At 35.6% G+C, this 484594-nt stretch overlaps 93 protein-coding genes, 6 long non-coding RNA genes and 23 pseudogenes across 173 annotated transcripts in view; 65 read left to right on the top strand and 57 right to left on the bottom strand.

Annotated features, from left to right (window-relative positions):
- Positions 1–20908, top strand: part of LOC104776520 (uncharacterized protein At1g24010-like) — a 35919-nt gene extending 15011 nt beyond the window's left edge. The window contains exons 2-3 of the mRNA XM_087508791.1: positions 20072–20250; positions 20359–20908. Coding sequence (XP_087364917.1) covers positions 20148–20250; positions 20359–20705 — 450 coding nt within the window. The 5' untranslated portion in view covers positions 20072–20147 and the 3' untranslated portion in view covers positions 20706–20908. The remainder of the gene's footprint in view (positions 1–20071; positions 20251–20358) is intronic.
- On the top strand, positions 4077–4840 carry LOC104776523 (uncharacterized protein At1g24010-like). Its single transcript, XM_010500612.3, has 2 exons — positions 4077–4237; positions 4332–4840. Exons 1-2 carry the CDS (start codon positions 4135–4137, stop codon positions 4652–4654), a joined length of 426 nt encoding a protein of 141 aa, XP_010498914.1. The 5' UTR covers positions 4077–4134; the 3' UTR covers positions 4655–4840.
- LOC104776521 (uncharacterized protein At1g24000-like) lies at positions 6488–7669 on the top strand. The gene is made up of 3 exons (XM_010500611.2): positions 6488–6763; positions 6855–7148; positions 7233–7669. Exons 1-3 carry the CDS (start codon positions 6673–6675, stop codon positions 7484–7486), a joined length of 639 nt encoding a protein of 212 aa, XP_010498913.1. The 5' UTR covers positions 6488–6672; the 3' UTR covers positions 7487–7669.
- A 1644-nt stretch (positions 20909–22552) lies between the features above and the next one.
- On the top strand, positions 22553–24126 carry LOC104776519 (uncharacterized protein At1g24010-like). Its single transcript, XM_010500609.2, has 2 exons — positions 22553–23502; positions 23593–24126. Exons 1-2 carry the CDS (start codon positions 23397–23399, stop codon positions 23907–23909), a joined length of 423 nt encoding a protein of 140 aa, XP_010498911.1. The 5' UTR covers positions 22553–23396; the 3' UTR covers positions 23910–24126.
- Positions 24127–27746: 3620 nt separating this feature from the next.
- On the top strand, positions 27747–28654 carry LOC104776518 (uncharacterized protein At1g24000-like). The gene is made up of 2 exons (XM_010500608.3): positions 27747–28136; positions 28223–28654. Exons 1-2 carry the CDS (start codon positions 28031–28033, stop codon positions 28474–28476), a joined length of 360 nt encoding a protein of 119 aa, XP_010498910.1. The 5' UTR covers positions 27747–28030; the 3' UTR covers positions 28477–28654.
- A 5541-nt stretch (positions 28655–34195) lies between these two features.
- LOC104778841 (UPF0725 protein At1g23970-like) lies at positions 34196–36531 on the bottom strand (annotated as a pseudogene). Its single transcript, XR_015594657.1, has 7 exons — positions 36493–36531; positions 36035–36187; positions 35868–35927; positions 35048–35195; positions 34828–34952; positions 34621–34707; positions 34196–34532 (listed from the first exon to the last, which is right to left on the bottom strand). The product of XR_015594657.1 is annotated as a UPF0725 protein At1g23970-like (transcript).
- Positions 36532–47416: 10885 nt separating this feature from the next.
- Positions 47417–47887, top strand: LOC147946723 (uncharacterized; the record flags this gene model as incomplete). Its single annotated transcript, XM_087507224.1, has 1 exon — positions 47417–47887. A coding segment is annotated over one exon (306 nt), but the record flags the coding sequence as incomplete, so codon positions are not given.
- Positions 47888–48518: 631 nt separating this feature from the next.
- Positions 48519–50135, top strand: LOC104776517 (RING-H2 finger protein ATL47 pseudogene; annotated as a pseudogene). The gene has a single exon (XR_015591033.1). The product of XR_015591033.1 is annotated as an RING-H2 finger protein ATL47 pseudogene (transcript).
- A 6147-nt stretch (positions 50136–56282) lies between these two features.
- On the top strand, positions 56283–58112 carry LOC104776516 (UPF0725 protein At1g23960). The gene is given in 8 exon segments (XM_010500606.2): positions 56283–56441; positions 56602–56729; positions 56731–56758; positions 56895–57090; positions 57193–57317; positions 57440–57526; positions 57610–57727; positions 57730–58112. Coding segments are annotated over 8 exon segments (900 nt in total). The 5' UTR covers positions 56283–56360; the 3' UTR covers positions 57867–58112.
- A 6164-nt stretch (positions 58113–64276) lies between these two features.
- Positions 64277–66022, top strand: LOC104776514 (UPF0725 protein At1g23970). 2 transcript variants are annotated; one of them, XR_015591014.1, is made up of 6 exons: positions 64277–64411; positions 64611–64763; positions 64871–65063; positions 65153–65277; positions 65393–65478; positions 65567–66022. XR_015591014.1 is itself a non-coding variant. In XM_010500601.3 (6 exons), the coding sequence occupies exons 1-6, from the start codon at positions 64349–64351 to the stop codon at positions 65861–65863; spliced, it is 912 nt and encodes a 303-aa protein (XP_010498903.2). In that variant the 5' UTR covers positions 64277–64348; the 3' UTR covers positions 65864–66022. The 2 variants fall into 2 exon arrangements, 1 of the variants encoding a protein (XP_010498903.2); XM_010500601.3 differs by having other exon boundaries at positions 65398–65478.
- Positions 66023–66096: 74 nt separating this feature from the next.
- On the bottom strand, positions 66097–67936 carry LOC104776515 (uncharacterized). Of its 5 annotated transcripts, none has more exons than XR_015591017.1 (7): positions 67588–67936; positions 67297–67432; positions 67059–67223; positions 66844–66966; positions 66664–66751; positions 66485–66573; positions 66097–66354 (listed from the first exon to the last, which is right to left on the bottom strand). XR_015591017.1 is itself a non-coding variant. In XM_087501873.1 (6 exons), exons 2-5 carry the CDS (start codon positions 67423–67425, stop codon positions 66689–66691), a joined length of 480 nt encoding a protein of 159 aa, XP_087357999.1. In that variant the 5' UTR covers positions 67426–67432; positions 67588–67907; the 3' UTR covers positions 66483–66573; positions 66664–66688. The 5 variants fall into 5 exon arrangements, 1 of the variants encoding a protein (XP_087357999.1); XR_015591025.1 differs by having other exon boundaries at positions 66485–66584; positions 67588–67863; XR_015591026.1 differs by lacking the exon at positions 67588–67936 and having other exon boundaries at positions 66485–66584; positions 67297–67552.
- A 406-nt stretch (positions 67937–68342) lies between these two features.
- LOC104776513 (uncharacterized) lies at positions 68343–69948 on the bottom strand. Of its 2 annotated transcripts, none has more exons than XM_010500600.3 (5): positions 69794–69948; positions 69516–69692; positions 69294–69407; positions 69055–69198; positions 68343–68939 (listed from the first exon to the last, which is right to left on the bottom strand). In XM_010500600.3, the coding sequence occupies exons 1-5, from the start codon at positions 69851–69853 to the stop codon at positions 68619–68621; spliced, it is 816 nt and encodes a 271-aa protein (XP_010498902.2). In that variant the 5' UTR covers positions 69854–69948; the 3' UTR covers positions 68343–68618. The 2 variants fall into 2 exon arrangements, with proteins under 2 accessions (XP_010498902.2, XP_087357943.1); XM_087501817.1 differs by having other exon boundaries at positions 68343–68978; positions 69088–69198.
- An 807-nt stretch (positions 69949–70755) lies between these two features.
- Positions 70756–72227, bottom strand: LOC104776512 (uncharacterized; annotated as a pseudogene). The gene is made up of 5 exons (XR_015590998.1): positions 71952–72227; positions 71701–71877; positions 71481–71600; positions 71254–71397; positions 70756–71147 (listed from the first exon to the last, which is right to left on the bottom strand). The product of XR_015590998.1 is annotated as an uncharacterized LOC104776512 (transcript).
- A 662-nt stretch (positions 72228–72889) lies between these two features.
- LOC104776511 (AP-1 complex subunit gamma-1-like) lies at positions 72890–73914 on the bottom strand. Its single transcript, XM_010500598.3, has 4 exons — positions 73790–73914; positions 73509–73672; positions 73324–73378; positions 72890–73153 (listed from the first exon to the last, which is right to left on the bottom strand). Exons 1-4 carry the CDS (start codon positions 73844–73846, stop codon positions 73118–73120), a joined length of 312 nt encoding a protein of 103 aa, XP_010498900.2. The 5' UTR covers positions 73847–73914; the 3' UTR covers positions 72890–73117.
- A 507-nt stretch (positions 73915–74421) lies between these two features.
- On the bottom strand, positions 74422–80739 carry LOC104776510 (AP-1 complex subunit gamma-1). Its single transcript, XM_010500597.3, has 18 exons — positions 80437–80739; positions 79796–80098; positions 79472–79613; positions 79197–79370; positions 78731–78910; positions 78018–78172; positions 77698–77788; positions 77418–77581; positions 77235–77289; positions 76938–77060; positions 76757–76852; positions 76516–76643; positions 76168–76272; positions 75799–76061; positions 75403–75645; positions 75137–75312; positions 74902–75006; positions 74422–74747 (listed from the first exon to the last, which is right to left on the bottom strand). Exons 1-18 carry the CDS (start codon positions 80466–80468, stop codon positions 74652–74654), a joined length of 2631 nt encoding a protein of 876 aa, XP_010498899.2. The 5' UTR covers positions 80469–80739; the 3' UTR covers positions 74422–74651.
- Positions 80740–80871: 132 nt separating this feature from the next.
- Positions 80872–82911, top strand: LOC104776509 (uncharacterized). 2 transcript variants are annotated; one of them, XM_010500594.3, is made up of 6 exons: positions 80872–81029; positions 81117–81287; positions 81535–81699; positions 81825–82025; positions 82117–82214; positions 82292–82911. In XM_010500594.3, exons 1-6 carry the CDS (start codon positions 80969–80971, stop codon positions 82817–82819), a joined length of 1224 nt encoding a protein of 407 aa, XP_010498896.1. In that variant the 5' UTR covers positions 80872–80968; the 3' UTR covers positions 82820–82911. The 2 variants fall into 2 exon arrangements, with proteins under 2 accessions (XP_010498896.1, XP_010498897.1); XM_010500595.3 differs by having other exon boundaries at positions 82288–82911.
- Positions 82882–85790, bottom strand: LOC104776508 (uncharacterized; annotated as a pseudogene). Its single transcript, XR_015591012.1, has 7 exons — positions 85458–85790; positions 85263–85343; positions 84991–85170; positions 84346–84526; positions 84031–84242; positions 83829–83917; positions 82882–83739 (listed from the first exon to the last, which is right to left on the bottom strand). The product of XR_015591012.1 is annotated as an uncharacterized LOC104776508 (transcript).
- A 276-nt stretch (positions 85791–86066) lies between these two features.
- On the bottom strand, positions 86067–90923 carry LOC104776507 (putative alpha,alpha-trehalose-phosphate synthase [UDP-forming] 9). The gene is made up of 4 exons (XM_010500593.2): positions 89585–90923; positions 87189–89248; positions 86823–87096; positions 86067–86667 (listed from the first exon to the last, which is right to left on the bottom strand). The coding sequence occupies exons 2-4, from the start codon at positions 89186–89188 to the stop codon at positions 86326–86328; spliced, it is 2616 nt and encodes an 871-aa protein (XP_010498895.1). The 5' UTR covers positions 89189–89248; positions 89585–90923; the 3' UTR covers positions 86067–86325.
- Positions 90924–92972: 2049 nt separating this feature from the next.
- Positions 92973–94855, top strand: LOC104776506 (serine/arginine-rich splicing factor RSZ21). Of its 2 annotated transcripts, none has more exons than XM_010500592.3 (6): positions 92973–93154; positions 93324–93441; positions 93518–93606; positions 93703–93916; positions 94210–94374; positions 94511–94855. In XM_010500592.3, exons 2-6 carry the CDS (start codon positions 93353–93355, stop codon positions 94515–94517), a joined length of 564 nt encoding a protein of 187 aa, XP_010498894.3. In that variant the 5' UTR covers positions 92973–93154; positions 93324–93352; the 3' UTR covers positions 94518–94855. The 2 variants fall into 2 exon arrangements, with proteins under 2 accessions (XP_010498894.3, XP_087357934.1); XM_087501808.1 differs by having other exon boundaries at positions 93021–93154; positions 93334–93441.
- Positions 94856–95754: 899 nt separating this feature from the next.
- On the top strand, positions 95755–96932 carry LOC104776505 (uncharacterized). The gene has a single exon (XM_010500588.3). The coding sequence runs from the start codon at positions 95842–95844 to the stop codon at positions 96880–96882; it is 1041 nt and encodes a 346-aa protein (XP_010498890.1). The 5' UTR covers positions 95755–95841; the 3' UTR covers positions 96883–96932.
- A 7-nt stretch (positions 96933–96939) lies between these two features.
- On the top strand, positions 96940–98705 carry LOC104776503 (uncharacterized). Its single transcript, XM_010500586.3, has 2 exons — positions 96940–97545; positions 97746–98705. The coding sequence occupies exons 1-2, from the start codon at positions 97200–97202 to the stop codon at positions 98456–98458; spliced, it is 1059 nt and encodes a 352-aa protein (XP_010498888.1). The 5' UTR covers positions 96940–97199; the 3' UTR covers positions 98459–98705.
- LOC104776504 (spermidine synthase 1) lies at positions 98536–101411 on the bottom strand. The gene is made up of 9 exons (XM_010500587.3): positions 100945–101411; positions 100772–100848; positions 100551–100673; positions 99788–99892; positions 99603–99675; positions 99412–99483; positions 99111–99306; positions 98893–99016; positions 98536–98806 (listed from the first exon to the last, which is right to left on the bottom strand). The coding sequence occupies exons 1-9, from the start codon at positions 101309–101311 to the stop codon at positions 98741–98743; spliced, it is 1203 nt and encodes a 400-aa protein (XP_010498889.1). The 5' UTR covers positions 101312–101411; the 3' UTR covers positions 98536–98740.
- A 2271-nt stretch (positions 101412–103682) lies between these two features.
- LOC104776500 (aldehyde dehydrogenase family 2 member B7, mitochondrial) lies at positions 103683–106908 on the top strand. Of its 2 annotated transcripts, none has more exons than XM_010500583.2 (11): positions 103683–103963; positions 104293–104418; positions 104507–104649; positions 104772–104925; positions 105030–105259; positions 105397–105486; positions 105563–105736; positions 105850–105987; positions 106091–106228; positions 106328–106389; positions 106464–106908. In XM_010500583.2, exons 1-11 carry the CDS (start codon positions 103888–103890, stop codon positions 106735–106737), a joined length of 1605 nt encoding a protein of 534 aa, XP_010498885.1. In that variant the 5' UTR covers positions 103683–103887; the 3' UTR covers positions 106738–106908. The 2 variants fall into 2 exon arrangements, with proteins under 2 accessions (XP_010498885.1, XP_087357966.1); XM_087501840.1 differs by having other exon boundaries at positions 103792–103880.
- LOC104776501 (protein CORTICAL MICROTUBULE DISORDERING 4-like) lies at positions 106880–109070 on the bottom strand (annotated as a pseudogene). The gene is made up of 4 exons (XR_015591005.1): positions 108183–109070; positions 107911–108090; positions 107730–107821; positions 106880–107641 (listed from the first exon to the last, which is right to left on the bottom strand). The product of XR_015591005.1 is annotated as a protein CORTICAL MICROTUBULE DISORDERING 4-like (transcript).
- A 2175-nt stretch (positions 109071–111245) lies between these two features.
- LOC104776499 (F-box protein SKIP22) lies at positions 111246–112988 on the top strand. Its single transcript, XM_010500582.3, has one exon. The coding sequence runs from the start codon at positions 111327–111329 to the stop codon at positions 112728–112730; it is 1404 nt and encodes a 467-aa protein (XP_010498884.3). The 5' UTR covers positions 111246–111326; the 3' UTR covers positions 112731–112988.
- A 496-nt stretch (positions 112989–113484) lies between these two features.
- Positions 113485–114916, top strand: LOC104778839 (F-box protein SKIP22 pseudogene; annotated as a pseudogene).
- Positions 114917–116172: 1256 nt separating this feature from the next.
- On the bottom strand, positions 116173–118607 carry LOC104776498 (polygalacturonase 1 beta-like protein 1). Its single transcript, XM_010500581.2, has 2 exons — positions 118243–118607; positions 116173–118116 (listed from the first exon to the last, which is right to left on the bottom strand). Exons 1-2 carry the CDS (start codon positions 118324–118326, stop codon positions 116299–116301), a joined length of 1902 nt encoding a protein of 633 aa, XP_010498883.1. The 5' UTR covers positions 118327–118607; the 3' UTR covers positions 116173–116298.
- A 970-nt stretch (positions 118608–119577) lies between these two features.
- LOC104776497 (uncharacterized protein At4g28440-like) lies at positions 119578–121119 on the bottom strand. Of its 2 annotated transcripts, none has more exons than XM_087501787.1 (3): positions 120946–121119; positions 120156–120409; positions 119578–120046 (listed from the first exon to the last, which is right to left on the bottom strand). In XM_087501787.1, the coding sequence occupies exons 2-3, from the start codon at positions 120382–120384 to the stop codon at positions 119859–119861; spliced, it is 417 nt and encodes a 138-aa protein (XP_087357913.1). In that variant the 5' UTR covers positions 120385–120409; positions 120946–121119; the 3' UTR covers positions 119578–119858. The 2 variants fall into 2 exon arrangements, with proteins under 2 accessions (XP_087357913.1, XP_010498882.1); XM_010500580.3 differs by having other exon boundaries at positions 120156–120407; positions 120883–121017.
- Positions 121120–121229: 110 nt separating this feature from the next.
- Positions 121230–122968, top strand: LOC104776495 (NADPH-dependent alkenal/one oxidoreductase, chloroplastic). The gene is made up of 4 exons (XM_010500577.3): positions 121230–121838; positions 121920–122243; positions 122328–122487; positions 122583–122968. The coding sequence occupies exons 1-4, from the start codon at positions 121422–121424 to the stop codon at positions 122846–122848; spliced, it is 1167 nt and encodes a 388-aa protein (XP_010498879.1). The 5' UTR covers positions 121230–121421; the 3' UTR covers positions 122849–122968.
- Positions 122933–123616, bottom strand: LOC109124990 (beta carbonic anhydrase 3-like). The gene is made up of 3 exons (XM_087501790.1): positions 123519–123616; positions 123327–123432; positions 122933–123231 (listed from the first exon to the last, which is right to left on the bottom strand). Exons 1-3 carry the CDS (start codon positions 123551–123553, stop codon positions 123064–123066), a joined length of 309 nt encoding a protein of 102 aa, XP_087357916.1. The 5' UTR covers positions 123554–123616; the 3' UTR covers positions 122933–123063.
- A 294-nt stretch (positions 123617–123910) lies between these two features.
- On the bottom strand, positions 123911–124685 carry LOC104776496 (beta carbonic anhydrase 3 pseudogene; annotated as a pseudogene). The gene is made up of 3 exons (XR_015594656.1): positions 124622–124685; positions 124281–124421; positions 123911–124028 (listed from the first exon to the last, which is right to left on the bottom strand). The product of XR_015594656.1 is annotated as a beta carbonic anhydrase 3 pseudogene (transcript).
- An 817-nt stretch (positions 124686–125502) lies between these two features.
- Positions 125503–126714, top strand: LOC104776494 (uncharacterized). Its single transcript, XR_766128.3, has 3 exons — positions 125503–125746; positions 125847–125938; positions 126044–126714. It is a non-coding gene; the product is annotated as an uncharacterized LOC104776494 (long non-coding RNA).
- A 1071-nt stretch (positions 126715–127785) lies between these two features.
- On the bottom strand, positions 127786–131120 carry LOC104776492 (uncharacterized). Of its 3 annotated transcripts, none has more exons than XM_087501765.1 (2): positions 128773–131083; positions 127786–128472 (listed from the first exon to the last, which is right to left on the bottom strand). In XM_087501765.1, exons 1-2 carry the CDS (start codon positions 131053–131055, stop codon positions 127981–127983), a joined length of 2775 nt encoding a protein of 924 aa, XP_087357891.1. In that variant the 5' UTR covers positions 131056–131083; the 3' UTR covers positions 127786–127980. The 3 variants fall into 3 exon arrangements, with proteins under 3 accessions (XP_087357891.1, XP_087357897.1, XP_087357887.1); XM_087501771.1 differs by having other exon boundaries at positions 127786–129033; positions 129994–131083; XM_087501761.1 differs by having other exon boundaries at positions 127786–131120.
- Positions 131121–133061: 1941 nt separating this feature from the next.
- Positions 133062–134407, bottom strand: LOC104776491 (uncharacterized). The gene has a single exon (XM_010500571.3). It carries the CDS (start codon positions 134247–134249, stop codon positions 133356–133358), a length of 894 nt encoding a protein of 297 aa, XP_010498873.2. The 5' UTR covers positions 134250–134407; the 3' UTR covers positions 133062–133355.
- Positions 134408–138767: 4360 nt separating this feature from the next.
- Positions 138768–140317, top strand: LOC104776490 (uncharacterized; annotated as a pseudogene). Its single transcript, XR_015590971.1, has 6 exons — positions 138768–138924; positions 139036–139197; positions 139323–139463; position 139531; positions 139572–139715; positions 139821–140317. The product of XR_015590971.1 is annotated as an uncharacterized LOC104776490 (transcript).
- A 347-nt stretch (positions 140318–140664) lies between these two features.
- Positions 140665–141991, top strand: LOC104776489 (uncharacterized; annotated as a pseudogene). The gene is made up of 5 exons (XR_015586812.1): positions 140665–140813; positions 140901–141053; positions 141171–141306; positions 141393–141536; positions 141633–141991. The product of XR_015586812.1 is annotated as an uncharacterized LOC104776489 (transcript).
- Positions 141992–143331: 1340 nt separating this feature from the next.
- On the top strand, positions 143332–150391 carry LOC109125132 (uncharacterized). Of its 2 annotated transcripts, none has more exons than XM_087501748.1 (6): positions 143332–143508; positions 143625–143771; positions 145053–145187; positions 145275–145421; positions 145526–145870; positions 146014–150391. In XM_087501748.1, the coding sequence occupies exons 1-5, from the start codon at positions 143452–143454 to the stop codon at positions 145850–145852; spliced, it is 813 nt and encodes a 270-aa protein (XP_087357874.1). In that variant the 5' UTR covers positions 143332–143451; the 3' UTR covers positions 145853–145870; positions 146014–150391. The 2 variants fall into 2 exon arrangements, with proteins under 2 accessions (XP_087357874.1, XP_087357873.1); XM_087501747.1 differs by having other exon boundaries at positions 143347–143508; positions 145526–145577; positions 150151–150391.
- Positions 150392–151288: 897 nt separating this feature from the next.
- LOC104776488 (uncharacterized) lies at positions 151289–152536 on the top strand (annotated as a pseudogene). The gene is made up of 5 exons (XR_015590968.1): positions 151289–151348; positions 151420–151552; positions 151677–151814; positions 151924–152067; positions 152147–152536. The product of XR_015590968.1 is annotated as an uncharacterized LOC104776488 (transcript).
- Positions 152537–157051: 4515 nt separating this feature from the next.
- LOC104776487 (uncharacterized) lies at positions 157052–158392 on the top strand (annotated as a pseudogene).
- A 1192-nt stretch (positions 158393–159584) lies between these two features.
- On the top strand, positions 159585–160754 carry LOC147946722 (uncharacterized). 2 transcript variants are annotated; one of them, XM_087508789.1, is made up of 4 exons: positions 159585–159719; positions 159857–159995; positions 160080–160223; positions 160307–160754. In XM_087508789.1, exons 2-4 carry the CDS (start codon positions 159885–159887, stop codon positions 160619–160621), a joined length of 570 nt encoding a protein of 189 aa, XP_087364915.1. In that variant the 5' UTR covers positions 159585–159719; positions 159857–159884; the 3' UTR covers positions 160622–160754. The 2 variants fall into 2 exon arrangements, with proteins under 2 accessions (XP_087364915.1, XP_087364916.1); XM_087508790.1 differs by lacking the exon at positions 159585–159719 and having other exon boundaries at positions 159849–159995; positions 160307–160663.
- Positions 160755–160794: 40 nt separating this feature from the next.
- On the top strand, positions 160795–163404 carry LOC147946721 (uncharacterized; annotated as a pseudogene).
- A 6809-nt stretch (positions 163405–170213) lies between these two features.
- LOC104776485 (uncharacterized) lies at positions 170214–171958 on the top strand (annotated as a pseudogene). The gene is made up of 6 exons (XR_015595440.1): positions 170214–170408; positions 170523–170612; positions 170703–170858; positions 170989–171126; positions 171227–171370; positions 171446–171958. The product of XR_015595440.1 is annotated as an uncharacterized LOC104776485 (transcript).
- A 487-nt stretch (positions 171959–172445) lies between these two features.
- Positions 172446–175123, top strand: LOC104776486 (uncharacterized; annotated as a pseudogene). Its single transcript, XR_015595441.1, has 5 exons — positions 172446–172614; positions 172931–174126; positions 174228–174365; positions 174458–174601; positions 174694–175123. The product of XR_015595441.1 is annotated as an uncharacterized LOC104776486 (transcript).
- Positions 175124–175755: 632 nt separating this feature from the next.
- Positions 175756–177120, top strand: LOC104776484 (uncharacterized). 3 transcript variants are annotated; one of them, XM_087508788.1, is made up of 4 exons: positions 175772–175927; positions 176119–176187; positions 176291–176645; positions 176733–177120. In XM_087508788.1, exons 3-4 carry the CDS (start codon positions 176496–176498, stop codon positions 177093–177095), a joined length of 513 nt encoding a protein of 170 aa, XP_087364914.1. In that variant the 5' UTR covers positions 175772–175927; positions 176119–176187; positions 176291–176495; the 3' UTR covers positions 177096–177120. The 3 variants fall into 3 exon arrangements, with proteins under 3 accessions (XP_019099166.1, XP_087364914.1, XP_087364913.1); XM_087508787.1 differs by having other exon boundaries at positions 176002–176187; XM_019243621.2 differs by lacking the exon at positions 176119–176187 and having other exon boundaries at positions 175756–175927; positions 176502–176645.
- An 833-nt stretch (positions 177121–177953) lies between these two features.
- LOC104776482 (uncharacterized) lies at positions 177954–179531 on the top strand. 2 transcript variants are annotated; one of them, XM_010500568.3, is made up of 5 exons: positions 177954–178179; positions 178283–178459; positions 178547–178669; positions 178768–178911; positions 179027–179531. In XM_010500568.3, exons 1-5 carry the CDS (start codon positions 178120–178122, stop codon positions 179408–179410), a joined length of 888 nt encoding a protein of 295 aa, XP_010498870.2. In that variant the 5' UTR covers positions 177954–178119; the 3' UTR covers positions 179411–179531. The 2 variants fall into 2 exon arrangements, with proteins under 2 accessions (XP_010498870.2, XP_010498869.2); XM_010500567.3 differs by having other exon boundaries at positions 177957–178179; positions 178768–178878; positions 178988–179531.
- A 2274-nt stretch (positions 179532–181805) lies between these two features.
- On the top strand, positions 181806–183655 carry LOC104776481 (uncharacterized). 2 transcript variants are annotated; one of them, XM_087508785.1, is made up of 6 exons: positions 181806–182017; positions 182201–182336; positions 182423–182587; positions 182665–182787; positions 182878–183021; positions 183128–183655. In XM_087508785.1, exons 2-6 carry the CDS (start codon positions 182208–182210, stop codon positions 183572–183574), a joined length of 1008 nt encoding a protein of 335 aa, XP_087364911.1. In that variant the 5' UTR covers positions 181806–182017; positions 182201–182207; the 3' UTR covers positions 183575–183655. The 2 variants fall into 2 exon arrangements, with proteins under 2 accessions (XP_087364911.1, XP_019099165.2); XM_019243620.2 differs by lacking the exon at positions 181806–182017 and having other exon boundaries at positions 182075–182336.
- Positions 183572–185603, bottom strand: LOC104776480 (putative inactive poly [ADP-ribose] polymerase SRO2). Of its 3 annotated transcripts, none has more exons than XR_015595438.1 (5): positions 185044–185603; positions 184691–184929; positions 184412–184549; positions 184184–184336; positions 183572–183841 (listed from the first exon to the last, which is right to left on the bottom strand). XR_015595438.1 is itself a non-coding variant. In XM_010500565.3 (5 exons), the coding sequence occupies exons 1-4, from the start codon at positions 185535–185537 to the stop codon at positions 184223–184225; spliced, it is 888 nt and encodes a 295-aa protein (XP_010498867.1). In that variant the 5' UTR covers positions 185538–185594; the 3' UTR covers positions 183572–183841; positions 184184–184222. The 3 variants fall into 3 exon arrangements, 1 of the variants encoding a protein (XP_010498867.1); XM_010500565.3 differs by having other exon boundaries at positions 184509–184549; positions 185044–185594; XR_015595439.1 differs by lacking the exon at positions 184412–184549 and having other exon boundaries at positions 185044–185594.
- A 561-nt stretch (positions 185604–186164) lies between these two features.
- LOC104776478 (proline-rich receptor-like protein kinase PERK12) lies at positions 186165–189978 on the top strand. The gene is made up of 8 exons (XM_010500562.2): positions 186165–187641; positions 187745–188233; positions 188311–188397; positions 188550–188620; positions 188728–188804; positions 188942–189089; positions 189170–189331; positions 189441–189978. The coding sequence occupies exons 1-8, from the start codon at positions 186792–186794 to the stop codon at positions 189684–189686; spliced, it is 2130 nt and encodes a 709-aa protein (XP_010498864.1). The 5' UTR covers positions 186165–186791; the 3' UTR covers positions 189687–189978.
- Positions 189937–191071, bottom strand: LOC104776479 (uncharacterized). Its single transcript, XM_010500563.3, has one exon. The coding sequence runs from the start codon at positions 190811–190813 to the stop codon at positions 190232–190234; it is 582 nt and encodes a 193-aa protein (XP_010498865.1). The 5' UTR covers positions 190814–191071; the 3' UTR covers positions 189937–190231.
- Positions 191072–193138: 2067 nt separating this feature from the next.
- LOC104776477 (uncharacterized) lies at positions 193139–194886 on the top strand. Its single transcript, XM_019243618.2, has 5 exons — positions 193139–193530; positions 193647–193796; positions 193925–194062; positions 194144–194287; positions 194372–194886. The coding sequence occupies exons 1-5, from the start codon at positions 193480–193482 to the stop codon at positions 194666–194668; spliced, it is 780 nt and encodes a 259-aa protein (XP_019099163.1). The 5' UTR covers positions 193139–193479; the 3' UTR covers positions 194669–194886.
- A 395-nt stretch (positions 194887–195281) lies between these two features.
- On the top strand, positions 195282–196700 carry LOC104776474 (uncharacterized). The gene is given in 7 exon segments (XM_019243617.2): positions 195282–195517; positions 195520–195554; positions 195645–195800; positions 195933–196079; positions 196158–196304; positions 196394–196438; positions 196440–196700. Coding segments are annotated over 7 exon segments (675 nt in total). The 5' UTR covers positions 195282–195495; the 3' UTR covers positions 196563–196700.
- A 242-nt stretch (positions 196701–196942) lies between these two features.
- LOC104776475 (ADP-ribosylation factor 2-B) lies at positions 196943–198996 on the bottom strand. The gene is made up of 7 exons (XM_010500557.3): positions 198836–198996; positions 198236–198392; positions 198019–198089; positions 197751–197870; positions 197506–197624; positions 197292–197373; positions 196943–197195 (listed from the first exon to the last, which is right to left on the bottom strand). Exons 2-7 carry the CDS (start codon positions 198381–198383, stop codon positions 197190–197192), a joined length of 546 nt encoding a protein of 181 aa, XP_010498859.1. The 5' UTR covers positions 198384–198392; positions 198836–198996; the 3' UTR covers positions 196943–197189.
- Positions 198997–199769: 773 nt separating this feature from the next.
- LOC104776473 (putative glucomannan 4-beta-mannosyltransferase 3) lies at positions 199770–203280 on the bottom strand. Of its 6 annotated transcripts, none has more exons than XM_087508781.1 (9): positions 203074–203280; positions 202137–202304; positions 201709–202038; positions 201528–201626; positions 201170–201422; positions 200815–201062; positions 200421–200734; positions 200130–200324; positions 199770–200048 (listed from the first exon to the last, which is right to left on the bottom strand). In XM_087508781.1, exons 2-9 carry the CDS (start codon positions 202200–202202, stop codon positions 199886–199888), a joined length of 1668 nt encoding a protein of 555 aa, XP_087364907.1. In that variant the 5' UTR covers positions 202203–202304; positions 203074–203280; the 3' UTR covers positions 199770–199885. The 6 variants fall into 6 exon arrangements, with proteins under 6 accessions (XP_087364907.1, XP_087364910.1, XP_087364908.1 ...); XM_087508784.1 differs by having other exon boundaries at positions 201170–201426; positions 201533–201626; positions 203074–203222; XM_087508782.1 differs by having other exon boundaries at positions 201533–201626; positions 203074–203199.
- Positions 203281–203774: 494 nt separating this feature from the next.
- LOC104776471 (putative polygalacturonase At1g80170) lies at positions 203775–206228 on the bottom strand. The gene is made up of 8 exons (XM_019243614.2): positions 205886–206228; positions 205556–205684; positions 205264–205434; positions 205150–205170; positions 204761–205050; positions 204580–204688; positions 204373–204489; positions 203775–204270 (listed from the first exon to the last, which is right to left on the bottom strand). The coding sequence occupies exons 1-8, from the start codon at positions 206135–206137 to the stop codon at positions 203986–203988; spliced, it is 1374 nt and encodes a 457-aa protein (XP_019099159.1). The 5' UTR covers positions 206138–206228; the 3' UTR covers positions 203775–203985.
- A 567-nt stretch (positions 206229–206795) lies between these two features.
- Positions 206796–208799, bottom strand: LOC109130421 (pentatricopeptide repeat-containing protein At1g74600, chloroplastic-like). Its single transcript, XM_019239906.2, has one exon. It carries the CDS (start codon positions 208797–208799, stop codon positions 206796–206798), a length of 2004 nt encoding a protein of 667 aa, XP_019095451.2.
- Positions 208800–209220: 421 nt separating this feature from the next.
- Positions 209221–211335, bottom strand: LOC104776470 (uncharacterized). 2 transcript variants are annotated; one of them, XM_010500551.3, is made up of 5 exons: positions 210898–211335; positions 210460–210730; positions 209896–210000; positions 209754–209801; positions 209221–209667 (listed from the first exon to the last, which is right to left on the bottom strand). In XM_010500551.3, exons 2-5 carry the CDS (start codon positions 210721–210723, stop codon positions 209428–209430), a joined length of 657 nt encoding a protein of 218 aa, XP_010498853.1. In that variant the 5' UTR covers positions 210724–210730; positions 210898–211335; the 3' UTR covers positions 209221–209427. The 2 variants fall into 2 exon arrangements, with proteins under 2 accessions (XP_010498853.1, XP_010498854.1); XM_010500552.3 differs by having other exon boundaries at positions 210831–211058.
- Positions 211336–212270: 935 nt separating this feature from the next.
- LOC104776469 (axial regulator YABBY 4-like) lies at positions 212271–214249 on the bottom strand. 2 transcript variants are annotated; one of them, XM_010500548.2, is made up of 7 exons: positions 214077–214249; positions 213856–213993; positions 213598–213751; positions 213445–213493; positions 213259–213334; positions 213037–213135; positions 212271–212641 (listed from the first exon to the last, which is right to left on the bottom strand). In XM_010500548.2, exons 1-7 carry the CDS (start codon positions 214176–214178, stop codon positions 212558–212560), a joined length of 702 nt encoding a protein of 233 aa, XP_010498850.1. In that variant the 5' UTR covers positions 214179–214249; the 3' UTR covers positions 212271–212557. The 2 variants fall into 2 exon arrangements, with proteins under 2 accessions (XP_010498850.1, XP_010498851.1); XM_010500549.3 differs by having other exon boundaries at positions 212271–212638; positions 214077–214248.
- Positions 214250–216160: 1911 nt separating this feature from the next.
- On the bottom strand, positions 216161–216900 carry LOC104776468 (ubiquitin-ribosomal protein eS31z fusion protein). Its single transcript, XM_010500547.3, has one exon. It carries the CDS (start codon positions 216807–216809, stop codon positions 216339–216341), a length of 471 nt encoding a protein of 156 aa, XP_010498849.1. The 5' UTR covers positions 216810–216900; the 3' UTR covers positions 216161–216338.
- LOC104776467 (CRS2-associated factor 2, chloroplastic) lies at positions 216808–219747 on the top strand. 2 transcript variants are annotated; one of them, XM_010500546.3, is made up of 6 exons: positions 216808–217708; positions 217804–217931; positions 218203–218428; positions 218570–218697; positions 218947–219091; positions 219239–219747. In XM_010500546.3, exons 1-6 carry the CDS (start codon positions 217036–217038, stop codon positions 219625–219627), a joined length of 1689 nt encoding a protein of 562 aa, XP_010498848.2. In that variant the 5' UTR covers positions 216808–217035; the 3' UTR covers positions 219628–219747. The 2 variants fall into 2 exon arrangements, 1 of the variants encoding a protein (XP_010498848.2); XR_015595437.1 differs by having other exon boundaries at positions 217009–217708; positions 218570–218714.
- A 308-nt stretch (positions 219748–220055) lies between these two features.
- Positions 220056–221893, top strand: LOC104776466 (F-box/kelch-repeat protein At1g23390). The gene has a single exon (XM_010500545.3). The coding sequence runs from the start codon at positions 220560–220562 to the stop codon at positions 221727–221729; it is 1170 nt and encodes a 389-aa protein (XP_010498847.1). The 5' UTR covers positions 220056–220559; the 3' UTR covers positions 221730–221893.
- A 9225-nt stretch (positions 221894–231118) lies between these two features.
- On the top strand, positions 231119–238727 carry LOC104711499 (homeobox protein knotted-1-like 6). Of its 3 annotated transcripts, none has more exons than XR_015595436.1 (5): positions 231119–231874; positions 231985–232107; positions 232201–235201; positions 235446–235850; positions 235956–236239. XR_015595436.1 is itself a non-coding variant. In XM_087508780.1 (5 exons), exons 1-5 carry the CDS (start codon positions 231554–231556, stop codon positions 238479–238481), a joined length of 987 nt encoding a protein of 328 aa, XP_087364906.1. In that variant the 5' UTR covers positions 231119–231553; the 3' UTR covers positions 238482–238727. The 3 variants fall into 3 exon arrangements, 1 of the variants encoding a protein (XP_087364906.1); XM_087508780.1 differs by lacking the exons at positions 235446–235850; positions 235956–236239 and adding exons at positions 237995–238236; positions 238323–238727 and having other exon boundaries at positions 232201–232342; XR_015595435.1 differs by having other exon boundaries at positions 232201–235850.
- Positions 238728–238953: 226 nt separating this feature from the next.
- Positions 238954–240716, top strand: LOC104776464 (2-phytyl-1,4-beta-naphthoquinone methyltransferase, chloroplastic). Its single transcript, XM_010500543.3, has 8 exons — positions 238954–239148; positions 239242–239306; positions 239393–239483; positions 239568–239656; positions 239752–239885; positions 239975–240036; positions 240127–240226; positions 240406–240716. Exons 1-8 carry the CDS (start codon positions 239002–239004, stop codon positions 240504–240506), a joined length of 789 nt encoding a protein of 262 aa, XP_010498845.1. The 5' UTR covers positions 238954–239001; the 3' UTR covers positions 240507–240716.
- A 738-nt stretch (positions 240717–241454) lies between these two features.
- Positions 241455–242125, top strand: LOC104776463 (pectinesterase inhibitor 1-like). The gene has a single exon (XM_010500541.2). The coding sequence runs from the start codon at positions 241567–241569 to the stop codon at positions 242062–242064; it is 498 nt and encodes a 165-aa protein (XP_010498843.1). The 5' UTR covers positions 241455–241566; the 3' UTR covers positions 242065–242125.
- A 3523-nt stretch (positions 242126–245648) lies between these two features.
- On the bottom strand, positions 245649–247232 carry LOC104761451 (uncharacterized). 8 transcript variants are annotated; one of them, XR_015595433.1, is made up of 4 exons: positions 246888–247223; positions 246520–246650; positions 246016–246095; positions 245649–245864 (listed from the first exon to the last, which is right to left on the bottom strand). It is a non-coding gene; the product is annotated as an uncharacterized LOC104761451 (long non-coding RNA). The 8 variants fall into 8 exon arrangements; XR_015595432.1 differs by having other exon boundaries at positions 245649–245889; positions 246888–247182; XR_015595431.1 differs by having other exon boundaries at positions 245649–245883; positions 246888–247171.
- Positions 247233–248116: 884 nt separating this feature from the next.
- Positions 248117–250018, bottom strand: LOC104778837 (E3 ubiquitin-protein ligase NLA-like; annotated as a pseudogene).
- A 279-nt stretch (positions 250019–250297) lies between these two features.
- LOC104705385 (vacuolar-sorting protein BRO1-like) lies at positions 250298–251831 on the bottom strand. Its single transcript, XM_010421374.3, has 2 exons — positions 251134–251831; positions 250298–250785 (listed from the first exon to the last, which is right to left on the bottom strand). Exons 1-2 carry the CDS (start codon positions 251233–251235, stop codon positions 250471–250473), a joined length of 417 nt encoding a protein of 138 aa, XP_010419676.2. The 5' UTR covers positions 251236–251831; the 3' UTR covers positions 250298–250470.
- A 1527-nt stretch (positions 251832–253358) lies between these two features.
- On the top strand, positions 253359–256662 carry LOC104776462 (protein neprosin-like). The gene is made up of 7 exons (XM_010500540.3): positions 253359–254328; positions 254417–254503; positions 254588–254797; positions 255054–255218; positions 255371–255424; positions 255526–255672; positions 256103–256662. Exons 1-7 carry the CDS (start codon positions 254143–254145, stop codon positions 256478–256480), a joined length of 1227 nt encoding a protein of 408 aa, XP_010498842.1. The 5' UTR covers positions 253359–254142; the 3' UTR covers positions 256481–256662.
- An 801-nt stretch (positions 256663–257463) lies between these two features.
- Positions 257464–258725, top strand: LOC147946720 (F-box protein At2g34280 pseudogene; annotated as a pseudogene).
- A 1241-nt stretch (positions 258726–259966) lies between these two features.
- Positions 259967–260539, bottom strand: LOC147946719 (uncharacterized). The gene is made up of 2 exons (XR_015595426.1): positions 260439–260539; positions 259967–260216 (listed from the first exon to the last, which is right to left on the bottom strand). It is a non-coding gene; the product is annotated as an uncharacterized LOC147946719 (long non-coding RNA).
- A 2733-nt stretch (positions 260540–263272) lies between these two features.
- Positions 263273–266047, top strand: LOC104776461 (uncharacterized). Its single transcript, XM_010500539.3, has 8 exons — positions 263273–264033; positions 264111–264205; positions 264299–264402; positions 264495–264595; positions 264687–264790; positions 264873–265316; positions 265400–265531; positions 265638–266047. Exons 1-8 carry the CDS (start codon positions 263782–263784, stop codon positions 265819–265821), a joined length of 1416 nt encoding a protein of 471 aa, XP_010498841.2. The 5' UTR covers positions 263273–263781; the 3' UTR covers positions 265822–266047.
- A 1731-nt stretch (positions 266048–267778) lies between these two features.
- On the top strand, positions 267779–270017 carry LOC104778836 (tryptophan aminotransferase-related protein 1-like). Its single transcript, XM_087508779.1, has 5 exons — positions 267779–267912; positions 268339–268642; positions 268860–269143; positions 269444–269733; positions 269818–270017. Exons 1-5 carry the CDS (start codon positions 267815–267817, stop codon positions 270015–270017), a joined length of 1176 nt encoding a protein of 391 aa, XP_087364905.1. The 5' UTR covers positions 267779–267814.
- A 3235-nt stretch (positions 270018–273252) lies between these two features.
- Positions 273253–276817, top strand: LOC104776459 (glutamate--glyoxylate aminotransferase 1). Of its 3 annotated transcripts, none has more exons than XM_010500537.3 (14): positions 273253–273673; positions 273937–274114; positions 274310–274375; positions 274458–274575; positions 274661–274742; positions 274839–274926; positions 275012–275170; positions 275278–275451; positions 275544–275675; positions 275772–275837; positions 275922–275986; positions 276080–276171; positions 276256–276412; positions 276504–276817. In XM_010500537.3, the coding sequence occupies exons 2-14, from the start codon at positions 273998–274000 to the stop codon at positions 276631–276633; spliced, it is 1446 nt and encodes a 481-aa protein (XP_010498839.1). In that variant the 5' UTR covers positions 273253–273673; positions 273937–273997; the 3' UTR covers positions 276634–276817. The 3 variants fall into 3 exon arrangements, with proteins under 3 accessions (XP_010498839.1, XP_010498838.1, XP_010498840.1); XM_010500536.3 differs by having other exon boundaries at positions 273259–273673; positions 273923–274114; XM_010500538.3 differs by having other exon boundaries at positions 273379–273673; positions 273903–274114.
- A 1883-nt stretch (positions 276818–278700) lies between these two features.
- LOC104776458 (large ribosomal subunit protein uL15y) lies at positions 278701–279334 on the bottom strand. Its single transcript, XM_010500535.3, has one exon. It carries the CDS (start codon positions 279265–279267, stop codon positions 278827–278829), a length of 441 nt encoding a protein of 146 aa, XP_010498837.1. The 5' UTR covers positions 279268–279334; the 3' UTR covers positions 278701–278826.
- An 83-nt stretch (positions 279335–279417) lies between these two features.
- On the top strand, positions 279418–281574 carry LOC104776457 (uncharacterized). The gene is made up of 9 exons (XM_010500534.3): positions 279418–279664; positions 279749–279858; positions 279982–280100; positions 280209–280306; positions 280424–280511; positions 280603–280740; positions 280837–280939; positions 281150–281271; positions 281362–281574. Exons 1-9 carry the CDS (start codon positions 279603–279605, stop codon positions 281413–281415), a joined length of 894 nt encoding a protein of 297 aa, XP_010498836.1. The 5' UTR covers positions 279418–279602; the 3' UTR covers positions 281416–281574.
- Positions 281551–282724, top strand: LOC104778834 (uncharacterized; annotated as a pseudogene).
- Positions 282725–283466: 742 nt separating this feature from the next.
- Positions 283467–284486, top strand: LOC104778833 (uncharacterized). Its single transcript, XM_087507223.1, has 3 exons — positions 283467–283911; positions 284052–284174; positions 284275–284486. Exons 1-3 carry the CDS (start codon positions 283467–283469, stop codon positions 284484–284486), a joined length of 780 nt encoding a protein of 259 aa, XP_087363349.1.
- A 1297-nt stretch (positions 284487–285783) lies between these two features.
- Positions 285784–287994, top strand: LOC104776456 (ubiquitin-conjugating enzyme E2 variant 1A). Its single transcript, XM_010500533.3, has 5 exons — positions 285784–286018; positions 286287–286426; positions 287215–287340; positions 287437–287563; positions 287744–287994. The coding sequence occupies exons 1-5, from the start codon at positions 285988–285990 to the stop codon at positions 287797–287799; spliced, it is 480 nt and encodes a 159-aa protein (XP_010498835.1). The 5' UTR covers positions 285784–285987; the 3' UTR covers positions 287800–287994.
- A 350-nt stretch (positions 287995–288344) lies between these two features.
- Positions 288345–290289, top strand: LOC104776455 (putative peroxygenase 7; annotated as a pseudogene). The gene is made up of 6 exons (XR_015595425.1): positions 288345–288527; positions 288842–288943; positions 289119–289204; positions 289473–289567; positions 289710–289834; positions 289962–290289. The product of XR_015595425.1 is annotated as a putative peroxygenase 7 (transcript).
- A 3977-nt stretch (positions 290290–294266) lies between these two features.
- LOC104776454 (mediator of RNA polymerase II transcription subunit 23) lies at positions 294267–301988 on the bottom strand. 2 transcript variants are annotated; one of them, XM_087508778.1, is made up of 19 exons: positions 301667–301956; positions 301477–301576; positions 300361–301374; positions 300008–300245; positions 299504–299721; positions 299192–299393; positions 298822–299093; positions 298547–298630; positions 298343–298425; positions 298024–298186; positions 297511–297927; positions 297312–297425; positions 297109–297234; positions 296881–297029; positions 296404–296644; positions 295519–296305; positions 295254–295435; positions 294906–295009; positions 294267–294805 (listed from the first exon to the last, which is right to left on the bottom strand). In XM_087508778.1, the coding sequence occupies exons 1-19, from the start codon at positions 301822–301824 to the stop codon at positions 294601–294603; spliced, it is 4857 nt and encodes a 1618-aa protein (XP_087364904.1). In that variant the 5' UTR covers positions 301825–301956; the 3' UTR covers positions 294267–294600. The 2 variants fall into 2 exon arrangements, with proteins under 2 accessions (XP_087364904.1, XP_087364903.1); XM_087508777.1 differs by having other exon boundaries at positions 294283–294805; positions 298343–298437; positions 301667–301988.
- Positions 301989–302106: 118 nt separating this feature from the next.
- On the bottom strand, positions 302107–304202 carry LOC104776453 (dynein light chain 1, cytoplasmic). The gene is made up of 2 exons (XM_010500528.3): positions 303604–304202; positions 302107–302484 (listed from the first exon to the last, which is right to left on the bottom strand). The coding sequence occupies exons 1-2, from the start codon at positions 303841–303843 to the stop codon at positions 302326–302328; spliced, it is 399 nt and encodes a 132-aa protein (XP_010498830.1). The 5' UTR covers positions 303844–304202; the 3' UTR covers positions 302107–302325.
- A 302-nt stretch (positions 304203–304504) lies between these two features.
- On the bottom strand, positions 304505–306864 carry LOC104776452 (endoglucanase 4). The gene is made up of 5 exons (XM_010500527.3): positions 306210–306864; positions 305792–305884; positions 305443–305716; positions 305186–305349; positions 304505–305086 (listed from the first exon to the last, which is right to left on the bottom strand). Exons 1-5 carry the CDS (start codon positions 306822–306824, stop codon positions 304763–304765), a joined length of 1470 nt encoding a protein of 489 aa, XP_010498829.2. The 5' UTR covers positions 306825–306864; the 3' UTR covers positions 304505–304762.
- Positions 306865–307854: 990 nt separating this feature from the next.
- On the top strand, positions 307855–309023 carry LOC104776449 (21 kDa protein-like). The gene has a single exon (XM_010500526.3). It carries the CDS (start codon positions 307963–307965, stop codon positions 308773–308775), a length of 813 nt encoding a protein of 270 aa, XP_010498828.1. The 5' UTR covers positions 307855–307962; the 3' UTR covers positions 308776–309023.
- A 2289-nt stretch (positions 309024–311312) lies between these two features.
- On the bottom strand, positions 311313–312106 carry LOC104776448 (uncharacterized). The gene has a single exon (XM_010500525.3). It carries the CDS (start codon positions 312035–312037, stop codon positions 311462–311464), a length of 576 nt encoding a protein of 191 aa, XP_010498827.1. The 5' UTR covers positions 312038–312106; the 3' UTR covers positions 311313–311461.
- A 7131-nt stretch (positions 312107–319237) lies between these two features.
- On the bottom strand, positions 319238–320546 carry LOC104778832 (putative pectinesterase/pectinesterase inhibitor 6 pseudogene; annotated as a pseudogene). Its single transcript, XR_015594655.1, has 2 exons — positions 320518–320546; positions 319238–320051 (listed from the first exon to the last, which is right to left on the bottom strand). The product of XR_015594655.1 is annotated as a putative pectinesterase/pectinesterase inhibitor 6 pseudogene (transcript).
- Positions 320547–320548: 2 nt separating this feature from the next.
- LOC147946718 (uncharacterized) lies at positions 320549–321858 on the top strand (annotated as a pseudogene).
- Positions 321859–325892: 4034 nt separating this feature from the next.
- LOC109132250 (uncharacterized) lies at positions 325893–326618 on the bottom strand. The gene is made up of 2 exons (XR_015590959.1): positions 326456–326618; positions 325893–326365 (listed from the first exon to the last, which is right to left on the bottom strand). It is a non-coding gene; the product is annotated as an uncharacterized LOC109132250 (long non-coding RNA).
- Positions 326619–328198: 1580 nt separating this feature from the next.
- Positions 328199–330748, bottom strand: LOC104776447 (putative pectinesterase/pectinesterase inhibitor 6). The gene is made up of 2 exons (XM_010500524.3): positions 329525–330748; positions 328199–329057 (listed from the first exon to the last, which is right to left on the bottom strand). The coding sequence occupies exons 1-2, from the start codon at positions 330501–330503 to the stop codon at positions 328393–328395; spliced, it is 1644 nt and encodes a 547-aa protein (XP_010498826.2). The 5' UTR covers positions 330504–330748; the 3' UTR covers positions 328199–328392.
- A 1704-nt stretch (positions 330749–332452) lies between these two features.
- LOC104776446 (uncharacterized) lies at positions 332453–334218 on the bottom strand. Its single transcript, XR_766127.3, has 4 exons — positions 334031–334218; positions 333790–333855; positions 332994–333124; positions 332453–332907 (listed from the first exon to the last, which is right to left on the bottom strand). It is a non-coding gene; the product is annotated as an uncharacterized LOC104776446 (long non-coding RNA).
- Positions 334219–338127: 3909 nt separating this feature from the next.
- LOC104776445 (putative phosphoglucomutase, cytoplasmic 1) lies at positions 338128–342874 on the bottom strand. The gene is made up of 18 exons (XM_010500522.3): positions 342490–342874; positions 341825–341906; positions 341649–341704; positions 341168–341281; positions 340989–341051; positions 340742–340861; positions 340551–340651; positions 340395–340454; positions 340193–340292; positions 339942–340099; positions 339757–339852; positions 339590–339653; positions 339419–339500; positions 339159–339337; positions 338990–339066; positions 338749–338881; positions 338525–338641; positions 338128–338402 (listed from the first exon to the last, which is right to left on the bottom strand). Exons 1-18 carry the CDS (start codon positions 342565–342567, stop codon positions 338331–338333), a joined length of 1752 nt encoding a protein of 583 aa, XP_010498824.1. The 5' UTR covers positions 342568–342874; the 3' UTR covers positions 338128–338330.
- A 72-nt stretch (positions 342875–342946) lies between these two features.
- Positions 342947–346832, bottom strand: LOC104776444 (uncharacterized). Its single transcript, XM_010500521.3, has 10 exons — positions 346330–346832; positions 345849–346208; positions 345543–345758; positions 344637–345295; positions 344453–344549; positions 344297–344350; positions 344172–344212; positions 343892–344082; positions 343503–343777; positions 342947–343414 (listed from the first exon to the last, which is right to left on the bottom strand). The coding sequence occupies exons 1-10, from the start codon at positions 346606–346608 to the stop codon at positions 343058–343060; spliced, it is 2529 nt and encodes an 842-aa protein (XP_010498823.1). The 5' UTR covers positions 346609–346832; the 3' UTR covers positions 342947–343057.
- A 120-nt stretch (positions 346833–346952) lies between these two features.
- Positions 346953–350307, bottom strand: LOC104776443 (uncharacterized). Its single transcript, XM_010500520.3, has 10 exons — positions 349542–350307; positions 349326–349463; positions 348944–349132; positions 348682–348819; positions 348448–348566; positions 348231–348363; positions 348025–348154; positions 347860–347939; positions 347638–347778; positions 346953–347542 (listed from the first exon to the last, which is right to left on the bottom strand). The coding sequence occupies exons 1-10, from the start codon at positions 350034–350036 to the stop codon at positions 347270–347272; spliced, it is 1836 nt and encodes a 611-aa protein (XP_010498822.1). The 5' UTR covers positions 350037–350307; the 3' UTR covers positions 346953–347269.
- A 2108-nt stretch (positions 350308–352415) lies between these two features.
- On the bottom strand, positions 352416–359245 carry LOC109130420 (4-substituted benzoates-glutamate ligase GH3.12-like; annotated as a pseudogene).
- Positions 359246–360292: 1047 nt separating this feature from the next.
- On the bottom strand, positions 360293–361864 carry LOC104776441 (uncharacterized protein At4g22758-like). The gene is made up of 3 exons (XM_010500519.3): positions 361126–361864; positions 360815–361041; positions 360293–360492 (listed from the first exon to the last, which is right to left on the bottom strand). The coding sequence occupies exons 1-2, from the start codon at positions 361352–361354 to the stop codon at positions 360830–360832; spliced, it is 441 nt and encodes a 146-aa protein (XP_010498821.1). The 5' UTR covers positions 361355–361864; the 3' UTR covers positions 360293–360492; positions 360815–360829.
- A 458-nt stretch (positions 361865–362322) lies between these two features.
- RALFL3 (RALF-like 3) lies at positions 362323–362821 on the bottom strand. Its single transcript, XM_010503257.2, has one exon. It carries the CDS (start codon positions 362770–362772, stop codon positions 362515–362517), a length of 258 nt encoding a protein of 85 aa, XP_010501559.1. The 5' UTR covers positions 362773–362821; the 3' UTR covers positions 362323–362514.
- An 802-nt stretch (positions 362822–363623) lies between these two features.
- Positions 363624–364873, top strand: LOC104776440 (protein C2-DOMAIN ABA-RELATED 8). The gene is made up of 3 exons (XM_010500517.3): positions 363624–363951; positions 364170–364265; positions 364415–364873. The coding sequence occupies exons 1-3, from the start codon at positions 363841–363843 to the stop codon at positions 364703–364705; spliced, it is 498 nt and encodes a 165-aa protein (XP_010498819.2). The 5' UTR covers positions 363624–363840; the 3' UTR covers positions 364706–364873.
- Positions 364874–365016: 143 nt separating this feature from the next.
- LOC104776439 (MLP-like protein 31) lies at positions 365017–368671 on the bottom strand. Its single transcript, XM_087507222.1, has 5 exons — positions 368187–368671; positions 368044–368093; positions 367756–367862; positions 367361–367520; positions 365017–365308 (listed from the first exon to the last, which is right to left on the bottom strand). Exons 1-5 carry the CDS (start codon positions 368437–368439, stop codon positions 365156–365158), a joined length of 723 nt encoding a protein of 240 aa, XP_087363348.1. The 5' UTR covers positions 368440–368671; the 3' UTR covers positions 365017–365155.
- A 6388-nt stretch (positions 368672–375059) lies between these two features.
- On the bottom strand, positions 375060–376065 carry LOC104776438 (MLP-like protein 31). Its single transcript, XM_010500515.2, has 2 exons — positions 375633–376065; positions 375060–375547 (listed from the first exon to the last, which is right to left on the bottom strand). The coding sequence occupies exons 1-2, from the start codon at positions 375838–375840 to the stop codon at positions 375276–375278; spliced, it is 480 nt and encodes a 159-aa protein (XP_010498817.1). The 5' UTR covers positions 375841–376065; the 3' UTR covers positions 375060–375275.
- A 1507-nt stretch (positions 376066–377572) lies between these two features.
- On the bottom strand, positions 377573–378518 carry LOC104776437 (MLP-like protein 328). Its single transcript, XM_010500514.3, has 2 exons — positions 378133–378518; positions 377573–378036 (listed from the first exon to the last, which is right to left on the bottom strand). Exons 1-2 carry the CDS (start codon positions 378311–378313, stop codon positions 377765–377767), a joined length of 453 nt encoding a protein of 150 aa, XP_010498816.2. The 5' UTR covers positions 378314–378518; the 3' UTR covers positions 377573–377764.
- On the top strand, positions 378482–380674 carry LOC104776436 (uncharacterized). Of its 2 annotated transcripts, none has more exons than XM_010500512.3 (6): positions 378482–378813; positions 379256–379524; positions 379600–379655; positions 379744–379822; positions 379904–380042; positions 380125–380674. In XM_010500512.3, the coding sequence occupies exons 2-6, from the start codon at positions 379358–379360 to the stop codon at positions 380428–380430; spliced, it is 747 nt and encodes a 248-aa protein (XP_010498814.1). In that variant the 5' UTR covers positions 378482–378813; positions 379256–379357; the 3' UTR covers positions 380431–380674. The 2 variants fall into 2 exon arrangements, with proteins under 2 accessions (XP_010498814.1, XP_010498815.1); XM_010500513.3 differs by having other exon boundaries at positions 378688–378813; positions 379261–379524.
- Positions 380604–381336, bottom strand: LOC104776435 (10 kDa chaperonin, mitochondrial). The gene is made up of 3 exons (XM_010500510.3): positions 381132–381336; positions 380890–381029; positions 380604–380782 (listed from the first exon to the last, which is right to left on the bottom strand). The coding sequence occupies exons 1-3, from the start codon at positions 381234–381236 to the stop codon at positions 380734–380736; spliced, it is 294 nt and encodes a 97-aa protein (XP_010498812.1). The 5' UTR covers positions 381237–381336; the 3' UTR covers positions 380604–380733.
- A 7698-nt stretch (positions 381337–389034) lies between these two features.
- LOC104776434 (putative sulfate transporter 3.3) lies at positions 389035–393722 on the top strand. Its single transcript, XM_010500509.3, has 11 exons — positions 389035–390074; positions 390198–390246; positions 390333–390540; positions 391082–391253; positions 391330–391395; positions 391757–391870; positions 391963–392079; positions 392251–392855; positions 392976–393061; positions 393204–393280; positions 393380–393722. Exons 1-11 carry the CDS (start codon positions 389826–389828, stop codon positions 393530–393532), a joined length of 1896 nt encoding a protein of 631 aa, XP_010498811.1. The 5' UTR covers positions 389035–389825; the 3' UTR covers positions 393533–393722.
- A 3180-nt stretch (positions 393723–396902) lies between these two features.
- Positions 396903–400346, top strand: LOC104776432 (auxin efflux carrier component 7). 2 transcript variants are annotated; one of them, XM_010500507.2, is made up of 6 exons: positions 396903–398429; positions 398510–398780; positions 398863–398948; positions 399401–399558; positions 399654–399730; positions 399818–400346. In XM_010500507.2, the coding sequence occupies exons 1-6, from the start codon at positions 397250–397252 to the stop codon at positions 399882–399884; spliced, it is 1839 nt and encodes a 612-aa protein (XP_010498809.2). In that variant the 5' UTR covers positions 396903–397249; the 3' UTR covers positions 399885–400346. The 2 variants fall into 2 exon arrangements, 1 of the variants encoding a protein (XP_010498809.2); XR_015590944.1 differs by having other exon boundaries at positions 396965–398429; positions 399149–399558.
- Positions 400347–404877: 4531 nt separating this feature from the next.
- LOC104776431 (protein LAZ1 homolog 2-like) lies at positions 404878–407039 on the top strand. The gene is made up of 7 exons (XM_087508776.1): positions 404878–405290; positions 405379–405435; positions 405514–405622; positions 405713–405885; positions 405967–406055; positions 406137–406386; positions 406496–407039. The coding sequence occupies exons 1-7, from the start codon at positions 405153–405155 to the stop codon at positions 406883–406885; spliced, it is 1206 nt and encodes a 401-aa protein (XP_087364902.1). The 5' UTR covers positions 404878–405152; the 3' UTR covers positions 406886–407039.
- A 966-nt stretch (positions 407040–408005) lies between these two features.
- On the top strand, positions 408006–409972 carry LOC104776430 (protein WVD2-like 7). Its single transcript, XM_010500506.3, has 4 exons — positions 408006–408464; positions 408618–409144; positions 409236–409404; positions 409494–409972. Exons 1-4 carry the CDS (start codon positions 408423–408425, stop codon positions 409782–409784), a joined length of 1029 nt encoding a protein of 342 aa, XP_010498808.1. The 5' UTR covers positions 408006–408422; the 3' UTR covers positions 409785–409972.
- Positions 409973–410433: 461 nt separating this feature from the next.
- On the bottom strand, positions 410434–411173 carry LOC104776429 (uncharacterized). The gene has a single exon (XM_010500505.3). It carries the CDS (start codon positions 411038–411040, stop codon positions 410555–410557), a length of 486 nt encoding a protein of 161 aa, XP_010498807.1. The 5' UTR covers positions 411041–411173; the 3' UTR covers positions 410434–410554.
- A 2248-nt stretch (positions 411174–413421) lies between these two features.
- On the bottom strand, positions 413422–414345 carry LOC104776428 (uncharacterized). Its single transcript, XM_010500504.3, has one exon. It carries the CDS (start codon positions 414140–414142, stop codon positions 413714–413716), a length of 429 nt encoding a protein of 142 aa, XP_010498806.1. The 5' UTR covers positions 414143–414345; the 3' UTR covers positions 413422–413713.
- A 1188-nt stretch (positions 414346–415533) lies between these two features.
- On the bottom strand, positions 415534–416803 carry LOC104778829 (putative F-box protein At3g52320 pseudogene; annotated as a pseudogene). Its single transcript, XR_015586800.1, has one exon. The product of XR_015586800.1 is annotated as a putative F-box protein At3g52320 pseudogene (transcript).
- A 2399-nt stretch (positions 416804–419202) lies between these two features.
- On the top strand, positions 419203–421802 carry LOC104776427 (putative 1-phosphatidylinositol-3-phosphate 5-kinase FAB1C). Of its 2 annotated transcripts, XM_087508775.1 has the most exons (7): positions 419246–419499; positions 419610–419886; positions 420162–420515; positions 420595–420748; positions 420841–420915; positions 421034–421282; positions 421385–421802. In XM_087508775.1, exons 2-6 carry the CDS (start codon positions 419630–419632, stop codon positions 421070–421072), a joined length of 879 nt encoding a protein of 292 aa, XP_087364901.1. In that variant the 5' UTR covers positions 419246–419499; positions 419610–419629; the 3' UTR covers positions 421073–421282; positions 421385–421802. The 2 variants fall into 2 exon arrangements, with proteins under 2 accessions (XP_087364900.1, XP_087364901.1); XM_087508774.1 differs by having other exon boundaries at positions 419203–419886.
- Positions 421803–423117: 1315 nt separating this feature from the next.
- LOC104776426 (uncharacterized) lies at positions 423118–425273 on the top strand. 4 transcript variants are annotated; one of them, XR_015595422.1, is made up of 4 exons: positions 423118–423492; positions 423571–423671; positions 423968–424056; positions 424395–424778. It is a non-coding gene; the product is annotated as an uncharacterized LOC104776426 (long non-coding RNA). The 4 variants fall into 4 exon arrangements; XR_015595419.1 differs by adding an exon at positions 425040–425273 and having other exon boundaries at positions 423296–423671; positions 424395–424498; XR_015595420.1 differs by adding an exon at positions 424935–425073 and having other exon boundaries at positions 423296–423671; positions 424395–424498.
- A 728-nt stretch (positions 425274–426001) lies between these two features.
- LOC104776425 (U-box domain-containing protein 11) lies at positions 426002–429293 on the bottom strand. Its single transcript, XM_010500494.3, has 3 exons — positions 428082–429293; positions 427396–427917; positions 426002–427304 (listed from the first exon to the last, which is right to left on the bottom strand). Exons 1-3 carry the CDS (start codon positions 428361–428363, stop codon positions 426258–426260), a joined length of 1851 nt encoding a protein of 616 aa, XP_010498796.2. The 5' UTR covers positions 428364–429293; the 3' UTR covers positions 426002–426257.
- A 1863-nt stretch (positions 429294–431156) lies between these two features.
- Positions 431157–435075, top strand: LOC104776424 (ferric reduction oxidase 3, mitochondrial). Its single transcript, XM_010500492.3, has 9 exons — positions 431157–431713; positions 431817–431984; positions 432120–432222; positions 432311–432511; positions 432889–433123; positions 433247–433574; positions 433660–433903; positions 433989–434638; positions 434741–435075. The coding sequence occupies exons 1-9, from the start codon at positions 431617–431619 to the stop codon at positions 434878–434880; spliced, it is 2166 nt and encodes a 721-aa protein (XP_010498794.2). The 5' UTR covers positions 431157–431616; the 3' UTR covers positions 434881–435075.
- Positions 435076–435114: 39 nt separating this feature from the next.
- LOC104776423 (multicopper oxidase LPR1-like) lies at positions 435115–437992 on the bottom strand. Of its 2 annotated transcripts, XM_087508772.1 has the most exons (5): positions 437734–437992; positions 437317–437552; positions 435881–437005; positions 435468–435803; positions 435115–435376 (listed from the first exon to the last, which is right to left on the bottom strand). In XM_087508772.1, exons 2-5 carry the CDS (start codon positions 437548–437550, stop codon positions 435323–435325), a joined length of 1749 nt encoding a protein of 582 aa, XP_087364898.1. In that variant the 5' UTR covers positions 437551–437552; positions 437734–437992; the 3' UTR covers positions 435115–435322. The 2 variants fall into 2 exon arrangements, with proteins under 2 accessions (XP_087364898.1, XP_010498793.2); XM_010500491.3 differs by lacking the exon at positions 437734–437992 and having other exon boundaries at positions 437317–437715.
- A 1889-nt stretch (positions 437993–439881) lies between these two features.
- On the bottom strand, positions 439882–441785 carry LOC104776422 (heavy metal-associated isoprenylated plant protein 37-like). Its single transcript, XM_010500490.3, has 3 exons — positions 441422–441785; positions 441233–441308; positions 439882–441108 (listed from the first exon to the last, which is right to left on the bottom strand). The coding sequence occupies exons 1-3, from the start codon at positions 441764–441766 to the stop codon at positions 440141–440143; spliced, it is 1389 nt and encodes a 462-aa protein (XP_010498792.2). The 5' UTR covers positions 441767–441785; the 3' UTR covers positions 439882–440140.
- Positions 441786–444594: 2809 nt separating this feature from the next.
- On the bottom strand, positions 444595–445771 carry LOC104776421 (heavy metal-associated isoprenylated plant protein 22). The gene is made up of 3 exons (XM_010500489.3): positions 445482–445771; positions 445311–445386; positions 444595–445020 (listed from the first exon to the last, which is right to left on the bottom strand). The coding sequence occupies exons 1-3, from the start codon at positions 445566–445568 to the stop codon at positions 444725–444727; spliced, it is 459 nt and encodes a 152-aa protein (XP_010498791.1). The 5' UTR covers positions 445569–445771; the 3' UTR covers positions 444595–444724.
- A 4273-nt stretch (positions 445772–450044) lies between these two features.
- Positions 450045–451065, top strand: LOC104776420 (ethylene-responsive transcription factor ERF069 pseudogene; annotated as a pseudogene). Its single transcript, XR_015595418.1, has one exon. The product of XR_015595418.1 is annotated as an ethylene-responsive transcription factor ERF069 pseudogene (transcript).
- A 383-nt stretch (positions 451066–451448) lies between these two features.
- Positions 451449–453696, top strand: LOC104776419 (uncharacterized). Of its 4 annotated transcripts, none has more exons than XM_087508771.1 (6): positions 451449–451679; positions 451922–452060; positions 452154–452247; positions 452350–452559; positions 452661–453325; positions 453427–453696. In XM_087508771.1, the coding sequence occupies exons 2-6, from the start codon at positions 451947–451949 to the stop codon at positions 453493–453495; spliced, it is 1152 nt and encodes a 383-aa protein (XP_087364897.1). In that variant the 5' UTR covers positions 451449–451679; positions 451922–451946; the 3' UTR covers positions 453496–453696. The 4 variants fall into 4 exon arrangements, with proteins under 4 accessions (XP_087364897.1, XP_087364896.1, XP_019099156.2 ...); XM_087508770.1 differs by having other exon boundaries at positions 451564–451679; positions 452649–453325; XM_019243611.2 differs by lacking the exon at positions 451449–451679 and having other exon boundaries at positions 451814–452060; positions 452649–453325.
- Positions 453697–453863: 167 nt separating this feature from the next.
- On the top strand, positions 453864–455518 carry LOC104776418 (uncharacterized). The gene is made up of 4 exons (XM_010500486.3): positions 453864–454074; positions 454150–454243; positions 454346–454555; positions 454703–455518. The coding sequence occupies exons 1-4, from the start codon at positions 454000–454002 to the stop codon at positions 455386–455388; spliced, it is 1065 nt and encodes a 354-aa protein (XP_010498788.1). The 5' UTR covers positions 453864–453999; the 3' UTR covers positions 455389–455518.
- Positions 455519–455547: 29 nt separating this feature from the next.
- LOC104776417 (pentatricopeptide repeat-containing protein At1g22960, mitochondrial) lies at positions 455548–458719 on the top strand. Of its 2 annotated transcripts, none has more exons than XM_087508760.1 (2): positions 455548–458322; positions 458408–458719. In XM_087508760.1, the coding sequence occupies exon 1, from the start codon at positions 455929–455931 to the stop codon at positions 458188–458190; it is 2262 nt and encodes a 753-aa protein (XP_087364886.1). In that variant the 5' UTR covers positions 455548–455928; the 3' UTR covers positions 458191–458322; positions 458408–458719. The 2 variants fall into 2 exon arrangements, with proteins under 2 accessions (XP_087364886.1, XP_087364887.1); XM_087508761.1 differs by having other exon boundaries at positions 458394–458719.
- Positions 458720–458973: 254 nt separating this feature from the next.
- LOC104776416 (2-oxoglutarate and iron-dependent oxygenase domain-containing protein ICU11) lies at positions 458974–461436 on the top strand. The gene is made up of 9 exons (XM_010500483.3): positions 458974–459508; positions 459601–459648; positions 459741–459917; positions 460018–460168; positions 460272–460358; positions 460451–460575; positions 460739–460857; positions 460981–461092; positions 461169–461436. The coding sequence occupies exons 1-9, from the start codon at positions 459200–459202 to the stop codon at positions 461232–461234; spliced, it is 1194 nt and encodes a 397-aa protein (XP_010498785.2). The 5' UTR covers positions 458974–459199; the 3' UTR covers positions 461235–461436.
- Positions 461437–461576: 140 nt separating this feature from the next.
- On the bottom strand, positions 461577–464384 carry LOC104741005 (thiamine biosynthetic bifunctional enzyme TH1, chloroplastic). Of its 8 annotated transcripts, XM_087508764.1 has the most exons (9): positions 463979–464338; positions 463813–463888; positions 463639–463714; positions 463418–463552; positions 463188–463204; positions 463058–463096; positions 462930–462970; positions 462408–462661; positions 461577–462324 (listed from the first exon to the last, which is right to left on the bottom strand). In XM_087508764.1, the coding sequence occupies exons 1-9, from the start codon at positions 464282–464284 to the stop codon at positions 461796–461798; spliced, it is 1473 nt and encodes a 490-aa protein (XP_087364890.1). In that variant the 5' UTR covers positions 464285–464338; the 3' UTR covers positions 461577–461795. The 8 variants fall into 8 exon arrangements, with proteins under 8 accessions (XP_087364890.1, XP_087364888.1, XP_087364891.1 ...); XM_087508762.1 differs by lacking the exon at positions 463058–463096 and having other exon boundaries at positions 462930–463057; positions 463140–463204; positions 463979–464384; XM_087508765.1 differs by lacking the exon at positions 463058–463096 and having other exon boundaries at positions 462930–463057; positions 463140–463204; positions 463639–463718; positions 463979–464378.
- Positions 464385–464508: 124 nt separating this feature from the next.
- Positions 464509–469615, bottom strand: LOC104776415 (uncharacterized). Of its 2 annotated transcripts, none has more exons than XM_010500481.3 (11): positions 468979–469615; positions 468735–468853; positions 468206–468650; positions 467974–468089; positions 467127–467883; positions 466601–467029; positions 466307–466495; positions 465994–466221; positions 465585–465897; positions 465314–465497; positions 464509–465224 (listed from the first exon to the last, which is right to left on the bottom strand). In XM_010500481.3, the coding sequence occupies exons 1-11, from the start codon at positions 469186–469188 to the stop codon at positions 464801–464803; spliced, it is 3414 nt and encodes a 1137-aa protein (XP_010498783.1). In that variant the 5' UTR covers positions 469189–469615; the 3' UTR covers positions 464509–464800. The 2 variants fall into 2 exon arrangements, with proteins under 2 accessions (XP_010498783.1, XP_010498784.1); XM_010500482.3 differs by having other exon boundaries at positions 465314–465494; positions 468979–469437.
- Positions 469616–480310: 10695 nt separating this feature from the next.
- LOC104776414 (COP9 signalosome complex subunit 5a) lies at positions 480311–482782 on the top strand. Its single transcript, XM_010500480.3, has 6 exons — positions 480311–480848; positions 481064–481345; positions 481443–481590; positions 481691–481779; positions 482352–482429; positions 482528–482782. Exons 1-6 carry the CDS (start codon positions 480453–480455, stop codon positions 482615–482617), a joined length of 1083 nt encoding a protein of 360 aa, XP_010498782.1. The 5' UTR covers positions 480311–480452; the 3' UTR covers positions 482618–482782.
- Positions 482783–484594: the final 1812 nt, after the last annotated feature.

The raw sequence follows: 484594 nt of genomic DNA, 5'->3' as shown, positions 1-484594 counted from the left end.
ACTACAAAACATTTGAAGGAACCACATCACAGTTATTCCTAAGGACGGTGGAAGCCTTCTGAAATGGTCTGGTGAGTTTGAGAAGACCAGCCATGAGATCAAGGACTTTGCTGTCAAGAACTTCAAAGAGATAGACGAATATGTCCTTAAGCAAAGCACTTAAAAGTTGAATCTTTAAGATATATAAGTGTGGGTCTCTATAAAACTTATCTAAGTAAAAAGTTAAATACTATGGATCCTCATGAGTCTCTATTAAACTTATCTAAGTAATGACTTATTAATGTGGTTTGAGTTTGACGGTCGAGCACGAGCAAAGACATTCGGATCAATGGAGACGAGACGACTTGCCATCATCTCATGCAATGAGCAACTATATTTATTGCTTTGCTACTTGGACTCGGATGAAGAATCAATTTAGTGGCTCAAGATCCAGTTTATCAAACAAATCAAACTTCTTTTATTTTCGAGTCGTCGTCTCTGGTTAGAGACCCAATTTATTCCGGTTTAACTGAACCCGGTTCAATATCTTTGATATGGGCCGCAATAAAGTCATTAAGGCCCATCCCTTCGTGCTTTTTAGTAGAAGTCGCTTATCCCACATCGGAAGTTTCACGATGATAGATATCTCTTTTGTAGTATAAAAGAAGCGAAGGTCGATCATTAAAAATTACTTACTTGGACACATGATAGATATCTCTTTTGTAGTATAAAACAAGCGAAGGTCAACACATGATCATTAAGGTGTGTGACTTCCATTGCACTTTAAGTAAGTTAGCTTAAGGTCTTCCCAAGAGGAAGATCCTACGTCATGATTTGTTGTTGAGGCCTGCGTTCGCGCGGCCTCTCCCATTCCAACAGTTCAAACGTAATTAAAGCCAAGATAGTCCTGCTTGAGCCAAGTTATCCTTTCTTATGGCTAACTTCTCTAATGAGAATTTTGCTAATGGTCTACAAAAAAAATAGTCTTATTAGTGCTAACTGGTATGTCTGGAAACACATTTAGTCCCTAATAAAAACATACATAGCTTGATACATAAGTAATGATTTTATTTTTAAAATATTTAGTGATTTTATCCTACAACTAATGATGATCAAGAAGAAGAAGTAGACGTTGTGTTTAAATATAAATCAATTATCGTTTGTTGTCTTCTTCACCAATAGTCATTACAAGAACATTTGCCATCTTCAAACCGATGAAACCGATTGTTATCTCTAACAATGATCACTCGTCCCGTACATATGGACATGAACTTGATTGCGTTATGGCAATCACCGCAAACACGCAGATTCTTCATCACCCGGATTGGTCTATCAGCCGGAAACGTGATCAGTCCAAAAGCAATAGCTAATCTCTCACTATGATACCTTATGGTCTGATTCTTCTCGTCTCTGTCCACTTCTCTTAGAACAAAGCTCGTGTCCGCAACATAACCTGCTTTCTCCATCTCTTCCCCTAACTCAGCCAGCTTCTCATATATCTCCTTGCTTCTCTCATGGTGTCTTTCTCCAGCTGCAAATGTATGAACTTTGTTCCTTTAAATCATGATTGATTTGTTTTTTCTTTTAAAATCTAATATAAGATTTAGTCCCATGTAGTAGTAGGTACATTCTAACAAATTCATTTTGTAGAAAAACAGAAGTTTTTGGCGAGAGAGACAATAAGTGGGGACAGATATTTCATAAACGAGTCACGATCATGTATTGTCATTTTGAGTTAAGACACCGAAAAAAATTCTCGCTTGCAACGGAACCAAAATATTTTGTTGATTCATTTTCTTTGCAAATTTGTTAATAGTATATGACAACAGTTACATAGATAAATCACATTTCTGTTGTTATTAAGTCTTTATGAATTAAAAAATATCTCAAATACAACTTAAACAAATTTTGCAAAAAAAAAAAAAAAAAATCATTAATTCAGAAAAACAATCCACAATACCATGTTCTAATGAATAAATTACATTTTTTCCAGTCTCTAGTCAATTAGAAATATTAAATTAAACTAAGGGGGAGGTATTGGATGAGAGAATCTTCTCAAATCCTTAGAAATGATCCGAAATAGTCAAACAAAGTATATATCGATCATACAGTTTATAATAAGTTATGATACTAGTTATCGTTTAATTATGGTTGGCATATAGGAAGTATTTATTTGCTCTTGAAGCTTTCAAGATGCATAATTATCATATTGATCTGCATATTATTGTTGCATCGACGATAAAATTCTAATAAAAGGGATCATTTATTAATCCATGTTTTATTATTGGGTAAGTGACATATGTGAATTATGCAATTCATTGTCTAAGTAAGAAATTAACCCAATTGTCGAGTTTTAAGAATAAATTGAAATTAAAAAATGTAAAGAGTTAATTTGAATCTCCATGACATAAGAAAAAAACAATGCACAATTCTAGACGGTTGATGCGGTGCGAAAGCTAAGAATGGATAGGGATGAGAGTCCTCCTCTCAGGTCCTACTCAAGGTAAGATCTTTATGGGTATGAGAATCATCCTCTCTAGGCTTATACAAAGCTCTCTTCAAATTAACTCTTTATTCAATTCAAAGTTATCTATACATGTGAGGGTTCCATCCCTTTTATAAGAGATAATCAAATATAAAACTAAGGAAAGAAGATAAACACCAAATATTCTAATCCTAATCATAAAAGTAAAAAAGTATATCTTCTTCCAAAATAAAAATAGAAAATTAACATAAATCCTAATTGAGAGCTACGTAAACACCTACGTCCAATCCGTAACTTGTTGGGCAAGAAACACAACACCTAGGCCTAACAATAATGAATAATACGCTGCATCAACAGTGCAATACACATATACAGTACATGCAAAGACATTCGTAACCAAAATGTTATTATTAGCAAACCACAAGTAAGAGACTTGTCCAATATGAAAACTAGGTTACTCGTGATATTACTAATTAAAGTCTTGAATATATGTTTAAATAATCAAGCACATTAGAACTTATACATAATCAATAATCAAATTTTTTTTTTGGTTTACTTTTTTTTCCAAAATGTAATGTTTAGTAATGAAATTAAAGTTGGTTATTTGAAATTGTTGACGTGACTTGAGCATTTAGTGACATTTATTTGACGACATTTGTAACTTGTAAGTCAAAAATTAGTCACTTTTTTTTTGCTTGTTGAATGGTTTTAGTTACTTGCTAAAAAATTAAGCAGATGCAATAAAGTAGCACCACAGATAAAAATATTCTTCCGCGTAGATATCCATTCTACTTTAACAGACTCGTTAGTCATTATGAGGAAATACCCATTAGTGAGTAATAAAGTAATATACTTCAACAGAATCGTTAGTCTATTCAATGAATATACTCGTTAACAGACTCTTTAGTCAGATTCAAGCATTGTACATAATGAATATACTTTATTACATTATGAACAAATACCAATTAGTGAGTAATAAAGTATAAAATGACTAACGAGTCTGTTACTCACCGCACACTCAAGCATTGTCTTTTCTGACTTAAAAACAGCTTGATGAACACAAATTAAGTCTCATATCCAACGAAGCAATCACATTTGTTTAGACTCACACCGTAATTATTTTGGTTACTCTTCGTAAACTTTTGAGGAACCTTTATAAATTTCTATTTAATTTTTAATTTGTGTTTATAATTATTTTTTGTTATTTATTTTAATTTTATTTCATTAGTTTTTTTTCTCATTTCATTAGTCTTTTAAAATTTTGCATGTAAAACTATTTTTAATTTTAAAAAAAAACTAAAGGAAAAATTAAAAAAGTTGATATTTTTCAAAAATCTCCATTTTTCTTTTCCATCCACTTTTTAAAAGTTCGTTTACAAGGCATCAACTAGGTAGATGAAAGCTCCCATATACAATATTAACTAAATAATTGGGTAAATCAATTAAGCTGATTGTATATATGTTTATAGCTGTCACATGTCTGTTAAGCTTATGGTTAAATTTTGTAAAAAATCGATATGGTAAAAATGTTATATGGTGGGTTTAGGTAAAAATAATTAGTGTAATTTTCAGAATTTTTTTTCTATATAAACACCTTCATTGAGAAGATTCTTATCAAACCCACACAACATATACCCCATAAGAAAACAAAGAAGAGCGAGACAGGGATAATGACACTAAATGGATATTTGTCTACTGATTTTTACATAAAGTCTCCGGCGAACGAATTCTTTCAAACATGCATCAACATACTAGATCTCCCTAAAGGCAATGGTAACGATCTTCTCCATTACTTATATGTACACATCTCATTGATTCATATCATGTATTTCTTGATTAAAACTCTAGTTTCTATGTTTCACGATAGTCACGGAGGAGATTGAGGCTTTACCTTCCGAGAAGAAAAAAACTACGTTTAGAATCGAGGGCTTTCAAGTCTCGGAGTGGTACGAGTCGCTCGAAGGAAATGTCAGCCATAGCGTGTCCACGTGGCAAAACCTGGATGGGTACAAGAAGCTCGAAGGAACCATGACCATCATTCATGTGGAAGACAATAACCGTAGCCGTGGGATATTCACTGTAAAGTACGAGAAGATCAGCTCTAACATCGAAGATCCAAAATCCATCGTGAACACGTTTGTTGATTTCTTTACAGAGATGGATGCGTATCTTCTTGAAACTATTAATTAGAATTATCTTAATTAAGTGTTAACAGGGTAGAACCCCGTTTATATAGCTATCTATATCTCTACGTACGCTTATTGCGGTATATGGACTAGTCATGGTTAATAATGGTTGGGCATTTCGCATGTATTTACTCATAATAAAGCTTTAAAATACATAATATATAATATATCGAGTATCGATTTGCATGCATATTATTGTTATGGCGACGATTTTTAATATTATGGTTAATTAAGTTTATCCATGTTTGATTATATTGCTACGGATTATGTAACAATTCATTGTTTTAGTACGAAAATCCGATTCGCCACCACTACTTTAAAAGCACAAGGACAGAGAACGCATATAGAATTAACTATCCAATTTGGTTGTGTTAGTTTGTTTAAAGAAAAGAATTATCAAAAAAAGAATTGAAATATAAAATATACTCACGATTAAGAATCTCCATGAAGAAAAACAGTAGACAACCTTAGACAGTCATAACCATTTACAAATTCTTTTGGACCAAGATAGATAGTCACATATAGATTTACCTACAATGTTTTGCGGACCAAAAGGTTTCTAGCCAATCAGACATACTCTTTCAGTAGCTACTTTAATTCAAAGAGACTATCAAAACTTTATTATTATTAATAGACATTCATATATAATCGATAACTTTTTTACTCTTGTTATGAAAATTAAGTTTATCATTTTAATATCAAAAGCAATGTATTTTGGGTTTTTTCTTCGTGTGTTGAAAATTTATTATTTTAATAAAATATCTAGATAAATTAAAAATTAAATTGTAAATCCATTATAACTTCATCACATTCACATTTTTTTATATTCACATGACTCACATTTTCTTTAAAATAAGTTATTTAGGTATATCTGAATCCAACCCAAACTTCGGGATGGCACTGGGTGGTGCTGTAACTAGAGATATGACGTTGAGTCTCCGGTGGACAATTTCTATAAAAAATTCCTCGGGATCTCGAATCACCCTGTTGAAGATAACGGTAACTCTTAACCATTGCATAAAATCTCAATAATTTTTTTTTTTTGAAAACAAAACCCTAATTAATTGACTTCTCATCAAAGCCATGCATAAATAAATAAATAATATTATTTTCGTTATATTGACGATTCTAATAAAAGGGTTCAGTTAATCCACGTTTTATCAAATGGCTAACTGAGATATGTGCGATATGCAATTCTCCATTACATACAATAAAAATCAAATGGGTAAAACAACTCTTGACTTGGCCATTCTGGTTAGTTTTGTTAATAAATGAAAAAATACCAAACATAAGAAATAAAAGAATCTCTGTGACATAAGAAAAATGGCAAATCAAAATCAAGGGAAAAGTTTAAAAAGTTGACCATACAGTCAAATGCATATTAAAGGTTTTTTCACCTCACCAAAGATATTACTTTTTTTATATATGTAGAAAGTATTTTGTTTTTTCTTCTTAGCAGAAGAAATGTAAATTAATTGCTTATGGTTTAAGTTAATAGCTAAACTAAGCCGATAAAATAATTTGGTTATTCACAAATATTCTAAGTTCATAAAGTTCACATGGGTTGATAATCGTATACTATAAAAAGACAAAATAATATAACGCGTTTTGTGTAACATGAAGCTCATAGAGCAAGAGTCATTTAAGAAGAATTTTACTAGTGATCATATATTTCTAAAAATGTATCTCAAAACAAAATAATTTAAGTAAAGCACTTGCTAGATTGAGTTAATCGATACACAAATTAGGCTGTTGAAATCAATGTGGTCTGCAAATTTTATTTACTCCCATGTACCACATTAGTCTGCAAATCAATGTGGTCTGCAATTCAAATACTGAAGCTGTAGGTTTTAAAAGATTCTACAGAGTGAAAAAGTTAGATGGGTGGCGTTAGGTGATTTTATTTAATGTAACTGTCATAAACCTCTGTCTTTCTATATAACCACATTCATTATACTGAGAAGGTTATTATCAAACCCACACATAACATAGACTTCAAAAAAATAAAAATAAAAATAGAGAATGGCACTAAACGAACCTACTCATGAGTTTGACGTGAAGTCTCAGGCGGACGACCTGTTTAAAGATTTCATGAAAGCAATAAAAGACAATGGTAAGTCTTCAACAGTATTACATACATCTTATTGATTAATCTGCTAACTATTTTTTCGACTAAACCTTTAATTTCTATGTTTCAACATAAGATGAGGTGGAGATCGAGGCTGAGGATTGGGAGAAAAGAGAACTTACGATAAATGTGATCAGCTCTGAAATTTTGAGGAAGTACAAGACGTTCAAATTAACCGCCACCATTACTCCTAGGGATGACGGCGAAGGCAGCCGTGTGAAATGGACCGGCAAGATCGAGAAGATTTCCGATGACTTCCACGTCGACCCACACATCTCCAACAACACAATTTCAAGAACTGTTGAGTTTAATCGTAAGTCTCCGGCAGAAGAATTGTTTAAAGCTTTCATGGAAGCAGTAAAAGATGATGGTAACTTTTTTATATTACATATATCTCACTGATTCATCATTTCTCTCGATTAGATCCCTAATCACTATGTTTTCACTATAAAAGATGAGGTGGAGATCGAGGCTGAGGATTGGACGAATAGGAAAACTACGGTAAACCTCATCTCCAGTGTTATCTTGAGGAACTACAAGACGTTCAAAATAACCATCGTCGTTACGCCTTCGGAAGATGGTGATGGTAGCCACGTTAAATTGACCGTAGTGTTCGGAAAGATTTCTGGTGACATCGACGACGATTATCTACCCTTCAACACAGCTGCTTATCTCTTCAAGATGCTCGATGCCAAAATCCTTAAATAAATACGTCCTAACTTGCAAGGTTCGTCTACGTACATTGCAAAACGTCGTCTAAATAAAAGGCATACATATCTATACATTTATTGCAGTATATTCTGCACGATCTCTTATAAACGTTTGGTATTTTGGGGATGTATGGACTCGATCGTATAGCTATATTATAATAAAACATCTATTGGCATATTATTGATGGACCGAATGATTATAATTTTCACAACTGAGTGAGCAAATTGGCGGCTTATGCAACTTGTTTGCTTAATAAAGATATATTCTCATGTTCTCCTTTACCTTAAAAATTATGGAGAAGGCAACTTGAGTAGATATTTGTTTCAAAACTACAGAACCACTTTCAATCTACACTATAGTTTACGTTGTTATGTATTTACAATGTATCGTCATAATGATGACTAGATTTGTGTTTACGGTAGTAAAAATGTTTTTATAGGAAAAATTGATTTAAGTTGGTCGGTTGAAAAGACCTTTACTATTAACCACTATGTATGGATGGATACGTTTATAATGGTTACTTGCATTACCCAGTTGATCCACTTGGCCCCATACCCCATGTGTTGCATTGTGTCTTATATGAAAACTGCCACTCCATACGATCATATGCTTTTGAGATATCAGTTTTCACTGTCATATACAAATTAGCCCATCGTTTTTTTTTACGTTTATGATGGTTACTTACTTAGCGGTTAGCACATTGCCACAGTATATTTTTTTTTTAATCTTTCCACCGCCACTGATTCAGAATCAGAGAAGTAGAATATGCCCATTGTAATTATAATACCAATACGGAGTATATCAGAGAGATTTATAATTAAACGGTATTTTATAATAAAAAAAATATACCACTTCCTAAAAAATAAAAGAAACCGTATTACTTACTAAGGGGTTATTTGAAACTCCCCAGCCATCCACATCAGATTTTTAAAACTCATTTTTAGATTACCACGTGGCAAAGGCAAAAATTCTATTCTAAAAAATCTATAATCCCATTATTGTCGCCTAAATGTCTTATTCTTCTTCCTCTTATTTTTCTTAATCATCGAACTATAATGCTTCATTATCATTCATCGTCCCTTGAGTTAACAATCCACTTAAAAAAAATCACTTAATCTCCCCATCAGTTAATCTAACTCTCCTTTTCAATGCTACCTCCCCAATCCGACTGTCCATCCGATCAACGGCGGCTAGATTTTGTCTCCACCAAAAACGAACCGTCGCCACCAGAGGCCCATCAATGGTTTTCCAAATTCCGTCGCCACCAGAGCCGTCAATGGTTTTCCAATTGTTGTGTAAAAACTAGAGAAACTGATCGAAGAAAGGGGCATACACATGCAAAACTAAAATAATAAATCGATAGGCAAGCTAGCGGAACGAAGAAGGTGACAGAGATCACATAAGTCCATGTTCAATTCCTCCATGTAAGTAACGTAATATCCGACAATTATTATCTAAAATCTGGATTCTCTTGGTAGGACATCTCTCCTTAATTCTGCTTTCTAGGGTTTCTTTGTTTTCGTTATCTGTGCTTCGTTTTCTGTAATAGATGTGTGTCTTATTGGATTTGGATCTTAGAACCTGAATCTTAATGAGAAAATCCAAAGAAAAAAAGTCATGACTTCTTCTTCGTCTTCTATGTTTGCAATTGATATATAGCTCTCTTAAATGGCCACAAGAACAAGATCATGAAGCTTTGGTAATTACAATACATATATGCACTTCAGCACTAGCTTGCTCTCCTCTTCTCAACGATTGCCACTGAACTAATGGATGGTGAGTGTGTCTCTCATGGTCGTTTTCTGCTTCATATATATATATACTGGTTTTATTTTTCCAGGAGATTGATTGGTGAGTATGTCTACGGTTTGAGTTAGCCGGAGCTGTAGTCCCTTGAAGTTCAGTTAAAGCAGAACTTCCTGAACGTGGAACACCAAATAGATAAGGTAATTATTTAAAAAAAAAAACATTTTATGTGACACTGAGTCACTGACACCCATGCATTATATTGATTAGGTTTGTAATGTTTTTGGCTATTTCAGGCGGAAGATGAGTTGCTAGCCAAGCAGGTAAGAGATTTACATCATTAATTCTGAACTCAGTTTTTCTTTTGTTTTCTTTCTTTTATGGATTACATCTATATACATTATAAATCTTGACTCTTTCATCTCCTTTTCACTAATTTAAGGAAGCAGACGGAGAAGATACATGGATAGAATGGTCCGAAGATTATTTGAGTGAGAAACTTAACAGTAAAATTGTCTAGAAGAAAAGACTTGAGGAAGCAGGCCAGAGAGCTACGGAGCAGGTACAAACGCTTTTGCATAGAGTCTATTTTGTTGGCTAATTCGTTACCAAAGATGGAACATCATATATCATCCAAAGAATCTGGGTTCTGAATCTCTTAAGTTGTCTTCGCACAACTCTAGCTATGGAGAAAAACAAGATGAGCATGATCCTGATACGGTTCATCAGGCTTATTATAGGAGGAAGCCGTTGGAGAATTCAAACATTGAGGAGGAGAGTTCTGAGTTGCCACGTCAGCAGGTTGCAAGTGGAAATGAAGACTCGGTTTGAGGGAGAAGGTTTGCCGTTGTGAAGAAAGAAGAATAAATAGGATCGTTGAGTCTTTCTTCTCTTTTATGTTAAATCTGAGTTTGTAAGTTTCAAGAGATGTTCTTGAGCTCCTGGGTGATGTGCTCAGGTATCGATCAATGTTGATCGTTGCTTATTCAGATTAAACAATCAAACAGTTCCATATTCTCTCTTGTGATTCTCGATTACAATCTCTGTAACTCTTGGATCTAATTCTAATTGAATATAGTCTTTGTTTACATTTGCGATTGTTCTTCAATCTATCAGATCCTAAAGCACTGGTTAGTGCATCTATAATTCACTTCCTGCCATGTTCTTTTTGTTGTTTTGTTTTCACAGTGCTTCTGTTTTTGCAGCTGCAAATCATTGACCATGTGACTCATTAACACTTGCCTTTTTTTCTTTGAAATAATCATTATGCAAGTTTAAATTATATATAACATGCATTTTAAAAATAGACCTTAAGAATGTTTTTGATACAAGAACACTACCTCAAATAGTAGATAGTAATATTGGATCATGAATTCTGAACTTGCAGTGGTAATTTACAGCTTAACTCCCTTCTCTCTTTTGTAGAAACTTTGAATAAATATATTTCAATAACAATTCTTTCTAGCAGATGCATTTGCGGTTGATCCACTTTATCATTAGACTTTGTCACACTTTGTGTAGGTGAGTCAAAAAAGTATGGTACTTAAAGTTTGTTCCTTACAAGAATACTATGCATTTTCTTTGAAGAAGACGAAGTAGGCAAGGGGAGAGCGCCATGAAGACTATGTATAGTATTTTCTGTGCATATTTAAGCGCCATGAAAACTAAGTCAAAGATGAAAAGATTGGCATTTGATTTAGAAGAGGATATTTCAGTTTGCTACTGATCCATCCAACTCGATCGGGTCAATCTTTCTTAATTCTCCCATCCACATATTATTCTGATTTTTTTCTAGGTAATCTCATATTACGGTGTACAACTTGCCATTTTCTATTATTTGCAGTTGTATTTATACTAACGAAATTGATGTATGCGTGTATACGAACAAGGTCATCAAGTGAAGAAAGAAAGCGCTGCTAGCCTGCTACCCTCCAAACCTGAAATTCGGAAGAGAATATCCAAAAAGCATGGAAAATCAAAACATGCATACAACTCCTACTAATTATTGCCTCGAAGGTATATTCAAATCTTCTTTGAATTGGTCAAGTCAAGCAGGGTTTAACCAAGGTGATTAAGATTATAGATTTGACCCTCGCTTTCCTAACACTTCTAATTAACTTCTTTTAGTTTTTCGGACCATGGTTAATGCAAAGAGAAAAAGTATCCACTCACTCGAAACCTTGAAATGATTTTTCTGGGTACAAGTTTCAAGCCATACTTATTAAACATCACAAACATGGGCCACATTACAAAGTTTAGAGTGCTAGATGGCTATAGATCAACGTGTTGTACGTAATATTTTCTAAGCGTGTTCTTTAGCTAGAAAATTATGTCCAGCAAATGTGATGTGGTTTTATAAGGGATATGAGTGTTTAAATAAACTTTTGTTTGTCGTTTTAATGCCATGACTATTTACCTACTCACTTGAAGTATCTTTCTTTTTGAAATCAAACACAATATATACGAAAAGTTAAAAAATACTAAAGTTATGGGATCATGAGTACATAATTTTAGTCTCCATCCTCGGCCACATATCACAAAAAATTAGGGAGTAGGGAACAAAATATAACTCATCACATGATTTCAACTTATATTTTTGGTAATACTCTTAAACTTTTTCTTACCATTCGGTGACTTGTGAAACTAAAAACTGAAACTGAAAACGTTTAAGCATAAACTTGGATTATGTGGTGTGTTTCTTCCGTCTCGTATAAAATCTTTTTTAATGGCCAGCCTCGTGGACATATTATACCACAGCGGGGTTTGCGCCAGGGGACCCTCTATCCCTGTATTTGTTTATACTTTGCACTATTGATCGCTAATATTAAAAAGGCTGAACAGAAAAAAGATTACGGGTATCACTCTAGCTCGGGATTGTCCCACCATTTCGCACTTACTGTTTGTGGATGACAGTTTGTTCTTCTATAAAGCCGAGGCGACGGAATGTAAGACAATTATGGAGATAATAGGAAATTATGGAAAAGCTTCGGGCCAAGAGGTTAATCTGGCGAAGTCTTCCATCATGTTTGGTAAGAGTGTTCCGCCTGAGATAAGATCACAGATAAAATCTGTTATTAGCATTGCTACGGAAGGTGGTATGGGTTCTTATTTGGGTATTCCCGAGAATCTTCAAGGATCGCGAACTAAGGTTTTGGCTATGTTAACGAGCGTATGGATGAACGTGTGAATGGTTGGTCCGCAAAATATTTATCAAAAGGTGGTAAGGAGGTCATGATTAAGTCGGTTGCGTTGACCCTCCCAACACATGTTATGTCATGTTATAAGCTGCCGCAGGAACTGACTTCAAAATTAACAAGTGCTATTGCACGATTTTGGTGGAAATCTAATGATAAGGCATGTGGCTTACACTGGGTAGCTTGGGATAGAATGTGTGAGGAAAAATGTGAAGGAGATTTGGGCTTTCGTGCTCTAGAGCAGTTTAATGATGTGATGCTAGCCAAGCAGTATTGGAGGTTAATTAACTACCCATCTTCCTTAATGGCTAGGGTAATGCGCGGTCGATATTTTAGGAATAAACATCCTCTAGCGGCCACAAAACCATGCTCTCCCTCGTTTGCTTGGCGGAGTATTTATTCGACAAAAAGGTTGGTGGAACATGGGGCAAGGGTGGTGATAGGTTTTGGGTGTAATACTTCTGTATGGAGAGACCCTTGGATGTCGGATAATCCACCAAGGCCACCTAATTGTCGTGGGAAAGTGTTACACCCTAATTTAATGGTTAATCATTTAATTAATCCAATTAATAAGTGTGACAACCCGTCCCGCGGACCCCACTAGCCCACCGCTAGCTGCCCCAACGGACTCCAAGCTGGCCCTGCAGGGCATCGATCATAACCCATCACTGTGGATATCCCAATCTACCAGTAGGTTATTGGTGCGCCAGGCGTTCCTCGAACTCTGGCAGATCAATTGGTGGCAACTTGTCCTGTGGGAAGGTTGTTAAAGGGTGGGGACCATGGTTCGAGGAACGCCTGGCGCACCAATAACCTATTGGTGGATTGGGATATCCACAGTGATGGATTAGGATCGATGCCCTGCAGGGCCAGCTTGGAGTCCGTTTGGGCGGCTAGCAATGAGGCTAGTGGGGTCGCAGGACGGGTTGTCACATAAAAATCGATTTTTATATGATAACCCATCCTGTGGACCCCACTAGCCTCATTGCTAGCCGCCCAACAGACCGTCTGCGGACCCCACTAGCCCACTGTTAGCCGCCCCAACGGACCCCAAGCTGGCCCTGCAAGGCATCGATCCTAACCCCTCACCGTGGCAAATTTAACTACTCATCCAAATCCACAGTAGGTTATTGGTACGCCAGGCGTTCCTCGAACCCTGGTCTCCACCCTTTAACAACCTTCCCACAGGACAAGTTGCCACCAATTGATCTGCAGCTCAATTGGTGGCAACTTGTCATGTGGGAAGGTTGTTAAAGGGTGAGGACCTGGGTTCGAGGAACGCCTGGCGCACCAATAACCTACTGGTGGATTAGGATATCCACGGTGAGGGGTTAGGATCGATGTCCTACAGGGCCAGCTTGGGGTCTGTTGGGGCAGCTAGCGATGGGCTAGTGGGGTCCATGGACGGTCCGTTGGGGTAGCTAGCGGTGGGCTAGTGGGGTCCGCGGGATGGGTTGTCATAATAAGGATTGGCATTTACCTATTCTCGAGGAGTTTATGGATCCGGAGGAAATTCCAATTATCCTTAGTATGCCTATAAGTAAATCCTTTAAACCGGATAGATTAATTTGGCATTCCACAAAAACAGGGAAATATTTGGTTAAATCGGGCTACCGACTTGCACGAGATTTGATTAGGGAAGTTGAGTATGGACCGACGTGTAACGCCCTTAGGGCACAAGCATGGAAACTTGAAGTTCCCCCGAAGATTCAACATTTCTTCTGGCAGATAGCTTCTGGTTTTCTTCCAGTGTTGGAACGACTTGCTTATCGGGGTGTGCGGTGTGATACCCTTTGTAAGCGATGTGATTCTGTGGTTGAAACTATTAATCATGATCTTTTTGAGTGTCTTCTTTCCCGTAGGATCTGGGAGTTGTCCCAGGTTAGACTACTTCCTGATGGTTTCCCTTATGATTTAGTGTATACAAATTTGGACTTTATTTACTGGCGGGCATCCTCTCAATCAGGAGTTTCGGATATTGGTTTTCGTCTTCCTTGGATTTTATGGTCAATTTGGAAGGATAGGAATAAAAAAAATTTTGAGGGAACACAGGCAGAGCCAATTGACGTGATTAATCAGGCTACTAATGATAGGTTGTTGTGGGAGGAGGCCAAGTCCTTTTCCGCGGGAATCCAGGTTCCTCTGGTTTTATCGGAAGGCCTCAGATTGATTTACGGGGTAGGGTTGGTGGTATTGCAATGGTGTGGACAAGATGTTACTCTTGGGAGCTCGGTGTGTTAGACGAAGCCCTTCCCCCCTTCACTCGGAACTACAAGCGTTGATTTGGGCTATGGAGTCTCTCCTCAATACGGGTGTTATTTGTCTTGCTTATGAGACGGATTGTGCAGAGTTAGTGGTGATGGTGCAGTCTCCAGAGGAATGACCCGCTTTCTCCAATTTGCTAGATGATTTCATCCACTTCAGATCATCTCTTCCCGGCTTCACTTTTACCAGGATTCAGCGAGCGTTAAATGTAAGGGCATACTGTCTTGCTCGCTTTTCGAGATCTTTAGTTTCAGAATTATCTTTTGTAAATTCTTACCCTCCAGTTTGGGCAACCAATCTCGGAGTCATTTTCTAATTTAATGTATGGTTGAAAAAAAAAACGTTTAAGCATACATCGGCCGACCTTAGAGGTCTTTTCGTAAGAAGAGCATTAACGTCTGATGACACACAAAACATTTTTTTCAGAAACCCAACAAGAAGGGATGATGACAACAACAAAGATAACATCACTAATATAGCCATACAAGTGAATAAAATGCTAATTCAAAGGGTGAGCTTGATGATCGTTCGAGTGGTTGGCACATAAATAATTTCTTGGTGACAAGTTAGTTCGGCGTCGTATATGTTTTCCTCAAAGTACAACAAGACAATGTAACAAAGCTCGGTCAGATGACATATATAAGAATCAGAAGCTAATATAGTCATATGTTTTAAACATATTGTCAAGTTTTTTCCTTTTTTTATTTGACATATTCAACTAAATCAGAAAATATATAGTGATGAACTGATGGGACTGATGGTTAAGTTACATGTCTCTTTCATGAATTCTGTTCTCGATGAGGGCAATGATCATGTAATGGGAATGCACATCAATCGACTTCTGTAATCAAGGACTAAATTTGGGTAAGAGATATTTTTTCATGTCTTTTATGATTGTAGTTTACATGGATGATTTACATTTTTCACTCTAACAACTGATTTTCCGTTCCTTCTATAATCTACCTTCGAACCCATCAAATGTTGTACAAGCAAAAGAAATTCATTTACAAGTCGGTCATGGTAGAGATCCAAAAGTTATACCGTACCATGAAAAAAATTCTCATAGTTCGCAGAGGTTGCGATAGTTGGGCGTATTTTTATGTCCAGGTAGGTGATACTTTGACATATAATTGGGTTGATATATACCGTATCATAATTTTTTTGATATACATATAGAGGGTTGAAGGATGTAGAATATGATTCTGAAATAAATACAGTTAGTGAAAAGGGTGCTGGCATGAACAACTTCAAGGTGTCTTCTGATGTACCTTTAGTTCAGTGTTTTATGATGACCAAAAGATCTAGAAAGCATAAGGCATTGCTAATGTTTTTTAAGACTTTTATGGCCAAAACTTTCCTTTTTTTTGTCATGAGCAAAATAAAATATCAGATGCTATAATTTTAACATCATACATAAATTATCAGATGCTATATTGTGACTACAAAATAACCATAAACTATCTACCTCAGCAAAATGGAAAAAAAAAAAAAAAAAAAATCTTCTAAGCATTCGAAGTTTAGGAATCTTCTATGTTTTTTTTGGGTGAAATATAGATCTAACACGTCGGTAGATTTTTTACCGGGCGTAGCCCGGATTATCCCCTAGGATATCTAGATAAACCATATTTAAAGAAGGACATGTAAACATCTTCTTGTTTCTAGAGAGTCGTTAAAGAGTCGTTACACGAGTAGAGCCAATCAGCCAGACGAACCATATGGAGACTTGCCATGCAATGCAATATCATTATTTATTGCTTTGTTACTTGGACTCAGATGGAAAATCAATTTGGCGAAGGAAGCTCAAGATCCGGCCAGTATCAATTCTATTTGACATGAAATTTGCGAAACAGTGACGGATCCGGCTAAGAGTAAATTATTTATTTCAGTATCATTATTTATCTAGAACCCTATGCATGCATATATATCGATCATTCATACAGTTTATGATAATTTATGATGATAGTCATTGTTCAAGTAAGAAATTCATCTCCACCGTTTACAAATTATTAAATAAAAGTAAATATGGACCTATCCAATTTGGTTGTTTTATTATCTAAATAAATGAATTGGATTATCAAGATAAAGTACATTTAAAAGGATAATAATTAATTGAAATTGGATTATCCAATTTGGTTGTTTTATTATCTAAATTAAAGGTACATTGTTTCACTCTATCTTAGTTTGTAACCATTCATTACTCATGATTCGAATAATTTCCTAAATGGCAAAATTGAATGGACAGAGAACCATAAATGTGGTCGCACTCAATCAGATTAAGTTATTTATTCGAGAAGACATTTATTTTTCAAAAAACATGTGTGGTTCTAGATCGGAAGAAATGTATATACTATTAAAGACTTTAATAATAAAACCATCCATGTCATGTCCCTTAATGTCCCTCAGCGTAGTTAAACCCTAGATGATCTATGTTTCACTCTCTTACCATAAAATTATACAAAATATGTTAGCCATGTTAATTTCTACTTTTACCAGTATATTTAGGATCTCCACTGGTGAAGATATCGGATGAGAGGATCGAAGCAGTGGATTTGGAGAACAAAAGCATGTTGCACAGCATCATCGGTGGCGAAATGATGGAGTACTACAAAACATTCGAAGGAACCACATCACAGTTATTCATAAGGACGGTGGAAGCCTTCTGAAATGGTCTGGTGAGTTTGAGAAGACCAGCCATGAGATCGTTAACCCACACGTCATCAAGGACTTTGCTGTCAAGAACTTCAAAATTGAATGGACAGAGAACCATAAATGTGGTCGCACTCAATCAGATTAAGTACTTCATTCGAGAAGACATTTATTTTTCAATAAACCAAGTGTGGAAGAAATGTATATATCAAAGACTTTAATAAGATAACCATCCATGTCATGTCCCTCAATGGGCTATAACTCAGCGTAGTTAAACCCTAGATGATCTATGTTTCACTCTCTCACCATAAAATTATTCAAAATATGTTAAACATGTTAATTTCTACTTTTACATGTATATATAGGATCTCCACTGGTGAAGATATCGGATGAGAGGATCGAAGCAGTGGATTTGGAGAACAAAAGCATGTTGTACAGCATCATTGGTGGCGAAATGATGGAGTACTACAAAACATTCGAAGGAACCACATCACAGTTATTCATAAGGACGGTGGAAGCCTTCTGAAATGGTCTGGTGAGTTTGAGAAGACCAGCCATGAGATCGCTAACCCACACGTCATCAAGGACTTTGCTGTCAAGAACTTCAAAGAGATAGACGAATATCTCCTTAAGCAAAGCACTTAAAAGTTGAATCTCTAAGATATATAAGGGTGGGTCTCTATAAAACTTATCTAAGTACAAAGTTTAATAAAATGGATCCTCATGAGTTATCCTTATTTATGATTGTTGAGTTTGGTTTTCGGAGTATATTATATAGAGACAGGTCACGTATTTACGATATATGCCCATGAATATTATTATATCAGTACGTAGTATTTGAACGATACTAGAGAGGTTTATAAATAATAAACCGTATTTTATAAGAAAAGTAAGTAAACCGCTTCCTCAACAAAGAAAAAATAAAAAATAAACCGTATCTTAATGTATATATTAAAGACTTTAATAAGAAAACCATCCATGTCATGTCCCTTAATGGGCTATAACTCAGCGTAGTTAAACCCTAGATGATCTATGTTTCACTCTCTCACCATAAAATTATTCAAAATATGTTAACCATGTTAATTTCTACTTTTACCCGTATATATAGGATCTCCACTGGTGAAGATATCGGATGAGAGGATCGAAGCAGTGGATTTGGAGAACAAAAGTATGTTGTACAGCATCATTGGTGGCGAAATGATGGAGTACTACAAAACATTCGAAGGAACCACATCACAGTTATTCATAAGGACGGTGGAAGCCTTCTGAAATGGTCTGGTGAGTTTGAGAAGACCAGCCATGAGATCGCTAACCCACACGTCATCAAGGACTTTGCTGTCAAGAACTTCAAAGAGATAGACGAATATTTCCTTAAGCAAAGCGCTTAAAAGTTGAATCTTTAAAATATATAAGTGTGGGTCTCTGTAAAACTTATCTAAGTAAAAAAGTTAAATAAAATGGATCCTCATCATGAGTCTCTATAAAACTTACCTAAGTAATGACTTATTAATGTGGTTTGAGTTTGACGGTCGAGCACGAGCAAAGACATTCGGATCGATGGAGACGAGACGACTTGCCATCATCTCATGCAATGAGCAACAACATTATTTATTGCTTTGCTACTTGGACTCGGATGAAGAATCAATTTAGTGGCTCAAGATCCAGTTTATCAATTCAGTATTATTGATTTTTTCAAATCATGTTTGATTTGTTTTTTTCTTTTAAAATCTAATATAATATTTAGTCCCATGTAGTAGTAGTAGGTACATTCTAACAAATTCATTTTGTAGAAAAAGAGAAGTTTTTGGCGAGAGAGATAATAAGTGGGGACAGATATTTCATAAACGAGTCATGATCATGTATTGTCATTTTGAGTTAAGAGACCGAAAAAAATTCTCGCTTGCAACGGAACAAAAATATTTTGTTGATTCATTTTCTTTGCTAATTTGTTAATAGTATATGACAATAGTTACATAGATAAATCACTTTTTTGTTGTTATTAAGTTTTTATGAATTAAAAAATATCTCAAAGACAACTTAAACAAATTTTGCAAACAAAACAAAATCAGTAATTCAGAAAACAATCCACAATACCATGTTCTAATGAATAAATTACATTTTCCAGTCTCTAGTCAATTAGAAATATTAATTTAAACTAATATATATCATATGCTTTCCAAATATATATTTGGTATTAATCCATATATTTTCGAAAATGGAGAATTCCCTAAAAGGAAGGATTCTTTAATTCAGTATTTTTATTTTAAACCCATTTTTAATTATTTAAATAAACTCTGTATTTCATTTTTAGTTTGTTAATGGTCATTTAGTCTTATAAATTGACCATTTGGTTTTCTATTGGAAAGTTGAAAAAACAAAAGTTATGATATTTTTTTGGGAAACATAAAACTTTAAAGGGGTTATTTTTCTGAATTCCCCATTGAAAATGTTCGATTACAAGCCATCAATGTGGTAGAAAAAAAAAAATTGGTCTGCACAATTTATATAATCTCCCATGCACATACGACATAAATTATTTAATTAATTGTTCATTAGCAGAATGCAATGGTTTTAACCAAAAAAAAATAAAGCAGAATGCAACTCGTTATTAGCGCTGCTTTTAAGCTTTTGCTTAAATTTATAAAGAATCCAGAAGATGGTGACGTTAGGTAAAATCGTAAAAAAGTAATAACTATTGTAACCTTTTCTTCAAACTCTTTCTATATATAAGACACCTTCATTGAGAAGATTATTATCAAACCCACATAACAAATATACTTAGAGAAAAAAGAAAAAAAAAATAGAGAATGACACTAGGAGGATATATCTCTGTTGAGTTTGATATCAAGTCTCCGGCGTATAGATTCTGTCAAGGTTACATGGCGCTAGCGAAAACCACAAGAGACCAATGTAACTATATATTTCCCACTACACATACAAAAACATATGTTGATTCATAACTCAATTAATATTTCTTGATTACAACTCTAATTGCTATATTATATGTTTTCACCAAAGTTTCGACTGAGGAGTTAAAGGTTGATCTACCTTCGGAGAAGAAAAAGGTTCGGCTAAGAATGGAGGGCTTTGAGATCTCGGAGTGGTTCAACACGCTGATAATACCTGATCTCATAGACAGTGATGATGATGATGAAGACGAGGCCAACTCGCGAGACCCAGATTACTTCACGAAGCTCGAAGGAACCATGACCGTCATTCAGACGGAAGGCTGTGACGGTGGCCGAGCAATCTGGACCATACAGTATGAGAAGGTTAGCGAAGACATCAAGGACCCACGTTTCATCGCCGACACTACTACAAGATACTTTCAGGCGATGGATAAGAGAGTCTTCTCAAATCCTTAGAATGATCCGAAATAGTCAAAACAAAGTATATATATATCGATCATACAGTTTATAATAATTTATGTTACTAGTTATCGTTTAATTATGGTTGGCATATAGGAAGTATTTGCTCTTGAAGCTTTCAAGATGCATAATTATCATATCGATCTGCATATTATTGTTGTATCGACGATAAATTTCTAATAAAAGGAATCATTTCTTAATCCATATTTTATTATTGGGTAAGTGACATATGTGAATTATGCAACTCATTGTCTAAGTAAGAAATCCATCTCCACCATTTACAAAATATTACATAAAGGTAAATATGGACAAGGGCAGCTCCTAACCTATCCAATTTGATTGCTTTATTATTTCTGAAGAAATGAATTGGAGTCTCAAGAATAAATTGAAAGTAAAAAATGTAAAGAGTTAGTTGAATCTCCATGACATAAGAAAAAACAATGCACAATTCTAGACAGTACCTGCAAAGACATTCGTAACCAAAATGTTATTATTAGCAAATCACAAGTACGAGACTTGTCGAATATATCTTCTTGTTAATTAAAGTTTAATATCCTATCATTTTTATGAAAACTAAGTTACTCATGATATTACTAATTAAAGTCTTGAATATATGTTTAAATAATCAAGCACATTATAACTTATACATATGATACTCAATTTTTTGGTTTACTTTTTCTCCAAAATGTAATGTCTAGTAATGAAATTAAAGTTGGTTATTTGAAATTGTTGAGATGACTTGAGCATTTAGTGACATTTATTTGAGGACATTTGTAACTTGTAAGTCAAAATTTAGTCACTTTCTTTTGCTTGTTGAATGGTTTTAGTTACTTGCTAAAAAATTAAGCAGATGCAATAAATTAGCACCACAGATAAAAATATTCTTCCGCGTAGATATCCATTCTACTTTAACAGACTCGTAGTCATTTATGAGCAAATACCAATTAGTGAGTAATAAAGTAATATACTTTAACAGACTTATTAGTCTATTCAATGAATATACTGGTTAACAGACTCATTAGACTCGTTAGTCAGACTCAAGCATTGTACATAATGAATATACTTTATTACATTATGAACAAATACCAATTAGTGAGTAATAAAGTATAAAAAGACTAACGAGTCTGTTACTCACCGCACACTCAAGCATTGTCTTTTCTGACTCAAGAACAGCTTGATGAACACAAATTAAGTCTCATATCCATCGAAGCAATCACATTTGTTTAGACTCATACCGTAATTATTTTAGTTACTCTTCAAAAATTTTTGAGAAACCTTTATATATATATATTTTTAATTTTGTTTTTAGAAATATTGTTTTGTTATTTATGTTAATTGTTTTCATTAGTCTTTTAAAGTTTCGCATGTGAAACTATTGGAAATTTAAAAAACTAAAGAAAAACACTACAAACCTGATATTTTAAAAAAAAACCTCCATTTTTCTTTTCCAAAAAATATCCCCTTAAAAATGGTTTCACATGCGATATTAACTTTGTCAAAAAAAAAATACAATATTAACTAAATAATTGGGTGAATTAATTAAGCTGATTGTATATATATATAGCTGTCACATGTCTGTTAAGCTTGTGGTTAAATTTTATAAAAAATCGATTTGGTGAAAATGTTATATGGTGGGGTTAGGTAAAAATAATTAGTGTAATTTTCAGAAATTTTTTTCTATATAGAAACACCTTCATTGAGAAGATTCTTATCAAATCCACACAACGTATACCCCATAAGAAAACAAAAACAAAGAAGAGCGAGACAGAGAGAATGACACTAAATGGATATTTATTTGTGTACTGATTTTTACATAAAGTCTCCCAAAAGCCAATGGTAACGATCTTCTCCATTACTTATACGTACACATCTCATCGTTAGACAGTCATAACCATTTACAAATTCTTTTGGACCAAGATAGTCACATATAGATTTACCCTATACTGTGTTTTGCGGACCAAAAGGTTTCTAGCAAATCAGACATACTCGTTCAGTAGCTACTTTAATTTAAAGATATATTCATTGTATTATATAAATGAAATATCTAGATATATTAAAAATTAAATTGTCCAAACCATTATAACTTCATCGCATTCACATTCTTTTATACTCATATGACTCACATTTTCTTTACAATGTATTTTGTAAAAAATCAGTAACATATGATACTAAATACTTGCTTGATTGGAAATAATTGGTATTGCTACATTAGGTAGATGATTTTTTTTCCACAATGTGCTACATTGGTAATTAATTAAGTGGGTGAATCCAAATATTTAGAAAAAAAACCCATGAGATATTAAAGTTGGGTGGTGGGTTTTAGGTAAATATAAAATCTGTAATATTTCACTATATAAACACCTTCATGCATGAGAAGATTATTACTTCCTCTGTCCTAAGATATATAATATTTTAGGCTTTTTTGTTTATTTCAATTATTAGTATTTTCTCATGTTTCTATGCATAATTTTCTTTTAATTTAATAGTTTATGAATTTTTAAATTCTGTAATATATTTTTCTATTAGTTGAACTTTTATAAATGATAAAAATTTATTACAGTATTTGTTAACTTTTGTGCTTTTAGCCAAAAAATGTAAAAAAAATAAAGATGGGACAGAGGAGGAAGTATAAAAAAAAAAAAATCAAACCCACACAAAAAGAAAAAGTAAAATCACTAATTAGAGAAGATGACACCGAAAGGAACTTCTTCCGTTAATTTTGACGTCAAGTCTCCAGCATCGGTCTTCTTTCAAGATTTCATGGTGAAGACGAATTTTCCTAAGGAAGGCCATGGTAATCAACTCTTCTACACTACATACATACATCTCAATGAATTTACATTTTTCTTGATTAAGACCCTTAAATCGCCATGTTTCACCATAGCCGAGCTAGAGATCGACAATGTGGCCGGTACGGGGAAGAGAAGGAAAAGGTACAAAATGAGCCGCTTTCAGATCACGAAGGAGTGGTACAAGACTATCAGAGAATCCGTCCCCAGTGACAAGGTGTGGCAAAACCCGGATTGTTTCAAAACGCTCGAAGGAACCATGACCGTCATTGTTAAGGAAGACGGTAACGGAGCCCACGGGGTGTGGACTGTTGACTACGAGAAGACTCGCGGTGACTTGGACGACCCACGCTTCATCACCAATACTTGTGTCAAATTCTTTAAGGTGATGGATGAGAATCTAACAAGTTAAATAACGTGGAATCCCATATACTGTATCTAAGCTTATTGCAGTGTTGCAATAGCTAGTTATTATTTACAATAATTTTCATTTAAGATGTTTTTTTACTCATAAAGCTTTCAAGATGGATGATAGTATATCGATTTACATGTTATACTGTTATTGTATTGACGTTTTTTCGGATAGAGGGGGTTAAATAATCCACGTTTTATGAAAGGAAATTGGGTAACTGAGATATGTGCATAATATTATGCAATTTTCCGACTCTCCACCGTTACATACAAAAATCAAAATAAACGAAATAAATTACCAAATAAACTGGAAATACAAAATCTCAAAATTTTAAATCTGCGTGACTTAAGAAAAACAAGGGACAACTCTATACAGCACGTTTACCATATGAAAAAAAAAATTCTATACAGTAAAATAAAATAGATAATTATCTACCAAGGTTTTCAGACCAAAAAGGTTAATAGTAATGGACCAAACAGTATGAGAAGGTTAGCGATGACATCAAGGACTCACGGTTCATCATCGACACTACTACAAGATACTTTCAGGCGATGGATGAGAGAATCTTCTCAAATCCTTAGAATGATCTGAAATAGTCAAACAAAGTAGATCTAGAACCCTATGCATGTATATATATATATATATATATATATGTGTCGATAATTTATGATGTTGCTAGTTACAATGTTGAATAATGGTTGACTTTTAGGAAGTATTTTGTCTTGAAGCTTTCAAGATGCATGATTAATTTATCGATCGGCATATTATTGTATCGACGATTCCCATTAATAAAGGGGGTAAATTATGCATCTCATTGTTCAAGTAAGAAACTCATCTCCACCGTTTACTAAATATTAAATAAAAGTAAATATGGACCAATGCCAATTCCTAGCCTATCCAATTTGGTTGTTTATTATCTAAATAAACGAATTGGATTATCAACAATAACAACACGTTATTGTTTTGGAAAGAAAAAAAATACTCAAAAAGATATCTATAGAATTATGGCAGCTTTCTCTCTCTTCTCTCTCTAAAAAGAGAAAAAGCATGTAGTTGTATTCGCCGGCCAGAGTTAATCTGGCTTTTCTCTTCCATACTCCGCCGTCCGGATTTTTCCGGTAAAGCCGTCCAGTTTGTTTAATTGGCTTCAGCCCGACATCCTCCGACTTCTACAGCGGTGGTTGGTCGGTTTTTGTCTGGCAGATTCGGTTCTCACATGCGATTTTGGCCGGTTTTTATCGTTTCTTTTGCAGTAAATCGGTTTTTGGCCGATTTCTTTAGTTTTATTTAATTTCTCTTTCAATAATATCTCTGGACCTATGTATGGTGGGGCGTTTCGGCGATCTCCAACTAGCTCCTCGAGTTTGGTTTTTATGGTCTCCGGTGGTTTCCGCTGAGATCCTACAGTATCTAATTCGACCAGATCGGGTGGTTTACTGTTTCTCTCTCAGGTGTTCTCACGCCGGTTTTGTTTCTTGAGATCTGTGGTTTACAACAAATCATCATATATGATTATGAGAAAAAATTAATGAAAAGAAGACGTATTTCTAGCATATTTGGATTGCCTGTAGCCGTATTCTACATGTATATGGAGCTTCGATCGAGCAAGCTTTTGTGGATCAATCAAATTTATTTCCTTTTTCTGATTTTGCCAGATCTCATTGTTAGATGGGTTGAAATCCCTGTATTTGGATCCATTCTCTCTGTTTATGCAGTCTCCGGTGAGAAACAACCAAAAATTGATGCTTCACTCATTTTCCGGCGTCAATAGTGTTCACATGTATCGGAGTTTTCAACGACAAAGGATGACGGAAAGTTTTATCGTTTCTCTTACAACATGGTTACACCACGTGTTTTTGTTATTGACACGTTAGAATCGCAAGAGTTATCCTTCAAAAAAACTTTTGATGTAATCTTTGGGCCTGGTTTTGGGCTTATAAACTTGTTTGGATCAATAAAAATAACATTTGCAAAAAAAAAAAAAAAAAAAATTATCAACAATAAATTAAAATGAAAAGTATAATAATTAATTGAATTTTCATGACATATGAGAGATTGTGGACTATTCTATTCTTACCAAAATGTTATTATTAGTAAATTTACACGTACTCTTTCAGTAATTACTTTTTTCCCAAAGAGACTATCAAATTTTTCTTCTTATTTGTAAAAAGAAATTTGTATCCGTTCATTCTGATCATATGTTATGAAAATTAAGTTAGTCATGATATTAATAATTAAAGTCTTCAATATATGTTTAAATAATCAAGCAAATTATCCATGGTAGTAAAAAAAAAATTGTTTTTTTTTTCTCTCTATAGTAATTGAAAATTAAAGGTGGTTCTTTGAACTATATTTAATTATTTATGTGCCATATTTTTTTTGTAGTGATAGTTGTGTGAAAGCATTTACTGACATTTATCCGACGACTCGTTAGTAAGAATTAGTCACTTTATTTTGCTTCTTGAATGGTTTTAGTTACGTGCTAAATTAAGCAAATGGAAGGAAAAAATTGTAGTAGACAAATGTCTGTATTCTTCTGCGTAGATATCCATTCTACTTAAATAAACTCATTATGAACATATATCAATTAGTGAGTCATAAAGTAATGTAATGTTGTCATGGACGATTCACATTCACCACACGCTCAAGCTTCGTCTTTTCTGAGGTTAAGAAAAGTCTCATATCCAACAAAGCAATCACATTTGTTTAGAATCATATCTTAGTCATTTTGGTTACTCATCATAAACTTTTGAGAAGCCTTTATAAATTTCTATATTTTTTGAATTTTTTTTTTATGGATATATTTGTTGTTATTTATTTAAATTTAAGTTTATTAGTCTTTCAAAATGTCGCCTGTATAACTATTGGAATTTAAGAAAAAAAACTATAAAGGTGTTATTTTTAGAGTATTTGAATTAATTGCTGAACATAATGTATATGTTTATAGCTGTCACATGTCTGTTAAGCTTTTAGTTAATTTTATGAATACTCGCTATGGTGAAAATGTTAGATGGTGGGGTTAGGTAGAAATTTCTGTATATTCACGCATTAATTGAGAATATATTCTTATCAAATCCACACAACATATACAGAAAAAGAAAGAAAAAAAAGAGCGCCAGAGAGCGAGAATGACACAATTATTAACTCGGATGATAATAAAATTTATACTATTTAACTTTAATTGTATAATAAACGAAATAACCAAAATAAAAAATCTGTATCCTCGAACTAAAGCAAAGTATGTTATTGAATCTTCAATCTCCATCAGAACCTGTTTTCTTTTTTGTTTTTTTTCTTAAGTTAAGTACGAGGAAGCCTTAGCCGATGAGTGAGTAAGAGTGAGTTGTACAATCAAGCCTTAGCCGATGTGTAAGTTGAGTGACGTCACGTCACTGATGTAGAGAAGAGATATATAATAGAGGCTAAATGTGTAATTAGTAGTGTACAAAACCCTACTGTATATGAATACTGTAACATTATGATCAATACAATCAAGCCTCTCTTTACATATTGGTATTTATTCCATAACATTCACTATTGAAGTCCATTTTGAGTTTCATAACGTTCATGTGGGTTTATGATCATATCATAGACAAACTTTTAAAACGCGTTTTGTGTTACATGAACGTCATAGAGTTAGTCATTTTAGATGAATTTGACTAGTTATCATCCTATTATTTTCACATTATATAATATCTAAAAATGTATCTCCAAACAAATCAATTTACGTAAAGACTTGATTGATTGAGTTAATAGATAAACTAACTAGGCTGATGAATTTATTTAATCCCATGTCTCATATATATAGATCGTTCACATTTACAATCACAGCACATTATTCTAATAATGTGTTAAAAACTAAATAATTGCGTAAACCACTCTTCATTGGAGTTCATTGATATACACTACTAGGGCAGATGTGTTATCATTTAATTTGGTCCGTTCGTTTTATTTATTTTCCCATGTGCCACATTAGTTAACTGAGTGGGTGAAGTGTGGTTAGGTAAAAATAGTTAATGCAATTCTCATAAACTCTCTATAAATAGACGCACTGGTAGATAAGATTACAATCATCAAACCCACAAAACATCCTACAAAGCAAACAGAGAAAGATTCAGAAAATGGCACTACATGGAACTTGGTCTGGGAAGCTTGACATTAAGTCTCCGGCAGCCAGATTCTTTAAATCTTTCACCGACGACATCATCTACCCTACTGAGGGAATAGGTAAATAATCAACTCGTCCACATTTCATTTATACTTCTTGATCATCGATCAAAAACCTTAACCAATATTTATATGTTTCATCGTAGCCGAGGAGGTGTTTGAGTCGATAGAATCGGAGAAGAGAACAGTGACGATCAAAATGAGTGACCGTCTGATCTCAGAAAAATACAAGTCGGTCAAAGCAACAATCACCGTTACGCCTAGAGAAGACGGAGACGGTAGCCAGGTGGTGTGGACCATCGAATGCAGTAAGATTAGCTCTGACATCGACGATCCACAATTCATCATCGACACTCTTGTTAATTTCTTAAAGGAGACTGATGAGAATCTTCTTCCATAATCTCTTATAGCTCACAAGGTTCGTCTTTATATAGAATATTCTAACAATTTAAAATAAACTGGAACAGATCTATCTGTGTGTCTAAGTTTTATTTAAGTATCTTTATTTACATTTCGCGTTTTGAGATGTATAAACTGGTGTGGCTATCAAGATGAACAATAAAATGATTTGCATATTATTGTTGGATTGATGATTATGAAATTTTCGTAAAAGTGTTAATCTAATCTGCATTCGATTAAATGAATTAACGAGACACGTGGATGATAATGCAACTCATTACTTGAATAGCGAATCTCCACTACATAAGAAGAAACTATGGACAAATCTTGACCGCTACATGCAAGACTTTTAGGACCAAATGGCTTATATTAGCAAACCGCACGTACATACGTTTTTTTTACTAATATAAGGGACCATCAATGTTTTATTTTACTCTTCTATGAAATTAATCACAGTATAATTTCATAGATTTGAAAAGTACCAAAAATTTGAAAATGTTTTAATAATCAAATAGCATTTGATATACTTGGTTCGAGTTAACAGAAATTTGCAATTTATTTCGAGCAATTCGAACTTTTACACGTTTTTCCTTTTTTTTTAACATCTATAAACATAAATTGTCAACAGAGGGGCTAAGCATTAAGCAAATGTTTAATTAAGACATACATAATTAACTAGAATGCCAGTCGATCAAAGACATGTACACTTCTCTTGCAGCTAAACGGCGCACATCCTAGTTTAAGCTCTCTCGGTTTCACAACTATGCGTTTCGTTTCTTCTTCGCTTTTTGGTAGATTGACCACCACAAAGTATCTTCTATGCTCATCCATGACTCTTCTAACTATAGCTTTGCGTTCAACATCCACACCAATCTCAAAAACCCGCTCAGGGGCTTGAGGCTCTACGGCTCTACCATGCCCTTAAACATTCTGTAGACATTTGCACTTGTGACTTTGAGCCTCTCGTTTGGCGGCTCCACATCTTCAGTAGCTGTTTATATTGCAACGTTCACAATCTCTTACTAAAGACACAACTCCGCAATTCTGAAGCAACAACAATTTGGAGTAAATTATTAACTATAACCAGAAGTAACACTCATATGGTGGTATGTCATTGGTTGATAAGTAAAACTTACACGAGAGGTGGACCTATGAGCTTCACAAACTACAAATTGCAAATACACAGAAATCCCAGTCAGTGGCTTGCCACTCTGATTCCTTCACCTGCAAAGGCAACAATAGCATGTCACTGCTGATTGATCATGAGCAAAACAAAACTCAACTAATGTTGTGTCGTCTTAATATAGGATCTTACCAAGTAAAATCTTGTGTTTGCCTTTCAAAGTATCATTTGAGGGCCAATCAGGCAAATCACCTTTGAAGATACCATCTGCGCCTCTGCCACCATAAAAGTGAGGTATGAAGGGCTTCTTAGGGCCTGACTGGTTCAACCGCAGCGTTTGCGGTTGCGGTTGCGGGAGATTGCGGAAGCGGATGATTGCGGTTTCAAGCGTTATTAAGCGTTTTGAATGATTCGTTTAGTGTTTTAAAATGGGTGCGTTTGCGGGAGTTTACGACGGGTTGACCAGCATGTGCAATAACGGTTAAAACATAATAAATGTAATATATAATTATATAAATGTTTAAAAATACCAAAAAAAATTATTAAACTTGATTTATAATTAAAATTCATTAAAAAATACTAAAATAATTATTTAAAAAACAAGTAAATTTCATATTGAAATACTTATTACTTTATGCATTTGGCTTTTTACCAAAACTTAAGTAATTTGATAAATGACAAAACATATGTTTTAGAACGTAGATCTTCTTTCGTAAATCTCACACACTTAATAAGTTCCGTGGGGCTCGGTGGTAATGATCAAACGAGAGTTAAGAAGAGTCACTCGTGATTTTTTTTATATTTTTCACAAATAATCTTATTTTCTTAATTTTTTTGACGAAATGTTATATTTATTTAGAATTTATTGAACTCGTGCGATATGCCATTAAATTTACATCAAGTTTTCTGGATTATTGTTAATTGAAATCTTATTTTCTTCCAATTGTTTATTTTTTAATATTTTTAATCGCATTCGTACTTTATTTTCTTTCATCCTTAATGAATAAAATAGCTAGGTAAAAGATATATAAAATATATATTTCATTAACATTGATTTGTTTCAAGTTTAAAAAAAAAAAAAAAATCAAAACGCAATTGCCCGCAAACGCAAACGGTTGCGGAAAACAGCTTTTAGAATTCCGTGGTTTGAAGCGGTTGGGAGCGATTCAGAGCGATTGAGAGCGGTTTGTGTGATTGGTACTAATCGCTAGCAACCGTTAGCTCCCGCAATCGCAGGGAGAACCAATCAACACCTTAGTGGTCATTGTGCAACATTACTATTCAGCAAGCTATGTGAATGTATACTATACTCATGCGATCATGCTAGACTTTTCTTTAAAAAATAATAATAATAAAGTACCACAAGTCTGCACCTTCTTCGCTTTATGTCTAGCAACGGAGCACACTATATCCAAAGTGCCATATTTTTGTTCATCAACTCGAACCTGATGGTTTTACCCGATGAGCAACCAGAGTCATGTAGTAAGAGGACTCACAGAGTCATGTACCTGTTGAATATTATTAGGGTAGCGAGAAAATCCAATCAATCCATCAATTTGGTATATATATATATAACGGAGCATATGTTTAATCATAACGTACGTACCACGCTACCAGCTAGAGGAGAGGAGAGAAAGAGTTTAAAAATTGACCTCCAACATATTGTAACGAACTAACGATGAAGCCCAACCTTGGCATAAAGCTTCATCAAGATACTTCCGGTACGCATAAATAGATTTTTGACAGTCGAAGAAATCAGTCCACCAGTGAGTGATCCATCCATAGATGATGGCAGTGAAATATCCTATAAGACACATCAGCAAATTAAACTAATCTATCTATCAGTCCATTTAACAACCCTAGAAAGTAGAAACGAACTATGATGGTTTAGGTTAATTTTGTGAAACGAAAGAACTAATCACAACTAATCATAGATCAATTCTCTCTAAACAACGATTAATTAATAAGCTGAAAGAATTACTTCGGCTTCGGCCGCGCGCTTGATGGCAAAATTCCCTATGCGCATTGAAATTACTATACCCAAATCTCATTTTTGATTTATGAAACGAAACCACTACATTTTTTTGGGTTAGAAGGAGAAACCATCAGCATACATATCACCATACCACATTTATTTATTTATTTTAATTTTTTATTAAAATACTAAATTCTTCATTAACTCTTTGTTGCTTATATGAAAATATAATATATCCAATAATTAATTAAATATATAAATCTAATATTGTAAAAATATGAGTTCAATAAAGTTTAATTAGTTATTTTAGATTTCATTAAAGGGTAAAATAGAAACATCAAAAATTTTGATTTTATTTCATCTTTTCATATATAATATATATATATATGTGTGTGTATTTATAGAATTATTTACAATGAATATTAGTTGTATTTATCATTTATTTTAAGGTAAATATGAGATACCTAATCAACAATACTTTTCTCTCTGTTCTTAATTGTTTTTTTAACGATAACAATTTTTTGTGTGTGTTAGTAATTGAACATTAAACTATAAATGAGACTACAAATAAGTAAAAAAAAAAAATTATGATGAATTTTATTTTGAAGTTTGACAACAAAATAAAATAAAAGAATTTTAGTTTGAAAACAAAAAAAAATATACTCAAATTGATTTAGGCAAAATGAACCAGTGGCTAAAAAAATACTGAAGCTAATTTAATCAACAAAAATAACTATAAACGACTTATACTTAACTCTATTTTTGAGTATTAAGATTCATCATAATCTTTTGTTTATTTATTTTTCATTTAATTTTGTTTTGGATAAATGGCAATGCATGAGGTGTGATGAATCGTTCATGAAAACATCTGTCCTCACTTTTTGACTCACTAAGTTTTGATTTTTTGAAAACGAAATTCTAATATTGTCACGTACCTACGTACGTTGAAGTGTATATATATATTTTTTTTGAAGTGTATATCTTATTATATAGACTTGTGTACATATATAATTTAATTCATTTACTATAAATATTTTTAAAATTTACATTCTGTACATAATATATATATAATTTATTTCATCTACCGTATGAATCTATACTATTCGTAGGAAACACTTACCAGTTACCGGCTAGCATTAATGGAGAGTTTTACGGAGTTGGGGAATTGCACCAGGAAAATGATCAAAATCAATCCCAACTATTTGTCAAACGCTTTTTTATACCTAAACTTCAACACCCTGCAAATAACAATCTGAACTGTATTTAAATTCAAATTTGCTATCTAAACCATATAAAATGTTGTCATTTTCAACTTCTGTTCGAACAGTGTTAAATCAGAGTTTAACAATGTTAAGTCAAACGATTTGTGGCATCCATATGGCACCGGGAATGACCAAAACTAAATTGTTTTGGTCATTTTTAGGTCGGTTGTGGAAAGAAACAAAGCGTTTGACAAAAAATGGAGTATTGCAGTCTGTTTCGGGTGTGTCGTGAGACTTCATTTTTTGTCATTTCTTGTCATTTCTTACTATAAAATACCCAAAAATGACCAAAACGACGTAGTTTTGGTAAGTTTCAGTGCTACGTTGAAGTCACAGACCGTCTGACTCAACATCATTAAACTCTGATTTAACACGGTTCAAACAGAGGTTGAATTTGACAATATTTTATATAGTTTAGGTAGCAAATTTGAATTTTAATACAGTTCAGCTTGTTATTTGCAAGATGTTAAAGTTTAGATATAAAAAAGCGTTTGGCAAATAGTTGGGGTTGATTTTAACTGTTTTCCCGAAATCACTTACCAATTACCGAGTAGCATTAATGGAGAGTTTTACGGAGTTGGGGAATCGCACCATCCCAACCGTTACCACTACGCACTTGTAGTCATTGCCATGGAATTGGTAGGAAATGTTTTCAAGGGTCCTGACCGTTAACCGTTGGTGGTCCAAACAATCTCATTTCTCCTCGGAAAGGCATATGATATGTATAAAACAGAGTTGTGAATTTTGGAAGACATATGATATGTCGTTAGATATTCTGTTCATTTACTATATATTTATATATATATATATATATATATATACTAGATAAGGTCCACGTAATAACACGAATAAAATTTTTATAAAATTATTGAAAATAATTAAGTAGTAATAGACATGTTTTTAGATTTTATCTTATAACATTTTAATATTGAATATGAACTTCTCATATTTCATTTTAATAATCTCTCTATTATATAAGAGTTTAAAGGCTTTTTGCATTATTTTATAAATTATCTTTACAGCTGTTAATTACTCAATTAGATAGAGTATCCTTCAACACAAAACCTTTAACTTTTACTCATTTTTTAAAGTATCCTTGACTTGAAGTCTTGAACTAACCAAAGCGTGTTAATTTAAAGAATTTGTTACCCTTTTTGAGAAACAATTAAAGTAATTACTATGAGAGAACAGATGAAAACGTAGTGATGAAAGTAAAAACCAAATCTCAAATGGTGTTTACTTAAGAATATACTATATTTAGGTTACTAAAGGGAGTCTAGGCTACATATAATTTAAAATTATATCTATATATTCAAAAAACAAAATTCTTTGGTTTGAGGTCAATAATACACACTCAGGCTAAACGGCACCACCTAGCCTAAGCTCGCTCGCTTTTCACAACTATGGGCTTCTACTCCGCTTTTTGGTAGATTGACCGCCGCAAAGCTTACCAACGAGACTCAAGTATCCTGTATGCTCATCTATGACTCTTCTAATATAGCTTTGCGCTCAATATCCACACCAATCTCAAAAACCCGGCGAAAGGCTCGGGGCTCTGCCAAGCCTTTAAACATTATGTAGACATTTGCACTTTTGGCTTTGAGTCTCTCATTCGGCGGCTCCACATCTCCAGTAGCAGTTTCTATCGCGACTTTCACAATCTCCAACTGGGACAGAACTTCTGTCATCTGATGCATCTACAATTTTGGATTGGATTTCATTATTATGATAATTAGCAGCAGTGACACTCGTGGTGATATATCATTATTGACATGTAAAACTTACTTTAGAGATGAGCCTATCATTTACATAAACTACAAGTTCCAAATACACAGAAATCCAATCATTGGCTTGCCACTCTGATTCCTTCACCTGCATGCGCAAGGGCAACAATAACACATATCACTGCTGCGCTAGCTAGCTTAACGGATCATGCATGAGCAAAAAAAATTAATGTAGTGTCCTGCGTGATTAATATATAGATGATCTTACCAAGTAAAATCTTTTTTGGTCTTTCAAAGCATCATCGGAGGGCCAATCAGGCAATTCGCCTTTGAAGATACCAGCAGCGGATGCTCCACCATGAAAGTGAGGTATGAAGGGCTTCTTGGTGGTCTCTGTGCAATATTTATTAATGATAAGTCAGATTTTATTTATAAATCAGGCTAGACATTTCTTAAAAAAAAACACATATAAATGCACGACAAGTCACCTTCCCCTTTAGGTCTAGCAACGGAGCACGCTATATCCAGAGTGCCAAATTTTCCTTCATCAACGCGAACCTGAAAGGTTTTACCCGATGGGCAAGCAACTGAATCGTGTGCCAGCAGAGTCATGTAGTAAGGGCATCGATGGGAGAACTTTTTTTTGTGTTCTTAGATTAAATATATAGTGAAAATAATGTTAGATCAGTTATTAAGATCATAGATAAAAAAAATGGGAGAACTAATTATGGTGTTCTTAGAATAAAGATATAGTGAAATAATATTCATAAACATTTTACAAATTATAAAAACTTATAAAATAACATTTAAATTGCTTACTTATATAAAAGCAATTGTATACTTATAAATTAATATAATATTCTTAAACATATTACAATTATAAAAACTTATAAATTAACATTTAAATTGCTTACTTATATAAAAGCAATTGTATACTTATAAATTAATATAATATTCTTAAACATATTACAATTATAAAAACTTATAAATTAACATTTAAATTGCTTACTTATATAAAAGCAATTGTATACTTATAAATTAATATAATATTCTTAAACATATTACAATTATAAAAACTTATATTTTCTTTTTTAATATAATATTTTTAAACATATTACAATTACAAATATTTTCTTTTTTTCCAAAAAATCTCGTCCAATCACATGAAGCCACGTCAAATAAGAACTGGGCTTAAATCAGTTTTACATAAAGAACTAAAAAAAGTGTTCTAAGCCACTATTCATTATTTTTATAATTTTTTTGGGCTTAGAACACCCTTGGTGTTCTCCCATTAATAATGGCCTAAGAGGACACACAGTTCTGTAACATGTTGAATTTTACTAGGGAATCGAACTGGAAGTTAGTTCCCTGACAGATATGAAGAAAGAAAATTAATGGAATCAATTTGAATATTTAGTGTATATAAAATAATGTACCAACCAGCTGAGGAGGAGTTTAAATATATAAATATATACCTCCAACAGATTGTAACGATGAAGCCCCAACTTAGCATAAAGCTTCGTCAAAATACGAGGATAACATCCTTTACAGTCGAAGGCAAGCAGTCCAGCAGTGATCATAATTCCATCCATAGATGATCGTAGTGAAATATTCTCAATATCGAATCCCTATAGAGAAATACCAATCAGCAAAGTTAAAATAGTACATCAATACTATATCAGTCCATTAATTACAACCCTAGAAACGAACTAGGATGAGGTTTAGGGCTAAAATTTTGTAAAACAAAGGAACAAATTATAAAAGAGATAGTATAGAAAGGTTATATATGTAATTCATTTGGTTAGTAAACCCTAAGCCAAAGGCTATATATATTGTAATTCTTTCAATGTATCGAATCATCTTGTCTTGCTTAATATGGTATGAGAGCTGTAAGATCTAAAAGACCTAATTTTTTTTTTTTTTTTTTGGTCGCCGATTCCTCTGTTCTTATCTTCTCCTTCTCTTCTTTCATCTCTGTTTCATTTCTCTTCTCTTTTCCCGGTCATGTCTTCCTCCTCCAAAGTCATTGGTACCGCAGATGCGTCCTCTCTCCTTAACATTAATATGTCGAACGTCACCAAGCTCACAGCCACCAACTATTTGATGTGGAAGCATCAAGTTCACGCCTTGTGCAAGGGTTATGATCTCGCCGGTTACCTCGACAGCTCTGTTGCTGCTCCTGACGCTACGGTAACCACTACTGATGGCTCCACTGCAAATCCGGCTTACAAACACTGGATGCGACAAGATCAGCTCATCCTCTCCAGCCTTCTTGGTGCAATTTCGCTCTCTGTCCAGCCTCTTCTCTCTACCGCTGCAACATCGGCCAAGATCTGGCGCACTCTCGCTGATACCTATGCTAAGCCTAGTCGTACTCATGTCAAACAGATTCGTGAACAACTGAAGCATTGGAAGAAAGCCTCCAGATCGATTGAGGAATATTTTCAAGGCTTTACCACACGTTTTGACCAGTTGGCCCTGCTTGACAATCCTATCGCCCAAGAAGATCAGATTGACTACATCCTTGGTGGTCTTCCTGACGAGTACAAACAAGTGGTCGACCAGATTGAAGGTCGCGATACTACACCATCGTTGACTGTTGTTCTAGAGAAATTGATCAATCAAGAATTGAAACTTCAAACGTTGCTCACTGTTTCCTCTCCGGTTCCAGTCTCTGCCAATGTTGCTTCTCACCGAAGTAACAACAACCGTAACTCACATCAGTCTCGTGGAGGTTCGTCATGGCAATCACGTCAACAGTCTCAGGGGCGTGACCGTGGCTCCAATGGTCGTGGCTATCAGGGGCGTTGTCAACTCTGTGGCACTCATGGTCACAGTGCTCGTTGGTGTACGCAACTTCACTCCTCCGGTCGTGGGTTTGCGTCGTCTAGTGGAAACTATCAAGCGTCACCCATGTCTCCATGGCAGCCTCGGGCGAATATGGTAATGGCACCGTCATCCTCCTCGGCAAACTGGGTTATAGATTCAGGTGCAACCCATCACTTGACCTCTGATTTAGCAAATCTGTCTATGCACCAGCCGTATAATGGTGGAGAAGACGTCACCATAGCTGATGGTTCGAGTCTCAAGATTGCAAATACTGGTTCTGGTTTACTTCCTACACCATCACGCTCACTTAAACTTCAAGATATATTATATGTGCCAAATGTTTGCAAGAATCTTATTTCGGTTTATAGACTCTGCAATGATAATCAAGTTTCTGTGGAATTTTCTCCTGCACACTTTCAGGTGAAGGATCTCAGCACGGGGGTCCGGTTACTCCAAGGCAGGACTAAGAATGAGCTATATGAGTGGCCGGTCACTAATAACACCATCTCGATATTCTCCGCCTCCCCTTCACCGAAAACCGATTTTTCATCATGGCATGATCGCCTTGGGCATCCCTCTTTTTCTACTTTAAAAGTTGTTATTTCTCAGTTTTCTTTACCTCTTTCTCCTTCCCAGCAAAAACAATTGTCTTGTTCTGATTGTTTACTCAATAAAAGTCACAAATTGCCTTTCTTTGCAAACACAATCACTTCCTCCCAACCACTTGAATATATATACACTGATGTGTGGACCTCTCCCATATTATCCATCGATCACTACAAATATTATGTTATCTTTGTTGATCACTTCACAAGATATACATGGTTTTATCCATTGCAACAAAAATCTCAAGTCAAAGAGGTCTTCATTGCGTTTAAGGCTTTGGTGGAAAATTGGTTTCAGATTAAAATCAGAACTTTATACTCTGATAATGGTGGTGAATTTGTTGCATTGCGTTCGTTCCTGATCTCGCATGGCGTCTCACACATGACATCGCCTCCTCACACTCCGGAACACAACGGTCTCTCTGAACGAAAGCATCGACACATCGTTGAGACGGGTCTTGCTCTCCTTAGTCATGCCTCGATGCCGAAAACCTACTGGCCTTATGCTTTTGCAACATCGGTGTACTTAATTAATCGCATGCCAACAGATGTTCTCCATGGTACTTCTCCATATGCCAAGCTTTTTCAACAGTCACCAAACTATTTAAAGCTTCGCGTGTTTGGATGCCTTTGTTATCCTTGGCTGCGACCATATCGTTCCAACAAGCTGGAAGATCGATCTGCTCCCTGTGTATTTGTTGGTTATTCGCTTACCCAGAGTGCTTATTTATGCTTGGAGGTGGTGAGCGGTCGTTTGTATGTCTCAAGACATGTCCAATTTGTGGAAACGCGTTTTCCATTCAATGTCCAACCATCGCCGTCGCATACTTTTGTGGAACCAGCCACCTTTCCGGTTCACTTTGGTCCTCCGGTCGAAGTTGTGTCCTCATCAATAGCTCGTTCTGGTCCTCCCCCGTGCTTGCCTCCTCACTCGTCGACACCATCTCTGTCTTCCGCGTCACCGGTTCTTCCAGCGCCAGCTCCGTCACATCAGACACAGTCTCCGCCGCTTCAGTCGCAATCTCCACCACAGCATTCTCCGGTTGTTCCATTAACACCGTCTGAGCCACAATCGTCATCCTCACCATTAACACCTATGGACCGCTCTCCGTCCCAAAGCCCTATCCCTATAAGCCCACCTTCTTCTACACAACTAGGCCCGTTACCAACAAATCCTAGCCCAAATCCTTTACCAACAAATCCAAGCCCAATTCCATTATATATCTCACCTTCCTCTTCTTCCTCACCCGTGAACACAACTTCCACCCCGTCCTCTTCTTCCTCTCCGTTGCCCCCGTCGCTAACTCCACCATCTGTAACCTCTTCTTCCATCATACCCACACCTTCCCCTCCACCAATCAATCCCCACCCAATGCAAACTCGAGCTAAAAATCACATTACTAAACCGAACAAGAAATTCAATCTCATGGCCAACACTCAACCGATGATTCCAACGACGGTGGCTCAGGCGCTGAAGGATCCCAACTGGCGGAATGCAATGTGTGTAGATATTGATGCTCAAATGCGTTATCGAACTTGGGATTTAGAACTACCAAAGCCGACACAACATGTCATCAATTGTAAGTGGATTTTTACGCTTAAGTATCGTCCTGACGGTTCTATTGACAGATATAAGGCACGGCTGGTTGCTCGAGGTTTCACTCAACAATATGGGTTGGATTATGCGGAGACGTTCAGTCCAGTCATCAAATCAACAACGGTTCGTTTGGTACTCGAGGTTGCGGTTAAGAGGAATTGGCAGATTCACCAAGTCGATATCAATAATGCGTTCTTACAAGGCACACTGACAGAGGAGGTGTATGTTACTCAGCCACCGGGGTTTGTAGATCGAGATAGACCGACTCATGTGTGTCGGTTGCGCAAAGCTCTCTATGGGTTAAATCAGGCGCCGAGGGCTTGGTATCAGGAATTACGCAATTTTCTCACACAGGCTGGGTTCACAAATTCGCTCTCTGACACATCCTTGTTCACTTATAAGCACAACAATGACTACCTCTACGTCTTAGTGTATGTTGATGATATCATCATCGCGGGTCCTTCACATCTTGTTCAACCGTTCAACGCATCTTTTGCCTCTTGTTTCTCGCTTAAGGATCTTGGTCCGCTCAGTTATTTTCTTGGAATTGAGGCCACACATTCCCGCCAAGGCTTACATCTCATGCAACGTAAGTATATTTGTGATTTGTTGGCTCGCACCAATATGCTTGATGCTAAGCCGGTTCCATCCCCAATGTGTCACACTAAGAAACTTACTCTCACCACTGGCACGGCTCTTGCGGATGTAACACAATATCGGATGGTCATCGGCAGTCTGCAATATTTGGCTTTTACAAGACCTGATATTGCCTTTGTTGTGAATCACTTATCTCAGTTTATGCATCGACCAACGACGGCTCACTGGCAAGCTGCGAAGAGGGTGTTGCGCTATTTGGTAGGAACCAAGTCTCATGGCATATTCCTCCGCTCCGACTGTCCTCTCACTGTTCATGCTTTCTCGGATGCCGATTGGGAAGGTGATAGAGGTGACTGCATTTCGACAAACGCATATATTGTTTATCTTGGGGGGAGTCCGGTCTCTTGGTCCTCGAAAAAGCAGCGAAGTGAGGCTCGTTCTTCCACGGAGGCAGAGTATAGGGCTGTCGCAAATGCAGCTTCTGAATTGGCCTGGATTTTCTCTTTACTTACTGAATTGGGACTCTCTTTGCCGACCGCACCAGTGGTTTATTGTGACAATATGGGAGCCACCTATCTTTGCGCCAATCCTGTGTTTCATTCTCGGATGAAACATATTGCCATTGATTACCACTTTGTGCGTGGTCACATACAGTCTGGTGCTCTTCGTGTTGCCCATATTTCCACCGAAGACCAGCTCGCCGATGTATTGACGAAGCCTCTTCATCCCCTCCGTTTTCACACACTGTGCAACAAGATTGGACTCAAACACTTGCCTCCATCTTGAGGAGGTGTATAAAGGAGATAGTATAAAAAGGTTATATATGTAATTCATTTGGTTAGTAAACCCTAAGCCAAAGGCTATATATATTATAATTCTCTCAATGTATCGAATCATCTTGCCTTGCTTAATACAAATCACAATTAATCATAGATAACTTCTCTCTTAATTATTAATAAGATGAAAGAATTATTACCTCGGATTCCTCCGCTTGACGCCAATATTCCACATGCGCAGTGTAGCTGTTCTCCGTCGTCATATCCTCCTCGTCGTCGTGGTCGTGAATGCTTTTTTCTTTTCTTTTTTTGGGCGATTTATTATCATTATATACCCCATCCGCTGGATATATTTATGGGCTTCAGTTGGGCCTTCTCATACAAATCTCATATCTTATTTATGAAACGTAGCCAATACATTCATTAATGAAATATTCTTTTGTATATGAATATGAATATTGTTGAGTAATGTATAAGTGAGACTGAGACACACAGGTGGTCACTAGACACAGCTTGTCGAAGTCCAAGACATGCATCTATCTAATAGTTTCCCATCCGAGTTTATAATTTTTGATCATACCGTGGACATTTCCCTTGAGTCTTGACATCGAATTTTTTTTTTTTTTTCTTTGATGGGACATTGAATTATTAAACTTATATGGATGATGGATCCAATTTAATTTTGCGTCTAGATTTAGGCAATCTCGTAGGCCTAAGTGCCTAACGGAAACTAAAGTGGCAACTACGTTTTTCAAACGACGTGATGTCGAAACGAAAGATAAAAACGAGATCTGTTGATTTTGTCCGAAAAAAAAAGAACGAAGAAAGAAAACACACAGCAGGCAACCAAGGCTCATGACTCTTTGAAGACTGAAGAGGCACGGTGGGTGAGTTGGCAAACACATGCAAGTTATGGGTTGCACTTGCATGCGTTTCTAATAAATAATTTGGGATGATGTGTGACTAATCAAATAAACAACTGTTTGCAACAAATCCATGTCTTTTAATGTGCTATCTTATCATATATATATTTATATATTATAGTCGCGTTTCTTAACCCATACATATAATTATTGTTTCACTTATTACTAAAAGAAACCTTTTATTGTTGTTCTACCATGTGAGTGTGCCATGTATACGTTACGAATATATAAGCAGCACGTTCGTTTTATGATAAAATGGGAAATGAAGTGGGGGAAATGATCACGAGAGTTTGATAAGAATATATGCAAATTAATTTGGAAGTGTATAAACAAGTTGAGTTTTAAGCAACTATAGTCCGACTCACACATAAACTGACAGATTCGATCATGTAAGCATCAATAAAGTATTTTCGATTCTAATTAATGATTGGAATCCATACCAAAATGTTGTGAAAGTAATACTTTATTTTATGCTTCGACCAGAACGATGATCTTATGTCAGTTGACTATTATATATTCTCATTATATACTTTGAGAAACAAATGTCTGATAAAATGTTTCGAGATTTATAGAATGACACAAATCATGTGATTCTCGATCGATACTTCTGGACTAGTGCTAAGTGCTAACGAAGTAATTTACTTATTAGAGAAAAAAAGAGGGCCACGAAGATTCAAGAGTAATGAATGTATTTTAGGCAATGATCGGACAAATCGGAAAAGGTTCGTAGACACAACGAGGCCTAAGGCTAGATGGAACCCACATGGGACAAAAAGATTTAATTACATCAGCCACGTGGATTAGGCCAAACCCCAATCGTTATTGGTCACTGCCCCTCTGTTACACTTCCGTCTCTGTTGTACTCAGCCAACGCAAACGCACTTTCTTGTCAATTATCAACATATTCGAGTGGATTCTAATGTAAGTAGCTTATTCTAGATTTCTTTAGATACATTTATTAGTAGATATGCTTTATAAAATTGAATGACCTCCATACAAAAAAGTCACTCTTGTGTTTAGTTTTGTGTTGAAACAAACAAGTGAATTTCAAGTGAATTTGTTGATGTATTCTTAACTGAGTTTTATAACAAGATGAAAAGAAAAAGAAAAAGACATTTATGAAAGACATAGACGAAGATGAAGATGTTGATGCAGTCGTTGCACTAGTTCAGAGTAATACAAGAAGTAGTTAAACGAAGCAGATAACATGGAGCTGAAATAAGGTAAGCAGCTAAGGTGATTAATATTCAAACCATGAAGGTTATGAAGACTAGAATCTTGGAGAAGAGTCTAGAAGCATGAAGATATTCTTTTTTAGTAGAAAAAGAAACATGAAGAAGACTTTCCTATTCCATAAAAGAAAAGGAAATTTGCAAAGAGATTTGGCAATTCCTATTAGGATTAGAATATGAATTTAAGCTTGTATGGCCACGATCTATTTTGTATAAATAGGGAGCTAAGCCTTTGAAGAGGTTAGCACAAAAGAGCAATAAAATTCTTAGACATTAAGGTTATGTGGTTTCTTGTAGGAAAGCATAACGCTTAAGGAGATTAAGGGGTTTGTCTTGAGAGGTTCTTGGATTGTGTATAGATCTATGAACATGAGAGATTAGATAATTGATTGAGTGAAACTTGTAAGTTTACTAAACAGTTTGTCTAATAAAGAAATTTTATTTTGAAGAACCCATGTCGTAGTTTGTGACTCAGTTTTGTGTCTCAGTTTCCATACATATCTATAGCTCTTGCGTTTTCAATTGGTATCAGAGCGGCACTTGTGAGATTATATACAGGTGAGATCCTGTGGAGAAGATGGAGAGCTATCATGGACTTGAGTTCGGTTCAAGAGTAATATTAGGTGATGGAAACTACGGTTTTTGGAAATCAAAGATGAAGGCGGTCATAGGAGGCATTGATGTATATGCTTGGAAAGCCATATTGGAAAAGTGGGAAGAACAAAAAAATCAAGGATGAATCAGGAGTGGAAGTTGCTAAGCCAGAGAAGGAATGGACTAACGACGAATTGAAGAAATCAAAATATAACGCCAGAGCACTCTCCGCTATTCACAATAATGTTGGAAGAAACCAGTTTGAACTGATTCAGGGATGTGAAACAGCAAAAGAAGCATGGGATATCTTGCAAACTCACTTTGAAGGAACCACTAAGGTGAAAAGTTTAAGGAAAGACATGTTAGCTTCAAGATTTGAAAATCTAAAGATGGAAAGCTATGAGTCAATATCTGATTTTAGTTCCAAGTTAAGTTCTTTAGCTCAGGAAGCATTGACTCTTGGGAAAAAATATAAAGACAAGAAATTGGTGAAAAAAATTCTAAGATGTCTGCCTACAAGGTTCATGGCGTACAAGACTGCTTTGAGTGTGTCTCATAACACGGAAAATCTTAATTTTGGAGAAGTTGTTGGTATGCTTCAAGCTCATGAGATGGAACTGGAAGGTGCGAATAAACAAGACATTTTTGCTCTTGAAAGAGAGAATCACGAAGTAGAAGAAGAAGATTCGATTGGTTTGCTGGCCCAAAAATTTAGTCGAGTGCTGAAAGAAGAAGAACAAAAACTAGGTCAGAGGAGATTCAGCTCGATCAAAAATAATCCAGAGAAAGGTGAAGCTGTCAAGAAGACATACATGCAATGTCATGAGTGCAGAGGATATATACACTAGAATAATTGTCCTACAATCAAAAGGAGAGAAATTAAATGTTTTATGTGCAAAGGTATTGGACAGACTCAGCTAGAATGTGGTAATGATCGGAAACTTAGAAAAGAAAAATCTAAACTGAGAGTTGAAGATGATTTTAAGGAAGATAATGATAATGGAATAGAACTAAATAAGCTTGGTGCATTATTGGGAGTCACTACATTTCCTGAAGGAGAGGAGGTTTTAGAATCTGAATCTAAAGGAGAACAAGTAGATGAATTTACATAATGTTACAAGGAGGTGCGTGAAACACTGATTAAGTTTGGAAAGGAAAATCAGACCTTATTAAAAGAGAAGCGTTGTCTTGATGAACTTATTAAGTCACTGCAGATTGAATTGAGGGAGATAAAGAAAATCAGTCAAGAAAGTGTAACATTAATGAAGGACAAGCAGACAGTCTCTAATAGAACAGGAAAATCTAACAGAGGTTTTGGATATACTGGAAAAGAAGGATTTCAAACAAGGCATATCAAGTTTGTAGCTGAAGGTGTTTCTCTACCAAATGAATGCAAATCTGGTAGTAATACAACCAAACATATTGGTTGTTATTTTTGTGGGAAGAACGGGCACATAAAAGTATATTGCTACAGATTCAAAGAAAGAGTAAGTAGACTCAAACATCAAGGAAAATTTATGTGGAATGGATTTCATAATCAAATATGGGTAAAGAAGTCTGATCTGTATGAGATGGCATCAAGTATGTGTAAGAGAAAGGAACATCAGATTATTGATGATGAGAGTTCACGTCATATGACAGAAACCTGGAGCAATCTACAAAGTTTTAAGAAAAGAGAAGGAATCATTGGAATCATTCTCAAGCAAAAGAAGAAACCTGAAACTGACTCTGAAACTGCAACAGAACGTGAATGTGTAGAAAATCCTAATTCTGCATCAGAGAATGCAATTGCAACAGAGACTGCAACTGTAATTGCTACAAAGAATGCAACTGCAGCGGAAACTGCAGCTAAGACTGAAACTGTTATTGAACCTGCAACTACAACAGAACCTGCAACAGAAGATTGCAGCAAGGTAGAGAATGTCAACTACACAATTTTGTATAAGAAATGGCTTAAACTAGCTGAGGAGAATTCAGTGCTGACAAGGAAGGAATTCAAGTTAGAGGCTAAGGTTGCAGAAATACAAAAATATGTTGTTGAGAAAGAAGAAGAAACATTACAAGTCAGAATACAACTTGAAGAAACTCAAAAGAATTTGAGAATGCTCAATAATGGCACAAAACAGTTGGATCATATTCTGAACATTGGCAAAACTGATCGATATGGTCTTGGATTTAAAGGAAATCTTTCAAAATCAGATCCATTGTTTTTCTCTGCTGGTTATTAGAGAGAGTTACATCCATGGGGGAGAAGATATAAGAAGAGAAAATATTGTCTGCATTATCAAAGTCAAAGCCCAGAAAATAAAAAAAAAGTAAGAATTGTTAAAAAAGTTCTTTAATACTGGAAAGGAAACAGTAAGTGTATCAACCTATGAAGATGTTTTTAACTTGTGTGTGCTCACAAGCAGGGAGAGAAGAAGATGGTTTTTATGTTCAGTTCTTTGCTGGAATTATATTGTGCTTGAGAGACACACAAAGTTAAAAAGGGAGAGTCTATGACATAATACAACAAAGTGATGCGGATGTAAAACAAAGAATGACATTTTCATCTGAGCATTAAGTATGTGTTTTGGTTCTAAAACTCAATGGTGTTATGAAGATTGAGTTTTAGATGCTGCAGAGATATTTACTTAGAGATTAAGGGAGAATTTGGAGATCATCAAAGTAGTAGTTGAAGCTTATGTTGTGTGAAGCTTGGATTGTAAAATTCAATAAGAAAGGGAGAGATTGTTGATGTATTCTTAACTGAGTTTTACAACAAGATGAAAAGAAAAAGAAAAAGACATTTATGAAAGGCATAGATGAAGATGAAGATGTTGATGCAGTCGTTGCACTAGTTCAGAGTAATACAAGAAGTAGTTAAACGAAGCATATAACGTGGAGCTGAAATAAGGTAAGCAGCTAAGGTGATTAATATTCAAACCATGAAGATTATGAAGACTAGAAGCTTGGAGAAGAGTCTAGAAGCATGAAGATATTCCTTTTTAGTAGAAAAGGAAACATGAAGAAGACTTTCCTATTCCATAAAAGAAAAGGAAATTTGCAAAGAGATTTGACAATTCCTATTAGGATTAGAATAGGAATTTAAGCTTGTATGGCCACAACCTATTGTGTATAAATAGGGGGCTAAGCCTTTGTAGAGGTTAGCACAAAAGAGCAATAGAATTCTTAGACATTAAGGTTATGTAGTTTCTTGTAGGAAAGCATAACGCTTAAGGGGATTAAGGAGTTTGTCTTGAGAGGTTCTTAGATTGTGTATAGATCTATGAACATGAGATATTAAATAATTGATTGAGTGAAACTTGTAAGTTTACTAAACTGTTTGTCTAATAAAAAAGTTTTATTTTGAAGAACCCCTATTATAGTTTGTGACTCAGTTTTGTATCTCAGTTTCCATACATATCTATATCTCTTCCGTTTTCAGAATTAACTATAATTATAACCTATAGTGATTGGTATTCGAGTTCCAATAAGTACATTATATCAAATTTAGCGACAGAGTTTATTACTCTCATATTTGGAACTATTTTTTTGTTTCTCACAAGTCATGCACAACAAGCTACAAAAAGACAAAGAGATCGAGCGTGTGGACATAAACGATCATCGACGACAACAACAACAAAATAATATATATAAAAAACCCTTATTTACTTATAAAAATAAAATAAGAAGACCTTGGGAGTATATAAATCTGGACCACCCTTTCACGTCCATTGCATAATCACAACCTCAGTTTCATAAGCAAAAGAAAGAAAAAGGCAATGGAAGAGTCACGATCGTACAGAAGGCAGAGGAAGAAGCAGACGAAGAAGTTAACAGGTCGTGGTTCAGGATCTCGATCTTGGTCGGTCCAGATGAAGATGAGGAAGCTCCGAGTGCTTATACCTGGCGGACGAAGATTGAACCAACCAGATCAGCTTCTATCAAAGACTGCTGATTATATCGTACATTTGAAGTTGAGGATTAAGTTACTTAAAGCCCTTTCTGATATCTACTCACTCTCTTAAACATTTTGATTAGGTCTTTCTAGTTTCGTCGTCGTCTTTCATTTTTGTTTATTCTAAAACCAAATTTTTATCAAAAACTGTACGTAGAAATTTTTAATTACTTTGTTTGTATGTTGGTTTTAGACTTTTACTGGGCCTATGTTGGCAAAAGATTATCATATCTGGACCTTTTACAGCCCATGAATTGTCACCTAGATTCTTCTCTCAAAAGTGGTGATGATGACAGGCTTTTTCTTTATTTCACCGATTCCAAGTTCCAATGTTAATTTTTTTAAAATGGACTATTACTAGTTGACATTATACCATGTGATTGATTAATTGGTTACCTCTAAATTCAAAAATATTCATTTTTTTTTGGTTGCTTCTGTTTGTTTAAAACGAGTCCCTAGATACTAGTAGTATTGTGAACTGACACTACTAGTTGTACTATTTAACTCTACTTTACTTGGAGTTATTCTTTTTTTTCAGAAATTAGTGGCAACGAATGATGAACGATTATTATGGACTGATCCCTTTTTTCGTTATTATTTAACGACCTTGTAAACGACCATTGGATAATTAAGTGTGTTAGTATTAGCTACTGAATAAACTCATAAATATTAGCATATTCAGAAGAAATATAAACTCTATTATGTACTTTTCGAAACTGCTAATGCTAAGCACCAGATCCCTGAATCAAGCACTCGGCTCCATACCCCAAAAAAAAAAAAAATGTAACTAGAGACTACTTTGGTTAAAAATAACTTCATAATCAATTTAAGTGATTAATCATTTAATTAAAAGTAATTAATGTAATGACGGTAATACGATGTATAGCTCTCTCTCTCTCTCTCTATGTGACTCTGGTTTTGCCAAAACCTGTTTAGCAATCATTTCAGATTCCATGCTATACCTCTTTGACTCGATTAAGGAATAAAAAAAAAATTGAGGGTTTATGATTAAACAAATCAGAGAGTGTGCTTAAACTTAAATGGTGTGTCTCTCTGTTCTCTTCTTCTTCATTCAAAAACCAAAAAAATGTCTGAGGAGATGATTCATCGTTTCCACGAGAATTTCAATCAAATCTCGCCGTCTTCTTCTCCTGCTCCTTCTCCAATTACCTTGAATCAATCAATCGACTCATCTTCTTCTTCTTCCTCCGGTGGTAATCGAATAAGCCCCATCGTTCTGTTCATCATCGTTCTCTTATCCGTCGTCTTCTTCATCTGCAGCGTTCTACATTTGGTTGTGAGGTATTACTTAAAGAAGAAAAGATCGAGCCTTTCTTCATCGCCGAACGAATCTGATCGAAACCCAGAATTCCCCGACTCCGATACTTACCAAAGACAGCTTCAGCAGCTCTTCCATCTCCACGATTCAGGTCTAGATCAAGCTTTGATCGATGCTCTTCCCGTGTTTCTTTACAAGGAGATCAAAGGTACGAAAGAGCCATTCGATTGTGCTGTGTGTCTCTGTGAATTCTCAGAGGATGATAAGCTTAGATTACTTCCCAATTGTAGCCACGCTTTTCACATAGATTGTATCGATACGTGGCTTCTCTCGAACTCGACTTGTCCGCTTTGTAGAGGCACCCTTTTCTCTTTAGGTCATCAGTTTGAATACCCTGATTTCAATTTCGGGTTTTTCGCCGGAGATGATGGTGGTACTAGGGTTTCTCCGGCTCAGAAACAGGCTGAGAATGAGATTGGGAAGAGAGTGTTTTCAGTTAGGCTTGGCAAGTTTAGGAGCAGTAATGGTGAAGTAGTTGTAGGAGGAGAGACGAGTGGTGGGTGTGTGAGTAGTACTAGTAGCAATGTGAACAGTAATCTTGATAACAGAAGATGTTTCTCAATGGGGTCTTATCAGTACATAGTGGCTGAATCAGATCTGGTTGTGGCTTTGTGTCCTAATAATGAAGGTTTGAAGAATGTGAAAGAAGGAGAGAGTAATAATAGTAATGTGGAAGGGAAGAAGATTAATATGAGAAGTAAAGGTGAGAGCTTCTCTGTGTCAAAGATTTGGCAATGGTCTAATAAGAGATCAAAGTTTGCAAACCCATCAGAAACCAATCTTGTGGGTACTTCTTCTTCTGCTTATGCTTGTTCTGGATCTGGTAGTACAGTTTCTACTGGATTAGCATTGAATGGAAGGAGATTTCAGGGTCCTTGATGAGAAGGGTTTTTAGGTACAGAATCAAAAGGGTAGCGTATTTTCTGCTATTGGATCTAATTGAATCATTGGTTTTGAGTTTTGATTTGAATTCATTTTGGTTAACACGATACTGTAGTGTTTCTTTTGTGTCTTTTATTGCTGAATCTCTCTCTCTCTCTGTTTGTGTGTTGAGAGGAATAAGCTTTTTGTTCTTTGATGATGTTATAGTGGTACTGTTATATGGGATGTTTCTAGTTCTACTCAAATTAAACTATGTTCATAATTCAGAGTCGCAAATTGTGAGAAACCTAATCTGAGTTTGTAAGTTTGTACTTGGAAGTAGATGTGAGATTCTGAGATGATTAACTCTAATTTGCACAACTTTTGATGAGTTTGAAGATTAAATTAGTTCAATACTTTTCAGATAAAAGACGATTATACATGTGGGACAGATATTTAGAAAATTAGAAACTGAAAAAGCGAAGTCAAATTATATTATTTCTCTAGTGGGGTTTTAGAACTTTTTAAGAGTATCCAAAAATGGGATGGAATCATTATTGGTAGGGAAAAATAATGATTACCCCATATTTGTATTATTCTCTAAAAAGAGCAAAGAGAGCATTCGAGTGAGTTAGGTGAGGAACCCTCACAATGATCTCCATAGTTGTTTTGATAATAATTACGTCAAGATGATTAAAGTCACAAGTTGTTTCAAATTCATATACAACAAATCAAATAAACATCTATCTATCCATTTAATATTTGTATAATGATCTTCATAGTTATTTTCATAATAATTAAGTCAGATGATATTTTCATAGTTATTATTTTTGCAATTGCAACTATTTTGATTGCCTCAATTAATAAAAATTCACTATGCAATAAACAGCTATATACCCATTTAATATTTGTATAATGATTTTCATAGTTATCTTCGTAATAATAACGTGAAGATGATATCTTAAGTCGCAAGTTGTCTTCAAAATTCAAATCCAATAAAACAAAAGAACATCCACTATTTGGTAAAATCATATACAACACATGTTCTAATGTTTCTATGTTAGTGTTGGGTAGTTTATATCAGATTATAAGCATTGACTTCAAATAAAACATATGCGATGATCATCAAGCAAGACTTGTAAGATGACTTCTCAAGTCGCAAGTTGTCTTCAAAATTCAAATCCAACAAAACAAAGGAACATCCACTATTTGGTAAAATCATATACAACACATGTTCTAATGTTTCTACACTATTTGGTAAAATCATATACAACACATGTTCTAATGTTTCTATGTAGGTATTGGGTAGTTTCTATCAGATTATTAGCATTGGCTTCAAATAAAAGATATGCGCTAATCATCAAGCAATACTTGTAATATATGCAAATTACCAATATCTGAAATCCAAAACTTTTGTCCTTTGCAAGACCAAGATGTAACTGTAGTAGAGTTACATCATGGGTTATGAATCACCTTTCTTAGACACAAGAGAGTCAAATAGCTTTTTTATCACTTTCCGACACCAAACATCGAAACTTTTGTACAAAAAAAGAACCCCAAAAACCTCAAATCCCAAAGAAATGCTATAAGGTAACTATTTTGAATGCCTAAAATAATAAAAGTTTACTATACAAATAAACAACTATATACTCATTTAATATTTGTATAATAATCTCCATAGTTATCTTCATAATAATTACGTCAAGATAATATATTCATAGTTATTATTTTTGCAGTCGCAACTATTTTGAATGCCTAAAATAATAAAAATTTACTATGCAAATAAACAGCTATATACCCATTTAGTATTTATATAATGATCTCCATAGTTATCTTCATAATATGTGTGTCAAGATGATATTTCAAGTCGCAAGTTGTCTTCAAAATTCATATCCAACAAATCAAAGGAACATAAAATAATATACAACACATGTTCTAATGTTTCTATGTCGGTATTGGATAGTTTCTATCAGATTATTAGAATTTGCTTCAAATCAAAGATATGTGTTGATCTTCAAGCAAGACTTGTAATAAATGCAAACTATCGATATCCAAAATCCAAAACTTTTTTCCTTTGCAAGACCAAGTTGTAACTGTAGTATAGTTACATCATGAGTTATGAATCACTTTTCTCATACACAAGAAAGTCAAACTTAGCTTTCTTGCCACTTTCCGACACCAAACATCAAAACTTTTGTATAAAAAAAGGACCCAAGAACCTCAAATCCCAAACAAAGACTATAAAGTAATTATTTTGAATGCCTAAAATATTAAAAATTTACAATGCAAATCTATATATCCATTTAATATTTGTATAATGATCTCCATAGTTATCTTGAGAATAATTACGTCAAGATGATATCTCCATATTTATTATTTTTGCAATTGAAACTATTTTTGAATGCCTAAAATAATAAATATTCACTATGCAAATAAACAGCTATATACCCATTTAATATTTGTATAATGATTTCCATGTTGGATTTTCTAAACCCAAATCAAGTTCCATTAGTATGATATTGTCCGCTTTGGGCCGATATGGCAAAGCCCGCACGGATTTGTTATTGAGCTCCTTTCCAAAAGATCTCATACTAAGTAGTTTTGGACTTGACTTATTTATTAGAAACTTATTTTCTAGTCTTCCGATGTGGGACGTTAGTTTGTACCCAACAATACTCCCCGTCAAACCAAGGACAACGAACCTTAGGTTTCCTCTTCAGCGAAATCTTGTCACCATTAACTCGGTGCTTTCTTATTCACAAGGTACCCTTCTTATTGTGTCACATTGAGGGGCTTCTCTCACACTAATCATTAAGCCCATACCCACTTTTTAGGTCCATTTATTTCAACCTAGGCTCTGATACCAGTTGTTGGGTTTTCTAAACCTAAGTCAAGTCCCATTAGTATGATATTGTCCGTTTTGGGATGAGATGGCAAAGCCCGCACGGATTTGCGATTGGGCTTCTTCCCAAAAGGTCTCATAATAAGTAGGTTTTAACTTGACTTATATATTAGAAACTTCTTTTCTAATCTTCCGATGTGGGATGTTGGTTTGTATCCAACAATACTCCATAGTTATATAATTATGTCAAGATGATATTTCAAGTCGCAAGTTGTTTTCAAAATTCATATCCAACAAATCAAAGGAACATCTACTCATATATAAGGCCCTAAAGTTTCTGGTAGACAGCCAAAATTCATTATTCATATACTCAGAGCGCATATGCATTTTGCACAAATTCGTTATTTAAGTTACGATGCTGACGAGTTGAGATAAAAACAGATAGCACAAATTCGTTATTTAAGTTACGATGGAATGAATAAGTTGGAGAGTTGTTAAGGAAGAGTGCCTATATATATGGGTTGTTGAGAGTTGTTAGAAGTCTAAGGATTAGCGGTTTACCTTTGCTTGTAAAATTAGGCTATTACGTAGAGGTAAACTAGAGCTTTTGAGTGAGAGACTGTGGTAATGAGCAAGAAAAAAAAACCTTGTTATAAGTTTGTATGTGTGGTCAATGTAGTTGTACATGAAAGTATGAAATTAAAAAAATTATTCTGAGTAAAACCGTTTGTTAAAGAAAGAGTGCAAGTAAACTTACCAACACCAAAAGTTCAACAAATACTCATTGCACATTTTTTAAACCACCAAGAAATCCCAAGAAGCAAAAGCATCTGCATATTAATCATGGAGCAAATGATGAGTTAAGATTGCCGCTGATGCTCACCGTTATTGGATCTTCATTTATTACAAAACATCCCCACATTGTTAACCAACATATCACCATATTCCCCAATGCACCATACCGCCACTCGAATAAGAGTCTCATGGTTATATTCTCAACGAGACCATATTAATTAGGAAGGGTTTATTACGACTGATTGAGGTCTAAACACGATCTAACATTAGAACGTAGCTACCTGTTCCGAATATGTCAAGACTGCTTCGTATAATGCCCTAACAGTATATCCATGAATGATGAAGCTCTGATGAATCATGCATTGCTTATGACAAACTTTCCAGCCTATTAACATGGAATTGGAATAAGGACATTACTTTACGACCGCTACAAAATAAAAAGTGCAGATTACGATTCAGTAGAATATTGATTCAAGTCTGTCTATTGATTCATGGAATAGAATATATTCTTATCTACGTAGTTTATCAGACTTTTGAACAAAATAACAATTTTTGAGTCATAAAGTAGAAATAGATAAGTGTTTTATAAATGAGTCCTAAACAATTCACGACATGCTAATGAATTAAAATTCATTGCCATTTTTGAGTTAAGAAATGTGATGTACATACACAAAGTCTCATTTCCAAACTCAACAATCACTTTCACTATATCATTGACCTCAAATTATATAATTTTTTATTATTATTATATCAAGACTCCCTTTAGTAACTTAAAAAAAAAAGGCATATCTAACAAATTCTCATATATATTCATAAGTAATTAACGCCATTTGATATTTTGTTTTATTTTCAGTGAGTTGTGCAGAGCTATAATTTGTTTCCCTAAAAAAATATTATATATGTGTGGATCAAAATGGATATTTGATGGAATGCAAGTGGTTTTGACTAAAATGAATATCATTGATATCTGAAAATGCGATATATATATATATATATATATATATATATATATTTTAATAAACACCATCAGTAAAGAATTCATTCGAAAATAAAATCATAAAATGAAATTGAGTAACAAAGTTTATTCTATTAGGTAACGTAATTTTCATATCGTATATGACAGATTGTCCGTTTGAGCGAGTCGTACCACTCCGATATATCAAACGTACAGCTAGCCTCGGTCTCCACGGTGACTATTGGTGAAACATAGCAAGTAGAGTTCTAATCAAGAAATATATAAATTTTACAAACTAATGAACTAAAATTAAAATAAATATAATAATAACAGAATTCAAAACTCAAAAATTCAAAATTTATAAAGGGCACTCAAAAAGTTTATGAAGAGTAACCAAACTCACTTAGGTGTACAAATGTGATTGCTCCGTCGGATATGAGAGTTTGTGTTTAGCAATTTCTTAACTCGAAAATGGCAATCCATGAGCGTGTGGTGAATTTTCGAAGACAACATCTATATATATTTTAGTTTCTACTTTATGCCACTGATTTAATAGAATCAATTATTATTCTGAGTTTCGAATTCATTCCGGTTAACACTATACTTTAGTGTTTCTTTGTATATATATTGACGTTGTTAAAAAATAGTAAAATGAATATTTAACATATATTGAAGTATTGAGTTAATGATATTTTTTTTTAGCAATATTGATTCAAACTTTTCTTGTTTGTATGGTCATGCAATATGACAGATGTGTTATTTTAATCTTTTAATATTATTTAAATTTTCATAATTTAAAACTTGTTGTTGAGTTTACATACATCAATAGAAATATTTTAAACAATTCAATACTTTACTATGAAAGGTAAAATTAAACAGTTCAACTAAAAAACCAAATTAAACCATATACAAAATTTTAAAGAGAATTTTTTAGAAATACCCCTTTTGGTGTACCCCTTTTCAAAAATATCTCTTTCATCTATTCATTTTCAAAAATACCTTTTTTTAAATATAAAAAATTATAAAGTTTTATATGGTTCACAAGATACTTCTACGTAATACTACCTTGAGATTCGATCCAAATATTTATAAAGTTATAAAACATTTTAAAAAGTTTTTTACAAGGTTTAAAAAAAAAATTAAACAGTTTTTAAAAAGTATTTATATTGTATTTATAAAATAGAAAAAAAAATACACACATATAAAGGTAATTTGTGTATATATTAATAAGCTTACACACAAATTTAGAAAATTTTCAAAATTTTAGTAGCTTTTTTGGTAAAGTTTGAAAGAGGGGTGTTTTTGAAAAATGGTATTGCAAAAGGGGTGTTTTTGAAATCCCCCAATTTTAAACCATATTCATAATAATAATTAAGTAATAATAGATTTTCAAATCTGAATCATGTGGAAAAATAATAGATTTTTAATAGCTTTATATATGTGATGAGTCTAAACAATTAAAAGATAAAAATCAAACAAAGATGAAAGGAGAATCATAATTTTGAATATGACAAAATATTTCAAATATTTGTATTATTAATTTTGGAACATTATGTAGATATTTTATATAGATAATGTTAGAATTTTGATTATATGGATAATAAATATAATTAATTAATCGTGAATTTTTTTAATATGAATATAAAAATATTGTAATTTTCTTAAAAACGAACATTTATTTTAAATTTGTAATTTCATTCGAAAATACTAATATAGAAATAGATTACATATGAGGGAAAAAAGAAAAAAAGAAGATAATAGAGATTACATATTTTTTATGTATGGAGTTGGTTTCGTAAATCAGATATAAGATTTAGGTTGAGAAGGCCCAACTGAAGTCCGTCTAATGTTCGCCCTATATAAAAGTAAAATAGAAACTAATATCGCCTGGATCCCAAACACGAGGAGGAGATTTTATGGAGACGGCGGAGGAGACGGCGGAGGAGGAGTATTTCCGTTTGCAGAGAGCTTACTGGCTTCAAGTGGCGGAATCCGAAGTAATTCATTCATCTTCTTAATCGTTTGTTTAGAGAATTTATCTATATAATTGTGATTTGTTCACCATCTGTTTCACAAAATTAACCCTAAACCTCTCATTCTAGTTCGTTTCTAGGGTTTTTTTTTTTGGTATGATAGATTGATTTTGCTTATATATAGGGTTTTGATTTAGAGCATGTTGTTGTACCGCCATCTATGATTGGAAGGATAAATGGACTGATAGCCTACGACTGTGAACGTTATTTTGACCATTATCCTCACCGTGTGTTGGTCAAGCATTATGCTAGTGGGGCTTCATCGTTACAATATGTTGAAGGTAACGAAATCTAAGTCTCTTCTGGTTTCCATACTTTGTTTGTGTCCTCTTACTACATGTTACAACATGTTGCTCTGTTATTGTTATACCCACACATTTCTCATTTTTTTTTTTTGTTCTTTCTTCATTCTGTCAGAGAACTAACTTCCATCTCGGGTCCCTAAAGAAATTCAACATGTTACAGAACTTTGTGTCCTCTTACTACATGACTCTGCTTGCACACGATCCACGTTCTTGCCCATCGGGTAAAGATTTTCAAGTTCGAGTCGATGAACGCACCTACGGGAGTTTGGATTTGACAGTCTCCGTTGCTAGACCTAAAGACGAATTAGGTGACTTGTGGTCACTGCATTATTCTTATTTTTTATTATAGTAGTCTAGCATGAGTAATACAAATTCACTTAGCTTGCTGACTAATAAAAATTGTCGCACAGTGACCACCAAGATGCCCTTTATACCTCACTTTCACGGTGGCGCATCCGCTGCTGGTATCTTCATAGGTGATTTGCCTGATTGGCCCTCGGATGATGATTTAAAAGACCAAAACCGATTTTACTTGGTAAGATCCTCTATGTATTAATCACTCACGACACTACATTAATTATGATTTATTGTGCTCATGATCCGTTATGCTAGCAGCAGTGATACTGATATGTTATTAATTGTTGCCTTTGCATGTAGGTGAAGGAAGCAGATTTGCAATATAATAATTGGATTTTGATGTATTTGGAACTTGTAATTTGTGCAGCTGATAGGTCCATCAATCGTGTAAGTTTTGAATCTCAGTTAATGACACACCATGATTGGTCACTGTTTGGTAATTAACACCACACTGTTGTTTTATGCTGCAGTATAGCCATCTGTCCGGGTTGTATATTGTGGAAGTAGTGATAGAAACTACAAATGTGCTGCAGCCGAAGAAGAGGCTCAAGGCCAAATGTGCAATTGTCTACATATCATTTAAGGGCATTCTCAGCTCCGAGCCCCTCAACAAGTTTTTCCAAGTGGTGTGAATCTTAAACGACAAGCTATCGTCAGAAGGGTCATGGACGATACAGGATATTTTACTCTTGTTGGTAAGCTTTGTGGTGGTGAGAAAAAAGAATGAGAAGCCGAATGTTAATCTCTTTGGTGGGGGGTTTAAACCTTTGTTTTTTTAAGAGTATTCAAAAATGGGATGGACCATATAAGTTGCTACTAATACTATGTTCTGTTTGTTGCATTGTCAGACGTTGAGTAATACTCATTATGAGAGTCTAATTACTATAATGATTCGGTGTAGTTTTCAAGATAAGTATTTGCCTAATACTGTATACTTTAATTTAATTTTATTACTTTTAAGTTTTGACTTAAATGAGTACAATATCTATGTAAATTAATGCTTCTTTATACATACCTACTTAAATACATTGTCCAAAAATCGATGATTATTAAATATTACTCTTATTCTGTTTAGCAAAAAAAAAAATATTACTCTTATTTGTAATTTTAAATGATCATTAGTTCATTACTACAAGTCCTAGAGTATCTCACTATCTCTTATATCTTCTCTGAATTACTAGACCGTTTACAAGCCTATTTTACTATTTTATGCACTGTTAGAAAATACAGTATAATTTATTGATGCCTACGTACGCGATCGAATCTGTCAGTTGAAGTAGCTCTTAGGGCATGTTTATGGGGAGATCAGTTTAGAGTGTTCTTAGAGTATAAATATTGTGAAAATAATGTAAGATCAGTAGTTAAGAACTTTTGTTAAAAAGTTAGTTATTGGGAGAACATGTTTAAGATCTTAATATTTAATAATATAATATTCTTATAGAAATTTAAGAATGTTTAATAAATACATAGATTAATGTTTAATAAAAATTTTAAGAATGTTTAATACTATTTAATAATATAATGTTTATTAATATTCTTAAACATATTACAATTATAAAAATTTATAAAATAACATTTTAATTGCAAACTTATAAAACTTTTACTAAAATTCAAAATACAATGCCATATTTTTATGAAACAAAAAAAAACATTGTAAATAAAATTTAAAAAAAAAACAAACAAACATATTACTTAATTAATTAAACAAGACAAACATTTTATTTAATTAATACATAGATTAATGTCCAAATTTATTCCATATATTTTCAACCAATCCGAAAGAGACACGTCACACAAGATCAGGCCCAAGAACAGTTCTAGAATAAGATCAGTGAGCCTGATCTTAAGTCCACTATTCAATTATTTTCATTTTTAAAATGCCTAAGAACACCCCATGTGTTCTCCCTATAAACATGGCCTTATATATTCTCTGAAGTAAAACCAGTCGGACTAATTTTGCGTAAACCTCAACTTGTTTATATACGTACTTCCAAATTCAATTTCATATATTCATTCTTGTCAAAATCCCGTCGATCATTTCTCCCATTTCATTTCACATTTTATCAGTCTTTTTTTTTCCAAAAATTTAACGTCGACATTTGGAGTCGGTGAAACAAAGAAAAAACCTGTCATCATCTCCCAATTTTGAAAGAATGTACTTGACAAATTCATGGGGTTATTAAAGGGGTTATTCGATCCTTGATTTTAATGGATTTAAAAATCCAAGTTAAATCATGTGTTATTCAATCATTGATTTTAAAATTTTTATTAAATTTATGTGTTATTGTTTCTATGAATTCTAAATCCTAGTTAAAATCACCATTTATTCATTATTCAAGATTTGAGTATGGATTTGATTTCATATTGAATTTGGATGGATTTGAAAATATGTTTTACTTATAATATAGAGATTGGAAATCCTTGGTCTTCACCTAGTTATTTGGGTGGATTTGGAAAAAAAAACACCCCCTACGTATAATAGCAAACCATACAGAATTACTATAATAGCAAACATATTTTTTCTTTCTGCATTATCGTAATATTATAAACGTAATATTAAACCAACGATAATGAAACGTAATAGCATACAGATCATGAAACGTAATATTAAACGTAATATTAAACGTAATATTTCTGCATTATCGTAATAGCAAACCAACGACAAAAAGATCATGAAACACCTAGTAAAAATAATTCAACCTATAAGACCAGACATAACAATACCGAAAGAAAAGAAATTCTTTTTTGCTAATGAAAGCCCACTTAACCCACCAAACACCGTACAAAAAGTAATTAAATTTTCTACGTATAGGTTGTGATAAGATTTAGTTTAGAATATATAGTAACCAGATTGAAAGAAGATTGAAGAAACTAAAAAGACTAATCAAAATGTTTGAGAGAGTGAGTAGATTTCAGAAAAGGCTTTTAGAAACTTAATTCTCAATTCCAAATGAACGATATAATCAGCAGTCTTTTATAAGAAGCTGATCCGGTTGGTTCAATCTTCGTCCGCCAGGTATAAGCACTCGGAGCTTCCTCACCTTCATCTGGACCGACCCGGATCCGGCTACTGACCCACGACCCGTTAACTTTTTCGTTTGCTTCTCCCTCTCCTTTATGTACGATCGCGACGTTTCCATATCCTTTATTTATTTATTTGCTTATGAAACTGAGTTGTGATTACTGATTATGCAATGAACGTGAAAGGTGGTCCATATTTAAATACTCCCAAGGCTTCTTATTCTATTCTGAAATTTAAATAAGGTTTTTATATGCACCAACTCACTAGCTTATAGTTTTAGTCAAGTACTAAATCTTATTGTTTGAGCACCAAACTAAAAACACAAGAGAGAAAAAAAAACACACACACACACTCATGAGTGAATGACCTTTTGTGTATGGAGATCAATTCAATTTTATAAAACATATATTAATAAATGTATCCAAGGAAATCTAGAACAAGCTAGTGACATTAGACTCCACTCGAATATTAATGGTTGATGTTGATGATTGACACGAAAGTGCGTTTGCTTTTGCTGTGTTTATCAGAGACAGAAGTGTTAATTACAAAGGGACTATAAGTTTATAACATTGGGTTTTGGCCTAATCCACGTGGCTGATGTGATCAAATCTTTTTGCGCCCATGTGGGTTCCATCTAGCCTTAGGCCTCGTTGTATCTACAAACCTTTGTCCGATCATTGCCTAAATACAAAAAAACTTTACTCTACGTTCCTTTGCAATGAATCTGCATGTCCCCCTCTCTTTTTCTAAAATAAATAATTTATGATTTTGTTTCATTCTATAAAATCTCGAAACTGTTTACTGTAAAGACATTTTTTATTAATTTGTTTCTCAGAGTATAATGTGAAGAATATATTCAAGTGATAGATATATCAGGTCATAGTTTTGGTCTAAGCACAAAATGTATAGTATGAGTTTCACAACATTTCGGTATGGATTCCAATCATTAGAAAATAAATAATCTGTTGATGCTTACACGGTCGAATATGTCTGCTTATGTGCGAGTCGGACTCTATTTGCTTTAAACTACTTCAAGTACTTGTTTATACACTTCCAAATTAATTTGCATGTATTCTTATCAAACTCCCGTGATCATTTAATTTCCCCAACTTCATTTCCCATTATCATAGAATGAACGTGCTGCTAGCCTGCTCTATATATAAACCTAACGTTTACATTGCACACTCATATGGTAAAACAACAATATATATCAAGGGTTTCTTTTAGTACTAAGTGTGAAACGATAACTAGATACTAAGATACGTATGGGTTAAGAAAGGCCACGTAGGATGATATATAAAGAGATTTCTAACAAATCTATCATATTACAAAACATTTTTTTATAGTTTCTACCACATTACATAACTCCTTTCCTAGAATACCACATACATTATATGAACTGACTAAACTATCTATCTCTCATTATCTCATTTATTTTTACAAAACTAAAGAAAATATATATATATATATATATATATGTGTGTCTTGTACCATTCTCTCTGAAGCCCAATATCGAGAAACCCTATCTCATGTTCTCTGGGCCGTTGAAGCTTTGGGATCTCGTTCTCCATGTTGACTTTTTTTGCAATCTCTTTTCTGTTTTAATTCTTTTTCAGCTGTCTCAATTTTTTCAAAATTTTCAAACCTCTCTAACCTCTTTTTAAGCCGACAAGCTTCAAAATCCTTTCAATCAACAACGGCAGAAGGCGGAGTAGTAGTCACCGACACTCTTACAGACCCAAGTTTTACATCTCATATGTTGAAGCTTTTACCCCTAGATCCACCTCAAGTCTTCAAATCTGTATCAATTCAAATCTCTGCGGAAGCTCTCCTGAAATCTCTTTGCAGCATGTCAACTCTGATCATCCGCTCATCGCTGCGTAGCCACCACACCATGCCATGAGATTGTTGCAAAAGGAGATTAGGTTTTCTGAAAATAGGCCATGATGTTTTTTTTGTCCATCATGTTAATTGTTTCACATTATATTTTTTTTTGTCTACGACATTAGTTGTCCATTGTAATATTTTTATCTACTATCTAAATCTTGTCTACGAGAAATATTTGTCTACTGTAATATTTTTTAGTAGACAATTTATAAGTAATGTCTATCGTTTATTAGTCTACAACACACTAATTTAGTGGTGGTAGACAAACTTATGTCAAATATAATTATTGTTTGCAGGATAAATATTGTCCAAAACTTATATTTTTTCTATTATATATATTGTTAATAATTTGTAAACTAATATTGCGGGTAGCCAAACAGGTTCTGGAACACGTGATACTATATGCCCATTAGTTGCGGGTCAATTTCGTCTTTTTGGTTATCTCTTATGGTAGATTAGAAAATGTGTTTTCAAATGTGGCAAAACTAGAAAGTTTCTAAACAAATGTGGTAGATCTAGCAAAATTCCCATATATAAATGTATGTATGATAAGATCATAGCACATTAAAAGGCATGTATTTGTTGCAAACACTTGTTTATTTGATTACTCACATCATTATCCCAAATTATTTGGAAACGCATGCAAGTGTAACCCATAACTTGCAGATGTTTTGCCAACTCATCCACCATCGTGCCTCTTCAGTCTTCAAAGAGACATGAGCCTTGGATGCTGATGTGTGTGTGTGTTTTTTTGGTTGGGTGTAATTAACATATATCGTTTCGACATCACGTGGTTTGGAAACATAGCTGCCACTTTAGTTTTAGGGTCTGGTTCAAACGCTGCGGTTGCAGTTGTGGTTGTGGGAGATTGCGGAAGCGGGCGATTGCGGTTTCAAGCGTTATTAAGCGTTTTGAACGACTGGTTTAGTGGTTTAAAATTGGTGCGTTTGCGGGAGATTTACGATTGGTTGACCAGCGGGTGTAATAGCGGTTGGAACATAATAAATGTGATATATAATATATAAATATTTAAAAACACCAAAAAATTTATTAAACTTGATTTATAATTAAAATTTATTAAAAAATACTAAAATAATTATTCAAAAACAAATTAATTTCAGATTAAAATACTTATTCCTTTATGGATTTGGCTTTTCACCAAAAATTTAATCAAGTAATTTGATAAATGACAAAACATATGCTTTAGATCGTAGATCTTTTCTCTTTTCTCTTAGATCGTGGGTCAGTAGTTGCATCGGTAGGAATGGTCAAGTGAGAGTTGAGAAGAGTCACTCGTGATTTGTTTTAATATTTTTCACAAATAATCTTATTTTATTAAATTTCTGATAAAATATTATATTTATTTAGATTTTTTTGAACTTATGTGTGATGTGCCATTAAATTTACATCAAGTTTTCTGGGTTATTGTTAATTGGAATATTATTTTTTTATAATTGTTTAAAAATTATTTTATAATCTCTGCAATCGTATCCGTACTTCATTTTCTCTCATCTTTAATGAGTAAAATGGTTAGATAGAAGATATAACAAAAAAAAATTCATTATCATTGATTTTTTTAAGTTTTTTTACAAAAAAACAAAAGAAAAAAAATTCCAACCGCAATCGTCCGTATCTGGAAACGCTTGCGGAAAGCAGCTTTTGGAATTCAGTGGTTTGGAGTGGTTGAGAGCGATTAGGAGCGATTGGGAGCGGTTTGTGTGATTGGTTCCAATTGATAGCAATCGCTACCACCCGCAAACGCAACGTTTGCAGGAGAACCAGTCAACACCTCAATTAGGCCTACGAGCCTAAATCTAGACAGATATATGGACCAACCAAAATTAAATTGGATCCAGGTCCGTCTAGTTATCAAAACTCTACACCCGGATGTCTACGGTATGTCAAAACTCTACACTCGGATGGGAAACGGCCAAACTGCAAAAGAAAAGAGTGCATGGTTTGGTCCGAAAGGCAAAGGCCGCCGTATTAGATACATGCATGTCCTCGACTTTGAGAGATGTGTCTAGTAACCCACCTATGTTGCTCACTTTAAACATTATTCAATAATATTCATATACAAAAATAATACATACAATTTCATTCATGAATCTATGTGTATATAGGCTTTGTTTCATAAATGAGAGATGAGATTTGGACTGAGAAGGCCCAACTGAAGCCCATAGAAATAATATATATCCATCGGATGCGCCGATGGGGTATATAATGATAATAAATCGCCCAAAAAAAAGAAAAAGAAAAAAGGCATTCACGACCACGACGGCGAGGAGGAAGAGAAGGATATGACGACGGAGAACAGCTACACTGCGCATGTGGAATATTGGCGTCAAGCGGAGGAATCCGAAGTAATAATTCTTTCATCTTATTAATAATTAAGAGAGAAGTTATCTATGATTAATTGTGATATGTTCCCTTTGTTTTACAAAAATTAAACCTATCTATCATGATTCATGATCCTAGTTCGTTTATAGGGTTGTAATTAATGGACTGATATAGTATATATAGATGTACTATTTTAACTTTGCTGATTGGTATTTCATATAGGGATTCGATATAGAGAATATTTCACTACCATCATCTATGGATGGAATTATGATCACTGCTGGACTGCTTGCCTGCGACTGTAAAGGATGGTATCCTCGTCTTTTGACGAAGCTTTATGCTAAGTTGGGGCTTCATCGTTACAATCTGTTGGAGGTATATATTTATATATTTAAACTCCTCCTTAGCTGGTTGGTACATTATTTTATATACACTAAATATTCAAATTGATTCCATTAATTTTCTTTCTTCATATCTGTCAGGGAACTAACTTCCAGTTCGATTCCCTAGTAAAATTCAACATGTTACAGAACTGTCTGTCCTCTTACTACATGACTCTGCTTGCACACGATTCAGTTGCTTGCCCATTGGGTAAAACCTTTCAGGTTCGCGTTGATGAAGGAAAATTTGGCAGTTTGGATTTAGCGTGCTCCGTTGCTAGACCTAAAGGCGAAGGTGACTTGTCGTGCATTTATATGTGTTTTTTTTTAGAAAAGCCTGATTTTTAAATAGAATCTGACTTATCATTAATAAATGTTGCACAGAGACCACCAAGATGCCCTTCATACCTCACTTTCATGGTGGCGCATCCGCTGCTGGTATCTTCAAAGGAGAATTGCCTGATTGGCCCTCCGATGATGCTTTGAAAGACCAAAAACGATTTTACTTTGTAAGATCCTCTATATATTAATCACGCACGACACTACATTAGTTTGTTTTGCTCATGCATGATCCGTTAAGCTAGCTAGCGCAGCAGTGATATGTGTTATTGTTGCCTATGCAAGTGAAGGAATCAGAGTGGCAAGCCAATGATTGGATTTCTGTGTATTTGGAACTTGTCATTTATGTAAATGATAGGCTCATCTCTGATGTAAGTTTTACATGTCAATAATGATATATCACCACGAGTGTCACTGCTGCTAATTATCATAATAATGAATTCCAATCCAAAATTGTAGATGCATCGGATGACAGAAGTTCTGTCCCAGTTGGAGATTGTGAAAGTCGCGATAGAAACTGCTACTGGAGATGTGGAGCCGCCGAATGAGAGACTCAAAGCCAAAAGTGCAAATGTCTACATAGTGTTTAAAGGCTTGGCAGAGCCCCGAGCCTTTCGCCGGGTTTTTGAGATTGGTGTGGATATTGAACGCAAAGCTATAGTTAGAAGAGTCATAGATGAGCATACAGGATACCTGAGTCTCGTTGGTAAGCTTTGTGGTGGTCAATCTACCAAAAAGCGGAGTAGAAGCCCATAGTTGTGAAAAGCGAGGGAGCTTTAGTTAGGCTAGGCTGTGCGCAGTTTAGCTGGGTTTTTTTTTTAAGTGTGTACTGTCTTTTGTTTTTGTTTTTAAATACAATAAGGTGATCTAATAGCACACGTATTAATTAGGAGGATCAGTTGGCTTTCCTTTTCATTTCTCATTCTAATCCTAAACTAATCTCTATATCTCATTAGAATATCTAGGAAGAGGTAATGACAACCACAAAGTGAAAACCCAAAGAGATTCCATCGAGATTTAATTTGTTTGCCAACAAAAAGCTTGTACGGGCGGAAAGAAAATATTAGATGAACTATTTCAAGATAGAAACAGATTGCACACTGAGACCGAAAACACTTGAACATACTCACTCTGAGATAGAAGGAACGCGGGATGACAGCTTCACTTGAGTAGCCAATGCCATCGCTTTTGTCCTCATATCTGAGTTATGGCAAGTAATAGCATCCTCGATAACGTCATTATTTTACCTGCTCAAGGCAGTTAACTAGTCATTGCACGCTATTTCTTAAGTCAAAAGAGAAATCCCAAAATCCAAGAGCATTTGCATAGTTAAAAATGGAGCAAATACATTGTTAGGATTGGTATTATAATTCTCACCGTTATTGGATCACCATATTCAGTACCATTGTTAACCAACATATCACCATATTCCCCAATGCACCATATCACCCTGGCTCAAGGGTCTCCTGGTGGAAACCTCAAAAAAAACGAATATTACCAAGGATTCTACTAATTGAGGACTGAAATCAATTGAACATAAGAAAAGCAAGAGCTACCTGTTCAGAATGTGTTGATGATAAATTAATAGGTGGTGTGCTGTTTTGTGCCGGAGGTGGGTCGAGAAAAAATGATCGATATGTTTTCCTGTTTATGATCATTAAGATCTCTGTCTCAAGTATTTGTTGAAATATTCAACTCAATTCAAACAAAAGAAGAACGTGGGCATGCAAAAGCACCTTGATGTTTTTGAAGTATTTTTTGTTGTCTGGATGAGTGAAAATGTTGTACACTGATTCAGGAGGCAATCCTACGTCTACTTCAATGTTCAAATGGCAAAACAAACCATTTTGTGATTTCACCTACAAACATAAAAAATTTAAGAATCAATCTTTTTGACTAAATTCTACCAAGTCTCTTAAGTTTTGAGATTTTTTTCTATATCTAATCTTACCACCACTTTAGGAGGTTGATCGATCCATGAAGGGTTATCTCTCCAAGCTTGTAGTTGCTTCTCTAACTTCTCCTCATCTCTATGCTTCTCATAAGTAGTCTCTATCTCTGACACTGACTTAATCAAGCTTAGCTCTTTAACATTCCTTAATCTCTTGAACTCAGCCTACAATAACAACAACATCAAGAATCATAATCTAACTAAATTTCTATATTATGGAAATGAAAGTTTTTTTTACCTTGAGAGGCTCTTGAATGGTTTGATTCATCCAGACCAAAAATCCTGAAAATACGACATTATTTTCGAACAGTTTAACCAAACCTAGACCGCTCTTCTCCTCTGATCTTGAAACTTCAGATCCACCCATTTTGTTTCTGTAGAATTAGGTCACAAAAACAGAGCAAGTCAACGATGTGGTTTGAGGGAAACACACATAGAGAAAGATTTGATTAATCAAATTAATCTAAGATTATAAATGAAATTGGAAATTAATGATATCAAGAATCAGTTAGGTGGAGATTGAGTGTACCTTACGCTCTGAGAACTAAAGATCTGGGACAAGTTCTATTCTCGTGAGTTCTCTCTTTGGTCGGTAAAGCATGTGCGTAAAATCGGCCGGACATAGCTTTCGAATCGTGTTTTTCACTTGTCGCAATTGAACTCGTGATACTCTAACCTGTTCTCCTCTACCCTACGATAAAAAAAGTCGACTCTGGTTTGTGTAATTCAAACTCAATAATGAATTTTTGTTTTTTTGTTCTTTGTCTTTTCAAGCCTCTCTAATCTATATTATCCTAAGCGAAGTAAAAAATCTGTAATTATGTTTGTTGAATAAAGAAGTAAGATGACGACAGAAAAAGGAAAAAAGAAATACCCCATTAACATTTTTTCCCCCTTTTAAACAGAGGCGGGCTTAGAGCTACGTGACATCCAAGTATCATGGACTTAGATATGTAATTAATGGGCCAATTAGCCGATTATGAATAGTGCTTATTATAATGAATGTCAAAAGTTCAGTGTAGTTGAATGTTAGGTGGATCTGCATACAATGCATCATGTCACTATATGGCATGGTATGGAACGTGATAGAATGAATAAAGAGTTAGTATGGGCTTAAGGTTACTGGGCATGTCCAACCGAGAACTGGCTGGAGATTCTCAAAAAAATAATAAATAATAATACTTTAATCATACAATAAGTAATGTTGCTTCAATGAAAATTGAACCAATGAAAATTGTCTATGGCTTATAAACAGTAGAGAAACGTTACTTCAATAAGCAATTGGAGAAACATTTCTTTTTATAGTGGACCAGCTTTTGAATTTTTTAATTAAAATTTGGCCCTACAAAAACACGAGTAACTCAATTAGTACTCCCACTCGACTTGGTGACATCCTTAAGTCGACTAGAGTTTTCTTTGTTAAAATGAAACGAGTAGAGTTATTTCTATATAGAAGACTATAATAAATGGGGTTTTACACTTACAACATAGCATTCATTTAATTGGTCTAAGTTCTTTCAACGTTTGTTTGTTTTTCCTTTTTTTTTGGTGATGATCTTATCACGTTTCCATTGAAGTCACTATACCAGGACTTCGAAAGTTTATACCCCAACTTTGAAGTGTTTTAAGCGCAGTTACAGTGTTCTTGATGGTAACATCACGAATGTACTTAGATAACGGCGGCAGATTAAAAGGAGGATATGGCTGAAAGTATTGGTTCACTATCACCTTTGAGGCAATCCTGCCTTGTCCGCGGCTACATCTTTTGTATTCTTCCGGACTCTTTGGCTCCATGTGTTTGCATAAGCGTTCTGAATCTACGTATAGGGGTTCCACTTTATAGCTACCTTTGAACACTTTCATCAACATCACTCTCTTTTTCTTATATTTTGCCAGTTCACAATCATCACCACGAGAAACCTAGAGTTAAGTTTCACCAATACAAAACAACAAAAGATTGACTAGTGTGAGAGGGGGTAATAGAAACACTTCTTACTGTTAGGTCTTTTCTGTTTTCATCGACAATTACACTTATGGGGATAGCGAAAGACGACCCAAGGAATTTCCATTCCACGGTTTTCACCACCTTCGCGATTTGCCTCGGTCCATCCTCCCTCAAAACTTTTTTTGATTTGCCTGTCTACATTTAAAAAAAAAAAAGAAGAATACACTCTCAAGTATTGCTAAAAATTAATACCACATTTGAAACATAGAATGAGTGAAAAGGAAAAAAACCAGAGGTGGGTCGAGAAAAAATGATCCGGCAGTGATAATTCCGAAGACTTTATCAGGAGGAAATCCCAATGTGAATTCTATGTTCATACGGCAAAGACCTTTTTTTGTTATCACCTACAAATATAAGAAAATTTTAAGATCTTTATTCATATTCCTTTTAAAAAGGCAACAAAATCTACGTATAGAGATTTTTTTTTAATTTTGTTGATTTGTTATTATTACCTTCACCTTTGGAGGGGCATCATGCCATGTATGCTTCTTTTCTGCATCTATCCAAAGTTGAGCTTGTCTCTCCACCTCATCTTCTTCATAGTATTTCTTCATCTTATCTTGGTCATTGTCATCATCCGTTTCTGACTCGGACTTAGATTCAACATTTTCAGATCTGTTTGGCTCGGCCTACAACAGAAAAAACATATATATTGTCAGAATAATCTCTATAATGGGTTTATTTTGAGTTGACTTCCTCAGGAGTTTTGATTGATGGAAATGAAACTGACCTTACGAGGCTCTTCATTGTTCTGGTTGATCCAGCTACCAAATCCAGCAAATATACCCATTTCTTTTTGAGAGTTTAGTCTGCAAACTAAACTTACAAAATGCTGATCACAAAAGAAAATATATGATATGGCTTTTGAGGTATCTTGGCTAAAATCTTGAGAGAGAATTAATGGTGTACGTTAAGTTTTACGTACGGCTAAACCATGCACATTTCAATTCTCGTGAGTGATTAACGTACAGACGAGACTTACCTGAGGAAAGAGGAGATCAAAGGTTGAATAATTGGAGAATTAAGCTTCCTCTCATTTTTTTCTATGTGGACCCTTTTGGTGTAACACGATAAACCAATCTTATGCGCAAATTTTTTTTTTATAATAAAAAATTTAACATAACAACCTTATATATTTTGTTTATATAGCATCAAACAAACTAAATACAAACTTTTCTTATGATTCATTGAACGGTCTACGGCATAGATCACAGTGCGCCTTCGAAAGTGAATAACAACACTACGTCCGGAACAACCTAGCTTTTCCGCGTAGACCATGCATGATTGGATTATGGAAGATGGTTAAAAACCTATTCCCCATAGAACACTGACCAAACTATAATAGTATGCGTTTTTCTATGAATTATATATTTGCTGGCCGGCCGGCCGATGTTGCTCTAATTTGACTGCTCAAGAATACAAAATTCTTACATCAATATCTTGCATCATATTTATTAAAAAAATTATTGCAAATAATAATATGGAAAAAGACCATTAGTGTTTGCCAATTGTATTTTAGGTAAATATCTATCCCATTTGTATAAGAAATTAAGAATACTTTCATCAACATATTCCAGAATAGTCAAGTTGTTAATTAGTGGCATTGATCGTAAATAAATATTTAAACGAAATATGTTTTTGACAAAGTAGTGATCGTAAATAATCGATTTCAATGAGATTGATTCTGAGCACTCGAAGAACAAAAAAAAAAAAACTCCCAATTAACGTTTAGGAGAAATTTCTGTGTTTCCATGTTTGTCAGTTGAAAGGATTACACCTGGATTTCGAATACTGAAACCCCAACGTTGAAGTGTTTTTAGCACATTTTTGGTGTTCTTAATGGTGATATCACGTATGAACCAAGAAAATGGCGGCAGATTAAAAGGAGGATATGGCTGAAAGTATTGGTCCATTATCACTTTTGATGCAATTTTTCCTTGTCCGCCGCTACATTTTTTGTATTCTTCTACACTCTTCGGCTCCATGTGCTTGCATAAGCGTTCTGAATCTACGTATAGTGGCTCCACTTTATAGCTACCCTTGAACACTTTCATCAACATCATTTTCCATTTCTTATATTTCGCCTGTCCACAATACGTAAGAGAAATCCAAGCTAAATTTCACCAAGACACCAAATACAAAACATATTGATTATTGTGATCAGGGGGTATATATAGAGAAGCTTCTTACTGTAAAATATTTTCTGTTTTCATCAACAGTTAGACTTATGGGGACGGAAAAAGACCTCCCATTGAAGTTCCAGGCCACAGCTTTCTCCACCTTTGCGATCTGCCTCGGTCCATCCTCCTTCAAAACCTTTCTTGATTTGCTTTTCTTCATAGCAAAAAGAGTACGTACACTCTCAAGTATATATTTCAACATGCAATAATATATCATACAGTGATAAGAAAGAATACCAAAAGTGGTTCGGTGGTTGGTCCGTTATATGGATTAGTGAAAAGTTCAAAGACTCCATCAGGATGCAACCCCAATGTCAATTATATGTGCATATGACAAAGACCTTTTTTTGTTGTCACCTTCAAACATCATTAATATATAAGAAAGTTTTGTCAATCTTAATTCTTAATCTACCAATTCCCTTAAAAAGATTTTTTTTAGCTCGTTTTGTTATATTACCTTCACCTTAGGAGGTGCATCATACCATGGATGCTTCTTCTCTGCAGCTGTCCAAAGTTTATTTTGCCTCTGCCACTCTTTTTCGTCATAAAATTTCTCCATCTTAGCAGGACCATTATTACTATTATTATTATCCATCTCTGACTTAGATTCAACATTCTCAGATTCCTTAGGGGCCTAGAACAAGAAAACATAATCATAATCTAAATTATGTGATGGGCCATTGATAGTAGTGTCTATATCGATATTACCTCTTGCGAGTTCTGATTGATCCATGCACCAAATGCAGAAAACACACCCATTTCTCTCTTAAATTTTAGTCCACAAATGAAAAAGAAAATGACGTTCCAGAGCTTGCATATAATATGGTTTGAGGAAATTCTAGATGAAATTTCTGCGTTTGTCCCCCAAAAAATAAAGATGACAGCATCTTGGAGGATGATGTACGTTAAGTTTAACTTACGGCTAAACAATGCAGCGGGCAACTCAATGCTCGTGAGTTATTGACGTACAGGCGAGACCTACCTGAGGAAAAATAAAATAGAAGCATGAACCAATATTATATTACGTCTAGAATAGAAAGAAAACATAATAACCATAATTATGGAGTTAAAAATTTGCACCAACGTTGTAGAGTTGTGATTTGGTGCCAGAAAATGGCGTAATATATATGGATTGGGCCCCAAAATGGATCATAATGTTCCAAAATATCCAAAAATGTTTCTCAATCATAAATCAGTGATTGTGTTCGTTGAAATCCCATAACTATGACATGTACAAAATTACGGAATCAAGATTAGACTCAAGATGTTAATTCGCTCAATCATGACTTTTGTGTAGAGTTTGGAGGAATCAAGATTAGATAATAAATACAACATGGTTATTATCTAAACAAATTGACAACCATAACAAGCTTATAGATATGCACACAGATTGTCAGAACTACACTGATTTCCAAGTAGCATGCAATTGGGTCGAGTAACAATTACCTTAAGAAAACTAACTTATAAAGTCAACTTATAAAATCAAACTCATAAAAAAAAGCAAATAACAAATAACAATATATATGATATATATGGAATATTAAAAGACACATAATTAGTGAGAAATTAGGTAATCTTTATTCGACACGCATGTCACCATGGATGGACAATGAAAGAAAATGGAATGTGCTAGAATATGTAAAGAGCATTGAGTTCTTCCTAAGAATACGGCATCTCTCGCAGTATGGTAGCCCTCTCTTGAAGCATTTTGAGCAGAGTTTCGGTGGTCTTGATGGTGATCTCACGAATGTACGAAGAAAGCGGCGGAATATTGTAAGGAAAATATGGCTGAAAATATTGGTCCATTGTCACTTTCGATGCAATTTTTCCTTGTCCACCACTACATTTTTTGTATTCTTCTCGATTTTTCGGTTTCATTTGCTTACACAAACTTTCACAAACTTTCCAGCCTACTAACATGGAATAGATGACATTAGGTTACGACAAATACAAAAAAATGCATATAAAATTTGAAAAAATAGCTTAACAGATATAAAATCTCAAAGAACGATTTCAAAGAGTGTCATAAAGTGGTAACAAGTTATAACAGAGCATAAATGTCTCGCATTTAAATCCATACCTCACACAGAACCTTGAGCATCTGATCAATGTACCATAGTTTTTCTGGAGAAAACCTACATTTTCAAAATTGTTAACAAGTCAACAAGACATTCACAGTAAACTTCCAATTCTCCTCATCCCCAAACCCCCCTATGAAAAGAGTCAGAGTAAGTAGTTCTTCACTTTCTTAAATAGAATACTTACTTTTCAACGATAAAACAAATTTTTGCACTAAGATCTTCCTTAAAATCTTCGTCACTGATTTCCAAATAATCAATTAGCTCCTTCGTCAGTTGTGTGACATTATTCTCATTCACCAAAAGAGTGACAAGCTCAAGTGCTCTTTTCCGAATAGAAGCATCTGGGTCCTAAATCGTTGATGGAAGCGGAAACCCAGTGAGCATTTTTAAGTTAGAATAAGACATCTATTACTTAGCAGTTAAACATTGTTTAATATATTGTCCTGGTAATACTAAACACAATACCTTAACACATTCCAAAACTGTAACTCTGTGTGCTGTGTCTTTGCACTGCTTGATCATCGAAAGTGATTGCTTTCATCAGCATGTTTAATGCAACATATCTAAGAGAAGGAAAGCATGAATTTGACAAGGTAATGCATCATGTTTAAGAGAAACAAAACTACGATTAAAAAGGAAACGCTGGCTGGTAACCAAAGCATAGTGTGCTTCATAGAGTTACGCAAATCCAAAGAAAAATGATTGATGGAAGGAAAAACAAGCAAGCTATATCATAAACATATAATACCATATGCAGATACCAGATGAACGAGTTGAGATATCAAATGATTTGTTTTCTTTAACCTGTGTTTTAGAAGAAGAAATCTAGAGAGTTGTGATAAGCTAGCTTGCGTAGGTTATGTTAGGTGGGTGCCGTTTCTATTTAATACAAGAAGTTAATCTATTAGCACGTCAACATCTATGATCATTTGGTTTTCCTATTCATTTCTCATTCTAGATTTAAACTAATCCCTTTAAAAGAACCAGGAATCTACTACCACAACCATTTAAAGGATGTGATGAGATCGATGAAAAAAGTTGATTATTACCTACTCTGTCAGTAGGGGAAATTATGTCATTGATTTAATGATTTAAGCTTTTCAAAATTTCATTTCACATTATCTCTATTTTTTTTTCCTTTTTCGGACAAAATATTTGTTTAGAATGAATTTTTGTAAAGGAGACTCAAATCCCAAACAAAAGGCCAAAGTATTTGTTGGAGGAAACGGATGGACAAAAAAAATTGGAGGGCAAAAGCTGCTTTTGCTGCATGAAAATTAACACACTCAAGTCCTTATGCTGAAAATACAATGGCCGATCGAGTAGTTCACAACCCGCAAGGGAAGTTGCTGACTTGTCCTTCCTCTAATACATCTTTTCCGTTCAGTTTGTAACCAATCCTCATGCGCATCACAAGGGATTTCTGCCATAAACATTAAACCGTTTTGAGTGCTAAGTCTCTGAAGACCACATGCTCAGACTATCTTTATTTGAGCATAGATTAATCATGAATTGCTATACTTCAAAGCCGAGCATGGAATGTAGAAGACAGGAACACGAAGAAAGAATGATTATACCTTCCCATGCTGGCTGTTAGTGACGCTTAGATTCTGTGTGATGGCACCATTGCCGCTTACCGGGAGTGTGTTACTGCTAGCTGGATCCAAGTGAAGCTGGAGGAACTGGAAGTTGCCCAAAATAAAAAGAAGGTTAAAAGAAAATTTTCAAAACCGGACAGTTGTCAAGACAGATACTCCATTATCAATTGAGGAAAAGAGGAATAAGAAGGGAGAAAAACGCAAAAAGAATGACCTTTGGAACAGCAGCCTGGAAGATAAAGTCTGTGAAAGTATTGGGAGATAAATTAATAAAAGTAGCCTGGACATTTGTCGTTTGCGGATTCCCTGGTGGCTTTGAGAAAGTGAACTCAATCTTCAAGGAGCTGCTCTCGTATGCAACAATAGATGGATATGCTGGACCATTAGTTGCTGCAATAATGAGGAAAGCTTGTTATTGATCTCTATAAAAGAGTTTCAGTGATCATATTGATTGTTTTTAAGGCCAAGACTTTTTCTTACCTTCCTTTGATGGGCTTGGAGAAAGACCATCTAATAAATCAAACATACCGGTGGACGCAGTCGTTGCTGTGTGAGGTGGAACTGGTGAAGAAAGCGTGTCTAGCGCATTTGAGGGATTACTGTTAACGTCAGCTGTTGATAATAAATCAATAGATGATATGCTGTTTTGTGCAGGAGAAGGTGTTCCAATTGATAGAATATCCAGTAACAGATCTGTGCCGGCTTTTGGAGCCTGGGTTGCACCTAAAACATTGCATAAAATACGGGAAGACCAAACATGAGTTATCGTGTTGCAAGGAAAATAACTTCAAAAAAAGATTGCTCATTCAGAGACCAATAACAAGTGAGCACGCTATAAAAAGAATGTAATAGTTGTAGAAACGCCAAAGAACTAACCAAATTGTGATGAAGATGATCCTAAGTCAACACCCAGAAGATCCTGAAGGTAATCTGCACCAGATGAACTAGGTGCAGCAAGGATATCGTCAGAATCCAGGTCTAGCAAGTCCAGAAGAGGAGCAACAGCAGGTTTCTCAAAACCATTTGGAAGACTAACTGAAGGCTTGGCCACTGTTGAAGCTGATGCAGGAAAAGAGCCGGCCCTCCTCACATTAAAAGTAGCCTCATCCAGTACCGGCATTCTCTCAACCAGAGAAGATCTATATGCACACATAATTCGGTCATGAGCCTTAAAGGAGAGTGAACATGAAAATTTACTCTAGTAAATACACGAGGAAGAGAGGAATTAGGGTTTTCATTAACCACCTGATATTTTTATGCCTGTCAACTATAGAATTGTACTCAATAGCTCTCTGCTGCATTTCAAGGAGAAGGCTTCCTTTCTGCTTCACAATTATGTCTTTAATTCTCCTGCCATTGATTATTAAAGAACTGTTTAATTACAAAGTGAGAGTTGAGATGGAAGTACAGGTATAATATATTTCTAATCATTTTTCAGAAGATAACGCGCTAAAGTTTCTGGTAGACAGCCAAATTTCATTATTAAGATACTCAGTGTGCATATGCATTTTGCGTAGAGTTGAAAACGGATAAGTGCAGACGAGTTGAGATAAAAACAGATAACACAACGAAGCTGAACAAATTTGAGCATACTCTGAAATAGAAGGAAAGCGGGATGACAGCTTCAGTAGAGCAACCAATGCCATCGCTTTTGTAGTGGAATCTGAGTTATGGCGAGTAATGGCATCCTCGATAACGTCCACTGCATCAGATTCCGTTACCTGCTCATGGCAGTTAAATACTCATTGCACATTTTTAAACCAACAAGAAATCCCAAGAAGCAAAAGCATCTAAATATTAATCAACGAGGAAATAATGAATAAGGATTGCTCACCGTGATTGGATCTTCACTACCAATCATCCCCACATTGTTAACCAACAGATCACCATATTCCCCGATGCACCATACCGCCACTCGAACAAGAGTCTCCTGGTTATAAGCTCAATGAGACCATATTAGGAAGGGTTACGACTGATTGAGGACTAAACACAATCTAACATTAGAAAGGAGCTACCTGTTCCGAATATGTCAAGACTGCTCTGTATAATGCCCTAACTGTGTACCCATGAAGCTCTGATGCATTGCTTATGACAACAATAAGTGCATGCCACACATCATCTTTCACAAACTTTCCAGCCTACTAACATGGAATAGATGACATTAGGTTACGACAAATACAAAAAAATGCATTTTAGAATTTGATATTAGCTTAACAGATATAAAATCTCAAAGAACGATTTCAAAGAGTGTCATAAAGTGGTAACAAGTTAAAACAGAGCATAAAATAAATGTCTCGCATTTGAATCCATACCTCCCACAGAACCTTGAGCATCTGATCAATGTACCATAGTTTTTCTGGAGAAAACCTACATTTTCAAAATTGTTAACAAGTCAACAAAAATTACAGTCAACTAGACATTCACGGTAAACTTCCAATTCTCCTCATCCCCAAACCTCCCTATGAAGTTCTTCACTTTTTAAATAGAATACTTACTTTTCAACGATAAAACAAATTTTTGCACTAAGATCTTCCTTAAAATCTTCGTCACTGATTTCCAAATAATCAATTAGCTCCTTCGTCAGTTGTGTGACATTATTCTCATTCACCAAAAGAGTGACAAGCTCAAGAGCTCTTTTCCGAATAGAAGCATCTGGGTCCTAAATTGTTGATGGAAGCAGAAACCCAGTGAGCATTTTTAAGTTCTCTAAGACATCTATTACTTAGCAGTTGAACATTGTTTAATATATTGTCCTGGTAATACTAAACACAATACCTTAACACATTCCAAAACTGTAACTCTGTGTCTTTGCACTGCTTGATCATCGAAAGTGATTGCTTTCATCAGCATGTTTAATGCAACATATCTGAGAGAAGGAAAGCATGAATTTGATAAGGTAATGCATCATGTTAAAGAGAAACAAAACTACGATTAAAAAGGAAACGCTGGCTGGTAACCAAAGCATATTGTGCTTCATAGAGTTACGCAAATCCAAAGAAAAATGATAGATGGAAGGAAAAACAAGCAAGCTATATCATAAACATATAATACCATATGATGATATCAAATAAATATTGAGGTGAAGGAGGTTGAACCTGATGTTATTGTCGCGGTTTGATAAGAATCTTCCCAATATATTGATAGCCAGCACACGCAAACTACTGGTGTCTTCAATGGCCATGATTGTTTCAACACACTCATAGAGTACAGCATTCCCTGCGTTTTTGTTTGATTCAGTTTTTGTTGCCACCTACAATAGCATGAAACCAACTAGAATTAAGATATCTTTCAGCATAACAGCAAGGATCAAAGAACCAGGATAATAAAGTAACCCACAGTAGATCCCCGACTCTGAACTCAAAAGATTTCCACAACAATGCATGTAACAGAAGCGGGATGCATTCATCATGATGAGATAAAAAAAGGATTGGCACAACCGACATACTTATATGGCCACATAAAAACACTCGCTATGAAAACCAAGACTGGCAAGTCTGGCATCCAAAGATGGAGAATTCTACCCGGGGGAAAGTACGGGAAAACTCAGTACCTAATAAGTCTTGTATCTACCAAAGAGAATGATAGCCCATCATCGCTATCAACTAAACAAAATGATTTCTCCCCCATGCTATAATTTAACAAAATCACATTACATGAGTATAGTTTTATCACGACATTTTTTCAAAAAAGTATATGTAAGGCAACTTAAACAAAAAACAAAGAAAACTTGATGTTTAACAAAGAAATTAAATCGCAGATGTGAAGATAGTTAACCATATCCAGAATCACGTGCTAAACTATGACTAACCTGGGCAAGTATATCAGTCATCAAATCACTAGCATCAGCGTCACCCTGGCCTATAACACGCAGGAGTCTGAGTAACCGTATGTGAAGAAAAGGGTCTGTGATCCCTGCAACATCATACTCAGGCTGATATGCACTATTAGTAATATCCCTCAAAGTTTTTATCACTCCCTCCGTGCATTTCTGCAGAGACAAAACAAAGAAAAGGGGTTTGTCAAAACTGACTGTCTGATAAAACAAAAAAACAAGTAACAATCTGACTATCAGCCTCATTTTAGCATAGTGATCTATTTATAAGTGATTACCACAGATATCGAACTTTAATGCAAAAGTAATATAATAGACAAAAGCATAATACATGTAACATAGCAAGCTCATGTACGCAAGTTCAATGAAGCAAATTCAATTACATTACGCCGATGCTCCTGTATGCATAAGTAGAGTGGTTTGTGTAGTATTATTGACCTACCTTTCTGAAGTACTCTAAGGCTTCATCATTAATCAAGCATAATTCATAACAAAGTTGAACTCCTGTTATAAGAACCCCATGATGCTTTTCTTTAAGCAAGGAAGCAGCAGCATTAACAAAGTTTTCTGCAAGATCTGGAACTTTCCTTACTATTCTAGTAGAGCAAAGCGCTGCCTGCATATATACAACATAAATGGTAAAAGCGATGAAAGGAACAAAAACAACAGCGAATAAACTCCAGCAGACCCTGTATATGAACTAAAAAAACACTTCACCTTCTTTCGGATATTAGGGTCACGAAACTGGATTAATCTCTCTACTTCTGGCGCAAGATCACGAGCCATTTCCGCTGAACAAATGTTCCCTAAAGCACAAAGAGCCAGTCCTACAACGTACTGATTCGAATGATTAAGATCTCTGCACGTGACTTAAGGTTAAACTCAAACAAACCTATTACAATATCTTCCCCTCCTGAACTCCCATCACAGCAATACAACCTAAAAACAATTGTTCTATCTTTTTCCGCTAAACAATAAAAAACAATCCATACAAAGGACTAAGAGTATTAAGATTAATCCTAAAGAGTTTAGTAAGGATACTGTTTTAACGAATTTGTGACAAGCATCAAAACTTCTTGTCTCTCATCAAGAAGCAACATTAGGCCAAGATATCCAATCCTCTTCTCAGGAAACCCAGGAGATGCAATTAGTTTCAAGCACTCCATCTGACCAAAGTGTGTTGGGTAACCAAGCATGTGTATAAACATGAGTTTCGCAAGGTTCCTGTGCCTATCATGTGGATCATCTTCATTAATCAATGCTCGGATATCAGCACACTCTTTTCTCACAACAGCTCGCTCCTCTGCAGCTGTTTTGCAAGCTCTTATGGCACGGATCATGTCCCTGAATCACATTCACATGTCCCACCATAACTTCAGAATCATAATTCAAACTTCCACTATAAATTCCCAATAGCAACATAATAAGCAAAAGGATTACCAAAACAAATCCTTGGTGTGATCATGTTCATAAGACTAAAATCAAAATTCTAATGGAATCAGAAACACCTAAACCAAAATCATTTTCGAGACAGACCAATCGGAAAAAAAAAAATACTTAAATCAGAATTCAATCCTCAAATGAACGAAGCTCAATCCTCAAATTTCATCTGTGAGCTGATCAAAACACTAAGAAACCAGAGAACCGAGAAAAAGGATAAAGAAGAAGAGAATCTAATTTACCTTAGACGAGTACCAGAAGAAAAGGGATTCATGATTTGGGATGTTCAAAGGAGTTGGACCTTTGTCCACCGGTGGTAACTTTAAGAGAAATTCACCGCCTGGATTGTACAAATCCGTTACCGGAGTTCGGAGTAGCTGCTGATCAATACGAAGAGAGATGAACAAAAGAAACTGAGGATTTGGATCTCGATGGCCGATGATGCTTATTTTTTTTTATTTCTTCTCAGTCTTCGTAAGCCAAAATTACCAAATTAAATGCGTTTGTATAATAATAACATGACTTCCATTTGCATCTGAAACGGTAACGTTTTCGTCAGCAATACTAAAACATTTACTGGGCCGAGTTTGGGCCATACTCTTAACTTTCATTTATACTGAAACGGCATCGTATAGGTAGGCCCTAGTATCTTTATCTCCTTTACTTTAGAGAAGTCTACTTTAAAACTTTAGAAGATGCTAAGCAACAAAATTAAGTAACACCACAAACAACAAAAGCAACACCAGTCGCTTTCGTTTCCTACTCGATTCCGACATGGCTTTGGGGTTTTCGTCGGCTGTGTCTCTCTTCTTCGTGTTAGTCGTTTTCAATCTCGGTAAGTTTTCGAATCTGTTAATTCAGTTGAAAAATTCTGAACCCGAAATTCGGATTTTTAATTTTTTTCTCATGATTTTGTTTACAGTGAGTGGTAAGATAGTTTTAGAAGATGGGTACGAAGTCACGACAGTGGTCGACGGCCACAAGTCTGGTCTGAATCCATACACGATTCATGCTTTACCAGGATCTTCTAATCTGATCGTCCTTGATTCTTCCGGCAGTACATTCTACACTACTTCCTTTCCTCTGTCCGTTGGTAAACACACACACACACCAAAGCCACTCTTTTGTATATAATCTTATGGATCGGATCATTATAATTGCTTTTGTATATGAGTTAGTAAAAAAAATCATGGATGCATAAAGTGAATTATTTAGGGCTTGTGGCTTTTTTATTGCAATTGTAATCCAAAGCCAAGTGAAAAATTTCGTAATTATTTTGTTATCTTTCTTTCAGTTTGAAGTTTGAGCTCATTTGTAATATTTGTGTTTTGTGTGTGCAGATAATGTAATAAACCGGTTTGCTGGGGATAGGACTCCGGGTTATCTAGATGGTAAAGCTGGTTACAGCAAGTTCAACAAACCCCGTGGTTTTGCTATCGATGCTAAAGGAAATGTGTATGTTGCTGATAAGGGCAATAACGTTATACGCAAGATCAGCTCTTCAGGTGTTTGTTTACATTCAACTCTTGTATCCCTTTAGCTTTTAATGCATGTTTTTACTGTCTAGTCTTTGTTTGGTGGAAGAACCTCTCAGTTATCTTTATTATGCATGTTTTATTTGACTTTGCAGGGTATGTAACCACCATTGCTGGTGGGATCTCAAAGGATATTGGACACAGAGATGGACCTGCACAGAATGCAACTTTCTCTAACGATTTCGAGATCACTTTTGTTCCTCAGAGATGTTGTTTGCTTGTTTCTGATCATGGAAACGAAATGGTTCGTCAGATAAATCTAAAGGAGGAGGATTGTCTCGAAAGCTCTCATTCTAGTATGTCTTCTTTATAAAGTAATCATTTTTTTAGTCTCTAATGATACACTGTGCTTTAGAAACTTCAACGATTCTTCTTTTGCTGTTTCAGATTTAGGGACGTACTCTCTTTGCTCAATAGGGATTGCCATTTCATGCTTTCTCGGGGTAGCCATTGGATTTGCTGTTCGCCCTTACATCATTCGTCATGTAAGTTTTGTTCATACATCTCCACATTTAGTGTATAATCAACATAAAAGATCCCTTAACCAAATCTTTATAGACAGGAAGAAGTCAACCACCTCTCGTTCATCATGACATGGAAGCTTCTCCTAACCAAATTGGGGGAACAAGTTCTGACCTTCTTCTCTTACGTTAGTCACCGAGTTACTGAATCAACCGTTTATTCGGTACTAAGTAGAGTAGTTATGATGATCATATCTCACCTCTCCCTCATGTATTCTGCATTAAGTAGATTAGTTAGTTCGATGGTATCTAGTCTTTTCTTCATGTGTCAACCCAATAATGTAGCTATTGTAGACAAGACAGGCTCTGTGTCTGATCCCGAAAGTCCAGGTTGCTGCAACCCAAAGCCTCCGCTTTTACTTAAACCGTCTGATGATCTTATGGACCTAATAAGCTTTGATGATGAACGAGAAGCTAACAATGACAAAGACTGCAGTAATGAAGAGACAGACATTGCGTTATCTCTTCCTCGTGCAACCATAGATGACATTATAAAGGTTCAGGTTGAAAGATTTTCAAAGATGGCTGAAGAAGATGCTGCAGCTCGTGGTTCTTCATCAGCTGAGTAGGTTTCAGTAATGGCTAAAGTATGTATCTTTTGTAAATGTAATGTTTGACATTCAAAGTTTGGTTGAGTTCCAAAATCTTTTTTTTTTCTTTATACCGCGGAAGAAGAATTAAACTTTGGTACTTGTCTTACAATAGAGATCAAAAATGCCCAAATCCCTAATGTACCTTCTCAACAAATCCCAAAACAGCTATACCTGAATCCCTAATTGCTACTACTATCATATCAAGAAACTTATCATGTCTATGAATAGTATCCATATGGGTAACTCACAAATTGGTGAGCTCTGTAGTGAATATTCTGATGAGTCTGCTCTCCAAACTCTGTCGACTTAGCAGTAGCTGCTGCTGCCACACGGCTGTGGTCTTGCTCCTGACCTGGCCCAAACACAATCTCATTAGTCTTCTCGCTGCTTTGCTCATAAAGCGTGTGTGGGATCGTCGAGTGATGCCTGTGGTGGTGCTGCTGATGTTTCTGTTGCTGCTGCTCCTCGAGGAATTCGGCATCCAAGCTTCTGTACAAGGCACGGCTTTGGCGCAGCTGTTGCATTTTCTCTGTTGCATCTTTGGACATGAAAGGATAAATTTTTTTGGGAGTGGGGTTCCTGGACTCGATGGGAGGCGGTTCATCTTTGTTGTGTATTACAAAGCTCTCTTGAACTGGCCATGAAGTTGTGCTAAAAGCAGAATGCTTTGTTTCTTGATGGTTGAAGTCAAAGCTGACTGTCTGCTTCTTTCTGAGACCGGGAAACAATCCACTGAACAGCTCCACAGAAAACACCCAAGCATTCGAAATGAATATCCGCAACGTTCCAAGGAAGCTCTCTTCTTGTTTTTCTTGCTCGTCTCCTGTTGGAATCAGAGTTGGTCTGACCGGTTTGATAGGCCCTTGGTCAGAAGCTGCTTCAGATAGTTCTTGATCCTAATATATTACACAGCAGGCAGAAATGTTGGTTGTAGCGATCATAGGTAGCAAAAGAGAAAGATGTTAAGATGCGATTGTACACTCACAGTATGATATGAAACGATAGAACTGAGCCTACGTTGCAACAAAGCCAGCATATAGCCAAAGAAACCTGCCGCTACAAGAACTGCAATCCCTGCAACAATAAAGAATTGAATCAGAGATATACATTAAAGAGTAACGGGGATAGAGATGATTGAAGAATGAAAGAGGCAACAACCCAAAGATTTTGATATGTAAAAAAATTACCAAGAGGAAAGCCACTTCCATACTGATCAGCACAGTCATCAAAATGGAGCTGAATCTCTCTGATGGCTTGGTTTCCTCGGTCAATGACTAGCAAGGAACAACTGCTTCCGAGATAAACAACATCAAAATCATTTGAAAACTGTGCATCTTCACTCGGACCATCCACATGACCTCCCCCACGAGCCATTTTCCCACCAGCAATTGTTGTGACTCTTGCCATTGACATTGTCTTTCTTTCTTAATACTAACTCTTACCTCAATACATAAACAAACAACATTTATCCAAAATGGCAGCAAAACCATAAAACAACAGACAAAAATTAACCTGCTTCAGTGATCTTCCTGATAGCATTATTCACAGTATCTGCAACATAGATATTCCCTCTATCATCCACCGTGATTCCCTTTGGATTGTTCAACCTCGCGTCTCTTAATCTACCGTCAACATGACCCGGATATCCTTCAGGGGAGCCAGTAACCAGCCTTGGTCTGCTATCTGCCATTGTTCCAAAGAGTTACAATTTGTTTGTTCAAGACATTCATCTATACTACTTGATCTTCTACGAATACACAAAATCCACAATCAATTTCCCACATGTTGCATTCAAGTGTTAGACATTGAATCCAAATTGTCAAACAAAGAAAAACATGTCCTGATTTTTCAAAAACCCTTTTTTTATACCTAAAATCTCTGTATTACCATATACAGCAAACTGTACAAGACCACACATAGTCCATGTGCACACTACTACGATTAGGTAAGCACAAAATAGTTTCTTTATCACGTGAATGAAAGCAAACAAAAAACCCTGATTTCATCATCCGTGTTCAAAATCCTTAAAAGGATCAGCAAATATTGGAATCCCACGAATGTCTGACGCGAAATCAATAGTACTACAATGGACACAAACCCAAAAAAGTCTGATTTTTTCTTTTTTTGTAGTGATGGTGGGCACTTACATAGGGAAAGAGATGAAGAGGCAATCTTGTAAACGTTACTATTCTGAGAATCCAAGATAAGCAATTCGCCATTAGGTAAGACCTGGAGAGAATAGGGTTCGATACCGAGTTTGCTTCCGTCTAACACCGTCTCCACTGAATACCCATTTTCAAATTTCACCATCGATTTCGTCGGAACACCTGATTCAAAAACCCCAGAAATAAAAAAACCCAGGAATCATCAAAACTGTTACAACCTTAATCAGCGAAGAGAGGGGAACAAAAAAAAAAACCTGTTTTGGTGGTGGTTTTGAAGGACCATAACCATTTCAATAAGGAAGTTACATGATTCGAGATGAAGCTATTAACAATCTCTGCAAGAAGAATAAAATGTAAGCTCGTTAAATTTACCAAAGGATAAAAAAAAAAAAAACAGATTTTTTGTTTTTAAAGAAGCGTCATCGCAAAAACAGAGTGAAGAAACTAACTCGCAGGTGAGGTTGATGAAGGAGCTGAAGCTACAAACCCAGAGAAGAGGAGAATGAGAATACCCAGAAACAATACACGCCTACACATTACTTAAGATTATTCAGGAGAGACGAATAGCCAAGTGATGAATGGGGAAAAGAAAAAAGAAAAAAACCCTAGTTCATATCTAAAGAGAAGCAGAGAAATGGCGTAGAATGTGAAGCTAAAAAAATGGTGGAGGTTCTGGTTGCAGGAAACAGAGGTGTGTAGTGACACAATCTGTGGAAAAATAAGGAAGGAGAAAGGTTGAAGAAGAGAGAGGCGTAGAAAAGTGACACCTTTGTCATGCCATTAACGTCGGCGCAACAATAATTAATAAAAATAGTACTTACATTAAGGTTTTGGTGATTAATTTATAATTTTAATCATGGTTTATAGTTATGTATTAACTCTTAGATAATATTTACACAAATACTAATTATTACATTCGAGAAATATAATTGTTACTAGAATAGTAATAAGAAAAGTTCATATTTGAAAATGTCATTTTTTTTGTCACAAGCTTTAAGGAGTGCTCCACTAGATTAGTCTGTTTTTAACATTAATCATATCACCTGTGCTTAGAAGAATTACAAAGCCAACTTGTCCATTTTGTTACTCCCGTGTAAATTGCAATTCTATACAAAGAGATGAAAACTGCAAATTCTACAACCAAGAAAACAACAGTGAGAGAGATAGAAGAAAACACCCTCTCAAGCTTTTGAAAATAAATAAATCACACAGCAGACCAGTTCCATCATGTTAAGCCTTTCATATACAAACCCTTTCCCATGTTGGTTATGGTTACTCACACAGACACACTTGAAGATATCGTTTTATTTTTTCCTATCAGATGATGCTCTCAAACGCCACTTGCGTGTGCTTGGAGGAGGATTCTTGTTGATACTCTGGCTTCGAGCTGCTCGATGCAGCAGCTAATCCCCCTAGGAGCTTTAGTACATCGGAGACATCGTCTAAGAAGTACTTGGCTTTGCTTGGTTTTCTTCCCACCGTGCAGGCAAAGATCTCTGGTGGCATTGGGAGGTCCGGGTTTGTCATTGTGCTCAATATGCTCTCAAACATGTCCTCGTCTGATCTGTCATCTCCTATACACATCACCATGTCCGGTGGATTTCCATCCTCTACCATTCGGTGTATTACCTTTTCCACGGCTAGGCCTTTGCTTACTCCCTGCATCAATACAAAGAACAGATTCAATCACATATCAAGGTATATACGAGGCTTTTGCCATTGATTGGTTCACTAACGAGTTCTTTATAGATTCTTGGGTGCACGTAGTTTTATGGAAGTAAAAGAAAAGAATTGAATAAGATCACTGATGTTACCTGTGGTTTGACCTCTACGATGTGTTGGCCTCTCTTGACGACAACAGGCTCGTTTGCGAGTACGCTCTCTAGATGATCCAGAAGCTCCTTTGCTTGGCAGGATCCAAAGTCTGGATCCGCGTCTTGATGATGCCAGACCAAAGCACTCTCTTTGTACTCTATAGTAGAACCATCAGTTGCGTCCATGTATGATCTCATTACCGGTTCTACCATCGTCTTCCACTCCGCGTCAGCTGACGAGTAACAAGTCTCCCACTCTTTCTTGCTACTCCACCTGAATCCAAATATAGAATGGGTCTTTAGTTTGTTCAAATTTCTTGTTAAAAACTGTAACTGATAGAAACAGTAATTATTAGCATTTTGTACCTTATGAAGTATCCGTGTTCAGCTGCAATACCAAGATTTTCACATGGAGATAGCCAGTCGCTCAGAGACTCCCAGCCTCTTCCACTAACAACAAACACGGTGTTTTTAGGATCTCTACACAGAGATTTCAGAACAGAGAGGACTTCAGCATTAGGGGTTTTGATAATGGAGCTCTCAGGAACGAGAGTGCCGTCATAGTCCAAAAATATTGCCCTTCTCTCTGTAGTTCTGTATGTGGAGACAATATGATCGAAAGATAACTTCCTAAAACTAGGAGACAGGGACAAAACTCTGAAACTTAAGCCAAAACCAATACCCCAACAACGTTTATTATAATGTTCTCGGCATGCCCTCTCCAAATCCTGCATAAAGCTCTTTGCCCAATAACCCACATCATGAGTACTAACATAGTGATAGTGCTTCTCGTGCCTTAATCGCTTCTCAGTCTCACCCATGGTGAGGGCTAAATTTACCGCTTCTGCAACAGCATCTACATCCCATGGGTTCACCCTGATAGCACCACTCAATGAAGGCGAGCAGCCGATAAACTCAGAGACGACAAGCATGCTAGTCCGGGGTGATTCATGGCTAATCCCCATGGCCTTATCCATTCCTGGTGTCCCTTGCCTGCAAATGATATATTTATATGGAACTAAGTTCATGCCATCTCTTACTGCATTCACCAGACAGCAGTCTGCCATAGCATAATAAGCAGTCTTCTCATAACGCGGAACAAGACGATCAATCAAGATCACTGGCTGATAACCAGCAGAACCATAACGCTCATTGATCCTTTTAGCAGTTGAATAGGTCTCCCTCTTTGCTTCTTCCACATCTTTACCTGAGGCCCGTGCAGGGTTCACTATCTGAATCAGGACAAGTTTTCCTCGCATATGCCAATACGTCTCAAAGAGATGTTCCATGGCTATAAGTTTGAGGCTTATGCCTTTAAAGATGTCCATGTCATCGATACCAAGAATCAACTTTTTCCCCTTAAACTGTTCTTGTATCTCTTTCATTTTCGCTGCAGTCGAAGGAAGATTCAAAACCGACTCCAGCCTTCCCATATGGATGCCAACAGGAAGAATCTTAATAAACACCGTTCGACCAAAGTAATCAAGACCGATGTGCCCACGCTTAGATTCATAATCAAGGCCAAGCATTCTACTGCAGCATGACAAGAAATGGCGTGCATAGTCAAATGTGTGGAAACCAATGAGATCACAGTTCAACAACCCTCTCAGAAGATCATCCCGGACTGGCAAAGTGCGGTAGATTTCTGACGATGGAAATGGACTGTGAAGGAAAAACCCAAGCTTGATCCTGTTAAACCTCTTCCTCAAGAATGTGGGAAGAACCATCAGATGATAATCCTGAATCCAAACATAATCATCCTCAGGGTTAATGACTTCCATCACCCTGTCTGAAAATATTTTGTTTGCAGAAACATACGCTTGCCAGAGACGCCGGTCAAACCGATCACCATGGTCAGGGAACATAGGAAGCATATAGTGAAAGAGCGGCCACAAGTGGTGTTTACAGAAACCACTATAGAATTTTTCTTGCATCTCCTTTGGTAAAAAAGTAGGAACACAATTGAAATCCAACAAAAGCTTTTGAGAAACTTCTTCTTGTTCACTCGCACCAATATCAGCATTAAGTGATCCTATATAAACAAACTCCGTATCCGAAGAAAATCCATCTCTGAGTTGCAAGAGGAGAGAATCTTCATCCCAGCTAAAACACCACTGTCCTGTTTCTGTATCTCTCTTAGCTTGTAGTGGTAACATGTTAGACACTATAATCTTCCGCTCATGGGAGCTGTTGGAAGAAGTGACATCAGAGGATCCATCACCATCAACATCACCGTAGCCTCCATCCAACTCAGAGACGATACCAGGAACAGTCATGACACGAGGAAGAGCTCTCTGCGTTCGAGGAAAGTCCAATAAATCCCAAGATGCTAAATCTAGAAAATTTGCACAAGATCTTGACACCATAGAGAGAATCAAATCAAGTGCAAAAAGAATGGATTTTGAACACTTGCAAGCGTCAAATATCTGAAAAAAAAGGAACAAACCCATTTCAGTGAAATCAACTTTGAACATAACCAAAAAACTGATGAAACAAAAACTAACAATGCCAGAAGAAGAAGATTCAGAAACATAAAAAGACCAAACAAATCTGAAAGTGCCTCAGGTAATCATCTGAGACCAAATCAAACCCAAAATTAAGATTTTTTCCACATATCGATCCCAGAAACAAAACAGGTCAAGACACACGTTTTCACAACAATTTAATCAGTACCCATGAATGAAACAGTTAAAAACTCAACGAAAATCAAAAACTTTTTCACAAAAGAAAATTAAAAAGTCACACTTTTGCTACTCGCTCACCTTCTTCTTCAAAAAAAACCACTAAATCGCCGGCGAGGAAACTTAAACCGGAAACCTTAAAAATTGTCTTCTTCTTTCGTGGAAAATGAATGAACAACACAACACAAAACAAAACAAAAAGTTCACGATAAGGACTCGAGACTCTTTAGGGACATTCGCTATAGAGAGTTTGGATAGAGAGAGAGAGCATCATCCCAAAAAAAAAAAAATAATAAATTTAAATGCGAAAAATAAATACCAAATGAACAACATATACACGTTTTCTAACGATCTATTTTTCTAATTTTGGCAATAAAAATAATATTAAGGGGGTTGGGTAAAATGACAATAGTACCCTTAATCCTCTTATCATCCAATAAAGATTTGGTAGATGAGATGATGATGACTAGATAGATTAGATAATGTGGTGGACCATTTTCCTTTTTTCCCCTCGGCTGATACAAAATGAAGAAATAATAATCAAATCCTTTATCCAATCCTAATGTACAAATGCGTTTATTTAATTAATACCATTATGAGATCTTATCAAACCTACTGTCTAGGTCGTATATTTGGTACGGGTCTACTTTTTGTATTAAAAAAAAATTGATATTTTTTGGTTTAGTTTTTTAAATTGAGCTATCGTTTACGAGTTTATCCAAAACTAGTCACAAGAGCAAATCCAAAATGACCAAGTCGATAAACTTGCCTTAAACATGACTCTAACCAAAACGTACCAAATCATTTATTTTTGACTTTCCCACAATACTGTATAATACGCAAATAGTATAAATGAATGCAATGCACTATATACATTTTTATAACTATGCATGCAACATGCTCAAAGTTATATATACTTTCCCATGTAACATGTATATATTGTACAAGCAAAAAACATTCCATTCATTGACTTGTGTTATGGTTTCGGTATTTTCTTTTTAAAGTCTAGTTTATATGTATTTTTCTAATAACAATTGAAATATACATTAATTGTAGTATTTGGTAAGATATGAAATGAAAAAAAAAACTATATAGAGTAGTCACAGCTCTACAAAGTGCATGTAACGTTTTGAGATAATCATAATCCGTTGGCAAATTAAAAGAAATAAAACAATTGTATTGCCATTAGTCAAAAACCCAAAAAACTTCTACACACGATCTCTAAGACTATATCCATATAGATTATATGAATGACTCAATCTTCTTATCTTACTATAACAAAATATCATAATTAAGAGTTATCTTTTGTCTTACTAAAAAGTCTTAGACAAAGACATAAAATGGAACATACATCATCGGGGAATGCAACATGCATGTAATTAAAAACTTTTATTATAGTTAAAAAAACAAGTAATTGCACACATTATCGTAGTGTATTGTCTGATTTATAAAAAGGGCACCATGCGGGTCGGGGGTGGCCTCTCAAACTCCCAAGGGACAAAGCAGCATTAGGATTAGGATTATTGCCACTAAAGTACTACTAACCATGTGTTAATTGACGATAATATCCCCATTAATTTTGGTTCTTAATGGTTGGAATGTAATTAACGTTGACATCTAAGCCGTGTTTTGTTTTCACGTTGTTTAGGAAGCCAACGAGGATTGGGTGGTTGATTGGATCCGATTCAGATAGACACTTTCTTTTTCTTCGTCTTCGTTGCTACTTTTCTCTTTTTATGTAAAATAAAACAATTTTGTGATCACACCTACTTTTTTTTCTCCTAATAAAAAAAAAAACTATTTCATATTTTACTTCGGAATATACTTTCAAACAATATCACTTAGATCAGAATTAGTATGGTTGATAATTCCGCGGCTCCCAAAATCACCTCGAACAAAGAAATCAATCCTCTGATCCCACACTAATTATTTAAGTGTTTAAAATTTGCTCTAACTTATAGTTTAAACTTTTTTAAAAAGGTACAATGGCCTAAAAAGTTAAAATTTTAGAAATTTGGAAATTAAACCCGAAATACAATTACTTGAATTTCAAGACTTTGGACAAGGCGGCCATTTTATAGAGTCATACGATCTAGGCATCCAAAAATATCACGTAAATGCCTTAGGGACATAGACAAACGAGGGGTATGACGACACGTGTGAAACGACAATATAATTTGAGAAAAAAACATTTGTAGCTTTTTTTGTAAAAGTAGGCGAATGAAAAACATCATCAGGCACAGTCTTAGAGGCCCTGATGTACGTGGGACCTAGAGTGACTTATCAAGTTATCATGGTTCAGAATGTTTCCCCAATGGATAAGTGTCTTTCGGGGGTGGATGGATTGAATTGGATGATGCTTTTTTTTATCGTAACTAGTACTACTCCATTTACGTCGATACAAAACTGACCAACGAGATAATGACACATTGTATAAGACTTTTACAATTGAATAGTAATCTTAGATAGTGCTATAAAAAAATGAAGAAGAAGAGAGTCCAAGTCTCAAAACGAAGAATGAAATTATAATTAAGGGAACCAAAAAAACCAACTCATATGGGCCAATTGGGTATATTGATCTATATAGTTTAAGATCTACACCAAAAGCAGTTGATACTTGATAGACCCATAGATCTTTCCGGACCTAAGATCACATCAAGTTAATTTAATCCCATTCCCCGCACTGTTTTATTCGAACTTGTCTACTACTAATATCGAGTAATTTTTTTTTTTGGTAAAAAATAATCCATTAACCAACTAAGACAAATTAGTTTAACAAAAAAAAAAATGTGAAAACAGCATGATATCGAGTAATTTTTAATCGATAGTCATGTTGTTTTCACATTTTATAGTATTTTATGTTCAAACTCTATTATCAAACCCATAATCACAGTTTGGTTATGTACATTATGTTCAAACCATATATGATCAAACTCCAAAAAAACATGTCTGCATTTGTTTTATTTCAAATATCAAATTGTTGACTACGCGAGACTGATGTTTTCCAACCAAAATCTCTAAAATTATGGGATCGATAATAAACCTTTATAAATTTTTTTTTTTTTAGTTTCTTTCTGCTTTGCCAAAAAAATTTTAGTATAGTTTTATTTTATTAAAATAGGTCTTTATTCCAAAAATACCACGATTTAGTTTTTTTTCCAAAAATATCACATAATTGAACTAAAGTCCTAATATTAAAAACTAATTTCTAAATACTAAACCCTATCCTTAAAAATTATACCCTATGTGTCAATCCAAACCTAAAAAAAATTATACATCCTTAAAAAGTCAATTTTCTGTGATTGTGTTAATTTTGGAAAAAAACACTTTTACAGTATTTTTGGAAAAAAAAACTAAAATTTGGTATTTTTGAAAAAAAAAAATTTAGTGGTATTTAAAGGAATTTCTTGTTTTTTTAAATGCGAGGAAAAATAGTGAATAAATGATCAAAAAATATGATAAGTAATAAGTAAAAACAAAACAGTAATAAGTAAAAAGTAAATATTTTTATTTTTTTCCCTCGTCCAGTTAATTAATAATTTACTAAACATCTTTTAACCCTCAACATCTCCGTGCTCTCTCATTCCTCGCCGTAGTAGTCTGAACTGAACCCTAAAGCCATCTCCGCTTCTTCTTTCCGCAAGATCTCAGGTTTCGTGTTCACTACTCACTGTTACTGTTGTATTTTCACAAAATTCGATTCATAATTTCGATGATTCCATCTTCAAGTCACGAGATTTCGTTATTCTTGATACTAAAGCGTCGCAGCAAGTTGCTGAAAGAAACTGTCAACTTTTTTTTTTTTTTTGTTTCCTCTTAGGTTCGTTCAGATTTGGCTGATTTCGCGACATGACGAGGGTTTATGTCGGGAATTTGGACCCACGGATCACCGAAAGGGAACTCGAAGATGAATTCAGGGTCTTTGGTGTTCTTCGCAAGTAATTGTTATCTCTAAGTCTAATTTTGTTTCTTTGCCATTCGAAAGTTTGACTCTTTATTCTTTAAAAATCGCAGTGTTTGGGTAGCTCGTAGGCCTCCAGGCTACGCTTTCCTCGAGTTCGACGACGAAAGGGATGCTTCTGATGCGATCAGGGCATTGGACAGTTAGTGTTCTTTCTGATGTGATCAATTGTTACCCTTGTTTCATCTTGCTGCCTTGAATTGTCATGTAAACGTGTGTCTGCACATTGATACTTCAGGAAAGAATGGTTGGCGTGTGGAGCTTTCTCACAAAGATAAAGGAGGTCGTGGAGCTGGTGGTGGTCGTCGTGGTGGGATTGAGGACTCCAAGTGCTATGAGTGTGGTGAACTTGGACATTTTGCTAGGGAGTGTCGCCGTGGTCGAGGCTCTGGTAGGCGTAGAAGCCCTAGTCCTCGTCGTCGTAGGAGTCCTGATTATGGGTATGCACGTAGGTGAGTCCATCTGAAACGTTCTTATGTAGCTGCTTTAAGTCATATAGCTATGGAATTTGGATGAGATATTATTATGTCATTTGGTTCACTGTGGTAGGAGTTTGATTTTCATGTATAAACAAAGATTTGGCTTGTAGAGTTTGTATCCTGTATTTGAAAATAGCTGCGTGAAGTGTTAACATGTCCATTGAAATCCCATTTATTGGATTTTGTTATTAGATATAGGGCCTGATGGGGGCTGAGTTGTCAATGTTAATGGTACCTTTCTTGATGATATGATCACTTGTGAACAGGAGTTTAAGCCCGCGTGGAAGAAGATCTCCTCCAAGGCGTCGCAGTGTTACTCCACCTCGCCGTGGGAGGAGCTACAGCAGATCCCCTCCTTATCGTGGTACACGTCGTGATTCCCCTCGCCGCCGAGACTCACCCTATGGTCGACGTTCACCATATGCCAATGGGTAAACGTTCTTTTCTCTTCTTGATAGTAGGTTTACAGTTTCTTCAATCTACATGATTCAACTTCCAAATTCTCTATTTAAATAACATTTGAAGTAGTTTAATATAAGGTATATATATTCTTTGCGATTCTTGCAGGGTGTGAAACTGGACCCTGAAGAGAAAGAAGCTGTTCTCCTAATGCTATATCTGCTATATGTGGCGCCCTTTAGGATAGATCTATATATCTGCTATGCTATTAGACTATAAGTTTTTCTAGGATTGGTTGTTCAGCATGGACATGTCATGGTGTGTTCATGTTTTATTAGACGATTGGATTTGGTGAATTCTCCTTCAAGCTGTTTTCCAACAGCGGTCTCTTTAACACGCACTAGCGTTGAAAGCCTTGCTGTCTTCACTCAGCGTGCTTGAACCCCTACACTTGAGGTCGTTTTCATATCCATGAATGTTTTCTTTTTCTTGTTGAATGCACTTTCCTTATTATATAATGTGTGACATAACAGAAGGCTCAACTGTTTTCACTCTTTTCTTTGTGAGGTATGATCTTATCGGGTAAGATACTGGGATGTGGGATCTAATGGCAGCTGCGCTGCATCTTACTCTCCCCCACAACTCAGCTTTGTCATGAATATGCATCATCAACTCGACCATCATCAAATAGATTTGCTTGTTACATTGGGTGATATTTGATTGCTCTATTCTTTACTCACCACTCTTACCCAAATCTGCAACCAAACTTCGAATGAGAAAGACGAAGCTGTTTCTTCACCCCCGCCCCTTCCCCTTCCTCGCTCTCAGCTGCTCTATCCCCTACATGGCTTCTCTGTTCAATTTTTTTTGATCGTATCAGTTTTCTGCCATCTTTGTCACACATCTGTTGGTAGATCGCATACTTACAGTCAACCGATTTGTTGATGCTCTTTGTATTGCTTGTGAAAAGGTGTTAGCTTAGTCTTTTGTGATCATGATTTGGTTTTCCCACTTACGCTTGTCTTCTCCTCAGTCATACATACTAATGATATTGCCTTCTCTTTTAAAGTGCTCTGCTTTGGCTGCAACATCCTTTCATGTGAATGACATCATGCCTTTCTCTTTTAATCTGCTCCTATTTGACCGCAACATCCTTTTTTGTGAATGCTTTTCTAAAATTTGGTTTTGACTTCTGAGGCAATTTGGTTCAAAGGCTTACTTGCATCTAACTTTACATGAAAGGGAAATGTAGCCGGGTCTGAAATCGAATTTGTGGGTGTACAAGTCTTAAGTCAATGTCAACGATGAACATCTACATATCCACAAATAACAACGGTAGATCTTTGATCTGGCCCATCTGATAAGAGAAGCTAATCTACCCAAACCACTCAACTAGTCAAACATTACATACGGTGACTTGTAGACGAAGTCAAGAAGTCAAGAAGTCAACGTCAATGAAGGACGACCATTAAATTACTAGAGTACTATTAGCAAATTACATGTTCTACTACACATACAGAATCTGTGATCGACAAATGGAGAGAAAGAGTAAAGAGAAGCTAAGTGTCATCGAACTACTAAAACGAGCTGTGAAGCTACTCTTTGGTAACATCAATCTCGCTCTCTTCCTCTTCCTCTGCTCTCTCCCGTTGTTTTGTTTCTTGATCTTCTTCGAGCTCTCCCTCCAAACCACTGTCTCACTCGCTTCTCGATACCTCTATAAGCTAGTCAATTCTGAGGAGGACTTGTCGGAGAATGATCTTATTCCATGGTTGATTCACACATCTCTGCTATACTTCATTCCCTACACCTTTCTTGACCTCTTTACCACCACCACAATCGTTGCAGCATCTTCGATTATTTACACGTCTCAGGAAGAATCATTGGGACTGCTTCATTTGGTACGGAGATCTGTCAAAATATGTCAGAACAGAATAGGAGATTGTCTCATCACATCTCTCTATGTCCTTGTCTTGTCAACCTCTGTTTTGTTCGGTTTTTTATCTGGTTCGACCGTCTACTTATTGATTGTGTCAATCAAGAACCAAATATTCCTTAAAGTAGCAGTGGGGACTGTGGAGTTGGCAGTCTTGTTCGATGTGGTGGTGGTTCTGATTCACGGAACTGTCTTCATAGTTCTGGCCACAAAGTTTTGCAAATGGAGCGCGGGATGGAACATTAGTATGGTTGTTTCGGTCTTAGAGGAGGATGAAGATGGTAAAGGCATCTACGGAAGTAATGCTCTGTCACTTTCTGCTTGGTACGTAAGAGGACAAGAGAAGCGTGACCTATGGATGATGCTATTGTTCTTCGTCGGCGCTTTCCTGACGAGGATGCCATGTATATACTTCAAATGCAGTGAGAGTCTTAATGGGAACGGAGTGTTGTACACTGGTCTCTATGTGGGTTTGATTTGTATCGGGAATGTGGTTAAATGGGTGTCTTGTGTTGTTTGTTATCATGATTGTAACACAAGGGTTTTGAGGAAAAAGGGTGATGTGGAGATTGGATCAAAAGCTAAGGCTTTTGTTGCTACATAGAGAACTTGTTTTGTGACCAAAATCTTAATATCAATCATGTTTTTTGCTCACTTTCATCTAATCTAATAACAAAATGAAGTCTAATAGTGCTGCAAACAAATTTCTTGGAATAAAATCAGAAAATTCCATCTGATAAGACACTTTAAGCTTTATATATAGTAAGTAAAACCCTACCACTACTAGTCAAACATTACATACGCTGACTTAAAGAAGAAGTTAACAAGTCAACGTCAATAAAGGACGCCGACCATTAATTTAATTCGAAGATACATATATGTGGTTAAGCCTTCTTCCAATTGTGATAAAGAGATAAACAAATGGAGACGAATAGCGAGGAGAAGCTAAGTGTCATCGAACTACTAAAACAAGCTGCGAAGCTACTCTTGTGTAACATCAATCTCTTCCTCTTCCTCTGCCTCTGCTCTCTCCCGCTGTTTTGTTTCTTGATCTTCTTTGAGCTCTCCCTCCAAACCACCGTCTCTTTCGCTCCCCAGTTCCTCTTCAAACTACTCACTCTAGGGGAAGGCTTGCCGGAGAATGATCTAATTATCATATCAGAAAAAAACAGTGATCTGATTCCTTGGCTGATCCAGACTTCTCTGCTCTACTTCTTTCCCTACACCATTCTTGACCTTCTTACAACCACGACGATGGTTGCAGCATCTTCCATGCAGGCCTGACCCTGGACACATTCCTATGATACATAGGTATTAGACCTCAATTTTCTGAAGCTCATTATGTAAGAATTTTTTGTTTCTTTTCTTAATTATAAGGCCTCATTTTTTTAAAAGAAAATATTATCAGACCTTATTTTAAAAGTACAATTTTTTTTCGTATTGGGCCTCCAATGTTGCTGGACCGGGCTTCGATGGTTTACACGTCCGAGGAAGAACCGTTGGGGATGCTTCATTTGGTACGGAGATCTTTCAGAATATGTCAGAACAGAGTAGGAGGTTGTTTGTTCACATCTCTCTATGTCCTCCTTTGGTCAACCTCTGTTTTCCTATTCTTTTTCTTGTTCTTCTTTCTTCAGTTTCTCTCTGGTTCAATCAACTACTTATACGTTACTTATCTCTCACGGGAATACGAAAGATTCCACTACCAACGTTTCCACTACCAACGTACGGGACTGTTCGATGTGGTGGTGGTTCTGACTCTTCTGTTTCAATGTACTTTCTTTATAATTCTGACTGCAAAGTTCAGCAAGTGGAGCGCCGGGTGGAATATGGGTTTGGTTGTTTCGGTTTTAGAAGACGACGAAGATGGTCACGGTATCTACGGAAGTGATGCTCTGTCTCTTTCAGCTTGGTATAGAAGAGGTCATGAGAAGCGTGACCTCTGGTTGATGTTGATGTTCTTGGTCTTCACTCTTGCGGTGAGGATGCCATGTTTATACTCCAAATGCAGTGAGAGTTCGAGTGGAAATGGAGTGTTGTACACTGGTCTCTATGTGGGTTTTATTTGTGTCGGGAATGTGCTTAAATGGGTGACTTGTCTTGCCTGTTACCATGATTGTAAAACTAGGGCTTTGAGGAAGAAGCGTGATATCGAACAAGCTAAACGTCCTGCTACTTGAGAGTTTCGCTGAGTTCAAATCAACTTTGCATCTTTAAATAAACGGTAAAAAGGCTGATAAATTCTTAAGCATCATGATGGCAAAAGCAAGAAAACATGTTGTAAATTGGATTTGCTACTTTGTAATGTGTAATGCTACTATGCTAAAAGAAGACATAGTCGCTTTTGCTGCTCTTGCAGTGTGTTACAGAAACATGCGTAAAACACAGAACATTCTAGAAACAGTAAAAAGCTTTTATTTTGAAAAATTCAGCGATCCTCCAGATTAGTTTCCTTTCCCTTTTCAATTGGCTTTTGACTCAATTACCTTCTTGGCGAAAGAAGGCAAGCAGAATGCAGCTGAATGAATCTGAAACCCAAACAATTGAGAGCTTAAGCTAAGGTTTAAGTGTCTAGACGGCATGAACATGTACACCGAGAGATTGTTTTTCTTACCTCGGCATTGTAAAACTTCAAGGGTCCATTTGACTTGCTGGAGCTCTCGTCAATTGGGTTCAGTGGGTGTTTGAAGTCAACTTCAGGTCCTTCCGTTGAACAAAGCATAAATCCAATAACCCCACTGCAGAAATATGCATGAAATGATACACATTCAGGTTGAGTTATAACCACGAAAAATGTAAAGAGATTGAATGTTAAAGGGTCATTAAACATGCCTGGGGTATGTTGGAACGCTGGTCCAAGCATAGTTCACAGAACCCTTGAAGATCTCACGGCAGTTGGAAACAATGTCTTCAATGATGTCCATGTGAAGCCACAAGCTTTCAGCCTGAGTGCACACAACTCCACCAGGACGAAGAGCTCTAGCCACGGATTGGAAGAAGGGTTTCTCAAACAGCTCCTTTGCAGGGCCTGACATACACATCAGCAAGCGTAATCATAGTTAAAGCCTGCTTCTTTAGCTTTTGTTCAAAATAACAGAAAGGGTTAATATGACTGCTGATGACATGCAGTTACCGATTGGGTCAGATGAGTCAACAATAACAGCATCATATGATCCTTCAGCAGCATTCTTCAAGAAAGCAACACCTACAATGTTTAACCAATCAACCAGTTTGAATAATGATTTTGATTTACAAATGGCAAAATGTGTTCAACATAAATATGTAATGTTTCAGAAAGAGAGATAAAACGCAGCAGTATAGTACCATCGCCAATGACGAGGTTCACGCGAGGATCCTCATATCCAATTGCTACATCAGGGAAAAATTGCTTAGACACCTGAAAATTACCAGTAGATGGAAACAAATTAAACAATAGAACACATCTGAAAGTTCATTTTTTCAGATCAAAGGCATTTATCGAAATAGAGATGCAGTAAGTGACCACTCACGTCGACCACCATTTTATCAATTTCACACATGTCAATGTGCTCAACAGAAGGATGACGTGCAACTTCCCGCAGGACACCACCATCCCCTCCTCCAATGACCAACACCTATGGAAAAACTAGAAAGACATTGATCAGATACACTCTGGCTTATAGCTTTACTGGCTAAAAGCAACAAAAAAATAACATATTTAGATTACACAAATCTAATATTTGGGAGCTAAGCAATTTTGGATGTAAAAACTAAGAAGCTTTGATTATCTATCTTTTATTCTCAAACAAACCCCCAATAACAAAGCTAGACTATAATCAATTGAGCCAATTATAAAATATTCTATCATATTATGATTACATAATAAAGTTACTCGAGTTCTCAAACTTTGCCAGATGAGAACGTGGGACAATGTAACCTTTTTTTTATAAGGAGGCCATCAAAGTTTGTAGCATCTAAAAAGCAAAAAAAATATTGATCATCTAATCTACCTTTTTTCTAGTGGACATTCCTATCACCACCCTGTAGTGTATAATCATTTAGGCCAGCTCAATTAGTTTCTATATTCACATCTGATAAAAGGAACTCTGGTTGCTCTATTTTCTCCATAAGTAATGATTCCATCATCCTACTTTACCGGAGAAGAAACATGTCGACTTAAAATAAAAGACCTTTCATTACATTCCAAAGCAATAGACTTTTGATTACCCAAACTACACACACACACACACCACCCAAACCGCAATAAAGGTTACTAAAAGGATAGAAGTATACCTTCTTAGGGTTAGGGATAGAGCACAAAGGAAGATGAGTGATCATTTCTTGATAGGCACATTCATCTCTTTCAGTAAGTTGGATTACTCCATCCAAAACCAAAACTTTTCCATATGTTGCAGACTAAGAAAATTCAAAAAGCTCACAATCAAAATGAATGTTCCTATAAGGGATAAATCAGAGATATAATAAAAACAGAGAAATTGATTGTTTTGGCTAACCTGGAAAACAATCACATCCTGGTAATCAGATTTGCCCTGAAACAAAACTTTCTCAACCTTCAAGGAGTGTGCCTCACCTGCAATTGTAAAAAATAAAAACAGAGTTTTAAAAAACAGAACAAAAAGCTCAAGACTTTATGGAAAAAACCAAGAATTTTGTGTTTCCATTTTACCTGGCCACATGGGACTCATTTCAGAGAACCACCCAGGAATCACAGTAGAGAAACAAGCAGGCTCCTTTGTCTGATCTCCGTTCTCCGTCTCCATGGAAGCGACGGCGGCGGAGCCATTATCGGCCGCCTCCTCTTCTCTGGGTCTCTTCAAATCAGTGGCGGAGGATTCTTTAGCATCCATGGCTGGTGTAGCTCTGTTGAGACTCCCAAAGAAACGCCGAGAGAGAGAGAAACGAGAGAGAGGGATTAGGGTTTTTGTGAGGTGGTGGTGATTATGATGTGAAGTGAAGCTGAAGATATTATAAGCAAGAGGAGGAGGAGGAGGAGGAGGAGAAAGGTGTAGAAGTGTAAATATCATTTTTTTCATTTCTTTTTATTAATTATTTTTTTATTTTTCAACGATAGCAAAATTGGGAAATTATTGTGTGATGATAATAGTACAAACTTTTTTATTTTGCCTCGAATATAACGTTTCTTTTTAGCTTTTTTGGCTTTTTATGTCCTGTTTTATTCCTTTATTCGTGTCTCTCTCTCTCTCTCTCTGATGCTCGCTCTCTGAGGAACGTCTACTCTACGCGCTACCGACCTCACGTGCAAAATTCTCATATATGGAAAACATACGATCTCTGTAAACCATATATGGTACTTAGCAAAAGCCTGGCCTTCTCTGTATTCGAAGATGTGTAACGCGTGATTGATATATATATGGGGCCTATGTATCTTCTGTCTTAGCTCTTATTGTAACACTTGTTGTTTGACTTTATAAAAATGGGTTTTCACGGGAAAAAAAATATAAATAGGGGTTCAAAACTCAATTTGATAGAAAGAGGACTAGCAAATGAGTATGTATTTTGATGTATCCATATACAGTTGAAGTCGTGAAAGAGTAATTTGTTTATTTGGGAACAAGTTGGGGTATAAAGACAGTGAGTGCATCACTTTTATCTATACCACCGCGTATACTGCCATAAGAGAATTGGATCACGAGGTTTAGCCCAATATTTATTAGGCCCAATACTAAGAAACATACTATATAACCTTTTTTTTGCTGCATCTAAACAAATACATTTTCTCTGGCCAAAAAAAAAAAAAATACATCACTTTTGCGGAAAAATGTATTAGAATGAAGGATTAGAGACAGACTAAACAATTTTATTTTAATGTTAAACTCTATATTTTCGATCAATATTGTGGTGTGTATGAGTTAATCAGCACTAGCTGCCTAGAATTAGAAAATTATCTACCACATGAAATATGGTAGAACTCCAATTTTGAACCCAAATATGGTAGAAACCCATTTCCGTGATAACTTTGTGACAATTGTCACGGCAAAATTCCGATGATCAGTGTTTAAAGACGTTAAGTGTATCGGCGATTTTATTGTTTAAATAACAATTCTAACACACATAGGCTTATGTGAACTTAGTATTACTATTAGCCAACTTTAAGATAGAAACGTCGAACAAAATATCTATAATTTCAACAAATGTAAAACTTAAAAATGCGAATTACCAAGTGTTCATACCTAAAAATATTGAGCAAGTATCATTTCTACTTCTTTTTTTTTTGTTTGTCGGCTCATTTCTACTTAACAACAGGGTTCCCTATTAATTACCAAGTGTTATTATTATACCTACATATTGACGAAGTATGTAGTAAAAGAAAAAGCTAAAATTGTTCGAAGCTATGTAATACCGGGTCCAACGCTCCCCCCCCCCCCCCCCCCCCCCCCCCGCCTATATTAATTACATGCATGTGGTATTCTTAAACTATTCGTTAAATTGGACTATGTGAGTCGTATAAGAATGATTATGAATGACTCAAACAGATAAAACAATATACTAGCGAGATTAGAAACATAATCTCATAATTACCAAAGTTATCCTCTTTAATCTTTAGTTTGTCAACACACATTGTGGAATGTGGACCACCCTAATGATATTAACGATATATATAACTAAAAAATAAATAATCACTCTTTTTTTTTTAAAGTGTGGTAGGTGAACCACTCAAATCCATCCATCATCCCTTCAAAAATATTGGGAGAAGTAGTAACACACTTCTTTTACATAGTTTGAAAAATATCTATGCCAAAAATATATATTATGATATCTATATACTTTTTTAGTGTAGAAATATAAATATTATAGTAAGTATATGATTTGACAATGGCGTCGACATGTCCCCATACACACACGTGGAAAAATGCAGTGCTATCTATCTTAAATTGGTTTATTTCTATGTTTGTTAAATGCTATGTTGCATGGAAACTCTTTTTGAGGTATGTTTTCTGTTTTCGAAACGTTTCAGAAACGAAAACTTGGAAACAAGTCACAGAAACACGATTCCTAAAAATCTATGTTTGGAAACACGATGGAAACTCCGTTTCCGTTTTGGAAACACGACGGAAACTCTATTTTATAATTTCAAAATTTAATAAATAAATAAATTAAAAATATAAAAATTCATGATACATATAATGATAACAAAATATAAGATAATTAGTAGCTTAAAAGTTAAAATCCCTAAATATATGGTGATGTTGGTAAAAAAAAAATGATTTTGAATGTTTATTTTTTTTACAGTTTTACTTTTATTAAACTATTTTAATATTTATGTTTTGAATTTGTGTTGTTTCAGATTTTTTTAATATGATTTTTATATTTGGGGATTTATTATCTCTTTATATATCTATATATCTATATATATATATGTATATACGTTTTCTACACGTTTTCATTACTTAATTTTTGAAAAAATCCGTTTCCCGTTTCCAAAACGTTTCGTTTCCGCGTATCCGTTTCCGTTTCCATGCAACATAGGTTAAATGTGAAATCATTACTCCGTGTGTAGCCTACAAAAAGAGCTCACCAAAATTACAAGAGAGAGCATCATCGTCTGGAAGAACATTACACCGTAGAGAAGAAGAAACAAAAGTAAGCCATGGCGTCAAGAAAAGTTTCTTCGTTGCTCGCTCGCTCCTTCATATCCTCCTCGCCTTCTCTGTTATCTCTTAGAGGTAATATATCTGATATGGCTGATATGATCCATTTTTGTAAAATGATCTCTTCTTAGCTCCGATCGGACTCTGTGGCTCTGTTCATAATGTGATGCTCAATACAACGATCGAGATCGTAATCTTACTTTATTGATTTTTTACATTTTTCTCTCTTCGATCTGATGATGATCTCCAAGTTTTTTTTGGATTCTGTATCAACTTTGTTATTTAGCAGATCGCTCATTGTATGTTGATATTTGGTTACTTCTTGATGGATTTGATGATCGTGGTCTCTATCGGATCGAAATCGATTAATTCTTTGTTTTGTTTTGTTTTGGTTTCTTCATCAGGTATGAACAGAGGAGTACAGAGATACAGTAACTTCGCTGCTGCTCTTGAAAACACTATTACTCCACCTGTGAAAGTTGAACACACACAGCTCTTAATCAATGGAAGATTTGTTGATGCAGCCTCTGGTAAGAAATGTTTTTTTTAGCACTTTGTCAATATCTTAAAGCTTGTAACAAATACTGAGACTTTTTATTACTTGTTTAAATTTGACAGGAAAAACTTTCCCTACTCTGGATCCAAGGAATGGTGAAGTGATTGCTCAGGTGGCTGAAGGTGACGCAGAAGACGTGAACCGTGCTGTTGCAGCTGCACGCAAGGCTTTTGATGAAGGACCATGGCCTAGAATGACAGCTTATGTAAAAAAAAACAAAACAACTTCTTTGTGTTTGTTGTATTTGTGTGTTTGGAAATGTTCTTTCAGTTGGTGACCAAAAAAAAAAGAAATGTTCTCTCAGCTTTGGTTAATTGATTTCTTCAGGAGAGATCAAGGATACTGTTTCGTTTCGCTGATTTGATCGAGAAACATAATGATGAGATTGCTGCTCTTGAGACTTGGGATTGTGGGAAACCTTTTGAACAATCTGCTAAAATTGAAGTGCCAATGCTTGCTAGGGTGTTCCGGTACTATGCTGGTGAGTGAAACCACTGATGCATTTTATTGTGTACCCATAAGATTTTTGACTCATTATATCCATCTTCGTAAAATTTGTGCTTTCTCTTTCGATGAGTTTCTCAGGTTGGGCAGACAAGATCCATGGAATGACAGTTCCAGCTGATGGTCCACACCATGTGCAGACCTTGCATGAGCCCATAGGAGTTGCTGGACAGATCATCCCATGGAACTTCCCTCTTCTCATGCTTTCTTGGAAACTTGGACCAGCTTTAGCTTGTGGAAACACCCTTGTTCTCAAGACTGCTGAGCAAACTCCTCTATCTGCTCTTCTTGTTGGACGACTACTTCATGAGGTAACAATGTGCTCTTGTGTTTGCTATCATCTGCCTCGACACTTGACAACTTATAGGCTTTGTATCTTATAGGCTTTAGGCTTTCATTGAAGCTATTACATATGTTATGTTTGCTTAAGTAACTGAATTTATGCCAGGCTGGACTTCCTGAAGGAGTTGTAAACATAGTTTCTGGATTTGGTACTACAGCAGGTGCAGCCATAGCTAGTCACATGGACATTGATAAGGTTTAGAAGACAAACCTTTAAAACTTCTTCTTATTTCACCTCGTTCTGCAGTTGTTTTATCTTAAGCACTCTACAGGTTGCGTTCACCGGGTCTACTGACGTTGGTAAGATTATTCTTGAGTTGGCTTCAAAAAGCAACCTTAAGGCAGTGACTCTTGAGCTAGGAGGCAAGTCACCATTCATTGTATGTGAAGATGCTGATGTGGATCAGGCCGTTGAGCTTGCACATTTCGCTTTGTTCTTTAACCAGGTAACATCACTTGAAACACCTCAATGTATGATTTATATGTTTTCCATGTATTTAGAGTCTTAAGAATTCATCCCTTTTTTTATAAAGTACAAGCTGTTCTGCTTAAATTGTAGGGACAATGCTGCTGTGCTGGCTCGCGTACATTTGTACATGAACGCGTGTACGATGAGTTTGTAGAGAAAGCTAAAGCTCGTGCAGCCAATCGCGCTGTTGGAGATCCCTTCAAGTCAGGCATTGAGCAAGGTCCTCAGGTACTCAGAACAACATTTAGAAACCGTAACAACGTTCTTAAAGGAAAAACAGAACAGCATTTCAAAATTCCTAAACTTGTTTTGGAAAAAAACAAAATAACAGGTTGACTCAGAACAATTCAAGAAAATCCTGAAGTACATCAAACATGGAGTTGAGGCTGGAGCCACATTACAAACTGGAGGTGACCGGCTTGGTTCCAAGGGTTACTACATCCAACCAACAGTCTTCTCAGACGTTAAAGTAAGTAAACAGAATATTACCCTGAAACAAAACTCAATTGCCGCCCCATCATAGTTTCTTGCGATAATAGAGTTATATGGACCATATTAAACTTGGCAGGACGACATGCTCATAGCTACAGACGAGATATTCGGGCCAGTTCAAACCATACTGAAGTTCAAGTAAGAATCTAATGCTAAATCAAACGTTTTCTGATTTAGACTTTACTTTACTGATGGCTTTTAATGTCTCTTAGGGATCTTGATGAGGTGATTGCAAGGGCAAACAACTCAAGGTATGGTTTAGCTTCAGGAGTGTTCACACAGAATCTGGACACAGCAAACCGACTGATGCGAGCGCTCAGGGTTGGAACCGTTTGGATTAACTGTTTTGATGTACTTGATGCCACAATTCCATTTGGAGGGTACAAGATGAGTGGCATTGGAAGAGAGAAGGGTCTTTACAGTCTTAGCAACTACTTGCAAGTCAAGGCTGTTGTCACTGCCCTTAAGAATCCGGCCTGGCTCTAAACCCAACCAAGTATCTCGTCCTTAATTGATTTGCACTTTTGCTTTGGGAAACCTGGAATTGTACTGCCTCTAGGTTTTCAACATTTTGAGAGTAATTTATCTTCTACACGTTATGCAAATAAAACTACATGAAAATGTGTGATTGAGAAAAACATACACTTATTAGTTTCATTGATGTGTATATGAACCTGACTAATAACAATAGAATCCATGAATCTCTCTATAAGTAAGCAATAGAAACTAAAAGCCTTTTCACAGTAGGAGTAGAGAAGTGGGAACAACATAAAAAAAACTTGATATCGCGCATATGGTTCAAGGATTCTTCAGTTTGATTCTGAGCTTTCTAGTGATATGTGATGCTTTTGGATGAACTGGTCGTCTCGTGTTATCAGCAGACTGTTCTGCTTCCACCCAGTTTACAACTCTGAGAATCAAAGACTGTGGAACTTTCTTGACATCTGCATCACCTGAGCCTCTACACTTCTTCATCCCTTTCTCCAAAGCCTTTTCTATAAACTCCATGAACCAGTTTGCAGCTTCTTTCTCTATCTCTTTAACCAACCTCGCCGTGTTTCCTAATCCGGAAGAAGAAGAAGGAGCTGCAGGGTTCTTGTTCTCATCGTTTGATCTCAGTTGCTTGTTACTTTGCTGCTGCTGCTTCAAGACAATTCTTCTCTTTGCTGTGGTTTTCTCATGATCATTAGAGTTATGCTGGATTTCGTGTAGGATCACTGACGATCCATTCTCAGATTTGTTCTCAGTAGTAGTAGCAGATGAAGCAGCTGCTTCAATTGACGCGATTTCGTTCATGGTTTCAGCTATCTGGCTGTGAAACTCCAAGAACTTGTCGAAGCATACAGCTGGACAATCAGCTTTTGCTGATTTGCTTAGATTTGCAAATGTCCTGTTTAGTCCCAAAAAAAGATTCACAGTTCAGACTCAAAACACACATAAACCATACTATGAAAAAGACGTAACATTCAGATGTATACTTGAGATGACGAACGACTGTTTCTATGGTTGTAGCTTCTCTCAATGCTTGAAGAGCTATCTTCTGAGCCGTCTCTCGCTGCTGCATAGCTTCCTGTTCACAGATACAAAGACATCTCTTAGTATTATCATTTATCACCAAAACATTCCTAAAAGACTGTATCATTCAAATTTGATGCAAACCTTGCTCAGTGTGCTAAGTCTTCCTGGTAGACTCAAACCCTTCTCTGGTTTTTCCAACTTATACTTTGGAGAAACCATCTTCAAGGTAGATTTTGGAGCATCTCTTACATCTTCTACCATAGCAGCTGCTGTTGCTCTCCTAGTACGCATACTCGGAGGAGGTGAATCGCTTTTCTTTGCCTGCAAAATCAAGATTTAAAAACCCTCTCAACAAAAACCCTTAACGCTTAAAGCCAATAGAGACACAGTCAAACAGAGCAAAATGTACCTACAGAGGAATAAAAAGAAGTAACAAGAACAGAAGAAACAGAGTTCTTGGCCAACATCTCTCTATCGCAAACACTTCTGCTTCTCGGAAACTTCGAAGTCGGAGGAACAACACAGCTCTTCCTAACTCCACCATCGCAGCAGGACTCTCTCCTTTCAAATCCGACATTTTCGACAAAAGCCCTCCACCATAAGAGCACCTAACTCCACCAGGTGATCTCCCTCTCGTCATAACAACCGGAGACGCCGCCGTGAATCTCCCATTACCAAGCCTATGTTTCGCCGGGGTACACTGATCAAAATCCAAAGGAGCAGGCTTTAACACAAACGGAGACGAAACGTCACCGTTCTGTCCCCAAGAACCTCTCCTCGGTCTCGTACCAGACTCTTTCTCACCTTTTCCTCTCGTACTCATCAACGGCTCAGGTGTACCAAGCAGAGGATGCCGTCCAGGAATCGGCCTAGCACCTTTCATAACCGGAACAGGTGTCCCTGGATCGAGCCGATCAACGTATATAAACTGACCCAACTGCATCTTGTTGCTTAGAACCACATCGTCTTGATCAGAAGGAAGGCTAACGTAGATCGAATGAGAAGAATCAGAGACTTTAATGAAGAAGCCTTGTTTGGGTAATAGATTCTTCTCGTCAAGATCGATTGGGACGATATCTGTGACCTGTAATAACGAGCTTCTGTGTTCTCCGGTCGGTTTAACTCCGGTTTTCATACCGTCGATTAGCTTTTGAAGGATCCCTGGTGCTAAAGCCGCCATTTTTTTTTCCCCCGAGGATTCAAGATCGAGACTTTGTGATTCAGATGAGAAATTCAAGAAATGGGTTTAGATCGCAAAGATGGAAAAAAATAAAAATTGCAACTTTGTTTGAATAAAGAAGAAGAAGAAGAAGAAGAAATTGGGGATTTTTTATTGGAACGTTGTGAGCAACGGTCGAATTTGGTGGTGGGTCTTTTTGTATTGAGTGTATTTTAGTATTCGTAAATTGTATAATTACAATATTTAATCTGGAGGGATCTTCTTGTTGTGTTATATATATAAACGCCGCTGCGCACGCTAATCATGATTAGGCTACTCTCTTAATTACCAATGGGTTTGACAAATATATAGATAGATTCTGGCTTATCTTTTTGGCTTTTGCATCTGAGTTGACTGGTGTTTGAGAGGGTGCACTAAAATTCTCAGTACCAAATTAACCATTTGTTTTCGGCTAATCTACCATATCTAATTTTTTTGTATTAGTCAACTATATTTAAAATATTTAATTTTGTGATTAGTATTTAGTAAAAAATCTGCAAATATATTGTTTGAATGTGTTAAATTGTGTTTGTCTAGTCTATGTGGGTGGATTCGCCACCTCATTTTTAAAGAATGGTAGATACATCATATAGTTTATGATCCATTTTTTCAAAATACAGTTACTATTTGTAATGAAAAAAAAAATCCCAGCTATTATTTCTCATATTTATTACCATTCTTCAAAAATTTTAGGAATTATTTATCATTTATTTATTTATTATCCTTAAAGATATGAAATTTTGTATTTTTTTCAAGGATAGTTACTTACCATTTGTTCTTTGGTCATCAGATCTTGTCGTGATTGATGAATGGGCCGCCTAAGAAACAGAGTACTTATTTGGACTCAAAGTTTAGTTATTCTATGTACTTTGATTATTTCATTGGTTAATTTAGCCAAACGAAGAACTAAAATAATTCATGGAAAGCGTATATGTACTTGTAAAACACAACGACATACTAATGAAAGACATCCAAAAACATAACTTATAGTTGGAATTTGGAAGTTGGAACCAATCAACTAGACCAAAGTTGATGTACTTTTTCTATATATCGCAAATGTAAAATTTTGTTTATATGGGACAAATGGCTGCCAGAATCAAATCGACACATTAGACAAATACATGCTTTCTCATATATCCTCAGTTGATTTCTCACATGTCCTAATTTCTAACTCAATGCTTTCACATATATCATCACCAAATGTTGATAAATCAAAGGAAAACCAAGACCACAAGTCCAGAAGAGAGCAATTACTTGAAATGTTGTAGACACCTTTACTTTAGGAAAAAAACCAGTCACCGGATGTGGAGGTGTAAATAAAACTTGACGGAGAGTGTAAAGACCAAAAGCATCCTTTATATGCCAAGGTACACTGATCAAATTAAACCATATGTTTTCGGCTAATCTACCAAATCTAATTTTTCTATTAGTCAACTATATTTAAAACATTTAATTTCGTTATTAGTATCAGTCAAAAATCTGCAAAGATATTGTTTAAATGTGTTAAATTGTGTTTGTCTAGTCTATGTGGGTGGGATTCGCCACCTCATTTTTGAAAAATGGCAGGTAAGTCGTGTAGTTAGTGTTTATGATCCATTTTTCAAAGTAGTTGCTATTTGTAATGAACAAAAAAATACTCATGAAAAAATGTCCCTAGCTATTATTCCTCATATTTATTACTATTATTCAAAATTTATAAAAGTTATTATTCATTTATATATTATCTTTAAAGATATGAAATTTTGTATTTTTTTTCAAGGATAATGACCACTTGATCTTTGATTATGAGATCTTGTCGTGATTGATGAATGTGCTTCCAAAGAAACAAATATTTATTTGGACTCAAAGTTAAGTTAACCTTGATTCTTTCATTGGTTAATTAACCAAACAAAGAACTTAAAATAATTCATGGAAAGCTTGTACTTGTACTTGTACCCCTTTTAAGCCACTTAAAACACAACGACACACTAATGAAAGACCTCCAAAACTCTACAGATATTATACTAGTAGTTCAGACAGTTTAAAAGTGAAATGTATGCTGGCCAAACTTCAACAGAAGTTGGACTTTAATTGTTAACTTTTGGACCTTTTGGTATATATTTCTCAACTTTTCAATGTAGAAAATCCTCCTAATTTACATTTGCACCTACAAACGAAAAACAATACTGTATCTCTAATCGGATCGGGTTGGTTGGTATGTTACCCACTAAAAGCCCAAATAAAAAATTATAGGCCCAAAGACGACACATAACTCGTAACGGCCTCAGCCTTTCTTATCTCTTTTCCTGTCGAAGAAGAAGAAGAAGATCACAGAGTTCATCATAACAGAGTCCGAAGGATGAAGCTACGGTTGAGACTTCACGAGACGAGAGAAACCCTAAAACTTGAATTGGCCGATACAGGAACTCTCCACGATCTCCGACGATGTATCAATCCCACGGCGCCTTCCTCCGTTCATCTTTCGCTTAATCGTAAAGACGAGCTCCTCGCGTCTTCGCCGGAGGATACGCTCCGATCTCTTGGTGTAACATCCGGTGACCTTATCTACTACTCTATCGATCAATCTGCTTTTGTCGCATCGGTTGAAGAGGTTGGGGAGTCTTCGAATTTGGAATCGGGATCGGAAAGTAATCAGGCGGCGGCTGTTCACGATTCGATGGGTATTGGGTTCGCAGAGGTTCAAGATCAAATTAAACCTAATCCCAATTCTACCGTAGAAGATCCAGCAGAAGGATCCAAGACGGGTATAGAGAGTCCAGAGCCGATGGATGTGGAGCAGCTTGATGACATGGAGCTCGCTGCCGCTGAAAGCAAAAGGTTAAGTGAACCATTCTTCTTGAGAAATATATTGCTTGAGAAATCTGGTGATACCAGTGAATTGACTACTTTGGCTTCCTCAGTTCATGCGGTTATGTTAGAATCTGGGTTCGTGCTGTTCGATTCAGGGTCTGATAAGTTTAGCTTTTCAGAGAAGTTACTTACGGTATCACTAAAGTATACTCTACCTGAGATAATTAAGTCTAAGGATGCCAATACAATCGAGTCCGTTACTTTGAAGTTTCAGAACTTAGGCCATTGGGTTGTAGTTTACGGAACTGTAGGTGGGTCTAGTAGTGGGGGAGTTCACGTGAATCTTGATAAGCGTAGGTTTGTGCCTGTTATTGATATGGTTATGGATACTTTGAAGTCTGACAAAGAAGGCTCTTCGAGGATCTACCGTCAAGTGTTCATGTTCTGGAGAATGGTAAAAGATGGTCTTGTTATCCCGTTGTTGATCGGTATCTGCGATAAAGCTGGCTTGGAACCTCCACCATGCTTGATGCGCTTGCCAACAGAGCTAAAGCTGAAGATACTAGAGTTGCTTCCTGGTGTGAGTCTTGCGAAGATGGGTTGCCTTTGTACTGAGATGCGGTATCTGGCTTCAGACAATGACTTGTGGAAACAGAAATGCTTGGAAGAAGCTAAGAATGTTGTTGGGACAGGAGAGGGTGATTTGGTTAACTGGAAGGTAAGATTTGCTGATTTTTGGAGGCATAAACTGTTTCCAAGAAGGGATGTTTCCACGGGAAGAAGCACTATGCGATTCCCTCGGATCATTGGAGACCCTCCTTTCACATGGTTTAATGGGGATCGCATGTATGGATCCATTGGTATTCACCCGGGACTACCAGCACGTGGGTTTGGCGGACGAACATGGGGTCAGCGGTTTACTCCCGGATGCAACTTTGGGGGACTCAACTAGCTAGCAAACATCCCGGGTGAGAAAATGGAACTTGTGAGTCTGTTGAAGGTATGAGGAAAGTAGGTGTATTGTATATGGCTTTTCCGATATCAGCAAATAAATGGGGGAGGAAACTAGTATGTTTGATCCTTATAAAGTGTCTTTGCTTTTAAATCTTCTTTTTCCATGTTTATGCTTCGGTTGCTCTTTTATGAGTTCTGTTTTTTTTTCTTTCTGTAACCACCAGATGTATAAGTAATGATAAAATGGCTTCTTATATTTTGCTATTATCTCTGACATTTCATATTTGCAAGCCGATTGTGATGTGCATATGGACATGTTTACATCACATCTCTTTTACTTCATTTGAGATATTTTCGTATTAATAACATTCTGATAAAACTCCTGAATACTAGAAATGCGTTTCAGTAAAAAAGTCAGTCAGTCTTACACTTTCAGACAAAGAAACATGTTATGTTCACCGAAACTAGTATGTTTATGATTGGACTGATTCTGGCCGAACCAACTTGAGACAGATCCTGGTTTCTTCGGTTTAAGATTATGGTATAGCTTATAGATATGAGAATGAGAATGAGAATGATGGTATAAAATAAAAGTATCCACCAAATAATCCCATATAGTTTGATTTGTCATTGTTAGGCCTAAACTATCGCCACCCACAAATAAGTAAGCGCATTTTTCTCTATATATATAACAGAAACATTTTGTAGTTTTAATATGTCATCAACGGAGAAGATCATAACAGAGTCCGAGAATGAAGCTACGGTTAAAAACAACACAAGACGAGAGAAACCCTAAACCTTGAACTGGCCGATACAGCAACTCTCAACAACCTCCGGCGACATATCAATCCCACGGCGCCTTTTTCCGTTCATCTGTCGCTTAACCGCAAAGAAGAGCTCCTCGCGCCTTCGCCGGAGTATACGCTCCGTTCTCTTGGCGTAACGTCCGGTGACCGTATCTACTACACTATCGATCAGTCTGCTTTTATTGCATCGCTTCATGGTGGGGAGTCTTCGAATTGGAATTTGGGAGATGAAAAAACCCAAGATCAAGTGAAAGGTTCAGAGCCGATGGATGTTGAAATGGCTCCGGCTCCTGTAAGCAAAAGGTTAAGTACTGTACCATCCTTTTTAAGAAAGACACTGCTTGAGAAATCTGGTAATGACAGTCGACTGACGTTTTTGGTTTTGTCAGTTCATGCTGTTATGTTAGAATCTGGATTCTTGCTCTTAGATCATGACTCTGATGATAAGTTTAGCGTTTCAAAGAAGTTACTCTCTGTATCTCTTAGGTATTCTCTATCTGAGCTTATTAGCCGTAAGGATAACAATTCACTCGAGTCTGTTACTTTGCAGTATTACAACATAGGCCCTAAAGTTGTAGTTTATGGAACTATAAGTGGGTCTCGTGAGCGTGTGCGCATGACTTATCTTGATAAGCGTAGCTTTGTGCGCATGACATATGTTGATAAGTGTAGGTTTGCGCACGTTATCAATTTGGTTTTGGATACTTTGAAGTTTGAGAAAGAAAGCTCTTCCATCGACTACCGTGACGTGCTTGTGTTCTGGAGAATGGTGAAAGATGATCTTGTTATACCGTTGTTGACTGATCTTTGTGATAAGGTTGGCTTGGAACCTCCACCATGTTTGATGCAGTTACCAACAAAGCTAAAGCGGAAGATACTAGAGTTGCTTCCTGGTGTGAGTATTGGGAAGATGGCTTGTGTTTGTACAGAGATGCGGTATCTGGCATCAGACGATGATTTGTGGAAACAGAAATGCTTGGAAGAAGCTAAGGATTTCTTTTGGGCATTAGCAGATGAGGTTGGTTGGAAGTGTAGATTTGCTGATTTTTGGGGGCGACGGAAAGGACTCATTATCCTAGTAAGAGGAAGAATTCCCCAAAAAAAAAGCAACCCTCGAATAGAAAACCCTTTCAACCCTTTGGGTATTCACCTGGGAAGGAGACCTGGCGCATGAGCATATGGGGACAGAGCTTTACTCCCGGGTGCAATCTTGAAATATATGCGACTAGCAAGCATGCGGGGTGATCAGATGGAACCGGTGAAGGTAGGAGGAGTCGGTTGTCTTTCACTTGGATACTAATATTTTTGAGTTTTAAATATTTCTTTGCTTTTGGATGGTATTCTCTTATTCGCAATGGTACTTATGCTATATATTTGGTTGGTCTTTTTATGAGCTTAAAGTTTTTGACCATACGATAACATCATGTATGGCAGCTTATATTTTGCTCTTGCTCTTAGATTCCATATTTGCAAACCTGATTAGTGAAATTATGTTGCATATGGGAGATGTTTACGAAATTTTAGTACATATCACTATCGGCTGGTTAAGTTAATCCTTGCTGCTATGATAAATGCTAGTTTTAATGAGATTGAGACGATTTGTTTTTCACTCTAACATGTTCACCAGTTAAACCAGTAAAAAAAACATTTTATCAGTTACTGCGACGAGCATTGAGCATTCATATTAGTTCTTTTTACCCATCATCGTAAAAATGCAGTCACATCTATTACTAAAAAAGTAACAAATACAAAAATGATGTAAATGACAACAAGTCAAACTAGGAGAGGAGGACCTTGCTAGTCACTAAGCTACATGTCCTTTATAGGCCTACATAACTTGTTGGTTGTCCCCAAAAACAATCTCACGAATAAGTGATAGTTGAGTCAATCTTCATTAAATTAAGGTTTGGTCTTCCCCATATTCCATTACATAACTTCTCCTTTACTTCATTGAGATATTCTCGTATCAATAACATTTCCCTGAATGTTGGAACTGTGTTTCAGTAAAGGTCAGTCTTACACTTCCAGACAAAGAAACATCAAACCAGTTCAACGTAACTAGGATGATATGATCGGTTGGACGGGACTGATTCTCTGTAGAACTGATATGAAATGTATCCTGATTTCTTAGGGTTAAGATGTGGCGTCGCTTATATATGCGGTTTACCGACTAGTAAGTATTTGTGACGAACTAAAATATCAGATGCTTGCTAAACCAAGCAATGATATCATGAAAGATAAAATGACATGTGAATGTCGTCGACTCATTAATCATTCCAACAAATTCCAAATGCATAACAAAATATGTTTCATGTTTGGATGTTTTACATTCATAAAGTTTCAATAAGAGAGTTGCATTGTCCCTTTTAAACAACCCCCGGCTCGTGACTCCACCCTTTTTATCGTTATTGTGTTGTTTTTAGTTCTCTCTGCTTGTATTCGATGTTTTTATATATAATTGTTAATTATAAAATTTTAAATTTGGGTGGTCCTCTTTCTAACCAATCATCTAGAATAACAACTTATTAATATCACAAATGTAATCATTTGTTATTAGTATATGATTTTGCTTTGTTTAAGTTATCCACACGAATTGATTATTACCTAACTTATAACTCCTATAAGTTCAATTGCTTAGGTAAAAATTCATTTATTTAACAGAGTCGGAGGAACAGAACGAGTTTGTATCGTTACAGTACAGAAATATAAAGATACAAAAAAAAATAACATTTCATTATTCATTTTGCTACGACATGGTAATCAATCGGCGATGGCCCAATTCATATCATTCTCAAAGATCCAATGGCAGACCTCGATCAGACCCGGCTTGGAGCCAAGCGACACGAAAGCTCCATGGCTCGCACCCCAAGCTGAAGTGTCCATGTGACATATAGCAATACCATGGTTAATCTTTGCTTTACTCTTGGGATCTAAAAGATCCGATTCGTAGACTCGGACTTTAGGCACAGAGTGACAGTAATAGAGTAAGTAAGGATACAAACTCTGATGACAAGACACTGACTTTGTCACATTTCCACCGTTGATTCCTTTGACATTCCCAATCATAACTTTCTGTTTCGATCCAGCTACACTCTCTGTCGTTCGGACTACCACACTTCGACCTAGCACCGATGTAGCAAAATCGATCATATCCTCCGCTGATCCGACACATCGCTTCGTCTCACCGACCGTAGGCAATCTCTCGCATTCAGTTACCGCATCAGTAATGATCCCTTCCATCGTCGAGTTATCCCTAGCGTGGAAAAGACGTTTGATTTCCGCTATTTTCGATGTGGAAAACGGTAGTTTCGAGACAATGCTACGGGGAAGAAACGACCTTTTCGGCATTTTATCCTTAATGTCAGGCATCCAAATCAACATACCTTCTTTAAGCATCGATTCTCTAAAGAACTTGCCAGGCTCAACCCACTTATTCACGGTTTTACCGTCGCGGAGTTTACTCTGGTTGTATCTCGCGAACTCGACTCCGGTTTTGGCGTAATCCTTGAACGTTGAGTTCTTTGTATATGTCTTGAAATCAATCTTGTTTCCCTCAGCTCCTTTACCGTAACCGGTGAATGATTCCGAACCGGGGTTAAAAGATTTACCGTAGTTCACGAAACCAACCTTTTCTGAGTTAGAGTTCTTGGCATACGACGAGAACGTATCGTCCCCTACGTTAGCCTTGTCTCTATAATTCAAGAATGTGTCAACTGCAGCGTTCCCTGAGGCACCGTAGCTTTTGAAGTTATTCCGAGGAACATTGCCGTCGCCGCCGTAGCCTTTAAAAGTGTCATTAGCTGCGTTGGCGTTTTCGCCGTAGTTGGAGAAATCCGATCCGATTACATTGGAGGAGACGCCGTAAGAGGAGAACTCGTTCGGAGCTCCGTTACCGTTTTTGCCGTAACTAGTGAAAGATTGACCCGGTCCGGCGTTGCCTTCGTGAGTGTAGGTCTTGAACGTCTGAGCACGGCCGTTTCCGTCGTCGGAATACGCCGTGAAACGACTCGTCGGATTGTTGACTCCGGATTGATAGGCTTTAAACTCGCCGGAGCCGCCGGTGGCTGATGTCCCGTAGGATTTGAAGTTTTCATCGACGACGTTGCTGTTATCGGCGTAGCCTGTGAACGAATCGTCGTGACCGGCGGCGTCGCGGCTGTATCGCCGGAAAGAGTCGGTTACTACGTTGCCGTTTTGTGAATATTTCTCGAACGAGTCTGCACCACCGGGGCGAGTCGTGCCGTAGTTGGTGAAGTTTCGTTGGTCGTAAACAGAGAACTTAACGTCGTTGCTGTGTTTCTCGAGGGTCGGGCCCAAATCGGGGAAACAGAAGAGGTTAGCGGCGGAGCAGAAGTCAGGGAGGCGATCGGGAAGCGAGTTTTGGGAGGCGAGTTTGGCAAAAGTAGCGGAGGCTACGGCGGTTAGTGGTGAAGCTTTAGAGAGGAGAAAGGCTGAGCCTGGTGATTGGTTTTGGATCTGTTTGTTCCAGTAACGTACTAAAGAAGCTTTTGGCGTGAACGGATTCGTCTCCGGCGAAAAACCGCCGTTACTTAACTGTTCTCCTCCGGCCGTAACTACCTGCATTGTGGAAGTTACCAAGATTGTTCAAATGATCAAAAAAAAATGAAAACGGAAATAGATTCAATAAAAGCTTGAACCGAATCATCAGTTTTAGAGAAATCGGACAATTTGAGTTTGACTTACATGGAAGAAGAGACACGACAAGAAGGGTAGAAGAAAACCAAATCGTTTGAGCATTTTTTGTTTAGAGAGAGACAGAGGAAACATTCGATTGGGGCAGAGTAAATGTTGGTGGGTTGTCGATGCAATTGTGTGTGTCACAGTGTGTATATATATATAAAAACTTCAACTTCAAACCAATGTTTAATGTGGATAATTAAGGCATGGATTAGAAGAAAAATATTGACTTACAGTTTTTTTGTTTCAGATTTGTCAACAACATTTATCCTACCGATGGTGATTGGTGACAAACAATAACACATCCGTAGACAATGTTAAACTAACCTTTCTTACTCGGTGTAACTTGAAGCCATTTTTTTTTTTTTTTCACTCTGGTTTTTAACAAAATATTGTGATATATTTACTGAAATTTTTCGAAAAACAACACACCTCTTCTTCGAGGTTACACTATCTCTTTTACTATTCTAGGATTTTACTCTCCAATGGACTCAACTCGAAAATATTTTCACCGCAACACAATTCATATAATAATTCACACGTTAAGGTGAGCCTTCAATGTCCAATTTTCTAAAAAGTAAAAAAATTATAGTGTTCAATGCACCTTAAGTGGTCCACGCATTTACTCATCGATATAGAACACACTTTAGTCTAACACTTGGAAAGAAAACAATGTGTTACTCGATATTCACCAACTTAATTTCAATATGTCATACGTTATGTGGATTTAAATTTGGATAGTAAAGAAAATGTTTCTGCCAGCAAAAAAGTAATGTATTAAAATCACAATTACAATTCCCTATACCGGTTCTATATTTAAAAAATCAAAATGCATGTCAAGATTTCTCCATTAATATCTCTGAATAACGTAAGTATTAATCCAAAATTTCTCGTATCAAATTTTTTGATTAGGAAGAGGATAAGGAAACAACTCTAAAAGAATTAAACGCACTAAACATCCCCACTTAACCAGTTAACACTCATGGAAAGATACATTACTTTTTGCTGGCAGAAACTTTTTCTTTACTAACTCTATATGAGTATGAGTATCCATATTATTGTCCATTTCTTTATATCAAGTTTCATACCAATACGTGAGACAATAAACAAATTAAAAAGAGAAAGGAAACCAAAAAGCCATCAGTCATGATGCAATGCTGACGCTCTTACACGATCGAAGTCCCATCAGGCCATCACTTCGGCAACATTTCTTCTCCACAATCATTGACGAAGTGATTCCTCCCATATCTAGTTGCATTTTGGTTTAACTTCTACCCAAAATGGAAAGAAATCATTATGGGTGTTGATCTATAGTGTATAGAGAGAGACTTGCAGTTTCTGTTTTCTTCAATAGGAATATGCATACGAGGCAAAAGGTTAAAGAAAGTAACAATGTTAGCCCAAAAGCCTTAACAGTTATGGTGACATTACAAAACAAAAGGTGTCACAAAAGTCGTAACCTAAAGCCAAAGCTCTGCATTCACTTTTAGAGCCATCACTCTTACATATCCTTAGTGCAGGAATATCATGTTTCACTCTCTCTTGATGCCAACATTAACGGTTACGATTGACTGGTTTATTATTGAGGCTTTTCTCTAGTGTTTCGAAGGATTGTGTCACTCTTATTCAACGACGTTGACGAGCTCATACTCGATAAGAGACATGTTGGTGTCTTCTTTCACTTTGAAGCTTGCAGGCTCTGTGACTTCAACACGACCCCACTTGTCTACAGCTAGCCTCATTGATCCTTTATACATGTCGATTTTGGCATTGCGTAGAGTTACAGTGGATCCCTCTTTCATTAGGTCCACTACACACATAACCAAATCAAAGATAACATGTCAAAATTATATTCTAACAAAGTTTTGAAGGTCTCTATATACTTTTTCATTGACTGATTGATTGAAAGAAGTAAGTACCTTGGTCATTTCTTGCGGTAAAGACGACAACTCCTGTCTCGTCTCCAAGGATGCATTCAGAAATGCGCAACTGGCGAGCCTGAGGACCATCAGCACGACCTTTCTGTAACACCATCTTGGTGCTAACGATCTTCACGGTGACATTGTGTCCACTAGTACCAGGACGCAGCTGGTCAACCTTTGTGAAAACTGGCTTTTTCAACCCGGCTTTGGTGGTGGTATCTGCCATTTTTCCAATAACAACAAGAGAGCCTGCAAAATCACAATACCATGACTTTTTAACCAAAATCCAAATGATCAAGTTACAAGATTTAGATCATAAATTAAGCAAACAGGCCACAAAAGTTAAAAAAACAGATCAATGAAGGCACATTCTCATATATACCAAAACTGTCTAAATTCAATTAGCTTTTGATCATCATCATCATACCATAACAACAACACAAATTTCACACATTTACTGGTAAAAGGAGACCACTTCCGCCAGATTAAAACATTGAAAAGCACATAAGAGCAGTGGATACCAAACGTTTCTGAAACCCAATTAGCCTACATTTCATTAACATACCATATAATCTTTAACAAGGACAAAAAGTTTCAAAATTTTGGTTGTTGATACGCTTAAAAACAAAAGAAACAAAGAGAACATCGAATTCAGACGGTACATGCAATAATTTTACAACAAAACAGTGAATCAAAGCTAAAAGTCTTAAAATCCGGACATAACCTAGGAAACCTCAATGTACTATGATATAATTAGGGTTTTTTTATTTATATTCGGAGCTTAACTTTTGGATAATCGAAGGCGGAGACGATCGAAAGATCTGATATTGACGTTTTCTTAAAAAACAGTCGAGCTCGGAGAGAAAGCTTTCTGGGGAAAATGAACGGTGGATCTATAAGCTCGAGCAATGATCCAATCAGAATTTGGCACGTGTACAGATCGTGCTTCGTTGTGCGCGGTTTCTATGGTGGTTCTATCTCATCGTGCCTAGATGAATGATACTGTCTTCTGTTGGGCCTATCATAAACACTTATTAAAATTTAGGCCCATTAGTGTAGATTGTTCCAGAAGATATGAAACATTCACACAAATCAGCTCCAACAACGTGAAAAGTTTTCTCTTTGTAAGATTAAAACGACAACCACAGAAAATATAGCGACCAATCAAAGAAAGACACGAAACAGAGTGTTTTAAAAACAGAGGAAAGCGAAAGAGATAAGCCGTTTTAGACAAAAAAATCTAGTGGCACACTGAAAAAAACAATGAACACTGCGCTTGCTACTACCACCGCCACAACAACTCCCGTGCTCCGCCGTGCGACGCCTCTTCTTCATCGTTGTTCTCTCACAATAAAGACTCCGGTTATCCGATTCAACGGAGTTAGATTCGGATCCTGCGTGCAAACAGTCAGCAAGAAGTTCTTGAAAATCTCGGTGGCGAGCTCTCAGAGCACTTCAGCGGAGGTCAATGTCGCGGCGGATGCGTCGGTTCCGAAAGAGATGAAGGCGTGGGTGTACGGTGAGTACGGCGGAGTTGATGTTCTGAAGCTTGAGAGTAACATTGCTGTGCCGGAGATTAGCGAAGATCAGGTTCTGATTAAGGTTGTTGCCGCGGCTCTTAATCCCGTTGACGCTAAGCGACGGCAAGGGAAATTTAAAGCCACTGATTCGCCTCTTCCGGTAAGTTCAAATTCAAATCCATCTCTCTCTCTTTTTGAAGGTTTTAGGAATCTTTAACATCTGAATCTTTCGTCGGAGCAGACTGTTCCGGGATACGACGTTTCCGGAGTAGTGGTGAAGGTTGGGAGTGCGGTGAAAGATTTCAAAGAAGGCGACGAAGTATACGGAGACGTGAGCGAGAAAGCATTAGAAGGTCCTAAGCAATTTGGTTCTTTAGCAGAATACACGGCCGTGGAAGAGAAGTTATTAGGGCTAAAACCTAAAAACATCGATTTCGTGCAAGCCGCGGGGCTTCCTTTGGCGATAGAAACCGCCGATGAAGGTCTTGTTAGGACTGAGTTCTCCGCCGGGAAGTCTATTCTTGTTCTTAATGGTGCCGGAGGAGTAGGGAGCCTTGTGATTCAGGTTAACATTATTGGTTTACTTGTGATGTAAGAATCAAAGGTTTGATGGTTGTTGATTGATCTCTCATATTCGTATTCGATACAGTTGGCTAAGCATGTGTATGGAGCTTCGAAAGTGGCTGCAACAGCGAGTACAGGGAAGCTGGAGCTAGTGAAAAGCTTAGGTGCTGATTTAGCTATTGATTACACAAAGGAGAACATAGAAGACTTGCCTGACAAGTACGATGTTGTTTTTGACGCCATTGGTAAACAAACAAAATAGAACACCATTAATCAACACATATCTAATTTCTTGGAACAAAACGTTTTTTGATTAGATAATATTTTGTGTTGTCTAAAGGGATGTGTGATAAGGCAGTGAAGGTGATTAAGGAAGGAGGGAAAGTTGTGGCCTTGACCGGAGCTGTCACGCCGCCTGGTTTTAGATTTGTTGTGACATCTAACGGTGAAGTTTTGAAGAAACTAAACCCATACATTGAGAGTGGGAAGGTGAAGCCTGTGGTTGATCCCAAAGGACCGTTCCCATTCTCACGCGTTGCTGAAGCTTTTACATACTTAGAAACGAACCATGCCACAGGGAAGGTCGTTGTTTATCCCATTTCTTGAAGGGTCAGCTTAAGTGTAGCCTTATCTATGTGTATAAGCTAAGAAAGTGTCAAAAGTGTTATATTCTCTATGTATCAATGAGGATGGAAATAAAAGAGTGCTCTTTAGAAGCCTTATTCATTTATTTTGAAACAGAAGTAGCAAAGATGAAGTTACAAAAAGATTAGGAGAACACACTTGGAAGAAACATAGAGAAAAGATTGAGGAGGAATTTTTTAAGACAAGGCAAAGACAGGGATGGTCTTGAAGTCGAGTTCCCAGAGATCAAATGTTCCTTTCACGAAATCGTAGTGAGCTCCTCTTATGGCAAGTTTGTTCTTCACCACTCTTTCTCTCACGAATGGGTAAGACAAGAGATTCCCCAAGGACACGTTCACGGCTTCCTGCTCACACAGAAGAGACAATCTCAATTTAATTACTTAAAAAGTTGAAAAACAGAGCTAAGATTGTATCTTGTCTTCGACTCTTAGTTAAGTACCTTCTCGCAGTTGGTGCACTGATCTTCAAAGCTTAGGTCTTTACATTCCTGCTTGATCCTGTTTTTGGCCGGTGCACAAATCTGGATCCAGTTTTCGATGAAGTCCCTGCCATTTCAAGAATTTCAATAAAAGTTAGTGAACTAGTCGCCAAGAAACTCATGGTTTCTTAAATAAGCATTAGAGATAAATACGTCTTAGTGGGAGCTGTATCATCTTCAATGGCCATGAGTCCCTTTATTCCACCACATCAGCTGTGACCAATCACCAGAATGTTCTCCACCTGATATATTATGCAACATTATCCTCTTAGGGTTTGATAGCACAAGACTTGGTCACATCAGCTTTTTACTAAGCAATAAGCATCTTTTACCGACCATGTACAATAAAAAGGAGCAAAGGCCAGATAAATCATGATTAATTAATTGTTACGTACGTTGAGGGTTTCTAATTTTAGTAATATTCAAGTCTTAATCCTCGTTTCTAATTTTAGGGTTTTTCTTGCTTGTCTATAAATTAAGTTACCATATTCAAGGCTAAATCAAAAGCATTTTCTACTGTCTTACACCCTTTTTTTCTGTGACAACTAGAGAAAAGTCAATCTAGAAAAGTAAAAGCTCAAAAATGAGATGAAGTGATTGGTAAAATCCAAAACCTTGGGGCTCTGGCTCTTGGCAAGTGCATTGTACAAAGTAGGATTTTTCCTGGAAATTGATGAAACCAAATAACAAAAATTAGCAAACATCAAATTCAAAAAAAACTCAATTCTTTTATTTAACCAAGACACATATACCAATCCATAATTCATTAAAAAAAAAGACCAGTCTTATGCTCCTTTGATTCATATCACTAACTACATTACATAATAAGTTCATTTAACTTGATAAGCACAATCGTTTATATAAGTACTGACACAGGTGGAGGATACATGTATATAAATATAAAATTTTACGTACTCAAAATGATTTGTCTTGAAATGGATGAACCCGGATTTGATTCTCTCTACGGCATCTAGCTTGTTGGAATCAAGTTCCTCTAACTCGTCTGTTAACTTCTTGATTTTTGCAGCCGCCACGTTCCCGAGATCCGCGTTTTTACTTCAGAATTGACCATTTCATGTTAAAAACAAAATTTTAAAAGACAAAAACCATATTATCTATATTAAAAACCAAATTCACAGGGTACGTACGAGAATAGACTAGCTACGGCTGTGATCATCTCACAACCTGCAAAATCTAATATGCGGGTGGGAGTCGGAATATCGTCTGAAAGGGAGAGAGTGTTTGTTTGTGTGTACCTCAGAAGCTCATCGAGTCTTTTAATGGCATCTTCGTACGATTCTGTTGACATTTCTTTTTGGTTCCAACTACACTAGAAAACAAAAAAAAGAATGGACCTTGAGGGGGGTGGTGTATTCGAAAACTGAGAGTGGTACTTGGAGATGAAAATATATACAACTTTAGTTGATACAAGAAGATGCTCTATTATCTGCTCTTCTAGTCTTCTATATATAGTCGAAGAAGATCTGCGACATTTCTCCACATGTTCTGCATAGAGACAAACAATGCATTTATATATCATCTCTCTTCCGGTGCGCATGTCTCCATATGTTCTGCATCCGTCTTGATTTTAATTTCAGGTACATTTGTTTGTGTATAATCTTCGTTTTAGGTGAGTATTATTTATAGGGAAACCGTTTAGGTCGGCCTACACATTTGTTACAATATCAAAAAGGTTTGATGAGGCTGAGTAAGTAGAGAGATAATTATGTGTTATGTTTTTATTGTATCTTTATGGGATATGATATATTTTAAAATTTAATTCTGTTTAGGTTGATTGATTTAGGAGATGCGTAATTGGTGGAGGAAAATATTTGGAAATTAAGCAGTTTAAAGACAAATTTCAAAGATCCTCGTGGAAGGCAAGGAAAATCTGTGTATTTTTTATTTAATTTTTGAAGATAAACAATTGGGGGGAAAATAACTAAAGGTTATGTAATTTTCGAAAAAGGATGGACTTGGGTTTGTTATTTTTGAGTTGTAATCGTAGAACCCAAACTTAGATTTTTACTAATATAGACAGTGGCATGGTTGTAAATAAGTTGGAACTTGAAGATTTTTTTCATAAATGTTTCTGAAAATGTATATATAGATTAGTTAAGTATTAATTAATTTTTTTGTCTCCACCGACTAAATCTGATTGTCTGTAGAGAAAAAGAAACGTCAATTTTTATTTTCTCTTATCATCTTTGACATTCTGATTTTCTCAAATCTGAGATATTTGAAGTTCTTTATCTGATTCTTCCATGTCAACAAAAAAAAATAATAGATTAATTCAGAAGGTAATCATGTAGAGAGAAGCATCGATCATTGCCTGTCCATATCGTTTTCATTTCCACGATGCAAGATTGGAATGGTTCCAGGTAAATAAATCTGTTCTTTCTGTTGTTGATTTGTTAAAATTGTTTGAACTCACATATGGTTATACGCCGATTTCTGATCAATTGTAAATAATCGAAATAGGAAACATATTGGGGGAGATTCGTTTATTACAATAAAATCAGCAGGTGATTCAATCTTATCAGTTGTGGACAGCCATATATGATTTGAGATAGGTATGATGTATTAAGAAGTATGAACCTAAATCTCTTCCTCTAGCTAAATTTTTGAATCTCTTGCTTTTTCAATCGTAGCTATAGTAATTGGGGTTTTGTTTTCAGGCATCAGAAACTAAACAATGGGAGTTTTCCTTCACTTAGCCTCACTCACAAGGAGGTGGGTGGATTTTCTACACAAATCGCGTGATGGTCAGAGAGATTATCCAACTTTCGTAATTCTTGTATCTGTTGACTTGGTTTTTGAGGGATGGGTCAAAGTCTTTTAAGTTAAATCCTAACGGATCTTGTGCCCCCTTTATCTTTGTCCACAAATAAATACCATTCTGCATCAGATAAAAGTTATGTTTTTTTTTCGGAGACTATGAAGATAAATTCAGCTGGTCTTTGTGTTGTTAAAATTCATCTGATCAATTCGTTTCTGTAGGATGATCTACTATTTAAAATCCTCCTGCAATTTAAGTTGAAGTACCACTGCATAGAGAAGAATAGTAAAAAGGGTAAATCGCTCCTTTTCTACAAACAGCTACCCAGCTTTCTGTGAGCTGTTATGAGCGTTTTTTACTTATTCTACAAACAGCTACCCTGACGTACATTGGAATATGGATAATGATGCCATATAAAAAAGTTTTAGATAATTATATGATGATATTATTAAATTAACAGATACAATAAAATTAATATGTATATATTATTTGAACGAGTCCATATTTCTTACGTTTACGGAACAATACTTGGGTTCAGATAATAAAAATAATAAAGGATATATCATTTCAACGAACCTTTTTATTCATTTCTATATCATTTCAGCGAACCTTTTTATTCATCTCTAATTCTTTTTGGTAAAATTTATTTATCTCTAGTGTAGTGTGAAATCCTTTTAGTCACCTCTTTTTATTTTAACCCAAATTACACTATATTATATTATATTTAAACAAAAAATTGAAAATCAAACAAATTAGGAACAAAAATATTATATTTATAGTATTATCTTTATTAAAAGAAACAAATTCACAGGGTACGAGCTATATATATATATATATATATGTTGCTAAATGATATATATATCTACACCGCCTGTGCTCATCCCACAATCTGCAAAACCTAAAATGTGGATCTTTTGATTGGGAGAGTACTCTGAGAAGCTCATCCCACAAGTAAGAGTGTGTTTGTGCTTGTAGGTTCCTGAGAAGCTCCCCCTGTCATTTTTATTAAAATTTTTTTTCTTTAAAACTTTATAATGTAGACTCGTAACCAATTCTAGGTTTTGAAGATTTTACTCATGTCACTAAAATATTAGGAGATGCATCCAATTTTTTTTCTTTCAGAATTCGTATATATATATATATATATATATATCTAACGAAAGAGCTCAAAATCTTATTTCTAAGTACTGTCCCTTAATCAGAACTCAGTCCGAAAAGCAATTATATAATTGCTTTTCGTATAAATATATAATCTTTTCTAAAAATCTGTTAAGGTAGAAATATTCATATATAACTCGACTACGAAAAGCAAAAAGAAGCTCAAAACCAGAACCACTTTTAAACACAGACACACAGTTATTATATATAGAAGATTCATAACTCTAAAACACTGTATAATATTAAACCTGATAAAACACTATAATATAATTAACCATTCGAAATGAATGTTTTCGACATATTTTTGCTTGTGTAATAAAAGTAATTTGGTATTTTCGTTAAAAATACCTATCAAATAATTTCCTACAAATGAATAGACAGTTTAATGTTTTATCACTCTAGGCGCTTCATCACATAACATACGAAACCATCATCGCCGTGCGAAAAAACTTATGATTAATGAAAAAAACAAACATCGTATCCTTTTGGTAAAAATTCAATATATTAATTTGTAACACAACTGGGAAAAAACAAACATGAATCCAAACGAAATTTCAATAGCCAAAAGAATTCATATGAACCTTGGAAATTAAAACCGACAATGCCCAAGAATAATTAAAAAGACGAAACATATTGAACCTTGGTATCTTATTTATGAATTTCGTACGTGAAACCAATTTAGTAATATGATGGTGGGGGAGGGGAAGTGTATTCAGCCTTTGGAGAAGGAGAGTATGATGGAGGTGGGGGAGATTGGTAGACATACGGAGGTGGAGGAGATTTGTACTCAACCTTTGGGGATGGTGAGTAATACGTTGGTGGTGGTGGGGAGCTGTAGACGTATGGTGGTGGAGGAGACTTGTACTCAACCTTTGGAGCTGGAGCGTAGTATGGTGGTGGTGGGGAGCTGTAGACGTATGGTGGTGGAGGAGACTTGTACTCAACCTTTGGAGCTGGAGCGTAGTATGGTGGTGGTGGCGAGCTGTAGACGTACGGTGGTGGTGGGGACTTGTAAGCAACCTTAGGAGCTGGAGCGTAGTATGGTGGTGGTGGGGAGCTGTAGACGTATGGTGGTGGTGGGGATTTGTATGTGACCTTAGGAGCTGGAGAGTAGTATGGTGGTGGTGGCGAGCTGTAGACGTACGGTGGTGGTGGGGATTTGTATGCGACCTTAGGAGCAGGTGAGTAGTATGGTGGTGGTGGAGAACTGTAGACGTACGGTGGTGGTGGGGACTTGTATGCAACCTTAGGAGCAGGTGAGTAGTATGGTGGTGGTGGGGAGCTGTACACATACGGTGGTGGTGGAGTTTTGTATGTGACCTTAGGAGCTGGAGAGTAGTATGGTGGTGGTGGGGAGCTGTAGACATACGGTGGTGGTGGGGATTTGTATGCGACCTTAGGAGCTGGAGAGTAGTACGGTGGTGGTGGGGAGCTGTAGACGTATGGTGGTGGTGGGGACTTGTATGCGACCTTAGGGGCTGGAGAGTAGTATGGTGGTGGCGGCGAGCTGTAGACGTACGGTGGTGGTGGGGATTTGTATGAGACCTTAGGGGCTGGAGAGTAGTATGGTGGTGGCGGCGAGCTGTAGATGTACGGTGGTGGTGGGGATTTGTATGCGACCTTAGGGGCTGGAGAGTAGTAAGGTGGTGGTGGCGAGCTGTAGACGTACGGTGGTGGTGGAGATTTGTATGCGACCTTAGGAGCTGGAGAGTAGTATGGTGGTGGTGGGGAGATGTATACGTATGGTGGTGGTGGGGATTTGTATGCGACCTTAGGAGCAGGTGAGTAATAGCATGGAGGAGGTGGTGGACAAACACATACATGTGGGTGTGGTGGGGATTTGTATGCGACCTTAGGGGCTGGAGAGTAGTATGGTGGTGGTGGCGAGCTGTAGACATACGGTGGTGGTGGCGAGCTGTAGACATACGGTGGTGGTGGGGATTTGTATGGGACCTTAGGGGCTGGAGAGTAGTATGGTGGTTGCGGCGAGTTGTATACGTACGGTGGTGGTGGGGATTTGTATGCGACCTTAGGGGCTGGAGAGTAGTATGGTGGTGGTGGCGAGCTGTAGACGTACGGTGGTGGTGGGGATTTGTATGTGACCTTAGGGGCTGGAGAGTAGTATGGTGGTGGCGGCGAGCTGTAGACGTACGGTGGTGGTGGGGATTTGTATGCGACCTTAGGGGCTGGAGAGTAGTATGGTGGTGGCGGCGAGCTGTAGACGTACGGTGGTGGTGGGGATTTGTATGAGACCTTAGGGGCTGGAGAGTAGTATGGTGGTGGCGGCGAGCTGTAGACGTACGGTGGTGGTGGAGATTTGTATGCGACCTTAGGGGCTGGAGAGTAGTATGGTGGTGGCGGCGAGCTGTAGACGTACGGTGGTGGTGGGGATTTGTATGCGACCTTAGGGGCTGGAGAGTAGTAAGGTGGTGGTGGCGAGCTGTAGACGTACGGTGGTGGTGGGGATTTGTATGCGACCTTAGGGGCTGGAGAGTAGTATGGTGGTGGTGGCGAGCTGTAGACGTACGGTGGTGGTGGGGATTTGTATGCGACCTTAGGGGCTGGAGAGTAGTATGGTGGTGGTGGCGAGCTGTAGACGTACGGTGGTGGTGGGGATTTGTATGCGACCTTAGGGGCTGGAGAGTAGTATGGTGGTGGTGGCGAGCTATAGACGTACGGTGGTGGTGGGGATTTGTATTCGACCTTAGGGGCTGGAGAGTAGTATGGTGGTGGTGGCGAGCTGTAGACGTACGGTGGTGGTGGGGATTTGTATTCGACCTTAGGGGCTGGAGAGTAGTATGGTGGTGGTGGCGAGCTGTAGACGTACGGTGGTGGTGGGGATTTGTATTCGACCTTAGGGGCTGGAGAGTAGTATGGTGGTGGTGGGGAGCTGTAGACGTACGGTGGTGGTGGAGATTTGTATTCGACCTTAGGGGCTGGTGAGTAGTATGGTGGTGGTGGAGAGCTGTAGACGTACGGTGGTGGTGGAGATTTGTATTCGACCTTAGGGGCTGGTGAGTAGTATGGTGGTGGTGGGGAGCTGTAGACGTACGGTGGTGGTGGAGATTTGTATTCGACCTTAGGGGCTGGTGAGTAGTATGGTGGTGGTGGTGAGCTGTAGACGTACGGTGGTGGTGGAGATTTGTATTCGACCTTAGGGGCTGGTGAGTAGTATGGTGGTGGTGGTGAGCTGTAGACGTACGCTGGTGGTGGAGATTTGTATTCGACCTTAGGGGCTGGTGAGTAGTATGGTGGTGGTGGTGAGCTGTAGACGTACGGTGGTGGTGGAGATTTGTATTCGACCTTAGGAGCTGGTGAGTAGTATGGTGGTGGTGGGGAACTGTAGACGTACGGTGGTGGTGGAGATTTATATTCGACCTTAGGAGCTGGTGAGTAGTATGGTGGTGGTGGGGAACTGTAGACGTATGGTGGTGGTGGAGATTTGTATTCGACCTTAGGAGCTGGTGAGTAGTATGGTGGTGGTGGGGAACTGTAGACGTATGGCGGTGGTGGAGACTTGTAGTCTACCTTAGGCGATGGTGAATATGTTGGTGGAGGTGGTGGGGAAGTATACACGTATGGAGGTGGGGGAGACTTATAATCGACCTTTGGTGCAGGAGAATTGTACACTGGTGGTGGGGGAGAGCTATACATGTAGGGCTCATACGAAGCAGCAACCATAGTTGCCATGATAGCAAAACCAAGAGCATAGACGAGATGGGCTGAGCGCCCCATCCCGTAAGAAGATACCATTCTTTGTGTTTGGTTGCTGCTTTAGTACTGCGTTTATTTTGTTTTGTGTTGTGATTCTACATTACTTGTGCATGCCTTTATATAGAACCATTTTCATCTTATTTTTGTTTCACTTGCATCTCAGTAATCGTGAAAGCATGTCTGCGCGAAACTATCAAGAAACGTGCAAGAACGTGCATCAAATGTCAACGATCCAATTTCCATTTTAAAATTCTCAAGTTCGTGAAGAAAGATGCATATCATTGTTCAATTATTTTGTCAACGACCCAATTAATTGGTTTAGTACTCTTCTTTTCTTTTCTTTTTTGTTGTTGCTGGAGAAAGTTGCTAGTGGAATTTTTCAAACTTAGAACAACAATTTGAAATATTCGATGCTCGTACTTCTAAAATATATTTTTGGTTATGATTGATACTAACAGAAATGAAATGTTTTTATAACCAGGTCATAATGTTTCTACACATGCATAAATCAAATGTGACGCCTTTCTTCAGTTTTACATTTCGTTTATTAGACGGAAATAATTAGACATTCGATAAATTACATGTTTGCATAGAAGAATTGTCATGCAAAAAAAAAAAAAGAATAATTGAACCAAAATGTCAAATATGCGAAGAACAGTTAGAAAAATGACAATGCATGGTTTTCCCAAGTGAACAAATGTTTATTTTGAGCAGTTTGTGTTAAAAACTGAAAACGTATGATTTTTACTATTTTTCTATGTAGACATCTATTTTATGGACATTTTGTTTTCTATATATTTGTGTCGGCTTTATTATTATTAGTTTTTAATATGAACTCTGATATTCGATGGTCATATTTCTAATTCCCACTGGTTCGCAATGATTGATACAATAGATTAAGGAGTATTTCTTACATAGTTAAGCCAAATAATATAGATTAAGTATTTCTAATTCTCCCACTGGTTCTCTATGTGACTCCTTCTCTCCTTCGCATTTGTTTTTGTTTTCTTATGTTCTAGTTAAACCAATTATGTATATATATAATAGTTAATTTGGTAAATTGCATTAATTTGTTTAGCAATGTTTATGTATCTTGTAAAAACTTTTTGATATCAATATATTTGATTTGCCAGAAAAAAAAAGTATAGTCATTTGATGTTTTCAAAAATAAATACGCCAATATTTAACATTCTAAATAATACTATAAAATCCAAAAAAATGGATTGTATATGTTTATTCCATGAGGAGTGAAATTGGATTGCAAATTTGTAACTATGAGGAGAAGCATAGTCAATTTATTTGGCTGCAACATATAGCGGGAAGTCTGGAAGGTGAAGCAGCCTTTTGATTTTATTGAACTTAAACAATGCAGCTAACAGTCTTCTTAGCTTAGGGCTCCAAACAAAGTTTAAGGCGTGTTAGTAAGTTGAAAGCTAGGCCCTAACTTGTATTACCCATTATCGTCAAACAAAATGTCGGCCTACAGAAACGAGAATATTTTAAACCATTTGAAAATGTAAATGTGTATATTGGCAAAATCGAACTTTTGATCTGTTTTATTTTAAGTTGTTGTTGGGCTTTATCATTTCGTTTGGGTTGTCAGTGTGCTTTGAGCTGGAGGTTTGTTCAAAACTGTAGTTTAAATTTATCATTACAAGTATTATGAATAGGGGTGTCTTGTTTCATTGTCTCATTTGGTTTGGAATTAATGATAAAAGGATACATCCTTCTTCTCATTGTGCCCCTTGTTTCTGCATCCTTCGGAAGCATCAACAAAGTCAGGAAGGAAGACAAGTTATTCGGATCAACGAACACCTTGTGTCTTCTAACAGTTGAGCTAATCTCACCTGATATATCACACTATTGCAAAATCATACAAGTATACAACAAATATATATTGTCTTGTACATGGGTTAGTTTTTGATTACTTTGAAAGTGACCATTGACCATAATGTTTTTATTCAAATTCTAACCACCAAATGACAGATTCAACAAACTAAATGATAATTACATTATTATAGCAACAACGCAAAGAAAGAAGACAATTCTTGGAACAAACTTCTTTCAACTAATTCTTCAATGTCTTTGCATAATTACATATACCAACTCTTAACTAGTAAGTCATTTACATACAGAATGGTTTAATACAAGCCAAGCTTTTCACATAACACTCAGAACAGTACACCTTGCTGTTTATATCAAAATCCAATTTACTTAAAAACAGTAAGGGACTCCATACTAAGTTGGTTTTTTCTATATATTTTTTTTATAAAACAAACAAAAAAATCATCCAAAAACAAACTTTTTTTTTGGGGGGGTTAAGAAGAGAAATGATCAAGTCAGAAAGGATGAATATTTCGGCTAAGACCATTCACATTAGTGAAGAAACCAACTTGTTTGTACGAAAGATACGATCTGTGTTTCACTTCTTCCTTCATCGCTCTGTTTCTCATGTACAGCTTCTCATGCGCCGACTTCTCCATCTTCTTCGTCTTCTTCTTCTCCGACGCCGACGAAGACGTTGACGTTTTCTCCTTCCCCTTATTCTTCTCCGCCACTACCGTAGACGACGATGGCTGAGTCCGAGTCTTGTTGTCACCGACGTCGTTGTTGTTATTATTTAAGAAAACAAACGCGTCTCTTCCATCACTGTTACTTCTCAAAACAAGATCTCTAAACCTCCAAAGCTTCGAGAATCCCGTCGAGTTACTTTTCCGGCAAGTCTCCGGCGACGCTTCCGCTACCGTTCCACCTGACCAAGAACAATACGGTCCCAAAGATTCTTTCGTCGTCTCATCGCCGTTACCGTCACCGTTACGATCCTCGACGAATAGCTTTCTTAAACGCGGTCTGTTATCGTCGGTGACCGAAGAAACGTCGTCGTTTTGGCGATCGGCGTTTTCGTAATCGAAGAGGAGGTCACGGTTGAACAGAGGAAACACAGGACGGATCTGACCGTCTTCGAAAGCTTCATCTGCTGTTATCGGAGATCCTTCCGCGTTTACACAAGCAAACGAGAACTCTTCTTCTTCATCTTCATCATCTTCTTCTTCTTCGTCATCGTCGTTGAACTCGACGGATTCTTCAAGTTGACTCCATGATCTCTCGAGTTTTTTAATATCTTCTTGTTCTTCTGAGAATCCTAATTTGGTGAAACCCATGGAAATCTCTGTTGTTAATCTTTCGTCACCGATGTAATTCGCCGGCGGTGAAGATGGGAAAGCGACCTCCATCGATTTTAGATCCAAACCTCACCGTGTAGTAACTCTTCTCTTCTCTCTCTATCTCTCTTCAAGAAGAAATCTGAAACGACGGCTTTAGTTTTTGTGTTTTTATAATGAAGACATGACTGACTGACCAATATATATATGGTTGGTGCTTCATCAAGATTCAAGATAAGTCACCCAAATGTGAACAGTAGCCCTTTTAATAATATTTGTTTGACCAAAAAAAAATTATATTTATTTTTTGTTTCTTTTTATTTTTTTATTTTTTTTTCTAATTAGGCAAACGAATAATATCTTTCTTTATTTAGAATTATTTTGGTTGAAAGCAAAATATCAAAATTGGTAAAAATTATGAATCAAATTTATATTAGGAAGTCATCTGATTTATGAAATGAGCTTACTTTAGTAAGTCGTCTAATTTATAATTTCATAGTAAAAAAATTCCATATTTGTTTCCTTTTTATATTATTTTATTCTACTAGTTAGTAATATAACTGGCAAATCTGATATATTGGCTGACAGAAGATATATATTTGTTTGCATATTTTAAAATAAATTTAGACAAATCATATATGGATTTGTTTGCATATATATATTTCAAAAATAAAGTTAGAGATGAATCATAAAAAAATGAATCACTTTACAGTTTACAAGGAAAAGCGCGTGATCTGGGTAACGGGGAAATAGTGGGTGACCTGCTTCTGTGATTGTCTCGCCTACGTGTCACCGTTCCCCCCAAACGGAAGGGTGAAGTCGTAGTTTACGGGTTCTCAAAAACTTGTTGGGAAAGCAAAAACACGACTGACATGTGCTGCGACGTGGAAGCGTTTTTTACATCCACGTGTCATTTCCGTAACGTAGGATTGTGTGAAGATCACGGTTTGCATTTTTAGTTGTTGGTTCACGCGCGAAGGGTGTGTGACGTTGACTAAACTAACTCAAGCCGTCGTCAAAAGAATGTCAAAACTAACGGTGGAAGACCTTGACTTTCGCGTGGAAATTAACGGTTCCGTTACTTCCTACATAACCTAAACTTTTTGTTTAGACCACGTGATTAAACAAATTAATTAGACTTAGTCCAGTCTCCTCTTTCACATGTTTATTACAAATTTAATAAATTGTCAACAGAAAAATGCCTCTTTGAAATAATACTATTCCCATATGTTTGTTTGACTATAATAATAATACTCTAACGCTTCTTCTAATTTGGTCGATCAATCTTGTAGTATTTGTTTATGTTTTATTTGCATATACCAACACAAGTATATACTCTTAACTCAATATATACATACATAATGACTTTTTGGGGCGTTACAACTAAAATGTTGAAGACTTCTTTATTGTCGTCGAATGTTGTTGGAACACTTCCAATAAGAACATTTACTTGCAAGAATAAAACGAAGGTGGGAAATAAACAGATATTAAAAAACGAATTTAAAGTAAATATTTAGTTGTTGACCTAACATATGCAGAGATATTTTTGAACCAAAGATAGTTCTTTTGGTTTATGACATTAGAATTTAGATATACCAACAACAGTTCTTATAAAATGTTATATCGATGAGGTAATAATGTCAACTGAATTTTAGAATTCTTTTTTTTTATCCAACCGGCCCAGATGCTAATTAATGGATTAATATTTCATATGATAATTTTTAATTACTTTTTCCTGTAAACAATAATATTTTGGAAAATGACTAGTACATCATTCTAATTTCTAGTTTAAAGAGAAAGAAGTGCAGTGGAAAACATATCACAAATATGAAATGAAGGTCATATATCTAAGCTTGTTGCCAAATTTAAGAAAAAAAATATATATCGTGGTGGAGTGGAAAATTAGAAGAGAGTATTGACAATTAGACACAAATGCTGTAATGATGTAATGTCATAACCATCTGAATTTTATAATCAAATAAGATAAATAAAAGTATTCACACATTTTTGTTTCATTTTATACAATGGTCCCACGATTCCCACTTGATGATGCGGTCATTATATAGTTCACAACATTTGACTAGCCCAAAATTTGCCTAACGAAAATTTCAGATTTAATCATTGCTAGTATTAGATAAAAGAAATATTTAATTGACTTGTCTAATATGTTAACTGATATAATTTAGAAAGGTTTTATTTTTATACACGATGGTAGAGATATGATAAAGCTAAGTTTTCTATTCTAGGATAAATATAAATAATACTTTAAAAATAAATGTAAATATTTATAATGTATACCATCGAGTAGTTGTGCTTGTTTGATGAAGCTACAAGCGCATTTAGTTGATGATAAAAGAAAATCTTGAATGCTAAGTATATGATGTATGAAGAATAGCTGGTTATACATTTACAAACTTTGAGAATCGATCAAAAACGCCTTTTGAGTAAGTTTTTTTATGTGTTTTCTTTTGTCGTTGTTAAGACATTAGATAGATTCAAGAAGGTTACTGCAATGTTAAAGAAAAATGGAACTTTGAGGGTTAGATTTCAGGTTTGGCCGGAAATCAACAATATTGCCGCATGAGTTATTCTCTGGTATGGACAAGCGACACCCAAATGGCAGACATGCTTCAGAGAATGTTTGGTTAGTTACAATTCCTTTTTATATACATGTGAACGTACATAAAAGAATCAAAACTGAAAGAATTAGAACCAAATCAGTATTGAACTGAAAATTTTTGGGCATCTTTAAATACAATTACATATCCAAATTTTTAGTTACAAGACACCCGTAAGAATACGATTAAGTTGTGCATTATTTATTATAGATACCCTTTCTAAATTTTGCAATGTTAACTTTTGATATTATTTTTTGTTTTAAAAAGGATTTCATTATCTACGATCAAGTATTCACACATTTTTGTTTCATTTATATAATGGTCCCACGATTCCCACTTGATGATGCGGAGATTATTTAGTTCACAACATTTGGCATGCACAAAATTTGCCTAACGAAAATTTCAGATTTAATCATTGCATTAGATAAAAATAAATATATAATTGATTTTTCTAATATGTTAACTGATATAATTTAGAAAGACTTGATTCATTCATTTATACAAGGTGAGTATACATGATTGTAGAGATATGATAAAGCTAAGTTTCCTATTCTACGTATGAGATTGGATAAGTAAGATTATAAAACTTTGTAGTATTGGTAGCGACTTGTGAATGAACTCACATGTGTTTGGTTCACCAAAACACTAGTAGAATTATAGAACATATGTTGAATTTGATGATGAGTTACTTGAGAACCAAGTAATCAAGTCAAATTGTCAAATCAGTATCGTGATGTAGAAGTACCATCGTAAGAGTTCATGCATCTCATGAAGCTTTACGTAAGAGGTCATGTAACGTACGTGTGCTTCTCAAACAATAGAAATCAACATTTGAAGCAATTTGGTAGGCGATATTAGATCAAGTAGTTGCGCTTGTTTGATGAAGCAACAACTGCTTGTAAAAACATAGAAGATAGATGTGCGGCTGCTTAAGCAGCCGCAAAGTAAAAATAAAGCGGCAGCAACAACTTGTAAAAACATCGCTTTCACGGAAAACGATGGTGACCGCGGTGGTGGTGGCCGTTAGGTTTAATAAAAAACCAATAGTAAAAGATAGTGGAAGCAACACCGCCCGGCTAAGCTAGTGCAGCGATGGTGGCTAGGTTAATGATATTAGAAGGAAGGCAGCTAATCTGATAAATATTCTTCCATTTCAATATATAAGATGTTTTGATCTCTTCTTTATTTCAATGTAAGATGTTTTGTAAGTTTCCAAGCAAATTTTAATATATATTTAATAATTTGTAATCATTATTTATGCACTCTTGTTTATAATTGGTTGAATATTTTTTTAATTGAAATATATGTGATATTTTTAGAAGAAAAATAAATCATCTTAATATGTGTATTTTTACTTTAAATATCTTACATTAGAGGGAGTATTATTTAGAAAGGCTTGGTTTATTCATTAATATAAAGTGAGTATTTATACATGTTGGTCGAGATATAATAAAGATAAATATAAATATAAATAATACTTTAGAGATAAATGTAAATATATTTTTTTAATGTATATCTTCTAGATTCTTCAGAGAATCGTTTCGGTTTTGGTCTTGGTAGATCTCGGTTTCCTTGAGATTAACACTTGTCGGCTGCCATCAGTTGAAAACGTATTTTGAAAATGAACGTTTAACTCGTCTGATCGATCGAATATCAACTGAATTCTCTGAACAGATCAGAAAGGGAAAAAAATAGAAGAGAAAAAAAAAAGAATAACAGAAAATAGACATTTTCTTAGTGAAAATAGAGAGGTAACACAAACAGATAATAACATTATGTCTCCTCTCACATGATGTAGCTCTCACCTGTACGTTAGTAATTAATGAGAATTGAGCTGCCCAATTCCTCTATTCTTGGGTACGTATACGTAAGACCTAACGTACACTATTATCTCATTATCATTTTAAAAATTGGTTAAAATCTAATCAAGCTTTAATTTCTTTTAATCTAAGATTCCTCAAAGCATAACATATAGTACAAAAAAAAAACATATAGTACAAAGCTTTAGATCGCCACTTCGATTTCTTGCATGAGGTAGTTTACTTTTTGGACTGATTTTCTAAAGAGAAATGAGTGTATTTCCTAGATTTGTTGGCTGGATCAACCAGAACATACAAGAGCCTCTTAAGGTCAGTTATATTTCATCATTAATTTATAGAAACAAGGAAACTCAAAAGCGATATACATTACTATTAGGTTAATAATAGAAACTAGATTATGATTCTGTTTGTTGTTTGTAGGCCGAGTCCAAGAGATCTGAAAATGTTGAACCTAATTCAGTGTCAGAGGAAGATAGTAGTAATAAACGGGAATTCTATTATGACAAAGCGGAGGCCAAGAAGCAAGGAAAACTTTGGAGAGATGCACAAAAGAAGAAACCATGGTATGATGCTCCTGCTAAGGTGAAGGTATAAGACTAAATTGGCAAACAAATTAATTAAAACCTCAATATATATGATTTGTTTTCTTAAAAAGAATTTGTGGAACTAAGAAAAGAAAAAAAACTCTTATATGTTGATGTTTGAAGGTGACAACAAAAAAGGGTCTTTGCCACATGCCACATAGAATTGACAGTGGGATTGCCTCCCGAAGGAGTCTACGATTTGTTTGCTAATCCATACAACTTTCCTTTCTTCAGGATCGACAATGAGACTGGGCGTCAACTTTTGTTTTTTTTTCTCTCCTAATATTTTATGATTCAAATGTGGTATTAATGATAGAAATATATATTTGAGAGTGTGATATATATATATATATATATATATATTTTATGAAGCAAAACAAATCAAGAAAGGTTTTGATGAAGGATGGACCGAGGCAGGTCGTGCAGTTGGAGAAAGCTCTGACCTATGACTTTCTTTGGTGGTATAGAGCTTTCCCGTTTACTCTAATCGCTGATGAAAACCAAAAAGAATTTACAGTAAGATCAACTTTTTTTATACCTCTTATAAATTATAATCATCAATAGTTTTTGTTTCCTGTTGGGGAAACTTAATTAACTTGGGTTTGTCTTGCTTATGGGTAGGCAAAATATAAGAAAGAGAAAATGATGTTCATGAAAGTATTTGAGGGTTGCTGGAAAATAGAGCCACTTTACGTAGATTCAGAACACTTGTGCAAGGAGAGAGAGCCAAAGAGTCGAGAAGAATACAAAAGATGTAGCGGCGGACAAGGAAAGGTTGCATCTAAAGTGACAATGACCAGTACTTCCAACCATATTCTTTTCTTAATCTACCACCCTTTTCTTGGTACATTCGTCGGATCACCATCAAAACCACAAAAAGACTGCTCAAATTGATTCAAGATGCAAGTATCATGTTCCGAGACGCTTGAAACCCCACCCCCTTAAAATTTGGCCACTTCTATTTTGGCAGTAGTATTAAACACAAGATGCTATATTTAAAATCCGCATAGTGGAAGACTAAGCTTGAAAAATGTAAATTTTTACATATTTTTCATTTAACGAACAAACAATCAATATATACAAAGTTAGTTTTTCTCTAGTAATACCCCCATGCTAAGGTGAATGTATGACCAAATCAGCTAACAAAATCTCATGTTAAACTTTTACGTACAATTATGATTTGGTAGTTTTAAAATTTTAATTACAATCACGATCTAGTAATTTTAAGTTGCAAATCCCAACTGCATACTAGCGCCAAATTATACTCATTAGGCTATTTTTGACGTAGAGAAACACAAAAATGTGATTGAAAACCTTCATTTTGTTTGTCTTCATGTTGTACTTGCCTATACGTCAAAAACTCATGAGAATCAAGCTGCTCACTTCTTTGATTCACCATACGTAACGTACACTTCTCCAGTATTATACTATTATCATATTGTCATCTTTGTCTCTTTTTTGCCTTCTAAATCTAACACAAACATTTATCTAAAATTTCTGAAACCATAAACTTCCGATAGTCATTTTCTCTTGCTCTAATCACTTGAGAGAGAAATGAGTGTATTTCCTGGATTTGGTGGCTGGATCAATCAGAACAATCAACAGCCTCCTAAGGTTAGTTTTCTTTCCATAAAATTCATAAAATTACCCCAAGAAAGTCAAATAGATAGAAAGAGATTATGATTCTGTTTGTTTTTGTAGGCTGAGTCCAAGAGATCTGAGAATGCTGATTCTAATTCAGAGCCACCGTTAGAATTTAAATATTATGATAGAGATGAAGTGGATAAGCAAGTATAACTTTGGATAGATGAAGATAAAAAGCATCCATGGGTAAATCCCTCTCCTAAGATGAAGGTAATAGCAAATTAGTAAAGAAAAATCAAAATCTAAGTGATTTTGCATTTCGATGAATTGTTAAAACTAGTTAAGCAAATTTTTTTTTTTCATTCTTTTGTTTTTGGATGGTTGAAGGTGACAACAAAAAAGGGCATTTGCCATATGCACACAGAATTGACGATTGGCAGGATTCCTGAATCAGTCTACTTTAGTGTTTGCTAATCCACTCAACAACCAATACTTTCAAGAATTCGAGGGGAAAAATTTTCTGGTTTTATTTTTATCAATGTATTTTTCAATATTGATTATTGAATATAGCAAATACTTGAGAGTATATATGATCTCTTTCTTATGAAGGAAAGCAAACCAAGAAAACTTTTGAGGAAGGATGGACCAAGGCGGATTGCCGAGGTAGAGAAAGTTGTATCCTGGAACTTCCTTTGGTTGTCTAGATCTCTCCCAATAAATCTAATTGTCGAAGACAACCAAAAAGATCTTACGGTAAAAAGCTTATCTATATATACTTTACAAGAATGAATTGTCTTTGCTAAATTTTTCTTTTGAGTTAGTTTGCGTTTGATGATATCTTTGTTTTAGGGAAACTACAAGAAAAAGAATGTGAAGTTCATGAAAGTATTCGAGGGTAGCTGGAAAGTGGAGCCACTATTCATAGATTCAGAACGCTTGTGCAAACAAATCAAGCCGAAGAGTCGAGAAGAGTACAAAAAATGTAGTGGTGGAAGAGGAAGGATTGCATCGAAGGTGACAATCGACCAATACTTTGAGCCTTCTTCTCCTCTTAATCTGCCACCATTTTCTTGGTTCATCCGTCGGATCACCATCAAAACCACCAAGAATCTTATCAATATGCTTAAATAGGTCTTCAAAACTTTAACTTGAAATACTTTACGTACTTTAATGACCAGAACAAAATATGAATTCAGTTATTTACTTGTTAACTCCGATATCCATTATTTTTTACGTAATGAAAACGTATAGCTCTAGGGGACTTTATTGAGTTCTCTAGTTAAGTGAGCTATAAGGGAAACTTTGATCTCTAGACTCACGTCTATGCGATTATGAAATATCAGCAGAAAATCTGGTGATCACAAAATTACTATTATGATTTTTGTAATGTTGAGCTCCACATCTTGATTCCGTTATGGCTCCAACTCATGATAACTATTATTTTGAAACAAAGAATCACAACTATGTGATTTTAAAATTTAATCGCTTTTTCTTTTGTGGTTTGTCAACAGTCAACACTAAGTTATCTTATTTTAGTTTGCGTCAAATTGTGATTCCCAATATCAATAACAAATAATAACAATAATTCATGGTTTTATGTATGGATTTTTTTGCGGAAACTCACGTTTATATGTACTCCATCTTCCATCTCTCTCTAAACCACTGATTGATGTTCAATATATATTTTTTTTAACTAAAGGATATTCCTTCTGTCTTATATAGTTAGATGTTTAGGATTTTACACACATATTAATACAGAGGAAATATATGATTAATTTTATTTTTATTTTATTTTATTTATGTCTTCTCATAATTTATTTTTCTGATACCTTTTCACTTTCCCACACCATACATTCTACAATATCAGTAATTATTAAAACAAACATTTATTAAAAATATTCAGAATATCAATATTTGAGAGACAAAAATTATTCTCTAAAACATCAAACTATGTGAGACAGAGGGAGTATTATTTAATTTTAAACAAATAACAATTTAAAATTTTAAATATTTTCAATGATTACTTATTGAATTTTACAAAACATCAATTTTTGTGGGACAAAAAAATACCCAAACATCAACTTTTACCAGACAAACGGAGTATTAATTATACGTTATCTCACCTGTCACCAACTCACCATTATATGTATTATACGTGTTCTACACAAAAGTCTTTGTACTTACCATCAAATAAGAGAAAGGAATTTGACCTTCGAAAGCATGATCTTACAGTTGTATGGTCGTCTGAGCTCAATCTGCAAAACTGATAGACAAAGTTTAAACTTATGAAAATATTTAGGGATTTTCTGTTATAGTTTGAAAAATTGATCAAGGGTTATTTTTTTCATGCAAAAAGAAAATTAAAATTTTTTAAAGACTTTACAAGTTAGAACAGCATTACAGCAGAATGCTCACAAGTTAGGTCTTGCCTCTACGTCAAGAACTCACTAAAATCGAGCTGCTCACTTTTTGTTTCGCCGTATGTAAAACGTATACGTGCACTGCTCCACCACTAGCCCCTTGCTATTATACTCTTTCAATATCATATTTGTATTTTTGTCTAAATCTAAATCAAGTTTATATTAAATTCATCGTATACAAGCTCCTTGCATTGTCTTGCCCTGATCAGGTAATTAAGTATCAATTGTGGACTAATTTTCAGAGAGATATGGGTATATTTCCTGGCTTTAGCTTGATCAATCAGAACACAAAACAGCCTACAAAGGTCAGTTTCATTTCCATGAATCAGAGATTAACTCTAGGAAGTCAAATCAAATATAAATTACTATATATATCGTTTAATTATAGTAGTTAGGTTATGATTATATATGTTGATTGTAGGCCGAATCCAAGAAATCTGGGAAATTGAAACCAAAGTCAGTGTCAGAGACTTATCCTGAGGACAGAGAAGAATTAAAGAAGCAAATGAAACTTTGGAGAGCTTCAGAGAAGAAGTATGCATGGCATGATTATCCTCCTAAGGTGAAGGTAAGATATATCAAACCAAACAAAGGAATACTCATTTCTAAGATTTGGCCTGACGGTTGAACCATGAAAACCTTGTGTGTGTGTGTTAAAGAGCATTAAAATTTATTTAACTAAAGATATGAAAACAATTAACTAAGGTTAATATTCAGACTCATCATAGTGCTTGTTTTTTTACACCCTCGATTTGACATACTACTTATATTTTTATTAGCAGCCAAAACTAATAAAAATCTGTCAATTTATTATTATTATTATAATAAGAATTATTATTATTATTATTATTATTATTATTAAAGTGATTTTTTTTTACATTTAGAGTCGCTTATGATTTTTTGTTGTTGTTGTTGTTATTGTAAAGACATGCAGTTAACTATATGTAAATTGTGTGATACAATCACGATGCTGAGTCTGAATATTAACTTAGACTATTTTTTTGTGTAAATTTCTCGAACCCCTTTTAAATCTATAAAGATTCTTAAACATACGTAACTAGTTGATGATTGTGTGATTATTATGGGTTCACTTCCAAACGAGTTGATTTTTTTTTAATTACTGATTATAGCTACAATTTTTGTTTTGATATGATTATTTACCGCATTTATATTTTTTTCATATTGTTTAAAGAACATGGTAACCCTTTCATTACTTAAAATTATTCTAACGTATTTTCTTAATATAATTATTATAATTATTAAATAATGATCCTTTTAGATGTGTGGTACGTAGAGACTAGAGTAATGTGAGCAAAATGAAATGTATATAAATTTTAAAGGAAAAAAAACTAAAAAATATCTCATCTATTTTTTATTTGGATATTTAATACTTGGTCTTTTTTGGTTAGAAGAATAATACCCAAATTAATAAAAACGTGTCAAATAATACCTCAAGAATTAAATGTTGTCATTTTACTACTTACGATTTCTTAACAAAAAATAAATTCCAATTTTATCCCTATTTATTTCTATTATTTATTAATTTATAAATAACATTAAATTAAATTTTAATTTTTGCATAAAAATATAATTGTTAATAGGGGAAAAAGCTAAAAAATACCTCATCTATTTCCAATGTAAACCTATTCCCAAGCATTAACCGTACAAAACTTAAGTCGGCCCTAAATAGGTTTTTGTTTCAGAAATCCAATGTAAATTGTCTTTATATGTTATTTTAAGGTAAATTTGTTTCCATTTTATATGGCCTTTGTATTATAACCGTTGAAATTGGTGAAATTAGAGAAATATTATATTAAAAAGTTTCTTACATCGTCTATTATGTTTGAAGGTGACAAAATTTGAGGATCTTTGCCATTTGAACATACAATTTACAATTGGATTGCCTCCTGAAGCAGTCTTCGATATTTTCACTACTTACGAGAACCCATCATACTACTCAATGATGAAAAAGCGCCCAATTCTGGTATTTATTTTCTGATTTCTTATTATTATATTATTGGAGTATTCATAATAGAGAAATACTTGAGAATGTGATATTTTTCTTATGAAGGAACACAGATCAAGTAAAGTTTTTAGCGATCTTAGGCCGACAGAGAAGCATGTGAGAGTGGAAAAAGAGGCGCCATGGAGATTCCTTTGGTGGTCTGGAGCTATCCCGGTTCATCTAACTATCAACGAGAGCCGAAAAGATTTCAGCGTAAGGAAAGTTTTTCTTTCTTTATATGGTCTTTGGTCCGGAAGTTTTTTTAGGATATCAAAAAAAGTAAGAAATAATTGGTTTATGTTGCTTACTGTTGACAGGCACAATATATGATTCCGGATAAGAATTCGATGTTCATGCAAAAGTTCAATGGTAAGTGGACAATAGAGCCATGGTACATAGACAACAGTCGCTATTGCAAGCCGAGACTGCCAAAGAATCGAGAAGAGTATAGACAATGTACCGGCGGAAAAGGATTGATTGGCTCGAGAGTGACTATAGACCAGTCTTTTAAGCCTTCTTGTTATCTTAATTTTCCACCGCTATCATGGTACATTCGTAGGGTCACCATCAAGACCACCAAGGCTCTAATCGAAGATCTTCGTTTGGCAAAGACCACATGTGGTGTCGATCGACACCAAACTTAACCGAGTCTTGTTTTCCTGGTTTGTTGTGTTGTTTGTGTTTTGGTTGTTGGCTTTAATAATAGAATCTTAGTTGCTTGTGTGTATAGCCCAGTAGATGGGAGGATGGCCTCACTGAGTGTTTATTAAATACTCATGCATCTCAATTTGTGTTTGCGGTGCAGGTAAAGGCAAGTGTGAACAGGAAATCAAGGCGATGAGGAGGAGGATGATCTAGGGTCTCATTTGTTTGTTGTTGGTTATTTATGGTTATGTGTTGGAATCTTGGTTAGAGTTATGATAGGTTGTTGGATAGAATGGTTAAAAATGTTATTATATTAAGGATGTGTTGGTTTGGTATTGTTTGTATGTTTCCGCTGTGTAAGATGGTTATGGCTGGTTTAAATGATGTTTTGTGGTTTGGGTTGATTTAATTAAGTAGTATGGGATGCTTAATTATATATATAGTATTTAAAAAAAAACGGGTTGGGTCGTTTCAATTTGGTATCAGAGCGTATACGGTTCTAGGATGGTCATGTGGATGTTGTGGAGCGGTTTAGAGATTTAATTGGTTGAATTGATCTCTATGTTGTTTGATACTTGATTTGGGTGATGAAATTGATTATGAGTAGTTAGTCAATTTGCTTGTTGTATGGAGTCCTAGCATCATCCTCTTCGAGCCTTCAATGAGATTCCACGGTAAGATGTGTGTGTGCTCTGTGTGTGGTTTTGAATTGTGTGCTTAGCCTTCTGTTCTGTAAGTGCAAAGAGATGGTTAGAGAGGGTGTTGTTGCTAGTCGTGGACGCGGACGTGGTCGTGGTAGGGATAGAGTTCCAGTTGTTAGTGAGACTGCGGACCAGAGTGTGACAGCAGAGGGTGTTGGCGAGTCGCAGGGTGTCTGGGGGGATTCCATGAGTGTGGCCGGAGGGGGCGGTGTTGATGCCCCAGTAGCCGGTGATGTTAGGGCCCCATGTGTGGGAGTCCCAGTGGTTGGAGTCCTGGGTGTCGACCTTGCGAGTTTGCTGGCACAGTTGTTAGAACGGTTGCCACCAGTGGCACCGGCTCGGGCTCAGGTAGTGCCACCAGTGGTGGCGGAGGAGCGGCAGCCAATGGTTGCGGATGTGCGGGTTCATTCTCATTATGTCAGTATGCTGAGGAAGATGAACAACATCGGTACTGAGCGGTTTTTGGGTGGTACTGATCCTACTATTGCAGATGCATGGAGGACGAGAGTGGAACGTAACTTTCAGTCTCTCAGATGTCCTGAGGATTTTTGGGTGGACATAGGGGTCCACCACTTGATTAGCGATGCTCAGTTGTGGTGGAGATCAGTGGCTGCTAGGAGAGTGCAGAGGGAGATGTCTTGGGCTGACTTCGTCGAGGAGTTCAACCGCAAGTATTTTCCTAGAGAGGCATTGGACCGATTGGAGGTACAGTTTCTACAGTTATCTCAGGGGACTCGGTCGGTGCAGGAGCTGGACTTGGAGTTTAGTCGGCTTCTAATGTATGATGGTCGGGCGATGGAGTCTGAGGTGGCTCAGATTAGGAGGTTCATGAGGGTGCTTTGTGAGAACTTGAGGGTCCACTGCAGAGGGAGGAGTTATGCTACGAGGTCGGAGCTAGTGGAGACTGCAGCTGAGATAGAGGATGACTTGAGGGGGAAGACTGTGGTGGCTAGCCCTACCGTTCAGAGAGAGGAGACATTAGAGCCGAGCGTTCCGAGCAAGGGTAACAAGTCAGAACAAAGGCATAAGAGGGAGCGGGAGGAGACGTCGGTGAAAAACCAAGGCAATCAGAGAAGCTACGGGTGCGGGAGCATGGATCACAGGTTGGCAAGCTGCCCCAAGAGAAGCGGGATGCAAGAGAACATTCGAGTGTGCTTTTATTGCAATGAGGTGGGACATATCAGGCCACATTGTCCAAGGTTGCAGCGGTTGACAGTGAGAGGGGTGCAGCCGAGGGAGGGGCCGGGCGCCAATCCTGGAGTTTAGTTTCTTTCTGTTTTCATTAGTTTTGTTAAGCTTTTGCGTTTTGGAATTGTAACCGTTTGTTGCATTTGAGAATTTAATAAGATGATTAGTTCTTATGAAATTTTGATGCGTAATGGATGAATGTTTATGTGATTTGTAAATGGAGAGAAATTCCTGATATAGAAGTTTCTATAAGTGGAAAGTTTCCGAAAGAGGAAAGTTCTAAAAATGGAAAGTTTTAGGGGAGATAGAAGTTGCCATTTTTAGCGGTTGCGAGCCTTGGAGGGGCTTGTGTGGCCTTTTTGGCGGGATGTTTAGCCAATTGTGTGGCCGAGGTGCTTACTGGTGTTTTTGAAGAGGATTTAATAAGATGATTAGTTCCTATAGAATCCTGAGGTATACTGGGTTGAAGGATTATTCGATTTCTATAAATGGAAAGTTTCCATGAATAGAAAATTTCTAAAAATGTGAAGTTCTATGAATAGTTAGGACTTGTCTATTTTTGGAAAGGGGATGTGAAACACCAGAGTTGCGGCTTGCAAAGCATTTGATGCGGTGAATCAGAATATGCGAACGTATGGTACTTGTTTGTTTTATTACGCTTGTATTGATGATTTGCTGTGGATAATTGCTGAGCGGAAAAAGCTATTTATGGAGATTGCAGTTGCAAACAAATAAAACGTTCTATGAATAGTTAGAACTTGTCTGTTTTTGAAAAAGGCGTGTGTAAACACCCGAATGATTAAGATTGTGTTAGAGTTGGCCTGATTAGTGGTCATGATGGTGTTGATATTCGAGTGAGGGAATATGGGGGTTGGTAGGACATTGTGATGTTTTACGCAAACCACGGAAGGTGGTTCCGGTCAGGAGATGCTTATAGACATTTGGACTTGTTTGCTCATGAAGAGATGGTTAGTTCTCCTGGGGGAGATGATTAGTTCTCCCGAGGAGATGATTAGTTCTCTTGAGGGGATGATTAGTTTCCCTAGTGCACCGCGGGCTTGACGGGTTGCGACCTTGAGAGCGGCAGAGGAGATGATTAGTTCTCCTAGGGGATGATTAGTTCTCCTAGGGGATGATTAGTTCCCTAAAGGGGATGAGTAGTTCCCTTGGTACCGAGATCTCGAGGGTGACGATCTGAGAGTGAGACGGTATGGCTCGAAGATGACGGTCTGAGAGTGCAGGCGGTGTAGTTCGAAGGTTGCGACCTGAGAACGTATGAGTGAGAGAGCAAACAATGTCTAGGATGTGGGTATGAGCATAGTGGCTGGATGTAGACCTCGGAGGTCGGGATTGATCTCGTCTTTTTTTGCGTTGTGATGACTAGTGGAGTCAGGGCTGTGTGGACCGTTGAGTCACGTGGATGTGCGGGCTGTTGCGACAGTTACACAGAAAACTTTGGGCTGACAGTGTTCAGTCCGGTCGGATATTGTGCAGGCCGTGGTGACAGTTGCACGGGGGTTTTGGATGGAGGGACGATGTTGTGGGATTTGAGGACGAATCCTTATTGGTGAGGGAGAATTGTAACGCCCGCGAACCAATTTCTGGAATTTTGGTTAGGGTGTCGATCGACACCACATGTAGTGTCGGTCAACACCGTTGCTGACGGTTCGATTGGTTCGATTTTAATCGTCCGGTTTGCGTGGTTGGTTTAAGAGAAGCCCTAAACTCGAATTTAAAAGGGGAACTCGACTTATTTCGTCCTTTTAGCCGTTTTTGGACAGAGAAGCAGAGAGAAGAAGGAGAAAACATTTTTGAGAGAGATTTGTGAGATCCTTTGTTGTTCTTGAGAGATCTATTGCTGTGGAGTGAAGATCTTGTGTTAGGAACGAAGGAGAAGGCTTCTAAGTGTTGGATTCGTCGTTGTTGAGTGAGAATATTCCTGCAAAAGAGGTGAGTGCTTGACCATGACTGATCTAAGCCTGAGATCTCTGTTGTTTTGGCTGTTTCTTTGTGTTTGTGGTGCTTTGCTTGTGTGGGTTGGTTGTTTTCATGTTCTCATAGGTTCCTGAGAAGTTTGGAAGAGTTTGGGAGGGTTTGGAAGCGGTTTGGAACGGAGGTTCGTCGTTCGGCTTCGTGCAGATTGATTCTGCGAAGGTTGTTGGTCGACACCGACCTAGTGTCGGTCGACACCAGTGACGCGTTAGCGTCGGTCGACACCGACTTAGTGTTAGTCGACACCAGACTTAACCGAGTCTTGGTTTCCTGGTTTGTTGTGTTGTTTGTGTTTTAGTTGTTGGCTTTAATAATAGAATCTCAGTTGCTTGTGTGTATAGCCCAGTAGATGGGAGGATGGCCTCACTGAGTATTTATTAAATACTCATGCATTTCAATTTGTGTTTGCGGTGCAGGTAAAGGCAAGTGTGAACATGGAATCAAGGCGATGAGGAGGAGGATGATCTAGGTCTCATTTGTGTGTTGTTGGTTATTTATGGTTATGTGTTGGAACCTTGGTTAAAGTTATGATAAGTTGTTGGATAGAATGGTTAGGAATGTTATTGTATTAAGGATATGTTGGTTTGGTATTGTTTGTACGTTTCCGCTGTGTAAGATGGTTATGGCTGGTTTAAATGATGTTTTGTAGTTTGGGTTGATTTAATTAAATAGTATGGGATGCTCAATTATATATATAGTATTAAAAAAAAAACGGGTTGGGTCGTTTCAGGATCAGTACTTCCAGCCATATCCTCCTTTTAATCTGCCCCCAATTTCTTGGTTCATTCGTGATATCACCATCCGAACAACCATAACTCTACTAAAAATGCTTCAACATGCGGGTGTAGTACTACGAGAGTGAGTCTCTAGATAACGAGACATTATAAAGGCATCCAGCTACAAACACGGAAAGCACTAACCTAACTGATCACACATATGTATGTTGCAAGTTGTAACAAACCTCAATACCAATATTATAACTGGTACAATCTAAAAGCATGAAAATGGTTCAAATCGGATGATTCCAAAACGTGAATGGCAAGGAAACTGCTTCTTGTCGACCAAGCAATCACGTTGAGACCAGAGTCAAAAACTCCCTTTCTGATATCTCAAAAATGTTAAATCTACTGAAACTAGGAACAAACTTTTTTAGTCCCAAATAAAAACAAATAAATAAATAATCCGAAAAGCCAAGGTATTTCCAAACAGATAAAAGAAAGAAAAATCTTAAACTATGAACCAATTAACTGAAGCAACTAAAAACAAAAATAAAGGTAATTTCTATCAAATTAATATGAAAGGTTTTTCATTTGAACAATATAATAATATAATGAAAAGAGACTTTTTATTTTATATTTTAATTGTGGATATGAATGAATATCAAATCAAATTTGACACATCCAAAGTGGAGGATTAAGGATTCATGTAGTTGACGCCTGTACGTCAGAAACTCATATTTGTATTTTATTTAAACCTGAATTAAGCTTTTATCTAAGATTTTAATCGTCATTTTCTCTTGCTAGTATCCTTTGTGGACTAAAATTTGAGAAAGAAATGAAGATAATTCCTGGAATTAGTGGATGGATCGATCAGAATGTTGAAGAGCCTCATGAGGTCTTTCAACTCTATCAATCACAGAACTCAAAGAAGTCAAATCAAATGTAGAATAGTGTTTGTTGTTGTAGGTCGAGTCCAAAAGCCCCACATCTAATTCTGTGTGGGCGGTAGATCCTAAATGCTGAGGTGAAGAAGGAATCAAAACTTTGGAGAGCTGCAGAGAAGAAGCATCCATGGCATGATGCTCCAGCTAAGGTGAAGGTAAGACCAAACAGCAAACAAAATCTCAATACTTATAGATTTTGATTGCCTTTAAGAGGAATTGCTAGGATTAAGATCAGTAATATATATCTTTAAAACTTTCGTACATCTTGAATATTTAAAGGTGACAACAAAAAAGGGCCTTTGCCATATGAATATAAAATTCAAACTGGGATTGCCTCCTGAAGCAGTCTACGAGATGTTCACTAATCCAAACAACTTTCCTTTCTTCGAGGAGGACAAGGCCGGGCGCCAACGTTTGGTATTTTTTTTTTTACATAGTAGTTGTAAACTGAGTATTGATATATTATAAATTTATATAAGCTAAATTGAGAGTGTGGTTTTTTTTTTTTTTTTTTTTTCCAATGAAGGAAAACAAATCAACAAAGGTTTTGAGAAAGGATGGACCAAGGCAAACCACAAAGGTGGAAAAAGCTATGTCGTGGAACTTCCTTATGTTATCTGGAGATATCCCAATACATCTAATTATCCATGAAAACCATAAAAATCTAACAGTAAGAAAGCTTATCATATGTTTTGATTAGTTCAAATTTTGGATGAATTAGTTAGTGTTTTTGAAGATATCTTGCATAGGCAAAATATGCGACAAAAAAAATGATGCTAATGAAAGTGTTTGAGGGTAGCTGGAAAGTTGAGCCAGACTACGTAGATCAAGAACGCTTGTGCAAGACAAGGTTGCCAAAAAGTCGAGAAGAATACAAAATATGTAGCGGTGGACAAGGAAAAGTTGGATCGAAAGTGACAATGGAACAGATTTTTCAGCCTTCTTCTCTTCTTAATCTACCACACCGGTTTCGTGGATTATCCGTGGGATCATAATCAAAACCACCAAGAATTTGCTCGAAGATCTTAGAAAAGCGGGTACCACTTTACGAGAAGTTTGAAAAGCTTAAAAACTTAAATGAACCGGTTTTGTGGTATATGTGCAGTTTATTCAAAAAGTGAATATAAAAAATTTCATGCTTTTCACTTTTCAGTTTAAACGAAACAATTAATCTCCTTCTATCAAAGATATTACGTACGTATACTGTTTATGTAGATATATTTTTCTTTTTGGTAAAATGTTTCCATTAAAATTAAGAAATAGATACGACATATTGGTAACGAAAAACTTTGGATCTTACAATACAAATAAATTGAACAAGCCTTCGGGACAGCTAATGCGGATATACTTGACATTCATTCATGTAGGTATATATAATACTTCTTTGTTCAAAAAAAAAAAAAGTATATATAATACTTCATTTAATTATCGAAATAGTTCGTAGTTTAACACCCAAACCACACTCGTAAGTTCATAAGATTTCAAGAAATCAACATGACAAATACAACACAAACTAGTACCCGTGAGTGCACGCACCATTCTTCATTTATTGACCGCTCCACTTCTAAATACATACGAAATAAGGGAATAACTGTTTTTGTGTTATTCAATACGTAAAATTCACGAGGATGGAGCTGCCTTTTTCTTTGTTTCTCCACACGTAAATCCTAACATACACTATCTCCTCAGTTTTATATTGTTTTTTTTATGTACACTATCTCCTCAGTGTCCAACTGCGTCAAGTTCTTCCACGAGACTCTAAGACGTCACATAAGTATCTTTCCACCTCCTCTTCTCAGTCCAATAGAATTAATTCTACTGGTCCGGGTATTGGATCTCTCCCTCAATAATCTTCATGTCAGGGTTCTTCTGAAATGTTCGGGGTTTCAATAAAAAGTCTAAACATTTCCGGACTGGTCTTTTTTACCAAATTATGATTCTCATCGTCTCGGTAAGCTTTGGGTGGTGTGGAGTCCGAAGGTGAGAGTAACACCGGTTTTCACCAGTAGCCAGTTGATTACCTGTTTGGTTCTTTTGGAGGGCAGAGAGAGAGATTTCTTCTGCTCCTTTGTCTACGCTGCTAACTCTGCTGAAGCAAGAAAGATTTTATGGGAGGATTTGAAAAGTCATCAGAATTCACCATTGTTTAGGAATAAACCATGGATGGTCTATGGGGATTTCAATGAAATTTTAAGCCCTGTTGAACACTCTGGTCGTGATGTTCCTGCAATTACACCAGGGATGAGAGATTTTCAGGAAGTGATACGTTACTGCTCTTTTAGTGATCTGAAAGCGCATGGACCTTTGCTCACTTGGTGCAACAAAAGGGAGGAAGATGAGCTCATTTGCAAAAAACTCGACCGCGTTCTCATTAATGATCACTGGCTGACTGCGAATCCACAGTCCTATGGGGTCTTTGAGGCGGGTGGTGTTTCGGATCATCTTAGATGTAGGATACGAATGGATATTGCGTTGCCTAACATTCGTAAGCCTTTCAAGTTCAACAATGCTTTGACGACAGATCCTGAGTTCTTACCGATGATTACTGATTTCTGGGAGTCCACGGAGACTCTATATCCCTCGACATCAGCGCTTTTTAGATTTTGAAAGAAACTGAAAGCGTTGAAACCGAAGCTAAAGGTATTGAGTAAAGATAGGTTGGGTAACTTAACAAAGAAACGAAAAGAAGCTTTCGTTACACTCTGTAAATGCCAAACAGAGACGATGAGTAGTCCCTCGGCACAATCCATGAGAAATGAGTCGGTAGCTTATGCTCGCTGGCTTCATGTTTCCGAGTTAGAGGAGAAGTTTCTGAAGCAGAGGTCAAAACTACATTGGTTGAAGGTGGGGGATGGAAACAATAAAGCTTTCCACAATGCTGTTAAAATTCGAGAGGCTTGCAATGCAATCAAAGAAGTTACTTGTGTTGATGGTACCATAGTCACTACTCATACTGATATCAAGAAGGAGGCAGAGCGATTTTTCAGGGAGTTTCTTGGTTTTAAACCTGACAATTATCAAGGCATCTCGGTTGCAGAACTGAGGAACTTGATTAGTTTTAGGGTTTCAGAAGCATCAGGAGCTGGTCTCACGAAAATTGTTACGGAGGAAGAAATTAAAGGTGTTCTGTTCTCTATGCCATCAGATAAGGCTCCTGGCCCTGATGGTTACACTTTTGAATTTTTGAGAGAGACTTGGTCCATAGTGAAGCAGGATTTTGTGGCTGCAATACAATCTTTCTTCCTCTACGGCTTTATTCCCAAGGGGGTAAATACAACAATTTTGGCGCTAATACCAAAGAAAAAAGAAGTAAAAGAGATGAAGGACTATAGACCAATCTCTTGCTGCAATGTTTTGTACAAGGTTATCTCTAAATTGATTGCTAATCGGTTGAAACTCCTCCTCCCAGATTTCATTTTGCCAAATCAGTCTGCTTTCGTCAAAAATCGCTTGCTGATGGAAAATGTTCTCTTGGCTTCAGAGCTTGTGAAAGACTATCACAAAGCTTCTCCTCCAAGCCGTAGTGCCATAAAAATCGATATATCAAAAGCTTTCGACTCAGTTCAGTGGCCTTTTCTCCTCAACGTCCTCACAGCTCTTGATTTCCCTCCACAGTTTATCCAATGGATCGAATTATGTGTTACTACTGCATCATTCTCAGTTCAAGTGAATGGAGAATTAGCTGGTCTTTTTCGTAGTGCAAGAGGTCTTCGTCAAGGCTGCTCTCTATCTCCTCACCTTTTTGTTATTTGTATGAATGTGCTTTCACACATGTTGAACCAAGCAGCGACGGATCGCCGAATAGGGTATCACCCTCGATGTAAGAATCTTCACTTAACCCACTTGTGCTTTGCAGACGATATCCTCGTTTTCACAGATGGGACGAAAACCTCTATTGAGGGCATTCTGCACATATTTGAGCAGTTCGCAGACTATTCTGGCTTGCAGATAAGTTTGGAAAAATCCACTATATACGTGGCAGGAGTGAGCGAAAGTGACATGGCTGACATTCTCCACACCTTCCCCTTTGCTTCAGGCTCCCTACCAGTACGCTATCTCGGTCTCCCATTGCTGACGAAGAGAATGACTTCACGTGACTATACGTCGTTGGTTGAAAAAATCAGGGGAAAGATTGGTCAATGGATGGCTAGGCACCTCTCTTTCGCAGGTCGTCTTCAACTGATACGCTCTGTGATACATAGTCTCACAAATTTCTGGATGTCTGCATTTCGTCTTCCAAGCGCATGTATTAAAGAGATTGATGGTCTCTGTTCAGCTTTCTTGTGGTTTGGCCCAGAGTTGAATGCTAAGAAAGCTAAAGTTGCATGGACAGATGTTTGTCAACCTAAAGCGGAAGGGGGACTTGGCTTAAGATCTCTAACCGAAGCGAACCGGGTGAGTTGTTTAAAGCTCATATGGCGGTTTCACTCATCAACCTCTTTGTGGGCTCAATGGCTTCGCATATATTGTCTCCGCAAGGGTTCTTTCTGGTCGGTGAACAACAACTCCCACAATGGCTCTTGGATGTGGCGGAAGTTACTGAAATACAGAGAACTAGCCTCCCCATTCATCAAGGTTGAGGTAAAGAGTGGCAACACAACGTCGTTTTGGTTTGACATTTGGTCCTCGCTTGGGAGACTGATTGACATTACGGGACAGCGTGGTTGCATTGATATGAGAATTCAGCTTTATGATACGGTAGCACATGCAGCTCTGAATCACCGCACGAGGAGACATCGGTCCGCTGACCTCAATCAGATTGCAACCACTTTAGAGGCATTTCGATCCCGCATGCAACCTCAAACAGAGGATATTGTGTTATGGAATGGGAAGGGCGACCAATTTAAAGCAAAATTTACCACAATTGATACATGGGAAGCAATAAGGGAGGCCAAGCCTAGTGTTGAATGGTACAAAGGTGTATGGCTTTCGCATTCTAAACCAAAATACTCATTCTTCGTTTGGCTTGCAATTAAAAACCGTTTGTCAACTGATGATAGAATGACAAGTTGGAACGTCGCGGTGGATCCATCATGTGTTCTTTGTCATGTCCCGGAAGAGAGCCGTAATCATTTGTTTTTTCAATGCCCTTATTCTGCAGGGATTTGGTCGGATTTAGTTGGTAAACTCCTCTCTCAGCGATATTCCACAAACTGGGAAACTCTGCTTACTCTCCTCACAGAAAAGTCCATTGGCAATGAAGGCCTCTTTCTGCTTAGATACGCTTTTCAGCTCACAGTTCATTCCCTCTGGACAGAGCGCAACAATCGCCGCCATGGTGGAGCACTGACTCCTTCAGCACAACTGGTTCGAGAGCTGGATAAGGTAGTACGCAATCGTCTAACCTCTATCCGGGAACAAGGTGATACAAGATATGACAAATGCATGTTAGATTGGTTTGCATCAAGATAGGCTAGAAGTTTATACAATGTATTAATCTTTAAACTCTTTAAAACCATGTTGCACTCGATGTAAAAACGTATTTTTTCGAATAAATTTTACATTTTATTCAAAAATATATATATATATATATATATTGTTTTTTTTTTCTAAATCTGAACCAAGCTTTTATTCCTCAAACCATAATATATGCATTGTACCATTTTCTCGGCTTGTTCTGTCTGATTATTGTTGGACCAAAATCTGAGAGCGAAATGAGGGTAATTCCTGGATTTGGTGGCTGGATCAATCAGAACACTCAGCAGCCTCTCAAGGTCAGTTTCTTCTCCATCAATTAGAGAACTCAACATGTCAAATTAGTATAAAGTATTGTAAATGATGTTCCTTAATGTAGGCTGAGGCCAAAAGATCTGTGAATGTTAATACTAATTCAGTGTCAGAGAAAGATAGTAATAATCAAGAAATACATAATGACAAAGAGGACATGAAGAAGCAATATAAACTTTGGAGTGTTGGAGAGAAGAAGCATCCATGGTATGATGCCCCTCCTAAGGTGAAGGTAATAATAGGCTACCAAAACTCTAAATACTTAATTAGACTCTAGAAAGAATAATTAGGAGAATCCTAGGTTTAAAACCTTGCTCTGCTAGACTGATACCATGTCAATATTGTGAACTCAAAAAGTATGAGTTTATTGAAGTATGTTAAATCAGTAAGGAAACTAACTAGGTTTTATGAAAGCTCTTTTGTAAATTGTAAACGAATAACGATCTTAATTTTCAATTCTTTTTTAAGGTGACAACAAAAAAGGGACTATGCCATATGAACATAGAAATGACATTGGGCTGGATACCTGATGGAGTCTTCAAACTTTTCACTAATCCAAATGACGGCCCACTCTTCTTTGATATGAACAAGCATGGGCGTCAACTTCTGGTTTTTTCCCCTATCATTATATGTTCCGAGTGTGGTATTAATGATAGTAGTAGTACTTGAGAGTGTGATATTTTTTTCGTGATGAAGGAATACAAATCAAGAAAAGTTTTAAAGAAGGATGGACCGAGGCAGATCGTGAAGGTGCAGCAAGCTGTGGCATGGGACTTCCTTTGGTGGTCGGGTTCTATCCCAATAGAATTAATTGTGGATGAAAACCAAAAAGATTTTACAGTAAGAAGAAGCTTTTATACCCTCACAATAATCAATATTATGTATCATTCTTTGATAAGCATCACTATTTTTTCTTAGTATTGTGTTTAACTTGTGTTTCTCTTGCTTGTTGCGGACATAGGCAAAATATAAAAAAAGAGAAAATGATTTTCATGAAAGTATTCGAAGGTAGCTATAAAGTGGAGCCACTATATGCTGATTCAGTACGCTTGTGCAAGCAAAAAGAGCCGAAGAGTCTACAAGAATACAAAACTTGTAGTGGCGGACAAGGAAGGATTGCATCGAAAGTAACAATGGACCAATACTTTCAGCCATATCCTCCTTTTGATTTGCCGCCATTTTCTTGGTTTATTCGTGATATCACAATCAAGACCACCACAACTCTGCTCAAAATGCTTCAACATGCGAGTGTCGTGTTACGAGAGTGACTCTAGATAATAATATTATAAAGACTTCAAGCAACAAACATGAAAATTCAAACACTAACCTAAATACGCATGCATATCGGCATTTCTTTGTTGCAAATTTAATATATTCTTACATTCCTTAACTTTTTTTTTTTAATGCGCGTTTACTTAAGGACGTGATCAGTGATACTTTAGGCCTAACTCGATGCCCAGCATGCATCATAAAGTATGTTGTATGCGATCGGTCAAATGATAAATCCAAGATTATATATTTCCAACACACTTCGTTTCTTATCTTATATATCCTTAACATATATCCTTACATATCTAAGATCATGAAAGTATTCGAAGGTAGCTATAAAGTGGTACGCTTGTGCAAGAACCGAAACAATTATGTTCTTTTGTTTTTTTTTTTTGAACATGCCTTATGTGGATGTATTCAGATATGAACTGCAACAATACCAACAAAAACTAGCTTTATCGTACACAAAGAAAAACTAAATCTATGAAAAAAGTAGATTTATTGTTTCTTGACGGATAGTGATTAGGTTTTCTCAGTAAAGGGGAAAAGCTACCATACTCATGTTTCTATAATTTTTTTCAGAAAAATGAGACTATGACACATTAGTCCATAGGAAGCTTCTTTCTTGTACGTCAAGAACTCACGAGAATGGAGCTGTCACGTCCACTTCTTCGTTACAAGGTAGGTAAACGTGTACTTACACCATTTTGTTCAGTTGCATATTGTATAATGTCTAAATATGAATCAAGTCTAACTAAGATTCCTAAAATTTCATAGATGCATGCAACAATACAAGCTTTGTATCGTCATTTTCCCTTGATCTGATTAGGTTAAGTATCGTTTGTGGACTAACATTTGTGAGAGAAATGAGTCTATATCCTGGATTTGGTGGCTGGATCAATCAGAACATTCAGCAACGTCCTAAGGTTGGTTTCGTTTCCATCAATCAGAGAATCCAACAAGTCAAATAAGTATAAACTACTAATAATTCTTTATTGTTTATGTAGGCTGAATCTGGGAGACATGAGGATGTTGAATCTAAATCAATGTCAGAGAAAGATACCAATCTAAAACCATGGTACGCCGAACCTGGTGAGGTAAGAGAAAATCAGCAAACAGTATAAATTACTATATCCGGTAGATATAGAAATCAGTTTATGTTTCTTCCTGTAGAATACAGCTACCGAACCTGGGGATGTTAGATCCAAGCCACTGTATGCCGTAGATACTAAATATTTTGACTTAGATGAGATGAGAAGGCAATCAAAACTTTGGCATGCAGAGAAGAAGAAGCATCCATGGGTTGTTCCTCCTGCTAAGTTTAAGGTAATAGCAAATCATAAAAAATAAAAAAAATAACCATCCCATAAATTTTTTAGGTTTTATTTCATTTGCCTATATATAGAGGAACTGCTAGATTAGAAAGAAAAAAAAAACTTTTATTATATGTTTGAGCTTTGCAGGTGAAAACAAAAAAATGGTATTTGCCATATGAACATAGAACTCACAGTGGGATTAGTCCCTCCAGGAGCCTATGAGATGCTCACTAATCCAAGAAACATAACATTCTTTCCGGACGATGACCGTAGGCGACAACGTTTGGTTTGTTTTTTTTCTCGATCATATAATTTTAATTGAGTATTAATTAATAAAAACTGAGAGTGTGTGGTGACTTTTACTATGAAGGAAAACAAATCAACAAAGGTTTTGAAGAAAGATGGACCAAGACAAATCACGGATGTAAGGAAAGCTCTGAGATGGAAGTTTCTTTTGTTTTCTGGAACTATCCCGATTCATCTAATTATCGATGAAAACCATAAAACTCTTAGAGTAAGATCACTTTCTCTCTATATATCCGAACTAATTCTGTTTTTTGGTGAATATATTATGGGTTCGATCTCTTTCTTAATTAGGCAAAATACACGAAAAAGAAAAACACAATGAAGTACATGAAAGTGTTCGAGGGTAGCTGGAAGATAGAGCCTCTATACGTAGATTCCGAACGCTTGTGCAACCAAAGAGAGCCGAAGAGTCGAGAAGAATACAGAAGATGTAACGGCGGAAAAGGAAGGATTGCATCGACCGTGAGAATAGAGCTTATCTTTCAGCCTTCTTCTCTTTTTAATCTGCCACCGGTTTCTTGGATCATTCGTGGGATCACCATCAAAGCTACGAAGACTTTGATCGAAGATATTAGAAATTTTGCTATCGATATGTACAAAATGTAATAATTTTTGGTATTTCGTAGATATGTCATATGTAAATTGATACTTCCGTTGGATTAACTAAACATATACATAGAAAAAGTACATGAAAGAAAAAAATCTGCGTATAGATAATAATAGTTGATTAGTGGCCAAACTAAATTGTTCGGGAAGTCAATAATCAAACCTTTGAAATTATGGCATTAGGTTCAACCAATCCTAACACTATGGTTCGAATATTCTCTTAGCATAGGGTCAACATTTAACAATATCCTAAAACTCTGAACAAATTAATTTTTGTACCGACCATAAAGATACGAATAAGCGTATTAATAGCGAAAAACAAGAAAGTAGAAGAAACAAAAAGAAACTATCATATTATTAAATTAGAAAAAAGAAAGTAACCATTTTGTTAGCAACGCTGTCATTCTGACTGAAACAGAAGGTTAAAGAAAACCGGTTTTAACCGGTCGGAGACGCGACTCCAATTTTTTATTAAGAGCTTTCAAACTCTTAACTTGGGCGATGCTTAGATTGGTTCAGACACGTCTTCTTCTTCTATGGGAAAGTCTCTTTCTCTTACAGAGAGAGATTGAGGAATGTGATTGCTGATATTAAGGAAGAAGAACAGCATCCGCACTGCAACGGCCGAGGTACCATGGTACCATTGTGTCTGGTTCACTCATTCAACATCAAAATTTGCTTTCTGCACTTAGCTTGCAATCAGAAACAAGCTCTCCACGGGGGATCGGATGGCGAAGTGGTACAGGGGAAACCCTGCAGAATGTGTTTTCTGCAATAATGATATTGAAACCCGGGATCATTTGTTTTTTTCCTGCACTTTCAGTTCAGAGATTTGGGAGGGTATTGCAAAGCGGTTGTATGGGACTTGCTTCTCCACTAACTGGTCTTCCATCATTACATCAACTTGTAACTGGAATAACCGAATGGTGAGGTTTCTAGCTTCCTCTGTTCTTCAAACAACAATTTATACTCTCTGGCAGGAAAGAAATGGGCGGAAACACGGTGAAAACTCCAAACCTGCCCTTCGACTCATCCAAAGCATTGACAAACATATCAGGGATCAACTACTGGCAATCAGTCTCAAGGGAGATAGGCGTTATGAGACTGGTCTTCTCACTTGGCTTGGCACTAGGCATTAAATTCTATTTTGTAGCAAAAAATTTTAAAACTCTCCCAACAGAATGATGCACATGTTGTAAAACAGTATTTTTACTTTTGAATATAATTTAACGTTACATTCAAAAAGAAAAAGATATTAAGGAAGAGGATGCTGTTGATCTCTTTCAATCCATGATTAGGTCTCCTCCTCTTCCCACTGTAATTGATTTCAATAGATTGTTTGGTGCCATTGCCAGAACAAAACAGTATGATCTCGTTTTAGGTCTCTCAAAGCAGATGGAGTTGAATGGGATTGCGTATGACTTGTACACTCTCAATATTGTCATCAATTGTTTCTGTCGACGTGGTAGAGTTTGTTTCGCTTATTCTGTTCTGGGAAAGGTCATGAAGCTTGGTTATGAGCCTGACACTACCACATTTAACACTCTACTCAATGGCTTATGTCTCGAGGGCCGAGTCTCCGAAGCCGTGGGGTTAGTTGATCGAATGGTTGAAATGGGACATACACCCGATCTCATTACGATTAAAACTTTGGCCAATGGACTTTGTCTCAATGGTAAAGTCTCTGAAGCTGTGGTTTTCATAGATCAGATTTGTTGTCAACTCGATGAAGTTACATATGGACCAATTTTAAGTGTAATGTGCAAGTCCGGCAAAACTGCTTTGGCCATGGATTTGTTCAGAAAGATGGAAGAAAGAAAGATCAAGCTCGATGCAGTCACATATACTATTATCATTGATGGGCTTTGCAAAGGCGGGAGCCTCGACGATGCACTCAACCTTTTCAATGAAATGGAGATGAATGGGATTAAAGCAAATGTTATTACCTACACCACTCTCAAAGCAAATGTTATTACATGTAGTTCTTTGATAGATGGGTTTTGCAAGGAGAACCGCCTAGACAAGGCAAACCAGATGTTGGCCCTGATGGTTAGCAAAGAGTGTAATCCTAATATCGTGACGTTTAATATCCTCATAAATGGATATTGTAAGGCTGAGCGGGTTGATGATGGTTTTGAATTGTTCCACAAAATGTCCCTTAGAGGAGTGGTTGCTAATATAGTTACTTATAAACATCCTTGTCAAAGGGTTTTGCCAATCGGGAAAACTTGAGGTTGCCAAAAAACTCTTCCAAGAGATGGTTTCTCGTCGTGTTCATCCTGATATTGTGACTTATTCTATTTTGCTGGATGGGTTGTGTGACAATGGGGAAATAGAAAAAGCATTGGAAATTTTTGAAAAAAATACAGAAGAGTAAGATGGATCTTGATATTGGTATCTATAGTATTATTATTCATGGGATGTGCAATGCTAGTAAGGTGGATGATGCTTGGGATTTATTCAGAAGCCTCCCCCTCAAAGGAGTGAAGCATGATGTCAAGGCATATAACATAATGATATCAGGATTATGTATTAAAGGCTCACTGTCTGAAGCAAATATGTTACTTAGGAAAATGAAGGAGGAAGGGCCTGCGCCAGACGATTGTACATACAACACTCCAATCCGAGCACATCTCCTAGTTAGTGATGTAATCAAATCAGCTCAACTCATCGATGAAATGAAGAGGTGCGGGTTCGCTGCTGATGCTTCGACTACAAAGATGGTTATGGTTATGTTATCGGATGGTAGATTGGACAAAAGCTTCTTGGATATGCTTTCTTGAATGCCTATGAGAGAAACCCCTGGTTGGTTCTGTTTCATCTAAACCCATAACAGAGGAGTGATTTAGCTATGAACAATTTAGTTTCTCTTCAAATGTAACCGATTAATGTTTTTAATGAATCGTTCCTCCTCATGGACATGTTTCAGATCCAAAGAAGGACAATTCATATGGTTGTTCGTTATCTTTGTTTCTTTAGTTGACAGTGAAGTTCAAAACAGTTAAGAGTTCTCTTGCTTCCTCTTCATATTTGAAAACTCGATAGTGCTCTCTTCCTTCCTCTTCGGAAACTTGAAGATCGGAAACCAGATTGTTTTTCTTCACAGTATTAGTGACTTATAATCAAAAAAATTAATGTACATCTGTGAAGGTAAGTTTTTCGGAGAGATTAATTAATGCTTTATATAAGGTTATTTTCATTAGTTTACCTTTTTTTCTTGGAAAAAAATGGCTAGTTACATGAAGTATAGGTGAATACATGATCACACATACTAACTATATTATTGTATATTCAACAATACGAAGTATATGTATTACATGGTCACATGCATGAACTATATGATGTCATGTGTTCAACACCATAGACATACAATCTGGTACACTAATTGATTAATTCCGGTGAAGACCGGTGTTGACCAAAAAAAATTTCTAAAATTAAAAATTAAAAATAAGAAATTATTATATTAAATCATTTATGGTTTTTATTAATTAAAAAATATTCTATTCAATATCTAAATATTTTTAATATATTTCCTAAATATATCTTAAATGTAAAATAGAGAACCCAAACCTTAAAAAAATTTCTAAAAATTAATTTAACATATTGTAATTGTGTAAAAAGGGGTAAAAATAAAAATGTTCATATGTTAAAAGTAAATATTGTGAATTTTTTTTTGTTGTTGTTTATATGTTAATTCAATATCTAAAGATATTTTGAATCTATTTCCTAAATATATCCTAAATGTAATATAGAGAACCCAAACCTTTAAAAAAATTTCTAAAAATTAATTTAACATATTGTAATTATGTAAAAGAGGGTAAAAATGAAAATTTTCATATGTTAAAAGTAAATATTGTTAATTTTTTGTTATTTATATATTATTTTGAGTATGTAAATTTTAAAGTAAATAGTGTATAAATTTTTTTATAACATTTACCATGCAAAATTTAGAGTAAAGAGTCATATACTCAATATTTTGCATATTAGTTTCTAATGAAAGTAGTTGAATTTGATTTTATTGATTTTGTAGTAATTAAATAATCTGATTATGAGAGATTTATATATATATATATATATCTTGAAAATAATTATAAATTGTTTTATATCTGGAAAATCATTATAAATGATTTTATATCTTGAAGATTATTATAAATGAATTTTTTTATCTTGAAAATAATTATAAATTATTTTTATTTAACTATTTACTTTAGCTTGAAAAATAAAAAGTAATTAATTATAAGAATGAATATATTAGAGATATATAAAAAATATTTGGATATTGAATAGAAATCTTCTTTTAATCATGAAAACCCATAAATAATTTACTATAATATTTTTTTTTTAATTTAGTTTTTTTTTGAAGTGTTGGTCAACGCCGGAATTAACGTCGGTCTTCACCGAAGTCAATTGACCGGTGTACTGAATTATATGTCTATGATGTTGACCGCATAACGTCATATAGTTTATGCATGTGGCCATGTAATACATATACTTTGTGTAGTTGAGTATAAAATAGTATACTTGGCATGTGTGACCATGTATTCACCAATACTTCGTGTAGCTAGTCATCTTTTTTCCTTTTTTCTTTTCACTTTCAAATTAAGAAAATTAAGTGAGAGATTTTTTGTTTTTGTCGTTTTGCTAATATAAAAGTTGTATTGTTCAAATATATATATATATATCCCTATATTAGTAAGAGAGAAGTACAAAATTGAATTCAGATCGGGTCAAAATTAAAAAAAAAAAAACCGAAATTAAACATTCAGATACTTGGAAATTAGATCATTTGTTGGTATGGATATAAACCCGAAAATCAAAAAGCAATAATTAATATTCATAAAACGAATTAATTTTTAGAAAACAATAACTAACCAATATTTATGGAAATCATTCAAGTTGTTACCATAAAAATCAGGCTCTTAAATTCGAAATTGTATCTATAATAAAAACATATTTATTTTAGTTATACAATTTGAGATATTTATGGAAACAATAATCAACTTTTATATTACCAAATCATCATTTATTTCAAATTTTTAGGAATTTCCTAAACAAAACTATGCTTATAAATTCGAAATTACTACATATGAAAAAACGCTTAATTTGAACAATTAATTTATTTCATAATTATAGTCAATGATAATAAATATAATAAATGTGGCTTGCTCACAAATATATTTTTGATTCGAAATCAAAACTAAACTTAATTGTGTATGACCTCTAGATATATCATCTTATTAGAAAACCAAACATCTCCATTGTTTATGAGAGCCTTTGTAGAAAACATCTCATTATCAAGTCAAACAAAAGAGTTTTGTTTACTTTTTTTTTTGTTATAAGAACATTCATATTTTATATCATTTGTTTGTGAGTATACTAATCTTTTTTTTTGAACAAAAACATATGCTTCCATTTCATTAAAGAACAAGTAGCATACATAACAGGTAGAGTAGCGTAGATAATATAAGAGGGCATACCCCAAATTCAAAGGCAAAGAGAGTACAATGATAGATAGTGGCAAAAGATATAAGGGTCTTGAGAGCTATGGACCAAGTGCTGGATAGCAAGCTGGAGCCTGTGAGATCAAGCCATATCAATGCAGCTTCCATGAAGAAAACATCGGAAGGGAAGGTGGCCACTGTCTTGATTCGAAGACTGTATGGCGATGAAACAATCAAAGCTGACGATCTCATCGAGATGAGAAGGTCTACACGAAGTAGTGCTTTGCCAAAGGTGTGAGCAGGGTTGAAAGTGCTTTGAATACCGATCACTGCAAGGGTGATTACGGTTGTAAGGTTGCAAGGGAGAAACTTGAAGAGGTTGTGGTAATCACTACTCCTTGGAATGGTAATCATAATGCCACTACTCTTCAAGCCTAAGTGAGGGAACTTCAATAAGTAGATGATATGCAGATTGGAGAGCTTAAAGCAAGGAAAGGATGGATAGATCAAAGTGGCTAAACATCGGTAATTCCCGTTCCACAGAGGTGGAACCATCATACCAATTTTAAGCCTGGTTATACGCTGAGGCTGAAGGAGTTGAGGGTTTGGTGATATGCAGCAAGTAGAAGCAACGGATGCAAGCATCATAAATCGCCAGAGAGACGGGTCAGGGTTAGAAATATAGCTCTGCAATGCAGTCCTCCATACCAAAGTAAACAACTTTCCTCGACACAAATAGATATCAAGCCAATCAGAAGAGACCGAGACTCTACTACCGAGGAGACCCAACTTGACCAAGTAGAGGAACTCGATACTAAAGATTTTGAGCTTGAACTAGCTTTATCACAACCGGTTCTGAGGATGTAGATTCTACTCTCAGAAACTTCTTGTCAAGTACACCCAAACAAACAGGTGACACACAGGTCTAAACGGGTTGGTTTCAAAACAGTTTTAGCGGATCTAAACATCTTCCAGTTCAGGGGCAACGCATTTTACCAAGCTATCCTAAAAGCCAGGGATTTAGGTAGAGAGTGAGAATCGAACCTGGACCAGAGTGAAATCAATGGTGTGTTAGAGAGCGCAAAGGATGTAAGTTTCACCGTCAAAGTTTTCGTCGGCTCCATTGTCAAAACAGAGCTCCCATCCAGCTGCAGCCAAGCAAACCACTTGGTGAGGGGAAAAGATTTCAAGGAGCGGAGAGTTGTTGCGGTTGACATCGATAGGAGGCGGTAAGACCGGTGGAAACCGAGGCAATTGGGGCGTTCAGGGGTCTCAGAGGGAACAACTCGTGGCTGGGACCATGAAGGAGCAGGCACAACGAGACGATTCACCAGAAATTGAGGCAAGGGAAGGGGAGAAAGAAGCTGAAGCATGCTCGGAGTTGAGATCCAAAACCTCGAGGGGACTCCGGGAAAAACAAGAGACTATGAAACAGAGTACCAAAAGATGCAGTAGAGAACGGAAGAGCTTGATAGAACTGAGAGAACCCGTCGCCGGCGAGCTGGAGCTCTAACGGCGTCGAGGAGATTTGGTGGTTGCGGCGCCTTGGTAATAGTGTTTGAGAGAGAAATATTAGGACGAACGATAGACTAGAAGTTTAGAGAAAAACTAATAATACGTACTAATATGTCTTAACTATGTGAGTATACTAATCATGTAATCTGTTGTGCAGCTTATTCTAAACAACACAAACATATCAATAATGATTGCCATGCTCAAGACATTATGCTTTTTTTTTTTGCCTGATTATTTTTTCATTCTTTTATTTAATTAACTTTTCAAGTTTAATATGATAACAAATATTTAAGATGACTTTTTTTGTCTTCTTATCAATGTATATAATTTCTCTTGATAAGATACATGAGATTCATGATCAGAGGCGGATCTACGTGCATATGGGGTGGGGCACGTGCCCCATGCTAATAATAAAATATTTCTGATTTATCTTTGTATAATTATTTCTCATAGCTTATTTGGTAGTTAAGTGCCCCATGTAGTTTTTTAGGTGATGAGTTCGAAACTTCTCTTTGAACTTTTTGGTTGCTTTTTTTTTGTGTTTCTTTTCCACGTACGATCAATGTTGTCATATTTTTTTTAGTATTGAATGTTTTCCTATTATATTTACCAACATATAATTTAGAAAGAAAATGAATTAATTTTTATTTTTCTACTTTTTTCTCAACAACTATCCTTCTTTTTCTACTGTATATTTTTAAACATATTACAAAACTAGTAAATTAGTATAACATACTATCGCTTTTTTTTTTGTAGTTTAAACTATTTCACAAAAATATAAAGAGTTTAAATATATATAAATAATATATCTTTATATATAATATCATTCTAAACATATTTACTATGCAATTTAAATATATTTAAAAACCAAATAAAATAAAATTTTAAATTATTGTATTTAATATTTTATTTTATATATTTAATATTATTAATAATAAATGATTTGTGCTTTATATTAATTTTTGTTTTAGATCCGCCACTGTTCATGATGATAATATGTTCTTAGAGATGGATAAAATATTTTTTTGTTTTGCATTTTAACTTTGTGCCCACCATTTTATTACTTATCTAAATCATATATATTTGAATCAAAAGAAATTTTACGTTGATTTTTGGCAGATCGAAGTTCTATGTGTCCCTGCAAGTTGCAACAACAAATTGGCAAGTATGAATTCCAGCTGACATTATATCCAAGACACATGACCAAACAAGATAATCAAATACGTAAAAAAAGAATATGTATCAAAACGCTTTACAAGAATGAATTCCAACCGATATTATATTTTTCTACATTTTTTAATATCTTTTTTCTTTAGCTTTTTTTTTGAGCACCTTAACTCATGTATTAAACACATTATGTATCTTCTACACGTTTTGCCCGTAAAAGAAAAACAAAACAGTATTCCAGTGGCAATCACTTATTAATCATAATATTTTATATAATTCATATTAAACTTTGAAAACTATACGGTTTATGGAATCATTTAAAGTAAAATAAAATTACCTCATTTGTATTACATAATATATATAGGCTTTGTATTATTACTTTAAGAACAAACAATGACCAAATATATGTAATAACTCTACATTATTAAAAAATGATCCAAAAATGTAAGTTGATATATTTTTTTGGATTTAAATTTCTGCTGTATTATAATCCTATATTATAAAGATTTAAAATATCTATAATATCCTAAAAATTTACTTCTCAACAACATATTTTTAAAAACTTAATCAAATCTAGCAAATCTAATATTTACATATATGATTTAGAATATAGGATTTTTATAAAAGGGTACGGGTTGGTTTGCAAAACTCATAATCTTATCATAAGACGGTTAGGATTTATATTTTTATGAATGCGATCATTTATGAGTTGGTCCGTTAAAATATATTGTGACTGTGTATTTTTTGCAAATTCATATTTTTATGAATACAATAGTTTAGTGGGTTGTTCCGTTAAAATATACACTGTAAGTGTGTATTTCTTACAAAGAAATATTTTTACGAATGTAATATTTTACTGATTGGTCCATCAAAACATATACTATGAGTGTGTAATTTATAAGCACATATTTTTAGGAATGCAATGCTTTACTGTTGTTCCGTAAAAATATACATTATGATTCTGTATTTTTTACAAATGCAGTCTTTTACGGATTGGTTCGGCGTATTATTATAAATGTATATTTTTATACCAATAAATGTTTTACGGGTTGGTCCGTCAAAATATATGTTATGAGTGTGTGTTTTTACAAATGCAATCTTCTACAATATTTTATGTATTCCAATTGTTATTACTTACGTATTAATGAATATTCTCCCGCGCTGTAGCGCGGTCCGATCCTAGTATATATATATATATATATTATAGTATGGAGTATATGTTTTCTATTTGAGAAAATTATATATTTACGGAGAAAAATTATATTAGGGAAAAAAGCACCCGTCCTAAAATAAGTAAAATATTAAAATTGTCCAAAATGCTTTAAAATATTAGCTAATTAAAAAATCAAGATATCCCACCTTGAATCTCTTCTTTATTTAGGTAGATCTTTGCTGATACGTCAAGACTCAACAACTCATGAGAATGGAGCTGCCTACTTATTTGTTTCACGGTACGTAAAACATAACGTACACCATTCCATTCTTTCAACCTAGCTAATACTGTATCTAAATTTGAATAAACAACCTTAGCACCTTACTCTCATGATCGTCCTTTGCTCTTGTTCTGATTAGGTAACTGTTTATGTGTGGACTAATTACTTGATAGAGAAATGGGTGCATTTCTTGGATTTGGTGGGTGGATAAATCAGAACTTTCAGCCTAAGGTCAGTTTCATTTCCATCAATCATAGAACCCGAAAACTCAAATCGATATAAACTACTATGTCGTTTAGTTATTTCTAGAAATTTGATCATGATTCTGTTTGCTTGCTGTTGTAGGCTGGGACTAGGAGATCTGAGAATGTTGATTCTACTTCAGTGTCAGAGAAAGAAACTAATCTAAAACCATGGTATGATGAACCTGGTAAGGTAAGAGCATTTCAGCAAACAATATATAAAAAAACTTTATCGGTTAATCATACTCATCACATTACATTACAAGTATATCTCTTGTCGTAGACCGAGTCCATGGAACCTGGGGAGGTTAGAACGAAGAACTTGTATGCAGTAGATCCTAAATATTATGACGTATACGAGTTGAAAAGGCAAGCAGGACTTTGGCTAGGTTCAGCGAAAAAGAAGAATCCATGGTATGATGTTCCTGCTAAGGTGAAGGTATGATAGCAAATCAGCAAACCAAAGTCCCAGATAATTTGAAGTTTGTTTTTTGCCGTTAGAGAAATTGTTATGTTTTTTAAAAGAAAAATAAGATCATGACACTTTCTTATATGTTTGATGTTTATAGGTGACAACAAAAAATGGTATTTGCAACATGGATATATATTTCATATTGGGAGAGCCTCCTCAAGGGGTCTATGAGATGCTCACTAATCCAAGAAACATGACTTACTTCAATTTTGACAAGCGTTGGAGACAACGTCTGGTTTGTTTTCTTTTCTTATATTTTTATATGATTAAATTGAGTATTAGTTAACTATAGCAATAACTGAGAGTGTGTGTGTTTTTTTTTTTCTTCTATGAAGGAAAACAAATCAACAAAGGTTTTAAAGAAAGATGGACCGAGGCAGGTCACGGATGTAAGATAAGCTCTAAGATGGAAGTTCCTTTTGTGGTCTGGAACTATCCCGATTCATCTAATTACCGGCGAAAACCATCAAAATCTTACGGTAAGAAAGTTTCTATATACCCCCTTATTGTTAAGTTTTAGGTGAAATAATCTTGGGTTTGGTCTCTTCGCTTAGGCAAAATATACCAAAAAGAAAAACAAAATGAGGTACATGAAAGTGTTCGAGGGTAGCTGGAAAATAGAGCCACTATACGCAGATTCAAATCGGTTATGTAAGCCTATTAAGCCGACGAATGCAGAAGAATACAAAAAATGTAGCCACGGACAAGGAAGGATTGCATCAAAGGTGACAATGGAGCAGATATTTCAACCTTCTTCTCTTCTTAATGTGCCACCAGTTTCTGGGATTATTCGTTGGATCACTATCAAAGCCACCAAGATTTTGCTAGAAGATAATAGACAATTTATCATCGCTTGGCACAATGGTGAAACGGCTACCTAAATCCGGTTCGGACCACTTAGTCTATATTGTTGTAATGTTAATTTATTATAAAATCTATTTCTTTTACCAAGATATCACTCTGTTGTTATTTTACTTAACTGAAAGGTAAATTTTTGTAATTTCTTGCAAATACTTTAATAAATTATGAAAACAAACAAATCTCATAATAAACATCCAATTTTTTTTACTTTTCTCTAATTTAAATCTCCAATATTAATTAGTGTTTTCAATTCAAATCTTCAACTAAATTATTTTTCGAAAAGAAACATTTAAATCACCAATTTATGCGTGAATTAGGGTTAACTAACTGTCAAACTTCAGTTAACATAGTTAACAACATTTTTTTTTATTTTTGGTTTTCATACAAAATCTAATTTAACAATTCAGAGAAGAGAACAGAGGAGCATTTTTTTTTTTTTTTTGGTTTTCTGCTCATGTTTCTTTATTTTCGTCAAACTTCTCATGTTTCTTTGTTTTCTCTGAACCAAATCGAACTTCATCCTCAGATTCATTAACCTTCGATCTCCTCCTTCTTTAGGTAGCTCTCGCTTGTACATCAAGAAATCACGGGAATAGAGCCTACTTCTTTGTTTCACGGTACGTAAAACATAACGTACGTACACCATTCTTTCAGTTTCATATTGTATTCTGTCTAATAATTCTGAATAAACCTTTAACCTCATGTTCCTGATCAAGACATATATTATACAAACTTTGTGCCGTTTGTTGCTCTTCTGACTAGGTAAGTATCATTTGTGGAGCAAAATTTTGAGAGCGAAATGAGTGTGTCCTATCCTAGATTTGGTGGCTTGATCAATCAGAACATTGAACAGTGTCCAAAGGTCAGTTTCATTTTATTCAATCAGAGAACTCATCAAGTCAATCTATGTAAAGTACTATTATTAGCGATATATTATGGGCTTAGTATTTTGGGCTTTAAACGTGTAGTTTACGTCAATGACGGTTTGTGTATACCCTAGCTAAACATGTATAAATAAGGTTGTAACCTAGATCAATAAAGGCAAGTCAGTTCAATACCTAATTCTACATGGTATCAGAGCTAGAAAAGTTTTAAAATTCTTGTTGCTCATTTGTGGTAATGATAGTTACATGCTACAAAAATTCAAAGATTATTTGGGGAAATGTTTTTCCATGAAGGATTTGGGGAAGTTGAAGTATTTCCTTGGTATTGAAATTTCCCGTGGGTCGGATGGTATTTTCTTGTCTCAACGGAAGTACACCTTGGATATTATTGCTGACAGTGGTAATCTTGGTTCTCGTCCTGCCGTCACTCCTCTTGAAGAAAACCATCATCTTGCGGATGATGATGGTCCATTGCTTTCAAATCCTACGCCTTATCGTCGTCTGGTTGGGCGTTTGCTCTATCTTCTTCATACTCGTCCTGAGTTAGCCTATTCGGTGCATGTGTTGTCTCAGTTTATGAAGACTCCGCGGGAAGCCCACTGGGATGCGTCTCTACGGGTTGTTAAGTTCTTAAAAGGTTCACCAGGCCAAGGGATTCTTCTTCGATCTGATCCTGATTTATCACTCACGGTGTACTGTGATTCTGATTGGTCTACTTGTCCGATTACACGACGCTCCCTTACTGCGTATGTCGTTCTTCTTGGTGGTTCTCCGATTGCTTGGAAGGCTAAGAAGCAGGATGTTGTCTCTCATTCTTCTACCAAAGCAGAATATCGCGCCATGTCTGTCGCTCTTCGTGAAATTAAATGGTTGCGTAAGTTGTTAAAAGAATTTGGTATTGAGCAATCTGCGCCAACTCGATTGTTCTGTGATAATAAAGCTGCTATACACATCGCTGCTAATCCAGTCTTCCATGAGCGCACTAAACATATCGAAAATGATTGTCATGCTGTTCGTGATGCAGTTCGTGATGGTATCATTTCTACACAACATGTTCGTTCCGAAGATCAACTTGCAGACTTACTGACTAAAGCACTAGGTCGTCCACAGTTTCTCTATTTGATGTCCAAGTTGGGTGTTCAGGACCTTCACACTCCAACGTGAGGGGGAGTATTAGCGATATATTCTGGGCTTAGTATTTTGGGCTTTAAACGTGTAGTTTACGTCAATGACGGTTTGTGTATACCCTAGCTAAACATGTATAAATAAGGTTGTAACCTAGATCAATAAAGGCAAGTCAGTTCAATACCTAATTCTACAACTATATTGGTTAATTGTAGGGCGAGTCCAAGAGAACCGAGAATGTTAAATCTAATTCAGAGTCAGAAATGGATACTAATAATACCGAAGATGAGGAGATTAAGCAACTAAATCTTTGGAGTAACGCAGAGAAGAAACATCCATGGTATGATCCCCCTCCAAAGGTGAAGGTAATAGCAAATAAGGAAACAAAATCTGAATAATACTTAAATTTTAAGAATGAGAGTAAAGATTAGAAAAGTCTCAAAAAAATATATTTTTGCGTTTGAAGGTGACAATGAAAAAGGGTATTTGCCATATGAACATAGAATTGACATTGGGAGTGCCTCCTGATGGAGCATACGAACTTTTCATTAATCCAACCAATATACCATTCTTTGTGATCGACAAGTTTAGGCGCCAACTTCTGGTTTTTTTTCCTATCATTGCGCAATTCTATTGTGATACTAGATAATTAAAGCAATACTTGAGAGTGTGATCCTTTTTTTTGTGTGTGTGAAGGAAAACAAATCAAGAAAGGTTTTGAAGAAAGATGGACCAAGGCAGATAGTGAAGGTTGAGAAAGCTGTGGCATGGGACTTCCTTTGGTGGTCGGGAGCTCTCCCCATAAGTTTAATTGTCGACGAAAACAAAAAAGATCTTGAAGTAAGAAGCTTTTCTATACCCTAACATTACTGAATATATTTGTTTTGTATTGGTGAAACTTAACATGGGTTTCTCTTTCTTATTGTCAATAGGCAAAATATAAGAAGGAGAAAATGATGTTCATGAGAGTGTTCGAAGGTAGCTGGAAAATAGAACCACTGATTCAGAACGTTTGTGTAAGCAAATGAAACCGAAAAATCGAGAAGAATACAAAAAATGTAGTGGCGGCAAAGGAAAGATTGCATCGAAAGTGACAATGGACCAATATTTTCAGCCATATCTTCCTTTCAATCTTCCGCCGCTTTCTTGGTACATTCGTGAGATCACCATCAAGACCACCAAAACTCTGCTCAAAATGCTTCAAGAGAGGGCTACCATACTGCGAGAGATGTCGTATTCTTAGGAAGAACTCAATGCTCTCTTAATATATTTAAGGACATTCCTTTCTATTCCATTGTCCATGCCATGCATGCGTGTCGAATAAAGATTACCTAATTTCCCACTAATTAGTGTCTTCTAATATTTTCATATCATATTTATTTCGTTTCTTTGATTTATAAGGTAATTCTTACTCGATCGACCCAATTGCTATGATAATCAGTGTAGTTCTGACAATCTATGTGCACATCTATAAGCTTGTTATATATGGTTGTCAATTTTTTTTGATAATAACCATGTTATGGTGTACGTTAATATCTAATCTTGATTCCTCCAAATCTAAACAAAATTCATGAATGTGCGAATTAACATATTGAGTCTAATCTTGATTCCGTAACTTTGGTACATATCAAAGTCATGGGATTATCAACGTACGTAAAACAAAATTTACTATTTTATGATTGAGAAACTTTTAGAATAGTTTAGAAAATTATAAAATAGTAATTATGGTTAAATAAAAGTCATGAGATTATCAAAGTCTGGCACCAAATCACAATTCTATAACGTTGGTACAATTTGTAAGTCCTTATAATTATGGTTAATATGTTTTCTTTCTATTCTAAGTTGGTTTATGGGTATTAAAGTTCATGCTTCTATTTTTATTTATCCTCAGGTAGGTCTCGCCTGTACGTCAATAACTCACGAGAATTGAGTTGTCAGCTGCATTGTTTAGCCGTAAGTTAAACTTAACGTACATCATTCTCCAAGATGCTGCCATCTTTATTTTTTTGGGGACAAACGCAAAAATTTCATCAATAATTTCCTCAAACCATATTATATACAAGCTCTAGAACGTCATTTTCTTCTTCATTTGTGGACTAAAATTTAAGAGAGAAAATGGGTGTGTTTTCTGCATTTGGTGCATGGATCAATCAGAACACTCAAGAGGTAATATCAATATAGGTACTATTATCAATGGCCCATCATATAATTTAGATTATGATTATGTGTGCTTGTTCTAGGCCCCTAAGAAATCTTAGAATGTTGAATCTAAGTCAGAGACGGATAATAATAATAATAATAATAGTAGTAATGGTCCTGGTAAGATGGAGAAATTTTATGACGAAAAAGAGTGGCAGAGGCAAAATCAACTTTGGACAGCTGCAGAGAAGAAGCATCCATGGTATGATGCACCTCCTAAGGTGAAGGTAATAAAACAAAATGAGCTAAAAAATCTCTTTTAAGGGAATTAATTTGTAGATTAAAAATTAAGATTGACAAAACTTTCTTATATATTAATGATGTTTGAAGGTGACAACAAAAAAAGGTCTTTGTCATATGCACATAGAATTGACATTGGGGTTGCTTCCTGATGGAGTCTTCGAACTTTTCACTAATCCATATAACGGACCAACCACCGAACCACTTTTGCTATTCTTTCTTATCACTGTATGATTTCAATGTGATATTATTGCATGTTGAAGTATATACTTGAGAGTGTACTCTTTTTCTTGTTATGAAGAAAAGTAAATCAAGAAAGGTTCTAAAGGAGGATGGACCGAGGCAGATCGCAAAGGTGGAGAAAGCTGTGTCCTGGAACCTCAATGGGAGGTCTTTTGCCGTCCCCATAAGTCTAACTGTTGATGAAAACAGAAAAGATTTCACAGTAAGAAGCTTCTCTGTATATACCAATAACCAATATCTTTTGTATTTGTGAAATTTCACTTTGGTTTCTCTTGCTTTTTGTGGACAGGCAAAATATAAGAAAGAGAAAATGATGTTGATGAAAGTGTTCAAGGGTAGCTATAAGGTGGAACCACTATACGTAGATTCAGAACGCTTATGCAAGAACATGGAGCCGAAGAGTGTAGAAGAATACAAAAAATGTAGCGGTGGACAAGGAAAAATTGCATCGAAAGTGATAATGGACCAATACTTTCAGCCATATCCTCCTTTTAATCTGCCACCATTTTCTTGGTTCATACGTAATATCACCATTAAGAACACCAAAAAAGTGCTTAAAACACTTCAACGTTGGGGTTTCAGTATTCGAAATCCAGGTGTAATCCTTTCAACTGACAAATATGGAAACACAAAAATTTCTCCTAAACGTTAATTTAAGAGTTTCCTTTTTTCTTATATTTTTTTGAGTGCTCAGAATCAATCTCATTAAAATCGATCATTTACGATCAAAACTTTGTCAAAAACATATTTCGTTTAAATAATTATTTACGATCAATGCCACTAACAACTTGACCATTCTGGAATATATGGATGAAAGTATCTTAATTTCTTATACAAATGGGATAGATATTTACCGAAAATACAATTGGCAAACACTATATGTCTTTTTCCATATTAATTATTATTTTGCAAGATATTTTTTTTAATAAATATAATATATGCAAGATATTGAGAATTTTGAATTTTTGAGCAGTCAATAATATAACGTCCACCATTTTCAAACTCCGATATATCTTTATATTAGAGCAAAATATCGGCCAGCCAGCAAATATATAATTCATAGCAAAACGCATATTATAGTCTATGGGGATTTCACACCCAAAAAAAAGGTGTTCTATGGGGATTAGGTTGTGTTGTTATTCCATCTTCCATCTTCCATAATCCAATCATGCATGGTCTACGCGGAAAAGCTAGGTTGTTCCGGACGTAGGTAGTGTTGTTATTCACTTTCGAAGGCGTACTGTGATCTATGCCATAGACCGTTCAATGAATCATAAAAAAAGTTAGTATTTAGTTTGTTTGATGCTATATGAACAAAATATAATGATCTAAGGTTGTCGTTTAAAATTTTTTATCTAAAAAAAAAGTGTGCATAAGATTGGTTTATCGTGTTACACCAAAAGGGATCACATAGAAAAAAATGAGAGGAAGATTAATTCTTCAATTAAACAACTTATGATCTCCTCTTTCCTCATATAAGTCTCGTCTGTACGTTAATCACTCACGAGAATTGAACTGTCCATTTATTGGTTTAGCCGTACGTAAAACTTAACGTACACCATTAATTCTCTCAAAATTTCTAGCCAAGAATTTCTGATCAAAAACCATATCATATATTTTCTCTTGTGATCAGCTTCTCCTAAAGTTTAGTTTGTAGACTAAACTCTCAAAAATAAATGGGTGTATTTGCTGGATTTGGTTGCTGGATCAACCAGAACAATGAAGAGCCTCGTAAGGTCAGTTTTCATTTCCATCAATCAGAACTCCTGAGGAAATCAACACAAAATAAACTCATTGTAAAGATTATTCTGACAATATAGTATGTTTTTTCTGTTGTAGGACGAGCCAAACAGATCTGAAAATGTTGAATCTAAGTCCGAGTCAGAAACGGATAATGACAATGACCAGGATAAGATGAAGAAATACTATGACGAAGATGAGGTGGAGAGACAAGTTCAACTTTGGGTAGATGCAGAAAAGAAGCACACATGGCATGATGCTCCTCCAAAGGTGAAGGTAATAAACAAATCAGCAAGCAAAATCTCTATACTTAGATTTTGTTGCCTTTTAAAGATCTTAATTAAAAATTTCTTATATTTGTAGGTGACAACAAAAAAGGGCCTTTGCCATATAAAGATAGAATTGAGATTGGGATTTCCTCCGGATAAAGTCTTCCGCATTATCACTGATCCATCTAACGGACCATTTTTTCTCTATCCACCTTTGGTTTTTCTCTTATCATTCATTTTATGTTTCAGATGTTGGTATTAATATTTAGCAATACATGAGAGTGTATTCTTTTATTTTTATTTTTTTAAATGAAGACAGGCAAATCAAAAAAAGTTTTGAGGGAGGATGGACCGAGGCAAATCGCGAAGGTGGTGAAAACCGTGGAATGGAAATTCCTTGGGTCGTCTTTCGCTATCCCCATAAGTGTAATTGTCGATGAAAACAGAAAAGACCTAACAGTAAGAAGTGTTTCTATTACCCCCTCTCACACTAGTCAATCTTTTGTTGTTTTGTATTGGTGAAACTTAACTCTAGGTTTCTCGTGGTGATGATTGTGAACTGGCAAAATATAAGAAAAAGAGAGTGATGTTGATGAAAGTGTTCAAAGGTAGCTATAAAGTGGAACCCCTATACGTAGATTCAGAACGCTTATGCAAACACATGGAGCCAAAGAGTCCGGAAGAATACAAAAGATGTAGCCGCGGACAAGGCAGGATTGCCTCAAAGGTGTTATTGAACCAATATTTTCAGCCATATCCTCCTTTTAATCTGCCGCCGTTATCTAGGTACATTCGTGATGTTACCGTCAAGAACACTGTAACTGCGCTTAAAACACTTCAAACTTGGGGTATAAACTTTCGAAGTCCTGGTATAGTGACTTCAATGGACGAAAATGGAAACGTGATAAGATCATCACCAAAAAAAAAGGAAAAACAAACAAACGTTGAAAGCACTTAATTAGACCAATTAAATGAATACTTGTATGTTGTAAGTTGTAAAAACCGATATACAGCGCGCGGGGAATATTTGCGGACATATACAACATATAAATTTTAGTATAATCAATTACATTAAATCATATATTTGTGTAATGGTTTTGGATAAAATAGTAGAATGAAAAAAATGGTAATATCAAATCTCAATGAGCTTATATATCAAATCTTCTCTCTTCTACCAACAATTATTTTATCTCACCCAACATGTCTTTTTCTCTCCCTTTCATGCAAAAGAAAGTCAGATCTGTTCTTCAAATTTTTGAAAAATATGTTAAAAGGCATTAAAATATATGGCTGTGAAATGTGTTTATTTGTCAAATTGAAGCACATAAAAACAAAAACTACATTCAAATTTGTATTTTTTATAAATTTATATTATTTTTGGATACATTCCAATTTATTTTTGTATCTTATTTAAACACAATCTATCACCAAATCATGACCAAAGAAAAAAAATTGGTCTTTATATAAAAACTAACAGATTGACACATGAGCAAATCATTGCTATCAAATAAAGAGGATTCAAAAAAAGCACCATATGTTTCATTGAAGTGATTCAAGAAACATGTATATCTCGTTTGAAACCATGCAACAATGATTGTTTCGACATAAGTTAAAAATATCAATAAAAATAGAAAAGTTTCAATGATTAGTGAGGAGTGAATATATTAGTCGACTTCTATATTTATAGGATAAATAAAGTCGGTTTCAATATTTAGGGTTAATTACCATTTTCATAAATATGATCTTAATAGTAATATATTTGTGAAGCAAATGTTTAAATATAGATTCGAGGTATATGCTCAATTTCCAAAAAAATTGAAATCTATATTTATGATTAAGAATTTTTTTCCACATATTTATTAAGATTAAGATTATAATTGCAAATATAATAACTATTGTGATATGATTTTGTAAACTATTACCTGTAACTGAAAATTTCATTTTAATTTGGTTAGTTTGTAGATTTGAAATCAAATTATACACTATTGTTCCCAAAAATATCAAAATCAGATTATTCATTTAATTTTCGAGTGGTTATGTCAAGTGGTTATGTGACTTATATCAAGTGTTAATTATTAGGGTGATTGATTTTATTTAGATTTCCTTATTATCTATAAACAGTTTTTAAATATGGTTAGTTTATTTCTTCATAATCCGAATAATTAACAGTAAAGGTTTTTGGGATTTGAATATATTTATAGTTGTATGTTAGGTACTATATTTGGGGAATTCTAAATTTAAATTGATCTTCTTAGATATTTTCCTTAAATCAAAATTTTAAAATATATTTATACGTATTAATGATGGTAAGTTTGTTTAAACGATAATCCATTAAAGGTTTTGTGATGGTTTAGAAAATTAAAATCATCATATAATTAAATTATTTTCTATTTGATGGTGTAGATAAATTACATTATCATTATTATGTACTTTATTAGAATTACATAGATAATTTTATAACAAACTCAATATTATTTTTGTAAATTTTTAAAGTTTGTTTTAAAAAATATTCTCTTTTCAAAAAAATTAAAGATTTTTATTAAATTATTTGTAGTAAAATTTACATTTTTTCTTTGTTAGTTATTAATAACTTTAGTCATATAAGAAATGTGCTATTTTATAAATAACAAATATGATTTTATTTAAAAAAATTATATATATGTGTTTCCTAAAAAATATGAAAACCAATATTCTCGTGATTAATATGGTTTTTTTTTTTTTTGAAATGTTTGTTTAGGTTTCCTTTGGAGTATAATTTAAATAAATATTGCAAAATTTAAATATATTTTCAGATTCTAACCCGATAACCCATTATAAACGAAACTGATATTTCTGACCCGGATCCAATTTGGTTGATTTTGGGTAATTTTTTAATTTTAACCCGATCCATTATCGATTTTGTACTTCTCCTTTACTTATATAGGGATATATAACTCTAGTCGACTTATGTCAGCAACCTTAAGCCCAAAATGCTCTTACTTGCTCTTTATCCATTCTATCACGTTCCATACCATGCATAGTGACATGCATTGTATGCAGATCCACCTAACATTCAACTACACTGAACTTTTGATATGCATAATAAGCACTATTAAGAATCGGCTAATTGACCCATTAATTACATATCTAAGTCCATGATACTTGGATGTCACGTAGCTCTAAGCCCGCCTCCATTTAAAAGAAAGAAAAAAAAATGTTAATGGGTATCCTTCTTTTTTCCTTTTTCTGTCGTCATCTTAATTCTTTATTCAACAAACATAATTACAGATTATATGACTCCTTGCACACTGGCTCAGGATAATATAAATTAGAGAGGCTTGAAAAGACAAAGAAAAAAAAACAAAATTCATTATTGAGTTTGAATTACAAACCACAGTCGACTATTTTATCGTGTGGTAGAGTAGTAGAGGAGAACAGGTTAGAGTATCACGAGTTCAGTTGCGACAAAGTGAAAAACACGAGTCGAAAGCAATGTCCGGCCGATTTTACGCACATGCTTTACCGACCAAAGAGAGAACTCACGAGAATAGAACTTGTCCCAGATCTTTAGTTCTTGGTGCGTAAGGTACACTCAATCTCCACCTAACTGATTCTTGATATATTCATCATTAATTTTTTTTTTGGTAAAAGTATTCATCATTAATTTCCTATTTCATTTCTAATCTTTGATTAATCAAATCTTTCTCTCTGTGTGTTTCCCTCAAACCACAGCGTTGACTTGCTCTGTTTTTGTGACCTAATTCTACAGAAACAAAATGGGTGGATCTGAAGTTTCAAGATCAGAGGAGAAGAGCGGTGTAGGTTTCGTTAAACTGTTCGAAAATAATGTTGTATTTTCAGGATTTTTGGTCTGGATGAATCAAACAATTCAAGAGCCTCTCAAGGTAAAAAAAACATTCATTTCCATCTCTCAAGAAGCTTATTCAAATATAGAAATTTAGTTATATTATGAATTTTGTTCTTTTTGTAGGCTGAGTTCAAGAGATTAAGGAATGTTAAAGAGCTAAGCTTGATTAAGTCAGTGTCAGAGATAGAGACTACTTATGAGAAGCACAGAGATGAGGAGAAGTTAGAGAAGCAATTACAAGCTTGGAGAGATAACCCTTCATGGATCGATCAACCTCCTAAAGTGGTGGTAAGATTAGATCTTAAGACTTGGTCTTGCTGGAATAATTTAGACAAAATATGATTCTTAAGTTTCTACGTTTGCAGGTGAAATCACAAAATGGTTTGTTTTGCCATTTGAACATTGAAGTAGACGTAGGATTGCCTCCTGAATCAGTGTACAACATTTTCACTCATCCAGACAACAAAAGATACTTCAAAAACATCAAGGTGCTTTTCGCCACGGTCTTCTTTTGTTTGAATTGAGTTGAGTATTTCAGCAAATACTTGAGACAGAGATCTTAAATGATCATAAAACAGGAAAACATATCGAGAACAGTTTTGATTGACGAAGGGCTAAAGCAGACCGTGGAGGTGAAGCAAGCCGCGGCGTGGAAGTTCCTTTGGTGGGATGGTACTTTCCCTATACATCTAATTGTCGAAGAAGACCGAGAAAACCTAACTGTAAGATATACTATTTATATCCCTCTCGAAAGAATGAATCTTTTTCGTTCTGTTTCCATAAACTCAATTAGGGTTTTTTTTTTGTTCTCTTGCTTATTGAGGCCAGTCAAGTTATAAGCAAGAGAAAACAATGTTCATGAAAGTATTCGAGGGCTGTTGGAAAGTGGAGCCATTGTTTATAGACGAGCATTTATGTGACCGCTCAAAGCCAAAAACTCTAGAAGATTACCACAGTTGTAGCAAGGGACGAGGAAGGGTTGGGTCGAAGGTGAGAATGGATCAGATGTTCCAACCTTCTGCTCTTCTTACTCCACCGCCGCTTTCTTGGTACATACGTGGGATCACCATTAAAACCACAGAGAGTATGATGGAAGATCTTTTCGCTGAAGCTACTAGACTCCGGGGAGGTGGAGGAGGAGTAGGCCATATTGATGACCAAAAAGGAGAAAACAGTGTTGTATTGGAGAAAACCAAAACTGTGGATATTAAGGAAAGATGGAGATTGCGTAGGAGGAATAAAGGGATAAGGTTTACAAATGCTAGGACCATGTAATTAAAAAGAGACTATAATTTTGGAATTTCTTGATTGTTCTGGAGATTTGGAATACAAGTTTCCCAAAAGTTCAAATCAAAAGGAAAACCCTCTGTTTTTTACCGCTAACAGAAACTGTACCTTCCAATAGGAAGAAGAAAAAAAATGCTTAAAAACTCTCACATACACAATTTTGATTGAAGCTCTCTTTATGTACGTTTAAAACGCGTGTGCTCTTCTATTGATTTGTTTTCTTCTTGTCATCTTTCACACGTGTGAAACTTCTCTCTGCAATGAATAAAGAAGAAAAAGAAAAGGTCAATAATATATTCTAGAAGGTAAAAGACATTTCTTAAAAATTCCATATGTTTGTTTAATAGGAAAAGCAAATGAATGGCCTCAAAAAACATTGCATGAGTTGGATCAACGATCAACACACACGTCTTATAAAAGGTATATATAGGCTGATGTGGAGTTTGACAAGAAAAAAGGTCACTTTTCATATTATACCCTCCCCCAATATATATAACAAGACTAAGTTTTTAACAAATCCTTGCTCCATAAGTAAGAACGAATAAGAACAATCACTTAACATTAATTTGATTAGTTGAGAATAAAGACTTTGCTTACCTCATGTGTGTGTGTTTCTCTTTCTTTCTTTTTTTTTCTTTAATTCTTGACTTTGTTTCTGTCTCTGTGATTCTTAATAATCTCAGCCAAAAGATTGTCTCCAGCCACTTCTCTCATCTTCTTAACCAGTTGGTCTCTCCTGATCTTCCGTTTCTGCAATATGAAACCCCACATTTAATTTGGACCACAAAAGTACTTACGATGAATTCCGGGTATGGAATTAGTCACACTAATGTCACTATTGTGTTTATGTTTATGTGATCAAGTTCATTCTTGAAGAATCCATTGATTTAGACAGCATTGACATCAACGAGTCAAAACTAACCCAAGGAGAGCTTGGTCTTGCAGCAAAACCACCTCTACTTACTGAAAACAACACACACACACACACACACAAAAACCAAATCCTCTCAGCAACTATGAAAAAATCACAAAGTACCCAAAAGAAGAGAGAGACCCTTGAAGGTGTTTAATTATAACAACAACAACAAGTCAACAACAACAAACCTGTGAGACGAGGAGACCTAAAACTAACGATATAACTCGGTAAGATATGGGAGTTCATGTTACAGCTCCAAACCACATAGTTTCTAGGGTTACGAAGATCATCAACACCAGAATCAAACTCAGGTGAGCTAGGATACAATTGTTTAGAACCGGAGGTGGTTAACTCAGGTTTCCCCAAGATTAAACGGCATAAGAGAAGATGCCTTAAACCTTCCTCATCTGGCTCTGCAGCTGAAGCCCTGCAAACAACAACAACAACAACAAAAATCAAAAATCTCTCAAATCACACGATATATTCTAAATCTAAGTCAAAAATCAAAATCTCTCAAAATCACAAACACAGTTTCACTTACGCGAGAAGAGAACACTTGGAAGGAACAAAATGGATCCCAACTCCATGAGAACAAGGATCATCCTCAAATTTCCCAACATCACGATTGCTAAATCCGTAAGAGACGATACTCTCAATCTCCTCTTTGGAAGAACCAGCGCACCAACCGTATTTCACATTCGCGTCTCCGCCGCGTTTCCTCGCCACAGCATCGGTGAAAATCCTGAAGGAAAGAAACCTGGCTCTGTTCGTGATCCCATCGGAAGTGTTTTTGCGAATCGTGACGATCGTCGTGTCGCTGGAAACGAAACCCATACCAGAGAGCAAACACGCCTTGATAACGTCGTGCTCCGAGTTTCCTTCGTCGAGAAGAATCAACGATGAGGAAGAGATGAAAGACCCGGACCGAGAAAGAGATGACGAATCTGCATCGTCGGAGAGTGCTGAATCGAATATTTCGCCATTATCTAGTTTGGTGACGGAAGCTTGGTCCTCTACTTCGACCTGCGCCGCCATTATCACCAACCACCAACCAACAACAAAAAAAAACAAACAAACAAACACACACACAGAGTAAACGGTTTTATTATGATAAGCGGTGCCGTTACTTTTTTTCTGCTTGCAGGACAAGATTTTTTATTTGTACAATGACTATATTACCCCTATTGTAAGATCACGTTAAAATGTCATCACTAAGGAAAGCAATGTCATCTTTTTTTTGTTTCCTTAATGACGTCATTTTGTTCTCATCTGATCTTAGTTAAAGATAAGTTTTTTTTTTTTTTAATTCAAAGTGTGCTTAAGAGAGCTTTAAATTTGACTATTGGATTTTTTTCTTCATACACAAACAAATACATTTATGACTACATACATTGTGATTGAATATTATTAGATTGAAGGAGATACAGATAGATGTATCAAATCAATTCGTAGAGGTAATAAATTTTTGGTAATAGTGATAGGGTGGTCTTCCATTTAAAGCAATGCCTTGCTCGGGTGGCCAAAGTTTTTTGGTTTTTAATGATGATGATGGTACTAAACAAAGAGAATTACGTAATGTATTGGGCTTTAGTATTGTGTCTCTAATAAAAAGCCCATTTATATAGTTATTTACTAATTAAAAGGCCCGGTTAAGATTCCACCGATCGTGCTAGATAGTACGAAGATATCGGGTCGGGTCGGTCGGATTAAACTTCAAAATGTTCCGTTTTGGTTTACGCGGTAACCCGAGAATCAAGGTGTGACATCCCAAAGGAAACAATACGATGCGGCAAAAAAAAAAAAAAAAAAAAAACAGAGACGACGACGACGACGTGCGTTCGACTTATCATCATCATCGCTTAAAACACGATCATGGCGATTTCTTAATTTTCTTTTTCCTTTTCCTATTCTATATTTTTTTTTCCCCGGGAAAAGGGAAGAGGGAGGGAGAGAGAGAGAGAGAGAGAGAGAGGAAGAAAAAAAAAAAAACAGAGTTTCTCCCTCCATTAACGTAATCAGCTTCGCATTTTTCTCATCTCTCTCTCCACTTTTATTTCAATTGAAGGTCCTGTAACTTTATAAACCCTAGTTTTTTTATTTTCATTCATTATTCGATTCAATTGTTTCTGGGAATTTTTTTTTATTTTTTTCACATATTTAGGATTTTGGAGACTTGAGATTATTGGGTTCTTCGTGAATTGAGATAATCTCATACAAAAATCGAAACTTTTTGGTGTTTTATCAATCAATTTTGAGAATTTGATTGCAAAAATTAGTAAGATTAAAAAAATGTCAGACTTAGACGATTCGCCGAGTTTATCACCACCGGCACCACCAGCTGATAACGCTCCTCCGCCGGATACTTCACCAGGAAACTCTGCTCCTCCACCTGATGATTCCTCTCCACCTAGCCCACCGGCTGATTCATCACCGCCTCCTCCGTCAGAACCATCACCTCCTCCTCCCGATTCAGAGCTTCCTCCTTTACCTTCAATTCTACCTCCGGTAACAGCTTCTCCACCTCCACCTTCTGATTCTTCTCCACCGTCTGATTCAACCCCTTCTCCGCCGCCCCCTTCTCCTCCTGCGGATTCAGAAACACCACCGGCTCCTCCAAATGAATCAAATAACAACAACCCTCCTCCGTCGTCTCCGGACGTTCAATCGCCACCTCCTTCGTCATCTTCGCCGAATGTAGATCCCACAAGGCCGGAATCGCCACCGTCACAATCTCCTCCGGCTCCACCATCATCAGATCCTACCAATTCACCTCCAGCTCCACCATTAGACCCTACCAAACCTCCCCCAATTCAACCATCAGGACCAGCCAATTCTCCTCCGGCTAATCCCAACTCGCCGCCTAGCCCATTCGTCACTACTGCACCACCCAAAACTGCTTCCGATGGACCTATTGCGTCTCCATCTCTCAATGCTCCCAGCAAAGGAACACCTTCCTCAAACCAAGGCAGTGGAGACGACGGCTATCAAGGGAAGACTGTGGTCGGTATGGCTGTGGCCGGTTTCGCCATCTTGGCCCTAATAGCCCTTGTGTTCTTAGTGAGAAGAAAGAAGAAGAGAAAGTCTGATAGCTATAATAACTCTCAGTACATGCCACATCCCAATTTCTCTGTTAAATCAGGTTAAAGTCTTTGCCTTTATCTCTCTGTTTCATCTATGTTGCTTGGCTTTTTAAATCAGGATTTAGAAATGAACAGCATTGTATTCTTTGCTTTGATGTTTAGATGGATTCTTGTATGGTCAAGATCCTGGTAAAGGATACTCTTCTGGTCATGGTGGTTCAATGTACAATTCACAGCAACAACAACAATCCTCTATGGGAAACAGCTTCGGCGCACCTGGTGGTTATCCTCATCATCAAATGCAATCCGGTGGCACACCTGACTCTGCGATCCTCGGAACTGGCCAGACTCATTTCAGTTACGAAGAGCTTGCGTCGATAACTCAAGGCTTTTCTCGTCAAAAGATTCTTGGAGAAGGTGGGTTTGGATGTGTCTATAAAGGTACATTACAGGATGGTAAAGTTGTCGCAGTTAAGCAGCTTAAAGCTGGAAGTGGACAAGGTGACCGTGAGTTTAAGGCAGAGGTTGAGATTATTAGCCGCGTTCATCATCGTCATTTGGTCTCTCTGGTTGGTTACTGCATTTCTGACCAGCATAGATTGCTTATCTATGAGTATGTTTCTAATCAAACGTTAGAGCATCATTTGCACGGTGAGTTGCTTTTACCATTTTCGTTATAGATAAGACTTTTAGCTCTATGTGTTTGACTAACTTACTTTACGCTTTAGGAAAGGGAATGCCGGTTTTAGAGTGGTCTAAGAGAGTCCGGATCGCTATAGGATCAGCCAAAGGGTTGGCATATCTACACGAAGACTGTAAGTAAATTCTTCATCCATTTGTTAAGAAACTGCTATTAGTTCAGAGCAAACAGAATCACACAGCCTTCACATTGGTTTTGGTTAAGCACTTCGTAGTTTATAAGAAAAAGCCAGAATCACACGATTCACATCCTTGTTTTGTTCTACAGGTCATCCAAAGATCATTCACAGAGACATAAAGTCTGCAAACATTCTGCTGGACGATGAATATGAAGCTCAGGTACTAAAGAAATCCCCCTTTTCTTTATATCCCATCTTATGACTCTATAAAGTTTTAGCTGCTGAGGCTTATTCTTGGTTTTATGTTTTCTGTTTTCGGGTGTTTAGGTTGCTGATTTTGGGCTTGCTAGACTCAATGATACAACCCAAACTCACGTATCAACTCGTGTTATGGGGACCTTTGGGTAAGCATACGTCACAAACTCTTCTCCAAAATTGAACCTTTATTGATTCATGCTTGAAGATTAGTTTCTTTTATGTGGAATGAGAAAAGACTTTTGCTAGTATCCCATTGGATCAAAACTAACATATTTGTGTTCAGGTATCTAGCACCAGAATATGCATCTAGTGGAAAGTTGACTGATAGATCCGATGTTTTCTCGTTTGGGGTTGTTCTCTTAGAGCTTGTAACCGGACGGAAACCAGTTGACCAAAGTCAGCCTCTAGGAGAAGAGAGTTTGGTCGAATGGGTAAAGAACCAATCTTCAACATTTACAGTAAAACACTGGCTCTAGTTTGCTTAAGTACTTACTTATACATGAACTTACAGGCACGCCCACTGCTTCTCAAAGCCATTGAGACCGGAGATTTCAGCGAACTGGTTGATAGACGGCTTGAAAAGCATTATGTGGAGCATGAAGTCTTCAGAATGATCGAGACAGCCGCTGCATGTGTTAGACATTCTGGTCCAAAACGTCCACGCATGGTTCAGGTAATGCTGACTAACCAAAGCTCCCATATATATTAACAAGTGATTGCTCTTTGCAATTCTTGATTCTGATCTCCTCACATCTGAAAACTTATCTACTCTTTAAAATAAGGTTGTGAGAGCATTGGACTGTGATGGAGACTCAGGAGATATTAGCAACGGAATCAAAGTTGGGCAAAGCACAACTTATGACTCAGGGCAATACAATGAAGACATCATGAAATTCAGAAAAATGGCGTTTGGTTTTGATAACAACACAGAGTCAGGATTATACAGTGGAGACTACTCTGCCAAAAGCTCTACTGATTTCTCAGGGAATGAATCTGAGACTCGGCCTTTCAATAATCGACGGTTCTGATCATACAATAGGTGAAAGTAAACACATACATCTGCCTCCTTCTTGAGCTCTGTAAAGCCATTCTTTACGTATATTGTGTGAGATGCTTTTCTTGGTAGGTGCCTTTAGTTTTTTGTTCTCTAATGACTAAATTCCTCAGAAAAAGAAAAAAAAAAATAGAACCCAGATAAGTTGTATCTTGTTTTACTTTTTCTCCGTTCTGTGTTACTAATTTTTGTTTGGAGTAAAGAGGATAGTGAAGAACTCTGTATTCTGATAAAAAGGTTCTTCCATAAATTTGTTGATTCTTTAACCATGATTCTTACAAAATTTACATAGAAATATATTGGATTTATTCAGTACCCTAGATATGTAGATCAGAGTCTACAGTATATTAATCACACCAAGGGATTATAAGAAGTTTTGATAGCTTCAGCTCTAAGTTCCATACCCATAAGAAGGAAAACAAATCAACCGAGAAAAAGCAAAAGCACAAAAGAAATAAAGTTAGGAAGCAATCAAGGCATAAGCATAAAAGTAGTTTGTTCTCAGACAAACTAAGATTATTAGTGTCCTGGTCGGAACTCGAACTCAGGACCTCCACGTCTGATCTCTCCTTTAGAATGATGGTCTCCATTTTCCGGTAGCTTGAACCTCACTGCATGTTTGATGCTTGGTGGAGGTGGTCCTAATCCTCCTCCGCTTCCGCCTCTTTCTCCTCTCTTGTTATCAAATCCGAGTTCGATGTCCTCTCCTCCCCCGTCTCTTCCAGAGGGTTTCTCAATTGGCTCAGGCCGTTTCATATCATCAAACCCAAACTCCATATCACCTCTCTCCCTTGGTTCACGCTCCACGGGGCGAATCTCACGGCTCTTCTTGGAAGAAGCTTTCTCATGCTTTGGATGCTTGCTATGTTGCTGCTTAGCCGCACGGCTTTCACGGTTACATAGCCTCCCAAAGACACAAGCCAGAGCCGACAAGACAAAGATCACGGCTAGGACTATGAAGACCGTCCCAAAGTTTCCGCTTGAGCCAGAGGAAGAAGAAGGTTTTGAAGAAGAAGAAGATGGGTCTGGATACTGTTTAGTATATGCGTTCGGATACACAACAATAGGCTGTTGCATTTGTTGTACTCCTTGATCTCCCATTTTTACTTCTAGCTAGGTTTTGGTTTTTGTTTGGTTCTTAAAGATAAATCAAGAACTGTTATAAGAAGATGTTGGGGAATTTTCTTTTTTGCTTTTTGTTTTTTGTTTGGAGTTCCTTGAGTAGAGATCAAGGAGGGTTATTGAGAAGGTACTTGTGGAACAAGAAATGTGAATATGCTTCATTCCATGTGAGATTAGGGGCAATGTATTAGTAATAGTAGCATTTGTGGTTAGAAACAAAGTGTAATATTTAATATGTATCATACAAAAGTGACAGGTAATGCAAGGAATATATAAGGACTAATGTGTCTGAAACCAACATTTTTATATATTGAGATGGAACATTCGTTGTTGTTTTTTCTTTCTTTTATTTTTATAAAGAAAGAACCGCAAAAAAGAGATTCTTTGTGATGTGTAAGTGCATGGAGAGAGATGCACTTTGGAACAAATCTGTTTTCTTTGTGAGGAGATAAAGTGTGATTTTGTACAATTTGATTAAATCTTTTCCATTAAAAATCAAAAAAGAAAATTATGTATTGGGCTTTTACCCAATCATTGGCTCCTTTATATTCCCATATTACTCACATATATTTGCATAAGTCAGCCTTTAGGAGTTTACATTTGTTTCATTTCATTGAAAATAGATAGAACTTTTATTAGTTTTTTTCTTCAAATACATATTTTGTCAAGTTTTTCTAGATATTTTAGGCGAAACTCATATAAGCTTAATCATCATTATTATTTCTGTAAAATTTGGGTAGCATATGTGTATCTTATATAACTGCAGTACACTTATTAACAAAAAAAAAAAAAACCGCAGAAAAAGACAATGTGAACAGTCCAAACGAAAAAAAAAACAACTTGGTGGCCGAAACATTCATAGCTAATATATATTATCTGATCCGCAGGTTTTTTTTTTTTAGTGGATCATGGCAATTACGCATAAAAGCCATGTACAGTCTATGGGAGCTCACTGCTATGCATATGATGGATAAATTTCATAATCACTCTTAGTATTCTACTAATAGTAGGGATCAAATCTTCCTTTTTCCAATAAAAAAAAATATATATTCTTCTCTCTTCAACAGAGACAGAAGAGACAGTCGTCAAAAAAAAATTATATAGGAAGGAGGGAAGGGAGGAGCTATATCACTACTATTTCTATTTTCTCAGCCAATCACAGCACGTTATTTGACTCCCACTCGCACAAAACGCGCGTTGCGCGAGTGAGTGCAATTCCTGTATGCAAATAACCCACCAAATCATGCCTTTATGATTCGCAACGCACTTGTTTCTATTATTGGCAACGCGTGACTTTTTTTTTCGCTGTAAACGACAGATCCGGTTCAATAAAGTTTTTAACCGAGAAAATGTCTTAACCATTGAATTTAATTTAAACCCTGATGGTTTACAAAATTTTACTACATAGTTTACTATTATTGGATTTCCTAATAATGATCCCAATCAGTTTCTACAATGAAATGGATTTTTAATGGGCTTAATAATGGGCCTAAACGACATTATTGATCCATGAGCAGGATTAAGTTGTTGTTCTTCTTCTCTGCTTTCCGTTGTATTCTTCCACGACGGGCAAGCACCGTTTCGTCTACCTGATAATTTTCCGTTTTCTTCTTCGGTTTCTCAGTTCGCCGGCCGACATGTATTGATCTAATGCAGACTATATTATTCTTTTGGCTCTAGTTGTGTTTAATTTGTTTGCATTGTTATGACTTGAGCTAGTCTTGACTCTTGAGTAGTAATCAACTAATCGTTGCTTCTTTGATCGAGAATTTAGGATTTGCAATTGACAAAATTTGGTTTCGGTGTGATATCAGTTGTATGCCAGTACTTGAAAAACGAATTAAGGTTGTTAGTTCTTCTTGGATCGTAGTATATATTGCCCACGCCAATGAATACAATTTTTCATCTGCTTCCTGTAAAACATAATCATAGATGCAAAATGTCTGAAGTTCAGATTACTTTGTCATCTTTTTTTTTCTTAACCCTTGCAAGCAGTGCATGCCTGTGATACAAGATTTTACCTTAGATGCTATTTAATGTCGTTTGGTCTAGATTCCTCCATGCTTGGTCCGTTTGCATTCGAATGATATGGAGTTTAATTGAAACACAAATTGAGGATCACTAAGACTCTGTTTATCATTTCGGATTGCAGGTTAAAGTGGTAATTTTTTCTGATAGCATGGTATGTAATATGTTATGACTTACGGCATCTTGTCCAATTGATGGCTAGCTCCCAACTGGTGCAGCTTACAGGAAGGTAACAATTTCGATTGCTAGATCCATTGTCCGAATTCTGATTTTTTGATTCCTTGGATAGATTTAAAAGTTATCTTTGTGTTGTGTTGTGAAATGATTTGACCATTTCTCATAGCCCTTACTTGTACGTCAAGAAAAAAAGTCACGAGAATTGAGCTCCTAGTTTCTCTTTTTCCACACTAAGTAAACGTATCCTACACTCCACTTACACATATTCTTTCAATTTCATATACTATTTTTTTGGTCTAAATCAGAGTCCATATATTATTATCTAAGGTCTTTAAAACCGTACATTGTGCCGTTGACTTCTTCTCCTCGGTAAGTCAACTATCTTGTAGTCTCTACTTTGATCGTTATTTTCTCTTTGCGGACTAAAGTTTTAGAAGGTAATGGGTAAATTTGGTGGCTATATCAATGAGAACACTCAACAGCCTCCTAAGGTTAGTTTCTTTTCCATCAATATACCAGAGAACTATTGGAAGTTATCTCAGTACTAATATACTAGTATAACAGGCATATAGAGATTATAATATAATGATTACGTTTGTTGTTGTAGGCTGAGTCTAAGAGATCTGAAAATGTGAAATCTAAGTCAAGGCCAGAGATTCATGCTCACGAGGAGAGAGATGAGATGAAGGAGCAATTAAAACTTTGGAGACATGCAGAGAAGAAAGAACAATGGGAAGATCTCCCTGCTAAGGTGAAGGTACGTAAGACCAAATCAGCTAACAAAAAATCTTAATACTATAAAAAAATTTTGCCATGCATTAGAGCTAAGATTTAGTAGTCTTAAGCAAAAAAAAAAATCCCAAAATTTTCTTACATTGTTTGAAGGTGGAAACAGAAGATGGCCTTTGCCATGTGGACATTGTGTTTATATTGGGATTGCCTCCTCAAGCAGCCTACGACGTTTTAACTAATCCAGACAACCAAGCATACTCCAGAATAATCAATCAGCGCCACGAACTTTTGGTTTTTCTTATCTTTGTATGATTCAAATGAGAGTATTATTTATAACAAAATTTTGAAAATGTGACATTTTATCTTACGAAGGAAAACGTGTCAAGAAAAGTTGTGACAGATGATGGAGCAAGACAGACGGTGGAGTCGGAAAAAGCTGTGGCCTGGAAGTTTCTTTCGTGGTCTGGCACTATCCCAATAACTCTAGATTTTGTCGAAAACCGTAAAAATCTTTCTGTAAGAAACTTCTTTCTATCACTTATGAGAATTCAGCTTTTTGATAAATCTTGGAAAAATTAATCTCTTGCTTATTGTTGGTAGGCGGTATATATGAAAAACAAAATGAAGTTCATGAAAACTTTTGAGGGTAGTTGGAAAGTGGAACCAGTATACGTGGATTCAGAACGCTTGTGCAAGAACATGAAGCCGAAGAGTCGAGAAGAATACCAAAAATGTAGCGGTGGACAAGGAAGGATTGCGTCGAAGGTGACAATGAATCAAACCTTTCAACCTTCTACTCTTTTGAATCTACCACCGCTTTCTTGGTACATCCGCAAGATCACCAAGGATCTAGTACAAGATCTTCAAGATAGGGGTGCCATAATACGAGGAGTTTGAAATGCCCTCAAACCATTTTGGTATAAACATTTAGTTCTCCAAAACCAATTTATTCAGAGTCACTATGTTCATCTCAACACATAAAAATTAATGTGTATGCTTTACCGAATACAAAAAAAAATTGTGTATCATGTCATTATTAACAAGTAAATTAGAAAAAGAAAAATGTATTAACTTTAGAATCACTTGAAGGGAAACTTGGAAAATATAAATCTAAACCTTAGAGTAAATAGTTTCACCTAAACAATATCGAACAAAAATTTAAAGTGTTATTTAAAATTAAACTTATTCAAACAATCCAAATTAAAATATACTTAAAGACTGTACATTTTACTTAAATGTTTGGTAAAACACATTTATCTTCTATCTAAATTTGGACCAGAATCCTGTGAACGATAACATGCATATTTGTGATTTTTCCTTTAACAACAACTCAAAATTTGAATAATCACTAATACTAGAGATTAATTAGGTATTAATTACATGATGCTCGGATTTTTAACGTAAAAGCCCATCAAAAACATCCCTCATGCAGCTCTCGCTTATAATACAAGAAAGAAGTCACGAGAATTGAGCTAGCCGAGTTTTTTCTTTTTTTCGTGGTAACATGTCGTACACTACACCAGCCCTATTCTTTCAAGTTCATATTATATTTTGTCTAAATATGAATCCATCTATTCCCTTAGGTCCCTGAAACCTTACATAGTCCCGTTGACATATTTTCCTTTGAAAGTCGACCCTCTCTTTGTCTCTCTACTATCTATCTCTTGGACACTTTCTTTGGATCATCATTTTAATCATTGTGGACTAAATTATTAAGAGAGGAAATGGGTATATTTCCTGAATTTGGGGCTGGATCAGTCAGAACACTCAACAGCCTCTTAAGGTCAATCTCATTTTCCATAAGTCACCAAGTCAGCGCGAGAACTCAAATCACTATTAGATAGATTAACTATGATTATGTTTGTTGTTGTAGGCTGATGAGTCCAAGAGGTCTGAGAATGTGAAGTCTAAGTCAGGGTCTTCATATATAGATACTAACGAGGAGAGAGATGAGATGAAGGAGCAGTTAAAACTTTGGAGAGAATCAGAGAAGAAGAAACAATGGTACGATCCCCCTCCTAAGGTGAAGGTAAAAGATTACCAATTCCTTAAACAAAATCTCAATATTTTAATTTTCTTTTTGTTTTGCCTTTTCAAGGACATGGTCGAATGAAGGATAATAAAGATCCCAAAATTTATTACGTTTTTGTTATGTTTGAAGGTGGAAAGAAGAAATGATCTAGAATGGGGTATGTCCACTATAGACATGGAATTTACATTAGGGTTGCCTCCTGAAGCAGCCTACGACGTTTTAACTAATCCAGACAACCAATCATACTCCAGAATAATCAAAGGACGCCAACTTCTGGTTTCTTATTTTAATTCTAATCATTTTACGATTTAAATAATAACAATATTTGAGTGTGATTGTTTTCTTCTTATGAAGGAAAACATATCAAGAGAAGCTGTGTCACCCGATACCGGAAGGGGACAGATCGTGAACGCGAAGAAAGCTGTGGGATGGAACTTTCTTTATTGGTCTGGAGCTATCCCAATAACTACAAGTTTCCTTGAACACCGACAATTCCTTACTGTAAAGAAACTTCATTAATCAATCGTTTTCTCTTGTCAGTCTTGGATTTTTTTCATGAAGGTTATGTTTTTCTTGCTTTATGTTGGCAGGTACACTATACGGTAAAGAATAAGATGTTCATAGATATGTTTGAGGGTCAGTATAAATTGGAGCCTTTATACGTTGATTCAGAACGCTTGTGCAAACACAAAAAGCCGGAGAGCAGAGAAGAATACGAAGAATGTAGTCGCAGACAAGGCAGGATTGCGACGAGAGTGAAACTGGACCAGATGTTTAAGCCTTCTTTTCTTTTTAATCTGCCACCGATTTCTTGGTATGTTCGTCGGATCACCATCAAGATCATGAAAACTCTGGTCGAAGTTCTTCAAATGAACGGTGCCATCATCCGAGGTGTTTGAAAACACCCCAAATCCGATATCAATAGGTAAAGCATCAAGAACCAAACATTACAACTCGTCAACTGCCAGCAAAAGTATCATAAACAAGCATAGACTGTAAAGCTTGTAACCTGAATTTAATACAATCCTCCAGCCAGTTCATCCAGCCAGTTCATGATAAATAATTCTTATCAAGTTCCGTGAAGATCTCAAATGAAACCGTAGTTCAACATATGAATCAAAGTGCAAAACTAAACACGGTGACAAAAACCCACGGAAGCAGTAGATTAAATCTTCGATTACAGTATTACCAAAACTATATAAAAGGTGGTTTTTCTAAGTTCTACGTACAATCAGAACAACAAATCACAAAATCCATCCACATATCCCAAAAAAACAAAACAACGAATAACAAAAGCGGAAACCAAAAAAAAAATTCAGATAATGTTTGCCCCTGCATCCAGATTTGCTCAGCAAATGCAAATCAACTCGACCATAAACTTTCCCTCTACGCCTGCACAACCAACAACAAGAACAGAGAAGATAGAATCACTATTTGCTCAAAGATACTGAAAACAAAAAATAAACTGAAGTTTTGTGACATTATTACCTTTCCGGCAATGTTGTTGGACAACCAGTCCAGACCTTCGTAAAGCCCCTCACCTGAAGTGGCACATGTACTCTGGATGTACCTGGAGATAATTCGTCGACATGAATGGATCAGAGAGCTTCTCAATATTTGGAATTATACCATAAGAAATATTTGATATGCAGGGGAACAAATCAACATGAGGGAAGCAGGGGAGATTATAAGTTTTATTTACCAGTGACGCTGACGAAGAGAGTGGAGACCAAGCTTATCAGTGATCTCAGCGGCATTCATAGCATTTGGAAGATCCTGTTTGTTAGCAAACACGAGCAGAACAGCATCACGCAGCTCGTCCTGTAAAAACCCAACCAAAGTGTTTGGTAAGTTTACTAATCCTGTCTTACTACTATCAAGAAACACTGGAATCATCTGGACATGAATGAATTCAGTACAACAGCCAGATAACACTTAAAAACATACCTCATTCAGCATTCTGTGCAGTTCATCTCTAGCCTCAACAACACGGTCTCTGTCATTGCTGTCCACCACAAAGATAAGACCTTGAGTGTTCTGGAAGTAGTGCCTCCACAAGGGACGGATCTGATAACAAGAAGAGCATATTTATGCCTTGTCAGTTCATGTGGTACTAAGTTCAGCAGCAATAATAGTAGGAAAAAAGTTTCCCAGGTTGTGATGCAAAAAGAAAAAGAACTTTTTTTAATGCTCTGAAGTTGAATAATCATCATACCTTGTCCTGACCCCCGACATCCCACACTGTGAAACTGATGTTCTTGTACTCCACAGTTTCCACATTGAACCCTGTCACACAATTTATAGTTTAATCATCAAGACTAGTGGAAGGAAACATTGTATGCTAAGATCGTCTATATCAGAAACCTCTTTTATCACCATGTTGAAACTAAAGCTTCTGAAACTGAATTATGGATGTATAAGTGTAAACTCACCAATAGTGGGAATGGTGGTGACAATCTCTCCGAGCTTGAGCTTGTACAAAATGGTGGTCTTACCAGCAGCATCGAGACCAACCATCAGAATTCTCATCTCCTTCTTCGCAAAAAGCCGGCTGAAAAGCTTTGCGAATGACAAACCCATCTTGCTTCACTGCATCACACACACACAATGCATTAGCACAATTACGAAAAGTACACATATAGATCACAAGAGAAAACATCAAATATGTTCACTATGAACAAAATCACAAGTAGAATTAGATAAACGCAGATCCAAACAGATTCCACCAAAACCTAAAGCTTTCATCGTATAGATCCTCGAGAATTCAGAATCTATACAAACGCAATTACAGCGAGTAAGAGATGAAATGTTCATAGATCCAGAGACTAAAACGATGCATCGACAGATCGAATCACGATTTGTAACCAAAACATCATCATCAAAAACCTAAATCGAAGCGAGATATCCAAATTCACAAATTATCAAATCGAAAAAAAACGAGAATGCAACAACCTAAGAACACAAACGAAACAACGTGCAATCGAATCTACGAAAATTGAGAATGTATGAGCTCAGATCTAGATCAATCGTACCTCTGCGACAAAGTTCCGGAGCTATCTGAGATAAGAGAGATCGCGAGAGACGAACCGAACAATTTGAAAGAGAGAGAGAGAGAGAGCTTCAGAACAACGCTAAATGCGCAACGCCGTAATTGTAAAAAAAAACGGAAGAAGATCTTTATAGAGACGAAGGACAAAAACGTCAATTCGCAATAATGCCGCCGGAATACCGAACATACCCTTCGAAGAATGTTTTCGTGGGGCTGTACGCGGTTTACATGCGTCATGGGTCATTGGCCGTGGATTGCATCTAACCAATCACAAACCACCACGTCATTCTCAGCATCTTCAAACATCGTTGACCTTGACTTATATATTCTTCTTTCAAGAACACAATTGGCAGAAAAAGAAAAATACAAATCATAGAATGTTACGTTACGTATAACGTATTAACGATTAATGAGAAGTTCATTTGTATAAATGATCATATTAGCAGCTAGCCACATTTTTTTTTATCATAACAACATTAACAAAAAAATATTTTGAGTATGGAAGAGTTAAGTCGGTCTAATGGCCATAATTGATAATGACTGTTATTTGTGGCGGTAGAGATTTTGATTGTAAAAATTTAGTTGTAAAGAATTTGGCTGCACAGACTTTAACTGTAGATACTTTAACTATTAAAATCTGATTGTTACAAAAAACAACTTTAAAAGTTGTGACTGTAATTTTATTAATAACAAAATTGTAAATAAATACAAAGGTGATGATAAAAATAATAAATTTGTGAAGAGAACTGGATGTCAAAAGAAAAATAAAAAAATGCTGATAATTAATCTATAAAAAAATTTTAAAACTTTTTGATTTTACAGCATCCAATTTAAGACTTAAAAAAAAGAAGAGAAATAAAGAAGGAAAAAATTAAAGTGGCGGTAAAAACTTTAAAAAATAAAAAAGTCATTAAAGCTTGATCGGTAAATAAAATGCTTTTAAGACTTTTAAATGATTTTAAAGATTTAAAAGTCTTCACTCCTAAAGCAAAAAAAAAACATATTTGCTATCTCAAAATACAAAAGTTTAGTGCTAAACAGTTGGAACAAATGTGCCAATAAAACCAACTCCAGCGACAAAAAATGCACAAGACTGTAGAAACAGATACACATAGAAGTATGATCTTCCATACGCGACATCATAGCATCCGCATAAGAATATGTATAGCCCAACAACGAGTTCTCTCCAATTGAGTCTGCAAAAAAAAAAATGTTTAAAAACTGAATTTTAGTTACGATCGTTTTCAAAATGCTTTAAAGGTTTAGTATGTACGTACCTTTGTCCAAATCTTGTGTAAAGCTTAGTTGTAGCTTTAGTTATTAACTTAGACTTGAGAGTGTCACCTAATTTTTCAGTAACAACCCATTCGTTAACCCGTCCTGCCTCTAGTAACCCTATGAATGTCGCCTTCGTGCGATGCATTGACATTACATTCTCGAATAAGATCCAGAAGACAAGAAGATGGAATGATCTGCACTTGACAACGTACGTCAAACTTTTTTATTTTTCTAAAAACAAAATGAGGAAAAAAAAACAGAGTTTTAAGGAAGTAGAGAGAAAATGTTACCGAGGTGTAGCGATAGCGTTAAGGAGAGTGATTGTAGTAGGAAAATAAACAGTTGCCCATTTAGGAACTTGGAGCTCAGGGAAGAGCACAGTTGTTGGTAGAATCAGACAGTAGAAGACAAATGTGAAAATGTGTACTACAATCTTCCTTATGAAGAAGAAATTGTAAATGAGATACAACTTCTTCCACGCCGACACTTTCTTGTTCTGCAAGATTTCCATTGTCATCTTCCTACACAGATTAGCTGGTCCACAAGACCATCTATGTTGCTGAAACCTGTACGCTTTGAATGTACTTGGCAATTCATTTTTCACCTTCAGAAAAGAAATGAAATCTTTAAAGTACTTAGTTATATGATGATTGAGTTTAATAGGGTTATTTATAGTTGTAGTACCTCGACGTCATGTACATATACAAATTTCCAACCATGAAGACAAGCTCTTACAGCTAAATCCATATCTTCGACTGTTGTTCGATCTTTCCACCCTCCAGCTTCGTTTAAAGCTGCGATTCTCCAAACACCGGCTGTTCCATTGAATCCAAAGAAAGCATGGATTGAAGAACCAGATTCTTGCTCAGCTATAAAATGGTAGTTTAGTGACATCTCTTGCATTCTTGTCATCAAGCACTCGTTCGCATTCACTATAAATGTTACAACACATTCTCTACATTAGCTAGAATCCAATACTGACTTTAACATAATTAGAACCATTTGTTTTCCAAAAAAGATATTGATGAGTGTGTTTTACCAAACTTCCAACGGCATTGGACAAGGGAGATGTCATGGTTGTGAATAAGAAAAGGAATGGTTCGTTCTAGGAAGTCAGGATCAGGCTGGAAATCAGCATCGAAAATGGCGACAAACTCGCATTGTTTCACGTAGTTGTGCATCATTCCTGCCTTTAGTGCTCCTGCTTTGTATCCGATTCTGTTGTCTCTAATCTCTGACATTATGTTTATGCCTTTTCTCGCCCATTTATCACATTCTGCATTCACCAGTTCCTGTCTTTTCCAAAAGCATTTCATATGTCAAGACTCTGCTAAAGTCAGAGGAAACAATCATATATATAGATCAAAGAATTTTCAAAAAAAAATTGAACATAGGACCTTACTAGCAGGATCTGTGGAATCATCAAGAACTTGAACTATCATTCGATCCAACGGCCAAGATAGCCTGCAGGCTGCTCCTATTGATAACTGACAAACCTGTGACAAACAACAAGAATATATATTTAGAAGAAAGAGTATACATTAATTTAGTTGGTTACAATAAAGTTATAGTAGTTACCTCTTTTTCATTGTACATTGGGATCTGAATAAGAACCATTGGGAAGTTTGTGTTGGCGAGCTCAAGATCATCATCGTTTATAGCTTCCCATTTGTTTACTTTCTGAGGTGATCTTCTAAGTAATTTCACAAAGACTACAACTATGCTCATATAAACTCTTTCTATGAACACCAAAAAGGACATCACCAAGCATATCGTCACTAAGCATTTCAAGATTGGTATAAACACAAAGATTCTTGTCTGCTTCCAAATGTATATAATTTCTCCAATTATGCCACTTGTAACAACCCCATCTGTATCTGATGGTGCTGTTAAGGTATGTCTTTGAACCTTTAAACCAACCAAACAAAAAAAGGATTACATATAATGTAAACATTAAGAATCAAAAAAAGTATGTGAAACAGAGAGAAAAGAAATGATGATTTTACCAGAAACAAGGAGGAAGGTGAAAGAGAATCATAGAGAAAGAGAAAGAACTTCATAAATGGTGACATTTTTCTCTCAACAGGACTTGAAACTCTCAAGAAGCTCAAAACTTAAACATGGAGCTAGAAATGGTTGTGTTTTTCCTCTAGCAGAGATCTTGGGTTTGTGTCCTGAGTTTGAAGATTCATAACAATGTCAGGACCAGATCTTGTTTTTATTCCTCATTTAAAATAATAGTAACTAGCATCACATTCTCTTCATCTCCAATTATTGTAATCAAAAAACTAAAACAACTTTAAGAGAAAAGGAAAATGATTAGTCTTAATACTAATATTATAAGTTTATGACTATGAGCTAATAGCCTAATGCTATGATATGGGGTTGGGTTAGGGATGCATCTTTAGTCAATTAAGTAACATCCCACTTGTTCAATCCCACCTGGTAGATAAAGTCGAAGTAAATGTTACAGTTGTACTCGTTTATTTTATTTTTTTTGTAAAAGGGATGTTGACTTTACTTGGTCCTATTTTTCTAAGTATTGAACATTCCTCCTCCTCTGTTTCAAAACTTAGTTATTACTCTAATGACGTTTTAAAACAAAATATGTTTTTTGGTCTTCCTTCAGACTGAAAAATATTGAAGATAAAAAAAGCTTCTTTATACTTTTATAACTCGAAGAACATATGGAGACAACCAAAAAATTAAAAATTAAAAGCTTGTTCATTAATTTAAAGGAAATATGTCACTAGGAATATAATGTAGGGTAGGATTTGTGATATGAATCTGCACTATGAATTGAACAATGTGCTTATAAAGAAAGGGTTAGAAAAGTAATTCTAAAAGTCATAAACCTTTAGAGACTTACCAGAACTTGAAAGCAAATGCAATATATGAGTATTCAATCAGATTTTAAAAGAAATGGGGAGTTCATGATTTTACCTCAGAAGCTTTCTTCTCTCTCCCACAACTTAGAGATCTCCTCAGTTTACCAAAAACTTTGTGGTTCTTCACAACTTTGCACTCTCTCTTATCTTTTTTTTTTTTATGGTCACAATAATTTGCAACAAGTTGGAGTCTCTTGGAGATGGGATGATGAAGATGAACATTATTTGATTTAAATGGTAAACAAAATCATTATTCTCGCACGTCTTTAGATTCCCGGGTCCATGTACCATATAGAGTTGGTTATTTCGTTGGTTTAAGGAATTCATTTCTTTTTTTTGCATTCTTCTGTATATGGACAAAACCAAATTTACCTTATACAAAATCTACATACTAAAAGAAACAAAAAAAAAAAGAAAGAAATATTATCATATACATTACCATTTAAAAATTGGTCATTTCATTTCACATTACAAAGCAAATTGCAAGCTAAGACTAGATCTTTAGGTGATGTAGTTGTTGAGTTGTTATTGAAAGAGTAAATAAATGGGTTGGCATTGGTCCTTGATGTTTACAGCTACACGTTTCGCACGTGCCAAACATATCAAAACAATTCAATCAATCAAGCAATTGCGACCTTTGGAGTCTCCACTCTCCATGTGCCTCTCTCTAATCCTAAAGTCAACCTTTTTGTTACTCTTTTTCTATTTTCATAATGGTGTGGGGAGTAACTACAATACAATCACACACACAAGAAATGTGAAACCTTCACACCCAAAAGTTAACGCATTTGTATAAAAAATTAAAGAAAGAAAACATGTGATACAAAAGGTGGAGAAATGCTGTTACGAACAACCAAACTTTATGGTTGATTATAAAAGTGAAAAATAAAATTCTTGTTTACTATATCATATGCTTCAGAAAACTATTTTACATATCATCCCTCACTAACAACAACACTTTCGAACATCAGAGCTCGTCGTGGCCAGTCTCTGACTTGTAACTTTGGTCCAAGCCCTTGTCGTCGTGCGAGTAGAGACAATCTGCGGATGGATGAATCACTCCGTACCCAAAACCTTCAGCTGAGTTACAGTACGCTTCAACTTGACCGTCTTTGCCTTCAAGATTCACATCGTTGAGGACAATGTGACTGCAAGGGACTGTGTCGCTGCACGCAAATTTGATGGCTTTCGGACTTTTGGTTGTCCCGGTTATGTTCCGGTACATTATCTGGCTGATTTTAACCGCTGAGGTCTGCATTTATAACAAGAAGGAAAGAAAAATTATAAGTTTTCATCTTTGTATTGATAGATGAATAATCACAATCACGAGGTTGTAGTGCTATTGTAAGGTCACCTGATTTTGACATGTTGTTGGAGAATCGCAGTAGAACTGATCAATGAGTATCGGGTTTGCAACATCTTGCATCTCTACGTTTGCAAATCGAATACCCTGAACGTAACCAGAACCTCCCTGTTTCGAAAGAGAAACAGTGAAATAAAATTGCTGTTGATCAAGCCAAATCAAAGTTTATTAAAGACTGAATTTTTATTTTTGTTTTACCTGATATGTTTTAATTCTGAGTCCATTAGTTGTCCCTCTTAACAAGGCAGTTTCCAACACTACTTGTGTTACAATGCCTGTTGTGTTATCCTTCCCAAGACTTCCAATGCTGCAAGAGATTCCGAATAAATTACATCTGATTTGTAACAGATGTTATCTAGAAATTTGATGATATACGTACCTGATGCCATGTCCAGGTCCACAATAGATGTTCTTCATCTTTATGTTCGAGCTCGCATTCACAATGGAGACACAATCATCCCCTGTGCCGATTTTACAGTCTTGAAGGATAACATTGGTAGATCCAGTGATATGGATTCCATCAGTGTTGGGACTATCTCCTGGAGAAGAGACCATAACTTTGGAGACTCGAACTGAAGTTGACCTTGCAATGATGAAATTCATCTGCTGACTGTTCTGGATCGTCAAGCCACTTACTTTCACACCTGAACTGGATTCTATAGTTAGCGCCTGCAGGGAGAAAAAGAAAACAGATTGTTGAATTAAACAGATCAAGAAGAGCCATTTGTCAGGAGAAACTGGTAAATAACAAAGGCAATGGTTTCTTACCGTTGGTGCACTTTTGCAAGGCTGTAAGACAGAAAGAAAGATGAGTAAGATTCTATTCGAAAATTCGACATGTAGTGAGTTATAGAAAGCTAAACTTGGGTATAGAGGATTTACGTTAGACTTGTTTTTCTTGCAAGAAGCAGCCCACCATTTGCTCCCAGAACCATCTATAACTCCTTTCCCTTGAAAAGTGACCCCTTTGAGTTTTGAAAATTCGAGCCAAATTCTTTGGAACTTTGAGTCCCAATTGCTTGGTTCATCTGGTGCCACTATTATTCCGTCAATCTGTAAACAAAGACTAGTCTCTGAATTATATAAGACACACTTGTATAATATAATAATGGTCTAATTTCTGTTTCACTGCAGAAGACAACAAAAATTGAAGACTTATAATGTCAAACTTAACCTGAATGATCAACTTTTGTTTACAAGGACCAGTGAACTTTGTTGCATTTACTAAATACCGCCGTCCTTCTGGAACCAGAAACACGGACTTTGGTGTATCACATGCCTTGCTCCATGCGCTTATGAATGCCTGATTTAAGAAGAGATTTGACAGATCAGTTTTTGAGCAAAATTATTGAATTTAACCACGCAAAATCAATACGTTAAGTCCACAATGCACAAGATTCCAAGTTCGGGGATATGTTTTATTCCAGGCATAGAACTGATGGCGTTTTAGGTATCTAGACAACCTTTCATTTTCATGGAATAAGCAAAATGATCACAAACGTACCTGAGTATCATCAGAAACTCCATCTCCAGCTGCACCAAATGTATCCACATTCACCAGATTCTTACCAGAACTCCGGCTTGTGAATGACGGCAAATCAAAGAGCTTTGTATCATCATCATCATCTAGCAGTATATCAAAGGTCTCAAGCTCCTCAAGGATGTCTAGATCGGCGTACACCATTTTCCCTGCAGCTCCATAAGCAGTAACCAGTAATAGACCTAGAAGGGAAAGAATGAAGAGCCTATCCATCATATGCCTCAATCAAAATGCCAAGAGAAGATTCCTTATTGATTTTTAAATCCAGTGCCCACTAATGAGATTTCTTTGCTAGAGATGATTGGTTTTGGGATGAATTTATATGCAGAGTAATTAGTGGGGTTTGTGGGGTTTATTGGCTTGGCTTAAAAGTACATGAAGATAAGGCCTTGTTTTTCTATATATCTATGCTTAAAGCACAAGTCATGTGCTTTTTCACTTCTTTGCTTTACTCCTAAACCTCTATACAAAACCCTCGTGGTCAACTTGTTCTTGATAAAAATGTTGGTCCCATGAGATCCGAAATAAAAACAAAACGAGAAAAAGGCCCTGAAGATCTCTTAACTTTTTTATCTCAAGATGCTATTTTTAGAATTTTAGACATGATGTGTTATTGTAGAACGAAGAACAGACAATCTATACTATATTAAAAAAACAAAAGTAGAAGATGTCAATGAGTTTGTTGTACCAACCTGACAAATAAAGAATCTCAGCCTCCTGTGTTGTCTCTGTAGAGTGTCAATCATGTGTTATGGCTTCAAGCAAAAGAACCCAATTCAGATATGTCGAAGAAAGGTGTGAACTTTGAAATTGGGTTTGGTCTTCTTTTTCATGAAGCTGAAGAAAAAGAACACTGTCTTGCAAGTTCGGGTTCTCAGTTTTTCAGAATGACTGAACTGTAACCGATCTCCCTCATGAGCTCTCGTGAAGCAGCGATCTCTCTTATCTGTCTGGAGATTTCAAATTCACCCATCTCAAAGTAAAATTTTGAAACTTGGATGTAAACAGCAAAATCCTCGGGTTCAAGATCCATCAAGACTTCCGCTGCTCTTCTTCCAATTGATTCGTTTCTATGAATCCTGCAGCTCTGCAGTAATGAGCTCCACGCGATGCAGTCAGCATCCCCACGTGCCTGACGAAGCAGCCTTTCGGCTTTTTCCACCAAACCAGCACGCCCTAGCAAATCCACCATGCACGCATAGAGTTTTCTTCCTGGAGAAATTCCATACTTTGATTCCAATGAGTCAAAAATCAGCTCCCCTTCTTCAACAAGCCCAGAATGACTGCAACCTGATAGTACTGACAAGATTGTAACTTCGTCTGGTATGAGATTCTTTTGATCCATTTCTCTCAGCATCTCAAGACACTCTCTTCCCATACCATTTCTAGCATAGCCATTGATGATCGAAGTCCAGCAGAAGATGTTAGGTGACTCGAGCTCAATAAACACCTTCCGAGATACTTCATTCTGACCGCTCTTTGAATACGCATCAATTAGAGAGCACGAGACTGCAACATCAGATGCATAACCGGTTTTGATAGACCAGCAATGTATAAGAGCGCAGCTATGTAAATTTGCTGGCACAGAGAGTGATAAAGCCTTAAGAACAGTAGAGAGAGTGACTTCGTCGATTCCAGTTCCTTCATCAATCATCAAACCAAACATCTCAAAAATATCTTTAGTGATACCACAGTGCATCAGAGAAGTCATCAACGAGTTACAACACTCCAAACTCAAGCAAGGCAAACTCTGGTAAACCAACACAGAACTGTCAATGTCATTGCATTTTCCATACATGTCAATTAGAGCAGACTTGACATGAAGAGTTGAAACATAAAAACCCATTTTGAGGACATAGCAATGGATCTGCTTCCCGGATTGAACATCTCTGTTTCTGCTACAGAAATTCAGAAGTGACATGAATGACCGTATCGAAGGTCTCTTCCCCCAAAACTGCATCTTGCTAAACAAATCAAGAGAATCAAGCACAGAACCATAATCTGCACAGACAGAAACAATCGAGTTCCACGATATAACATCCTTTTCTGGGACAGCATTGAATGATTTCATAGAATCTAACAAATCGCCACAAGCAGAGTACAAGTCCACAAGCGCATTAGCCACAAATATATTAGAAATGTCCCATCCAGATTTAATCACTTGGGAATGCAATTGCTTCCCTTCATATACCAACCGATCATTAGAGCAACCACGGATCATATAACAATAAGTTAACCCGTTCTCAATCACACCTTCAATTTCCATCCTTTGAAACACACCAAACAATCGCTTTGAATCTCCAGCCTCACAAAAACATCTCAACACCAAATTATAAACTGCTAAATTTCTCTCAGGCATTTCATCAAACAGCTTCAGAGCAACATTAACAAGCCGCAAAGACGCATAAAGACCCACAATTGCAGATCTAACAAACAAATTACATCCAAACCCAAGCGAAATCACCCTACAATGAACTTGAGTTCCTTCTCTACAGAACAATTCATCACTACACACACTGAGAACCGAAGGAAACGTGGAAGCACTCTCTCTAAGACCACAAGAGACCATCTCCGCATAGAGTTCAATAGCTTTTAAAGAACACCCATTTCGACTATACCCAGAAATAAGAAGATTATAAGTAACAACATCTCTTACAGACATTCCATCGAACACTTCGTGTGCAGATATCAAGTTTCCGGATTTGATCAATCCATCAATTTTACGGTTATGGGTGTAGACGACGTCGCTAGGGTTTACTTCAAGAAACGAACTAAACTCCAAACGAGGCATTGCAATAAGCGGTGCAGGCGGACACAAATGCTGAGCTAACGTCGTCGTTGTTCTTCTAAGAAAGTATAAAGCTCGTCCCCCTCGCATGTCTCCGACACTTTGAATGAAGATCAAAATACAAAAGTATAAAGAAACATATCTCTCCCCAAACCGTAGTTCGCATTTGTATCAAAGCTTAGAAAACAAAAATTGATTGCGTTCTTGCTCCTTGCACCGCAAGTATCATTGTCTTCACAAGAAACCGGCTTATACAAACTGAATTGCCGAACCAAACCAAACCGAACACAGGTTAGGTCAATTTTGTTTGGTTTAGTTACGGTTTTGAGCTGAAAACAATACCGCAATAGGAAGGAAGGAAGCAAGGAAATTTCAGAAACCGGTTCGGTTCGGACCCACCAAACCGAAAATTCAAAAAAAATTGATACTTTAAACCAGAATTACCAAGATGAACCGAAATGTAGCAAATTTAACCAAAATATATAACATAAAAATCCAAGCTTTTTCACACTTTCTTCAAATAAGAGATTCTTTTTTTATTACACAAGAAGATCACAAAGGCTCTTTGAGAGCCAAAAGCAATAGTCTTTATCTATCCCAAAACCATCCAAACAAAAGAACACAAAGAGCTTCGTAGAGAGAGAGACAAATGGAGATCATATACATAAAGATACTTACAATATTTGGCTTTTTTTTAGTGGAATATATATAATAAACACTAGCAAGTAGCTGCAATTGCTTCCAAGAGAGAAGCCACAAACTGCATTTGAGTATCTTCATCGATTTTGGAGAAGAGAGGAACGTGAACGAACAGAGACTTGTGTCCCTTTTGCTCTGCGAACCTCAGTGAGTGATAGTACACGTAGTTGCAAACAAAACGTCCAGCGTCGTCTGATTGAACAACTTCAAAGCCTTTCTTCGTTAATAACTCGAAAATGGACTCTGTCGAGCATGAAGTCTTCAAGATACCCCAATAAAAACACATTCAAATGCAATTAGAATGTCTATATTTTTATTGGTGGAAGAATGTATATATATTTATACCTCTTTTGCCTTTGAAATGCTTCCATCTTCAACAGCTATAGGAAGATGCTGTGTAAAGAAACGTTAAAGAGAAACGCAATTAGTGTCTTTCTTGGATTGCTATTGAAGTGAAATTTATATGTTTATGTCGTCGCGTTTTTACCTGTGGTTGCCATCCCAATTCATCAGGACAACGGAAATGAGCTTCGTTCACTGCTTGTCTTTCAATGGCAAATTTAGTTGCTCCGCTATTTACCCCTAGATGAACCTATTAAGAAGCACCAGGATCGAGAGAAAAGTTGTGTTTATCGATCTTTAAACCATCAGAAGAACACTCAAATCACAAGAAGAAAACAAGTCTTTTTTTTTTCTTTTTCTCAAAGTTAGAAGTTCTTACAAAACATTAACTAGCTAAAGCCTTAACAGCCAAATCAAATAAAACATCAACAGTCTAATAGTTTGTCTCACACAGTCCATAACCAAGCGCACTAGTCAAATCAAAAATAGAGCAAACTTCCCAAAGAGATAACTCTCTTTACCTCGGTTAAGAAGAAAAGAACACAAAAACTCAAAATCCTATTGCAAGAAGAAAATGTAAATCCTAGTTAGACTTGGAGTTAAGCTATCAGTCTAAGTCTAACCAAAAAAAAAAACAGAAAACAAAATTGATTACCACAAGAAACAGATGAAGAAATGATAACAATAAGAAAATGAGTAAAAGACTTACCCAGACAACAGTTCCATTGATGTTCTTATTATCAACAGAGACAACACTAGACTCCAAAACCTCATAAAGCTTAGATTTTGCACCATCCCCAGCAGTGTCAAGAACAGTGCAGCTACCAAGACTCAACCCAGAAGGCAACCCTCGTTTCTCAACATAAGATTTCAGATTAGTAGCAATCTTCTCAGTAGGATTCTCAGAAACCCCAAGAAATTTCTTGAACCCAGTTACATAAATCGTAATTGATTTTGGTCCTTCGGAACCCATCCTCCACCTTCATAGTATATAACCACATATACAGCAAAATCAAAGTTACGATGATAAAAACAAAACCAAATCAATTCATCAGTTCTCAACGAAATACACACACGCACAAGCATAAGAGTTTGACCCAGTTGGTGATTTGATGATTAAAGATCGGATCTTTGTTTGTTTCTTTACCTGAATTTTTTTCTAGAAATTGCGATTGAAGATAATGAAAAGACCCAAAAGAAGAAAAAAAAAAAAAAATGAGTTTTTATGGTTTGTGTTTTGACTTTTTTGGATTGAGGAAACAAAATTGAGTTTTGGTTTCTTTGTTTGTTGTGTGAGAAGAATGATAGGATAGATAGTTTTCGCGGTGGACTGTTTTATAAACAAACCACTGGTTTTGAATTTATTTACGTAAAAATGCCACTACGAGGTTTGTCACCGGTGAATAGAAACGTCTCCGACACCGTCTGAGGTTAGTCGATGACGGTGAAGGATGATGACGTGGCGTGTTTTTATTGGGAGAGATGTTTTTTTTTTAAGAATGAGGTTGTTGAGAGCCGCGCGGTGCCAACGAAACATACGTAGATTTACTATATTACCCCTGTAATCAGATTGGGAAAACGTGCACAAAATACCTACTTAACTCCATTTGTTAATATATATTTTTTTTTTATTGAAATAATATAAAACGAAAGTAGTTGTGAGTTGTGACTTCAAAACTCAAAAAAGTAAACAAATATATTACTCTATTTTAGAAAATAACCTATACTTTTTTTATAAAAAAATTTAGAGAATTAATCATTTTTTAATTGTATAGTTATGAATAAAAAAAGGTAATCAATATTAAATATATTTCAAATACACAACGAAATATTATTTTAGCATAAAGTACCTCTAAAGGCTGTTATTGAAAAAAACTAAAAAAGCCTTGCGTATATACACAAGTACTCACTAATCACTATCATCTGTGTTTGACATCATACTCACTAACTTACTAGTATCATCTTAATATGGGTCAAATGGTTGCTATGGGAATAGTAAACATGTATATATAATTTTTTATCAAGTGTTAGAGATTAAGACACCAATATGTTCTGAAATGCTACATATATTAATCTGATTCGATTATTTTTAATTTACTACTCCCAAATCCCAATTGGGGACGATATATATATATATATATATATATATAGATAGATACACATTAACGAGTTTTGTTATGTGACAAGTTTAACCATGGTTTTTTCAATTATATTCATGCGTTGCAGTCAGTGTATTTGCAAAAATGAGACGTTTGTTTTGGACCACTTTTGGTCGGTTCAACTACTCAATTAAGATTGCCGTATAGTATACAAGATAGATCGGACTTGGGGTATTTTTTATTTAAGAAATAGCATTTTCAAGCTACATACGGTATAACATTAAGCAACGTACGTCAAGATTCTCAAGAAGTATACTACTCCAAAACATGGAATGTCTTAATGTTATAAATGTATCATGGAATGTCAAAAGTCAAAACATATTCACGAAATAAGTCATGAATGCAAAAGTAGTACGTAGGATTTGGTATATAGAGTCAATGTCTTCATAAATTAAGAGTTCAAAGTTGAGAAGTACAAAATCACTGAACAAACTCGCTCATTCCCAAGACTGTTCTCGAAAAACACAAATCCTACGTACGTTTCAGATTCTTCTTCTTCTTCTCTCTCTCTCTCTCTCTCCAACAACAGAAACCCTAAAGCAACATAATTAATCAAACCCTAAAAGAAAATGGTCACGGTCACATTTTCATACGCGATTATTAATTATTTAATTTTCTTGTTAAAGTCCATCATAAGCCAAGTTGTTATTACTCAAATGGAGATTTCCCCCATATGGAATGCCTCTGAGCCTTTCTCTCTCGGAACCCATTATTGCTTTCTTCATGGTCCTGCTGCATCCAAAACATTTCAACAATTAATTGGTATATTAATTGAAAGGTATACATATTCAGCTCCAACGCTTTAATTAGTTGAATGGGTTTCTAGAAAAGTAAACTGTGTGCAGTGGAAGCTTCAATACTATAAATAGGTTTTAGGTCATAAATTTTCACACATTGTAGTAGTTGAGAATCAATGATATTCTCACTACCCCTTTCTCCTTGACTTCACTCTTATAATCATCAGTAAATAATTACTCTAGCTAGGGTTCTGAAAGTTTTACTGAAAGTGATGCTATTTGGATTAATGCTTATTTTGCTTGCTTTGGAAATGAAACTTGTTGTTGAATTTTTTTGTCAAGCAAGTTAACAACAAGGATAAAACATAACTAGTTAATTACTGGAATTACCTCGAGAGCATTGCATGATGGTATTGCATTGTTATCTTCCACACAAAAACAATGATCAGAAGCAGCTCTCTTGTTGTGCACTGGAGGGAAATGAGCCCACTTCACCATACCCAAAATCACAAAATGTTATTAGACTAGATCTCTCAATTAAAAGGACTATAATTAAGATGAAAACTAAAGTAGGGTATTTTTTGTTTTTTAGATTAATTAAGCTTTAAGTACATTTTTAGCAGCTAGGCTGAAAGCTTCCTTGTGAGCCATGCTTGGATTCTGAGCCTTTAACCTCCTGATCTCTTCCCTACTCCAAATCAACACCCAAAAGGGAAACCAATTAGCTCAAAAGCTTGTTACAATTTTGTAAAAATACACTTACACATGAAAAGGTAGTGAGTTGGATTGATCTCTTACTTGATGAAGCAATTGTAAGCTGAAGGAGCTCTTTGTCGTTTCTCGGGTGCTGTGTATACAAATTCAAAAACATTAACTAGACTGATCAAACTAATTAAAGCAGAGAGATCACAAAACTAAAATTTTAAATTGAATATATACACTCAAACGTACGTTTATTGACAACTTGGTAAACACGAGACACGTCTTCATCTTCATTGTCTGAAGATGAAACCAAAGTCGTTGGACTGTTCTCCTTCTCCAGAGAATTCACCTTCAATGCTTCTTCTTCCACACCATCCGTTGCCGCGACCTCCTCTTTTCCCGCCTGCACACGTATACATATATATAATCATGAACTGTAGATTGATCAAATATATACACTATAGATGCATATGTTTGTCTATATATATGTATAGATGTAATGGGAACCTCATCGAGATTTGACAGAGAAGCAAGGAGATGGAGAGGAATGAAGGAAGCCTTCATCAAATTGACAGAGAGAAGGCTTGTGCAGTGTCCACATCTCACAGTCACAACCATAGATAGGCTTGTGTACGGTACACTCACCTGGAACACATATATATTAATTCATCAAATTTCATGATCATAAACATAAATAGAAGGACGGAGAGAAGAAGTTAAAGGTATACCAGCAAAATAGTGGTGCAAAAACCACACTGGACATGGCAAATCTGCCCCGGCAGATCAAACAGATTGTTGAGTGTTGTCGTCATGTTGGGGATTTTTGTCATAGAGAGAGAGAGAGAGAGTATGTGTGTGTGTGTACGATGAATGATAGGAGATATATGTATGTGTGTGGGTGAATGTGTATATATAGATAGAGAGATAGGTATTTTATATATCATTAATGTAAAATACATAATTAAATATTTCATGTGGAATGCTTTGTTATATGTTAAAATGCACAACTCAATTCATCTTATGTGTGTCACTATCTCACTTCTAATAATTGGAATCTTCATCGTCTCGATGAGCTGTAAGCAGTAAATGATTCTCATTCTTTCTATTAATCATATTCCTAACTCCTTAATAGTATAGTAGTATTAAACTACAATTTCTTCTCTTAAAAAAATGATGTATATAATATTTTGTTGATGATGGAGTTCTAGAGACCATTTACTTGACTTTTCTTTAATTAAGATCCGGTTCCCGTTATATAAATGCATTAGTGTGACACTCACAGAGTCACACACGCATACATATGAAAATTATACATATACGTTATGAGAGTTTACCATTAGAAGAGAGATTTTGTTACGTTGTCCAAAGTACATTTTAAACACACACGTATAAGCTCCCTTAGCTTGAAAACCATTTTACGTTCCTTCTGTTTATATGTTCATTTTCTATATATACCGTGCAAGAGATCATATGTGAATTATTGTAAGTTTTGTAACAATGTTTGAACAATTAATAGAATAAGAAAAAAAAATGGTTAAAATGTAGTGTTAAAATGAACTATGTAAAAAATGAAAACCCACGTTGCATAAAAGTTGAGAGACAGTAGATCGAAGAGAGACCATTTAATAAATGATGTGGTGTGGTTTGGTTTGCAAGTTAGAAAGAAAAAAACAAGTGAGGTTGAGAAAGAAATGCCTCTTTGTCTCATGTGTAGTTGTCTCTTTAAATGGGAGTTATTGAATCTCTCACAAACTCAACAGTCATTGGAGTTTTTTAGGTTGAAGTGAGAGTGAAAATGAAAGTGCAGTGAGTTGAGACTAGTGCGGGTGTTTCTAGGAGACTCATCACTTTTAGTAACTCGGAATCTTAGGATTTTATCTTTCTTCTCTCACAATTTTGCTAACTGTTTTTTTTGACCATTTTACCCAAACTCTTCTCACTCTCTCTCAATCTTTCTTCAAGTTTCACTGCTCTCTCTCTCTCTCTCTCACTCTCTCAGACTCTCAGTCATGTTATTTCTACTGTCCCTCTCTTTATTGCTCTCTCTGTCTCACTTACTCTCATCTCCGATATTGTGTTCAACCACAAGAAAAAGACTTTACATAATATCTTTTACTCAATTTCCTACCCACTTGTATAATTTGTGTGTGGAGAATCCAATGCAATTACACAAGCCCAGACTGGACATTTTTGACCCATTTTGAATTTTTGATTGAGCTCACACTTTAATCAGCCAAAACACAGAGTCAAAAATTTCGATCTCAAGTCCTTTGATGTGTGGTGTACGTTTGAGAGGTTTGAATGAGATTTCACACAACATGTTAATAGTGAAAGTCTGAAAGAGATGAGGATTTTTGGTTTTAACGTTCTTCCCCATATAAAACTTACAATTTCTAACTTATACCAAACTCAAACTTTAACATGACAACTTAATAAAAAAAGAAAATCTTTTGACTAAAGACAAAATGATAGATAGGTCCAAATCTAACTATAACCAAACATAGAAGAGAAGCTTTGAAATCAAGATAAAACGTTCCAAGAGAATCTAAAACCGATCTTAAGCAAACATGTTATCAGAGCCAACAACAACCAAAAGTTAAGACATTTGTGCAATTATATGATTAGAATCAACTGTGATTATTCAACATAAACTAAATCAATACACTACACCACTCAGAATCAACTTTCATTGCAAATAGCAAAAGTCAATCCAAAGCTAAAGCTACGTTTGAACAAGAAGATCAAGCAATACACTGATTCATCACAGCATCCTAATTCTACAACCATTCAAGATCAATCAGAAGTAAGAACGTTTCTAATCAAAGATAATATAAATGTATTGATGCAACGATTTTAAAGTATCCTCTATAGAGCAAACCCATCTCAAATATCTGAATTAAACATATCCAATCTAAATTCCAAAATCAAAAAAACTGATACTTCAAAACAAAAACAAAAAAAGACAAAAAAAAAAACATGACATAACCTAATCACTCTTCATCAGGCGTCTTGAACACGTAAGTAGTCCCACACTTGCCACAGTAATGCCTATCGAAATGACTCGCCATGAACGTACCAGGACCACAACTAACAGAAGGACACTCTTTCCTCAGCCTCTGAACCTTACCACTCCCATCAACCTTGTAAAACTGCAGAACCGCTAGCTTCACCTTCTTGTGCACGTGCTTGATCTTCTTTGGCTTCGTGTACGTCTTCTTCTTCCTCTTCTTCGCACCTCCCCTCAGACGCAGCACCAAATGAAGCGTCGACTCTTTCTGGATGTTGTAATCGGCTAGCGTTCTCCCGTCTTCCAGCTGTTTCCCGGCAAAGATCAGACGCTGCTGATCCGGTGGGATCCCTTCCTTGTCTTGGATCTTCGCTTTCACATTGTCGATCGTGTCTGATGACTCAACCTCTAGTGTTATCGTCTTCCCCGTTAGGGTTTTCACAAAGATCTGCATTTTTTTTTTTTGCGGTTTCTGCTCGGAGGAAGACGATGAGAGCTTTAACAAATGCTTTTATATGGTTCACTCAACAGAGAAATTTAGGGTTTCGAGTAAATATATGGGCCTTAGGCCCAATTTTAGATGTAAGCCCATAACTCAAAAACGAAGCCGTTTTGATTTGATTAAGATCATTTAAAATTGATTTTTTATCCTTCTGGGTTTGATTCGTTATCTATCATCAATGGCGATTGTATCATCACTACGAGACATCAACCTCTTCTCTTCACTACCTTCGACGGCGGATTCATCATCATCAGGAACATTCCGGCCACCTCCGCCGCCGATATCGATTCCCAAATACGCACCGTCTCGTCGAGATCGTAATCCGAAAACTAACCATCAAACCGATACACAGACGAAGAAACCACCACAATCGAATCCAGCTCTAAAGCTTCCACATCACCGAACCAGATACTACAAACCGGTTAAAGAAGGAGTTATCTCCTCAGACGGCGACCGTACAATCGTAATCGGAGATTCCGGCGTCTCCTACCAGCTTCCCGGTGCTCCGTTCGAGTTTCAGTTCAGTTACTCTGAGACTCCGAAGGTTAAACCGGTTGGGATACGCGAACCGGCGTTTATGCCGTTCGCGCCTCCGACGATGCCGAGACCGTGGACTGGGAAAGCGCCGTTGAAGAAATCGAAGAAGAAGATTCCGTTGTTCGATTCGTTCAACCCACCGCCGGCGGGGAAATCTGGGGTTAAGTATGTTGAAATGCCTGGGCCGTTGCCGTTTGGGAGGTATCCTAAAGAAGGGATGAATAGAGATGAGATTTTAGGAGAGCCGTTGAAGAGATGGGAGAAAGGGATGTTGATTAAGCCTCATATGCATGATAATCGTCAGGTTAATTTGGGTGAGTGTGTTGTTGTTTTGAATTTTAGGAGTTTTGGAGATTTCAAGTTTTTGACTTATTTGGATTTGATTTGTGTGGGTGTGTTTTTGTTATAGGAAGAGATGGATTTACACATAATATGTTGGAATTGATACATTCTCATTGGAAGAGACGACGTGTTTGTAAAGTTCGATGTAAAGGAGTTCCTACTGTTGATATGAATAACGTGTGTCGTGTTCTTGAGGTATCTGTTTACGATTCTTGATTGATGTATTTTTTTGGTAATTGTTAGTTTCTTGATTAGCAGTTTTTGTAGAGCTAGAACCTTTGTTTCAGTGGAGACTAGAACTAGAAAGATTTGGGTTCTTTGATATCTTAATCCAAGTTTTATCTTTTGATAGTTGATGTTTTGTGACTTGAGAGAGTATGTTTATTTCGTATTGTTGAACTAGTGATGGACCGGCTCGTCTAGTTTTTTAAACTTTTCAGTCTCTTTTTCTGTTGATCTTATCTAGGAAAAGACAGGAGGAGAGATCATTCACAGAGTTGGAGGTGTAGTGTACCTTTTCAGGGGTAGAAATTACAACTACCGCACACGTCCACAGTATCCGTTGATGTTGTGGAAGCCAGCAGCTCCTGTTTATCCAAAGCTTATACAAGAAGTTCCTGAAGGATTGACTAAAGAAGAAACTCATGAGTTCAGGGTGAAGGGAAAGTCTCTTAGGCCCATCTGCAAGTTGTGTAAGTATATCTTACCGTCAAAGCTTTTTTCTTGTTTTTTTACTTTCGGTATTCATTGAAGTCAATTGGCACGTAGTGTGTAAGAAGAGGTTAGGCACTTGGTTATATATTTACTATTCTTGTCTCTGTTTTGCATTGCAGCTAAAAATGGAGTCTACGTGTCGCTGGTCAAAGATGTTAGAGATGCCTTCGAACTGAGTTCCTTGGTGAAAATTGATTGCCCAGGACTTGAACCTAGCGATTATAAGAAGATAGGCGCTAAGCTTAAGGTCTATGAATCCTTCAGGTTTTTCTTTTTTTTTGCATCTATACTTTGCTCAGCTTTGCATCTTCAGTGGAATCACTTTTGGACGATCACTTTTGCATCTGGTTTCTTATAAGTTCGTGTTGGAGTATTTTTCAGCATTAAACTTGGTTTCATGTTCTATCTCGTAATTTTGGTTTTCATGTTCGGTTGCCAAGGCTTCATCATCCGACATTATTCTATTAATCTGAAAAGGTTTCTCTTCATTTACCAGGAGTTAGTTCCTTGCGTGCTTCTGTCTTTCGATAATGAGCAAATACTCATGTGGAGAGGACGAGAGTGGAAGTCCCGATTTCTGGACAATCCTTTAATTCCGAACCTTTCTAAGACCAACAAAGCGAATGAACTTGATCCCTCAGGTATTAAATTCTTGAGAACTCATAAACCACTTACGTGTTTATAGTTTTCAATCATCGTACTATCTGGAGAAATCAACAACCTTTGTCCAGATGCTAATTCCAAAAAAATGCTTCTCATATACCTTTCGTCTGTTATTTGCTTTTCAGACAAACCCAGTAAAGAAGAAACTGTGTCTGATCCAAAGACAGTGATCTCAAGCCCCAAAATGATCTCTCTCTGGAAACGGGCGTTGGAATCATCCAAGGCAGTGATTCTTGAAGAGCTTAACCTAGGTCCGGACGATCTATTGAAGAAGGTGGAAGAGATAGAAGGCACTTCACTGGCTGCAGAACACACTTTCACAGCTATGGTCTTGACGAATAGTGATGGTGCAGCCGAGGATTACGTGGAAGACAAGGATCGGTCAGAAGAGTATTATAGTGACATAGACGATGACTTTGACGACGAGAGTTCTGATGATGAATCACTTGATCCGGTGGGTCCAGTGGGATCTTTGCCCGTTGACAAGATAGTTAGGAAGCTGAGGGAAGACTAAAATAGAGCCAATAGTGTTACTATGTAATTTCATCTTTGTTTTGTGTAAATGTTGTAAACATACTCCAAACCTCAAGTGTCAAACGAAGTGCTTATAGATTTAAATTCTTCATCCCTCCAATCACGTGTTGGTGATATCTCATATGTCTTTCTCAAGCCTTATCATGTAAGTAGGTGATGAGTAGTTAACTATTTATTGGTTGGTCTATCAATTATAGCATCTTTTCTCCTGGTCATTCTAATTTGTGGTTTCTGCTCATTGTTCTTGATATATCTCCTTATCTGTGCCTTATCAAACAGTGAGAGTGATTGCCTAATTGGGATATGGTCCCTGGGGAGGTAGCCAAATGGTACAGGCTTGACATGTACTCTGTTTCTTCATGTTTGTATTATTTAATTCATTTATTTCTTCAGATTTGAAACAAGTATACATTTACATAATTAACACACACACACACACGAAAAAAGCATACACAACATAAACATTGTTAAGTGTTTCTAGCTAGTATCACAAATGACCATTGATTTGGAACCCTTTCTGAGCACAATTTGGTATTAAGATGAGTTACGCTGACGAGAAGTATAATTTGGCTCCACTCCGAAATATGATTCATTGGTCCTGATCGGATAAACTCATTGATACCGCGGGGGGACAGCAGAGAGGTCATATAGTAAGTAGCTGTTGCGTTGTTGGTCAATGTACATTTATGATTTTAGTCGTTTTGGTGGATTGATAAGATTTACCCGTTTGGATAAAACTCATACAGTAATAATACGGTTTGTTGTTATGTATAAAAAAACTGTACATGTGATTTCTATACAGTATAATATATAGTAAGACATGAAAAACTAGAACCACCGACCACGTGTACTAATTCTCTATATAAAGACTTTTTTTTTTTGACAAATGGATAAAAACTGCATTAGCCACAAATGGAGAATAAGAAGGACAATGGTGAAGAAGAAGAAGAAGAAGGTTCCATTGAAGGAGACGTACTCGAATCAATCCTCTCTTATCTACCACTCCTCGACCTCGACTCCGCTTCCCAAGTCTCCAAATCATGGAACCGCGCCGTCTTCTTCTCCCTCCGCCGTTTCAAAACATTAACGTGGTTGCTCCTCTACACTCAGAAGACTTCTCCGCCGTACACCATGCCGAAGACGGCGATGGCTTACGATCCCAAGTCTGATTCATGGATCGAGCTCACTTCCACGTCATCATCTCCCGTCGAACACGTGTCCGTCGCTCGTTCGTCTCACTCCACCTTGCTCTACGCTTTGTCTCCGTCGGGGTTATCCTTCTCGACCGACGCGTTTCATCTGACTTGGCGACACGTGGCACCGCCGAGAGTTTGGAGGATTGATCCGATCGTGGCTGTAGTCGGACGAAGCCTGATCGTAGCCGGCGGCGTTTGCGATTTCGAGGAGGATAAGTTCGCCGTGGAGCTATTCCACGACGGCGCGTGGGAGAGATGCGAGTCGATGCCGGATTCTCTCTACGCATCCGCGTCTGCCACGTGGCTTTCCGTAGCGGCGAGTTCGGAGAAGATGTTCGTGACGGAGAAGAGTACAGGCGTCGCGTTTAGCTTCGATCCGGAAACCAGAACGTGGACGAGGCTTCTCGATCTCTGTCCCGGCGGGTGTGGATTGTACTTTCGTTCGATTGGATTCTCCGGCGAGAGCCTAATCATGGCTGGGATCACCGGCGACGAGGATAATCCGACGGGAATCGAGCTTTGGGAAGTTATAGTTTCCGACGAGTCGCCGATGGATTCTAGATTCGAATCGATTGGATCTATGCCTGAGGCGTGTTTGGATAAACTCAGAGGAGCTGATTCTGACTGGCCGTTAACGTCGTTAGCGTTTAACGCGGTTGGGGATATGGTCTATATACACGATGCGGCGGAGAATGGCGGAGAGATTGTGGCGGCGGAGATTGGAGAAGGAGGGAAGCTTTGTAAGTGGAGGACTCTGCCAAACGCAAACGCTATTTGGAATAATAAAAGTCATGCGGCGGAGAGAGTTATCGTTGCGTGTTCAAACGTTGGTTTTAGCGATTTGAAATTTGCGTTTAAGAATAAGTTGAGTTTCTCGACAGCGTAGTAGGATGTCTAATCATCACGTGTCAGTTTAAAAAAATTCAAAAGTTTTTATTGTTCATTGTATTTTTATATATATAAACCGAATAAAGTCATGTGAAATGATGACTTAGAAAATGTAATGTAATTTATTATCTTTAATAGTTTTGAGAAGTGAGTTATGTGGAAGCTAGTTAGCTATATTTGGAAGTTGGAATAGCCAATTACGGCCTTATCCTTATCAGTTTGATACATAAATGGGGAGAGAGAGAGTGTGTGTTTGTCTCTCTCTTATTTACCCTTTTAACTGTTTTGACGGTGAAATAGAGAGAACTTGACTTCCAACATAATTACGTCAATGCCATTCGATTATCATGGATATGGAATTATGGATCCAACATAAAAATAACAATTGTCTAAGTTTCAAAAATAGAAGACAGTAATTCACTAATTTTGTCACCTTAAAAGAATGACTACTAAAATTTGTGGTCGAGGAGTATAAGGAATGAACTATGATTCTATCATTCTATGAACCATGCATGAGTTGTTAAAAAAAAGGGACATATGTTAACGGTTAACCAACACTATAAATGGAGTAATGTGGTCCTTAGATCTTCTTCTTGAATCGCCGGCTAAAATCTGAATGAGTTGTTGAATCATTAACGACAATATCGATGTTAATTCAATTCTTTTTCTTTTTTTTTCGTCTGAAAATTTTCATTATAAAATGCGATTGTGAATTACAAGGATGTGATGCGTTTTTGAAACACTAAGCTGGAGGAAAAAAGAGATATCCCCAGAAACTAAAGCCCAAAAGAGGGAAACTACACCCAAACGAGGAAAACTTATACAGAAAAAAAAACAAACTGCGGAACTTGAAAGAGCCACTAATGGTAGAGTCCCAAATAAGAGGCTAGTTGCAGTAGAACGAACTGCGGAACTTGACAGAGAATTTGACGAAGGAAAGATGAACGCACTAGTTCAAAGAAGACGATCAAACTAACCTTCTAGCAAAACCTGAGGAAACCCACTATGTTAATTCACTTCTAAATTATAGTTTTGTACTAACAGTAAGACTTATTTTTCGTTTTTTTGAAAATAAGTGGGGCACATCAAACCAATCAATGATTCAATGGATATATATGATGATGATGATGATACACTTTAAAGTTTAAACTTAGCTTTCAAAAGCATAGCTACGTTACTCCAACACCAAAGTCAAAGTGATATACCTTAACAGGCTTACAAGGTCGGCCCACTAAATGTTTGATATGTTAACCCATAATTAATTGGAAATTTGGAATGAATTGGTTCAATGTATCATCTACAATAGCCAAAATTTATTGCCTAATGAGTTGATTCGTTTTCCGCAAGCTTTATTTTGCATAAGGTTGAGATTCTAAACATTTGACATTATAAATCGTAAACTACGTTTTATACACCATGATGCACAAAAGCTACCACGTGGTTGCAGCCTTGTTCGATCGAGATTTGTAATACAGGTAGTTATGACTTATGACCACCAAAGCAGCGTCATGCATGCACATCCGAGCATTGTTAGTTAGAAAACTAAAGTTCAAATCTTTCCTTTTTGTATATTTTTGGATGGAGCGTTAATCTTCGTTGACTTAAAGAAGAGAAGATACGTACTGATCACAAAATCTTAGAAAAAGTTACTGATCATTGCACCTTTTTGTTTTCTTTAATTATGCGCTATACATATGTTATGTTTTATTTCATCCAAAAACAATTAACTTGCACCTAAAAGGCTAAAATTAGATCTCGATTTGCATATATCACGATAATATATATTTGTGTTTGAATTAATAAATATTCTTAATTAATAAATGGTAATAAACGAGAAAATGGATACCAGCACAAACATTTGTGCGTTCGACTTTAAACGATCACATGAGGTGTTGAAAACAAGCATGTATCTTCTTATATATATAAGGATTAATACATATACGTTATAAACTTATAATAGAACCAACCCGTTACGGCGTTACCTGTGGCCGTGGAAGAGTCAAAAGTACAATTATGTTCTTAGTAAGAATAATGAATAAATTGTAATGCACTAATTAATGCGTACAAATGTTTGTCGGGTTAGTAAACTAGTAATTATTTCCTTACAGAACCGGAGAGTGAGTGAGGCAAAGATTCACGTAATCCAACTTATATTCGATGTTGTGTCATAATTAATTAATTGATGAAGTAGTTAATAATATCTCTTGCTTATAAAAGACTATCATGAAAGATAATAGCATCATGTTCACTAATCACTATATATAATGGTTTTGAAACTACTCTTTTTCTCGAATTAATCAAATTAATCTCCAAAAAAAACACATTTTTCTTCAGATAAGAAAAAGAATGATATCTTTGTCGAAAACGAAAAATGGAATATCTTCGTTTGCTTTATGTTTTCGCTTTTGACATTATAAAAAGTAGGTTATATGGGCTGATACGAGTCCACTTCACTTTGACACTTCAAAGTTTAAACCAAACGAATAGAATATATAACTGGCTTGGTGTACAAGTACAACCACAGGTCCTCGAGAGTGAACGTTCGGTTAATGGTTCAAGAAAATATACGCAGAAGAGGTTTATTCAATCTAGAGCTTGACTATGATTAGAAATAATTTATGAAATGGAAAGAGCGCAATAATCGTCCACACGGTGAGACACCAGTGCCACCGGCTCTGCTTCTTAAATGCCTTGATCGGCTAGTCCGCAACCGATTACTCTCTCTTCCCGACAACGGCAACTTCTCCAACTACATGGTTAAGTGGCTGGCAACTCGTTAAGTCGCATAAGCTCCTTATTAGTAGATTGTAGCTCTGTTTACGCTACCAAAAATTCTAAACTTCTGTAGCATTACGATGTAAAAACGTTTTTTTCAAATAATTTTTACATTTTATTCAAAAAAAATTATGAAACGATTGAGATATCAGAACTGAGACACTTAAATAGAGGTGGTGCGATCATCAGTTTATATTATCGAATTCGTGACCTTAAATATTCCTTTTTCAGGTGGTCAACATATAGTTGAAAGCTTATTAATTAAATTAAGAATTATGGATGCCACTCTTATTGGAACTAAATTGTGGTCTTGATAAGTCAAAGATAGAGCGCACTCGCCCGTCGCTATTTGAACATTTATTTGGCCTATTTAATTAAGCTTCACAAAGACAAATCAACGACGATTAACGTGGCACTATTTCGTTTAATTTGGAGTTTGACTTAATTACGTATTATTATTTTTTTATATGCACCGAACTCGTTCAACAAACGATGAACTAGATGAGAAAAAACTAACTTTTTATTCCACAAAAATAGAATAATATTTGATTTTCACGCTCACAAACCACGATAACAATTAGGCCACGTTTAAAAGAAGATCTTAGACCACACAATATAGTTAAAGAAACGAACTAACGCATAAATTAAAGAAAATTTTTGAAGATATTTTTCAAATTATCTATTTTCTTTAATGTGGATCGATCTTTGTGAGTAAGTCAGCTTGTATTGACAATTTAACAAATAACTAATAAGTATATAAGTCAACGGTTTATTAAATTCAACCATGATAATAATATACTATCATTCAATAGTCAATACTATGATATTATAATGTTAAGCTGTCTTGGAGAGTATATTTAATTCTACATTTTTAATTTACTCAACCGTAAAAACTAGAACAAAGAGTCTAAAAGTTTACGGTAATGTCATTGTTGCGTCCACATGAGTTAATTTTCGTATAACTAAACAATCTGATGACCTCAACTACATTATCTAGGAAAATTATTTTCTTGAATGCAAAAAAAAAAAGAAAGGAAACAAAATTAATTAACTATACGTATATTTTGTTTTTTTTTAAATGGTATTGAGCTTTAAAATCAAATATTCTAGTGAAATTATATAAAATGATTGGAAACAAAAAAAAAAATCCGTAGAGACTCATAAATTTCTTACATATTGATGATATGTTCAATTATTTGGTAAAAATTGCACCCACAAAGAATCACCAAAGTTGAAGCTTGAACCGGGTCAGGCCCACAGCAACTGCAAGAGGGTTTCAGAAATTATATGGGTTTCGTTTCTCTTCTATCTTTTTCTTTTTTTCCTTTACCAATATTTTTTCTCTTCTATGTTTCTTTGTTTCGTTTTGGTGAAGTAAGGACCACAAGGAAAGAAGTTAACGTGAAGGAATGATTCAGAGACAACTTTCTTGTTTCTGTTGGATCGAAACCTTAATTAGCTAACTTTCGAGACATTTTAAGATTATGTAACGAAATTAAAGACAAAGTTTGTATATCATTTTGATGGACCACAGACACAAAAAAAACTAAGGACCACACTCCCAACAAAAGAGAATATTATTAACTCAACAACCATTTAACACTTTGCATAGATCATATGATGACGATGATGTTTCGATCTTCTTTTCTGTTTCAATGCATGCCCACAACAACATCACCAGATTTTTGGGGTTTCCTTCATACTTTATACACAAACACGCACGTGGCAGTTTTGTCTGTAAGAACACAAATAATATTAGTAGTATACACCAAATAGGACTTTTATTCCTTTTTTTTAAAAAATAAGAGAACTCGGTTATTACAGTAATAGTGATTACATGGACGTACAATAGTAAAGTGAAAGACAATCCTGACTAAAAAAAATATGGGACGCATATATTCTCCGACCGCAGTGGGCATATAACACTATAACAGTGCTGATGCACTTTATATAATTGAAAGCACCTTTGTGCATTTGTTAGTTTGTTAAATATTCTTAACTAATAATTTCCTTTATTTGTTTGTTTTTTAATATTAAGAAGGAAGATTTCCTTTTGCATCTTCATTTGTTTATATGCTCTCTAGATTTAGACCGGATCTCGACTAAAAATTTGAAAACAATTTACATCAAACTCGAAATCTTGAAGTATTAATTAAAACCTTAAAAATAGTAGTTGGCTGATCAATCGAACTCTAATAAAAATGATTCAGACCTATATATTTTCAAAAAAAATTCTTATTATTGTTTTGGTTATATACTAAATCTTCAGTAATACTAAACTAGTTCAATTCTAGATCTTTTACATCTTAGATGGTGGTTGGAGATTTTGTGTGTAATAATATATACTAAAAGAATAAATTCCATGACCAGACTGAATAAATTAAAATTTTGACTTCGAATTATATATTAAGAAGTAAGAACTATATGGTGCATATGATTACTAACTCAATAAAGCATATAACACTATGTTTCGTGCTACTTAAGCTGCATTTCAGTAGGTTTATTCCTCCATATATTTTATGAAAATATATCTCATTAGTCATTAGTATTTATTTATCTTGTTTACAGCTAACAGAACACGATAAAAAAAATGCATACAGATTGTTTGTCAGACAGACTCAGACTATGTCCACGTACTGCATTTGGATTGGTTTTTTCTTGTCACGTTTAGATTGGCTAAAGATGATATTTTATAATTTGGTTGAAAATGGAAAATTATTTATATAAAAGTATAGTTAGAAAACAAAATTTGGCTTACGTCCATCAAGAAGTGATGGAGTATATATACCAGGCTTGATTAGGAACAACAAAGACCGAGATATTAGGTGCTCTAATCAGTTTTTTCATCCAGAAATTTTGCGGTCCATTGTCGTCCACAAATATATCTATTCTGGGTTACTTTGTCCCTTTCCAATAATAGCTGCAGGTATGTTCATATTTAACTTCTTGAATGTGAGTTTTTTTTTTCTTATACTAATGAGATCAATCATTAATTTGTTATGCTCAATCATGTTCAAGTGGTAATATAGAATTCTTTCAAATAAACCCGCAATCTCTCTATATGATAAAACTAATTATAATAACATCGATCAAATATGATATTAACACTGATTCCTAACCTTTATACTAGAAAATTTTAAATGATTCTTATGGTTTTACCACACAAAAAACACATGCAGATTTTTATTTATTACTTAGGACTAGGAGTGAGCATATAAAACCATTAATAGAATCATATCAATTACAGTATATCTTACACTCATTGCTCGAATCATATCAATGATTTGTTCTACATCATATTCCAAGACTAAGATATATCACTATACAAGAAAAAGTTGTTTTGTATCACTTGATATAAATATATATTATATATTGATACAAATGAATTTTAATAATGCATGAGAGTAAAAATCCACTTATGTTGTCATATTTGAATTTAAACCTGATATACTCATTAGGTCTAGATAACTGAAATAGTCAGCACAAAATAACATTAACCGCATAAATATTAAAATTCCAAAAACAAAGAGCTTAAAATACCGACATACCTAACCTAAATTACTCCGTTATTTGATGTAAAACACTTGACTAGTCGGCTATACGCTTATAACCATTGCTACATTAGGACCAGATATAACTATCCATTCAAATATTAAAAGTGTTACAACTCACAAGTGGTTCAAGCTGATGGTATGAGTATAAAATAGTAATCCAAACATCTATCAAATTTGGGTGCGATCAACGGTCGAGATCCAAGGGAGTGGGATGGAGGGAACAAACCTGTGTTTGTTTTTTATATGGATTCATACGAAACCGTAGCTTTGTGTCAGATGATTTTCGAACAAACATGGCCCGAAAATGGATGGGTCAATCAACCTGTCCATCAACGAAAAGACTCTTTAACACTTGCTATTATTATTATTTTTGGGAGAAGTAAAGAAACACATTCGAAAGGAGTTTACCAATCCTGTTATTTAATTAAAAATCTGATTAGAGCACCTAATCTCGGTCATCGGGTAGGAGTTTACAAATCCTGTTTAGATAAAACGTCGGAGTTTAGTTTACAATACAAATCTGATCAGATAAACGTTGGAACCATTTTTTCTTTTTAAACGTGGAGTTTAGTTTGGATAAATTCACTGGTTACTAAAAATGGCTAGCGGCTTAGTGAATTTCTTCAATAATTAACTAAAAAGAAAAAATGTCCACAATTATTTTTCTGATCCTAGGTCACAAATAGTATGGACCACGAACCGAATTATGTAAGTTCAGTACGTTGGCTGCATATGTAGGCCGTAGGCATAGACGAATTTTATGATCTGGTTACATATATTTATGTCGTATTGCATTATTTGGTGATAAATTATTACAATTATATAGATAGGTACAGAAAATTGAGAAGAATCTAATCAAATCACAAAGCCTACACATATATTGATGGGAAATTAAAAGAAGAAACCTAGCTAGGTGAACAACCAATTATAAGAACCTAATAAAACATCGCATGTAGTTCTGAGAGCTCAATACACTTAATATGCAGCATCCAAGTGATATACATTAACACTACTAAAAAGAAACAAAAAATCTCATTTTCAAACCTCATTTCTTTCTTTAACCTAATTTACCCCTTGATTATTTATGATACGTTAGGTGATTTAAAGCAACCAATAGTTCACAAACTACCTTTAAAGTGAAAATGACTTTCTATAGTCCTTGAAAGAAGAAAAACAAACAGAAGCAAAGTTTATATTAAAAGTAGTATGATAGAACATCCCACTTCCTAATTGAAAATTATTTGATAGACTTAAAAAGCTGTCGACAAAACTAAAAGAATGGTTCCATTCGAAATATTATAGATGCTCCTTATTTTTTTTTTCTTTCTTTCGCTTTTGTATTAAAGTGCTCGTTTCTTTCTTGATACTCTCTTTAAATTACGGCCAGTTTTCAAACTTACATATAGAATACTAAAAATCAGCAAATATACCTAATTGCTTATGTCTATTTTTGTTAATAATGACTTGGATCATTTTCATCAGCTAAAGTCATCATGTATATAACAAAAAAAACAAAAAAACATTTGGCATAAATCATCGACCACATTCATAATTTTAATGATGTATATATCAGAATATCATCAAAACATATAAATCAGCAATTTATCCCAAAAAAAAACCATATAAATCAGCTAAGACGTAAGGGCATCTTTAACTCCACATCAGTTGTAGTGGTCTTAGGAAAATTAAAATATTTAAATAATGGTTTACATTTAATAACACACCATTCAACAGTTTTTGCAGGAGACCAATTTTCTATTTTTTAAGAACAGTTGTATCCACTATTCAACATTTTTATTATTTTAAAACCCTTAAGAACACACATGTGTTGTAGCCATGAGGATGGCCTAAGACCACTGATTTTGCAGCTCCTACACCTAGACCTACGTTTATCTTGATTTTATCCACAAACTTGCTTTACTCAGAGATTAACTATTCTAAAGTAAATACTACTAGTAGTCTAGTAGATACTAGATACTAATTTAATTCTAATTACAACAAAAGAAGAACAATTTCCATAGGGTCTTATCTAGGAACGGACTTTCGCTTCTTGAAACCCGTTTGTTCCGTACAATCGAAACATCCAAACTCAATGATATATCTAAAGTCACAGGCTAAAAGCATCACTAATCTTATCCATATTCTCTTCAATATTTGATATCAACCACTCGTCAATATTTCATACATCATTTAGAATACTAAGGGATATCTCAATTTATACGTTACACACTATATATTAACATTTTGTTTGTAATTACACACTATAATCTTAAATTATTGTGAAGGGGTTTATCAAAAAAAAAACTTATAGAAATAGTTGTTAATTTTATCGGTTTTCCATATCTTCAGAATTTTCCTCACGGGACAACAAATTATATTATATAAGACGATCATGATGTTTTCACCTAAACATTAATACTTTTGGAAAATGATTATAACGACCAGCACAAAAAAGTAAATGATTAGAAAAAAAAAATTATTACAAACTTGACTTTAAAATTAAAAATTTATATAAAAGCATAAAATCAAAAGACATATGTAACGTAACTTTTTGTGCAAAGATATATACAAGCCTTAATAAATATATTATTAATAATAAAATAACATATGAATAAAAAAATCTGTTTTTAGATTTTTAACTTGCAGCATTCGAATGATACAAAAAAAAAACAGTATCTTAAATCTTATAAACAATGTGAAAAAATTCAAGATCTAATCGAGTTCTGGTCAGTTAAAAAACTTTTATATAAGCAATTAAAAGTCGTTGATATCGACATCTCTGTTTTTGAAAGATAGTTGATCCTTTGTCTTGGATTCCTTCTTGCCGGAATAGAAGTTTAGGTTCACGTTCTTTGGGAGGTAATATTCAGTATAGTTGCCTTTAGTGATTGTCTTTGAGGAGTTTGTTCTCATTTTAGACAAAAGATCAGAAAGTTTTATATGGTCATTTTCCAATGCCACTTGAACTGATAATCTTTAAACTTGACCATATATGAATTTAGATAATCACGCTCGAACAATATTACTACAAAACAACATTCGCACGCTTTAAGATCTTAAACATAAAATATAGGGTATGTTGGTCAATAATAGCTAATTCTGGCATAACACAGACTTGGACCTTTGGTAGATTTTATAAGTTAGGAGGGCCTTATCTACTCGAACTGTGAATGAAGCCTGAAGCTCAATCGAGCCTTATAACATATGCCCTTTTTCGTAATTATCGTTTCTTCTCCATTCCATTAACTTTTTATTATCTTTTTTCTTTTCTTTTAGCAAAAAGGAGAAAATAAAAATATGATCCTTGCCTCCACTCTCCTTCACCGTATCTCTTCCCCTACCACTACACAACAAATACTCCCATAGAAATATCGTAGAACCACAAAAGCTTTGCGGTTTCATATTCTTCTTCATCGATTCTTGATTCTTGCAGAAGAAAGATTGAATAAAGAAGACGATTGAGGTCGGTCACACCGACGATCTTTTACTAGTCATGGATGGAATGTACAATTTTCATTCGGCCGGTGATTACACAGATAAGGCGGTGCTGATGATGTCACCTGAGAGTCTCATGTTTCCTTCCGATTACCAAGCCTTGCTATGTTCATCCGCCGGTGAGAATCGTGTCTCTGATGTTTTCGGATCCGACGAGCTTCTCTCAGCAGCCGCCTCCGCTTTGTCCTCGGAGGCTGCTTCAATCGCTCCGGAGATCGGAAGAAACGATGATAACATTTCTCTCAGTGTTATCAAGACCAAGATCGCTTGTCATCCTTCGTATCCTCGCTTACTTCAAGCCTACATCGATTGCCAAAAGGTGATCACTAGGTTTCACTTTTTCTTGAAGGATAAAGATAAGATTGAGAAGCGTTTTGTAAACTTGTTTTTATAATTTTATGGTTAAACAATTTCGTAATTCAAAAACAGGTCGGAGCACCACCGGAGATAGCGTGTTTACTAGAGGAGATTCAACGGGAGAGTGATGTGTATAAGCGAGACGTTGTTCCTTTGTCTTGCTACGGAGCTGATCCTGAGCTTGATGAATTCATGGTCTCCCTTTCTGTCTCTCTTTTTTTCTCTCTTTTTTTTCCTTCGGATTTTATGTTTTTTTTTCTATTAAAAAAAAATGAAAAAATAATTCAGGAAACGTACTGTGATATATTGGTGAAATACAAATCGGATCTTGCAAGGCCGTTTGATGAGGCTACGAGTTTCTTGAACAAGATTGAGATGCAGCTACGGAACCTATGTACTGGTGTGGATTCTGCCAGGAACAACGTTTCGGGTATGTCTTCAATGATAAACCCTCTGGTTCAGTTGTTTGATTTGGTGTTTATGGTTTTTTTTTTACTTTAATAATATAAGCTGTCCTCGATCTTTGTATCTCAATTAGACTAATAATTTACCACACCAACCCGGAGGATATTAAAATTCGTTACATAAGTTTTGAGTCATATGACCAGTTTTCGAAAAAATGATTGGGAGGTTAGTGATAGAAGAAGAACCCTAGGTTTTATGTGATAAAGCGAACTAGGAAAAAAATTATAAACCCTAGGTTTGGTGACTGAGCCACATCTTTCCATCTCCATAGTTACTTTCTTTTATGGTTTTTGTGTTTGTTTGTGTCTGCTTTTCTTTTGGCCAAGGTGAAACTCAAGAGAAAAAGGTCTGTTTTAAGGTGTTGTGCAATTATTTTTTTCTCGTTCATTTAATGTTTTAGAGCCAAGGGATTATTAGGGTGGTGTTGGAGTGTGGTGGGCTTTCCTCTTCTTCTTGATGATACTATTTTTTCTTTTTTTCTTCTTCTTGTTTATCTTTGTGCTAATCATACGATTTTTATACTTTATATCTTTTTCTCTTCTTTCTTTCTCTGTCAGAAAGAAAATGGTGTAGAAAGCAATAAACTTTTGTGGTAGAGATTCTGATTTTGACGTTTCAGAGGCTTGTTGCGTACTGAATGTTTTTTCAACTTGTTGCTTTTTTTCCAGTGAAAAAACCCCAATTGACAGAAAAACCTAGTCATAGCTTTTTTTTAACAATAAGTGTAATTGATTTTCATGAACTTATTTTTTGCTTCACTTCTAGTTTAACAATAAGTCTTTTTTACCACCATGTGTTCTTTCTGATTTCAAGTTACAACCTTATTGAATTACCTGCTTCTAGGACTCCAATTTCTCCATGATGAGATGATTAATGTTATAATTAATAAGCCGAAATTATTATTAGCAATAAAGTAAGTTTGCATTATAAGTGTATTAAATATTGTTCAATAAATTTTACATCTATTTAAAAAATACGAATAAGACTTCAATTTTAATTTTAATTTACTACTATTACAACTACATTTTTAATTTTATCAAAATAAAATTGAATCCTTAATACGACCTTTACTACGAAGAACTTAACTTTGGTCTATTTCAAGTTCCAATGATCTGAAGAGAAACTTTTGTTGATCATCGGAATTAGTATCATTGCCAAGTGGCTGCTCTTATCTGCATGTCCTTGTTGGAGTCTTCTTGAACTTTACATGTGAGTAATAAACCAAAACTGACTCGGTTTTATGGGGTTTAGATGTGTCTAGGTTTTTATGCTATGCTTTCGCATGAATGAAATGCTTACAAAAATTGCCTTTCTTTGTGGGTTTGCTGAGGTTATCTCTTTACACAGAGCTGTTCTAAAACTAGCAAAAACATTGTGGCCATAACAAATCAACTGATCACGTACGCTAGCTAGAAATACTGATAATGCTTTAGCATTTTTTTTTATAATTAAAAAACTAGTCCAAGAACCTCCACCTGATAGAACTAGCTGTAAAGAAATGGAAACTCCATAGAATGGTGGACTTTGTTCAGCTTTGCAGAGTTTTTCCTTATCGTGGTAGATCTCAAATCCAGCTTCCACTTGTACTTTGGTAATATTGTTTATTGCGGAAAAAAGCTGCTGATATTTAAAAACATATTCTTAACTAATCGAGAGTTAGCTTAGAGAATCAGCTGGTAAAAGGTTGAAAATATCACTACAGGTTTGTCCATAATGGGCGAATGTTTTATCATTAATTATTTTAAAATTTGTTCAAAGTACAACTTGCCTTTTTGAATGATCTCATCTTGTATTTTCTTTTATTGGTTGTGAGCTTTAACCATCTTTTTTCTTTCACCTGAATGAATCTTAAACTAATATAAAAAAATGAGCTTACAATTGTTAGACAAGATTCACATGGAATATGATGTGTGATCTACTAGTTTCTCAGCTCAATCACATGCTATGGTTTCTTTCGTTTTATTCATTCTGCTTTAGTAATACAATACTTCCACCCAAGTTGATCGTATAGATTGTTAATTTCTTGATTCTTGTGACGCCCATTTAGCACAACCTTTCTTTGAATTAGCTGAACACATTCTTTACTTCTAATGTTTAGCTAATTTAATCAGCATTAGGATGGTTACATGTTGACTTTTTTAGTCAACATGATTTTCTGTCTGAGCCAATTCTCCCAGATTTCTATCTTAATGCTGCATACAACCTCGAAGATGTTTGGTATATTTGATGTAGAAGACAAGAAAATAGCAATGAGAAGAATAAGTACATAGTGCTGCATGAGAGCATCTTTACTGGCAGTTACTCTCATGGTTACTCAACCATTTGGGGCCAAAAAACTGAATAAAAAATCTATTTACGATCCATTTAGGAGAGAATCGATTCCCTGGGAAGCATCTGAAGCAACACCATGAGTAACCGTACGTGGCCTATTTTCATTCGTAAATACATAAATATTAAATGAATTTTTTTTTTCCATTTTCTTTTTCTTTCTTCCCCATTCTCTCTCTTCTCTCTCGATACAAACGGAGTTCTCACGACCAACGACGGCGGAAGGTTGTTGGATTAACCCTAAGATTTGACGCTTCGGTTCTCACCACCAACGACGGCGGAGATTTTTTATGCTGCGACAACGACGGCAGCTCGATCCCGGAGGTCTCCGTATCAAATCCCCGCCACAACACAACCGCCTCCGTCGATGGTGACTGAGACGGAGAAGGTTACAGTCGAGCGTCACTGTGCTGCGAAAGGTAAAGGCTTGAATTGCTTGGTTCCGCCTCCTAAAGGTTACCATCAGCTGGTTCCATGGCCTAAAAGCCGTGACGAGGTAACTCCTTTGTTTGCAATCTCTTGTTAGAGTTTATTGGCTAACTAAAGCTTAATAGCAAAGCTCAAGTGGATTAAGCTTAGAATCAGAATGTAATAAGCCTAAGTAGATTGGATTAAGCTCAATATTCTCTTGTATTGCATTTTGGTTGGAAAATTCTGATCTTGGGATTAGCTTAAGTGTTGCCCAAAAAAAAAAGGAATTAGCTTAAGTAGATTAAGTGATGTCGAATTTGGATTTGCAGATTTCTTAAAATAGCTACAATTACAAGTATCTTCAGTTAGAGGTGCCAAGGTTGTTACTGATCCAAGTAATGGGCGATCAAAAGGTTATGGATTTGTTAAATTTGCAGAGGAAAGTGAAAGGAACCGGGCCATGGCTGAAAATGAAATGAATGGTTTGTATTGCTCAACAAGGCGTATTATCAGTATTGTTAAGAACTTAGCCAACGTTGATATCTTCTTCTGTGTTTGCCTTTGACTGGTTTTGTAAAATATATTGGACCGGAGTCGAGAGCATGAAGAGTGCCACTATATTATGTAAGTGATATGACTAGTACCTGAAGAAAGAAGAAAGAGGTTCAAGCGGAAAGTTATGTTGATCGTCAATGTCGCTTCAAGGTTCTTTCTTCATTGTCTTGATTGCCAAGGTGACCTCTAATACTACATTCACACCAAGTTCTTATTAATAACAGAGGCTTTAGAAGCTGAAATAATGATAACAAAGATGTAATCAGCCAGGTGTGTTTGTGCAGGTGGGACAATCGAACTTCAGCATTAACACCGGAGAAAGAGATATTCTACCTAGTGGCGATCCTAACATCGGCAGTGAATGTAGTAACATTAGTGAATGTTTGTATTGCTCAACAAGGTCATGTGAATGTAGTAACATTAGTGATAATCAAATATGACAAAAGTTGGTATCCTTTACATTGTAGATATTTGTTTTGTAGTTTAGGTTGAAATTTGTAGGGTTTTTTTTGTACTTGTATTGCAGGTTCTGTTTTTAAAACTGCAGGTTCTGTTTTTTGTTCTTGAATGTTCTTGATTGTGTTCTGTTAATCTATCCATCATGCAATGCAATATTTGTTTTAATTCACTATTCATCAAGAAAGTTGGCAAAAAATAAAATTTGATAATTAATAAACACAAAAAAAAACAATATATATTTTTTAAATGTTTGAGTAACCTTCTTTGGGGTTCTCTAGTAATAGGGTGATTTTGCTTAAGTTCTTTTAGGGTTGTTTTACTTAATTTATGATTATTTATATAATTAATTAATGTGAGAGTAACTATGGTGGGTTACTCCACTAATGATGGTCTGATAAGCTTGAATTAGAGGTCCTTTTGGTTTTTATTATAAAGTAAAAGGTGTCACATGGACTCCCGCGGATTCCGCTAGCGACCCTACCAACTTTTTCCCTCCGATCCTAAGATTTTAATTTTGATTTGGTTAATAGAAAAAAAAAAAAAAAAAAGGGAAACATAGGTTTTTTTTTTTTTTTTTTTTTTTTTTGAAACATAGGGTTCTCTACACACCACAATCAAATCATCTATAAGACTGTGGCTATGCTTCTATATCTTTCTCAACTCTTTTGCATATAGTGGTTGGCATGCCCTCTTGTTGCGTTGTTCCCTTGGTGGGTCGTATTGTGTCTCTTTGCGGCACGCTACTTGCACGTATCTACTTGCATGTTACCTTCTTCGGTCAACCCTATTTTCCAAGCAGTCAATGCATAGCTGAAAATGTAATAATATAACCCCAAAAACATACAAACTATCGTTTTTGTACCCTAACGACGCATATCAGCATATATGTACTGTGTATACAGTGACAACGTAATAATTTCTCTGATATGGATCAACTCATGTTTTATGCATTTTTTTGTATGTATTTTTTAGTTTGTATTGGCCAGTTTGATCTCTTTAGTGAGGTGGGGATTTAATTTTAGAGATTGTTATCATCTCTATTTCCTTCATGATTGTTGCCATGGCTGTTGTAGAGATCTCTGACTTTCTTATACGTGTATTAAAAGTAACTGACTAACATTGTGTGTAGATATTATGTAGTCCATTATTTTTGTATGACTGACTAGATCTTTTTAATTCGGACTAACCACGGATGCTTGGTCCGACTATAATTTCTGTCACATAGTCAAAACTATTGTAAAATCAGGTAATGTTCTTGAATCATCTTTGGGTTGAGTTTTTGGTGTCAGAGAAGCTTGAGTAAGTGGGTCAGTAGAGTCGTTGGGGCATATATATAAATGTGCAATTCATTTAAGAAAGAGAGAGAGAGAGTGAAAAGGAAATTTGGGTTTTGGGGTGTTGCGGAGAACATAAATGTTAGGTGTAGCGTTATTTCCGGGGGTTCACACAAACCTCTAATGTGTTATTCACAGGTGTCGTAGTCATATTGGGTAATGAGTAGGCCAAGGGAGGGGTATGTCTCCTCATGGGGACAAGACTATTAGTCCTCTCCTGACAAATGACAATGGAGGTAACTATTCACTGCGGCGGTTTTTTGACTGCTGCACTCAATCGTGTGCGTCCTTGATATGCTCTCCCCTTCCCTATCCTCCTCCTTTCCCATTTCTGCCCCTCTCTCTTCTCTTTAGCCACTTAGCCGTTTAGCCGAGAAAGCCAACTTTTCATTATAGTGTACTGTTTCCTTCCTTTTACTTGTTATATAAAGTATAAACCATTCTCTTGGCTGTTTCTCCACGTGCATATGACATATGTTATGGCTTAATTAAAAACGTTACTGAATTGTTTGATAATTTGTGTGTAACAGAGGATGGTGCAATATCATCAGACGAGGAACTGAGTGGAGGCGATCATGAGGTAGCGGAGGATGGAAAACAAAGATGCGAAGACCGTGATCTCAAGGACAGGTTGCTACGCAAATTTGGAAGCCGTATAAGTTCTCTAAAGCTGGAGTTCTCAAAGAAGAAGAAGAAAGGAAAGCTACCTAGAGAAGCAAGACAAGCTCTTCTTGATTGGTGGAATCTCCATTATAAATGGCCTTACCCTACTGTAAGCAAAAACACAATTATCTAAATATCTAACCATTACACTTATATTTTTACATGGGTGAGATATGAATATGTCTACCTACACAGGAGGGAGATAAGATAGCTTTAGCTGATGCAACGGGGTTAGACCAGAAACAAATCAACAATTGGTTTATAAACCAAAGGAAACGCCATTGGAAGCCGTCAGAGAATATGCCTTTCGCTATGATGGATGATTCAAGTGGCTCATTCTTCACCGAGGAATGAATTTATTTTATGGGGTTATCATCATTTATTAACTTTAAAATTTAAAGATGGGTGTATTTGAAAAAATGTATAATTCTCTCTTGCTTTGCCGACAAAAAAAAAAGGGAAAGAGTGAAGCATGCACGAGACATGAATGGAATGCAATATTAACACTCACTCACATGTAGGAAGAAACAAGGGGGACAAGTCAAAAAAATGCTTTGTAACTATTATTATCAGTGAATAAAAAATAACTTCTTTGGTCTCTTCCTAATGTTATAACATTATATTTTTACATTGTTGTTAGTTGTGTGTGTGCGGTGTGCCAATCAGACTCATTCAATCTAAGCAAAAATAAGTCAGTAACTGGCAAGTCTGGAACCTTGTGGCCATGACCATCTTTGTTTCAATTTTGCGGGTGGGTCTCAAATTAATCATATTGGGCCTTAAATCAGCCCATTAATAAACTGAAACAATATTTTTAACCCAATCCGAGTAATCGGGACAAAACCCACATGATCGTTAATCAGCGGCCAAACACATGGCGGCACTACTTGGTATCCTCTCTCCAGTGACCTTCACCGGCGTCAAGCTCCCGGTTAATTTCCGATCGCGGCGGAGAACGGCGGTGAAATGCTCGAACGAACGCCGTGTTCTCTTCAACCGCATTGCTCCAGTTTACGATAACGTTTGAATCTATTCCTTCCTTTGGTCTTATCTCCTTCTCATCTTTAAGGCTTAAGCTTTTCAAAATCATTGTGTTCTTATATGGGTTTTGTAGTTGAATGATCTCTTAAGCTTAGGCCAGCATCGGATTTGGAAGAACATGGCTGTCTCATGGAGCGGGTGAGATAGTATTCTGTATATCTCTCTTTTTGTCTATCTTATATCTCAAATTCCTGATTTTGGGTTGGTTTAATTTGAAAAATTAGAGCGAAAACAGGAGATTACGTTCTTGATTTGTGTTGTGGAAGTGGTGATTTGGCGTTTCTCTTATCTGAGAAAGTTGGTTCAACCGGCAAGGTTTGTGTTCTTTGCTTAGTCTGGTTTTGTGTTCTTGAAATGTCGATGCTTGGATCAGTTTTAATGAATTTGTAATATTTATAGGTGATGGGTTTGGATTTCTCATGTGAACAACTAGCTGTTGCAGCATCAAGACAGAATCTTAAAGCAAGGTCTTGTTACAAGTGTATAGAGTGAGCACTGGTAAAATCATGCTTGTTGTTTGTGTTCTAATCATCTCTTGATGAAAGACTCAAAAACTTAAATACGTTTTCAATGTGTTTATTAGGTGGATTGAAGGTGATGCTCTTGATTTGCCATTTGGTGACTGTGAATTTGATGCTATTACTATGGGTTATGGTCTTAGAAACGTTGTTGATAGAGATAGAGCCATGAAGGAGATGTATCGGGTTTTGAAACCAGGTCTGTTTTTTTTTTCTTTGTATATTTGATTTTTTTAGCAAAGGCTGCTTTTGTGGTATGCTTAGTTGTTGCCTCCTGTTGGTTTTCAGGTTCAAGAGTGTCCATACTTGATTTCAATAAGAGCAACCAATCCGTTACTAGGTTTATGCAGGTGCTTGTTTTTTCTACAAAGACTGTGATGTGTGATTTTGGTAGTTATATTTTGAGGAAATAATTTGGTTTGGTGGTTTGGTTTTGTTAGGATTGGATGATTGACAATGTAGTTGTCCCTGTGGCTACTGTTTATGGCCTTGCAAAGGAGTATGAATATCTGAAATCTTCAATCAACGGGTACCTAACAGGTTCGTTCTCTGTTGATACCATATATGCTTTTTCCATTACACGGCACAGCTGATATTTGTGTTTGTAATCGGCTTTGTGACATTTTCACCTATTGAACAGATCAAAACTTGAAAGGCGTATATACTATATCTATCGTGTTTTGATTAGCTGATTGGAATGTGAAAATGTCCTTTTGTAGGAGAAGAGCTAGAGACTCTTGCTCTAGAAGCTGGCTTCTCAAGTGCACGTCATTATGAGATAAGCGGTGGTTTTATGGGGAATTTGGTCGCTGAGAGGTAAACGAATAACACCAGATAGATGTGCACTATCTTTATGTGGATTTTTATAAGAAAAGAGATATATGTAGAGGAATTATTTTTTATATCTGTATAACTTACTTCTGTGATCAAACTGTCAATGTAATCTGTTTCTCGTACACTACACTCTTAGCGATCCCAACGATGATTGTGAATCTTTCCTCCCAGTTTAAGCATTTTGCCTCTGTTTCTATCTGGCTTAGAGTAAAGTAGATTTCAATGTGAGCAACATATCTGATCCAGGGATCGATATCCATTATTTGTCTAGTTTGGTTAGGTTCACTTGATTTGATTGCATGATGTTCAGAACAAATAACATACACTTTCTAATATGTTAGATTAAGTATTAAGAATATAAAGCCTCTGATTTTTATACTTAATAAGTAGTCTAGCATACATCTTAATAGATGATGATTAATCGGGCATGAGGCTTTATAGAGCTTCTTGGATCATATCACGTTTTCAGAAGTAAAATTAGGTCCCGGCATCTTCAAGTTTGATACAAACATTGAAATTTAATGACATAAACTATATCAAAGTAGGTTATCTGTTACTGTCAAGTAATTAAGTCTCCGCATCTTCAATATTTTACTATTGAATAATTCTTTATTTGATCCAATAAGATCCATCTTTTATCTTATCAATTACCACTTGGTTAAAAGTAAAACTAGATCAGCTGGACGTAATACTTTCACAGAAAAATCCCATATATCTTAGAACAAATCTAGTTTTGCCCACCAAAACAGAACAACAAAATAAGTTCAAACACAAAAACAAAAAATTAACAAGAAAACGATAACCCACTATAATACCTAATTAACAAACATACCAAAATAGTTATGTCCGGTCTAATTCACCGGTGGCAAATTAGTCAGAAACTTACTAAATATAACCATTTTATTGCATCAGCATATATAAAACTCATGACCTCCCTCCTCCTTATCAAAAACTATCCACCACCCGGTGTTTCAAATCACAAACACAAGAACGTATATATTATACGCACAACATATATACGTTTCCGTGTATATATTACACACACGATGTCTATCAATCCCTGTATGACAATCGTTGCGACGATCTTCGTCCTTATCGCCACCTCAAGCCAAAGCGTGGCATCGTTGGGGCTTTCTCTCATCGACCCATGCACGGTGTCGGATTTCCCAGCATTGTGCAGAGGCACCATCAAGGGTCAAACGAATGTGAATGCAGCAACGGACGTGGCCATTAGAGAGTTGATGAAGCGTACGAGGCAAGCCAAAACAATCGCCGAGAAAGAGCTGACACGCGACGGAGGAGTCGCGACTTGTTTGTCAAACTTCAATAGCGCGTTTGATAATTTGGACAAGGCCCTTAAGAACATCAAGGAGAATGATGGTTTTAGCCTTAACATTAACCTTAGCGCCGCGTTGACGGACTATGATTCTTGCAGCGATGCGATGAAGGAGACTCGGGAGGTTAATGTTGTTTACAAATCCGCAGGAGTTTTGTACCAGATGGCTGATAATTGCTTGGCGCTATCAACCCTCGTTAAACTATGATAAAGAATTTGGGGATTTCGAAGAAGAAAAATACTAATGTTTTTATGGGTTTATTTCTTTGTTATTTTGCTTCTTTAATTTGATTAAGTTCACTTAAAAAAAATTAAGAAAAAGAACAATGGAAAAAAAAAAAAAAGAGGGAGATCATGTGTGTTTGTGTGTATCTAATTTGTAATTTGGACACCGGCGGGTTCTAGTTTCAAACATGTCAATATCTGTTCATGTCTTAATTGTTTCAAGGGTGATTTACTCAAGTGTTATCCAAATTAGGTAATATTACCAGAATCCAAAAAATAAGATTTTATTACTAGAATATTTCGGGTATTTTCAAAATACCCAATGTGCCCTTGTTTTATGTTACCGGAAAAACGTTATTACAAAAATGCCATTGCCACGTCAGATCCCACGTCAGAAATCGCTGACGTGTAACCATAACTCAGCCGTAACGCGTTACAGATAAATGTTGCGGATGAGTTATGGAAAAAAACATTTGAGTAAGAGCGGACGGTTAAGTTATAGCATAACTCAACCAAGCGTTACGGTTGACTTATTAAAATCTGGTTGAGTTATGCTATAACTCAACCGTCCTTACGGCTGACTTATTAAAATATGGTTGAGTTATGCTATAACTCAACCGTCCTTACGACTAGTTTTCACCCGATGGTTGAGTTGTCAAAAGTTTGGCTGAGTTATCACTACGACATGGCTGACTTATGAGCAACTGTTACGGTTGAGTTATCGTACAACTCAACCGTGATAGGCTGACTTATCGTACAACTCAGTCGTGATAGACTGACTTATCATACAACTCAACCATTTGACGGTTGACTTATTAACAAAAAATTAATTACTAGAATGTTATTCAGTTACGGCTGACTTATTAAACAATATGGCTGACTTATTAAACGATACGGCTGAATTTGGCAGCAATTTTTCTGCTTTTTTATTACTGTAATGTTTTTTTAATTACTGTAATATTTTTCATGTTGTGGCTGAGTTTTATATAGGCTGAGTTATTAATTGGTTGATGGCTGACTTGCCACGTCGGACGCAGCATCCATGTCAGCATTCCATGTCATTTTTTTTCTCCAGAAATACGAAACGTCGTTCGACTCTTGTTCTTATACTTCTTCTTCACTTTTCTTCTTCACCTAGTTCTTTCTACTTCTTCTTCACATTGTTCTTCTACTTCTTCTTCACCTTGTTCTTCATATTCTTTCATGGATCCAGTTCCGGTTCTAGTTGTTTCCGGTAATTGGGTAAAGATAGAGAGATATGTATTTAACACCGACGATAGAGGTTGTATAGTTGTGCAGATAGATGGAGGCACAACACACGACAAGCTTGTGAAGCTTGTTCTTGAAGACTACGGATTGGACGCGTTTAGCCATGAGCTAATGTTGAGCTACATGTTCTCGAACAAGGCACTGAAACTAATGGCGCATGATACTCCACCAGTTTTTCGGTGCTATGAAAACCGATCAGCTACGTCTCTGTGTAGAGTTTTCAACGAAAGAGTCTACAGAAACTAGTGGAGCTAGAGGAAGTATGATAAGCAGTGACTCGAAAGCAGAACCTACATACGAAGTGTACGGTGGGGGATTTGAAGGAACTTGTTTTGATTATGGTAAGATCGTTGACGAAGAAAACCAAGAAGAAGAAGAAGTTGTCGAAGTTGCATCTGAAAAAGAAGAAGACGATGAATTTTCAACTCGATTTAATGTTTTCGACGACTCCGATATATCAGCCATTAAGGATTTATAAATCACTATAACTCAGCCTTCACATGAATCGACGAGACGTTTAGTTTTTCCGTAAATATTATAACTCAGCCGTAAAGTCATATATATCAGCCATTTACTTTCAGATTGTTTCTTGTGATAAATCAGCCATAACTCACTATAACTCAGCCGTCACATGACCTTTCGTTTTCCCGTAATGATTATAACTCAGCCGTAAAGCGATATTTTGGCGGGAAACCATCAGCTAACCTAATAACAGACATATTTCCATTCTAAATTTAAATTTTGAGTTATAATAATTCTAATATTCAATTGTTGGAGAAATACTTTTAGAAAAATAAAATTCTAAATTCGAATAATAATTATTTAATTATTTGCAATAATATCTTATGATAAAAAGCTCACTTTATGAATTTATTATGCGTGTGGATTTGAGCAGGCACATAATTAGTGATTTTTCGCGCTTCCCTAACAACATTTTTTGTGACATCGAGAGACATTTTAATACTTATTAGGAATCTGACAGAACAAAAGACCCAGGAAAGAAAGAAGAATACGTTTTCATATTATTGAGAAGGCCCTAAACGATAACTCAGCCATAACTTTACCATAACTCAGCCAACCCTCAAATTAGAATGACTAAGTAACCGACCAAACCGAACCAAACCGGAAACTATTTTTTACATTATTTTTGGTTAATTACGGTTATATTCGGCTTGCTATCGGTTATATTAGGTCTAATCGACCTAATTTGGATAACATTTGGATTATTTATGGTTATATATTCATCTAACCGACCCATAACCGGAAATGACCGAAAAGTAATTTCAAAAATATTTAAATTTTCAAATGGTTATCATATTAGTATATCCAAATTACCACCTTAAACCAAACACAATATAACCAAAACCAAACTGTTATATTAAAACCCATAATGTTGGAAATATGAACCATAAACCTCAAACCATAGATCTAACCCTAACTTTAACCCCTAAATGTCATGTTTTGAATGTTTTACACATTTTGATCAGACTATGTAAAAATCAATCTTTGTCTATAACTATTACTTTTTATTGCTTATAATGATTGTAATATTCATTTTTTCATTCTATATTTTAATTTTGAGTTACAATAATTCTAATTTACAAATATTTCCTAAGTCAGCCGTTTATGTCGATAACTCAGCCATATCAGTCAATTTTTTGAAAAATACTTTTATTAAAAAAAAAAATTTTAAATTCAAATTCAAATTTTGAATTCCTTTTAAATAAAAATTCGCTAAAATCTCATTTATTACGCCAACCCTAACCCTAACCCCTAACCCCTAAACGTCATGTGTTGTATGTTTAACACATTCTGGTGAGAATGTGTAAAAATCAATATTTCTCTATAATTATTACTTTTTATTGGTTATAATAATTGTAATATTCATATTTCAATTGTACATTTAAATATTGAGTTATAATAATATACATTTACAAATATTTCATAAGTGAGTCGTGTAAGTCAATAACTCAGCCATCACTTAGTCACTTTGTCGGAATTTTTTTTATTTTTTATTCGAATTTTAAGTTCAATTTTTTAAAATTTTTTTGTATGAAAAAGCTAACTTTATGAATTTATTACGCGTGTGGATCTGAGCAGACACAAAATTATTGTTTTGGGTTTCCCAACAACACTTTTTGTAATATCGAGGCACAACACGAAAGACCAAACGAAGCCGTACCAAGTACATAACTCAGCCATACGAAATATATAACTTAACGATAACTCAGCTGTACGAAGTACATAACTCAGCCATAACATATATGTTTATTTAATATTTACTTATAACTAGCTATGAAGTCCATAACTTAGCCGTAACATTGAAAAGATACTAAACAAAGAATTCCAAATGTTTTTACATATCCAAGTACAAGTCCTACCAAAAAGAAATACAAATGTTTTTTAGTCAACAAACTTCCATTCCCCGTGTAAACCTCTTTCTCATCCGAGCAAATCATTGATATGTCCGTTTCTGGTCCATGTGTTGAGCCGAGACAGAGAAATGAAGCGCATCTGGGTCCATTGAAGTACTCTGTAACTATCAGTTTGTTCTTGTTAACAATATTTATCGGAAATTAATCAGGGATTAGATTTATGGGTTTTTATTATTATATATAATAAATAATAAAATATCTAATATTAATGGGTTATATAGAAGTTATACCAAGATTTAATTGAAATGTTTGACAGCTCAATTGATTGAAGGCTTGCCAATAATTGCAAATGTGTCGGGTTCGACTCCCCCTTTATGTGTTTCGTCCATTTTTTTGTATTTATTAACAAGGGGCAAAATGATAATTTATTAGTCATCTTCTCCATTCACGATTCGGAAACTGTAAAACCTAATCATGGCAGCCAACTTTTTTTTTACTCAATTTTTACAGATTTCATCATATTTGCAACTGGATATAACATAAAAATAGTAGATCTCCACAAGTAACATCATATTTAAGTGAACAATCAACTCAAAAATGATTTTTTTTCTTTTTCTGTCCGATTTGTACATAATCGCGGCGGCTCCTTGCTGCCTAGCGATTACACGGCGTGGAATCGGTCAAATCGGCCGATGTTTTGAACAGGGCTAACAACCAAATCAGCATCAATCCTCATAAAAAAAGAAAGATAAAAACAACACTATGTATAGTACCAAGAAATCCAAAAGACGTACCAGTAAGCATGCTCACAGCCTTTAACCATAGCTGTTTCTTGAAGAGGTATAGTATCCAAGCAGATTGCACAACAGCCGCCATGGTTCCCGAAACCCAGCTCATTGCTCACTTCTTGAGTCTTCTTTTCATCCTATATACAGAAAACGATATCTTAACTCATCAACCTCGTCAATGAATCAATAATAAAGAGATTGAGCATCACCATCCTAAAGAAGGTTTCTTTCGGATACAAGAAAAAGAAATTGAGCATCACCATCCACAATTTCTCAGAACAACAATTCAGAAAGTAAAAAGCACAACCAACCACAAAAATTTGATATTTTCATTATATTAATTGATTAATAAGGGAAAAAACGGAAAGAAAGACCTGATCTTGAAGAGGCAAAACATCTAATTGCTGCTCATCAACGATCTGGATCGAGGAACTCATGGCGGCGATTGAGAAAAAAAAAAAACAAAAAAGTTGGATCCTCGATAATCGATTCCGCAGGGAGACGAATAACCCAGACAAATCAAGCAATCTAAGGAAGAACAGTTCAAGTCCAAAGTAGGTACAAGAATGATAAAAGAGAGAGAGAGAGAGAGGGATCGGAATCCTCCGGAGGAAACGGCCGAGGAGATGTAGAACAAGAAGATAGAACGAGGAAGAGTGAAAACTATTCACTTTCCCTCTTTTAGTATAAACAAGAACAAATAACTGTTTGATACAAAAAAAAAAAAAAACTGTTAAATTATATCTGATGTGTATTTTAATTTGTTGATGTGTATTTTTTTTTTTTACTCAAAATCGAAAAACTAAATCCAGTGGGTAAATTATAATTACGCCCAGGGCACTAAACATTTGAATAATTTTTAGGAATTAATAAAATATGAGTAATAAACCAAACATTTGAGTAATTGATTCTTGTTTTAATTCGTAATGTTACGTAGCTAGATACTTAGATATACTGATTTACGTACTTCTCTTTTTTCTCTTTGTATTTGAGGTTCTGATTCTGTAGGTTTGTTTGGGGTGGAAGTAAGCATTTTCAACCTTAGAGCATGTGCATTGGTGTAGGACAATTTTTGGTCCCTCAAATTTATTAATCTTATTTTCAGAGTTTCTTAAGTTTGATATGAGGATTGGTGTAGGACAAATTTTGGTCTCTCAAATATATTAATCTTGATTTCATGTATTGACACAAATGGATTGGTCCCGTATAATCTTGATTTCATGTATTGACACAAAGTTACAAAAAGTTGAAAATGACACATACAATGGTAGAAGTGATAAGTGTTTATGCAAATGAGCCACAAGAAGATAGAAGGAAGATATATAAAAGAACAGACCTCTTTCTCCTCCACCCAAGAGTTTGCACATGTGTTCAAGTGCTTCACTTTCTCTTCGGTTTTTCTCTTCTTTAGAGATCCCACAAGAAGGTGCAATGTCTCCTACAATGGCTGCTCAACAACAATAATTGAATTCAAACATTCATTCCTATATAACTTGCGATTGGTGATCTACACTCTAAAAAAAGAAACAGGGATTAAGAGCATGAAACAATGAAGACTTGGTTGCATATATGCATTTACCTTCGCTTAAGTAAGATATTGAGCTCATCCAAATGCACGGCAAAGCGGGCATTTTTCAGTTAGCTCTGCGGTTTTCAAGCCATCAATTATGTTTACTGATGCAGCAGAGCAAGCACACATGAAGCAATATATGTGACCACATGTTAGAGCTATTGGATCAAACACCATGTCCTGTTTTCGCCATCAATTGTAAAATACGTCAGTTCAAGACCTATTCCTAGCATTACGTAAGTATCTCTCAGTCACATGCTAGAAAAAGACTTGGTCTTTGAAACGAAATCTTCCAGAGGAGAGTGGAACAACACCTCGACACGACAAAATTAAGACTTTATCCCTATAGGGTGAAACTATCTTGTATAATTCAGAATACTAATAAGTCAACCAACAGGTTTATTGACATAGAGATTCTCTCGAGTCGTTTAAAGTTTTGCTTACCAGGCATATTGAACAAGTCAAGTCAATGCCAACTTTTACGGAATCAGAAAGCTCGCAGGAGAGTAAAGGCTTCCCATCATCGAACGTCAAAGAGCAACCATCAAACAGTGCATGAACAGGAGTAGAAGGAGAAGCCACAGAAGCAGCTCCAGATTCCTTCTTAGATTCTTTCAGATTGATGTGAAACGCCATAAGCTCACAGAGCCATGGTGATTGAAGGATCTCGATTCACATTTTCTGTACTTGTGTCTTAAACAATTGTCCTTGCCTAGACTCATGAATCTCCAGGACAAAAAAAGATGCAAACAGTACATATATATAAATTGAATAAAAAGTGTTCAAAATTGGGATCTTTAATAGGATACATAAACCAAACCTTGTCATATTTCTTGAGGATTTTTCTAATGGCGACGACATTGATGAGAGCGTAATTAACCAAGTCTTTGCCCTCTTGGATCAAACCAAGATGGCTCTTTTTACGACTATTGCCTTTGAACCAAGTAAGACACTTTGTGAAAGCAGAAGCTAAATGTAGCTCAAGAAGCTTCTGAGCATTCTCGTTGAACCATCCTACTACGTCTTCCATCTCCTTGAGAAGCTCCGGGGAAAAATTCCCATCACAAACTAGAAAAAAAAACAAAAAAAAAAACAAAAAAAAAACAATTCCACCAAATCATTAAAAACACTCTCTGGTATTTTTAATGAAACCTCCACTCTCAGGGGAATTACATCGAACAGTACTTGTGCATCCACGAGGACAATTGTGGTCATCATGTTGTTGATCAATAAAAGCAATTTTGGAAGAAGGACCATCATGGTTTCTCTGCTAAAATGGAGATAACAATTCAGGCTTATCAACGGGGACAAACAATTCATAGATAATGATCAAATAAATCAACAATTCGACTCAGAACAAAAGAGAGAACCCTAAAACTCAGCGAGAAAAACTCAATAAACAGTAAATTCAATTCATCAACGAAGAAACAAATCAAATTCAAATGTCGTCAAAATCGAAGAAGAAGAGCTAACCCGACTTTAACGGCGAGAGCAAGAGCAGCTCTCATCCTTGGTTTTGAGTTTTGACGAACATAGTAGACGGGACCATTATCGAGTCTTCCATAATCAGCACCAAAAGGCTCAGGCTCGTTACCGAGTTCTTGTTCCATGTCCACACTCATCAGTTTCAGCGACCTGAATCCATGTTTCCTCAAGACCTTCTTCGAGCTCTCTCCCGCAATCAAATCCATCTCTCTCTCTCTCTTTCTCTCTGTCTCTCTCTGCCTCACTCTGTCAAAATCAAATTCGTTTATCAAAACAGAGCACAAAACCAATTCTTCTCCCTTCGGAGAGAAAACAAATGAACGAGAAAGTTTCGATTTTTTGGGGTCCCCCTACCCAAACATACAAACAACGCAGAGGTTGGCACGTGTAATGAAGGACGGAGAAAAATACGTCCCATTTGAAGGAACGTATCTTTGATAATTGTCTCATTTCTATTTAAATTTTTATTTTTTTTACTGAAGGACGCATCAAATACACGCCGATGCACATGCTCTTAGAGCATGGGCATTGGTGAGGGACAAATTTTGGTCCCTCAAATATAATAATTTTATTTTCAGAGTTTCTTAAGTTTGGTATGAGCATTGGTGTCCCTCAAACTTGATCATTCCTCTTTCATCCTCCAGCCTCAAACCCACAGATCCATCATGATCTTTGCACTTCTCAGTCGCTGTAGTGACATCTGATATATGTTCTCTATTATGCAATCCATAAGGAATGATTTACCTTTATCTATATATATGAATAATGTGCTTTACACAACTTTCATCCATCATATCATCTCTCTACTTTTGAATAAAGAATTTGAGTCACTATTAAACAAAAATTCAACGTCATTCAAGAAACATATCAAAGGTGAAGGTCGAGGCTGCTGTCCCTGGGGATCATAGTACGAGCCTTGTTGCCATGATGGAGGTTGTTGCTGGGTCTGAGGAGGATACGGTTGTGGTGGCGCTTGGCCATGAGGAGTATGGCTTCTTTGCTTCTGCTTCTGCCAAACGGCTGGCTCCGCTCCTCAGCTGTGCAATTTCTTCTGCAATTTCCTCTTTCTCGTGCAACTCTTTTCCATACCTAAAACAAGCTTCACTGTAGAAGACCGCTGCTTTCAGCTGCACATGAGAAATCCAGCCTTTCTCGAAATGTTCCTTCAATGGTGAAGTGGTTAGCGCAGCGAAAGCTTCCTCATAAAATATGCCAACCTGATCATAAGCAAACAAGAAGTGTCAATTCAATCGACTCTGTCACTTACTCACAGTTTAGTACAACAGATGCTCCACCAAAAACTAAGCACGTTTATAGCATATGTACTCATAACTAATCCGAGTCTGAAGAATCTACTAAATCAATTCCAAGATCTTGAGTCCATAAATGTGCACAAATTCAATCAATCCTATCACTTCTTCACAACAGTGCAGTAAAACAGATGCTCCACCAAAATCTAAGTTTCTAGAAACCTACTTACAATCAATCCGGGATTAAAGAATCTAAGATCTTGAGTCCACAACTGTGCACAATCAAAATAGATGCAAGCATGATATGACACTAACCTGCCTAGCAATTTTAGCAGAAACACCAGGGGTGCTTCCTTTGGCAATGGAGTTTTCAAACACACATTCTTGAGCTTGCGCAAGCATCAACCGTTCCAACATTCCCACGCAGTCTACCGACAAATCCACGGTGAGGCTCTGCCCAATCGCCGCCTTAGATGACAAATTATCCTTCAAGTACACAAACGCACCTGCAGCAGCGATGAACGCATGTGAAGCCTGACGACGCCCATCCACGGTGGTGCGGTCATGACCGAGTCCAATCTGGCTATACGCAGCACCAAGATTGAAGAGAACAGCGGCTTTCTCAAGATGAATGTTCTGCTGAGTAGACTTTTGCTTTTGCTTGAAAGCATCGTACCATAAGAAAGTAACGGCGTTCACCTGGTGCTTCTCTGCGGAAATTGGAAATCGCGTTTCCACCAGACAAAGGGCTTTGTAATATGAGATGAGAAGGTCTCGCCGAGCTGCCGGAGACGGATCGGGGACGCGTTCTAAATCGGATCGGAGCTGCTCACGGTTTCAAGATCGTCGTCTATAAGCTGAGCCTCGCGCTCAGAGTAGGTGAAAGTAACGTAGTTGCGGAAAGGACGGTAGAGATCAACGGAGTTCGTCTTCTTCTCATGAATGGCGAGCATCAGATTAGAGACCGCCGACGAAGCCATGGCGGTTGAGAAATCCCCTTTGATCGCTCTTCTGATTTTTTCTAATTCTTCGGTGGTTTTCTTGACACGTGTCTTGAGGGACGCATATAAATTGTCCCGTTTTTAGAAACGTTTCTTTGTATAATCTATGATTTCGATTTAAATCAATCGTTTTAATTAAGTGGGACGGACGAAGGACGGTGCGATGCACATGCTCTTAGGCATTGTAAAAGTTGTCCCCAATTAATAGGGTTTCTTAATTTGGAGGAAGGAGATCGTGTATTTAAAAATCCTCAAAATGGTAGATATCGCAAGTTCAATGTTGTAATCTTGAAAAATCAAGTACACTACGTGTATTTTTTTATAATCTGTGCAGCCTGTAATATTTTTAATGGTTACATCAATGGACAACTCACAATAGGTATCCATGATGATGTACCCTAAACAAAGTTCATGCATGGTCCGAACATTAACGTCCAACCTTTCACGCCGCTTTTGTAAATCATGTCTCATCATATCACAGTTAATAACTCCAACGCCGAACCGTACTTTGTTCAGACTGTATACATAAAACACAATAGTCCTTAATGATCTTAATTAACTAAGATACTCACTGGTATGGATCTAGATAAATTTGGAAAAAGCTGAGCTCTCGAGGTTTGCTTTACAGACACTATCATTGCTCTTACATCAAACTGTTTCCATTCTCCTTTTGTTAGCTTTATATAATGTTCATCTTTAATTTTCTTCGCCTTTTCCTTTCTCTCTCACTATCTATTAATTATTAAAATGTTAGATTTTGTTGAATAGTTTATATATATTCCAAATCAAGTTGAAGGCAATGCTAAGTTTAACATAGTCGTCGTCTGGTCAACTTTTCTCTGTAACTTTTTTTTTTCGTTTGTTAAGACTTAAGAGAGTAAAATAATGAGAAATAACAGAAAAAAATGATTGGTAGGAACATTCATAATTCACACAGCCAATCATGTTTTTCTTAAAGAATGAAATTTAATATTGAATAGAAATCCAAAGGCAACATTACAGTTTTTGCATGCTTTGGGTCTCAATCATTCCCTCGATTTAAAAGACTGGACAATATCATTCGGACAAATAACACTCTCGAGGTCCATATATTCCACACTTTGTACTTGACTACTTGTTTTATTATGAACGATTCTTCTAAACCAAATTATATAAATTAGTGAATTCTTAAAACTTAAGGTGACTTAAGTATGTACGTAGTAAAAACTGGTCAACAGTTTTGACCAACATGATAATCAAACCACTTGATTTTATTTTTTTGCCTAATGACTCTGAGCCAAATATATCAGCTATGCATCTCAAGTAGTGTTATACTTAACCAAACTTATCTATCTTTTTGTGTAATATATTAAATATACTCAAATTGGCCTTATCGTTAACATTTTTAGCAAATGGATAATTATATTTAAAAAATTCGAGTTTAAATAATGTATATCGAACGTGCTCTTGGACTTTAGATGTTGCCATGTTGGAGCGTATAAGTACTTCATGCATGTATCCTTGCAGGTTTGTTTAGTCATATGATAATTCATGTTTTGCAAATCATTGTGCCCAATTGCTGGAGATTTATAAAATTCTTAAATAAATTTTGGGGCAAAAGACAATGTACCCTTTGTTATATTTAAGAGAAATCGAACAACTCATAGTCTCATACGTACCAAAATTAATTTGACAAAATGTTAACCAACTGGGAGTTTGAGTTTGAGTTTTCTTTGACACGATGGATATTCAAAGATGTGGAAAGTGGAAACATAACGTAAAGTTTGAGAATAGCTGAGGAAATCAAGATTTAAAGTTTTCAATTTTCATCTTTCAAACCAAATCCAAGTTTTACCACAAAAAATAGCGTTTTCACATAACGATAAAGCTGCATCAAAATCTCTTCTCTTCTTTTCATCATTTAATATAAAATATCCCCCAAATCCCTTATAAATAAATAGTATTTAACACCATTCCATGATTTCATCACTACCCAGTATTTATATCACCTTATGTGTAAACCCACATGCTCCAAACCATTCTCATTTCTCAATAGTCAATACTATAATTCATTTATTTTTGAGCTAGGGGTGAGTTGATTCATTAATTCTTTGGATCTTTGGGTTTTGGGGGTCTAGGTTTTCTTAGAGAAGTGACTTCTGTCTTTAATGGGTTTGTTGAAAGATGTGTCAGTGACATGAAGAAGACGAACAACAACAATAAGCTTGCAATAAATGTTTTGCCTTCATCTTCATCACACAACACCACATAAAACAGTGTTTTAATACTCTTCTGAAAAGTCAATCCGTGAAAGAAAAAAAGAGGAGATTCATCAGCCATTGCAATGTCGTCTCCTTGCTTGATGATCTTTACTTTCATTCTCTTACTCTGTCTCTTATCCTCCTCTGCTTCTCCACCGAATTCGACATCCGAAACTGTGACTCTCCGACCACAAAAAGAGATTCAGAAGCTGGAACTCATCAGAAAACATCTCCAAAAGATTAATAAACCAGCCATCAAGACCATTGAGGTTTAAATCCAAACTCTTATCTTTTACACTGTTTTATTTCTTCTATATATCATAGTAAATTTATATAATGTTCTTGTGATGTTTACAGAGCTCAGATGGAGATACAATAGATTGTGTTCCATCTCATCACCAGCCTGCTTTTGATCATCCTTTGTTACAAGGACAAAGAGCAATGGTGCTCACATTTTCTTGTTAACTATTCTCTTAGTTCTTTTCTTTATACGTCAAAAAGTCTCTAAAGTTTACTGAACATGTTTAGGATCCACCGGAGATGCCCATAGGATATAGCCAAGAAAATGAATCCCATGAAAATTTTCAGCTTTGGAGCTTATCCGGTGAATCTTGTCCGGAAGGTACGATTCCGATCAGAAGAACGACGGAGCAAGACATGTTAAGAGCAAGTTCAGTCCGTAGATTTGGTCGGAAAATAAGGCGCGTGAGAAGGGATTCAAGTAGTAACGGCCACGAGGTACGTATCATTATGTTAATTAACTTTATCATAAAGTCAGACGTTTATATGCTTTTCTTAGTTAATTATTTTTATTTATACAAATAATACCAAAAACCACCTTTCTCGCAAATCTTTGCAATTCCATAAACAGAATTTTACTTGTCAGAGTGAATTTTATTCTTTCCTGAAATCGAAAAAGAATAGTGAAATAAAATTTGAAAGATTACAAATTATAATACTTTTAGCATTAATGGAAATAAAAAAAAACTTGTAGCATGCGGTTGGATACGTATCGGGAAGTCAATATTACGGAACAAAAGCAAGTATAAACGTCTGGACGCCACGTGTCACAAGCCAATACGAGTTTAGTCTATCTCAGATTTGGGTCATCGCCGGTTCTTTCGCCGACGATCTTAATACCATCGAAGCTGGTTGGCAGGCACGTACCATCATCCATCACCTCATCTCTTTTTTTTTTCTAAGACATTTATTTTCATATAACTGTTTTATTTTAATGTTTAATTGTACATCTCTTATTTACTTAAACAAATGTTTCTAAATGCTTAGCATTTCCGATTTTGTATATGACAGATTAGCCCGGAGCTGTACGGAGACACTAACCCAAGATTCTTCACCTATTGGACGGTATAAATTTTCATCCTACTTCAAAACTTTATTTATCATTTAGTAAAAGCGTTTTCTTTTCTCTATAACTTACCCAAAATGCCACATTTGTTTTCTTGCAGTCGGATGCCTACCAAGCAACAGGATGCTATAACCTGTTGTGTTCTGGTTTTGTTCAAACGAACAATAGAATCGCGATTGGAGCAGCGATTTCGCCTGTTTCGTCGTATAAAGGCGGACAATTCGATATAAGTTTATTGATATGGAAGGTAACTATCCTCTTCAATATATCAAACTGATTTAATGTCATCCCATACGTTAGTAAACTTATACTATTTCTCTTCATTTTATTTTATTTATAACCAATTGATTAAGATTACGTTATATCTTCTATATATATATCTAGATTCTAATCTCATTTGGTGGGGGCACAAAGAAGGCCTTTAACTTGAGTTTTGAGCACTCAAGTGCCTACCAAATAATTATTGCATTGCATGTCATACTAATTTTATAGAATTGTCTCTTAACAATTTAAATCAAATTTAGTGTCTCCCTTAAATCATACGACTACCCTTGATTAAAAGTTAAAACCATGCACATGGCTTATCTATTAAATGCTTTACACGGTCAACACAGCTGACAGCTCACTCAACTTTTTACATGTATATATATTTAAGAATTTCATTTTTGATAATTTAGGACCCAAAGCATGGACACTGGTGGCTTCAATTTGGATCGGGTACACTAGTTGGATATTGGCCTGTATCTTTGTTCACACACCTGAGAGAGCATGGGAACATGGTCCAGTTTGGTGGCGAGATTGTGAACACACGACCTGGTGGTTCACATACTACGACTCAAATGGGTAGTGGCCATTTTGCCGGTGAAGGTTTTGGAAAAGCGTCTTACTTTAGGAATCTTCAAATGGTAGACTGGGACAATACTCTTATTCCGATATCTAATCTTAAAGTTCTTGCGGATCATCCGAACTGTTATGACATAAGAGGAGGAGTAAACCGGGTTTGGGGTAACTATTTTTACTACGGAGGACCGGGTAAAAACTCGAAATGTCCATAGAAGCGGATAAAAAGTCAAATTAGTGTTTTTGAGCGTACGTAGATGAGATTTTTCTTGGCATTGAGGGCTCAGGACAAATATCAGGAGATTCTTAAGAAAACAAATGTATCGATTGATTAATATGATATCAAATATGTAAATTTATAATATTAAATATTTAATTGGGGTTATAATTTTTCCAACGTCTGTCTGTGTCTCTATAACCAGGCACATAATATACAAACTGACTATTGTGGCTAAACACTCACATTCCATCCCTCAAAATCGATGATGGTATTTAAATGGTTTTTAGATTATAGTTTTTGATTTTTAGTAAACATCACTTATTATGATATACAAACAAACTTGTTTTTGTTAACATGTTCATGTGTGTATTGTACTATTAGATGTTTCTCAATCGATCGAACTTACATGGAATAAGTTTTTTCCTCGTTCAAGTTGATTTTATTCTACGATATATATATATATATATATAATTTTGCGGAGAGGGTAACGTAACAAATGAAATGTAATTGAATATTTTAGGTTTTTCGAAACTCATATTTGACTTACTATTTAGGGATTACTATATAGATGTTGTTATTTTCTCTCTCAAATCTTATTATTTAGGGAGATTAACTATACAGTTTTTTTTTTTTTTTGAACAAACACTATACAGATTTTGTTATGCTGCGATTTAATTAGTCAAATCCGATAAAAAAAAGAATTGTAATTTTATATTTATATTCATCATTAGCAAAGAAAACAAAAAGAAGATAATTAAAGAAGTTTTCCTTTTGATTTGATTATTAAATCTTTCTATCTTGCTATCACGATGGGTCTTGCGCAAACAAACTCGCAGTAGTAATCCTATAATGATTTGATTTTTGATCAGTAATTATCTTTTTGAAAGATTTATTCAATTTTTTGTGCTTTTTTTTTTTGACAAAATTTTCATAGGTTAGGTATGACAACTTTCCTTTCCTAAAGTGGAACGATCGATAATGACGTGATTTTTTTTTTTAATTCCTTTTCTATTTATACTTTTCCTAAAGATAAAATAGAAGAAGAGTGGGATATAGAATTGGAACCAAGGAGCTAACGAGCACAGAAGAATCTATCATCTGAAGAGGTTTTGTTCCTTGATCTATTTTTTAGTACGGAATTGCTACCCCACGATGTGTATGAGCAAATTCTTGAGAGGCTTGCGGTGAAACCTCTCCTTAGACTCGAGTGTGTATCGAAACAATGGAGATCTATAATAGAATCTAGGAAATTCCAAGAAATATGTACAGTTGATCCGTACGCAATCACATCAGGATCCAGATGTCCTTTTGGTGTCCGTGGGTGATAACACTGTTGATCATCTAGTCGTAGAATCTCTAAGAACGTTAGTGGTCGGGTCATCAGTTTCGGTCAAGATCCCGACTCCTTGGGAGAACAAAGTGTACCAAGTTTGTTAGTAGTAGTTTTGACGGTCTGATATGCCTCTACGATCTCTACAATTCAAGTATCGTGGTGAATCCCACCACTAGATCGCATCGAACGTTTCCTTTATCTAGCTATCAACTACTCACTTTCGACGCTTGGAAACAAAACAACGACACTGCCCCTTTCACACAGATTGGATTCGGTAAAGACAAATTCAGGTGCATATACAATTGGTTATATAACTCATTCCAGCTAGGCCTTGAAAACGCCACTACGTGTGAAGTTTTTGATTTTAGCACCAACGCTTGGAGGTTCATAGTCCCTGCCTCTCCTTATAGGATTCCCTTTGCTAAGTATCCTATATATTTTGATGGCTCACTTCATTGGTTCACCGCCCCTTATGAGGGTGAAACCAAGGTTTTGTTCTTTCGATCTTCACACGGAAACTTTCCTAGTCATCGCCAAAGCTCCTTTTGTCCACGACTCTGATACAGATATCGTCATGTGCAACCTGAATAACTGTTTGTGTGTGTCCGAGGTTAAGTGGCCCGAGCTAAAGATATGGTCTTTCAATGCAGAGAAGGAGGCATGGGATGAAATATACTCGATAAATCTGCTTTCAACTTTTCAATGGTTTGGGTTCCACAAATATGCACTCAGGCCACTAGCAGTTTTGGGGAAGAACAAGTTACTGCTTTATGAACGTGATTGTGGTGATTCACTGGTGCTATATGATCCACAAACCGGATCATATGGTTTAGTTTTCACAACTAACTCATGTGCATATATTCTCTCTTGGCTCCCATTGGTAACCATGTTTAAAAGAAGCGGTTAAAACTTTTATAGCGGTTATAAAAGAGGTGGTTAAAAAGAAAGTGGTTTAATTAAGTTAGCGAATGGAAAAGATGGTAGAGTAAAAAAAAGCGGTTGAGTATTTAACTTGATTGGTAACATTACAACGGTTGAATATGATAAGTTATAATAAATTGTAAAAAAAAAAAGTTAATTTAGTTAATTTAGTTAAAAATGAAAAAATGAAATGAAATGAGAAATTATTATCTAATTCATAATATAAAATATCAATATATTTAAATGATATTAACTAAATGATCGAATGTGATATTAACAAAATTATCAAATGTATATTGTTAAAATCTTCATTATATGATATTAACAAAATCATAATCTTCGTTAAAAAAACAGCATGTTACTATTCAAATCATAATCTTGATTTACTAAATTTTCTTTATTTTTGGCTTAAAAAGAATAGCAACACATATTAAATCAAGATTATGATTTGAATAGTGAATAAAGAGATAAAAAACTGTGCAACCTTTTGCCCAAAAAAATAAAAAGAACTGTGCAACCTCTTTACGATGTCAAACGTTGGTTTTTGTTAGTGGTTAGGATTAGTGTTTGTAACCACCAAAAATAAGTTCTAACCACCATCTTCAGCTGCTTTCCCTAACTTTGATATCCAACCGCCTTCTCCAAAAAACTTGTTGATTGGTGGTCATTGTAGCGACTCGTTTGCAAACGAGGCGTTTGGTTGCTTCCAATAAGAGCTCTTATTTCCAGAGTTTGATCTCTATATTGTTAAAGTAGCGTGTAGTTTTTATCTATGAAGGGATAAGAAATAAGATAAAGATATGCAGTGCATCATTATTGTGGGGTTGAGCTAATTATAGCTTTGAATGAACAGAAAAATAGCAGATCACCCTTTAATGTAGTCCTCCTATCACTAATTATGGTTGTGTGCAATTCATTTTTTTTTTGTCTTTTTGTGGTAAATGCAGGAGAAATATATGTAGATCTTGTTTACAGCTTTTTTGATGATGTCCACCTTTGATCTGCACTTGAACAACCAAATATTTTGGGTCTTGAATGGAGAAAGCATATCAGGTAAAGCAGATCAAGTGGTTCAAGCAGATCAAGCAGAATAGAAGTAGATCAAATATTTGGTTGTTCAAGTACAGATCAAGAGTGAACAGCATCAAAAAAGTTGTAGACCAGATCTGCATGTATTTCTTCTGCATTTATCACAAAAGACAAAAAAATATGAACTAGATTAAAAAAAATTAAATGGTAATTTAATGGTAATTTAATGGTAACAAAAAAATATGACATAGTTCATCTGCAATAACTTTTAAAAGTAAAAAAAATTATTGAATGGTAATTTAGTGATATGAGGACTACATTAAATGGTGATCTGCTATTTTTCTGTCCTTCCATTCAAAGCCTTAATTTATTTTTATTCTGCTTGAACTGCTTGAACCACTTTATCTGCTCTCCCTAATATGCTTTCTCCATTCAAAGCCTATAACGACTGCAAAACAACAAAAACACGTGGGCAATTCATCTGCATGAGTCATCTTCGTTTAGGTAAACTCATTAATTGCTTCAAAGTACTTTCACTCACACACATTGTGAAATTTCAAACTTTAAAACCTAATTTAGACAAAGACCATAAATTATAAATCGTCAAAATCGACCAAATTTTCTTCTCTCTTTATTAAATTTTGAACCGGTAATTATACTACGCACTTGCCTCGAGACAAATCTATATCAAGAAGTTTCTAGGCAAGTCTAAGCACACGCTGAAGTTGACTATACTAATCGTAGAGGATTCAAAAATCAAGCATACACAAGTACACACAACAATCTTATATAATATGAAAAAGTTTACTCTTAACTTTGCATAATAAGATGACATTTGACAGCGTATATTTTCGATATCTGTCATCACTTTTCAAATATTAAATTCTTTTAATTTATTTTTCTCAAAAGTACATACATTATTTTCATATTCACTAAATTTGAATGATATTTCTGTACTAAACAATATATTGATATTTATGCAATGTCCTTTTAGTAATTATATATAGATATCATTTATCAATATTTTCTATAATTAACATAACATTATAATTTTGCATAGAATTCATTTTTCAATATTTTATATAAGTTACCATAACATTATAATTTTTCAAATAAGAAAGAATTAAATATTAATATTATAAATTTAGACTAGATAAATTTCTGATAATTAAATATTTAAATATTAATAATAATTTCTATAATTAACATAACATTATAATTTCGCATAGATACCATTTTCCAATATTTTATATGAGATTACCATAACATTATAATTTTGCAAATAAGAAATAATTAAATATTAATATTATAAATTTAGACAAGATAAATTTCTGACAGTTAAAGATTTAAATATTAATATCATAATTTTGGAAAAAAGATAATGTGATAGTTATTAAATTCTTTACTAATTTCAAGCTATAAAAATATTTTAATATTATAATAATTGTTTGTTGACAAAAAAGTATAATATTTATTTCATAGTTTTTGTGCCAAAATATCAAATAAAATTATTCTAAAATAATTTCAAGATATAAAACAATACAATAATTTATTTTTCTTTAATAGTAATCATTAACACAATTTATTGCATATTAATTCTTGAAAATGTAACTGCCATGATGTTTTAAAAAAATTAAAAACAAATCTTTCATCGTATGAATACACTTTAATATATTAATTGCAATACAAGCTGTGTTTTACAAAAAAAAAAGAAAAAAAAACACAGACAAAACCTATCGTATATTTATTATTTGAAATGTAACCATAACTCTCATGATGTTTGACCAAAAAAAAAACTGAAAAACTTCTCATACTACTACAAATTTATCTATAAATAGCTAGACAAAGTCTTCATTAAACATCTTATTCTACCTCTTACATAATTTTCTCAATTTTTTAATATTTAACTTTTTCCTATATGTGACATTTGTAGGTTTTGAAATAAATAAGTTGAGTCGAAATTTTGGAGCATATATAGAAGTGAACATGTGAAATGTGGTTATTCATTAGAAAGAGTTAGATGAAAAAGGTCTTAAGCACATAAAACATTCTCACTTGTAAATATTGGTAAATGTTGTTTCAAATGCATATTTTGTATATTAATGTTGTAATTTGTTTTTCTTTTGATCCATTTGATAAATTTTTAATATAAAATGTTTAGTTTTAGATCATAATTCATAAACTCTAATAGATTTTATATCTTAGTCACAATATTTATGCTACTTATTACCGATGCTATATTTTATACAAGTGTGTTTATATGTATTACCCATGAAAATGAGTTTAAACAAATATTAACAGTTTCAAATACTATTACTTTAAATTTGTTCCTTAACGTTACAACTGTGTTTGCATGTATGTATTAACTTTTTTTCTCTGAAAACCATTTCCATAGTCCTTTATGTGATATAATAATATATCAATATAGATTAATAACATTTTTTTAACTCAATTCTATACTAAAATTCAGTTTGCATTTAGTATGTTAAATAGATATAAAGTACATGATCAAAATATAGAAATATCCAACCGAGAACTTCTATTCAAATTCAATTAATCAAGAAACAGAAAGAATTCTACTTCTAGAACACAAATGCATTTTGAGTCATTTGTATAATTTATTTAAATTAAAATATTTTATTGCTAAAACATTCAAATTATAATAATAAAACTTTTAAGCATGTGTGAAGCATGCTGGTAATATATAAATATCAAAATTATTTATGCTACCTTTAGTTATCTAATTAATGAAATTAATAATACAAAAAATAAAGGAGAGCATGAGTTTTGGCTCAAGAAGAGGTTATTCGAGAAATCCAAACTACTGTCTCGTCCTTTTTGGAGGTGTCTGGTTTTAGAAGATATTGATGTTTTATAGATTATTTTAAAAGCGGACAAACTAACACATAATGTCCATGCTCATCCACATTTTATTTTATACGTAATCAATATTTTTTTCCTAACGTAAAAAATGTTTATACGTCTTGATTATGCATCAAAACATGAAAAGCTCTGTATATTATAGGATACAAACTAAATATTTTAAAGTAACTTTTTATATTAACAAAAAATTTCAATTTGATATAAACAAATTTGACCTAATCAATAGTCATTTATTTTAAGTGACCAAGAATACTTAGCTATAAACAAAACAAATAACAGACATAAAATAATTTATCAAAACACAAAATATATAATTTTAAATATTTTAATAAATTTAATATATATTAAAATTATTATAAAGTTATCTCGGGAGTCTACTTCTAGTAGTCCATATTATATTGTGAATAGAGAATTTTCATATTTTCTGTATAAATAAGTGTCAACATAATAAAGAAGGGTGGACGTGTGTAGGACTAAATCAATATGGTCCACAAAATAAAGTTTATTGGAAATTTCACGAAACATGAAGAAGGATACTCCGGAAACTTGTATGCATGTAAAATTTGACCTGACAGTTCAGCAACTTCCTCCTACTTATACCAACCAGACAATATATTTTTAAAAACATTTCACCGTATCTTTCAATGGATCCCATTTCCCAAAATATACAACACGTTGCACATACATACACACAAGAAAGCATCAACCACGAAAACACACAAAAAGGAGAAAAAAATGAAATTGACGTGTAAGTCTTTCATTGGTCCGTAAACAGAGCTTGTTTCATGCGTGAACGAGAAACTTGTGTGTGTGTGTTTGTGAGCCAAAACAACAAAAACCCATTTTTTCACAGAGAGAAGAATCATCTTTGATTCAATGTTGATACAGAGCATCCTCTGTTAGGGTTTTTTTTAGGGTTTCTTCCTTCTTTCTTTCTTTCTTTCTTTCAAATTAGTTTCTTATTGGGTAGTCCGTAGAATCAGAATTGGGATTTGGTTCAATCTTCGTTGTGAAAAAATCAGATTTTGATTACTGGGTTTTATAAAAGACTGATTTTTTTTTGTTCTGACTTGGATTTGTTTGTGGGTATTGTTAAAGAGACGAAAAGATTTGGGTTTTGGTTAAGAAGGATGATTCCGTCGTTGATGGTATCAGCTATACAGGTAGCAGAGCTATCAGTGAGCTCCGTTGTTCATATGGTATATGGGCTTTACATATTCAGCTCCGCTGTCGCCGGTGATCTCACTCAGACGTTGACTAAATCAATCTTCAAACCCAAAGCCACCGTTGAAGTCAAACAAATTGACCAAGAGAAGACGACAGACGTCAATGCTTTGCCTCCTATTGTTTTGGTCCATGGGATTTTTGGATTTGGGAAAGGAGTAAGTTTGAAATATTCTTCTCCTACTACACATTAAAGGGTTTTTTTTTGGTTTGTTGATTGGATTTGCCATTGCAGAGATTAGGTGGTTTGTCATACTTTGCTGGAGCAGAGAAGAAGGATGATAGAGTGTTGGTGCCTGATTTGGGATCTTTGACTAGTGTACACGATAGGTGAAAGAGAAAGTTGCAATCTTTTTTGGTGGATTTTGTTTTAGTCTCAGGGGTGAATTTTTCTGATGAAGGATGTGTTTGGTGTTTTTGTAGGGCAAGAGAACTCTTTTATTACTTGAAAGGTGGATTAGTTGATTATGGTGAAGATCACAGTAAAGCTTGTGGGCACTCTCAATTTGGTCGTTTTTATGAAAAAGGTTTTGACTTTTATGTGTTCTCTTTGTTTTGATTTTTGACTAGACTTAAAAGATTCACTCTTTTGCTGATGAACTGTTGATTTTAACTTTAGGGGAATATCAAGAATGGGATGAAGATCATCCTATTCACTTTGTTGGTCACTCTGCTGGTGCTCAAGTTGTTCGTGTGTTGCAGCAAATGCTTGCTGACAAGGTAGATTGATTGCCTATAGACTTTATCAATTGATTGAGCAGGATTTGGTTAATGTTTTTGAACTTCTTTGCTTGTGTTCTGTTGGTTTCAGATGTTTGAGGGTTATGAGAACACGAATGAGAACTGGGTGTTGAGTTTAACATCGTTGTCAGGAGCGTTAAACGGGACTACTCGAACCTATATTGATGGAATACAGTGAGTTTTCTCTTCCTTTTCTTGACCTCTTAGCTAAATATCGAACGATTTGTAATCCAAAATGTGTATATAATTGTGTTAGGCCGGAGGATGGGAAGTCCCTGAAACCTATATCACTGCTTCAGATATGCAAACTTGGAGTCATAATGTATGACTGGATCGACATACCTTGGCTCAAGTCCTATTACAATTTCGGGTTCGACCATTTCAACATGTCGAGAAAGAAGACAGGTCTACGCGGCCTAGTTGATCTTCTTCTTGGCAATGCAGGCCCTTTTGCATCATCTGCAGATTGGATATTGCCTGACCTCTCAATCCAAGGATCGATGAAGCTCAATGCTAGTCTGCAGACTTTCCCAAACACGTTCTACTTCAGCTACGCGACTAAACGTACTAGAAAATCTCTTGGAGTGATGACTGTTCCATCAGGTGTGATGGGAATTCATCCTTTGCTTTTCATCCGCGTGTGGCAGATGAGCCAGTGGCGATTTCCTCGTGACATTCCTCTGCCTTATAAAGGATACATGTAAATTTCCTTGAACTTTGTATCACCAGCTAAGCTATATACCATACAATATACAAAACCTCTGATTAAATTGGGTATTGCAGAGATGAAGATTGGCAGGACAATGATGGAGCACTGAACACAATATCAATGACTCACCCACGAATTCCCGTTGAACATTCTAGTCTCACTCTTAGTAGTGACTCAGACTGTCTCCCGCTACAACCGGGCATTTGGTTAGTACTCTACTTGCTGTAACCATTACATTTGACCTGGATTAGAGCTTTCTTGGCGATTCAGTGAAAGATAAATAGGCTTACCTGGTTTTCTTGAATGTTTCAGGTACTACAAGATCGTGGAGGCAGATCATGTTATGTTCATTATAAACCGAGAGCGAGCAGGTGTGGAGTTCGATTTGATCTACGACAGTATCTTTGAGCGGTGCAGGAAACATGTATTCAGGAAGGTTCAACAGACATTGCCTAACGAAGCTCAACACCAGTCAAGGGGAGACCAAGAAGATTAGAGAGACAAAAAATGTGATCATCAAATGTATAGCTTTGTCTGTTACAACAAGAATCTTCAAAGCTCAAGATTGATGTCATGGGCTTAGATATGTATTTCCTTTAGTTTGAGTCCTAACTCTGACCACCGTCGTAAGATCCAAACCGAAAAATTGTTGGATTAGGATTTGTAATTGAGAGACAGTGTTCACTATCTATGATGACATCTCATTCGAAGATAAAAGAAAAGTTTAGGATATTGGATTTGTCAGATCAAAGTCTTGTTTTTCGTATTGCTGTGCTTTAGTATTGGTCCATTTAAGTCGTAGTCTCGTAGATGTGCAATAGGGTGATAGTGTCCAAGTTTGTATTTCGTTCGTCGCATCTCACATGTGTAAAGCTAGCCTAGTTTTGACGTTTAACTACTCGTTTGACACGCAGTAAAGGATGTGCATGTAAAGTGAGTGACGTTTAAAACTCCTAATAATTATTATCAAAACTTATACAATCTCTTTGGAAATTAATATATTAAATATCCATAGATTCATTTTTAGTTTCTTTATTTTATTTAAAAAATAATGTTACTTTATATCAGTATAAACATTGTAAAAGCATTGCTTTTATGATCCAAATTCCAAACTACAAAGATGTGGTAATCTTATTTGTTTATGTATATCGTAATAGTAGTAGTTATAATTTTAATGATATACTAAAAATTATATTTTTAATAGGGTGAAAATTTTATGTTACATTTACATGTATTATAATTAATAAGTGAAATCTAATTTCAAATATTAAATTTAAGGTTATATTTTTTTTAGCAACAATTTATTTTTACTATAATTAATTTTTTTATGTGACCCAATAACGACGCAAAAAAAATAAAAATGACAGCGTGAATATCAAAGACGGCGCTACCAAATAAAAAATGACGGCATAATATCTTGTTAAATATGGATTAATGAATGTAAAAATTTATGTGATAGAACGGCGGCGCTAATATATTTTGAGATATGTTTTTTAAAATGGTTTAATTTAAAATTTTCATGATTCAATGACGATGCTTATATATTATGATTTAATTAAAAAATTGAGTCATTATTATTTTTATATCATTTATAATTTAAATAATTGAATGATGATTAATTTTCTTGTAGTATTTCATATATAGCTAAACATATTACATGGTAGATATATAAATATATCTAAATACAAAAAAAGTTTTATTTAGGTTACAATCGTTTCGTCAAATAGAAGAATATGTATAGTTAAATACGAGAGGTTTAAACTTAATTATTAACGCTAAATTCTAAATTTGAATTATATATTTTCAAAAATTATGACAATCCACATTTACATATACACAATTTTATCAAGTTTGTATTCTACAAAAAATTCCTTGCACGATTAATTCAATTACACAGTTCTACATATCTTAAATACATAAAATATCTTAACTAATTTGTTCCAAATTCACTGTAAGAACAAAACTATAAAGAGAAGTGAAAGTAAACGATATAACTAAACACGTGGGAACATAATGCTGGAGTAACCTGTGTTCTTATCTTTTTTTTTTTTTACTACACCTGTGTTCTTATCTTTTACGTGAAATGTATATGACTTCGAAATTCTATTACTTAAATACAAATAATTAACTCTTTATGGTAATTAAATAAAATAAATTATCTAGATAATATTCTATTGACTCTTCCTTGCCTAAATTGGTTTATTTGTCTAAAGTATGATAGATTCTATATGACATTTGGCGCAGTTAGGAGCATGAACATGATTAAGAGATTACATGTTGATCCAAAAGTGCTGAATGAAAAAATATTGACCACAAAAATGGGAGCATGTGTTTCTCTAGCTGTCACAAAATGCAACACAAATCTTTTACTCTACCTTCCATTTTTTGGAGTTGGCTATACCATTTCTTATAAATAGGCTTCATACGATTTCCAATCATTAACATTCTTACACATTGTTACATTAGCCAGCAACAGAGTAAACAAGGACATGGAAAAGATGAATGGGTTTGAAAGCTCGAAGAAATCAGACAGTGATTCCAACAAGGACAAGCGCTTGTCAGATGACGTCATCATCAACCTTGATCAGTATGTGTTTATATTTCTCTACCAACAACGCACTTTTGTTGCATAATTATTTCCTCAGAATCAATTCTTTGTTAGTTTTGTTTTGAACTTTTAGCAAAGAATCAAAGATGAAGTGTTTCTTTAATTTGTATTTCAGACTCACTAGACAATTATACGTAAACTGTTTTTTTTTTTTTTTTTTTTTTCTCAGAACATAAACTGTTTTGTTTAATTTGTATTTGTTGTAAGACTTTTATGGTCGACAAATACATTTTGATAAAAACGCTATACGTTGCGATTTCATACTTGAAAAACAATACTCTATAATCTATAATATTTTATAAAATCTAATTACATGTCAAAGCAAAACCTCTTGACGTAGAGATTCATGATGGATTTTTTTTTTTTTTTTAAAGAAATTAATTTGCTTGTGTCCATTTTTTACAGAGGAGATCCGACGGCGTTCCAAGAATATTGGATGAAGATGAGGGACAGGTTTACGGTAGTGATACCAGGATGGGATCTGATGAGTTACTTCAGCGATACGAAGAATGTGTGTTGGTTCCTAGAGCCAGAGCTTGAGAAGGCGATCAAGGCGTTGCATGGTACAATAGGTAATGCAGCTACCGAGAAACGCTACATCGTGGTGGGGACTGGCTCGTCACAGCTTTTTCAGGCCGCTTTGTTTGCACTTTCGTCGCTCTCTGAGGTCACACCTGTCAGCATCGTTGCAGCGGCTCCTTATTACTCCGTAAGCCCTTACTCACTGATCCTATAGTCCCGTAACCATGCATCAAGTTGATTTGTTGTACATATTTAAGATATTCACAAATCACAAAGTATTATTATTTTTGGGTTGTGAAGTAAGACATGATTCTTGAGCATATCACATAGTCACATACATCGTCCCAAAGAAACCAAAATAATTATTTATGTTCAATTTTGTTTGTTTTTATGTTTTATTGTAGACATACGTGGAGGAGGCATCGTATCTTGATTCGAAGCTATACAAATGGGAAGGAGACGCAAGGACGTTCGACAAAAAGGGACCGTACATAGAGATGGTGACCTCACCGAACAACCCTGATGGGACTATGAGAGAGCCGGTGGTGAACCGTAGGGAGGGTAGGAAAGTGATCCATGACTTCGCGTATTACTGGCCACACTACACTCCGATCACTCGTCGTCAAGACCACGACCTTATGCTCTTCACCTTCTCCAAGATCACTGGCCACGCTGGGTCACGTATTGGGTGAGACTAACTAATAAACTAAATCACTTTATAACAACAATGTGTTTGAGAAACTAACTATTTAAACGTCGTCTTTTTTTTTGTGTGTCAGCTGTGTGTGTGTGTATTTGTATTTATTTGAAAGAAACTATAAACACTTTTTTTTTGTTTAACTATATAGACACTTACACGAAGCCACTGCCTTGTTTGTTTCGTAGTCAACAACTAAATCATGTTCGTTTCTTAATTATGTCAGTTTTCTTGTCAAGATTAATTTGTTATAGAATTAATGAATATGCATGTTTTTGTTTGGGAGTGAAGGTGGGCGTTAGTGAAGGACATAGAGGTGGCTAAGAAGATGGTGCAATACTTAACAGTAAACTCCATTGGTGTATCGAAGGAGTCACAAACTCGAGCCACCACAATTCTCAACGAACTGACCAAAACCTGTCGGACACAGTCGGAGAGCTTCTTTGAGTATGGATACGAGAAGATGAAGTCACGGTGGGAGAGGCTACGTGAGATCGTCGAGTCCGGTGACGCATTCACTCTCCCTAATTACCCTCAAGCCTTCTGCAACTTCTTTGGCAAAACCATCTCCACTTCTCCTGGTACGTACTTGAAACTACAAACCCTTTTTTTATGTTTGGATTTTGTAACGGTCGGTTAGTTAGTGACTTGGGTTGTTAATGCAGCGTTTGCGTGGTTGGGGTTAAAAGAGGAAAGAGATCTGGGAAGTCTCTTAAAGGAGAAGAAGGTTTTGACGAGAGGAGGGGACCGATGTGGCTGTGACAAGAAGTACGTCCGTGTCAACATGCTTAGCCGCGACGACGACTATGGCGGCTTTCTCCACAGACTCGCCACCATCAAAGATCTCAAATGCATCGTGCCTTAGTTTTTTTTTTTTTTTTTTTTTTTTTTTTGATATTTTGTTATTGTTTTCTAAAAATAAAATTATAGTAATGTTGGTTACTATATTTTAATTTATCTTATAAGAATTAAGAATTCAATGTTCTAATCATTAATTATAAAACAAGAATAAGGATCAAAAACTGTAAGTTAGCTTGATTCTGTTTTTTTTTTCCTTATCTATAACCCTAATAACAAGATCTTAATTCTTAAGGGATTGTTCAATCTATAAAATATTCAAGCTTTAGTAATATTATTCTTTAAAAATAATATCTATTTGAATTAAAAATTTTACTGAGTAACGGGTCAATATTTGAATATTTAAATTCAATTTCATATATTTTTTTTGAATTTTATAGTTTTATATAATATAATAAACTTTGAATAATTTAATTTGAAATATATATATATATATATATATATATATATATATATATATATATTTGTCAACCAATTTGAAATATTTTTAAAATATTGAAACTTGATATAAAAGTTAGAAACTATAAACACTTTAAATTGATTTGTTATAGAAATGTCAATAATATGTCGCTATAATGTGAAAAATCTGAAGAAACCAAGTATATTAAAACAAAAAGTACAACAATATATTAAATTATTCATAATATAATAACTTGCTTTTAAAAACCAAATTTACAAAATTATTTATTTTGACATTTTTGAAGTACATTTTTATGTCATCCTCTTTTATCTTTGTATCCAAACAAGTCCCAACTAAATTCTCTACAATCCTTACAACCAAACACAATCATTTCCTTATTTGATAATATTAATTTCCTAAAATCTATCTACCTAATTTAAAGCAATATATTATATTAAAATAGAATTCTCCTTTCCTTTTTATTTAATCTTATATTTAATTATTTGAATTACTATTTAATACATAAAGTTAATAAAATTTTAGATTTTTTTTCAGCATATGATGTGATTTGAATTTTTATAAACGGATATATATTTTAAAATTTGTTTTATGATTTTTGTAACCAAACAAGTATTTCCAGATATATATTATTTTACATTTGAGTTATTTTAATATATAATTAATATATACAATTAAAATTTAAAATAACACGCAATGAAATTATATTGTGCGAACGATTTGGATCAATATGAATATAAATTTAATTACCATTAATTTGGTGTTACATTATCAATATTAGAATATTAGATATCAATATTAGAATATTAGATATCAATATTAGAATATTAGAATATTAGATATATTAACTTGAGTAATTTATGATAATGTAGAGAACAAATTATTTTGCGGTAAAATGTGGATTAAATCCTATAATTAACAGTCAAATACAATTATATAATCTTACACTAAACAAAACTAACACATAAATATAACTTAAATTTTGAAATATTTGTTATAAATATTTGACTGTTAATTTCTTCAAAATGCACGAAGTTATTGATTTATAAAACAAAAAAAAAAAGAAAAGAAATGGACCCGTAGTGTACCACGGGGTAAATCCTAGTGTATTATAATAACATTCAAGTCATGATGTAGAATATACATTGTTGAAATAACTTCACATACATAAACTAATACAACTTATTAAAATTTTATTTTAAAATAGAAAATATACAAAATTTTGTAGAAAATAAAATTTAACCAGTGTTATCGCACGGGTACTTATCTAGAATCATTAACAATGTAAAACTTACAAAATATATGTCTTTTTTCAAGCCATCATATTTAGCATATGATTTTATTGCATAATGTCTTATCAAAAAAACTTTTTAAAACAATCACATAAATTAAATTTTATATAAAAATTACAATATAAATAAAATGAATTTCAATCCGTTCTCTAGCACGGGTCTTAATCTAGTCTAATACTATTAAGGCGGAATACTCATAAGTTTTTTTTATAAGCTAGTATTTACATTCAAATGTTACGTAATGTTATTAATACCTTTTGTTAATTTCTCATTAAAGGAATAATTGTAACTTGGTTCGGGTAATTACTTTAAATTTTGACAGTAGAATTCATTTTACATGATTCAAAGTTTTTAAATATGTAAAAGCGAATTAGGTGAATCAAAGGTTGTGTAGAGATAATTTAACATATTTCTTTCATTCTTACAATCATAATAACTAGTTCAAATATTGTAAAACTTGTTCAAGTTGAAAATCCCTTTGATAAGCTCATCGAGCTCTTATGGTGCTTTGCTTATGTTAACTCTTGTTATAAGAACTCACCTCATTTGAGGATTCACCTTAAATGAAAGCGTTTATTTGACAAAAAAAAATTATCTGTACACAACCAAAATCTATATATTTACAAATAATTCAATATAAACGAAGATATATCTTTATGATTGTTTAAATATACATATATATATATATATTCATATTGAATTATTTTTTTGTTTAAAATAGAATTTGGATCCTATTATGATTGTTTTAAAATATATATCACATCACCTAAACTCAATATGTATGCAAACATAAAAATTTAATTTTGATCCAAATATAATTTTAGTTTTTACTAGCATTAAATAAAGATTTATTTTCAAATAAAAAGCATTCTAAGTTATTCAAAGTTTGAAATTGGTACTCAATATGTTCACTTTTTAATATTGACCAAAATCTTCCAATAGTAGATGATATATTCTTCAGAATCTAGTTTGCCACATTATAGTTTATTTGCAATCAATATAACCACCATGTTAATTGAAAGAGGTTGGATGAAGCACTATATGTAATTTTTTTCAAAGTATCTTTGTGTTTACTTGTCGCTAAACATCTTGCCTAGAGGTTCTATATTTAATATTGGGTAAATCTAATATTTTTTTTCTACACTTAGTCTATGTGGAAACTACATATATATATATATATATAATTTTATTTAAGTTTATAATGCATCTTTTATTGGTTATTGATGACCAAATGTAAATTTCGAAAATAATGACTGTTATTGATTTAGAGTTACAAAATACTATTAATCGAAAAAGAAGTTCATGTTAATCAACTCTTAAATTGATTCATGTTAAACTTACTTAATCATGTAAAACAATGAATTCTCATGAAGTGTTGAATCAACTTTTATACACAAACTTGAGCCTTTTGAGAGTACGAGAAGCCATGAAGCCAAAAGAGATTTGCACTAGTGAACACAAATCTGCTTGTTAAAGAGGCCGAAACAAAAACTAAGGACACATGGGTCGACCCTATTGGTCGTGTCCCAAACGCCCACATAACATCGACAAAATTTTACAATCTTTTTTCCGTTTGGAATCTCCACCACATTTACGTATCCTCTTCCGATTTATCTGCTTCTTTATTTATTTATTTATTTATTTTTTCCTTAAGAACTGTCTTCGTAGCTTAAAATCGAGACACGACTTTTGTCTAATAAATCGTCTTCGTTTATTTTCAGTGGCTATGCTGCTTCCTTTGTTGTAAAGCCACATGATTGGATTGAGGAATGATCCAAATTCATGTCAGACACACAATTGCAATCTGCTTCACAAATATTACTATTTTAAAAATCACACACACACTAATAGTTTAACTCTTCCCCACTATCTTCTTTGCCTTGGCTCTGGAACATAACGTGACTCTCCAGATAGACTTTTTGAGGGTCACTAGTCACAGCATTGAGTTTGAAGGTTTGTGATTTGGTTTTTCTTTTTTCTTAGATCGATCGTTAATCAAATTCTTCTTCTTTTGAATGATTCTGATTAACCCTTTTGAAAAGGCGTCGCCTTTCTTCCTTTATGATTACGAATTTGTTCTGGAGAATGATTTTGAGATTTTGTGTGTTTTGGGGTTAATTAAAATTATGGATTATTTTAATCCAATCTGGCTTTCTGGTTCCAATTGCTGATGTAAACTTAGATAAACTCTGTCTGACACAGAATTCCAATTGTAGAGGAGGGTGTTTTTGATAAGGTTTGAAGTTGAGCTAGTGTTTGCTTTAGAGTGAAAGTAAAATGGCTCTCAAGGCATTAGACTACGATTCTTTGAACGAAAACGTCAAGAAGTGTCAGTATGCTGTCAGAGGTGAACTCTATCTCCGAGCTTCTGAGCTTCAGAAAGAGGGCAAAAAGGTAATCAATTTTGATTTATCTTGTGCCTTTACTCTCAAATAGTGTTATCAAGCTTATGAAAACTTAACAAAGAGCCTTAGATAGACATGTGGTTCCTTGTTTGGTTTTGGACTTTGATATGCAGTTGCAATTATGATCTTAGCACTTGATTTGTGTATAGTTTATTGGCAGTTCCTAACTTGGGTTATGTAACAGATTATTTTCACAAACGTTGGGAACCCTCATGCTTTAGGACAGAAGCCGTTGACATTTCCTCGCCAGGTATGTGGATTTACAATTGTTTAGACAGTGAGACTCCAATCTAGGTTCAGCCTCAGTAGTAAAAAGAAAAACCTAACTGCAGGTGGTTGCGCTTTGTCAAGCTCCGTTTCTACTAGAGGACCCAAATGTTGGAATGATATTTCCAGCTGATGCTATTGCAAGAGCTAGACATTATCTTTCCTTGACTTCTGGCGGTTTAGGTATGATATTACGAGCCCATCTTTGATTTTTAGACTTTGAGAATCAGAAAATTTAGTTATACTGTCCTCCTTTCTGTTTCATTAGGTGCTTACAGTGACTCAAGAGGCCTTCCAGGAGTTAGGAAAGAGGTTGCTGACTTCATCCAACGGCGTGATGGGTATCCAAGGTGATTGCTTTCATTTCAGTTTTTCCTGCACAATGAGATATATTTTGTTTTAGAAACAAACCACCAGCTTAGGCCTTCTGCTTCTTTATTTTTCAGTGATCCAGAACTCATATTTCTCACTGATGGAGCTAGCAAAGGTGTGATGCAAATCTTGAATTGTGTTATACGCGGTGATGGAGACGGGGTATTGCTCTGTCTTAGGAGGTCTTTCTGCTATGATGTATCCCTGACATTTCATTTACAAGTTTTTTTTTCTTTCCGTTTGGCAGATTCTAGTTCCGGTTCCACAGTATCCACTCTACTCAGCTACCATATCACTGTTAGGTGGCACTCTTGTCCCTTACTATCTTGATGAGTCTGAAAACTGGGGACTTGATGTTAACAACCTTAGACAATCTGTTGCTCAGGCTCGTTCTCAGGGGATATCAGTAAGTACTCTTCTTCTTTCTACTCTTGCAATCATAGATGATGCAGTTAGCGTAGATGCATATGTCTTTCTTTCTCCAGTTACATATTCTCTTGAATGGGTATACAGGTAAGGGCAATGGTGATCATTAACCCTGGGAACCCAACTGGTCAGTGTCTAAGCGAAGCTAACTTAAGAGAGATATTGAAGTTCTGTTATAACGAGAAATTAGTTCTTCTGGGCGACGAAGTTTACCAGCAGAACATATACCAGGATGAGCGTCCCTTTATCAGCTCCAAGAAGGTCAGCTTCTATCTTCTCTTTCATGTTTTTAAATCTTGTGCCTGATTTGTGATCCTCCTTTTAACTTGATCATTCTTTGAAAAAATACATAGGTTTTGATGGATATGGGTTCGCCATTCAGCAAGGAAGTTCAGCTTGTATCCTTCCACACAGTCTCTAAAGGATATTGGGGAGAATGTGGACAGCGAGGTGGATACTTTGAGATGACCAATATCCCTCCCAGGGTTTGTCTTAACGCTTAAACCTTTGTGTAGTTTACTTATGTTATGTGCTATCAATATGTCAAACATAATCATAATAGAATTTTTGATTTTTTGCAGGTTGTTGAGGAGATATACAAGGTTGCATCAATTGCCCTCAGCCCCAATGTCTCTGCCCAGATCTTTGTAAGTGAAAAGTCTTCTTGTAATGAGGATTTGATTTTGTAGAAATCATCAGCATGTTCTGACTGAGTGATATGACATGTGCAGATGGGTTTGATGGTTAGTCCTCCAAAGCCTGGAGACATTTCATATGACCAGTTCACCCGTGAAAGGTATATACATAAGCTTCAACAGTCGTGATCGATGATCAAAATCCATTAATCCTTGTATTGAACCAACAACCCCTCTTTTACACTATTCTCTAGCAAGGGGATTCTTGAATCGTTGAGAAGAAGAGCAAAGATCATGACTGATGGATTCAACAGCTGCAAAAACGTTGTCTGCAATTTCACAGAAGGTAGTCAAAGAAACAAAGCAATAAAAGCCTTTCAGTTTAGAAATTTTGAATATGGTTCTTGATGATTCTTGTGTAATATGTTAGGTGCAATGTATTCGTTTCCTCAAATACGGTTACCAGCAGGAGCTCTCCAAGCTGCAAAACAAGCGGGAAAAGTACCAGACGTTTTCTACTGTCTCAAGCTTTTAGAAGCCACAGGAATCTCCACAGTCCCTGGCTCTGGATTTGGACAGAAAGAAGGGTAAATAAAGAATCTCCCAAATACGATTTCTTTTCTTGCTCTTTTGATCTCTTCTTATATAAACTCATTCCCCTTTGTGGATTTTTGACAGCGTGTTCCATCTGAGGACAACGATCCTACCAGCAGAAGAAGAGATGCCAGAGATCATGGATAGTTTCAAGAAGTTCAACGACGAGTTCATGACTCAGTACGATAATACCGTTGGTTATTCCAGAATGTGATTACTTCTTCTGAACATCTATTTGTGTTCTGCTATACTTCTTAAAAGCTAAAATCTCTGTAGTATTACTCTTTCTACTTGTCATATTCTCTAAACTCTCTCTCTCTATTTGTCTCTCTATTTCTATTTTCAGTTGGAATCGATTTAAGATCTTTATCTCACCGGAATGAAAAAGTTAAGGCAAATATCCTTTCTTTATTGCCTGTGTGTGTGTGTGGTAATGTGAAAATTGTAAATTATGCAATTTAACTAAAAGAAAATGGAAACCTAGTCAAAGTTTGTTTTTCGATAATTAAATAATGTGATAAAGTCGTGTAAAAAAGGAAACCTTATTAAGATCAAAGTCCAAAAGCCTATATATATTGTACTTATTAAGATCAAAGTCCAAAAGCCTATATATATAGATTCTTCTTCTCTGCGAGCATCACCAATTACTTTTCAATCTGCTTGTTTTGGTCTCAACTGCGATTAAGAGAAGAAGAAACAACAACATGCATGTTCCAAAGTCCAAACTGTTGCATCATGGACATGCTCATACACTGATGTTATAATGCTTATGGATTTTGATAGTGCTTATGGATTTTGGTATTGATTAATTAGGACATTATCTTTTCCTTTTTTTATATTAAAATAAATATTGTTTAGTATTGTTTATTTAGCAATGAATCAACAACATAATTTTTTCAGTCCGCTGCATGTTAATGAAATAACAAATTAAAGAATTATGTCGCAATTGCGTCACAAAATAAGTTGGAAATTAAGGATTAATTATTTGTCCTTAAAAAAATTAAAGAATTATGTCTTTCGATTTGGTGACCTCTATGACCCCATGAAGCTTGTGTTTTGGTTAAGAACGGAATTAACTGTTTGGTTATAGCATGAACATAGTAGGATGGTCGATCATGGTGGCTTTTGGCTTCAATGCGGCTGTGAGGTACACACCACAAAGACTGAGAAAAAAGCTTTATACCAAAAAAGGGCGAAATTCTTATTGAGATTGGCTATGATAAATTAACTTCTGTATCAGTCGGGGCTGTGATATCATATTGATGACTCTCATCGTATTAAGAGACAAGTATCCATCATTGTTATGATGAAGAAGTGAGAAGACTCGTAAAACAGCTGACTCCATTGCTGACTCTCACAATCGTCATCAACAACGTTCAGCCTGTTCATTCTGGTAGTTCTCTTACAACATCAGTAGCTCTAAGCTTGATCAATTTTGAGGCCACAGTGAGATCAATTTTATGGTACAAAAAGGTGTAGCTATTCGTCTTGTGCTCGGTTACAAGATGGAATCTGGTGTAAAGGTATACTGTTACTAATCCTAACAAAAAAACTCGCAAACATGATAAGCTTTGACGCTGGTAATGATGCACGCGATCACAGGGCATATGGATATGAATGCAAACGGGGACAGTTCTTTAGACAAGTGTTCTGCTTTTAATCATCTATAGAACCAACTAGAACAGAGAGAGGTAAAGAAAAAATTCTTATCGTTTGAGTATCCATTTAAGTTTCTGTGTATTAACACTTGGAAAAGTTCAGGCTTCACTAGCAGAGGCTAGAGTAAGACAATGGGGAGGGGGAACAGATCAAGGTGAAGAAACTGAAGAGATAAAATGTGATGAGAAGAAATATTCTATTCAGATGGTGAAAACAATCAAAAGAAATGGTCACTGAACAAGTCATATATAGTACACTGGTAACAGCCAGAACGAACAATAAAGAAAAACAATCATGGTGGATTCCTAGATCGATCAAGCTTAACTTTGTTATAAGAAACAAAACACTTCTGTGACATTTGAGTTTAAGGTTTACTACGCATACATTAATATCATCCTTCAAAACAAACAAACTCAAGTTGAGTTTCATGACATCTAATGCAACTAAAATTTCTAAAATGAACAAACTTGGAAGTCTGTAATTACTCAATTTCAACAACAATGCAAGAAAAAGTCAGACTAATGCAAGGCAATGATCACAAGAACATAAAACACTCGGAAATGCAGATCAACAAACCAAAAATGAGATGCAAAAACAAAATCCCCAAATAACACAGGAGCAATTATATAATCCATAACCATTGATTAAAAGATCCCTCAATTCCACAAATCCAACAAAACAGAGTTCCAAAAAAAGCTTGACAATAATAATAATAATAATTAAAAAGAAGAGACTTTAAATTTAAAACCTAAGCAGTAAGGACAACAGCACCACCAGCTTCCTTAATCTTCTTCTCAGCAGTCTTAGAGATAAGCTTAGCCTTCACAACGAAGGGCTTGTTCTCCGGCAAATGACCTTTCCCCAAAACCTTAAAGAACCCATGCTGCGTCACATCGATCAATGGAACATTGTCTTTGCTCGATTTCGCCTTCACCTCCTCGGGCACAAGCGACCAGAGCTTGTCGAGGTTAACGATAGGGCAAAAGAACTTGTTACGGAGCTTGTGAAAGTACCTCATACCAACTTTGCCGAAGTAACCTGGATGGTACTTGTCAAAGAGGATACGGTGGTGATGCATACCTCCAGCGTTACCACGACCTCCTGGATGCTTGCGATGCTTTCCGATACGTCCATGACCGGCGCTGACGTGTCCTCTCTTCTTCCTGTTCTTCTTCAACGCCGTCGCCATTTCTGAGTTTTTGAGATCTTTAGGGTTTTTTTTGGTGAAATGTGAAAGGAAGGGTTTTTATATAAAAGAGATGCGGCTAGGGTTACAAAGAAAGGGTTTTTTTTTGTATTTTTGGGGCTTTTTAATAATTTGGGCCTTGTTTTATAACCCGATCCATGAGGCCCAATAGACTTTATCCCTAATATCAAAATTGAGTGTTCGTTCTCTCTCACTTCGAAATCGACGACAGTTGATCGCCGCCGTCCTTTTACAGCTTCCTCTCATAAACCCTAAAATCCCCGCCGAAGCTTAAACCTTTTTTACCAGAGTTTCAAGCTTTTTTTCCATCGGGAAAGATGCAGCACGATGAGGTTATATGGCAGGTCATTAGGCACAAGCACTGCAGTTACATGGCCAAGTATGTGTTCAAATTACTCACCTTTTTCATCTGATGTATCTCAATTTGTTGATGGGGTCTTGTTTTTTTTTTTTTTTTTTGTAGAATCGAAACTGGTATCTTCTGTAGAAACCAATATAATGTAACGGGAATCTGTAATCGAAGCTCTTGCCCTCTTGCCAATAGCAGATACGCTACTATCAGAGACCATGATGGTAATTTTGTTTTCAATTTCTTTCAAATTGGATTCAGAAATATTCAATCTTTGAGCTGTGATTTTGCGTGTTGGAATAGGACTCAGAAAGATACAATCTTTGTGTTGTTGTTTTTCTATTCAGGAGTGTTTTATTTATATATGAAGACTATTGAGAGAGCTCACATGCCAAACAACTTGTGGGAGAGAATTAAGCTGCCTAGAAACTATGAGCAGGCTCTTGAAATGATTGACAAACACTTGGTGAGTTTGAGATCTTAACTGCTTTCTCAGCACTTCCTTCTTCTTCGATCTTTGTGTAAGATCTGGGGGTTTAATTCTCTTTTTTTTTTCTTTTCTTGCGTGTGACAGTTGTACTGGCCTAAGTTGTTGCAGCATAAGGTTAAACAAAGACTGACTAAAATGACTCAGATGCGTATTCGTATGAGAAAACTTGCTTTGAAAACAAGGTCTTGTCCTCTTCTGGTTTTTTGTTTGTGGAGTTTGTGTATCTTGTTTGATTTACATGTCTCTAGTTCGCTTCTTGTTCTGATTAATTAGTTGGTGTTTATGTTTTCGAATGACAGAGAGGTAATAGTCCCTATGCCTAGGAGGCAAATGAAGAGGGAGCAGAGGAGAGAGGACAAGGCTGAAAAAGCAGCTTTGTTGGATAAGGTCACGATTTGTTTTTTTTTTTGGGTTTAGATTTTACTTGTTTCACTTTAGTTCTGAGGGTTTAATGATAGTGGTGGTTCTTTTTTTACAGGCCATTGAAACCGAGTTGTTAACTCGTTTGAAGACAGGCATCTATAATGACATATACAATTACCCTGAACCTCTGTTTAACAAAATTCTTGATGATGGAAAGGAAATTGTAAAGGAGGTTGAAGAAGAAGACGAAGAGGTACTTTTGTAGTAGCGCGCAAATTTGGTAGTAGTCCATCTAACCTAGATCCAACGTCTTCTTAATGATCTTCTTTTGTTAAATTATATATCTCAGGTTGGAGTGATTGAATATGTTGAAGGCGATGACGAACTCGAGGAGGAGATGGAAGATATGGAAGACTTCTCTGGTTTTCCATCTAAGGAGTCTTACCTTGAAGGTGATGATCATGATAATATTCATCTTCCTCCTGTTTCTTACCTTTTCACTATTTTAACTCAAATATTGAAATCTTGAGAAACTACTATACAACCCTTGTATTATGTCTAAATGCATTTGAGTTGTTGGTGATCTCTTTATAGAATTTTATCAGTACATATATTCTTTATAAATATAATTCCAATCATTAACTCTCTATCTCTCTCTACAGACTCAGATGATGAGGATGAAGATGATGCTGAGGAGCAAGTTGTGATTCATAAAAAGGGAAGAGCTTTAAAGAAGTCGGATGATAACGGAAAATCAAAGAAGAAATCAAGAGTAGTTGTCGAGGTGAGAATCCACAAACTTGGCTCTAATAAAGTCGCAAGCATAGACTTTTGTCTCTGTTTTTCTTACATATATGTGTGTATGTCTTTCAAGGTTGAGCAAGAAGATGGAGGCACAAGGGCTTCCCTGAAAAGCCTCAAACTTTGAGAAAGTTTTTGATACTTTTTGATTAAAAGGGTAAAACTTTCTTCTTCAGTAGTTGTGAGAGAGGCCTTCGGTTTTGTTGTAGAATTTCTACTTTTATCTTGTAAAAGCTTTTTAATATGTTCTTACATTTAAATTATGAAACCATTTACTTTCAAGTTACAAGATTTTGTTTTGATATTGTTTACTGAAAACGGGAAAACAAGAGGCCTTTGTATGAATTTACAGTAAAACAAGTCAATTTTACAATTATACTACGTAGCCAAATAAAGGAAAAATATAGATGTTGATATTTTACAGCTAATTATTCGATTACAAATTATGAAAATGGACAATTAACATATTTTAAACAGAGGAAAAATGGGAATTGATTAGACAAAAATAGAAAGAATCTATACAGTAATTATTATAAATACATGGTTTTACCACACTGCATCAACACAAGCTTGAATAAGCCCCTTGTGTGGAAGAAGAATCATAGTTTATAACCGAAGAAGATGGCAAGATCTTTCTCTGGTAAAGACGATTCAGCAGCTGTGGAGGATCTTCACAAGCTAAAGATGGCTACGTTTTTGAACAAGTCGTCAAACTAAACTGCTCAGGCTTCTCCGAAGACTCTGCTCTTCCCTCTAGTCTCGAAACCCGTTCACGTCGTCTCAAGTCTCTTCCGGTTTCGTCTTCACCAAGGAAGCTTCTCTCTCACTCCAAGAGCATGACAAGTTACGCGGAGAAGAAGAATCGTGGAAACGTTTCCTCTGTTTCTTCTTTTTCCAACCTAGCTAAAAACTCTTGTCCTTTGGATGCATCTGTTGAAGAAACCAAGTTTTTCTCGGGATGCAATTGCAATCCGAATGTGAATACTACACGAGGTGGCGCCCTTGGAGATTTCTATGATTCTGGGAGAATTGGTTCGAGATCAGCTAGGTTTTGTCAACGAGGTAAGATTCTGAATCCAACAACACAAACCCTGAACCTTCTTCCTAAAGAGAAGTCAAGAATCACTTCATCTTCACTAACAACCTCCATTGAATTAGCATCCCCATCGTCTTCTCTAAGACCGAAAGAAGGAATGAACAAATCGAAATCGAGGTTTTTAAAATCATGGTTTGATAAGTTAACCCTAGCACAAGCCATGGGTTGTTTACAAGGCAAGTCTTCATCCAAAAGCAAAAGGACAAAAGAGAGCTGCAACGAAGAAATTTCTTGGGAAGAAGAACTCAAGAAGGCGAAGAAGAGAGTCGCGAAGAAGAATCGAAGCTCAAGAAAATAATGTTCAAAAACTCGTCAAAATGTCAAATAAGGCGAGGTCTGATTCAATACTTTGATCGACTACTAGTAGGAATTTATAACTAATGATTTATGATTGGTTTCAAGTCCATAGATTTTTAACACGTACTACATGTCTACATTTATAATAATATTCAGGGATATGCTGATATGCATGATCAGCGCCATAAGAGCATGCAAACACTAACTAAGCTCTAAGCACATTCATATATATACATCGTCCCCTGTCATATATTCAAAAATAAAAATAAGGGAAACACTAAATTGCAAGAAAATACGAGACTAGTAGTTCGGGTTACCTCATACATATTGTACTTTTGGATACCAACCCTATATCGGTGAGGTCAACATCATGAACTTAGTCTCTAGGCACAAATCCAGGATCAAAACGTAGTCTCTCCAAATGATCGAACCCGTGATTACATTCAGGACTTAGAAATTAAGTTAGGGTTGTTTGAAGATAGATACGAGTCAATTATTATAACTGTCCTACGTAGCAAAATAAAAGGAATAAGATATACTTAAAGTAAATAACTGAGAATACGTATTTATGGAAAATGGAAAATGAAAAATTAACATTAATTTAACGTAGAGAAAAGGACATTTAGCAGACAAAAATAGAAAGATCTAAAGAGGAGAACAAGTAATTATAAATGCATGGTCTAACTCCAACCACGAAAGCATTGAATTAGCAAAATCATAGTTTCATCGATCTATCTCATACACACACAAAAAAGAACTCGAAACCCCTAAACCAACCGACGAAGATGTCAAGTTTTTTCTCTAGTAGAGACAATGCAGCTGTGGAGGATCTTCTTTCACAAGCTAAAGATGCTTACGTTCTTGAACAAGTCGCCAAAATCAACTGCGCTGGTTTCTCCAACGACTCTGTTCTTCCCTCTAATCTCGAAACCCGTTTACGTCGTCTCAAGTCTCTTCCGGTTTCTTCTTCCTCAAGTAAGCTTCTCTCTACCTCCAAGAGCATGGAAAGTTACCTTGGGAAGAAGAACCGTGCAGGAAACGTTTCCTCTGTTTCTGCTTTTTCCAAGTCTTCTTGTCCTTTGGATTCATCTGTCCAGGAAACACGGATATTTTCGGGTACCAAACGTACTCCGAGTGTGAGTTCACGAAGTGAGCTTGGAGAATCCTCAGGTTCTAGGAGAACCGGTTCGAGTAGTTCATCGAGATTCCCTCGTGGAAACGTGTCCTCTGTTTCTGCTCTTTCCAATTTCTCGGGAAAGTCTTGTCCTTTGGATTCATCTCTAGAAGAACACACAGATTCTCTCAGGAATCAAACATAATCCAAGAGTGCATTCACGAGGTGCTTGGAGATTTCTCAGATTCTGGGAGAATCGGTTCGAGTTCATTAAGATATTCTCGACAAGGTAATGTTTTGACTCCAACAACACAAACCCTAAAACTTGTTCCTAAAGAAAATCAAGAATCAGTTCACATTCATTCAATTCCTCCACTGAGTTAGCTTCACCATCATCTGATCAAGACCAAAAAGAAGGAACGAACCGGAAATCGAAATTGAAATTGAATACCAAGTTTTTATATTCATGGTTTGATAAGTTATCTCCAACACAAGCCATGGGTTGCTTAAGACATACTCCAAACAAATCATCACCAAACAGCAAAATAAAGACATCGGAGAGCAGCAACAAAGAAGTGTATTCGGAATTGGAAGAAGAATTGAGAAAGGAGCGGGAGTCATGCAAAGACACGGAGCGGGTGATACGAAAAGCAAAGAAAGCCCTCAAGAGGGTAAGGAGGTTGAGCTCTGAATCCAAATTTGATCAACTACTAGGAATGTTGTTTTGACGACTAGTACTATTTGCAATTTTATCATGATCTTTTTTTATTTTAGTTACAACTAAATATTTAGTTGTAATTTTCTCATGATCTTTTTTTTTTTTTTTTTTTTAAATTTTAATTACAACTAAAAATTTAGTTGATCTCTTGTAATCCAAAAAATTTAGGCCATGAAAGGATACTACTTTTAAATTCAGTTTTTGGATTTAGTTTCTGAATTTTAAATTCTCGTACTTCAACTGTACATTTCAAACTTGTTTACTTTGTTCAGTAAGAACTTCGTCGGAGATCTCGATTTCGATATCTTCCTCTTTGTCTTCTTCTTCATCAGATGCCATAGTTTCAATCACTCTCTCCATACTTTCTTTGATAGCTTCTTTGATACTTTCTTTGAGTAGCTCTTTCCCTTTCTCAATGATCTCCTTCTTCATCTTGGACGCAATTGAAGCAAGCGACGTACCGATTTTTCTCATCATCTTTGGAAATTTTTGAATTTCAAATTATTTTTTGTTGGAGACAAACTTAATTTGTTTTGGTCTCTAGTCTTAAAAATATTATATTGTATATGGTTCCTTTTTGATCGGATTCTACCAAAAATTCGGATATATACATGTATATTCAGATATATATATGTATAAATCTTTTTTTAGTCACAAGTACATAAAAGTATATATGTATACATAGAATTTTAAAATTTGTAACTACCAACTTAAGAAAATAGATTTGTATACTTATAGTAATCACCATGTCGATCATGTACTTTCCAAGTCATGAACATAATATAAAATTGGTCAAACCAGATTTTTTTTTAAAAAATATATGTAAAATAAATAAATGAGAAAGCATCAAGACAATGATTCTCATATTAAAAAAAATTATGATATTTTTTCAAAGATTGGAAAAAAAAACTACTATATATTTTGATAACGAAGAATCCATTATCCATAGCTCAAATTAATTATGGAACATGTTGTTTAACTATAATCAAAATGGATTCGAAAGGATTGATTCTCTAACCTCAATAAGAAAATTTTAGCCATTAATACAAAGCATAAAATTTATTTTGAAAAATAACCATATATGACAAAAGTCTTTTTTTTTGGTGAAAATATATGACAAAGTCTTTTATCAAAATATAAATATTTATAAGTGGGTCAACAAATATATTAAAAATATATATATAGAATTTTAAAATTTGTAAGAGATTTATAGTTTATTATTTTCTTTAGTAGGCTATAGAAATATAACCAAAACATATATAATAAATACATTATAAGAAAGAAAAAAAAAGGCACTTTCTCTTAATAATAATATCCCAATTATTAGTAATTATTTTCCTATCGAAAAAGCCTTTCTTCTTCTTCTTCTGCTTAAAACAGTACTCTCTCTCTCTCTCTCTCATTTTTGTATCTCTCTCTCTCTCTCACCTAACCCTAATTAATCGTTCCTGAGATTCATATCTACGATCCGGCGATGAGTTCGGCGGAGGAAGCCAAGGTCGTTGGTAAGTTAGTACTCCGGTCGATTTCTCTTCCCAATTTGAAATTTTTGAGATCTAGTTTTTTTTTTTTTTTTTTTGTATTTATTCGATTTGCAATAGTTTTTTTTTTTTTTGTTTCTCGAGCTTCTTATTATAATCAGAATGTGACCGGATCTATGGTCTCTGATTATCTCTGATCTAATTGGAAATGATTGATTTTGGGGGGGGGGGGGGGGGGGGGTAGTGATATAATCTAATTGGATTTGGATTTGTGTGTTTGGTATGATGATAGTTCCGAGGAATTTTAGATTGTTGGAAGAGCTTGAAAGAGGTGAAAAAGGTATTGGAGATGGTACTGTCAGCTATGGAATGGATGATGCTGATGATATTTATATGCAATCTTGGACTGGCACCATTCTTGGTCCTCCTAATGTATGTCTCTCTCTCTCTCTCTCTGTCTTTGTGTGTCCTCTCACCTGGTTTAGATTTTTATCTGTGTTTTGATGGAGTAAAGTTGCAATCTTTAAACATTTTTTTAGGAGATAATTTTGTTTGGATTGGATTTTTCGTGTTCATACATTTTTTGGAGTTTTCTTCTACTTTCTGCCCCTCTGTTTTGGGTAATAGTGCTACTAGTTGTCTGGCTTTTACTTGAATTGATATGTATGTTAGCTGTGTTATCTTTATGACCCTTTACTCTAAATTTTCTGTATTTACATATTTTGATTACTATTGATTAGAGTGGACAAAAAGAAAGACGGCAATTTGTTGGTTTGTGCTTTTGAGTTTTGAGAAGTTTGATGTTTTTTCTTGGTGATGAATGAATATTAGACTGCTTATGAAGGGAAGATCTTCCAGCTGAAGCTGTTCTGTGTTTGATGGTGTAAAGATTTAATTTTTTAACATCTTTAGGAGAGAATTGTTAGATAGGTGTTCATACATTTTTGGATATGATTTGGAGTTTTCTTCTACTTTTTGTCCCTCTGTTTTGGGTGATAGTGCTAATAGTTGTCTGGCTTTTTCTAGAATTGATATATAACTGTTAGCTGTGTTATCTATTAGACCCTTTACTCCAAATTGTCTGTAGTTATATTTTTTATTATTACTATTGATTAGAGTGGACCAAAGAAAGAAGGAGAGTCTTGGTTTGTGCTTTTTAGATTCTGAGAAGATTGATGTTTTTTTTTTTTAATTTTTGTGTGGTGATTAATGAATATCAGACTACATATGAAGGGAAAATCTTCCAGCTCAAGCTGTTCTGTGGTAAGGAATACCCAGAGAGTCCACCGACTGTTAGGTTCCAGACCCGGATTAACATGGCTTGTGTTAACCCAGAAAGTGGAGTGGTAATCACCCCTTTGACATCATTGCTTGCTGGTATATATGTGTGGCTATGGATATTTGCTTATTCTATAACAAGTTGTATCGAAATGTAAAATTAGGTTGAACCGAGTCTCTTCCCTATGCTCACTAACTGGCGGCGAGAATATACAATGGAGGACATACTGGTTAAGCTGAAAAAAGAAATGATGACTTCGCATAACCGGAAGCTAGCTCAACCCCCGGAAGGTACATTTCTGTAATTACAAAACCAAAATGCGGTGTTCAATTACTGTCATGGATTGATGGGGATGACTGGATGAGATATCGCTTTCTGTTTTGAACCCCTTTGATAGACAAACTTGATTGAGAATGTTTGCTTTTGAGAAGTCTTTAGACCATCGGTTTCTAATCAAAGTGTTTCTCCAGGTAACGAGGAAGCTAGGGCAGATCCGAAGGGACCAGCTAAATGTTGCGTGATGTGAAGAGAGGTTTGGGGGAAATCAGCAATTTGTATTAATATTAATAGAAGGAACAGTGTACTGTATATAAACATCATTTGAAGCTTTGAAATTGCCTACAAACTTCCTAATTTTATAGTCGTGTTTGAGAATACATATAATATATATATCCGTCAAAAACAGCTGATGATTGTCTTAATAAACCCTTTTTTCTTCCTAGTTCGTAGATGAGTTCTAACTTGTTCTTTGGATGCCCCAATTTTATTTGCATGCTCCAATTTTTTTTTTCAAAAATGGTGAATCCTAAGTTGATTTGCTACTATTATCCACATGAATGCAAATATCTCATGCAAATAAAATGAAGAGAACGTTTAATGTCAGCATTGATGAATGAACAAGGAGACTTTGAGTAGAGATGGCACCGTGTAATCGAAGAAACGGATGGTAGTGAATAATAATTAAAAAAAATGTGAAGAGTCACACACTTTCTGATCCTTTTGGTATAAAATGAGTAACGCGTCTACGCATGACAATACATGTCCAATACACATAAATAAAGAGGACACACACAAATGATCGGATCTTTAATTGTTTATGTATAGCTAACACCTAACGAATAGCTCCTAACCTAATATAAGAAAGCTTATGTTAGTTTTAGTGTTCTGTCATCTCAATCATCCCCATCTTTGATATATTTCTCATGTCTCATCGGGCTGGATCGCCTTCTTCTGTTTCCCCCAAATCGTCCAAAGGTAAATGTATTCATGGTTTTAGCGTGCGCCACTACATTAATTTGAACATGTCTCCAATTTTTTATATATAAATAATTATGTAAATTCTTTAACAAAAAAATAAAAAATAATAATAATTATGTAAATTTCAAATATGCATATAATATAATTAGGGTCTACAATTTTTGAAAAAGGTTTGGCAAACATCAATTACACGTTTAATAAAAATATACATAAGATCCATAAATAGGATGAAATGGTCCTAATATATTGTTTCTTGTAATCTCCTATTTTTTGGGAAAAGTTAAATGTAGTTTTCTTTTTCTTATTGTAAGTCGAAAGAAAGGGTCAAGAAGGAAGGACAGCATTGGAGAAACATGTGGCCTTCTTCGACAGGAACGGAGACGGCGTCGTATATCCGTGGGAAACCTACCAAGGTAAACAAAGTTACAAACATACACTACTAATTAAGTGAAATTTTTTTGGACCAAAAAGTACGAAGTAATTAATAAAATATGAATTCAGATTTTTGATGTGTTGCTTATTCTTATGTTTTTAACTTATAAAAAACATGTATTTCTTTCGTTGTGATGTATATAACAAAAAAAAAAGGATTTAGAGCGCTCGGGACAGGGCGTCTCACGTCGGCTATTGTTGCTATCTTCGTCAACATGGGACTCAGCGGGAAAACTCGTCCGGTATCAATCCATAATGATTTATCTCTTCTTTCTTTCTTTTTTTTTTCTCCACTCTCGGTTTCGCAATGCGATCAAGCAATATCATACTATTAAGTTGGGAAATAAAAATGGTAACGGCTAAATCGAATCTACTAATGAAACAGATGGGAATGAGTATGTTTGGTTAGGTTGTTGACTTGATTTTAATTTGTAAAGAATCTATTTTACACCATTAGGATGTAGCTTATACTATATATTTTTTTGAAGCCATTGTGTGAATGTTAAGTAGGGAAAGGGATTCTCGCCGTTGTTTCCAATAGAAGTGAAGAATAGTCGTTTTGGCATTCATGGTAGTGATAGCAACGTCTACGACAAGGATGGAAGGTTTTTACATGATCTTTTCTTTTATTAAACAGAGAAAACAATGCTTTAGTTATCCGAGTGTGTGTTTTTGTGCGTGTTCAAATTTAAATTACAACATACAACTTCACAAATGTCGTCATTGCATTCTTCCTAGTTACTACAGATTTGTGGAATCAAAATTCGAGGAGATATTCAAGAAGCATGCTCGTAAACATAAAGATGCTCTCACTTCAAAGGAAATTAAACAATTGCTTAAGACGAACAGAGAACCTACGACTTGAATGGATGGTTCGTTAGTTGTTTCTCTAGCTATCTTACTAAAGTTTTCCTACCAAATTAAAAATTATAGTCACAACAACGTAGTAAGTACCATGGCACGATATTTGCTTATACTTGCGAATATATAAATGAACAGGGTTTCAGCTCTTTTGGAATGGCAACTATTACAGAACTTGGCCAAAGACAAAAATGGGTTGTTGACGAAAGATGCAGTAAGAGGCGTCTACGATGGCAGCCTTTTCACACAACTGGAGAAACAAAGATCATCATCTTCTTCTCGTGGCAAGAAACAAAAGCTACCTTAAAATTTTTACAACCATTTCATTATATATGTTTATGTGAATCTTCTTACATTACTACTATATACTTTTTTATTATGAATATTTATATAATTATTGTGTAATATTGTACAACTCCGATTTATATAAATTTATGAATTATATCGTCATCCAAATTCATTACAACACTTGTCAAAATAAAGTATTTAAATTACTTAAGGCCACTTTATCATCTAAAGATAATTTAAATTCTAAATCTATACTAATAAAAAGTAGAAACTATAAGCTCGTTAAGGCGTCCACATAGGATTTTAAACAACCAATAGAAATTTGACATATCATTCATTAACATTTTTTAAATTTCCAGAATTTTTTAGAAAAAGTAAAATTTTTTAAATTTATGGAAATAAAAGAACTATGTACAATATCTCACATCGGGTAGAAAATTTTTAGACAATGGTTCAGAACCAGTATAAATAAGATTAATATGATTACAACAACGAATGAGCAGGAAAGCTTGATTTATCAGGCATCCAAGTTTACAAGTTTTATTCGGTTTAATCTGTTTTTTATTTGATCAAATTAAAAGCTTAAAAAGTTTTAAAAAATATTATAATATTTAAATTTTTTAAAAGTTTAAATATTATAGATATTGAAACTTTTAAAAGTTCTTAGCTTTTAAAAAGTTTTTAAATATTATAATTTTTAAATTTTAATAGTTTAAAATATTATAGATATCGAACTTTTCAAAAGGTTCAAATATTTTATTTTAAAACCTTTTAAAAGTTTAAAATATTATAAATATTGAAACTTCTAAAAGTCTTAGCTTTTAAAAGGTTTCAAAATATTATAAGTTTTAAATTTTAAAAATTTCTTAGCTTTTTAAAGGTTTTTAAAAAATTTTAGTTTATAAATTTTAAAAATTTAAAATATTATAAACATTGAAACTTTTAAAAGGTTCAAATATTAAAAATATTTAAACTAGAATGTTTTAAAATATTACAATTACTTAACCTCCATAGAAATTTTAAAATATTAAATCTATACTAATAAAAAATAGGAGCTATAAGCTCCTAAGGCCGTCCACATAGGATTTTAAACAACCAATAGAAATTTGACATATCACTTATTAACATTTTATACAATTTCCAGAATATCTATATTAAGAATTAATTTAAACAACCTATCATGATTTGACATATCATTCATTCACATTTTTTAAATTTACAGAATTTTTTTAAAAAAGGAAAATTTTAAATTTATGGAAATCAAAGAACTAAGTACAATATCCCACATCGGCTAGAAATGTTTTAGACAATGGTTCAGAACCAGTATAAATAAGATTAATATGCTTCCAACAACGAATGAGCAGGAAAACTTGATTTATCAGGCGTCCAAGTTTAAAAGTTTTATTTGGTTTGATCTGGTTTTTTATTTGATCAAATTAAAACTTTAGACAGTTTCAAAAAAATATTATAATATTTAAAAATTTTAAAAGTTTAAATATTATAAATATTGAAACTTTTAAAAGTTCTTAGCTTTTAAAAAGTTTTTAAATATTATAAGTTTTAAATTTTAAATGTTTAAAATATTATAAATATTGAAAATTTTTAAAAGGTTCAAATTTTATATTTTGAAACCTTTTAAAAGTTTAAAATATTAGAAATATTGATGTAAAACATAAATTATCTTATTTATCTACATTTGTGTTTTTTTTTTATGAGCTGTAAAACATATTTTTGTGTATGATTTTATAGATAAGTTGATATTCTTTCATTAAATTTTCATTTTTGGGTTTAAGGAAAAAGGATTGACATCGCAAGACCTTAATTTGATGTTTGAGTCAAATTTTGAGGTCTAAAGAAAAAAAAAAGGACGACAAATGCACATGTTTTATTAGCTATACACAGACATGACCAGGATTATGGTTGTCACGGTTAAGGTTTATTAACCATCGGTTGTGGTTAGAAATTTTTGTAACCTTAACGAGAACCGTTTAACAAACGGTTACAGTTCAAGCGGTTACTGCTATATACGATTATGGTTATTTGATAATATGATACGGTTGATATTATTTGATGATATAATATAATTGATATTATTTATTTATAATTAATATGTTCTTATAGTGTTTTATTTGATGATTTATTTCTATATATCATATGATTCATATTAAATGAATAATTATTAGTTATTTTATTATGTTTTAAAAATATTATAAACCAAGTAAAGATTTTGGTTTGAGAAGTTTCTAAACGCGTGGATCTAAAACCAAATAAGTATATGGATAAAATTGTCAATAATTGGGTGCATGTGTTGACTATGCTCGTAATCATGAATTTCACAAATTTTATGAGAAAAGAAATGATTTTTTCTTGGAGTTTGATGGGTTAACAAGTTGTGTGGTAGTCTAAAAAAGGTTTTTCAGTGGAAGAATGTGAAGAAGTTGACGAGGAAGAAGAAGAAAAAGAGTATAACGAAGAACCAAACGGTAAAAGTTACGATGACAAATAACACAAAATTTGAAAATGAAAATGACAAGAAAGAATATGAAGAATAAGAAAACATTGAATAAAAAACACGAAAACACAGGTGGTAACGATCAATTAAATATGAAAACGAGTTAAATTCATGATTATAAAATTGTTTCGTTTTTCTGGTGGTCAAAGAAATAGTTTAGGATATGTGAGGTCATCAGTTTGATTTGCCTCGCCTGGACGTCAAGTTAAATTTATGATTTTTTTATCAGATTTGATTTTATAACACAACTGATTTTTATATTTTAAAAAATTGTGTATCTGAAACTTAAATTTTTACTTAATACTAATCTAAAATTTTTTATAAGATAATATTTCATCATTGTCATCAGTCACATACTCCCTCCGTTTCATAATATAAGATGTTTTAGAAAAGATTTTTTGTTTCAAAACATAAGATGTTTTCAAGTTTCTATGCTACTTTTAGATTAGTTTAATATTTTTGATTATACAGTTTTATTTATGATTGGTTAAACTTTTTTTAAAGTGATCATTTCTTATATTTTGAAAGAGAATGAGTATATATAATTTTCATCAAAATATATCAAATAAACCCACGCGTAGCGTGGGTTCAAAACCTAGTCTATACTAAATAAAAGTAGGAGCTATAAGTTCCTAAGACTGTCCACATAGGCTTTAAAACATCCAATAGAGATTCGACATGTCATTAATTAATATTTTTTAAAATTTCCAGAATTTTGTATATTCAGATGTTTTAAATGACCAATCAAAATTAGAGATCTCAATATTTAATATTTTTGATATTATGTAAAATTTCTATATTAAAATACTTATAAATAAGTGTATGTACAACATCCCACATCGGCTATAAAAGTTTTAGACAATAGCTGAGAACCATTATAAATAAGATTAATATGCTTCCAACTACGAGTGAACAGGAAGCTTGATTTAACAAGCGTCCAAATTTAAAGATTTAAAAATTTTTAAATATTACAATTACAAACTTTTAAAAGGTTCAAAAATATTATAGTTTTAAATATTACAATTATAAACTTTTAAAATTTTCAAAAATATTATAAATATTAAAACTCTATATAATATTTAAAAATATTATAAATACCTTATAGAAAGTTTAAAATATTATAAAAGTTTCAATGCGTATGGATCTATAACCGAGTAAGTATACAAGTGAAAGAATAATTGAGTTCATATGTTGATTATGCTGATCCATGAATTACACAAATTTTACGAAAAAGAGGCAATAATTTTGGTTTTGGAGTTTGATGGGTTACCAAGTTTTGTGGTAATTTAAAAAAAAAAATTGAAATGATTATTCAGTGGGAATGTGAAATAGCTGAGGAGGAAGAGGAAGAATAAGAGTGTAACGAATAACCGGACTAGAAAAATAATGATGACAATTATCACTAAAATTTGACAATGAAAATGACGAGAAGAAATATGAAGGATAAGAAAACAGTGGAAAAATACACAAAGACATAGATGGTAGTGGTCAATTAAATATGAGAAAATGAGATTAATTTATTATTCTAAAAATGTTTCGTTTGTCCCGTGGTCAAATGATTTTGACAAACGATTTAGTATATGCAACATCACCAGTTCGAATGTTCAGTCCGCCTCGCCTCTAATCTGATTCTTTTGATCAGATTTTTTTTAGCACAAGTGATTTTAAGATTTTTTTTTTAAAATTGTGTATCTAAAATAATTTTTTTGCCTTAATAGTAATTTAAAGTTTTTTACAAGATAATATGTCATAATTGTCGTCAACACAAAATTTATCAAATTAACTCACACATAGCCTGAGTTCAAAACATAGTTTCATAAATAAGAGAAACAAAATGTTATATACACAATACAAACAAAACAAGTTGTAGACCATGAACCAAATTTACCAGATGTGGAATAAACAATCTTCTGTGCTTCTATCGCTCTACGACTTTATCTCCACCCAGGACACACATTATCATCATCTGAGTGATTATTAAGAGGTGTTGGTCTTTGCAGTATTCTGATGAGCAGCTGCGTATATCGAAGAATTGGGGTCGGTTTTGAGGTGAGCGAGAAGGTGCTGTACATCTGGTCGGAGAGAATCTGCTGCTCTTCCGATTAATACCAAGATGTCTGGTCTCGGCTTGCTGTTAGTTTGAACAGCTCCCCCTTGTCCCTCGTAGTGAATAATATGGTGTCTGCAATAATTGACATCTAAATCATCCAAACAAATCCTCACAAGATAATATGTTGCAGGGTAAATTTTTGTACGGCTTGGGATAAAGAAAACATGCTTACAAGAAATCAATAAGATCTGCAATCTGGGATGCTTCAACAGGGGCTGTTGTCTGTGTGTTCTTTCCAAACACATCGACCAATGCGCTTAAGAGAAGGGCTAGCGTCTGTTGAAAAACAAAAAATGATCACCAAAGTCAAGTTACTAGAAATGGAAGATCGTTCTAGTTATGTTGTCTACTCGAGAGACTATGTATTAACATGCTAGAAGATGGCAACAATATAATATTTAAAGTTTTATCCAGCCATTGATATAAAATTTAATATGAACAGAATGTTACATAGACTCTCACAAGCATATACTTGAAAAGACTGACCACTTTCATCATATGGGTACAGCAATAAGAGTACCTTGTTAAAGAGCGTATGTGTGTTGGCGAGCCTCGGAAGCAGTGGCCCCATAATACGGAATACAACTCTGAGCATTGCAACAGATGTCACAGGTCGGAGATTCGTGATGATGTTATTCGTGCCATCAAGCCATTCTTGTGGGAGATTGCTGAAGAAAGCATGAAGCAAGGCGACTGTATTTCCTGGAAGAAGACACAGCGAGACACATGTAAAAAAGCAAAATCCAAACAAGCATCCACATATAGATCCAGTAGCTATAGCGTACCTATGGCAGTAGAGGTGTTGTCCTGAGCAGCCCATGTAGGATCCATCAAAGCGTATCCAAGAGCCGAGTCTATTTCACCTTGTGATCTCGTCCCGTCCTTAAGCCACCATGTTTCCCTTATCACACGTGATGCCTCCGAGTAAAGCTGCGTGTGAAAATCCGGAGGGAGCTGAGCCAACAAGAGCCCACAAGCTTGAATCAACAGACACGACAGTTGCTGACATGTATAACCGCTTCTAGAGACAAAGCTCGCCGTGTTGATACCAGGAATCAGACAATTGGACCGGCCAGCGCTCATGGAGTCCGTGCTCCCTCCTGAGGGAGACGTAGGCAGTACTGAACCTTGCCCCACCCCGTTTGCAGCGCCCTGGAACCCGTTTCCAGATTGAATGAGAGTCGATTGTATGTTGACAATTATCTGGACAAGCGAAGAGACAATCTGAGCAGCGGAGACGGGAAGCGAGAGGATCTCGATCACGGCCGTCTCAAGAACCAATTGAGTGTAAGTTCCTGGATCCTGGATCTGATAGAATGCTTTCTGGCCCTCAGAGGCGTTTGCTGGTCCAGGCTGAGATGTTCCTGGAGTTTTTCCATGAGGAGGTCTCGCTGAGCTGTTTAAGATGTCTGCCATTGAGCCAGACCTCGAGCTGCAGTTGCTGCTGCTGCTAAGTGGAGGTATAACGTTGTTTACGAGATTAAGCAGAAGAGTGGCGAAGTAATCTAGAGGTGGGCATACAGCTGCACCGGCTGGGCTAATGTACTGCGGGAATGATTCAGAGAATGGAATCTGCGGGAATGTCAAAAGAGTTGTTACGTTCTGTTTAATAAACTGTGGAAATAGTTACGGTCAAAGGTATCTGAACAGAATGGTGAAAAACAATATACCTTGCTGAGATCAAGTACTTTGAGCATGCGCAGAACAAGTTTCCCAGGAAGATGACCATAGAAATAGGCGAGTATGTCACGAACAAACGTGAATCTGAGAGGATGGTAAGCTAGAAAATGCGAGTGTAAAAGCAAAAGATTATCAGCTTGCTCCATCGCATTGTTCTCGATGAGCCTGTACACCACTAGTGGGATAACTGGAAGCAAACGCGCGGCAATATCATCAAAGAACGTCGGATACCTGCGTTCAAGACAATGAAAAGGCAAAACATTTTCCAAATTTTTCCAGAATGTACCACAAACTTACCAAATACAGATAAATAAAGATCACACAATTCCTGGTCATACACAAGTTTGCCAAGTTTTCATGGAAGGTTCCATCACAACAAAACCCATCAAACAATCAAAGCCATGTGATTAAGGGGATTTTTGTTAGGACTCAGTTATTTTGACGTTGAAGTGGGCTAGATATATTACCTGTCCTTCCAAGAAAGATGGCTACCAAGGGCCTTCTGCAAGTCATTTCGTTTGAACACCTGTGTGATAAGCCAATGCTCAGGAGACCCACGGTTTTGGCAGTAGTTTTTAATCCTCAGCAGAAGGTCTGGCGTTTTTAGTAGGCTCATCTGTAAACAAATTCAAAAAAAAAAATTGTATAATTTCTGTGATCTTAAGCTTCTTTTCACTTAAAAAGCATGAACGTACTGCAATTATCAAGGCGTGCGGATCATCATCACGATCAATGAGCGCTAGAAGAAAAACGTCGAGAGGAAGCATTTCATGTGTCCAGAAGAAAAATGCAAGATTTGCGCCTGCCTTGTCTAGTACTGCCTAAAAACATATCAGGATGCAATGTAAGAAGTTGGATCAAGCAAAAGTGAGGTCAATCTCTTCTGGTAGACAGAAACCTCTAAAGATTGTCCTTGCTGAAGATCTACATGAATGTGGTGGAGCAAAACATCGACCAAAGTGTATATGTTAGCAGTGACTTCTTCAGGAGAAACTTCTCTCAGAACCCGTGCCTGATAATAATCGGTTAGAAGAGAAAATCATACCACTATTAACTGTCAATCTATTCACAAATATGAAGAGCTAAGCAAAGCAAACCAGATTTGCGCTGTTGATGTTATCAGCGTGGCCTTGCATCAGCAGACAAGCACCAGCACATAGATACTGGCGGTGTTGAGGAAAACTGTGACCGAGGTATGTCACAACGTACGCGGGTTCAGCAGATGGTGAGAGAAGCTGAGTGCACTGGTTTATCACAGTTGTTTCAGCCTGTTGCCACGCTTGAATTGATAGGCCCCTCTTGTCTACCCGTCCAACCAAAGTGTCACGGAGAAGGGTTGGAAAATGTCGCATCGTCTTCTCTGACCATGTATGCTGACTCGTCGCGAGTATTTGTTCCAACATGGTTTGCAAATAAACTAAATGATCAGCGTCAGCGATACCACGTGTTTTGATCGTGATAGCAAGAGTCATGATGGTTGTGCGGTTTAATGTTTCAGTGAATTCAGTTGGCCCCTGGTGATAATAACAGAAGAACAATTATTTACACCTGAATCATTCTGGCACAGAATAAGGAGACAGTGAGTAATGTAATTCGAAAAGCCCACTTACTTTTCCCTCCCTTTTCACAGAAAAAAAGTCTCTGAGTGATAAAATGAGATTCATGCATAAGTTTTCAGCTAGTCTGAATATACGGTGGTCACCACGTTTTCCTTTCAATGCAGATATTATTTTAGTAACATCATACATTAAAGTTTTACTCTTTCCTTGGTATCTGCAAAAGGTGCATCAATAGGATCAGTGAACTTGTGTCATCAGGTCAAACAGCCAATATAGCGAAAGCTCTAGACAATTATCATCTAACTACGAGGACCCAGTTAAAAAGTATAGAAGGGTTGACTCCAATTTGAGAACTATTTGCTCGTTATACCTGTAGAGCGGAAGCAAACGATAATTCAGAATCTCAAGAACAAGCAACGTGACCCCAGGCTTGCTTAGCAGAGAAGCATTTCGCTGGGCCAATTGCTACAGAAAGTTAGTTAATCTCATGAATCGCTTATGATCAATAGATGATAGTAATAAAACATAAGATAATGAACGTCAAAAGGCAACAAGATAGAACCAAATAGCTTACACTGAAATGCGAACGAAACATCGAGTGAGGGGAAATCAGCAGCAATCTTGTGTATGTCTCAACCATTGCAATACTAGGAACAACCTGCACTCAGATGTTCACCAAATTCATTTTTCTCAGGATTTTAAAATCAATTATCAACATTTTTGAATAATTAAAACACTTTTGTTTACTAAACCGTAAGAAAACAGGTCACTAAGTAAAACTGGCAAAGAAGATGTTCTTCATAGATCAGTGCATCACTTAACATATATTGTGAGACAAAGGAAACAAACCTGGCTAACAAACAAAGCTTCTTCCATCTGAAGGGCCAATTTCAAGCACAAATTCATTGAAAAGCCAGATAGCAATGACATAGGTAACGGTGTCACTTCCTGCGTCATCATTACTCTGTCGTTTGGCTGTAATCCCGGCAACTCAGCCATGCCAGCTGAAGATAACCAATTTATAACTGTTTCACATGCTGGTTGTGCCATGGTGTAGGAAACAACCCAAAACATGCCAATCGACCTATCATCCATATTCATATAATCCATCATGCGCTCCCCTGAGAAACTCAAACAAGAAACATAATGAGAGGACGTTTTTCATAATCGGGAATTCTCTGCTTCACACTCCAAGCCATGCAATTGAAACCTAATGTACCTTTGCTTCTCCACCACTCATCGATTTGTTTTCCCTTCAATAGCTGTTCATTGTTAAGGTATGCCCTAGTCGTTGTGCTTAGTGACCAAATCCGTAGATTCTGACAACTGCTTACGAAGTCAAGCAACACACTCTGAGGATTATTGGGATCAGAATTTCTGTCTTCCCTGTGAAATGATAAGATCTTCCTAGTAGTCTCCACCTGAGAGAAAACCCAAATAGAGCACAAGTTGCGATGTCAAGCTCAACAAAAAAAGAAGTATAAATAACGGCATTGCAGCAGCAAACACATCAATATAATTGAGAAACGACCTTTTTAGCATCTGAATTCAAAGCAGTCATCACAAGCTCCACGCGTATTATTTGTGCAAGCAGCCACGTCACATGATTCGTCCGAAGAATATGGTTATCAACACCGTTAAGGCGTAAAACCAACTTGTCAATGAAATCAACAAAATCAGTACACCCACTTTTGATTAAAAAGAAGAAAATATCCGAGAAAACCAGCCACTCTTGCCAGCAATTTGCATCTGCATAGAGAGGGGGGAAAAGCAACAGCTACCAAATCAATACCAAACCAGTCTTAGTATAATGGTATCTCAACTCTTACTTTTATCTTTTTTTCTATCTAAGCCTAACTAATGAACCATTATAAAATTTCCAAACTTAATATCGACTAGAATATAACGTAAGAATGTAGTTTCTTTACAGATTGTGACAATTAGCAAAACCACTTTCTATTTCAAAACATTTTCCATAGATTTCAATGGAAGTGATAGATCAAAGACATGAGAAATAGGGAAAGACAAACATTGCCTGCGTTGGTTAGCTTAAGAAGCTCAACAATCCTGTCAATGATTGCCTCGCAAATCATGTCAGAAGTGAAAACAGCACCAGGGATGGGTGCTGCTTGTGGAGGTGGTCTATAACAAGGGGCCACAACAAGAACACGCTTCCACCAGTCCGGTGATGGCGTAGTGCGAATAGCATGTCTAATGCAGCGCACTGCTCTCTCCCAATCCAGGCTTCCTTTTGGAATAGACATCGCCAGATCCTGCCAGTATTGAAAAAGAAGAAGAGATGATTGAAGATCACAAATAGTCTGCCTAATGCAAAGCATGTACATAACTAAGCTATGAAACTAATCTCCAGAGTTTCATGGAAATCACCTCTCCATACAAAGGTTCACCAAGCACACTTGGATACGTAATTGGTGAATGTCGAAAGTGTGCCATAGCTTCAACTGAAACATTGGCAGTTATATGGGACACTATACGATGGGTACCAAATGTTGGACAGTGAAGATGTTGGTCCAACATAAGCATGTGCATGGCCATGGCATCTCGCCTCCGGTGTATCTCCATGATAAGAGTGAACAAAGCTTCATCATCAGGTATGTTCTCTATAAACTGTAGACCACTGCGCAACAACTCATAAAACGGAATCCTAGATTCACCCTCTTCTACCAACAGCCAGATCACATCCAAACAACTCCGCAACCATTCAGCTAAAGTTTTCTCAGATCTCCACGACTTTCCTGCAGAGTCCTCAGTTCCCAGATCTCTCCTGTCCCAGTTCACAAGCCAATTCATCATGTACTGGAAAATCTCAGCATGAGTAACAGGTTTTAGATTAAATTCAACACCAATCAAGATAATCTTGCAACTGAGCTGACGCAGACTGTTGATAGCAGCAGCTCTTATCCGTTGACTGTTTCTCATAGCAGTCTCTCTTACAGTCTGGCCTGCCCTTGCAATCATCTGCTGTCCATTCTCCAAAGATCTAACCTGTGGGAAAGACATTCCCGGCTCATTGCCTGAAGGTGATGGAGAACCAATACCATGAGCTGAAGGCAACAATGACGTTGGATTAGATGAATGATAATTCGACGAGCTAGGGACAATAGGATTCACAGATACAGGAACTAAAGACTGTGAAGAAGTAGCAGAAGAACCAGCCGCTGCTGCAGCTGCAGCTGCTTGAGCACTTTGTGTTATGGACGCCTCAGCAGCAGAAACCGAAGAGAGAAGGGATGGTAAAAAAGTATCCCAATTGATATAACTAATCCTACACAATGTACGCAATGCAAAGAGAAGAAACTCAGCACGAGGCGCATGGTTGCTACATTGAACAACCAAAGATATCAAAACTGACTCCGTAATCGTCCTCAATTGCTCTGGATCCTAATAAAGAGTTCGCAAAAAAAGCAAACTTTAATGTCTACAGAATCACAAAGAGAAGCTAAAAGATAGTATTTTTTTTTTTAAAAAAAAACGAAACTTTACATTGAATTGGGTCTGAAGCTGCTCAAAATCCAAAATAAATTGCTCGTTTCTTGGGGGTAAGTCTCTGTTGGGAGCATGAACACGCTTCTGTGATTTGTTCCTAAATCAAAAGTATCAATCTTTTTAATCAAATTCGATGGTCAAGTTGAGATTGAATCAATTAACAAATCGAACAAGGTAGAAAACTTACGGAGGATCTCGGAGGGACTCATCGGGCTTAGGACGGCTTCCTCTTCCTAAGTAGAGATTGAAGAGATCGATGATAGCAGCACGAGCAGGGTGGAATTGGTAAGATCGTGAAGACGAAGGCGTTGCAGCAGCGACTGTTGTTCGCTGAGATTGTTCCATTTTTTTTTTTGCTTCTTCACTGATTTTTTTTTTTTTTTTGTTTGTGTGTGTTTTGATTCTATTAAACCGGGAGGTGCCAAATTGGTATTAGAGGTTTTGGGTTTAAACTCTAAAGCCTCTCTTCAAGGAGACGAAAATGTCAACAGACACAAAGAACTCGAATTAAGTTAGTTGGCCTATTGCGTTAGTACTAAGTACCAATTACAATCCGACAATTAAGGTTCTGAATTTATCTAAAAACTATTTTAAAACTCATTCCAGTAACAGCCGAAAGAGAAGTTGTTAGAAGAAGAAGAATATGTTGTTGCATTGTTGTGAAGTGGAAACAATAATTCACAAGATAAAAAGTCACTTCTAATTACACAATAGGGAGCCGAGCCACAAAGATTTATTTTGTCTAGGCAGGGGAGATATTAACTCTGTGAATTACACAGAGTGGTGATTACTACAATGACAGAGAAATTGAAAGGGAAGGAGAGCAATCATCAATCAACTTTTGTCTCATTTTTGATCTAACGGCTCCACTGCGGTTTTGAATAGGAGAACGTAAACTTTGTCGATCTGAAAATATATGAATCCTCCAATGGAATGAGTCACGTATGAACCAAAGCTTGTTCCAACAATGCAGTGCCATGCCGGGCCGTATGCTGAATCGAAGTCCTGAAAATGTAAGACAGATGAGAAAAATTTGTATGATGAGTTTAGTTTTTAAATCAGCTGCAACATGTCGTTAGACAAATGGGACGCTAAGATTCACTTTAGCGGCTAACATGGAAGCTGAACTTAAGAGATAAGAAACATATGTCAATCATATGAAAGGACACGCAGCAGAACCTGACTTGTATGTCAATCATAAAAGCTGTGGGTGGTAGATTAACTAAAGAACATTGAAAACAGTAAGCTGCACATAGATAAGTGAACACTGAATTTTTCTTACACAACTACTACATAAAACCAATATATGGATTAATCAATGCATCTACCTATTCAAATATGATAAGTTGAGGGATTCACAAATTCCTAGCAATCAAAAAGTGCTCCATTTCGCTCCATATGTAAAAACCAAAAGCTAATCATCAAAATCCCTATAAGAAGGAATAATATCCTCACATTTTAAAGTTATAATCATCAACCACTGAGCCATACATACACTGTGCAAATTAGAAAATCCATAGATGGACAACTCTATATATGGGGCAGTGTAATGCCAAGCTGGTTTATCAGAAGACAACCAAGTCCTTTATAAAAGGTTGTATATGGGCAAGGTTCAAATCCTACGGCAAACATGCTTCAGAGTTTATCATTAGGTAGCATCTAAATCTAACAGCACATTTACATAATAAGGTGGTAAATGCTAGGTCTTATTAGTCATGGCCTAACTCAGCTCCAAAATCATCTCAATGAACTGGTCCTTGCAACACAAAAACGACCAAGTCAAGTAGACTAAAAAGAAGAAGCTACAAATAGAAAAGAAAACAACAATGAAACAAATTCAAATATGGGACCATATACGAAATTCAATACTCTGCAAGTACACAAAAACGAAAATCCAAATTCAAGATTCATCACATAACAACTTACACACATCTTCAAACCAATCAAGAACGAAAAAGACAATATAACCCCACATTTTTACAGAAAGCATGAGACTTTGAGACTTAGCCCTAGAAACCCAAAAGCAGTGATCAAATTTCAAAACTCACTCCACAATACCAAACTTCAGTGACTCCAATTTCAACCCAGATACAGAGAAATCAGAAGAGAGAAAAAAGATCGAACCTTTTTGAGGGCAAGAGCGAGTCGTTTGTTATCAGCCTTCCCAGGCGTAGCATTCAAAATCTCACGAGACAAACTAAAGGCTCTGTTTTGTTGAGGCAAAGGCATATCTGAAGCCCTAACTCGGACATTAAACTCATCTTTCTGATCTTGCTGTTCTTTGGCTTTCTTCTTCTGTATCAAGCTGTTCAAGAACTTGCTTCTTCTCTCTAGCTCTAGCTCAACTCCTTCCATCTCTATCATATCCCTCGGCTAAGACCCTCTTCTTCCCTATTTCTCCCCTCCCCTTCGAATCGGAAAAGAACAAAAAAAAAAAACCAAGCTAAACACCCCTACTTAGTTAACTGTGTCGAAGCGAACACCATCTGTTTGACGAAATGTCTGAGAGATGAGATGAGATGAGATGAGATGAGATGAGATGGGTAAGGGCTTGTGGAGGAGACAAAATAGCGTTCTTTGTGTTGTGGAGGAGACAAATTCCTAAATGTTAATGATTTTTACAAAACTTTTAATTTTGGGTTTGGTCATTAAACATTAATTACTCTTGTCTCCTCCTTTTCTCCCATTATTAGTTTATTACTCTTTGTTTTTCCCTTACTCCCATGATTAAAAAACATTAATGATTCTTATAATTACTCAATACATTACTCCGTATTAAATCGTGTGTAATTTGGAGAACCATTTAATGTAAAATACGAAATTCATTCTTTGGTGTTGCTTTCAAAATTAAGGAATGTGTATTCTTTGTTTTAATGAGTCTTTAGATTATTTCAATTTAGGGAACTTATGGTATAAATCTTCCTAAATGTCATTGAAATCTAAATCTTAATATTTTTAACTAAAAAAAAACTTCTAAACCACCTCAATAACATTGAAACTCCGAAATGTAAAGAACTAAATTCAATTCAGGTTGCATATTTGCTTCCAAATTAATTAAGATGAACACTTTGTGTTTTTACAAATATATTTTTGTGTTTTTACAAATGGAATAATTTTTTTATCATCGACTAATTCTTATGGTTTATAAAGTGTAAACACATTAAGAATTGTCAATATCTGGTAGGGCGGTCTAGTAACTAATCAGCACACCTCTAGAGTTTACTCTAACAAGAAGCTAATCATCATAATCTTTGTAGACCTCATTGCTTTGGAGGTGTGAAATCTAAGAACGGGCCGAGAAGTAACCAAGAAGGCCCAACAGAGGTGCGTTGATGTAAGTCGTCGGCTCGGTCAACTGAAAGTAAGGTCTCGAATCAGGAAAATCGTCAGTGACATTAGGGCCACCAACGACGGCACCAATCAATAAGTTAGGGTTAGGATTCGGACTGAGGAAGTAACGAGAACCGTCTTTGCACCCTATACGACCAGGATGGTCCACAACTGAAGGAACCGAGCTGCCACGATGGTGAATCATCTGAGGAAACTTCGGACCGTATCCAAACATATACGACATTTTCATCGGATTATCTCCTAGTATGTAGTCCACCTATTTTATAACGTACGCCACCAAACAACATTAACACTTACGTTGATGAAACGTCTCCATGGTGAAACAGAGTTATGATGGTTAATTAGTTTTAGTTACCTGACGCTTGGCGGTTTGGCGTAGAAGAGCAGGCGAAGCTGTGAAGTCACCACATTGCACCACCTTTTTGGCGTGACTTAGATAATTAGAATATGTAAGTAACAAAAACGACAATGATGTTACATGCTGCATATTGCTCCCTCCACTCTTCACTAATAGTCCTCCTGTATAGTATGAATACAAGTATACAACATGATCAAGAATACCACAAAAAATATTATCAAATAAACTATATATTAATTTTGAAATTTTAATACCTTGTGAGTATTGGACTTGAGGATGGGAGATTCCAGGCAATAAAGAACAGATGAACTCATCAGCGTTTTGCGTAAAACTCTGAAAATAATCTGCTTTTCCCATTAATACCATTTTGGAGATTAAGACATTAATCCCGGCATGTTTGTTATCCCAACCAAACTCGTGGATCGTATCTCCAGCTCTTAGGATAACTTGGTTTTTCACAATGAACTCTCTATATACACGTTTCTTTGAAGCTTTGTGTAGCCATGCTGCTCCCCAAAGCAACTCATCCTATACACACAACTTCATTAACTAAAAGCTTATGAAATTAAGAAATGTCAAATCGTTGATAAAATCTGTAGTTACCTCGTAACCGTTGAAATCGCAATAAAAAGGACACACTGCTTGGTAAAGACTATCACTGTACGCTCCTCGGTACTTTTGGGCGAAGGCAAACACCTGTGAATACATTTTCCATATAATAAGTTTATTTTCGTAGATATCAAAAATACACAAAGTCAAAAGCTTAATTTGTTTCTTTAATTAAGTAATGTGAAATGGTTCTTACGTTTCTAACAAAGATAAAAGTAGTTCATACTTCATAGTAGGTCTAATTGTCTAAATCTATGCATGTGGGTCAAAAATGTACGGAAACATGATTAGAAACCAATAAAGAGAATATTTATCACACAAGCAAAGTATAATAACCAATTGCTAACACTTTTTTTTGACAAAATCACGATTTGTGTTCGTATTAAAAGAAACGTTAAAGTAATAAAAGTACCCTTGCTGCTCGGTCCAGGAGCATCTTGGAGTATGCTGGATCGCGTTTTTCAAACACGATCGACGCGGCTGCTAGTGCGGCTGCGGTTTCTCCCGCGACTTCCGAACCAGGATGGTCTTTATCAATTTTATAAACCGTTCTAAGCGTGTCCATGTCCTCGGGACGTTCCCAGCAATTATGATCAGAGTAAGCGTCTCCGACTTGGACAAATACGACTCCGGGAATCTGAGTCGCTTTCATTAGATAATCCGTTCCCCATTTGATAGCCGTCACGGCGTTTTCAAGCTCCGGTCCCATCGTTTTACCGAAATCTATGACGCTCCACGACATCATCGTCGTCGTGAACGCCATCGGGAATCCAAACTTCACGTTATCTCCGGCGTCGTAGTATCCTCCCGTTAAATCTACGCCGGCGGAGGAACCGTCGCGCAAGGCGGAGTCACGGCGCCATTTAAGACGTTGATCTGGCGGGAGTTTGCCGGAGCGTTGACCCTCGAAGAAGAGGATGCTTTTACGGAGAGCATCGCGGTAGTCGTGTCCGGCGTAGATCTCCGGTAAAATAAGGAGAAGCACGGCGAGCATAATCGCCGGAGCCATAAATGAGTTTCCCGCCATTTTAAGTTTCTCACTTTGGTCTTTGGTTCTCTTTTTTGTTATTGACGAATGAGGAGCGTGGTGGGCTAATATTTTTTATACTCAAATAAAAAGACAACAACCAATGAAAAGTCGCCACGTGTATGTAATGGATTGGATCAAGTTCCATGTTGGGTAATTTACGCTTGATTGACGTGTGATTTTTGATTTTAGTATCCCAATAATATAGGCTTTTTAGGATTTACGCATATACGACCGTATCCATGAGGATGAACCATATATTTACTTTTTATATTCGATCATACTTCTTACTATATATCGTCTCGGCGTTTTATAGCAAGTTAGCAACTCTCAAAAGATTTTTTGTGATAATTAACATTTAAAGTTCCTATTCATGTATTTAGAGACCAATGCGCGCAATTTGACTACGTTAACTGAATAACATCAGAAAATTAATTCGAACTCCAAATGGGATTTTTTAGTTTTATCTAATGATGTGAACATTCAAATTAGCTTTGAATGTAATTTATAATGTAACATGGACAAAATACTAGTACTAGTTTAATATATTGTAATTAGATACTAATTTATACTGTAGTTGAAAAATGCATTAGTCTAAACAATTATCTGATATAGTTCAAATTTGTTATCGTTTCACATATCTTCATGAGTTTAAACGAAGCAGTTTCAATGGCAATACCTTTTAAGTATTAATAAGCAATAATATGATGGGAAAAAGTAGAATTTTATAAACTTAGGATATACGATATGAAACGTTGACAATTTGATGTACATATATACAATCATGGATAATAAACCATATGATACGATTTGTGGGAGATACGAGGTTGACTTATACAGCGAGAGATGTTGCAATTTGCATAAAGCTAGCTGACGGCTGAAGCATCTAATATTCCTTGCTCAATGCGCAAAACAATTTTTTCGGCTACTTAAAAAAAAAAAAAACACGTAACCAGTATATAGATAAAGCTACCAACGTCTGATACATTTCTTTATGCCATGGTTTCAATGAGAGAGCTCTTAAATTTGTTTTTTTTTTTTTTCCTTAAATTTGATTTGCCTTACCTCACTTACTCTATATACCGGTCTTAGTGGACTAGCTAGATGATAAAAAGTTTGCATTACTATTTCACCAAATATGTTAAATACATTACTAGCTAGATGGTTTCGAACATTTTCCCCCAACCCATCAAAATTGATTATAATCCTAATCTACATGTTTTTTCAGTATAAATATAAATCTGAGGTCACAAATACCAAAACCATCCATAACCCAAAAAAAGTCACTTCCGTGTCACAAAAAACCAACACACATAGAACAGAAGAAACCATGAAACCTTCTCTTCATCAACCACTTCTCTTCTTCTTCTTCTTAGCCACCTTCCTCCCATTAATCCTGACCGTCCGTTCCCAATCAGACGACTCCGAATTCATCCGCGCGAGCTGCAACACCACATTATACCCTGACGTATGCTTCTCCTCTCTTTCCTCCTTCTCTAGCTCCGTCCACAACGACCCGGCTCTCTTGGCTCGAGCCGCAATCTCCGTTACTCTCACCAAGTCCGTTGACTTAGCCTCATACCTCGCAAACATCACCACTCCCCAGCCAGAGAGCCAAGACGATGGTGCCCACCACCCAACCGCAGCCGCCGTTTTTCATGACTGTTTCGACAACCTTAAAGACGCGGTCGACGAAATGAAAGGCTCGATGAAACAGATGAGGGAGCTGGTCTCGACTGGCTCTCTCGAGTCGTTCAGGTTCCAAATGAGTAACGTGCAGACGTGGCTCAGTGCGGCTTTAACCGACGAGGAGACTTGTACGGACGGGTTTAAAGACATTCACGATGAGCCGAGGAAGGATGAAGTATGCGCACGGGTCGATGACGTAAAGAAGATGACTAGTAATGCGTTGGCTCTAGTTAATCGATGTGTTGATAAGGCAATACATTGATCATTAAATCAAATATTTATCAAAGATTCTTCTTCTTCTATTTTTTTTTTTACTTGAAAAAAGAAATATTATTTTTTATTTTGTTTTTGGTTCTCACGCGTGCATGATAGAGATATAATAAGATAAGCATATTTGTCATTGGCTGTAATGTAATAGTGATATAATGTAGTTGTTAACGCTTTTTGTTTGTCGAAATTACGTAAAGAATTAAGTGTGTGTGGAAATAAATGGTAGTCTATTCTTTCTTATTTAGATTTGTCCTTTTACTATAAAATCGTTTTAGAAGGTTTCAAAACATTAGAAAATCATTATGAAGGTACAAAATTGTATGAGCTGCTTTTAGCTTTTTGATCGAGAAAAAACAAGAAATAAGTTGACTTTATCTGAATGTTAAATTTAGTGGTAGACAAAATAAGTTTGTTGTCGTTGCGTAGTTTAAGTGGTGATAAAATTATAGAAAACCAAAAAAAAAAATTCGGAAGAATCTTGGCAAATGATTTTAAATAATGAAAGAAAGTGAAATTATAAACGTCTTAAAACAAAATACAATGGATTGGTTTAGAACGAAAATGACTAATTACAGCCTAATTAAATGACACTTATTCTAAAGTGATGAATAAAGCACATGATTAAAAACTAATGACGGCTAATGGTGGTGCATAAAAAAGTATATAATGGCTAATGTATGCATGCGCTGTAACTCCACCACTATTACATAGACGTTTACCTGTTAATGCGCGACAAGCTATAGAGGAGCTAATTCAATGGGTTGTTGCAACATGTATAATTAAGCGGATATACACATGCATACACTTATCTTTTGGTAACCATTTTTGAATATATATGTGCGTATGTCGGTATGTGTATATACGTGTGTGTCTCACTACTGTTCTCCAAGTGTGGAAATATAAATTATATATATAGTGTTTGGTTCACCAAACGTAGATTCGTATACATGTGATGTATATATATGATACACCAACCGTAAATGTTTATGATTATGAGAAAATCTTCGCTTAAATGATGAGAAGTTCAAAGTCAAAACCGATTAATAATATATATGGGAATCAATATGGTAGGATGCGTGAAGAAATATAATGTTTGATTTGTAATTTACAAAAATAAGTGATTGGAAAATTTTATAATTGGTTTGGAAGTATATGTTGGAGAAATATATATGATCCCGTGACCCCTTTGAAATTGACCACTAACCCATTTGTTTGTCATAAGTCATAACACACAACGGACATAATAGAAACTCATCTCTGTCTCACATGCCTTCTCACGCCTTATCCTTTTCTAATTTATAAGATAATGATTAACCTATCATACAATCACCTAAGTTATGTCTATTGTAAGGTATTCATATCTAACTAAGTCACTGAAATGTTTCGTTTGGTACAATATGCCATCAAAAATTGCTTTCAAAAACATAAATTAATTATAAGAATATTAATTACCAAAAAAAACAAAAACAAAACGCTGATAAGACCTTTTGTGCATAACTTTTCGTAGTACGAGACTTCTCTAGATTTACAGAATATGATAAGTTTTGAACGGTTTTAAAAGGTCAAAGTGTATTCGTAGTAAATAGTAATTTTTTACTAAGGATGTGAAAAAAAAAGGAGGCAAAAAAATGAGAAAACCTCAAAAAGCAAATAGGTATCAGAAACGGGGAAGAGAGGAGAATTCACGAGACGCAAAGAAACAAGAGTCCTTTTTTGTTTTCTAGTCACAATCCAAGGGTCCATCTCTGTTGTATCTACCTGTTATTGCTTAATTTTAGACACGTATTCATTTTCTGATGAATATGTTTTTTCCTTGCTAAGTTGGGGAACTCATAAACACATTCGCCAGCCATGATGTTAGTTTCAAAAATAATGTTTAGATTTCAGTGTGTTACACTGTTACGTGTCAAAAGTACTACTCATTTGTCATTTTATAAACAATTTTTTCCAATGAGTAGCCATCGATCGTTTGTTCACTTTTTTTGTTTCTTATCATTTTTTTTATTTTGGGACAAACTTTTGTTTCTTATATTTTATCTTTCCAAATTGTTTCTTTTAAATATGATTCTAAAGGGCTTTCAGAGCCCAAAACTTAAACCTAGTCCAAGTAACCATCGGTGATTCTTCTTCTTTTCGTTTTGTTTATTTGTTTCTTATGGGACATGTAGATCGACAACGGAAACTCGAAAAACCATCTGCAATAATAGTCACATATCCCTAAAATTTTATTAGTACTAAAGAAAACATTTGAACCTAACAATCTTACATGGTAATTGGTAAGTCTGTAGCTAATAGGAGTCTTTTGAAAAAAAAAACTTAAAATTCACAACCTTCGAATCATGGATAATTAGCATTAGCAATTTAGCACCCTAGCTAGGTAGATCCATCTGAATTCACACAATCAGAAACTACTTAAATCTATAAGCTAGTCATTTGATATGAAATCAAATGACATATCAAGTTTCAGTAAAGGTCATATATGAAATATATACAAATGTATAAACCAGATCAATAATAATAGAGGATGACTGAGACATTAAAAAATAATGATATTTAGGAGCATTTAAATAAATAAAGGAAGGAAGAAAGAGTACTCATGCATAAAGAAAATGTAAAAAAAAAACAAAAAAAAAAGTAAGCATAAAAGTTACATAATATAACTCATCATTGTTTTTAATCTAACCCTTCTTCGCATCAGCTTGCGCCCTCGTAGCCCAGGCCATGATCTCCTTTTTAAGATGTTCTTCAACAGTTTTGAATACCGCGAGATACGGGTGATAGTAATTAGAGCGATCAGCCTGCATACACTTGACCAGGGTATTAAAAGCAGGTGTAGGACTAAAACAACTTCTCTCAGACCTCCCGGTCTTCTTACATTCTTTGCGGAAGTCATCCCAAGCCATAAAGGCTTCTTTGCAAGGTCCTCCTGTCATGAACTTTTCAAACAGCGTGGAAGTGTTGTCCTTTGGCTTCGCATGGAGGAATACTTCGATCTCCCTCTCCATCAGTTCTTCGCCATCTCTCCTCAACGCGAAAGACGGCTGAAAGTAATCAGAGCGAGCCTTCATACATTTTTCCAGCATCGAACAGGCTTCCCGCTTATCTTTCGCCTTATCACCACCTATACAAGCTGTAAATAATTCTCCGCAACCACCTCCTTTCATGAACACATGTAATCGATCTCTCACTGCCTTCCGCGAGATGACTTGGTTATCATCAGGTTTGGATTTGGGTTTCATATCCGTGGATGACATGATTCCTATGCTAATTCACGTTCAGCGCCGGATTTAGTCAGAAAGCTCCGTATTTTTTTCACCTTAGGCTCTTTTATTCTTTATTCACAAGGCATATATATATATATATATATATATATATATATATATATATATATTCCTTTTACATAAGAAAAAGGCAATATATTGAGAAAAAAGTAAATATAGACCAAAAGAGCTGAGAGATAAGAAAGCTTTACCAAAAAAAAAAAAGATTTTTTTCTTGCTTATGTGATTTAAATTTTTTAAAACAAACATATATTATTTCTTGTGTTTTTTATGTTTGGTTAGTAAAACTAAATTTATGTAGTTAATCGACTAAATAAATTATATTTATTCACAACTACAATAATATAATTACTACTTTAAATTATTTCACAAAATAATAATGTACATATATAAAATATATAAATATAAAACTATAATATACATCAAATAAATTAAAATATTATAATATTGTAAAGTAATTAGTATTCAATAAAATATATGTAGATGTACCAAAAAATTAATATTTAAATATGATTTCAAACAAAATAATTTTTTAAAAGAAACGTAATAATAATTTTTATTATTTTAAAAAAGAAAAGAAGTAAACATAAAAATTAACTCATCATTGTTTTTTAATTAATCCTTCTTCGTACGGTACCCAAGGCCATATGATCTCCTTTTTAACATGTTCTTCAGCAGTTTTGTATACTGTGAGAAACGGATGATAGTAATCAGAGCGATCAGCCTTCATACACTTGTCCAGGGTTTACATGCCAGGTGTAGCCGTGTAGGAATACAACTTTTCTCGGTCTTCGAAGACAACTTATCTTATGAGTATCCTAATTAGATCCGAAGTTTTTTTTATTCCGTGATACGCATGGATTTATTTTTACTTTTGTTTTATAATCAAATCCCATATATTAAATTATTAAAAAAAAAAATCTAATCGACATTTTAGTTGTAACATTTCAATCGCCACTTCTTAGTGGATCCATGTCCAATCCAATATATAGGCCCATTTTTATTAATGGACATCACGTTTTCTCATTAGACATGTGAGCCCATCCATATTCGTCGGCTTTAAAGACTTGTTACCATCCCTACAAATCACCACATGATCTTTTCTGTGTTTTGTCCTCACTCGCACAGTTCCGACAATCACTTCCCGAAAAGTCACCTATCCTGAGACTACTCCAGCATAAGCATCCTTAATTGTGGAGTTCTCTCAGGACCCTTGACCGAAAAGATAAGCTCACTTTAGTGACATAGGTGGTCAAATCAATTTTTTTAAACCTCTCCGCAAGTCGCTGAAACCGGAGTGTCACAATTCACCCCCACTAACAGATCGCAACGTCCTCATTGCTCATCAACACCGTCACCCCCGACAGTGTGAGCCAACTCGACTCTACACTTATCTGGGTTCGGCTCTGATACCACTTGTAACATCCCGACTGCCACCTCTTAGTGGACCACACGTCCAATCCCAGTCCATGGGTCCACCTTCCTTAATGGGCCTCACGTCCTCTCATCAGGCCCGTGAGCCCATCCATATCTGACGGCTGGTTTGCTACATATAAGAGACTTTAAAAACTTGTTACCGTCCCTACAATCACTTTCCGGAAGGTTACCCATCCTAAGACTACTCCAGCATAAACACGCTTAATTGTGGAGTTCCCTTAGGATCATTGACCAAAAAAATAAGTGCACTTTGGTGACAGAGATGACCAAATAAAGTCTTTTAAACCACTCCGCAAGTCTCTGAAACTGGGGTGTCACACGAGTACTAAAAGCAAACCTTGATGTTTAATTAGTCTTGTTTAATTTATTAAATAACGAAATATAGAAAAGATTAAAATATCTCTCTATTGTACAATTAGAATATGTTGTTTTGGGATGCTACCAATTTGTAATACATATACAGTGAAATTTGAAATTTGTACTATCTTCTTTTTATGTGGCTTGTATAAGTCTTTCCTTTGCAGATGAAACGACAAGTGATTTTCTTCCCTTTGCCTGCTGGTTTCTCCCCACATCAGAAGTTGTTTTACTTTTGTTGTTGTATTTCCTGTCAACATTAGACCAGTAATGTTAAAACCCAATCAAACCCCATTTAGTGGCTTTTATTTACTTAGTGAATAAATATTTTGATAGAGAGGAATTTTTTAATATACAGTAGGTGAGATAGGTGTGGTGTGGATTAGGTAGTTGATTTACATTTTCGTCTAGAAAGAGACATTTAAAGCTTAGTAAGAGATTGTTTCTTCTAAAGTATGGAGCTTCCCAAAAACAATCATATTTTACCGGTGGTTATCGTTAGAGAGGAACTCTAGAGTAGAGTATAGAGCAATTTTTTTAGGTTGTAACATTTTGAAAAGCGTAGTTAGTATGTGGAGTGGGGATGTTGATTCCCAGTAGATTGAGGAAGAGAGATTATAATAATAATAAAAGTAATCAGAAATTGAATTCTATTGGATTATAATTTTATGGAAAACAGATTACTAATATTTAATTGGAAATATATAAGAAAGTAACTCAACAGTAGTGTAAAGAGCAACTTTTTTAGGTTGTAACATTTTTAAAAGCGTAGTTAGTGTGTGGGGTGGTGGTTTTAATCCACACCACACCTATCTCACCTACTGTATATTAAAAACTTCCTCTCTAACTAATAAAAAAAAATATGAGAAGGTTTTTCTCAACTTTTGCTAAGGAGATGACATTTGGCTTACTATATTTTTGACACCTGTATTTTTTTGTTTGGACCTAATTAACTATAGTTTAGACCTAGTTAACTACAGGCCCATAAAACCAAAAAAAAAAAAAACCCCATCTATATATCCTTCATTCTTTAATTAGAAACATATGCAACACCCAAGAATCTAAAGCCACCTTATATCAGTCTGTGGTTGGTTTCATCTTGGAACTTAAATTTGATTAAGTCTCTAACACATCCCTTCTAGATGATTTACCAATATTTAATTAAATTTATAGGTTTGAATTCTTGGGTTTAATTTCTGTGTTTGAATCTTCTATAATTTTTACAGGCACAAACAAAATCAAATTTAAGTAAGATGGTAGGTAGGTATTATTTAAGTAAATTAGTTTAAATTTTTTAAAAAATTGTTTATATAAAATTAAAATTTTGAGCTTACTTTCTGGAAAATTACGTAAGATTATGATATGGTTTTGATCTATCTATAATTTTTAGTTCGATTCTCACTAATTATTTCAAACGTTTTGGTATTTTTGAATTACATAAAATTTAGAAGTTTTCATATTAGGAATTTCAGAATAAATTATGAACATAATCAGTTATGTTTTGATTTGAAATAATACTATCATTTTATGCATTGCCTTATACCCACTATTTTCCTCAATTTTCATTCCTCAATTTTCATTTTTGTTTATATTACTTCTCATTTTAAAACTTATTATTTTGAAATACTTGCGAATTTATGATCATTAATATTTGATTTCAATCCCTTCTCCTTCTTAAAGGCTCAAACATTCTATAAAGTTTAGTTTTCTAAAAACAACCTATTACCATACAAACACATCCTCTTTCAGACTATTGTGAAAAATAAAACATTTACTTTCTATTATATCTTCGATTCAATCTCCAACGAACAACAAAACACCGGTAACAATAGTATCGTTGTTCGGATCATCCATTTTCGGAAAGTTTCTAACTTTAGAAGAAATATTGTCTTAGAGATAATCACCTTTTAGGGAGTTCTTTCTTCGACATTGATAAGGGCAAAATAACCTTCATCTTTGTTTTTCATGTTGAGTGAGTGAAGGCAGAACTAAAATTTAAATTAAATATGAATCACATTTTTTTTTTTGAACAACAAAATTTAAATTACATATGTTTTTTATTTTAATATATGGCAGAACGTTGTTTTTCACTTTGAATAGTACCTTCAAATAGTTAGTACGTACACAAAATAAAATAAAAAACATATGAAAAGAACTATGAAACAATGGATTGCCACACTCCAGACTCATTGAAAACAACACACCGGAGTATTCCCACAGCTTCGGATGGAGGAAAATGTGACATTGGATGGTTCAAACAGATTTTTTCATTTTCAAATTACAGTTTGTGCATGAAATGTAATGCCACCCATTGCACAATACACAAGTTCAACCACTTTTGCTTTACACCAAAAACAAAATGTTCCTTAAAAATATCAAGACGATGTTTTAAGTAATAGTAGTAAAAATAAAATAAAAATTGGTCATATTACCTGGCCTCCATCCTTGTTGTCTGACGTAAGTATCTATTTGGTCAATCACGTACAAATCTTTTGGGTCTAAATAAATGTTGTCAACTAAAATTGACTGGACATTACTTGCCTTGAAATAGTTACTGGGGAAAATATTAAAGACTATAAGATTGTTGTTCATTTTAGAAGATTATTGTAAGAATATTAGGAAAAACTGATGTGAAAAGTAAGACAAAACTTGATTTAATTGGAAGGAATATATATTACATGTTGGAGAATGGGGAAAAAACAAATACATAATTAACCAGATGTATATGAAATATAATACCTTTAGCAGAATTGTTGGAGTTAAAAATACATGTGGGTTGACGATGTTGCATTCAAATATAAATAGTCTGCCGAGAGTGTAAGAAGTTTGGCATGTGTTTCAAAGACAAGTTTTTCCCAAAGAGAGACATTGCTTTCCCCGAATCAACAGATCTTTGAACTTAGATAGGCGAGTTGCATGCCTGAAAGCAAGTAAAAAATTAGTTAGAGTGGAAATTTTTAATATGCAGTATGTGAGATAGGTGTGGTGTGGATTAGGTAGTTGATTTACATTTTTGTCTAGAAAAAGACTTTTAAAGCTGAGTAAAAGATTGTTTCTTCTAAAGCATGGAGCTTCCCTAAAACAATCCTATTTTTACCGGTGGTCATCGTTAGAGAGTGACTCTAGAGTAGAGTAGAGAGCAATTTTTTAAGGTTTTACCATTTTTAAAATTGTAGTTAGTGTGTGGAGTAGAGAGCAATTTTTTTAAGGTTGTACCATTTTTAAAATTATAGTTAGTGTGTGGAGGTGTTGATTCCCAGTAGTGAGGGAAAGAGATTATAATAATAATAAAAGTAATCAGAGATTGAATTATATTGTATAATTTTATGGAAAACAGATTACTAATATTTAATTAGAAATAAATAAGAAAACAATTATCAAATTACTTATTTTACTTTGATGGCAAGACGTTACGTTTTCAAAAGCAGAATGCAAAACTAAAACTAAATTCGAGCTTCAATTTAAATACCATATGAGAGGAAGAGAAATATAGGGGCTGCAAGTTCAGATTCCATTTGTTTGTTTGTTAGGCAAATTTTTTAATTATCAAGGGATTAAATGGATAATTGTGATCATATTTAATTAGCAATAGATCTTAAACATTTGTGTATAATAAATTATAAATTGAAATTAATATAAAGACATGTGTCAGCTATATAAAGCGTCAGATGTCATCGTCTCAAACAAAGATTCCAGCTAGTTATATAAGATTCCGTGTCCAAATTCTTGGATTTGGAAGAAAAATAATACCTTGTAAACGACTAACTAATATACCAGTTTAGTTCTGAATTAATATAAGGGCTAGCTAATTAAACTACCAAGGAGGAGTTAATTATATAACTTCGTCCAGAACGATCCAGCTAGCCCTCTCAAGTCTCCGTCACTCTCTCCAAGTCTCTCGACTTAACCTCATACCTCAGCAATGTTACCACTCTCCAGCCGCCGTCATTCACGTACGTACGACTGATTCGATCGAGAATCATAATAAAGACGCGGTCGGTCGAGGAAATGATGAGAGGCTTCATAAAACATATATGAGGGAGTTTGTCTCAATAGACTCAACTGAGTCGTTCAAGTTCCACGTGACTACGTGAGTAACGTGCAGACGTGGATCATTAGTAATTAATGAGTTTGGCTCTAGTTAATCGGTGTGTTGATAAGGCTAAGGCGATACATGATGATCCTTCAATCGTGATTCATCAAATAATAGTTAATTATTTTTCTTGTTCTTTCTTTACTTGAAAAAAGAAATTATATATTGATTTTTTTTTGTATCTGGTTCTCATGTATATATAGTCTATCTGAGGTAGCAATTTATATCAAATTAATTAGGATAGTGAAATAGTAATGTTATGTAGTTGACTAGTTGTTAACGTTTTTCGTTGCTGGTCTAGACCAGTCTATATATTATCTCTTTTACTTATTTATCCATTTTTACTATGAATAGTTTTATGAGGTTTTAAAAAAATTGACTATATTTAAAATCTGGAATATTGATTATATATATATGAGTTGATTATATTTAAAATTTGAAATGTATAGCGGACGTAGATATAATTATACTCATATATATATAATCAATATTCCAGATTTTAAATATAATCAATTTTTTAAGCCGTTGCTCTCGAGTCGCCATTATACTCGGTGATTTAGGCTCTACATCCATATATATATGAATTTGTTATCAAAATGAATAATTATTTTCAAATCCAAGTTAGATGGTTACCAATTATGTGATCAAAAATAACAAATGCAGTCAAAACATGGATTTGTTTGTCCACAAAAACAATAAGCTTATAAATGAGAAAAATTACAAGATAATCTAGAAATTATGAAAAAGAAAAAACAAAACAAATCATCTCCAAACTAGTAAACTGTCTTTTCGTCAATCATGGAACTTATGATCATGAAAGGCAGTGGAGTGAATAGAAAATCACAAGGTGGCATGAGTTATATTTTCATAGATATATATGATATGGATTTGAATTTGAATTTGGGTTTGATTTTAATTAATATTTTGTCTTTCTTTGATAAATGATTTTGATATTTACTTAAAAGTCTTTTCTATGTAAAAAAAAAATGTAGACTTTAAAGTGCAGATAGAAAAGAAGATTGACAAAAAAAAAATCTATATATTGTTTGATTTTTTATGTATTGTACTAGGAATTCGATATGTGCATTGCAGGCACAGAAAATTGAAATTTTATGTATTGTTTAATTAACATTACTAATTTGTTATAGATTGCAAATTTATTATTGGATAAGAAAATATATATATATATATATATATATATAATTAGTATTTCTAATTTAAGGTTAACGTGACAATGTACCTATTATCACAATTGCTTTATAATTAATTATTAATATTCACTTACGTTTACGGAATTTAAAAGTAAATTTACTTAGCAATCGAATAAAATATATGTCACAACATAAGAAATTTTGTAAAATTATAACAATCACACGCCAACAAAAACATAAAACATAAAAATCAACAAAGTCCAATCAAAAGACTCAGAACAAAGTCAAAGTCCATCGTTGACCGGTACTCCCGCAGCAGTGATCCAATGGTTTCCGTCCATGAAATTCTCCACCGTGAATTTTCCGGCCTCCGTCGCCGTCTTTATAACATGGTAATCTGGCCACTTAACTCTACCGGCGACACTTGCTCCAGCGCCGGTATTACCATACTCACCGTAATAAAGAGTCCTCAGAGCAAACTCGCCGTTCCAAGGCAACCACCCCGCTGGATTCACCAACCCTCCAAGGTTACATTTCATGAAAACCGTCCTCGAATACGACTTCCACGGCCGTCCTAAGTAAGTCTCGGACGCTGTAGCCACCGTAGAGCCATGTACGACGAAACCTGTGTTCTCGTTCGGGTCTTTGCGTGATTGAGCGATTGATCGTGTTTTTCTGACCGCTCATCGGCTTGAGAGCGTAGATGTTGCAGTTCTGGAGGAATGCGGTTGCGTCTCCGAAGATGAAATCAACGGTTCCATGAATATTACAGTTCTCAAGAACTGACGGCGAGAGTGAAGGTAGAGAGTGTCTTGATAGCCTTTGAAAGAGCAGCCGTAGAAGACGGAGAAGTCTGAACCTGATCGGAGAGCCACAGCCTGATGTTTCTCCGGTCCAGCCGTGTTCTCGAATGTTATACCACGTGCGATAAAACCTTCGCCGGAAACAGCTGTTGGCGGATAAAGCGAAAATGTAGTCCGATCGTTATATTTCAAGAGTAGTACATCATATGTTTTTAATGTTTCGACAATAACGAAGAGAATAATGTATACAACTATACATGTTGAGACCCATTAAACGAATAAATTATTTTTCTTTACCCCAAAACGTAAATCAAATTGGAATTATACTTAAATAAATAGTTTTTAGCTAAACGTGTATTATAGCAACTAGCCTCCCGATATTTATTTTACTAACCTTTTTATGAAAGTCCTTTTTGTTTTGATTATTACAATTTTCCAAAAACTAAAATCTTATTAAAATTGGATAAATTATGGCTATTATGAGTGTTTATGTTAATTTATGTTATACAAGAAATTTGTATGTAAATACGTGGAAACATTAATATTATTTGTTATAAATAAAGATTACTCTTTTGATGATATAACTCTGTATATATAACACGGACGACATACCAAAAGTAGCGGACCGAAACGTCGTCGTATCATCGGCGACATGACAGTCCACGACTATTGCCAAAAGCTGAAAACATTATCCGATCTACTCGCCAACGTCGACTCCCCTGTTTTCAACCGTGTCGTGGTGATGCATATGCTGAATGGATTGTCCGAAAAATTTGACAACATCGTCAATATCATCAAACATCGCCAACCGTTCCCGTTCTTCTCCACTGCCAGATCGATGCTCATAGAGGAAGAACGCCGCATTGCTAAACAAGTCAGAACCGGGTCGTCTCCATTGGTCAATTCCTCATCTCCAAATGTCTTGTATGTCTCAGCCCCTTCCCATCAACACTCTGGGTCTCGCGACTACAACCACCATGACGACACCAATTACGGTCACCGAGACAACAAAAATAACACCGGCTATCGCGGCAATAACAACACCGGCCATAGGGGTCACGGAAGAGGTCGTGGAGGTCACGGTCGAGGACGTGGACGTCAGCAATGGCCTCAACAAAACTGGCCGTTGAACCCATGGAACTGGCAGACACAACAACCCTGGTTTGCGACACCAACGCCATACCTGCACTGGCCACAGCAAAATTGGATGCACCAGCAACCGATGGTGCATTTAACAACCACAAGTCCAGCGGCTGGCCTCCTCGGACAGTCCCCGCATGCACCCCCTCCTCAACTACCACAACTTCCTACCAACATGGCTGCTGCATTTGGCACTATGACCATGCAAGATCCCACCGACGCCAGTTGGTACATGGACACTGGAGCCACGTCTCATTTAACCGCACAACCAGGTACCCTTCATTCCCTTTTTAATTCTAGCTCATCCCCATCGGTTATTGTCGATAACGGATCTTCTATTCCCACTCAAACCATCGGCCATTCATTTCTTCCCTCTAAAACTCGACCTCTTTATCTTAATAATGTACTTGTTTGTCCCTCCATTATAAAAATCTTATCTCTGTCCGAAAATTCACCACTGATAATTATGTTTCTGTGGAGTTTGATCCATTTGGTTTTTGTGTTAAGGATTTCCCGTCTCGGATCCCTCTACTCTGATGTAACAGCACGGGTCCTCTTTACTCGGTCCATTCACCACCAGCGGCCGTAACTCTATCCTCACCACCACAAGCTATGCTAACGACGGTCCCTAATTCAGTATTATGGCACCGCCGTCTAGGCCATTTGGGAAACACAACTCTTCATTATCTTCGTTCTTCTCGTTTAATAAATTGTTCTAACATTGATATGTCACTTTGTCATTCATGTCAATTGGGGAAACACATTCGATTACTTTTTGATTCAGTTATTTCTTCTGTTTCTGCACCTTTCTGATATAATTCACCAATTCTTAGTATCAGCGGGAATAAATATTATGTTATTTATCTAGATCATTTTACTCACTTTCTTTGGGTTTTTCCTCTTCGAAATAAATCTGATGTGTTTTCAACTTTCTTAACGTTTACGGCTTATATTTCTAACCAATTTGGCCGCAACATCAAATCTCTCCAATGTGATAATGGTGGTGAATATCAAAACCGACAATTCCTTGATCATCTCTCTTCTCATGGCATCACTCCTCGCTTCTCTTGCCCATACACTTCCCAGCAAAACGGCAAAGCCGAACGTACTCTCCGGACACTAAACAATTCTGTTCGGTTCTTTACTCTTCCAAGCGAGTATGCCTCCAACATATTGGGTTGAAACACTTATGCTAGCTACTCATATTTTCAACATCCTTCCCTCTTTTGCAATTCAAAACGAAATTCCGTTCACCAATCTCACCACTTCTCCGACAAACAAATCCCTTACCGCAAACCGCTCCTTTACCACCAAATCCTCCACTTTCTCCGCCAAAAACTGCTCCACTTCCTCCGCCAAACACTGCTCCACCACCTCCTCCTATCGGTGGCCATTCTATGCGCACACGCAGTAAGAGCGGTATCACCAAACCTAAACAACCTCTTTCTCTTCATACCAAAACTCTTTCCCCTCTTCCTTCTTCTTATTTAAAAGCTTTAGAAGATCCTAACTGGACACCGACCATGCATGAGGAATATGCAGCTCAAATTAAAAAGGGAACATGGGATCTCGTACCACGCCCCCCTAATGCTAACATTGTGCGTTCCATGTGGTTTTTCAGCCATAATTTTGGTGCAGATGGCAAACTCTCTAGGTACAAGGCACGATTGGTCGCCAATGGGAAATCCCAGAAGATCGGTATTGATTGTGACGAGACTTTTAGCCCCGTTTTCAGGCCTGCCACTATTTGTCTTATTTTGGAGCTCTCCCTCTCTCGCAAATGGTCAATCCATCAACTCGACGTCAAAAATGCCTTCCTCAACGGGACACTGTACGAGACCGTCTACATGCATCAACACCTTTGCTTCTGTGATCCATCTAAACCGGACCATGTGTGACTCCTCAAACGGTTTTTCTACAGCCTCAAGCAGTCCCCACGTGCATGGAATCAACGGTTTGCTCACTACGCTCGTCGCATAGGCTTCAAACAAAGGAAAGCTGATCAATCCCTGTTTGTATATCATCACGCGAATGAAACTGCATATTTGCTTTTATATGTCGATGACATTGGACTCACAGCATCGTCCACCAAGCTCCTTAACACCATCATCTCTTCCCTTAGCACGGAATTCGAAATGACTGACTCCGGCGAACCCCACTACTTCCTCGGCATTTCCATCAAGAGAAACGCCTCCGGTTTGTATCTCTCTCAACAGAACTATGCCGCTGATATTTTACCCGCGCCAACATGACCAGCTGAATCACGCACAAAACTTACAGCAGTTGAGGGACCGCCTGTTTCTGACCCAACTCTTTACCGCAGCCTTGCCAGTGCACTCCAGTACTTGACCTTTACGAGACCAGACATCTCTTTAGCAGTCCAGCAAATATGTCTCTTCATGCATGATCCCCGAGAGCCGCATCTCGATGCACTTAAACGTATGATCCGCTACATAAAAGGTACTCTCGATTACGGACTCAAGCTCTACCCATCCACCACTTCTGGGCTTGTCGCGTACACAGACGCAGATTGGGCAGGTTTCCCGTCTACACGTCGCTCCACTTCCGGATATTGCATCTTCCACGGGGATAACTTGATCTCATGGTCCTCGAAACGACAACACACCGTCTCACGCTCCAGTGCTGAATCTGAATATCGTGCCGTCGCTAAAGTCGTCGCCGAGACCACTTGGCTTCGCAACATTTTGCTGGAGCTCCATTGTCCTCTCTCAGAGGCAACCTTAGTCTACTGCGATAACGTTAGTGTTGTCTACCTCTCCAACAATCCGGTCCAACACCAACGAACAAAACATATTGAAATAGATATTCACTTTGTAAGAGAACGTATTGCTCTCGGCCAAGTTCGCGTTCTCCACATCCCATCCTCTCATCAATACGCTGATATCTTCACCAAAGGTCTCCCTACTCCTCTCTTCACGGATTTCCGATCCAGCCTTAGCATCATCCGCAATGTCGCTACGACTGCAGGGGAGTGATAGACCACAATATTCACTTACCATACTTGTAAAGATATTGCTTGGACACCACTCTATAATACTTGGACACCACTCTGTAATCATATATATATTGTACTATGAATCAATAGAGAGATGCATCGAAGTCTTCTAGATAACACTAACAAAACTAGTTTTCAACTTAAGCTAAAACAATACTAACAAGAAACAAGAAACTCGCCGAATACTAACACGGAAGAAAGAGAGTCAAAATCTCAACACAACAGTAGAATAATGCAATCAAGTCACACCTATTAGTCTCCAATTTCTCGATTTCAAACACACTGATCCAGAAATCAATAGACTGACAAATCCGGGAGTTCAAAAATTTATAGTGGAAGCTAACCAAACAAAGATCAGACATCGACTAGTTCAAAGATGAGGAGGATATATACTTACTGAAAGCTTCCTGATTGATCTCCTCATAAGCAACAAGGTTCGTGTAAGCACATTTCTCGTGTAATAGTTCTGTCGCTAACGGTGGTAGAATATCCGACATCGCCGCGGTGATGGGGTCGGTGAAACCAAACAAATATATATATATATATATATATATATATATATATTGTTACTACACTTGTTGGTTTTAATCATTGTTTGGTACCAAATGGTATTTACTAATTTACTTGTGAAATTTTCCCTAAAAGAAGAAGAAGATTCTCTAAAGCAAAAATTGGTCAAGAGCTTTCTCCCACACAACCCAACCTTAGCGGAATCTATGATTTGATCAGATCTCTCTTTGTGTTTGTTATCTTCTTTGTTTTTAGATTTTTTCTCGGGAAAATCTTTTTTTTTTTTTTTTTTTCTGGGATTTTTTATGAACATTGTAATTTCATTTGGTAGTTTGGAAACTTTGATCGAATCGTGATAATGCTTCGGAAAATTCGTGAAATTCTGGTTTGATTAATTCGTTTTTAGTAATTCGTTTGATTAATTCGTGAAATTCTGGTTTGATTAATTCGTGAAATTATGGTTTGATCAAACTGAATGGTGGAGTCAATTTGATAAGCATCAGTTCTGTTTATGCATCAATTGTTGATAAGGATCAGCTGAGCTATAACAATCATCAGCTCAGGTAGTAGTGATTAATGCATCCTATGTTCTTTGTGTTCTTTCCAAATTTTACAAAAATTATATCTTAGTCTTTTAAAATATGTATTTATTTTAATTAATATACGTTTTGTAGAATAAAATAATGTAGATTTATTGGTCAGAGTATTGTTGTTTAATTGTTGTATATATATATATATATATATGCACTATTTGTTTTTATTTGAAACTGAATCAATTATATTTCCTTGTTGTAACATATATTTGAATTAAACAATTATATTTACTTGTTGAAAGTTTTAATTTTATCTTAGTCTAAACAGTTATCTAGTACTTCATTATGTTTTTATCGTTTACAATCCACACGTATCATTATTGTTGAAACATATTGTCCTGTCCTGACTTAACAATATTGTACATCATATGTTGACAATCATACATTTTCGTATTGTCGAAACATATTGTTGCATGAGATAGATGACCGTTGTATTGGATGGGCTTCCTAATCCTCTTGTTATAACTTTGGCCCATCAACTGCTTTTCATTCGAATTCATTAACTGTTACGACGCCGTTTGGCGTTTTCCCTCTATTTCAAGCCGTGATTTTTGCAAAATTAATTGTTGTGTGAATTCACCACGTGGCACTAATTTTTTTGGCGCGAGTTGGATAATTAGAAGGGAATAAAGTAAGTAACAGCAGCATCACCGTAGGTTGCACTTAAGCAAAGTTGCTAAAAACATTAATTTTGAATAAAAGTGAAGTTAACAAACTTCTTAAGAAACTTTCTATTTTTATGGTTCATTTATAGTATCTAAAATTATGGTCCTTAATTTAAATTTATTATTTTGGAAATTATAATAGTACAATAAATTCAAAAAGTGATAACATAATCCACAACTTCAAGAAGGGTTTGCCTTTTGATCTCTTTCTCCTTGAGGTTTTAGGTTGGCTCCACCGCGGAATCAAACACTGCACAACAAAGTCTAAGCTTCTTAAGAAACATTTCTTGCTTCTCAGAGATTGATACATCTCTCAACCTTGGCAACACATCAAAAGAAACACAATCAGTGTTATCTCCGTTTGATGATGATCTCTGACTCAAAGCTTCATCACCTCCTCCTTGATTATTGTTGTTATCTACAGTTTGGGATTCACCAAAACTTGGCAGAAGGTTTCTTTGGAAGCTTCCCAAGTATCTGCTTAAACATCTTCGATCTATTTAGTCAACTTCTTCCTCAGATCGGATTCTTTAGCTCTACAAAAGCAAAAAAAAAAAAAAATAGATCTCAGAAACTCAAAATCCGAATTGAAGAAAGATACTGAACTACTCCTAAGATCATCTCACCACGCATAAGAACAACTCTTGTAAACATAATAATCTTGAGCTTATTACTAGATCTCAGAAATTATGAATCACCCATCCAACAAAGCAAAAAAGACGAAAAGCAGACAAAACCATGTTCCAGAAGCAAATAAAGGTTGTTACTTCATATCATGAATCGTCGTTTCTGGACCCAAAAAACAAAGATCTAGACTTGATGAATCATGGAAAGAAAAAGAAAAAAAGCAAACTTGGGTTTGACCCAAGTAATCTAAATAATCGAACTACAAAGACAGAATAAGAAGAAGAAGAAGAAGAAAGAATTAGCTTTTCATAGCTATTGCTCCGGTTCATCTCATATACACAAAACATCAGATTCAAACCTCAATTCTACATTCTACTTTCAGAGTTACAACCTAAACCATTTACACACCAAACTCAAAACTTTTGATTCAAAAGTCATCACATATGCTACCAGCTGAAAACGATATTTGTAACAGGAAGAGGCCTTACCAACGATGGAGCCAAGTGACTGTGAAGAGACATGACCAGACTGTGTAGCCTTTTGCATCACTTCCTCGGTCGTACCAGCGAGCCAAGAAGTAACAGCTCCACTTAGCTTCTCCACCATCCCTCCTTCGCCTTCATCCGCATAAGCTTTGCCGTGTTTCATAGCTGCTTCCGAGCTCGGATCCTTAAATCCTCCTAGCCTTCATATCTGCCGGATCAAAACAAAGAATAAACAAACAATTTCCAATCGACTAAACAATTCCCAATCGACTATATAATTTTCAATTCCCAATTAGCAATTCCTAATCTTAACCAAATAGATCAAAACAAAGAATAAACCAACAATAGAGACTGACACGTATTAGCTAAAGCATCGTTCCTAAAATGTGTAAGCTAAAGATCGATATTTAGTTAATTAGGATTTTTGATTTATTTTTTTTAGCTTTTTAAGCTAACAACTTTTGCTTAAATGCAACCAATGGAGATGCTCTTACTCTTCGGCTCTTCGCTAATAGTATTATTCCACACTTGTACGTATAATATATGTTTAACATAATCTCATCAATACCGGCAAAAAAAAAAGTTATTAAAGAGACTCTATAGTATACCTTGACAAAGTATGAACATATGAACTCATCTGCGTTTTGCCTAGAGCTACAAAATACTCAGCTTTTCCCATTAGTACCATTTTGGAGATTAATAATTAAGACATTAATCCCCGCGTGTTTGTTATCCCAACCAAATGGGTGGATTGTATCCTCAGCTCTTGAAACAACTTGGTTCATCACAACGAACCTCTCTGTACACACCTTTCTTTGAAGCTTTGTATAGCCATGCCGCTCCCCAAAGCAACTCATCCTATACTGCTATACACACATGCACAAATAATTTTTATGAAATAAAATATCCAAACTGTGGTAACTTCTTTTATTAATTACCTCGCATCCGTTGAAATTGCAGTAAAAAGGACACACTGCGTCTGATTGATAAGGACCATCACTCTATATAATAAGCTCCTCCGTACTTTTGGGGTCTTTGGACCATCACTCTATATAATAAGCTCCTCCCTACTCACCTTAATTAAAGTTCTTTATTCTTTTTTCATAACGCATATATTATACCTCCTCCATTTCAAAATATAAATTGTTTTAGCTAAAGTACGCGTAATAAGAAATGTTTATTTTTAAAAAATTTAACCAATCAAAAACAAAGACCGCATAAAATAAATAATAAGAAAATATAAAAATAGTCTAAAAGTTACCTCAAAACTTGAAAACATCTTATATTATGAAACAAGAAAAACTTCTAAAACATCCTATATTATAAAATGGACGGATTATATTCAATACATGGAATTGCGAAACAAAAAAATATATTAAAACAATCAAACGCCAACAAAACACATAAACCATAAAATCAACAAAGACCAATCAAAAGACTCAAAAACAAAGTCAAAGTCCATCGTTGACCGGTACTCCCGCAGCCGTGATCCAATAGTTTCCGTCCAAGAAATTCTCCACCGTGAATTTTCCGGCCTCCGTTGCCGTCTTTATAACATGGTAACCTGGCCACTTAACTCTACCGGTGACACTTGCTCCAGCGCCGGTATTACCATACTCACCGTAATAAAGAGTCCTCAGAGCAAACTCGCCGTTCCAAGGCAACCATCCCGCCGGATTCACCAACCCTCCAAGATTACATTTCATGAAAACCGTCCTCGAATACGACTTCCACGGCCGTCCTAAGTAAGTCTCGGACGCTGTAGCCACCGTAGAGCCATGGACGACGAAACCTGTGTTCTCGTTCGGGTCTTTGCGTGATTGAGCGGTGATCGTGTTTTTCTGACCGCTCATCGGCTTGAGAGCGTAGATGTTGCAGTTCTGGAGGAATGCGGTTGCGTCTCCGAAGATGAAATCAACGGTTCCATGAATATTACAGTTTCTCAAGAACTGACGGCGATAGTGAAGGTAGAGAGTGTCTTGATAGCCTTTGAAAGAGCAGCCGTAGAAGACGGAGAAGTCTGAACCTGATCGGAGAGCCACAGCCTGATGTTTCTCCGGTCCAGCCGTGTTCTCGTATGTTATACCACGTGCGATAAAACCTTCGCCGGAAACAGCTGTTGGTCGACAAAGCGAAAATGTAGTCCGAAAGTTATATTTCAAGAGTACATCATATGTTTTTAATGTTTCTACAATAACGAAGAGAATAATGTATACAACTATACATTTTGAGACCCAAAAAACGAATAAATTATTTTTCTTTACCCCAAAACGTAAATCAAATTGGAATTATACTTAGTTTTTTAGCTAAACGTGTATTATGGCAACTAGCCTCCCGATATTTATGTTAGTAACCTTTTATAAAAGTCCTTTTTGTTTTGATTATTAAAATTTTCTAAAAACTAAAATCTTATTATAATCGGATAAGTTATGTCTATTATGAGTGTTTATGTTATACAAGAAATCTTGTATGAAAATATGTGCAAACATTAATAATTTAATATTATTTGTTATAAATTAAGATTACTTTTAGAAAGTAATTTTGATGATATAACTCTATATCTATATAACACGGACGACATACCAAAAGTAGCGGACCGAAACGTCGTCGTGCCATCTTTAACGTTCTTATTACCGGTGACAACGGTAGAATCAATCCCGTCTCCGATAACCATCACGTTCTTGATCGATTTCTTGACTACTACGTTTTCTCGGTAAACACCTGCTTTAACGTATATCACAAGTCTCTTGTTTCTCCGAGAAAGTTTGGCTGCTGCGTTTACCGCTTGTTGAATGCTTGTGTAATGACCTGAACCGTCCTTAGCCACCACAAGATCGGCTTTCGTCGTGGTTGTGGTATCTTCCAGAAGTTTACGATCGGAAAGAGGGAACCACGATGGAAATTCCTCGTCGGAAGACATCAATAATCTCCGGTGGCCACCACCTCCGCTGCTATTTCTTTGTTTGTTATTCTTGGTGAACCCCGTCGATGTATACTTCTCGGCAACTGCCTCAGCCGCAGCCTTAGTAACTGCCAAAGAGTTGCTTAGAGACTTAGTGAGGTTCCGGTGATTGTGTATTGGGAAATATTTCGAATACGAAGAGATCAACTTAAAATCTTTAAATCCGTTTCTGCAAGTGTCTTGATTAGCTATGGCTGCGCTTAACGAGGTTTTTCTATCATGCATGGACGAATATTGCGAACTCCGAGTGTGGTTGAGTTGGTCTATGGTGTCTTCGTAGAGCTCCAGGCAGTCGTGCATAGCTGACCTAGCATGTTTGTGGAGAGAACGACGCTTTTTTAGGGTAGAGACGAGGCAGTGTAGTTGCACGGCCTGGTCCATGGTGGAGCTGACCACAAGGTCGTGAAAAGTCAACCCATCGGTTTGGTCTTCTAAAGTTTTGACTTCGAGAGGTGAATTGGATATGTGGTGGGTGCAGACGCTAGGGTATGGGGTTTGTTTGCATGAAGTTATAAAATGGGCATTGAGATGAGAGATTGATACGACGTAAATGATGGTTATGATACATTTGGGAGATGTTCGTAGATGCTTGTGATCCATTTGGGGTTCTGATGAGAAGTATCAATTAGAAATTTATGACTAATATGGATGAGGAGAGATGTGGGATACTGTTTTCTAATTCTTAGGGAAGTATAGAGTTATATATGCATGTAAGTAACAAATGTATGGATCATACTCTCTCCCGGTCTCATAAATGAATGTTGACACGTACGCATCCACGTAAGAGCGTCTGATTTATAGTTGATGTAAACAAATTAAATTAAAGAAGAAAAATATGTTATGGGATCTAAGTTAGCAATGGCCATTGGTTCCAACTTATGGCATAAGTATTGAACATAACATAAGTGGTTTAATTATGTGAACTAAAACAACTACGTAAGATTACAAAAGGAACTCAATAATCAAAGGTTACTATGCACATAACCTAAAACTTGATTTGGGTACTCTAATGAAATTCACTGCTATGCCAAGTTCTTGTAGAAGAAACTGTTCCTCCTTTTTGTTTGATAATATTCACATTTTATCAAAAAAATTAAAAGAAGAAGACTTGATTTGGCTAATGGCCTGCCACATGTGTAAAGAGGTTTGCGAGTCATGAACCTTTCCCGTAGTGCCACATGTCATAAAGCCTGATCAGACTAGGAGTTCGATTAGATGGAACAAATACAAACAGATCAAAAGGAACGTAACGAACCACGTAAAGAGAAAAGCTGGAGAAGTGATTATTCACTATATTAAATAATTTTATGTAGAAAGTATTAGCATATAATTTTTTTTGTTAATTTTTGGCCAAGCGTTTGTTTTTAAAACCACGTAACGTTTGTTTTAAGGCCAAGCGTTCACATATTGATTTTGTTTTTCTTTCTAAAAGAAACTGTTATACTTATATATATACGTATACTGGCAACAATACAAAACTTTAAGAATTGATGATTAAAGTTATTACAACTCTGCCGCTCCAACCACAAAACTACGTACATATATCACCATTGAAAATCTAAAATTTGTTCTGATGTGAAATCTACCAACCAAGCGTTAGGGAGTTTCTCAGAAAGAGTTTTAAGTAAATATCAAAATCAAAGGTCAAAAGGGTTTCACATGAGTTTCGTGTGAGCTTGACCAAATAAAGTTGTTGATGAAAAGTTTAATTAACTAAGTCCGTCTTTGTGGGAATTACTATGTTTTCTCGTTGTACAAGTTTTCTTACTTTATCCTGTAATTAATGGTTTAGGTTTACAAAAACGACATTTTCTGAAGTTTATGTCATGTAGCTAGATCATAACAATTAACCATGAGTTTAACCAAAAAAATAAATTAAAGTATGTAAAACTTACGACTAAGGACTAACTTTAAACCATTGTTGTTGACAACAGGAAGAAAAAATATAACATACATTTTGGTGACTGAATGTTAGACAAACAATTACAGTCACAAAGATGCATTTACTCAGAGTTTTTACTTTTTAGGCATTTTCACATGCAAATTTTGTTTCCATCTGCATGGAAAATTCTAAATTTGGTATACAACGTACGAACATCTAGTGCCAATTAAAAAACAACTATAATCCTGATCATTAGAGCATATTTATTGGGGGTTCATATGAGGGGAGTTCTTAAATTTTTTATGAATTAATTATGTACTGTTTGGAATATAAGAACCCATGATTTCTTAGATAAAATTTTCTTTTTTATTGGTAGGTTCTTATTTTGGGTCTCTTATTTTTTAAATTATTGTTTTTAAAAATTTTAAAATTTTTAAATAGAATAAAAGTGGTATAAATGTGTAAACATTTAAGATTTTATAAAATTAGAAAATATTGCATTTAACTAATTTTAGAATATACAAAACATAATAAAAACATTAATACATATTACAATAGAAGTGCAATTCATAAATGGAGAAAATAATTAATTTTAATACTGATTTGCTTCAAATTTTGCTTAAATATTCTCAACCAAATCATCTTGCAAGCTTTAATGATGGTGTGATTGTTGGACCAAGCTTAACAAATTGTTAGATATAAGTATTTGGCAATCATTTACAAGATTGATATAATGTATATAATGTTAAAATCTTGAGATTTTGCATCAAAAGACAAGAAGTAAACTCAAAGAAGTTTTTATTAACACCATAGGCTTTTTTATGTGTACACATATACCAAAGAGAAGACCTTCTGGCTTACACACCGGTTCAATGAGCCGGTGAGGGAAAGCGGTGTGTGTTTCGTGAGATTGGAGGATGAATGCACAGTGAACTGATTGTAAATGGAGACAACCACTCATGACAAGTGAATGCCTGCCTGAACAAGTGTGGAGTGCTGGGAATGTATCGCATACCGCTTGAACCAATTAGTACATCGCTCTGTCTGTAATGTTTCTGCAGTAGTATAACCCCAATGACCTCAAGTGTACACACCGGTTTGCCAAAGCCACAACACTCTCATCTGCAACAACAACAAAAACAACAACAAATGTTTAAGAGCAGAAATCAGAAGCTTTGATTCGGGTTTCGTAAAGTTGAAAGGTTTACCTGTAAATAATACACAGCCACAAAGATCAAGAGTTCTGAGATCAGGACAGCCATAAGCTAAACTTATCGAATCCATCTCAACAGATGACACTATTTGTGTGAGACTTGTCCTCAACACCAGAATCATCTGCCTGCTTGAAATAAAAAATTTCAAAAGTATCAGACCATGAGGGCTCACATCACTTGCACTATCTCATAATATTAGTCAACCATCTCTATACAACACAAACGGATTACAAGTAGACTCTAGACATATGAGTTACAATAAGCAAACACCCACTATAGTAAAAGGATAAAAAAATGGAATTTGCATTCAATCAAACCAGACAATGTAGCATAAACAAAATCAACAATATCGAACTGCATTAACATTGTAGCATAACCAACACTTTTTCTGAATCTACCCTATGTTTGAATGCAATTACCTGCCTCAGTAGGCAAGAGCCACAACACAAAAAACACAACCACATCACAACACAATAACTAAAAATTCAAAACGACGAGCGACCTATCAAGATTCTTGATTCAAGAATAGAAGATTTAAAACAGTTGCTCAGCGTCAAAACAGAGAGACACAACAGCTTCTTTCATTTTTCACAACACCAAAAGCCACAATCATCAATTCAAAGTTATATATGCAAATTATATACCTCAAGATCAGCACTTCTCCTCTAAGATATTTCTTAACTTTAGTAACATCGTTTTTCATGCATACAAATTTGAATCAAAGTCTCCAACTTTGCTAAAACCCAGAACTAATGAACTGTTAGAAATTGAAACACAACAAAGGTAGTACCTGCTCAACAGGAGGCAAAACAAGATTGTTATCTTCTGAACTGAGCTCCATTTTGATCCTTATCACCTAAACAAATCAAACAACTCAATTACAATTAAGAAAACCCATTAAATCCTGACTAATTCTGGTCAGCCCCTGCCTTATTTATGGTTCACGATAGAACGGAAACAGCGGAAGATAGAGATAACTCTTAAAACATTTTTTAGGAATGAAACAAAGTTCAAATCGAAGAAGCCTTCACCTGAGATTATAGAGAACACGGCGCGGAGAAAGAATAACAAACGGCAGTGAAGCTATTTAGGTTTTTAGCCGATTCGATTCCAAACCCCTTCCTCTGATTCCAGATCCTTCGATTCCAAATTCCTTCCTTTGTTGTTTCGGGAATTCGATCGCTAGAGAAAGAGAGAGAGAGGAAAAGAAATAAAATCTAGCTTCCCAAATTTTTTTTTTTCTTTTTGTATTATTCTATCGGCCACCCAAAAACAAACACGTATCGTCTCTTACAACAAAATCCGGTATACTATATAACAGCCTCCCCTAGATTTTTTCTTTTCTTCTGAATTATTTTTTTCCTTCAAAATACTATGAACCCTTCTATGAACCCCTCTATGAACCCCCGATAAACATGGTCTTATGTCATACTTCATTTATCAAGTTATATGGAAATACAAGTGGACAACAAAAGTAATAAAAAACATGTGCTACTAATGGAATTAATCCTTGTCGCTAGTTAAGTATACTAGAGATAGATGGCGGTAGAACTATCATATCTCTCATTAATATTGTTTTCGGCATCGATAAATAAATTCACTTCTTATCTTTTGTCATCAACGTGTTACTATGTTATCCAACGTGGTACTAATTGTTTGGTCGTCCATCATTTTTTTTGGTATGAGAAATTTTTTTCTTAACTTGTGAAAGATTGGTAATTTATTCAAGTTGAGTTCAATTGTAAATACTTTTTTTGAAAAAATATTCAATTGTAAATACGAATGCGAGTGTTGGAAATGGAAGTGAATGCGTTATATTTTCATAGATGTTACGAAAGACTTGTCTTGAATTTTTTTTCTTTTTTGATTTACTTGTCTTTGAATTCATTCTTTGTGGGTTTATAGAAAATAGTATATCATATCTCAATAATTATTTACCGACGCTTTGCATACATATATATATATATATAACTAGGTAAGGGTCTGCACGATGTGCGGATTTTAAAATCGTTGAAGAAAATAAATTCTAAACTGTAAACAATTTTTTAAAAATCGAAACAAAAAATATTTCTTGAAGTAAATATTTTAATAATTTTAATTAGAGAAAAAAATCGTATTTGTATTTATCTTCATACACTTATTTATATTTTTATATTTTAAATATATTATAACAATTATTACAATAATCTAAAGCTAATTTATATCCCACCAAAACTTTTGCCAAATACTCATCATTACGAATATTATTATTGTCAAATTTCAAGAACATTTCACAAATGATTACAAAATATCTTACATGCAAAGAATTTATCAAAACAACATATAATTAATAACCATATACAATTTTACTATATGTTTTACCATTAAAAATATGCTCTTACACCAAAATTATTTTATTGTTAAAGTATGCTCTTTATCACCACTTAAAATATATTTCAAACAAATTAAACAAATTTTATGTTGCTTTACTTTCATTTTGGCACAATTATAGTTCTTATAATTACTAAAATTGTTGTGACATAATTTTTTTAACCATAAATTTTTCTACTCCAAAGATATTTTGGATGAATAACTGGTGAAAATTATCTACTCGAGTACAATGTTTTTATGACCAATCCAATAAAAGTTTTTTATTGAGAAATTGAAAGAAAGTTAATAAAACATAATAAAATTAAAAAAAAATTGAAAATTATAAACAATTCAAAATAAAAACTTTAGAAACAATCAAAAACATGATATATATCATAATCACGTTAAAGGATCAATGACATGTTTACTCCTCAGAAGTATCGCATTGTACCAAAATTACTTAGAACTATGACCTCATCTCAAATATTCTCGAATCATAAGTTCTCAACTTATTTCTACCCAATCAAAAGTTCTCATATATTTCTCTATATACCTGGGTTTAAACGGTTTACGAACCAAATCCGATTAAAAAACCACATAAATCCGGTTTGAAAACAATTTTAAAACGGTTTACAGTTCTAACTTCCCAATTTCAAAATCGCTTCTCAATTACTCGATCAAGTAGTTTTTGTTTCAGTACCGGAATCACTAAAATTATCCAGAAGAGAAAACTATAGATTTTGACCAGAAACATCAACCATCGATTAATTTTCGAAACTTATAATGTTACCAACTGTAGAATCACTTTTGGAACATCCATCAGTATCTCTATCCTCGATTAATTTAGCGGGATTTATATACTTTGATTCCATTTCATTGCATATGATAGCTTCCATTGAAGAACATGCACGAATAAAAGACCCACAATAGATAAGCAAAATTATATCAGGAAAAAATCAAAGATCAAAGCTTTCTAAACATGTAAATTTATGTAGATATAATGTTATTTTCTTAATTAGCTGTCCTATTACGTTTCAAAAATAACAATTCTTTTGACATAACTTATGTTATTCTTTTTAAATTTGTTATTCCCTATTTATTGATTAATAATAATATACATGTTTAATGAATTATGTTTTTTGTTTATACATGTCAAAATCTAATTAAGAAAACACATATAATATAATTAGCGTACAATGAAAGATATATTAGTTTGTTAAATTTCTTTTTTGATTTAGGAAATTTCTTTTTAGATATAAAGATGTAAATTTTATGTAGATTTAATGCTATTATCTTAATTAGCTTTTTTGAAAAAATAATAATTTTTAACACATGTCAACATCTCATCAGTATACTTGACACATGTCATGATCTCATTAATGACTAATTTTGAAAACCCAACTTTTTATTATAAGATTTTATGATTAGTAATTTTTTATTTCTTGATTTTTTAAAGGATTTTTTATTTTAAAATTAGAAATTTGTGTAAAATTGACATTTGTCACGATCTGGTGAGTTAGTAACTTTTGAAATTGACATGTGTCACGATCTGTTGAGTTAGTAAGATTTTCTTCTTTTAAAATTAAAAATTTGTGTAAAATTGACACTTATCACGATCTGGTGAGTTAGTAACTTTTGAAACCATACTTTATATAATAAGATCCGCTAAATTGATAATTAACTAAAGTGTACAAGCTAATACCACTAGAGATGATAGATCAGGGAGGTACTATTGGGAGTGGGAGTTTGTCTTCCATCGATTCGAGTTTTTTTTTGTCACTTGATCTGTGATTCACTAGAATCAGTTTTGAGTCAATATATAGGCTTTGTTTTGCTTATTGTGTGTTCTGAGTGTGATAGACCGTAGTAGTGCGGGTAGTGGTATATAGTTAGTTAAGATGAGTTTGGTGTTTTTGGACATATCAACAAAACATGCTAACTCTCTCACTAGCTAGCTTTTGCATATGCGTAGCTTTTTCGAGAAAAATATATTAATATACGATTTGTAAAATCCAATTCTTTTTTTTTCTCACGTTTGTATATTATTCACATGGTATCTGATATACTAATTCGACCACTCAATTATTCACATGGTATTGATAGAACTCAAGATGTCTGAATTAGGATCTGAAATATCAAGATAGTTTTAAGCATGTTGTATATTTGATACTAAAAATTAAAAGCGAAAGGGATACTTACACGAAATAAAGGATGGTGAAGTTTAAGTGGAGTCGAAAGTTGAATGGAGCTTCGTTCTAAATATGGGAACGTTCTGGTAGGAGAATTAAGGTTGTCTACGACTCTAACCAAATCTTTGGGTTTACTTATTCTATTTTTCTATATTCATTACGAAAGCAACTCTGATATACATTGAAGAAAGAAAGGTCACCTTCTCCTTTTCATTTATTCCCTTTTGGTTTCAAGATCGACGTCTCTCCCTACCTTTTTTAAAGTTTAAGTAAAAATATGGGTTTTGTCTAATAGCATAATTTTTATCATGCATTAATCAATTTACAATATCCCACCACAGCGAAACTCGGTGAATTACACAGTACACGATTTAGATTGTGTTCTATGTATTCTTCTTGGTAACTCTAAAACATTTTATGTAAACAAAATTTTGAGATTTTGTCACCCTTTTGTCAATGGATGTTGTTGATCAATGAAGTTTAGATGTTAAGAGACTAAAAACTTGCAAACCCATGGAACTGCAATGACATTCCTTAATCATGAAAAAATGGAAGCAAGACAAAACAAAACTAAAACCGAGAAAGCCAAATCCGTAAAAGCATATAAGCCTCATGACAACTCAAAAGAAATTGGTCCGGGTTGTTCACAATTCAGAGAATACAAATTCTCCCTGGGACTACTTATTCGTATAATGTAAGTATTTGGAACAAGAAATAGTATAAGAAGAAGACAGCATCCCATTGACGCAGACAAAAGTGTATGATTTGAGTCGTTCAACTTGACAGTCTGTTCTTATGTTATGACAGTTGGAGCAGATCGCCCGGTGAACTCCTGCATCTTAGACAGCTTCAGAGCTATGTCAACCTGTGAAACACACATCAACAACAATTCCACATTCAATGAGAGAAAACCCCTTTTGGTATTAGTTAAAAAGAATGAGTCCGAAAACAATTTATGGATTTGATGTTTTAAAGTAAGCATCTGACCAGAGGAGACAAAGCTTCTGAGGATTCTCGTCCGGTTTTTGAAGCATCCTTCTCGTACTGTTCAATGTATAGCCGGATGGTTGCTCCTTCTGAGCCAGTTCCAGAGAGACGGAAAACCTTCGTATGGACAGAACAACAGAGGATTCATAAGTTTTGGTTTTCTTAGAGATCTATGGGTAGCTGATATGCCTAAAGGCTCAAAACCGAAGATAAAGATGACTTACAAGTCGAGATCCATCCTCAAACAAGTAACGGATTCCCTGATGCTTCGAGATGGAGCCATCAACTGGATCTTTGTACTCGAATTCATCAGCACTAGCGACATTCGCCACATCTGAACGAATTCCTTTCACAATCCTGAACAAAAATGAGAGAGGAAGAGGTTAGGAAAACAGAGTACCAGACTGACGAGTGCATGTTCAAGTAGAAGAGGAATGAATTTCAGAGAAGTAGACGTGTGTGTACTTGTTGACTTCAGGAATTGAAGATTGCAGTTTGACCAAATGCTCCATCAGTTCCTTGGCTTTACCTGCGTCCACATTCTATGGAGACAAATTTTAAGCTATCAATAATTGTACTACTTGTTCTGCAAAATATGGTATAATTCAATCACAAAAGTTTTAGCAACTTTTACCTCATAGTCGTAACGAGTGTAATAGTGACGACCATAAGTAGCCCAGTGCTGGCGGACAATGTCTTCAACCGTCACCAGTTTACCGTCACCGTCAATATTTCCCTTGTTTTTATGAGCAAGTATTGACATCCAGGCAAGAACTGCCCAAATCCCGTCTTTCTCGCGGATATGATCCGATCCTATGAAAGATCTTCCCTTCAGAACCGTAAACGTTGATTTTAAGTTATTCAAGATGTGTGAGTGTGGAAATAGAAACTAACCAGTTCCAAAACTCTCTTCCCCACATACAGAACACATACCGCCATCCATCAGATTACCAAAAAACTTCCAGCCCGTTGGAACCTGATTTGTGATTTTATGAGAGGTGTGAACTAATTTACGGAGTAGGAAAATTAAAAGAAGCTGGATAGAAGTTGCAAGGTGACATGTACCTCAAAGAACTTCAAATTCAAACTTTTGGCAACAACATCAAGAGCAGCTGAGGTTGGCATGCTCCTAAAAGAAGTGGAAGTTAAAAGTAAGCGAAAAAGATAGATTAAAAGAGTTTCATACACTTAACTCTTCTAGAAATAGAGAAATCCCGAGTGAATAATAATACCTTGCAACACCTTTCAAACCAGATTTAAAGTACGGTATGGCCCCAACAGCATTTGCAGCAATTATAGCAACTGAATCCGAGGGAGTTACAAAGAACCTAGAAAAAAAGATATATTTTAAGTTTAAAAGTACTTGGTTAACCCGTTACATGTATAAATCTCACTTAAAAGAACATTAGTAGGCTACCTTTTACCAAGAATCATGTTACGGTCTGCATCACCATCAGCAGCGGCACCAAACTCTGGAGGTTCACCTCCTGTGTCAGATTTACCTAATCCCATTCGTGCCACTAGCTCCTTAGCATAGGTCAAATTGGGATCCGGGTGGCCTCCTCCAAAGTCCTCCTACAAAATGTTGTATTGAGGTGAATAGTGAGCCTGGAGGTTTATTTGTAATCAGTTAAGGATTGAAATTTCTTGGTTAGACAAATTTAAGACCTTGGGTGTGCAGTTTAATAATACGCTTTCTTGAGCACCGAGTTCTTCGACAAAGATGCGATGTGCATAGGCTCCAGCAACTCCATGCATTGCATCATAGCTTCATGAAACAAAGTAAATATAACATTTAAGCGAGGGACCATATATTACAAAACTTAAAACTCAAATGGAAATGGTTTGGGAACCAATGCAAGCTACATACCAGAATGTAAACTTTGGAGATGATATCAATTTCCGGATGGATTCAAAGTCGAAGATTGACCTTAAAGGAAATAGAAAATATTTTTAGAAAGATCAGAGAGACTGCACATAAAACATAGTAAGAGCAGATTCAGGAATCTTGAGGGAAGGCACTCACTTCATTAGTTTAACATAGTCATCCGCGGAATCAAAAACTTCAACATCGAATTTTCCTTCAGGTCCTTCAAAACTGGTTACACCAATGGCAGAGATATCAACCTGTAGAGCCAGATCAACAATGATTTAAAAAAAGACAGATGATGGAAAATATGCTGCCAAATAAGAGGATTGTTCAGAATGTTTAGATACATTGGGTAGATCTTGTGCTATTGGGTACTCCTTGATTGTCTTAGTATTCTCGTAAATCTTATCAGTGATTGATTCAGGAGCAGGTCCTCCATTTTCCATATTGTATTTGATTCCAAAATCCTGTATAACGGGTATCAAATCAACTCTTAGTCTTATCAATCTATATATCTAGTTTACTGAAATGAAACGAGTAGCTCAATCGAAAGGGGGAAGAGCACAACAGAGACAGAACAACAACGGAACAAACCTCAGTAGGGCCACCAGGGTTGTGACTTGCTGTTAAGATAAATCCTCCCGTTGCTTTTGATCCCTGTAACCAGAGACTGGGATTAAGTCTCTCATACATTTCGTGCTTATAGTGAACAAACAAAAACAAAACAAAACCAACGACAACTACAACCATGAGCTTAGAGAAGGATATCTTACATCAGCTCCTGATCTTTCACGAATCACAGCTGATACAGCAGGAGTTGATAAAAGAGTGTTTTTACCAACCCAAACACGTCGTACACCATTAGCTGCTGCCATCTTAATAATGATCTGTTAATATAGGGAAAACAAAAATTGTATGAAAAGCTGGTAAGCATAACTAAATGAAATAGCAGGAACTGAATCTGTAACAGGAACGGGTCAAACAAACTTAGCCAACGGAGCTTACACGCAAGTCATATAGATCATCTTTAAAGATAACCCCTAATCTTTCTATAGCTGTTCTAATTCAAATTTTTTGAGACAGAAACAAAGATAAATATGCGTGGCATTCATCTTAATAGCAGGATTTCCTATCACTAATGTAGCGACATAACAGATGAGTCTCTCAAGATACTGTAAGTACATGAGCACTAATACTGTAATACACAATTCCATCCAGAAAATTCTCGAAGACACGGAATCACATTGGTATTACCTGAACAGCATCATTTGAGAAATAACGACCATCACCAGAAACCACGAGTGTGGCACCTACACAAGATGAACAAATACTCATGAATTTCTCGAATGAGCAAAATATCTGCCTGGAAACTGTTTTGTCAACAGCCATCCACTCAAATAGCAACCAAGATGAGTAAGAAAAAATCTCACCTTTAACTTTCTCAGCGGTAAGCGCATTAAATGTTGCTTGGACAAAATTATGTAGATAATTGGGTTGCTTGAAAACTTTCACCTACACAGTTAAGTAAACCAAAATATCTAATGAGAAGACACCATAAGATGCAATTTTGATAACTGCAGAGTGGATTAAACAAATATGATCACTGGATTCATAGTATAAAACTATAAATTGATCCAACCCAAATTTATTTATAACAGATCCAACATTGCAGAACAGTGTTTATTTATAAACGTCAGTGTTTATTTATGAAGGTCATTGACACTCATATATGATTTAGATATCCATCCAAATCTAGTCTCCATCAATTCAAAACACGTAATGTATATAAATTGTATCAAATCAACATTCACCGCATAGCAAATCAAAGATTATAACGTGATTTATAAGCTGATCCAGATATATCATTCATCATAAAACGAAAAAAAATTGATCCAAAGACGAAATCTGATAGTAGATTTACGCAAATTTGTCATCATCACTCACTCACTAAATCGCATAATCAATACAGATCAATGCATAGATCAAATCGGATGAGAGTAATAATATAGTCTAAGAAAATCTAAACAGATCTGATCCAGATGCAACAAACAATTCGAGTTCGCGAGTTCAGAAGACAGAGATCGATCGAACGAACCTTCTTACGGAGACCAGAAGTTCCCGGTTTCTGGCCATCAATAGGAGATGTAGAGACGATAGAAACCTTGAAAACCATATCCGTCTTGAGAGGAGACGAAGAAGAAGAAGATCAGAATTGAATGTTACAGAGAGAAAACGAAAGAGAAGGAGAGTGATGATAAAAAAAGCAAAGCTCTGTGTGTGAGAGAGAGAGAGAGTATAATCTACGCAAAAATTGAAGCTAACGAGACCGCGACACGTGTGGCCAAGTGAGTAACACTGGAACGTTTCTCTCGTCTTTTTCACCTTTTTAACGACACCGTAAGAAAATCTCAGCCGTTGGATTCGCTGTTTAATTTTTTTTTCCTTGCGTAAACATTTCAAAGAGAAAATAAATACAGTATATTTAGTGGATCGTGTGGATCTACTAGAATATGCTGCTGATCGTGATACGTTACGTGCTACGTAATCCCATATTGTCCAAAAAGAAAAAAAATATATATATATATATCTTTTATTATTCTAATGAGCGATTCCAAAATTTACATGACACGAAGTTGTGATTTCAAGAAGTTGTGTAACTTGTCTCAAACGGGTAAGTTTCTGAGTAGCCGAAGAGCTTTCTCCCATTGTGGTCTTTGAGACATAACGATACGTCTCAATACTGGTGCAGCTCCTGCTCTTATGATGGCTGTGTGGTTCTCACTGTCCATGCTTAGGTTATACAGTACTGATAAACTCGCTTCAACGCACCGCTCGTTTCTTTCTTCTAGTAGCTTTACCAGCGGCTCGATCGCTCCTTGTGAAGCAAGAGTTTGGGTTGATTCTGGAACTTCCTCGGTGATTATCCTGTTCAGTTCCACAACTGCTGCTTCTTTTGCTTCTGGAGATGAGGAGAAGCTCAGTTGTTCCACAAGACTTGGGATCGTTTTGTAGAGAGTTACCTTTTGATACATGAGAAAAAGATGATTCAGATAAACCTGGTGAAAGTTTTGTAAGTAATCGAGATCCGAACTAATAACACTGACGTACCTCGATGTTGATTGGGCTGTTAAGGGATTGAGAGAGGGAGGAGGGAGTGTTGAGTTTGACAAGACAAGCAGCAACCCAGTCTTTGTAGTGTAGAGGGAGGCTTGATCTTAGGATCTTCCTTAGTAATTCTGTGTAAAGCGTCGTATCCATACTTTGGCGAAAACACTCAGAGTCAAGAAGTCTGGTCAGTAGCCTTGAAGCAGCAGTAATCGTTAAACCAGCTTCTTCCAACTCAAGCAGATGTTTCTCTAACTCCTCAGCTTCATTCTCAGGTTCTGCATTTCCAAAAACGTAGACTCGTACGTTGTCATGAATACGGTGTGAAATCATATGAGGAACCAACTTCTATGAATTCAAACAGCTTTAGCTAATGATATAAGTCTTTTTACCTTCCAGGACTTTCTGCCGGAGAGCAACATCCATAACAGTTGTGATATCCTCGGAGATGATCGTGTCCATGTTTGAATTAGTGACTATACCAAACTCGATGATAGAGATTGCCTTTCTTAGCAGGTTAGGAGAGGCTGTTTTCGCAATCTGGACAAGCCGAGAAAAAACAGCAGCATCCAGCACGTCCTCTCTGTTCATTCCCACCAGATATTGAGTATCTGATACTTCTAAAACTACAAAAGAACGAGCAGAAAATAAGAAATTGAGAAGAAGACTGACCTGGAGTCTGCTTTTGATCCATTCACCGCCCCTTCATAAAACTGGAGCATATAGAGAAATAGTTTCAGCCAAATGAAAACAACTTTAATACACACACCTTCATAAAAGTTGGAAACTAAACACACCTTGGATTCCATTTCCTTGCTAGGATCTAAGATATGAGCAACTATATCCAGAATCTGCATAACGTTGTTCACAAAAGACCATTCCACATCCAGTTATTCCATTATAGCCTGGAAAAAGATATCAAAGAACAAAGGAGGAAGAAAGTGAAGTCAGACCTGTTCCGTAAGGGTAAGTGAGACCTTTGGCTGCTTCAGAAGATTAATAAGAAACCATACTGCACCTTCAGCTTCAATCCTCTGGCAAACAGTGCGGCTGCATTTGATCAGGTATAAATAATTACAACCTCTTGGGAGAAACTGCTAAATTAAAAAAAAAAATAGATTTCTCAAAAATAAACACCTAAGAGATAAATTTTTCAAAGCACGGATAACAGGTAATTTAACAGTCTCTTTGTTGTTGTTGGCTAAAAGCTGAACCAAAGGCTTTACAGCTCCGGCTTCCATGAAAGAAATCCGCATATCCTCGTTGATAGATGCATCAGCAATTGACGCTGCAGCTCTTGTAACTGCCAATTCGTCTGCCAACCCAAGAATCAAGACTAAACGAGCCACACCATCTACACAAGGAAGAAGAGTAAGCTGCTGAGATTTCCCAGGCCCTTCAGATTTAATTTCCTTCTCAAATTCAATTGCTCCAATACGGGCAAGGAACTGCTGATTTGTCCTCCCAACAATTGCTTTCATTTTGGCTTCGTCTACGTCATCAACGTTCTTGTCAACATTTAAACCAAGGAGTAGCTCAGAGGCACCAAATCTGGAAGGAGTTTTTCTTGTCTGCTCGATCTTTATACCATCTGGTAAACTAGGCCAAGAATACAGATCCGGTCTGAAAGACTTGTAAGAGTCTGCACCAATTATGGGAATGGGTACGACACCCTCCTCAATGACGAGAATTCTGTAGTGTTCGTCTTTAGCGAGCTCCAAAAGCACATTTCTTGCTTCTTTTCTAATAACTTTAGACCCTTTGTTATCTGTATTATCGCCTTTCAATAGTTTTGCCTGGATTCCAATCACGAATGTAATGAGCAAACGGAGGTATAACTAAGTAATAGACAGTTTTCATATCAAATACCATTCCCCTAAGCGACGCTCAGCCAATTTCACATTGTTTCAGTTATTTCAGTTCTCCCCTTGATTATTAGCAATCACTTCACTCTAACATGCCACAGATAAGCGGATATGGATGGAAAACTAATGATCACTAGATCATTTGATTCTATTAGGAACAGAAACCAAAAGGTCTTACCAATTTGGGTATGACTCCTACTTCAACCAGAATCTTGTGGTTTGAGCGGCTAAGGGCTAAATTGGCCAAGACGCCACCAGCTGCTTCCTTTACGTTTACATCATCATCTTCAAGGAAACTAATGAGTAACCTAAGGATATCAAACTTAGCAACCTTTTCTCTAATTTCTTCATCCACAGTCAGATTCCACAGAGCACATATGCATTGCTCTTTCACCTGGAAAAACAAAACTATCAAATAATCAACATCACAAATTCAAATCCAACAAACAGAAGTATACTACTTAGGTATCATTAGCCTTCATACCACTGTAGCTAACGAAGGCTGGCTCAACAGAGCTGTAATCTCTTCCAACGCTGCACTCTCAGCAACGGATTCTCTATACAGATTCACAGAAGCTATAGACCGTATCAACCCAGCAGCAGCTTCACAGGCGGAGCTGGACTCTGACTTAAGAAGATTGGCAATAAGATTCAAACAACCATGAAATTGCATTATCGCATCAACACATTTCTTTCCACCCAAAGAGTACTTCCATAGCGCCTCTATGGCCTGTTCTCTGTCAAGAGGGTCATTGTCCAAACCAAGCATTCGAACAAACAAGGCCACATAGCTATCACCAACACTTGAAGAGCTTTTTTTCCTCACTTCTTCACCATCTTCAAACTAAGCTTATACGTCGCCAACAAACAAGACACAAAGCATTAACCTTTAACCTATAATCGAAGTTTTTTTCTCTTCTGATACTAGTCAATCTGAGAGATCAGAGCTCATGAGAGGGACTTACAGAAGCGACGGAACTTTTTTCTGTTGTATCGGAGTGTCCAGTTTCTCCACCGTGGGAACGATCAAAACTTGAATTGAGTTCGGAGAAACCATGACGGAGATGAAGATTCGAGTGGATAAGTACCGGAAAGTGGCTAAAGGAGAGCTCTCGTCTTCTTCTTCTAGGTTGTTTTCTAGCTTCGACAGTGAGAAACTGGATTTGGGTGCTTGAGATTGGTAACAGACGCAAACATGGGAGCTCGAGAACGCCCACACCGGAAGATACTGTAGAGAGCGACATAAGAAGGTAAATTAGTTCGAACGTCCTTCTCTCTGAGCCTTCAAAGTTTTGATTTTTTTCTTCTCCAATGTTCTCGCTTGGTGATAGATATACTGAGACGAATCGACTCTCTCTTTTCTCTCTGATTCTTCAAAGGTCTAATCTTTTTCTCTTTAATTGTTTTTTTCTGGCCCAAAATGTTTATACTTTACCAAAAATGTGGTCTACAAGGGAATTGAACTCGCAACCTCACTGGTTTATGACTTTAAGTAAAGCTTTTTGTGGGCACTGCTTCTCAACTTCAGAAGAGATTTGGCAATGTTGATTTGGATGGAGCAAACGAGTTATGAGATTAACATAAGAACTGAAGAACAAATCAAAATAAAACTTTATTGTTCCCTGAAAGAAGAAAAACAAAGAACATCTTAAATTAGAAACAGTGTCTCAACAACTTCTACAACTTTTGAGCTTTGAACAAACTCCTCAAAAGTACACATGATTATAAGACAGAAACCTCCTCTCTTCACTCATTAGCCTCCTAACCTCCACCTAATGCCGGTCAGGTTTCAAAATTTTGTAATCAGAGAGTGTAAAAAGGGCGATTTTTTTTCAAGCACTTCTCTACACCGACGATAAGGAGATTTGCTTCTCTTGCTTAGCATCCCCCTTAGGTGTATTCACTTCATTTCTTCAACACTGACATTACTGTCTCGGTAAATTTGTTGAGGTCCAACGACTCCACTAGGTTGTTCACGTAGGCCATTGCCCCAGGGTTGGCAGACACAGCAGCAGCACCAGCAAAACCAGCAGCCAGAACTGCAACAGTGGTAGCTATACTTTTGATGCAGCCACCACTTGAGAGTTTCCCGGCGATCACCTTGCAGCACTTGTCTGCATCTTTGTAAAGGGACTGGCTTGCACCATTGGCTCCTCCCTCGGCAAGAGCTTCCTCGTTCTGTAGATTAGTAAAATATCATTGGATAAGAAACGGTACTTAAGGTGGTGAATTATTTACAAAGAGGTTTAAAAGATGGAACATTGTTTTGGAACCTTTTGTCTCAAGCTCTTCATTGTTTGGTTGAGAGTGAGGGTTTCCGCAGGAGTCAGCTTGACAGAACGCTCCTTCCACTCGTCAATGAGCTTTTTAAGAACAGCAACACTGGCTTCCAAATTTTCGCTATAGAGATTCTCCTGTTAACCCGATCCACAAGCAAAAAGTAAAAGGCCAGTCACAAATAACTCATATGTGGGAAAAGAAAGAGTGAATCCTACCCAGTGTTTGCAGCAATCAACGTTTTGGGTGAGAGCCCAGATAGTGATTGCAGCGGCTTCCTTGGCTAATACGACATTTCCTGTATCAAACCATTATTTACAATTTTATTGCATCGTCTTCTAGCGGACGTGTAGGTGGGAATATAGAGATAAAGTTTAGCATACCTTCCCCGGCTGCTTTCAGGGCAAATGTGAAGATTTGCTGAGTGACTTGCTTCATTGCTTTGCTTCCAGGTGCACCAGCAAGAGACACCTCCTTCAGCAAGGGATATATTGCCTCAAACCTCTCCGTTGCCTGCACGTCAAACCATTTTTTAAAGATCAAAATCAACCCTCGTTCAGTTATTTTGGAAGCCACAATATTACTTTACCTTCACTCTTGCAGATGATGCAGGGAATGTAAGTCGAACCAAGATCTCAAAGGAAGGAGGTGGAATTAATCGCTCTCCCTTCCTAACAGCCCCATTTAAAAGTATTGTCCAGGCCTTCGGGTTAGATAAGATCCTGTAAGAAAAAACACAATAAACCAAGATTAGATAGATGATTATCACACATAAACAGGACATCATATGAAAAAACTTAACTCACCTCTCAACCAACTGAAGGATAAGATCCCTTGACTGAGGATTGCAACTCTTGCTACTGACCACCGGTAACAAGTTGTGCGCCCACGCATACAAGCCTACTGATATATCACCTTGGGAGGCCTGTGAATAGTTATCAATTAAGAGAAAGCAAATTTCAGAATCTCTGTCATAAAGAAAAACATAGGTTTTGGTAATTTTAGGGTCTTTGTTATATCAAGAATAAAACTTCACACACCTGAGCCATCATCCAAACTATAACTGGAAGCTTATCTTGTCCCTGATACTTGGGATTCTCCCTCAAAGTTGGCAATATATTGGTTAGAGCATCAGGCTTCTTGCGCAATACCATTGCTACTGTCACAAATATCGCAACCTATTCATCAAAAGAATCGTACAATGATGAATCTAGAAATGCAATGGTAAATCAATAACCAGACCGATGTATCCACAAAACCAAAGCCATGAAACTGGTATTATTCAAACAGCTACCAAAATACCTGAGATTTTGAAGAAGCGTGTTGAGCGCCCTTCTTACCGCCCTTGGCAGCTCCTTGTTGAACAGCCAAGTCAGCAAGAATACAATCCAATCCCCACAATACAAAGACTCCAAGTGCCTCAATGGGACGTTGGTTGATCCAATCAGCTGATGTCTTATAGACAGCTTCAGGAATATGAGAGAGTGGAATCTATTGAAGAAGAAGATATCAGCTCTATGAAGATAAAGAACCCAACATCAAACGATAATACTATATGATTAGCTAAGACACACAACACATAATGCAACTATTGGGAACTGTGTCTAGTAGATTGAAAAGATAAACTTGATGCATGGCCATGAATTGAAACTTTTAAAACAAAACAGAGAGATGTATAACTCACATCGATTAGCTTAGATAAAGGAGACTCCTTGAACGTTTTAACCCATGGGAAATGAGCTGAGGATACTTGAGAGAGTGCTCTTCCAAAGTAATCAGCATATCTCATTAGCTGAATCTCTGGTTGACTCCCATATGATTCCTATTCAAAGATTCAATTTTTTTATTTGTCCATAGCAAGAGAAGATCACAATCAAGCGAATTATACATTTACACATACCGTAGCTTCAACGAGGAAAGCTTCGAGATTGGAGACATCAATTTTAGCAGCTGCTTCAGCTAATGTCACCTTAGGCTTCTTCTCCTTCTTAACCTTTGGTTTCTTAACTTCCTCTGCCTTCAAATTCCCCTTCCCCGCCGCGATTTCACTGTCGCTGTCTTCATCACCGTATCCGTTAGATCTCCGTTTAGATCTCCCATCATCAGACACATCCGCCGCATCAGAAGCCTTCTTCGCCGCGAGGATCCGTCGATGACGACCCTCAGCTTGCTCCTCGAGAGAACGGAAGACGTTGTCTCTTCCTCCGTTGGATAAAGCTCCGTTGGGGATTAGATTCCCGGTGACAGTACCGTTCGCCGTCGCCGCTTGATCCGCCGGTTTTTGCTTGCGGTTGCGTTTTGGGTACACCACTTTCTTCCAACCATGGTCGTTGTGAGAGTTACCATTGGTGGTTTCAAAGCCGTTGTCGTACTCCACTGATTCGATCGGATCCATATTTTTCTAGAAAATTAAAAATTCAATTTTTTTTTTTTTGTGTTTTCGATTTTCCCGGCGAGAAATGACGGCGACGACGACAAAGAGACGACGTGATGACTGAACGGAGAGGTATATATGTAGGTTCAATTCATTCGATGGTATGACATCATTATTACTATATTTTTTAAAAAAAAAGTTTTATTTCGTCGTCGATAATATGACATTTACTTATTTTTGACCAAAATAAAAATAAAGGTTTAATATAATCAAGAACACGAAACTGATGTATGATGTTCCGTAATTATTATTATTTGTAGTTTTGAGATGTTTGGTAATTATTTTATTGCTAATTTTTATTTTTTGCGATTTGATCCAAAATAAAATATATAGATATTTTTAATCTGGTATCCAGATTTAAAATAGAGAAATTCCTTTAAATACTACAAAAAAAGTTTTTTTCCAAAAATACTATATTTTAGTTTTGTTTTCCAAAAATACCACAAAGGTTTTTTTTCCAAAATTACCACAAACACAAAAAACTGATTTTTAACGATTTAGAATTTTTTTTTTCAGGTTTGAGTTAACACATTTAGTTTTAGTATAGTTTTTAGGTGTAGGGTTTAGTATTTAGAATTTAGGAATTAGTTTTTAGTATTAGAACTTTAATTCAATTATGTGGTATTTTTGGAAAATTTTACATTTTAGTGGTATTTTTGGAAAAAAAAACTAAATTGTGGTATTTTTGTAATAAAAATCTATATGTTTGTTTTTAAAAAGGTGGAATATTTATTAGAATATCCCAAATAAGTATGTTCTTAAATTTGAATGAGAAAAAAAACTATTTTAATTATCTTAGCTATATTTCGCGGATCTAGATATTTTACAGGTATGAACATATTTATGTAATTGGTTTTTAGATCTAGATGGAGATATTATTAATTCTTAATTTTAAAAGTTTTTGGTTGGCGTTCACTCCTATAATAGCCAAATAAATTTTCGTATTTTGCCAAGAAAAAAAAAAGGTAAATAAAAGTCAGATTTTGCACACAAAAAAAATAAAAAATAAAAACTGTTTCTTTGGATACTTCCATCCACCATTGTAATATTTGTCAACCATGTCCTATTCATATTCGCATTTAGTGAATGTATTTTTTTTTTCCGTAGCCAGATCTAGAAAATTAAATCAGCTAGAAGTTTTTTTTTTCCTTTTATAATTACGAGTGATAAATCATAAATGACAATCAAATGCATAAACTATGAATGAATATTTTTAAGATTTTTTTTTTTAAAAATAATTCAAAATGACTTTTAGAGGTAGAGAGAAAAATGGAAAGTGGTGCCGGTGGTGGTGATCGGTGGAGAAGTTCGTGACTTTGTGCAATAATAATTTGAAAGTCACACAAATAATTTGTCGATAAAGTCAACGACGAAATTAAAGGGCTTCATAACAAAATCATGCATGTGGTTAAATTGTCTATCTCCATCACTAATTCACTACTAACGTTTTGTGACAAACTAATCAACATTTAAAACTAATCAGTACGTACGTACGTGAACGCAACGTGACAATAACTACGCAAATTTCGATCAGACTACGTGATTACATGTTGGAGTTGGCTTTTTTTTTTTTGGTCTTTCATAGCCAAAACCACAAAGAAAAGACATTCTGTGAGATAATTTTTTTTTTTTGTTCATCATCATATTATTGCTTAATTATACGATTGTTTCTGTTGAAATTAGGCCCAAAATTGGCTGTCTGACCAACTAGATTGGGGCTTAAAGTCATATATTCATACAAAAATTCTTTCTAAACAATAAAACACTACGATATTGTTTTTTTTCACATTTACGTATATGGGTAGAATTGTTTGCTCGCTGGATACAAGCACCCCATTGTATCGACTATAGGCTAAAAGAGAGCAAGCGTACACTCCAAATTAATTCAAACAAACATATAACCACTGATTGCAGCGACTGTCTTTGCAAGAGAATCGATACTAGGATCATCTTTGCGACCACGTACTGGGTGATGATGAAATCATTTGTTCACCCCGTTGGCCGTTGTATTCACTACTTTTACATCCTACATAGTACTATTAACTATCGACAAAAACTGAAAACACAAAATCTAACATGCAAGATACGAAAGCCGTAGACGGTTGCAAATTAACGATCAACAAACAATAGAAACCGCATCACTTAGCCTAATTGAGACTCTAGCTTTTTTAAAACCAAACAAAAAAAAAATGATTTAATTATAAAAATGATTCGGGATTTGCGTACGGAACCACTCAGTAATATTTAAATCAGATTAAGAAAATCCAACAATTAAGAAAACTAATACGTAGCTAGCATAAACATGCATATTTATTGACAACTAACTAAGCAAAAAATTATCTATCCAGTACCAAAGAATGTGGCTACCACACTTTTATCTAATACCTCTATGGCTTTCCCAGATTTGATGCACCTTGGAGTCTTGTATTGACCAATCGAAGCACCTTGTGAGATGAAGAAATCCATAAGAGAGTCAAATGTCCCATGACGCACCACCTTTATCTCCAATGGTCCTACTGATTCTTCTTTAAACCGACAGATCTTATAAACAATGTCAAATGAATCCTCCATTAGTAAACAACACTTCGAGAATGTCTCTAATTGTTTGAGGTCCATTTGCTTCTTGCTCTTTTTGTCTTCGTTTTTGTCCTTAACTTCCCAATAAACTACGTATACCCGGGACAGTGGAGTTATCAGCATAGCTAGTGAAGTCTACTAGCATGAGATCTGATGAGTCAAGAGCGAGTTTTGCGCGATTAACCGCCTTAAACAGATCATCTTCGTTAGTTTTGTCCAAGTCAATGCTTAAAACCACGTTGTCTCTTCTTATAAACCTAAACTGAGGTGCTTTGTTGTAGAAACCAGTCACCAATAGAACATCTCCAATTCTTATTCTATACAAGCCTGAAGGAAATTATAAAAAGAGAGAAAATTAACTTTCTTTAATATCGTAACATAAAATAAAATCATAGTTTTTGAAATCCATATTGTTTTACTATCTTGCTTACCTGAGAAATTGGTGACCACAGCTTCATAAGAACATCCGAGTTTCACATCCCCAAGGTCAACAACGTCATTCATATCTCCATCCACTGGTATGAACTCGAAGTAGGACACATTGGGCATGAAAGTGTACGATACATCTTCAGGCTTGCACATAGGATTGAGATTTAACCCGATCGAATTGAGTCTCCGAAGAAGCATAGATCGTTGAAATGAGAGACAGCATATCATTAGAATAATAGTTTAAGGTGGGCACATATTGAGCCATCGAACCTGTTACAATAGTTTCAATATATTTAGCTTTTGGCCAAAGTTTTGTGATTATACCTTTCCAACACTTTTGGTTGCAAATTTTTTCAATGGTTTTTGACACTTGATCAGGCTGAGCCCCACCAAGAACTATAGACACGGAATCTCGACAACCAATGTCCGTGATCCACTCGCTGAGCTGCCTTGATCGGATGTTTGAACACAACTCCTCCCATGAATCTTCAAGAAACTTGATTGCTCGGACCATGACTGAAGCAAAGATAGAACCAATTCTTATAACGTCATTTCTTTGAACCAGACCACAAAGCAAATGGCAGAGAGATTCTGTTTGTAGTCTGGACATAATATAACTTCATCAGGCCACTGGTGTACGTATAATACCAGTTCGATGGACAGTTCTTGAAATAGTTGCTCTTTAAATAGCTACAGCTTGCGACTCGAGCAGGCAAGCCAGAGGGTGTGACGGATTCGAGTTTTGTGAAGTAAAACATCATCGCCTTTCCTTTCTCCACACCTTTCACATTACTAGACAGAACAAGAAACTAATGATTTTATTTATTTGTTTTATGAGTAATTTAATTTCATTCATGAGTTTCGTTTAGAAATTAGAACTATGGACTTACTTGCTTATAGTGTGCATCCGAATATCATACATGAAGGTCAAGTTGTGTCTAAATATTTTTCATTCCATGGCATCATCTTTTGTGATCCCCCTGACGTTCCCGTAACCAACATTTTTAGAATTATAGGGCATGATATTTTCACATTTGGAATTTGCAAAACAATAATATAATATTTTTAAACATGCAAACGTAAAACAATCATGATCTTAGTTAATTCTTACATATACGAAAGAAACAAAGAAAACCTCTTGTTTCTTACCTTAGTACGAAGCAGGTGATAGGTCTGGCCGAAATGACATTCGAGGGCTCTCCATTCGCAACACGTTCGATATGTAAGAGATATTCCTTGATACGCAAATGATATGATATCTCTAGATTAGGAATGTACAATAATGGTTTAACCTAGAGGTTCCCTCACCTCTTAAGTACATAATCCTCAATTGTACTATTGTAAAAACTCATTCAATAAACATTCTTTACATGGTATCAAGAACCTAGATATTTTTTTTTTTTCCGCCGCTTCTCTCTTATTTTTCTCTAGATCTATCTTCTCTTCCTCTCTGTCGCTATGGCAGCTGCAGAAACTGTTGATACTACATCTTCTCTCCTTCCCATCAACAAACTAACCTTTGTCAACTACATGATCTGGAGTCTTCAAGTCCATTCTCTTCTTGATGGCTATGGACTTGCAGGCTTTCTTGATGGCTCATCCCTTCCGCCGGATCCAACAATCACTGTCAACGATCAGGTCACGACGAACCCCAAACATACAACCTGGCATCGCCAAGACAGACTCATCTACAGTGGTCTCCTTGGCACTCTATCCTCATCCATCCAGTCTGTTGTGTCCAAAACCAAGACCACTACGGAGATGTGGAAGCAGATCGTGGCCACCTATGCTAATCCAAGTTGGGGACATGTTCAACAACTTCGGATCCAGCTCAAACACTTCACCAAAGGGGAAAAATCTGTTGATGATTACCTGCAGGGTCTCACTGCTCGCTTTGACCAGTTGGCCTTACTTGGCAAACCGGTAGAACATGAAGCAAAGATTGAGTTTATCCTCGATGGTCTGCCTGAGGAGTACAAGCTTGTCGTGGATCAAATGGAGGGTCGAGATACACCTCCTACTGTCACTGAGATTCACGAGAAGCTCCTCAACAGAGAAGCCAAACTGATGGCTACCTCTCATGCTCTCACCAGTCCTGCTCCGATCACTGCCAATGTCGCCTCACGCCAACGCCCAAACCAGGGTCGTACTTATCCCCGTTCCTCTTCACCGTGGCTGAAGAACAACACCTCTCCATCTGACTCTTAAGAATCACGTGTGATGAAAGGTTACCAGGGGCGATGTCAACTGTGTGGCATTTACGGTCACAGCGCGAAACGGTGCCGTCAACTCCAACCACGCCAAGGCTTCTACAACAACCAAATGGAGTCTCAACCTCGTCCATGGCAACCAAGAGCCAACCTAGCTTTAGGTTCTACGTCCTCTACGAGCCCCTGGGTCATGGACAGTGGTGCAACTCACCACATGACAAATGATTTGCAAAACCTTTCACTCCACCAACCATACAACGGTGGTGACAATGTTCTCCTTGGTGACTGTACTGGCATTCCTATTACACATATGGGCTCCCTTTCTCTTCCCTCCTCCTCATCTCGACACTTCACTTTACACAATGTTTTATGTGTACCACAGATTCATAAAAACCTCATATCTGTTTATCGATTGTGTAACGCTAATCAGGTTTCAGATGAATTCTTTCCTGCTTGGTTTCAGGTGAAGGATCTATTCTCGGGAATCCCGTTAATCCAAGGCAAGACCAAGGATGAGCTTTACGAGTGGCCAGTCTCCCTCTCCACCATCAAATCCTTCTTTGCGACCACCACCTCCAAACCATCAATGGTTGACTGGCACAACCGATTAGGAGATCCCTCTAGTTCCATTCTCAAAAAAATTCTCTCAAATTTTTCACTTCCTTGTTTACATTCAGTTTCTTCCTCTTCACTTTGTTCTGATTGCTCCATTAATAAAGCTCATAAGCTCCCTTTTTCTGAATCAACAATTATTTCCACTCGTCCTCTCGAATATATCTTCTCTGATGTCTGGACCTCCCCAATTGTTTCTGTTGATAACAACAAATATTATGTTATCTTTGTCGACCACTACACCCGTTATACTTGGCTTTACCCACTTAAAACAAAATCCCAAGTCTGTGAAACCTTTCTCCCTTTCAAATCTCTCGTTGAGAACCGCTTCAACACCAAAATTGGCACCCTATATAGTGAAACGGTGGCGAGTTCATTGCCCTTCGACAATTTCTTGCGTCTGCCGGAATCACTCATCTCACCTCACCTCCTCACACCCCATAGCACAATGGTATTTCTGAAAGGAAACACCGACATATAGTGGAAACCGGTCTCACTCTGCTTACCCATGCAGGCATGCCTAAGTCATATTGGTCCTATGCATTGCTTGCTGCTGTCTATCTCATCAATCGCTTACCAACACCTGTTCTTGCGCTGAAATCACCCTTTGAGATGTTGTTTGGTACTACTCCCAACAATTTGAAGCTTCGTGCTTTTGGATGCCTTTGCTTCCCCCTTCTCCGACCTTACAACAACAACAAACTAGAAGATCGATCAACGCCGTGTGTCTTTCTCGGCTACTCACCATCACAAAGTGCCTACCACTGCCTCGAACCAAGCTCTCGCCGAATCTATACATCCCGCCATGTCAAATTTGATGAAACCCTCTACCCCTTTAAGACTCCTCATTCCCAAGATACCTCGGTTCATACCTCCCCAATGTCAACCCAACCCGCAATCCTTACCGTCCCACACCCTCCGCCACTCGTATCGACTCCAACACAACGAGATTCCTCTGAGAACGTAGACCTTCACTTGACTCCTTCGGGCAATCGTTCCACCGAGATTGTTGATTCTGCGTCACCGTCGGAATTAGGTATGTCTCCCACACCCTCTCCCTCTTTGCACAATCGAACACTCTCACAATCACCACTGGACTCAGGCCCAACAAATGGCATTAATAGTCTCGGCCCATTATTTGATTCACCAAGCCCAGCTCATAGTCCATCCTCGAGTCATCAACCTAGTTTGACATCTTCTGCCGCCGGTTCACCTGATCCAGTTCAGTTGTCGTCTTCGTCAAGCACCACTGTCGCACCCACACCGACTCCATCGTCGCCTTCCTCCGCTGTCAACCAACCTCCGCCACCTCCCCGACCGCCTAATCGCCATCAAATGCAGACTCGCCGCAAAAACAACATCGTCAAACCAAATCCCAGGTACAATCTTTATGCTGGTTTGTCTCCTAAAATACCACGAGAGCCTCAGACGCTTTCTCAGGCCATGAAGGATAAACGATGGCAAGGAGCTATGTCTGAAGAAATTGATGCCTTCGCACGGAATGGGACGATTGAGTTGGTCCCTCGACAACCTCATCACAATGTCATCGGCTGTAAATGGCTTTACAAAAACAAGTTCCTCCCTACCGGTTCTCACCACCGATGCAAAGCACGCCTCGTCGCCAAAGGCTATAACCAGGAATACGGACGCGACTACACATAAACATTCAGTCATGTCGTCAAAGCTACTACGATACGAATGGTTCTTGATGTTGTTGTGTCAAAGGCTTGGCCGATTCAACAATTTGATGTCAATAATGCGTTTCTTCAAGGCACCCTGAACGAGGAAGTCTACATGGAACAACCACCGGGATTCATTGACTCCGACAACCCCAACCACGTTTTCCGCCAACACAAAGCAATCTACGGTTTGAAACAAGCTCCCAGAGCCTGGTACAACGAACTCAAGACATTCCTAATCAGCATTGGCTTTCATAACTACTTGTCTGACACTTCCCTATTCACGCTGCAACAAGGTTCACAGTTCATTTACTTGTTGATATATGTTGATGACATTTTAGTCACAGGAAGCAGCAAACAAGGCATCACCAAAATTCTCACTTTACTTGCTGATCGATTCTCTGTCAAAGACCCATAAGATTTGAATTATTTCCTTGGTTTGGAAGCACACCGAACAGATCTTGGTCTCCATCTCTCTCAGCGGAAATACACTATCGACTTGCTTCACTGATACAACATGCAGAATGCAAAGCCCGTAAGCACACCAATGGCTGCAAGTCCGAAGGTCACGCTTTGCTCGGGAACACCTTTGCCTGACCCATCACAGTATCGGCAACTCGTCGAAAGCTTACAATATCTCGCCTTCACTAGACTCGACATTGCCTATGCCGTCAACCGTCTCTCTCAGTTTATGCACAAGCCCACTGAAGAACATTGGCAGGCTGCCAAACGGATACTTCGGTACCTTGCAGGAACAACGACACATGGCATTTACTTCTCTACAAAGAATCGTCTATCTGTTCATGCTTATTCCGACGTAGATTGGGCCGGCGACTCCGATGATTACACCTCCACAAACGGCTACATTGTCTATATTGGCAATCACCCCATTGCGTGGACAGCTAAAAAGCATAAAGGCGTAGCTCGATCGTCAACCGAAGCAGAATATCGCGCTGTTGCGAACACCGCTGCGGAGTTACGATGGGTCTGCAACGTCCTCCTGGAACTTGGGGTCGATCTACCGCACAAACCAGTGGTGTACTGCGACAACATCAGTGCCACATTTCTATGTGCAAACCCTGTGTTTCATTCTCGTATGAAACACATTGCTGTTGATTATCACTTCGTTCGTGATCAAATACAACAAGGGGCGCTTCGTGTTGCTCATGTCAATACGCGCGATCAACTTGCTGATGTGTTAACAAAGCCATTACCACGTTCGAAGTTTTTAGACATGCGGCACAAGATTGGCGTGGTCAAGACCCCTTAATCTTGAGGGGGCATGTAAGAGATATTCCTTGATACGCAAATTATATGATATCTCTAGATTAGGAATGTACAATAATGGTTTAACCTAGAGGTTCCCTCACCTCTTATGTATATAATCCTCAACTGTACTATTGTAAAAACTCATTCAATAAACATTCTTTACACGATATATGGCTTAACATCTTCATAAGTCACCACCGGTTCATTCTTTTTGAATATCTCTTTATCAAATCTCCCATGGAAAAAGCGCTGGAGGTATCTTGTGTTTGCGTTTAGTGTGAGTATCTCCTCCAATATATATATTGTCTTGTATCTGCTTTACATTTGATGTTAAATCCTCCAGCACTTTCAGTTTATAAACTGGTTTTTCGGTGAGATCAGCGATTATACTCATAGCTGGTTACCTCTAATTCACCTGAAATTAAGAACTGAGCAAGGAAAAATTGATGATTAATAAATCACGGAAGCACCTAAAATTAGTAAGTTTGATTAAACACGTCAGAAATATATCGGTTAATGTGTAAAACGATTTTTTGATAGATCTTAAGCTTCCAAAAGATTCTTCATGTTTGTACCTTAATTAAGAACTTGAGATATTTTAATATATGCTTGACAGAGTTAGATTTCAGAAAAATATGTATATGGACTCAACTTCCTCGGATCTTCCGAATCACATGCATAGCATATCAGTAAAGTTACTAATTTTGTCTTGAAACTTACGAATCACATGCATCCATATCAGTAAATTATGAAAAAATACTTACGAGTGTATTATGAGTAATACATGTTTCATTACTATTTTGATCCGTCTCTTATAAGCCCTAGTTCGAGTATATTAGTCTAAAGCATTGTATTTGAGGCATTAATGGTTTGTTAAGCTTAGTTGGATACTTGGATTCTGTTCTTCTTAAAATCTTTCAGTTAACTTCGATATCATCTTTGTATATTCATTTCTATTACTTTCTTCCGAATACCTACGTCCAAAAATGAAGGGGTCATTGTTCGTTCACGAACTCGTCATTAATTTGCTACACCTACAACCCTACAACAACTTTTCTTATATGTGTTGGTCGATCGTCTAGGCATACATATATTTTCAAAACTAGCGTTTATGAAACGTTAAAAAAAAGAGAGACGTGGATAGTTTAATTTGAGAAGATAAATTTTGGATCCTTTGGAGTAAATGCCCCATGAGGTTTTCAAGGGTTAATGATCGACTTCTCACGCAATCTACCGACTAAATCTACTTAGATAATGTATTCATTCAGATGTAAGGTCACATCCGACTTCAATATATTGGCTAATATAGATAGTTTCACTTCTATGTAACCAATATGTGAATTTAATTTTTATACTCTAAAAGTATATGTAGTTGTAAATTTGTATTAGAGAAGATAAACCGGATACATCATGTTTATGACTTTGTATGCAAATTCTAATATAGACTTTACTTAACAATTCAATAATTCATTATAAAATAAAAAGTAGTTGATTGATAAACTCCAAGAGATACATATTAACTAACTGTCTAACAGATAATACAGAAAAACAGTGAACATATCGATAGAAATCAAAATCGCTTTTATTATCTCGTCTCAATAACCAATAAAGTTACTCCAACAACAATTCCACAAATTGCGCCTACATCAAAGTTGTGATTTCCTTGTTAAAATTCTGATTTTGTTTTTCTTGTTGTCTCTGAACCACACTAGCATAGTCAAATATACTTAAAAAAACGCAATGCAAATTTTCACATTTCTGTTGATCAAAATTTGAAAGAAAAAAAAAACCAATTTTTGCATAATACACATTTGAAACACAAAATACCAAAAGAACTTAAAACTTTTTTTCTTTCTTGAAAGCAACTTCATCATAAGAAACAAAGCAAATCATAAGTTCAAACATGACAAAAACCAAAAAAAAAAAAAAACACAGAACGAATTTGAGTTGAGAGAGCACACACATTCAAAAGAGAGAGCTAATGAGTTGAGACTTTAAGACTAAAAGACTTGTTAATCCAAGCCTTAAAGCTTCTTCCACCACCAGCTCCTCCTTTTCTAGCTCCATTAATCGGAAAATTCGATCTTCCATTGTCTCCTTCCACCTTCTTCTTCTTCTTCTCCTCTGGTTTCTTACACAACATAAAGTTCCTCACTCCCAACGACCCTATTGCTTCCCATGGAAGCAAAGCTACACCAAAACATAAAATAAAATAAAACCAAACTTTCACAAACCCTAGAAAAACGAAAACAGAGTAAATTGAGAAATCATCACCTCCAGGTCCAACCAATGGACAATAGAGAACAAAATCTTTGAAATCAGATCCAAGAATCGGCAAACGACCTTCTTTAGCGTAACATTTCAAAGCAGTATCAATCACAGCTGCGACGAGATCACCTTCATTAGCAACGAACCTGATCGGACCAGCACTACCAAGAAACGTAACGCTGATCAAGATCCTGTTTCCTTTAACGATCTGACTCTTCTTCTTGTAAAGCAACATCCTTTTCTTTTTTTCTTTTATTATATTAAAAAAAAAAAACAAGATCTACTACTACAACAAAGGATGAACGATGATGATGATGATGATGATGGGTCACGGGTCGAGGCCGATGCAACGATAGTACCAGCCTTCTTTGCAAGAACCGAATGAGAAAACAGAGTCTGTAGAGATGTAAAAGCTCTCCCTTTTTGTTGAAAGGGTGAGCCTAAGATTATCACCGTTCGGATTAGTTTCCACCATTCACAAACGCCACCGGAGATAATAAAGATGAAAATAAAACTTTCCGACGAGAGAATTTGGGTTTTCTCTTCGGTGGCGAAAGGTGGAAACTTTAAAGAGGAAGGAAGAAGATGGAAGAAAAGGGGAAACAAAAATCGAATTTTTGATTTTGATGAGTGCGTAGAGAGGTATTTAAACCAAGATTTGGTGTTAAGGGTTCTTTTTGATAAATCTTAAAACTTTTTTGGCGAAATTTGGAGATTTTTGGAATTGTGTGTACGTGTTTTTGTTATGTTTCCGTGTTTTAAGATTGTGAGATAAGTTCATTCTGTTGCAATGTATACACGAAATAAATGTGATATGTTCGAAATTTTCGGAGGAAAAAATCAAAATAATACCAAAAAAAAATAATTATACATATGTAAATATTCCAAACAGATTTTTTTTTTTAGATTCAATCTGAATTTTCTAACTTTTTTTATTAGAAAAAAAATCACAAAATTCCAAATCATTTGCTAAACTGAAATTTTTTACAACCATGATTAGTTAATTACAATTTTTTTATGAAAAGGGGAAAATTCTTTACAACCAATAAAATTTAAATCAACATTTCGGAGACTACACTTTTGTTGCTGCAAAATTATATCCAGACTGAAGAAAATTATGACGATTTATATATTTGCATGCATTATTTAAGATTGACTATGAACTTAAAAAACAATAGACCACCAGTTTGTCTTGCGATCGACGACAATAGATCCAACTTTCTCTAATGTATATTTCTTGATTTTAGGGTGGTAGCTCCAAAATAAAATAGTTTTTTTTTATGGTAACAAATAACATAAATTAAAGAAATACAACGCAAATAGTTTTAGAATTATTCAATTTAAACGACGTAATTAATTTGTTTTTGTTACATATAGTTTGAAAAAGCTTATGGATCAGCCAGTATCACGCTGGCATCTTGTAATTTTTGAACATCCACGACGGTATGGATTTGCCGGTTGTTTTGGTAAACACTTTTGTGGATTTTTAGGATCACATTTTGGTGTTATTGGATCATACGGATTTGTTCGGTCTTCACCAAGTCTTTGTTTTGGATATCCAAGTTCCCTTCGAGATTCAACATTCATGATGCTTATAAACACAAATAATACGAATGTTGCCACGAGAATCAACCTCTTTGCTCCTCCTCTCATGATTTTAGTAGATATCTTTTTTGTAAAAGAACTTGTATTTGTGAATTGAATAACAAAAAGGTTCAATCCGTTTTATATTTATAGTGAATCAGTTTTATGAAGAATTATTATATATATATATATATATATATATACATATTAGAGGTTTAGTACATTTCTTTGTTTAGAAGTGAATTTACATGTCGTAAATCTTAAATCTTTATTTGTATATGTGTCTTAAATATACTGGATGGTCTATAAAAAAAAAGGTAATTCATATGTCATTCTTATTCATAGTGAATAAAATCCATGCAAATAACTGTTAATGAATATGAGGTGAACGGATATATATAGTGAACGGATTTTTGAAGGATTATTCATACATATCTAAGCTTAAATAAATCAATTTATTTTTGTTAATGAATATGAGGTGAATTTTTCTTTCAATTCTTAGATATATATATATATATATATATGTGTCATAAATTATTGGCCGGTTTACTCAAACAAATTCATGTGTCTTTATCTACATTTCTAAAATAGAAAAAAGAAAAAAAAAGAGTTACATTGGTGATATCTATAGTGAGTAAATTTTATGATGGGTCTATACAAATTAGTAGTAATTATTATAAGACAGATTTTGATAAACAATATATAATTAAATTTCCTTTCTCTAGGTCTCAATGTATTTATGTCATAAAATCATTGGGTGGTCTATATTTTAAATGATTCCTTGTATATTCATGTATTTATCTTCAGAAGGGTACGAGGTGATCAATCCTTGACATCTAAAATTCTAAATATTTATACTGACTATAGTTAAAGAAGTAATATCATAGACTATATATTAAAGAATTCTTTTACCATACAATGAGATAAGAGTTGGCATGTCTTGCTTTGATAAATCCAAAGGCATAAAAAGGATTCTCCAGAAGATGCTTACGTAGACAAAAAGCCAAGAGACTTTCTTAAAGATATTAAACAAACATCATTCATTCTGTTGAAATATTCTTGTGCAACTCGTTCTCTTCTGATAATCAAAGTACAAGAACACAAGACAAAGAGGCAAGTGAATTTGTCGGAGGAGACATGGAGAATCTGATTGGACTTCTTAGAATCAGAGTGAGAAGAGGGATTAATCTTGTTAGTCGTGACTCTAATACTAGCGACCCTTTCGTCGTCATAACCATGGGCTCTCAGGTATCTCTTAGGTTCTCTGTTTTTTTTTTTTTTTCTTTTTGGTTGTAGAGATCGTGTTTTGATCATTCATCCAATCATCCAAGATAAGATCGATTAGCCCATTTATTACTCTGTAGATTACAATTTCTAAAAAATGGAACCGTAAGAAGATTTGGGATAATACTCTGTTTGTGATGGTAATGGAGACTTTTTGATGATTTCAATCAATGTTGCTTCAGAAACTGAAGACTCGTGGTGTGAAAAATAGCTGCAACCCTGAGTGGAACGATGAATTGACGCTTGGAATCAATGATCCTAATCAACATGTGAATCTCGTGAGTTTAGTTCTTAATCTTCTTGAAATATATATATATGCTTCTTTAATTAATTTGCTGTTAGGATTCTTCATCTTAAAGGAGTCTTTTGCTTTTGTTTATTTGAGGTTTTGAAATCAATGAATTGTTTCTGTCATGTTTCCTTGTAGGAAGTGTATGATAAGGATACGTTCACCTCGCATGACACGATGGGAGATGCGGAGATAGACATCAAGCCTTTTTTTGAGGCTCAAGGAATGGATGTTCAAGAAGTCTCTGATAGAACCGAGATCCGTAGAGTGAATCCGAGTGGAGACAACTGCTTAGCTGAAGAGAGCAGAATCATCATCAGTAATGGAAAGATTGTCCAAGATATGATTCTCAAGCTGAGAAATGTAGAAAGCGGCGCGGTTGAAATTCAAATCGAGTGGATTAATGTTCCTGGTTCAAGCGATCTTTGAAAGAGATATGTAAAGAGCAAGTTTCTTGAATTGTTTTTGATTGTATAATAAGGCAGTGGTGATGATGTCAATATACTAATACCAAACTCAAAATGTTACAACTTTCATTTGTGCTCACACATTAAGTAAAGAGTCTATTTATGCCTCAGACAAGAGGTGTTCTTTGAACTCTTTTGACACTGATCTAAAGAACTAGGGGTAAGCCACACAACATATTATAATAAGAGAAAGCTCATAGCCCACACAACGTGAATGTTGCAAAATTGCAACATTTATATGTGATAGTAGTATATGTTTAATAGTTAATACACACAACATATTATAAGAGAAGCTCATAGCCCACACAATATCCATGTTGCATAATCGCAACTTGATTATATATAACTTAAACATATATGTGATAGTAACTCTGAATTGTTTATTTAAACAAGCAGAAAGAAAATCCTCGATCTACTCCGTGGACAAGAGGTGTTCATCGATCTCTTTGGACATTGCTTCGAAGAATGGAAGCAAAGTCTCAGGATGAGGCACCTTCTCGTCAATCCTCTCATACTCCATGTGCCACTTAACCACACTTCCAGGTCCTGCTTGCTTTGGTGTTACCTTTTGAGAGATTTCAGAATATTTACTTAGATAATATAGATAACAAGAGAAATCTATCGAATACAAAAAAAAAATATATATATATATACTAGAAAGTAGCCCACCCGATGCGTGGTTTATGTATGCATTATTAACTTGAAATATAAATAAAGTTTTTATTAAATTATATATGAAATGAACAGATGTAATTGTTTTATATATGTCTTAAAAATAATATTCATAATATTACGGTTCAACTACAATTTATATATGTTATATAGTGTTTCATATAAGGGTCGTGAAAAAAAAAAAAAAGTTAAAGTAAATATTACTTAATATTTTTGATTACAATGTATTGTTGAAATTATTTAAACAGTATGTTACTATAGTAATAAGACCATTACTAATAGCAAAGTCAACTATATAGTATTTTCGTTAAATAGCTAAGATAAATTATATTTTTTAATTTTTTTTATAGTTTTTTCTTTTTTTTTAGAAAAATAAAAACTGATAAGTAGTCTAGAAAGAAAAGTGTAAGATCTTATTTAATTTGTTTGATAGATAATTTTATGTTTTCCTATATAATTTTATTGTCATCATCTAAAAGTAATAGTTAACAAAAATTAGTTTTATATATGATAAGACAATTTTAAAATAATTTATTAAAACGATATCACAAAAAAAATATCTTGTACTATAAGTTTAACAAGTTTTTATAAAAATTCATGAAAATTAAAGTGTGTGAAATTTAATATTTTTTTTATTTTCTATATATTGTCTCTATTTCTAATCATTTAAATATAATATTATGATTAACAATAAATTAAATTTTGAAATTATTGTTTTCTGTTATATCATAGGGTGATAAAGCAATTAATGTTATGATACCATTATGTTTTTTAGTACATATAATTTAAACACAATCAAAATGTAACTTATAAATTACTATTTAATATAAATTTGAGTTGTGTCTTTAATACAATATATATGATTATTGAATATAATGTGAGTTTTTTATATATTAGAAATTTTTTTATATTATATTAGTCTATCATAAATTAATTTGGTTTCTGTTTTTACTTTGAAATGTATGAAACCATTTTCTATTTGTATTTGGTTTCAATTTGTTATATTTTTTAGTGGGGTAATCAGTATTTTATTTTTAGGTTCTATGGTGTGTGATTTCATTATGAAATATATTAGATGCTAAAACTAAAAAATGGAAGGAAAATATTTTTGTAACCATGTTGAAATTCAAAAAGCAAACTATACAACAATTATCTTTTTTTTAACAAACTATACACCATATAAGATATAAATAAAATAAAGTCAAATAAAAAATAGAATGTTAAATTTAAAATAAATTTAATTCATGTATTCATATTATACCTTTAAAATAAATAGTATAATTAACAATAAATTAATTTGAAACTATTGTTTTCTATTATTTCTTGGGGGAGATAAAACAATTATGTTATGATACCATTTTCTTTTAGTACATATGTTTTAAAGATAGTCAAACTGTAACTTATAAAGTACTATTAAATACAAATTTGAGCGGTATCTTTAATATATTATATATGATTATTGAATATAATATGATTTATATATATATATTTGAAACTCTTCTATATTTTTAAATTAGTCTATCATAAATTAATTTGGTTTCAGTTTTTACTTTGAAAATATGAAACAATTTTCTATTTTTATTTGGTTTCAATTTGTTATATTTTTTAGTTGGGTGATCAGTATTTTATTTTTAGGTTCTATGGTGTATGATTTCATTATGAAATATATTAGATGCTAAAACTCAAAAATGGAAGGAAGATATTTTTGTAAAAATGTTGAAATTGAAAAGATAAACTAAACAACAATTATCTTTTTTTAACAAACTATACACCATATAAGATACAAATAAAATAAAGTTAAATAAAAAATAGAATGTTAAATTTAAAATTAATGAGAATGACATGTGTCACAAAAGTAGAGTGTCAAATATCACATTGTTAAGCAAAGTTAGAAAAAACCTTCTCTTATTATATAACATATATATATATAGTTATCTAGTGTTACTTGGAGTGTTAACAAGAAGGTCTTGTTTTCCTTCATCTTATCTCCCTCTAAGACCCTGAACTTTATCAGAATCTTCTCTGGATCTGTTATGAACCACTTTATTGCTTGAGAATTAAGAAAGATATGAAAGCTTAGCTCCCTCTCAACCCTAATTCTCTTTTAGAGATTAAGGTTAATTCTTGGGACTTGTTTATTAATGATGATGTGAGGATCCTTTTATAGACCCATTACAACCGACCTAACTTATAAAACAAATAAGTAAAGATTCCAAAACCTTAATCTAATTATGAAAGGAACATAATAATCTAATAATAAGAATCTTCTCCTGCCGTAGACACTTCTTTTTTTTTGATAAATCCTATCGGCTGATCCGGTCAGCCTCGGTAGAAACGCACCGAAGTGCTTCAGAGTGGACTTCTTCCTGAAGGGCCACCACACTATCTGTCCCGAGTTTGGAATGCTTTCCGATTAATGCCAAGGGGTAATCAGACCGCCTGTATTTCTGATTACCATGTAAACCAATTGGGCCAAAGCCCAACTGATAGACTTTCCACACAACTATGATTTTTGTTTCCAGGGTCAATCGAACCTGGGTTAGTTCCTTCCAACATTTCCCTAATTCTTCCTTACCACTGGACCACAGCTGTGCGGGCCTGCCTTAGACACTTCTTTAACCGTAATCATGTATCAGGATCCAACGCTTCGATCCTGTCCTTTACTTTTGGTACTCCATCTACACCCAAAAGCGAGTTATGTGGATTAACCGTTAAGATGAATATTTCTTCTTTGAAGAATTATATTTACGTATAAAAAAAGTTGACATTACCATGAATGTAGTTCCACGAGACTATACTACCAACTTTGTCCCACTCTCCCTCGTGCAGCTCAACTCCCCCAATGAAGCCAGTGGCTTTGGGCACATGGTGCGGTCTTTTGACAAACATATGGTGGAACTGCTCAGCCGTAGATTTTATCTCAATATCTATCTCAAGCTCTCCAATCATCGATGCTGCCTTAGTCTCAGCCTCATTCTCTGGCTTAGTTGTCTCTGTCTTAGCCTCAGTCTCTGCCTTAGTCATCACTCCCTCTACCTCAGCCTCAGTCTCTCTACCTTAACCTCGGCCTTCGTCACTGGATTAGTCGCTGGCTCTGCCATTTTTTTCTCCTGGTGCTTTGCATTTCTAGTTCACTTATAGATGGTGTTAAGAAGGTGAATGAATCCCTCTAGAATTGGTAGCTCATTTTATAAAGAGGAAGAGAAATGAGAGTGGTTATATTTTTATTTACAGAGTGATTAATTACTTCTTACAATCTTACTCCCCCAAGAAATTTAAGTAGTTTCATGATCTCACCCTGATATAGACACACTCTCCCATCGTATCACTATTCACTAATGACATCTCAACCTAATAATAGAGACGCTCCTCATACGTTTCATTAATAACTCAACCAGCTCAAGATTCACGTGGACGTTAAGAAGTTACTCTCGCCTACTCTTTACAATTATCTCAAATTCTTTTTAATTAAAGGGTTCAATCAGACTATCAGAGTTTCAGCTTGATATTTTCCAATTTTTTTGTTCGTGTGTATTTTATAATTTTCGTAACTAATGTAAAACAAGATTTACTACATAAGTTGGTTCAGATTTAATTACCATTAGTTTAGTTCAGACTTGGTTCTGATTCTTAGGAGTATAATAACTAAAACTGAAAAAGAAAAAAAGAAAAAAAACTGTTTGAAACGAATGAAAAGTATATTTGGCTTCTAGATCGGATCAGTTTATTTTATCTGAATCGAATACTCTTAATTAAACTTATCAAACACACGTACGATCCATGCTGTTTTTCTTTATCAGCCTTAAGTTTTATGATTGCAGCCATTTATTGTTAGCCCAACTAATCTTCCACGACGTGACTACTTTTCCTAAAATGTAATATGGTTCTGTATATCAAATCAACAAGGACTATGTTTTCACCTCAACAAACATGGACACCTTCACTCTCTGAAACTTGAATGATATCGACTACCTTATAACGATATTTATGATGATGCAATTGATATGGAGAAAATGACATGCTTTATTTATATTTGTTTTTATTTCTTTTTGAAAATTAACATGCTTAATTGTTATTTCTAAGTTCCACCCTTAACCCTTTGGACAACGGCATGCTAGGCTTTAAAGTTTTTGTAATACTTTCCTGAGAGATAGCAGTATAGGAATGAACAATTCATTGAGATTTGAGACCTGAGTCTGAATATTTGCAAAAAGGTGGAAATGGAATTTGGTTCCAAAAAGATCGAAATAACCTCTCCGCTGATATTGATTACTTGCATATATAAATGATCAATATGTTTAAACGATGTGTTATTCGTTAATGCATTATTTATATGTTATCATACCATAACATAACATCCTGTTTATAAAAGTAGAGTGTATAAATATTAGATAGACAACAAGACACGCACACAAAAAGCCTCTACTCCTCGGACAAGAGGTGCTCGTCGATCTCTTTGGACATTGATTCGAAGAACGGGAACATGTTGGACCAAGATGATTCTCAGCGATTGGCTAGTTTTCCACCTGCTTCTGGTTCCCTCGACTCTTCAGCTTTTCAGGTTACTCAACAACAGTCGTGGTTATCAAATTCAAAAAGGGAATAAACCAATGTGTACCTTCTGTGGAAGAACTGGCCATGTCATGGATAAATGCTACAAGAAGAATGGTTATCCGATTGGTCATCCTCGTTTCAAGTCAACATGAGTCGTTCCTACTGCAGCTAATATCATCTCTGATAATGTGAGTGAAGGAAATGTTGTTGGAGAGACCCCAAAATTGACTGATGATCTCTCCACAGAACAGATGCAGCAAATAGTCTCTTTTCTCAACACCAGGATCCAAAGCTCTACACCCACACCTGAGGTTCATGCAGTTTCAGTATCTTCCCTCCCTTCTTCTTCTTTACCCAATGGCCCAACACCTGGTAATTTCTACCCCTCTATCATTTGTTCTTTTTCCAGTGTTGATAGGCCAAACCCTTTTTCGATTACAAAACGTTATGCTTGTTCTGCGAATAGCAATCTTATTGCTATCAATGCTTGGGTGATAGACACAGGAGCTACTAACCATATTTGCCATGACAAAACTTCCTTTTCCACTTTCAAATTCCTCTCTAATACTAATGTCAATCTTCCTAATGGCGGTTTAGTGAGCATTGTTGGGATAGGATCTGTTCATTTGGGCAATCATTTAGTTCTTCATGATGTCTTATATATTCCCCAATTCAAATTTAATCTTTTAAGTGTCAGTTGTTTGACCAAATCTATGGGTTGCAAAATCTGGTTTGATGAGAATTCTTGTGCTCTTCAGGATCTTTCTCGGGACTTAATGATTGGAATGGGTAAACAAGCGGCTACTCTTTATTTTCTGGACATTGAGTCTATAAATCTTCCAGTTCATAAAGCTTCTTTAGTCGCCGCTTCTGTTGTTTCTCATGATCTCTGGCATAAACGGTTAGGTCACCCTTCCTTTTATAAGCTTCAGTCTTTTTCTTCTGTTTTACATTTTGTAAAAGAACCAAAAATACAAAAGGATTTTCATTTTAAAACTTGCCATTTGGCAAAATAAAAACATATCCCTTTTATTTCTCATAATAATATAAAGAAAATTCCTTTTGAATTGGTTCATATTGACACTTGGGGACCTTTTTCTGTTCCTACTCATGATGGTTTTAAATATTTTCTCACTATTGTTGACGACCATTCAAGGGCTACCTGGGTTTACTTAATGAAATAGAAATCTGATGTTCTTCATATCTTTCCTTCTTTTCTTGCTATGGTTGAAACTCAGTTTGAGACTAGGGTTAAGGGGGTTAAATCTGACAATGCTCATGAGCTTAATTTCACTCATTTATTCCAATCTAAAGGTATTGTTCATTTTCACTCTTGTCCTGAAACTCCACAACAAAATTCTGTTGTGGAGAGAAAGCATCAACATATTCTCAATGTTGCTAGAGCATTTTTGTTCCAATCACATCTCCCACTCTCTTATTGGGGAGATTGTGTTCTCTCTGCTGTTCATCTCATTAATCGTCTTCCAGCTCCTGTGCTTGATGAGAAAAGTCCTTTTGATCCCTGAGCTTGAGCGTGTGTTTTCCTTGGTTATTCGTCTGGATACAAAGGCTATAAACTTCTTGGTCTGGAAACAAATGACATTTTCATTTCTAGACATGTAGTTTTCCATGAAGAGCTCTTCCCTTTTGCTAAGTCAGAATTATCTCAGGAAGCTAAAAACTCTTTTCCTGATCTGATTAGCCATTCTCCTATGCTTCATCATATATCTGATGCAGAGGCTTCTCCTTCTTCATCATCCTTAGAGACTATGCCTTCTGCTAGTCCTAATATAAATGTCCCTGAATCTTCTGGTCAAACATTGCATAGGAAAATCAAAAAGCTTGCTTACTGTCATTCAATGAGATCTTCAACCATACATAAAATTTCTCAATTTCTTTCTTATAATAAAGTGTCATAACTTTATTATTCTTTTTTAGTTGCCATAGACAAAAACAAAGAACCCTCAACCTATGCTGAAGCCAAAGAATTTGAGGTGTGGTGTGGAGCTATGGATGTTGAGGTTGATGCTCTAGAGATTACTTGCACATGGGACGTATGTACTTTACCTCCGAATAAAAAACCCATTGGTTGCAAGTGGGTTTACAAGATAAAATACAATGTCGATGGTACTATTGAGAAGTATAAGGCACGTCTTGTTGCCAAAGGATACACACAAACTGAAGGAGTTGATTTTCATGACACGTTTTCTCCAGTCTGCAAGCTTACCTCTGTGAAGCTCCTCTTGGCTATTTCTGCTATCTATGGTTTCACTCTTCACCAATTGGATATTTCTAATGCTTTCCTCAATGGTGACCTTGATGAGGAAATCTATATGAAGCTTCCTCCAGGATATGCATCACGAAAGGGGGACTCTCTTCCACCTAATGCGGTTTGCAGATTGAAGAATTCCTTATATGGTCTTAAACAAGCCTCTCGTCAGTGGTTCTTGAAGTTTAAATCTACTCTCATTGATTTGGGGTTTGTGAAGTCTCATTCTGATCATTCTTGTTTTCTGAAAATCACTACTGATCTCTTCTTGTGTGTTCTAGTTTATGTGGATGACATCATTATTGCCAGCAACAATGACGCTGCGGTGGAGGAGTTTAAAGCTCAGCTTACATCCAATTTTAAATTGCGTGATCTTGGTCCACTCAAATATTTTTTGGGTTTGGAAATCGCAAGATCCGCTGATGGTATTCATGTTTGTCAAAGGAAGTATGCTTTGGATCTTCTTGATGAAATAGGTCTTCTTGGGTGTAAACCTTCTAACATTCCTATGGATCCAAGTGTTAAGCTCTCTAAGGATACTGGTGGTGATTTTGTTGATGGCAAAGTCTATCGGCGACTCATTGGACGGCTCATGTATCTTCAGACTACTCGTCCTGACATTACCTTTGCTGTCAACAAGCTCAGTCAGTTCTCTGAAGCTCCTCGACATGATCATCTCCAAGCAGCTTACCGAGTTCTCCATTATATCAAAGGCACTATTGGGCAGGGTTTATTCTACTCCTCCAATGCAGAACTTCAGATTCAAGCTTTTGCTGATGCGGATTAAAATACTTGTCCAGACACGAGACGTTCAACTTCAGGCCATTGCATATTCTTGGGAACATCCTTGATATTTTGGCGATCCAAAAAACAGCAGGTTGTGTCGAAGTCGTCTGCAGAATCTGAGTATCGTAGTCTTTCTCTGATTACTTGTCTGGCTTACTAAGTTTTTCAAAGAACTCCAGATTCCTCTCCATAAGCTGACTCTTCTGTTTTATGACAATACGGCTGCCATTCACATCGCCAATAACTCTGTTTTTCACGAATGCACAAAGCATATCGAATCTGATTGTCACAGTGTTCGTGAACGGTTAGTTGCAGGTTTGTTTAAATTACTTTATGTTAACACTCATTTGCAGCTTGCTGATCCTTTCACAAAGGCTTTTCATCCTGTTCCCTTTCAACAGTTGACAAGTAAGATGGGTCTTCTCAACATATATGATCCATCTTGAGGGGGACTATTATAGTATATGATCCTTTTGTATATAGTTCATATCATTATGTTTTAATTGAAGTCTGTATAGTTTATAATTAGTTGGTTTAGAAGCTTTGGTTTAGGCCTGGTCTATTGTATATAAACCCCCAATAAAGTATGTAAACTTGTAATTTTAAGTTACTATGGTTTATAAATATTCCACGACTTTAATTCCAACTTTCGCCATAATATTTGCAAGCATTACTGTTTAACATGTGTTTATGCTTCATGATGATGTTATATTGTTATATTTACGCTCAGTCAGCATATAGTGATTTTTCCAACATATATTTTATGCTTACATGTTATAATATATTTATTCAAATCTTTTGATCAAAATTCTAGTAACAAAATGTAATATTAATCGTTTCATTTTAATATAGGAGTATTGTAAAAAAAAAATATAGTATTGTAATTAGTAAACACAAACACAATTATGTCTAGATTTTTTAAAAGAATTAACACATGATACGTCGTTTCCGTCGGGTTTGATGGTTCACCTGGTAATTAAGATTGCAGTCAATCTGCCCACACCATTAATTTAAACACTAGCTATTAATAAAATTCAAGTTGCAGGAGTCATTCTAACAATATGGTCCCTTACGGATGAGAAGGAATCAGACCAAGTAGCTGATAACAACTATAGTTTTTAGCATTCTATAATGATATTAACATATTTAGCCAAAAAGAAAACTATAGAATTCATGTAGGTCGGTGTGGGAATCGATTCAATGATGTGGGATGTGTCTCCACCAAAAAAGGCGTGTTTCAAGATTGTTATAGGCTGCTATTAATTTCATCTACCAAAGACACAAGAATATATATAGCCGTTTATATAATCGGCATCATAGATCAGACAAATGAAACGTTTTCTCTTCAGGCCGTGCATGTAGAATCTGAAAGTTAAAAAAAAAAAACTTCTCCTATCCTATTCCCATATCACACCAATACTATTTATCGATATTGGGAACAACATGTGGTATCTAATAACTCTAAGAAAATCATGTATGAGTACTTCCACTAATTAATAATATAAGTGGAAACAGTATATATAACATGATAAAAAAACTTACGATGAAAGTTTTGCATGTTAAATATACTAATAGAAAGTATGTAAATATTATGGCGAAAGTGATTACATTTCAGAACAAGGAAATCCAAAAGCCTGTGGTCCTAAACGAAGACCACACATGCGGAACAAAAAGACGAGAGGAATAATGTCAATTTTCTCTTTTGGGAAATTCGATGGAACTCATGGACCTTTAGTTTTAGGTTGAGGAACATATATAAACGTTTACATAAGTGATTCATCAACCATACACATAGCTAGATATAGATGTAATATTATATAAGAAAGAATAAACTATATACAAAATTATCCAAATATATATTGTCATGTAGTTGCAAAATTCTATCATATTATCCAATAAATATAGAGTTGTGTATTCTGCTACGTATGCAATGTATCTAGTAGAAGGAGGAACGTCGTCGTTTTCCTTCTTTTTTTTTTTTTTTGTCAAGAGGAACGTCGTCGTTTATTTTCTCGTATTCCCATGTCTTTCTTAATTTTCTTAAAACATAACATGCATATAGGTGAAACTTATAGCCCCACATAGTACAGTTTGGAAGTAATTACAACTTCAAACGTACATAACACAAACTCTGCAATACTTGCAGACTAGATCTCTTCATAGAGAGAGCACATTATTGAGACATTTTAAAATACACCCACAAACAGAGACAGATAGATAGATGTATGAATATCTGACAACTTCTCTAGACTTAGGACAAAAGCAATTTGTCCATGTCTTTGGATGCCTTGACAATCAACGCGAGTAGTTTCTCCGGGTGAGCAACCAGCTCATCCTTCCTCTCATATTTGAAGTGACACGTAACCACACTTCCAGGTTCTCTTAGCTTTGGGGTTGCTTGGAGAGTGATCAAGAAGCTCTTGAACTCTTTCATCATATCTCCATCTATGACCCTGAGCACTAACAGATTCTTCTCCTGATCCACTGCCTCGAGCCTTTCCTTCAGCACTTTTGGCTGCCCATCTGCACCCAAACGAAGGGTACCAGCCAAATCGTTTATGTTGTTTCAGAACTATGTGTATATATATTTAAATATATTCGTGTTTACCAATAACATAGTTCCAGAAAATGACACTGCCAACTTTGCCAAACTCTCCTTCACGCAAAGTACATCCTTGGATGTTGTCAGGACTGGATTTTGCAAGATCATGTGGTCTTCCAGCGAGTAATTGGTGGTACTTCTTTGCCGAAGCTTTGATCTCCACATCTACCTCAAGTTCCCCTTCCAAAGAAGACTGACGTGTAGCTTGTGCCATTTGTATTTATACGTCGGTGTTGCTTCTCTAGGATTTAATAAGAGTGAGTGAGTCTATTTGGTTTACCCGCTTTTATAGAGGAGAGGATGAGCAATTTGTAACTAGGCAAGAATATTGGAGTATTATGACTTAAAGTTATCAAATAAGAAAAGCTTCTGTTACCATTATTTATTCCCTGAGTTTTAATTGTTTCATGATGAATACCAATGTCATATATTTGAGAAATGTTAGATACTTTAGTGGGTTTTTCAAATATAATTGAAAATTTCTAGTAAGATGCCAACAGGAAAAAAAATTTGGTTGTACAATTTAAATTTTATATATTAATAAGATTAAAATTAATAGTTTATTTTAAACAGTATGAATTAATATTGTAACTAGTAAACATGTACACAATTACACAAACACAATTATGTTTACATTTAAGCACATGATACGTCGTCGTTTGCCGTAGGGGTTTGATGGTTCCCTTTAGTAAGACTGGTTTGTGGTTTGTGGACTTTCTATTGGCATTTTATGTCAATCTGCCAATACCTTTAAAACCTATAAAAAAAATTAAGTTGCACGAGTCATTCTAAGACGACAGAGTTGCGAAATGTTGGAATATATATGCATGGTCCCTTAGGGATGGGAAGGAATCAAACTAAGTAGCTGATAACAATTATAGAATTCATGTAGTCAGTTGTGGGAATCAATTCAGTGATATGTATCTCCACCAAAAATGGTGTGTTTCAAGAATGTTATATAGGCTGCTCAATATATATTGACCACTTTTCCATCTACCAAAAACAAGACTAGACCCGTTCATAAAATTGATATCCCAATTCAGACAAGGTATGCTGTCTTGAGGCCGTGCATGTCGAATCTGCAAATTAAATAACTCCTCCTATATATAGTCCCATTTCCATATTACAACACTACTATTTATCGATTTTGGGAACAACATGTGGTGTATTTATCTAATAACTCTCGGAAAATCACTGTATGAGTTGATAAGATAAGTGGAAAACAATATAAAATGACAAAAAAAAACAAATTACGTGGAAAGTTTTGCATGCAGTATATACTTATAGAAAGTATTACCAAAAAAAAAAGTAAGTAAATATAATGGCGAAAATGAAAACATTTAAGAAAAAAAACCCCCTATATATGGTCCTGGACGAAGATCACAGGGAGAATAGGAAGAACCTTAATTGAGGGGTGAACAAAAAAAGAGAGGAATAATGTCAAATAAATTCTAAACTGAGAAATGTATCTTATCGAAATAGAGTTGAAAGGGAATCACTTTTTTCTTGTCAATTTTCTCTTTTGGGAAATTCGATGGAACTCAAGGTTCATGGAACTTAGTTTTAGCTTGAGGAATATAATCCATATAATTGATTCATCATCAACAATAATGCATATAAATATATATCTAATATTATTATATAAGAAAGAAATAAACTATATACAAAGTTATCCAATAAATATACTCATGTATGTAATATTTTTTTTTTTTAAAAATTGTGTAGATATTTTAGTATGAAATTGTAGGCAATATATATATATATATGCAAAAGAACAACAATAAAAAAAAAATTTGAAATAGGTAGTTCCTAAGATCTATTCATATGAGTACAACATTTTATATTAGTTAATGCAAAATGTTTTATGTTATCATATCTATGGAAACCATTTATCGCCGTTGTAATTTGCAAGCTTGTGGGATGTATATTAAAACAATGGATGTAGCTTTATAGGACAAAATAATAACTACAAAAACAAAAAAAATAGGTACAATTTTGAAGAACTGTGAGGAAGTCTCACGATTGACCAAAACAGGGGAACTATATAAACTCTTGTGTATTTTATCTTATTTTTGCTTAACAAGATTTGGTTTAACTTAATTAACAAGGCAGTCAACTCGGAGACACTGATGATATGTTCACGATTCAGACAACAACCTAGTCTCGAGGTCGCGCGTGTATTCTGCAACGAACGCAGTGTATCTGGTAGGAGGAGGAACGTCGTCGTTCAGCTTCTCGTATTCCCATGTCCACTTGGCAATACAAACTCGATTATCTTTAGGAACAACGTCAAGTCTTATCCTATAGCTCTTGTATTGCTTCAACACGTCTCCTTCAAGAGCTAAAAAAGAAACTGACTTGTTCGCTTCATCTACCTCTATCTTCTCTTTTATCTGCTCCATCTTACCATCTATGATCATATTCCAAATGTAAAAATCGATGGAATGAATTCAAGAACTAGGAAAGGAAAGAATCCGAAAAAGTCAATGAGTTTTATATTACATACCTACAATGAAGTTCCAGATCTGAATAGAGGAGTTGGAAGTGGTATCTTCACGAAGAACAGAAACTGCCTCTGTCTTGTCCGTGAAATTTCCTTCTTTCTTTTTGAAAGTTTCGAAGAATCTATCGGCCGTCATGTTCACTTGGATCTCCAGTTCGAGAGTCTCAACACCCGCCGCCGCCATGACTCGACGATTCTTTGATCAATCAGATCTGCCAGGCTGGGGTTATGACTTATGACTTATCTTTACCATAACGTACTAAAATAAAATAACCAAGGAAAATGAAAGGTGGCTTCTTCGTCTTCTTCTTAGTTCTTACGTGATTAGTTTTCTTGATATTCAAGACACGTGGTCTTGGACTTTTGACGGAAACAATACATTATACGTTGGGCTTGACCCATATTTGGCCCATATTTATAAGCATGCATGACGCGAGTTAGCCTCGGATCAAACTGGTATCTCACCCGAGAAAACCGGCCCAGGTAATTGTAACTAGAATAATTGTTGATGATGAGAATATGCCTTGGGAGTAAGAGAAGTTGAGGAAGAAGATTCGTGAGTCATTCGCATCTCTCTTACTCTGATTCTCTCTGCTTCAACTCGCTTCCTTCTCTCCCTCTCTCTCTTTATAACATTTTACTTCTCCAACAATTCTTCTCGAGTTTTTACGACCATTCCTCCAGGTTCGATTCGATCCCTCTCTCTCTCTCTCTCTGCTCGAACTGTGTTTAAAGTTCTGTATGTTTCTATGTAATCATTTCCTGTAATAACTACGTTAACGTTATATGCTTCATGTCGTGGGTTTATAATATGTATTCATTAATTCATGTTGCTTCTTCTTAGCTTTGCCGTTGACTTTGTTCAAAACGTTTATATGCTTCGTGGGCTATTATAATATATGTATTCATCAGTCTCCATCAATCTTGGATTGTTTTGTTTCTGCATTTTCTGAAACTGAACCCAGAGTATGGAAAAGAAAACGTAGATACAATTCTGGCCATTGAGTATTGAGCAATACAAAAGTTTGATGTATTGACTTATTAACAATTTCTCTCTGGCGAAACATGGATAACCAATTATTAAGGGTAAGTTTATAAATCTTTTTTTTTTTGTTTTGATAATCAGAACAGAACAAGCAAGGCGAGCAAGTAGTTCGCTCTGCTGGCGTATAAGAGATTTTGATTACAAGACACACTACTTCCTCAAGGGCGGCGTTAGGAAGCTTCCATGAGCCTGCAAAATGTATCAAAGTCAAGCAATGCCCTTGAGGGTATCCATGGGGTTCATGTCGTGTCTCATTCTCCCTTCTCGTTTGAGAAGACAACTCAAGTTGGTGACTTTCAGACCAACACCAAACCCTCTGTAATGGATTCAAATCAGAGACTGTCCATTGAGTATGTTACTTGAACATATTTGGCTGTGACATATTCTCAGGTTACCCAGTAGCTGACATTGTTTCCCTTTTACAGACGTTTTTGGCAACAAAGACCTCCATGCCTAAGGCCAATCTGTTGCAGCATTCGCGGTATGAATCCTTCTGCATTGTTTTGAGTTTCTTTAATCCTTTCCAATCTTTTAACGGTCTAATATTATGCAATCAAAACATACGACAGGTGACCAGAGTATCTTAGAAACAGCTGCTAATGTGGCTACTTCACTTCCTTTCATATTCCTCGGAATGCAGGCACCAAGGTAAATGTTCTCTCTTTGCCAAAATCTATTCAGGTAGAGTTTCTCTACAAGACTAGGAACTTAAAGAACTATACAATGTAGGAAGAATCTGAACACAAAGGTTTACGCAAACTCCCTAATTGGAGTTGGAATTGCATCGAGTTTGTATCATGCCTCTAGAGGGAAGTTGAGGAAGTACCTGAGATGGGTAGATTACACAATGATAGCCACAACAACAATAGTAAGTTCCAGTCTTTGTAAACCTAACTCTAAATTCTTCTTCAACCAATTTAACCATTTTGATTCGATTGTGGTTTGTATAGTGTCTCTCAAGGGCTCTAAGGAATGAGAACCCAAAGCTTCTGATGGCTGCATCAGCGTTAGTTCTACCATTTCAGCCTCTCATGGTCTCTGCAGTTCACACCGGAATGATGGAAGTCGCATTTGCCAAAAGAAGCTTAAAGGATCCAGACCTCAAAACAGCTCATAACGTACACAAGATGTCATCATTGCTAGGAGGTGCTCTGTTCATAGCTGATGATTTCTTCCCCGAGACACCTTTCCTTCACGCTGGTTGGCACCTCGCTGCAGCCATTGGTGTTGGAACATGCAATAAGCTACTTGAGTAGATCAAGAATTCCAAAACCGCTATGGAAGTTCTCTATTCTTGGAACAGTGAAACCAAAATTGGTTTCTCTGTTTCTCCTAATCAGCCGACATAACTAAGAAGCATTCTAGACTAGTAATATCTATGTAAGAAGTAGATCATCTTCATTTCGTTAAGAGAGCAAAATCTAAGACATTCTGAATCATAATAGATTATTGGAACTGTAAAAACTTGTTGCCAACAGTAGTAAAGAACAATAACAAACTCATAACAATGGCAGATAACAAAAGGAAGAGCAATAACCAAACTCTATCTCTTCAAAACATCAATCGTGAAGTGTAGCCATGATATCTTCATCCCTATACAATAGGAACCTGCAGGGAAGAGACAGATGAAATGAGTCAAAATTGGAAAAACAAAAAAAAAAAAACGATAAGACTTTATTCTCAGAGGAATTAAATCGAACAGGTTAAGAGCATACTCTTTCTCTCCAAGCTTAACTTGAGTACCACCAAACTCAGGCAATAGGACATTGTCTCCTTCCTTAACCGAAACAGGAATCAGATTCCCAGTTCTGTCTCTAGCTCCAGGACCAACTGCTATCACCTTCCCCGAATTCAACTGCGTTTGATTCAAATCCAGAACAAAATTATTATGGTTCGCCCAATCGAAAGAAACAGAGTAAAAAGAGATGAAGAGTTTTCAAGAAACCCCTTTCTTTACCTGAGTTGATTTCTCCGGTAAGAGAATGCCGGAGACAGTCTTAGAAGGTGGAAGAATCTTCTCCACCAATACACGGTTAAGTGTCGGGATCAAACGCTTCGCCATTTCTCTCTGATTCGACGGTGATGAAGACGACGGAGATTGGATGGATCAAAACGCTCTGCTCGAGTTCCGCTAGATGTAGCTTGGTTAAAGAATATTCTAGGGTCTAGGGTTTAAGAAGAGATGCTTTTTTTATGGTTACTTGGGCTTTACGCAGCCCAGGCCCATTAAGTATTTTTTAAAATCATGACGATTAGAGCAAAGATATTTTTGAAAAGTATGGTACATGCATGGATTAATTTTACATTTTTCATTAATTAAGTCAATGGCACTTAAAGAGTTTGTTCAATTAGTGGTAATCTATTTTATAATTTGTGTAAACAAAATCGCTCGATAAACGTGTTATTTCATAAAATCACATATATAATTTTGTTTAAAAGTATATGAACAATTTTTGTCAATCTAACGAAAAATACTCTTTTCTTCTTATGTTTTTCTTTTGTCTCCATAAAAATATCATGAGTACTTCTGCCGTTCTGCGTTTGGGTTTTACAATGAAAAATGGATATACTTTAAATTAATACTCAAGGTTGTGGGTTCGTTTCAAAAAGTAGCTAGACGTTAAAATATAAAATATAAACCCTAGATGTACTCAACAGACAAGTTATGTCTATATCTACGGAAAAGTCGGTTTGTAGAAAGACAATGCACGTATGCAAAGCATTTTAGACCACATAGGTTTGAGCTCTTGAATGGAACAATTACTTTATAACATAGTGATGTCTCTAAGTCAGCTCAAAATCAAATGAATTGACAACGATTGGAATACTGATCATTCAAAAATAATTCAGTTTAACCAAGAAATCCAAACCGTGTTAGACTTATCCAAAAGTAGATCAACTTTATTTCCATTCTTAAAAATTTTAAAACTGAAAAAGCTTTAAAGAAAATTGAACTTAAAATTTGTATTGGATGTCCCTAACGTGGGCAAATTATAATGTAAAAGAGAAAAAATATGGGGGAAAAGAATAAAACTGACACTTGGAGCTAAGGTCCCTAAAGTGGGCAAAGATGATAACAAAGCAACACGCGATCAAAAGCTCAATGTGTCTTTTTGGAGGTCCCTAAAGTATATAATACGTATGGGTTTTAGATCTTATGAAAATGATGAAGAAATGGATAGGCACTATAGCATAAAGATTCACCTCAATTATCATCCAAGCATGAGTCTAAAAGAAAAAAAAAAAAAAAAGAGGATCTTGACACTAACATCGTATCGAATCTCACCATTAACAAAAAGAGAACATTACAAGCCTTGCATCGTGCACCGACCTTTTCTTTTGGTGAAAATTAGGAGAACTTTCATGAAACCTAATAAGACAAGGACCAAGTTCCAACCATTGGTGGGTTTGAAGTTCTTTCTTGATGTGCCCACGTTGTTATATAAATTTCTTTGTTAAGAAAAATAAAATAACTTGTGTCACATTGATGTTTGATTTAGGAAGCTTCAAATCATGAACGATGTTTTAATCTAATGTATAGTGCTACTGATTCAAATCATGAACTTTCATAATCTACCCATAATCATATATTCATATGTAAATTATGCTACTGATTGATCGGATATGTTTAATGTTGGTTTTTAATTGGTTATGAACGTATGATTGTGGGTAGATTGGTTTGAAGATATAATATATGAAGAATATATCATTTAATTAAATATATTCTTCGTAACTAGAAAAAAAGAACAAATTATAGGACATACGTTGGAAGAAATCCATCTATCTAAAATCTTATTCTAAATAACTAAAACTGTATAGAAACTTATACAGCTCTGTTGGGTCACAACTACATATATATTCTTGAAGATAAGAACGTGATGCTAACAAACAAAAACTAAAATTGCATCATCACATCAAGGTAATGAAAACCCCCAAAAAACATATCAAAGACAAATCCGTATAAGTTGTTTGATGTACAATCAAGTTGGTTCAAAATAGGGGTTGAAAGAAGGTTGAAATCACAATATTGAAGGACCGATCTTGTCAGTTGTCACTTTCTCAAGTCGCATTATTACTTTTAGGGACCCTTTATATTGGACGATTGGGTCACCGGTCAGATTGTATGGTTTGCAACTTGCAAGGAAATGGACATTGACTTCTTCATTATCACCCCCACAAATAATTATATTTGAAATATTTGCTAAGCAGAATTAATCCAGATTTTAGATAACACATTTGCAGTTCCAAGCTGATTGTCTTCACCCACCTTCTCATTATCCTTCAAAGTTGTTGTTCTACATTTTAATTATCTTAGTGTAGCAAATTATCACTATCATCATCTTTTGCTCGCGAGTCGAGAAAGACCAAAACATCATTGGCAATAATGATATTCCTAAATTCCTTATTTTTTAAAGTGACAATTCTCAATTTAGTCTAGTGGTAACTCACAAAACTCTCATTCTAACTCACAATTTTGAAAGAAATTGTATACTTAGGAGAATAAGATGAAGAGAGAAATGAACACACAATTTTTTCGAGTCAACATCAAAACCGGTGTGTACGTCTCAGAATGGACTGTGATTGCAATAATTACCATCAAGAGAGACAGATAAGGCTCCTCTAACAACCAAACCAGCAAAGTATCGCTACATGCAACAACACAACAACAGCCACGTCGATATGTAAGAAAACACGTGCGAGGCTCAAGACTTCCCGCTTGATACCACAAGCTCGAAGCCTTTGTTGTTTCGAGAAGAGGATACTCTTTGACACACCAAGAAGAAGAATTAACATGGTGGATGGAATCATTCATATATGTAAATAATTAAGCATGTTTTTCGTGACGATAATAATGTGGTAGATGGCAAAAAGAAAATTATAATACTAGTCAATAAGAGAGACAATGACTGGATAAGTACGATATTGGCAATTCTCCACAAATGGAAGTGAGACCTGCTTTAGCTTCATACCTATCAATCTACTATTTTGGTTATAAAGTTTTTCTGAGGGAATCTTGAATAATACAGTACTAATACTCAGCGCAATTTTCGAGAAATGATATTTTGTGGTTCAAGTAACGAGTCCATCGACCACAATTCAGAAATTCACTTTTCTCACAAAGACAAAAAAAAAAAGTAACAAAAACTATGTTTAAAGGTCGAACCAAATCCTTTTATTTAATATTCGAGAAAAAAAATACATTTTTAGTTTGTAGGAAACTTTTTAAAAACCAAATTTAGGATTTTGGTTGCTAGTGTGTTGGAGTTTCTTTCAATGGTAACTAATTCTTAAATCTCAAATTTTGACTAATATCTTGAATGGATCCAACAATGCGGTTCGGTTTCTAAGGTGGTTTTTACGTCCTTTTGAGTGTTGTCATCCAGCAAGTATTTGTATACACGCGATTTATTGGGTTCACACGCGGTAAAGCAACAACATGATAATTTTTCATTTTCGGCTTCTTTTATTCATTCCCACATTACCATGTGAACCCTGAATTATACAGTTGGGGTGTTCTTTTTATCTTTTTTTTTTTTGCATGAATGTATCATTATATTCACCAAATAACATTTTCACAATAAATGCATCTATTAGTTTTAAAAATACAAAACATTTAAATCTTAAAACTTAATTTCTAAGAAGAGTGTTAAATTCGGGGTAATTTGTGACCATTAAAAATATCTTTATCGATTACACTATACAAGATGATCTCCTTAAACCTCTATATATTACTATTAAATTCGACTACTATAGATTCCTAAAAAGTCGATGACTTGTCTAGTGGAGGAAGCCAAGAGATTCATGTGTCATGTCTGAATTTAACATGGGTTGTTAAGTATAATTTTTTTTATATTCATTACACACATGAGTATTTATATTTCTTTGAACTAATCTTTATCTTTTATATATATATATATATATATATATATATTTCTATCTTTATACTATATTGAACAACGCTTTGATTATGGATTAACTCGTAGGTTATAAAACTATGTAAAGCTACTCATTTCCTAAACATAAATTTTTAGAACCTAACCTATGGTACATCCAGCAAATTTAAACTAGAAATGTGGAACGAGTCAACAATAGAGTCACGCGAATACATTCACAAGTGCGCAATGTACATACCATTCCAAAAGAGTTGGGCATCAGATCCTTTTTCTATAGTATACTCCATTCACGTCCCAATACTTTTCCCTTTTGTTTCTTTCTTCTGCTATTCTTTTTCTTTTTATTAATACGATTTGGCCTACCAATATCCATACCATTTATATATTATTCAATTACTTGTATTATTTGACTTCGTGTTCATTGCCCTCCTATTTGAGTATTTGACGTAGCACACGTTTTTCATAGATCATCCTCATTTTTCCATTATTCTCTCTTTCTACTAGCCCTCGGCAAAATACGCGGACCCAAAACCCGAACCTCGAACCCGATCTGAAAATCTGTACCGAACCCGTATCTGAAAGAAGAAAAACCCCTAATGGATTTAGGATTTTTGAAATTCGGATACCCAAACCCGATCGGGTATTACCCGAAATCCGATCAAAATCCGATTAAAACCCGATGAGCTGAGAGTTGTTTTGCATAACCCCTATCCCTATGATCTCTCACTATCACGAATAAATTTGTTTTGCTTTGTTGCTTTTATCTCTCACCGTCGGTTCGTTTTCCAGTTACAAGGTCTATAAACACTATTTATCAGGATTTAATCCCCATTCTTCAAGCTGGAAAACCTAAACTGCTACTCATCTCCTCCGTCTGAGACTTCACGGAGACATTCACAGGTGATTATTTTTGTTGTATCTTGTATCAAATTTGTCTATGAGTTCTACTCTGTATCAATTTATGTGGGTTTTTGGATTTGTATGTTCGGTTGATCGATTTGCAAATCATGTGTTCTGCAATGTTATGTGTTCTATCGCTATTATCAATCATGTGTTCTGCAAATCATCTTCAATTATTAAAAACGGAGATATGTGTTTGCACCCAGAATTTGTTTTGACTTTATTCATCATTTGTTTTGACTTCTTCGGAAGAAGTGAGACTTGTTATTGGGTTTTCTTTACGTTATGTAATGTTCTAGTGATATCTAATTTGGTTTCTTTATCTAACTAAAAATAGATATATGTTCTTCCCATTTCTGTTCTAATCACATGTTCTTCACTTGTTTGCTCAATGTTGTTCACTTCTATCTTGGTGGAAAGTCAATTGTGGTAAGTACCCTATTCTATCACAAATGGCTCGTGATGTCTTTGCTATGCAAGTATCATCTATAGCATCTGAAAGTGCCTTTAGCACAAGTGGTAGGATAATAGAACCATGTAGAAGTTGCCTAACTCCCTATATGGTTGAGGTTTTTATGTATACTGAGCAGTGGATGAAGCAAGACATTGCAATTGAATCAAGAGTTCTTACCAATGCTCAGATTTTGGCAGAAGTAGAATATGAAGATCGACTTGAAAAAGGTTTGTATATCACTAGATCTTGTTATTTTTCTGTTTTTGCCTCTCTTATAGTTTATGTTAGCTCATCCAATTCTTTGATTTTCAGAGTTCTGCATTGAAGATTAAGGTCTCGACTACTTGAAGTTTACAATCATTTGGTTTTGTATATCACTTGGTTTTTTAATTTTGGTTTACTTTGTTGTCTCTCTCGTTTAGTACTTGGTTTATTAAGACATGGATTTGTTTGTTTAACAATCTTGTTATGTGGTTGTTTGAACGAAATTATGGTTTGAATTTTGAACATTGGTCTCTTTATATTTATGGTTATTGATCGGTTTATTGAATGTTAATTGAGTTTGGTTTACTTAATTTCGGATTGAGATCGGATACCCGATCCGAACCCGATGAGTGTTTATCCGAAATCCGACCCGAATATTAGAAATACCCGAATGGATCTAAGACCCCTTAATCCAAAATACCCAACCCGAACCCGATCGGATCACCCGAATGCCCAGGGCTACTTTCTACTCACTGATTTTTTTCATAACAACCGAAACAATGTTATAATAAGAAAGAATAAATCATAAGCATAGTAAGTAAAAGTTAAGGTTATTAAAGATGACAAGAAAGGAGAGTTTAAAAAAAATGTACATAAAATATAGCAAAGAAATGCAATAACTGCTATTAATAGTAGTACTGTAGTACTGTACTTATAAAATATTTTTAAGACGGGTGAAACTAAACATAATGTGATTTAATGGATATGATAATATGAAGTTTTGATCAATATCCATAACATTTTTGTTGATATACAAGAATCTTCAAAAAAACATTTCTACAGCTAATGTTTCTGAGATAAGTCACCTTCCGTGCCATGAATATATATGTTCTACCATGCATTAAACTGCAACCAGTGACAAATATATTTTTTCTTGCACTATCGAAAAAAAAAATATCAGGAATTCATAATGAATCTTACACCAATGCTCACTTTTTATTCCACCATTTTTAGATGGTCCCAATAATAATTAGTGGGTCTAGAATCTTCCAGTTTGGATTATAACTTATCGAAAACAGTTTGGTATATTGATTCAATTTTGTACATTGGAATCAAACTGTAAACAAATTGCATTAACTAATTAATTAGTTCATCTTATCCTTCTTAATCTGTGTTCCGACAGAAAGAACCACGTTGGATAATGTTTGATTAAACTTTAGATCTAAGCTAGCCCACCATAAAAACGAACTATCTTTAGTTATCATTCCCTCCTTATTAACAAAATAGTGTGAATCGCAATAAATTTGATATTTATTCATATAATATGATATTGTCCGGCTGGATTAATTCAAATATATAGGTTGAACACGATTTTTTCCGTCGACATAGATAGGTTTGGTTGGGAAATTTTCTATTTCTTTTATACGTTTGGTTAGTTTCTTCATGTTGTATATGAGTATGATTATTCCAATAATTCGGTCCCTTTCGTTCTTTTCACCGGAAACAAGGAATGTCCGAGATTCATTAATTAAATTAATTTAATATAAACTCGATCTGATTCACATTGAGAAGATATTCTTCCAGTATCAAACTATAGTATCACCAATTCTTTTTTTAAAAAATTATTAAATCACGTACGGTATTATACTATAATTGTTTCATATCACTACTTAGTTAACCTAAGACGACATATATTTTACTTTTTCTGTCAGAAAATGAAACTGTGAATGTGAACTATATCTTCATCTCATATATGTTAGACACAAATAAAACGATTGGCATGAGATAACAAACCAATGGTATATAAATTGTTACACAAGAAACTAGAGCAATGCAAAGTTGAATTGTGTGTGGATATTAAGGTGAAAAGTGAGAGCCCAACGTTTCTTTTATCAAAATGAAACCTAATAGATGTAGGTGACAATTTCGTCTTAACACCATTTGACTAAAACATTTATTTGTCTTTGAGTTATGGTTTATCAATTCAAGTGTTAGTTGGGTTAGTACTTGATCAGTTTATCGAGCTCGGTTGAATTGCTAATCAATTTTCTAACTAAGCTACCTAGTTTTCCAACTAGTTAAAGGTACCTTTAACTAGTTCATCCAATTTGTTCAGTTTGTATTTATGTAACTAGTTCAGGCCGAATGTTTTCATCTATTCTTTTCACTAAATCTTTTTAGAAACCACAAATTCTAGCTCAAATCAAAACTGGATCAAATTCTGACAAACCCAATATTATTGTCACTTAATGAGTCAACAAATATAAATAGTGTTATAATTATTAGTTATCATTTTACAAATATTAGACAGATATGTATTGATATCTTCAACTATATATTTTATTTGTGGGCCCGACTTGTTGATCACACAGAGCCGATAAGTCTAAAACTCATTCAACTTTCTCTTTGTCCGGATAAATGTAAACAACAACTCCTAGTAGGCTAGTTGGTCGACTCTCTGTTTCTTTTACGATCACAACGGCTAACAGCTAGTGAGCTAGAGCAGATCGATATATTTATGCATTATTCATAGTATTAGTTATTTCTTTACGTTTTTCAATTTTGGAAAGTAATACTGTTATAAATTATTGCTGCACTTCTGATAGTGTTATTATTAGTACTAATTAAAAAAAAAACTAGTTCTCGTCTTATAATTTTCTACAAAAATAAATTCATGCAACTAAAACTAGTTATATTATCATGTACGTAGTTTAACATAACTATCCATATAGCATATGAATGATCATTACTGTATAATTATGTTTTTTACATCATTAAACCAATTTTTCATCCAGTTAAAATACGTCATAGATGTATAAGCATTATTAACAAGTTCTCAAGGTGGCGAATGTTTTATATCAGTGAGATTTTTTTTTTTTTTTGTATTCAATCGTACATAGAAGTGTGGAAGATAAATAATAGATAAACGCCTAAAAAGACAAACAAAAAGGAATATCAGTTCAAATTACAAAATTATTGGTTTTACAGAAACAATAGTACGTGTAAGTTTTCCAAAATAATTATTTTCTAATATACATACCCAAAAAAAAAAAGAGAGAGGCCAAGATAAGAAACCATTATAAAATGATAAAGACCGACCCGAAATAATAATACTCATGGTTACATTATCAGAAAAGAGCCAAGAGAAGAGAAGAGTCACAACCTATACTGGTGACAAGAGTTCTTAACAAGATAATTAATGGAGGTGCACAAGGTGGTCGCTCCGCCTCATAAGAGCACGGCGGCGAAGCTGAAGACAAGACTGAAGGAAACTTTCTTCCCGGACGATCCCTTAAGACAGTTCAGGGGACAACCAAACCGTACCAAACTCATTCGAGCCGCTCAGTACATTTTCCCAATCCTCCAATGGTGTCCTGAGTACAGCGTCCGACTCCTCAAATCCGACATCGTTTCAGGCCTCACCATCGCCAGTTTAGCTATTCCTCAGGTATAAGGCACTTTGCAAAATCTCACACGACGTCCCATTTCACTTTCCGATCAAACCTTCACTACCTTTTCAATCCAATTCTTGATATTTTTGTTTTCATCTTCTTGGTTTTTATGGAAACAGGGGATAAGTTACGCGAAGCTAGCAAATTTGCCTCCAATCGTTGGTCTATGTAAGAAAGAATCTAAAGTGAAATTATAAATCGACTTATCCTTTTGATGTACAGGAATAAACACGTGTGTGTTGATGTATGTGTAGACTCGAGCTTCGTGCCACCGTTGGTTTATGCGGTGTTGGGAAGCTCAAGAGATCTAGCGGTAGGACCAGTCTCCATAGCGTCGTTGATCTTAGGATCCATGCTAAGGCAACAAGTGTCTCCTATAGACGATCCTGTCCTCTTTCTACAGCTTGCTTTCTCTTCTACCTTCTTTGCTGGTCTCTTTCAAGCCTCTCTTGGAATCCTCAGGTAACATTATTTATATATTCACTTTTTTTAGCTTTGCATGAACCAAGATTTATATATCTATTGAAATATCTGTGTTATGAGGTCAATATTGGGCCTGGACTAGGCTAGTGGCAGTCTGTAGGGTTACATGATAAATGTCGTCGGTGGTCGTGCTTGTGCGCGTTGATTGCATTAAAAATTACAAAACAAATTTAAGATTACTTTTAGAAGTTTATTTATGTTTAGAGGACAATTAGTGATATTATTGATTTACTCCAAAATAAAACAAAAATTAGTAGAAGAAAGTGTTAAGTAGTAAATCAAAAAATTAAAATTTTATGTTCGAAGTTACTTACATAATTAACCCAAAAAATTAAAATTTTATATAATACAAAATATATAAAAAACGATGATAAAAAAAAAGGCTTAACTAGCCACATCAAGACCATTTTATATATCAAAATTGTAGTTGGTTTTTACTTGAAAGAGGGTGTTTCCAGCATATATCTTAATACATAAGAGACATTGTGCTAAGACTTATTCTAAAAATTTAAATACGCAGGCTGGGATTTATAATAGACTTTCTATCAAAAGCAACATTAATAGGGTTTATGGGTGGAGCAGCCATAATAGTATCACTGCAACAGCTAAAAGGTCTGCTTGGGATAACTCATTTCACAAAGCAAATGAGTGTAGTCCCTGTTCTCTCCTCTGTTTTCCACCACACCAAAGAGGTTTCTCTCTTCTTCCTAATTCCTTTATTTTTACTCATCAATTGTATTTACTTACAATGTTATAATCAATATGTAGTGGTCATGGCAAACAATTGTGATGGGAGTTTGCTTCTTGCTCTTCTTGCTCGCCACACGTCACCTCGTATGTTTCTTTATCTCTCATGCATTATTGAATTACCGTTTTGATTATCCCTCACTATGCATGGACAACATTTGTTACATTGTTTCTCAAAACTTTATTCCCGCCATAAATAACGAACTAGTGATTTTTGACTAGAACAGAACAACTCTTTTCCAATATAAAGTTGATTTTTTAAATGTTAAAAACATTTTTCTAGTATTTTGATATAAATAGCATTTACATTATTTACTTACAAAACCAAACATGTCAGTATTTCGAACCCACATAATGCATGTCATGTTACTGTATAAGAAATAAAAATTACTGCATGGGTCTCAGCCGAAGCTACTGCATATGAAATAAAATGGAAATTTGAATGCAGAGCATGAAGAAGCCGAAGCTGTTCTGGGTCTCAGCAGGAGCTCCACTTCTCTCGGTTATCGTCTCTACGCTTCTTGTCTTTGTTTTCAGAGCCGACCGTCACGGAATCAGCGTCGTAAGCTTCTTCCTTTCTATATATATAAACCAATCCTCTGTTTTATTTTTAGATTTTTCAGCAAAATGTTGAAAACTTGAATTTGTTGACAGATCGGGAAATTACAAGAAGGTTTGAATCCACCGTCTTGGAACATGCTTCAGTTTCATGGAAGCCATCTCGGACTCGTTGCCAAAACCGGACTCGTCACCGGAATCGTCTCCCTCACGGTAAAGTTTCTTTGCTCACAAGTATTATTATACTTCTTTTTTTAATTATTTCAACGCAATTTTTTCATGGAAAAAAAAACTACGTTTTCAAATATAAAACAATCTTTACTTTCTTAACGTAAAAAAGCGTTTTAAACAATCGTCGCCTGAATTATTAATATGATTGAACAGGAAGGAATCGCAGTGGGAAGAACGTTCGCAGCGCTAAAGAACTACCACGTAGATGGAAACAAAGAGATGATCGCCATTGGTCTAATGAACGTAGTAGGCTCTGCCACATCTTGCTACGTCACAACCGGAGCATTCTCTAGATCAGCAGTTAATAGCAATGCGGGAGCTAAAACCGCGGTATCAAACATCGTCATGTCGGTCACGGTTATGGTTACGCTCCTCTTCTTAATGCCGCTTTTCGAATACACTCCTAACGTAGTCCTCGGTGCCATCATCGTGACCGCTGTCATCGGTCTCATCGACCTTCCCGCGGCCAGACAGATATGGAGGATCGATAAATTTGATTTCTTGGTGATGCTTTGCGCGTTCTTTGGTGTCATCTTCCTATCCGTTCAAAATGGTCTAGCCATTGCGGTCGGGCTATCGTTGTTTAAGCTATTAATGCAGGTAACGAGACCAAAAATGGTTATAATGGGGAATTTCCCGGGGACAGATATATACCGGGATCTTCATCATTACAAACAAGCACAAAGGATCCCTGGAATCCTTATCTTAAGCATTGAATCTCCTGTCAATTTCGCCAATTCTAACTACCTCACTGAAAGGTTCGTTATTAGCTACCGTAAATAACCAAATTTCTTAATTTTCTTAATAGCTATGTTGCATTGGCAGATAATATACTAACATTTTTTTTTTTATCTATGTCTTGTGTACAAACTTTATAGAACCTCTCGTTGGATCGAAGAATGCGAAGAAGAGGAAGCTCAAGAGAAGCATTCTAACCTTCGTTTCTTGATACTTGAAATGTCAGGTTAGTCTTAATAGAACAGTGCCAATTGGTTAACTTTAAAAAAAAAAAAAAAAAAAAAACAACAACAACGACCCATTTTAACCATGTTTTAAAAACTTTATTTTCTTAGCTAACTCTGTTTTTATTACTATATATGTTAAAGCCGTGAGCGGTGTAGACACAAACGGAGTCACCTTCTTTAAGGAATTGAAGAAAACAACCGCGAAGAAGGACATCGAGGTAAAAAAAACTGTTTGGCAAACTGTTTTTTCTTCATTGAACCAAGAAACCTAACTTGAATTTGATATAAACCGTTTTCTTTTGTTTTCCTGTGTGCAGCTTGTGTTTGTGAACCCTTTAAGTGAAGTGATGGAGAAGCTACAAAGAGCCGACGAAGAAAAGGAGTTCATGAGGACCGAGTTTCTATTTTTAACCGTCGCTGAGGCCGTTGCGTCGCTCTCTACTAAAGGCCCATCTCTCAATAACGTCTAACCATAGAAATAATTTGTTGGTCCAAAAATGTGACATTACATACATGGATGGTTAAGATTTTCCTTTTTTCATCTCTTCATCTTTTAATTCCACCAGTACATGTGTAATGTTATGTTTCTCAATTATTGATTTTGGTCAAGATGTATGTAAAGTATGTTTAATACGAGTTTCCACCATTTTGCAGTGTTTATTGTTTAATCTCAAAAATAAAATTGACCATAAAATTGACCTAACAAATCGAACTGAACATAGATTAGAAGGATTCTATACATATTTATTGATTTCTACATCTAAAAAAAAACGAAATCGATTATGAAAGAAAATGATAAAATAAAAGAAAAAACAACATTTTGTTTCAAAATAAATTACAATTGTGACTTTATAATTCCAAATTCCAACTGAAACATTTCGAATAGAAAAAGACATATAACACATTGATACTCCCGCGAGAAGATCTTTTAGAATTCATATCCCATAAGATATGATTTTAAACTCCTACTTTCCCGACAACAACAAAAAGAAAAATCCGACTTTCGAACAAAATGGGTAGATAGAATCATAGAATGTATGGAAGGCCTTATGCAAAATGTGACAGGGTGGTTATCTTGGCTTAAATGTTAAAACCAATTTCTTGGAAGTGCATAGAAAGCATTGATCTATAAATATATAATCTATTGCTCCTTAATCACGTGTTTAGATCACAACTACGACATTATTTCATGCTTATATTTCGTGTTTACGTTTATTGTTTTCTTCTATCTGGGCCACAACGCCCACTCATATCTTATCCCCACAACTAGCTTATGAGATACCAAGCATATAGTAATAAGTCAGTAGCCCAAGAAGTCTTGGACTGCATCTACTTGTATATATTATGTTTATTTGTATATGGAACCACAGTATCTCAGTTTTTTTTTCTTTCTACAAGAAGACAATGTCTTTAAGTATTTGTTCCGATAAAAAATTCAGAAATGTTTCGAAACAGATATGTCGAAAGCAATGGAAATTTTCATTTACGTGTGACCATATATATATACTAGAAAGTAGACCACGGGATGCGTGGTTTATTTATGTATTATGAAATTAAAAAATGAAATTTCTATTCAATTATATATAAAATTTACAGATGTAATTGTTAATATATGTCTTGAAAAATAATATTCATAATACTACAGTTCAACTACAATTTATAATATATATATATTATATATTGTTTCATAGAAGGGTCATGAAAAAAGGAAAGTTAAAATACATTTTACTAAATATTTTTGATTACAATATATTGTTGAATTTATTTAAACAGTATGTTACTATAGTATTAAGACCATTACTTATACCAAAGTCAACTATACATGATATTTTCGTTAAATAGTTAAGATAATATTTTTTTTTTTGGAAAATAAAAAACAGAGAAGTAGTCTAGAAAAACAAAATATCTTACTTAATTATTTTGTTAGATAATTTTATGTTGTCCTATATATTAATTTTATTGTCATCATCTAAAAGTAATAGTTAACCAAAAAATATTTTTATATATGATAAGTCAATTTTAAAATAATTTCTTAAAATGATATCACAAAACAAATATATCATAATATAAGTTTAACCAGTTGTATAAAAAATCATTGAAAAGAAAACTGTGTGAAATTTAATATTTTTTTTATTTTCTATATATTGTCTCTATTTCTAATCATTTTAATATAAATAGTATAATTAACAATAAATTAATTTTTGAAATTATTATTTTCTGTTATATCATAGGGTGATAAAGCAATTATGTTATGATACCATTATGTTTTTTTTAGTACATATGTTTTAAAGACAATCAAATTATAACTTATAAATTACTATTAAATACAAATTTGAGTTGTGTATTTAATACAATGTATATGATTATTGAATATAATGTGAGTTTTTTATATATTAGAAAATCTTTTATATTTTTAAATTAGTCTATCATAAATTAATTTGGTTTCAGTTTTTACTTTGAAATGTTTGAAACCATTTTATAGTAATAGGAAAATTAGTTACAGCAAAGTTAATTAAATTTTGTCTATTCTTTAAATAATTAAGATAAATTAATTTATTTATAATTTTTTTTATTGAAAAAAAAACTGATAAGTATTCTAAGAAAAAAAGGTGTAAGACCTTACTTTGATAGATAAATTGTGGTGTCTTATATATTAATTTTATTTTCATATATAAAAGTAATAGTTAACACCAAATAATTTTATAATATGATAAGTCAATTTAAAAATAATTTATTGATACGATATCACAAAACAAATATCTTATACTCTAAGCTAAGTCTAACTAATTTTTTATAAAATTCATGAAAATAAAAGTGTGTCAAATTTAATATAAATATGTTTTTCTTCTATAAATTGTCTCTATTACTAATTAATTTAAAATAAATAGTATAATTAACAATAAATTAATTTTGAAACTATTTTTTTCTGTTATTTCATGGGGAGATAAAACAATTATGTTATGATATCATTTTTTTAGTACATATGTTGTAAATACAGTCAAACTGTAACTTATAGAATACTATGAAATACAAATTTGAGTTGTGTCTTTAATACATTAAATATGATTATTGAATATAATGTGATATATGTGTATATATATTAGAAAATCTTCTATATTTTTAAATTAGTCTATCATAAATTAATTTGGTTTTAGTTTTTACTTTTAAAATATGAAACCATTTTCTATTCTTATTTGGTTTTAATTTGTTTATATTTTTTAGTTGGGTTGATCGGTATTTTTTTTTAAGTTCTATGGTGTATGATTTCGTTATGAAATATATTAGATGTTAAAACTAAAAAATAGAAGGAATATTTTTTGTAACAATGTTGAAAAAAAAATTTAGAAAACAGACTATACAACAATTATCTTTTTTTTAACAAACTATACACCACGTAAGATACAAATATAATAAAATCAAATAAAAAAATGGAATGTTAAATTTAAAATTAACCAGAATAACATGTGTGTCACCAAACTAGAGTGCCAAATGTCACATTCTTACAGTTAGAAAAAAACTTCTCCTATATGGATATAATACACACTAAAAATTTCAAAAGAAATAATTGGTAGTTTTAAACAGTATGTCTATGAACCTAATCGTTGACATTTAAGCACTATATTGAATAATGATGTCAAAAAAGGAAAAAAAAAACACAAATATATACGTATCCAAGTAAACACATCTGTAAAATGTCAGTCTATTTCGAAACATAATTGATAATTCATACCACATGATGTCTAATAGTATGATATAGTATTTCATTACATTATCTTCAAAATAAATGATACAGAAATTAGGGGAAAGCTCAGAAATAGATAGATAGTTAAATAAAAAGGTACAAAAACAGATAAACATTTATAAAAATATGTTAAAAGAAGTAAAATAAAAAGAAAAAAATAGGGAACATAGGTCGTCATGTGTTGGCTCGGCTGTATAAAAAAGCTGTAAAGGGACATCTCTCGTAAAACTAAAAATCATCAAATTCTTCTTCTTCTCTCTCTCTCTCTCTCTCTCTCTCTCTCTCTCTCTGTCTCTCTTTCTCTCTCTCTCTCACACACACACTACCTTCTCTGTTTAAAGCTTCCGTCATCACACTGAGTACAATCACTGACACTAACTCCACTTCCTAACGGTTTCTCACACACATCAAAAATTTACACTTTTGCCACTCCGGCGAACAAACAATGATCACATGGCACGACCTCTACACCGTCCTCACGGCGGTGATACCACTCTACGTAGCTATGATCCTCGCTTACGGCTCAGTCCGATGGTGGAAGATCTTCTCACCGGATCAATGCTCCGGCATAAACCGTTTCGTCGCCATCTTCGCCGTTCCTCTCCTCTCTTTCCACTTCATCTCCTCGAACAACCCTTACGCCATGAACCTCCGGTTCATCGCCGCCGACACACTCCAGAAACTAATCATGCTCACTCTACTAATCCTCTGGGCTAACTTCACTCGCTCCGGTAGTCTTGAGTGGAGCATCACAATCTTCTCACTCTCCACTCTCCCAAACACTCTCGTTATGGGAATACCTCTCTTGATCGCCATGTACGGCGAGTACTCCGGCTCGCTCATGGTTCAGATCGTTGTACTCCAGTGTATAATCTGGTACACGCTTCTTCTCTTTCTCTTCGAATACAGAGGAGCTAAGATCTTGATCATGGAGCAGTTTCCAGAGACTGGTGCTTCGATCGTTTCGTTCAAAGTTGAGTCCGATGTTGTTTCTTTAGACGGACATGATTTTCTTGAAACCGATGCTCAAATCGGAGACGACGGTAAGCTTCATGTTACGGTTAGGAAATCAAACGCTTCACGGAGATCTTTTTGTGGTGGTACTAATATGACTCCACGTCCCTCGAATCTCACCGGTGCTGAGATTTATAGTCTTAACACAACTCCGAGAGGTTCTAACTTCAACCATTCTGATTTTTACTCTATGATGGGATTTCCCGGTGGCCGGCTTTCGAATTTTGGTCCGGCGGATATGTACTCTGTTCAGTCCTCTAGAGGACCAACTCCTAGACCTTCGAATTTTGAGGAGAGCTGTGCTATGGCTTCATCGCCAAGATTCGGGTATTACCCGGGAGGAGCTCCTGGGTCGTATCCAGCTCCGAACCCGAAGTTTACTACCGATACTAAAACCGGTAGTAAAGTTCAGAAAGATAATCATCATGTTGGAAAATCCAATAGTCATGATGCTAAGGAGTTACATATGTTTGTTTGGGGATCCAACGGGTCACCCGTTTCGGACCGAGCGGGTCTCCAAGTTGATAATGGAGCAACCGAACAAACCGGAAAATCTGATCAGGGCGGTGCAAAAGAGATTCGAATGATGATCTCTGATCCTCCTCAAAGAGGTGAGAACCAAAGGTTTTACTTAAATTTTATTTCTATATAACATAGTGTCACAAATCTGATATTTGCTTAAATTCTGCAGCTGGTCCGATGAACGGAGACTTTGACGGTGCAGAAGAATCGGAGAGAGTCAAGGAAGTGCCTACCGGACTACACAAGCTTCGATGTAACTCAACGGCAGAGCTAAACCCTAAAGAAGTTATAGAAACAGGTGAAACCGTACCGGTAAAACATATGCCGCCAGCTAGTGTGATGACTCGGCTGATATTGATTATGGTGTGGAGGAAACTCATAAGGAACCCAAACACTTACTCTAGCCTCATTGGTCTCATCTACGCTCTTGTCGCTTTCAGGTAATCAAAAGTTAACTAACTACTTATCATTGTTATGAGATTTTAAGTGAGAGTAATGATTATAGTACTTTGGATTATGAAGGTGGGATGTGGCAATGCCTAAAATCATTCAACAGTCAATCTCAATTCTCTCAGATGCTGGTCTTGGTATGGCAATGTTCAGTTTGGGTGAGTCATTCTTATTACTCTGTTTTTCCCGTTAACTCAATTATTCTTTCTATTTTTACGCCAATCAAAAGTCACAGCATACACAAATCGTACGGAGTTTTTTGTAATTTTTTTAGTTGAGGATTCGGATAGTCAAATATGGTTGGTATTTTTCTAAGATTTTTTCGGGATGACCCGTTACGGTATGGACCATCCGACAGGTAGGGTCATTGATGCGACAACGTATTATATACACGGTCGTGGTGGGAGGACATAGCTCGTGTTCTTGATTGTTGTCGTGGTCCCCATATTAAGTGGAAGTTGATTGGACTTACAATGTACATTTATGCATCATCGTCATCACCATTTATTGGATTTAGATTACGTTTACATGTATGTATGCATCATTCATCACTTATTGTTTTGAGTGGAAACTGGAAACTAATTTATTGAAATGTGAAAAAACGGTGAAGGGTTGTTCATGGCCTTGCAACCCAAATTGATCGCTTGTGGAAATTCCACGGCAACTTTTGCAATGGCGGTGAGATTCTTCACAGGACCAGCGGTAATGGCTGTGGCAGCAATGGCTATCGGATTACGCGGCGACCTATTGCGTGTGGCCATTGTTCAAGTAAATTAAAATTAATTTTTGTTAGTACTTAACAAAAATCTCCTCTTATTTCCTTGCAAGAAGTAACTAAACCAAATCTTGTGGTAACATTGTAGGCAGCATTGCCTCAAGGGATTGTGCCGTTCGTGTTTGCAAAGGAGTACAATGTTCATCCAGCAATCTTGAGTACAGGGTAAGTACATTACATTGAATCAAGATTAAAACGTTCCATATGTAAGATGAGATTACCAATTTTATTAATGTCTTATTGGTATTGCAGGGTTATATTCGGAATGCTTATCGCACTACCGATCACACTTGTCTACTACATTTTACTCGGGCTATAAGCTATGTTATGGAGACTTTCTGCTTGAACAGAAGAGGATAAAGAGAAACAACATAATTCCAAGTTTAGTGGAACGCAACTAATCAACTAGAGAATGTAATGTAACACAAGAGGATTAGTAGAAATTTCTAGGGACCAAGATTTGATTTGATCCAAAAACCCTGTTCTTGTCCATATATATACATTCTAGGGATTATTTGAGAAAGAAGGGGATGGAAAATGAGTAAGACAAGAGGAGCAAAACAAGGGAAAGCGGACAAAACAGAGGACTAAGATTTGATTTGAAGATCCAAAAACGCTTTTCTATTTTCTTTTCTTTTTGGATAAGAAAGACACAACCTGTTATCATATATGTGATTTTGCAATATTTTCTTTTACATTCGGAGTGTTTAGAATCAAGTAGATATAGTTTTTTCTTTGTTACTGTGTAGGTTATTTCTTTTGCCAAAAGTGTGTTTTTGTATATTTTCCTCTTATCCCTTTTACTTTCTCACAAATAACGACTATTTTACCAACCATCATCGAGTAAATAGAAACATGACCTCTAAGGTAGCCATTAGGCGCGAAGTATATTATTAAATATTTGCTGTTGTTTCATGACGTGAATGACTATATTTTATACTTACATCAAAATATAAAATGAAGAAAATCGTAATCATATAATTTGAATAAGATCAGGAAAAAGATAAATTATTTTCTTACAATTCGGCTATTCATTAATATAATAAGGGACAAAGTGAGTCCAGAACATCTCAACCCATTGAACTTTTATTTTAAACCATTTTACCAATTGAGTCACTTGAAATTTTATGTTAGACGTACCGTTTTTACCGACGTAAAAAAAAAACTTGGACGTTGAGAAAGTTTTTTCTTTTCTCAAAAGGATCTAGCCGAACTTTTTTTTTTTTGTCTAGCAGAACTTTTGATGCTGTTTAGACAAGTACACCACTCGACAAAGTTTTAGTTTAGTTACCATATAGAGCATTGGTTTTAGTTTGCCATAAGGAGATTGGTATGTCTCATTGGTGTAAGAAGTGGGTTAGGCGCTTTTGCACTCAAAACGCTTTGTGTCGTCGTTTATCGTAAAGCTGTGTGATGCCATACAAGTTACATATAGAAAAATAAAAAGATATAAATTAGTAAATAACATTAACAAGCAGAAAGTTATATATAAAAAAAAAAGTCAAAAGCAAAAAATCATAGAAAAATAATACTTGATTGATGTTTTTGACATTTTTTTTTTTTTGACAACAGCTTTTTTGGTGTGGTGTAAAGTGCTTTACTGCTTTTTATTGTTTTCATACTCTTTTTTTTTCTTTCTTATTTCTAGGTATGTTGGCAAATATAGGAAAACGATTGAAAGTGACCCAATTTTACGTGACGTGAGATCATAATATGTTGTGCTACTTTTAATATGTTAACTAGAGTCTCCGACTATTACTCCTGATTTTGCGGTGAACGAAGGACTTAACCCAATCTATTTTTAAATTCTGTTCACATATTATTGATTGTTTCTTTATTACTTTCAAGATTCAAGTTGTAATCGAACAAGAGGTGAATCCATGTGGTTTGTGTTCAACCATTTATAGCGTGAAACACCAACATTAACTATAGGGATTTTTACCAAAAATGCCATATTTTTTATAAAATTTTTGGGAAATGTTATATTTGCTTTATTTTTCTAAAAATGCTACATTTTCACTGTTTACATGTGATTAAAAGACGAAAATGCTCTTATATGAAAGAGAGTGATTGTCGTGGACGAGATTTGATGGACGAGTTATTAAAATAAGTCATAAACTTGTCCACGAAATCATTTTTATAACTTGTCTACGAGAATTATATTAACGAAATTGTCCACGAGTTCAAATTAGTTATCCATATTATTAAACATAAGTTGTCTATGAAATATAATTAGACAAAAAGAGTAAAGTGTCGTGATGGTGGACCAAAAAAAGATGGTGAATCAAAAGAAGATATGGATAATGATGAACTAAAAGAGGATGATGGACCAAAAGAAGGTGATGAACCAAAAGAGAATAATGTGGATGAGGGTGAACCAAAAGATGATGTGGATTAGGGTGGGCCATCATCCACATCTTGTCCATCATCCACATCTTGTCCATCATTCGCATCTTGTCTATCATCCGCATATTGTCTATCATCCGCATATTGTCTACCATCTGCATCTTGTTGATCATCGACATCTTGTCCATCATTCACATCTTGTCCATCATCCTTATTTTGTCTATCATCTGCATCTTGTCCATCATCTGCATCTTGTCCATCATCTGTATTTTGTCTATCAGCAGCATAGTGTTCATCGAGAAGCATTTATGTCTTTTTATGTAAAGGTTGTGACATTGTGGAAAAGAAAGGGAAAAAGTTGCATCTTGACTAAATTTTTTTACTGTTCATGGCATTTTTGTTAATTAACTCTTAACTATAATTGGTTTTCTCATTTGATTTTATTATGAAAATCCATAAATTTCGGTTGAACTAGAAAGTAGAAACTAGTAATGGTATTATCTATTATGGTTGGGAAGTATATATTGTGGTACAATCTTAAGTTCATATATTGGTGGGTGAATGATCGTTGGGTTCGAAATTGTGTGAATTAGATGTTGAAGTGGTAGGGAACATACCCAACTCTTATACTATTCCTTTCAGAAAATCGGAAATAGTCTTCCAACAAATAATCTTCGATCACGGATTTAACCAGCCATTGAAAAGGTAAATTAATGTTGTTAATCATCTACATTAGCATATTAGGTCATCTTAGAACCAACATAAGTGGCACAAAATCTGTAATGAACTTCGTGCACCATCAATTTGAATACAACGTATGAAAACATTTATTTATTGGTATTATCGAGAAACTCGATAATACCAAATCAGAATTTACTAAATCAGAAATTTCATGTACTTATCGGTATGGTCGTCACATAGATGGATGGAAGGAGATTAGCTTAATAATTTTATTTTGGATATATAGTTTTGTTCTTAGTTCTTATTAATGAACTAAATCTGTGATTCTACATATTTTTAATAACTACAATTTTACAGAATAATTTTATATTTCTTAATTCCATCATTCAATCATTTTTTAAATCCCGATAATTCTTGATATTTTATATTTTTTCTCGGTTATTTGATTCCCCAAAAGCAAAAAAGCATAGCCATACATCACATATGTAACATGTTAAGAGTGAGTGAGTAGCTACTGTATTTGTAAGAGTGAATAAAAGAGCCAATGTCTAAAAATGTCGGCTTCTTGCTTGTTAGCTTCTACTCTTATTCTGTATATGCCTCCATTATTCTTTCGGCCCACTCCCTCACCTCATGTGCTCTCTATAGCTATATACCTTTGTCTCCTTGTCTCTTTGTTGTGAGTTGTGACTCCCTCTTCCTTGGACTTTACCCAATTCATATACACATTTATATATCATTACATGTTCTTATATCAAAATTTGATTTAGGCTTCAAAAAGATTTACTGTAAATTGACGTAAACATCATATCGATCGGGCCATACACTCCCCCTACGCCTTCTTTCCACGCTGCGACAGCCAACGAGTTCATGGGGTGGACCGTGGACAGCACGGACGATATACAGCTCCCTGATAATTAAAAATAATAATTGAGAAATGTATGCATCTAGGATCTAGCCATCTACGATTGATCGTGTGCATGCATTTCAAAACGAGTAGTAACAAATATATGGACCCAAAAGGAGAAAACAACGTTATCGTTCTTTTGAAGTACTAATTTATTTCGTCCGTAATTTTTAACGAGTATTCCTAGCTCCATATCCTTAAAATAACGTGTATATATATAAAAATAATAATAATAATATGCATATCATACATAATAAAAAGGAAAATCTTATTATATATATAGCTACTGTAAACAAACAACTTATCTACGACCATAATTAGAATTTTTGTTTTTTTATGCTTATCATCAGAATTTAGAGTCTTACTTTTTTGTATCATCTTTTTCCTTTTTGAGATATTGTTTGGACCGAAAATAGGGATTCTTGCACACATGAGTTCCAACAAGAACAAGATAACTAGAAAAAGCTGGTACAACAAGAGATCTCAATGAGTAGTATAGGTGGAGGAGTTAAGTTTGATAAATTAATGGTTATATAAATAAAAAAAGTTGGATAAAATCAATGAAATAAAAATGATTAGGATTGATATAGGGAATGGTGGTGTCCTCGTGTGCGTGGCTGCATTCTCTCGTGGTACACCACCATAAGTAATTATTGCTATTCTAATATACATCATTTTATGCTTTCTATTAGCAAAAAAAAAGAGAGCAATGACAGGCGATGTGTGTCGGCGAAACTACGGACCACCGGTTCGAAATGTCCGACAAGCGAACTGTTGGTTACTGGGACTTTTACACTCTTTTTCCGTATTATATAATACATTTACACCCATGCCAACCCCATTCATCTTCGCTTGGTTAAAGCTTAAATTCCCTCCAATCTTTATTTTTTCTTTGTTGATAACAAACAAATAAAAAATTACCAAAAAGATTTTTAGATTTATGTCGATGTTTCTTTCACATGGGAATGTGTGTCCACACAAAGAAATAGCATCGATGCCTCTTAAAGAAAATCATAAAAGTTTTTTTCACTCAAAAGTGTAAATGTTGTTTTGTGACAACAAATCTGCCTCCGATTAATTTAACAGAAAACTTGTGATTCGCCTCTTTGTTATTGTAACATCTCCAATTCTCCATCATCACATACATGATATGACATCTGTTACAAGTGACTGAACCGTTGCTAAGTTTGGGCCTTCTAACTAATCCATTAAGGTTCCATCAACCATGTTTTAACGAATACGTACATATCTATTTTTTGCCCACGCTTTCGTAGACAACTTAGACACTTGGGCCTACATAAAACTCCGAATTATGACAACAATAGTATGATTTGGTTACGGTTATATTTCCCTTTTACGATCCAAAATCTTCTTTCTTGGTCCACTTTTCTTTCGGCCCGCCCACATATGTTTTCTCAAAGTTATTTCATTTGCTCTACCAATTTTGTTCTTTCCTTTTTATACATCGACTATATCAGACGGCGAGGAATACGTGTCAAAGAACGCAATTCTGGCATCTGCGAGAGTTAGCCACGTGGACGTTACAACCTTCAAACAGTTAAGAAGAAAGCCAAAAAAAAAAAGAAAGAACAGAAACAAAATGATAATGTTGTCTCATCTATATCAGAACGGGTGTAATGTGATTTTGATAGAATGAGAGTAACGGAGACAAATACGTACAGAGATCTACATTTTCCGTCTTTGATCGTCGGAGGATCATTCGCCGCCGTTGCCATTTGTGTCTCCGTGTTTTCTATCCTCCAACATCTCCGTTTCTACACCAATCCCGCTGTACGTACAAAACCAAATCTGTGTATAGCTTCAATTTACGTTGTATATATCACGCGGCGTGACCGATTAGTTTTGAGTATAATTGTAGGAGCAAAAATGGATTGTTTCTGTTTTGTTTATGGTGCCAGTTTATGCAGCGGAATCCGTAAGCCTCTCCTTCCCTTTTTTTCGGAGTTTGTGGATCTCTTAATTCTGTTTTTGATTAATCTGGTTTTGGTTATAGATAATTTCCTTGTCCAATTCCAAATTCTCGCTGCCTTGTGACATTTTGAGAAACTGCTATGAAGCTTTTGCTTTGTATTCCTTTGGAAGCTACTTGGTTGCATGTCTCGGTAAGCTATGTGTACACTAGATGTCTCTCTCTTTACGTTATCTATTTATATTTTTGCATCTTTAAACCAAGATGCAATATGAATGTTCAGGCGGTGAAAGAAGAGTTGTTGAATTCCTCGAAAATGAATCAAAGAAACCATTGTTAGAAAGAGGAGACAATGAGAGTAAAAAGAAGAAGAATTCATTTTGGAAATTCTTGTGTGATCCATATGTCTTGGGACGTGAACTCTTTGTGATAGAGAAGTTTGGTCTTGTCCAGTATGTAAGTCAAGTGAATCTGTTTTTTTTTTTTTTTTTACAACCCAATTGCATGTTTTTGAACTTTTTCTAATATTTCTCTTAGATGATCCTCAAAACCTTTTGTGCCTTCTTGACATTTTTGTTGGAGCTTCTTGGTGTCTATGGTGATGGTGAATTCAAATGGTATTACGGGTATGTGAACTATTATATATCATCTTCTTTTTTTTTTTTCCATCAGTATCATCTAGTGATGATGATTCTTTGATTTTGTAGATACCCATACATAGTGGTGGTGCTAAACTTCAGCCAGATGTGGGCTCTGTTTTGCTTGGTGCAGTTCTATAACGTGACTCATGAACGACTTAAAGAAATAAAACCGTTGGCTAAGTTCATTAGCTTTAAGGCTATTGTGTTTGCCACTTGGTGGCAAGGCTTCGGGATAGCCTTGCTTTGTTATTATGGTATACTCCCAAAAGAAGGAAGATTCCAAAACGGGCTACAAGATTTCCTTATTTGCATTGAGGTAACTAATAGCCCCTCCGACAAAATTTACATATGCTATATGAGATCCTTTTTAGAAAAATTTATGTTTCTAAGAATTCTACTACTTGCTGGTGTACGTACATTGGCAGATGGCGATTGCAGCTGTGGCTCATATCTTTGTTTTCCCAGCTGAACCTTACCACTACATTCCTATATCAGAGTGTGGTAAAATCACATCCGAAACTAGCAAGACAGAAGTGAAACTAGACGAAGGTGGTCTTGTGGAGAAGACAGAGACTCATGTTGAAGCATCTGGCACAAGCATTAAGGAGAGTGTACAGGACATAGTTATTGACGGTGGCCAGCGCGTCGTGAAAGATGTGGTTCTTACGATAAACCAAGCAATGGGACCGGTGGAGAAGGGTGTAACAAAGATCCAGGATACAATTCATCAGAAGCTTTTGGATTCGGACGGTAAAGAAGAAACAGAAGTGACTGAAGAAGTGACCGTTGAGACTTCGGTGCCGCCAAAAGAGTGATTGTTAAGATTTGCTCTTTGTTGTAGTTTTGTTTCATAATTCTCTTTTAGTAATTTTTAATCTTTTGTAAAAGATAGTACTTTTGCCCATAATTTATTTTTACCGGGTGCATACTATAAGATAAAATAAATAATAAATAGTATACAATATTGTAGTGGCTGGGGCGCCATCATTAGCGTTTACTTGCACAACGAAGAGACTACTCGATATTTACTAAATTACTAACCGCTTACAAGTTACGATCACGTGTGTTTAAATGTTACCTATAGTCCGAATGTTATATATATACCATGCACCATGTTCATGATGAATACATTTTATCTTTAACACATGATATTACGTCTAACGATTCTACCTGCATTTCTGCTGGACCCTAAAAATCTTCAATAAATATGTCTACCTTAATATGCATAATTCACATTTTTTGTAAAGCAATCTCTTATTTGGTATATTAAATTTCATTGGACTTCCACCAAAGAGAAGAGCTTCAGAATGAGAATCATATGCAAATGAGCTAAATATGGTATATATATACGACTTATTCCTGCAACCGCGGGAGAAGTCACATGCAATTGCCATGCTAAGGTTACCAAAAACGACATTTCTTATTAATGATATCACATGCTTGGATTGTGAGGTCTCAATTATTATGTTCCTTAAGCTTGTTCACTCTCCATGGTATTGGTATACGACCTAATCCTAAATGGTTTTACATGTTCAATTTTTAAAAATCATCTTTTAAAATTTTATTTTATCGAACCTCTTCTCTATATATTCGTGTATCAATCTTAAAGTCATGTAGACTTAGTACTAATCTGACCAATATCGATATCTCAATCTCGTGTATATATATACTTATATATACGACCGACACATATTAGTATATTACATACTGGTTTGTATTGCTAATATAATCATGTCACTCAAATTCAAATGGACATTAATAATGGTTGTTCGAACAAATAATTTCATGTTTATACATCAAGCAGATTTAATAAAATTATCCCTTGGATTTGGCAACACTTGAACCTGTCGAAAGCGTGTAGTAATTACCCACGTCGATGTAGTAATCACGTTCCGCTCTTTGTTATAAATAATCGTACATCAAACGGTTACAAATAATCGTAATCACATTCGAAACTCTCGACCGTCGATCATGACCATCCGAACTAATCGGCCGTGATAATGGAGAACGTGAGAAGCGCCCGTTCGAGAACAAGACAAAACAAATAAAGAAGAGAAAGTGCATGTGACCTTGACATGACATGAACGTGATTATTTGATTAGTCAGCTTTCTTCTCCAAATCTGAATTTGTCGTTTTTATTTAGAGACTCCTCTTGTCCAAGTTCCTCATTCGTGCTCCAAATTTTACTTCATCAAATTTCGTATACTCTACTCTCTGTTCCAAGATACAAAATCTTTTAGCCTTAGCTATCCTTTGATTTTGTGTTTTCTTTTAATTTTCTTTGACATAAAGTTGTTAAACTCCGCGGACATATTAACCTAGTCTCGTCGAACAAGTTACTAGATTATAAGATGGCGGGAGAGGTTGAAGAGCCGTTTAACCTAAGCCGTTTGGTAATTTTTTTCAACTTTATTCTTTTTCTCGTTCAGTTCAATCAAACTGATAGTGTTTTATATATATCATAACTAGGGTTTTTTTTTCTTGTTACGCAAATATTGTGTTTGAAACAAGAGAAACTTTAATTTGAATCCTAATGGACTATACAGGAGAATTCTATCCACTCGGGATCAGTATCATTTGGAAGATTCGAGAAAGAATCTTTATCATGGGAGAGGAGATCATCCTTTTCTCACAATAGATATCTTGAAGAGGCAGAGAGATTCTCTAAACCTGGCTCTGTTACTCAGATGAGAGCTCATTTCGAAGCGCATTTCAAGAAGAAAGGGATCCGGTTTCCGAGTCCTGTTTTACCTCAAACATGGGGAGAAGAAGTTGTTCATCATCAAACTTGTGCTGAGAAAGATGATAATTTGTGGGAGAACACGAGTCAGTTCGGTGATTCTTGTGTGAGTTTTGATGGTGATGATCATACTTCTCTATCTGTTGCTTTGGAGAAAACTAACATCAGTCGCAATGAGGATAACAATGAAACAGTCTCATCTTCCTCTGCAACTAGATCGAAGCCTTTGAGAAATGTCCACAAAATTGTTCCTTGTTCAACGACCAAAGTTTCTACGAAGAAGCATGAAGTTGTCCTAACAAAGGGAGCTTCTCCAAGTTGTAATACTAAGAGGTAGCATTATAAGATAATTTTCAACGTAACTTTTATGTCTAATGTGTTTCACCACTCACTCTTTAAGTGTCTATGTGGTTTTGAATGGCAGACAAAAGGAATTGAAGCCTAAGAGGATTGTTAAAACTGTTGCATCTCAAGCTCCAACAACATCAAAGAAAAATGAGAGCCTAACTCCTTTGGTGGCTACAAGAGAAAAGAGAACAACTACTAATGGTTTCAGTTTCAGAAGTAACGAACGAGCTGAGAAGAGGAAAGAGGTATACATAGATAACTTATTCTCTGTTTTTTTTTACTCTGTTCCAGTTTCAATTTTGAGCTTATGATGGAACATTGTCTGATGCTGTAGGAAAAGGTGGAAGCCGTAGTGCCTAAGGATCTTAACTTTAAAGCAAGACCATTGCCTAAAAGTACACAAGCTAGACCTCAACACACGTCAACAAGTCAAGCAAAGGCAAAAGCAAGAGATGATCGGTCACTGGTTAATGGAATTGCCAAGAGTAAGCTCAATATTAACCAACAAAAGGCGGATATACATAGGATTCAAAGGCCAAAGACCACCAGTGATCAGAGCTCCAGAAGCAACTCGATCCGAAGGAGTTTAGTGGTTAGGCGTTCTCCGGTTGAGGTTGCTTTGTGAGCAATTTACCAACTCTGCTTTTGTTCTTTAGATTCTGTAGTTAGTACTATGCCCTCAATTGTTTCTTTTGCGTTTGTGTTTGTGTTTGTGTATTTGTATTTATATGTTATAGAAATCATTATAACATAGAACCGCAAATACGAATAAACAATGTAATCTTATGTTAGAATTATCTTTCCGCTAATAAATTTCTAAACGCATATTACTAATGGTACTATCCGAACTTTGTCGAGGGTGGCTTCTTTTTAGATGTGTAATAACAAGTGCTGCATACACTTTCAATCGTTTTGACAAATTTTACAATATTAAAAAGTACTAATTTTAAATGTACAAATAGTATTCGTATACACACAATATTTTCACAAAATTAAATAACTTAAATTCAAATATTATGACCTCTGTTTTTCTTATAACATTAAATTTAGTTTTGATTTCAAATACTTTATTTCGAGCCACCCTACATATCTTTTCATATTCTGCTTACATGAGTTTCCACGTAATAAAAGAGGGAATCCAATACTATTATTAATCTTTTTGTCCACTCGTTAACCTCCATATTGTTGTCCACTATCTATGAAGTCACCCACGAGAACTGACGTTATTGAAATTGTTCGTGCTTATCCTAATTCAAGGATCGCGACAATGTAACTTTTAAAATGCATTTAGATATATCTTACCGTATGAAAGAGTACTAATAAAAGAAATATTGTACTACGGATAATTTTCTTACACAAAACATACCAAAAACTTCCACAAGAATTACATACGAACTAAGTTATAAACAAAATGTTACCGAGCACTCCAACCAACTCAAGAGTTACCACGGCTATGATCCTCACCGTCAATTTCCCTGGAACCGCCAAGAGTGAAGAGGACGACGTTTGATCCGTTTGGTGAGGAGGTTTTCTGAAGTAGTAAGGGAAGTACGGCAAGATAGCGTCTGGCGGTGGAGGACCATAGATGCTGCTGCCACTACCGTCTCCGCCACCGTACGGTGGTGAAGGGTAGTTTGGTACATTCCCGGCCGGAGGAGAGTAATTTGGTAAATTCCCTGCTGGAGAAGGGTAGTTAACGGCTGGAGGAGGATTTGGTGGTGGTTGAGTTATGGAGGGTGTGGAGGAGCCACCACCAATAGGTGGCGTTGGATAACAAGGGTAAGGACACGGCGTCTCGGATATGGTCAAGTAAGGGAAGTAAAGAAGAGAAAAGATGAAGAATAAGCTCAAGAGGGGAAGGCCATGATCGTTTGTGTTCATGTTTTATTTCTTTGTTATGTTTTACCTTTCTTGATGAAAGAATTGTTCTTTATTTGAATGACATAAAGAAAGTAAATTAAAAGATAAGTTTTTTCGAAAAAGCTTAGTTGGAAGGTGTGGACTCTAGCCAGAAGACACTTGTCTTGTGAATTATTGGAGTTAATGGTTTGCTTAGTATTCTTCTTCCTTAATCACCTTAATTATTGGCATTAACTTGTCGCTTACTATTCGATGTTAGTCCGTCTTAATCTTCGTTTGTCTTCTGTTAATTGTGGATTAATTAACATCGAACTAGTTTAGACTTTCTTAAGCATATGTTTTAATTTTGTAAAGTACTTGATTAAGGTTAGATAAATTTGACCGTATCTTACAACACTTTTTTTTTTGGTTGAAGATCTTACAACACTATATGCAATGTAATTTTCTTGGATCTTGGTTTGATTATACTGATAGAAATAGGCTTTTCGGCGTTCTTTGTACACTGTACCTATGTGGCTATGTTTCGGTTGATTATTCGTCAATTATATAGACCCATATAATAGTTTCGACGAACATGCATGCTTTGCTAATAAAAAGAGAGAAATATACAGCAATCATTTTATAAAATAATAGAAGCCACTTTTGTTAAACGACAAAATTTAGATGAATATTCTACACTTCAACCACTAAAATTACCTAATTATGTCCTCTAAAGAAACTAATTCGTCATAGATGCTTAAAGTGGTCGATAGATGATGTATAGTATTTTAAGCTTCCCACAGAAAGATGGATATATATGTTTCTAACATCTGTTTCCAGAAGCCTTGTTGATGCTTCAAGTAAAATGCTCTCATTAATAAATAATTAAATATATATGTTTTTTTCTACCTCAAATTATAAGAAAACGTTACATGTGATTATAAATTTTGAGGATATCTGTAAAGGGCTTGACGTTGAGTGATCTTGAAGGTTGTAAAGGTACATTAGCTATTTCATTTTCCCCGAGGTACTAGTAGATAGCATCGATAACTAACCCTTGTAAGTTAAAAATAATTAAGTTCTAAAGTAACTTATTTGTTTCAAACCTAAAGTCATAGATTGACAATTTGCAACAAGAAAAATATATTTTAATTTTAAATGATATTTATGTGAAAGGGAAAGAGTACCATATTGAAGACCGAAAATAGGAAAATAAAGTAATGGGCAAAATGGAAAAATGTACAGACAGTGCGGTAGTTATTAGCTACCAAACTCGCGACTTTCCACTTGACGAAATAAGTCGAATTAGTGATAATGACGATCTCAGACGTTTAAGTAGAAGTAAAACCATTTAGCCAGATATGTGTATAATGTATACCAAGGTTATATAAATGAGTTTGTGTTTTGTTGCCTTTTTGAGACAAGAAAAGCATAATGTGACTGTACATTATATAGTGCACAGTTATCTCATACATTATAAAGTCCATAACAATTGCAGCCGAAGAAACAAATGAGCTACTAGTTAGGCAAATTTAATATTTTTTTGTTATTTTCTTTTCATTTTGCTTTCAAAGGCAAGATAAATGAAAAGATTGGTATTAGGTTTTAGGTTAAAATTATATCAATTTTATCAGGTCTATACCGTCTATTAGTAAGATGCGTTATGTATTAGTAAAGCGTTGAAGAACAGAAAAGAAGAAGATACAAAAACTAACAAACGTAGGTGAGGAGGAGATGGAGATTTGGTAGAAAAATATAAGCGTTAGGCAAAAACAGATTCACATGTCATGTCTGAGGTCGGCTTTGCGGGACCTATTTTTGTTGAAACCCAAGTTGATCTTCATCTCTCTCTCTCTCTTTGCATCCACACGTGTCCTTTTTACTTTTTCACATCGGCAGGTGTCTTTTTCCACCTCATTCTTTACAGAAATTACTATTATAATTTTCAGTTTTAGTTCACATCCAAGTATACATTTCTATTTTCAAAATAATTTAGATTTTAGGTCGCTTTTGTATAATATGATTATATATATGAAGTTCCATCACGGCATCACCCATTTACTTTCTACGTAAATTATGGTTCTATTTAAAATGAGTTATTCTAGATTAGTTTGGATCAGATTAGATTAATTTGTCCAAATTAAACATCTCTTAACTACTGATTATAATAGTTTATCAACTCATCAATTCTCTCTAGTTTATTAGCTTTATATACAATTCCCCCCCCCCCCAGCTCATATCATTTAAAAGCTAGAAAGAACAAAATATTTTCGAAAATAATTAGCCTTTTTAACTTTATATTCTTGTATCTCTTTTTCCCCCTTTCGGAAAAAAACTATCTTTACATTTATTAAGAACAATTTGCTTTTCTATAAAAATTATTCCGCACAAAGAAAACTTTTTACTTTCGAGAATCAATTCAATGCAAGTTAAACAGAGAACATATCCCATTAAGAGAATAAATTTCTTGACTTTACATATATATTTCCCTGAACATAATTTTTGGTCTACGTACCTTATTAATTTGGTTTTAAAAAAACCATTAGAAAATTTTGGATATAGGAAAAATATGATGAAACATATATGATCCTAGCTAGTAAAAATTATTAACCAACGATCAATAACGTTTTTTAAACAACTAATTAAAAAAAAAGTATGTGACAACAACATACCAACCGCAGATCTTAAAATATTTCTTCTCCGATCATGTTAATTTCAAAGAATCAAGAACCCCATAATTCCAAGCGCGATCAAACCGGAGAGCACCACCGTAAAGCTTTTTCCGGCGGTCGCTCCGAACTGCTCATCCACGGGGTAAAGATTTCCCGGCGGACCCGTGATGTACAAGAAATTAGCCGGCGGTGGAGGCGGGCAGTTGGGACTGACTTTCTTCGGCGGAGGAGGTGGAAGAGCCGGAGGAGGAGGACACGCAGGTGGCGGCGGAGACGGTGGTGGAGGAGACGGCGGAGGAGGGTTTTGGATGCAGCTTGGAGAACACTTGATGGGATCGACCTCATCTAGCTTTCTTGCTTCTAAAGAAGCATCTGATGATGAAGCGTTGATGAGTGTTGGACACGTCAGCAACGTGATTAACATCACCGTGAATATGACGACGGATCCCCGGCGGTGAGAATTTTCCGGCATGTTGTGATCGGCGAGTTGTTTTTTTTGTTGTAAATGATCAAAGAGAGAAAATAACAAAAGGAGAGTTTTGTATATATGGAGATTTTGAGATTAAAAGAGTTGAAAAGTTGAAGAGGAGACGTGAAAATGAGAGGTGATGATGAATGCGTTCTCGTTACGTAAGCTAAGTGAGTGCATGGGAGTCATAGACTTATTAAATAGTGCATTGTGCATATATCATTTTCTGTAGCTTCTAGTCTTTTTTTAACCCAATTATATATAATTGAATAAAATATACACTATAGTCTGAAATCAAATGATAAATTAGGAACACGGTTAGTTAAGGAGTATTCGTCGGTCCACTAAGTGATCGTATTTTTTCATGTGAGGTGGAGCCCTCATGACCTATTTTGGTTTTCCTTAGTTGCGGAATTATTAATTAGCGATTAAAATCCCACCGTCGTATACCAAAACAAAAGCATAAAATGTTTTTGAGATACAAATTTCTTAGTATATCTTTGTTACCTAGATTTAGCGTTAATTTTGATGCACTAAAATGGTTTTATCTTAAAAAAATATGTTAAATTAATGCTTAATTTTGATATATAAAAAAGTTAAAGGGGTATATAATCGTATACAGTATATGAAAAAGGAGAGTATAATCGTATATATGCGCGAGTGCGTGTAGTTGCTTAATGCGTAAGTGAGTGCTTTTTAAAAAGGAACGTTGCTTTAGTTGTTCATCAATTTACACAGATGAGAAGGTAGCAGGAAACTATCTCTTATGGTATTTTGTATTAAAGAGAAGGAAAAAAAAAAGGATAAAAGCTTTCGTATGATTGAAGAATAATTTGAGACAGAAAATTTTAACAGCGTCGACAATTTTATTTTAAAAATATGTAACCAAGAAAAAGGTTTGGTGGCCACAGAACATGCAAAAGGAGAATCTGAGTCCATATTGGTCTAAATTATTAATTATAAAATTCAGTAATCATACAAAATAATGCATTATTATTTAGATGCCGGTTCAGCCTTAATGTGCCTAATGAAGATGGCCACAACTTTTAGCATCAGTAACCGTGATGCTCGATGGTGGCTAACGTCATGAAGGTAAAAAATTATGTAGCCTTCCATGTCAAAATACCGACCTTTCTGCTTATACATTTTTGATGATTCCAACATATTTATGTATTGCAATTTTCATTGCCTGGATACAAGCTCCTTGTAAAGTTACAATATCAAGATATCATGGAAAACGTAAATCGAGAGGAAATTGATGAGTGCATGCCTATAATTATTGGCTACTGTCTATTAGCCTAACCTTTCTCTTCCAAGGATGAAGCTCTATCCTTCAACTTTAAGTATAGTAGATACAAAAAGTGCAGTTAACTCGTCAACTTGATACTATATCGTTTGTGAAAACAACGTACTTATTAATTATATTTATGTTTCCAAATACATGATGCTCTCAATATCATCCGGAAAAATTGTTACAATTATATTACACCTCGTCCTCTTGAATAAACTAACTAGTGGCCTTGTATCAATCCTTTGAGCTATCTCATTCCTCTCTAAATCATAAATGAACTTACGTGGGGGTCGATCCTGAGAGTAACTTACCTTTGACAACCAAAGCTCACCACTGCGACTAGTGCCAGTTATCGCTAACCGATCTCCATAGAGGAGGGGTTTCATCTGAAAATCAGGCAAAACAAAAGTCTTTCTGTCCGACCATTGACTCTTTCCGGCATCTTCAAGAACCCAAACATCCAAAATACCATCACGAAAGAAATCCAAAGATCGAAAGACAGACACTTTTCCTTTGTAGTTCATGATATTTCTGCCAGACAAGTCCTTCCAAACGATGAAAGCATTGATGGGTAATTCAATCAAACTAAACTCTTCAGAAGTCAAGTTAAAACTCATAACGACACATTTATTTTCATCATTCCAAGCTCTATAATACAAAATACCGTTAACGGTGATAACCCCATAACAGCTAGAATGAAAAGGGCGATGAAGAATGTGGCATTGAGCCTTTTTCCATGAAGCTCCAGCTCCAAGAACCAACACCTGATGCTCGGATCTCATTACTCTTTCTTCTTCGCAGGTCACGTCCCAAACCGTGCTAAGAACTTTGTATTCATCATTAACAGGATCGTGTCCAAAAAAGAACAACACCTTTTCAAAATTATTCCCATCCTTTAAGACGGGCAATTCCACAACTTGCCTTGTGTTGAGGTTACAAATCCTCACTCTTCTCCCATTTTTCAAACACAACAAGCCACGAACAGAGCTCACCAAGTGGCCTCCCCCTAGTGTCTGAATGGCCAGATCTTTGTCGACTACAGAGGCAGATGTGTCCGAGTGATCATGATTTGATGACGTGAGCAACGCATACTCGCCATGTGTCTCGCTACCCATAAAATACGAGAGAAAACGTCTTCGTGGTGAGGGTTTAAGGAACCGGTTGGTCAAGTACCGAGATGTGATAAGTGAGAGCCAGATCTTTGAGACGCACTTGAATCTCATCAGAGACTTCGCCGGCAATCTGATTAGAATCTCGATCAACAGTTCCTCAGGGATCTCTAGTAAGGTTGTGGTCAATGTCATGATCTCCTTCTTCTTTTTTTTTCATCACATATATTGTGTTTACATACGAACCTCTCTTATACAAACGTAAGTTACAAAAAATCTAAATCACATATTCGTATTTATCCACGGCCCTATAGAATATAATTCGGCAACTAACAAAATATATCCCTATTTATTCGGCAACTGAATAGTTCAGCTACTTTTTACCAAGAACAAGAATGTAGCTTCGCTTCTCCTAAAATTGATTCATTAGACAATTAAACAAGCTACTTTTTACCAAGAACAAGAATGTACCTTAGCTACTTTTTTTACGCAAACTGATTCATTAAACAATTATTCTCCTAAAATTGAGCTCATATACACATAATTATTGGCTTCATGATATTTTACAGAAAAAAGAAGTTTCATTCATCACCTATACTATTCTCCTACAACTGGGCTTCAAGAAACTAGCTAAGCATATTTATCCACAACAGACATTTATATGGTTTTCTCCATTTTTTAATCCTTTTTTGAGTATATGCTGCAACATAAGTTATTTTAAATCCTTATAAAAAACTTATTAGAACCTTATAAAAAATCTTTTAAAAACTTTATAATTTTTTTTGCAAATGTCTTATAAAAATCTTATAAAAAAACCTTATTAAAACCTTATAAAAATCTTTTTAAAAACTTATATATTTTTTCAAATGTCTTATAAAAACTTTATAAAAACTTATTAAAATCTTATAAAAACCTTGTAAACACTTTTACAAGGTTCTTTACAAAGTTATTCTAAGATATAAATTTTGAAATTTTTGGCGGAAAAATCCGATTTCATATTTTTGGCGGGAACTTTTCTTTAATTTTGGTGACTGTACATTTTTGATGTCACTAAAAAATGATAATTTGATCATTTTATACATAAATATTGGTAGTTTTGAAAATAGTCAACATGAACAAGTATTTTTTTAAAAAAGTATTAAAAAGTGGTATTTTTGAAAAAGCTCATATTTTTAACAACCTAATAAGTTCCGTTAATATATTAGTATACATATCAACCTCATTTTCTAAATGATGTAACATCTGTATTATTTTCTAATTGATGTTAGTGAACAAATTTATATATTTGTTTCAATATTTTGAAAGTGATGTAAATGATCTATATTTCCATCGGTTATAACAAAATGATGTCATACAGATCAATAACAGTATTGAATGATTATTATAACTGATATTAAAATATAATTTTTATATCAACAATTAAGAATTAATTTAAAATAAAACTATCACTTAATTTTGTGATACTAATTAAATGATACAATGCGCTTGGTTTTTTGTAGTGACTGTATATATAGTTTATTTTTGTAGTGAATATAGATCCAATTAGTAACAGTCTTATAGAGATGAGAGATCCAATAATACTATAAGGGATAAATTTATTAAGAGGAAAAATAAATTGAACTATTGGTAAGGATTATTAACTTCTGTTAGTTAGGTTTGCTTTATTGAATGATTTATCCTGAAAGTTTATGTATATAGGCAAGTGAGTTTAACTGCCTAAAGCGCCGTATCGTATGCTTTTCAATGGAATTTGGTTTTAGTTGTTCAATATGTTAGTATAGAGTTATGACTCCAATTGGTAAGAACCCGTGATGATACGATGTCGTTTTAATGCAATTGCTAATCAAGAATATCTGTATATTCGTATTTGAAAAAGCAGTATTTGTTTTTGTCTAAAAAAAAGTTTATTATTCGAATAAGTGGGTATATGTTGCTTATTTGCATAATCATATTGGGTAGAACTATTAAATAATAATTATGCAAATTTGCATAATAAGCAACATATACCCACTTATTCGCATAATAATTGGGTATATGTTGCTTATTTGCATAATTAACACTTATATGGTTATTATGCGAAGGAAGTATGTTATTAAGCGGTTATGCAATGTTAGTAAGCATATCCTTTTTGCGGTCTCTCCTTCCCCTCTAGGCCTCTACAGAGGAAAACAAACAAACAAACTGAAACCAGAACCGTGATTAAAACTCTTGCCAAATCAACTAAACCGAATAAACTGTATTTTACTAAAACTTATAGTATCTAATTCTTTATACATCAAGTATAGATATACTCACATTAGTTAGAACTATAAAAAAAAATTCCAGAGAATTGAAAAAATAAACATAACTGAATGAATGACCAGATTCGAAATACAGTAAATAAAACCGAAACAAAAAAACATGTTACAAATAGAGTTTTATGTACAAACCAAAATACCTAATTGTGTGAATAACAGTTGTGAGGCCTTGCTATGCCATAACAATAGACTAAGCCCTTTATAATTTAGTTGGGCCTAAAAACTAAAAATTATTGGGCCTATGAAATACGTACTTTGATCTTTCTTTAAAACACAAATCTATTAAATTTTTGAAATCTTAAGCGAGGTTTTTTTTTTTTTTTTTTTTTTTTTTTCTTTTTAATTAAAAAAAAAAAGAAAATAATTGGGTAATTCGTGCTCATGAAGGACGAAAACTAGTTCAGAGCTCAAACAGATACAGAAGAAAAGAAGAGGAAGACGACTCAACAAATAAGAGTTTTTAGTAAAATTAGGAGAAACAAAATGCGAGCCACGTGCGCTTTTCTCTTCTTACTAATTCGTCTTCTGATTCTCAATTTGCCCAATTTGTTTGTATATAAACTTCTCTTTTCCTCTCTTGTTTCGGTTTTTCATCTTTTTTTCACAATCTGTTTCTTAGTTTCTTTCATCTTACGTCTTTTGCTTCCAAGTTCGAGAGAAAAGGTGAAAGCTTTCTTCTTTACTCCGATCAGCGTTTTCTTTTCCCTCCAATCAACGTTTTCTGTGTTGCTGAGTAGCGACGGCATCGGAATTGTTTCTTGAATCGACTATAGGTGGTAGATAACTTCGTAAGATGTCAACAAGTTGCAAAAGGTGCCACCTTTGTGAGAAAGAGTTACTCAATTATGCAATCGAGTTCTGTTGCCAAAAGTGTGAGCGATTGTGTTGTGGTTTGTGCCCTCGTTCTCATACTGTGTATAGTGAGAAGGAAGAAGAAAGATGCGAGAGGCTATGCAAACCTTGTCGCGGAGCGGATTCAGAAGGAAAGCGCTACGACTTGCCTTCTTCATTGGCAACTGACACGACTCGGGTTGAAAATCTTGCTTCTAGGTACAGTTCGACTTCGATTTCGTTAGAAAATTTCGTAACAAGGTTCCGCTTTCTTGCATTTCGAGTCAATCTTTGTGTGTTATCGATGATGGTGTGTATTCTTTTTGTTGCTAATTTTAGATGGTAAAAGCATGGCAAAGCTTAATTTTGTTTTATTTCTCTGATGTGATTGCAGTGATGAGTGTGTTGATTCATCTATGGCTTATTCAAGCAGATTTATTTCGTAATAAAGTCATGGTAAAACTTTGTGTTTTACGTCTGTGCTGTTATTGCAGGGATGAGAATTCTGTGGCACAATCACTTGATTTTGTGAACACCGAATCTCTGTGGGATCTTCCAGTGTTGAACCGCCAAGTGGACTACTTTAGTGAAGAAGAAGAAGACGAAGAATACTCTGCTAACGAGTTTTCACACGCTCGACTTCACCCTATTAAAGCTATGGCAAAGGACCAGCTTCGATCTGTTGTTGCAGGGTTATTAGTATCAGACAATAGGGAATGGCTGGACATTATTACTAGTTTGGCATGGAAAGCTGCCAAGTATATTAAGCCAGATACTAGCTACAGAAGCATGGATCCTAGAACCTACGTGAAAGTAAAGTGTATTAACTCAGGAAACCTAAATCAGAGGTACTCTACTTCTTAAAACCCCCCTTCCAAATCTCTTTTTTGATAAAATTGTTAATAGTATATTGTTATTGGGTTACAGTTGCTTCATTAAGGGAATCGTCTGTAGCAAGAACATCAGCAACAAAAAAAAGAATGTTGAACAGCAAACAACCAAGTTAATGATTTTAGCTGAGTCTGTCAAACATAAGACCGTAGCTTGCCAACTAAGTTTCTTTAAAGATTTACTCCCACAGGTAAGTTCTCTGCTGTTACCTATGGACATGACTAAAAGTCTCTGAATAATTAGTGGAACGATATTCAGTGTTTTTTCTTTTGTCTTGAACAGGAACAGGCTCGTGTGAGAATGATAAAGGAACGCTTGGCTTCACTGCGTCCTGACATTCTACTAGTCGAAAAAAGTGTAACCTCTTATGTCTAGGAATATCTGCGTCCTGAGATTCCTGTGGTGGTTTGCATGAGTGTTTTTCTTTGGAATTTTTGACCCTATAGCCTATGATTGACTCATTTTCTTTCCACAGGTCTCTGTTAAAGGCTGTAAAGAGTCCAATCGTTACTAAATGGTGATGAAAAATCTCTTTTACAATAAAAATATCTCAAAAGTGTATGATCTGAAGGGATCAGAGCGGTCAAGGTTCAATTCAAACACCTCTGGACGAAACAAAGTTCTGCTCGACTCGAACTTACTGAAGGAAGACTTCATCTTCGTTGAAAAAAATGCCAAGAGACGCATGTTGAGGGCCATTTGGAATGATACCTGCTTCTTATCGGTAAGTAAATAAACAAACCCTCTTTTAGATGCGTATTGTCATGTGGAAATAACACTATACTAACACTGGTCAGGTTGAAATAACATTAAATCTGATGTGTAGAGGGTTAATGTGATGGACTATTCACTTCTAGTCGGACTGGACGAGGAACGCAAAGAGCTTGTCGTTGATATGGTTGACTATTTGAGAGAATACACAATCCGCGGAAAAGTAGAGTCTACGGTGAAAGCTTCAGGTGTACTTGGTGGTGAACGAGAACCTCCAACTGTAATCCCACCTGAAAAGTACAAAAAGAGGTTCAGAAAGGCTATTTGCAGGTATTTTGTTTCCCTTCATCCTTGATCCATTGATGTGGCACTGGAGCTTCTGTTTTTTACCATTTTGTTACCTTAGTGATTGTATATCACTGGAGATGTGGAACCAGTCATTTTTATGTGTGAAATAGGGAAATTAGGACATGTGATTGTCTACCGAAGCAAGTACAATATTTGACGTTTTATGAATAGTTGGGCTTATTGTTGCTTCTCTTCTAATGAACGTTGATCAGAAGAGTAACCAATTCACACGTTACACAAGTCCTTCATAGATATACTACTATTAATCTACTTGAAAATATATATCCAAACATTTTTTGAATGATTATTCTTTCCAATTTTATTACAAAATGGAAGAAATACATACAACTAGCAAAACAAGGTCGATTCATATAGAATTAGTAGTATCCAACAAATCATATTTAACAATATATTGACATAATTAAACAAACACCCAAAGCAACAGACAGTAAAAACAAAATTCATAAAAATGTGCTATACATTTTAAACTCATACCTGTCCTGTAGCCACAATAACAGGATCCTTCATCAGCTCCAAAGACACATGACAAAGGAAATCAACCGAAATCGTGAGTTATCAGATTTCTTCGATTCATCAGTGTTCTTGGTAACCATTTTGTCTAATCTATCAGTATCAGCATCTTTGGATAGATAATAAGCCAATAAAATGGAAGAGCTTCTCCTTAGAGGAGGCGAATCTTGCTTCTTCTCCTCCGCAAAATGAAATGTTTCTGAAACACTCTCACGCTTTTCCTCAGCTTTGATCTTTACAATACTGCTGAAACCATCTCTCTCCAATGGCTCAGATAAAACACTAGAGAAATTGTTTGAATTCAACGAACCATATCTCTGCATTGCTCTCCTGAACTGCGATCTCGCTAGTTCAACTTGTTCTCATACTTCGTCAGAGATATCATAAAGATCATATGGAAGATTGCTCAACGCTTTCTCAAGCTTCCATGAAACGCATTGGAACTGGAATGAGATTCTCTTGGCGGCAGCTCTATCCTTGAGAAACCAAACAAAATCAAAAACTTTCAGCTAAACCGGAGAGAACCGTACTATATAATCAACGGTCTAACTACATTTGAACTAAACCAGCAATTCTATTAGCAACTACGATTGAATGTGGGAACAACAGCGAAATCGTAAATTTTGAAATCATAATTCCTTGTGGAGTCATTCAATTGATGTTATCCGGTAGAGAAGTTGGTATGGAATAAAATATTTTCACTTCGTATGTCAATTTTTTTTGTAAGGGAATTTTTTGATAGACACCTATTTAAACTTCATAGGTGGATGTAGATTTTGTACCTACTAACCAAACTAATATTGCCTACATTTTTGTGGCATTGATTAAAATTAGTTAAGTATTGATAAAAAAAGGGGAAAAAAGCAAAAGAACTAAAATACGTGACTTGAGAAAAAAATATTTGATGTGTTGAAGTTCTTCTACAAAAAAGTTCTTCAAATTTATACCATGCAGTTTATTGTTTCACATGAACCAAACCACTTAGAATGTTGCAAGAGATAGAGTGTTTAGGCCTTCCCCAACGGGAGGTTTTAAGGAGGGATTTAACTTAACAGAAGAAAAAGAAAAAAATCAAAAGAAAAGAAAAAAAAATTAAGAGGACCTCTTATTTAGTATAGTGGATTTGATAATAAGAGACGGTACGTGTCACGTTTTTGTTGGGCAAACCGAGTAACGAAGAAATTTTTTTTTTTGATGGTCAATCGTTTTTTTTTCTCTCTCTCGATCGAAGTGACGAATTGACCATGGAAGAAGATGGAATCAGAGGAGATTCGGGTCGGATGAGATGCGAAGGAGATTGAATCGGCGGAGGCTAATCGGAGGAGATTGAGAAACACAAGAAGAGTATGACGCCATCACAATCACCTAAGGAGAGCGAGACGCGCTAAAGCTTTTCTGATCAACGTTTATTTGTGAATCTAGGGAACTTTTTGGGTGAAGATTTTGTAGAATCGTGATGGGTTTATCGAAAGGTAGATTGAAAGCATGGTTTAATAAAAAAATCATTGATCATCTTCCTCCAGGTATTGCGTAGGTTTGTCTTCTTTGGACTCTCTCTCTCTCTCTCTCTCTCTCTCTCTCTACTCGTTTTGTATGATCATCATCGTATCTGTACATGGATCTGGAAGTAGGACTAGATTGGTTACTCTGATTCTGCTAATTGATTTAGATTCCATGTGCTATTTTGTTGAATTTTTGGTCTTTTATAAGCTGGAGTTGTGCATTTTGCTTCTTCTTGGTTTCTTAATTTGGAATATTGACGATGATGGTGATACTGATGCATTATGACGGTGATGGTGATACTGATGCATCTCCCAAGGTACTGCCTTCGAGTCATGTGGTTCAGGAACTGGAAGAAGGGTTCTCTATGAATCTTCCAAGATTCTTGCTCAGAAAATGACTGTCGTTGTAAGTTTAAGTAACCTTGTTCCTTTGTGTATAATGACCCGGACAACTTGGGATACTGCTGTTTCTTATGATTGGATTCTAATTTAGGCTCTGAAATATCTCATCCTATGCACAAGATGTGTGTGAAAGGATCGTTTAGCTTTGTAGAACTGATCCTTTCATTTCATAACCATGCCAAGATGCTGGTTGTTTAGTGTTAGCGAACTCCTTTTGGTTCAAAGTCTTGATCCTTTCTTCATGTATTTTGATACGACACTTACGAAGTAGAGTCTTTGATTAATTAGCCTTTTAGCTTTTTCTTCCTAAAAACTCTCGTATGTGATTGTTAATGTGAATAGGTGAAACAATGCAGCATAAGCGGTTTGGGAAAAAGGCACCAAAGGATATTAAGAGTTTGGCAGCGATATATATGCAAGGAATGTTGGACATCTCTCCCTCAAAGGTTTGTTAATCATCCACGATAGAAGTTGACTTCTTGTGAAAATAGACTAGCTTGATGTTCCAGCATCTACTGGCTCTGGGATTAGTTCTGTTGCATTTTTGTTTGAGAGGTCAACTCATAGGAATGGAATTAGTTATGTCAAGTTTTTAACATCAATCTAGAAGATTAGAGTTTCAACAGTTTGCTTTATTGATCTGTTCCATATTTTGTTTCTTTTGTCTCTAGTCTTCACATTCTCCATTGTGCCAAAGATGCAAAGATAAAAGGGAAAATTTTCAAATTAAGAGACTCAAATTTATAACCCACCGTTAGAGGAAAAAAATTAATTAGGAATCACAAAGTTCTTATTCTAGTAAAAGTACATAATATAGTAATTAAAAATTATAAGAGCTCCAAAATTATAACCCTCCATTGTGGATGCCTATGATCTTTTCAGATGAATTAGACTTCTCTTTGACAACTTGTGAGTTGTGACTTTGGAAGTATATCTTCATGTTTACGTCATTACACTGATTTCCTCTTTGTTGTTTGTTATCGAGAGATGACATAAAGAGGCAGCATTACATTCCCGATGATCAAACTTGAATAGTGTCTGAAGCAAACTATTAGAGCAAGCACATCGGTAATATTAGATAAAGTAAGACACTCTCAGACCCTTGCTTGCTTGTCTGTCACCATTTGATTGCTCCATTTAAAAACAAAAATAATTAATTAAATTAAATAAAAGTTTTGTATTAAAATATTAATAAAATCAATATAGTATCTAAATTTTCAAGGTTTGCCGATGTACATGCCCTTAATACTCTTATTTATGGTAATGTGCAACATGATATTGCTTAAATATTAAAATCAGACAATGTCATTGGAATGCCCAAGTTGTTGTGACACCCAAAGTGTTTGGTTCTGATCCGCAAATGCTTCGCTGCTTGTCCGTTGACCTTCACCTTACTGGTATCTTCAGCTGACTTTTCTGATTTCTTTCTTCCCAAGCTAACTATCACCTATTGGAAAAATGGCGGGATTTATGGGTGGTTGAAGGTGATAATTGAACCATTTTGTAAACAACAACTCAAATCAATGAAAAAGACTATCATGACTCACTTCGCTTTCAGTCATGAAGAATCTTTCAAACAACCCCGAAATTTAGAATTTTCATTTCAATCATTGAATGAATTCGGAATCTGTCATTTTCTAACTTGATGAAGCATTATGTGAAATACCAAAATATATTATAGGGTAATGTTATTTGAAAGAATATGATACCTCCAGCGAAGATAATTGACTCTTCAGGTAATTACGCCGGTTTATAAGGACATGTGGCCCTTTAGATTCCTACAAAGCAAGTGTAATATTTGACATTTTAACGAATAATGTAAGCTAATCAATTATTTCCATCTTATTTGTAACTGTTGCGTGACTTTTGAGGAACTTTGATCAGAAGAGTAACCAATTCACGTGAACCGATTCCGTGAAGTAATAAAACTTTGAGAGTTAAAACAAATATTATTCAATGCTTTATTCATTCATCTCCAATAATAAATATTATTACAAATGTAACAAATAAATACACAGCGAGCAAAACAGAGGTCGATTTTCGAACACCCCTTTTGGCTCACCATCTCCAAATTCGATTCCACAAATGGAATTAGTATTCCAAAATAAATCAAATCAATTGAACAAGAATATTAACATAATTTAATAAACTCAATAAAAATGAGAGCTTGATGAACCTTTTTGTTGTTGTCAGAAGACTAATTATTTATTGGCATGCTTTACGGAGAAGCTCTAACAAAGATATGGCTTTCCTTTTGCCTCTCTCTGTCCCATTGTTCGATAGATCCATCAATGGCACAACCGCACCGAGTCTACCGATAGTGATCAGTTTCTCGGTGTCTCTCTTACACAGGGAAAGCAATATCGCTGCTGCGTTCTCTCGGTTTCTAGTTTGATCCGTTTGGAGAATACCTATCAATGCGGGCAGAGTATTCGCTTTCACTATGGCGGATTTCGCGTCTAGGTTACTTGCAAGGACCGAGAGTATTGTCAAAGCCTCATCAACCATCCTGTGGCTGCTCGAGTCACTTAGCATCTTAACCAATGCAGTTACTATTCCGGCTCTAACTGCTCGACCTTTGTTCCCCTGATAAATGCAGAGATTGAACAATGCCGTGGCTGCATCTTTCTTCCCTCTCGGGGTCCCGTTCTCGAGCAGATCCACTAAGGCAGGTATCGCACCGGATCCGCCTATTAAGATCTTGTTCTCATCAGCTAACGAAAGGCTAAAGAGTGTAGCAGCTGCGTTTTCTCTTGCTTCCATGGTTCCGGCTCTAAGGACTTGAACAATTGAGGTGACTGCACCCGAAAACATTATAAGCTCTTTATTGTTTTCATATATAGAGAGGTTGAGAACGCATGTGATTGCGTTTTCCTGCGTTGCAACGTCCTCTGAGGTTAAAAGATTCACTAAAACAGGGATCGCTCCTGCTTCTGCTATCAGAATGCGATTGTCAGTGCTTCTCTTTGATAAAGACCTGATTTCAGAAACCGCATTCCTCCGATCCTCTGTGGACCGGCTTGAGAGTCTCTGAACCAATGCCCTGATCACCGACATGTCTCCACGGTTTTTTGAACTGCCATTGATGTAACCTGCGGGTTGCTCAATGTTGTGTTCAGTGCACCACCGAGAGATGAGGCTTCTGAGAACATAGTTTGGCGTAAGTGTAAAGTTTTCGAGTTTTTGCTGAGTCTTTGGACAAGTTAGATTCCCACAGTCGATCCATCTCTGTATGTACGCCCTCTCGTAAGTCTGCCATTGTAGAGAGACAAGATCAATAACCAAGCAACAGACAGTAAAAAAAAAAATTTCATAAAATGTGCTACAGATCTTAAACTCATACCTGTCCTGTGGCCACAATAACAGGATCCTTCATCAGCTCCAAAGACACAGGACAAAGGAAATCAACCGGAATCGTGAGTTTATCAGATTTCGTCGATTCATCAGTGTTCTTGGTAACCATTTTGTCTAATCTATCAGTATCAGCATCCTTGGATAGATAATAAGCCAATGAAATGGAAGAGCTTCTCCTTAGAGGAGGCGAATCTTGCTTCTCCTCCTCCTCCTCAGCAAAATGAAGTGTTTCTGAAACGCTCTGAAGCTTTTCCTCAGCTTTGATTTTCACAATACTGCTAAAACCATCTCTCTCCATCATTGGCTCAGATAAAACACTAGAGAAATTGGTTGAGTTCAACGAACCATATCTCTGCATTGCTCTCCTCAACTGCGATCTCGCTAGTTCAACTTGTTCTCCAACTTCGTCAGAGATATCATAAAGATCATATGGAAGATTTCTCAACGCTTTCTCAAGCTTCCATGAAACGCATTGGAACTGGAATGAGATTCTCTTGGCGGCAGCACCATCCTTGAGAAATCAAACAAAATCAAAAACTTTCAGCTAAACCGGAGATAACCGTACTATATAATCAACGGTCTAACTACATTTTAACTAAACCAGCAATTCTATTTAGCAACTACGATTGAATCTGGGAACAACAGCAAAATCGTAATTTTGAAATTGGTGCTTACAGAGGAGTCGCGAGCTTGGAATCGAGCTGTGGAGAGAAGACGCTTGGCGGCTTGAAGCCCGGCAACAAGATCAGACCACCAATCATTATTATCCGACGACGAAGAAGCGGCGGAATCGATCGGAGTTGAGTCTCTAATCTCTTCTACCAAATGCGTCAAGAGAGAGACTCGGCGGGTGAGATCCGCGCAATCCTTTTTGAACACGCCGGCGTTGAGTGGAGTCTCGACGATATCGGCGATTAGGTCGAGTAGAGAAGCGGGTGAGACGATTCCTCCGGCCATTACGCCGATCAAACTCCGTCGATCGGGAAAAAAAAAAGGAATAAAAAGAAGCTTTGGGATTCGCTCTTTTTTTACTCACTCAGGAAACGAGAGACGTTGCTTTTATTTATCCACGCGACCAATTTTGTCAAGAGAGAGAGAGAGGTCGCTGTTACGGCACCGTTTTGCAAGGACCTACGTCTTGGTCAACTTTTTTTCTTTTATTTTCTTCTATACTCCAAAAAAATAAAGTATGGTTATTTTATGTTACATAAAAGTCAAAACATTATTTCCGGTAAATTAGTCTGTCTTTTAAAAATAAAAATTGAAAGTAAACCAAACTTTAAATTGAAAACTTTTTTTTTCGGGTGCATTAAGAAAATATAATTATTAGAGATTTTTTATTTATTGGTCACCAAATCTCATAAATAGTGTATGTAGAGTTATTTTCCTGGTCGGATGTATTAAAAGATATGCAATTGTTTATCATAAAGGTGATATTATTAAAATTTAAAACTATCAATCATGTATTTTTGTAGAATAATTTTATTTTCAAAAAATCTAACATATTTATTTAAAAGTTTCTCCTAATAATCATATAAATAGACAAAAGACTAAAAATTTAGCCCTAAACCCTAAATTATATAATTCCACAAAAAAAAAATTATAAACCTTATAAACTGTGAGAAATATCACTTATTTATTTTGTTAATAATAACTTTAGATTATTCTTTTTCTTTTTTTCTTAGTTGTCTTCGCTAGTCCAACGATTTTTTATTATTAGAAATAAGAAAATATGAGTAGATAAATAAACAAATGAAGAATATAATAAAGAAATACGAAAAGAAAGAAAACGAGATTGGCGGTGGTGGTGGATAGAGTCATAGAGAGGAGGAGAATGAAGAAGAGAACAAAACAAAAGAGAAGGATACAGTTGGCTATTGGAATATTATGGTTTATTAATGCAACCAAACACATATAATTGAAATGAACCACATACACACACACCCACACACGCTTTAATTATTATACATTAGTACATAAGAGTGATCGAGCACCATTACATTTTCTTTGCTTGCTTCGTTGTAAAGCCGACCCTTACATATATTATCATCTCTTTCTTTTTTTTCTTATAGAAAAAAGTTGTAATGGGTTTTTTAATAAAAGAAAATATAAACATGATGGGTCAAATCTAATAAGTATTCGGACCACAATGTTAAAAATTAGTTATCTGTTTATTCTGGCCGGAACCAATTATGAAGTTTTAAAAGATTATCATCATCAATCATTTATTTGTAATATAACTATATGTTCTTCTACGGTTTCTGTGAATTTGTTTTAACAATTTATTCCGTTTTGTATTCTTTTTGGCAATAGATATAGTACTAGCTAGCTAGGTTTTGCTATTTTTTAGAACAAATTAACTAAATATACTTGGTGTTAATTACTGCATGTTGTCGTACTGTACGTGTGTATATATAAGAGTCGAGTCAATGATCAGTACACTAAATGATGGTTCTAACTTACAAGGTATCAAAGCCTCTCTCAAATCAAAACCTAATTAGTTACTATAAGCTCGTACCATTGGGAGATAGGGATATTACCAACAAGTTGGTGGAACCATCAAAATCCAAAGTGATTGTGGTTCTTCTAGCTCTCTTCGGTGCAATCGACTTGTGATAATTACATTGTATGGGGTTTTAGAATTAGGGAATTCTCTCCAATTATTGGCTTTCCAGAATCAAAGTGGAGATCACAAAGAGACTCACCTCAAACTGATCCATATCCGTGACTAGGCGAGAGTGAACGAGGGCACCCAACTTACGCCGTAGTACTGAACCGTATTAAACGCAATAATAAAACCGTACCCTGATAATATATGTCTATAACAAATCAAGGAGAGTAGTGAACAACTGACAAATGACAACAAGATACATTTAATAAAGTGAAAATATCTCTGCTCCAGACACATAGATATATAACCCAAAGCCAGCCAATGATAACACTTCACAAAAGTTGCAATAGACCCTACTTGACAATTAGTACATCAACCATATTATGTATATTTAATATTTACATTCGTGTATTTTAAAATACGTAGAATTATTTTGTGCAATAAAAAGAGAGATGTTGATTTCTACTTCATTTTGTTTTCTTACTTAGCTAGTGTATATTTAAGATTGAGAATTTAAATAGTTGAATTCGTGGAATTGTTGAAAATGTATGCTTAATGCTTCAACTAATTAAGTGTATATCGATGGGCTGGTGGTGACACTACTTCGGCTAGCTTTCAAAGGAATTTGAACCTTTCACTGCCAGTTCGATCCCGTCTGAGATAATTGAGCCCAGTGATATATTACTATTATTATAGTCTGGTCCGGGGTCTCAAGAGACTATCATAAATTTTCTTAGGTTAAAAAAGTGTGGTGGATTTGGTCTTTTACATTTGTTTTCAGTTTAAGCAAGGCCTTTGTACTTTGAGATTTTACATTTTCATATCTTATGTCGTTGTCAGCTATAGGTCTGTGAGACACATATATGCACGGTGTTGTTAGCACATGGAATTTAAAATTACTTGCTAAGTATAGTCATAAATGTTACTGTCACAAAATCTCTCGATTATTCATCTCATCTCGACAACTAACTCTTTACATTGAGATGAGTTATCGAAAGTTAACCCAAAAAAAAAAAAAATTCCGGGAAACTTCAAACTTAGAAAACAATCTTTGAACTTAGCAAACTTGGAGTCAAGTGTGTAAACCCAATAAGAGATTTACATCCTCCTCCTTCTCAATTATACGACAAGTTAAATTTAGGGATGGACACATCACACATATATAGCAGATATTTAGAGTTTAATTAGTGGTAGGTAAATTTTCAGGTCTACGCCAATGCCTAACCTAATTTTGCGCTTGCTTTAGTGCATAAAATGCTCTGTAATGTAGGCATGAACCTTGGTGCATGCTTCGCTACGTTACCTGTATGACTTGAAATGCCACGGCACATTTCCTTTTTTTGGCGGATTTTTTCTTATCTTATGAAAACTTATTGTGACGTGGTGTGTTTTGACGTTCTCATTGGTCCTTTTTGTTTTGGATGATGTGGTATGAGAAAAGTCAAAATCAGAACGGTTCAAGGAAATTGTCTATTCATTAATTAATTATTTTAATTCATTAACGGTGTAGAGAGAGACGAGTAGTTTAGGTTGTGGAATGGCGAAGGAACGAGGAAGTGGCAACCACAAGCCATTCTTGATATCTAACGTGGTTCGCTCATGGTGGCGCGTGGTTCGCTCGTGGTGGCGCGTGGTCACCGAAGCTTTCCGTCCCTTGTCAGAAAATCTAAACAAACTCAGACATATCCATTAAAGAGTTCGTTCCGCTTTATTTTGTTCTTCTTATTTTCTTGCAGTTCCATCTCTCTCTTTTCTTTATTGATAAAGGTGGAGTTTCATCTCTTGTAATATGGTATTAGGAGAAATGAACAAGGAAATGATTAAGAATGTGATTAAGCTCTTAACGATGGTGATTTTGATTGGTACTATGGTGATTTGGATCATGATGCCAACGTCTACTTACAAGAAAATCTGGTTGAAATCCATGCGTGCCAAGCTCGGCGAATCGATTTATTTTGGGAGACCAGGTACAAATTCACATTAGTTTTTTTTTTTTCTTTAGAAGTGGTCATAGATCTAATCTAATTTTTTTCAGTTAGCTATTTTTGAACAAATACCATTTATATATTATTATATACACATACTGGTTTTTCTTTTATTAGGAGCAAACCTTTTGGTTTACATGTTTCCAATGATTCTATTGGCTTTTCTTGGATCGATTTACCTTCACTTGAAGAAACAAACGACAGTTAACCAATTAAATAGGTAATTAAACACTTAAACTACCAACTGATTATAATCTAATGAACCGCTTTTTATATCATTTTTTTTTCTTTTCTGTTAATTAAAAAAGTGGAGTGGAGAGGAAGAAGAGAAACAAGTTTGGTGCATTGAAAAAACCAATGTTGGTGAAGGGATTAGGAATAGTGACAGTGACTGAGGTTATGTTCTTGACGATGTTCTTGGCTCTTCTTCTTTGGAGCTTAGCCAATTACTTTTACTTTACCTTTGCCACCATCACTCCTCAATCAATTCCAACCGGTGGAGATAACTTGTAAGTTTATTATATAATTTGTTTTTTTTTTTGCCATTAACGTTTATGTTTGTATTTATCGCGAAATATACATACACCATATAGTTTATATATAATAATCATATATGTTAACACTTTGGGTTATTTATTTAGTTGAATGCCTATTTGCATTGCAGGGATGGATAAATAAAGAAAATAATAACATAATTAATTCATATCAGATATATACGTATATCAGTATATCTTTAACAATTGGGCTTTTTATAAACAATTTATTTGATATGTTTTTTTTTCGTATATTTCAATACAAAATGATATTTAAAAATGGTTAAAACTCTTAATAAAAAATAGTTGACTCTTACGTGTTTTTTTTTTTATATATGGCGAAACTTCAAAAGATGGCAAGCGAGACTGAATGCAATAGCAGTAAGGTTAGGTCTAACAGGGAACATATGCTTGGGGTTCTTGTTCTATCCGGTGGCGCGTGGGTCATCGTTGCTGGCTGCAGTTGGGCTTACGTCGGAGTCAAGCATCAAGTACCATATATGGCTCGGTAACTTGGTCATGACCTTATTGACCAGCCACGGTCTTTGTTATTGTCTCTACTGGATATCTACAAATCAAATCTCTCAGGTTAGTCTATATGGGTTATTATAAGTTTGACGAAATAATTAATTAACCAGTTTGATTAAAAGTAAATTTGTTCATTTTAATGCTCAGTGATAAGTGCTAACCCTTATCTGTTCGTGTGAATAGATGTTGGAGTGGGATAGGACCGGTATCTCGCATTTAGCCGGAGAGATAGCTCTGGTGGCCGGACTTGTGATGTGGACCACCACATTCCCGGCGATTAGAAGGAGATACTTCGAAGTCTTCTTCTACACTCATTATCTCTACATGGTCTTCATGCTCTTCTTCGTCTTCCACGTTGGCATATCTTATGCGTTGACGTCATTCCCCGGTTTCTACATCTTCATCGTCGATCGTTTCTTGAGATTTCTCCAGTCGCGCAACAATATCAAGCTAGCCTCTGCTCGTGTTCTTCCTTGTGAAACCGTCGAGCTCAATTTCTCCAAAAACCCTAGTGAGTTTTAACTAACGATCCCTCTGTTTTGCCTTCTTCAATTGATTACCTACTCAAGAATCATGTGCTAAACATGTCGATACAGTGCTGATGTATAGTCCGACGAGTATATTGTTCGTGAGCATACCGAGTATTTCGAAACTGCAGTGGCATCCATTTACGATAACTTCTAGTAGCAAACTCGAACCAAAGAAGATAAGTGTAATGATCAAGTGCCAAGGAAAATGGTCCACTAAGCTTTACCATATGCTTTCTTCTTCTGATCCTATCGACCACCTTGCTGTTTCCGTTGAGGGACCCTACGGCCCTGCTTCCACTGATTACCTACGGTAATTAACCTAAATCCGAAACAGAGAAGTTCAACATTCGATTCGTTGCAAAACAAGTAACATGCTCTGATTTTTTATTTCGCAGACATGATACTCTTGTGATGGTTAGTGGAGGTAGTGGGATTACACCGTTCATCTCCATAATCCGCGATCTACTCTACATGAGCTCAACGAACACTTGTAAAATCCCAAAGATGACCTTAATCTGCGTGTTCAAGACCTCTTCCGACCTCTCCATGCTCAGCCTAATCTTACCAATATCCACAGAGATCCCCTCCTTTGTAGATATCCAGATCATAGCCTTCGTCACCCGAGAGAAAGAATCAACTTGCAATATGAACATCATCAAAACCCTAGATTTCAAACCATATGTCTCAGACCAACCCATCTCACCAATCCTCGGATCCAACTCCTGGCTATGGCTCGCCACCATCCTCTCTTCTTCATTCATGATCTTTATCATCATCATCGCATTCATCACAAGATATCACATTTACCCAATCGATCAAAGCTCGAAAAAGTACAATGCGGCGTATAAATCTCTCATTTACCTTCTAGCAATCTCCATTAGCGTGGTGGCTACGTCAACGGTCGCTATGTTGTGTAACAAAATGAATTATAAGGAAAAAGATGAAAACGATGACGCATTGTCTCCATTGATGATCGAGACCTCGCCAGATCAGCTGCTATCGGAAGTCACCAACATTCAATATGGAGAAAGGCCTAATCTTAACAGTAAGTCTATTTCAAGATTATATAACATCTTCATACATGTATTAGACTTGTAGAGTATATTGATTTTTCTAAGTTCTCACTCTCATCATTGTGTGAAAGCAGAGCTCCTAGTTGGTTTCAATGGTTCAAGCGTCGGAGTTCTTGTTTGTGGTCCAAGGAAGATGAGAGAAGAGGTTGCAAATATTTGTTCCTTTCGTTCGGCTGAGAATCTTCAATTTGAATCTATCAGTTTCACCTGGTGATTTTTTTTTTTTAGATTGGTGTAAAAGAAAATGATTGGGGAGTAATTTGATCCTCTCTCATTATAATTTTAGCGTTTGTGTTTGTTTTCTCTTAGTCGATGATAATAACAACTATAGTAGGTTTATACAAACTTTTTCTCCAACATTTTTTGTATAATGCTTTCCTTATGCGTCTAAACTTGGGTTAAAATAAAATAATGGCTTATCATGTATCATAGAACTCAACGTAATCAATTTAGAAAATTCTTATTATTTCTGAATTTGGATTCATAAGTGGAACAAATTCAGGAAAGAATGGTTCTTTCAACATAGCCAGTACTAATTTTTAGAAATTAGAACTAATTAATTATTGCTAGGGATTAATAAAGTAGAGATTATATTACATTCTCAATGTGTAACATATTAAAATATCCGATTGTTCTTTTTTTTTATTGAATACATATCAATTAATGACCTTAAGCGGCCTCATCATCATATTGTCCTCGTGGTCCAGTATCTGCAATGTAAAAATATTTATGTTCATAAGAAAAGATTAATGTAAAATAACGTTTATCAAATTCAAAATGTTCTGAAATATTCCTACTTACGTGACAATGGTAGATGTAGCCGGGTTCCTGAGTGGCATCGAAAGGGTAAGATGCGTTAGTGTGGATATAAGAAAAGCGTACGAGTATCCTCGTCACATGTCCCGGCATCATCTTGAACACGTTCTTCCAGCCTCTCTCGTGTGCCGTCACCGCAGTCTTTGTCCCTCGTGCGTATTTACTAATCTTGCACTTGACGGCGTCGTTGTGTTTTGTCATACACTCCTTGAACTCCTCCAGTCCTCCCGCCAATAACTCCGTTTGCTCAACCACTTTGAAAAGTCCGAGATGAATGTGTAACGGATGATTATCCTCCGTCAAATTTATCACTTCCCACACCTGATTAGTTTCACTTTTTGTATCATTAAAATTTTTGTAATCGGCTACGTATTAGACCGTTAATTAAGACAACGTACCTCGGTGGTTCCTATTTTTGGAGTTTCCGTGACGGGAGCGTCATAGGGCAAGCCGTTGACAAACAAATGAGTTGGCTCATCAGAACTGCTCACGTACTCGTACATAGAGATGTAACGCGTGAGGACAGCGTTTGACGCATCAGCAGCCGAGTAATCAATAAGCCTCTTGGGAATTGTACTTGTGTCATCCTCTGGTTCAGTTTTGACGATAAATTTCATTACCTTGCTGTTTTCTTTGTTGACGGGATCACCCCTAGGGTAAGGATAAGGCGCATCATTAGCGAGCACCACCGTTCCCGACGGCGATTTCGAGAAATCAACGATGGCGTCTGCGATTTCTGACGGAGATAAGAGAATCCATTTGGTCACCACCGGTTTTGAGAGATACGCAGAATCAGAACCTACCACGATGAAATCTAGACCGTTGGAGAAGAAGAATTTGAAGAATCTTGCGTTGCTTGCGTTTATGATGCGAAATCTGTATTTCCTACGTCGGACGTTTAGTCGCGGCCACGCTTTTCCATTGACGATGATCACATCGCCGAAATATTCCGGTTGCCATTGCGGGTGAATCGATGGGTTGTTCCCAGTTGCGTTCATGTATATTGACCCGTCTTTACGAAAGCTCCGGTCGAAAACGATCAACGGCCGGTCAAATTCATCTCCCGTGGGTAGCCGAAAAGAAGATTCGACGGCGTGGTGGCGAAGAACGTAGGCGCCTACCATACCGGCGAAGTTGTTGATTCGGGTCAAACCCATGGCATGGTCGTGGTACCACATGTTACCAGGTTGTTGCATGTTCTCGTAATGCAACGTCGTTTTGGTCCATTTTGGTCCAGTCTCTTTGAAACCCGCAGTGAACCACGCATCAGCGTTTCCATCACTGGCTGGTTCGTGGATTCCGCCGTGTAAGTGAACCACCGTAGGGATTCCACCGTGGTTCGCGGTCGCAGGAGAGATTGTGGGATCCCAAGGAAGAATGTGAGATGTAGGAAGGTGGTTTCGCCACGTAACGTATGTGTCTACTCCATACACTGCTTCGATCGTCGGACCAGGAACTGTTGCCTTGCTACGTGATGTGCCGTAGGCGAACACTTGTGTCGCAGGCAAATCTCTATGAAATTTCTGTCACACTCATAAATTTTAAATTTTATTTAGTTATCTATCATACTCTGTTTTTCTATTAATGAATCGTTACAACGTACAAGTTACAAGTGTGCTAATTACTACTAGTCCACTAGACTACTACTATATGTCTTTTACGACCCAGAGGACTAATAAAGTGAGGTCAAGAGTAAACACATAACGTATCTCATCATTTTCTTTTCAACGACACGTAAACAAGTGAAATACGAATCGATTTTATTGTCAATTTGTCACCAATCCAAAAGAATCTGATTCTTGAAAAAAAAAAGGAATGAGGGAAAGAAGAATACCCATTTAGTGGAGAACATGCCGATTTGAAGAGAAGTGGGTTTGAGGATGCCATGAACAGAGTTAAATCCATGGAGTCTAGGCATATCTGGGAGGTCGTCGACGAACATCTGAAGCTTTCCCACTTCGAATAGCTGGTCATCGAGCAGCTCCCCGCACGTGCCACGGAGCCACGTCAATGTTACTATTAGCATCATCACTCTCTTCAACTTCCTCGGACACAATAGAGATTCCATTTCTGTCAACTCAAGTCAATTGTGTGTGAGTGTGTGTGTGAATGATTAACTTCGTATGAGAAATTAAGTTCTTGATCATTAAATTAGATCATATATATAGGAGAGTATGTGTGTATGTGTGTATTAGAGAACGTGGTGGTCTCTAGTTCACACCCTTGAGTCTACGAAGTATAGGATCTTTACCTTTTTTTTTCTATCGACTATCGCTAATCTAATATTGTAAAACTTTTCTATTCATTCTTCAAATGGTTGCATGATGTGCAGATGTCATTTTGCTTTTTTAATATTCAGTGACCTTTCTCTTCAAAGTGTTTATTTTGGGATCTTTTGCTTGTCTTGTAGTATTATTTTATAAATTTTCACTCATCTCACACCCTTGTTAGTACCGGATTTAGCTGAGTATGCATTTAATTAAGTTGCCTATAAATGTTCAATCCTTAATGACAAGTGTGAAAACAAAAAATTAAGAAAGCTTAATGACAAATGAGAGCCTAACTCGGACGATTCATTTTTTTTAGCTTAGCATAGTCTTCGAGGTAGATAGGTAGGTAGCTTGATTAGTACGTATAACTATGGGTCTATGGTCGAGAATAGATCTTAAACTCCTTAATTTGGTGGTTGGTTAGAAATCAGTTCCGAGTCTTTAAGAGTCTTTAAAAATCATATATATGCTCCTTAAGCTAGTTAAAAAAATAAATTATGTTCGTGTGGGCTTCACAGGTGAAAAAGCTAGTAAGCGACATATACATAGTTACAAATTAAATAATGGCACACGTAGAAAAGCAGAAAACGCGAACACCATCAATGAAAATTACAACAAGAAAGGCGATTATAAAAAGTAGCAATAATAAGATAAGCAATAAAATTTACTCCCTCCGTTTCAAAATATATGATGTTTTAACTAAAATACGCAAATTAAGAAGTCTTTACTTTTAACAAGTTCAACCAATCAAAAATAATACTGCATAATATAAAATATTAAACTAATCTAAATGTTTATAAATTAATACTACAATGTCATTATGTCACACTAAAATTCTTGATTAGTGTGATATACGAGAAAGTTCTAGTATAGACACGCTAACACTTTACATTTAGCAAAGCACCTAATTTACCTTTGCTGACCGGAAAAGAATTGTATACTCGAGAAGTTCAACTTTTTTAATGACAACTTTATGAGTAACTAAGACACAAGCAAGTCTCCGATAGTTTTGAAACCCATAAGATAAACAAAGGCAAACATCCCACGGCTCGTGTCGCAAAAAGTTAGGTACTCTCAAGTGTGAAAGGAATTTGAGAGATGGGTCCACTATCCTAACCTCGACCCTTCTTGCGTCTAACTCTTAAGTGTCCATTTGGAAATCCATAATTATGTACAAACCACATTATTATATATAAAGATTAGTATAAGTATGAAAAAGGGACCAAACAGAAAGTAATGTTATCGTACCAAATGTTATTTAGTTACATAAGTTTAGTGTCCTGCGCTGCTATTAATTTGTGTTTTAGGAATTGTCCTATATTGACTGTGTAGAGTTTTCAGGTACAATTAAAATCACAATTGATAAATAAGATTGTTTCGTATATATAAATTTGGACAGACGTACGATTGTGGTGAGAAATCATAACTAAACCATATCAAACACCAAACACCGCTGAGAAATAAATCTCTTCCTGTTTAGTGGTGAATGCGGATCGACCATTCGAAACCAATGTTCAAAATCAAAATCTTAAACTTAGGATACGTTTTAAAAATCGCTTATAAACAGCCAAAATGTTTTGCCTTTTTCGTTTGCATGTTTTTGTCTCCTGGTTGGGGGATCTTGTGGTGACTATCAAGAATTTTACTATAGGGCTTCTTTGCGAAAAAACCAAGTTGGACATCTATCATTTAGGCCAAAACATATATTTGGAATTCATGTGGCCCAAAACATGGTTCAAATCAGTTCAGTATGTTTTCGATTTTCAAGCGCCAAAACAAAACAAAAAAAAAAATCAGCAAATACCGATTTCCATACGTATCTTGTAAGTTGTAAAGTATCAAAACTAAAAAAGCAAAGGATTGATTGATGCATGACCGGCTAAAGACATTTATTTTAACTAGTCCAATATTAAAAACTCGAACTATGTCTCATTAAATAAGATAGGTGACGCTTATAACGAGACACCTACCGAGAGGTAGCGAGCAGGTGGAATAACTTTTCAGTGGATAGAGAGAATATCTTTTCGAGAGATGCACACAAACCACGTCGTGACAAAACCAAACCGCTCTAAACGCTCTTCTACAAATGTTTTACACCGCACCAACCACTAGTGTTAGAAAAAAGAAACTAGACAAAGCAAAGCATCTCACAAGAAACATCAAAATAACATTCTGGGATTTACATATCAACCAACACCCCTTCATGTCAGTTTAAAACAGCTACATGCCATGCCACACAAAACAAAGTACCCAGTCTAAAAGAAAAAAAACCAAAACCAAACACTAATATATCACATTAGACATTAACATGAAAAAATATTTTAATTAACCTTTTAAAGTCTAGTTTCCACAAGCAGAAAGGAACCTTCCACATCAAGCAACCACACTTTACATGATGTTGCAACCACTGTTATGACTAGTGTCTTCATCACTAGACATGTTTGTTGGAGATGGGTGAATACTTTGCTGCGACTGCTGCTCAGCTGGGTAAGGGTAATAAGGATAATAACTGTAGGGACTAGGGGTATAATTGTAGTAATACCCATTGCTTGATGCTGGAACGAAAGCTGATCTTTGGTACATCATTTGCTGAGGCTGAGGATGCTGATGCATCATTTGCCTACTCTGCATGTTCATTGGATGATGATTGTTGTAGCCATTCATGTTCATCATCATGCCTCCGTTACCATTGTTTAGGTTGTGGTTAGTGACACCGTTGATGTTGTTTAACGCTGGAGCTTGAAGCTGTTGCTGTATCCCATTTGTGGGATGAGTCACGGCGTTTGTTGTGCCGTTGAATCCAGCTAGACCCATGAGAGCTCCAATCTCATTGCTCTCAACACCAGGGTTTATTTTTCCGGCGGTTCTCATTCTCATAGCCGCCATTACTTGTTGAGTGTTCTGGTTTTGGTTGCTCTGCTTTTGGTTGACTTTTTTTGATGCGGCGTTGACTCCGTTGTTTCCATTGTTCATCGCAGCTCCTCCATTGTTTTTCTTGGAGTTGACGACGGTTTTTTGCTGCTGGTTGGCTGGTTTTGGAAGCTGGACGTCTCCGACTTCTCCCTCTCCGCCGTCTTCTTCTTCCTCCATGGCAAAGGCTGCCCCTTTAGGGTTATTCTTGGGCTTGAAAGCTTCAAGACCACTTTTGGCTGAGCCTTGCTTCTGACTCTTTTGAGCGGTGTTCTTAGTGACGTCATTAGTCTTGGCCTTTTGAGGTTGGTTTTGGTTAGGGTTAGGAGACCAAAGCTCGGCGTGTTTGCCGGCTTTAACGAGCTTGTTGATGAGTGTGGCTGAGTCAACTGACCCGGTAACAGTCACCTTTTGATGTTCTGATTCTACCTTCACGTGACAAACTCCTGTTTACGTCAAAACCAGACAATGTATTCGTCAAGAATCCAAGATGAGTAAAGTAGAAATGTTTGCATGTTGTGAACTTAGGGTTGAGGAGAGAAAGAGAGAGAGAGAAGAAGAAAAGAAAACCTTCGATTCTCTGAAGAAGTTTCTTGACTTTTTGGTTACAACCCTCGCAATGGATGTTGACTCTTAGGGAAAACGTCTGTGTTTCTCGATATTAAAAGTCACAAAACCATTAACACAATGGAGAGATCAACGCAACACTAAGAAGGAGCTAGAGAATGATAAAGTGGGGGAAAGTGTTTAAGATTTTACCTGGATCTTTAAGAGCTTAAAGTCTTCATCTTTAGTCATGGCTTTGAACAAAGAAGAAGAGAGAGATGAGTAAAGCGTTTGGGGTTTTTTTATAACTTCTAAGCTTTTTTTAGGAGAAGAAGCTCGGCTTTTGAAGTAAGGCAATTGAGTAGGGGGGGTGGGGGGCTTTGGGGTTAGAGACTTTTTTGCTCTGAAATTTGGAAAGATGTTGAGCGAGTGAGTGAGACTGACACTTAAAAAGTTACAGCGACCTGACCAACTCCTTCCCTCATTAAATTCTGAATTTTTGGAGTTTAAATTGCATAAGAACAAAACATTTTGAAATTTTTTGGAGTTAAATTGCATAGGAACAAAACATTTTGAATTGTACGAATCATTATTTAAGGCATATACTTTTTTATATTTTAGTAACTCCAACAAGAATAGTACTCGTAAAGTATAACAGTAATGAAATTGAAAATAGTAAAGAATTTGTATATTTAGAGAAATATTGTAAATGTCAGAAGAGTGCATGCATGAAGAGTCGGGCCCAACGGTCTGTGTCTAGTCAGTGTTTGGGGTTTGCCTTCTCCCACACTCTTCTCGAGCTTCTCCCTCTCTTTTCCCAACTTGTTCTTCCTTTTCTTTTCTTAGAATAATAGAGTAACATATGCTAATCTATATGCCAATGAAATGACATAATAGTAAATGATTATATCTGAAATTTTATACAATATGATAACAATAAGTTGTAGCTTTGCGTCTGTACAAAAAAAAAAAAGTTGTAGCTTTGCAATTTACATTTCAATCTTCTTTGTTACCATAACCTAGTCAACAAAACTTGATTTTTATATTTGATGTTATCCCCAACTTTGTTTGTTTTCTGTCTTTTCAGTCTACTACACTTAAGAAAAAAGGTAGACATGCAATGTTATTATGTTACGCGATTCAGCGGGTATGGCCTTTCAGATTAATCTAATATGGGCCGAAAACAGAAAATCAAGGCCTGTTCTATATCAAAATAGTGTGATTTCATTATGTTCTGTTATTTTGGATATGTTTTTTTTTTCTGTTATGCACTTATTATACTGTAACCAGAGTAAATCTTGAATTGAAACTCACACTAATCACTAGATTTGTAGTGATATTATCATCATTATATATTATATATGTCTACTGGTCAAAGAGAAAATCACATAGTACTAATAACTATAGAAAATGAGACTTGTTACCTAATTTTGATCCACATGATAACTTTTTGTTATTTGAATCATATACAATCTTGATTGATAATGTAATTTGGGAATGCAAATTCTTACAGCACATAAGATAATTTCAAGCGTCTAATAAACTGCAACAACAAAAACAAATATACTATAAACAACTCAAATATCAAAACCATAACATTGATACCCAAATCAATAACTCAAATATCAAAACTATATGTGATAGATGCACTTTAGATTTGGGAGTTTCCAGTTGCCACAATCAATAGTCCAATACATGTTCCTTTCACGATAAATCTAGTTACCAAAATTCGTAGTGATCAGACGACAAAAAAAAAAAAAAAAAAAATTGTAGTGATCACATGATATGTTATATCCATAGCCAACATTACATTATGGTATTAATACTTGATGTAAACTGCACATTTCAGTATTATCCTCTATATTTCCTTTCCGGCCGTGATTAGAGTTTCAAGTCGAATAATTTAACCGTTCATGTCCCAAACACCGTACACGTGACAATAAAAAACATAAGCTCCAGAACCCTGGGCCTCACAGCATCAACGAAACGTTGACTCCTAATTTCAAAGTCTTCAAGTCTCGACGCCACGCGTTTGCTGTGTTACTCCTCATCTGTCCATTAGTTTTGTGTCTTTTCAAAATTTCACATGCCATAATAGACTTTCAGAATATGTTCATTTGATTGGGGTCGTAATTAATAATTAGTCATGTCATTACCCGACAATGTACTTACATGTCCTCTGATCGTATTATCAAATAATTTTCATATTTAGTTCCTTTTTTCCGTTAGAGGGTCGTATATCATTTTCTTAAGGCATCCCTTAACCAACCACGTTATATTATAAGGAACACACACAATTAATAAATTTTACTAACAAGAAAACTTGTCCCTTTGCTGGTGGTCGGCAAACTATGCTATGTTCCAAAATTTTAATAAGTTGTTTTGGAAAATTTTGAGCAATTGCATATTCAATGATTTACTTTTCATTATATATCTATTGACTAACAAATATCTTATCTTATCCAAAGACATCATCGTCGACATATCTACTTCCACCGAGGAACAATACCATAAATTACGTAGAGATACAATAAGGACCCATGCGAATAAAATTGTTTACCGTCGGATCTTACACTTGTCATAGGTGTACAACAAAAGGGCAGAGATGGCATATAATTGTTTGATGTTTGGCTTTTCACTTGCCAAGGATTTCTTCAGCGTCATAGGATCTTTCAACTTTTTATTAACCAACCACTGCCTCCACAAAACTCTGTTACTAGTATCAACTATCAAGTGAATACAAACAAAATTATTGGCCTAAGATAGTTATTTGAATACTTTAGTTTAACAGGTGTAGGGTATGGATTCAATTATATATTCGATGAATGATATTTTAGGGACAAAAACGAAGATTTATAATTTTAATACCTCACCCGTTCACAGCCATGCTAATCCTTTAATCACGGAATGTTTAAAAGAATGTCACCGTTGACGACATCTCAACCGAAGGAATTAAAAACATTCACAGTTTATGACTTTATGTCTATAATATGGTGGTCTTTTTTTTGCTTAATAAAACCAAATAGAATGTATCTTTCCGTTTAAATTTTGGATCCGGTTTTTGATCGAATTTATCTTTTATTATTAAATAAATGCAAATTCCATCTATATTTTCTTTCATTTTTCAATTTAATTTTTGATTGATCAGATTGGCAAAACAAAACCTTTTAATCATTCTAACTAATTATAGACTTGGTTTTGTGTTATTAAGGTATTAACCACCCAAAATTATATATACATTTTAAGGCGTTAAATCTCATTAAAATGCTTCCGGCAAAAACTAAGAAGAAGCCTTAAGTTTTTGCATGAAATACAATTTAAACAACTTAAATCATTCATACAGAAAGCAAGTAAAACTATATTATTAGGAGATAAAAAGCCACTACTAGCTAGTTAAACGCAGAGTAATTACTATATTTGTTTTGCTTCTGACTTAATACAGTAACAAAAAAAAGTTCCACTATAAACTTTATAAAACGTTATACATTATTAATTAATTATATAACACCGGCTTATTCACATAACAGTGCAGGCGTTAGGGTTCTCGTCGCTGAAAAGGGACATGAGCTTATCGTCTGTACCTCCCGGCTGCGCCTGAGCTTGCTCTGACTTCCTCACGAAACCCGGTGGGGCTCTCTTGTCGTAAGCTCCGGCGGCGTACGGATAAGCAACCATTGTGTACGGAACATACGGCCACAACTCAGCTTTCTTCTTCCCGGTGCTCTGCACTGTCTTCAGCACTTTCTTGGGATCCACGTAGCCACTCACCGTCACTTTGTGAATCTTTCTGTTCACTTCCACTGATTTTGCTCCTAAAGAAAAGAAAAGAAACCAGTGGTGTGTATATTAGTAAGGCCATGTTTGGCTGATTTGGGAGGGAGTTTTGTTTTTTGATATATGACGTGTTAGATTACATAATCATGGTTAGTATTAATAAGGTAAAGAGTCAAAGTTTAGAGTTTTCTTATATTTGGTATGGATAGTTTCGTGTGGGTGATAAATTACTTGTAGAACAATTATATATTTGCACCAATTGATTGCTACGAGAAGATAGTCGTGTTTGAGTGAAGGGAACTACTTGAGAGTTAGGTGAGAATCGAACCTTTCATGGAGGAAACAGCGTTCTTGATTTTGCGTTCGCATCCGTCACAGTCTATCTTTACCTTTATATTCACCGTCTGTTCAATATCAAAAAAAGATTAAAGGGTAAGCAAAGATATAAGTAAACGAAACAAGAGCTAAACCGCGTATCGGTTAGGGATTTTTTAATTACCTGCATGACTTTACGCTTCTTCCGTTTTCTAATTGAGACGTCGAAATGGTTAGAGAAATACTCAGAGAGAGAATCAAGAGCTCCCATGTTTTACTATATCACAAACTAAGCGAGAGAGAAAGAGATGGAGCTAGTGATGAATAGAATGGGTGGCGTTTCTTATATAGGAAAGTTTGGTGTGGACCGTGTGGTGGTGAATATAATGTTCTGAGTATTAGGAAACAACAATGATTTATTTATTGATGATTTGAGCATTTATTTAATTAATATTATTAGGTGTGTACATACTTAAACCTAGAGGTGCCCCTCAATCTAATCTATTGGTAAACTGATGTGCTACTCCAAAATATTTCCCGGCGGACAACGAGGACGTACGTTTCTAATGTTCCTTTCCCTCATCATGAGGTCATTTTCTTCTTTTCTTAATGGGTTAGTTATTCGTCTTATATATATATATATATATATATATATATATATATATAAAATTGACTATAGAAAAACTTGATTATAATAACTTCATCAGTTAATTGTAGTGTTAGATTTGATTTTTAACATTTTAAATGATAAAATGTTAATTAGTATGGATATTAGGTATCTGCAAATTAAGGGGATTACTGCACTTTGATTTTATTTACGTACTTTTCTCTAATTAGGATTGATAGTATAATTTTGTGTACCACGCAAGCAGCATCTGCGACCCACACAAACACGTATATACAAATAATTGAAACACAACATATACAGTAAACAAAATGGAGCCCACCTACACAAAATTGAAAATTGAATCACATATCTAGAAATTTAGCAACCAATGCAAACGATGCATGCATTTTACATTCTTTTCCTATTCTATCGCGATTGCTTTTGTCATAGTAATTCATCCAAAGATCTTATTGCATTTTAGTATGGATAGTTTTTTTTTCTACTGTAACAAAGAAGTACTATTTTTAGTTTTTAACTCTGGACCATCCGACCATGCTACCATGGTCAATCCGTAATTTTTCTTCTTAATTAGGTTTAACAAGAGCACCGACGTTAATGTATAATACACACACGTACATGTAGTAGACATGCAAGTACAAAAAGCTACTACTTTCTTATTTTCGTCGGCTAATAAAAGACCAAAAAAAACTGAAAAACCTAAAATAAGAAGAAAATTAAACAAAGCGAAATGGAAATTACGTTGGGTGATTGTTCCGCTTAGGATTAGCTAGTGTGGTTTTATGGAAATTCAGATACCAATTGAGTTAACATTTCTAAGTTTGACATGGACGTTATATGATATATATATTGATATGGTAGCCCGTAGCCACCTAAACTTTTAGATGTTGGAAAGTTTTCTCTAAAGAAATGTATATATGGTGATGGTGGCTTTTATCTTTATCCAATCTAAGCGTGATATTTGATCAGAGAACTTTTATATGGTAATCTTTAATTAATCTTTATATGGTAATCATGGTCGTAGAATATTCATTCATGCATGTCCACATCAATTACATCTTATTATATAAAACTCGATGTGAAAGTTACTCATTAACAATGACACGTGTCAAATATATTAATTAGATTTTGACACGTGTCATTTTTTTATATAAATGTAGTATGACAACTAAATATATTTAAAGAATTTTACATGTTTATATTTTAAAAAAATTTATTTTTCTAAATCAGAAAGGAAAACTAACAAAATCGATATATTTTTCATTGTATGCTAATTATATTATACATGTGTTCTCAATAACATTTGACATGTATAATCAAAAACAAAATTAATTAAGCATGTATATTAATCAATAAATAATGAATAAGATAGTTAAAAAGAATAACATAAGTTATTTAAAATAATTTTAGTCGGATATAAGTTGTATTTATCGTTGTAATATCAATTTTTATTGTAAGTAAGCACACAAAACCTTGAAAGAATAATGAACTTAAAAAAAAAATTTCAACACATGATGTGTATTAGTATAGTTTTACATGTTTTATTTTAAATATTTTAATGCATGTAGTAATATGAGAAACCTGAAAAAAAAATTTTAAAAAAATGAGTTTATAAGAATGAATTTTTGGTTAACTGATGAAAATTGACAAAAGTATTACTTATGAAATCATGACATATGAATAATATTTAGGATATTTTTGGATTTCTAAAATTTTTATGGATATTAACTGACTTTTTTTACTGATTATTTTTTATCGTTAAATTTAAATTAATAACATTATACATATTAGAAGTTACATGTGATAATATCAATAACTATCAAATATTAATCCATCATCAATATAAGCGAATATGAGTTAATACAATGCATCACCTTGCAGCTTGAAGCATCATTCTTGTCCAATGCAGCAGCAAAAGAGCTATATTTGGACACCAAATCATTCATCTCCATCGGAGAAGGTACAACAATAAACCCGACAATATACAAAGAACCAACAGAAATAAAATATATATTAAATTTTATATAAAAGAGATAATATTATAGAATAAAAGAGGATAAAACGTAAATAGAGATTATGTATGCGCTAAAGGTTTCATTATACAGAAATATATATATATATATATATATATATATATATATATTAACTTTTCTGTATAATATTATTTTTATTATTATAGTATATTAGCCAATTATAGATTCCTCATGTCTTCCATGACATTAACACATTTTAGACAATATTTCTGTATAATATGAACTCATAGTGCACTGGCGGTACTCGGCCACTGATTTTCTATCGGGGTTTGATGTATTATTCTCAATATTAATCCATCTCCGTTAATATTACGTTGGGAGATTGTTCCGCTTAGGATTAGCTAGTTTGGTTTTATGGGAATTCTGATACCAATTAAGATAACAATTCTAATTTGAAATGGACGTTATGTGATATGGACCATATGGTAGCCCGTAGCCACCTAAACTTTTGTTATTGGAAAGTTTTCTCTAAAGAAATGTATATATGGTGATGGTGGCTCTTAATCTTTCTCCAATCTAAGCGTGATATTTGATCAGAGAACTTTATCATGGTCGTGATATTCATTCATGCATGTCCACATCAATTACATAGTTTTATAAAAAAAAGTTCATCGAAGTTTATTCTTTCGCTGCTGTGACCTGGAACTCAGGATATATTTCTAAATGTCAAAAAATAATTGTTTAATAAACATCTTTGATAAATTTTTCAAAATTTAATTAATAACGCCGTTTACCAAAAGTGCCGTGTCAAATAATACGACTCTCGTAGATTTCTATCTAGTTAAAAGATAAAAAAATATTTTGTTATATATTCTATAGAACTTAATTATGTCATGTTCTTATGGTATATATTAAACTATATACCAACAAAAACAATCAGTGGTCACGAGTATAATTTAATAAATAGAATTGATTTGTGCTTGATAGTAAACTGAATTGTCAGAAAAATATGGGGGTTTGGGGCAGATTAGGTTGATATATTGGTAAACGTCCCTTTTACCCGTTGGGTTTTATCTCTCTCTCTTCATATTTCGTGGTGCAATGCAACTGGTGGATACGAATTGTTTGATAACAAAATAGTCTCAGTAACTTGTGGTGGTGACGAATGATAATAAATCAGTCATATCATATGCATATAGTATATATGAGAAAACGATATAATACTAATAATATAAAGTACGTCACTATATAGTTGAAATCATGCGAAAGATATCGCAAACGAAACATCGCTCGAAGAGAAAACATGGTATATGATTTTTTTTTTCAAACTTGGTCATATATACACATCTTATAAAAATGATCTCATGTGTTTTACGTTAATTGGTTGACGATATAGTTTTCAGTGTGGGTATTATACGTTTTCTTGTTGATTAAGATCATTTAGCCTTTAGGGTTGATTAAGAATCTATGATTAAAAAAAGTAATTGTAACTATTGTGGTACTAGCTAGTATCATGAAGTAATTATAATCATACATCTTTTAGAATAAGCATATACAGGTTTTGATATATCGAGTTCATGAGAATGCCCATACATATTCAAATTGTCCTCATCAAGAGAAGATATTGCAAATATATATTAAAATTTTGAGTATTGGTAAAGTTATTATAACTTGTAGACAAAGTCCAACACCAAGTGTTTTATCAAAATCATAAAACGCTCTAATCATGCAATGTGGATTTAACTTGTCATTGATGGATGGTCAAATAGTTATTAACTTATTTTATCCAAATGTCAATCATACTTGCTAGTTTTGAACTTTTGATGAATGGAAACTTTACAATGTCAAATCAAAATCCAAACATTTGGTCGGTCATATTGGAACTATAGAGAAGCTTCAAGGCCCAAAAGAAGCAGGTTTTGCCAAACCCTCGAAGTCCAAGACTGGTGTAGCTTACGTTGGGCTTTTTCGTATTTTTGGGCATTGAAAACCAAATAAACTGAATTTTTGATTTTCAAATTTCAAAACCGACTCGAACATTGATTTTACTTTTTTTCACCCATGACTTGACATTATTTTATTATTCCCAAAAACAGATTCGTTTTTCCATATATATATATATATATTTTTTTTTTTGGTGGATGAATTTGAAAATTTCAAAACCGACTCAAATTGGGATTTTTGATCAATACTCATCATCGGTCATCGGATTATAAAAAGATAAGAGAGATACATTACATTACATACAGTAAGGTCGGTTAAAAACTTGTGATTAAGTAACGAACAAGCCAAATCCTTTCTTCTTTTTCCTCTATTAAAGACTTCGAACACAACAACAAACCCTAAACCAACCAACCTTGGCTCCGTCGTCAAAAATTCTCCCGGCGAAGATGAAAAAAATTGTTCGAATTTCATTCACAGACATGGAAGCAACCGATTCTTCAAGCAGCGAAGACGAATCATCATCGTCTCCTCCGTCGTCGCGTCGTCGAGGCAAGAAGCTAGTCAAGGAGATCGTACTCGATTCTTCCGATCCACAGGCCGAGGTCAGGAAGACTCGGTTTAAAATCAGGATTCCGTCGAGGTTTCTTGCCGCGACTAAGACGACGGAGACTAAGAAGAAGAAGTACCGCGGCGTGAGGCAGAGACCTTGGGGAAAGTGGGCGGCTGAGATTAGATGTGCTAGTAGAAGAGCTCACGGCGGCGGCGGTGGTGGTGGTAAAGGAGGAGGAGGAGGAAGACCTCAACGTATATGGCTAGGGACTTTTGAAACAGCAGAGGAAGCTGCTCTTGCTTATGATAACGCTGCGATTCAGCTTCTTGGACCTGATGCGCCTACTAATTTTGGCCGTCCTGATGCTGCTGCTCCTGCCGTCATGAAGCTTCAAGATTCCGATGCTCCCTCCTCCGCTAAGACGCCTCCGGTGGTTTAACTTTGTAAATTTGATCTTTTTCTTCTTTTTTTTTTTTTTTTTTTTTTTTTTTTTTTTTTTTATAACTTTGCAACTTCTCTTTGTACATGCTTTCAGTTTCTGAAGTTACTAATTCCTCATTCCCAGATTCTTGGTTTTTTTTTTTTTTTTTGAAAATTGTATATTGTGATCTGGTGTGATGGTGGTTGGTGTCTTTATTGGCCTGAATTGGAAAACTATTGCTTCAATTTGAGACTATTGTTCTATGAATTTGGCTTAGTTCCTACTTAAAAAAAACTTCCTATTTTGTTGTCTCTTGGTTCATCTCCTTAGCTCTTGTGTTGTGCTTATGCTGACTCTGTAGCTGCTGCTGGTTCCAACCTCGTCCAAGTTCATGATCTGTGATAGTGGATTCTATGTGTTGTTGAACCAACCTGACTTTGATCGGTCTTTGTTGTTGTCACTTTTCACCAACTGAAAAAAGGATTCATGTGTGTTTATTAAAGTTTGAGGCAATGGTAATATGGCTGTTAGCTAGGGATGTTGTACCAACCAACCGACCGACTCTCTCCTCCCATCTCAGGGTGGGGGCATGAACTTATTTCTTTAAAAGGTTCTGAAGAAAATCTGGTTTCGCTTTTGAGACCGGAACTCAGTGTAGGACCAGTTTTGTCTTAAACCCACATCATAACAATAACACAAAGCTGCTGGTTCACAACTCACAAGAAGACCATTAAAAACATAATCTTTTTCCTTTCAGTTCATCTAAAAAACAGAACAGTCACATATTCCACCTAGAACTGAATTCTCATAACACTGTAAACCAAATAAATAAAAAAGACCCTCCTTTTTTACAACCTGGTTCTATAAAAGTGAGTTCTTTTTTTCTCTTAAGGACCCTCAACTGAGCTAGAGAGAGAGTTGATGATGCCAAAGCCTAGGCATGATGAATATTGCAATAATATTGTTAACGTTTCTTCTGTTCTGTGTTTAAATTTCTTTGCTTTAATAATTGAAAACAAGCAATCTTTCATCTTTGGATCGTTTTAACTTTGGAAAATCCAAAATTCTCCAAGGGCTTTTCCGTAAATAACACTAGTCAGTCTCCTCCTAGGTGATGAAACGACAGCAAAGCATTCATGCAAAACCCTCAAAAGAGTTTGGGAATGGGGAAATCAAAGAGGACGAAAATGGGGAAATCAAACAAAGAAGATCTAAACCAATCTCTGATCATGCATCCTAACACCATCCAAGTATTATTCTTCATAATCTTACATTTTTTGTTTTGTTTTATGTTGAATTAGAATCGTAATCGGACATGGATTTCATGCCCAATTTTTTTGCAGTTTTTGGATCAGACAGCCTCTCTTACAGTGGAACAAGTTAAATGGCAACAAGTTCTTCAGATGTCTGATCACCTCTCTAAACAAGCCACCATAGGTTTCTTTGTTAATTTTCTCAGATTCCTTTTAATTTTGTGATTTCTTCTTCTTCTCAATTTGTGCTTTGCTTTTGGTTGTGGGGTTAATAATAATGCTATAGTGGGAATGCTGTGGAATGAAGAATCTCCAAAAGCTGAATCACTTAAGGAGACAATTGAGTCTTACTTCATTTCTCTTCAAGGGTTTTTGCTTTGTTGCCATAAAATCGCAGTTTCTGCTGGTCCTACTCTGTCTTCACTCATACACGTCTCTGTTAAGCAAATCGTCGATTCTAGTTTGGAATTGTCAAAGGGTTCTGTCTCCCTTTACGGTAATAATTAAAAAGTTTAATACTTTTGCTCCCATTACTCAACAATCTCTCAATGTTACAAGGGTAGTGTAGCCATTGCTTAATTGTAGATGATTTTGCAGAGGGAACATATGAAAAAGACAAGAAGCCGTATGTTCCGAAGCTTACAGCAGTAGTTTTGGAGGCATGGTTTAATTTCAAGAAGGTTCCTTCAACAAACCTCATCGCTATAGGCAATGCTATCTCGCAGGTTGCTGTTATCATGAAGGATGTTCTTAATAAGATGAAAGATGTGAAGCGGCCTGCTTGTCCTTCAAGTGAGTGTGAGGCATCATCTGGTGATGTTTTTTCTCCTGAACAGATAGAGTTTGCTAAACTGGTTGCTGACATTGTGTCTGAGGCGATCATGGTGGTAATAGTCATTCGAGTAATGACTAAGAAGATTGGGATGGAGAATCCAAAGGAGGATAGCGAATTTGTGGACTCTCTAGAGAAAGTACTAAAGCTGTGTCAAAGAAGTGGTGCAGAGATTGAAAAGCTTGGAACTTGCGTTTATCATTCACCTCTGGAGATTGACAAAATGGTTCAAACGGTGAAGATACTAGGGGCAAATCTTGATGAAGTTGAGGCTGAAGTTGAGCATAAGAAGTGGTCTTCCAACGCCTTTCCGGGAGTTTGCAGAAAGCTGCGAGATGCGATCAAACTCATGGAAGTTGGATTGGAGAAAAGAAAGAATCTGAATCATATTATGATTGCTCATCAGAACACCATTTACAATACCCTCCAGGCATGTTTTTCTTAACCATTTTGGTTTGTTTCATGTCATGTATTCTCGCGATGAATTAGAATTGTAATTAGACAAAGATTGTGCCAAACTTTTTTTTGTAGTTGTTCAATCCAACAGCGTCTCCTCCTACTCAAGAAAAAGTTATCCGGTTCACTGTTATAGATGACTGATCACCTCTCTAAACAAGCAACCATAGGTGGATCTCTTCTCTGCATTGCACTGCTATATCTTTCTTTGTTCATTGTTTTGTTTCCTCTCTAACTTTTTTGTAGTTGTTCAAGATCTGGTTCACTTTGTAGTTGGACTTCACTAGACTAGCTTCGTCTAGTTCACAAAACCATTAGTAACAAACTAAGCAGTTTTTATATCCAGTAATTATGTAAAAACATCATCAATTCCTTTGAACCAAACCATATAAAAACAATTTTGCTTGAGCGCTGGATCTTTCATAACTTGACAGTCAATAAAACAAGCCAAAGCATTCAAAGCCTCCTGTCCTGTGGGTTTTCTCTAAACTTGAAAAGCAAAACTTTGGGAGGGCTGTTCTGTAAATATTAACACTAGCTCATAAGTCCTAAAACGACATCGTTACGAACCGTAGTCAAAAACCCTTTAGGCTTTTTAGCTTAGCAGCGCTTGATAGACGTCAAGAGTTTGAGAAGGAAGACAGAAAAATGGTGAAATCGAAGAAAGAAGATCTAAATCAGTTTCTGATTTCTCATCTCAACACCATCTATGATACCCTCCAGGTAATTTATCTTCTTACCTTTATTCATACAATTTCACACCACAGTAAAGATTCGTAATCAGACAAATTTTTGCAGTTGTTCGATCGAACAGCGTCTCCTACAGTGGAGAAAGTTAACTGGAACGATGTTCTTCAGATGTCTGATCACCTCTCTAAACAAGCCACCATAGGTTTTTTTTAAAAACTTTAATTTCACCGTTATATAATTTTTTCCTCTGTTAAGATTTCGTCTTCTCAATTTGAGCTTTGCTTGGTTGGTGTTAAAATGCTAGTGGGAATGTTATGGACTGGAGAATCTCCAAAAGCTGAATCACTTAAAGAGACAATGGAGTCTTACTTCAATGCTCTTCAAGGTTTTTTGCTTTGTTGCCATGGAAGCACAGTTGGTGCTGGTCCTACTTTGTCTTCAATCATACACGGTTCTGTTAAGCAAATCGTCGACTCTAGCTTCAGATTGTTGCAGGGTTCTGTCTCCTTATACGGTAATAATGAGAAAGTTTTATACTTTTCTCCCATTATGTTATCATTCATTGAACTCGTTATGTCATACTGTAGTATGTGTAGTCCTGAACATACTTCTAGTGAGTTTTTTAATTGTGGATGATTTTGTTTTTGTATATGTAAACTAGAGGGATCATATGAAAAGGATAAGAAGCCTTCTATTCCTCAGCTGTCGGGAGTGGTTTGGGAGGCATGCTCCAGTTTCAAGAAGGTTCCTGCAACAAACATAACTGCAATTGGTAGGGCTATTACACAGGTTGCAGTCTCCATGAAGGATGTTCTTAGGGAGATGAAAGAAGTGAAGCCAGCTGAATGTGAGGCATCTGGTGATAATATGTCAGGTGATGATGATGATGATGATGACGATATAGGCGATGATTTGTCTCCTGAAGAAATGGAAGTTGCTACAATGGTTGGTGAGATTGTATCTGAGACAATCACGGTGATAAAAGAACTCATTAGAGTTATCACTAGCATGATTAAGCTAGAGAATCCAAAGGATAACAGCGGGTTTGTGGAGTCGCTTGAGAAGCTACTGAAGCTGTGTAAAGGAACAGGAGTACAAATCGATGAGCTTGGAGCTTGCGTCTATCCACCTCAGGAGGTAGACAAAATGAAGCAAACGGTGAAGATAATACAGGGAAATCTTGACCAAGTTGAGACTGAAGTTAAGTCTTTAAAGAGTTCCACAGATGGGTTTACGGGAGCCTGCGGTAAGCTGCGAAACTCGTTGAAACACATGGAAACTGAATTGGTTAAAAGATCTGAAGCTGAGCTAGTTGTTGAAATGGAAAATGTTACTCTTGGCAATTAGAAAGTTTGGATTTTGTTTTGCTTTGTTTCAGTAGCTAGCTTCTGTTGGGAAGTGTTGCTTGTGTTGTTACTAACATTCATGTAATATGTATTGTTCAATGCGTTTTTGCATACGTGATACATTACCTAAATTTATAGATTTTGAGAATAGATTTCGAACATGCTGTAGAACATGTTCATGTGAGAATGTAGCTAGTCTGATACGGACAAGTAGGTAACATGATAAAATCACATGAGAATGTTTTCCAAAACCAAATCCAAAAAGGCAAACCGGTTACATTTCTGGATCGTGGTTAAATCGGTCGGAACCTTTGACTTCAGAAAGGAAATTTGAGCACAGAACCGAATTTAAACGGTATAAACCGTGGGTTTAATACGGTTAAAGATACAAATTAAACCGGAAGGGAGATTGAATTACGGTTGAACCGGTACGGTTAAGAGGACATCGAGATAAACCCTTATTTTGTGAAGCTCCGGGGAGAGAAGTTGATCGCCGAGGCACGGGAGGAGAGATGGCACCACAAGGCTTCGTGGAGAGTTAATGGCCGCTCCTCCTACCTTCTCAAGGATCTTTGAAATCATTGATTCTCTTGAAATCCATTTTGGTTCCTATGTGTTCCTCTCTGTTTCCTCAATGATCCTATGTCTCCGTCTCTGTCTCAGAGCTTCGAGATCTTTCTTCTCTATTTCCACTACCAGCAACAACTGCAATAACCTATCACGCTTCCTCTTTCGATTCTCTACTCTTCCTCATTGCGCCGCTGCGTTTTCGTCTTCTACTTCCTCCAATCTCGAGTCTTATTACGCTAATCTCATTTTGACCTCCCACGGAGGAAACAAACCTAATCAGAATCAGAAGTGGACCTCTCATCAGTTTCGTATCCTCTTGACTGATCCAGATTTGCTTGTTAGAGTACTCAATATGATTAGGGCAAAGCCCGAGATCGCGTTTCGGTTTTTCAATTGGATACAGAGGCAGAGCGATGTGAAGCAGTCACGTCAAGCTTTCGCAGCGATGCTTGAGATTTTAGCTGAGAATGATTGGATGAGTGAAGCCTACTTGGTCGCTGAGAGGAGTATCGATCTCGGTATGCACGAAATTGACGATCTTTTGATTGATGGGAACTTTGATAAGCTGATTGCTATCAAGCTTTTGGATCTGTTGTTGTGGGTTTACACTAGGAAGTATATGGCGGACAAGTGTTTGATTAGTTTTGAGAAGATGATTAGGAAAGGGTTCTTACCTAGTGTTAGGAATTGTAACAGTGTTTTGAAAGTTCTTAGGGATTCGAGGTTGATGAGTAAGCCTCGAGAGGTTTACGGGATGATGGTTGAGAATGGTATTTTGCCAACGGTTATCACGTTCAACACTATGTTGGATTCTTGTTTCAAGGCTGGTCATTTGGAGCAAGTCGACAAGATTTGGTTAGAGATGAAGAGAAGGGATATCGAATTTAGTGAGGTGACTTACAATATACTGATCAATGGATTTTCCAAGAATGGTAAAATGGAGGAAGCTAGGCGGTTTCATGGAGATATGCAAAGATCTGGCTTCCCTGTTACGTCGTATTCTTTTAATCCGTTGATTGAAGGGTACTGCAAACAAGGCTTGTTAGATGAAGCTTGGGGAGTTACCGACGAAATGGTCAATGTTGGTCTTTATCCAACCACAGCCACATATAATATCTATATACGAGCTCTCTGCGAGTATGGAAAGATCGATGATGCAAGACAGGTGTTATCTAGTATGGCAGCTCCTGATGTTGTGTCTTATAACACTCTGATGCATGGGTACATCAAGATAGGGAAGATGGTAGAGGCATCTCTCTTGTTTGATGACTTGAGAGTTGGAGATATCAGTCCCAGTGTTGTCACCTACAATACTCTAATAGATGGTCTTTGTGAGTCAGGGAACTTGGAAGGTGCTCTCCGGTTAAAAGAAGAGATGACGGACCAACTGATATTTCCTGATGTGATTACGTACACGACTCTTGTAAAAGGATTTGTTAAGAATGGGAATCTTTCCATGGCAACCGAGATTTATGATGAGATGCTGAAGAAAGGAATTAAACCTGATGGATATGCATACACTACAAGGACTGTGGGTGAAATGCGGCTTGGAGATTCAGACAAAGCGTTTCGTCTGCACGAAGAGATAGTTGCAAAGGATCATCATCATGCTCCGGATCTGATCATCTATAACGTTCGTATAGACGGACTCTGCAAGGTTGGGAATCTGGAAAAAGCGATTGAGTTTCAGCGTAAGATTTTTAGAGTTGGTCTTGTCCCAGATCATGTTACTTACACCACGGTTATTCGCGCTTATTTGGAGAAGGGCCGGTTTAAGATGGCTAGTGATTTGTATGATGAAATGCTGAGTAAAAGGTTATCTCCCAGTGTGATTACTTACTTTGTGTTGATTCATGGTCATGCGAAAGCAGGGAGGCTAGACCAAGCCTTACAGTATTCTACCGAGATGAAAAAGAGTGGTGTCCGTCCAAATGTCATGACATACAATGCTCTTATACATGGCTATTGCAGAGCTGGTGATATAGATGAAGCTTACAAATACTTTTGCAAGATGGAAGAAGATGGGTTTTCACCGAACAAATATAGCTACACTATGCTTATAAGCAAGAGCTGTGAGCTCGAGAAATGGGAAGAGGTTGTCAAATTGTATAAAGAGATGCTAGATAAAGAGATTGAGCCAGATGCTTACACACATAATGCCTTGTTCAAGCATTTGGATAAAGACCACGCGTCACGAGAGGTCGAGTTAGTTGAAAAGTTATTACTCAGTTGACGAGGAAGCAAAGGTGGGGGGTGTCTTTGATCATATTTTTTCTTGGAGCTGGCCGGTTTGTCCCTTGAATGTGCATATTGATCAATATTTACAATTACTGTGCACAGCCTAGTTGATCGCTCAGCTTGATTGGTATGTTACAAACTCTTCTCTCTCAAGCTTTCATCTAGGCTATCTTTGATTGATTGTAGATTATAATGCAGCTATACGTCTGCAGGGGAAACATACTCTGAGCTCTGGCCAGAATCATCGATCCAATGTTGTTGAAAGCTCATTTGCTTTATAAAAGCTTAACTTATTCTTACACAGCAAAGGCAAAGAGAATAGGGAATAAAGAGTGTTGCCACATAAATGGTGTTTTGCAAAAGGAAGTTCACACAGTCAGTGAAAGAAGATCTCATGTGATGTATTGTTTAATTCTTTGGACCAATTTTTGGGAATAGAGAAAGAAAATGTCAAAAAAAATAAAAGAACATAAAATTTCATATTTGGGAAGAACAACCAAAAAGTACAAAGCTCTGTTTCTCTCTACACTCTAAGCATGTTTTACGTAAAAAAAAAAAAAAAACACTAGAATCACTTCTCTCTCTCTCTCTCTCTCTTTTGTAAGCCATTGCCCTCTGTGTGGCCTTTGTCACATTTATTTCCACTGAATCATTTTGTACAAAATCATGCGTCACTGTTTTTTACTTACATAACATGATGAAGCATATAACCTAAAGTTTTCCACCAACAACAACATTATACAGATTGATTAGTAAGTATTATTACAGATTAAATTTCGACCAACAACAACAACAACAACAAAAATAAAATCAACGTTTCTAAAAATGGTAGGAGCAAACAAAGAAACAAATATCAGAAAAGGTCCCACGTTTTTTTTATTTTTACCTTTGAGGAGAGGGTTCTATAAAAATCCGAAACCCTAACCTCTCAAACAAACCATCTTCATCTTCTTTCCACTCATCCAAACCTAAACCCTAGAATGCGTATCGCTTTCTTGACCTGAATGTGCAATCAAACTCATCTTAGATCTATGGCTCTCGTTTCTTCCGGAAAACAACAATCTGAGCAGCAGCAAGAACCACCGCGAGCCTCCTCTGGAAACGGCGAGGCAAGATTGAAACTTCGGAGAACCCCTAAAGAAGAACATGAGCCTGAGAACTATGAAGATCTACCTTTGGACTTTAGCCCGTCTCTGTTCAGCTCCCTTGAGCGTTACTTACCCGAGCAGCTTCTCAATTCCACTCGAATCGATAAAGCTAGTTTCATGAGAGACCTTCTTCTCCGATACTCCCCTGACACTGAGCGAGTTCGGGTAAAAAGCTTCCTCCTTTTTTACCCATTTCTGATAGTTTTTGAGGTTCTATTACTGTGATTTGAGCTTTGAATTCGTATCTCATTTTCCAGATTATGAGACATAACGAATACAGGAAGAAAATCTTGTCTTCTTACCAGGTAAGTTTCTTTTATCGAGTTGGGGTTGTAAAGTCTCAATCTTGAATTGGTTATTTCAATCGTTTTTGATTGTTGTTAATCTGGTTTTGCAGCGTCTGCATGGAGAGATCTATACTCTTGACCCTACAAGTTTCTTTGTGCCTTCGTTTATTAGAGCTTTTACTCAGAAGTCGGAGCAGAGTTTTAGAAACATGATGGTTGAGTCCGCTCCTGGGATTTTCACTTTTGAAATGTTTAAGCCACAGTTCTGTGAAATGTTACTAGCAGAGGTATGAATTGACTTTAAAGCTATCGTCTTTTTAATGTTTGGCCATAGCTAAGTAAGTCGTTCTTTGTCTTCTTATCTGATGCTTGACTAATTTTTCTCAGGTTGAACATATGGAGAAATGGGTTTATGATTCAAGATCCACAATAATGAGACCTAATACGATGAACAATTTTGGTGTTGTCCTTGATGATTTTGGCTTTGATCGCATGCTCCAGCAGTTGGTTGAGGACTTTTTAAGTCCTATATCTCAAGGTTTAGATTCTAATTGTGATTTGCAGATTTGTGTTCATCATTGCAAGTTTGTTTTTTGTTGTGATATATTTGCTGATGGGCTTGGCTTTCAATCTTGTGTCAGCTCTGTTCCCGGAATTCTGTGGATCCGCTTTAGATTCTCACCATGGCTATGTTGTTGAATATGGAAAAGACAGGGATGTTGATCTTGGTAAGTACGGGGAAGCTTTACATAATGGGTCTCTTCCTTGTTTTTTTAGATTTGAATTGGTGGATTATCTAAAATTTGCTTCTTGATTGTAGCGTTCCATGTGGATGACTCAGAGCTTAGTTTAAATGTCTGCTTGGGTAAACAATTTTCCGGTGGGGAGCTGTTCTTTCGAGGTGTGAGATGTGATAATCATGTGAATTCCGGTAGCAGTGAAAAGGTACTTGTGAAACCAACCATCAAGCAGTCAGTGCATATAATGATGTTGTCTCAACCACAGCGATGTTTATATTGGGTTTAGAACTGATCAGCTTACTATGTGCACATTCATAGTTTGTGTAGCCATCACTCACAAAATTCTTTCTTAACTTGTTCTTCTGTAGGAAGTTTATGATTACTCTCATGTACCTGGCCATGCCATTCTTCATCGTGGACGTCATCGCCATGGTGCTAGAGCTACAACGTCTGGACACCGAGCCAACTTGATTTTGTGGTGTAGAAGGTAAAGTTTTTCAAAAACGTTAAATATTACATTAGACATCAATGTAAGATAGTTTCATCAGCCAATGTGTTTACATCTCTGATGTATGAACCCTTTCATATTTCCCTTTCTTTCTCATTGTAGCTCAACTTTTCGAGAAATGAAGAATTATCAGAAAGATTTTTCAAATTGGTGCGGAGGATGCAAACTTGAGAAAGTGAGAAGACAACGTGAGTCGGTTATTGAAACTAAAGAGGTGTGTATATCAATACGACATCATAGATTATATGTTGTTGTTTTGCTTTCATCTCATGTGTTTTGGTAATTTGCAGATGCTGGCGAGGAGAGCTGCAGAGAAGACACTTGTTGAGCTGGCTTCAAAATCATGTGCCGACTAAACAAAACAAAGGACATGTCCAAAAACCTTCTTTGTATCAAATCATTTCAGTGGCTATGTGTATAGAGGCAAGTGAAACCGTTCGTTTGTAAGCAAGCATTAGATACCTTTGTCAAGGGTAAATTTTTGTTCCATTTTTCAGATTGCTGTAACAACAATAAATTTCTTTAGAGGAGTGAAGAAGCGAAATGAAAACAGACAAATCAAAATTTCCAATTAAATTTATGGCAACTCTTGGAGAATTTTAGAATTGGGGAAGTTTTTGGAAGTAAAACATGTATGAAAAGGTTCATGAGCAGCTGAAATAGCTTTATTCAGCATCTACGACAAAGGATGAAAATACTTTATTTTAGTCACCAATATGTAACAGTTATTATTAACTTTTGGCTTTCTCAACACAAAATACATTGTACATAGTGAGAGTTGCTTGAAAAATCAATAATATAAGTACAAAGGAAGAAGAACTATAAAAGGTCCACAACATTTGGTAAATGTGAGAACTGAGAAGCAACATCGGTTGAACGTAAAACTAAAACACCTTACTCAAATATTTTGGTCATCTTCAAACTTCCCTTTTGCTCTCTTCAAGCGTTTTATGCAACTTCTTAGTTTGAGTCAAAACACACTCTTGGTCAAACAAAGCTGACACAACCGCTACACCTTTTAGATTTGGTGTATTGATCTGCATAACAGACCCAGCATTTGAGATTCCAATGCCTCCTATGGCAACCACCGGTAATTTTGATGCCTCACAAACTGTTTTGAGTCCATCAAGCCCTATGGTACGATTATTAGCCTTAGTGTTGGTTGGGAAAACTCCTCCTGATCCAATGTAGTCCGCACCATCTTTCCATGCTTGATGGGCTTGTTCTGGTGTCTTACATGAGACTCCAATGATCTTGTCCGGGCCAAGAAGAGACCGAACTAGATCAACCGGCATGTCAGATTGACCAACATGGACTCCATCGGCATCACAAGCAAGGGCAATGTCGATCCTGTCGTTTATCAACAAACAAACTCCATGGGACCGGCATATACCAACACATGATTTTGCTTCTTCGAGAAATTCCCGTGTTTCGGCTTCTTTCTCCCTGCAAAAGCACGGAGATGTCAATTAGGCTTCCCTAAAAGAGATATATAAAAAGAGTTGAAGCTCCAGCAAACATGATCAAACCTCAGTTGTATGATTGTGGCCCCTCCCTCTATAGCAGCTTTCACGGCATCCACAATGGACCGGTTCCATTTTTTGTTCATTCTAGAATCCGTGACAGCGTATAGAAACAGGTCATCTGGATTGAATATGCTGCATCGAGAACTTTGGGGATCCTTTTTAAGACTGAAAAAGTGGTCAAAAGGTCCTTGCTTCCCAGTGCCAATGACGATATCTTTGCTGTAATCTAGAGCATTATCAACGAAGCGTTTAGCCACCTGCCAACATCAGAAAGGTCCAGAACAAGTTTATTGGCCTTGTTAATACAAAAGCATGCATCTCAGCCACCATGTACTTTTTCAAATCATCAATCTCCAAACATCTCTGTTGAAATTTGAACTAATAGAATATAAAGTGTGCCCCTTCAAATCAATTTCACTGACGAAGAGCTGATGCAAAACAAACTAATATAACTCATAGAGAGCAATGAAGCATAGCATATTATGCGAAGAAATGTTTTGGAAAAAGAAGGATATATATATGTACCTTCACGGCCGAGAGCATGGAAGAGCCTTTTGCAAGCTCAGCTGCAATACATGAAGCCAAAGTGCAACCAGTCCCATGAGTATTTCTTGTAGCTATGCGAGGAGAACGGAGTTCATGAAATTCCTTACCTAAAAGAAGGGTTCCACATTCCACAAATGTCTTAAAGTCTGTCAAGATTTATCAAGAGAGACAATATAAGAATAATCATACCATCAAAATAAACATCTACTGAATCTGATGAATCAGGAATATCACCACCTTTGACAAGTACAAATCTGTTAAAGTAACGAAAAAGAACTGGATCAACACCACACAGTAATGCTAATGTACTAAGCATAACCACATAGCAACCAAGCCTAAAAGGATTAAACTTTATGCCAGGGAACCAAAAGTAGAAGGATTCTTCTCAATTCATCCACAGTAGGTTAACTTAGAGATGGCAAGAATAAGAACTGAGACTACAGAGAGGAATGAGAGTATGTGGAAACCTAGGACCCATTTCATGCAACAACTTTGCTGCAGACCGCATTTCTTCAACAGTCTCAATCTTAACACCACCAAGTAAAGCAGATGCCTCTTTCACATTTGGGGTTATAATGTCAGCTATTGGCAGTAATCTCTCTCTGTAAAAAAAAAGAAACCGTATTTCAGAAAGAACACAAACACACAGAAATTTACAAACTTAACAAACCATGCAAATAAGCTTTACCGAAAGATAGAGAGAACAGAAGAACCAGCCAAAACATGCCCACTTGTAGATACCATCACAGGATCAACAACCAAAGCTACCTTAACACAACAAAACTAAATTAAGCATTGAAAGACACAAACTTCAGAAATCTGAAAACAGAACAAAAAGTGAAGTCTTTTTGATTATTTTTACCACGAACTGGGAATTCTGATAGATTTTGAAGAAGAACCTCAACGATTTCAGTAGAAGGAAGCATCCCAGTTTTCACCTAACAAGTTTTGATCAATCATAAGAGAGTAAGTAATCACTAGATTGCCCTGTATGAACAGAACAGAAGAAGGGAAGAGAGAGAGCTTACGACGTCGAATTCGAAGTCAGAGAGGACGGACTTGAGCTGTTCAGAGACGAACTCCGGAGGAAGAAGATGAACAGATTGAACACCTCGAGTGTTCTGAGCAGTGACGGCTGTTATGACTGAAGCGCAATAAACACCACGAGCCGCGCAGACTTTAAGGTCGGCTTGGATTCCAGCTCCGGCGCCGGAATCCGATCCCGCCACAATCAAAACCTGCGGTACCTTTCTAACACTCTCCGTCGTCTTCATTGACGCCGTCGGGCTTCTCCAATTCGCCGGCAAACTCCTTATTCCTCCTAAGCTATACATTTCTCGTCCCTTCCTCTGTTTTCGATTATTTTATATATTTCCTTTTTATTTTTATTCTCATGACTTAAAAATATTTCACTACTTTATTGACTTTAATGTTACATCAATATGTAAATAAAACTATATAGAAACAATCCGTATTTAAATTATGATACATTTATTTATATACTTGTGGTCCACGAATAAAGGACAATAAAGTAGAAAATAATAGATACATTGATAAATTTGAAAGCAAGCTTTTCATATATCATTGATTAATAAGAATTCATATACATACAAGTCTTACAAGACGTTTCAGACTAATTTACAAATCACAAGCTATAATATTTTATTCATTCGGACACACAAGGATTATAAAAGAACCAAAGCTGTTTTTGTTTTACAAATCAGCATCATGCATCATCAAATCATAGAGCAGCTTACGTTACACGTGTAATTATTGTAGTTATATATCATATGTATATATACAAATGGATACTATACAAGTTACCGAGCATGGTTGGTTGGTTGGTTGGTTCAATGTTGCTGCATGAGATTAGTCAACCACGGACCATGAACTCTGACCGAGACACAAGCTACAACACCAAGGGCTCGAGCTGTCTCTAATACCCTCTCTTTCAATCCTCCTCCTCCTACTTTCTTCATCTCTGTTCCCACCATTCTTTTCCCATTTTCACCATTCCCACTCAATAAAGCTCCTCGAGCCGCTTTGTATATACAACCTGTGACTCTTTCATACACTGTATTGCCTTCTGCCAAACTCTTCCCCAATAATCCTTTCATCATGTTCTTCTTCTCTTCATCTTCTTCACTCATTGTTGTCTCAACAATCTTCGTTAATCCTGCTTCTTCCTTCCCATCTAACACCTCTAACAACTTCTTTGTCATGCTTTCTGTTTCGCTTTCGCTCTTAGCAAGCATTCGACGCCATATGAGCAAGCTGCATAGCACAGATCCTTTTTAGTTAGTTAAAGGGTACTCTCTGGTTAGTTAAATGAGTTATTACCATATGTGACCAATCATTCATACCTTGTAGTTACCACAATTATCTTCTGAATTTCGGCTTGAATATCCCTTATGCGAGAGAGGTTGAGCTGAAAAGTTTCCGGTGTAACTTCTGGTGTTAAACCAGATACCTGACTCACCAGCTTCAACAATCCGAGCCTCATTGCCAGATCAACTCTTTCTCCCTTGCATTCTGACACTTGACCTTCTGAACCAAAAAGCATATGAAACTTATAAGTGTATGTATAATCTAAAAGTATGTACAGAATTTACAAAGTTGGGTAACAAGCAAAACCTGCAGTGTCCGTAGCAGTTGACTTGGACGTGGTATTGACTGCAAAGCTTCCACCCGTTTTGAGAGAAATTCCCATGGAGGATCTCTCAACCACATTCAAGGCTGAAAGCATATTTCTGTGCTCTTCCCACTCGTCTTTACAAGACAAGAGAGTTGGTATCCACCTTCGTGTCACTGGTAGTGATTCGTAGGCTTGAGTGGGAGGTCCATAGCGCTTTTCAAAAGCTTGTGTTAGGTAATCAAACCCTGCTGGCCCTTGCAAAAAGGGTTTCATGATTGTTATGCGCCCTATGCCTATCTCTTGCTTAAGTTCCTGATGGATTTGGAACAAAAAATAAAGATACTGATAAGTCGACAAGGAAAGCAAAAAGATCAATTTGCAAGAGCGAAAAAACTTATGGATACAGACCTGAATCTGTTCGAGAATGAAGCGGATCCCCTTGACTATTGCAACAGCACGAAGGTTACCAGATTCATCTTTAACTTGACACAACCTGTGAAGTTCCTTGAGTAAATCCCTGTGAGTGCTTTCATTCTCACTGTCATTAGCTGGGGCAGAGAGTTTCCTAATAGTAGCCAATGAAAACTCAAGCATCTTTCCGAGGTACTCGATATCCAAGGTGCCGGAGTTGAGCAACTACCAACAAAAGACAAAAATGAGAATCACCTATATTTCTTACAAACTAAAATATATATAGAAAGGACAGAAAGATGAAGCAAACCTGTGAGAGAATGTCCAGATCGATAGCTTCAGTTATATCTACTTTCCAGCTATCTGGCACCATTTGGCAGAGTTCGTCACTCACTTCTTTCATAAGGTTAGAGATGCAACTATAGTCTGGCTCCTCCGATTTCACTGATTCCATGACATTATCCCAGAAAGCTCTCTCCATAGTCTCCTTTATCTTTTTCTGCAACACACATTTTAAAAATCAACAACAATGTGGAGAACTACAGAAGCCATATCTAATCCTCCTAGAGTAGAACTTGTCGAAATGCAAACAATGGAAACAAACCTTAAGACTGTCCTCTTCATCCTTCACAGTAGATCCACCAGGAAACTTGAAATTCCAATCGTGAAGGAACTCATTCACCATCAACTCATTCTGTTTTGCAACCTCATCCACAGTGCCATTACTGACTCTTGAGGGTCCAGATGAAGGTGGAGTATCATCCTTAAATAAAGCACGACTAACACGTTTTGAACCTTCAACACCTACACTATCTTTACTTCTGCTGCTTGAACTAGACACAGACTGAACTGGAGATGAAGCTGAGCTTGGAGAAAAGAAATATGCGAGTTGATTAGCCATAGGGCTACCATTCTCCTTAGCCTGAAAGTACTTTGTTCTCGTTTCGGACAACGCACTTTCCATACGCTCAACTCCTGCAACTCCACTCAGGTGTCGTACTTTCTCCGTTAGAAGTTCTTGATCTTGTGTTACCTACAACAAGAATTCACATTATGTAACAAATATATCAGAAAAGAGTCCCTTACTTCACTTTTTAACAATAGCAAAGGTGATGGTTGAATAAGCAAACCTGCAACTGAATTGCTTTCTTATCATGAGTGAGTATAGTCCCACCCCCTTCTGGAGTTAGCTTACATTTTTGAATCATGGAAAGCTCAAGCTGACAGGCCGCTCTTACCAAATCATCTTCCAACAACCGAGCATCCTTAACTTTCCAAATCACAAATGAATTCAAAAAGGAGCACCATGCCTTATCAAATAAATCCAACTGAGATCTCAAGGTCCGAAGTTTTGATTCTCCACCAGAAACCTGAACAGGACCCTCTTTAATAACCTTTATCAACAACTTAAGCTCTCTCACAAATCCTTTAGACGCGTTATTGAGAGCAGCCTCTTGATCACCTTGGCCGTTAAAAACAGCATCTGGATGGCCAAGTATCATAAAGGCAGAAAGAACAACTCTGACAGGATACCTAGACATCTTCACCGGTGTCCCGGTCACATTCCTAACAGAAGAAACCTTCTTTCCTTTTCTGCTCCTCAAATTACTTGGCGTTACCTTTCTCCTTGGAGTGGCAACTCTTCTAAGAAGGTGATCAATGTTATCCAATCTGGACGGTTGAGAAGCGATGGTAACAACACTCTTAGAAGCTTCTAAGCGAACTTCAAGACGATCTAGCAACGATTTAACAGTTCTAAGAGTAATAGGCGACTCAATTAGTACTGCAAGCTGCTCAAATGGCAATGACTCGCTAATCTTCAAACCATCATAAGCTTTTGCCAAGTCTAAAGTTGTCCTCTTCTGCCTGACAAAGCACCTCCAACACCTATAAAGTAATACATATACTATCAAGAAGCAATTAAAGAAAGCATATACAAAAATAAACATATAAAAGTATTATGTAACGCTGTGTTACCTTGAGAGCTTTCTAGAGAGAAGATCAGCATCTTCCTGCATCATATCGCAAAAGAGACTAATGGAATCACGTTGCCTTCTTCTCTGACGAAGAAACTCGGATCTATGTCTCTTAGCCTCAATTATTATCAATCAAACACACCAAAAAAAAACAAAAAGTAAGATAAAGAAAACAGAATTACAAATACAAGTTAACACAAAAACTACAAGTAAACACAAAGACCAAAGCTTACTCTTTGCAACTTGTCTTCAAGTTTGTCCCTCATTTTACTTCTCTCAATCTCACGCTGATTAGAAACAGAGTTGGCAACGTGACGTACTTGTTGAACACGAGCACGTGCTTTCTTCTTCTCAGCTTCAAGCAACCCAAGACGTTTCTTCTCAGCAGCTACACGTTTCTGATTGATCGAAGCACGAACACGTTCCTTGTACTTGCTCTCTCTAGCCATCCTCCTCATCATAGACTGAGACGTTCTCTCTTTAGCACAAGCCCTTTTCTGGTGCGACGCCTTGAGTATCTTCATCCTATTAGCTTCAGCCTTTTGAACACGAGACTCCACTTGTGTTCCAAGCTTCACACGTTCCCTCTCAGACCGTATCTCAACACTCGTTTTCGCCGCTTGTCTTAACTCATCTAACTTCGCTAACCGCATCTGCGCCTTCGCAAGAATCTCCAACCTGACAAAAGTTTCCCAAACAATCAAAAATCAAACTAGAGACTTCGATCGAAAGCCTCAAACTTTGAATTGATAAAAATCAAACCTTTTCTGTTCAGCAGCAAGAAGCCTAGCCTCGATCCGTTGGCCAAGTTCTTCATCAGATGATCGTGAAGGGCTTCTAGGTTTGGCACGAGCCTTTCTCGAAACGTTATGATAAAATTGCTAACACACACACACAAACAAAAAAAGGTAAAAAAAAAAATCAGAATTAAAAAAAGTAACAAAAAAAAAAGAAAAAAAAAAAGAGACTTAGTCATTTCAGGAAAGAGAGAGAAGAGAAGAAGAACCTGTCTTCGTAGATGGGCATGAAGAAGCTTGTCTTCAATATCTTGAACAGAAGATACAGTCTTCTTATTACTACTACTACTACAGTCAGACATAAGCCTCTCACGAATCCTCCGTGGAACTCTCATCATCATCACCGCCGGAGTATTATTATTATTAACCTCCGGCGAAATTTCCAAAACCATCGCTTCCCCTCGATCTTTCTCCTCCATACCTTCGATCAATCAGTAAAACCAATCTCGATCAACGAATCTTTTTGTATCCAATTGAAAATTTCAGAGATGAAAACTCGAAAACAAGAAGAAGAAGAAGAAGAAACAAGAAAAGAAGTTGCTTTGTGTATTTTCTTTCTTTCTTTCGCTTCTTTTTACTAAAATAAAAAAAAAAATCAGTTTTTTTATTTGTTTAATAAGAAAAAGAGAAAAGAAAAATAAAAGTACTGTGTTTGGTCACAAAACGTTGCCTTGTGGATCGAAACTAAACTCGACACGTCAGCGAGGAACCGAACCGTGTTTGTTTGACTAAAATGACGATAATACCCCTATTGTTGTAGCAGAATTTTCTGACGCTACCTACTTCTCTGATCTCTCTCTACTGATTAAAATGATTAAAAACTTCTAGAAATATTTATTTCACCCACATTCTCGCATGATCGATATCTTATAATGGCAAATAGTATAATCAAAGTTTAAAAAGTTATTAATCGACAGCTTAACTAATCATCAGATTTTTAGATTATATAAACCAACGTGATCAAAAAAGTTCTCCACTCCTCTTTCGTATACGACGACAAGAGCAGTGGTTTTGAGTGAGGATGTGAACAAAAAAGGTCGTTGGAAGTTTAGATTAGAAGACTTTAGTGGTGGTGGCATGATGTATGTCATTTTTGCGTTAATAAGCAAGCAAACGTTTTTGTTTGTTTTTGTTATCTTTATTTTTTAGAAAGATCTTACTAATTTAATTTGTATTGTATACAATCATAATCTACCGATCGTAACGCATATAATATAGTTATTTAATAAATTTCAGTTTGTCTGATTGCTTTCATCCACAATCAAACAAAAATTAAGTGTATTTTCATGGGAATTGAAATCTCGAAACTATGGTATGATTGTTAATCTCTAGGCCAGCAACGTAACTAGTTACAAAAGGCCAAGTGCATTTATACGATCAATTTTGTTAATTCCATGGTAATTTGAAGTTTGCTTTTTAATCGACAGTTGCATTATAAATGAGTAAGATACGCCATTTAGACCATATACTTAAGATAAAAGTGAGTAGTCATAAATAAATCGCTATCTTCAAGGTCGACGAAGAAAAAAAAGGGAAAAGTAAAAGTGTTCATATTCGATATCTGAATAGGTTATAAGATTAAGAGGGATTAAATGCTTTTTAAATTTTTATACATGATTTGGACCTCTTATCTAATATGATTCACTCAAATTTTATGTATGGGAAGGATCACAACCAAAAAAATTGAAAACTTTTTTGGTGGAAGAAATTTATTTATCAACTTGGCTTTAAAGGCTATTCCACTTGTCACTATTCAAATATTCGAGTTTTTGAGCTTTTTAGTAACAACCTTGGTCACCCGTATAATGCAAAAGCACGTGGTATAAACTTTATAAGAATGTAACGCTTCAATTTCTGTGACCTTCTTTGCGTAGACTTGTCATCAAAATTCAAATGTATCAAGTTTATAAAAAAAAGTATTTGGAGGATTGGTTCTAATTATATAGGAACTAATTATTAATTAAGACGTATGAATTGTTTCTAGGCATCAACGAATTTTTTTTTTGTATATATAGAAAAATGGATGAAATACGATATATTGAATATGCAAATGATTGAGAGTTAACTCGATATAATTCTCCATCGTATATACTAAAGAAGCCAAAAAGCATATTAACTCACTATATATTTTGATCGTAAAGAAAAAAAAGTTAGTTTCGTTCGAATGTTTGGTGGTGATAGGAGCCTGATAAGATATCTTTTGTCCACCCACGTTTTAGGTACTTGAGCACACTAAAATTGCAAATGAAAAAGATCAACAAATTTCTGATTTACTCATAAGCTCACTCTCTTTGATTCATACACATGAAAAATATCAATAGTAAACTTAAGTTTTCCTCTATCTATCCTTGTCATTGCATTAATGACCAAACGTTTCCAGAATCAACTACCTACCAAAAGCTACACTTGAAGTACCCAATCTCTCGTTGTTTCCATACTTGTCATATAGCTTTTTACCATGGACTCAACCAAATATTCCAGCGTTATGCAGCCTCTTTACCATGGAGTTCCGAGGGAAGAGAGAGACGCCACATTCATTTTCTAAAAACCTGAGACAACCATTTTCATACGTTTTCATCTTCTCGCCAGCCTTGAAGAAGTAAGGAGTTCTCTCTGGTGAAGACAAAGATGTCCATGTCTCAACCTATATACAAAACCACAAAAGCAGAGGTAAATAATTGCAAAATTTAATGTTATAGATAACCCTAGGTATTTTAAAATCATAGATAGAGCAGACTCTCAAATGAAGGAACCTCATCTGGTGTTATGTTATTGTCTTCAACGTGAAGGGATTTAGACAGAAATGTCGTCAAACTAGTAGCTACTGGTGAGTCACAAATAGTTTATATTACATAAATACTTTTTTAAATAAGTATCTCACAAAACTTGTACAAAAGTTATAAAAATTTCTCTCAATTATGGTTTTATAGCTTTTATATAGAAATTATAATATTATCTACAACACTATATGTTCGTAACTACATAATTTTGAGAACTACATAATTTTGATAATGTGATAAGGACAATGATCGTTAAGATCACGATGTGATAAATATCATAATCGTTAGATCCTGATAAAGAATTGTATGAATATAATTATGAATGATATTTAGATATTCCACTTTTTGTTTTATGTTTTTTGAAAAATCTAACACAAATTATTAAAACAAATTTACTTCTTCACTGAAGTGTTTTTCAGTAGCTAATATATCAATATATAGATTTTTGATCCATACTAATAAGAAATACTTGGTATAAATCAAATTTTACAAAAAAAAAAAAAAACACTCCACCATTTTAATCGACTTGTACAACTATAAATACAAAAGTGTTAAATGATATAGAGATAAAAGAACCAAAATTACAAAGTCAAATTATAATACACTCATATAATTATAAAAATAGAATATATTATGTAATACTATTATCTCTACATTCTCTACATTGTAAATAAAAAAGAAAAATCACAAAATAGTATATTTGTTGACTAAATTAAATTTAATGAACAATAAGGATATCTTAACTATATAATAAACCACTACACATAGACAAATAGAAATTATACACTACATAATATATTGATGTAAAACTATAGTAGATTTAAAAAAATACAAAAGATATCATTTACATTTATAGTTAATATAACAAATAAATTTTATTTTGCCTTTCTAAACAAAAAATATAGTCCCGCGGGTGTAATATATAGTATAATTATATTTGAATGATATTTAGATATTCCACTTTTTGTTTTATTTCTTTGAAAGATCTTTTGTGAATTGTGTTCAATTTTTGTTTTCAACTTTTTTTTTTTAATTATTGGTTTGGAAAGTAGCCTCACACCCAAAAAAAAAAAAAACATTAATACGACGTCGTTGTAGAAGCAAAACCAATCAAGGGGATCAATGGTTTAAAGGCTTTAGCAATTTATATGATTACTAAAGAAGAGACTATTGTGCCTATCTTGTTTAGTTTGTAGATTCTATCTCGACTGCTACTACATATATAAGTTTGAATGAAGACTAGATGACATTTGATTCTTTTTCCATCTGTAGAAGGATCTTGGCCTTGGTGTCTAGATATTCAATCCGTGCTGGTTTTGCATAGCAGATTCTTTCTTTAGGCTCTTATTACTGTTAAAGCTCCACAATGGGTAATTGGGTATGAACAATATATGTTTTCTCTTTTGGCAGGGACGCCCTTGATGCGCTCCTGCATGCTAGTCAGATACTGCTGCAGGCGTATGCTAATGACTCATGTTGATCTGATTGAGAAGGTTCTCAACTACAACAGTGCACACTCTCCAAAACTTCATTATATATGCTGTGTTTCTTTTCACTCGGACGTTATTGTCTTCTTCTATTTATTTACTGGTACCCACATACTTTTTTTTTGCAGCTCTGGAAAAATCAGACAACAGTTAGAAGAGGATTCAAATCTGCTGGAAGAGTTTTCCTCTTTAGAGATGCTTAAACACTACTTTCTCAGTATCATATTTTCTGAACTGAAATATTTGTCCTTTTGAGATGTTCACGTTTCATTTATATTGAGGTATAGACTGTTGAATGTGATCAAGTCTTCATTATATTATTTTAGAAGAGTCTTATATTATATAGTTAAGTAATTGATTTGTGTTATGTATAAACTATTCGTATCACACAGCGAAGAGATACAAATAGAATCGTTAACTGCAAAACAGTTACACATGTATGTGTGTGTCTCCACATTGGGTTGTCTTCTAGAGACGTGTCCCTTAGTCAAAGTGTGTCATGTAAACCTATAAATACAGTTTATATATCTAATAAAAGAGTGTGGTTTTCGTTTACAAGAATCAAGTAAACAAATACATTGAGTGTAAAACAAAAACAGAGAAAGAGACAAAAAAGCAGAGTAAAATCTGTGTTTTCCGATCCTTAACAACTTTGAGAGTTCAAAGTCTTACATGGTATCAGAGCTATGGAGACAACAATGCAACAAGTTATTCCAATCTTCAATGGTGAATCTTATGGCTTTTGGAAAATCAAGATGATAACCATCTTGAAGACACGGAAGTTGTGGGATGTCATCGAAAATGGAGTTACGGTGAGTTCGGCTCCTGAAAACTCACTGGCGTTAATCAAAGAGAGAGATGATCAAGTGATGAAGGATATGATGGCTCATCAGATCCTTCAAAGTGTAGTTTCAAATTCAATATTTCCAAGAATCGCTCCCGCATCAAACGCAAGAGAAGCTTGGAACGCTTTGGAAATGGAGTTCCAAGGAAGTTCACAAGTACGAACGATTAATCTTCAGAGTTTGAGAAGAGAATACGAGAATCTGAAGATGGAGGAAGGTGAAACCATTAATGATTTCACAACCAAGTTGATTAACATGAGTAATCAACTAAGAGTTCATGGTGAAGACAAGACCGATTACCAATTGGTTCAAAAGGTTCTTATCTCCTTGCCGCAAAAGTTCGATAGCATCGTTGCTGTCCTTGAACAAACAAAGGATCTATCAACTCTCTCTCTTACAGAGATGATAGGTACTTTGAAAGCGCATGAGAAGCGCTTAAGCCTCCGAGAAGAACGTATCAATGAGGGTGCGTTTTATGGAGAAAAGCTTGGTTCGAGAAAAGGAAACAAGCAAAACAAACGCCATGAGAAGACCAAGAAGTGGTGTGGTGTGTGTAAAATAAACAGTCACAGTGAGGTAGACTGTTGGGGAAAGAAGAACAGAGCTGTTCCTCAAAAGAGAACGACCAGTGAAAGAAAATGTTATGTGTGTGATAGACTGGGGCACATAGCTAAAGATTGCAGACTTATACGAAGTGAGAGAGCACACCTAAGTCTTGAAGAGATAAAAGATGACAATGGAGAAGAATGTCATATGCTCTTTAGTGTTGTTGAAGAAGAAGAAGCTTCAACAATTTGTGAAGAAACATGGTTGGTGGACAGCGGATGTACCAATCATATGTCTAAAGATGCAAGATACTTCAGTACCTTGGATCGTAGCAAGAGAGTCACCATAAGAATTGGAAATGGTGAGAAAGTCTTGTCTGAAGGCAAAGGAGATATACGAGTCTCTACGAACAAGGGAGTACATGTCATCAAAGATGTACTTCTTGTACCAGAACTAGCAATAAATATGCTAAGTGTCTCGCAAATGATATCTAATGGATATCGGGTTATCCTTGAAGATAATAAATGCATGATTCAAGATCCAAAGAGGAGAAAGATCATGGATATCAAGATGGAAGATAAGAGTTTTCCCATACGTTGGAAAAATTCAAGTAAAGATGTTTATGTTGCATTCGAAGAGAAAGAAAGAAAAACAAATCTTTGGCATATGCGGTTTGGTCATGTCAATTTTGACAAAATGGAGATAATGCAAAAGCTAAAGACTGTAGAAGATCTTCCAAAGTTCGAAGTAATAAAGGGTGTATGTGAGTCTTGTGAGATGGGCAAACAATCAAGGAGGAGTTTCCAAAGAGTTCTAAAAGCAATACAAGCAACGTATTAGAGCTCATACACTCGGACGTGTGTGGTCCAATGCAAACCGAATCAATAAATGGAAGTAAGTACTTTCTAACATTTATTGATGATTATTCGAGGATGACATGGGTGTATTTTCTGAAGAGCAAAAGTGAAGTGTTCTCAAAATTCAAGATATTCAAGCCTTATGTGGGGAATCAATCGGAGACTCGGATTAAGAGGCTTAGAACGGATGGAGGTGGTGAGTTTCTTTCAAAAGAATTCATCAAGCTATGTCAAGAGAGTGGCATACATCATGAAGTAACAATACCCTACACTCCACAACAGAACGGTGTTGCAGAGAGACGGAACCGTACACTTGTGGAAATGGCTAGATCGATGCTCACGGAGAGGAGTTTATCAAATAGGTTTTGGGCTGAAGCTATTGCAACATCAACTTATTTGCTAAATAGATTACCATCGAAGCCATTGAGAAAGGTGTGACTCCATTACAAGTATGGAGTGGGAAGAAACCAAGTGTTAATCACTTGAAGATATTTGGGTGTGTATGTTACTTACATGTTTCAAGTGAGAAGAGAAGAAAACTTGACGCTAAAGCCAGGCAAGGGATATTTGTTGGTTATAGAAATGAATCAAAAGGATACAGAGTGTTCTTATTGAGTGAAGAGAAGATCGAAGTGTCAAGAGACGTGACATTTGATGAAGAGAAGACATGGAATTGGGATAAGAAGGAAGTAGAGAAATCAATTCTGTCACAATTCAAAATCCAGTCTTCAAGGGAACAAGGAGATCAAGGAGCAAACAATGATATAAACTCTCAAGTAGAACAAGTAAGTGATGCATTCAACCGGCTACAAATCTCAGAAAGAGGATTTCAAAACACGGTTGAAGAAGGAGAAAACTTCGTTGGTCCAAGAGGATTCAAATCGATCAACGATTTGATGGAACAAACAGATAAAGTTGAAGAGATGGCTCATATACACGAAATGTGTCTTATAATGGATGAAGAACCTCAAGCTTTGGAGGAAGCAATGAATGATGAGAGGTGGATAGAAGCCATGAGAGAAGAATTGAGGATGATTGAAAAGAACAAGACGTGGCAAGTTGTGGAGAGACCAAGAGATAAAAATGTAATTAATGTATAGATATTTCGTTTGAAGACTAATGCAAGTGGAGAAGCAATCAAACATAAGGCAAGATTGGTGGCTAGAGGATTCACACAAGAATATGGTGTAGATTATCTGGAAACTTTTGCACCGGTTTCAAGATACGATACGATAAGAACGGTAATGGCGATTGCAGCTCAACACAAATGGAAACTCTTCCAAATGGATGTGAAGTCAGCGTTTCTAAATGGAAACTTGGAAGAAGAGATTTATGTAGAACAACCACCGGGATTTGTAGAAGCAGGAGAAGAAGGAAAAGTTCTTAAACTCTACAAGGCACTCTATGGCTTAAAGCAAGCACCTAGAGCATGGTATGGACGCATTGATGGTTACTTTCTCAAAAATGGTTTTGAGAGAAGTATCAATGATGCAACACTCTATGTAAAGAAGACATTGGAGGATATATTGGTGGTCAGTTTATATGTTGATGACATCATAGTCACGGGTAGCAACATGAAGAAGATTGAACAATTTAAAGAGGAGATGAAGAGTGAGTTTGAGATGATGGACTTAGGCGAACTAAATTACTTCCTTGGTATGGAAGTAATACAAAACGAAGAAGGTATATTTCTCTCACAAGAGAAGTATGCAAAGAAGCTTTTGAAGAAATTTGGGATGCAAGATTGCAAAAGCTTGTCAACGTCATTGGCTCCTCACGGCAAGACAGAAGAGGTCTTGAATGAAAAGCTTGAAGATGTTACGAAGTATAGAATCATGATTGGGGGCATATTGTATCTTTGTGCTTCTAGACCAGACATCATGTATGCGAGTTCTTATTTGTCTCGCTACATGACATCTCCATTAAAGCAACATCTTCAAGAAGACAAACGGGTCCTTAGATACGTCAAGGGTACTTTGACATATGGGATTCAATTCAAGCAAGTAGAAGAACCAGAGTTGGTTGGATTTTCTGATAGTGATTGGGGCGGATCAGTTGAGGACAAGAAGAGCACAAGTGGCTATGTCTTTACGATCGGATCAGGTGCATTTTGTTGGAATTCTAGCAAGCAGAAGACGGTGGCTCAATCAACGGCTGAAGCGGAATACAATGCTGTTTGCTCAGCAACGAACCAAGCAATATGGTTACAGAGGTTGGTGAATGAGATTGGCTTCAAGACAGAGAAGGGTGTAAGGATCTTATGTGATAACAAATCAGCGATTGCAATCGGAAAGAATCCTGTTCAACATCGTCGGACCAAACATATCGACATCAAATATCATTTTGTACGAGAGGCTGAACAGAATGGGTTGATCAAGCTTGAGTACTGTCCAGGAGAGTTACAAATAGCAGACATATTGACGAAACCTTTAAACAAGTCAAGGTTCAAGGTTCTACGAAAAGAGCTAGGCGTAACGATGAAGCCATGATCAAGGAGGAGTGTTGAATGTGATCAAGTCTTCATTATATTATTTTAGAAGAGTTTTATATTATATAGTTAAGTAATTGATTTGTGTTATGTATAAACTATTCGTATCACACAGCGAAGAGATACGAATAGAATCGTTAACTGCAAAACAGTTACACATGTATGTGTGTGTCTCCACATTGGGTTGTCTTCTAGAGACGTGTCCCTTAGTCAAAGTGTGTCATGTAAACCTATAAATACAGTTTATATATCTAATAAAAAAGTGTGGTTCTCGTTTACAAGAATCAAGTAAACAAATACATTGAGTGTAAAACAAAAACAGAGAAAGAGACAAAAAACAGAGTAAAATCTGTGTTGTCCGATCCTTAACAACTTTGAGAGTTCAAAGTCTTACATAGACGAGACCATCTCTAAAACCCTTTGAGAAGTTACTTGAAGTCACTGATTTTCACAAGTAAATAAAATGCAAAAAATAAAAGTTATTGTTCGATCTTCACACTATATGCAACACAAGTAAAAGTTGATTTTCACAACACAATCGTCCGACTGCATATAGTGTGTTCAAGCTTGTGCAAAAAACAATCCCACGAACGGTTAAGGAAAAATGTATAACCAAGGGAGAATGAAGAACACAAATGTAACCATGTTTGGCATATCTAATCCGACCCGTTCTTTAAGGGAACATATCATATTTAAATCTCTCATAACGATCCCACAAACCACATGAGAATGAGATGTGCTCGAGATATCAATATTAACTCAATATATATTTTGATCGTAAGGAAAATAAATTAGTTTCGTTCGAATGTTTAGTGGTGACAAGAGTATGATAATATATATCTTTTGTCCACCCATGTTTAGGTACATGAGCCATCGAGAAAGAGGACTGCTTGTAAATGAGCAAACTCCACAATACAAAACAACAGTCTGACGTCCGTAGGAAACTAATCTGCCTTTTTTGAATACGTTATACCCAATACAATACTTGTAGCAAATAAAACTTAGTAATTGGCTTTATTTGACAAAATAATTTTTTTGTACACTGACATTCTGATGCTTAAATCATAATGGGATTGAGTGGAGAGTAACATGAAAAGCTACCGAATTACCAGATTGTGAGACATATGATGATAGTATTTGAGCGTATTTGAGTGTTTTAGTGAACTTTTAATCGAGTATTGATACCAGATTAGTAAATTGTGAGGCAAATGAATGGTTCACTTGTCAATAATTTTCATGATTTTTCACATAGCGTGTAGGTTAAACACCCCATCAACACTTAATGTGAAAGGCATGGAAAAGTATGTAATATGTGTTTCAACACAAACTTTTTATCTGCTGGATGGTGAGATGCTGTAATCTTTTCATAGCTTAGTTCAGTAATTTATTTTTTTAACAAAAACAAATAGTATTACTCATTTAAAAGTCTTAAAGACATATTATTAAGCAGAAAAAAACATAGCACCCCAAATTGCTAAACACACTCTCCATACAACCCAAGGACATAAACATGATATATTAAAAGTTACAACGCTTCTCTACTTGTCAATGTCAACATTTGCCTAATTATGGATCTGTACTCGGCACCTTCACAAGTCTTGAAACTTAAGTAGAAGATTGTGTTGCTCGACTTCAACTTCAAAATTGACTCTCTTCTGTCTTCATTTGTTTGTACCACCACTTTCTTTATCTCCAATGGAAGATAATCCACCATGTAAATATTCCACTTAAGAGTATTCACCAATTTAAGCATATAGATGAAGCAACTCTAACTAGAATTTACTCCAGTTTTGATAAATTTGGTTATTATAAACTAAAAGTAAAAAAAAAAAAAAAACTTAAAAGAAAATTACGAAAATACAAGGAAAAAGATTTCAATTGATCGACTCATAAGTCAATTTCCATAAAATACTTTACTAAAAATATCTAAGAAATTTAATTTACATTAGAATTAGAAAATTAAAGAGATAAAAACTAAATAAGTGTAAATGTACGTTATTATAGTAAATATTTTTAGATTTAAGGTAGCATTTTAGTCCCCCAATTCCAAATCCATATACACATATTAAAGAGGTGCCGCATCTATGGTTATCACTGTAACGGTTAATTAACTACCGGTTACGGTTAAAAATTTTGTTTAACCTTAACCATAACCGTTTAATAAACGGTTACGGTTAAACACGATACCGGTTGAAGCAATTACGGTTATATACGGTTACAGTTATTTGATAATATGATATAATTGATATTATTTATTTATAATTAATATGTTCTTTCAGTGTACTCATATTTTTTATATCATATGATTCATATTAAATAAATAATTATTAGTATATTTTATTATGTTTTTGAAACGGTTACGGTTAACAAATTACGGTTTAAATATGCGGTTAACCAACGGTTTTGATAAGATTACGGTTAATTAACGGTTATGGTTAATATAATTTAACCATATATTTACGGTTAACGGTTACGGTTTTAAACTATTTTACACGGTTACGGTTAGGATATGGTCTGGTTATGGTCCGAAATACGGTTACGGTTTAATTTTGGTCATGCCTAGCCGCATCTTGCAAACGGGTTTAACCCACAAAACCCAAAAAGCTTTCTTCAGTATAAAACCGATTCGACAAAAATTAGCAAAAAAAAGCCCTAGATTTCTTCTACTCTTTTGAATTCGATGTCAATGGAGGGTTCATCGTCGGCCATCGCGAGGAAGACATGGGAGCTAGAGAACAACATTTTCACAGTCGAACCACCAGATTCAGCCTCCGACGGCATATTCCACTACGACGACGCTTCGCAAGCCAAAATCCAGCAGGAGAAGCCTTGGGCTTCCGATCCTAACTACTTCAAGCGAGTCCAAATCTCAGCGCTCGCTCTTCTCAAGATGGTGGTTCACGCTCGCTCTGGTGGCACTATCGAAATCATGGGTCTTATGCAGGGTAAGACCGATGGTGATACCATCATCGTTATGGATGCTTTCGCTTTGCCTGTTGAAGGAACTGAGACTAGGGTTAATGCTCAGGCTGATGCTTACGAGTACATGGTTGAATACTCTCAGACCAACAAGCTGGTAAGCTCCTTCATTGGCTAGGGTTTCTCTCTTTTGTTCCTTCTTGATTTGTAGTGTTTTAGGGGTTTTAGAGATTCCCTCGTAGTGGTTCTTGCTTCATTACCTTTTGATGGCTACCACAGAACTTAAATTAGCTATTTTGCTCTTGATCTGTTGGTACTTGTTCTTGATCTTTTATGCAAATTTTGGCTGATTGATTGGTTATTTCTGTATAGGCTGGGAGGTTGGAGAACGTTGTTGGATGGTATCACTCTCACCCTGGGTATGGATGCTGGCTCTCGGGTATTGATGTTTCGACTCAGATGCTTAACCAACAGTATCAGGAACCTTTCTTGGCTGTTGTGATTGATCCAACAAGGACTGTTTCCGCTGGTAAGGTTGAGATTGGGGCTTTCAGAACATATCCTGAGGGACATAAGATCTCAGATGATCATGTTTCTGAGTATCAGACTATCCCTCTTAACAAGATTGAGGACTTCGGTGTGCATTGCAAACAGGTACTTATCATTCTCATTTATTGATTTTTTTTTAATCTTGGAGGCTTAGATTATTTGCTATTGTGATTGATTGATTTTTTTTTTTTGTATGTGGCAGTACTATTCATTGGACATCACTTATTTCAAGTCATCTCTTGATAGTCACCTTTTGGATCTCCTTTGGAACAAGTACTGGGTGAACACTCTTTCTTCTTCCCCGCTGCTGGGCAATGGTGACTACGTTGCGGGACAGATTTCAGACTTGGGTAAATTCTTGGATATGCTAGAGCATGTTAATTTACTTTTAACCCAGGTCGTAGTTTAATATTTTCCCTTTTCTTACCATTTAATCTTTTACTGGTGAAGCTGAGAAGCTTGAGCAAGCGGAGAGTCAGCTCTCTCACTCCCGGTTTGGAGGAGGAATTGCGCCAGCAGGTCACCAAAGGAGGAAAGAGGTTTGTCTTGGTGGCTTTAACAAATTTATTTGCTATGTTCTCATTCTTTATTGACTGTCTGAGATACTGGATCATGATTTTGAGCTCATATACATGCCGCTTTTCAAGCTTTTTCCTATCTAGAAACTTAATAATTGGCGAATTAAGTGCTACTATCAATATCTAGCGACTTGGATGGGTAATTTGTAGTTTGATTGATTACATTTAGGATCTTTATTCTCAGGCAGTATGTTGATTGGATATAAGCTGATCATAGATACTCTCTACCTGCACAACATTATGGTTCACCCTGTCTGGTTGTGGCATTTCACAGTTTTTAATGTTTGTTTAGTTAAGAAAATGTCCAGAGTTGTTTAAGTTTGCACTAGTAAAACTTGGGAGGCTTTGATGTGTCAATTATTCTAAACTTACACTAGTCTTGTGTCTGCTTCCTAGAGTAGTATTGGATCACTTTCAGTTTCAGGATATACTGGATCATAGCCAGAGATAACCAGTTATTATCTCTGGCTATGTGACTGTTTCGTTTTAGGAGATTTCAAATTCTAAGCAGGTGTGTTTTGGATCACTTTCAGGATGAGTCTCAGCTTGCTAAGATAACTCGGGATAGCGCAAAGATAACGGTTGAGCAGGTCCACGGGCTAATGTCACAGGTGAGTAAAAATACATGATGACATGCTGATACTATTTTATCGTTTGTGGTTCATGGACCCATAAGATTCACTCAACTCTTTCATTCATTGGTATGCAGGTTATCAAAGACATCTTGTTCAATTCCGCACGTCAGTCCAACAAACCTCCCAGTGAACCATCTGATCCAGAGCCAATGATCACATCGTGAAGTTTGTAATTCTTTTGTTTTGTCTGCTGCGCAAAATGACTTTGGTTTTGACCTGGTTTATGAGGCAATGCACATTGTTTCCTATATCTCTCTCTAGTGTAGTAGTATCTGCTTCAGACAAGCTCTTTGGGTTACTAAATGGCATTAACATGACAACTTCGATCATTATGTTTTTGCCTTCTTGAATTGGTATTTAAGGATTAGTAAATTATTCCATATACAAAAGAGCAAGCCTGTGGAAACCGTAATCCAAACGCATTTAATGACTTTATTTGAAAGTCAATTAACAGTTGCGGTTTACTCGAAGAATGTATGACTCATACACAACCACCATGTGCTATAAAATTTGATATACCCATACAAACTTTACCCAAAGAATGAAGCAACAATGATATTAAGAACAGAAAGAAAAGATGTTCTAAAATCAAATCTCTTAACACTAGTACAAGTTGTCTTCATCACTTGAAATTCAGTTATCGTCACAGGAACAGTGAACCTTCCTGTTGTTCACATCTCTTTTGTTCGAGAGAGACAACTTAAGTCCAGTAAATCACAATTTTTGGGCCTTCACTAATATTACCCCGACCTGCTTCGTTTACAACTAAAGTGGACATATTAAAGCCCAATATCTGCCGAAAGTGTAGTTGAATAGAAGAAGAAGATCTGAGAGAGTTCGAAGCCAAGCAAAACTTTCTTCTTCTTCTTCTTCTTCTTCTTCTTGGTTCTGCAATTGATGCATTGCTTTATCGGTTTGTTAATCGAAGCATTGAAGCGAGAGCCCCTTGTGAAGAAGATGAAACCCTCACACCTAACATAGGGGCAATCGAATATTCGAAAGCATTTGCTTCCATTTTCGTTTCTCTGTTACCAGTGTGAGGGTTTCAGCTTTTTGACGAGGGTGCTCGCGCCTCACGCCTCACGCTTCTCTTGTATTTTCGTTTTTTTTTTTTTTTTTTTGAATTGAAGCTAAGCTTCGATTGATAAGAATCACCTTTTTGGTTTTATAGTTTCTCTCAGCGATTGATAAGAATTCACTTCTTTTGTTTGCCCATTTGGGAGTGTTTAGTGTATTTATACGTTTTGGTATTTTTAGGACTTAATTTAGTTAATGGCAGATCGCAGTTGTCAGTAATCACCTTAATACATGAATTTGATTTTTAAGAGTTTTTAGCATTTCCTCCAAATGCATTTGGATTTTAGACTGTTCTGTATAGTCTTGTTTCCTAAAGCATAACACAAGCAAGGTTGGTTTATATAGCATTCTCACTCCCCATTTATGAGGTCTAAGAAATTGTAGGAGCTGAGGATTTCAAGTTCAAACCCTGAGAGGTACATTTGGGTCGATGCAAAAAGATTTAATCACATCCTTCAGTTTGTGTGGTATGGGGAGATCTACAGGGTTGTACTGACACTACTGTTGCTCCATCACATCGTTCATGCTTGGGACCAGTAAATATATTATCCAATATTATTTCTTTAAATGATACATTTGAAGAAACGGTGTCTGTCTACTTAGTTGCTACTGGTAATGTCTTAGACTCGATCTTCTTCAATTTCAATGGGTTTGATGAGAGCAGCAGATTGCAATTTAGCTTTCTTCTTTTGGGAAGTTTCTTTCCACTAGTGTTTACTTACAAGATGTTGAAATGATAGACTTTAGAGGTGATGTGGATGTGATACCATTTTCTCGCAAGATGTTCAGCCCTTGAGTCAGACAACACTATGAAGTATTGGGATACTTGAGAACATGAGGAAATGTGAGTACAGTGGCTCATTGCTCTGCCGTATAAGTCTTTTGTTGATTACAGGTTCAAACCAATATGAAGTTGTAAAGACAGACATGAACAGAAAGTGAAGAAAACTCGAAATCTGACAAGAAAGCGCCAGTCTTTCATTATAATATATATATATCCCTAACAGGTACTGTTCTGATTCCCAATACTGTAATTACATCGTTGGCCTTATATTTCCAGTATC

This window comes from Camelina sativa, chromosome 3 (assembly GCF_030686135.1).
Source record: "Camelina sativa cultivar CO46 ecotype springtype chromosome 3, ASM3068613v1".
In the NCBI taxonomy this organism is placed as follows: Eukaryota; Viridiplantae; Streptophyta; class Magnoliopsida; order Brassicales; family Brassicaceae; genus Camelina; species Camelina sativa.
Note: the sequence above shows the minus strand (reverse complement) of the source record. Positions and strands in the feature narration are given on the sequence as shown.

Excerpts from the sequence above, each read along its gene's own strand:
- LOC104776452 (XM_010500527.3), bottom strand. The coding sequence starts at position 306,824 with ATGGCGGGAAACTCATTTATGGCTCCGGCGATTATGCTCGCCGTGCTT. Across the intron at positions 305,350-305,442 it reads TCAAGTCCAATACTCACAAG|GAGGACTATTAGTGAAGAGT; the intron begins GTATTAAAATTT and ends CATACTATACAG. Across the intron at positions 305,087-305,185 it reads GCCAAACCGCCAAGCGTCAG|GTGGACTACATACTAGGAGA; the intron begins GTAACTAAAACT and ends GTTATAAAATAG.
- LOC104776421 (XM_010500489.3), bottom strand. The coding sequence starts at position 445,568 with ATGGGAGCTCTTGATTCTCTCTCTGAGTATTTCTCTAACCATTTCGAC. Across the intron at positions 445,387-445,481 it reads AGAAGCGTAAAGTCATGCAG|ACGGTGAATATAAAGGTAAA; the intron begins GTAATTAAAAAA and ends GATATTGAACAG. Across the intron at positions 445,021-445,310 it reads CGCTGTTTCCTCCATGAAAG|GAGCAAAATCAGTGGAAGTG; the intron begins GTTCGATTCTCA and ends TCTTTTCTTTAG.
- LOC104776462 (XM_010500540.3), top strand. The coding sequence starts at position 254,143 with ATGTCGTCTCCTTGCTTGATGATCTTTACTTTCATTCTCTTACTCTGT. Across the intron at positions 254,329-254,416 it reads CAGCCATCAAGACCATTGAG|AGCTCAGATGGAGATACAAT; the intron begins GTTTAAATCCAA and ends TGATGTTTACAG. Across the intron at positions 255,425-255,525 it reads GATTCTTCACCTATTGGACG|TCGGATGCCTACCAAGCAAC; the intron begins GTATAAATTTTC and ends GTTTTCTTGCAG.
- LOC104776447 (XM_010500524.3), bottom strand. The coding sequence starts at position 330,503 with ATGGATCACAAGCATCTACGAACATCTCCCAAATGTATCATAACCATC. Across the intron at positions 329,058-329,524 it reads GTTTCGGTCCGCTACTTTTG|CTGTTTCCGGCGAAGGTTTT; the intron begins GTATGTCGTCCG and ends GTCGACCAACAG.
- LOC104776424 (XM_010500492.3), top strand. The coding sequence starts at position 431,617 with ATGGTGGCGCGTGGTTCGCTCGTGGTGGCGCGTGGTCACCGAAGCTTT. Across the intron at positions 433,124-433,246 it reads CTACAAATCAAATCTCTCAG|ATGTTGGAGTGGGATAGGAC; the intron begins GTTAGTCTATAT and ends TCGTGTGAATAG. Across the intron at positions 433,575-433,659 it reads CAATTTCTCCAAAAACCCTA|TGCTGATGTATAGTCCGACG; the intron begins GTGAGTTTTAAC and ends ATGTCGATACAG.
- LOC104776414 (XM_010500480.3), top strand. The coding sequence starts at position 480,453 with ATGTCAATGGAGGGTTCATCGTCGGCCATCGCGAGGAAGACATGGGAG. Across the intron at positions 481,591-481,690 it reads GGGACAGATTTCAGACTTGG|CTGAGAAGCTTGAGCAAGCG; the intron begins GTAAATTCTTGG and ends TTACTGGTGAAG. Across the intron at positions 482,430-482,527 it reads TCCACGGGCTAATGTCACAG|GTTATCAAAGACATCTTGTT; the intron begins GTGAGTAAAAAT and ends ATTGGTATGCAG.
- LOC104776469 (XM_010500548.2), bottom strand. The coding sequence starts at position 214,178 with ATGACAAAAATCCCCAACATGACGACAACACTCAACAATCTGTTTGAT. Across the intron at positions 213,994-214,076 it reads TTTGCACCACTATTTTGCTG|GTGAGTGTACCGTACACAAG; the intron begins GTATACCTTTAA and ends TATGTGTTCCAG. Across the intron at positions 212,642-213,036 it reads CATCATGCAATGCTCTCGAG|CAGGACCATGAAGAAAGCAA; the intron begins GTAATTCCAGTA and ends TTTTGGATGCAG.
- LOC109130421 (XM_019239906.2), bottom strand. The coding sequence starts at position 208,799 with ATGCGAGGGGGACGAGCTTTATACTTTCTTAGAAGAACAACGACGACG.
- LOC104741005 (XM_087508762.1), bottom strand. The coding sequence starts at position 464,284 with ATGTATAGCTTAGGAGGAATAAGGAGTTTGCCGGCGAATTGGAGAAGC. Across the intron at positions 463,205-463,417 it reads TTGCATGAAATGGGTCCTAG|ATTTGTACTTGTCAAAGGTG; the intron begins GTTTCCACATAC and ends TTACTTTAACAG. Across the intron at positions 462,325-462,407 it reads GCCACAATCATACAACTGAG|GGAGAAAGAAGCCGAAACAC; the intron begins GTTTGATCATGT and ends GTGCTTTTGCAG.
- LOC104776481 (XM_087508785.1), top strand. The coding sequence starts at position 182,208 with ATGGGTGGATCTGAAGTTTCAAGATCAGAGGAGAAGAGCGGTGTAGGT. Across the intron at positions 182,337-182,422 it reads CAATTCAAGAGCCTCTCAAG|GCTGAGTTCAAGAGATTAAG; the intron begins GTAAAAAAAACA and ends TTCTTTTTGTAG. Across the intron at positions 183,022-183,127 it reads AAGACCGAGAAAACCTAACT|TCAAGTTATAAGCAAGAGAA; the intron begins GTAAGATATACT and ends TATTGAGGCCAG.
- LOC104776492 (XM_087501761.1), bottom strand. The coding sequence starts at position 131,055 with ATGGTATCTTCTTACGGGATGGGGCGCTCAGCCCATCTCGTCTATGCT.
- LOC104776509 (XM_010500594.3), top strand. The coding sequence starts at position 80,969 with ATGGCTTTGGGGTTTTCGTCGGCTGTGTCTCTCTTCTTCGTGTTAGTC. Across the intron at positions 81,030-81,116 it reads GTTAGTCGTTTTCAATCTCG|TGAGTGGTAAGATAGTTTTA; the intron begins GTAAGTTTTCGA and ends TTTTGTTTACAG. Across the intron at positions 81,288-81,534 it reads TTCCTTTCCTCTGTCCGTTG|ATAATGTAATAAACCGGTTT; the intron begins GTAAACACACAC and ends TTGTGTGTGCAG.
- LOC104776448 (XM_010500525.3), bottom strand. The coding sequence starts at position 312,037 with ATGTCATCCACGGATATGAAACCCAAATCCAAACCTGATGATAACCAA.
- LOC104776437 (XM_010500514.3), bottom strand. The coding sequence starts at position 378,313 with ATGGCGGCGGCGGGTGTTGAGACTCTCGAACTGGAGATCCAAGTGAAC. Across the intron at positions 378,037-378,132 it reads GATCTGGAACTTCATTGTAG|ATGGTAAGATGGAGCAGATA; the intron begins GTATGTAATATA and ends ATATGATCATAG.
- LOC104776513 (XM_087501817.1), bottom strand. The coding sequence starts at position 69,853 with ATGGGTATATTTGCTGGATTTGGTAGCTGGATCAACCAGAACAATGAA. Across the intron at positions 69,693-69,793 it reads ACAATGAAGAGCCTCGTAAG|GCCGAGCCAAACAGATCTGA; the intron begins GTCAGTTTCATT and ends TTTCTGTTGTAG. Across the intron at positions 69,408-69,515 it reads ATGCCCCTCCAAAGGTGAAG|GTGATAACAAAAAAAGGTCT; the intron begins GTAATAATAACA and ends TTATATTTGTAG.
- LOC104776419 (XM_087508770.1), top strand. The coding sequence starts at position 451,947 with ATGCAAAACCCTCAAAAGAGTTTGGGAATGGGGAAATCAAAGAGGACG. Across the intron at positions 452,560-452,648 it reads GGGTTCTGTCTCCCTTTACG|ATGATTTTGCAGAGGGAACA; the intron begins GTAATAATTAAA and ends GCTTAATTGTAG. Across the intron at positions 453,326-453,426 it reads CCATTTACAATACCCTCCAG|TTGTTCAATCCAACAGCGTC; the intron begins GCATGTTTTTCT and ends TTTTTTTTGTAG.
- LOC104776511 (XM_010500598.3), bottom strand. The coding sequence starts at position 73,846 with ATGATCAAGCAGTGCAAAGACACAGCACACAGAGTTACAGTTTTGGAA. Across the intron at positions 73,673-73,789 it reads CAGTTTTGGAATGTGTTAAG|GACCCAGATGCTTCTATTCG; the intron begins GTATTGTGTTTA and ends TCAACGATTTAG. Across the intron at positions 73,379-73,508 it reads ATTTGTTTTATCGTTGAAAA|GTTTTCTCCAGAAAAACTAT; the intron begins GTAAGTATTCTA and ends TTGAAAATGTAG.
- RALFL3 (XM_010503257.2), bottom strand. The coding sequence starts at position 362,772 with ATGAGAGGAGGAGCAAAGAGGTTGATTCTCGTGGCAACATTCGTATTA.
- LOC104776434 (XM_010500509.3), top strand. The coding sequence starts at position 389,826 with ATGGAGGTGCACAAGGTGGTCGCTCCGCCTCATAAGAGCACGGCGGCG. Across the intron at positions 391,871-391,962 it reads ACCGTCACGGAATCAGCGTC|ATCGGGAAATTACAAGAAGG; the intron begins GTAAGCTTCTTC and ends ATTTGTTGACAG. Across the intron at positions 393,062-393,203 it reads CTTGATACTTGAAATGTCAG|CCGTGAGCGGTGTAGACACA; the intron begins GTTAGTCTTAAT and ends TATATGTTAAAG.
- LOC104776445 (XM_010500522.3), bottom strand. The coding sequence starts at position 342,567 with ATGGTTTTCAAGGTTTCTATCGTCTCTACATCTCCTATTGATGGCCAG. Across the intron at positions 340,862-340,988 it reads ACCCTGGTGGCCCTACTGAG|GATTTTGGAATCAAATACAA; the intron begins GTTTGTTCCGTT and ends CCCGTTATACAG. Across the intron at positions 339,501-339,589 it reads TGAATTTGAAGTTCTTTGAG|GTTCCAACGGGCTGGAAGTT; the intron begins GTACATGTCACC and ends ATCACAAATCAG.
- LOC104776431 (XM_087508776.1), top strand. The coding sequence starts at position 405,153 with ATGAGAGTAACGGAGACAAATACGTACAGAGATCTACATTTTCCGTCT. Across the intron at positions 405,291-405,378 it reads GTTTCTACACCAATCCCGCT|GAGCAAAAATGGATTGTTTC; the intron begins GTACGTACAAAA and ends GTATAATTGTAG. Across the intron at positions 405,623-405,712 it reads CTACTTGGTTGCATGTCTCG|GCGGTGAAAGAAGAGTTGTT; the intron begins GTAAGCTATGTG and ends ATGAATGTTCAG.
- LOC104776503 (XM_010500586.3), top strand. The coding sequence starts at position 97,200 with ATGGAGACGAATAGCGAGGAGAAGCTAAGTGTCATCGAACTACTAAAA. Across the intron at positions 97,546-97,745 it reads CACGACGATGGTTGCAGCAT|CTTCGATGGTTTACACGTCC; the intron begins CTTCCATGCAGG and ends TGCTGGACCGGG.
- LOC104776425 (XM_010500494.3), bottom strand. The coding sequence starts at position 428,363 with ATGGCCGGAGGAATCGTCTCACCCGCTTCTCTACTCGACCTAATCGCC. Across the intron at positions 427,918-428,081 it reads TCCAAGCTCGCGACTCCTCT|GATGGTGCTGCCGCCAAGAG; the intron begins GTAAGCACCAAT and ends TGATTTCTCAAG. Across the intron at positions 427,305-427,395 it reads TTATTGTGGCCACAGGACAG|ACTTACGAGAGGGCGTACAT; the intron begins GTATGAGTTTAA and ends CTACAATGGCAG.
- LOC104776507 (XM_010500593.2), bottom strand. The coding sequence starts at position 89,188 with ATGGTGTCAAGATCTTGTGCAAATTTTCTAGATTTAGCATCTTGGGAT. Across the intron at positions 87,097-87,188 it reads GAACACGGATACTTCATAAG|GTGGAGTAGCAAGAAAGAGT; the intron begins GTACAAAATGCT and ends ATTTGGATTCAG. Across the intron at positions 86,668-86,822 it reads TCGTAGAGGTCAAACCACAG|GGAGTAAGCAAAGGCCTAGC; the intron begins GTAACATCAGTG and ends GTATTGATGCAG.
- LOC104705385 (XM_010421374.3), bottom strand. The coding sequence starts at position 251,235 with ATGTTGGAACGGTTGATGCTTGCGCAAGCTCAAGAATGTGTGTTTGAA. Across the intron at positions 250,786-251,133 it reads CTGCTAAAATTGCTAGGCAG|GTTGGCATATTTTATGAGGA; the intron begins GTTAGTGTCATA and ends GCTTATGATCAG.
- LOC104776438 (XM_010500515.2), bottom strand. The coding sequence starts at position 375,840 with ATGGCACAAGCTACACGTCAGTCTTCTTTGGAAGGGGAACTTGAGGTA. Across the intron at positions 375,548-375,632 it reads TTTCTGGAACTATGTTATTG|ATGGGCAGCCAAAAGTGCTG; the intron begins GTAAACACGAAT and ends GTTTGGGTGCAG.
- LOC109125132 (XM_087501748.1), top strand. The coding sequence starts at position 143,452 with ATGGGTATATTTCCTGGCTTTAGCTTGATCAATCAGAACACAAAACAG. Across the intron at positions 143,509-143,624 it reads ACACAAAACAGCCTACAAAG|GCCGAATCCAAGAAATCTGG; the intron begins GTCAGTTTCATT and ends TGTTGATTGTAG. Across the intron at positions 145,188-145,274 it reads TGAAAAAGCGCCCAATTCTG|GAACACAGATCAAGTAAAGT; the intron begins GTATTTATTTTC and ends TTTCTTATGAAG.
- LOC104776457 (XM_010500534.3), top strand. The coding sequence starts at position 279,603 with ATGCAGCACGATGAGGTTATATGGCAGGTCATTAGGCACAAGCACTGC. Across the intron at positions 280,512-280,602 it reads AAGCAGCTTTGTTGGATAAG|GCCATTGAAACCGAGTTGTT; the intron begins GTCACGATTTGT and ends CTTTTTTTACAG. Across the intron at positions 280,741-280,836 it reads TTGAAGAAGAAGACGAAGAG|GTTGGAGTGATTGAATATGT; the intron begins GTACTTTTGTAG and ends TATATATCTCAG.
- LOC104776432 (XM_010500507.2), top strand. The coding sequence starts at position 397,250 with ATGATCACATGGCACGACCTCTACACCGTCCTCACGGCGGTGATACCA. Across the intron at positions 398,949-399,400 it reads TATGGCAATGTTCAGTTTGG|GGTTGTTCATGGCCTTGCAA; the intron begins GTGAGTCATTCT and ends AAAACGGTGAAG. Across the intron at positions 399,731-399,817 it reads CCAGCAATCTTGAGTACAGG|GGTTATATTCGGAATGCTTA; the intron begins GTAAGTACATTA and ends TTGGTATTGCAG.
- LOC104776456 (XM_010500533.3), top strand. The coding sequence starts at position 285,988 with ATGAGTTCGGCGGAGGAAGCCAAGGTCGTTG. Across the intron at positions 286,019-286,286 it reads GGAGGAAGCCAAGGTCGTTG|TTCCGAGGAATTTTAGATTG; the intron begins GTAAGTTAGTAC and ends GTATGATGATAG. Across the intron at positions 286,427-287,214 it reads CCATTCTTGGTCCTCCTAAT|ACTACATATGAAGGGAAAAT; the intron begins GTATGTCTCTCT and ends AATGAATATCAG.
- LOC104776436 (XM_010500512.3), top strand. The coding sequence starts at position 379,358 with ATGAGCCTGCAAAATGTATCAAAGTCAAGCAATGCCCTTGAGGGTATC. Across the intron at positions 379,656-379,743 it reads AATCTGTTGCAGCATTCGCG|GTGACCAGAGTATCTTAGAA; the intron begins GTATGAATCCTT and ends AACATACGACAG. Across the intron at positions 380,043-380,124 it reads TGATAGCCACAACAACAATA|TGTCTCTCAAGGGCTCTAAG; the intron begins GTAAGTTCCAGT and ends TGGTTTGTATAG.
- LOC104776467 (XM_010500546.3), top strand. The coding sequence starts at position 217,036 with ATGGCGATTGTATCATCACTACGAGACATCAACCTCTTCTCTTCACTA. Across the intron at positions 217,709-217,803 it reads TAATCGTCAGGTTAATTTGG|GAAGAGATGGATTTACACAT; the intron begins GTGAGTGTGTTG and ends TTTTTGTTATAG. Across the intron at positions 217,932-218,202 it reads ACGTGTGTCGTGTTCTTGAG|GAAAAGACAGGAGGAGAGAT; the intron begins GTATCTGTTTAC and ends GATCTTATCTAG.
- LOC104776482 (XM_010500567.3), top strand. The coding sequence starts at position 178,120 with ATGGGTGTATTTGCTGGATTTGGTTGCTGGATCAACCAGAACAATGAA. Across the intron at positions 178,180-178,282 it reads ACAATGAAGAGCCTCGTAAG|GACGAGCCAAACAGATCTGA; the intron begins GTCAGTTTTCAT and ends TTTCTGTTGTAG. Across the intron at positions 178,670-178,767 it reads TTTTTCTCTATCCACCTTTG|ACAGGCAAATCAAAAAAAGT; the intron begins GTTTTTCTCTTA and ends TTTTAAATGAAG.
- LOC104776499 (XM_010500582.3), top strand. The coding sequence starts at position 111,327 with ATGAAGCTACGGTTGAGACTTCACGAGACGAGAGAAACCCTAAAACTT.
- LOC104776417 (XM_087508760.1), top strand. The coding sequence starts at position 455,929 with ATGGCCGCTCCTCCTACCTTCTCAAGGATCTTTGAAATCATTGATTCT.
- LOC104776478 (XM_010500562.2), top strand. The coding sequence starts at position 186,792 with ATGTCAGACTTAGACGATTCGCCGAGTTTATCACCACCGGCACCACCA. Across the intron at positions 188,398-188,549 it reads GGCATATCTACACGAAGACT|GTCATCCAAAGATCATTCAC; the intron begins GTAAGTAAATTC and ends TTTGTTCTACAG. Across the intron at positions 189,090-189,169 it reads AAGAGAGTTTGGTCGAATGG|GCACGCCCACTGCTTCTCAA; the intron begins GTAAAGAACCAA and ends ATGAACTTACAG.
- LOC104776415 (XM_010500481.3), bottom strand. The coding sequence starts at position 469,188 with ATGGAGGAGAAAGATCGAGGGGAAGCGATGGTTTTGGAAATTTCGCCG. Across the intron at positions 468,651-468,734 it reads CTTGCTGCTGAACAGAAAAG|GTTGGAGATTCTTGCGAAGG; the intron begins GTTTGATTTTTA and ends AACTTTTGTCAG. Across the intron at positions 465,225-465,313 it reads ATAATTGTGGTAACTACAAG|CTTGCTCATATGGCGTCGAA; the intron begins GTATGAATGATT and ends TGTGCTATGCAG.
- LOC104776466 (XM_010500545.3), top strand. The coding sequence starts at position 220,560 with ATGGAGAATAAGAAGGACAATGGTGAAGAAGAAGAAGAAGAAGGTTCC.
- LOC104776510 (XM_010500597.3), bottom strand. The coding sequence starts at position 80,468 with ATGAATCCCTTTTCTTCTGGTACTCGTCTAAG. Across the intron at positions 78,911-79,196 it reads CCTTAGAGTACTTCAGAAAG|AAATGCACGGAGGGAGTGAT; the intron begins GTAGGTCAATAA and ends TTGTCTCTGCAG. Across the intron at positions 76,853-76,937 it reads TCTTGACATATTCGGAACAG|GAGACTCTTGTTCGAGTGGC; the intron begins GTAGCTCCTTTC and ends GCTTATAACCAG.
- LOC104776428 (XM_010500504.3), bottom strand. The coding sequence starts at position 414,142 with ATGCCGGAAAATTCTCACCGCCGGGGATCCGTCGTCATATTCACGGTG.
- LOC104776477 (XM_019243618.2), top strand. The coding sequence starts at position 193,480 with ATGGGTAAATTTGGTGGCTATATCAATGAGAACACTCAACAGCCTCCT. Across the intron at positions 193,531-193,646 it reads ACACTCAACAGCCTCCTAAG|GCTGAGTCTAAGAGATCTGA; the intron begins GTTAGTTTCTTT and ends TTGTTGTTGTAG. Across the intron at positions 194,063-194,143 it reads ATCAGCGCCACGAACTTTTG|GAAAACGTGTCAAGAAAAGT; the intron begins GTTTTTCTTATC and ends TATCTTACGAAG.
- LOC104776435 (XM_010500510.3), bottom strand. The coding sequence starts at position 381,236 with ATGGCGAAGCGTTTGATCCCGACACTTAACCGTGTATTGGTGGAGAAG. Across the intron at positions 381,030-381,131 it reads TACCGGAGAAATCAACTCAG|TTGAATTCGGGGAAGGTGAT; the intron begins GTAAAGAAAGGG and ends AATCAAACGCAG. Across the intron at positions 380,783-380,889 it reads GTTAAGCTTGGAGAGAAAGA|GTTCCTATTGTATAGGGATG; the intron begins GTATGCTCTTAA and ends TCTTCCCTGCAG.
- LOC104776495 (XM_010500577.3), top strand. The coding sequence starts at position 121,422 with ATGAACACTGCGCTTGCTACTACCACCGCCACAACAACTCCCGTGCTC. Across the intron at positions 122,244-122,327 it reads TAGGGAGCCTTGTGATTCAG|TTGGCTAAGCATGTGTATGG; the intron begins GTTAACATTATT and ends TATTCGATACAG. Across the intron at positions 122,488-122,582 it reads TGTTGTTTTTGACGCCATTG|GGATGTGTGATAAGGCAGTG; the intron begins GTAAACAAACAA and ends TGTTGTCTAAAG.
- LOC104776475 (XM_010500557.3), bottom strand. The coding sequence starts at position 198,383 with ATGGGTTTGTCATTCGCAAAGCTTTTCAGCCGGCTTTTTGCGAAGAAG. Across the intron at positions 198,090-198,235 it reads CACCACCATTCCCACTATTG|GGTTCAATGTGGAAACTGTG; the intron begins GTGAGTTTACAC and ends ATTGTGTGACAG. Across the intron at positions 197,871-198,018 it reads ATGTCGGGGGTCAGGACAAG|ATCCGTCCCTTGTGGAGGCA; the intron begins GTATGATGATTA and ends TCTTGTTATCAG.
- LOC104776468 (XM_010500547.3), bottom strand. The coding sequence starts at position 216,809 with ATGCAGATCTTTGTGAAAACCCTAACGGGGAAGACGATAACACTAGAG.
- LOC104778836 (XM_087508779.1), top strand. The coding sequence starts at position 267,815 with ATGGAAAAGATGAATGGGTTTGAAAGCTCGAAGAAATCAGACAGTGAT. Across the intron at positions 267,913-268,338 it reads GTCATCATCAACCTTGATCA|AGGAGATCCGACGGCGTTCC; the intron begins GTATGTGTTTAT and ends CATTTTTTACAG. Across the intron at positions 269,734-269,817 it reads AACCATCTCCACTTCTCCTG|CGTTTGCGTGGTTGGGGTTA; the intron begins GTACGTACTTGA and ends TTGTTAATGCAG.
- LOC104776418 (XM_010500486.3), top strand. The coding sequence starts at position 454,000 with ATGGTGAAATCGAAGAAAGAAGATCTAAATCAGTTTCTGATTTCTCAT. Across the intron at positions 454,075-454,149 it reads CCATCTATGATACCCTCCAG|TTGTTCGATCGAACAGCGTC; the intron begins GTAATTTATCTT and ends AAATTTTTGCAG. Across the intron at positions 454,244-454,345 it reads CTCTAAACAAGCCACCATAG|TGGGAATGTTATGGACTGGA; the intron begins GTTTTTTTTAAA and ends TTAAAATGCTAG.
- LOC104776443 (XM_010500520.3), bottom strand. The coding sequence starts at position 350,036 with ATGGATCCGATCGAATCAGTGGAGTACGACAACGGCTTTGAAACCACC. Across the intron at positions 348,820-348,943 it reads ACGCTTCTTCAAAATCTCAG|GTTGCGATATTTGTGACAGT; the intron begins GTATTTTGGTAG and ends TTTGATGAATAG. Across the intron at positions 348,155-348,230 it reads CATCATCTGCAAGAGTGAAG|GCAACGGAGAGGTTTGAGGC; the intron begins GTAAAGTAATAT and ends TTTGACGTGCAG.
- LOC104776514 (XM_010500601.3), top strand. The coding sequence starts at position 64,349 with ATGACGACGGAGAACAGCTACACTGCGCATGTGGAATATTGGCGTCAA. Across the intron at positions 64,412-64,610 it reads GTCAAGCGGAGGAATCCGAA|GGATTCGATATAGAGAATAT; the intron begins GTAATAATTCTT and ends TATTTCATATAG. Across the intron at positions 65,479-65,566 it reads ATGATAGGCTCATCTCTGAT|ATGCATCGGATGACAGAAGT; the intron begins GTAAGTTTTACA and ends CCAAAATTGTAG.
- LOC147946722 (XM_087508789.1), top strand. The coding sequence starts at position 159,885 with ATGAACATAGAACTCACAGTGGGATTAGTCCCTCCAGGAGCCTATGAG. Across the intron at positions 159,996-160,079 it reads ACCGTAGGCGACAACGTTTG|GAAAACAAATCAACAAAGGT; the intron begins GTTTGTTTTTTT and ends TTTACTATGAAG. Across the intron at positions 160,224-160,306 it reads AAAACCATAAAACTCTTAGA|GCAAAATACACGAAAAAGAA; the intron begins GTAAGATCACTT and ends TTTCTTAATTAG.
- LOC104776423 (XM_087508772.1), bottom strand. The coding sequence starts at position 437,550 with ATGGAATCTCTATTGTGTCCGAGGAAGTTGAAGAGAGTGATGATGCTA. Across the intron at positions 437,006-437,316 it reads GCATGTTCTCCACTAAATGG|AAATTTCATAGAGATTTGCC; the intron begins GTATTCTTCTTT and ends TGAGTGTGACAG. Across the intron at positions 435,377-435,467 it reads GCTACATCTACCATTGTCAC|ATACTGGACCACGAGGACAA; the intron begins GTAAGTAGGAAT and ends TTTACATTGCAG.
- LOC104776449 (XM_010500526.3), top strand. The coding sequence starts at position 307,963 with ATGTTAAATACATTACTAGCTAGATGGTTTCGAACATTTTCCCCCAAC.
- LOC104776427 (XM_087508774.1), top strand. The coding sequence starts at position 419,630 with ATGTCAACAAGTTGCAAAAGGTGCCACCTTTGTGAGAAAGAGTTACTC. Across the intron at positions 419,887-420,161 it reads GTTGAAAATCTTGCTTCTAG|GGATGAGAATTCTGTGGCAC; the intron begins GTACAGTTCGAC and ends CTGTTATTGCAG. Across the intron at positions 420,749-420,840 it reads TTAAAGATTTACTCCCACAG|GAACAGGCTCGTGTGAGAAT; the intron begins GTAAGTTCTCTG and ends TGTCTTGAACAG.
- LOC104776521 (XM_010500611.2), top strand. The coding sequence starts at position 6,673 with ATGGCACTAAACGAACCTACTCATGAGTTTGACGTGAAGTCTCAGGCG. Across the intron at positions 6,764-6,854 it reads GAAAGCAATAAAAGACAATG|ATGAGGTGGAGATCGAGGCT; the intron begins GTAAGTCTTCAA and ends TTTCAACATAAG. Across the intron at positions 7,149-7,232 it reads GGAAGCAGTAAAAGATGATG|ATGAGGTGGAGATCGAGGCT; the intron begins GTAACTTTTTTA and ends TCACTATAAAAG.
- LOC104776497 (XM_087501787.1), bottom strand. The coding sequence starts at position 120,384 with ATGGCAGATACCACCACCAAAGCCGGGTTGAAAAAGCCAGTTTTCACA. Across the intron at positions 120,047-120,155 it reads TACCGCAAGAAATGACCAAG|TGGACCTAATGAAAGAGGGA; the intron begins GTACTTACTTCT and ends TTATGTGTGTAG.
- LOC104776440 (XM_010500517.3), top strand. The coding sequence starts at position 363,841 with ATGGAGAATCTGATTGGACTTCTTAGAATCAGAGTGAGAAGAGGGATT. Across the intron at positions 363,952-364,169 it reads TCATAACCATGGGCTCTCAG|AAACTGAAGACTCGTGGTGT; the intron begins GTATCTCTTAGG and ends ATGTTGCTTCAG. Across the intron at positions 364,266-364,414 it reads CTAATCAACATGTGAATCTC|GAAGTGTATGATAAGGATAC; the intron begins GTGAGTTTAGTT and ends GTTTCCTTGTAG.
- LOC104778833 (XM_087507223.1), top strand. The coding sequence starts at position 283,467 with ATGTCAAGTTTTTTCTCTAGTAGAGACAATGCAGCTGTGGAGGATCTT. Across the intron at positions 283,912-284,051 it reads TCGTGGAAACGTGTCCTCTG|TCGGTTCGAGTTCATTAAGA; the intron begins TTTCTGCTCTTT and ends ATTCTGGGAGAA. Across the intron at positions 284,175-284,274 it reads TCATTCAATTCCTCCACTGA|TTATCTCCAACACAAGCCAT; the intron begins GTTAGCTTCACC and ends TGGTTTGATAAG.
- LOC104776505 (XM_010500588.3), top strand. The coding sequence starts at position 95,842 with ATGTTCTACTACACATACAGAATCTGTGATCGACAAATGGAGAGAAAG.
- LOC104776459 (XM_010500537.3), top strand. The coding sequence starts at position 273,998 with ATGGCTCTCAAGGCATTAGACTACGATTCTTTGAACGAAAACGTCAAG. Across the intron at positions 274,576-274,660 it reads CTTGACTTCTGGCGGTTTAG|GTGCTTACAGTGACTCAAGA; the intron begins GTATGATATTAC and ends CTGTTTCATTAG. Across the intron at positions 274,927-275,011 it reads TACGCGGTGATGGAGACGGG|ATTCTAGTTCCGGTTCCACA; the intron begins GTATTGCTCTGT and ends TCCGTTTGGCAG.
- LOC104776519 (XM_010500609.2), top strand. The coding sequence starts at position 23,397 with ATGACACCGAAAGGAACTTCTTCCGTTAATTTTGACGTCAAGTCTCCA. Across the intron at positions 23,503-23,592 it reads TTTTCCTAAGGAAGGCCATG|CCGAGCTAGAGATCGACAAT; the intron begins GTAATCAACTCT and ends GTTTCACCATAG.
- LOC104776479 (XM_010500563.3), bottom strand. The coding sequence starts at position 190,813 with ATGGGAGATCAAGGAGTACAACAAATGCAACAGCCTATTGTTGTGTAT.
- LOC104776461 (XM_010500539.3), top strand. The coding sequence starts at position 263,782 with ATGATTCCGTCGTTGATGGTATCAGCTATACAGGTAGCAGAGCTATCA. Across the intron at positions 264,791-264,872 it reads ACCTATATTGATGGAATACA|GCCGGAGGATGGGAAGTCCC; the intron begins GTGAGTTTTCTC and ends TAATTGTGTTAG. Across the intron at positions 265,317-265,399 it reads CTGCCTTATAAAGGATACAT|AGATGAAGATTGGCAGGACA; the intron begins GTAAATTTCCTT and ends TGGGTATTGCAG.
- LOC104776458 (XM_010500535.3), bottom strand. The coding sequence starts at position 279,267 with ATGGCGACGGCGTTGAAGAAGAACAGGAAGAAGAGAGGACACGTCAGC.
- LOC104776453 (XM_010500528.3), bottom strand. The coding sequence starts at position 303,843 with ATGATAGAGATGGAAGGAGTTGAGCTAGAGCTAGAGAGAAGAAGCAAG. Across the intron at positions 302,485-303,603 it reads TCGCTCTTGCCCTCAAAAAG|GACTTCGATTCAGCATACGG; the intron begins GTTCGATCTTTT and ends TTACATTTTCAG.
- LOC104776441 (XM_010500519.3), bottom strand. The coding sequence starts at position 361,354 with ATGTTGCTTTACAAGAAGAAGAGTCAGATCGTTAAAGGAAACAGGATC. Across the intron at positions 361,042-361,125 it reads TCCATTGGTTGGACCTGGAG|CTTTGCTTCCATGGGAAGCA; the intron begins GTGATGATTTCT and ends GTTTTGGTGTAG.
- LOC104776504 (XM_010500587.3), bottom strand. The coding sequence starts at position 101,311 with ATGAAAAAAATGATATTTACACTTCTACACCTTTCTCCTCCTCCTCCT. Across the intron at positions 99,893-100,550 it reads CTATCCCTAACCCTAAGAAG|GTGTTGGTCATTGGAGGAGG; the intron begins GTATACTTCTAT and ends GTTTTTCCATAG. Across the intron at positions 99,676-99,787 it reads TTGATAAAATGGTGGTCGAC|GTGTCTAAGCAATTTTTCCC; the intron begins GTGAGTGGTCAC and ends GGTAATTTTCAG.
- LOC104776523 (XM_010500612.3), top strand. The coding sequence starts at position 4,135 with ATGACACTAAATGGATATTTGTCTACTGATTTTTACATAAAGTCTCCG. Across the intron at positions 4,238-4,331 it reads AGATCTCCCTAAAGGCAATG|TCACGGAGGAGATTGAGGCT; the intron begins GTAACGATCTTC and ends GTTTCACGATAG.
- LOC104711499 (XM_087508780.1), top strand. The coding sequence starts at position 231,554 with ATGGATGGAATGTACAATTTTCATTCGGCCGGTGATTACACAGATAAG. Across the intron at positions 231,875-231,984 it reads CCTACATCGATTGCCAAAAG|GTCGGAGCACCACCGGAGAT; the intron begins GTGATCACTAGG and ends ATTCAAAAACAG. Across the intron at positions 232,343-237,994 it reads TGCCAGGAACAACGTTTCGG|AGGATGGTGCAATATCATCA; the intron begins GTATGTCTTCAA and ends TGTGTGTAACAG.
- LOC104776464 (XM_010500543.3), top strand. The coding sequence starts at position 239,002 with ATGGCGGCACTACTTGGTATCCTCTCTCCAGTGACCTTCACCGGCGTC. Across the intron at positions 239,886-239,974 it reads GTATCGGGTTTTGAAACCAG|GTTCAAGAGTGTCCATACTT; the intron begins GTCTGTTTTTTT and ends GTTGGTTTTCAG. Across the intron at positions 240,227-240,405 it reads AATCAACGGGTACCTAACAG|GAGAAGAGCTAGAGACTCTT; the intron begins GTTCGTTCTCTG and ends GTCCTTTTGTAG.
- LOC104776463 (XM_010500541.2), top strand. The coding sequence starts at position 241,567 with ATGTCTATCAATCCCTGTATGACAATCGTTGCGACGATCTTCGTCCTT.
- LOC104776430 (XM_010500506.3), top strand. The coding sequence starts at position 408,423 with ATGGCGGGAGAGGTTGAAGAGCCGTTTAACCTAAGCCGTTTG. Across the intron at positions 408,465-408,617 it reads CGTTTAACCTAAGCCGTTTG|GAGAATTCTATCCACTCGGG; the intron begins GTAATTTTTTTC and ends TGGACTATACAG. Across the intron at positions 409,405-409,493 it reads GAGCTGAGAAGAGGAAAGAG|GAAAAGGTGGAAGCCGTAGT; the intron begins GTATACATAGAT and ends CTGATGCTGTAG.
- LOC104776454 (XM_087508777.1), bottom strand. The coding sequence starts at position 301,824 with ATGGAACAATCTCAGCGAACAACAGTCGCTGCTGCAACGCCTTCGTCT. Across the intron at positions 297,030-297,108 it reads CGCACGCCTTGATAATTGCA|ATGAGCCTACTAAAAACGCC; the intron begins GTACGTTCATGC and ends ATTTGTTTACAG. Across the intron at positions 294,806-294,905 it reads GCAGATCTTATTGATTTCTT|ACACCATATTATTCACTACG; the intron begins GTAAGCATGTTT and ends CAATTATTGCAG.
- LOC104776500 (XM_010500583.2), top strand. The coding sequence starts at position 103,888 with ATGGCGTCAAGAAAAGTTTCTTCGTTGCTCGCTCGCTCCTTCATATCC. Across the intron at positions 105,260-105,396 it reads TTGGACGACTACTTCATGAG|GCTGGACTTCCTGAAGGAGT; the intron begins GTAACAATGTGC and ends AATTTATGCCAG. Across the intron at positions 106,390-106,463 it reads CAAACCATACTGAAGTTCAA|GGATCTTGATGAGGTGATTG; the intron begins GTAAGAATCTAA and ends AATGTCTCTTAG.
- LOC104776439 (XM_087507222.1), bottom strand. The coding sequence starts at position 368,439 with ATGACTAAGGCAGAGACTGAGGCTAAGACAGAGACAACTAAGCCAGAG. Across the intron at positions 368,094-368,186 it reads CTCGTGGAACTACATTCATG|ATGGAGTACCAAAAGTAAAG; the intron begins GTAATGTCAACT and ends TTTTGGGTGTAG. Across the intron at positions 367,521-367,755 it reads GTCCACTCTGAAGCACTTCG|AAAGAGAATTAGGGTTGAGA; the intron begins GTGCGTTTCTAC and ends CCTTAATCTCTA.
- LOC104776515 (XM_087501873.1), bottom strand. The coding sequence starts at position 67,425 with ATGGGTGGATCTGAAGTTTCAAGATCAGAGGAGAAGAGCGGTCTAGGT. Across the intron at positions 67,224-67,296 it reads CCATTCAAGAGCCTCTCAAG|GCTGAGTTCAAGAGATTAAG; the intron begins GTAAAAAAAACT and ends TTGTTATTGTAG. Across the intron at positions 66,752-66,843 it reads AATACTTCAAAAACATCAAG|GAAAACATATCGATCATTTT; the intron begins GTGCTTTTGCAT and ends GATCATAAACAG.
- LOC104776444 (XM_010500521.3), bottom strand. The coding sequence starts at position 346,608 with ATGTCGCTCTCTACAGTATCTTCCGGTGTGGGCGTTCTCGAGCTCCCA. Across the intron at positions 345,296-345,542 it reads TAGGAGTCATACCCAAATTG|GCAAAACTATTGAAAGGCGA; the intron begins GTAAGACCTTTT and ends ATTGGAATCCAG. Across the intron at positions 344,550-344,636 it reads TTGAAAAATTTATCTCTTAG|CCGCACTGTTTGCCAGAGGA; the intron begins GTGTTTATTTTT and ends GATCAAATGCAG.
- LOC104776470 (XM_010500551.3), bottom strand. The coding sequence starts at position 210,723 with ATGGGTTCCGAAGGACCAAAATCAATTACGATTTATGTAACTGGGTTC. Across the intron at positions 210,001-210,459 it reads TCAATGGAACTGTTGTCTGG|GTTCATCTAGGGGTAAATAG; the intron begins GTAAGTCTTTTA and ends GCTTCTTAATAG. Across the intron at positions 209,668-209,753 it reads GCATTTCAAAGGCAAAAGAG|ACTTCATGCTCGACAGAGTC; the intron begins GTATAAATATAT and ends GGTATCTTGAAG.
- LOC104776416 (XM_010500483.3), top strand. The coding sequence starts at position 459,200 with ATGTGCAATCAAACTCATCTTAGATCTATGGCTCTCGTTTCTTCCGGA. Across the intron at positions 460,858-460,980 it reads TTGATTTTGTGGTGTAGAAG|CTCAACTTTTCGAGAAATGA; the intron begins GTAAAGTTTTTC and ends TTCTCATTGTAG. Across the intron at positions 461,093-461,168 it reads CGGTTATTGAAACTAAAGAG|ATGCTGGCGAGGAGAGCTGC; the intron begins GTGTGTATATCA and ends GGTAATTTGCAG.
- LOC104776484 (XM_019243621.2), top strand. The coding sequence starts at position 175,877 with ATGGGTGTGTTTTCTGCATTTGGTGCATGGATCAATCAGAACACTCAA. Across the intron at positions 175,928-176,501 it reads TCAATCAGAACACTCAAGAG|AAAAGTAAATCAAGAAAGGT; the intron begins GTAATATCAATA and ends CTTGTTATGAAG. Across the intron at positions 176,646-176,732 it reads AAAACAGAAAAGATTTCACA|GCAAAATATAAGAAAGAGAA; the intron begins GTAAGAAGCTTC and ends TTTTGTGGACAG.
- LOC104776518 (XM_010500608.3), top strand. The coding sequence starts at position 28,031 with ATGGCACTACATGGAACTTGGTCTGGGAAGCTTGACATTAAGTCTCCG. Across the intron at positions 28,137-28,222 it reads CTACCCTACTGAGGGAATAG|CCGAGGAGGTGTTTGAGTCG; the intron begins GTAAATAATCAA and ends GTTTCATCGTAG.
- LOC104776471 (XM_019243614.2), bottom strand. The coding sequence starts at position 206,137 with ATGATGGATAGGCTCTTCATTCTTTCCCTTCTAGGTCTATTACTGGTT. Across the intron at positions 205,685-205,885 it reads GAGTTTCTGATGATACTCAG|GCATTCATAAGCGCATGGAG; the intron begins GTACGTTTGTGA and ends TTCTTAAATCAG. Across the intron at positions 204,271-204,372 it reads CAACAACATGTCAAAATCAG|ACCTCAGCGGTTAAAATCAG; the intron begins GTGACCTTACAA and ends TTATAAATGCAG.
- LOC104776506 (XM_010500592.3), top strand. The coding sequence starts at position 93,353 with ATGACGAGGGTTTATGTCGGGAATTTGGACCCACGGATCACCGAAAGG. Across the intron at positions 93,442-93,517 it reads GTCTTTGGTGTTCTTCGCAA|TGTTTGGGTAGCTCGTAGGC; the intron begins GTAATTGTTATC and ends TAAAAATCGCAG. Across the intron at positions 93,607-93,702 it reads TGCGATCAGGGCATTGGACA|GAAAGAATGGTTGGCGTGTG; the intron begins GTTAGTGTTCTT and ends TTGATACTTCAG.
- LOC104776491 (XM_010500571.3), bottom strand. The coding sequence starts at position 134,249 with ATGGAGGTCGCTTTCCCATCTTCACCGCCGGCGAATTACATCGGTGAC.
- LOC109124990 (XM_087501790.1), bottom strand. The coding sequence starts at position 123,553 with ATGGCCATTGAAGATGATACAGCTCCCACTAAGAC. Across the intron at positions 123,433-123,518 it reads GATACAGCTCCCACTAAGAC|GGACTTCATCGAAAACTGGA; the intron begins GTATTTATCTCT and ends TTGAAATGGCAG. Across the intron at positions 123,232-123,326 it reads AGTGCACCAACTGCGAGAAG|GAAGCCGTGAACGTGTCCTT; the intron begins GTACTTAACTAA and ends CTGTGTGAGCAG.
- LOC104776480 (XM_010500565.3), bottom strand. The coding sequence starts at position 185,537 with ATGGCGGCGCAGGTCGAAGTAGAGGACCAAGCTTCCGTCACCAAACTA. Across the intron at positions 184,930-185,043 it reads TCCAAGTGTTCTCTTCTCGC|GGCTTCAGCTGCAGAGCCAG; the intron begins GTAAGTGAAACT and ends TGTTGTTTGCAG. Across the intron at positions 184,337-184,508 it reads CAAGACCAAGCTCTCCTTGG|AAACGGAAGATCAGGAGAGA; the intron begins GTTAGTTTTGAC and ends TTCATATTGCAG.
- LOC104776498 (XM_010500581.2), bottom strand. The coding sequence starts at position 118,326 with ATGTTTCCTCTGTCTCTCTCTAAACAAAAAATGCTCAAACGATTTGGT. Across the intron at positions 118,117-118,242 it reads TGTCGTGTCTCTTCTTCCAT|GTAGTTACGGCCGGAGGAGA; the intron begins GTAAGTCAAACT and ends TCCACAATGCAG.
- LOC104776429 (XM_010500505.3), bottom strand. The coding sequence starts at position 411,040 with ATGAACACAAACGATCATGGCCTTCCCCTCTTGAGCTTATTCTTCATC.
- LOC104776422 (XM_010500490.3), bottom strand. The coding sequence starts at position 441,766 with ATGCAATTTAACTCCAAAAAATTTCAAAATGTTTTGTTCTTATGCAAT. Across the intron at positions 441,309-441,421 it reads TTAAGCTCTTAAAGATCCAG|ACGTTTTCCCTAAGAGTCAA; the intron begins GTAAAATCTTAA and ends CGAGAAACACAG. Across the intron at positions 441,109-441,232 it reads ACTTCTTCAGAGAATCGAAG|GAGTTTGTCACGTGAAGGTA; the intron begins GTTTTCTTTTCT and ends TGACGTAAACAG.
- LOC104776473 (XM_087508781.1), bottom strand. The coding sequence starts at position 202,202 with ATGTCACCATTTATGAAGTTCTTTCTCTTTCTCTATGATTCTCTTTCA. Across the intron at positions 201,063-201,169 it reads CCAATGCCGTTGGAAGTTTG|TGAATGCGAACGAGTGCTTG; the intron begins GTAAAACACACT and ends TAACATTTATAG. Across the intron at positions 200,735-200,814 it reads TATATGTACATGACGTCGAG|GTGAAAAATGAATTGCCAAG; the intron begins GTACTACAACTA and ends TCTTTTCTGAAG.